This window comes from Equus caballus, chromosome 13 (genome assembly GCF_041296265.1).
Source record: "Equus caballus isolate H_3958 breed thoroughbred chromosome 13, TB-T2T, whole genome shotgun sequence".
NCBI classification, from domain to species: domain Eukaryota; kingdom Metazoa; phylum Chordata; class Mammalia; order Perissodactyla; family Equidae; genus Equus; species Equus caballus.
Window position 1 is genome coordinate 50,329,227 of NC_091696.1, and position 440,314 is coordinate 50,769,540.

The window sequence follows — 440,314 nt, forward strand, 5'->3', positions numbered from 1 at the left end:
TAGAGTATTGTTGCCCACGATCCCCAGCTACACAGCCGTGTGCCAAATCCAAACAATCTAATGTCTTGGCCTCCCCCTTCCTTTGCAAAGAAAGAACAAAGAATCCAGGTGGTGGAGCAGGACACTGTGTATTTAACTGGTGAGATTAGACAGTAGATCAACAAGGTAAAACACCTCTTCTCTCCCTCTCCCCTTCTTTTTGTAAGACTGGCTACTTGAATTATATGTGGAATATTTAAGTTTTTATCTAGTGTATGCTTAGAATGGAGAAGTTTTAAAATTATTCAAGTGTCCATATGGACTTGGTGTCCATGTGCTCACCAAAACCATCAAGGAACTGAGGCAAAGTTTGCAACACGTCAGTACCTTCAGAAAGATCCATGTGAAACACAGATTGCATTGGTGTCCTGTACTTCTTTTAATGTAACAGAGGTAGACCAGGTACCTTTAACACAAAAATCAGGTTCTTTCCCAACTATTGATTACACAATAAATTCTTATATATAATATTAGGTCGTCTTTAAAATGCCCTCATCATATATCTGTACATCTGCGGTATTTCAGAGAAGTGTTAGAGAGATGGAAAGAAAAAACTAAATATTACTTGGCCATTTAACTTGAAATATCACAGAATATAATTTGCCGTTTCCACATCAATTTGGGGATCTTGGGTAAAAAACTGACTTTGGTGATTGTTTACAAAGAACTGAGGAAGCCAACTGTTTACTTTTTAGAAGCAAGTCTTCCAAGATGGTGGGTTGGTGGAACTTTTCTTTGGTGATTTTGGTTTGCCAGAACGACCCCTCTTCTTCCTCAAGAGGAAACACTTCTAACGGCATCACAGAGACGTTTAGAATGTTCATTTCATACAGAAGAATATAGCTGAATATTGTCTTTGGTCTCCTATGTCTATTTTTAATTGCACACTGAGTTGTACTTTCCAAAAATTTCAGTCAAGGACTTCCATAGACTTCTAAAGATCCTAAGCTACCATGATACCCGGAGAACATTTGGGTTTGTTTGTTTAACATTGAAAAATGTAATTTATATGAACTTTCAGGAAATTAGTTCAATTAAAACCTGAGAAGATAAGGTAAAACTATTTACCAAAAAAAGAGAGAGAGAGATTTGAAGCAGTTATCCAGATAATTTAGGATAAAAGCATCCTTTTTCCTAAAATATTTCTAATGAGACAAAATGAATTTATTGCATGAATCACATGGATAGTGATCCAAATTCTTCCATTCACCTTTCTTATGGAACCAGTACAACGGGCTACTTCTAGCCTTTCGACATCTCATTTCCAAATTTCCTCATCTCCTTCTTCACCTGTCCGTTTTATTGGCAGAATAACAGGCTCAGACCTGCGTACTTTGAGAGAAAACCTAGTGTGTCCTAGCGAACCAGCCATTCAGTAGTTACTGGAACTCCAAAATGGTTTGCCTGTGTTCCCGACCAGTGGCTCTGTCACTGCTCCAAACACAAGCCCTCTGGCATCCTGCCCACAGCAACAGCCCGTGGGACTTCGAGCAGGAGTTCTGCCAGTGCCGGTGAGGACGTTCCACGTGCCCTGAGACGGTGAGGAGACTGTCTCTGCCTTCCTCTAGCTCCTCTGAAGTGCAAGAAGGCAGCCTCTGAGCACCCACAAACGGTGCCAACCCCCTCCTGCTGCCTCGTTGGCTTCTTGGTGACCTCCGGTGACCTTCATGTCCTGCTTGTGACACTTTTCCTGGTCCATACCTCATGCACTGGCCCAGCTTGAGACGCTTCAAGCCCCTCAGCATAAACTGCCACCAGGTCCTGGGCAAGCCTCTGGCACCCACTGCCCTTCAGAAAATCATCTGCAAGTCCCTTCTGATTTTAGCCCCAAGAGGCTGCCAGAACAGCTAGCTGAGAGTTTAGGCCTGATCCAGGCTCCCAAGGAGGATCTTCGTCCCCCTACTCCTAGCCTGGCCCAGGCAGCAGTGAGCCAGACTCGTAGGCCATCATGGAACCCAAACAGAGACCCCCTGCCAATCCCACCAATGGTCTTGGGGGTCCCCAAAGCTGTCCTTGGACTTGGAGGAGGTCAGGGACAGAACAGAGGACCAGCTGGGAATGCCCAGTAAAATGGATGTTGACGAAGCACAGTTCAATGGCGTTCAATGACCTAACCCAGCAGGGCCCCTCAAGTGCCACAGGCGCGCCATAAGCCATCAGACGGGGTGTGCCAGGCAGGGCCTCTGGGCGCACCCTCTTCACGCTACAGCATTACACCGAAGCACCAATAACAACACACGGATGAGCACCAAGCAAAAAACCCAAAGCCTCAACATCCTCTTGGAAATCCTGTGTCCATTCCACAATTTATAACAGACAGCATTTTAGGATTTAGCCGGCCCTGAGATGATCCAAGTACTAAAACCAGCTTCCACTGTCTTGGTCCAGGCAGTTATCCTCATCCCAAAACCAATCTGTGAGGCACGCGAGTTGTGATGGAAGACGACACGGTGACGTCGCCAGGTCCAGCTTTGTGCTGATAGCATATTCTTGTCGTTTATGGTGGTGTATCGCCATGAAGGCGTAACGGCGCTTTGTTGGAGCAGCCTTCTGACTTGAGGGTGGTCATCTGTTCTATCCTAAAACTGGCTTGCTTTCACCCACGTGGACGAGGCTCCTACGATGGGCATTGCGCTTTGTCTGTCATGAAATACAGGCAGAAATCACAGAAGATTTTCATAATCTTTCTGTTCCAAAAGCATGATAGTTTTATTTTTCAGTCATCATATTTCCTAGAAACTGCTTGTGGTTCCTTCTTTCCTCCTCTCCGAACTGTCGTCCACACTCTCCCACCTTCTCTTTTCTAGAAGACGGAAGGACTGCTGAGAGGGGAACTCAAAGTCTCCTTTCAGTTAAAGGGGAGGAGCCTCATTGTAAATAGAAAACAAGAAGCTACTGATGCTCTGTCAACAACCAAAAGCAGGAAGAACCGTATCTGTGAAACATTAAGCTGTATCTATATACCTAAAAGCACCTTATCTTTGAGTCATTCCTGCCGACCTTATAATCTATTGTATATTCAAATATTTTACTGTATCAGAGGAAACTTCACACTATAGATGGAGAAAACCTGGGAAAACAATTCCAAATACAGGATAATTAATTCAAAGGTTATCATTTATTTATTCTGGGCTTGGCACGATTTCAAGTAGAGAATGTGCTTAATATAAACTGTCGGCCAGAAAATGAATTTATCCTCAAGGCTCCTGAAACCTCTTTTTAACACAACACTGATTCATAGAACTTTGCTGTGTGTGTGCACCATGCAGTCGAAGGGGGTCGCAAGCTGGTCATCGCATTTGAAACCACAGATGCAGGGACTTCAGGGAGAAGGCGCTGAGGCCCTCTGTCCAGCCTGCCTCCCACTGGGCCGCCATTAGCTCCCCTTAGCTTGAATAGAAGCATCCAGAACACACAGTGTGGCTAAAAGTTTTCAGGGCCTCGAATGCCACTCTTGGGATTGGAATGTTCAGTGGCCTCTTTCCTCAAGCAGGGATGTGTGCAGACAGGTGAACAGAGAAAGAAGCACCCCCTCCCTGGTGGTCTCTCCCCCGACTCGGAAACGGAAGGTGAAGCGTCGGTGTTAAGAACCGTGAAAGGGACGCACCACTGCACGTCCAATGCGAGCTTTCTCTGTGATGTCACTGGAGTCTGTCCAACACTGAGCTGAGCTCATGGACAGGAGTGAACCAAAACTTGTTTTCTTTGGACTGCTTTCAGCAAAAAACAGAAGAAGAGGGCTGATTTTTTCCAGTGATTTTTTTTTCCTTGGATCAATAGTACAGATCCAAAGTGAGTACTTATTCACTGGCCCAGTTTCCCAATCTTTCAACCTAAGCGTGTGACTGCCACTCCCCTGGGATGTGAGACTATTGCTGCAAACAAACCAACAAGCTTAGGCCGGGGATCACAGAGAGCTCTTTCCACGTGTGGCTGGCCAGATGTCCTGCACAGACTGTTAGGTGTGTGCTTCTTAACTCCGAGTTTGCCTTGTTTAGCTGGTGTTGGGGAAACAGGTGTGTGAAGCTGCTTAGCAAAGACAATACGAAGAGAAGCTGCGCTCCCCTGGGAGGAGGCCGGGCTTTTTTGGTTTTTGTGTTTTAATTCAGCCCAACTATCTAGAAAGAGAAAAGTCTTGCTCTCCTAGCCCCTCAGCAATGTTCAGGGGAGGTGGGGAAAAAGGTCTTTAGATGTGCATGTTAATAAACGCCCCCATGGCTAAATTTTTTTGTCCGTGAAGGAAACGTTGTTCACCTTCTTTCTGCCGGTTATCAAGCACAGGTGAAAATAGGAAAGAATCTCTTTAAATATAATTGTGCCCTGGAAGGGACCCCTTTGCAGCCTGGTGGCTCTCTGGGGATTGAAATAGTCATCCCAGGTGGCCCCCAGACCGTCCCCTGTGGTCGTCGGGGACAGGCGTCCCTTGTCCGTCCCCATCTGGAGAGACGCTTCCATGTATGCGGCCAGCGCACCAAGGCTACAACACTCTTGAAAAACAAGGAAGAATCTTGTCTAACAAGCCTGATAGCCAAAGGGGTCTGTGAGCAAACGTTAGAACCCCGTGATTTCATTCTCAATTTTTTAAAGGGTATTAGTTTTAGTTTCATTTTATCAATCGGTTTTTCTGGAGGACTTTTTTTTCATTAGTCCCTCTGGTACTATTGTGAGGCAGTTGTTTTAATTTTGTGGCTTTCATAAGTTTACAGGAACATAAAAATTTGATGCCAATGACATTCCTTCGAGTTCCCCATTATCTTGTGGATTTAGTGCCCATCTGTCTGGCATATGTTTCCAGTGGTGGCTCACGATGGTCCTCGCCATATATTGGCCATATGCCTGCTTCCGGCGCACGCATGTGCATGGAGACCCGAGACTGGTCCCCGAATAAGGCTGTCTCTGACTTGGTTCAAAGCCCCCACGAAGGGGAGTCCCCCCGGAAAAGCGCACGTACGTTGGTGTGCTCTTGAGAGTGGATTTAGAGACAGACAGTCCTTCCAGCTCAGCAAATGTCATTTTGTGTCTGTCTGCTCACCCTTTCATTTGCAATAAACCTGACAAAAGCTTCCAGAATGAAAATGAGAATGTTCATCTTTGAAGGAGACGTTGGCAGGCAGCCACAGACTCAAAGGACGCAAACTAATTTCGCTCTTGTTTTTCTGCCAATAACTCCTTGGCCCCACGCGCTCTGCACGGGCAGGGCCTGAGGGGGGATTCTCATCGGTCAGCGGCATGCAGAGCACTGCAGACCCTCGATGGAGAAGGTGATGGGTCATAACAAAGTGAACTTCCTCTGCTCCTGGACACACTGTCGCCTCTCAGCCCGTGGAGATGGGGCAGTCCCACTCACCTGCGGGCAGGACCTCGCTCAGCTTGTCTGCTACACAGGGAACATCTGGTCCACTGACCTTCCTCCCCAATTAGAGGAGATCCTTCACTTCACCAGGAAGGGAGGGAGGAGGGAAGGAACGAGAGAACCTTCCTTTGAGAAGGAAGGAAGAAGAAAAGGAAGGAAAGAGAGGAAGGAAAAAGAAAAGAAAGAGAAGGCAGGCAAATGCATTTACTGCTTTTAAAATGGATTTGGGGCCACCCTGGTGGCACAGAGGTTAAGTGTGCATGCCCTGCTTTGGCGCCCGGGGTTCACCAGTTCCTGGGTGCGGACATGGCACCGCTTGGCAAGCCATGCTGTGGTAGGCGTCCCACATATAAAGAGGAGGAAGATGGGCATGGATGTTAGCTCAGGGCCAGTCTTCCTCAGCAAAAAGAGGAGGATTGGCAGCAGTTAGCTCAGGGCTAATCTTCCTCAAAAAAAAAAAACAAAAAGGATTTGAGTTTTAATCCATTTTTAGATGACGTTTTCGGAACATGTCTCTGCAGTGAGTCTCCTGCCTCTGGTGATGAAGGAGAGCTGCAGTTTCACATCTTGTCCCAGAGAGTGGGCTCCCCCTGGAGCTTTAACCTGAACAAAGGAAAGCACTGGAGTCTGGTTCTTTCACTCAGTGGCTGGCCAACCACCCTTCCGATTCGGGGTCGGGGTGGGAGCAGTCTGGTTTTCTGAAATGAGGAGAAGGACTAACTTGGGGCCAAAGGGAAGTTGGGGAAGATTCCAGGTTCCCGAAGGATGCTGCCATCGGGCCGGCCGGAAGAGGGGGTGGGGATGAGTCATGAGAGTGTAGCCCCTTCTACACTGTCCTGGAGGGGCTGGCCTCAGAACCAGGAACTCCCTCAGGGCGGAGCAGGTAGAGGAGGGCCCGGTCTCCTGCACCAGGCACAGGAGAAGCATGATGGACAGAACTGACGGCCTCTTTAGCCAGAAGGCCCAGGAGATCCTGCAGAGGAGAGAACAGGACCACCATTCACTTCCCAGGAAGGGACTGAACTCTTCCCCTGAGCCTCCAAGGGGGTGTTACTTCGCCCAGAGGGACGGCATGGCACTTGAGTGCCCCAGACCCCGGAGCCTGGCCTCAGAGTCTCATGAGAATAAGCTCTCCTTGCCTCATCCACAAGCCCTTTAGAGAGCTGAGGTCACTTCAGGGCAGTCCTAGAGGTGAGCCCCAGGAATCAGCTCTGCAGGGTAGGCCCCTCACCACGGCAGCCTGTAGGCCAGCAGTGGGACCTGGAATGTTCCAGAAACATTAAACCCTAGGGCAGGTGGGGAGAGACCGGCTCACAAGCAGGGTCCATGAGCAGTGTCGATGGCAGGAAAAAGGAGCCGCTGAATGAGGCTCCTTTCCTGCAGAGCCCCAAGGCTATAAATAACTAGGCAGCTGCTCAACAGCTGGCACAGAGAATGTTCTAGGCAGGGGACCACGCTGGGGAAGGGTGCAGTGAGAGAGTGGCCTGACGATGCACCTTTGAGGGAGTGGAAGGATTCCTGGATGGCCCTGGAGGAAACTTCGAGCCCCCCTCCTAGGGGAACCCACAGCTGGTTCAAGACTGGACGAGAGAGACAGGGAGTCTGTGTGACCCTTCATAGCTAAGGAGACGGCCTGCTGCCGAGGCCATGTTGTTTGCATGTCAGGGTTGGCTTTTTTTTTTTTTAGCCTTTTTACTTTTTATCAGAGCTTACATCAGTGAAGCACACATAACTTGACGAGTTTTTACATATTTATACGCCCATGTAACTATCCCCCAGATTGAGGTATAGGACATTCCGAGCACCTCAGGGGACTCTCTCGTGCCCATCTGGTCAATACCCCCACCATCCGAGGCCAACTGCTGTTTTAATCTCTATCATCATAGATTGTTTCTTCCTCTTAACTTCGTGATTGATTCATCTCCCTGGAATCCCACAGTAAGTACTGTTTCAAGTCTGGCTTCTTTCACTCACGACATGCCTGTGAGATTCCTCCATGCGTGGGTGGCCAAACTCTGTTCTTTTTCATGGCTTTATATTATTCCGTGGGATGATGAGACCATCAGTTGTTTATCCTCTCTGCTGTGGAGGGTCACTTGGCTTGCTTGCAGTCTGGGACTCTTAGGAATAACACTGCAGTGAGGTTCGTGTCCATGTTGGCACATTTCAGAGCACGTGTGGAAATACATTCTGGCAGGATCTAAACTGATACATCCTCAGTTGAAGGCAGCTTGGTAATAGCTGTGAAAATTAGAAAAGCACATGCCCTTCTGGGAATTTATTCTATATATCTGCTCAGACATGCAAAATGTCTTGTGCACAGGGTTCTTCATTACAGCATTTATTTGTAAAAGCTCAAGTTTTGTCTTTTTGTTGTTCAGCTGTGTGTTCTTTATATGTTCTGGATACTAGACTCTTATCAGATATATAATTTGCAAATATTTTCTCCCATTCTGTAGGTTGTCTTTTCACTTTCTTGATAATGTTCTTTGATACACAGAAAATTTTCATTTTGATGAAGTCCAATTTACCTGTTTTTTCTTTTGTTGCTTGTGCTTTCAGTGTCATATCTAAGATTCCATTGCCAAAACCAAGTTCACGAAGATTTACCCCTATATTTCTTCTAAGAGTTTTAAGGAACATAATCCCCACCCTCAAATGTGGGCTGCACATGGCGACTTCTCTCCTAGGAACACAGTATGGAAAAGAGAAAGGAAGGAATGACTTTACAGTGGGGAAAGCTGACAGATCCCCCCCCCCCCCCAGCCAGGTGATCGAGGTCAACGTCCATAGTGATAAGTCATGGTGACAGTACAGACCCTTGATATGATGGGAATGGCACTGCTATGGGCTGAAATATGTCCCCCCCAAATTTATATGTTGAAGTCCTAACCCCCAGCACTTCAGAATGTAATTATCTTTGGAGATAGGGCCTTTGAAGAGATAACTAATGTAAAATGAGGTCATATGGGTGAGCCCTAATCCAGTATGACTGGGGGCCATATAAGAGGAGGAGATTAGGACACAGACAGGCACAGAGGAAAGACCATGGGAGGACACAGGGAGATCACAGCCGTTTACGAGCCAAGCAGTGAGAATTCAGAAGGAACCAGCCCTGCTGACACCTTGATCTTGGCCTTCTGGCCTCCAGATCTGGGAGAGAATACATTTCTGTTGTATAAGCCACTCTGTCTGTGGTCCTTTGTCATGGCAGCCCGAGCAGACTAATACGGGCGCTTCACCTCTGTGGTCTTCCTCTCAAAAACCCCTAACTCCATCCCCTCATGAGAAACACACCAGACAAGTCCCAGCTCAGGGACATTTCCACAAAATACCTGACCAGTCCTCCTCAAAACTGCTAAGGTTGTCAAAGGTCAAGGTGAAAAAAAGCCTAAAAAGCTGTGACAGCCAAGAGGAATCTAAGGAGACGTGACAACCAAATGTAATGTGATGTCCTGCATGGGAGCCTGGAACAGAAAAAGGGCGTTAGGTAAAAACCAAGGAAATCTGAACAGAGTGTGGTATTTAGTTAATAGTAGCATATTAGTATTGGTTTCCTAATTGTGGCAAATGTACCACACTCATGGCAGATGTTAATAATAGGGGAAACTGGGTGTGAGGGATATGGAAAGTCTGTACTCCGTTCACAATTTTTCTATAAATCTAAAACTATAATAAAATAAAAAGTTTATTTTCAAAAATATGAACTCAAATTAAAAAAAAAGACAAAAGTTTTGAATGGACATTTCCACAAAGATCTACAAATGGCCATTAAGTATATGAAAAGATGTTCAACATTATCATTCATTAGGGAAATGTAAATTAAAACCACAATTAGATGCCACTCCACACCCACTAGATGGCTATAAGCAAAAAGAAATAGCAAGTGTTGGCAAGGATGTGGAGAAACTGGAATCTTTATGCACTGCTGACAGGAATTTAAAATGGTACAGCCACTTTGGGGGAAAAAAGTTTGGCAGTTTCTTAAAATGTTAAGCATAAACTTACGATAATATCCAGCAATTCTACTCCTAGATACCTACCAGAGAGACATGAAAACATATGTCCAGACAGTGACTGAATGTGAACATTCATGGACGCACTATTCCTAACAGCCAAAAAGTGAAAATAGCCCAAATGTGTCATCAACTCATAATGGATAAATAAAATGTGGTATATTCATACAATGGAATATCATTCAGCAATAAAAAGTAACAAAGTTGTGCTACATGCTCCAACATGGATGAACCCTGAAAACAACATGCTCAGTGAAAGAGGTCAGACGCAAAAGACCACGTATAGTATGATGCCACCCATGTGAAATGTCCAGAACAGGCAAACCAGTCAAGGAAGAAACCAGATCAGTGATTGCCCAGGGCTGGGGATGACAATGAGGATTGACTGCAAATAGTCACAAGTGAAATTTTGGGGATAGTAGAAATGTTCTAAAATTGGATTGTGATGATGTTTGCACAACTATAAACTTAATAAAAATCATTGAGTTATACAGGTAGAGTGTGTGAATTTTATGGTATGTAATTATACCTTCACAACACTGTAAAAAAATAAATAACCAGCAAGGTGGTGAGGCATAGATGAAACCAGATTGGCAATATGTGGATAGTTTTCTAAGTTGGGTGACAGGTAGAGAGGATTCATTATACTATTACTTTTGTTTAGGTTTGAAATTTCTCATAATACAAAGTTTAAAAATTAATGAATTGCAGCTTTATGCTTCCCCTGAACACGTTTCCATAAGCTCCCGGAGTGCATGATGTTTGGGTTACATACTTTCCTTTCTCCCCGTTAGGTGGTGAGTTTCCTCCAGGTAGAGATGGTTTCCTATTATTTATTGTTCTTTTGTATTTCCAGGGTCTGACTCACAGACTGGCAAATAAATTCAGTTGAAGAAAATTTTTAAATAAAATGGGGAGAGAGAAAAAGAAATAACTGGTAACACGGGAAAAAACATTTTGCAAAAGCTAACTGAAGTTTCTCAAAAGGAGATATTTTAAGTGCTCAGAACCACAAGATGACACATTACTTCAAAATGCGTTGGTGTGCTGGGTGTTCTGCGACCTTCTGCTTTAGGGAGCTGGACCCTTAGTAGCAACCTCAGTGATGGGTCCTCGGGTCTAAAATTGGGATAAAATACTTAGAGCACTCTACATGGAAATAACGTGAACTAAACTGGATCCTTTTTGAGCCGGGATTTTATATTGTGTCAGGATCTTCATTACCAATCTCCTCTCCCATTGCGTTAGTGTAGAAAATATGTTCTTTGACTCTGTTCTGATAAATTTCCTGTTTTTAAAAATGCGATTTTCTTGCCCATGGACAGTCCTCTGAGGCACACATTGAGCAGGAAAACTTTGAAGAATCTTCCAGATTTTCCAACAGAGATGAGAACTCACCAGAATAACCAGGCCTCCCTAGCGAGAGAAGGTAAGAGGGAAGGGGGGTGATGTGGATTACATCCTCTCCAGGGGCCGGGCAGGTGCTAGGTCTTGAGAAGTTATTGCACGTCATACGCCCGACAGTCTTGTGAAGGAGGCGAGGACACCGGGCCCCAGGGGCCGCGCTCCGCCGCCCAGAGCAGCGGGACCGGGCCCCAGGGGCCCCAGAGCACAGCAGGTCCGGCTCTCGGGCGCCACCTAGCGTTGGCTGCGCCCGGACCGGCTCCTCCCGGCGCGCTCAGCCCCGCGGTCCGCGGTCCCCAGCACCGGGGTCCCAGGTCCCCGGAGAAAGGAAGGCAGGAGGAGCGCCTGGAGCTCGGAGCCAGCCCTGGCTCTCGCGCCCCCTTCACGCGGCGTCCTGCAGGGCTGAGGCGCGCTCCCTTTGGGGTTTCTGGGGTCGCGGGGCCTGGAGCGGGAAGGGCTCTGGACTGGGAGCCGGGAAGGGTCCACTCCCCCCTCAGTCCTCCAGGCCTCTGTTTCTTCATGTGGAACAGCCCATCCAGGGAGCTTCTCGCTTTGCAAGTCCAAGCGCGCAGAGTAGCCCCACCCCCCACCGCGCCCCGCATCCCTCCGGACGCTCCCGCAGCCCCTTAACCCTGATGGGTCACTGGAATCACGGGGACACTTCTTAAAAGACAAGTATCTGGGCCCCATCGCAGACCGACCGAACTGGGGAAAGGGGCCTAGGCATCACCATTTTCCACTTTTGCCAGATGATTCTAATGTACCAGTAAGGGCTAAGGACAGCCTTACACTTCCAGTGAGGCCCAGCTCCCGTTTGCGCCACACACCCCTCCATTGCTTCTTGTGCCCACCCCCATTTACCACTGCCCTCCAAAATGGCAAGTCTTTGAACTAACTTACCCTGGAAAGCCTATGTTTGGTGTCCACCTCTGGTAGTGTCCCCTCTTGTCACCCTGGACACTGCCCGGGCAGGTGAGGACTGAAAAGCAGTAACCGCCTTTGCACGGTCCGAACCTGGGGCAGAATCGCACCCAGATGGTGAAGCGCAGAGAGCAGCAGAGGGTACTGGCAGGGCCATGGGCAGGGAGAGGCCGGGCCAGGCCGGCGCGCCAGGGCGTGGGCACTGCTGCAGAGAACGTCCCAGGGAGGCAGAGAGGGGGAGGGAGGTGAGATCACAGGTGTGCAAGGCTCCCAGCCCCCACTGCATGTGGCAGTGGCCCAACACTTACAAAATATGAGTTCAAAGACACAATTAGGAAGAATTTCCAGCTGTGCACAGCACGGCTTTGACCAAGCGCTGGCCTCTTGAGCCTGTGGCCTTGTGTGGCTGCCCAGGCCACATGCCCTGCCTGGGACCCAGGCTACACGTGGATTCCTGGGGTTCTGTCCCCGTCCCAGGAATCAGAATCTCCAGGAAAGATATTCCAGAATCTCTGTCCAGAGAGTTCCCTGGGCAGTTTTCATCAGGGAGGTAGGAACCACTGCTCTAGGCTTCCACACCTGGCCATCATTTGATTCCCGGGCCCTCTCCTACAGATTCAAATAAAAAATTCCTGAATTCTGCTCTCCTCCACCTGCCATGTGGAATTGGACTAGATTTTGGAACCACTCTGCTTAGGTTAAAATCCTACCTCCGCCATACCAGCTGTGTGATCATAAACAAGCTTTTGAACCTCTCTGTGTCTCACTTTTCTCATCTGTCAGATGGGGTTGTCGTGAGGATTCAATGAGTTAACATTTACGCAAAGTGCTTAGGATAGTGTCTGTCCGCTGCCAAGGAAGGACAAAATCATCCTTAGCCTTTATTATCATCAGTGCTTCTCAGCTCTGGGCTGCTTGTGAGAGAAATCTTTGTTTGCTTTCTTTGTTTTTAGTGAATTTGTTTTTAAATTCCGTGCCTGGATCGCTCTCCAGATCCATTCAACGGGAAGGCACAGGCATTCTGATTCAGGAGAGCTGGGGCCCACCGATACCGTCCCGGAATTTGCTGTGTTCATTCAGCTGTGTGTCGTGGGGCTGCTGTTTCTCCACGTGCTTTTCCCAACAACCCTATGAGAGAGACCATACCCCCTTTTAGGCGTGGGGGTAGTGCGGTCAAGTTCAGAGGCTTTAAGTGCCTCATCCAAGGCCCTGCAGCTAGAAAACGGCAAAAAAGATACCTGATCTGATCTTTCTATCGGCCCTTCTGAGTTGCTTCTCTACTGGTCAAGGATGAAGGCCTGTTCTTAGACAGTCCTGTGCAAGGGGAGTCAGGTGTGGATGCATGCTGTTGTGGGCTGAATGGCTCTCCCCCGCCTCGCCACACACATACATTCCATATGTTTGATGCCCTAACCCCCAGGACCTCAGAATGTGACCGTATTCAGAGAGAGGGTCTTTAAGGAGCTGATTAAAGTGAGGCCGTTTGGGTGGGCCCCAATCCCCTCTGACTGGGGTTCTCATATGAAGAGGGAGAGACACAGGGATGCACACGCAGAGGAAAGACCATGTGAGGATGCAGCAAGAAGGCGCCATCTGTAAGCCAAGGGAAGAGGCCTGGGGAAGAACCAAACCTACCGCACCTTGATCTTGGACTTCCGTCTTCCAGATCTGTGAGAAGATAAATTTCTGTTGTTTAAGGAAACCAGTCTGCAGTAATTTTTTATGGCAGCCCTAGCACGCAAATAAATTCCCCACCCCACCCCAACCCCTGGAGTTCAGGGGTGAAATGAAGGAGCCAGGAGCCCAGCGTGCACATCTCTTCTTCCTATCTAGTCTGCTGACCTTTGTGCAAACTGCTCAGCAGAGCGCCTGGCATGTGTTAAGCACAGAGCTGTTCTTTATACACACACAACACCTGGGTACAACAGGTGTATTCCCCTCTCGCAGCTGAGTGGTATCCCCATTCTCCAGATGAGGAAACTGAGACTGAGAAAGGCTAAGTAACTTGTCCAAAGTCACACAGCTTTTTAATTGTGGAGCCAGGACAAAAGACTCCAACTCATGTAGTTTGTTTTGGGATCCCATGCTTTAATTTGTTTAATCAAGTTTACCGAGGCATAATTTATATATATTAAAATACATAGATTTCAGGTCTATAGTCCAATGAGTTTTGGCAAATGTATACACCCACATAACCACCATCACAGTCAAGATATAGAACATTTTCACCCCTCCAGAAAGATCTGTCAACTTAAAAAGCAAATTTGCCTATTTTATCCTCAAAATTGAGTTTATTCAGGAATAGCCAAAAGAATTGCAGTGCAAGATGTGCATGCTGTGGTGAACCACAGGCAAATCTAGAGAAGAAAGGAGGGAGCTGCCTTTATAGAGAAAGGGGGGAGTCCAGAGGGGATGTTCTAAAGGAAAGTCCATTGGGGGAAAGTAACAGTTCAGGGCGGCAACGGCTTCTCATCGGCTGGGCTGTTGCTGGATGGGGAGAGAAATCTTCCCTCAGTAGTTAAATAGTTTTATTTCCTGTCTAAGATGCAAGCGCCCACCCTCTCTTCTTTTTTGGAGTAATTGACATGTATGATTGGGCGTCAGAGCTACAGGCCTTCCCGACTCCAATTTTGTTAAGGTTTTTCTTACTAATTTCCACGCTTCCCTCCTTCTCCCGTACAGTCAATTCCCCAACCTCCACCCCCGCTTCAGGCAACTACTGATCTGATTTCTATTGCCTGTTCTAGAATTTGCATAACTGGAATCACTCAGTGTGTACCCTTTTGGGGTCTGGCTTCTTTTGCTCAGCATGCTGTCTCTGCACCCCAACCATGTTTTTTGTGTATCAGCTGTTCTTTCCTTTTATTGCTGAGTAGAATTCTGTTCTATGGATATATGACAGTTTGTTTATCCATTCGTCAGTGGGTGGAGATTTGGGCTGCTTCCACTTTTTAGCTATTTTAAACAATGCTGCCTTTTTTTTTTTTTTTTTTAAGATTTTATTTTTTTTCCTTTTTCTCCCCAAAGCCCCCCGGTACATAGTTGTATATTCTTCGTTGTGGGTCCTTCTAGTTGTGGCATGTGGGACGCCGCCCCAGCGTGGCCCGATGAGCAGTGCCATGTCCGCGCCCAGGATTCGAACCAACGAAACACTGGGCCGCCTGCAGCAGAGCACGCGAACCCAACCACTCGGCCACGGGGCCAGCCCCAATGCTGCCATTTTTGTTCAAATCTTTTTGTGGGATAAGTTTTCACTTGTCTTGAGTAAATATCTAGTGGTGGGATTGCTGGTCGTGGACAGGTGTATGTCTAATATCGTAAGAAACATCAAACAGTTTTCCAAAGTGGTTGTACCATTTTACACTCCTACTAGCACTGCTGGAGATTTCCATTTGCTCCACAACTTTGTCAACACTTGGAAGTGTAATTTTGTAAAAGATTTTAGTCATTCTAGTGGGTGTGTGGAGTACTCGCAGTGTTAATTTGATTTCCCTACCCCTAGTGACTAATGATCTTAAGCATCTTTTCATATGCATATTGTCCAATCATATTTCTTCTTTCGTGAAGTGTCTGTTCAAGTCTTTTGCCCGTTTTTAGAACATTTTTTTAAAACTGAGATATACTTCACGTAACAAAATTCGCCATTTTAAAGTGTACGCTTCGGTGGTTTGCAGTAGATTCACTGCATTGTGCACCATCACCACTAATTCCTGAATATTTCCACTAATTCTAGAATGTTTCTATCACTCCAGAAAGAAACCCTATGCCTATTAACTTTTGCTAATTTTCTAATTGGATTATCTTCCATTATTGGGAATATAAGAGGTTTTTATATATTCTGGATACTATTCCTCTGTCATATGTATGTATTGGGAATATTTTCTCCCAGTTTATGGCTTGCCTTTTAATTTTCCTTTTACTTTTCAAAATTTTTTCTGCTTTATTGAGGTATAATTGACATAAAATGTGAGATATTTAAAGTGTACGTTGTGGTAATTTGATATACATACACATTGTGAAAGCATTCCCCTCATCTAGTTAATTAATCATTTTCATTTTCTTAAGGGTGTCTTTTGAAGAGCAAAAGATTAAAATTTAGATTAAGTCCATTTTATCTTTTTTTTTTTCTTTTATGGTAAGTGCTTTTTGTGTCCTGCGAAATCTTTGTTAACCATAAGGTCATGAAGATTTTCTCCTAGAAGTTTCATAGCTTTAGCTTTTTTGTTTAGGTCTATGATCCATTTTGAATTAACTTTTGTGTAAAGTCCATTCTTTCCATATCGATATCCAGTTGATCCAGTACCATTTCTTGAAAAGACTATTTCCCCATTGAATTGCCTTGGACCTTCATCAAAAATCTGTTTACTAATGTTGCGCCAATGTCAGTTTCCTGGTTTTGATATGTTTTATAAGATGTAATTATTGGGGGAAACTGGGTAAAGGGTGCATGGGACCTCTCTGCATTAGCTTTGCAGCTTTTCTGAAGATGCCCATTATCGTTTTGAGAAAGTTCCCTTCTAAGTTTGCTGAGAGTTCTCATGAACAGATGTTGAATTTTTTCAAATGCTTTTTCTGCATCTATTGAGATGATTGTATGATTTTTCTCTTTTATTCTATTGTGGTCGATTATACTGATTGATTTTTAAATGTTGAACTAACCTTATATTTCTGGGATAAACCCAACCTGGTCATGATCCTTTTAATATACTGCTAAATTTTATTTGCTATCATTCTGTTGAGGATTTTTGTGTCTGTGATCATGAAGGATATTTGTCTGCAGTTTTCTTTTTGATAATGTCTTTATCACAGAGCCCTACTCCCACTTAAATAAAATGTGAGGGTTGGGGAAGTCCCCCAACAGATATTATTTCCAAGCCCAGGTGCGCCCTGTGTAATAACCAGCCAGTGTGCATGAGATGAGATAAGAACAGCTGGCTAGGATTCCACCTGGGACCAAGGGCTGAGCTTCTCCTTTACGGGTTCAAGAACTCAATGTTATCAGATCACCCAAAGGTGATAATTTCCTAGGGAATAGCATCACACTGTACAAGCCTGTAGAGGCTAAACAATTAGATCAGAGTAAGATTTTATTAATTTATAATGAAAGTATGGCTTTCCTAAAATCTAAATATTCATGCCTTTTATTCAAGGAACTCACTCCTGTCTTGGTCTCTAAATACTCAAGTAACCAAATTAGTCATGCAAAGGCCTCTTAGCACACAGAGAGGCACAGCATAGCAGCTGGGTATTGCTGTGTTTGTTTTGTCCCTGTTCCTGCCTGGTGATCCTGTGCCAGTCACAGTGTCCCTCTGCCATTGTTAGTGCCAAATAAGCAACTGCAAATTCTTAGCCTTTGGCAGTCTTTTTCCTAGACTTAGTCCAGACCACAACCTTCCCTCGTGGTCTTTGTCGTGTTACGGTTTATTAAACAACTGCTTACTTTACATTTGCTTTCATCGTGCCTCTCTGATAGAGACTGAAGACACCCCAATTCTACACGTGGAGAACAAATATTCTGTATCTTTCAAAAATCATGAAATACGACACACACGGAAAAGTGCACAAAACAAAAAGGAACAACCCAGTGGTTAACCGTAAAGCAAATACTTGGATAACCACCACTCAAGTCAAGAAGTTGACCACCACCAGCACCCCAGAACCCGCTCTATGCCCTTTCCCATCACAAATCTTCTCCACTCCCATCCTGATTTCTATTTAATCACTTCCTTGCATTTACTTATAATTTCTCACCAAAACATGCATTCCTAAATCCTGTGGACTGTGTGTGTGTGTGTGTGTGTATCTGGTTTCTTGAGATTCATTCATGTTGTTGCATGTTGTTAATTAATTTTCATTTTATCCTCTGGATATGCCACTATTTATTGTTGCTAGACTTTTGAATCATTTCCAGTTTTTGGAATCAGTTTGTCAAGTTCTATTTTTAAAAGACCTGTTGATGGGGCCGGCCCCCTGGTGGAGTGGTTAAGTTTGCGTGCTCTACTTCAGCGGCCTAGGATTTCATGGGTTCAGATCCTGGGCACAGACATGGCACGGCTCATCAGGCCATGCTGAAGTGGCGTCCCACATAGGACAACCAGAAGGACCTACAACTAGAATATACAACTATGTACTGGGGTGCTTTGGGGAGAAGAAGAAGAAGAAAGAAAAAAAAAAAGAAGACTGGCAACAGATGTTAGCTCAGGTGCCAATCTTTCAAAAAATAAAAATTAAAACAAATTAAAAACCTGTTGAGGGAGCCGGCCTGGTGTCATAGTGGTTAAGTTTGCATGCTCCACTTCGGCGGCCTGGGGTTCGCCAGTTCGGATCCTAGGTGCGGACCTACACACCACTCATCAGGCCATGCTGTGATGGCATCCCACACAGAAGAACTAGAAGGACTTACAACTAGGATACACAACTATGTAATGGGGCTTTGGGGAGGAAAAAAAAGAGGAAGATTGGCAACAGATGTTAGCTCAGGGCCAATCTTCCTCAAAAAAAAAACCCCAAACCCAAAAAACCTGTTGAGATTTTGAGTAAGACTGCATTGGATCTTTAGATCCGTCTAAGAATTGATGCACGTACATTATTGAGTCTTCTTATCCATGAATGTATTGTATCTCTCCACTTATTTAGGTCTTTTAAAATTTCTTGCAGTTTTCTATCTAGAGGTCTTTGCGTATCTTTCTCTAGTTTTACTCTTTAGGCATTAATATTTTTTAAAGCTGTAGTAGATGGTATCTTTTAAATTTATTTTTCTGTTTACTACTGGAATACTCAATTTTTATATATTGACTACAATCAGTAACCTTGCTAAAATTGTTTATTAGTTCTAATATTTGTCAGTAAAGTCTTGGATTTCTTCATAGAGAATCATTACCTGAAAATAATGACCATCTCAGGTTTTTTCCCTTTTCAAAGCTTATTTTTTTATATCTTTTTCTTTCCTACTACACTGGCTAAAGCCTCCGGTGAAATGCTGAGTAGAGACGATGGTAGTGAGCTTCCTTGTCTCCTACGCAATCTCAAGCAGAAAGCTTCCAATTTTTTACCGAGAATGATATTTGCTGTAGGTTTTTTTTGATGTCCTTTATCAGATTCGAGATGCTTCATTCTTTCTTATGGGTTTTTATTGTATATGGATGTCCAGTTTTATCAAACACTTTTCCTATAAGTCTTGAGATGATCATGAATTTTCTCTTTGGATCTATTGATGTGGTGAATTCTATTAATTGATTTCCTAATGTTAAATCAACATGCACCTATAGGATTTTTGCAGCTAGATTCATGAGCGAAGTTGGCCTGTGTCTTCTCTTTCTAGTACTATCCTTGTTGGATGTTGGTGTGAACGTTACGCTAGCCTCCCAGAGTTAGTTGGTGAATCTTTTTCTACTCTCTGGAAGAGATCTATGTCAGTATTTTTTCTTTCTTCAACGTTTGCTAGGATTCTCCAGAGAAGCCATTTGGGCCTTGAATTTTCATCATTGGATATTTTTTTAATTACAGATTTAATTCTTTAATAGTTATAGGGCTAAGATTTTCCTTTTCTTTGTGTCAGTTAGGTTGCATTTTTCTATGAATCTGTCCATTTCACCTAAATTTTCAAGTTTATTGGAACAAAGTTGCTCATAATATCTTCTTATTTTTGTGGTGAAGTCCCTTCTTCATTTCTTATACTTGCTATTTGTGCCATCTCTTTTCTTTTAAATCCTTCTCACTGAGGGTTTATCAATTTTGTTAGTCTTTTCAATTTTGGCTTTGTTGATTCTCTCTGTTGTGTGTTTTCTTTTACATTTATTTATACTTTTAACTTATTTCCTTCTATCTACTTTTGTTGGGTTTATTTTATTCTCTTTTCCTAACCTTGAAAGGAATGCTTAGCTCATAATATTTCAGCCTTTCTTCTTCCCTAAAATATGCACTTAAGGCTATAAATTTCCGTCTAGTCACTGCTGTAGCTTTATTCCACAAATTTTGTGATATTGTTTTCTTTTTCATTATATATAATTTAATTCAAAATAATTTCTAATTTCCATTTTTATTTCTTCTGGGAACATGCATTATTTAGAAGTATATTTTAGAAGCATATTACTCAAAAGTATAGTTTTCAAAGATACGAGGATTTTCCAGTTATTTTTGTTATTGATTCGTAGCCAATTTACAGTGTGGTTAGAGAACATTATCTGTTTTACTTCAATCCTTTGAAATTTGTTGGAACTTGCATTTTGGTCCAGCATAGAGTCAAATTTTAATCACATTAAAAGTAAGAGAGTCACCTGCCCCAGTGGATAGAAACAAAACCTGACACATGCTAAATGTGGGAGACACATCCAAAACATAGGGATTATTATTGATCTTACCATCCTCCCGTGTGTGGGCTTTCTGCTCGTCTCACCTGTTCTTTGTTCCTTTATCTCTTTTCTGCCTTCGTTTAGTTTGGCTGAGCTTTTAAAGTTTCATTTTGTTCATCTGTTAGCTTGATAGTTATTCAGGCTCTTTCCAGACTTAGTAGTTATTCTAGAAATTACAATATACAACCTGACATATCACCCTCTAATAGGAATTATTACCTTTATTCCTCTCCTAGAAAAATCAAGGAATTTAGAATGTTTACATTTCTCCCATATTAGGTGCTTTCACTGTTTTGAATTTTCATTCTCTCTATATCATAAGGCCAACAAGCCATTATTTTATAAAGTCAATGTTCATTTAAATTTACCCTCACAGTTGACATTTTGTCCCTTTTCATTCCTTCGTCATCTCTGACCTCCCCTCAGGGACAATTTTTTTCTTCTGCCTGAAGAACATTCCAGAATTTCCTTTACTGCAGGATTTTTTCACTGGGTAGAAGTCTAGGTTGGCAAGTTTACTGCTGCTGTGTTGTTTAGTTTTCCTTCCAATACATCAAAGATATAATTCCACTACTTTTGGCTTCTATTCTTGCTGGTGAGAAGTCAACAAAACTTTCACTTTTGAAAGACATCTTTTGTTTTTCTTTGGCTACTTTTTTTTTTTAGGTGAGGAAGATTGGCCCTGAGCTAACATCTGTTGCCACTCTTCCTCTTTTTCCTTGAGCAAGATTGGCACAGAGCTAACATCTGTGGCCACTCTTCCTCTTTTTCCTTGAGCAGGATTGGCACTGAGCTAACGTCTGTGCCAATCTTCCTCCACTTTTTGTATGTGAGATGCTGCCACAGCATGGCTTGATGAGCAGTGTGTAGGTCCACACCGGGGATCTGAACCTGCAAACCCACGGCCAGTGAAGCAGAGTGCGCAAAGTTAACCACTATGCCACTGGGATGGCCCCATCTTTGGCTACTTTTAAAATCCTTTGTTTTGGGGTTTCTGTGCTAAGTATAGATTTCTTTTTATTTATCCTGCTTCAGATTTATCTGGTTCATTGAATTTATAGATTTACATGTTTCATCAATTTTGGAAAATTCTCAGCTTATTTATTCAAATATTGCTTCTGCCTCATTCTTTCTCTCTTCTCTTCCTAAAACTCCAATTAAACGTATTTTAGATATTCTTTCCATACAATTTGTATCTTAGTGATTCTACTATATTTTCTGTCCTTTTGTCTCTTCATACTTCACTCTAGATTGTTTTACTCTGAGTGTTAACTCAAGGTGAACCATAAAAACTAAACTCAATATGTACTGAGAGATGTTACTGATCATACACACATGTGTGCACACACACACACACACACACATACACCTTCACCTAAGCAAAGAGCAAGTCAATGGAGGAGAGGTAGATGGGGAACAGGCAGGCACACGTGACCTTGTCAGGGTCACTCAGTCTTCTCCTTCAGTTGCTGCTGACTCTCACCTGGGGCAGCAGTGGCCTTTGCTAGCAATGCTTGCTTCCCCCAGCCATGAGTTGGATGGAGTCACCTTATGGTCTGTGTGTCATGGCCTGCAAAAAATGCAGTTCAATATTCTCCAGAGAAATCATTACTCAGTGCCCAACAGCATTAGAGTAGACTGGGATTTTGTGCTAAAATTTCTGCTGGGAGGTTAGAGGTTATATTAAGCAAAAATATTAGCATAGATTTTTTTTTTTTTGCCTCCTTAGGCTTTCTCTCAAATGCAAACCACTTTTTTTACATTAATTGCTCTTCATGTATAAACATATTTTCTTTTTAAAAAAGTTTTCTCAAGAGCATCATGTTCAAAAACAAGTTTCACATAAACATGTTTATGACATTTTTTAAGAACAAGGTGTTTACAATATAATAAAGTGAGATGAAAACACACTGTCAAAGAAGTTCACTTTTGGGGGAAAATGAGACACCCTGCACAAATTCTTATCCTAATCATACACAGCACACCAAACTTTCATTTTACTAATTCTCTCTTTAGCTGTGTCTAATTTCCTGTTGGGAATTAAATTTTAAATTTTGATCATGATATACTCTTTTGTTGATTCCTTTTCAAAACTTTTCATAGCTTTTCAAAATACAATTTCCATTTTCTGCCAAAATTTTCAAGCTCAGTTTTTATCTTCTTGAATATAGGAAGCAGAGGTATTTCTATAGTCTGTGTCTGATTCTAATATCTGGGAGTCCCGTGGAGCTATTTCTGTGGTCTGTTGTTCCTATTGGCTCTTGATCTTACTATCAAGTTGCCTCATGAGCCTGACTATCTCTGTGCTGGATACTGTATTTGAAAAATTACTTGTACGATAATCTGGGGCCTGAGATGATGCTATCTTACTCCAGAGAGGATTTCCTTTTCTTTTGCCAGGTGCCTGGGGACATTAGCAATCTGGGACCTCCTTAGTCTTATATCAGGGCTGGATATTGTCTGGGCTACCTGATGACTTCCAGCTGGGCTACAGTCATGCTGTAGCTGTATTACTTCCAAGTCATCCTCCTCCTAAGGTGCTGCTCTTTGAAATCAGAGCCCAAACCAGGGAGCGATGTGGCAGGCCCTAGATTCTAGATTTTTTCCCCACACCCCCACAAAGTTGGAAAACATACAACTAAGCTTCTTGGCCATCTTTTCAGATCAGCAAACAGACCCTGGATGAGAGCAGCCAAGACTCTGGGCTCACCTCTCTGGATCTCTGCCCTGCTTGGATGTTGGCCCAGTAGTTCTCACAATCTTGCTCACTCTTTGCTGTTTTCTATATTTTGTCCAGCCTTTTTAGTTGTTTCCTTTGGGCAGGTTGATACCAATTACCCAGACCAGAGTTATTGGAAGTAGAACTACCCACCTCATTTTTTTTAAAGTAGGTATTTATTGTGTGCCTACTGCATGTAAGTTACTGTTTTAGAGACAGCAAGTATTCAAAGATAAATAAACAAGAGATCTCCATCCTAAAGGATCTTAAAGCTCCTGAGGAAGACACCCTCCATTCAGCCCACCCATGAGCCAGAGGCCTGCTGTGCAGCGACGGTGTAACGAGTACACAGGGAAGGCGGGGACCTCGAGGGCCCCAGGGAAGACGCAGTCCACCAGACAGAGCCTGTACAGCAAGCCAGTGCCCTCCTACAGGGCTGCGGGTTGCTGCACTCGTTCATGATGGGTTGATTCTTATTCTGAATCTTCAGGGTGCCGTTTTTTTCCTGATCCTCACATTCTGTCGGTGCCTCAAGGTGGAATGCGTCCCCCTTATCTTATGCACTTATTATAATAAGAGAGTCTTTTATTGTGAACCCTGTCTGTCTCAGGTCAGTCCTTTCACAGACCTCTGGTGGCTGGAGGGATTACAGGAGATCTTCCACACAGGCTGAGAAAAGACTTCCAGGCCCGCCAAAATCCTTTTCGTTTAAACAGCTTTACTGAGATATCGTTCACATACCACACCGCCCACGCATTCATGTGCGCAGTTCCGTGGCTTTCAGTATATTCGCAGAGTTGTGCATCATCCCCACAACCAACTTCAGGACATTTTCATCACCCCAAAAAGAAACACCGCACCCCTTCACCATCATTTCCCTAATCCTCCCCTTCCCCAGTCCTGACTCTAGGCAGCCACTCATCTACTTTCCATTTCTATGGATTTGCCTGTTCTGGACATTTCATATAAGGAATCACACAACATGTGGTCCTTTGTGGCCAGCTTCTTTCACTTGGCAGAATGTGTTCAAGGGTCCTCCACGTTGCAGCCTGTGTCAGTACTTCATTCCTTCTTATGGCTGAAAAACATTCCATTGTGTGGAAGGGCCACACCCTGCTTATCCGTTCACTAGCTGAGGGACATTTGAGTGGTCTCCACTCTGGGCTATTACAAATAGTGCTGCTGTGAACATTCGTGTGCAAGTCTTTGTGTAGACGCAGGTTTTCGTTTCTCTTGGGCATACACCTAGGAGTGGAATTGCTGGGTCATATGGTAACTCTATTTTTAACCTTTTCGGGAACTGCCAGACTGTCTTCCAAAGTGGCTGCACCATTTTTCATTCCCACCAGCAGCGTGTTAAGATTCCAGTTTCTCCACATCCTTGCCGACAGTTGCTGTCACCTATGTTTTCGATTATGGCCGCCCTAGTGGGTGTGAAGCGGGATCTCACTGTGGCTCTGATGTCCAGTTTCCTGAGGACATGTGATGCCACCGTCTCTTGCCCTGCCTGGAAGAGCAGTCCTGCCTTTGTGTTTACTTCTGTTTCTGCTTCAGTTTCCCCGCATCACGCTCCTCCACCCCAATGGGAGTGGACCCACTAAGCTTGTCTGCAGAAAGAAAGATGTTTCCAAACCCGTGTCACCAACTGGCAAACACTTAATTCCACCTTTCTTAGAATTTTCTCTCCATTTCAGTTTCCCATTAAGGGGCAGGTTTCACAGGTTCTTCTTTAACACTTGGAGTCATTCACATCATTTCTTCCCTCTTTTTCCCTATTAAATAAGAGCAGCTTACGCAATTTGTATACGGTTTTTAAAAATCTCCCTGCCAGAGAGAAATGGGACCATTCCAGATTAGCAGAGAAAATTTAAATCCTCCCCTGAAGCCTCCTCCTGCCAGTTGGCCTCCGTTGAGCAAGGCTCCTTGCTGCGCACAGCCTCTCCCGCGGCAGAACAGGTTCTCCTAGTTCTGCAGCTGCCTTTCTCCTGCCCTCTCCAAGTTCTGGGCAACGCTCCCTGGGTATGCATGCGGGGGGTCGGCCAGCAAGTTGATTTCCTGTGTGATGATCAGCAGCACGTGGACCTGGTGGCTGCCCAGGGCTGTGAGTGTGGCAGGGCACCATCACAAGCCGGTGAGGATGCCCCATGGCAGATAGTTCAGAAGAGGGGACGTCAGAGCGTGTGCGTTCTACCCCCAAAAGAATTGCTTTCAGCTCCCGGTAAGTCCAGCCTGGGAAACACCTGACCGAAACCTTTGCAGTTAGGCACCCGAAGAATTGAGTGAGGGAAGACCTCTGTCTCTCCGTCACCCTCTACCCTTCGTGTGGTGCTACAGAAAGGATGACATGTCACAACCTTTTGACTTAGCCCATGCCTTTTAATTAAATCTCTTTTCACTCTTTTTGTTTGTTTTACCACCTTTCCAGCCAGTTTGGAAACGTTAAATATTTCTAGATGGGAGAAAAAGTCCCGGCAGAATAGTCAAACAGAATGGAGAGAGAAATTGAATAGCGGGTTGTTGGTTTGGTCCATGGCGATGTCAACGATATTTCAAAGATCAGGATCTCGCCCACGTGCTGCAAGACAGGTGCTCAAAGGGGAACCACGGGAGGAGATGCCTGTGCTGAAAAAGACCCCTCAGAGCAGCAGTGCACGTCCTGGGCAACCTTCCACTGCGTTCAGCCCAGACTTCAAAGGGTTGCAACTTTGTCCTCATATTCTCTGGCAGGATCTTGTGTCCCTCACAACCAGCCCATGTGGGCTCTCTTTGCTACGCTGGGGGAGGACCCCTAAGATCCCAGCATCCTAGCAGAACCCACATTTTCCTGACCACATGAGTGGTGCGCCCTATCTGATTCATAGCCAAGGAGCGGGGGCTGGGATCCACAAGAGGGTGGGTGTTTTTAGTCCACTCATTCATTTGCTCGTCTATTCATCAAATATTTAATGAGATGTTGATGACAGAGTGGTAAGCAAAAATCGTTCTGGTCCCGAGCTCTAGACTGAGTTTAGTGGGAAACTCCATCCCTGTGGAAATACCAACGGAGATATGTGCCAGCAGTCAGGCCCTGGGAAGGATGAGTGGCAAGGAGCAAAGGACTGGGACCAGCCTCGGGGTCAGGAAGGCCCCCTGAGGATGGTTCCGGCTGAGCTGACCTCGGAAGGATGAGGACGGGTTTTCAGGGTCACGGAAGTCCTAGGAAGAACAAACACTGACGCCAAAGCCCCGGGGAGCACCGTATCTTCCAGGGATTGCTGGACAGAGAGAAGGTGCGGCCAGGTGGGAGACAGGGCAGACCTGCCAGGCTGACTTCAGCTGGCACAAACCAGCAGGGCTGGGCCAGGCGTTAGAATCAGAATGCTTCCATGGCCTTCCTGCCACCCTGTCCCTCCCCTGGGACCCCTGGACCTCCCTAAGTCCAGCAAGTAAAGGACATGCCTGGCCCAGAGGGAGTCTCCAGAACCCTGCCCCTCCGCTGCAGCAGAGTCCTTTCTGCTTGGTCCTGCCCAGGCTTGAGGCACTCAGGTCCCGTCTGTTCCCTCCGTAGCAGGTGCGGCTGGCCCCATGCGTCCTGACTCCCTGGACTGGCCCCACAGCTCCCCTGGCTGCAGCAGTGACCTTGGGCCTCTTAACTGAAGCTGCTGCTCCCACCCTGGTTCCACCCCCAGAAGTGGGGACACATAGGATGCCCTGTGCTTAGCCACACAAAATGCCGCCAGAAAGCCACAAGCCCAAGCAACTTTGCTCGGCCACTTTCCTGGGTACCTTTCGGGTCACAGCATTCTCTCCTGATTGTTCCCTCTATTCCTCAGCTCTTCCCCTCCTCCAGGCTAAGCCAGGGGACACCAAAGTGCCATGACTTCCCCAGACCATGCTGGGCCCTTCTCTCCTTCCACAGCTGGGGCATCCTTCCCCACCCACGTGCCGTCTGTGTGAAGGGAGGAGGGGGAGGCGGGGCTGGGGTCTCAGCCTGACACCGAGTCCCGGGTTCCCCAAGCTGGTCCATCCCTTGCTGCCAGCCAGCAGGACACCTGCTCCATCTGCGTCTCTGCACACATCTGCCCACGAGGAGACACAGCTAAGGATTCACCTGAACTCCCTTCACCCAGGGGTCCAGCCCCGACCACTATTTTCATTGTGTTTCCAATGATGCCTCTTTGGCCCTTAGAGCTTCGTATTCTTTCTTTCTTTCTTTCAGTAAGCATGTTCTGAGCAGCTGCTGAGTGCCTGGACTCCCCTGGGCGTCCCCTCTGGGTGTCGTGTGAGTAGGACAGGCAGTTCCTGCTCTCAGGGACTCTGCTGCAGAGGGAGATGGGTAGCAATCACACACATATTCAAGCTGAGAGCATTGCAGTGTTGTGCCCTCCACCTGACAGGGGGATTGGGAGACGGGGAACGGGGAGGGATCAGACTGGTCAGGAGGGCCTGGCGGGATCAGCCTCAGGGCTCAGGCAACAGAGAAGGCGAAGGTCAGCAACAGTGAGTGCAGTGAGCAGCGGGGGCTGTGGGAGGTGAGTGGAGACTCAGTGTGGAGATGGGTCCGTGTCTTGAGAACAAGGGCAGCACCTCAAGCAGAGGACTGATGCGGTCCTATTTGTAGATGACTCTGTTGGTGTTCGGGTGCCAGGAGGAGCAAGGAGACCAGTTAGCATCACTGTTCTCTGTGAGCCTGCACAGCTCCCCAGGTCCTGGAAACAGGAACAAGCTAAGTTGTCTCCCAGTTGGCCCTGGAGGCTGTGGCCACCTCCCCTGCTGGCCCCCGCACTAGAGGATGACATTGTAGCTGGTCTTCTCTCCAAGCCCAGTTCCACTCAGCCCCAGGCTGGGTGTCCCTGCTCCTTTCTCTCTTCCTTCTTCCAATCTCCTGGACCTCAGAATGTTCTGGCTTCTTCGTGTTGCCCCTTGCTCTGTCCCTGCCCTCCTGGTAGGTGGGGAGGAGGTGTGTATCATAGGGCAATGCAGCTCTCGGACCCCTGCTCCACAGAGGGACTGCTGGCCAGGCAGACCCTACATGAAAACCCACCCAAGGGGAAAAAATCAGCATAGGGGCTGGTCTGGTGGCGCAGAGGGTAAGTTCTCACGTTCCGCCTCAGTGGCCCGGAGCTTGCCGGTTTGGTCCTGGGTGTGGACCTACTCACTGCTTGTCAAGCCATGCTGTGGCAGGCATCCCACATATAAAGTAGAGGAAGATGGGCATGGATGTTAGCTCAGGGCCAGTCTGAGGAGGATTGACGGTAGATGTTAGCTCAGGGCTAATCTTCCTCAAAAAAAAAAAATACCAGCATATTCCAGTTCATGTACGTTCCCTGGAATCAAATCAGAGAAGGATTTCTCTCCCCTCAGACACTGGTGTTTCAGAATCTCTGACAAGAACCTTCCTGGATTAAGAAGATTATAATTCAGACATGACTCGCTGTTGGAAAGTCTGAAGGTGATTTATTCCCTTTGTGGAAGGATTTTCCAGAGAGTTCCTCATGAAAAAAGCTGCCTCCAAAGCTTTCAAAAGAGAATTTGATTGATATTCAAAAAGCCATGTGGCCCACAAACATTGTGGCTCGTGGGTACCCAGCACGGTGCTATCCCCTGGAGTCAGCACAGCAAAGCTCTGCTCCCCAGGAGTGGCCACACCAGCATGGGCTTCAGTGAACCAACAAGCTGACAGGTCATTTTAGCTGGTGATAAAAAGAATAAAATAAGATAATGTGGTGGAGAGGACCTGAGGTGGGGTGGGGTTCCAAGGAGCTGACGGTGAGTGGAGCTCAAAATAATGGGAAGGCCGCAGCCTTGTGAAGGTCTGGCAGGAGAATGTTCTGCGTGGAAGAAACAAAAGGGAGGAGGTTTGGCATGTCCGAGGGGCACAAGGAAGTGGGGAGCCTGGGGCATCATAAACAGTCATGCAGAGGGGGTGGAGTGGAGCTATCGTGAGTCCTGTAGCCGTGGTAACAGGTTGGATTTTTACTCTAAGTGTAAAACCCACCGGAGGGTTTTGAGCGAGAAGTGGTGAGCACTGGTTTACAGTCCATCCCAGCTGTACTGCTGTGCAGAAGGGGACCCTGGAGGAGAGGTCGGTACACAATATTGCTGCCGGATGTGGACTAAACCGATGCTAACCAATTTCTTTGATGCTTTGGATAAAAGAGAGAGTGGGCCCCCACAGTGTGACAGTGTCTCTGGTGGGCAAGGCCAGGAGGCGTGCTGGGGGGAAAGGGAAGGAGCCAGGAAACTGACTGGAGGGCCGGTCCCTGAATGGGCATAACCCACAGTGCAAAGCTTAGCACCCCATGGGGAGGGGACCACTGAGACCTCTGAGTCGAAAGAAGTTAATCAGACAGCATCTGCCAGACTCTTGCCCTTTGTGTATGTTGTCCCAGTGAATCCTGACAAACACCTGAGACAGGTGTATGTGTCAGTTATCTATTGCTGTGTGACAAATTACCCCCAAATTTACTGGGTTAAAACAACAAACATTTCTTATCTCACAGTTTCCATGGGTCAGGACTTCGGGAGCAGCTTGCCTAGGTGGTTCTCGTTCAGGCTGTCTCATGAATTTGTGGCCGAGAGGTTGGCTGGGGCTGGAAGATCCAGTTCGAAGATGGCGCCCTCACATGGCTCTTGGCTGGAGGCTCAGTTCTTCACCAGTGGGCCTCTCTTCATGACATGGCAGCTGGTTTCCCCTAGAGCGAGAGATCCAGGAGCAAGAGAGGGCACAGGCAGGAAGCCACAGTGCCCTTTATGACCCGGTCTCCGAGGGCACATGCCATCGCTGCTGCTTTATCCTATTAGCTGGAAGTGAGTCACTAAGTCTGGCCCACAGTTAAGGAGAGGGAAACCAGGCCCCACCTCTTGAAGGGAGGAGCATCCAAGAATTTGCAGACGTATTTTAAAACCACCCCAGTGGGCAGCAGCATTCCCATCCCAGGCCGAGAGTCTTTGATGAACTTGCCCCACGTCACACAGCAGGGCAGTGGCAGGAGCAAGATTAGAACCCAGGTCTCCGGAGCCTGAAAGCTGCCTCAGATGCCCTGCTGCTGAGAGAGGTGGTCGCCGCGTGGCCAGTAGGCGCACTACTGGGTCTACAGGCCTCACTGCGACCTTGGGAGGACGGCCATGTCTGAGCGCGCTCAAGAAGTCAGCTGCCACTGCATGGCCAGCCCTGGTGTGCTCCCCCTGGGCCCGGTGGCTGCTCTGACAGCCAGAGCAGTGCGTGTGCCCTGTTTTTTACGTCAATCAGCCCCATTATTTGTATTTGCGGCACACACACCCTCTCTCTCCCTAGCTATCTGGGTACCACACATGAGTCTCCGGGTACCAGGCCACTCCACAAAGCCCCCTGTCACAGAGTCAGCTCGCTGGGCCTGGCTCCTCCCTTCCTCAAGTGAGTTATTTTCCAGAAGTTCCCAGGCCTCTGCGGCTAGCTTCCCGTAGGGCCAACCCCTCAGCTCAAGCTTATGTTTCCAAAAATGAGCGAGTCCAGCCAGGGGCCCAGCCTGGGGCCAAGACTAGGATCTCCCTACTTGGGCGGGGGAGTTTGCAGCAGAGTCCCCGCCGGGCTTCAGACACAAACACGAGTCCAGATGCTACCTAGCAGCGTGCTGCCTGGGTCAGGGCTGGCTCAAGGCCTGGAAGGCCAACCCACTGCGTGGATCTCCAGCGCTCAGCAGAGTGGGGCTGCGAAGAGGGGACCAGAGGCGGCCTCTGTCTTCCTTTCCCTGCCCTCCGTCCAGCGCCAGGAGGTGCTGGTGGAGTCTCCCAGAGCCGAAGGCGATTGCGGTGGAGGCATGCGATAGAACTTGTCTGATCACTCCCAGCTATGCAATTAAAGGCAGATTCACGCTGTGGGGGAATCCGCGTCCATCCGTGAAGAGCTGCCTCTCTGCTCCACGGAATCAAGTGCCCTGACTTCAGGTCAGCTGAGCCTCTCCTTGATTGAGTTTGCAAGCTCTGCGATCCATTTGTACACCAGGAATAATAATAGCATCTGCTTCCCAGTCCTGTTGAGATTAGACAAGATAATGTGTGGAAGGCACGTGGCTGTCTTGGTACACAGTAAGCCCTCCGTGGGCATCAGCAGTCCAAATTGATCGTCACCATTCAGAAGAATGGCCCTATTTCGTACGCTTGGTGTCACGGTGCTGGCCACAGAAACGTTTTGATGGAGCCTGCTCTGGAATCGTTTCTACACTCCAAGGAGCATGTCACCATCTAAGCAGGTGAAGTCTGTTGTTCCCCATGGGAGATCGTGTATGTCATGGTTTACCTGTGGACTAGTTGGGGGTCAGGGGGAACAGAGGTACCCATCAAAGTTCATGGCTAGACACATGCCAGAACATGTGGAGGGAACAGAGAGAGTGGCAAGAGGAACCGAAGGACGTAAAGAGAAAGAAGAGGCCACTAGGTAGCAGGAGAGTGTGACTGAGGACGTGGAAGTTCTGGATGCTGGTCCTGGCTCCCCTTCCTACAGAGAAGTCAAACCTCCAGTGCGTCTCACTCCCCGAGGGGAAGGAAACAGGGCTCTGCTCTCACCTGATCCCTGCAGCAACCCAGCCCGCCAGCCTGCATTTGGGGTGCCGAGGCTTACCGTGTAACGTAACAGAGCGAGACGTCTGCATTCCCTGCTCATCTGCATTTGCCACCAAGCATTTACTATTTATCTCAGAGATGAAGCTGTCAGACAGTCCACACATCTGTGCGTGGATGTATGAACGCACAAAGCCACTTATGCTGCATTTTAAGAGCTTCTGTGTGTCATGAGTCATGTGCCCCAAACATGATTGTATCCCTTATTTAGAACCTGCAGTAGACAGGACTCGGTGCTTTCAGCTGGGGCTGGCCTTAGGCGAGTCACTAAACACCCATCCTCAAACATCAATCATCCAAGTGAGTAAAACCATAAACGTGCAGCGAGGTGATGATCAGCCGCCCCTCACGGATTCCCAGCCCCACTTGGGCACCCTGCAGCACCCTATGGCCACCCACCCCAAGACATGAAGACAGTCACATCCCTGCTCCCACGGAGTCCCCCTGTGCCATCCAGAGGCCAGTGGCCCACCAGGAGGGAAAGAGCCCACACAGAGCTCCCACTGTGTGCCAGGCACTGAGCTAATTTCTCTGCACCATCGTGACGACCACCATTCAGTGAGCTTCGCTCTGCTCCCCTGATACTCCCAATGTCCTATCGAGAGGAAATGGAGGCTCTGGGAACCCAACTTGCCCAAAGCTGCCCTGCTAGAGGGTGTCAAAGCCTGCAGATGAACCGCCCAGCCCTGCCCGAGTCCAAAGCTCAGCTTCTTGCTGCTGACCCCCGCTCGCCCCGGCTCCATCCCCTCATCCGGACCTCATGACAACCCTGGGAGGAGATGGCAAGAATGGCCTTAGCTGACAGGCAGGGAGATGCAGGTTCCGGGCTGGGACTCAGACTCATTCACGGGTCTTCCAGGGCGCCCCCGATACCATTGGACATCACAGAGGGGAGAGAGGGGCTGTGGGGAGATGAGGGAGAGCACCATGCCACTGACCTCACATCCTCAGCATTTGTAAGAACAAAGGTTTTCTGGGGAGCCACTCATTACTAGACGCCCGCGCCCCACGTGCCAGATCACATCTCACTCTCAACAGTCATCCCTTGTCCTCTCTGAAGGGGTTTGTCCCCCTCAGTTACCGCCTTTAGAGATCCCAGTATTTCACCTCCAGTGGCCTTCATCCCGGGACACATCGTTTGGCTTCCCTGCAGGGAATAGTGTCAAGAGGCCACTGGTGGTGCCTCCCATCTTGGCTCCGTGTTGCCTTCCGAGCATCCTGGGCTCCCCGAAGCAGAGCAGAACAGCCAGAATCCAAATACTGGCCCCAATGAGGCCCCATTCTAAGATAGCAAAATACGATGGACAAAAAAGACCACCGCAAGAGGTGTGCCGAACAGTTCCTTCAAATAGCGCATTCCCCACGTCATGAAAAATGGTAGGACTTACCAGTGAAGCCTGGTGCCACCTGGCACAGTCTCCCAGCTGGAAATCTCAGGGCCGCATTACTGGGAGGGGTCCCTGAGACTAGCTTGGGCCCCACGAAAGCATTCTGAGCTTTAACCGTGACAGCTTGTCTGGAAAACAGTTCTTCCTTACCCTCGACGGGAAGTTTCAAGAGAAGTCCAAACTGTCACGCCTCCTCTCTCTCATCGGACCACTATTGACCTCCCCAGCTCACCTGGGCTGAGTGGTAGCCACAGATGGGAAACGCTTTCCCAGAGGCTGCAGTTTCGGGGGCTGGCGTGGGGATGGGGTCTGTGCCTCCCTCACATGCTCTGTGCTGCTCTGAGCACCACCTTTACAGGGCAGGGCCAGTGGGGCTATTCATGCTGGCTTCCCTTCGGAGGGGCCCTGGAGGCCCAGAGACAAATGCAGCAGAGATGTCTGCCCTCCCAGGAGCTCACAGTGTGCTCTGACTGTTGCCATAGAAAGGGAAGCCTGGGCTGCTGCAGTGGGTTCAATTGTGGCCCCCAAAGGTATGTCCACCCGGAATCTCAGAATGTGACCTTATTTGGAATAGGGATCTCTGCAGGTGTAATTAAGGTAAAGATCTCAAGATGAGATCATCCTGGATTATCAGGGTGGGCCCTACATCTGATGACGAGTGTCCTTATAAGAAAGGAGGGGGAGATTTGAGACACACAGGGAGATGGCCATGTGAAGATGGAGGTAGGGCTTGGAGTGCTGCGGCCACAAGCAAGGGATGCCTGCAGCCACCAGGAGCTGGAAGAAATAAGGAGGGATCCTCCCCTAGAGCCTCTGGAGGGAGCGTGGCCCTCAACACTTTGATTTCAGACTTCTGGCCCCTAGACCTGTGAGAGAGTAAATTTCTGTTGCTTTAAGCCACTGGTTTGTAGTAATTTGTCACAGCAGCCCCAGGACACTAATGCAAGTGCTGTTGTGAGAGGCTGGGCTCCCTGGGAAGCCAGCTCTGAGATGGAGGTGAGCGAGGGGGACGCTGATGAGGGGTGCTCTTGTGGGGAAGGTAAGGAAGCAGGACTGGGCAGACGGAGAAGTGGGGCTGCAGTGTCAGGATGGCTCTTCAGAGTGGGGTCGGGGTGAGCAGCTGAGCCTTCTACCCCTGCATCCATCACTTGGCCGCAGACCCCAGGAAGAGGACATGACCTTGGATGAGACAAATCTCCTCTGTCAAGGGCAATTCCAAGAGCATCCCCAGCAGTTGGGGGCCTAGATCCTTCAGCCCTGAAGGGGGATGGGGGTGACATATCCCTGCAGCCCTGATCGCTTTTAGGCCAACAAGAGACAGAGGGCTCCCCCACTTCAAGGGACCGCCCTGATCCAACATGCGATCTTGAACCTAGCATCACCTTGTACCTGTCCCAGCCCAGAGGGACATGCCCTACTGTCAGCATGAGGCTCTGGGATCAGCTGGATCATGGGTGTCCCCTGCCAGGGGGGTTATAGTGACAGGGGCCTCAGCACAAATTCCTGCTCTCTATCCCCGATCCCTCCCCGCGGTCGACCGTGGAGGTGTTTGGTCAACTGACAGCAGTATGTCTAATTACATATACTTGCCACGGATGCCTGATGACATGTTACCCAGTGAGGATTATGCATGGCACCAAATGTGTGTCCAGAAACTCTTGTCGCAAATGTGCTTGCTCACAGCTCAACTCTCCTACACGTTCGGTCCCTATTGTGTGTTGTATGGTGATCTGCTCTCAACATCAGATGAGAGAAAGCACTGCCCCCTAGGCTTCTGCCAATGGCTCCATGGGACCTGCTCTTCAGTGGTGGCTGAAAGAGCTCAGCCTCATCCTGGCACCTTCCTCAACCCACTGCAGGCCTATAGATTTCCAGGTGACTCTTTTGGCCTGTGTTTAATACTGATGACATTCTTCAGTAGGTTTGAATCCTTAACTGACAATGGTTCCTTTGGTCATTGAGTTTTTCTCATGAATTTTTAAAAACGTAATTTTCTAAAATTATGCAAGTGATACATGAATTTGTGTTTAGTCTTGTTTTCCCTCTATTTTTGACCCAGGCGCAGAGGATTAAGTGACTCAGACTCCTCAGTTCATGGTTCCATCTCAGCACTGGTCTGTGCAAGGCCTCTCTTTAATTCCGTAAAGACAGAGCTGGCGTGCGGCCTGTGGGCAGATCGCAGTGCCTCCCACCTCTGAAGCTACGGTTTCTACTTTCTCCACAACAGAAACCCAGATGTGGGCAGTGGCCAAGATGGCGGCATTGGTCCAGCGGGCAGCCATGACACAGCTTCTGGGGCAGAGGCCAAGCATGGAGGCCTGTTGCTAGGAAACAGAAATTCCCAGGCCACCTTTCACATCCAGAGACCCTGACTTGCCCAAGTCTCTGACTTCAGTTACTCTAGCCTGTGGAAGCGGCAGGAGACAAGTATATAGAATGCTGAGCTGGGCCTTCAGGGTCTGTGTTGCCAGAAAACCCCCAAATCTGGCAAAGGAAAGTAAACAATTATTCATACTCTGTGATCTCTTTGATGCCAATAAGAAGTGGTCTGTTGAAAATGTGCAGGATCCAGAAGGGATATTCTCCCCATTACCCAACTCAGAGGTTTCCACAATGGACCACACAACCTGGGGTCTGAGAGAACAAAGCTGGTGGTAGATCCTTGCAGAGGGCAGAACAGGCTGGTGAGGGCAGACCAACAGACTAGGGCACTTGCTCCTCTGTCAGGGCAAGAATTTCTTGCCATTCTGGACGTCAGAATGTATATGCCATGGACTGATGACCACTTTTTTCCAATCTCTCCTCTCCAAGTCAGAGTTATTTTGGATGGTGTTAGAATACTCTATTCAAGTGCTGGGGTTGGTCAAATTCATCGTTCAGCCATAGGTGGCCAGACCATGAGGACCCATGTCCCAGACCTAGCAGAAAGGACAGCACATCTCCCAGAGCGGGATACTGTGACTCGATAAACCTTGAGTTGTCTTCGCTGGGGGAGAGAGTAAAGGCATTTTATGTGTATAGGCAAATGCATCTTCGTAGCTGTAGTGAGAAAAGAGGGTGCGTAAGGAGAGGGCGTGTGTGGCTATTGGGCATCCAAGAAGAGATAGATGATAGCAGTGTCATCCGACTTGGACCCCTTTACTCATCTCTGGTCACTGTTCTTTGATTTTCCTTTCCAGATTCACCCTCCCCCAGCCTCAGCTCAGACGAGGCTGAGTAAGTAAATCAGGATGAAGCCCATCCAGGTATTACATCCCCCAATAGGAGTGATGGATTCAGGAAGGGCACAGGGCCCATCAGAACTCAAGGAGTTTTTCTTTTTCTGTGGCTTCTAGGAAAGTGAGTTCAGCTGCCAGTGTTGGAGCCACTGCTTCTGTCTTGCCACCACATGAGACCTGAGACCAAAGCCAACACAAGGAGGGCCAGGCTGAAGGACAGAGAGAAGCCAAGTTTTGATTGTATCATTTGAAATCCTGAAGCCTGGGGTATCTAAAGCCAGACCTACTCATGGATCAGGCCTGGCTACATCATTTGTGGGGCCCATTGTTCCAAAAGCAGGGGCAAAGTGCCATTAAATGTACTCAAATATGAAACTTTTTTTCTCTCTTCCATGGTCTCTCTCTCTCTCGACTTCTCATGGTATGTTTTTATTTGCTATTGGATGTCATTCTAAGTCAAGAGAAATTAAATTAGAAAACTGTGAGTATGAATTTTGCTGTTCATCTTTACATTGTGAAATAACAGTTTTAAGTGCAAATATGAGAGCATTTAACTCATATGTGGGATTACCGAAATGACACAATTTGTATTCCATAGCATAGCACATGCATATACATTTTGTTCTTACCAGAGCAGTAGAAATACCGCACAAAACAACTGTTTTTACGTCACTTCTTGATAGGAACATCTTCTATCAACACTCTCGACCTGAAGCTCACTGATGCGTAAGGAAGGATGGAGAGGAAGAGGAACCACGGGTGGCGCTGTCTTTCCCTTTCCTTCTACCTCATCATTTTCGGTGTAATTGCTTGGCTGATGCAGCGATGTGCAAGTAAGAAGGTAGAATAGGATTCCTTGGTTGGTCTATTTCTTTGAACACCATTGCCTTCTTTCTGCGTTTGAAGCAAGGTGTGGTTTGCGTGTAAAGTATGGCTCTTGGGGGTATCAGTGCCTCCCAATTACTCAGCCATAGATGTAAACACTTACCTAGTCCTCACTTTGAGTCTTGCTGAACTCCCACACATCATGGGTCCCCAGAACTCTGTGCTCATGAGACATCTCCATGCTCTGTGTGAATGGGCATCAAGGAACCGCAGACATGCACGTTACACATACTCCTCGAACCACCAGCGTGTTCTGTTGTCCTACCAGACTTCACTTAGAAAACACAAGTTCGAAGACGTTATTAAGAATTGCAAGATGGTGACAGCAGACCACCGCCCCAAGCATGGGGCCCTTCTGAGTACAGGTCGCCGGCTCCTGAAGCCAGCCCTGCCTAGACTTTTCAGCTTACGTGAGTCCATAACTTCCCTTCTGTTTCTGTCACTTGGAACTAAAAGAATCCTAATGAATAAGAGTCTCCCAAACACAACATCTGTTTAGTGACTGGTTCAGTAAGCATCTTCTAACTGTCAGGCTTCACAATGAGACACTTTCTCTGACTTGAAGAAGCCTCGGGTGCTGCAAGAGAGGAGGGCAATCAATATGATGGCTGCAGTGGACTCCAGGGGCGGTGGACTCAAGGCAGGTGCAGAGGCTTGGCAGCCTGGCTCTCCCTGTGGGATTCGTCTCACCCGGGAGCAGACGCCACCTTAAACCTTCGAGGAAGAGCAGGAATTTGTTGGGCACGTGGGGCGGGGGAAGGGCACCTCCTGTGTGTGCAAAGATGCGAGGAGGGAAGGCGTGGCTGGGGGGGACGGAGGATGGGAGCTGCTGGCGGTGTGGCAGACTGGTGCACAGCTTGTGCATGGGGAAGGATTGTCAAGAATGTCAGAAGACAGGTAGACGGGGCCTTGCGTTCCGTGCTTAAGATTTTAGATCTTATCCTGCAGGCAACGAGAAGAGCCTGAGGACTCCTAAACCCACAATTTTTATTTATTTATTTTCAGTTTGAAGGATCTTTCTGGAAGTGTTGCGTAGGATGAACTGGAGCTTTAAAGATGAGGCAGCAGACAACTTTAGAGACTGCTGTAAGTGTCCGGATTAGACGTGAGATCCTGATATTGGGAAAAGGGCTGGAGATAAAGGTGATTCGATGTGGGGTGTGGGGGAAGGACTAGGACCCTGCCATGTCTCTGACTTCAACACTTGGGCAGATGCACTCAGCCAAGAAACACAGGTGCAGGTTTGGGAGCAGGTTGGGAGCCAGGGAAAATGGGCAGGGTGGACAAGTTGAGTTGAAGGCGCTGTGGGTCAGCCAGGTGGAGGTGTCCAGCAGGCATTTGGTCGCACAGGTGTAGACCTTGGGAGAAAGATGCGGATTTGGGAGTCACCAGCATGTAAGCGAGTTGAGGTCACAGGTAGTTAAGGTTATCTAGGTAATAAGAGAGGAGAGCTGAGTTCAGAGGCTTGGGCATGTCAGTTTTCTAAAATTTTCCCTCTTTAAGTTAAGTTTTTATTTTTATCAAAGATGTACATGAACATTAAGAGTAAAGAAATTCTACAAGACTAGTTACAAAAAAAGATCATTCTCTGTCCACAGACCTCAGTTTTACTCTTTGAGTTTTCCCCCCACTATTTACCTCGCTGTTGCTAAACAATGTGCACATGTTCCTTCTTCCTCACTTTTAAAATAGAGGCACTTTCTATGGCGGAAGATGAGCTTTTCACCTCTCACCCACCTCCTCCAACACAAATTCTCCCTTGCATGTGCCTCCTCTGCCCTTATCCTCCAAAATTAGATATATGGGGTTTTGGTTAATCAATGTTTGGGTTTTACATTATTTCCACTACGTAGCACGAGTCAAACCTCTGAGCCATGTAGATGCTATAATTTCTTTTCCTTTCCAGAGCAACATTTCATTTTCCAGGAAGTTGTTAATTGTCTAGTTTTCTGTTTTCTTTAGTTTTGACTTAGTTTTCTTTGGTTTTATCTACGACCTCAAACTCTCTCCCAGTTAGGAACAAAATCTCCTCTAAATATGTGCAAACGTATTTTTTAAAGTCAATTTCATCTTGAAGAAATCTCCCGCAGTGTCCTCTGGCTTCTCCAGCCAGGCTAGCTGCCCTCGAGGTCTGCCGTGTAGCAGCCACCCTGAGATTTCCTTTCACCCTCATTGTGACAGCAGCATTTTAAGATTGGCCCCAATGATCCTGGTCCTTGTATAATCTCCTTCCCTTGAGTCGGGGCAGAACCTGTGACTATGATGAGATGTCACTCTGTGATTATGTTATATTATACAGCGAAAGGGATGTTGCAGGTGTGATTAAGGTTCCTAATCAGTTGACCTTAAGATGGAGATTCCCAGGTGGGCCTGACCTAATCACATGAGCTCTTTCCAAGCAGAGTTTTTCTCTAGTCCCTGGTAGAAGAGGAAGTCAGAGAGATTTGAAGAGTGAAAGGGATTCAATATGAGAGACTGGGATATTGTGATATAATAAGAATTATATATTTGGTCTTCCTTCTCAATTCCTGGCACAGAGCTCCGAAACCCTTGTAATTTCCTGAGTGATAAGGTGAGAGGATCATCTGTTGTAATTCATAATAAGCCCCTTTCAACTATACCTGAGTTATGCTAATGGGGTGACTCTAGGTGGGCCCCTAGATAGTTCGGGATGGGGGCTGGTCACCAGAAGAACCAAGCATGTGGTCAGAGTGTTGGAACTTTTCAGCCTCACCCCCATGACCTTTTGGGGAGGGAAGAGGGGCAGAGGATATAGTTAATCACCAATGGCCAATGATTTAATCAATCATGCCTCCGTAGGGGGACCTCCATAACGAATCTAGATGAAGGGGTTTGGAGAACTTCCAGGTTGGTGAGTGCATCCATGTGCTGGGAGGGTGGTGCACCCCATACTCCATGAGGGCAGAAGCTCCTGTACTCCAGACCCTTCCACACCTCACCCTATGTGCCTCTTCATCTGGGCTGTTCATTTGTATCCTTTATATTACCCTTTATAATAAACTGATAATAATAAAGTGTTTTGGTGAGTTCTGTGAGCCATTATAGCAAGTCCTCCAACCCAAGAATGGAGGGTCATGGGAACCCCCAATTTGTAGACAAGTCAGACAGAAGTGAGGGTAATCTGGGGACCCACTAATTGCACTTGGCATCCGAAATGGGGGGCAGCCTTGTGGGACTGAGCCCTTAACTTGTGGGGTCTGCACTAACTCTGGGTAGTGTTAGAATTGAATTAAATTGTAGGACACCCACTTAGGGTCCACAGAGAACTGGAGAATCTCTTGGTGTGGAAAACCCACAGGTTTGGTGTCAGAAGTGTTGTGAGTAGAGAGAGTTTCCCTTTAGGGATGTTATCTGTTGACAAAATGGAAGGGGACACAGGGCAAAGACCTAAGAGTGGTCCTGGGAACTAACAACAGCCAGCAAGACAATGGGGTCCTCAGTTCTACAACAAGGGACTGATTCTACCAATTATCCTGGAGAGCTTGGAAGTGGATTCTTCCCCAGATCCTTCAGGTGAGAATGCAGCTCTGCCAACACCTCCACGTTCTGGAGCAGAACAAAGAGCCTGAGCATTCTGTGTCAGAACCCGGCCTTCCGGGTGGTTCTGAAGGTATATTTGTCAAGGTAGGAGGATAGAATATATGTTACTTATTAGTTTGTTAGCTTCATTTATAACTTTAAAAAATGTAGACAAATGGCATTTTGGCTTCCATTTATACTCCAACCCCAGACCCTACAAGTGTTAGGGGTGGCCTTGGCACTGGGCCACCCATTCTGGGAAATTTTCTTGAGTTATTTCTTAAATGATTTCTTCTCTGCCACTTTCTTTATTCTTTCCTTCTGGAGCCCTGATTAGTTGAATGTTGGACCTCCTATGTGTGTCCTCTAATTTCCTTAGCTTTTCTCTCCTTTTTCCTTTTCTGTCTTTTTTTCCTTTGGGTTTTTTTTTTTTTTTTTTTTTTTGCTGTGTCTTCCTCCTCCAAACTTTCCAGTTAAAATTGTTCATTTCTGCTATCATATTTTTAGTTTCCAAAAGCTCTTTGATGTTCTTTGAGTGTTCCTTTTTAAACTGCATCTCTTCTTTTTAATTAGTTATTTTATCTTCTCCCTGCATCGTCTGCACTCCCTCCAGGTTCCTTTTTTTTATTATGTCTGTTTGTTTCCTTGGTTTTCTTTTGGGAGTGGTGCACTTGTAAGATGTTTATCTCATATGCCTGATTACCCTTGACCACCTCCTCTTCCTTGAGAGCAGGCTGCCAAAGAGTAGACCGGAAGCTCTGTGGGCATGGGAGGGCCCCGTCATCTTCATTGCTGTTGATCTGGCTGGACCTATTGCAAGCAGAACCCCAGCTGTGACCATCTTTAGATCTCTTATCTTGGACTCGTCAGATTCCCCAGAGAAGATGTTCCCATTTCCTACCAGTCATAGGATCTGAGCTGGGGTGGGAGCTGGAGGGTAGGCTGCTGGGCATCTCCCTACTAGATTGTAAACTTTTGTTCTCAGTGTCTGACCTTTGCCTTACCGTGTTTGCTGTTGCCTGGTCTGGAGACTCTCTCTTGACACTATCCAGCATCTGGCTTCTTTAACTTATGATAGTGTTTTTGAGTGTGGTTCATGTCATAGCATATATCAATAGTTCATTCCCTTTTAATGTTGAATAGCATTCCATTGCACGGATGTACCCCATTTTGTCCAGTTGACAGACCCATAAGTTGTTTCCAATTTGGGGCATTACGAACAGTGCTGCTAGGCATTGTGTGTGAGTCTGTGTGGATATATGTTAGCATTTCACCGCTATTCATCTCCAGAACTTTTTCATCACCTCACACTGAAACTCTGTACCCATCAAACAATAACTCCCCATTCCCCCCTCCTCCCAGCCCCTGGTAACCACTATTCTACTTTCTGTCTCTATGAATTTGATGTTCTAGGTACCTCTGTCCTTTTGCATCTGGCATATCTCACCTAGTGTAGTGTCTTCAAGGTTCATCTATGTTGTAGCATGGGTCAGAATTTCATTCATTTTTAAGAGTGAATAATATTCTATTTTATGTATATTCCACATTTTATTTCTCCATTCACCTGTCAATGGATCCCTGGCTGGCTCCCACACTTTGGCTGTTGTGAATAATGCTGCTGTGAACATGGGTGTACAAACATCTGTTTGAGTCTCTGCTTTGACTTCTTTGGGTTATATGCACAGAAGTGGAATTGCTGCCTCATATGGTGATTCTCTGTTTAATTTTTTGAGGAAACATCATACTGTTTTCCACGATGGCTGCACCACTTTACATTCCTTTGCACAAGGGTTCCAATTTCTCCACATCTTCACCAACACTTGTTATTGTCTGTTTTTGTTTTTTGGCATTTTAAAAAATATAATAGCCATCCTAATGAGTATGACGTGCTATCTCATTATGGTTTTGATTTACATTCCCCTAATTTTTGGTGATGTGTGTTTATTGGCTATTTGTATATCTTCTTTGGAGACATGTCTATTCAAATCCTTTGCCCATTTCTTAATTGGATTGTTTGGTTGTTGTTGAGTTTCAGGGTTTCCTTATATATTCTGGATATTAGTCACGTATCAGATAAATCATTTGAAAATATTTTCTCCCATTCTGTGGGTTAGCTTTCACTCTGTTGATAGTGTTCTTTATGCATAAAAGTTTTCAGTTTTGATAAAGTTTAATTTATCTTTTTTTCCTTGTTGCTTATGCTTCTGGTGTCATATCTAAAAACATGCTTAACTTTTTATGTTTTTCCAAAGTGGCTGCACCATTTTATATTCCCACCAGCAACGCATGAGTCCTATTTCTCTATATCTTTTCCAACATTTGTTATTGTCTGGTTTTTCGGTTTTGCTTTTTATTGTAGTCATTCTAGTGGGTATGAATTATTTCTTATTGTGGCTTTAATTTGCATTTCCCTAGTGTTTAATGATTTAGAGCATGTTTTCATGTGCTCATTTGCTGTTTGTATATTTTCTTGGGTGAAATATCTAGTCAAATATTATTCCCTCTTTTAAATTGGATTGTTTATCTTCAAATCTAGTTGTAAGACTTCTTTGTATATTCAGGATACAAGTCCTTTAACAGATAAGTGTTTTGGCAGTATTTTCTCCCAGTGTATTACTTGCCTTTCTATTTTCTTAATGGTGTTTTTTGAAGAACAAAAGATATGCGTTTTGACGAGATCCAATTGATCAATTTTTTCTTTTATGTATTGCGCTTTTGTTGTCATATACAAGAACTTTTTGACTAAGCCAAGGTCAAAAAGATTTTCTCCTATCTTTCTTCTAAAAGTTTTATTGAATTTATGCCTTTAAAATTTTTTTAAAAAAATTCCTTCATTGGGTGAAATATCACCACTTAAAATTTTGAAAAATTAAATTTATTTTAAGATGCTTTGGAGGGGGAGGGAGAAAGAAATATAGTATTATGTGAATCAGTATTAAATCTAGGTGATGGGTGAGTAGGAATTCATTATACTTTTTGTAGGTTTGGAATTTTTTATAATAAATATATCTCTTTAGTATTATTTTAGTAGGATGTTTTGAGGGAGTGGAGCTAAATGCATATGTTTGATTTGCCATATTCAAATGGAGGTCTCAAATGGACATGTACATATTTATGATTGTTATGTCTTCCTAATGAATCGACCCTTTAATCATTGTGAAACGTTCCTCTTCTTTTCTGGTAATAATTTGTCTCTTGAAGTCTATTTTATCTGCAACCTTATGTCTACTGCTGTATGGTATATCTTTTTCTATCTACTTACTTTCAACTTGTGTCTTTTTATTTAAAGTCAATCTTTCATAGATAGCGTATCATCGGGTTTTGCTTTTTTAATAAAATCCATTTTGACAATTCTTGCCCTTTAATAAGAGTGTTTAGTTCACTGCCACATAATGTAATTATTTCTCTGGTTGGATTTAGGGTTATCGTTTCACCATTTGATTTCTGTTTGTCTACTCTATTTTTGTTTCAATGTTTCTTCTTTCTTTCCTTCTTTTGCATTAATTGGATATTTTTAGCCATACCTCTGTTCAATATTTCTTTAGTAATGGCTCTAGGGATTGCAATGTACGTCCTCATTTTTGCCCAGTCCCCTCAGATTTAATGTTATACTACTGCGCCCAAAATGGAGAAGCTGTGTGACTGCACAGTCCATTTACTCCCGACCTCCAGCACTTATGCTATAGTTATCATACATAATTGTATCTACATCCATTATAAACCTTACAATCTAGTCCTTTAGCTTTGGCTTTAGACAGTTACATGTATTTTAACGGAATTAAGAGGGAAAATATTCTTTTCTATTTACCTACATATCTACGATGTTCAGTGTTGTTCATTTCTTCCTGAAGATTCAATTTTCCGTGTAGGGTAATTTCTCTTCTGTCTCAGGAACTTCTTTTAGTGTTTCTATATCAAAGGTTTGCTGGAAGTAGAGTCTCTTAGTTTTACCTGAAAATGTCCTTATTTCACCTTAAATATTGAAGGAGATTTTTCACTGGAATCAGAATTTGGAGTGGATAGATTTTGTTTTCCCCTCAAAACTTTAAAGGTGGCATTCCCTCGTGCTCTGCCCTCCACTGTTTCTGACGAGAAGCCAGTATTATCCAGATTCTTTCTTCCCTGTACCTATTGTGTCACTTTTCTTTGTCTGCTTTCGAGATTGTCTCCTCATCTTTAATTTTCAGCAGTTTGACTATGAAGTGCCTGGATGTAGTTTTCTTTGTGTTTATCAAGCTTGGGGTTTTCTGAGTTTCTTGAATCTATAAGCGTATGTCACCAACCATGGGGAAGTTTCATCCATTATTTCTCCAAAAAAAATTTTTTTTCTGTCCATTCTCTCTCCTCTCCTTCTAGAACTCCAGTTACTCCTGTGTTAGACCATTTGAACTTGTCCCCCAGTTACTGAGGCTATTCTCTTTTTTTCATGCTTTTTTTTTCTCTCCAAGCTTCAATTTGGATAGTTTTTATTGTCCTGCCTTCTAGTTCACTGATCTTTTCTTCTATAGTGCTAGATATAGTGCTTCTATAGATATATATATATAGATATAGTGCTAGATAGAGATATAGTGCTTTTCTTCTAAATCTGCTAGTAAGCCCATCCAGTGAATTTTTTATTAAAGGTATTATATTTTTATAGAATTTCCATTTGGTTCTTTTCACTCATTTCTGTTTCTGCCCTCTGTCCTGAGGTATCCTATATCCTAAATATATGAGTGTATTTGTATTTCTTTATATAGAGAATGTCCTTGCAAATAGTTATGTGATGAATTGAATTGTGCCCCCTACTGCCACCAATTCATACATTGAAGCCCTAACCCCCAATGTGACTGTTTAGAGGTAAGGCCTTTAAAGAGATAATTGAGGTTAAATGAGGCCATAAGGATGGTGCCCTAATCCCACATGACTGATGCCCTTATAAGAAAAGAAAGACCTTAGGGATGTGCATGCACAGAGGAAAGGACATGCAATGACATAGTGAGAAGGTGGCCATATGCAAGCCAGAGAGAGGCCTTAGGAGAAACCAACCCTGCTGGCACCTTGATTTCGGACTTCCAGCATCCAGAAAACTGTGAGAAAATAAATTTCTGTAGTCTGAGCCATCCACACTGTAGTATTTTGTTACAGCAGACCTAGCAGACTAATACAAGCTGTAATAATTGCTGTAACATCTTGTCTGCTAATTCCACCACCTTGCTTATCTTGTAATCAGTCGCCAGTGACTGGCTTTTCTTTTAAGGCCGAGTCGTATTTCCCTAGGTCTGTGTGTCTAGTAATATTGAGCTGTGAATGACATATTGCACAAACTTTGAATCCAATTATCTTCCTTCCAAGAGTGTTTTGTGTTGTTGTTTAGTAGGCATTTAACTTGACTGGACTCACTTTGCAAATTCTATCTTCTTCGTAGTGGGCAGCAGCTGAAACCTCAGCTCAGTCCTTTTAGCCTTCACTTGATGCCATGTGCGTGCATTGTTCATGAGTCAACCAGAGAATTGGGCAGAGTTTACACACAGAATTTGGAGCACTCCATCTCTGTTTTTTTTCTTTCCAGGTTTTCCCTCCTTCCTTTCCAGCAGCTATGCTTCTCACAAATTGTCCTCGGGTTCTTTGAACCAATAAAGCTATGAGTTTTCTATTGAGTTTTGGCCATCTGGAGTGGCAGTAACTGCTGCCTTCCCTCAGGCTAGTAGCCATAAAAAAAATGTGAAATATCTAGTACAGTTCCATTCTTTCAAGTGGCGATGCCCTCCAGTATTGCTTTTGGTTTCTCTCTACAGCCTTTAGGAAGTTGTTTTTTCATATTTGGTCAGGAATTTGTAGTTGCAATCTTGGGAAGTTGATCCAATAGGAGGTCCTTGCCCATACCTGAGTAGAAGTCCTAAATATCGCTGGAATCAATCCAAGTGTCTCTACCTTCACTTCCTCTGCCTTAGTCTAAACCACCATAGCAGCGATAAGACTAAAGCAGTAACTCCCAAACCAGCTTCTCCTAATACTCCCTATCCCCACCCAACTCATTCTAAGTGTTTAAAACACTTCACTGGGTTGACTTTGGACCCCCTGTTCTTACTCTACACACTGCCTGGGATATTTCATCCACATCTGTCTTCAGTTGCCTTCTCTTTGCTGGTAACGCCTGAATGTGCACTTCCAGTCCAGAGCAACTCCTATAAATGCAGCCACCTGTTGGATGTGTTCTTTTACTTATGTCAAAGAATCCTTTAACTTATGTCCTAAACTGATATCATCACTTGTCCTTGCAAAACTAGTTTTCTGTGTCCCCTATCACAATGAGTACCTCCACTATCTACCCAGTTGCTCAAATCAGAAGTCTGGGAGTCATTCTTGATCCCCTCACCTCAACACTTAATCTCCTCTTGGTCTTTATTTCCTTAATCTCTCTCAAAAATACACATTTTCTCTCCATCTTCATTGCCACCGTTAACACAATCTCAAAGCCTGGGTTTCTAGCAATAGTCTCCTAACTGGTCTTCCTACTTGGGGTCTTGTCCCCCTCATCCCTTCTATGGACAGTAGCCAGAATGACCTTTTGGCACTACGGGGTCCCATACTTCTCCATACACATTTTTTAGGCAGTTTGTGAGTTTCTTTGAAAAAGGCCTGCTGGAAAGGGTTAATCTCCATAATATATAAAGCACTCACACAGCTCAACAACAAAAAATCAAACAACCCAATCAAAAAATGGGCAGGGGACATGAACAGACATTTCTCCAAAGAAGATATAAGGATGGCCAATAGACACATGAAAAGATGCTCATCGTCACTAATCATCAGGGAAATGCAAATCAAAACTACACTAAGGTATCACCTTACACCTGTTAGAATGGGAAAAATATCCAAAACCAAAAGTGACAAATGTTGCAGAGGTTGTAGAGAAAAAGGAACCCTCATACACTGTTGGTGGGAATGCAAACTGGTGCAGCCACTATGGAAAACAGTATGGAGATTTCTCAAAAAGTTAAAAATAGAAATACCTTATGACCCAGCCATCCCACCACTGGGTATCTATCCTAAGAACCCGAAATCGGCAATTCCAAAAGTCCCATGCACCCCTATGTTCATCGCAGCATTATTTACAATAGCCAAGACATGGAAGCAACCTAAATGCCCAGCAACTGATGATTGGATAAAGAAGATATGGTATATATATATACAATGGAATACTACTCAGCCATAAAAAAGGACAAAATCGTCCCATTCACAACAACATGGATGGAACTTGAGGGTATTTTGTTAAGTGAAATAAGCCAGATAGAGAAAGACGAACTCTGTATGACTCCACTCATAGGTGGAAGTTAACATATAGACAAAGAGAACTGATCGGTGGTTACCAGGGGAAAGTGGGGTTGGCGGGAGGGCACAAAGGGTGAAGTGGTGTACCTACAACATGACTAACAATAATGTACAACTGAAATTTCACGAGGTTGTAAACTATCATAATCTTAATTTAAAAAAAAAAGGCCTGCTGGAGAGTCAATGCAATCCCAATCAGAATCCCAATAACATTCTTCACAGAAATAGAGCAAGGAATCCTAAAATTCATATGGGGCAACCAAAGACTGCGAATTGCTATGGCAATCCCGAGAAAAAAGAACAAGGCTGGAGGCATCACAATCCCTGACTTCAAAATGTACTACAAAGCCATAGTGATCAAAACGGCATGGTAGTGGTACAAAAACAGGCACACAGATCAATGGAAGAGAACTGAAAGCCCAGAAATAAAACTGCACATCTACGGACAGCTAATCTTCGACAAAGGTGCAAGAACGTGCAATGGAGAAAAGACAGTCTCTTCAATAAATGGTGTCGGGAAAACTGGACAGCCACATGCAAAAGAATGAAGGTAGATCATTATCTCACACCATACACAAAAATAAACTCAAAATGGATCAAAGACTTGAAGATAAATTCTGAAACTATAAAACTCCTGGAAGATAATATAGATAGTACACTCTTTTTTTTTTTTAAAGATTGGCACCTGAGTTAACAACCGTTGCCAATCTTTTTTTTTTTTTTCCTGCTTTTTCTTCCCAAATCCCCTTAGTACATAGTTGTATATTTTAGTTGTGGGTCCTTCCAGTTGTGGCATGTGCGACGCTGCCTCAGCGTGGCCTGATGAGCAGTGCCATGTCGGCACCCAGGATCCAAACCGGCAAAACCCTGGGCCGCTGAAGTGGAGCGCACGAACTTAACCACTCGGCCACGGGGTCGGCCCTGGTAGTACACCCTTTGACATCGAACTAAAAAGAATCTTTTCAAATACCATGTCTTTTCAGACAAAAGAAACAAAATAAAAAATAAACAAGTGAGAGTTCATCAGGCTAAAGAGCTTCTGCAAGGCAAAAGAAACTAGGATCAAAACAAAAAGATAACCCACCAACTGGGAGAAAATACTTGCAAATCATGTATCTGACAAGGGGTTAACCTCCATAATATATAAGGAACTCACACAACTGAACAATAAAAAAACAACCTGATCAAAAAATGGGCAGGGGACATGAACAGACATTTTTCCAAAAAAGATATACAGATGGCAAATAAACACATGAAAAGATGTTCAGCATCACTAATCATCAGGGAAAAGCAAATCGAAACTACACTAAGATACCACCTTATGCCTGTTATAATGGCTATAATCACTGACTAAAAATAACAAATGGAGAGGGTGTGGAGAAAAGGGAACCCTCATACACTGCTGGTGGGAATGCAAACTGGTGCAGTCACCATGGAAAATAGTGTGGAGATTCCTCAAAAAACTAAAAATAGAAATACCATACGACCCAGCTATCCCACTACTGGGTATCCACCCAAACAACTTGAAATCAACAATTCAAAGTAACATACGTACCCCTATGTTCATTGCAGCACTATTCACAATAGCCAAGACACGGGAGCAATCCAAGTGCCCATCGACTGATGATTGGGTAACGAAGATGTGGTGTATATATACAATGGAATACTACTCAGCCATAAAAAGACAAATTCATCCCATTTGCAATAACATGGAAGGACCTGGAGGGAATTATACTAAGCGAAATAAGCCAGACCAAGAAAGACAAACACCAGATGATTTCACGCGTATGTGGAATACAAATAAACACACGGACAAAGAAAACAGTCCAGTGGTTACCAGGGGAGGTGGGTGGGGGTGAGCATAGAGGGTGAAGGGGAGCACCTATGTGGTGACAGTCAAGAAATAATGTACAACTGAAATGTCACATTGATGTAAACTATTACGAAGTCAATTTAAAAAAATTAATTAATTTAAAAAAAAAAGGCTTGCTGGGATTTTGATTGAGATTGCATTGAAGCCACGGATCACTTTGGGGGAAATTGACATGTTGACAGTTTTGAGTCTTCCATTCTTGAACATGGTCTCTGTCTTAGTCCATCGTGGCTGCTGTAACAAAATAGCATATACTGGGTGGCTTATAAACAACAGAAATTTGTTCCTTGGAGTTCTGGAGGCTAGAAGTCCAATATCGGGGCGCCAACATAGTCTTCTTGGACAGACTTCTCATTGTGTCCTCACACAGCGGAAGGGGCTGAGGAATTCTGTGGGGTCTTATTTATAAGGGCACTAATCCCATTCATGAGGATCCACCCACATGACCTAAGCACCTCCCAGCGGCCCCACCTCCTACAACTCTCACATTGGGTATTAGGATTTCAACATGTGAATTTTGGGGGGGATACATTCAGACTATAGCCGTGTCTCTTGTCATCTATTTGGGTCCTCTTCAAGTTTTCAGACATGTTTTCTGGTTTGTAGGATATGGGTCTTGCACGTCTTTTGTTAAATTTATTCCCAAATAGCTCATATTTTTGTGTGATTTTAAATGTTCTTGTTAATCAATATCAATTTCCAATTTTTTTGTTGCTAGGATATAGACATGCTATTGATATTCATTATTGACCTTGTGTCCTGTAACCTTGATGAACTTACGTATTAGTTCTAGTAGTTTTTTCTGGCTTCCTTAGGATTTTGTATGGAGGCGGTTATGTCATCTGTGACGTCTTCCTTTACTATCTGTGTGCCTTTTATTTCCTGTCCATGCTTTGTTGCACTGGATGGGACCTCCATTATATGTTAAATAAGATGAGTGAAAGTGGCTAGCTCTGCCCTATTTCTAATCTTAGGGGGAAATAATTCAATCTTTCTCCACGAAATGCGATGCTAGCTGTAGGTTTTTCTGTAGATGCCTCTTATCAGGTTGAAGAATTTCCCTTCTATTTCTATTCTGTTGGCTGAGAGTTCTTCTTTTTCTTTTTTCTTGTTTTTTTTTTTTTTAGGCATGAATAGATGTTGAATTTTTTCAAATTTTTTTGGTTTTTTTTGCATCAAAAGACACCATCATAATGTTTTTCTTTCTTGGTCAGTGTATTCGTGTCCTGAGGCTGCCCTGACAAATTGCCACAAACTGGGCAACTTAAAACAACAAAAATTTATTCTCTCATAGTTCTGGAGGCCAGAAGTCCCAAATCAAAGTGTCGGCAGGGCCACACTCCCTCCGAAGACTCTAGGGCAGGATTCTTCCTGCCTCTTCCAGCTGCTGGTGGCCCCCAGCGTTCCTCGTCTGGTGGCGGCGTCGCTCCAGTAGTCTCTGCGTCTGTCTTCACATGGCCTTCCCTCGTGTCCGTGTCTTCTCAGTCTGTCTCCCACATGCTCTGCCTTTCTCTTACAAGGACACTTGTCACTGGGTGGAGGGGCCCCTTGGATAACCTAAGGTTGTCTCCTCATGTCAAGTTCTTTAACTTAATCATATCTGCAAAGACCCTTTTTCCAAATAAAGTCACCTTAGAGGAATTCGACACAGATGTCTTTTGGGAGCCAGCTTTAAGCCTCACACAGTCAGCTAACATGGTTAACAGCAATGATTGATTTCCAACGTTAAACAAATCCAGCATTCCTGGGCTAAACCCCCAACTTCGTCGATATGTATTAAATTTGTTTTTTGTGTCCTTGTTCATTAGGAATACTGGTGTGCAGGGTTTTTGTAATCTTTGTTTCATTTTGGTGTAGAGGAAGGTAGGCCTCATAAAATGAAATGGGAAGTGTTCCCTCCTCTTCTGTTTTCTGGAAAACCATGTGTAGAATTAGTTTTATTTTTTTCTTTAAATGTTTGGTCAAATTCATGGGCCTAGAGTGTTCTTTGTTGGAAGATTTTTAACTACAAATGTAATATCTTTAATAGGCATAGAAATTCAATCTATTCCTTCTTGAGTGAGATTTGGTAGTTGGTGTCAAGGAATTCATCGATTTCATCGAAGTTTTTGGATTTGTTGGCATAAAGTTGTTCATAATATTCTTTTATTATCCACTCCTGACCAGGTCATGTATGGTTTCTCTTTTTAATTCCTGATATTGAAAATTTTTGTCTTTTTTTTCTAGAAGTTTATAAATTTTATTGATATTTTTAAAGAACCGGCTTTTGGTGTCATTGATTTTCTGTGTTGTTTTTCTATTTTCTTTCATTGATTTCCACTCATATTTATTTTTATTTCCATTTTTCTGTTTATTTTGGTATTAACTTTTTCTTTCATTTCTAGTTTCTAAACACATAAACTTACATTGTTGATTTGAGACCATTTTTCTTTTTTTTTTTAATATAACCCCTAATGCTAAAAATTTCCTCCTAAGCACTGCTTTTGGTGCATCTCACATGTTCTGAGATGTGATGGTTTGTTTTCATTCAGTACAAAGTATTTTCCAATGTCCCTGTTGTTTCTTCTTTGAACAATAGGTTGTTTAGAATTGTGTTATTTACTTGGGCCCCCCTGGTGGAGTAGTGGTTAAGTTCACACACTCTGCTTCCGTGGCCTGGGGTTCAGGGGTTCAGATCCTGGATAGACCCACACATGGCTTACCAAGCCATGCTGTGGTGGCGTCCCATATATAAAATAGAGGACGACTGGCACAGATGTTAGCTCAGGGTCAATCTTCCTCACCAAAAAAAAAGAAACAAAATAGAATTGTGTTATTTAATTTCCAAACACTTTGTTATTCTCCGGATATCTCTCTGTTATTTATTTTTAGTTTCCATTATGATCAGGAAACATACTTTATATGATTTAAATCCTGTTGTATTTATTCAGACTTGTTTTATGCCCAGAAAATGGCCTATCTTGGTGAATGTTTCATGGGTGTTTTAAAACAATGTGTATTGTACAGTAGTGAGGTGCATGCAGTGTTCTCTAAGTGTCAGTTTAGTCAAATTGGTTGACCATGTTATTCACATATGTATCCACACTGAGTCTCTGTCTACTTGTTCTGTCAGTTACTGAGAAAGGAATGTTGAAATCTCCAGCTCTGTGGATTTTTCTATTTGTTCTTTCAGTTCTATTAATTTTTGCTTTATGTTTTGAAGCTCTGCCGTTAGGTGCATGTACTTTTAGTTTTAGTGTGTACTTTTAATTAACCGACCTCTTGGTCAGTATAAAATATTTCTCTTTATCTCTGGTAATATTCCTGGTTCTGAAACCAACTTTGTCTGATATTAATAGAGTCACACTTGCTTCCTTTTAATTAGTGTTTGCATGATTTTTTATTTTCTTTTTAACTATCTGTGTCTTTATAACTAAAGTGTAATTGGAAATTAGAAAGAAATTAGAAATTAAAATTTCTTATAGGTGGCATATTCTTATATTTTGCTTTTTCATTCAATATGACAATTTCTTCCTTTTAATTGGGGTGTTCAGGTCATTTACATTGATATAGTTATTAACATGGAGCAGGAATTAATGAAATAGAAAACAAAGAACCAATAAAGTGGATCAATAAAAGTAAAGTTGGCTTTATAAAAAGAAAAATAAAATAAACAACACTGTAGTGAGACTGATAGACCAACAAAAAATAGAGAAAACACAAACAACAAGGCTGCAGACATAGCAGAAGTTTTTAAAATAGATTTCTGTGAAGAACTTCTTACCAACTTTTAAGTACAGATAAAAATAGGCAATTTAGAAAAATGATTTAATGCATGCATTAACTTATAACCTTAAAAGTAATTGATTCAGTAGTTAAAATTCTATCCATAAGAGAAACAAATCAAATACAACAGCAACACACACACACACAGACACACACACACATACACACACACACGGTTTGTCTTACAGGTGAGTTCTACTGAAGGTTCAAGGAATAATTATATCTTATTCCATATAAATATTGCAGAAAATAAAATTTAAAAAAATGAAGGAGGGGCTGGCCTGGTGGCATAGTGATAAAGTTTGCCTGCCCTGCTTGAGCAGCCGGGGGTTTACAGGTTTGGATCCTGGGTGCAGACCTAGCACTGCTCATCAAGTCATGCTATAGTGACATCCCACATAGAGGAAATAGAAGGACTTACAACTAGGATATAGAACAATGTACTGGGGCTTTGGGAGTTAGCTCAGGGCCAATCTTCCTCACCAAAAAAAAAAAAGAAGAAGAAGAAGAAGAAGAAAGAAAAGAAAAAGAGGAAAACAATTCACCTAATTCTGAGACTAGGACAATTTGAACAGAGAAAATTACAAGCCAACCTCACTTATGAAACTAGATGCAAAAGTCCTAAATAAATATTAATAAACCAAATCCATCAGAATATTAAAAATAATAACAGGAAAACAAACAAATGCACAATCAAATTATGAGCATGGAAGGTTTACCCCAGGAATAGAATGAAGGTTTAACATTAGAAAAATCTACTAGTGTGTTTCACAACATTAACAGATTAAAGGAGGGGCTGGCCCGGTGGCGCAGAGGTTAAGTATCCACGGTCCGCTTTGGCGGCCTGGGGTTCCCCGGTTCGGATCCCAGGTGCAGACATGGCGCCGCTTGGCAAGCCATGCTGTGGCAGGCGTCCCACATATAATGTAGAGGAAGATGGGCATGGATGTTAGCTCAGGGCCAGTCTTCCTCAGCAAAAAGAGGAGGATTGGTAGCAGATGTTAGCTCAGGACTAATCTTCCTCTGAAAAAGAAAAAAGATTAAAGGAGAAAATATATAGATTCATCTGAAATTCAGAAAAATTATTTGATAAAATTCAACACTCTTTCTGATAACTCTCAGTAAACAAAGATGAGAAGAGTGACTTCCTTGACCTGAAAAAATGTATCTACCAAGACCTAGATTGATCTGTTGAGATCTGATCCCTACCATTCTCTCCCCAACGGCTTCGCCTTCAGCCCTCTCCATCTCAGTTAACAGCAACTCCAATCCTCCAGTTGCTCAGAATAAAATTTGGAGTCATCTTTTACACCTCTCTTTTTCATCAACCCACTGCCAACTCATTGGGAAATGTGGTTGGCCCTACCTTCAAAATACAGAACCCAAGCACTTTTCGCCATCTCCACTGTTAGCACTAGTCCCATTCCACTGTTAGCACCGGTCCAAGCCTCCACCACCGAGCTCAAGGTGCTGGGCTCCTTCCTGGAAGTCTTGCTTCCAGCTCTGCCCGCCATATCTACTCTCAATGCAGCACACAAAGGGATTCTTTTCTTTTTTGACAGCTTTGTTGAGATATAATTCACTGATAGTACAATTCACCCATTTAAAGTATACAATGCCATGGCCTTCAGGTTAGTCACAGAGGTGTGCATCTATTACCACATCAATTTTAGAAAATTTTCATTACCCGAAAAGAAGTCCAGCACCACTAAGTCAATAACCACCAATTCCGCCATCCCCTGCAACCTTAGGCAACTGATCTACTCTCTGTCTCCAGAGATTTCCCTATTCTGGACATTTCATATAAATAGACTCGTTCAGGATGTGGTCCTGTGTGACTGGCTTCTTTCGCTTAGCATATTGTTTTCAAGGTTGATCCATGTTGTAGCCTGTGTCAGTACTGCATTCCTTTTATTGCTGAAAAATATTATGTAGTATGAATAGACCACATCTTGTTTATCCATTCATCAGTTCATGGACATTTGGGTTGTTTCACTTTTTGGCTATTACAAATAATGGTGCTATGAACATTCGTCTACAAGTTTTTCTGTGGATGTAGGTTTTCATTTCTCCTGGGGGTAGACCTGGGAGCGGAATTGGTGGGTCAAATGGTAACTCTGTGTTTATCCTTTTGAAGAACTGCCAGACTATTCCAGAGGGGCTGTGCCATTTTACATTTCCACCAGCAGTGTATGAGTGTTCCAGTTTCTCCACATCCTTGCCGACACTTGTATGTTCTGCCTTTTTGATTATACTCATGCTAGAGGGTATGGAGTGGTACCTCACTGTGGTTTGATTTATATTCCCCTGATGGCTAATGATGCTGGGCCTATTTTCATGTGCTTATTGGCCATTGGTATATGCTCTTTGAAGAACTGTCTATTCAAATCCTTCATCCATTTTTAAATAGGGTTATCTTTCAACGGAATTGGAATAGTTCTTTATATGTTCCAGATACAAATCACTTATCCAAGATATGATTTGCAACTAAAAGGATTCTTTTAAAACTTAATTCAGATCACATCATTCCTCCGTTCTGGCATCTTCCAGTGGCTCCCATCTCACTCAGAGTGAAAGCCAAAGCCATCATAATGCCCTCCAAGACCGCTACAAGGTCCACCGTCATGTCTTCTCAGCTTCTACCACTCTCTCTCTCACTCACTACTTCTCAGCTGTTTGTCTCCTTGGTGTTTCTAGAACATGTCTCGTCTGCTGTTGCCTTTGACCTTTGTTTCTCTGGTCCCTCTTCCTGGAGGTCCACTCCTCCAGGAGTCCTCACAGCTTACCTCCTCCTGGTCTTGGCTCAGATACCCCTTTCTCAGTGAGATCTAACATGACGATCTGATTTAAAACTGACCCTGGAGGGGCTGGCCTGGTGGCATAGTGGTTAAGTTCGCACGCTCTGCTTTGGTGGCCCAGCATTTGCAGGTTTGGATCCCAGGCTTGGACCTACACATGGCTCATCAAACCATGGTGTGGTGGCATCCCACATACAAAATAGACGAGGATTGGCATGGATGTTAGCTCAGGGACAATCTTCCTCAAGCAAAAAACGGAAAAACAACAAAATCTTACGCTGGCCTCCATGTCCCCAATTTTGTTGTCACCCTGCTCTATCTTTTTTCACTGGCCACTTATCCTCTTCGAATACACTGTAGAAGTTATTTGTGATGTTTATTATGTGTTAGCTGTCTCTCTACACTTGCATCTGTCTATGAGGGTAGGGCTATTTTACTGTTTTGTTCACTAATGTATTGCAAGTTCATAGAACAGTGCCTGGCCCGTAGAAGGCTCATAAGAAATATTTTTTAAATAAATGAATGAGTGATTGTAAGAATGGGCGAGCCATGAATAGTTTTGAGCAGAGGAGTGTCATGGTCTGATTTATATTTTTAAAAAGATCATTGTGAACACTGTGTTGATTACAGATGGTAGTGGGATAAGGTAGAAGCAGGAGACCAGTGGGAGCGGGTTGCAATGATCTAGGCAAGAGATGATGGTGACTTGACCCAGACAGGTAACAGCGAATTGATGAAGAGGGGTTGGATTTGGATATATTTCTGAAGTTGAGCCCAGAGGATTTTTTTTTAATGAGTTGGTTATGGGTGAGAGAAATAGAAGAATCAAGAACAACTCCAAGTTTTTTGGCTTGAGTAACTTGAAAAATTGAGCTGCAATCAACCAAGCAGGAGACGCTGGATGGAACAGGTATTGTGGAAGGACCATGAGGAGGTCAGTTTTGGAATGTGTTAATTTTGAGATATCTATTTGACCTCTTTCTGGAGTTCAGGAGAGAGGTCTGGAATAGAAATATCAACTTGAAAGTCATGGGCATTGAGGTGGTATTTAAAGCCATGAGACCAAATGAAACTACCAAGAGAATGAGTGAAGACAGAGAAGAAGACAAAGCAAAGTGCTGAGCCGTGTGGCATTCCAACATCCAGAACGCGAGGAGGCGGGGCCGGCAAAGGAGACTGAGAAGCAGCGACGAGTAAAGCTAGGAAGAGAACAGAACTGAGAGTGTGGTGTCCTGGGGGCGAGGGAAAGAACGTAGACCAGGAAAGAGGGAGTCATTAGCGTGTCTGTGCTGCTGATAGACCAAGAGATAGGAGAACTGAGGATTAACTATTGGATTTAGCAACTTTGAGGTCACTGATGTCCTTGACAAGTTCAGTTTTCAGTGGAATGGTGGGGGTGCAAACGTATCTGGAATGAATTTAAGAAAAAATGGGGAGCTTCTGCTTCCTGCCATGATGAAGCAAATGTTTACTAGACTAGCCCTGCAAACACAACTGACAATAAAACTGGAGAAATATAGGAGGCAACTGCTTCAGGCATTGGACATGAGGTGGTACAAGACTATGATGTCCAAGAGAAGGGAAATTCATGAGTGAGCCCCATAACTGCCCAGCTCTCTGCCTCAGGACCATTTCTCAACCCAGCCCAAGAGCTGGACTCTGAAAGAGCATAGTGGCCACACTAAGAGGAGGAGGCAGAAATTAGGGTCAGCAAACCTAAAGTAGCTGACATTTGTGGGGTAAGACATTGAAGAGGAGGAAGCTCTGGAAAGAGGGGCCCCATAAGTTTTTGGAGGAGGAGTCCCCCATGAGTCTGTGACTGAGGGCTGGGCTACACCTGTGTTGAGTGACACTACTCCAGGCTTTCCAGAAGGTGGCTGCTCCAGACCAGAGGGCCAAGCAGAGCCGGAGGAAGAGCAGTGGCAGCAGCGTTGGAGTTCTGGCCCTGCTGGAGTAGAGCGCCCGCATTAACATCTCACCAAGACTCCTGGCATCCAGCTGAGGCATGGGCCTTAGGAGTAAGGATCATGCCCTGAGCAGGTGCCAGGCAACTTTTTCTGAAAAGGGTCAGGTATTAAACATTTTAAGCTTTGTGTCTTTCTGATCTCTGCCACAACCCCTCACCTCTGCTGTTGTAGTGCGAAAGCAGCCATGGACGCACACAATGAGTGGATATGGTTGTGTTCCAATAAAACCTAATTTACAAAATCCAGGTGATGGTAAGATTTGGCCCATAGGTTGTAGTTTGCCAAACCTTGCTCTAGAATAAGATGTATTCTAGACTCCTTCTAACAAAGCCTAACATCAAACCACAAAAAGATCCATAGCAGAAGCAGAGTTTGAAGGTTGAATCCTGCCGGGTCAGACGGGCTGGAGAAAACCTTGGGTTTCTACAGATCTACACTAACAAGTGTGAAAACAAGCCTATAGAAGTTCAAGACGATCAGCCAGAAGTAAAATGTCTGCTGGAAGAAAAATCAATACTTTTCAGAGGAAGACAACAGAATTCATAATCTCTACAATGTGTTAACCATAAATCTATTATTCAATCAAAAATCACTAGACATACAAATAAACAGGAAAACATGATTCAAAGTCAAGAAAAAAAGCAATTGATAGAAAGTGGACAAAAGATATTCTCGGTTGCCTAGTGTTTATGTTTGGCGTACTCTGCTTCAGTGGCCCAGGTTTGGTTTCCAGGCATGGACCTACACCACTGGTCAGTGGCCATGCTGTGGTGGCAGCCCACATACAAAATAGAGGAAGATTTGCCAGAGATGTTAGCTCAGGGCAAATCTTCCTTAGCAAAAAAAAGATAGTCCAGATATTTGACTCAGCAGATAAATATTTTAAAGTGGCTATTTTATATATATATATATATATATATATATATATATTTTAAAGTGGCTATTATATATATATATTTTAAAGTGGCTATTATATATATATATATATATATATTTAAAGGAAAATATGTTTGATGAATTCAAAGAAAATGTGATCTTAAAGAGTGAGCCAACAGAGAATTTCAGCAGAGAAATTGAAAATATAAAAGAGAACTAGATGGAAATTCTAGAACTGAAAAGTGAAGTAACTGAAGTGAAAAAAAAAAAAATCACCGGATGGCCTTAACAGTAGATTGGAGGTGGCAGAAGAGACAGGAAACTTGAAGACACATCAATAGAAATGACTCACTCTGAAGAAGAGAGAGAAAAAGATTGAAGAAAAATGAACAAAACTTCAGGGACAATATCAAGCAATTGGACAACCATATAACTGGAATCCCAGAAAGAGAACAGAATCATATTGAGGCAGAAAAAAATTAAAATAATGGTGGAAAATTTCCCAGTTTTGATTAAAAAATGCCAATTTGCAGGGATAAACTTATATTTATCCCGAGCAGGAATAAATGAAAGGAGAGCTATACCCAGCCCATCATAGCCGCCCTGCTGAACACCAGTGATAAAGAAAAAATCTTGAAAGCATCAGGGAAACAAAGACACATGACATATTCGGAAACAGCGCTCTGAATGGCTGCGGACTGACTGAGCAATGACGGAGGCCAGAGAACCATGCATGACTCTGCACAGACATCTTTAAAGTGCTGAAAGAAAAACACCCCTCATCCCCAGATTTTATATCCATAAAAATATCCTTCAAAAACTGAGGGTGAAATAAATTCATTTTCAGACAAACAAAAGCTGAGAGAGTTTGTTGCCAGTAGACCCACAAGGCTAAGAAATGTTAAAGCGGGCCGGCCTGGTGGTGCAGCGGTTAAGTTCACACGTTCCGCTTCGGCAGCCCAGGGTTCGCTGGTTCAGATCCCTACGTGGTGTGGACCTACGCACCACTTATCAAGCCATCCGTTGGTAGACATCCCACATATAAAGTAGAGAACGATGGGCATGGATGTTAGCTCAGGGCCAGTCTTCCTTAGCAAAAAGAGGAAGATTGGCAGCAGATGTTAGCTCAGGGCTAATCTTCCTGAAAAAAAGCAAAAAAAGAAATGTTAAAGCATATCCCTCAGGCTGAGGGAAAATGATTCTCAATGGGAACCCAGCTCTACAGGAAGAAATGAAGAGCCTTGGGAACTGTATGTAAGTGGGTAAACATAAATGATCTTGTTTATTCCTCTAATTTGCTTAAAACAATTGACTATTTAAATAATAATAACATTGGTGGGTGAAGTCTATTAATGCGTGTTGAAGTGAAAGATATGACAATTACATAGAAAGGAGGACGGATAAATGGAATCAAAAAAAGAACATTGGAGGAAAGAAATTTTCAGACATTGTATGTACATGGACAGACAACTCTTAAAAGGAATTTGACAGCAAAATGGAGCTGAGACGTGGGGTGGTAACTGACAGGGGAAATAGAATCAAGAGAAGGGCTTGTTTTGTTTTTTTTAAGATGGGAAAAGTAAGAGTATATTTACACGCTGAAGGGGATGATCCAGTGGAGGCGGAGATCGATGACATAGGTCACAGGGTTTCTGGAGCTCTGTGCATGGACAGGCAAAGAGGAAGGTGGATCCCCGAGTCCAGAGGTAGAAGGATTGGTCCCCAGCAAGACCGCACTCAGCTATGCGGGCCCCCATGCAAATTCATGGGTGGATGTGTTTTGGGGAGTGTGTAGAAGTTCTCTGGGGATTGGTTCAATTTCTCAGCAAAGTAGGAAGAAGTCATCGTGAGAGTGAGGATGGGGAAGGAGGTGCTGGAGTTTCTCGACGGGGGAAAGCGGGAGAGCCAACGACTGTGGAAGTACGGTATGATTGGCCGGCAGCAGTGAGGACCCATTTGAGATTTGTGATCATTAATTAAAGTGACACCCGGCAGTGGGGCCACATGCTTTTTTCCAGCCACGTTCAACTCTAGGGTGCAAATGAAGCCTAGGCAGAGAGTTGTGTTTAACCTGGGTGACGGTTTTGCCAGACAAGTACAGGAATATGAGCGGGGAAAAGAGAGCGTGTGTGCAGGGCTGTGTTGGTGACAGTTGACCATGGAATTTAAGCTGCGTAGGAAGGGAAAAGAGGAGTCTAAGGGAGTGAGGAACATGGAAAGGGACAGTATTCAAGGACTGAAGGTCCCCAGAGGGTCTAAGCATTGTTGAAGTCTGGATGCTATACAGAATGAGCTAAAAAAAATAAATAAATAAAAAATAGGAGGAGATGCAAGAATGGAGTCAACACCTCCGCCCTTGGCTCCCACCCTCTTCTGTTTCCTCTGTAATCTCACCTCCTTCTACCTCAGCCCGCCCCAGCCACTCCAGCCTCACCTGCCTCCTTTCTCCTCTTCAAACAGCCACGGGCAGTCCTGCAGCAGGGCTGTAAGCTGACTGTGCCCTGGGGCTCGAGAGCTCTTCACCACATATTCACACACTCACTCCTTTCCTCCTTCAAATCTTTGCTCCAACATCATTTTCTCAGTGAGGCCTGACTCCATCACCTCATCTAAAATTGCCCCTGTCTCCACACAGACGCTCCGGAGCCTCCATAACCTCCTCTATTTCTTTTCTGCACAGGACATACCCCCTTCTCACATATATTCTAGATTTACCCATTAATTACCTTCATCCTCTCCCTTTGCCTCCTACAACGGAAGGTCTGTGAGGGCAGGGACCTTCATTTTATTCACTGTTGTATCCCAAGATCACAGGACAGTGCCTGGCACATATCAGGTGCTCAGTGAATATTGGTGGAATGAATGTATAAACTCTCAAAAGCCGTCATTCTTACTCAAGTCAGTAACAAGGACTAGATGCATCTAACACTGCTGTATCCAATATTATTCTGGAGGTTCTAGCCAGCGGTTTATAACAAGACAAAGAGATGGAAGCTATGGGTGTTGGACAGGAGAAACAAAATTTCATTGTTTTCTTTTCTTTTTTCACATATGATCCAATGGGCTACACAGAAAATCCAAGAGATTCTAGAGAAAAATTATTAGCGTTATTAGAACTAATAAGAGAGTTTAGTAAATTTGCTGGATCAGCCAAAGATGTGTAGGACTTTATAGAAAAAGTTATAAAACTTTATTGCCAGACAGAAAATTTAAATAAATGAACAGGTATTTCATGTTTGTCAATGGAAAGTCTCGATATTTCAGTATTTTAGAAGCTAAGATTTTTATTATGGAAAATTTCAAAATACACAAAAGTATGCAGGATCATATAATGAATCCTCACGTGCTCATCACTCAAGTTCAATAACTATCAATTCCTGGCCAATCTTATTTCATCTGTTTCCCCATCTACTCCTCCTAAGCATCATGTCATCCTGTCTGTAAATATTTCAGCCTATGCTGAAATACAAGGGCTATTTAAAAATATATAATCACAATATCATTATCACACCTAATAAAATTAATATAATTTCTTAGTATCATTCCATACCAGTGTTTCAATTTCCAATGGTCTCATGATTTTAATTTGTTGGAATCAGGGTCCATACAGCATCCACATGCAATTGGTTCTAATGTTTTTTAAGGCTCTTAATCTGTAGATTCTCTCTTCATCTGCTATATGTTTTTTTCTGTGAAATTTACTTGTTAAAGAAAGCCAAGTTATGTTTCCTACCGAACTTCCCAGAGTTTGGATTTTGTGGATTACATGCCATAGTGCTGGGTGACGTGCCTCTGTCCTCAGTTTTGCCTGCTAATTGGTAGGAAGACTTACTATTTTTAAAAGGCACTTCTTCTCAAATTAATCTATGAATCCAATACAATTTCAATAAAAATTTCAATTTTTTTTCATGGTCCTTGACAAACTGACCCTAAAATTCATATGGAAGAGTAAAGGACCAAAATAGTGAAGACAAATTTGAAAGCGAAGAAGGGTGGTGGCACTCTCCTTACCAGATATCAGGAGTTACTCTAAATTTAAAACATTTGAAACATTGTGATACTGGTGCAGAGAAACACAAATAGATCTACTGAATAGAATAAAGAGGAGCTTGGAATAAGAGTTGACATTATAAATCAAAGAGGAAAAGATGGAGCATTCTATAAATAAAACTGACTATCTGTAGAGAAATAGTAGATCCCTACCTCAAACCACACACAAACCAAAATGTGAAAATGCAACACTGTAAACTTGTTAGAAGAAAATCATAGGAGACTATCTTGATGACTTCAGGGTAGGAAAAGATATCTTAAGCCACAAATACACACCATGAAGGGCAAGACTAGTTAATTTGAAGAGGCAAAAATTTAAAACTTCTTTATAACAAAAGACACTAAAAGTGCAAAGATAAGGCACAGGCAGGAGAAAAGATCTTCAATCTCTTTTATTTTTGGAGGGTTAGCATCTAAAATGTAAAAAGAACCCCCACTAATGAATAAGAGAAAGATGAACATCCCTATAGCAAGTGAGCAAAGGATATATAAGGCAATTCATATTTGCAGCATTATATGTAGCAGCATATAAAACCCCAAACAACTAATAAGTATATAAAAAACTCAACCCTGGGGCTGGCCTGGTGGTGTAGTGGTTAAGTTTGCATGCTCTGCTTCTATGGCCCAGGGTTTGTGGGCTTGGATCCCAGGCATGGACCTACATACCACTCATCAACCCATGCCGTGGTGGCATCCCACATACAAAATAGAGGAAGATTGGCATAGATGTTAACTCAGCAACAATCTTCCTCAAGCAAAAAGAAGATGATTGGCAACAGATGTTAGCTCAGGGTCAATCTTCCTCACCAAAAACAAAACAAAACAAAACAAAACGCCTCAGCCTCATTCGAAATTAGGGAACTGCATATTAAAATGACGATGAAACACCATTTCATCCCCAAAGACTGGAAAAAATTGTTAAGTCTGATAAATAGCCAATGTTGGCAAGGATGTGGGTATATGGATTGTAATACTTTGCTGGTGGGCATGTAAACTGATGAAATGGTTTTGGAAAACAAATTGGAGATGTCTACTACAGTTGAGGACGTGCATACCGTGTGTGCCAGGCTCCTTGCGGATACCCTTCAGCTGATCATCTCTCTTCCCACCTCGCCCTACGTCTCCGGAGGCTGACCTTGACAGGCCACCATTCCCCTGGGCTTGGGTTCACCAGTCGGCAGCCTGAGAGGAGATCAGAGAGAAGGAGACAGTGGTCGGGGTATTTGGACACCTCCAGCCAGCTGAATCCCGCAGCTAAAGATCACTCCTCTGAAGATGGCCATCTCCACACAATTTCTTGCTCTCCCAGTTCTAGCAAGCATTCCCTTTTCACATCCCTTTGGGCCTCATGCTGGTAACAGCTCAGCTGCCACTAGCCCTGGGTCGCTGTCCTATCCCTTGTGGTTTCCCTGCAACCCACCCTGACTTTATAAGTCTGGGCAGGGTTTCGATATGCTGTACGCAGGGTTGCTAGGAGTGGGAATCGACAGCGCTAACAGCAACAAAAACAGTCAAGTGTTGGCAGTTTCATATGGCTCAACTTAATAAAAATCCACTTCTTGCGTAGTAACAATATACATCAACTTCAGGAAAGTGGTGACTTTGGGGGAGGGAGGCAGGAAAAGGGAGGTGGCTTCAGCTCTATCTCTGATGTACTATTGCTTTTCTTTTTTTTTTTTTCGTTTATTGCTTTTTCTCCCCAAGTTCCCCCAGTACATAGTTGTATATTTTAGTTGTGGGTGGTCTTTCTGGTTGTGCATGTGGGATGCTGCCTCAGCATAGCCTCAAGAGCGGTACCATGTCTGCGCCCAGGATCCGAACCTGTGAAACCCTGGGCTGCCGAATCGGAGCACGTGAACTTAACCACTTGGCCACGGGGCCGGCCCCTGACATATTATTTCTTAAATAAATAAGTAAAATAAAGATCTGAAGCCGACGTGGCCAAACGTTAACCTTGCTTCCTTTAATAATGTAGACACGAGCATCCATGTGTTGTTTTCTGTAATTTGTTTGAAATTTTTCATGAAGGAAAATAAAAACTGTGAATTGGAGAAGAGGAAATGAGTTGGGCCAGTGTAGGCAACTGGGCAAAGCAGCTTGCTGGGAATGGAGGAGATGAGCAGGGCCAGGATTAACTGTGAAGACTGTTTATTGAGGAGAAGGAGTCCCTGGGGGGAGGGGATAAGAAATTAAAGGTTCAGGAGAGAGGAGATGGGAGTCCCACAGAAGAGAGGCAGGGCGGTCCTGGGATGGGGAACACGTGAGGAGGAGCTGGTGTGGTGAGAAGGTTGTGGCCTCTGTCTGGAGCCTGCTAAGTGTGAACATCCACTGGGGTCTGAGGTAGGAGGCAGCTGGATGTGCCACTGGAGCTTGGGGGGAAAGTCTCCCCCCCTCAATTTCCTCTCTTTCCAGTCAGCCTGTGAATCTCCGTCTCCGTTTTCTGCCTGCCAGTTCATCCCTCAGCCCCTAGTTGGGAAATCCCAGTCACATCAGATCCAACCCCCCAGACCCTTCTTCTTGGTTCCACCAAGCAGATCCCTTTGTCTCTCTCCCAGCTGGATCCCTGACTTGTTTCCTTCTGCTGCGAGTGCCTGCCTCTCTCTGTCATTCCTTGTCTCTCTTCCTTCTTTCCAAATCAACAAGTTAAAAACTAGCTGTATTGAGATATAATTCACACACCATACAATTCACTCATTCAAAGTGTAGATTTCCGATGCTTTTAGTAGGTTGAGAGTTGTGCAACCATCAGCAGCAGCAATTTAGAACATTTCATCACCCCAAATAGAAACCCTATATCCTTTGGCCACCATCCACTATCTCCTCCCTTCGCCCAGCCCCCTGGCAAGCACTCATCTGCTTTCTGTCTCTGGATTTGCTTTTTCTGGACATTTTCTAGAAACGGAATCACACAATATTCGGTCTTTGATGATGGTCTTCTTTCACTGAGCATCACGTTTTTAAGGTTCACCCATGTCATAGCATGTACTGCATGGCTGAATAATATTCCATCGTGTGGATATAACACGTTAATCCATTTTATCCAGTTGATGGATTCAAATGGACTTTCCTCAGGAAACTTTTCCTGATTTATCTCTACCCCTCGCTCCTCAGCTGGTCCCTCCTCGCCTCATTCTCTCGGCCCCTGAGCATTCTGTAAATGGGCATTCATTGATCCTACAGCCTCTGAGACCTGAAGGAGTAGGCGGCCTTAGGTTTGCAACCCAGGTGAGCCTCTGAATGGCTGAGCGACTTGCCCTCCTCTGGGCTTCATTTCCTCATCTACAAAATGAGGACAATGATATTTCCTCCCAGGACTGCAGAAAGTACGGATCCAAGTGTGGCAGAGTGTCCTGGCATACAGAAGGCACTCAACAGTGTTGGGTCTCTTTCATCTGTGTTGACACTGATCTCTAGCTAAGGGTGTGCAGGCAGGAACCATACTTCCTTTCTGGTTATTCTCCCACCAATGTCTGAACACGGTGTTCTTGGATGAGAGTCAGACCAAGGAGAGAAAAACTAGAAAGGAAAGGAAAAGCGGATATCAGGAAATACCAGAGGAACTGATCAAAATGATACAAATGAGATAGAAAAAGGGACTGCAGAGCAGGTATGTTTTAGGATTGAGCAGAAAGAATATGGGGTTTGGCGTTTGTAGACTTGTGTTTCAGGCCTGGCCCTGACATGTCCAGATCATTTACCCCTGGGTCATTTGGACTGGGTCCCCTCAGTTTCTCCCTCTGTAAAATGGGCATGACCTCTGCCATAGCTGCCCACTGATGGGGGGATGGCACAAACTCATGTGCACACGGCTGCGTAAACCATTTACTGAGGGAACCCAAGGGCCAGGTGGTGCTCCAAGGCAGGCCGTGGCTGAGGTCTCTGGGTAACCTGACACACTGTCCCCTCTGCAGGGGAGTGGCCTGGAGCTGCCTCAGGCTGGAGCTCACCCTTCTCAGTGGCCTGGAGGCCTCTAGACTTGGGGACCTGACAGTGTTCATTCACTTACTCATTCATCAGATTTTACAAACCTACTCTTGCAGGGCACTGTACTATGACTAGGACACGGCCCTTGCCCTCAAGGGGCCCACAGACTTGTGGTGACAGGGACACACAGCACATTCAGATACAGGGCGCTGCCAGCCCTATGTTGCTCTATGACTCGATCCACTTCTCACCTTCCTGTGCAAACTGGCTTCTTGCCTACTTCTGTTTATGATTTCCAGGGCTTGCGATGTGGCCTCGTTGAATACATAGGGATTTCCTTCTTTATTCTTTCTTTCTTTCTTTCTTCTCTTCTATCTCTGCTCTCAGGAGATTCTCAAGGGATATTTGATGGGTAAATAAAAACATGAATGGATTGAAAAAAAAAATGACAGTGTGAGGTGTGCCCTCACACAGTTCTGCCCAGAATGCTGTGGAAGTCCTGAAGTGGGCTAGGAGGGCTTCCTGGAGTAGGTGACATTTGAACTGCGTCTTGGAGGACAAGTTACAGTTTGCCAGGCATATGTATTCTTAGTACAGGGAACAGCATTTGCAAAAGCATAACAAGGTCTGAATGATAAGAACTTCCAAGTGGCTGAGTGGGTGTGGGGACAGTGATGCTGGAGTGAGGGATGGAAAGTGGAACGGACAGATGCAAGGGGCAGGTGGCGGTGGGGGGGGGGGGGGGATTACAAGATTTTGAACAATATAGATACATAGAAAAAAGTAGAAAGATAACTCTTTTGGTATATATATTTTAAACAGACTATACATATGTTTTTTTTTTTAAACAGACTATATATAGAGAGTCTTTTTTTTTTTTCCTTTTTTCCCGTGTGTAGGAGATATTTGTTTTAAACAGAGTTCTTTCTCTCTTTTTCCAGGAAGTTAACTCTAGCACTGCGGGGAAGGAATGTGGCGCGCAAGGGAGACTTAAGTGGGAAGCTGCCACCGGAGCCACCCGGCCGATGCGGGGCGACTCCGAGGCAGATGGGATGGGGAGAAAGGGCTGTTTCCTGGGTGGAGGACGTGAGGAGTCTGGCTGCGTGGTGGTGGAGGGAAGAAGGAGTCTGCGCGCTCACAAGTTTCTGGCTCGGGAACGGGTTTGCTGGTGACACCTTTCAGATGAAGACTTCAGGACTTGGGGAGGAAGCGCGGGCACGCTTTCAGGGGCAGATAACAAACTGAGCTGTGAACACCTTAGAGTTTTGGGGAACCGTCCCGCGGGCAGTGGCCACGGAGCCGCTCTCCCTCGCACCCACACCTGTCTGCGGCACCTGCTGGGGGCCAGGTGGCGTCGGGGCGGGAGCGGCGCGGGACGGCGAGGCCCTCAGCCGGGATGCAAGGGGCCCTCCGGGTCTGGCGCAGACGACCGCGCCCCTGCCCGGGGGGCAGCGCTCGCCCCCTGCCCGTGCAGGGGAGGGTGTCTGACGGGGGCCCCGTCGCCTCGGGCTGGGGAAGAGGTGCTCAGGAGTCTCGCGCCCCCCCTCACTTCATGTGAGGAGGGGAAGTTCGATTCCCAGCCCTGCCACTTCCTGCCTCAGTTTCCCCATCAGCACACGCTCGCAGCGAGACCCGAGGGCGGTCTGTGACCTGCAAAGGCCACGACACATCGCTGGCTTTCGCCGAGGGGAAGTGGCCAGGCCTGACTCGGATCGCCCCCGACATCGCGGGCAGGGACGTGAGGAGCTGGGACCGGGCAGAATCGCCCCAGAGCGATGGGCGGGCTAGACCGGCGCCGACTCCGCGCTTGAGGGCCCGGCTCGCGGCCAGGCCGCCGCCCACGGCCCTCGCCGGGCCCAGCAGCCCAGCCGCGGTGGGAACAAAAGTGGCGGCGGGGCCCGGCGCCCGAGGTCCCACAGGCCGAGCTGCAGCCCCGCCACCCCACGCACCGAGGCCGCGCCTTCGGCCCTTTCCGCCCGAGCGCGCTCGGCTCTTTCCGCCGCGGCCGGCGCAGGTGGAGGGGGCGGGGCGGGGGCCGTGCGTGGTGACGCCGCGGGGGGGTGACGCACCGGCGTGCCCCGCCCCCTCCCCCTCCCCGTTCAGGCTCTGGAAAGAGAAGAAAAAAAACTTTCTTTTTTTTTTAATTGAGGAATCAACAGCCGCCATCTTGTCGCGGACCCGACCGGGGCTTCGAGCGCGATCTACTCGGCCCCGCCGGTCCCGGGCCCCACAACCGCCCGCGCACCCCGCTCCGCCCGGCCGGCCCGCTCCGCCCGGCCCTCGGCGCCCGCTCCGGCGGCCCCGCTCGCCTCTCGGCTCGGCCTCCCGGAGCCGCGGCGGCGGCGGCGGCGGCGGCGGCGGCAGCGGCGGCGGCGGAACGGGGGGTGGGGGGGCCGCGGCGGCGGCGGCGGCGGCGCCCCCGCTTCGCGCATTGTTTTTCCTCGCGGCGGCGGCGGCGGCGGGCCGCGGGCGGGGAGCGGAGCCCGGAGCCCCCCGGTCGTCGGGCCGCGAGCGAATTAATTAAGTGGGGCGCGGGGGGGGAGCGAGGCGGCGGCGCGGCGGCGGCACCATGTTCCCGGGGAGTGCCTGAGCCGCCCGGCCGGGCGCCGTCGCTGCCAGCCGGGCCCGGGGGAGCGGCCGGGCCGCCGGGGCGCCCCCGCAGCGGAGTGTCGCGCTCGGGAGGCGGGCAGGGGATGAGGGGGCCGCGGCCGGCGGCGGCGGCGGCGGCGGCGGCCGGGGGCGGGCGGTGAGCGCTGCGGGGCGCTGTTGCTGTGGCTGAGATTTGGCCGCCGCCTCCCCCACCCGGCCCTGCGCCCTCCCTCTCCCTCGGCGCTCGCTCGCTCGCTCGCGGCCCGCGGCTCCAGGCTCGCGCTCGCTCCTCTCCCCTCGCAGCCGGCCGGGGCCGGCGCCGACCCCCGCCCCGGAGCCTCGCCGGCCCCGCCGCCCGCGCTTGGGGCTGTTTTCGCGAGCAGGTGAAAATGGCCGAGAACTTGCTGGACGGACCGCCCAACCCCAAACGAGCCAAACTCAGCTCGCCCGGCTTCTCGGCGAATGACAGCACAGGTGAGGAGGGGGCCGGGCGGGGGCGGGGGCCCGGGGGTCGCTGTCGGCTGCCCCGGAGGGGAGTGCCCGCGGAGACCGGAGCTCGGTGGGCGTGCGGAGCCCCTTCCCGGGACCCCCGCCGGAGAGGGGGAAGTTTGCGGGCAGACTGTCGTGGGGCCCGAGTGGGGCGGCACATGCCCGGTGCGCTCGCGTTTCCCGCAGTTGGGGAGACCGAGTGGCACTTGCAGGGAGAAAAGTAAAGTGGAGCGTGGCGATCCCGTCCGCCTCCCTCTGCCGCCGTGTGTCGACACACGCGTGGCCGTCTGGAGGGATGACAGCGGAGGGGACGTTTGATGGTTAGAGAAGGAAAGAGTGCGGCCAAAAGGGGACCCGAAGTGTTTTCTGGATTGGTAGCGCATCCACAGCGCGGCGGCCAGAAGACGCTCAGAGCAGGAGCCAGCCTGTGAGTTACGACTTAGAAGTTTCTTGGAATGTTCTCCTTGGGAAAAGGCTCAGTAGTTAATGGAAGGATCCTTGTCGTTTGGTCACCTAAGTCATTCCGTTTTTCACCACCCCAGACTTCGTTAGCAAGCTGTCATAAAAGGGGCTGTATGTAGTGTGTTTAATTTCACGTGCGTAGCTTTAAAAGAAAGTTAAACAGGCAGATTCATTTGGGCTGCAATTGCCGTTTGAGCTTTTGTTGCTTTTACAGTCTAGGTGTCTAAAAAATTATGTTAATATAGGAATTGCAGTTTTTTAGAAAGAAAATTTAAGCAGGATACTGAATAAATCATCCTTTTTCTCATTAAACGGCTTCCGTGAAAACTTTCTTAGGTAATCAGTAATCATATCAGTTCCCTGAGAAGTATTTTAGTTTTCTGTTCGTGTAATAGTTCTGGCTGCTTCTGGGCTGGTTCATCATGAACGAGTTGCATTTCCTCTTTCAGAGCTCTGCTTTGCAATAGAAACTTGTGCGCTGCTGCGAACGTTCAGTCTCCAGCGCAGCTTGCACTTCTCCTGTAGGGTCTTGCAGTAGCAGCATCTGAAAATTTAATGAATGGGCCCAAATTGAATTATATTGCTGCAGCAATGCCTTCAGATTTGTAGTAGACACAGCTGTTCAGCTTGTGCAAATATTTCTGTGACTGACCACTAGCGTACTTCTATGAGTACGCTAACAGATATAAAAATCTGTTTCTCCTGTTGAAACAAAACTTGAATTTTGTGACTTGAGTTTTACTACAATTCCTAGGATATTAATGTAGAAGTGAAAGAAACAATTGTTTTTCACAAACCAGTCATAAGGAGATTCTTGTCTAGTTAAAATTTGTTAAACAGTGGGGAGGAATAAATAAATCTCATGATATATGAAAGTCACTAATATTCTTTTTTTGAAAACTGATCGAGTTGAGTTTGATGTTAATTTCGTAAAATCAGCTTACCTGAAGTGAGAAATGTGGGAACAACCACAATGTAAATGTCCTTTTGCTGCAGAGCAGATCTCCTTTGCTTTGTTACTCTTACCATGTTTGAGTGAAAAGTCTTTAATCAAATGAAACATAGATCATTGTAGGCAAGTTCAGCTTTGAAGCCTGTCCTCTGAACTGGTCACTTTTGAATGGCTTTGCAGTTTGCTCTTGTTGAATAAGGTTATTGCAGATTTTGTTTTGTAAAGAGGGACAAATTGGTAACACGAGACTTAACAAAAAGGCTTGTCCCACTATATATCCAGCTGTTTCCAGGACGCCCAAAGGATGGCCTTTTGGGTGGTTCCGTTATTGGATGATCAGATATTTACTTAATATTCTGCTAATCACAACCGTGTATGTCAGAAAGGATTCTCCACACTTGACCACTTTTTTCCCTTCCTTTCCAATTTTGACCCTCGTAAATTAAATTTTTATTTTTCCAAATGTGGAACCAAAAAGTCAGTTTTTAATAGCTCTGATTTAAATAATCCACAGAATAAAATTCACGATCACACTTATGCCCTGTCCTTGGTTACACGTTCATCACGATCATGGAGGGGTTCTGGTGAAAAGGTCTGTCAGTGTGGGGGGCCAAGGAAGGGATCGTGGTTGAGCACATTTAACAAGGTACAGCCTTGTCTCCAGTAACTACTAGTCTAAGAGATCTTAAGCATGTTTATTAAGCAAATAAAGAACTAAGGGATTAAATTACATACAGTCAAAGGAGTGAAGGCATTTGCTTATATAGGAAAGTGGAGAAAGACCTGGGAATAATGTTCTTAAGAGACTCAACCTTGTTTCAGTGATATGTGTGTTTGGGGCTTCCAGGAGAAAATTGGGCCAGGTGGAGCAAGGTGTGTTCCCTGCTCATATGATAACATTTGAGGGAGGGGGGCTCTGTGCATGGGAATTGCCGAGGGCTTGGGGAGAAGGAGGCCTTGCTGGCCTGAGAAACAAGAATGACTTGAACTGTCACTACGCGGTGCACATCTGTGGGGACTGGCCTGTGGAGCCATGGGTGTCACTTAGACCAGTCTGGGGAGGCTGGCAGTGGGCTGAGAGGAGAACAGGACAGCTGACTGTGGGGAGCTTAGCAGCTGGGGTGCTGCCTGTAGGGCACTTGCAGAATGGCTGGGGTGGGGGGGGATGATGTGCATAAAATACCCCAGTGAGATAAGGCGGCACCTCTTAGTGATAAACGCCAAATGCCATGGCCACTGATGACCAACGGGAGAGGTCACTGAAGGCTGGGGAGCTTGGTTAAGGCTTCTGAGGAGAGCATGCAGAGGAGATGTGGAAATAGGGACTGCGCCCCAAAGGAAGGTAGTGAGAGGAAGAAGGAAAAATAGTTCTTTATACCCCACCCAAGCCTCAGCTTTGGAGTGGCCCAGAATGTGATGGGATCTGATGTTGTTGAAGTAGCATTTTCTTGTTTTACATTGAAGGCTTAAACCCTTTCTCACAAATGTAGTCTTCCTTTACTTGGCACCCTTTGTAAGAAGCAGGTCTTTGTGTTACCAATATATAGTTAGCTGTGTGTTTTGGAAATTTCTTTATTTAATATGTCTAAATTAAAACAGCCTATTAGTGTCTTTCAACAGCAGGGATTCATGACTTAACAGTGTAGGAGAAATAAATATCCAAGCAAGCAGTAGACCTTTTTTTTGGTCTGCTTTATTGAGGCCACATTTACATACAACAAATAGATTAGTTATGAAAAAATTTTTTAAGACTGCTTTCTGAAGGCCGGCCCAGTGGCGTAGAGGTTAAGTTCACACGCTGCACTTCACTGGCTGGGGTTTGCAGGTTTGGATCCCTGGTTTGGACTTAGCACCTCTCATGAAGCAATGCTGTGGCGGCATCCCACATAAAATAGAGGGAGATTGGCACAGATGTTAGCTCAGCGACAGTCTTCCTACCCCCACCCCCCCCAAAAAAAGACTGCCTTCTAAAAGTTGAACAATGGTATATTTCATCCTGCGCTGTATAAGTGTCCCTAAGCAGTTGTGGTTACATTTTATAACGTGAGTCTCTTTAAGTGCAACAGAAAACCACATTTAAAGAAAGCTTGGGGTGAATATAGTTACTAACCAAATACCTTTTACAACAAAATGGTGATCTTTTCTGTATTTGCACAGCTTTACACATCAGAGGTCTTTTCTCCCATCACCTCAGTTTGGTCCTTACAGCAGCCTGTGAGGTAAGAAGGGAAGATACCGTCCTGCCTTTTCTGGGTGAGGAACCACACTTGAGAGAGACAGTCTCCCCAAAGTAGCGTAAAGGGTCAAAACCAGAAGCAAACCTAGATGATTGAAGTAAGTGATTCTATATATTTGTTTTACAAATCTGCATGTGGAAACATGGGATCTGCTTGAATCATAGACCCAGAGACTGCAGTACTTGGCAAGTTCCGATAGTATAGTTCCAGCAAGTGGGTGAAATCCCTACTGGGAAAGTTTGTAACCAGCCGCGCGGGGAGCAGGGCAGGGGCTCCCCGCTTCCTCCTGGTTCTGACGCAGCGGGGTATCATCTGAGGCCTAAACTGTGCTCTCACCTTCATCACAGTGGATAATTGAGAACCAGTCAAGTTATTTCATCTCTTCACTAAGTCCTGACTAAATAGGAAATGTAAGTTTTTGTAGAGACTTCTAGGACTTGTCGTGACTTTGCTTTTTCTTGTTGGAAAAGTAGGGACTTTTTGAGTAACTGCGAGGGGGGCGGGAGCAGTGGCTCCATTGGAAGTTCCTCAGGAGTGGTGGTGGGTAAGTATGAATCCCACCAAGGATGCCTTCAGAGTAGATCAGAAGATTGAGCATCACTCGTGTTTAACATTGAATTTGATTCTGTAATTCTCAAACATAATTGCAAATGACTTTTAAGGGACTGAGGCTTAATCCTACAGTTAGTTGGAAGCTGATGCTTAGATTCTTAGCCTGTGTTTTTACTGCTTCTGACTTATGCCACTGTAGTTGTCTGACAAAGTATGTGATTACTTGGGGCTGTGTAAGTGCCGACTTTGTGTTTTTAGTGTATTCGAAGACAAAACAGTTAAAAATGATTTCGCCAAAGTAAGCTTTGGCTTGTTAAGATGAAATGTACCTTATTGTGAGTTGTTGAGAATTAGGAAAGCTTGCTTTAAGCCAGTTTAGTTTTTGGAGTAACATTAGTCAGGACACCACCTGTTTATCTTATTCAGCCCAGCACTTCGAATATACTCCAAGAAACTAGGGGGCATGGAAGAGGTGTTTCTCAAGAAAGGTTTTCTGCTCGAATGAGCTTGGGAACAGCCAAGGAACTTTACTTCAGGCCTTTCCAGCGCCTTAGGGTGCTGATGGGCTGTGAGTTTGGGAGAGAAGGACTATAGTTTGCACTATTCCCCAACTTTTTTTGTGTAATACATGGATTGGCAAACTTTTTCTCTAAAGGGCCAGAGGACATATTTTGAGCTTTGCGGGCCATATGGTCTCTGTTGCAGCTACTCAGTGCTGCTGTTTTAGCATGAAAGCAGCCCTGGACAGTACGCACAGAATGAGCGTGGCTGTGTGCCAGTAAAACTAGTAAGACTTTTGTAACAAAACCCAGCAGCCGGGGGATTTGGCCCTTAGGCTGCAGGATGGGACCCTGATGTAATGTGGGACTAATGCTCTGAGGATCCTTTTGGGAACACTGGGCTGCCTGGTTGCCCCAGCCTGGGCCGTCTCTGAAGGCTTTAGGGAACAGAGCAGTCAAACAGCAGTAGCACAGGTTTTCTGAGCACCTACTGTGTGCTGATCTGACCGCTCACCCTGAAGCACGGGGAACAGGGGTGATAAGCCCTTGAGCCCGAGTGAGTAGCATGGTGAGAGAGCAGAGTCTGGGAAGACTTCAGAGCTCATGGGAGCCCCTTTCTTGGTCTTTCTTGTTCCTCTGTAACAGTTTTACGTACTTCTTAATTTAAAATCATGTCAGCTTTTTTAAAAACTCAGTTAATTAAAGTGATTATTTTGTTCTTTTGCTTTTCATTGGCCCCAGTAACCCACACAGCATTTCCTTCTTATTTTGTCATCATATGCCCTTGACATCCACACCTTCCTGTGAAACTTGAAGGTGAGCAGCTCCATGAGAGCTTGTGAGAGCTTTTCACAGCCATATTCCCATAGCTGGGAGCAGCGCCTGGCACATACTAGGCCCTCCGGAGACAGTTGAGGGAATGGATAAATGAATGTACGGAATATATATCCTTCAAAGTTCTCATTGTTTTTCTCCTAAGATTGTGCTTTTAATCTAGTTGCCACACATCTTAGAGTCTGTTCTTCCTGATCCCACTTTCCCTCGAGATACAGATATGCACCTATGTGTTCTCACCTGGGGACCAGCCTGGCCGGCCTTAGGAGTGCTCGGGCCAGGGTCTGTTTGGGGCGCTCAAAGGCTGCTTGGGCAGCCCTTGCTGGTGGCAGCACCAGCTGTGGTGTTGATGGACAATGTGGGACATGAAAGCACTAGCTTTGAGCCAGGCAGAGTGGGTGCAGTTTCCCTTCCCCTCTCGCTAGCATTATGTTATATCAACTCTCTGAGCCTCAGTTTCCTCATCTGTAAAACAGAGATAATAGCAAGTCCCATCTCAGAGGGTGGTTATGAGGGTAGAGTGAGATGATGTGTGAAGAGTGCCTGATCTGGAGTAAATGCTCAGTGCGTGGCAGCTGGCACCACCCTTCCCAGGGAATGTGGGTGCGCCCTGTAGTCCAGACTCACTGGGCAGGCAGATCTGTTGTAGTGTAGCCCACTCAGTGAGTATATAGCCAGGAATTCTATAATCAATACTATTGGTTTTTGCCTCCATTTTCAGTTGTAGTTTTTAAGAGAAACCTAATGGCCGTGAAATTTTAAAATTACAAAAACTTAAGTAATGTCTTGTGTTCTGAAAATTCTTACTAATTTCGAAGCCTATTTAGTGGACTGCTTAAGCAGCAAGTGAATATGTGATTCTGTTTCATTACTGTGTATATTACAATTCAGTCTGAGATACTCCTTAGGCAGTAGCAATGTGCAAAGGATTCTGATCGATGCCTTGGAGTAGCTTAGAACTGTTGACAAGACTTAAGACAAAACTTGAGAAAAGAATGCAAAATACAATCAAGGGCCAACATGCACAAATCGGGGCAATCTGAAGAGGCCTTTGTTTGTTCATCTGCTGTTTACTGAATGCCTGTGTGCAGAAGCCCAGGGCTGGGTGTCTGAGTGGGGGGTAGCAAGCTGAGACGAGCCATGGGGATGGATGAGTGGGCCTTGGCTAAGAGAAAGAAGCACACACCAGGAGTAGCCTGGTGGGCCCTCCGTGCTTCTGTACTCTGGTGCCTCCTGGGCCTCTCCTGCTGAGCCGGAGGGAGGAGCCAGGCAACTAGGGAAGCCTGTTGATTTTCCGGGCCTTCTGCATTGTTGGGAAGAGTGCTGGGCCACTCACAGCAGTTTTGTCTCCGTTGGTGTGATCATGGTCTGGGGCTCTCCTCTGAGTCCTCTCTGATTGTCCCATACAGTCTCTTATAAGCTCTCTGATCTCTGGCAGTGCCCTCTGGTTTCAGCACATGTGCCTTCTGTTCCCTCAGCCCACTCTGAGGCCTTTTCCTATTGGTGTAGCCCTCCTCAGCATACTCTTCCACGCCTGATGGGCTCCTTGGGTCTGGCATCATTGTCCACAGCTACTCGAGAAAGGGGTGCCAAACTTTCCCAATGCAGTCTTAAGGTTAGCTTTTAGGAACATTCTCACATTGCAGCAAATCATTGATGCAAAAATGTAAGGCCTTAATCTGGCTTGGTAGCAGAGTGGTTAAATTTCGCCCTCTCTGCTTCAGTGGCCCGGGTTTGCAGGTTTGGATCCCAGGCATGGACCTACACTGCTCATCAAGCCATGCTGTGGTGGTGTCTCACATACATAATAGAGGAAGATGGGCACAGATGTTAGCTCAGGGCCACTCTTCCTCAGAAAAAAAAAGGAAAGAAGTGTAAGGCGTTGTGCCACTGCCTGTCGGGGGTTATCTACACATTCGACTTTACATGGGGGGCGAGGGGCTGATGCACTGACAGGAGTGCTGGAGTAGAGCCATGCACAGGGTCCTACGGGAGCAGAGCAGAGGTTGCCCAGCTCGAGCTTTGACTTGAAGAGACGTGAATCACTCAGATTTGGGGGAGAGCTCTTCAGACATGTGAAAGGCATAGAAGTAAGCATAAGTGGCTCTTTTTTTCCTGGTTCTTAGTATAGAGAATGACTGTTGTTGTCTTTGAAAAACTGCCTTCAAGGTGTTTTCTGGTTCTACATTTGGGAAGCAAGGCTATTTTTGAGCTCTTTGTCTAAAAATCGAATTCCTTTCTTTTAAAACCTTAGAAAAACGTGGCTATCATCCCGTGTGACATCCCCCCCTTGTTTAATTTCCATTAATCAACAGAAATGTTTAGTTGATCCATTGCTAAGAATAGTAAAATCTAACGGTGAAAAAAATTTCACTTGATTAAATCTGACTTTCCTATTTCTAAGTGTCCCATCTGATACTGTTTAAAAATCTCTTGATTTGCCAGTCTTTGTAATATGCTGTGCCTTACTGTATCTTGTCTGTTTCTTAATAGTTGTAGCTGTTTAATGGGGTTGTACAGTTCTGTAAAGTAAATTCCTTTCATAATTCAAAAGCTTCTCTTTGCACTTCCCCCCAAATTTTTTGGATTTTCCCTATCAAAATAGCACCTATACGTGTTTTAACTTTGTAATTAGAATAACCAATGAAATAGCAAGAAAAATAAGGTACTGTTCTTTACGATAGCCTATAGAGAGGCTTGTGCAATATTTAAATAAGCATATTTTGTTATTTGATTACAAACTGAGTGATACTCAGGAACTATAGAAATCTATCAAATAATCAGGATTTGCTTTGGCAATTATGGACTATAAGAGCTTGACCCAGTTCCTTTGGATTAAAATATTTTGAGTGTTTGTCACCTGATTAAAAGTAGAACCTTCTAACCATGACTCAGAGTTGAAGGAAATGTCAGAGCTTTTTATACTGGGAGGCGGGCGCTGTGGTCATAAGGAAGGAGCCCTGGCCTCCGCTCAGATGGGACGCCGAATCTTGGCACCCAGCTCATCAGTTCTGTGACTTGGGCCAGTGACTTTACATTTGAGCTGGGGAAGGGGGTGGGGGAAGGTCTTATCTCTAAAAGGGATTTTTTCCCCTAGAATTTTCTATTTCTTCTCACTTGATTAGCTTTGTCCTGGTATGTAGCAGGTTGCAGCAGCTATGATTTTTTAATTGTGTGGGGAATATTAGATGTCACCTGCCTCTCAGGCTGGTGAGTATTGGGATGATGTAGGTGAGGGGTCTGACTGAGAACCAGATCCCTGGAAGTTTCTCCCTGAGTAAGTGGGAAGATGCTGCCCCTGCCTGTTTCCTTCTAGCAGCAGAGCTGGTGTAGTCTTGGTACCAGCTTGCAAAAGAACGAGTTAGAAGCTGAGATTCGGGAGTCCTACAACACTTTACGCAGTCTGTGTTTGAAGTTAAAAACTGTTCTTTATTGGAAAATTGAACTCGTAATTGAACTGTTTTCCTAGTATTGTTTCAGAACAAGGACATGATTTAGTTTAGGACTTAGAGAAAAAGGAAAAGTGAGTATGGAGAAATTATAAAAATAGTCTTTCTATTTTAGGAAACAGAGTTAGGGGAGAAAATGGCCTTGGGATCACACTGTCCACTTCAGTCAGGGCGATTGGTTGAAAGAAACGTCAACGAACTTTAATTTTCTCTTTAGTTCAGCTCCCACTGATCTTGAAAGGAACGGATTCAGCCCCTCACTGTATTTTAGGGGTTTTCTCTTCATACAGATTCTGTAATAGGGAGTTATTTTAATGGAGTTTACTGTTTTTCCATTCTCCTAGATATTTTACGTGTGGTAATTTATGATTCTGCTAGTAAAAATTGTCTGATGGTGGGCAAAGAATTTCCCCCCAATCTGGGGGTATCTTTACATTAAATCTTATTTACATTTTATTTAGTAAACAACTTGTGTTGAAAGTAACAAAAAGGCATAAAGTATTGATAGATCTTCTGTGTCATTTTGGTTGTGCCTCTGATAGTATATTGGGATTGGTTTTTGTTTGAAGAGCACAAGCTGCCCAGAGTTGAATACTCTTTAAAAAAATCTCTGAGGGAATCATTCTAATTATCGCGAGAATTCAGAGTTTTAGCTTGCTCTGGTGACTTTCTCAGTCTTTGAAAGTTTAAGGAAAAACTGATTCCTTCCCACCAGTGAGAGGGTGGGTTTGGACATTTCCTTTGGTTGAAGTGCTGGTGTGCTCGTGGTAATCTCTAGGTCAGCACTGTCCAGTAGAACGCCCTGTGATGATGAACATGTCCTCGGTCAGCACTGCCCAGTGCTGGAGCCACTAGCCACTGTGGCTCTTGAGCACTTGCACTGTTACTAATGTGACTCAGGAACTAAAATTTAAATTTTATTAACTTTAATTAATGTAAATGTAAATAGCCACATGTGACTATTGGCTACTGTATTGTACAGCACAGCCCTAAGTACACTTTATTATCCCATTTGTCTTTCTTTAAGGTATTTATGACCTAAAGGACAAAGTTCCTTTAAAAAGACCACCTTTTAAAGATGGAAGACACTTTCAAAAATACTCATTGCTTGAGATTGAGGATTATTCGTTCATTTAGAAAATATTTGTTACACTTTAGAGTCGGCCCTGGAGATCTAGTGAGGGCACAACAGGTCTCATGTCTGCCTTCCTGGGAGACAACTGTAGTCAGGTGTGACCTCACACCTTGGAAGGGAAGTCCTTTGCATGATTGGGGCACAGGACAGAGTCTGTTCTGAAGGGTCTTGGAAGGCCTCCTGGGGGAAGTGACGTTAGCACTGCGACCTGAGGATGAATAGGAGATGGGAGCGGGGTACTACTCCAGGCATAGGAACAGCATAAGTAGCAGGTGTGAAGCTCTGGAAGTATAAACTCTTGAGCACGTAACAGATTTTGCAAAAACCAGTTTTGTTTTTGGTTTTTGTTCAATGAGCTACCATTTAGAGCCGTGTGGTCTTGCTTCTGAGAGGTGTAGACTGGTGGTGTGGGCCTGAGCTCGAGTCTCAGCTCTATCACTTCATTCTTCTTTTGTTCAACAAATACTTAGATGCTTATATAATTCAAATTAATTATATGTGCTTATTACATGTGGGACGCTGCTAGATTGTGGCGATAACAGTGGTGGCTCCATCCTCTTGGAACTCAGAGTGTAGTGGTGTGGGCAGGAATCCAGCAGTCCCACCAATGCCAGTCTAATGGCAAATGGAGATGAGTGTTGGATGGGCCGGACCCAGATGCTTCTGGCTGGGGGGTCAGGGAAACTTCATAGAGGAAGGACACTGGAGTGTGATGCAGGACGAACTATGGTGGGGATGTGGAAGTGTCTAGCTGGACATCTGAAGGCAAGGTAAGGTCGTGGAAAGCCTCCAGTGTCAGACCAGGGAGTCTGGATCATCCTTTTAGGGCTTAAGAAACAATGCAAAGTTAGGGGCTGGCCTCATGGCCGAGTAGTTGGGTTTGTGCGCTCTGCTTCGGTGGCCCAGAGTTTCGCTGGTTTGAATCCTGGGCCCGGACATGGCACTGCTTGTCAAGCCATGCTCAGGTGGCATCCCACATGCCACAACTAGAAGGACCCACAACTAAAAATACACAACTATGTGCTGGGGGGCTTTGGAAGAAAAAGGAAAAAAAAGAAATCAACATTTTAGAAACCCACTGTTTTCAGGTAATTGGAGGAAGCGACTGTGATTTGTTCCCCAGGAGTCTAGATCACCTTTTTCGAAGGTGTATTTTTCTGTCCAAGTTCATATCTGCAGGGAGAATTGACAACTGCCTTCTCTCCCCTCAACCCCATTTGTGGGCGGGCGGGGGGGGGGGGGGTGGGAAAGGCCCCATGAAAAGCAATTTAAGAATCAGAACTAGTGTTCTTTTCTTTTCTTTTTTTTTTTTTTTTGCTGTGAAAGATTCACCCTGAGCTGACATCTGTGCCAGTCTTCCTCTATTTTGTACGTGGGTTGCCGCCACAGCGTGGCTGCTGACGAGTGGTGTGGGTCCATGCCTGGGAACTGAACCTGGGCCACCGAAGTGTAGCGCATTGAACCGCAGGGCCAGCACCAGAAGAACTGGTATTCTTATTTTAGGTGTTAGGAAATTTTTGTACAAACAGGAATTTTCTTTAAAAAGTTTTTTGTTTTTCATTCTTTTGAATGGGTAACATATTCATAGGGTTCAAAATTCCAAAAAGCACAAAAGAATGTTTAGTGCAAAGCCTCCCTCTCCTGTCTGCTTCTTGAGCCACCGATGCCCTCCCTGCAGGCAGCCGGGGTTAGCCGTTTCTTGTGTATCGTTCTCGAGGTGTGCTGTGCACCTGTCAGCGTCTGCTTTCTCCTCTTATTCTCTCTTCCCAAAGTGGCATGTTCTACGTGTTGTTCCGTTATAAGTTTATTTCGGACTGATAAATATCTCAGAGCTGTTGGAAATACTAGTATTTGAAGAACAGGCTTCATTCTAAAAATCCTTTTTTAGTGGTAACGTGTTTCAGTGCTATACTTAAATATCACAAATGATTTTAGTGTTTATACTATATAAATGGGAAGAATTGAAGTCTTAAAATATTAATTTCATGTCATCTTGAAGAATATTAGAGGTTTTGTTACTGTGTCATGTTGCACATTGTGCGACCATTTCACACCAAACTTCTGTTTATAGTTTCCCAGTTTCTGGAAGAGTCTTAAAACCTGTGGTTTTTATTACCTACCTTGTTAGCATCTGTAGCTTAACAACCTACTTCTACACTAAGAAGATACAGTAAAAATCAGTCTCTTGCTGATAGGGCTTCTATGAATATTCACATTAACTCCAAACCTTTTCATTAATTTAGTTAATTCATCTAGAGGTTGCAGAACACCAAGGTAACCAGAAGTCCTCCAGAAGAGGAGTAGCCAAGTCCCCTGCTCTGCAGATTTGGGGGAGGGAGAGTGATGGGCACTTAAAGACGTAAGACAAGTGTGAGAATCATTAAATAAAAAGTCAAGATGAAGAGCAAAAATGATCGTTGGATCCTTTTTAGAGGTGAAAAGATATATATTGATGTGTGCCTAGGAGATTTCCAGAAGGCAATCTCTAGAAATTATTTTTCTTGGGCTTGGGGGACTAGGGATGGTTTGAGGGGCTCTCTGCTTTTCGCTTTATATTTTTCTGAATGCTTTAAAAAACATAAACATACTATTTTTATAACAAAAAACTAGTTGCAAAGTAAATCAAATCCAAAGCAAAGCACCTTTAGTGTTTGTGGTTAGAAGAAGCTGTTAAATGGTGAGAAGTGGAGTTTTGGTTAATTCCTGTTGCAAAACCTTAAGACCTCTAGCAAGAATGATTTGAAGAAAGTGTAAATTAACTTAGAGGTGATATCCAAGGATACGAAAGTGTGATTGTGTTTTCGTGTGATGTCCAGTCATCACTTCCTTTGTCAGAAGCTCCAATTTTAACAGAATCCGTCTCTTAGAGGTTTCTTCCTTGATGTGCTGGAAGCTACAAGACCCGACAGCCAACTAATGTTTCTTTGAGTATTTCAAAATAATGTCAGCTTTCCTGATGTAAGCAGCGTTTATCTTACTCCGACATTGGGTACAAAATGTTATATGTAGATTGTCACATTCCTTTAGGGAAAAAATAGTACTTTTGAAAAGTCCTTCTTTAAAGTGCTGTTTCTTTTCCTGCCTTTTAAGTTCATTTAAACACTAAAAATATTTTAAACTAATATTGAACCCATTTCAGATTTCCTCCTCAAACTGTAAACACTCCTCCTGGATCTGGAAGCACTTGGAAGCGTTCCAGGTGTTGTCACCTGGGCTAAAGCTAATCTCCTGGGCCCAGACACCCCAGGGGCTGCCTTTAAAAAAATCAATTTCTTTAATTACTTAAAAGGGTTCACTCGCGTAGTTCAAAAATCAGAGAAGAACACAAAGCTGTAGAACGAGAGCCTCCCTCCACCTAGTCCCTGCAGGTAACCGCTGTGAGTAGATTGTGCTCTCCTCCACGGTTTCTATTCAAGCAGACGCTGTCTGTTCTTAGCTCCCTAGCCCTCCTCCTGCCTGTTTCTTCTTACTGAGGTGGTGCACTGTGCACATTGTTGTGTACCTGTGCATAGCAGCACGTGGAGAGCTTCCTCATTGTCTCTGTCTGTAGTCGCTAGTATTGCATTCTCTGAGACGTGCCATAGTGGATTTAATCTACTCCCTACTGATGGGCATTGAGGTGGTTTCCAATCTTGTCCTCTCACAAACAGAGCTTTCATAAACAGCTCCTCACAGTTATGTGTATGTCTATAGGACAGATTCCTAAAATTGAATGAATGGTTAAAAGGAATGCACGTTTGTAATTTTGATCATATCGTCAAATGGTCCACCAAGAGCTTGTGTGTTGGTGGATTCTTAAAGCTTTAAAAGCAGCACGCTATACCCAGCATAGACATCACTGGACATTTTGTGTGTGTTATTTATTACTATAGTCTAGTTGATGAATACTGAAGTTATTCTCCAGCTTGTCATTCTCCATCATTTTGTGCCTCTCAGTCGCTTATAGTTTATAATTTTATGGTGTGCTTTTTTTTCCTTTAAGACTTTATTTTTTAGGCAAGTTTCAGGTTCACAGCAAAATTGAAGTGAAGATACAGAGATTTCCCATATATCCTCTGCCCCTCCCGCATTATCAGGATTCCCCAAAGAGTGGTACATCTTTTACAGTGGACGCATCATAATCACTCTGAGTCCATAGTTTACCTTAGAGTCCACTCTTGGTGTTGTACATTCTCTGTGTTTGGACAAATGTATGCTGACGTGTATCCATCATTATAATATCGTACAGAGTATTTTCACTGCCCTAAAAATCCGCTGGGCTCCATCTGTTCATTCCCCGCCCCTCCAGCTCTGGGCAGTCTTTTTACTGTCTCCAGGTTTTGCCTTTTCCAGAATGTCATATAGTCAGAATCATATATAATTTTTTCAGATGGCTTCACTTAGTAATATGCATTTAAGGTTCCTCCATGTCTTTTCATGGCCTAATAACTCATCTCTTTTTAGCACTGAATAATATTCCGTTGTCTGGATGTTGGTGTACTTTTTGTACTTAATACATTCATTTCCTGTTGTGGGCTCTCATATGGCCCACACACTTCCATATGTTGTATACTGACTCCTCTGAGTCCAGAATATGGTCTTTCTCTCTTCTCCTGACTTGGTGTTGCTACCTGCCAGCTACAGCTCCCAGCATTTGGGCCAGGGGACCTGGTCTCTCGGTGTCTGGCTTCCTTGTATTTACCTGGTGGCCTAGCACCTGGGTTCGGGAGTTGCTTCTGCAGAGGTTGGATCCTAGCTCAGCCTTCACATTCCTCCTCCTCCAGGGCTTTCAGTTGGCTTGCAGGATGCATGGGCAGCTGATTATGATGCCTTACCTGGGTGCTGGTGCCCCTCTCAGCCGTGGTGGGGAACAGTGGACCTCTTTTTGTTCCCTCTGCTCCAGACCATCTGGTTAGGGACTGCTGGTGATTTGCTGTTGGTCTGGCGGTGGCTTGCTGCTGTGACAGCACCTTCTGTTCCACCTTTGTCCCATGAAGGCTTTTCTCCACCCTTCAGGGCTGAGGGAGGCAGCACACAAACTATATTTAGGAAACTTAAAATTGTCCTACCTGTCTGGGAATGGCACTTCCCTGGAACTTCTGTGTGAGTGAAATGAAGATGGGAGGCTGGCTGCCATTCCAGGACTCTGATGATTTTGGGTCCAGTGTGACAGAACACTCAAGACTCCTGGGTTCCTGAAGTGGAAGGTAAATATTAGCAAACATTCAGTGAAGCAAGATTTCTTGATACCTGATGCAGAGTAACCATAAAGTACATTTGGTAATGAAAAAAATAAAATGCTCAAATTTTAACAGTAAATTATCAGGCAAAGTAGATTTTACCTTTCCTAGGTAAACTTATTCTTGAAAAATTATTTAAAGTGCATTTTTATAAATCAGATATTTCCCTTCTGGTTTACATGATAGTTTCTAAGACTGTAGTTTTATTTCACTTAGTTTGATCTAATACAGTATCTGGATTTCCTTCTCCTCGCTTCAAACTGTATAGTTCATGGAATTTAAATATTTAAATGTACTTACTAGGCAGGTTTCCATCTAAAAGAGTCCCCCTGGATGAATCTTTTTGTAACATGAATATTTGTCCCATAAATGAGCTATATATTTGGATTTAATAAATTAAATTGTCTTAGAACCCTGAATACAACACTTATGTTTGTACTAGAGGGTAGAATTTGAGTTTTACTATTTTTCTATCATATGCTCTGCTTTGTATGATGAACGAGTATTTAAGTGGCATTAACAGTGATCTTCCCCAGGAAGTCCATTCCTCATTTAGAGCATTCTAGTGCGATCTGTCCCATGGAAACAAACTCACATACCCACAGATGGAATCTTGCCATGTTGGAGTTCCTTTTCTTGAAACTCACCACAGCTCAGAGCTTGCCTCTTACTTGAAGCCTTTCCTGTTTCTCTTCACTCCCTTATTCCACTTGGCTGTGAAATCCGATATGTATGTGTTATCAGTTTCAGTTTGTGACTTGATGTCCATGGCCTGTCTTCCTCAATTAGATTATGATCCTGGGTGGTGGAAGCAGACATTTATTTAAGTCTCAAGCCCAGTCAGCCCTGTGCGGAGCAAAGGCCTGAGAGTAGGGACTTCCTCCCACCGGAGGAAAGCCTGGAGGAGGCGGATTGCCCAGCCAAGCCCCTTTGGCTGACTAGCAGATAATGGTCCCAAGGAAGGGCAAGACTTTTTGCTCAGTATAAGATCACTACTCAGAATGAACTAAAACCTCATTAGTCTGTACTAATTAAGGGGTGATGTGTCTGCATAAAAGAAGTCTGAATCACAGAAGATTTTAGAAGGAATTTGCCTTAATTATCTCCTAATAGTCATTGTTAAAAAAAAAATAAAGGTTAGATATCTTTTGGGAACTTGTTTAAATGCCTAGATAAAAATTACTTGTAATGGCGTAAATACTAATAAAAGTGTGCTTTTTTTCTTTTGATTTTCCTTTTTTAAAAAATTTTTATTTTAATTCTTCATTGTTAGAGAGTTGTTCCACTATTTGTTTGCACAATCCTCAAGAATTTTCAAAGCAAAGTAAGCTTTAATTCTGCTAGAATTGCCATGGATTGTTAGGACTTTACCATAGAGAAATGACGGTCATTGAGCACAAACCTTGTGCTAGGCATGGGGTTCCAGGTCCTTGATGTGCATATGTCCCTCAGTCCTCATAGCAACCTTGGAAAATAGGGATTTGACAGTGATAATAATGCCTAATGTTTATTGAACCCTTCCTGGGTGCCAGACTAAGTGCTGTATTCACGTCGTATGGTTTAATTCTTTCATCAGTGATCCTAGAGGCAGTTGCTGTTTTCATTTCCATTTAAGAGTGGAGGAAGCACACACAGGGAGGTAGTGGTAGTAAGGGACAGAGCTGGACCCAAATCAAGACCTGGCTGGGTACTTTTCTCATTACACTAGACTGTGCTTTCTGCGTTGTTGTGTCTAATTGGTAATATGTTAATAAGTGCACCCAGCCAGTCTGATGGCGTAGTGCTTAAAGTTCAGCACTCACCACTTCGGCTACCTGGGTTCGTTTCCCGATTGTGGAACCACACCACCAGGCTGTCAGTGGCCATGCTGTGGTGGCGGCTCACATAGAAGAAATAGAATGACTTACAACTAGGATATACAACCATACACTGGGGCTTTGGGGAGGAAAAAAATAAATAAAAAAATAATAAATGCACTAAGGAGGGCTAAAAGGGTCTCTAGGTCATCTAAGAATAGTAACCCTGTGAAAGTGTCTGCCATTCTTTGGGTTCCTCGTCTTTAGAAGTGAGCATTTTCAGGATGCATTGCCCTTGTTGGATCAGTTTTTTGTATCTGTTGACTTAGGAATTAAAATATCTTTTTGTAAATCTTTCCAGGGTGGATGAAAAAGGTGCTTAGCTTTTGAAAGATTTAAGAGAAGCATTTGAGTAGTCAGAGTTATATTATAAGTAATGCCAAAGAAAATCTAAAGAAATTATGAAAAAAATTGAAGAAAGTAGACCTTTTTGATAGCGAACATGGGTTGTGGAGAGAAATAAGGGGGGTGGGGTGGGGAGGAGAAGACGTCTGTGGAAGAAAGTGTCGTGCTTGGAGGTAGGAAACGTGGACACAAAGCGGCATCTAAACTCTCACGTAGTTTAGTTCCCATTCTCTGTTACGCTGTTTCCTCTTCACGTCAACCATAGCACAGAGGGTCACTGAGACTGAGGTGTAGCCAGAGAGTGAAGTAGACCTGACTGGTCCCCTAGAAGATAAAGAGGCAGCAGAAAAGAGGTGTCAAGAGAAGGATGAGTAGGACAATGTAACATTTCAAGAGAGTCCATTATTGAATTTTGTTCTTTGTTTCTGTTTTAAGAAAGTAGTAATAAATGTTAAGATAACTACTTTATATCTTTGGCTGGACAAGTAACTTATTGACATTGATATTGTGTGTCCTTTGTAACTGAGCACGCAGATGCTGGCTGAGGGCTCCTGTGTGCTGAGCATTTGATGCTAGGTGCTGGCCGGCCGGATCCCTGCTGTCAGGGTGCCTCAGCCTTGTGAGTTATACTGGGAAATTGGTGTATGATTTAAAGGCTCACTCATTATGTCTCTAGGGTATAGAAGAGTTCATACTGCTGGCCAATAGAAGGTGTGATAAGCTGGTTTGTACGCGTGTGACAGAAAAGTCAGCTCTGCCAATACAGAGAATTTGGGGCTCCAAATGCAATTCAAGGGGAAAAATAAGGTATTGTGACAGAAAGAGGACACTTTAGAAAACCTGGGGAAAGATGTGTTTTGTGGACGATTTGTTTAGCTGATGCATTTGAAACTTTTTTCAAACAAAACTATTTTTAAATGTTATTGGCTAGACAGATTGATTCAGCCACTTACCTGGTATTCGATTCTGTAAAATGAAAAGCTTTTTCAGAGTACCTGATAGTAGTTCATTGCTTGTTTAAGGTGAAATACTGATTTCTGATAATGATGAGTAAGAATGGATCTTAGAACGTGTGTGGGATGCCACTTGTTTTTTAGTGTTTAGAAGTGATTGTCCCTGGAATGAAATTTCTGTGTGCAGCTAGAAGTGAAACGTATCTTGTTCCCATGCTTGGTGAAGACCTTCTGTCCCCTGAGGCAGGCTGAGTTTGGTTGTTAGGAAGGACTTTCTCCTTCCTAAGCCACGGTATGGGCGCCCCAGCCTTGTATGAGTGTGATAGAGACTGGGAGGCCTGTGGCTGCTTTTCTCTCCCATCAGCTGAATGAAAGGGGTGAATTCCAGGTTGGTGGCCAGCAAGCCCCAAAGGAGGGAAAATTTCTGTCTCTGGCTGTGGAAGAGTGACAGGCTGTGTTTGCTCCTTGTTGTGTGATGGGGAAGTTTCTGCTAAGGGTGAAGCCCTGGAAAGCGCGCTGCCCATGGATCTCATTCAGCCTCAGCTTTGCTCTCTCCTGGGTTCCTTGGTGACTTGGTGGAGAGAAGGGAACTTACCTGGGACTGGAAGTGGGAGTGCTCAATCTTGAATCTTAGGAACTTCCGGTGATTCAGGTTGCTATTGCTCAACCCATGTGTGAGGACTCTTTGTTGTGCAGAAAGCAGAGCCATATTATATTGCAATATCCTGGCTTTCCTTCTTCACTCTCCTTTGCCACTTTTTTGAACTAGGGAAAAGTAGTGACAGTAATGGTGAGAAGAAGGGTCATGGTGTGGGTATGGATGTGCCTTCCACAAACCCTGTGCTACCTGTCTTGTCTTTAAAAAGCCACACGTTGTATATTTGGTTGTGTACATGCTCATATGTGTTTAGACAGGCAGGTGAGGACATAAGTACAGTTAGTCAGCCCTTTCTGTGCCCCTACAGCTGTGAGATGTGTTTGGACTGAAACAGGATACGAAAAAGTGGTCAAGGTGGACAGAATGTGGCAGACCAGTAAAAAACCAAAACCAGAAAATGAGCCTGCTCTGACTGTAAAAGTCACAGGTGCATTTGGACTGGAACTAGAATAAACCATACAAGAAAACTGGTAAATTTGAGAGAGTCAGGATAGTGGGTGAGTTTTTAGAGGTAAGAAATTGTAAAGTTTTTGTGCATGATGGAGTAAAATAACCATATCGGTGGCACAGAGTGCTCCTGTCCGGCTTTCACCGTGGACCCCTGGGATGTTGTCCCCGTTTCACAGACAAGGCTATTAAGATGCAGAGGACACAGGGCTAATTGATTAAGCAAGGATTTGAACTTGGGTGTTCCCCTTCGCATGTTCTTTTTTCATTTCCATTTCTAATTCCTACACAGAACCAGGGCCCCTGATGCTGCCCCTGCTGTGTTTAACTGTGCTTTCGGGTTTGCCTGGCTGTGGTCTCCTAGAAAAAGTGCGTGGGGACGCTTGGAAGAGCAGTTGGGCGCTTCGCAGGTGGTTCCAAACTATAAATGTAGGAGCTTTGGAGCTCAGTTTCTTTCTGGTTTATGGTGCTTGGAACCGGCTCTTCCTCCTCGTCCCCTCCCCACAAATAGAGAGGAAACCCGATCTCTATCAAAATGGCTCCCACTTTCTGGTTTAGAGGAAGTTTCATTTTCATGTTCATAGATTAAGGAGCACTGCATTAAAAAGATCACAGGTTGATTTTTTTAAAGAGTACTGAGTAAAAATGTGTGTGCATTTGGACAAAACTTGGAAGGCAACAAGCAAAATGTTAATTATGTTAGAGGGTTGTTTTGTTTTTACTTTATTTCATGTGATCTTTGTCTCTGGAGACCTTAGTGAATCTCCAGATTCAGGACAACACAATAGCATAAAAACTATGGAATGGAACCCACAAAACCACTTTGAGACGCAGAAGCTGGGTAATGGCCAGCAGCAAGCCCTAATCAGTGGTTCTTTCTCAGGCTGTCCGCTGTAGCCAGGAATGGGTTCCTGCCGTCTCTTCATAACTGCATGTCCCATAACCATGAGGAAGCAACCCCAAATTGAGGGACGTTCTACTAAACAACTGGCCTATCCGCTTCAAAAACGTCAGAGTTAACAGGGCCGGCCCCACGGCCGAGTGGTTAAGTTCGCATGCTCCGCTTCAGTGTTCCAGGGTTTTGCCGGTTCGTATCCTGGGCGCGGACATGGCACCGCTCATCAGGCCACGTTGAGGCGGCGTCCCACATACCACAACTAGAAGGACCCACAACTAAAATACACACGTACTTACTGGGGGATTTGGGGAAAAAAAGCAGAAAAAAAAAAAGATTGGCAGTAGATGTTAGCTCAGGTGCCAATCTTTAAAAAAAAATGTCAGAGTTAAGAAAAGCAGAGTCTGAGGAACCTTTCTAGATGAAAGGAGAAGACAAAGGCATGGCAACTAAGTGCAGTGGGGTCCTGAATTGAATCTTAGACCAGGAGAATAATTGTCATAAAGGGCATTTTTGGGACAACTGGCCAAATGAGAGTTAGGATTATCAATATATTATATCATACAATGTACAACATATTGTATAAGTGTTGTATCAGTGTTAAATTTCCTGAATTTGATAAATGTACTATGCTTATGTAAGAGTCTTAGGAGCTGTGTAGTGAAGTACTTGGGAGGAAAGTCTCGTATTGTCTGCAGCTCACTCTCACAGGTTCTGTAGAAACTGTGTGTGTGTGTGTGTGTGTGCGTGTGCACGCACGCTTACAAGTAATATGTAATTCCAGCCCGGTCGGAAGAAATAGGCCTATGTTGAAGGTGGTTTACTAGGCCTGTGTATACAGAGAGCTCTGGAGACTGGAAAGAGGGACGGTGAGTTCTGCACGGGCGGCCTGAAGACACTCTTCATAGTCAAGTTTCATCCGAGTAAGGGCCAAGGGTGGGCTTTCCTAGACTGAGAGAGAGCGTCCAGAAGAAAGATTGCTGATGCACGGGACAACTCACTGTGTTGTGCCTGGAACGTAGGGTGCATCAGGAGGACGGGGAGAAAGAGGACTGAGAAGTGGACAGGGGCCACTTCCTGATGGCCTCAGATGCCATACGAAGGAGTTTGACCTTCATCCATAGACATAATGGAGATATCAAGGTGCCTTCAGCTACAACTCCAGCTGGATGGCTTAAATGATAGGAAATGTATTTCCTCACGTCATAGGAAGTCTGAAGGCAGCGACGTTCCACGGTTGGATAATTCAGCTCAGAGATGGCTTCACCAGCCCAAGTGTTTGTAGTTTTTGCTGCAGCCATCCTTAGTGTGAGAGTGAAGTCTCCCCTCCTGGTTGAAGAGGGTTGCCACAATTCCATGATGAAATCTGGTGAAGAAAAGGAAGATCTCTTTCTGAGCATCCCTTAAAATTAGGAGGGAAAACCTTTTCCAAAACTTTCTTGGTTGACTTGCCTTCAGTTCCCTTAGCTGGGCTTGTGTCACCACAAAGGGAAAGTGTTTGTAGAGATTCGCTCCTCCGGTCACTCTCACCCCTGTGGCCGGGAACTGTTGCCCTTCCTTATAGGAACCTGCGAGCAGCTGCCCGAGGCGGGTTGTTGGGTGAGCAGTTGTTAGGGTCTGCCCCATGGAGAACAGTTTTCACTTTTCTAAAAGTGGATGGTGGAAGGAGGAGTAGCTATGTTAAATTAAAAAAAAAATAGCTACATGTACTCATCCGCTCACTTTACCAGTCCGACTTTCTTTTTGGTGTGTTACTTTCCAGCCACTGCCCACGTGCACTTGCTTTAGTTCTGGTCTTACTCTCTGTGCCGTTTTGCATACAGTTTCCATTTGCATGTTTTACATAACATAAAAACATTTTCCTGCATTTCTACAGTTTTCATGATTATTTTAATAGATGTTCAATGTTTTATAATGTAATAGCAATTTATTAAACCTTCTGTGATTGGATAACAATAATAGTAATAGCTGATACTGAGTATTTCCCACCCACAGGCACTGTTTACATGCTTTACATTTGTTAATTCATTTAGTCCTCACAACACCCCTATGAGGTGTAGTGGTCATTATCACCCCCAGTTTCCAGATGAGGAAACTGAGGCACAGACAGTCTAAGTAACTTACCCAAGGTCACAGAGCTAATAAGTGGGGGGCTAGACAGAGCCGGGGTTCTAATGCAGTCAGTCTGGGGCTGGAGTCTGTAACCGTTAGGCTACGCTGCCTCTGGGTCTTGTTTGCATTTGTTCTGCTGTTAGAGATTTCTGCATATCTTGTCCTTTACACATGCACACATAGCCAGGTTGTTGTGGGTTGAAGAAGGCATCATCGATGGGGGCTTAGAGATGACATATATAGACCACATGTTAGAGGAACGTTACTTTGAGAGGGACCAGAAGAAAGGAGTTGCTTTAATTGTCGTGTTTGATCACGAGGAAGGATGATCTCTTTTGTTTACTGTTTTATCTTCCTTTGTGATACGTATCTGCTTATCTTTTGTGCATTTATACTTAGAAGTCAGTGTGCTTTTCATCTTTCTGTATGATTGACAATTAACCTCTTTCATATGATACAGGTATTTTTTAAGCTTCTATTTTCTTGTACTTTTAACTGTTTTTAGTTTCTCTATATCTTTATTATTATTTTCTGCAACTTCAACACTTTGAGAAATCTCATTTTCTGTTCAGGCTACCTTTTTTAATTTACCTTTTAAATATGTCAATCACTTAAGCTTGGCTTTACTTTAATTTGCCGAAATTGCTGTTCATCTAACCTGATGCCCAATTACTTTTTTACACATATTCTTAAAAGCATTTTAACATTACAGTTCAGCAAATTTTTTAACTTCCCATTGTTTTTCTTTAATTTGTACATCTACTGTTGTCCTTACACCACATTATTTAATTATTGTTTTAGAATATGTGATAAAATCAAGTAGGGCTAGCCCTCCTCTTGTTTAACTTTTCTGTCTTCAGAATTTGAAAAATATTCTTCCTTGTTTTATTTTCCCACATGAACTTTCAAGTCATTTTGACATTACCCTTAAGACATACTAATGTCTCTGTTAGACCCCCTTTAGGTTAAGATCACAGTAACATGTGACAGAGAGCTATTCTGGCTGCTTAGTTTCTCATTTCCATTTCTGTTTAATTTCTAGATTTTGGATCATTGTTTGACTTGGAAAATGATCTTCCCGATGAGCTGATCCCCAATGGAGGAGAATTAAGCCTTTTAAACAGTGGGAACCTTGTTCCAGATGCTGCTTCCAAACATAAACAACTGTCGGAGCTTCTGCGTGGAGGCAGCGGCTCTACTATCAACCCAGGAATAGGAAATGTGAGCGCCAGCAGCCCCGTGCAGCAGGGCCTCGGCGGCCAGGCCCAAGGGCAGCCGAACAGTGCGAACCTGGGCAGCCTAGGTGCCATGGGCAAGAGCCCTCTGAACCAGGGAGATTCTTCCGCCCCCAGCCTGCCCAAACAGGCGGCCAGCACCTCTGGGCCCACTCCCCCTGCTTCCCAAGCACTGAATCCGCAAGCACAAAAGCAAGTGGGGCTGGTGACCAGCAGCCCTGCCACGTCGCAGACAGGACCTGGGATCTGCATGAACGCTAACTTTAACCAGACCCATCCAGGCCTCCTCAATAGTAACTCTGGCCATAGTTTAATGAACCAGGCCCAGCAAGGGCAGGCGCAAGTCATGAATGGATCCCTTGGGGCTGCTGGCAGAGGAAGGGGAGCTGGAATGCCGTACCCTGCTCCGGCTATGCAGGGGGCCACGAGCAGTGTGCTGGCTGAGACTTTAACGCAGGTTTCACCCCAAATGGCCAGTCATGCGGGACTGAACACGGCGCAGGCGGGAGGCATGACCAAGGTAAGTGAGTTTCAGAGCTTTGAATTCTTTCTACTAACCTGGGACATGTTCCTTTCCTCCTTCAGGCTTTCTTCCTGCCTCTCCCACTTGGAAGAGACAGATTTCCTATCTGGAGCCCTTCTTTCTGGGATAAAGATCTCTGTCCCATGTCTTAAAGTGGGAATTCTTCAAGAAGCCAGCATTAGAACAGCCCACAGGTCAGGCAGTTGAAAATACAGGGAATATGGTTGGACTTGCTACCAGTTTTCAACCTCTGGGGAAAATGTGTAGAAATAGGACCACATGGTTGAAAGAGACAAATTCTGCTTGGAATCGGTTTTTTGTTGCATCAGCAAATCTGGTAAAGGCTGCTTTACCTTCACTTTACCTCACTGACCAGGTTCTTACTCTGTATTCCCTTTCCTTTTTACACCACCTGGTGAAATGTCTGTTGTCACAGTCTCCACTTAGTGAAGATGCGTATTCCAAGCTGGTTAGCTACCTGCCACAGTTAACAGGGAAGAGGTGGCATGGCAGAGCCAGGAGGCAGCTTGGACCCTCAGTTCTCAGAGGAAGCTCCAGAGCAGTGGTTCTCAAAGCGCAGTCTCTGGGCCAGCAGCATCAGCATCACCCAAGAGCTTGTTAGAAGTGCCAAGCTACTGACTCAGCAGCTGGGGGTGGGGCCCAGCACTGTGGGCTTTAAGAAGCCTTCAGGTGGTTGTGAGGCATGCTCAAGGTTGAAAGCTCTGCTCTAGGGAAAGGCCTGGGCTGGGGTGTGTAGCCACCAGCCATGCATTTGGCATGTAGAGTAGGAACTGAACTTGGAGAGCAGGGAAAGCAAAATGCCAAGGTAGATCTGAGACACCTGGAAAAGATGAAAGCTGACAAGGGAAAAGAGTGCGGGCTGGTTCCCGCTGAAGTAACGAACAGCACAGAAGCTCTGAGACGAGGCTTCTAAATTGCAGCACCAGGGCACCTGTTTCAGGCAGTATTTGGTACAGCAAATTCCAGAATGGTAGAACAGTTTGGGCTTTTCCTTGGATTTGATTAGTCCCGCTTAAGGGAAAGGAAGAAATAAGAGCAGAACGCAATTTCCCCCCAAGGTTGATTGCAAGCAGTAGGTGGCGGATACGAAGCCCTGTGAGCATCTTAGGTAAGGAGAGGATTTTTCTTAAACTTAAGAAAGAAAAGTGAAGTAGTTTCCAACATTAAAATTGCATCTATCTCTTGAAACATTAGCGAGGGGGAATGTGAAAAATTTTTGTTGCCCTGGCATTTGGAGAGGGGTCTGTGTATGCATGTGCCTTTTCAAGTTGGCTTGAGAAGGGCTTTCCAGTGGGTTTGGGCTTCCTGGATAGATTGGTGTTTGTTCCTTCCTTATTCACTCATCACCCCACTCCATGCTACCCAGTTACAAAAATAAACCTTTTTATTTTGGAGAAATTACACAAATACTTTTCAATCATATACATATACTTTTGTAGACATAATAACATAATTCAGGGCTTCTCGAACTTGATCTTAGAACTCCTGGATAATCATAAAAATTATTGAGGGCCCTAAGGAGATTTCTTTAAAATGTGGATTATATCTTTCAATATTTGCTACATTAGATACTAAAACAGGGACTTTTAAAACACAAGCACACATTCCATTTGCCGTTAAACACAATAACATTGCATGTCACGGAGCCTTTGGAAAACTCCTCTGTGTTCTTATGAGAGAATGAGAGTGAAAGGGGCAAAGAATGTCTTAGTATTTTATGAAAATAGTTTTGGGCCCTTGACTCTACTTGGAGAGCCATTGATAATATGTATCCCTAGAAGTTAGACTTGGTATACCCAAACACGTGCCCTTCTCACATGTGAGTAAATGGACGATTTCTTCATCTAATCGGATGTCCACTAAATATTCAAATGTTCAGTGGTTTCATACGTCATAGTTTGTTTTTACAGGTTGTTTTTGAAAATCTGAATAACCCATATTTTAATCAGAAGATATGACTCTTAAGAATCTCTTAATCTCTAGGCCCCTTACAATTTATCTTTTGAAGAATCTGATGGTTTTGTTTGTTGTTTCTTTTTTGTTCTGGGGAGTTTCCTGCAGTCTGCGCTTTGCCGATTCCATCCTATAGCTCCATGTTCCTCCGTCCGCCCAGGTTTTTCATTCCTTTGTACAGAACGATCTTTCTTTCACACGACACTTCGTGAGTGTTCACTGTGTGGAAAGTAAGCCGTGTTAGTGATGTGGGGCAGTCATCTCTGTTCCCTATAGGTATCCCAAAGAGGCCTACAGCAGAGGAGGGGGTGGGGACTGGCGGGTTGTCACAGGCCTTGGTGGGACAAAAGAACAAACGATAGTGGTGGGCAAATAGAGCAAGAGGCATTCATTGTAAGCCATTCTTCTCTCTGACATAACGATAGCGAGCCAAATAAGACTTTTAAATGCACGCAAGGAAAAGTAAACTTTTTTTAAAGATAATCTTGTTTTAAAAATTATCATTACACAGGAAGTGCGTATTTCCTATAAAATAATTCAAATAAGAATAAAAAAGCAGCCCCTCACACCTTACAGATAACCACTTCCGTATAGGTGTATTTCTTAACATACACCCTTTTTAAATACCAAACGGAACCAAACTACATAAGCACCTTGCTGGTTTACCTAATAGTATACTCTAGATGCCTTGCCGTGTCAGTGCACACAGAGTTTTCTGTTTTCCCTCATAGCAGAGTATTCCATTATATGATGCACCGTGATTTGTCTCCTCTGATGATGGACATTTGGATTGTTTCTGACTTCTCATTAGTGCAAACAGTGCCGCAGTGAGTTCTCCTTGTGTGGGCATATCCACAGGCATCATGGAAGAGAGTTTGAAAAGCTAGGTTACTGGGTCAAAGACCCAGTTAATTTTGTTTTTAGAAAGTGATCATGCCCGTGATTTAACAACAAGCAACCAAAAGAAGTAAAGCACTAAGGATAAGAACTGAAAAGTTACTCTTCCTTAATTCTTAACTTTTGGTTCTCCTAAATTCTATCACCAAAGGCAAGTACTATTTCTTATCTATCTTGCCAGGGCTGGTCTGTGCATAGAAAGGCATAGAGAGAGGTGGGTGTGTGTGTGTGTGTGTGTGTGTGTGTGTGTGTATCTCCCCTAAGCATAAAGAGTAGTATAGTGTGTGTGTGTGCGTGCGTGCGTGCGTGCGTGTGTGTGTGTGTGTGTGTGTATCTCCCCTAAGCATAAAGAGTAGTATAGTGTAACTCCTGTCTGTTTGTATGTATACGTACACCTCCTTCCTGCCGCTTAACACTGTAGGTTGGAAGTGGTTCCCTGTTGGACACAGCCTTCAGTCATTATTACTCGGTATGGGACGGCAGTAGTCCCTGAGTGGGTATGTCTTCGTTTGTAGGACTGGTGCCCTACTGGCTGGAAATTAGGTTGTTTGCAGTATTTTGCTGTTATACCCGTTTTGATTTGTATATACATCTTTGTACAGTTCAGTGACTGTATCTGCTGGATAAATTCTTGAAAGTGAAATTTGTGGATTAAAGGATATTGGCATTTCTAATAAACGTAGATATTGCCAAATACTCTTCAAGACTGTTGTGCAGATTATACCCTCGCCAACACTGATATCATTCTTTTACTGATTTGCCATTCTCTTAGGCAAATTGTCTCTTAAGTAAAATGTCTTTTCATAAGTTCATAGATATTTGTACTTTGCTGTTGCTCATTTTGTCTGTTTTTCTGGTGCATTGTTTCCCATTTTTTCTTGTTGGTTTGTATTTTTTGTTGTTGTTGTTGGTTTGTATTTTTAATGTTCTTTGTATATTAAAGGTTTAAGCCTTTTAATAAATGTAAATTTTTCCCTCCTTTTTATTTGCTAAAGTCTGTCTTACTAGGAATATGGCCACATAGGTTTACAGTACGATTGATAGTTTTGTGTTTTTACCAAGTGGATGTTTTCAGTTTTTTTAGAAACAAATGTATCCATTTTTTCCCTTTATGGCTTTTGGGTTTTATGTCATGTTTAGTCTCTATTCGAAAATTATGAAATACCCTCCTGAATTTTTTCGCCATATACTTCACATCTTTAACTCAGAATTTATTTTGGCTTGAGTGAGTTATAGAGATCTAGCTGTATTTTTTTTCCCAAATTATAGTCATCTCAGTACCATTTAGATACTGCTAACCCATCTTTTCTTTCCCCCAATGGGAAATACCATTTTTGGTATATTTTGTTTAGTTTTCACATATATAGGGTTTGGGTCTAATTCTGGACTTTCTTTTCATTGATCTTTGCTTATCCTGTGCCAACAAATAACTGTCCCAGCTGTATAATGAATTTTAATATATGTTGGAGCTGGTTGCTTTCTCAATAATCCAGTATTTTCTTGGCCATTCTTATAAGATACTCTTCCAGAGGTGTGGTTCTCAGCCCTGTGTGCACATCAAAGTTATCTGGGGTGTTCTAAAAAAAATATGATGCCCGTATCCCACTGCAGACCAATTGAGTTAGAATCTCTGGGGTATGCATGAGCATTAATATAGTTTATAGTTCGTCAGATGATTTTCATGGCAGCCAGGGTTGAGAACCACTGTTTCAGATAAACTTGAGTACTATTTTTCAAACTCTTAAAAACGAATAAAAATCTTGGGATTTGATTTGGGTTATAGCGAACTTTATAAATCATTTAAGGAGGAATTTGCCGTTTTAGCAGTTTTGTGGCTTCCTGAGTTGTCTCATCTTATACATATAAGTTATGCCTTTTCATGGAGTCTTAAGTTGCTCAGAAGCATAGTGTAGTTTTCTTTATATAGGTAATATGCCTTTCTCATTAAGTTTATCTCTGGATGTATTAATGGGTTTATTGTTGCTATTGGGGATGAGTTGTTCTATTCCATTACCTAACTATTATTTTAATGTAGGAAAGATTTTGATGCGTATATGTACCTTTGGTAATCTAGCCACTTTATGGAATTCTCTTATTTATTCCAATTCTTTTTCAGGTGATTCTCTTGGGTTTTCCTAGTAGACAGTCGTCTTTTACATTATTGATACTTTGGTGGTCTTCTTGCCAGTCTGGTGGTCCCTTGGTATTCACAGGGGATTGGTTCCAGGACCCCTGCAGGATACCAAAGTCCACAGATGCCCAAGTTTCTCATATAAAATGGTGTAGTATTTGCGTATAACCTATACACATCCTCCTATATCCAGTCAACCCTCCATATTTGCAGTTTTTGCATCCGTGGAATCAGAGGGCCGACTGTATTCATTGTACTGTGCCATTTTATGTAAGGTGCTTGAGGATCCACAGATCTTTGTACCCATGGAGTTCCTGGAACGAATCCCCCGTGGATACCGAGGGACGAGTGTACTTTAAATCATGCCTAGAGTGCTTATAATACTTAATGCAATGTAAATGCTATGTAAATAGTTGTTATACTGTATTGTTTAGGGAATAATGACAAGAAAAAAAAGTCTGTATGTGTTCAGTGCGGATGTAACCATTGTGCGCTTTTCAGTCCGAGGTTGGTTGAACCCACAGATGGGGAACCCGCAGATACGGAGGGCCAACTGTATTTCTACCAGTGTTTATGCTCTTGGGCATCCCTATCTTGTATCAAGTAGAGATGTGTCCAGTGTTTTATTATTAAGTATAATGTGAGCTTTGGTTTGCAGTCATTTTAAATTGGGGCATAATCTATTCCTCATTTATTAGATGTTGGATTTTGTGAAATTCATTTTTGATATCATTGGCTATTACCCTGTGATTTTTTTCTCTTTTGTTTTATTTATGTGACAAATTATCTCAGTAGGTTTCCTAATATCAAATTGAACCATCTCTGTAGTTGTGAAATTAAAAGTTAATGTATTGGTGAATTTTATTTGCTAGTGTTTCATTTAGAATTTTTGCTTCTCGCTAATCAGTGAGATTGATCTGTAGTTATTGTTGGTGTTTTGTCAGGTTGTGATATCAATGTTCTATTGACTTGGTTCGAAAGTTTGGAAGCCTTTCACATCTGTTCTCTGGAATGGTTTAGCACTTGAATGATCTGTTCCTTGAAGAATTCAGAGACTTCACCTGTATGGGCTTGAACCTTTTTCTCCTTGGGGATGACTTAAGATCTTTGGCAAAACTTTTGCTATTTTATATAGATGTTGGCCTTTTTAGACTGTTGGTCTCTTGGGTCAGTATGTTTTCCTTTTAGAAAAGTCTAAATTTACATTGATTTTGAGAAAAACTCAAAATATTTAACTCTTTGACTCCTCATTAAAAAATATAAAGTGGGAGCCAGCCTTGTTGGCCTAGTGGTTAAAGTTTGGCACTCTCATCACTTCAACATCCCAGGTTCATTTCCCATAACAGAACCATACCACCTGTCTTTCGGTTGCCATGCTGTGGTGGTGGCTCACGTAGAAGAACTAGTAGGACTTACAGCTAGGATATACAACCATGCAGTGGGGTTTTGGGCGGTGGGGCAGGGAGAGGAAGATTGGAACAGATGTCAGCTCAGGGTGACTCCTTCCCTGTAAAAATAAATAAATAAATAAATAAAATATATATATGAAGTGGGTACTATGTACTATTCCCATGTTATAGATTACGAAATGGATATACACATGCGTATGTGCCCCTTTACCCCTTTCACCCTCTGCCCCCCCTCTTCCCTTCTGGTAACTGCCGATCTGTTCTCCTTATCTGTGTGTCTTTGTTTATCTTCCACATATGAGTGAAATATATGTATGGTGATGGATGGAAACTAGACTTTTTTTGGTGAACACAATTCAGTCTATACAGAACCTGAAATATAACAATGTACACCTGAAATTTACACAAGTTGTAAGTCAGTGTGACCTTAATAAATTAATTTAGAAAAAAGAAATGGAGGCACACAGAAGGGAGGAAATGAAGGAAAGTTCATCACTTCCCACAGTCACAGAGCCAGTAACTGGGAGAAGCAGGACTGGATCCCATGTGGTCTGGCTAGGGGTCTCTTAATCACCAAGCTGTGCACCCTGTTCTTGAGTCAGTTTGAGAAGTTATATTTTAATAGAAATTCTTTTCATCCAGGCTTTAAAATTCATTAACTTATAGTTGTGCAAAAATTCTTATAATTTTAGATGTTTTCAATGTTTGTCATTATTTCCCCCTTCTCATTACTAATTTTGTGTGACTCAAAGAAAATATTTAAAATAGAGAACACAAGCCATTTCAACAACATGGCAGTAATGTGAACAAGGTATGTTATGATTTAAAAAACAAAATGAAAGAATTTCTCCACTTCAACAGTAGCAAAACTTGATATGTTATCTTTTTTTGGTAGCATATTCTAGTTTTCTACTAGAAATAACCCAAACACTTGTCTTTTAGAAGGAAAGCAAAAAAGATAAATGTAAGTGGGCTTTAGAATCCATACAAACACTCAGGTTTTCTCCTGGTTACAGATGTCGAGATGTTTCTCTGCACAGAGGAGGTGGCAGAGGGCAGCCAGGAACTAGTAAAAAGAGGAAGGTGGTGTGATGTATCTGGCCAAGGAATCCAGAATCTTTCCAATTCTGAGGTTGATAAAAATGTACTTTTGTGGCCTTAGAAATCCTTTTAGTCCTATCTTAGAAGTAACAAATCTGAAATGGGACCAAAATAGTTGTTAAGGTTAAGCTTTCTTCACAGGGGATGAGACTAGGGCTTTTTTTTTTTTTAATTTTATTGAGTGAATGATAGGTTACAATCTTGTGAAATTTCAGTTGTACATTAATGTATGTCATTCGTGTTGTAGGTGCACCACTTCACCCTTTGTGCCCACCCCCCACCCAACCTTTCCCCTGGTAGCCACTAATCTGTTCTCTTTGTCTAGGGCTTATTTTTTGATCAGATTTTTGAAATCTTCTTTTTTAGGAAGTGGTCAGAAAACATAGCACTTGCTTTTGCCTGGAGCTCTCCCTAAGGAGTAAAGGTTTTGATTTAGATCCAGACCCCTGGACCCAGTCAACTAACATTGTGGTCAGAGAGGATAAAGCAGTGGCTTTCAGACTTGAGTATCCAGCAGAATCACCGTAGGCTTGTTAACTTTGAATCCTGGGCCCCTCCCCAGAGTTCCTGGTTTAGCAGATTTGGGGTGGGGCCTGAGAATTTGCGTTTTTACCAACTCCCTGATGACCCTAGTTGTGCTGGTCAGGGACCACACTCTGAGTACCTGTGCACTGAAGGAACTGATTAGCAGCATATGGTCAGTAAAGAATTGGTAGAACCAAGTTGGCTATTGACTCATCCATCTTCTCTATTTTGGAACAATAATTGGAAATTTCTAATATTTAATAGCAAGAGAAATAATATGTACATTTGCCTCATATTTTTATCTTTCTCATGTAATGTTGTCTGATCCTTAAAATGCAAAGAAAATAAGGGAATTTTATATTAAGTAATTCCTAATTTGGCCTTTTAAAAAAGATCACAATGAAAATAAATGGTCAGTTTAGAGAATGAAAAGACTGAAAGCTTTGAATTAATAGTTTGCTGTGGGATGTAGATAGCTCCTATAGGCATGGGTCTTTGGTAGAAATGTTAAGCAGTCTTGTTACCAGTTAGTAGTCTTATCCTGACTTCAGTGGAAGGTGATCATAGTTCTCCTTTAAAATATGTGATTCAGCATGTGCTACCTTCCTATGATAATTATCCATGAATTTATTTCTTTTAAAAACTTTTAAATTAAGTGAGATCATGTATGTATATGAAATGTCTTGAGCACAGATAGTTCTTGATATGCCTATCGTTGTTAGTAGCAGCCGCCGCCGCTGCCCAGCTGCCTTGCCGGGGTGCAGTCCACCTCGGTGCTTAGAAGCAGAGCGTGGGCTCTGGAGTAGCTGCCTCAGTCAAGTCCAGGCTCCACTAATTATTAGCCCTGAGAAAATTATGTAACCATTCTGGGTCTTAGTTCTTTTGTCTTTTATTTATTTATATTTATTATTATTATTGTTTTGTCTTTTAAATGAGGTTAATAATAGTACCTACCTTTGAGAATTGTGTAGATTAAAAGGGGGTAATGCTACTATGTCTCTCTTGGAGTTGTTGTGCTGAATAAATGAGATGGTGTATGTATAATTCTTTTTTTTTTTTTTTAAAGATTTTATTTTTTCCTTTTTCTCCCCAAAGTCCCCTGGTACATAGTTGTGTATTCTTCGTTGTGGGTCCTTCTAGTTGTGGCATGTGGGACGCTGCCTCAGCGTGGTTTGATGAGCAGTGCCATGTCCGCGCCCAGGATTCGAACTAATGAAACACTGGGCCGCCTGCATGGAGCGCGAGAACTTAACCACTCGGCCTCGGGGCCAGCCCCAGGTGTATGTATAATTCTTAACACAGTGCCCGGGTTCACTGAAAAACTTTCAGAGGTGGGTTGGTTAGCTGGCCGGGTGGATGCTTTCTTGCATAAAGGATTTGAGATAACCACAAAACATTTCAAGTGATAATGGAAATGCTTTTCCAGTGTTTTCAGAGAATATTTTCCAGTAATAAAATAGTTGCTATTTATTGTGCAAAATTTGAAAGTCTGGAGAAGAAACATTGCCCATAAAATCTTGTCACCCAGTTCATAATGAGTGTTAATTTTTTTTGTTGTTATCCCTACCCGTCTTTTATGTATAATTTTGTATCTCTTTTTCAAGTCTTAAGTTGTAGTCATGTGTCTTTTTTCCAGTTAACTTTGTAACTGATGATTTTCTGTTAACACAGACTGAATGAGTGTTTTGTATAATAGCAACATTGAATACTTCAATTTGATAAGTCTCCTGGATGACTACTTTGAAGAGTAATATTTGCAAGAAAAACCAATCAACCTTGTTACTTTCCAACTAAAGATCACCTGTTAGGATCTGGAGTTAAAGACCTACATGTGTTAATTTTTAAAATATTTTATGGTTTTACTTTTGGAGTATAATTTACATAGAGTGAAATGCACAGATCTTAAGAGTTGCAGTTTGATGCATTTGTCAAAACTCATGTAACCCACACCCTTATCAAGAATATAGGGCATTTCCGTTACTCCAGAAAGTTTGTATTCCTCACTTTTCCTGACCCCCTACCCCTACTCTGACAATCACTACTTTCTTTCACCATGGATGAGTTTTGTCTGCTCTCAGGCTTCATGTAAATGAATTCATACAGTATGTACTTTTTTTGCAATGCTGCTTTTTGCTCATGATGTTTTTGAGATTCATCCATGTTGTTGCCTGAATCACTAGTTCTTTTTATTGCTAAATAGTATTCCATTGTATGAATATACCATGATTTGCTTATCCAGTCTCCTATTCATGGACATTGTGGTGGTTTCCAATTTGGAGCTATTAAGAATAAAGCTTCTGTGATCATTTTTGTGTAAGTCTTTGTGTGGACATAGAAATTTTCGTGTCTCTTGGATAGATAACTGGGAATGGAATTGACTGGATAAGGAGAGGTTTGTGTCTGGCCTTTCTAGTCCAGAAGTCGGCAGACTATAGCCCATGAGCCAGAACTGTTTTTATATAGCCCACAACATGAGTGGTTTTTATATTTTTAAAGGGTTGAGGGGTGGAAACCGTAGGTTGCCTGCTAAGGCTAAAATATTTACTCACTGGCCCTTTACAGAAAAAGTCTATTCTCATTGACTTATCTGGCTATTTCTTTAGCTTTATAGTAAGTATTAAAATCAAGTTATTTAGTTTCTCGTTTTCATTTCTGTTTAATTTCTAGATTTTGTATCATTGTTTGACTTGTTGGTTGCAATATGGAGAAATATAATTGATTTTTCTGTATTAACATCATATCCTGTAACCTTGCTAAACTCACTTATTAGTTTTGTTAGTTATTTGGTAGATGCTTTAGAATTTTTCAGGTCATGTTTTCTTTGAATACAGACGGTTTGACTTCGTCCTTTCTAATCTGTATGCCTTTTGTTTTTCTGGCTTTTCTGCTGTTCCTGAGACCTCCAGTACAGTGTTTAATGAAAGTAGTGAGAGTCTGTATCCCATGTCTTGTTCCTGATCTGTAGTGGAAAGCATTCAGTCGTTTGTTGTTAAGTATGGTGTTAGTTGTAGGCTTTTTAACCTATCCTTTATCAGGTTGAGAAAGGCCCCTACTGTTCCTAGGGCCTTTTTTGCTGGATCTTTTGATCATAAATGATTGCTGAATTTCATCAAATACTTTTTCTGCATCTATTGAGTTGATCGTAGGTATTTTCTTTATTCTATTAATGTGGTGAAGTACACCTTTCTAAATATTGAACCAGCCTTACATTCCTGGGTTAACCTCACTTGATCGTCTGGCATTATCTTTTCATAGATTACTGGATCTGGTTTATTAAAGTATTGTTCTTTTATCATCTGTATTCATGAGGGATATGGGTCTGTATTTTCTTGCAATGTCCTTATTTGGTTTTGGTGTCAAGAATATACTGGCTTCATAAAGTTACTTGAGAATTGCTCCCTTTTCCCTTCTTTTCTGGAAGAGTTTGTATAAGATTACTATTTTTTATTCCTTAAATGTTTGATAAAATTCACCTGTAAAACCATCTGGGTCTAGAGTTTTCCTTGTGGGATTGTTTTTTAGTTATGATTCAGTTAGTTTAATAGGTACAGGCTATTTGAAATTTTCATTTCTTGTTTAATTTTGGCAGTTTGTGTTTTTCAAGGAATTAATCCATTTCTTCTAAGTTCCTGAGAACTTAGGCATAAAGATGTTCATAGTAGTCCCTTAATTTCCTTTTAATACCTACAGAATCTGTGATAATGTCCAGTGCCCCCTCTTTCAATCTGATATCTATAGTTTGTGTTTCTCTCTTTTATTTTTCCCTAATTAACTTAGGTAGGAGTTTGTCAACTTTATTGAAATTTTCAAACAACCAACTTTTGACTTGTTGATTTTCTCCTGTTTTCCTACCAGTGATTCTCTTAGTTATTTTCTTCTACTTTGGGTTTTCTTTACTCTTACTAGCTTCTTGAGGTAGGCACTTCAATCATTGATTCTAGACTTTTCCAATATTAACATTTGAACAATAAATTCCAACCTAAATATTTCTCTACACTGCATCCCATAAATTTTGACATGTTTGTTTTTATCATTTAGTTCAACATATTTTTATATTTTACTTGTGGTTTCTTCTTTGACTCATGTTTTTAGGTAGAAGTGTGTTGTTTAATTTTCAGGTGTTTGGGAATTTTGCGGGTATTATTTCATTGTTGATTTCTAATTCTCTGGTCAGAGAATACACTCTATATGACTTTTTTCCTTTGAAATTGATTGAAACTTGTTGTATGGCCCAGTGTATAGTCTCTCTTGATGAGTGTTCTATGTATGCTTGAAAAAAATGTGTATAGTGTTTTGTAAATGTCAATTAGAGTAAGTTGGTTGATAGTGTTCAAATCAGTTATATCCTTACTGATTTTTTTGTCTCTTCTATCAGTTGTCGAGAGAGGAGTGTTAAAATAGCCAACTATAATTATACATTTGTCTATTTTTCTTTTAGTCAGAATGAAATCTGACTACTTGTTTCGTGTATTTTGAAGCCCTTTGATTGGGTGAATATATATTTTGGATTACTTGGTCTTCCTGATGAGTTGAGCCTTTTATCATTCTGAAATGTTCCTCTTTATTTCTGTTAATATTTTTGGCTTGAAATCTACTTTGTCTCATTAAGATAGCCACTTCTAGTTCCTTGTGATTAGTATTTCTTTTTTACCCTCTTGAAGTGTGTCTCTTATAAAGAGCGTATAGTTGGGACTTGTTTTTAATTTATTCTGACAATCTCGGTCTTTTAGTGGAGTGTTTGGCTTATTTACACTGTGTTGATACAGTTGGATTGAGGTCTCCCATTTTGCTATTTGTTTTCTGTTTGTCCCTTCTGTGTTTTGTTCTTCTCCTGCCCTTCTTTGGAAGGCTCATTCCAGTATCTGTGTGTGTTCCATACATGATCTTTTGTTTGTTTAAATATATAATTCTAGGGGCTGGCCCCGCGGCCGAGTGGTTAAGTTTGCGCGCCTCTGCTTTGGCGGCCCAGGGTTTCACTGGTTCAGATCCTGGGCACGGACATGGCACCGCTCATCAGGCCATGCTGAGGCGGTGTCCCACATGCCCCAACTAGAAGGACCCATAACTAAAAGTATACAACTATCTACTGGGGGGGATTTGGGGAGGAAAAAATAAGATTGGCAAGTTGTTAGCTCAGGTGCCAATCTTTAAAAAAAAAGAAGATTGGCAACAGATGTTAGCTCAGGTGCCAATCTTTAAAAAATAAATAAATATATAATTCTAATTATAAGTCGCATTTTCCTGCCTCTGCATGTTCAGTAGTTTTTGACTATGTCCTGGACATTGTGGATATGTTGCTGAGTATGAGTTTGGTTGTCTTCCTTTAGAGACTGTTGGGTTTTGTTCTGGCCAATCCTTTTAAGGCTTGTTTTTAAACTTTCTTAAGGCAGGTCTTGAGGAGTCCTGCTCCTTAGACGTGGTCTTTTTGGGGACTTAGTTCAATTCCTAGGATGTTCAGCAAGATCTTGAACCTCTGGCTGGTCAGAACTTCTATGTCTCCAGCACTGGGCTCCTCTGGAATCTGTTCAGTGCGTAATTCTTAGTAGTAGCTGACCACAAGCTCTCTTAAGCCTCCTCTTATACTCTTCCCTGGACCTACTCTCTGTTGCCTGTGGCTTTCTGTATTTTGTTATTTGTTGCCTGTGGTTTCTTGGTTGGGAAACTTGCTGGATCTGAATGAACAAACAGAATTTCTGGAGGGGGTCTGAAGCTGTGAGCTTGACTCTCAGGCCAGCCCCCACTATGGCAAGTGCAGCAGCTTCAGAGATGGGCTAAAGGGACAGGCTTCCCCTGGCATGGCAAGAGACAGCAGATTACGAGGAAGTTTGGAAACATCTTTGTATCTAAGCCTTAAAGTTACCCTGTAACTACTCAATAGGTGACAGGTTTGAAGCACAGAAATCACATATTTTACGTAGGATCGCAGTTGGGAGTTGGTGGCCCAGGATTCAAACCCAAGGTCTATCTGAAAACTTGGCTCTTTGTATTTGTCTCCATGCTTTTCCGCTAGTACAAACACTTTAGGAATCATTCTCAAACCCAGCCATTAACCTATCTCTCAGACTTTGACATAGATTAGGGTAGTGCTTCCTAAACTTTAATGATTTAAGGATCACCTTGGGATCTTGTTAAGATGCAAATTCTGATTCAGGAGGTCTTAGGGGTGGGGCACTGTGAGTTGCTTTTCTAACCAGCTCTGGAAGGGGCTGGTGCTGTGGCTTTGCTCTCCAGGCAGTAGAGTGTGTACTCTATTCTGATGATGTGAGCTTACCTTAGGGTGTATCGTGGGTGCCCATTGGTGATAGGATGCATCACACTTCAAAAGTTATCTCTGTTATTTCCTTCCTTGTTCACCATAGAAATTTGGGAAGTGCTAAACCTAACATTCTTTATGTAAATGGGTCCAAAGCATGACTTTAAGGATCAACTTCTCCAAAATGTTTCTGCATTATTTTGGAAAGAGTTAGTTTACTGTAGACGGTAATTTGCTGTCCATCTGTCACCAAGTTAAAACATTTAGAGTTTTTATGTTGATTACCGTGTAATACTTCTGGCATTTTTCAGAATTATATAATGACTATAACATAAAATTTCAGTATGGTCCTGTTATGAACAAGGATAACAATTACTGTATTTACTCTTCCTGAAGTCTAAGAGAAGAGCGAGCAAATGTCACTCCTTGTAGGGAGTGACATTTCTCAAGTGCCCGTTGTGCTGGGCTCTGTGGTGGGTGCTTTGCAGCATGATCTCCCTTCATCTCATGTTTAATAATCCTGTGAGGTAGGTACCATATCTGTTTTACACATGGAATAAAATACTCTGAGCCACTTTCCTGCTTCCCAGGAAATTATTCAAGATGACACATGTTAGAAAGTCTCAGACTTTGACTTACAATCCACCTGTCTGACTCCAAAGTCTGTATTTTCTCTGCTGCACAATTTTGTCTGTAATATAGCAGGATTAAAAATGTGGTAGGTAAGTGCGTAATGCCTAATTTTCTGTATATGGGTCAGGTTTTCCCCTCATCTACAAAATTTATAGAACAGATAACTTGGAGAGTGAGTCTAATTTCCCAGGAGTATCTTTTTGTAGTATGAAAGGATTTGCTGCTTACACCTTCCTAGAAACACACCCATGGATACTTTCCTGGCTAGAGAAAAATGTGTGTTTACCTTATATGCAGGAGGCCAACATAATTACAGTTTCTTTAAACATGATTTTAGAAAATGATCTTCTTAAATGTTTTTCTTAAATTACTATTACTATAGCAAAAAAAGGTTTGATTTGTGACTTTCTGGGTTTTTAAATTTTGAAAACCCACAAAAGAGCAAACAATAATCTAATCATGTTTCCATTAGTGAGAGTTAACACATGTTGATATTTATTAGATTTTCTTAATAGTTTTTTCTATTTCTAAAGTATACTTTTTATTTTTTAGAATAGTTTTAGATTTATAGAAAAATTGGAATAGAGGATTCCTGTATCTGTCCTTTCTCCTCCCCCCAGTTACACAGTTTCTCCTAATATTAACATCTTATATTAGTATGGTACATTTGTCGCAATTAATGAACCCGTATTGATACATTATTATTATTAACTGAAATCCATACAAATTTCCTTAATTTTTCTCTGATGTCCTCCTCCTCTTTTAGGATTCCATCCAGGACACCACATTACATTTAATTGTCATGTCTCCTTAGGCTCCTCTTGGCTGTGCCTTTTTCTCAGACTTTCCTTGTTTTTTTTTTTTATTTTTATTTTTTTAAAGATTTTATTTTTTCCTTTTTCTCCCCAAAGCCCCCCCCCCCCCGGTACCTAGTTGTATATTCTTCGTTGTGGGTCCTTCTAGTTGTGGTATGTGGGACGCTGCCTCAGCGTGGTTTGATGAGCAGTGTCATGTCCGCGCCCAGGATTCGAACCAACGAAACACTGGGCCGCCTGCAGCGGAGCGCGCGAACTTAACCACTCGGCCACGGGGCCAGCCCCAAGACTTTCCTTGTTTTTGATGACTTCACAGCTTTGAGGCGAACTAGTCAGGTGTATTTAGGATTCCCCTTTATTGGAATTTGGCTGATGTTTTTCTCATGACAAGACTGGGGTTATGTGCTTACAGGGTTACAGAAGGAAGAGAATAAAGTGCCGTTTTTATCACAGCATGTCCAGGGTGCATGCTGTCAGCATGACTTATCACTGTGGTTGATGTCGCCCTTGGTCACCTGGCCGAGGTCGTGTCTGTCGAGTGTCTCCGCTGTAGTGTTCCTCCTCCTTCCCCTTTCCGTGCTGTCCTCTTTGCAAGGGAGTCACTGCGCAGCCCACACTTCGGGGTGAGGGTTGTATCCTACTCCCTTGCTGTGGAGTGTGTGCATAGTTTATTTGGAATGCTTCTGCATGGGAGATTTGTCTTCATAGTTTTTTTAAATAAATAAAATTTAGCACATTAAAAGTGTAAGTGCCTTATATATGATATACATATTCATCTCAGTTTTTAAAAAAAACTTGGTTTTGTTAAAATCGATACATACAGATTTGATTATTTTTAACTTGTATTCATATGACTTTTTAAGTTCTTCCTTGTATTTTTTCTTTTACAGTTTTTCTCTTGTTTGTGCAAACTTTTGAAGGTATACAACACTCTAAAAATTTACAAGAGGTTCAAATAGTGGGTGTGGCTGAATCTCAGAAACAAGAGGTTTTGTCCTAGTAATTTTTTAAATAAAGATGTGCTCACAAATAGAGTTTCCCCCAAGTATCTTTTACGTGTGTGTGTGTGTGTGTGTGTGAGGAGCATTGTCCCTGAGCTAACATCTGTTGCCAGTCTTCCTCTTTTTGCTTGAGGAAGATTGTCCCTGAGCTAACATCTGTTGCCAGTCTTCCTCTTTTTGCTTGAGGAAGATTGTCCCTGAGCTAACATCTGTTGCCAGTCTTCCTCTTTTTGCTTGAGGAAGATTGTCCCTGAGCTAACATCTGTGCCAGTGTTCCTCTTTTTGCTTGAGGAAGATTGTCCCTGAGCTAACATCTGTGCCAGTGTTCCTCTTTTTGCTTGAGGAAGATTGTCACTGAGCTAACATCTGTGCCAGTGTTCCTTTGTTTTATGTGGCATGTCGCCACAGTCTGACTTGACAAACAGTGCTAGGTCTGTGCCTGGGATCTGAACGTGTGAACTCCAGGCCGCAGAAGCAGAGCGCACAAACTTAGCCAGTACACCACTGGGCTGGCCCACCCCCTAAGTGTCTTTGATCATTTTTGGTTTGCTTGGTAAAGTGCATTCTGTGTGCACAAAAATTCTTTTTCTGTTTTTTGTTTTTGGTTGCCTGCTGAGGAGTAAGCACCTTTCCTGAATGTTCTAATGAGGCAAGTGTCCAGAGTGCTCTAAACAGCACCTGTTAAGAGCTACGAATTGAATGTTGATTATGTTTCCTATTCAGGAGGTGCAAATAATTATCAGTGGATTGCAATTCCAAGGCCATAGTTCTGTATATATACATCCTGTGCACGTTATTATGTATTTTAGGATAAGAATATGGCACTTTGGTTGGTGGCTTTTGAAAAATAGCGAATGATCTGAAGTAACATGTTTGCAGTGGTTGCTTCGTTATTTACCAAGTGGAAACTTCATGCCCTCGATAATGAACCGTATTATTCATTTCGTGTTTTTCTGCCAAGTGTGTATGAAGAATGAACTGGAGAACAAGCCAACTTAAATCCTTTCTAGAACAAGGCAAGAGATAGCTAGTCCTGGGAAGTGCCAACTTTAAACATGGTCTTGGAATTGACTTTCTAAATTGTTACAGTTAGGATGCATGCCTGTTTTCAGTATTGTAAAAAATCTATTCACTTTAAAGAATCCTGTCTAATGTTAGAGATTTTCTGTGCTCTATTTTTGGAAAGAAATCTTAAAGCCTCCTCAAGATTGCACAGTACTTTGTGGTTTTCAGAGCATTTTCCTGTGTGCTATTCCCTTGAAGTTGGACACAGACAGTCAGAGCAGCCGTGTGTACATGGCGTCCAGGGTGTCTGATCTCAGCGGGGAACAGCCATTCTGATAGGGTCTGGGGGAAGCACTGGGGCATAGAGATAAGGGACAGGCCAAGGGGAGGTTACGGAGTGTGTTTTCTCCCCTGAAAACCTGGCACGTTTGCCTTAGAGGCTTTCTGTGGAACAGGAGGTGCTGGCCTGCTTGGCAGTTGTACTTTCAAAGTTGTTAGGGTGTGGCTGTGCCTAGGTGTGCTGCTGCCGCCTGTGGGTTCATTGGAGGAAAGATGTGCAGAGGTGGGAGTAGCTGGAAGACAGGAGGCTGTGGCTCAGATCAAGTCTGTCGGCATCTGATTGGAGAGCTTGTCGCAGCTTTTGTTCCTATCTGTTGATGTTGCGAATCATGCTCTTCTGAGACAGTACTTACCTTTTATGAGTAATCATCAGCATTAATAACCAGCTTACTTCTGCTCTTTCCAGTCTCAATGTTCATTTTAATTAATACTTTAGATCTGTCAATTAACTTCCAGCCAGATGGCTGCTCATCTTGTCCTATTGTTGTGGATGTTTGAGTAGAAAGAGACTTTGAAACTACAAGAATAGTTTCTCTAGACCTGGGGGATACCCAGCCTCCTTCCTGAGGTGTCTTACTGTCTTCTCATTCGTGGGATGCGGAACGGTAGTTGCCGCAGTTGAATGTTACTATTATTTAGCCTCCCTCTCAAGGCACAGCTCAAGTTTGACCTCTTGAGCCATCCGTCTGCCTCCTGAACCGGGACCCCTTTCCCTCTTCAGACTCCATTTATCAGTCAGTTTTGGTGCCACCTGCTGACAGCGCACGTCTGGCTTCCTTATAGCTTGTGTCTCTTACCTTTGGCTTGGGAGGACATGGCCTTGCATGCTGTGCGCCTCCACCACCCCATAATATCTCCCTCCTGGAAGATGCTTAATAGACATCACTCTTGTGGTTGATAAGCATGTGTATTGCCCTAGCCTTTTCAACTTCCAGTGTCCCAAAGATTAGAGCCTCATTGCTAAAAGCTGAGAGAGAGCTAGGAAGGAGGTGGGTGTTAGTGAGAATTGGGCAGAAATGATAGCTCCTGATCGTCTCCTTGCCAGGAAAGGTCTCCTTAAATAGGTACTTTCCAATTATAAACACACCTCGCTATCGGAACCTGGCAACTAAACACGTTCTGGTAAATCTCTCAGGATCCAGTCTCTTGCCTCTTGTTCTCCAAAGCTCAGGTAGCAGGTAGATGCGGATGAAGCGGCATCCCTCGCTGCCTGAACTATGAACCAGAGCACAGATAGCAGGATAATTGTGTCTTTGTTGTACCAGGAGTTACCCATGCAATTTGCTAGTTGATAAACAAGCTCTTAGATAAACAGCTTTTTATGTCCTGATTGGCTGGTGACTGCGTTTGCCTCTGTTTTCCTTCCTTCCAGCCTTCTTTGCAAATAGTCGTAATAGATGTCTGAGTGGCTGAGCCTTGTTCAGGCTTTCTTCTGGTCACGTGTATAATACATTAGAGCAAAGTATGACAACTTATAGCCGTGTTAGAACCAGGGTGAGTTTGATTTAAATTACCCCCCAGGAGGAATTTCTGGCAGTCATAATCAGCTTGATCTACCTAGTTTTATGTGTCTGATGACAGCTTAAATTAATATTTTAAGTACAGCTGTGCAGCCAAACAGTGGGTCATCTTGTCATCATGGGAGCTCAGAATGAGTAGAGAATGGCTTTAAAATACAGCTTTTCCTACTTATAATAAAGTAATGCTTTGTGTAGAGAATTTGAATAATATAGAAAATATTAAAAAAGAATATAAAAATCACCTGTCAACCCTCTGTATTTATCACTATTAAATAAGCTTGGTGTTCTCTCTGCTGTGTGTGTTGTGTGCGTACACAGGTGTTTTGGGGATTATACATTTTGTATCCTTTTTTAAAACTTAATGTACTAGGAACATTTTCCCCTTGTCACTAATGAGTGACTTTTTGTAGTAAAGTTACTGTTTTAGTACTACCACACTACTGCCTTACGTTGATTTTGCACTTTCCTTTTCCAAGTGCTTTCATGTACTTTATCTTTAGGAACCAAGTGCAGAGTCTGCAGAGTGTTAGGGTAGCTCAGAGCGTCCTCAAAGTCTTGTCCCCTCACCACCGTCGCCACTAGGGATGACTAAGAACATGTTACTGTACCAGGTATATCTTTCTTAGGACTTGACACCGCTCAGTTTTTAGTTAGACGCAGAGCCATGTGTGTTTGAAACAATGGTATGTCCTTGAGTGTGTTTTACGGTTTGAGATTTATGGTATTTAATAAGCTGGGCAGGACTGTACTTTATCCCCTCCAGTGCTCCTCTTATGGCCGAGGCCCAGGAGGTTGGCTAGGAGGCCACAGAACCCCAGGACTACATCCTCACACCTCCCTTCTGGGGCTTGAGAGGTGCTGGTCGTCCTGTCCCGCCCAGCAGCAAAGCTGACAGCCTGTCTGTTTCGAGAACTGGTTCAGTTTTCCTGCCCCCATGTAGAGGAGGAACACAATTCTCTAAACTGTCAGCTTTGTTTCTCTTTTAAATTTTGCTAGAAATAATCCCAGGCTCTCTTCCCTAAAGCCTTCTTTGCAAGTTTAGTCCCGTCTTTACCTCTCTTCCCCCGAATTCCTGCATTACCTGTGTGGACATTACCTTGTTCCTGTATTGCCTCCTCTGCCTGCTCTGTTTTGTCTTTTTTCAAGAGGATTGTAAATCTTGGAGGAGGCTACTTCTTAGCCTAATAGGAGAGCTCTCCCTGCAGAGGGTTGGGATAAAGGCTTAATTCATCAAGTGACTTATGAAAAGCTTGGATCTCTATTCTGTTGGGCCATAACTGAGCTGCAATGTAAATTAAAATTAATCTTTTAAAGATTCATTCTTTATAAAATAAAATGCTTTTTTTCTTGTCTTTTTTCCTTTTTCTCCTATTCTTTTGTTATCTTTTCCTCTTTCCTCCTCTTTCTCCATGGCCATGGTGGCCGCTTTTCTGCCTAAAAAGATATTAGGACTTGGAAGCATGAGGGAGAGAATTGATTTAAGTTTCATTGCCCTCACCTTGGATTATTTTGCCCTGGCTTAGCTGCGCCTTCTGGGAAATGGTATGAAGGTTGCAGAGCTGTGGAAAGCCTAGGCCCTGTGCAATGTGGGTGGCAAGGAGTGCCCTACAAAATCCCCATCTCCTGGACAGGCCACTGGTCACCCCATAGGGTCTCCACAGGCAGCATTGCCTTGGTGAGGTCCTCCTGGTCCAGGGGCCAGCGTTTGGCAGTGTCACTGTGAGTACCCGGGCTTTCCAGGAGTACAGACCTCATGCAGTTCAAGCACTGATTGTTTAAAACCAAAAAAGCCATTGAATTTTAGGGTTATAAGGAACTTGAAAGATCACCCAGTAGTCATCTAAATGGCTTCATGTTTTATAGCTGAGGAGAACTAAGACTTAGAGGGGACAAGCGGTTTGTCCCAATCAGACGGCTCATTAGTGGCAGAACCAGGATTACAGTTGCCCTGCTGACCTAGGCTTGGTGCTTTTGCTTGTGAGATTATACAGACTGCATCCTGGAGAGCCAGTGTGTCTTAACTGTCATGACCTGCCGAGGTATACCAACAGTGTGAGGATACCAGTTTTGTTGCTGGAAGTTTCTAGAGCAATTGGGTGAAAACAAATGAGGCCCCAGGCCTGAGGCCTTGGCATTGTGATCTGCAGTCTCGTCACCTTCTTTTTAGGAGTTCCCACCAGTCTTTCTAAGTCACATTCTGGTCATTTATCATCCGAGTGAAATACTGTGAGAGTCACTAAATACTTTTTACCCATCTTCCAGTTGCGATATATCAGTCCAAGGGAAGTGGTCAGACTTGGGGGCTGTGTGTTTCCCTGAACGCTTTCAGAGTTGGTAGCATTGTAAGGGTTGAGTCCAATAGAGTGGGCTACTCACATGCCCAGAGTCTCCATCCTGGTTCTCTTACTCCAGGTGACACTGACGGCTAGGCAGTGTCTTCGGCGTTGCGATCTGTTGTGTATTTCTTCTGACACTTTATTTGCCAAGTTGAGGTACTGGAAGGATTCCAAGAGCAAGCGGGTGATAGCAGACAACTGAATACGGCCACGGCTTTCCATGAAAACTGCTTTTCTTGGCTTTCTCCCAACAATGCTAGGTTGCCAAGAGAAAATACTTTTGGCTTTACAAATGATATGGCCATACTCTGGGTTAGTTCTGGTTCTTTATGTCATTGAAAAGAATGAATATTTCTGGCTCTTAAATTATTTAGCAGATTTTTGCTCATGGTGTACTTAAATTGTGTTGTTTTTACATACTTTATATGAATTGTGGTTTTACGTGTATATCAACGTGTGAAGAAAGATGCTAAAAACTTCAAATTAATAAACACGTTGGGTTAAGTTGAATCCACATCAGATGGCGCCTTCGTTGCTGTGTCATGGCTGGCTTAAAAGGAGAATTGCATCGGGGGGGTTTTTTTGTGGCAATTTTCTTTTTTGTCCAGTTTTTCTCTGTTTGTATTTAAATTTCAACCCAGGAAGGTTAGGCTAGGGTATTTTGATCATATATTGTTACTACTTTGATGTATTTTAAGTGTGAAATGAACATTCTGAGTATTGTTTTTAAAGCTGGAAAACAATCTTGAGTGAAACCTGGAAATGTTTGTGATTTACTAGGACAATTTGAACATAATTGTCTATTAAAAGTATTTCTACAACTAGTAAGTGCGCAAGATTGTTTGTGTCACAAGTTTATTTCATGTTTCTCTGAAAATGTCTCATAATGGCAGTAATTCCAGCCGACCTCTCCCATTGACCCTGCTTGAACCACTCCCCACCATCACACATTCTCTGAAAAATGTTCATTTATTTTATTACCCTAAGCATACTTATGAAAGAAATTATATCTGATGTAAAGCGATTCCTCTCAAAGCCAAATAACAGTAACTCACTGGCCACCGCTTGTAGCACTTGCTGTATGTCAGTTACTCTTCTTAGTGCTTCGCGTGTATGGATTTGCTTAATCCTCACACAACCCTAAGAGGAGATGCTGTTCTCTCCATTTTACAGATGATAAAAGCAAGGCACAGAGAGGTATAAGTAATTGCCCAAGTTCACACAGCTAGCAAAGTGTCAGGGCCACTGTCAGACCAGGTAAATATCCCCAGTTTTCATACTTACCCATGACTTACGGCCTCTCTGAATGAAATTGTACTTGTGGCCGTGTTCTGACAAAACCTTTGTTTAGTTTCTTTTGTTTTTTCAAAAACAGGCATTGGGCTGGCTTTGGCCCACAGGCTGTAGTTTGCCAATGCCTGATCTTCGTGGACTGAGCCTGTCTCTGTCTAGCAGTATCAAGCACCATGCGTGTGCGAGTCCAGGTGTGCCTGGAGGAGACATGGTTCTGCTTCAGCAAGGAGGTGACAACCCTCATGGCGTGGGGCAAGACCTCTAGACTGGGGATGAGGAGAGCCTCACGAGCTCTCCAGCTGACTTGCTGGGTTCCTAAGCTTTCCGGGCCACCCTTTCCTCATCCATGAGGTGTGAATTTTAGCTGTATACTCTTCGAGGCCCTTCCAGCTGAAAACTCTGACCTTTCCAATTGTCCTTACTAAGCTTATTGCTGAAGGCCACATTTTGTTCCTTTTCTCTATGTTTTCTGACCAGGATCAGTACCCCGCCCCCCAAAGGCAGTACTTCCTCTGATGGCTCTGCTGTGTAGTGTGGTTTTAAGTGTTTATTAAGGTGTGAGGAAAACTGCTAGAGAATTCAGCTTTTGAAAAAACAGTGTCTTTAGTGGTCTCATCGAAACCACATCAAACTCAGCATTTGTTGCCACTTAAAGCATTTCTGAAGGCCTGGCTGACTCTTAAGTGAAATCGCGGAGTGGAAGTGTGTTTCTGGCTGTCCTCCTCCCGTCCTCTACATCCTCCCCCTTCCCTCCTCTTCCAGGTCTTCTCAGCCAGTCACAGCATGTCCCCATCCGGCTTTTAGCTCCTGAATGGTTATGATCTGATCCTTCTCACGGCAGTGCGTTTTAAGAGGACATTGGAGATGAAAATCAGGGAGAGTTCATTTGTGAGGGTGGTTCTCTACATGAGTGGTGGCTGTCTTTGGATGGGAGACTGTCTTCTGGAAAAGGGCTGTGTCTGGCAGAGGTGTGTGAGGTCTGGGGAGAGCTGCCCTTCCCTGAGTTGTGAGGGGCAGGCTGGAGGTGTTTTCTTCCCCGTGGACAGGTGTCCTTAATCTTTAGGGGATCTCAGGACCCCCTTTTCTCTCAAAAATGCACATCACACAAAATTTCTATGGGCCTGACCACCCAAACTCCCCTCCTCCCCCATTGAGTGCCCAGGCAGTCCCTGGCCCACTGCCTCATCCCAGGGAGTGTGGGCTGCTGAATGGGAGAGGAGCTACAACCTGCGGCGGCCCTAACTTCAGAGAAAGCATTTTTCTGTCCCTCTTTCCTACAAAGGAGCAAGAAAATGGACACTTGGCTTGCTCCTACTATAGATCCTATTCTGGGGAGAAACTTCCATTATCAGTGTTATTTCTCTGTAAACCCACTGGTTAGTTCTTTGGTTTTCAATTTACTACTTTATTTGATTAGATGAATTAGGTGAGTAGTAGAGATATCCTCTGGGTTAGTATAGTGGAAAGAATCTTCCTGTTCTTTGGGAGCCCAGAGCTTGTTTTCTTATTAATATATTGATAGCTTATCATATTGTGACACAAGTAGAAAATGAAAGTGTTTCTCCCATGTGATGAGGTCAGCAGAAGAGGCTGTTTGCAGCCAGAGGCGACCACTGAGGCTGAGGAATCAGCGTTTCAGTGCACCAGTGGGAAGCTCTGGGTTGGAACATGGCTGGGGCCTTGCACCAAAGCCAAGGGTTTGCTGGCCCAGCATGTATCACAGAGGACCTGTTTTATGGCCAGGCCAGACTCCTGTTTGTGCTGTGATGAGACACAAAGATATCTTCCTCCTATAAAACCAACTCCAAGGGCATATTCTCCTTGTGCTCAACTTCTTGGTGTGGGCAGGTGGACTGCCTCTCCATTGCAGTTGGTAGCTGAGACCCCCATGGTGGATATTTTGAAGATAGAAAGGAGACTGGTACTGCTGCCTCTTCCAGTGCCCCCTCCAATCAATGGGGACTCTGATTAGGGTCTGGCTTTGGTGACTGGCCTGCAGTCCTTTGGTTGTCTCTGCCTTCAGGGCTGGCTGACGTTGGGGTTTCTGTTGTTCTGAGGGGCTGTGTGATGCAGTGGTCTTTTGGAGTGTTCATTTATTTCGTTATTTCCTTAAATATGAATTAAGTACTGACTATGTGCCAGGGCCTAAGGACACAGGAGACATATATTCCAGGAAGGCCAGAAGTTTTGTACTGATTTGGTGCCCAAGACAGAGTGGAGATGGATTGTCATGTATGTTATTATGACATAAAGTCATGTAGTGTTTTGTAGCATATCTGTAGTATGTGTCTCTCAGAGTAGAAAGAGAAGCATGGTCTACCCTGTCCCTCTTCAGTGGATGGCTGTCACTCCCCTACCTGCCAGCCAGCTCAGGACTTCACCAGTTTGTGATTGGTGACCAGGCACTGTCACTGAAAGTTGCCGCAGACACTGTCTTTCTTCAGTAATAAAGACTGGTGTGGGTATTGTTCACATTTTTTGAGCTAAAGAGCGCTTTCCTCATTGGATCTCTAGCTTTAGAGTCATGCTACAGCTAAGTCTTAATCCCCATCTTGCCTGGTGGGGTAGGCTCAGGATCTGGGGGAAGTTGTTTTTTTTTCCTTTCTATCTACTTTGTTCTTTCTTTGTAACAGGGACTGTAGTTTACAGATCTTTATTCTCTCTTTGAACTGATAGACACAGACAACAGAGTAAGTAGGTTCTCAAACGACTGATTGATGCACTTGGTTACAAGAATGCTTTTTCATGGGAAACTTGGTAGACCTATAAAGCATTATTTAATTGAGATTTCATTATGGGAGAGCTTGCCCTTTTTTTAAATACTAACTATAATTAACTTTTCCTGTTTTCTGAGATTGAACTTGAATTAAATGCTTAAAGGGGCTCTGGAAGAAGAGAGTAAAAGGAAGTTTTCACATGTATAGGGTGTTGCGGAATGAGATGAAATATAAATATTCATACCATAGGCTTTAATTTGTTTTTATAAATTTCACCATCAACTGAAGAGTTGCCTATTTCTACTGTTCTGCTTTTTGAATTTTATTGAAAAGAAACCAAATCCTGATAAACTTCAGTTGAAAATAAAGCAAAGTTTACTAAATTGTCATCAAGTAACTGTCAGGAAATTAGAAGAAACGTAGATTTTATTAATTGGAGTTAGACAAATATCTTAATTATACTATTTCATTATGAACATTGGTGCTAAAAATATGTGTGTTGGCCTTGACTTGGAAATGTTCAGTCTGACCAAAGGAGAATAGATATGGAACAGGAATTCAGAAGTCTAGAAATCTATAGAAGCGAAAGGCTTTTACCCAAAACTACAGGCTAGGGCTGGAGAGCGGCCTTCCGATTCTACCAGGCTCTGCCAGGAGACCACGGCCGGGGCAGGGTTGGGGGGTGGCTCTTGGGAGATAGGTGGTGGTGCTCCGCTGGAGGACTGCCCTTTGGTCTCCTCTCTCTTGGCTCTGACTGGTAAAGGAGAGGCTGGGGCTGGCCCTGGCCCAAAGGAACGGAGCCCTGACCTTAGAGCCTGGACTCAACTTTGGTTCATCTTTGAAGTTTTGCTTGTTGTCATAGGCTGAGGGTGGGATTTTTTCCTGTTTTTTAAATGTATAGTCCCCTGCAAGCTGAATGTTCCTTACCTGCCATCTGTTATCTTTGACTTTGGTTCTTGCCCTGTGAAGATTGAAACCACATTGAGACAGTTTCCTTCAGTATTGGGTGGCCAAGAAGAAAAGGTGAAAACAAGTTTCCTGATGAAATCTATCAGAGTGCTCCCGAGTACTCCGAAACACTTTGGTGCAGCCATTAGAAAGTGCTGTCCCCAGAGGCTCACGAGGCAAGTGGTACCCAGCCGACTAGACCACACTCACCCCGTTTCCATCCTGGCAAGATGATTGTATGAATGTTGTCAAAATGTTTGCAGAGTTTTAGAAGGAGATTTTTCGAAACAGGTCAAGTGAACTTTGAGACCACAGGACCCCTTTAGGAGCTTTTTGGCCTCTTGGTACTTATTTCCCTCTCTGCACTGAAAGAATGAATAGCTTGGACGGTTGGTGTGAGAGGAAGGACAGTTACCTCTCCTTCTTTCCCCTCCTCAGCTGCTGTCCACTTTGGTTCATCGATGCTAGAAACTTCCAAAACGACATTGATTTTCTTGTTTGTCAAATTAGTGGTTATAAGGAGCAAGCTCCGTGACAAGTAGGAAAATTGCATCTTCATGCGCTCAGAACCGGGCTGGGCTCATAGCAGGCGCTTGGTAAATACTGGCTGGCTGTGAGAGCAGATTTGTGGAGGGGTGAATGGGTGCGTGTGTCTTCTGACATATTTGGTCCCAAGTAGAGAAATTTAAAATGAAATCTAGGAAATGGAAATTGTGACTGTGTTTTTTCCCCAAATTCTTGGGTCTCTAAGAATAGTGTTTGATTTTATGCAGTAAAAGAGAAATTCTGCAAGAAGTAATTGTTACATGGAGTTGATTTACTGTAATACTTTCTGAAAATACAAATTCTTAGTTCTTCTGAGTTTTGGGTAACAGCTGAAGAAAGCTAGTTGAGAATCAGGAATGCCCTTTATAGTAGAAATGTACTGAGTTCCCCTCTCGCCTTAAGTTGTCTGAACTCAGAGTTGAGCCTACTTCATGGGCTTTGTGAAGAATTTATGTTTCAGTTTGAATTTCAGTTAAATTTAAGTTTGTTTTGTTTACTCAAGTAAAGCAAATAGGACAAAAGCAGCAGCTAAAATACAAGCACTTTCAAAAGGTGAGAAATGTCGACTGTGGAGGCTGCACATGGGAACTTCTGAAACACGCAGGACAGGATCTTTGTGGTTACACTTGTTTGGTTTAATTTGTGTTTTTATACGGATATTTCAGCAGACAAGGGTCAGTTGTGTCGAGCATTGATTTGTTTGTAACCTGGAATTTTAGAGCTGAAAGGCATAGTGTGATTTGCCATGTTCAAGACACTCTTCTTACAGGTGAGATCCAAATCCATAGAGGAGATGTAAGTTAGCCACTGTGGACGGGTCGGAGCCATAGTCACCATGTGAGGCTGGAAGAGAGAACTGAGCCATGATTTTTTAAACGGAAACTGTCCCTGAGAGGTCTTCCCTTGGGGCACGCTTTCCTCCCAGTTTCCAAATACCAAACCTACCGAGACACCAGAAAAGTAGAGTGAACAGTAGGCAGCAGATGAAATGTTATAACTTTGTGAAAGAGCAAAGGCAGGTCGACTAGAAAAGCCAGGCTCTTCACGATTAGTCTCTGTTCTTCTGGTGGGGGCCACAGGTGAGCAGCAGGATATCACTGGGGATTCCCGAATCCACTCCTGTGGTGGTGGGAGCTGAGGGGTCCACAGGGCACCTGGCCCAGGTCTGTTGCCTGCAGGGGAACCCTGACTCGAGTGGGCGGTTGCAGGCCCTTGCTGACGCATAGGCGGGGATTCCTCCTTCCCATTCTTGCCTTTATCTATTATATGTTTTATTTTATTTTACTTTAATTTTAAAAAACTTAATTATGGAAAACTTCAAACGTGTAATATGAGAGAGGATAATGTAACGACCCCCATATATGCATCTGTCGCCTGGTTGGGAGTAACCAACATTTGGCCAGTCGTTTTTCACCTAGGCCTCTTTCCTGGCACTACCCCTTGCCTCACTAGATTACTTTAAAGCAGATCTCAGACATTATATCATTTCTTTGTCAATATTTCTACTGTGCACTTTGAACTAATGGAAACTTAGTTTACATCTGATGTGGGAATCTGAAAGAAACTAATTTACTTTTAAAGTAATTAAGGAGTAAACTGAATGAGCTCCCCTTTGTTAGTGATTCTGGAAGGTTTTGTTTTCCAAATGATTTTTTTTAATGTGTTGGTGCCCCTGTCAGGATAGGGGGAATTAGGGGAGGAGTGCAGCTGAGGGGAAGGTGGCAAAGCCTGGGCTCTTCGATGGCGTTTAGGAGGAGGGGGCAGATGGAGCTGTTGAGAGGGGCTTCATTAGTCTTCTGCCTTCGGTGCATAGCTATTTGAGCAAGTTGCTCTGTTCGTAATCCTAACTGTGAACCCTGAGCATGAGCCTTTAATTTATAACTGAAATGAGAGTTTCAAAGAAAATAGCACTTTTTGCTTCAGTACGTCAAAGTGAACATTTCTGAGGCCCTTCCTTTTATATGTGATCGCATGCCAACAGCTGATGTCGCCTCTTTTTGTTTCAGATGGGAATGACTGGTAACACAAGTCCATTTGGACAACCCTTTAGTCAAACTGGAGGGCAGCAGATGGGAGCCCCTGGAGTGAACCCCCAGTTACCCAGCAAACAGAGCATGGTCAATAGTTTGCCTCCCTTCTCTACAGACATCAAGAATGCTTCAGTCACCAACGTGCCAAACATGGTAAGTGGCCCTTGGCTCTCAGGCTGTGTGGGTCTCCATTGGGTGCCTTGGTGTGTGGATTCTGTCGTGCTGACAGTCACAATCTACAACTAAAAGTATGTCATGGGTGATAGGAGCATAACCTGTATTTCTTCTGAGTAGCTCTCTCAGCGAGTTTAACTTCCTGGGATGTGGTGCCAAGAGGATGGCTAGGGAGACGGGATTCAGCCAGTCGTACCCACCTGTTCCGCACCCCCACAGCTCCTGTATGGAGGGAGAGGCTTCATCTCTGTCAATCACTTTACCTTTCTCTTCACATTCACCCTCTTGATTCAGGAGTAGAGCCAAGAAAAATCAGAGAGACGGGCTTTTCTCACACCTGCTGTCTGGTAGTGCTTGAACCTGTCAGTAGAAGCCCATCTGTCTGTGTTACAGTCAAACGAAGGATGTTCGTCCTTGGAGGACTGGACTGTGTCTGTGAGACGTGGGTGTCGTGTCTGACCTGAGAGTTTCACGTGTCTTCATTCTCCCTGAGATTTCCCACCCAACAAATAGAAACTATCCTTGGAACCTCTCAACCCAGCTAACCAAGATATTAACGGAAAATAGCTCCCTTTGTGCCACAAAATAGAATCTCTTTTAATTCCAAACACTAAGCGGGAAGTGTGTTCTTTTGTCAGACCTCACTGTGCGCACAAGCTGCTGAATATCTGACGTGCCTCTGGTGGTCAGTCAAGGCGGGGAATAACCAACCCTCTTCTTCCCTCAGCTTGTTGCTGGGAACCTGCCCTTCCGAGCTTGCCATCCACATAGTTGTGCAGCAGCGATTTGGGAGGGCTCAGAAGAAAGTGAGGGAATTCTGTTCAGAAAAATTTGTTTTTTGTCTTTTGATTTATGGAACTTTATTTTGAAGTATTTGTTGTAAAAATACAACAGAGAATTCCTATATATCCATCACCCAGCTTCCCCTGATGTTAACATCTATGTAATCTTGGTCCATTTATCAAAACTAAGAAATTGACATTGCTTACAGTACATAGAAGGTTTGAGACTCTTGGAAGCAGAGAGAGTTGGATCTCTGTCTCTCTATTTTTGATAAAATCAGAAAACGGGGTAATAGCAAGGTGTTGTCAGTGCTATGTCTGTTTGCTACATTCTTCCTTCTTTAAAAAAAAAAAAAGGGAAGGGGGCATAAGTAATAAAATCTATTCTCAAACTACTTAAAGTTGTTACTACTTCTTTATTTCTTTTTCTGATCATTTCCCTGTAGCTTTCCTAGATCTGCTTCTCTCCTTCTAGTAACTTTTTGTTGCCAGGATTGTCCTGTTCCCAGGCATACAGATCCAGAACCTAAAACAAGGCCCCCTCACTGCTCCCTTCGCCCGGCCCATCCAGGTTCTGGGGGCAGCAGGCAGGGACCCAGCACCCGTGTTCTTCCAGGTCTCGCCTGCTTTTCGTTTTCCAGTCCTCACTGGGAGGACAGTAGCATGGACTCCAGTGCTGGCAATCATCACCTGAGCTTGCTCAGTGACCTGGAGCACGTTTTGGCTTCAGGGTAAGAGCGTTTGATTTTTCACAGACGTCCTGTGCTTTGTAGTCTGGGAAACCCTGACATAACATTTTCCTCCCTTTTCTCTTTTCACATCTTCTCCAGCCCCACTTCCCCATCCTCTTTCCTTTACCTATAACTTAGTGTCAGAATCCCTTCTCTCCACGTTCCCCTGCCTGCCTCTGCTGCTCCAGGGGACTGAGTTCCTGGGAGTGGTATGCTTGTCAAGGGCAGGTTGAGACTGGACTGGAAAGAGGCTTCTGGTTCCCTTCACCTGTACCAGGGCTGGTGGACTGCCCTTCAGTCTGGAACAGGGCTTCTCTCTCCCTCAGCACAGTTGATGTTTGGGCTGGATCATTCTCTGATGTGGGGGCTGTCTTGTGTGTTGTGGGATGTTTGTAAACATCCCTGGCCTCCACCCACTAGAGCTCATAGCGCTCTCCTCCTCTTCCTCCTCCGTCCCCCGCAGCTGCCCCCGGTTGAGAACCCCCACTCTGGGGAATGGTTAGAGGCAGCAGTAGAGGTAGTATCTTGTCCTTGTGTCTGTCTTCATGACGTCTAATAGAAATTAAACCAATTCTCTCCTCTCTCTCTCCCTCAAACTTTTCACGATATCACAGTAAACGGAGGCAGTGTTTTGGTCTATGGGAGCTGCGCTACCTGCCTAGCCACCACTTCCCTACACGGGCACGTGTGGACTTTGTGAGAGATGTGCGTCTGGTGCCTTTGGAGGGCAAACTTTGAGTGACGTCCTCGGACATTTGCCTGGAGGGCACAGGGCAGGCTCTACAGCATGTGTGTCTGTGAGGCAGAATGACCCAGTCACAGCTTTAATGCTGTTGAGGTGGGAACGAGAGGGGACTGGCAGAGAAGAGGGACAGCCAGCACACAAAGTTTGGCTGACCTCTTTCTAACCGCTTTCATGCCCTGTAGTTTTTTGGGTTTTTTTTTTTAAAGATTGGCACCTGAGCCAGTATCTATTACCTATCTTCTTTTCTTTTTTTCTTCTTCTTCTTCTCCCCAAAGCCCCCCCTACATAGTTGTACATTCTAGTTGTACGTCCTTCTGGTTGTGCTGTGTGGTAACGCCGCCTCAGCATGGCTTGATGAGTGGTACCATGTCCACACCCAGGATCTGAACCAGTGAAACCCTGGGCCGCTGAAGCAGAGCACGCAAGCTTAACCATGCAGCCACAGGGCCAGCCTACGCGCCCTGTGTTTTATCTTATTCTTGCAACACCCTCCTGAAAAACGTCATTACACATCCCATTTCACAGATGAGGAAGTTGAGGGTCTGAGGGATTTAGATTTATTCAAGACTTCCTGTGAGCAAAGCCTAGAACTCTTTTTTTGTTATGCCTGATGTCATGTTTTAGCAGCCTCAGTCTGCTGGGGGTGCTTCATCAGCCTGCGCTTACACCGCTTATTTGCAATTCCTCAAGCATGTTTTGTGGTCGTCCTTGAATTTTCTAAATTATATCTGGCCCCTTGGAATCTGTAGATTTTTGCACAGTGAGGGAAAGCAGTTACCAAAAATCTAAGTGTCTTTAATGAAAAAGAGAAAAATATGAAGCCTTGATCTTATTTACAGTTTTTGTCATGCTTTGAGGCATAATCTTTTGAAGCCCAACTAAATTTGGTGTGCCAAACAGTTCGGCTCAGGACTCTGATGTCCAGTCACCTGGTACCCTGGTTGAACTCTTCATGAAATGATTTAAGGCACTAGTCATTGGCCAAGGGGCTCTGCTTTTCTTTTCTCCTAGTTTCTAGAGGATCCCAACATCACTGGGCAGTGTTGAGAAAGGGAGAGGTTGTCACCATCACTTTAATTTGCCACGTTTGTTGAACACCTTCTCTGGGCCAAGGTATACCTAGAATGCAGGGTGAGTGATGTGGACCTCACTCCTCTTTCATGAAATTGGAGGGAGATAGTGATGGAAAGCAATTAGAAAACACAAACTGCCCGAGCAGGTCGAGTAGCATGCAGTGGTTGAGGTGGACACAGGGACCTTCTTAGATGGAGCCATCGGAGAAGGCCACACCAAGGAGGGAGGTTTGAGGACAAGATTGGAAGGATGAGCAGAAGCTCTGGAGAACCCAGAGCACTGGGAGAGCATTGGCTTATGTAGGAATTGGCAGAAGACCAGCAGGAAAAGGGACTCTTGAGTGAGGGAAGAGCAGTGTGCATGGATGTTAGGGGCTGAGCAGGAGCCAGCTCAGGGAGGACCTTGGGTGGCAGGAGGGCCATGGATGGCAGGGACCACTCCAATGGTCTAGGCTAGAGATGATGGCCTGAAGGTGGTTGATCACAGTGGGGTCAGGAGACTAGACGAGGTTTGCTGCTACAGTGGATGCATGGGGTCACCATGTGAGGTGACTTGGTAGGTGGCAGAACCATTTACAGAGCTGGGGGAGGAAAAGACTTGGAGAGGGGTGAGGAACGGGTGATGAAGGGGAGAGTATCAGTAATCCACCTAGACGTGTTCGTTTCGAGATGCTTGTGAGATGTCCAGGTCAGGGTGTCCGGCAGGTGGGTGGGTGCACTAGTAGGGTAGTCGCCGTCCATCTGAGAGCTGGTGGTAAACCTCCTGCAGTGAGGGCTGTGGAGTGAGTGAGATCACTTGGCAAGAGCCTGGGAAGAGAGATGAGGTAGAGGAGGAGCTGGCAAAGGGGACAACAAGAGAATGATGTCCCTGCAGCTGAGCAAGGAGGACATTTGAACAGGAGGAAATGGTGGCTGTGGAGATGGTGAGTAAGATGAGGGCAGAATTGCATCACAGGAATGTGCAGGTAAACCTGTGGGCTGGTCTTTTTTCTTTAAGTTGAGCAGTTCTGGAGACCTGCGAGTCGCCATGCTCTGTTGTCACCCCAACGCATTCCCTGCTGTTATCCTCTGGGATGTGCTGCGGGAGCTCCCAAAGATTCAGAGCCCTCATTGCAGAGAGTCATTGTTATGGGCGTGTGTATTCTCAGTATAATAGTCAAAAGCAAATACAACATTTTCCTAAATTTCCAGATGTATCTCATTGCAGCTCTGTCTTTGGCCATTTTATTTGTAATTTCTTAACTTTCTACAGATTTTGGAGTTTGTTAGAAATTTCACTATAGTATTAGTTGTATTTCATGATTCTAAGATCCACCTTTTTTTTTCGCACTGCAACATCTCTGAAATTAGGATGTGTTTTAGAAGAATCAAATTTTAGATCTAATAAAATACAGTATATGTACTACTTTACTTATTCATAACTTGAAATGAGTGACATAATTTAAATATATATATTCACTGTGCAGTTTTCCAAGACGGCTTACATGGTTGTGAGAATTTTTAAATTATTTAAATTTTACTGACAGAGGAACAGGAGCAGGTTTTGGTGGAGGCAGAGACTGGGTCATCTTTCTGTGGACTGGGATTGAAGTCTGCATGGGCCATCTTGAAGGAGGGGTGTGCACGGAGTACATGGGCAGGGAGAGAAGTTGTTCCAGGGCAGTCCTCATGACTCTGTCCTTCTCGCTTAAGCTTTGGATTGGCCTTTCTTCCATTTTCACCTGAAAAAGTCATAACACACAGAGTGAGGGAGCGTTTGCAGGAAGAAGGGCAACTCAGATGTCAGCTGAGACTGGATTTGTCAATTAGGTCATTGCTGACCTTCACGTCAGGTCTGGGATTGTTTTTAAAGGAGCGTTGTTTAGAAGTGGGACACATCTTGGGCTTATCTAATCTGAGAAAAGTTTGGTGACCAAAGAGGCCTCTTATCAGGTTCTCCCATGGTGTGTCCTGTGGGGGGCTCCCAGCTGTGGACTCCTGCAAGGGTTGTTTCTAATAGAAAGTTCGTGTATGATTTTTTTTTTTTTTTTTTTTTTGAGAAAACTAAGAACTACATCTGGAGACTTCACCATTCTTAAAGTTGTGAGCAGTGGATTCATCAGGAGTGCTGCTTATTTGCAATTGCTCATGAGAGTAGTGTTAGGGTTTGTTTCGGTCATTGTCAGAGAATTTTGAAATGGAAGCTTTGAATAAGGCTCCCAGGCAGCGGCTGAGGCAGATCTCTAAATGGAAGGGAAGTATGGCTGGTTGAGGACTGTTCTTGCAGGGGAGGGTTGTAGAGTTGTCTTCTCTGTCCTAGAGTGATAGCCAGGACAGTGCTGTTGGCAGCCTATGGGTGGTGGGCCATTGGCTGGGGCCCTTATAGGACTAGTTGTCTTTTTTTTTTTTAAGATTGGCCCTGAGCTAACATCTGTTGCCAATTTTTTTCCTTCTTCTCCTTCTCCCCAAAGCACCCCCCCCCGACAGTTGTACATTCTAGTTGTAGGTCCTTCTGGTTGTGCTATGTGGGACGCCGCCTCAGCGTGGCCTGATGAGCAGTGCCATGCCCACGCCCAGGATCTGAACTGACGAAAACCTGGGCTGCCGAAGTGGAGTGCACAAACTTAACCACTTGGCAGCCGGGCTGGCCCCCTAGCTGTGTGTCTTGAAGTTAGTTCTGTCCGCATCAGTCACTGGTTCCCCCCCAATCCCCGCTGTCCTCCTGGTTCAGAATCTGTTAGAGGAAGGATGAGGAATCTGTTTTTCTGGTCACTGTTATTTGTGAAAATTCAGGTTTTTTCCTTCTCTGTTTTCCAGTGTATGCCACCTGATTCCCTCTAAGGCAATTCAGGATCATTGCCAAATAAATGGGTTTATCGTTCTTTCTAGTATACTGGCATGTGCAGTTTTAAACAAGCTCCCCCAGTGATAAAGTTTTTAAGAGCCAGTGTCCACTGCGGTGTCAGTGACCTAGTGCCCAGCTGTCCCACTATGGAGTGGGCTTACTTTGTTGGTCTTTGTGTCCACTTCAGTACTGCAGAAGGCTTCCCTATCCCCACCCTGCCTCAGTGTGTCTTTTTCTCTCATAATTTTCTGTCCCCTGTATCCAGTTTCTCCACTCAGGGATCAGGATTTGAACTGACTGAGCAGAGTTAAGCCTCATGAACCAAGAGGTTCGCTGCAGAGATGTTCACGTTCCCATAGCATTGTACACTGGCTCCTTGTACTTCACAAGCGGGCATTTAAGATCACTGGTTGTCTGCTACTTCCTCCACCCCAGGACTAGTGAGAGCACTTCTGTCGTTCTGACAGGAACGAGTTCATGTCAACTCTTCACCACCAGAGCAGTGTCTGTAGGAAATCACTCCGTGGCTATGAATTGTGCCTCAGTAATTGAATTGGAAAACATGGGAAAGGATTAGGAAGTGAGTGTTTGTCCATAATTGTTAGTAATCAGGGTGTTGGTGTATTTTTAGGAGTTTACATCTGTTACTCTTATCTTACTGCCTCCACCTGTATCTTGAGGATCTCTGAGAAAATTTGTATTAGTCTTTTAGTCTAAAATTCTTATTAGTAGCTGTATAAATCCTTTCTACTGTTTAAACTCATCCTCTTTTGTTTTGGTAATAAATATCAGCTGGGAAACATAGCCTTAGCAGAAAATATGATATGTTGCAAATATCAGGAAACTGTAAATTGAGAAAAATTAACAAAGTCGTTTGATATCAGGCATCACCATAGGTATTGCAAGTACTCAATCAAGGTCATTCAAGTTTCTTTCCATTATGGGTTTCCATTAACCAACAGTATCTTTTCTAGTATCTGATTGGTATAGCCCTTTCTTCCGTGAAACCGTCTAGGTGGAAGCGTCAGTTATCTCCAGAGACATTCCGCTCCTTCACTTCATTTAAAGTAGAGACCAGGTAGGAAGGTTCTTCATGTGTCAACAAGTTGTGCCATATACCTACTAACAACTAGCCACCGAAAACCAATGTGTCAGTCAAATGATTAATTTGCCAAGTTATCAAAAACTTACTGTAATAGGGGCCAGCCCCATGGCCGAGTGGTTAGGTTCATGCGCTCTGCTTCAACGGCCCAGGGTTTCGTCAGTTCGGATCCTCGGCACGAACATCGCACCACTTGTTGGGCCATGCTCAGGCAGCGTCCCACATGCCACAACTAGAAGGACCCACAACTAAAATACACAACTATGTGCTTGGGGGATTTGGGGAGGGAAAAAAGAAAAAGAAAAAATTTACTGTAATAAATATTCTTGAAGAATATGTTTATATATATTGACGATATTCAAGAAGAATATTCCTTAAAGTTCTTAGTAAATTGGTAATTCTTGTGAACTGGTCATTCGGTGAATGGGCCTGATGCTGTTCAAGACCCTTTAACTCAGTTGAGACCTGCTGGTCTGGTCACCCTGTCACCTTGGTTGTATCTTTGAGGGTGTCCTTGTGCAGGTAACCACTCACCCCACCTTGGGAGACTGACTCCGCATTTTAGAAGGAGTGACCTTGGGGCAGGGGAGAGAATAGAGGGTCTGTCCACTTGTCTGTCCTGGCTTTCTTTGCCGTATGGCTCGCCCATTGAATTAGCCATTTGTTTTCTGCCGTAAAATCACAGTGTTTCTGATTTGGAAGATTGCTTAGAAATCATGGACAGCATGCTTATTTTAAGTTGTTTTCGTATTGACTTTAAATCTTATATTGTAAGATAATCTTATTTTTTTTTAAATCAATAAACACCAAGGAAAAAGAAGAAAACACATGAAACATGATTCAGTCTATCTAAACAGTTATGTTCTGTTTCTTACCAGTTGATCTGTATCATCTCAAAGGTGATTATCACTTCTTCCCAGTTTGATAGCTGTGTGCATTTAATGGGCATTTTCTTTATTTTATGACGTCAAAGCTTTGTGTACCCAGCTGTTCTAGGGTCCTTCTGGGAGAATCAAAACAAGCAAATATTGCAGAGCAATCCACTGTCCCACCTGATGTTCACTTTGGTGTTATTTTCTGACTTCAATTGGAGACTGGGGACAAGTAAAGTTTCCAGGTGGACCAAGGGAAGGATGTCAGAGGGGTGTGGGTCTAGACCCCATCGGTGATGTGGAAGGTTTGGACCAGGTTGATCTAAAGGGCCATCTCCCAGAATCCCTGCCCGGTGTGGATGTGGAGCAGTGGTTGTGTGGCGGGAAGAAGCACCTTCATCCTCCATTCTGTCTTGGTCAGTTTCTGCTTCTTACTGTTTGTACCACAGAGTCCTTTGCAGACATCATAACCTATGCTTGGACACTTAATGGAAAATAACTTATTTTTCTAGGAAGAATGCCAGGATAAACTTGAGTATACGTATTCCCTGTGCAAATCTGTGATTATATCCTTAGGCTAGAAATACAGGGCATGTAGAAAAATGCAGTTGGTGCTGATTACTCAAATCTATGTAACAATAACAATCCTAATAAAAATAACGTTAGATTCCTTAAAAAATTAAGGAATACCAGAGTAAATATGGAAAGTTTGTCTTTCAAGGTCTTTTGATGGACAGAGGTGTGAAGGGTGGTTGACTTAAGATGACACGTTATACATGCAAAGAGCATGTGGCCAAATCTAGCGGAGACTGGAGTGGGGGCAGTGAGATGTACTCTCCGCAGCTGCTGGGTCCACGTACTTTGTGCTCACCTGCTGTTACTCATGGCTCAAAATGTTAACATGTCAGGGGAGGGGGGGGCGGTCATGACTGACCCAGTGTGACTCCCACACCGTGCTAACCTCCTCTTTCCATGATTAGGAATGGCATGTGAGCTGATTCAAGTTCCAGAAATGCATATTGCATGTATTTTTAAGGCTTTTGATGGATACTGTTATACTGCCTTCCAACAAAAGCCACATGCCAGGTCACCAGTATTAAACGGTGCTCCCAAGGCCGGGGGTTATCTGTCCTTTGATAGGAGAAAATAGTGTCTCATTATATTGATTTTCATTTTTTTGATTACTGGTAAGAATTAAAGTGCGCGTGTTTAGAGACATATGCATTTCTTTTTTGAGTTTATTTTTTTCCTTTTTCTCCCCAAAGCCCCACTGGTACATAGTTATATTTTCTTTGTTGTGGGTCCTTCTAGTTGTGGCATGCGGGATGCTACCTCAGCGTGGTTTGATGAGCAGTGTCATGTCCGCGCCCAGGATTTGAACCAATGAAACCCTGGGCCGCCTGCAGCGGAGCACGCGAACTTAACCACTCGGCCACGGGGCCAGCCCCTTTGAGTTGTTCCGTTCCTATCCTTTGCCAATTTTTCTGTCAGATTCTCTTATAGCACTTTATAAAGTAAAGTTGTCAGTTATCTGTGGGCAGGGGTGAGATTATGTTTATAATTGCTTGAGTGTTTTAACAACAAGCATCTGGTCGGCAGAGAGGTTAAGGGTGGGGACTTTGCTGTGAGACCCCCAGCTTTACCACCACTCAAGTGCACCACCTGGGCAAGGTGCATCCCTCTGGGCCTCAATTACTTCTCCTGTAAGGCAGGCTGCCGTGAGTTAGTTCCTCCCTTGGAGATTGGGTCTCACATGAACTGCTGCTCATTGGGCACTAAACACAGAACCTGTCATGAAGGACTTGAGAAATAAAGACTGGCCAAGAGGAGGAGAAGAAATGATACCTGCATCATTATTTGCTTTGTCTTTTGTGTTTCAAATATTTTTTCCTGGTTTGTTGATTGCCTTTATGTTTGTTCCTAGTGGTTTTGGTCCTGGAGAGATTGTAAGTTTTCTGTGGTCTGGCCTCTCATGCTTCCCTTTATGGCATGGCCCATCCCTGCCTCAGAATCACCTGTGGGCCTTATTCTCTTAGATATTTCATTTTATTCTCACTGTGAAAATACATACACATTCATTTTGGGAAATCGGGAAAAAATATAAAGCACACCCTGTGGAACTTTGACAGATAAAAATGCTTCTGGCTCCACCCCAGATTTGTGAGTCATAGTCTCTGGGTGGGAGGCACAGGGAATCTGAATTGAGGAGGTTTTGCTGGGGATTGGTTAGGAACCGTTGCTTTACTTTTTTTTTTTTTGAGGAAGGCTGTTTACCCTTTGCATTACAAAATATTCATCTTAATTACCTTCTAGTATCTTTACAATTTTATTTTTTCTGTTTAATTCTTCATTGTTTTCTGCTGATTCTTCTGATTTTTTTTTCCCCCAAAGTAGAATGTTTTTTGGTTATAAAAATAGTGGATGCTTGTTGTAAAACATTCAGGCAGCTATTAAGATGATCCCACCCCTGCCCAGACATAACTGACTACCAGATAATCTTAACAGGGTTTTTCTAAGAACAGGTGCAAACATACAAAGTTAATAAGGAGAAACCGAATGACCTTTTGGTACTATTCTGTAGCTTTCTTTTTTACCTTAATATGTTATAGGCAACTTTTCATGAAAGCATAAAGCTCTGTTATTGTTGTTGTTATTATTATTATTAGCCTCAAACAACAATTGCTTTGTCACAGTTTTTTGTGGGTCAGGAATTTGGGCAGGGCTCGGCTGGGCTGTTCTTCTGCTTCACACGGCTGTGACTGGAGTCATTTGAGGTCTGCTTTATTTTTCATGGCTGCATATTATTTCATTAGATCTGAAGCCATAATTCACTTAATTAGTTCACCTTTGATAGACATTTAGGAGTTTATGGTTTTCTGTAATTTAATCAAGGTGCACTGCTTGTCTTTGTGCACACATTTTAGCACCCTAGCCCGGTTACTTTAAGAAGTGGAACTATCAGATCAAAAGAAATGTGTTTTTCTTTTTGATACTTGTTTCTTTCCAAAGTAACAATAAATTACGTTATCATCAAAGTATGTGTAAATTGCTGTTTCTCTACACCCTCATCAATACCAGTTATTATGTTTTTATCTTGGTCATATTGTTAGGTGGAAAATGCCTCTTTCTTTTAATTTCATTTCTTTGATGATTAGTGAGGTAGAACTTTTTTAAAAAACAGCTTTATTGAGGTATAATTCATCTACCATACAAGTCCCCTCTTTAAAATGCACGATTCAGTCATATTTAGTGTATTGTGCAACCATCACCACAGTCAATTTTAGAATGTTTTCATCACCCCAAAAAGAAACCCTGTACCGTTAGCAGTATTCCCCATTTCACGTGAGCCCCCAGCTGGAAGCAGCCTCCCATCTATTTTCTGCCCCTATGGATTTACCTATTCTGACATGTCGTAGAAATGGAATTACAATATGTGGTCTTTTGTGACTGGCTGTTTTGACTTAGCATAATGTTTTCAAAGTTCATCCATGTTGTAGCATGTATCACTACTTCCTTTTTATGATTGAAGAATATTCCATTTTGGATATATCACATTTTGTCCATCCGTTCATTAGTTGATGGACATTTGAGTTTTTCCTGCTTTTTGGCTATTATGAATAATACTGCTGTGAACATTTGTGTACACACTTTGGTGTGAACATATGTTTTCAGTTCCCTTTGGTGTATACTTAGGAGTGGAATTGCTGGGTCATGTGGTAACTCTAAGTTTAACCTTTTGAGGGACTGCCAGACTGTTTTCTGAAGTGGCTGCACTATTTGGAATCTTCCCACCAGTAGTGTATAAGGATTCCAGCTTTTTGGCATGCTCATTAACACTTGTTACTGTCTGGTTTTTTGTTTTGTTTTGTTTTTTGATTTGTAACTATCCTGGTGGGTGTGAAATAGTATATGCTTGTGGTTCTCATTTGCATTTCCCTAATGGCTAAAGGTGTTGAGCATCTTTTCGTGTGCTTATTACCCATTTGTATATCTTTGGGAAAATGTCTGTTTAGATCCTTTGCCCACTTTTAATTAGATTATTTGTCTTTTTATCTGTGAGAGTTCTTTGTATGTTTTAGATACAAGTGCCCTGTCACATCCATGATTTTCAAATGTTTTCTCCCATTATTTGGATTGTCTTTCACTTTCTTGAAACAGTTTTTAATTTTAATGAGGTCCGATTTATCCTTTTTTTTTTTTTTTTTTTTGATGAGGAAGATTGGCCCTGAGCTAACATCTGTTGCCAATCTTCCTCTATTTTGTATGTGGGAAGCCACCAAAGCATGGCTTGATGAGTGGTGTATAGAGCTGCACCTGGGATCCAAACCAGTGAGCCCCAGACCACCAAACTGGAGTATGCAAACTTAACCACTACGCCACCAGGCTTGCCCCAAATTTATCTTTTTCGTTATTGCTGTTTGTGCTTTTGGTGACATAATCCAAAGTCATGAAGATTTACTTCTAAGTTTTTTTAAGAGTTTATAGTTTTGGCTGTCATATTTAGGTCTTTGATTCATTTTGAGCTAATTTTGAGTATGACATAGAGAATGGGTCCACCTTCATTCTTTTGCTTATGTATATCCAGTTGTCCTGTCCTTTTCATTGCTGTTAGTTGAAAAGACTATTCTTCCCTCCATTGAGTTGTCTTGGCACCAATTTGTAGAACATTTTTAATATTTGTTGTTTATTTGTATTTCTTTTGTGTGGTATCTGTACCTTTTTTTGCCCAACTTTTTAGTGCAGCAGTATCTTTTATTTTTAATTTTTTTCCCTAAGAGCTCTTTGTATAATAAGAAGTGCCACAACCTTTCTGGAAAACAACTTGGCAACATATATCAGGAGCATTGAGAATGGTCCTATCCTTACGCAGAAGAACTGGAAAATGTGCAATAAGATGGCACTATTAAGCCCTCATATATCAGCAATCACTGTAAATGTAGATAGACTGAATTCTCCAATCAAAAGACACAGAATGGCAGGATGGATTAAAGAACAAGACCCAACAATATGCTGCCTCCAGGAAACACATCTCGGCTCTAAAGACAAACACAGGCTCAGAGTGAAGGGATGGAAGACGATACTCCAAGCTAATGGCAAACAAAATAAAGTAGGTGTTGCCATATTTATATCAGACAAAGTAAACTCCAAGATAAAACAGGTAAAGAGAGACATAGAGGGGCAGTGTATAATGATAAAAGAGACTCTCCATGAAGAAGACATCCACTTATAAACATGTATATACCCAACACAGGAGCACCAAAGTACATAAAGCAACTATTATCAAACCTAAAAGGAGATATTACCAACAACACAATAATAGTAGGGGACCTCAACACCCCACTTACCTCAATGGATAGATCATCCGGACAAAAAGTCAACAACAAGATAGTGGAATTAAATGAAAAACTGGACCAGATGAACTTAATAGATATATATAGGGTACTCTGTCTAAAAACAGCCGAGTATACATTCTTCTCAAGTGCACATGGAACATTCTCAAGGATAGACTGTATATTGGGAAACAGGCAAACATCAATAAATTTAAGAAGATTGAAATCATACCTACTATCTTCTCTAACCATAATGCTATGAAACTAGAAATCAACTACAAGAAAAAAGCAGGGAAAGGAACAAAAATGTGGAGACTGAGCGACGTGCTACTGAACAACCAATGGGTCATCAAAGAAATAAAAGGAGAAATCAAAAAATACTTGGAGACAAATGAGAACGAAACACACCATACCAACACATATGGGATACAGCAAAAGTGGTCCTAAGAATGCAGTTTATAGCAATACAGGCCCACATTAACAAACAAGAAAAAGCTCAAATAAACAATCTTCAACTATACCTAACAAAATTAGAAAAAGAAGAACAAACAAAGCCCAAACTCAGCAGAAGGAGGGAAATAATAAAAACTAGAGCAGAAATAAATGAAATTGAAACAGAAATACTGTAGAAAGGATCAATGAAACAAGGAGCTGGTTCTTGGAAAAGATAAACAAAAAAAAAAAATTGACATACCCTTAGCTGGACTCACTAAGGAAAAAAGAGAGAAGGCTCAAAAAAATAAAATTAGAAATGAAAGGGGAGAAATTACAACAGATACCACAGAAATAGAAAAGATTATAAGAGAATGTTATGAAAAACTATATGCCAACAAACTGACAGTCTAGAAGAAATGGATGAATTCTTAGACTCTTACAACCTCCCAAAACTGAATCAAGAAGAAATACAGAGTCTGAGTAGACCAGTCACAAGTAAAGAGATTGAAACAGTAATCATAAACCTCCCCCAAAATAAAAGTTCAAGACCAGACAGCTTCTCAGGAGAAGTCTACCAAACCTTCAAAGAAGATTTATTACCTATTCTTCTCAAACTATTCCAAAAAGTGAGGAAGACAAATATTTCTAACACATTCTACAAGGCCAGCGTCACCCTGATACCAAAGTCAGATGAGGACAACACAAAGAAGGAAAATTACAGGCCAGTACTCGCTGATGAACATAGATGCAAAAATCCTCAACAAAATATTGGCAAACTGAATACAGTAATACATTAAAAAGATCACACCATGATCAAGTGGGATTCATACCAGGGACACAGGGATGGTTCAACATCCACAAATCAGTCAACATGATACACCACATTGACAAAATGAGGAAGAAAAACCACGTGGTAATCTCCACAGATACAGAGAAAGCATTTGACAAGATCCAGCATCCATTCATGATAAAAACTCTCAATAAAATGGGTATAGAAGGAAAGTACCTCAACATGATAAAGGCCGCATATGACAAACCCACTGCCAACATCATACTCAATGGGGAAAAAGTGAATGCCATCCCTCTGAGGACAGGAACAAGACAAGCGTGCCCACTGCCACCACTCTTATTCAACATAGTACTACAGGTTTTGGCCAGAGCAATTAGGCAAGAAAAAGCAATAAAAGGAATCCAAATAGGCACTGAAGAAGTGAAACTCTCACTGTTTGCAGATAACCTGATTTTATATATAGAAAACCCTAAAGAATCCATCAGAAAATTATTAGAAATAATCAACAACTACAGCAAAGTTGTAGGGTACAAAGTCAACTTACAAAAATCAGTAGCATTTCTATACTCTAATAACGAACTAACAGAACAAGAACTCAAGAACACAATCCCCTTTACAATTGCAACAAAAAGAATAAAGTATCTAGGAATAAGTTTAACCAAGGAGTTGAAAGACCTATACAAAGAAAACTGTAAGACATTACTGAAAGAAATCAATAATGACATAAAGAAATGGAAAGATATTCCATGCAATGATTGGAAGAATAAACATAGTTAAAATGTCCATACTGCCTAAAGCAATTTGCAGATTCAACGCAATCCCCATCAGAATCCCAGTGACACTCTTCACAGAAATAGAACAAGAATCTTAAAAGTCATATGGGGCAACAAAAGACCCCGAATAGCCAAAGCAATTGTGAGAAACAAGAACAAAGCTGGTGGCGTTGCAGTCGCTGACTTCAAAATTTATTACAAAGCTATAGTAATCAAAACAGCATGGTACTGGAACAAGAACAGACACGCAGATCAATGGAACAGAATTGAAAGCTCAGAATAATCTTTGACAAAGGAGCCAAGAACATACAATGGAGAAAAGAAAGCCTCATCAATAAATGGTGCTGGGAAAACTGGACAGCCACATGCAAAAGAATGAAAGTAGACCATTATCTTTCCCCGTGCACAAAAATAGACTCAAAATGGACCGAAGACTTGAAGGTAAGACCTGAAACCATAAAACTTCTGGAAGAAAATATAGGCAATACACTCTTTGACATCAGACTTAAAAGGATCTTTTCAAATACCATGTCCACTCAGACAAGGGAAACAAAAACTAATGAGACTTAATCAGACTAAAGAGCTTCTGGAAGGCAAAGGAAACTAAGATCAGAATGAAAAAATAACCCACCAACTCAGAGAAAATATTTGCAAATCATATATCCGAGAAGGGGTTAATCTCCATAATACATAAAGAACTCACACAAATGAACTACAAAAAACCAAACAACCCAGTCAAAAAGTGGACAGAGGATATGAACAGACATTTTTCCAAAGAAGATGTACAGGTGGCCAATAGGCACGTGAAAAGATGCTCAACATCACTAATCATCAGGGAAATGCAAATCAAAACTACACTTAGATGTCATCTTACGCCCATTAGAATAGCTGTAATCACCAAGACAAAAAACAATAAATATTGGAGAGGCTGTGGAGAAAAGGGAACCCTCATCCCTTGCTGGTGGGAATGCAAACTGGTACAGCCACTGTCGAAAACAATATGGAGATTTCTCAAAAAATTAAAAATAGAAATACCGTATGACCCAGCTATCCCACTACTGGGTATTTACCCAAAGAACTTGAAGTCAACAGTTCAAAGAGACTTAGGCACCCCTGTGTTCACTGCAGCATTATTCACAATAGCCAAGACATGGGAGCAACCCAAGTGCCCACTGGCTGATGATTGGATATATACAATGGAATACTACTCAGCCATAATAAAGACAAAATTGTCCCATTTGCAACCACATGGATGGACCTTGCGGGCATTATGTTAAGCGAAATAAGCCAGACAGAGAAAGACAAACACCATATGATTTCACTCATGTGGAAGATAAGCAAACTTAGGGACAAAGAACAAATTAGTGGCTACTGGGGGAATCGGGGTGGAGGGTGGGCACAAGGGGTGAAGGGGCATACTGATATGTTGTATGACAAGTAATAACGACTGAAATTTCACTACGTTATAAGCTAATATGACCACAATAAAGAAAAAAAACAGGTCCTGTCTTTTGGCTCAGTATTTCTACTTCTCAGAGACAACCATTTTTCCCTCAGTTTTCCACTTTTTAAACTTTTCTCTTATGTCTTAAGTTTTTCTTATCCTCATTCTGAGAATACTACTTTTTTCTAATATTTTTATCCATTTTAATCTATTTTTTATTCACTTTAATTCGTCTAGAATTTATTTTTATATTTTAAGGTGCTATAGGGATCAAAGATTGCCACCACTACCCTCCAATTTGAAACACCACCTTTATGATGCACTAATTTCACGTGTACATGTGTCTTCTTCTGGATCTGTGTAAAGAAATCTATAGCTTTATAGTTTTGGTATCTAGCAAGATAGATTTCCTCCTTTATTCTTAACTGTTTTTCAGAATTTTCTTGGTTATTGCAAAAACAAACAAAATTGCATAAAATTTATACATTACTTCGGGGGAAATTTACAACACGGCAGTTTTTCTTCTGTATGATTAAAGGGAGGTTCTTGTCTAAGCACTTTCATTCTATTCTCTGTGCCTGTCTGGACACAGTCTGGAGACTGAGTACAGAAATTGGTAGAGTCTGAAGGATGCTTCCTACATGGATTTCAGGCCCTTTCATCTCATTGAACACCAATCTGAGAGGAGGAGGAAATTAAACACTACCTGAGTTTGTAAGAATTTTGCACACTGGACTAGCCCTGTACAAGTATATGGAGTTATATGGGGAGGGCCAAGCATAGGGACGTGAGATAGACATGTTCTGTTCCATTTTGCTGTTGACTTGGCTTGACTCTCTGATTTGCTTTTGAGACACATGTAAACAATGTAGAGCTCATTCAGTGTCTACAGATAGACAAATAATAGACTAAGCTTTGAATGTGCCGTGGAGTTTCCAGCTACGCTATTTCTGCATGTGAAAGTTTCAACATATGGTCTAGTTCCAAAGGTGCTATGAAGAACATCCCAAATGAGAAACAGTGTGTTAATTTTCAGTAACTTAAAAACAATCTGTTTATAATAATTGTAAGGTTAGAATTTTTACCTGATTATTGTGTGATTTTTTTTTTTTTTTTTGTACATAGCATTTCCGTATTTTAAGAAACAGCAGGGGGACAGCTGGCTTGGTCTCTTCAACAAGTCACTGTCATGAGAAAATAAAGGGGGATGGTGGCAGTAGGTGAAGAACCTTAAAAACAACAACCAAATGTAGGATGTGGGCCTTAATTGGGTCCTGATTTGTGCAAACCAGCTCTAAAAGATGGTTTTTGGGCAACTAGAGAAATTTGTATATAGACTAGGTATCAGCGAATGTTAAAGAATTATTGTTCATTTTGTTAGGTGTGATAATGGTGTTTGAAATTTTTGTATGTGAGAAAGAAAGAGACCTAAATAAGGGTCATCTTACATTTCTCACATTCTTCCGTATCTCCATTCCTACTGATTTCTGGTTGGACTTTCTAGTCCATAGGAATAAGCTGATTCAGGAGGAGACTTTTAACATTGATACTGAATGCTGCTAGGGGCATAGTCCAAGGCTGTTTGTTTATTGAGTCCAAGGCTTTATTTTAAATTGCAAGAAAAAGGGAGATACAGTGTATTACAGCAATGGAGGATTGGATAAATGAACAGCCATTTATTCATTACAAATCCTACTGTGATATGTCTAAGACAACTTATAGTATGGGACGGACCCTGGAGTAGATGCCAGGATATGGTAGAAGATTAGTGATTATGGTGCATACATGTGCATGTACATAGAAAAAATGACTGAAAGAAGAAAAACCTATCAACACTTTAATAGTAGACTCCTGGAAATTAAGATTTCAGCTGTTATTTCCGTAGTAGTTCTTTTGCTTTCCAGATTTTCTGCAGCATGCATATTTTACTTTTATAATCAGGGAAAAGTCAACGTAAGGAGACAAGGCTGTTTTCTCTTAGGAGTTAAGTCCTTCTCCAGTCAGGATGCTCTGCCTCTCGCTGAGAACTTTCCTTTTGCTTCCAGGAGTTGTGCTTGTGAGCGAAGCCATGCAGCTTTCCTGCACGCTTATTCTCTGAGTTCTCGTAAAGATGAAACCAAGACAGAAAACCCTTTAACTTTTTAAAAATGAGCTTTGGTTCATTAAGAAATATTTTTATAGTTTTCTCCTAAGTGCAAGGATACAGCTTTGATTCTTCATTTGAAGAGCCCGAGTGGTGGTGTACTTTAGAGGGGGCAGTGGGTGTGGTGAAGTCAAGTGGGGAGTGTTCGAGTGTCAGAGTTTAGGGAAGGTTAGAAGTCTTTGAACCATGGAGTACATTACTGCACATTAGGAACATTACATCTCTCTTATTTCATAAGTTTCTTTAGTGAGTTTTTCTGAAGAGTGTTGGTAGTTTGTAAAGAATAAGACTCCACAGGTCTCCTTTTCCGTTTTCTTTGTAGTTAAGAGGTATTGTTGTCTCACTTGTTATGTTTGAAAAGGTGGAAGCAAGGAAACTCTATTTCTGTATCTTTAGCGGATCATCAAATACTTTTTGAAAAAGTTGTTGTCAGATGTCTGACTGGAAATTTTAATGGGAGGGAAAGCATTTCATAAGCATTAACACTTGTGCTGGATGGTCGTGTTAAGGATGAGTGTCGTATTATTCTTTCAGGAGAGGTAATGAGTGCTGCAAGTGTTGTCCTGCTCACGAGATAGTGAAATCCAAAGGGTGGCTCCGATTCTCCTGCTCCATCAGATACTTTGCAGCCGGTTGTGGTTGATCAGGTCTCGGCAGTCTTTTTAGCCAATGTTTGGCCATTTGGGCCTACAAAAGCAGCAGGTTCATATGGCTCAACCCGATGTAATACACGGCTTTTCCTGCACTTGTATGTGTTGTAGAGTGAGTTGGATTTTGGTTACTGTAGTTAAGAATAAGGATCATTTTCTTGCTCCAAGATAATCATACATGAGTAGACTTTAATCAGCCTTGCTTCTGAGTTGGTTTATTTCTGTGCTTCTGGATCTTCCTTGAAGTCCCTGATAAATTAAAGATCCACAGCAGCTGTCTTCTCTCTGTGGCCGATATTATCCATCAGCTCTAGCATTAGTTTGAAAACTAATTAATGAACATGAATTGGAACTCTGAAAGCTTATTAAAATATTTTTATTAATTTGTTTTATTTTAGTCTCAGATGCAAACAGCAGTGGGAATAGTACCCACACAAGCAATTGCAACGGGCCCCACTGCAGATCCTGAAAAACGCAAACTGATACAGCAGCAGCTGGTTCTACTGCTTCACGCTCATAAGTGTCAGAGACGAGAACAAGCAAACGGAGAGGTTCGGGCCTGCTCTCTCCCACATTGTCGAACCATGAAGAATGTTTTGAATCACATGACACATTGTCAGGCTGGGAAAGCCTGTCAAGGTAAGTGCTGTTTTCTGAAATCCCAGTGGCAGAGCTTAGGATGAAATTGGTCTTTATTACTCTTAGGCAGATCTCTTGTTAATTAAGGTTTCCCAACCTACATGCCCACACTACAGCCAGTCAGATGCCACTGAGACGCTTACCTGCTGAGGAGAAAGGCAGTTTGGTTTTACAATGTTCTGTGAACTTCTACTGGGTGAGGCTGTGCCCTGCATTAGTTCTTTTCTTCCTTACTCTGTCATGGAAGATATTTGTCACTTCTTGAGCACTGTCTTCATCCTAAGTGTCTGGATCATGGTTTTCTTTTGGGCAACCTAGGACATGCAAATGCACACCCATACCCTTCTCTAAACCTAGAGCATCTGTCTTATTGTTTCATGTGTTCAGGCGGCCAGGAGCTCACTGTCTTGCTCCTCCCCCCTTTCATCTTGAGGCTAATCAGGGTACCAGCAAAGTTGCCCTGGTGACTGTCCATGACATGGGGAGCTGTGCGCACCGTATCATCCCTGCCTCCTCCTTCCTCCCCCTTGAGGAAGGGGTGAATCAGGCGCGTCACGTGGTGAATCACCACCCTTCTCCCTCTTCTCTGGCGCACACCTCGATTCTACGGATGGAAGTGTTTCTTCTTCTAACACTTTCTTTCTACTTTCCTTTAATCTTTATCCTCTTTCCTTCTCTTCTTGCTTGTGCTTCTAAACCTTGGGGAGACTCTCTCCCTGATCTCCCCCTCTCCCTTTGTGACATTTGTGAGTCCCCAGCATAACCCTGCTCCTGATGGAGAAGCAGAGGAAGGTCATGCAAGACCTTTAGAAAGAAATCACCACACCTTAGGATGGAAGTGAAGATAAAGAATGAGAGTAACCACGTTCAAGTACCCTCTCAAGTGCTTCAGAAAGTGCCTGGGGTCCCCTTCAGAGTCTCCACAGACTTCTCATTTGCTTCTCTGTCTATATTTCTTCAACTATAGTATTTAGATGGTTTCATCCTTAAACATTATGTAAAATTTTTATTTTAAATAGTGACATTATGGAATTATTATTTTCCCTTTCATTCCAGTTATTTAGTATTTTAGGGCAAATAGTTTTTGTTTTGTTTTTGTCTTGTGGGCTGAACCTTAATCACCATCATTCATAACATTGCTTCTACGGGAAGTTTTTGTTTGGAATTCTCAACAGTCGACTTACAAACTTTTTGGAAAACAGCCTGTTTGTAAGTTGAGGACTGCCTGTACTGTGTTATGGTTACACTTGTTAGCATTTTCTTTTGGAATCTGGCATTATAATTTAGGTGTAATTGAAAGTGTGACGATTTGGATAGAAAAATAACATCTCGTTGTTTTTCTGGTCATAGTTGCCCATTGTGCATCTTCACGACAAATCATCTCTCATTGGAAGAACTGCACACGACATGACTGTCCTGTTTGCCTCCCTTTGAAAAATGCCAGTGACAAGCGAAACCAACAAAGTAAGTGAGCACTGGGGGTAGAGAAGCTTGGAGATGAGAAAATAAGCTATTTCTAAAGAGAATACAGAGTAGGTAGGAAGCAGGGCAGAAATTACTAACCACAAAGTAGAGTGGTGAGCAAAGATATGAAGATGGAGACGTACAGTGACATGAGGACGAAGCTAAGCTTAGCCAGTTGACAGATTCTCAATGTGCTCAGTGGACGTGATCATTTTGGAATTTCGTTCCCCGCCCTCCCGCACACACACACTAGAATTGGCAGCAGTGGAGCGGTGCAAAAGAGGAGGGTCACTTTGATCAAAGAGCCGGCGTGACGACTCTTCTTGTTTCTTGGCAGATACTCAGTATCTGAGTGAATGTCATGTCACCATAATGGTGGTGACTTGAGGGGGACGGGGGAAAGAGAGGGCACAATTCTTTTGGAATTAGAAACCCCTTATCCTAAAGTAAGTTCTGAGGACTCCGTGTTAGAGAAGAGTCAGTCCAGGTCAGTGTAAAATCCCACAGGTAGACATTTGGGAGATTTTCCCTCCTCCATGGAGATGCAGTTCCCAAACCTATTTTGCATAACTAACAGTGTATTCAGAACAGATTGAGAGTCTCTGCCCCAGGACTGGCCGGCCACATCCTGCTCATTCCCATTGTTTGTTGTCTTCAAGTCATCGGTGTGGCCCTTACCTGATCGGTTAAGCAGTGATCCCTACTCAGGAGGCCTCCCTGTAGGCGTCAGAACCATGAAAGGATGAGCATCTCTTCCTAATTTTAAATCCTTTTCTGTCATTTCAGAGGTAAAACTGTGGTCTTTGGATGTGACTGTCAGTTTGGACAGATAGGACATGCCCTTTGATCTCATGTCACCTCTCGGCTGGCGCTGTTCCCTGTGACTTCCAGCACAGCGCAGTCTTCCTCATCTTTCTCCATCTTGTCTCTGCCATCTTGCCACCCTCTCCTGTTTGTGGTTACCTGTTCATTACTCTCATTCTTCTTGGTCATCTTCCTCAAGACCCCACTGCTGTCTGGAGAAAATATGCTGTTTTTCTTTCTGATTGTTTCTGAGTGGCAGGGAAAGATGGAAAAGCACGTTTTTCCTAGTAGTCATGGAGTAGAGTGCCAGGGCTAGCTCATGTGCTTTTCCTTTAAGTCCAGCTCCCCTCCCTCCTCAGAGGGCACCTATCAAGCCAACTCTGCACAGCAGAGTGTCCACCTCACATAGGAGAGACATTCCAGGGTCATGGGCCTGTTATCCTCCCTCCCTCCCTCCCTAACTCATACTGAGTTTCCTTTAAAAGTCGCTTTCCTTAAGTCAGTTAAATTTCTATTTGGTTGACCAAAATTTGAATTAATGCAATTTTCCAGGACATCTCTTATATAAAGTGAAGTTCTAGGAATCTTTGGATAGTAGTTCTAGTGGAATAGTCTGTTTTCCCTCCAAGTTCGTGTAAAACTTTTTTTTAGCTAGTATATTGTGATGGTTATAATCTGTGTTTTAGGATGCATTTTAATAATAGGCTTTTTTTTTTTTTTTTGGTGAAGAAGATTGGCACTGAGCTAACATCTGTTGCCAGTCTTCCTCTTTTTGCTTGAGGAAGATTGTCACTGAGCTAACATCTGTGCCAGTCTTCCTCTATTTTGTATGTGGGACGCCGCCACAGCATGGCTTGACTAGCATTGTGTAGGTCCATGCCTGGGAACCAAACTGGTGAACCCTGGACCGCTGAAGCAGAGCATGCAAACTTAACCACTATGGCACCGCGTTGGCCCCAATAATAGGCTTTTAAGTGCCAAAATACTCATTGCCGAGTTTGTAGTTGTACGGTATTGATTCCATGAATAATGAGTTAAGACTTCCTTCTGAGCTTTTAATTTGGGGGTGTGGCCTTCTGGGACCTTTTGTTTTTGGTATATATTGCCATGACAATTGTAAACTTTTGTGATTTCTCTTTTTAAGAAACACTTATGTGGTTTTTGTTTCAAAAAAAAAAGAAATGTATGTGGTTTTTTTTTTTTAAACATCCTTATAACTGCCTAACTGGTGTGACAATCGATCCAGTGCGTGCTCTCTGAAGTGGTAAACCGCAGTGTTTCTACTAGTCATAACGTAAGGTGTTACCAGGGTGAATTTATAAAGTCACGGGAATATTTAGATTAACTTTGTGCAAGGTTTGGTAATTTTTCGTGAAAGAAATGAAAGCACTTATTTAAAATTTTTTAAATGCTTCTCAAGTTAAGTTTCAGCTTTGAGTGTGGTCTTCTGGCTCTAGCCCTGTGGTTTGTGAGTGTAGAAGCATTTGATATGATGAGTGAGAAAGTTTCAGGAATGTCTTTTCTGTAAATGTTTGTTGTTGTTTCTCCTCTCCTAAAGCAAATTTGCTTATCACGTGTGAACACTGAGGTCAGCCAATAGAAAAGAAATGTGGATCTGACCCTCCTATAGCTTAAGGTCAGGTTCCAGGGTCAGAATATCTGCATTGAAAATGATGTCAGTAGTATCAGCAATCTTTGAGGAGAGGATCAGAGTGTACTGGAGGGTAGGGCTTGATGGAGTCCAATTTCAATAAAATAACAATGGAGGAACATTCTAGACAGCACGAACAGTGTCAGCACAGCTGACATGCCTACGAGGACACGGATCTGACAGGACTCAGAGTTCCTGTGCAAGCAAGGTGATTCAGAGAGAGAGGGACTGTTTGCAGCACCAAGGTGGTGAAGACCCCTGGGGGCTGTCTGAGACCTACTGGTGCCTGCTTGAGGAGCGTGTGCCCCCTACCCATTGAGGCTGAGCTTTCTGGGCAGGGTGTCCCACAGATGCACACATCCCACTAACTTCTCTCATTGGTGTCTATTGAGAGAACCTGAGGGAATCACCTGTGGAGCTAATCTGATGGTCTTTGAAATGAAACCCAGACCGTTGGTTACCTTTTTGGGCTATGATGAGATTTTGTTTGATTTTTCTTTGAGTTGTTTTCTAGAGATTCTGTCATCACTAATGTCAAGGTGTCTATCCCTTATAGAGATACTCAGATTTTATTGAATAATTAGGATTTTTCAAGGTATATATCTAAATGTTAGTCGTGGCATCTGACTCCCAGTAAACTCCAGTGCACAGGGTGGCATAGGGGACTGGAGCTCTTTGGATCCGTGACTCAATTCTCTGTTTGAACTCCTGTTTTCTCATCAGTGAGGGTCGTGCTGTTCAAAGTGTAGTCCTCAGACCAGCTGCACAGGCAGTCCCAGATTGCTTGTTAGAAATGCAGAAACTTGGGCCCCATCCCAGACTTCCTGTATTACAATCTGCGTTTTAACAAATTCCCAGGTGATTGGTATGCATGTTAGCGGCTGAGTTGCACTGCTCTGGATGCCTTGAAGGGCTGCGTATCCGTCCTGGAGCTGCTAAGAAGGTTTGAGTCATTCTCTGGGGGAAACCTTGGGTTTCCCAGTTCAGCATCCCACAAGGACTGTCAAAATGCAATACTACAGGGTCAGTCCCAGTGCTGAGCCAAACTTCCTCATTGCCCATGGCAGCCTTGGACCTGGGCTGAGCTGTGGCGTGAGCCCGTTGACTGTCTCAGTCAGCAGTTCTCCAGCCTATTGCTCGAATACCTCCACTAGCTTGGCCCTCACTACGTGGCCTAGCTATTTGTTCAACTTTAGGACCTCTGATTGTTTGAAATGCCTTCCTTCATGACACTGAGTCCAGATCTGCCTCCTGAAAACTGCCCCTCGTGGAGTAGCCTGCATAGGTGTTCGATAAGTGTGTGTTGACAGGCCCTTGTTCCCCTTGAGAGCTCTTTAGAGATGCTCAGACACCTCTTTTGACGTACTTTGGTTGGGGTGGGGAGCACATGGGGCAGTGGAACCTAAATGGCTGTAGGGACAAGAGTGGTGGGCTTGTTTGCCCGATTTAAGTACCAAACAGTCATTGGTGATGTAGTTCATTGGAATAGCTTTGTCCTTGCTCTTCTGGATGACACATTGTTGCCTGCCCCCCGCCCCGAGTCTCTGGTTTCTGAAGAAAACCTATTGGAGGGCTTGTGCATTCTTCTTGCTCCGTGGTAGCTATGATGGGAGGCCTGGCACCAGGGCTTTGGTGCTCCCCTTTGTTGTCATGCGCTGCACTGTGCACATGAAGACGCTGGAAAGGAAGGTGGTCTGGTGCACACAGCACCTGTGAGGCATTGTGGTGTGGGAGGAACTCTGCACATCTGAGTAAATTCCAGCACGAGACTTTCAGTAGAAATCTCAACGATGACTAGATAGTAGCTCCTTTGCCTGCTTTGTGGTGTGTCTCCCACCACCCTGATAAAGCTTCGGAGTTTAATTTGCATCAGTTTTCATTGGATTTCCAAATTGAGTCCAGTTTTATTGAGAATGATTGGGGACTGAAGTTTCTGGCGAATTGAACGTTGCAAGTTTGTAGCGTATGCTGCCCCTGGATTAAGTAGAACAACTTTATGTTCAGTGGGGAAGGACTGCCTTGGACCTGAGTTAAAAGTGACAGGTGAGTCTTGGGAAGAGCCCATGGTACAACTTGGCCTTTTATTTCCTGGGTTGGGCTCCTGATTAAGCTGCAACACAAGGGGAGTAGTGGGGCAGCGGGGGTGTTGGGGGGTGATTTGAAGATGTGCTGGTAGCAGAAATGCCAACTGATACGCAAAGAAGACCCCATGCTGATGTATTGAGACACTGTGTGGCATGACAGTCAATTGATTGTGTATGAAACATAAAGAGTTAAGCTCTCAGAAAGGAAAGAAGATGTAAAAATGGCAAAAAGAGCAAGAGGTTTTGACATTTAAAGAGGTAAACATCAATAATGTGTAAAATTGATTAGTGAAGAAAGCCTCCTTCTCCGTGATGCCGGATGAATAGAGCATTGCTGTTTTTAGTGCTCCTTTACTTTTTGTCCAGTCTGAAGGCACTTAGTGCTGCAGCTGGGAGGGCCTTAGGAATGCCAGTTGCTCTGCTAGACTGCTGCAGCCCACCTGAACTCTGCAAGAGACTTTATGAGGCCCTGGACTAGGCACTGCAGCAGGTGAAGAATCGAGATGAGTCACATTGGTCCACCTTCAGGGAATGGACAGGAAAGATGAGATGAGCATGATTTTCTCTGATACAGGGTCAAGAACTGCAGGTTTACATTCGTTAGGTGATTATTAGATTAATCCATTGTCTCTCCCAACAGACCCTATGCTCCATGAGTGCAGGCTTTGTGCTCACACCATGTCCTGGAGCCTAGTAGAGTGCCACACACTCAGTCTGCGCTCACTCAGTCTGTGGAGTGAGCGGGTGAACATGTGAAGTGTAAATGCCCGAAGAGAAGCAGAGAGCCAGTGGGTGCTGTGGGAATTCAGGGAAGAATGGCCGCAGCCCAAGAGATCAGAACACTCACGGAGGGGTGGGAACATCTGGGGCTCATGAGACTAAGTTTGTGGTCACTTTTACCTGGTAACTCCCCTTTCCATCAGCGTGACTCCTAGCAAATGCCTGTGCCCCCTTACCCTGAGGTATTTGTGTCATCTCATAGCATCACTTGGACTCAAACTGGACCACACTTAAATATCAGAGACCTTTTTTGTTTGTTTGTACTTTGTTTTCCTTTCCTTTGAATTGTTAGAAATATCAAGTTCCAAATGCTTGTCTTCTGATATATTTTCTTTTAAAATAAAAAATATAGTAATGTTTTACATTTAGGAAATAAATGCGTTTAACACAAATGCAAAATACAGTGACCATGTGTGCAGCTTCTGAGGGAGACTGGCTACCCCATAAGGGCCTTGGGCTTGGGAATGGCATTTGCCCTATGATGGGGCGTTTTGGCTAAAAGGATGGCATTTGGGGAAGGGTGGATGAAAATGGAATACAATGGGAAGAAGTCGTAGTTAAAGCCCAGCTATTACATCTTTACCCAGAAACAGAGGTACCTTGTTTCTTCACATTCCTCTCCACAGTTGATCACTCTGTGTATCAAAAGTAGTCTGGGTCTCTTCCTTCTTATACCACAAGATGATAGAAAAATAAATTGTCCTACCATTTTTACTTTCCTTCTACATCATAGTACTTTCAGAAAATTTAACATGTCAGTTTCAGAGGTACAATGGGCACATGTTTAAAGCTTTGGGGAGTATTAACTATTAGAAAAAACACTTTTATAGGTATTGTACATGACTGATTTCAGCTATACACTTGTCATAAAGTGTACCTTGGGAATTGCTTTTCATTTATAATAATGAGGTGCTTGGTGTGTCTAATTGTGTCTAATGAGTGTTAATGAGTTTGAGATCTGAATATCCTTATTAGAAAAGTTAATAGTATGGAATGTGTAATTACCAAGATTTTTTCTACACATTTTGGTTTAATTAAGTTACTCTGATAAATATTTGAGTTGTTTATGTTATAGTTTCACTGATGGCTGAATGTGAGAATATTACTGTTACACATAATGGTCTGAATTTGAAAGAAAAGCTTAGTGATAGTGTTTTATGTATCAAAGATCTTATGTTTTAGTATCAGTTTTATAAGCTGCTGTTTATAGTAGGACTAAAGTTTGGGGAAAGTTGGAAAGAAGGGAACGCTTAAGAATAAATAGTACAATATGAAACTTCTGTCATATGGTAAATGGTCACCAAATGAGAACATATGGATGGATGGATGAAGAAACAGTTGGAGAGATGGATAAATTGAACTTGAATTGACCAAGGAGTTGCAAGTTTGGGGTCATCTCTCAGTTAACTTTGAAGTCCTTGAGAATCGGGTTGTTTATGTTGCCACAGATTTTCCTTTGGTCTCCTAGGGTTAGCCAGGTATGTGGGGTAGCTGGAGGGAATGCCGTGCAAGCCACCAGTAGGCCAGGTGGTGGAAGCTAAGGATGGCTGCACGAGGCAGAATCAGTTCCTTAAGATCAGTGGTAGGTAGGGTGGCACCTGGATAAATGAACATCCTTGCAGAATCGCCAAGCCCTCTTCATTCGTTATTTCAAGTAGATCAGTCAGTCGATCATGATATTTCTTGAATAGCTTTACACAGCCAGGGAGCTCAGCGTGGTGATCTCCTGTGGAGGAAATGCTAGGAAAGAAAGATGTGATATTAATGTGGTCATTGTGTGGATAAGTTCCGAGGAATTGTGATTTTGTTATTTGGAAGATCACATCATAGATTTATTAATAAGTAACAGAACTCATCACCTGATTATCACCTCTGCTCCTTCTGTTGATCCTCTGTGCCTGTACAGGTGAACAGTGAAGGGCTCAGGGGACGGCAGTAGGAGGGGCGCTCCTTAGTTCGTCTCAGTGATGGCTGGTGACCCCCAAAGAATCAAAACACTTTCCACTACCATGTGTTTGCCACTCCCCTGGAACTGACTTCTTTTGAGTCTCTAGGCTTTAACACATATTAACTTTTATTAAGTGATCTCTGATTTTGTGGTCTGTTGCTTTCTAAGATAGAAGCTTGAATTTTCTTTAGCTTTTTTTCTCCTCAACTGTACTGTGCAGAATAGATGAGTAGAATAGGATCCTTCTCTCCGCACAGTGCCTTTCTCAGTAGCCTCGTTCTAATGCTTTGTGACATACAGGGATGGTCTTTTGATAAGATTTTACTTGCTTCTCAGTAGTTTTTAAACCATTTCACTTACCTTTTTGTTTGTCTTTTTGTTTGTTGTTATAGCCATCCTGGGGTCTCCAGCTAGTGGAATTCAAAACACAATTGGTTCTGTTGGCACAGGCCAACAGAATGCCACTTCTTTAAGTAACCCAAATCCCATAGACCCCAGCTCCATGCAACGAGCGTATGCTGCTCTTGGACTCCCCTACCTGAACCAGCCCCAGACACAGCTGCAGCCTCAGGTTCCTGGCCAGCAACCAGCACAGCCACAAACTCACCAGCAGATGAGGACTCTCAACCCCCTGGGTAGGTGAAGGAACTCTCGAGAACTTTGTCCAAATGCAGTGATGGGAGTAACAAGTCTTCTTGGAACCCAAGGCTGTTTTCAGTTATTGTTTTTACTTTAAATTCAAATTAATATATGTATATATTATGGTGATGATATCTTTTAAATGATTGCAGTGAAAGAACTTCCAGGAAAAGACTAAAGTGTCGGATACAAGGAATATGTTACAGGCTTAGAAAAAGAATAGCATTTGTAAATGAACCAACATTTTTGTTGCTTGCCGTGCCACTTCTGTCTGGACAGTTTTCATAAAGGGCATCTCTTGTGGGTCAGAATGCAGAATCTCACAAACTAGAATTATGGTTGTACCACTTGCATTGACTCTCAGTAGACCATTTATTTGATGGAGAACTTGTAGATAGTCTGCCAATTCCTAGCATGTCTTGGATTTGAGCTACCCCACACAGCTGGAGGTGACCAGCCTAGATATGGGCAGGTTAACAGGAGTCTCGGAAAATCTCTCCTGTTTCAGCCTTCTCCATGTATCAGTATTTCTAAATGTCATCTCAACCCGTTATTTGCCAGTGTTTGGTCATTTGCTCACATATCTCCACAATTTTTGCATATTGTTTCCATCCCTACATATTGTTTCCTAAATATTTTTCTTTAAATTGACACAGCCCTTTAATCTTAGGCTTAAGCCAACCAGTTTGTCAAGCAAATCAAAGTTGTTGTGCTAGTTCTCTTCTTTTCCTGATAGAGTAATAAGTATTTTAACCTTAAAAATGATCAGTTAAAAGCATCTCATTTGTTGCTTTTTGGAAAACAGCTGCCCTAATGTATATTTAGCTTCTACTGGCCAGGAAACTGGGTTGGAGTCCTAAGATTTGAGTTCTAATCTAACTTTACCCCTAGTGATAGTATAATTTGGGACAAGACTGTTAACCTCTCTGAGTCTCACCTTTTTCTTACTTTAAAATGAATACTGTAGACAAATTGACCTTTTATAAAAGTTTTTCACTTGCACCTAATTTCTATGATTTTACTTTCTTATATGCAAAAAAAAGCCAAAAACAAAAGATGACGCAAATATATGTGACAGATCAGCTTTGTTGTTTAGGGCACGATATTTAATGAAGTCAGAATCAAGATCTGAAGCTGCAAGTGGATCATTTCTAATTTTTTCCACAGCCACAGAGTACATAGCACACTTAGGCTAACAGCTAGCCTCCATGAATACAACTCCCAGAGTTCCTGCCATACTGTTTATTATTATAACTCATAAGAATCACTTATTTGTATGGTGACTTATCTGTTTTCAGAACTTTGATGTGTATATTATGATTTAGGAATTGGTTGATTTCTTTTCTTTCTGTCTTTAAAGGAAATAACCCAATGAACATTCCAGCAGGAGGGATAACAACAGATCAGCAGCCACCAAATTTGATTTCAGAATCAGCTCTTCCAACTTCCCTTGGGGCCACAAAGTAAGACCCATGTTTTAGTCGGCTCCTATCTGAGTGACAGTCGCACATGAAAGTGGTCTGGGAATCACACAAAACTCTCTGATTCTTTTTCTAAACTTGCGGCAGAGAAAATGGTTTAAGCAGGGTGGTGGGGGGAATGCTTTTTTTTTGAATTATAAATGTGGAGCAGACTGCAGATAAAACATGATTGCACTTGTGTAGTCCATACATCACCTGGCTCTCCTGACTCAGGCTTCTGTTTACAAGTCACATGCGGTTGAAGAATCTTACTTAACTGAAGCACTTTTGAGTGACTTCAGGAGCTGGATGAAGTGTTCTTGTTCTTCCCTCAGCCCGCTGATGAATGATGGCTCAAACTCTGGAAACATTGGAACCCTCAGCACTATACCTACAGCGGCACCTCCTTCCAGCACGGGTGTTCGGAAAGGCTGGCACGAACATGTCACTCAGGACCTGCGGAGCCATCTAGTGCATAAACTGTACGTGCCCACCTCACCCATTACTCACATGAGACAGGAACATTTTGTGGCTGGTGACAGTTTGACAGTTTTGAGATTTCATATATGTCTGATTGAATTCCTGAGTGCTCCCCCGAGCCCAGGTGCCAATACCACTAGCACCTGAAGAAGGTCATGTGCTTGTTTAGGAAGTCACAGAGACTGCTAGCAGGCCAGAGAATCCCAGACGCTGTGTCCCCAGTGGGGGGTGTCAGAGCATCTCTGGCTCTACCCTGAAGAGAGGCATGAACTGACCCGTGCCGCAGAGGCCAAGATTCCTGGTTTGGCCAGACCGTCTGTCCTCTGAGCTCTGGGATACATGAGGAGGCTGGGATTGTCTCAAAAGCTTTGCCTTATTTAATGGCTCAAGATTATGGTTGTGGAAGACCCTTGAGAATTAGGGAGATTGGGGCCTGGTAAATACAGTTGGCGTGTGAGTACCGCCGAACAATCAATTAACATCCAGGAAGTTAATAGTTAACTTTATCAAGCTAGTTAAGTTAAATTAAAAGTGATGTTAATCAACTCAATTCCCTTGGAATTTTTTTTCTTCTTTATTTTATTTTATTTATTTATTTTTTTAATTTTATTAATTTTTTTATTTTGGGGGAAGATTAGCCCTGAGCTAACATCTGCCAATCTTCCTCTTTTTGCTGAGGAAGACTGGCCCTGAGCTAATGTCCATGCCCATCTTCCTCTATTTTATACATGGGTCACCTACCACAGCATGGCTCTTGCCAAGCGGTGCCATGTCCACACCCGGGATCCAAACCAGCGAGCCCTGGGCCGCCGAGAAGCGGAATGTGCGCACTTAACTGCTGTGCCACCGGGCCGGCCCCTCTTCTTTATTTTAATCAAAATTTTCTGTAATAGAGTTTAAAAATTAGGAATTTGAAATCATATTATTCTTGAGATGTCGCAGCACTTAACAGTAGTCTCCCCTTATCTGTGGTTTCACTTTCTCTGGTTTCAGTTACCCATGGTCAACTGTGGTCTGAAAATATTAAAAATTCCAGAAATAAACAATTCATAAGTTTTAAATTGCATGCCGTTCTGAGTAGCCTGATGAAATTTTACGCCATCTCGCTCCTTCCCACCCCGGATGTGAATCATTCCTTTATTCAGCGTATCCACACTGTACACACTACCCGCTTTTTAGGTCGCCTAGTAGACATCTTGACTAGGAGATCAACTGTTGCTGTGTCGCAGTGCTTGTCTTCAAGTAACCCTGGTATTTTGCTTAATAATGGCCCCAAACTGCAAGAGTAGTGATGCTGACAATTTGGATATGCCAGAGAGAATGTATGTATAGGAGAAAAGGTAGTATATATGGAGTTGGGTACTATCCGACGTTTCAGGCATTCACTAAGGGTCTTGGAACATATGGATAAGGGGGGACTACTGTATTGTTAATAGCAAAATATTGGTGTGTTTGAATTGTAGATAAATTGACAAGTCACTATTGTCTCCAGAGAATGACTTCATTTGTGTATTCATATGCTAGGTGAGAGAGATTTGGGATTTCTCTCAACAGTGTGTTGACCCCATAGGTAGATGATCTTCTCTTTCCATGTCACATGTAAAATGGCAAGATGCTGATGTTGTATTGAAAGTCGGTTGATAGCGTGTGTTGTCCTTTCAGCGTCCAAGCCATTTTCCCGACACCTGACCCTGCAGCCCTAAAGGATCGCCGCATGGAGAACCTGGTGGCTTATGCTAAGAAAGTGGAAGGGGACATGTATGAGTCTGCCAACAGCAGGGTACGTTGCCATACATGTTCCAGGCCACACAACACCTACAATAGATACAACTGCATCTGTCTGGCTTGTTGTCTGGAAATGGGGACATCTGTTAGTCGGGTAGACTCATCACCTTGAGGACGCTGACCAGGGAGACTTCCCTGATAAGACATGAGATTCCTGCACATCTTTGTTGGTCAACTACGTATGTCACCACTACAGTGGTAAACGAGGTATATGAAACTGCGTTTTATCCATGGATGTACTTTATAGTTTGTACTGTGTTACTGCCGGCATCAGTGACTGTCCAAGAAGAGATTCAGCTGTGGAATGAAATGTAATGTGCATTTAGTACCTACAGTCGGATAAGTCCTGTAATGTCACTAGGAGTTCAACAAGAATTTGGAGCTTTGGTTTATCAGTTGGATGTGTTGCATACTTACGTTTGCCAGTGTACTTAATACAAAAGTTCTTAGTTAGAACATACAAAAACAAGTCACTCATTTGTTTTTTACAATATTGAATGTTACTGCTTTTTAGGATGAATACTATCACTTATTAGCAGAGAAAATCTACAAGATACAAAAAGAACTAGAAGAAAAACGGAGGTCGCGTTTACACAAACAAGGCATCTTGGGTAACCAGCCAGCCTTACCAGCCCCTGGGGCACAGCCCCCTGGGATTCCACAGGCACAACCTGTGAGACCTCCAAGTAAGGACTTCATTTCCTTCTATCAGCTGCCAGTCTATTTGCTTGTTTTTCCTTCTGTGTTTTTGGTGTGTGTCTGAATACATATATTCTCAGGAAGCCCACGCTTTGGAAACTGTGATAGTGGCCATGACCTTCTATACCGGCCTGTGTTTAGACATTGAGTCTCTCTTAAAGGGTGCGCTGGCATCAGAATGCACGGTGCTTTGGGACCTGTTGACTGGTTTTCCCTTTAAGTTTGAAGTAGTCCTCAAGATAAAATTCCTTATTCCTAGATGAAGGATTATTTTAAATAACCAGTTGTTCTTCTGTTGTAGATGGGCCCATGCCCCTGCCAGTGAATCGCATGCCGGTTTCTCAAGGTATTTAACCTCTCATTTAACATTCAACAGCCACAAAGTTTATAGGTTTTTTTCCTCTTCCCCTCTGTATTTCTTTGTAGCTTCTTGTCTTATATCTTCCATTCCTTTTTGCTGATGAGCAGAATTCAGTTCACAGGCAGTATGAATATCTGTTGTATTTGGAAGTTAGGAGATCTTAGGAAAGATCTCCATCTCCAAGATCAGAGGTGGGATTTAGGGCCCGGCCCGGTGGCGCAGCGGTTATATGCGCACGTTTTGCTTCTCGCTTCTCGGTGGTCCAGGGCTCGCTGCTTCGGATCCCAGGTGTGGACATGGCACTGCTTGTCAAGCCATGCTGTGGTAGGCGTCCCACATATAAAATAGAGGAAGATGGGCCTGGGTGTTAGCTCAGGGCCAGTCTTTCTCAGCAAAAAGAGGAGGATTGGCAGATGTTAGCTCAGGGCTGATCATCATCTTCAAAAAAGAAGTAGGATTTAGCTTTTGTTTTTTTTAATGGACAAGAGAGGATATTACTCTTAGGAAGAGTCTCCCGAAAAAGCATTAGGTGGGGGAAGGAAACATTTCTGAATGCATGAAAGGAGAGCATCAAGCCAGTCCTGGGGTAAGCAAAAGCAGGGGATGAGATGGGGAAAGAGCGGCTCTGGGCACTGTGTGTGCAGGTAGCCAAGCCCAGCCAGTGTCGGCTGAGGGGGTTTGTTCTCAGAGATTCCACATCAGGCTGGGGTTCTGGCAGCTGATCTGAACAACTTTTCAAGGTTCTTTATCAAGTTGAGGTTCTTTGGATTTTTGCTTGGTTGAAGCTGTCATTTTAGTTTGGGAGCAAGGGACATTTCAGAGCTTTCGTAGCTCTTGTCAAATTGAGACTTGAACAGTAGAACATTTTTATAGTTTGCGAAATAAGGTGGTGACGTTATCCAGAAGATTCTAAAGCAAGGCCTTGCTGTTGTGTGTAGAGTAGTTGGGAGGGGAAAAGAGGTGATTTTTGAAGTTGTGGTAACCTCATTGCATACTGAAAAAGACATGGTAGGTAAACTGATTATTATGGAGGAAACTTTTCAGGGACTTGTTTTGGTGGACTAGATATGAGGGGTGAAAGAAGTGAAGAAGTCAGAGAAATTGAGCCTTAGGAGGGTGGCTGAATGCTGTGTTGGGGATGAAGTGGAAGAGTCTGCTGGTTTGGATCTGATGAGGTAGCTGAGGAGCTGCTTACTGAGAGGGGTTCGATAGCGAAGCACTCGCAGACCTCCCGCACCAACACGTCCAGGTTCGTGTAAAGAGGAATTCTTTATGTTGCTGTTTCTTAGTACGTCGTCTTCTCTTGTTTAGTTAATAAAATCCTCAGAGAGAGGGTGAAACTTTTATATTGTAGGCTTCCTGAATAGTCCTCCTGGGCCTGTGCTGGCACTTGGTTATTTAGGGTGACGTTTTTAGTCATTGAAGGTCATGCTGAAGGAGGCACGTGTTCTTTGAGACCCTCTGACAGCTACACTAGGGTTAAGGCAGCACTTCAAGGATTCTGTTAGATCGAAGGGTTGGTCCTAAGACTGACTGGAACCAGCGTTTATGTAGAGCTCTGAGTTTACAGAGTATAGAGGGAAATTATCAAGAATGAGATGCTGTGGTGTGCAGTGAGAGCCTTAGCAGCAAGTCAAGTGTCTTTCATGGCGTGACGTTCCTGCAGACTGTGGGCACCCCTGGGATGGCAGAGGTAGCCATGGGCGTGAGATCTTTCCAGGCTGTACCAAGGAGGCTGAGGCTGAGAACTGCCTATCCTTGGGCACTTTCTAAATGCTTAACATGCTTGCAAAATTAAAACCATGTTTTGAGTCTTATCTCAGATTCTAACAATAAATGTAAACCCAGCCAAAGAGCTAGGAGGCCTGGGGTGATGGGAAGGGGCTTCCTACAGAAGAAGAGATGGGAGCCAGGTGCTCCAGAAGGCGTTAGAGAGATTGGCTCAGATGGGTGCCCTGGCCTTAGTTAACACCTCCTCCATAGAGGGTGGAGTGCCTTCCCGGCGCCGCCTCGTTTATGTTGTTGCTTCACTGCTTTCGTGCAGAATGCTGCTGCCCTGATCAGCACTGCCCCAGCCTTATTTGTTCTTGGTTTCCCTGAGTTTCTACCTGCATCTCATGCTGCCCTGCCCCTCACCTCACCATACCACTCTTACCACCACCACATTGGTGCCATTTTTCCCAGATGTGAAAAGTCTGTTACTTTCCCATCTTTTCTGATTATCTGAGTGATTTCCTTTCAGTTACTTGTGTTATGTTTGTGTTCCATCTTATTTTACTTAGAGTTTATTTGGCAAGTTGGTAATTCTGTTTTCCTGTGGGTGCTTTTCCTAATGAACCCTTGTGGGTACATTTACAGGGATGAATTCATTTAACCCGATGCCCTTGGGGAATGTACAGTTGCCACAAGCTCCCATGGGACCACGCGCAGCGTCCCCCATGAACCACACCGTCCCGATGAACAGCATGGGCTCCGTCCCGGGGGTAAGTGCTTCTGCTTGCCTTAGCTGTGCTGAGAAAGCCTTGCTGGAATAGAGGAAATTCTCTAAGCAGTGGAATTGAAGATCGTTGGAGAATCCTCTGGTACTTGTTCCTTTGGATTTGGGTTATGCTTTATTTCCTTCATTTCTCTCTCTTTTCTTGGTCTTCATTACCACAGTGAGAGTTATTTGACTGTTATTTATTTTTATTGGAATGACAAAGTCATGGGAACTTGTGACTTGGTGAGAAGATGGGAGTTCTGAGGATGGAGTAGGCAGCCTTGGATTTGTGGCCAAGAGGGGCTTGTCAGCACCTGTTGACTCCTAGAGCTTACTCTCCTGAGCCTGCTTTCTAAATATTTAGAGAACTCATAAGAGGCATATTTTGAATTTAAATTATAGCATGCTGTTGATTCTATTCAGAGGACAGTTTGAAGCTGGCTCGTTAGCGACCTTGCATGAGAAAACACCCAAAGTGCCTGGGAGCCCAAAAGCTTTAGCAAGTGGTGCTTCTCTTCCTGTGAGGGAGGGAGGATTTGAAGATTTCTCTCTCTTCTGGTTCATCTTGAAGACTCTGGCCCTCGTCCTCTGAACTCTGAATAATGCTTTCTTGTCTTTTAGATGGCCATTTCTCCCTCCCGAATGCCTCAGCCTCCGAACATGATGGGTGGACATGCCAACAACATGATGGCCCAGGCACCTGCGCAGAACCAGTTCCTGCCACAGAACCAGTTCCCGTCACCCAGTGGGGCGCTGAGTGTGAACAGTGTAGGCATGGGGCAGCCAGCAGCCCAGACTGGCGTGTCACAGGTACCGTTCACCATTGGGACTGTGGCCTGCCCACAGTGATGCAGCCCCAGCTTCCCTCTCACCTTGCACATCTTGTTCTTGAGAATTAGAACTGGAGACTGCACATCTCATTTTCATGTATCAGCATCTCTTGATTTTCCCCATTTTGTCCTGTTGTTTTTGTCCTGTTTGGAATTCTTAACGTCAGGTGAATGTCACACAAAAGTGGATTGGATGGTGGGTTTTGGTTTGTGTGCTTTTGTGCTTTGATTTTGGGGGTTTTAGTTGTTTTCTTGGTTCTTATTTGTATATTTTAAATTCTGAGTTCCACAAGTGATCCTGGGAGACATTGCGTTTTAAAGAGGGAGTGGGGAAGGGCCCATGAATTCATTCCTGTGATTTGGTTTGTGTGTCCTGTTGCCTGTCTTCTCTGAGCTGCCAGGTGAAGTTAGGCTAACTGGATCATTGAACAGTTGTCTTCTTGTTGAATGTGTTTTTAGTTATTTAGTCTAAAGCTGAACTAGTTTCCATTTATTTTACTGCCGTTTTTCCTCTTTTGTTAATTGTTAATTATAGTGCATGAGATTGTTGCTGTATACAGATGTACACGTATTTAAAACAAGCCAAATCTTCCCCCAAAAGATAAACTTCGTTTTAATATTTTGATATGAATTAATGTGGAATAAAAGTCACTGGCTACACTAGATTCCTCCCTACATACTTACTCATTAAATCTTAATTTCTGTAACATGTCATTGCTTTAGAACAGGGGTCAGCAAAATTGTCCTGTAAATATTTTCAGTTTTGTGGGCCATAGAGTCTTTGTTTTAACTACTCAGTTCTGCTGTTGTGGTGCATAGGCGTATGCATACATAAATGAATGGGCGTGGCTGTGTTCCGGTAACTTTATTACAGAAACAGGCAGCTAAGTGGATCCAGCCATGGGCAGTCATTTGCAGACCCCAACTCTATAGCAGTGATTAGGAATCACTTTTTACAGGGTCCACAAATAATTCTGAAGCGGTCCCTCATTGAGAACTGCTGCACTGAAACATGTCAGTGTTTCGATAACTCATTTTCATAAAAGAGAAATACCTTTCCCAGTGGTCTAAGCTGTAGGTGGGTGTTATGGAGCCCAAAGCAAGTAAGCAGAGTGTGTATGTGTGTGTTTAAGCCAGAGGTTTCGACAGTTATGTAAATCAAAGTATGAAGACATTCATAGAATTAACTTTATTAGAAAGAGCACATTATTATAAGTGTACAATTGGATGCGTTTTTACAAATGGAACATTCCTGTGAAACCAGCAGACCTCATCAAGAAACCATGATTAGATTTTCATACATTTAATTCTTCAAATCTGTTGCTGCATTTTCAAATGGGGGAGATGATTTTAATGTACTCTGTTCCCTCTGTTAGGGACAGGTGCCTGGTGCTGCTCTTCCTAACCCTCTGAACATGCTTGGGCCCCAGGGCAGCCAGCTGCCTTGCCCACCAGTGACACAGTCACCGTTGCACCAGACACCACCTCCTGCTTCCACAGCTGCTGGCATGCCATCTCTCCAGCATCCGACGGCACCTGGGATGACTCCTCCCCAGCCAGCAGCTCCCACCCAGCCATCAACTCCTGTGTCGTCTTCCGGGCAGACTCCCACCCCGACTCCTGGCTCAGTGCCCAGTGCTAGCCAAACCCAGAGCACCCCTACGGTCCAGGCAGCAGCCCAGGCCCAGGTGACCCCACAGCCTCAGACCCCAGTCCAGCCCCCGTCTGTGGCCACCCCTCAGTCATCGCAGCAGCAACCGACACCTGTGCATGCCCAGCCTCCTGGCACTCCGGTGAGCCTCTCAGTCTGTCATCTTCGGGCCAACACTCTTAGACGAGAACTTTCCCATAAAAAATTCTATCATGCAGTTGCTGCAGCGTCTTGGTGTAACTCTGAAAGTATCTGCACCCTAGTGGAACTGTGATGAGCTGTGTTTTATTTTCAATATTGTCTCCAAAGGCTGTGTTTGGCAGGACATGACATATGATTATCTTCCCTAATTAAATGAGTTTGCAGAAGTCAGCAATTATAAAGAAATCATACGTGGATCCTCTATAGAATTTTTAAACTCTCTATATACAGGAGCAATATGTTTCCCATCATCTGTCCTAGATTGAGGTCTTCTGAGTTTTAATAGTTTTTCTAGCGTCATGAGGATTTGGTAAACAAGTCACGTTCCTAATTGTATGTACTTTGACCTGGCCTATCAGCCTTGTTTTCAGACTGGAAGCCTTTTCTTCATGACAAAGTGGCAGACCCAGGTTAGTGCTTCCTGTGGCCCAGTCCTTCCTGGAGGTGAAAGTGACAGGATCACAACACATCCCATGTCCCATGCTCTACTGGCAGTGCCACGTCCCTTGCTCCCCTAGGCTGTCCCCCTGACCCAGGGGCCCGAGGCTGCTCTCATCACCTCCGTGGCCCTCTCTCACTTACCACTGAAATTTTAGTATCTGCTTTTTTAGTCTAACTTGGAGACTCCCATCCCCCTGAAATATATCCCCCTGAAATATATTAGCTTTATTCTTGGGGACTGAGGATATTTATTTATAAAATGTCAAAATTAATCCCACCAACAACCCCAAAATGACATTACTATTTGTATTTCTCCATAGGAAGTGTACTTATTTATCCTTATTTTATATTTCTTATCTAAATAAGAACCTTTTGTAATTTTATGTTTTCTTTTGTTTATTCGCTTAGAACTCCATTGAGTAAGACTTCAAAAATTTAGAGTTCTTTCAGTGGCTCCTTCTCTTAGTGTGTGTTTACTCCTCCATCACCAATGCCACCACTGTTCCTGCAATTAAAAGGCTAGTTATACATTCTTGTGTCGTGTAGAGAATTTATGCCACTTCCTACAGTATATACTGTATATATAAATTCAGCCTTTTAATTCAGCCTTTTACCACAAACATTAATGACCTTATTGGAAGGAATTAAATTTAAAAAAGGAGGATCAGTAGCTTAGGTAAAAAACTCACAGAAAATAATTTTATATCAAAATATAGAAAGGTCTCTGCCTTTCCATCTCTGCATTCTTGGCAAGAAGTCCAGCTGTGTTTCTGCCTGATGCTGACTTCCTCTGGGATTCCTGTTTTAACTTCTGTTCTTTAGTTCTTTCAAATAGGGGTGCCATTAGGTTAGTATTGAGGAATGTTAACACAAAACTGTATATTGGGTGAGAAACAGCAGTTAAGATCATTTGTATTTTCTTGTTTACAGAGATAAATGATTTTGGTTTCTCTACAGCTTTCCCAGCCAGCAGCCAGCATTGATAACAGGGTCCCCACTCCATCCTCAGTGGCCAGTGCCGAAACCAACTCCCAACAGCCAGGACCCGATGTACCAATGCTGGAAATGAAGGCTGAGGTCAAGACAGAGGACACCGAGCCCGATGCCAGTGAATCCAAGGGGGAGCCTGGCTCTGCGGTAGGTGCTGTTCCTGGGCGTGAACAGATGTGCTGCTCACAGAAGCATCACTAGTGTGTCCTCAAGGGACGTGCGGGGAGTCCACCGTGGATGTCCCTGCTTTTTGTTTTAATGTCCTGTTTGACTATGGGTTCAAGTAGGAAATAGATTAAAAACAGATTGGTTATTTATTTTTAGATATTGATTATGGGTTTATTTTATTTTGCCAGAATTGAAGAGCACTAGCTTGTGTTTTAAATGTTTGAACCATCCAACAACTTTTTCATTGCTGTTCTTCATTTATTTATAGTTCTACAGAGTTAGACTGCACAAGGAGTCTATTTGTTTACTAATTACCTGTGGCAGAAGTTGAACACTGGAAGTCCGTGGGCTGAAACCATCCTATAAATGTATTTGTTTGGCCCACGCAATATTTTAAGAGCAAGAAATTACAAATAAAACTCTAGATTTCTGGATTTTTTTTGGGAAATGAGCAGTTCTGTCAGCATTGTGCCTGCATTCCTATATGGCAGCAGTCTGGATGGGAGCAGCAGCCGTGGCCTATAGATGGGGCATGAGCTCTCCAGTTTGCCAGAGTTTCCACTACTCCTTGCTGTCTCACACCACACCTCCTGCTTGCTTTTCTTTACTTCACCTGCCTGGCCCTTTGAGCAATTTGGTTTTTGGTCTCTACCCCAATTTTCAAGGAGATTCTTGTTCCTAACTAGAAATTTCTGTATATAAAACTACTGAGCAGGTGATGGTGCATATGTGTGCAATTTTTTTAAGCACTCTAGCATGTAAAATTTTTTAAATTAGCATCATAATTGCATTGGTACTGTATTAAAGTGACTCAACTGACACCAAATGCTCCATTTCTTCTTGTAGGAGAGAAAAGGGATGCAACTTCTGACTAGGGGAAGGTTTTAACAAGCCCGTCTACATTTTAAGAGCCTTCCAATATGGCTGAGTTAGAGTAAAGGTCTTTGATATTCATATATTGTTATCTGTAATTTTGTTTTTCTCAAGATGATGGAGGAGGATTTACAAGGATCTTCTCAAGTTAAAGAAGAAACAGACACAGCAGAGCAGAAATCTGAACCGATGGAAGTAGATGAAAAGAAACCAGAAGTGAAAGTGGAAGCTAAAGAGGAGGAGGAGAGTAGCGCTAACGGAGCGGTCTCTCAGTCCACGTCTCCTTCGCAGCCCCGCAGAAAGAGTAGGTTGTGTTTTCTTGAGCTTTTGAACCGTGCTGCTTTTCCATCGTGTTGTGATTCCACACTGAGGATTAAAAGTTAAAGCAGAAAAAAGAATTCCATCTCCCCTTTGATCTTTCTTGCCTGCCGTTCTCCAAGTTTTAGCTCTTTAGAAATGGTGATAACAAGCTGGACTCCAGCCTGAGGACCCTCAGGGTTCACAGTAGGAATGAGAAATGAGCTGCAGCTCTGAGGGGCAGCCCCGGAGCAGAGCTGTTTTCTGAGATGTCGCTGACTAGGGGGCTGGTGTTGAAATTGCATCTGAGTCCTTGAGCAGGCCAAGGAGCTGGGGCTTCACTCGGCAAGGTGTGAACCACCATTGACAGATCCGAGTTCCGTGATATTGGGGAAATAATCACCATGGCAGCACACGTGTGCACTGGCGCTTGTAGGTTTCTGCTGATGCAGCAAGAAAACTAAGTGCCCAAAGTCAAGGGGCAGTGGAGTAGGACCCAGTGGCCTAGTGCATTGGGAACAGGAGACGGTAAGTGAAGATACTTGGGGCTCCAAGGTGTGTGGGGTGACCCAGCCTTGCAGTGGAAGTTGGATGCAATCATTTGAGATGTGTCCAAAGTAAGGAGGTAACAGGATGTTAGAAAATTGTCAGGTGACCCTTGGAAATGTGAGATGGGGCTCAGGAAGTTCAGGCTGCAGGTGATGCATTTGGGAAAGATGGCAGAGAAATTGCTAAAGGCTGGTATTGTGTGGTTTTGCTGCTGAAAGGGATCCTAAAGATCACAGAGTATAGCACTTCTCAAAGTTTTGGTCTTAGACCTCTGTATACTCCTAAAAGTTGAGGACCCCAGCGAGTTTTTGTTTGTGTGGATTATCTATCACTATTGAAAAATTTTTAAATATTTAATTCATTTAAAAATAACAAATCTGTTACATGGCACCCATAAAACACATTTTTATGAAAATAACTTTACCAAAACAAACATAATTAGTGAGAGTAGTGATGTCGTTTTTTTACAATTTTACTACTTGGATAGTTAACACAGCGGGATTCTCACATCTGCCTCTGACTTCACTACCTTGTTTGGTTGAAGTATGTGAAGAAAATCCAGCCCCGCTCAGACAGGTAGTTGATAAAGGAAAGGGTCATAGCCTTTTCAGGTAATCATGGCTGTTCTTTTTTGATACTACACCAGAACTCAACAGTTGGGAGTTTCTTACGCAGCGTGCAGTCTGAATCTGTGCACTGAATTGGCTGAGTTCTGCAGATCTTCCAAATGTTGACGTACTTCACTATATAATATTTTTAAAAATCACGTTCATTAATATTGCTATGAATCTCCTCAAAAAAGTCTTGTAAGTTTTGAGATGCTGTCAAGCTCATGTGGCAGATACAAGTTTTTCAAAATTCTAATTTTTGATGAAAGTTTGAGTTTTATCATTGGCAACAAATACTGTCAGTTGTCCTTGAAGTATCTAGCCCACTTTGTCCATTTTTGAGAAAATGTCTGCCACTTACCCAGATCTGATAACCAGCTGTTCCATGAGGAGAGCAGTCGCCTCGGCTCTCAACGCTCGCACAGGCGCTTTCTCTCAGGACAAGCACCGCACGCAGCAGAGGCACGTATGCCTACGTCCTTGTCTGTCACTCAGAATGAGAGACGTGTAGCCAAGGTTGAGATGTAATGAGAGTGATCATTTTTACTACTTCAGCAAGGATATTCGTAAGTGTAGCTGGCACGCTTTCCCGCGTGTGCACAGCAGCAGTGAAGAGCGCAGCGACTGCTCGGTGGAGTTGGGGGCCGCTGCCTGTGGTGTGCTTTATGCTGTGATTTTACTCACTGTTGCTTTTGCCCCATCTGCAAGAATGTCAACACAGTGCAAAAGGCAAATGATGGCTTAGAGTTATCGTGAAAGTAATATAAATCACTTTATATTATAGAAATAAATTTGGTTTCACAGATCCCTAGAAAGGGCCTAGGGCAATGATAGAACTTTTTACGATTGTGGAAATGTTATATGTCTGTGCTCTCCATTATGGTAGTTGCCACCCGCATGTGGCTCCTGAGCACTTGAAGTGTGCCAAGTGTGACTGAGGAAGTGAATTTTTAATTTTATTGAATAGTAATTCATTTAGATTTAAGTTGCCATGTATAGCCGGCAGCTACCATATTAGGAGGTTTGGGGATCTGTTAAGGCATCCATGGACCTCGCTTCAAGAGCTCCCAATGTTGTGCCCCATCCTGATTGTATGGAGAAGGCTTTGAGGCTGGAGAAGTGGAGTGACTTGCTCAAAGCACACCACACTAATAAGTAGCAGAGAACTTGTTTCATATACAGCTTCTGACTTCCACTCCCGTTGTTTATAGTCTTACTACATCAATGTGGTGATTTAAGACAGGAGTTTGAAAATGCCCTTTTCCCAGCATAGGTATTAAACAAAAGTTTAATGAAGGAATCAATGATCAACCAAAATGAGACACATGTAAGACTGTATCACTTTTGATTACCACTAAGGAGATGATAAGATCTGGAGCATGGGTCAGGAAACTTTTGCTAGAAAGAACCAGATAGTAAATATTTAGGCTTTGCGTTTCATAAAATCTCTTGCAACTACTCAACCCTGTAATGTGAAAGCAGCTGTAGATAATATGTAAACAAATGGCCATGGCGGTGTTCTAATAAAGCTTTATTTTTGGAGACTAAAATTTGATTTTGTGTAATTTTCATGTATTATGAAGTATCATTCTTTTCCCTTTTTTCCACCCACTAAAAACTGTAAAAACCGTTCTTAGCTCACAGGCCGTACAAAGGCCAACGGCTGCCCAGATTTGGCCTGTGGGTCAGAGTTTGCTGACCCCTGATCTAGAAGAATAAAAAAGCTATTGACTAACTAAAGAATTGTTTTCTTATAAAGAGTTATGCAAAGAAAACCAAATGCTACTTCATCTCTGTAAAAATAAAATAGAAGAAAAGGAGTTCACTGAAAGCAGGATGTGCGTGTTGCATGAGGCCCCTGTGGGGCGTGCTCATCAGACCAGGCCTTCGTGCCTGGAGGGGAAGGTCTGCTGGACAGGGCGTCGAGGGGATGCGTCACATGCCCACTGACCTCCAGCAGCAGTCCCAGGTGTAACGCAGTCAGGTGTCCTGGAGAGGAGGTTACATTTTCCACAGGAGATCCGTCAGGACACCTGCACGGTCCCTGGCTCTGATGGCATAAACTCTCAGGAAACTTGTCAATGCCACTGTTTTCGTCTTTCGGTACACTTGATGCATGCCACTTCCCAGCTGGAACTGTAAATGTTTATGGTCTTTTAATCTGCTGTTTACTTTTTTACTTATTTATTTATTTTGAGGAAAATTAGCCCTGCGCTAACATCTGCTGCCAATCCTCTTCTTTTTGCTGAGGAAGACTGGCCCCAAGCTAACATGCCTGCCCATCTTCCTCTACTTTATATGTGGGATGCCTGCCACAGCATGGCTTGACAAGCGGTGCGTAGATCCGCACCCAGGATCTGAACCGGTGAACCCTGGACCCACGGCACCACCGGGCTGGCCCTTACTCTGCTTTTTAAATTACAGTTTACCCCATCTGTTGTAGAAAATCTTTTCAGAATACAAAAAACACAAAGAGGAAACCTCGCGTCATTCATACCCTAAGTCAGCTCAACTCCCTGCCGCATAGTCAAAGGAGGGAATAGTGTATAGCACCTCTAGTCGTTTTTCTCTGCACAGGAGTGCCTTTGAGCGCTGTGGGGTCCTGACACACTCCCTGCTGACTAACCTACTTCTCACCTTCTTAGGTTGTATGCACGTTTTCCCGCTTCATTAGTACTCATTTGGGTTTTGTATGAATTTCCCATCCTGAGTGTATTTGGCAGCCAGTGTTTATCCTTGGATCGCTGATAACAGAAAGTGTGGTAGGAAATAGGATGGCTAAAGGTTTGGAGAAATGGACTTTGGTGAATGTGAGAGGAAACAGCACAGAACTTTCGGGAAAAATACTTGTTTTTGCAGCTCTGTTATTGTATACATTTGTTTGTGAGGTGATACAAAACCATTTGTCGTAAGTGGTCTGAGCTTACTTCAGCCAAGGACAGAAAAGTTTCATCAGAGGAGGAAAGGTCCTTTCCAGTGAAGTGGCTTTATTAGCCCCCATTTGATCAGTGAAGCTGATTTGAGAGTTGGCTTCATTTTCTAGTCCAACACAGTTTTAGCATTGGAAACCCTTTCATTGAAGAAGCAAACTTGTCAGTATAGTATTTTGCCTCATGACCTGGATGCAGTTTTTAAAAACTAACATTTTTGTGTTTTTGGAAGCCCTAGTTGTATCTTCAGAATGTCTGTGGACTGTATGGTGAATGGGAGCCCTTGGAAGCTTCTTGGCTGGGAGGGAGATGATTGGGACGCTTTCGGAAGCAGCCTGGGCAACCGTTTGAAATGTGATAGGTCTGAGTGCCTTTTAAATAGTGTCATTTCCTTTTGTTTTCTAACTGCAGTCTTTAAGCCGGAGGAGTTACGCCAGGCTCTTATGCCAACCCTGGAAGCGCTGTATCGACAGGATCCAGAGTCCTTACCTTTTCGGCAGCCTGTAGATCCCCAGCTCCTAGGAATTCCAGTAAGTTACTCTAGTACAAATGTATTACAACCTTACCAGTGTACCTCATGATTATCCATTGTTTTGTCTCTTAAAAATGGGTAATAAAACAATGCCCTTGTTTTGAAGATTTTTCTCCAAATATAATACACGTTTCTCTTACTGATTGAAATGTGTATTTCCCACCTGTTCTGTTAACCCCAGGGTCTGAGGAGGGGTGCATTGAGCTTGGGGGAGCATGCCCTGGGCTGGGGCACATGGCCCCTGTAGCCTCACATTCTAGTTGGCCTTTGTGTAAGACTTTGTCTAAAAGATTGGATTTAAAGAGTTGGTGAACATCAATTATAAAGCACAATTATAAACACATATAACCATTATAAAACATCAAGTGTGCCTTGCCCTTTGATATCCCTGTGTCGGGCCTTGCAAAGGCCGTGGTGACCCAGCACATTCTCTTAAGCTGTGTTATTATTTTTGTTTCTGTTTTTGTATTTGTCTTGGAATTTCGTTTTTGCTTGCTAGGACCAAGGGTTAATCTTTAGAAAAACACATTGTCAATCATATTGTCTGATGAATTTGTTTACCATTTTAATCCAGTGGATTAAAATCCTTATTTTCATTTTATTTTTTTGTTTTTGAGGATTTTATTTTTTTCCTTTTTCTCCCCAAAGCCCCCCGGTACATAGTTGTATATTCTTCATTGTGGGTCCTAGTTGTGGCATGTGGGACTCTGCCTCAGCATGGTTTGATGAGCAGTGCCATGTCCGTGCCCAGGATTCGAACTAACGAAACACTGGGCCGCCTGCAGCAGAGCACGAGAACTTAACCACTTGCCCACAGGGCCAGCCCCACAATCCTTATTTTTAAAAACCTTATATTAAAAAGTATATTTTATTAAACAGTTCTTACTTTCCCTTTGAAGTAAATATTAATTGCAATTTTAGATTACAGTTACATTAATTGTACGTTAATGAATACAATTAATTGTAATACATTAATTACAGTTTTAGATAGTAAAATCAGAGGAAGACTGAGGTTATTTTCTTTTCACTTCTCACTTCTTAGTATTGGAAATGGAAGTTGTTCTGGTACTATCTATTTTATTTTAAGATAAAACTACAGGTAAGGCTGGCATTTGGAATTTGGGGGATCCACTAGACTGAGACCGTTCTGTCTTTAAGGATTATTTTGACATTGTGAAGAATCCCATGGACCTTTCCACTATCAAGCGGAAGCTGGATACAGGGCAGTACCAAGAACCCTGGCAGTATGTGGATGATGTCTGGCTTATGTTCAACAATGCCTGGCTCTACAATCGTAAGACGTCCCGGGTCTATAAGTTCTGCAGTAAACTCGCAGAGGTCTTTGAGCAAGAAATTGATCCTGTAATGCAGTCCCTTGGATATTGCTGTGGACGCAAGGTACAGTTTAAACTTTTTCTGGAAAACAAATTTCCCTGGTTAATCTAGCCAAAAAGGAGTATTATGATGATGTAATAAACTCGATATTTTGGCCATACCTGTGAGCTGGGAAGTACCAGCTGTAGTCTGGTCTTTTGTAAAACAGTCACCTTCCTGAAGCGATGTAGTGGATGATCAAGCTAGAGGAGCTTATCGGGGAGGCCTTGGGTTTGGCATTTCTGCCTGCCCTTGTTTCCGTTAATCTGTCTGTAATAATGTCTCTTAGACACTAACTCTGTTGCGTTGTATCCAGAAATGTCTTTAAATAGCTATGAAAACCATTAGAAAACTATTTGGTGTACTAACAGAAAAAACTGACAAGCTGAATGTCACTCTCCGTAGTGAACTAAAATGTTGCATGACAGTAAATGGGATGTATTTTTAGTATTTTCTCCTTTGTTTTTGCAGTATGAGTTTTCCCCACAGACTTTGTGCTGCTATGGGAAGCAACTGTGTACAATTCCTCGAGATGCTGCGTACTACAGCTATCAGAATAGGTAAGCATCGAGTAGTTTCCTGGGTTGGGGGGAAAAAGGGAAGGTCTTATTAGGACCAGGCATGCTCTCCTGATTGTGGCCCACAGACATTATTTCTTTGCTGAAGTTCCAATGAAAAGGGTCACAGTTTCAGTGCTTCTCAGTCACTCGGAGAGCCCCATGGTCTCAATTTTAAAGCGTGCTTATACAGTATAAAACATTTAAGCTCAGAACTGCTTGTTAGACTACTTGGATACATGCTTAAGCCTTGGTCTTTCTAAAATGAAACCATATTAAGAAAGAGTCTAGAGTGGAGAGTAACTCTAATACATACCTTTTTCGAGATGTTAATAAAATTGAAACGTATTTTACTACTCCCCATGTAAATATTTGCCTAGATAATTTGGCCTGGACAGTCTGATGGGAAGACTTACATCAACGCTAATTCATTAAAAAGATAAAAACCATAGACTTTTTTTTTAACCAGTAACACAAAGTAGAATGAGATCTGGTGTTTTTTTGAGTTCAGGAGTAACTGCCCTATTATAAGATGGCCGTTTCAGGTTTTTTGAGTGGTAGGTATGCTTGAGAAATATTTGCTGTTCTCTTTAAATCTGAAGATTAGATCTCCTATCTTAAGTAGAGGGAGAGTGAAAATAATATTTTTTGTTGTTCATTCTCCATACAAATACAACTTCCGTAGTTTTGGGGTTGTTTTGAAACTTAAGCTTATTTGTATCTCTTGCTTTAAGTGACCGCACGTTGCCATAGCGTGAGGGCATCATACCTTAAAGCACGGGCTGTAAATCTTGGTCAAGTTCAATTACATTGCCTCCGTTTTATGAATTGGCAACTGGATTCTTCATGTGACCAAGATGGAGGAGCTTTGTGCCTGTTCTTTGTCTTTAAGTTCAAGTATTAAATGTTAGCATTAGGGTTTGATGTTTTGATTATTTTGATCTTGTTTGCTTATAATAATTACATGTGTTCTCTTATGTTGAAGAAGATAGGTAGAGGGATTTTTGTTATTTGTTCAAAGGTACATGCTCAGGCCTGAATGATTTGGAATTTTGAAGTTATTTTTCTTCCAATTATATGTTTTTTAATTATTTTCATTTTTAAAAATATCTAACCATATTCAAGATAATAACTCCCATCAGAATCCTATTTTTTAAGAAAAGAATTTTTGACCTAAAAATGTCTCAAGAAAAGGTTTGTAAACCTTCCCTAGTTCACTTATGCTGGTACTGTTCAGTATAGTGAAGTGCTGGTGTGAGGGAAAAGATGGACAGCCCCAGAAAGACTCTCTGCGGGAAGTGCAGCCCATACCACGTCCTGCTGAAAATATTGTAACATTTGCAGTTGCATTTCAGTCTTAGCTTGCCCTTCTGTCAGTAGAAGCATTTTAAGACAAAATTTGAAATGGTACCCTAATCCCTTCGTAATGGAATCTCTCCCATAATGACAAGTGTTGTTCTGGAAGTTGTGGCCCCTCCATTTACAGTTTTAGCCCCATGACTTTCAGCACATCCCATGATAGGTCAAGCTTAACACTCCTATCCATGATAAGGGCCCAGCAGCACCTTCCCTGGCAGCCTTGGTTATCAGTCTTCAATGAAATAATGAATAGGAATTCCCTTTGGAAACTGTTATGTGCCAAGCAAAATAAAGTTAGGAAATTTCTATATTTAGTTTTATTTCTATATAGAACTTCATTTTTACTGAACAAAGTGATGTATTTTTCTTAAGAGTAGAAACATAAAGGAGTTCTGTTTTATTAATAATACAGTTTAAAAGTGTAGGCATGTTGCTCCTCAGCTGAATCTCACAAGGTGTGCTTTCTAGAATACCAAATTGAAGAGGTTGACATGTTGTAATTCTGAAAAAGCAGTGGCCTAATTCTACCACGAACAAGATAACTGCTGACATTTTTATTCTCAACTTTGACTATTTGTGAACACTGTGGTGTTCTCTTGAATAACGGTTTGGGCACTTAAAACAGTAGAAGATCCTACAGACCATTTAAACAAGTGAAACTAACATGTAAACTAGCACATGGTTATATTTTCACTTGTTTCCATACTTCAAAAATTTGAAGTAACTCATGTTGGGAAAATAGCTCTCCAGATTTTTCAGTTATCTATAGATAAGATAGATATTATCTATAGATATCTCAGTTATTTTTATATACTGATATGGTACTTAAAACAATCTGCATTTGAAAATTTACTCCATACATTAAATTACCCTTTCAAATAAACTATGCAGTTACGTTGTGCTAACTTGAGGTACCCAGATGTACATCATCATCGGATTATGTGGAGTATTTTTCCTTTCCAATTCCATATTCATCAAATGGCTTCCTTCACACAAGGCGGAGTGTCAGCTAGGCTCTTACGGTTGAAAAGTGAATTTCTGAGCCAATTTGTATTTCCAAGGTGAATCAGGTTTGGACTAGGTAATAAGATAGGGGTATTAACATCTGTCACCCACTGATTGCCAAGGTGGTTTCAGCCGATTTGGCTAGATGGGTGACCGTGCCCTCTCCTGTGAGTTGTTGACTCCTCTCAGAAGGGTGAGGCCTTGGCTCCTTCCCTCTCCCCTTCTTAATCCTGAGCAGGTTTGACTCTCCCATGTCCCTGGCCTTGCTTTGGGACAGGCACTACAGTGTATTAACTCTCTGTCCCCCCTAGTTTCTGACCCTGAGGTTCTTCAGGGGTGGGAATTAGTTACACACAGAGAGCTTAGGCTTCTGTGGCCACTCCAGGGCTGCTGTTCAGCCCAGCGCTTCATTCTGGGCCAGTTTCCTCCACTGGAAAATGCTGGATTTGTGATTCTTGTTTCCTGGATGTTGCTGGACTTGATGTCCTGCTTGAATAAAAGCTAAGTTGTCCAGAATTTTAAAACTGTTTAGGTTCATGTAATTATCATGGCAATTTCATTTCAAAATGTGTTCAGGGTCCTCTTCGCTAGCCCGCAGTTGCTGGTGTGTGATCATAAAATGAACTGGAACATTCAATTCCAAGTTTTATTTTTAGAAGGAAACTATTTGGCATTGAGGGGACATCATTTTTGCATATTCTTGTGGTTGCTGCTGAAGTGGTTGATCGTGCCTCTGCTTTAAATCTTTCTTGGTTTTGCTGATCATGCCCTCCTGCACGTGGAAATTCTTACTACGTGATTGCAAGGCTCCATAAGAATATTTACAAAATAATAATATTCCTATAGTTCATTCAGAAAAAAGTGGGTTTTTTTTAACAGCAATGTTAATCTCTTTGTTCTGGTCAGAGTTTTTAATCTTGGCAGAATTCATTGATTGAATTAGTCCTAAATAAACTGGTCCCAGCAAGAAATTGTCATTAATCCAGTTGCTGCTCACAGTGGATCTGTCATGTTCCTCATCAACAAACTGAAAAATTGGATAATCTTGAGATGTGTGCATGCTCTAAAGTTTTATGCTTTTAATTTACTGTATGTGTTTAGTCAGTGAAATACAGCAGACAAAATGTTTGATGTGTTTAATTAAGATTAGAAGTAGAATGTGTGGGGGACCTATTTTAGTGGTAATGAAGACAAACTGGCCAGCCGGTGGCCTAACCCTCAGCCGTTTGTCGCCGTGTGTGCGTGAGTGAGTGAGGCTGCCAGCTGCCGCGTCTCCTTCTGCGCTTGTTGGTTCAGTGTGGCGCTCCGAGTCTCGTCACAGTGTCTTTAATACTAATCCTCTCGGCATCTTGTAGATGTAGTTTTAAGCACTAAAACCGCATTTTATTGTGCTGCCGTCGCTACCTTATACTCCTCCTTTTTTCTTGTATAATTCACCTCCATTCAGCTTGTTTATTTTTACAGTATTCTTGTGTGCCCATCTTGTTTTATGCAGCATCAGCCTGCATTTTTGTTGATTTCTCATTCATGTCCTTTCCAAACATTTAATAGTTTTTATTTTAATTGTTCTTATTTGATAGCTTGAGCCCAGGCTCTATATTATCTTACAAGAAATTGGGGTGATGGATAATTTCTCAAATGCAGATTGTGCTTTAAAGATTAACTCTCTAAATTTGCTTAACTTGGATTGTCACCAAGTCAGAGCAGTCAATCACTGAGTATCTCAGATTGATGAATGATTGGTCCCAGTACCAAAAAGTTTAAATCAAAGCTTAGAATTCAATTTTAAAAGTCTTTAAGATTGGTCATGGATTTACATATATTGTATTTCTTATACAATATATCACATTTTCTTCTCTGTATATTCTTATTGATAAATGGCTGGAAAGTCTTTGACTTCGACTGCATTTCTGTTAAATGTTTGTCTAGAATATGGATTTGGTTTCATTTGTATTGTAACCCAATTAACCAACTGATTAACATGAGAAAAATAACAGGAAAAAATTAAAACCAGTTCTGGGTGCTCAACATTTTCATACCTTTAAAGATCTGGCTTAATACCAGAAGTAAAATCTCTGAATTTGCTGTTAAGCATAAATTTCCCGTTTTGAAAAATAAAGATATTTCAGTTTAAATTGTTTTTATAAGGCCTTTTGTCAGACTGTTTTGTTCAAAGTAAATTTTTTCCATCTCAAACCCTGGAGTTATGTTTAATTTTCTTTAATAATAAAATTCAAACTCCTAAATTTAAGCTCCTTGCAATTCTATTATTAACAACTCCTTGAAAACATTTGCATCTTGGAGCTGGCTCCAGCCCAGTCGTTGTTAGTGATGATGGCCTGTGATGTGTGCAATGAGACCGAATGCTAATCAATGCTTTGCCTTGGCTTTCTGCTCTGTGTTGTCTTGGTGTTTGCGTCTTACCTCCATGTCTGTGCTGTGTTCCCGTCCCTGTTTTCTAATCCTGCCCCTCCCCACCTGCCCCTCTTCCTTCCATTGTCCTCACTGACCCATCAATCAACCAACAACGCCCCCCCTTCGTCGTGGTGATCTGCCCTGCTCTGATTGGTGGCTTCGTTGCTTGGGTGGCTGTGTGTTATGATGGACCAGTTCACCCAAGTATGGCCTTCTTGCTGACAGGTATCATTTCTGTGAGAAGTGTTTCACAGAGATCCAGGGGGAGAATGTTACCCTGGGTGACGACCCTTCACAACCCCAGACGTAAGTATCATCCTGTCGTTTTTCTTGAGGTGACTATTAATTGTTTTTTTCTTCTTGTCCATGATTAAAAGGGAAGTACCACTGCCTTTTTGACTTCTGTGTAGTGAATGTTTTCATGTTAACTATGCCCACGTTCATGCTTTAAGCTGTAGCTGTTTTAGCTGAACACCATTCAAGACTGTGATGCAGTAGCCCCCACTGCAGTTCACGGGTCTCTTTCTCTACTTTGCTCTCTCTCTCCTTTTAAAACACTTGCTTTTTCTTAGTGACTGTCAACCTCCATTGGAAGAAACTGTAAATTTTCAGTTACACCTAAGAAACCAGAGAGCGTTACTCACAGAACTGGTAGTAGCAAAAATTGAGTCTTCTGTCCATTTCCTGTCTTGAGCATTTAGTCGATCTTCCTCTGAAACCCCCATCCTTTAAGTTGGAGGGCTAGTAGAAGGCAGATGATGAGATCCCAAAGTGTGAAGGTGTCTCCTTCCTGCTGGAGCGTTGACTCTTGCTCACTGGCTTCAACATGGACAGGCATGAGTTGGTTTATTTATTTCTTTACTGAGTTCACCTTTTCCTCCCTGATGCTTATCCTCTGATGAAGTTACCTTTGAGTGGCCAGGTTGTCAGAATGTGGCAAGAAAAAGCATATCCACAGACTGGGTGGTCAGCTCATTTATATGCTTGAGATACCTAAAAGCCTGCCAGCCAACATATCTGTCCAGGACTGCCAGCGGTTGGCCGTTCTCTCTTTTCTCCTGACTCTACCATGATTCTTGCCACACTAGGAAGTCTACTAGCGTGGCTGTCTCCCACCGAAACAGTTTGTGGCAGTGTTGGACACTTACTCTGCAACTCAAGTTTACTTTATTCAAACACAGAACAAACCATAGCCACTTGTAAGACATACAACCCAAAATGACAGAAATTCTACATATTCCATTTATTTTTATATCCCTTGTCTTTTTTTTTTTTTTAAGATTTTATTATTCCTTCTTCTCCCCAAAGGCCCCTGGTACGTAGCTGTATATTTTCAGTTGTGGGTCCTTCTGGTTGTGGCCTGTGAGATGCTGCCTCAGCATGGCTTGATGAGTCGTGCTTGGTCCGCACCCAGGATCTGAACTGGCAAAACCCTGGGCCGCCGAAGCAGAGCATGAGAACTTAACCACTCGGCCACAGGGCTGGCCCCTCCCTTGTCATCTTAATGCTTTGGTCCAATTGTGTGATTAATAATTGGATTGTATGGTTCTGTGAATCAGAAATAATTCACATATACACTGATCCTAGCAAAGGACAGTAGAAACCAAATACTGAACCCTCTAAGAATAAGTAAAATATTCCCAAGTAAATGCTGACCTTGCGTCATTGAGGGAATATTGTAATTTAGAAGAATTGGTTACACCAATATCCGTCAAATTCTGTAGCCATTCACCACATAGATTTGATTGAAAACTAACAGGTTTGAATCTCAACACAATTTTGCCATCATATTTTGACTAGTCTTAATGAAACCTTGTAATAAGTGATGATGATGGTTGGGAAGAAATATTCCAAGGAAGAGAGAAAAATAAGTGGTGGTGCTTTCTATGGAATTCAATTTTATATATTCATACTATCATTACACCTACTTAAGATTTCAGCTGACCATCATTTACTTTTTATTTGAAGAAGTAGTTAGAGAATCATGTCCCAGAGACCCTATAGTTTACAGTCAACAGATATAGTTAATTGACATTTTTCCTTTTTTTTTAAACAAGGACAATTTCAAAGGATCAGTTTGAAAAGAAGAAAAATGATACCTTAGATCCTGAACCGTGAGTATATAGCTATTTCTTTCTGACTTTTAGATTTTATTTTCAGGTCAGGAAAGTTCCTCCTTCTGATTGGCTTGTGGGAGAAGACAATGGAAATACATTGTCCTGGGTGGAAGTTATTTCAGATATGGATTCTTTTTTAACTCATACAAAATATATATGTCTCTGTAGCATGCTCTCTGGTTACTGAGTTCTAACAGTGATAAGATTAGAGGGAGGTTTTGGTTCTGTTAGAACCTCTCTAATAACTTGGTCGTTGATGTCTTTAAGAAGCCGTTTAGAGTGAATCCTTAGAGACCAAAGATAGGAATATTTGGTGGAGTAGTGCTAGTGTCCTCTAAAGGGAAATTTCAGAAAGAAAACCTGTTAGAAACCACTCTCTGAAAACAAACAATGGGAAGCCTGTTGTAGGTTCTTGCTACGGTTGTTGGTGTGGTATATTCCCGAGGGCCATTGTCAAGTACTTTATATTCCTCCAGTGATCACTGAGAATGCTGCGTTTCCAAAGTTTGCTTTGTGATAACCCCTAAAGAGGCTTCAGAGCTCCTTCAGTGTGGTAGACCCTCCAGGTCCCCAAAGCCGAGTCCTCAGGGTACCCCAGTGTGTGGAGACGTCACTGTGGTGAATGCCCATGCAGAGCTGCTTGGTGAGTGCAGGCTCCAGCACCACTGGGTGTTTGGGAAATGTGGCTGTGGTGCGTCCAGGCTGAGAAACAGGTCCTCCCCTCCCTGGGCCCTGACCCCTCAGCTCCAGGGAAGCCTGTTGCTGCTGTAGAAGATACAGACTTTGGGCCAGCCCAGTGGCTTAGTAGTTGAGTTCGTGGACTCTGCTTTGGCGGCCCAGGGTTTGCAGGTTTGGATCCTGGCTGTGGACCTACATACCGCTTGTCAAGCCATGCCGTGGTGGCATCCCATATAAAGTAGAGGAAGATTAGCACAGATGTTAGCTCCAAGCCAACCTTTCTCACAGAAGACACAGACTTTTCACCCAGGCCTCATTTTCAAGCCTCGCTTTCCTGTTGGGAGCTCACTTAGTCTCTCCTACTAACAGTGCCCAGGTAGGGGCACGTTGGTTACCAGAGCCTGAGCCTTAGCAGTGTCTGGGGTGCATGGGAAGGTGCGGTGCCCCTGTGTCTTTAATGACCAGTGGATTGTTTGTCCTGGTTACCCATGTCCCTGGTCACATTATGTCCTCCCTGCACATAATGCGATTTATATTCATTTTTCCATTTCAAAATACATTACATTGAAATACTAGGTGCCAGGCAGTGGGGGATACACGGATGAATAAGGGTGCGCTCCATCCTTCAGCTGTTCATCTTCCAGTAGAAGAGACAGCGGGATCATAGCACAGGCAGCAGCAGACAGTAAGGTGGTCCAGAAGTGAAGGGTCCCAGCCTGGCTAGAGTGACGTCCTGGAGAAGGTGATGCTTATCTGGAAGCAGGTGTTGGGGGAGGGGCAAACATTATAGGCACAAAGGAGAGAGAACACAGAACTTTCAGTGACGCTACAGTAACAACACTACAGGTGAGCATGAGTGGTCGGCAGGTAGGGAGTGTGGATGGAGCCCCAGGAGACAGGAGGCAGAGGGTGCTCCATTCTTTGACATGTAGATTTCCTCCTGTATGTGCTACAGTAGTTTTGAAGAACATCGTTGGTTTTAGTTCTGGAAAGATCCCCTGGATCAGTTGAGGTGGATTCAGCAGGAGAGGGAAGAACTTTGCTCTCTAGCAGGGAAACTAGTTAGGAGACTGAGAGCAGTGACTGGACAGGAGGTGGGAGCCTGACCCTTGGGATGAAGAGGCCACACCATGGGGTCGGAAAAGGCTGGCCTTGGTGGTGACTTAGGTAAGCATGTGAACCGGAAACACAGGAAGGGGAAGCAGGCCGTTGGTTAAGAGTAGTTAGGAGTGAGGAAAGGTCCAAATTCAAAATTGATCGAACGGGTTCTAGAACATAAGTATATCATATTTTTTTTACTTTCCTCTTCCCCAGCGTGGGAGGGCAGAGTTGAGAATGGGGTATCTTTGGAGCAGGCACAGAAACTGAGGGAGTTGCTGCCTGTTAACCTTTTAATTCTTAACCCAGGGGATGAGCTGAAGTGCTGAGATTTCAGAGAAGGCACTGGTTGGAGTGATGTAGCACTTGAGGAAGGAGCAAAGCTGGGGAACAGCCACCAGAGGCGGGGGGGGCGACACAGCAAGGACTGCCACAGAACACTAGAGGACGGCCAGTTAGTGCTGCTACTGTTTTGCAGTTTTGTGTGTGTGTGTCCTTTTTTCCTCCAACAGAACAGGTACAGAGAAGCTGAGTTAGGCTGGATTTGTGGTTGAAGGCTTGCTCAGCAAGGGCAGTGGAAAGATCAGGGGCCAGGGACTTGACAGACAGTAGCAAGAGCAGGCATCAGGTTCCAGGGCTCGTCATCTAGGCTGATAGGAAGAGCCTGAGCCCGGGATAGTTCGGGGCCTTCCGCAAGGTGTAAGTTTTGGGGGCAGTAAGGGAGTGGCTAAAAAGAGAAGGTTTTGGCCTTCGAGCATGTTGGCAATTAAGGTTCCCAGGTGAGGTAACGGCCCAGGTGAGCCATGGGGTGGCTGTGGCAGAGGACGGGCTGTGCGGTGGCCCCCTTGCTCTCCTGTGTTTACTCAAATCAAGGCTGTTGCTTACCAGTCCGCTTGGCGCCTGCCACCTTTGTAACTGACTCAGAGCCGCCACTGCTGTGCCTAGGCCCAGGAGGAAGCGTCTGTAGCACTGAAAGTGGTGCTCTCTGTTGTTTCAGTCAGTGGAGGCGCGTGCAGTCGCCTGGAGCAAGCATTGGTCTTGAAAATATGTGGTAGTGTCAGAAACACTGGCCCATAAAATATGCCTTTATCATAGAAATTTCTTAAAGTAAAGTTTCATTTCTGATCGCAAAGGAGATTGAGAGAAGAGAGGAATGAGGCATTTGTACAAAGAAGAGGGAAGAAAGCCACCTTTTCCTAAAGAAAATATCATACTGTTGCATTTTTAAAATACAGCCAAATCAATCACCAGATCATTAATGCTGCAGATAATCGAAGTAATCAAGAGGATGAGGTGTGAACACAGTACACAGGCTCCTGCGGACGGCTCCGCTGTGGGTTCCACGTGCATTACAGTGTGCCTTCTTTGTCTTCCAGTTTCGTTGATTGCAAGGAATGTGGCCGGAAGATGCATCAGATTTGTGTTTTACACTATGATATCATTTGGCCTTCAGGGTGAGTAATTTCCTGTGAGCTTGGGAAGGGGAAGTGAGCTCTGCAGAGTGGACGGCGGCTGCTGCTGCTGCGTTTCATTCATTGTTGTCAGAGAAAAGCAGCAATTAAGACAGATGACAGTTGGTTCTAAATTTAAGTCTTCAGTGTTTGCCCGCTTTAGGAATGGCAGGCTTAGAGCAGTCCGCCTCTTCGCTGTTGTATAATGATGCGTTAAACTGCCAACAAAGTGTTTTAATGCTGTATTTCACTGGTTTCGCAACATATACTTTTTTATATAATCTGATCATACCCATTATTTTTTTGCAGCTTCGTGTGCGACAACTGCTTGAAGAAAACTGGCAGAACTCGAAAAGAGAACAAATTCAGTGCTAAGAGTAAGTTGTAGAGGATTTCTGTGCCCTGCTTTATGTGTTGTAGACACTTGTATAAATTTTCCCAGTCTTCCTTTGGTTCCTCTCAATACGTGGCTTTGGAGCTTACTTGTCCAAGGCATCTGTGAGTTTATTTTCTAATCCTTTGTGTTTTTCTTCTCCTAGCCTTAAAGAGAATCATTTGGCTTGATCTTATATGAAAGTCAGCTTTATGATCTGTCCGTGTTCTAGATGGAAATTTAGAAAGCTTCTATATGTGGTAAACTTTGTAAATTATGAGAGAGAAAATTTGTCAGCAGATCCTTCTCAAGTTACTTAGAACCCCACCCCCCCAACACAACACCCACACTGACGTCCTGTTGTGACCAGCACACTCAGCCCGGGGCCTGTGTCGGGGCGGCCATTTGCATGTCAGTAGGTGTGGACTCTGCTGTTGTGAAGCAGCAACCCTCTCGGGCCAGCTGGGGATCAGCCGCTGTCCACCAAGGACTGGCAGGCCTGGTCTGCATGAAGACTTGGGCATGTCACTGCTGTATTTAGAGCTGCTGCTGGTGTCTGTACATAAGTAAGGAAACAACCTCTTGCTCCTAGAAGTGACTTTTGATAGGTGGTCTTGATATTTTTATTTTTTATTTGCTTATTTGAGGAAGATTAGCCCTGAGCTAACATCCGCCACCAATCCTCCTCTTTTTGCTGAGGAGGACTGGCCCTGAGCTAACATCCGTGCCCATCTTCCTCTCCTTTATATGTGGGACGCCTGCCACAGCATGGCTTGATAAGTGATGCATAGGTCCGCACCTGGGATCCCAACCAGTGAACCCCGAGCCACCAAAGCAGAGGGCACGAACTTAACCACTACACCACCAGGCTGGCCCCTTGATGTTTTTAGAGGTAGCATTCTTTTTATAAGTGTACGCTATGTAATCTTTGTCAATTCAGTTCCCAAGTGCTAGGGGCCACCTTACGCAGCTTGGCATTCCCAGGCTGTCCTTTTACAGAGTTAACGGTAGACTCAAATAATAAGAAAGGCGCCTGCAGCAGCACCTCTAAAGCTCACTGGCCCAGTGCTCTCTGCAGCCCCTGCCTTTCTGCAGCAGGACAGGTGACTAGTCCACTGCTCAGGGCATCCCCAACAAGAACCAAGCCATCTCAAGAGCTGAGAGTAGAAGAGATGGGATGGAGGGAGAGAATCACGTACCAGGGAGGGTAGCAGGCAAGGAGGAAGCCACTCTGTAGGCTTCCAAGTCACTGCTAATTCAAGATCAAACTCTGTCGTTACCAAAATCCACAGTTATCCTGTAACTTAAAGTCACTGTTGTAAGACCTTTTGCAATATTGCTGAATGCACTGGCTATTCTAATATTTCTCTTTAGATCAGTGTTTCTCAGCTGAGCCACCATTGACATTGGGACCAGATAATAATTTCTTAGGGGGCTATCTTGTGCTTCGCAGCATTTTAGCAGCAGCCCTTGGCCACTGCCCACTAATGCCAGTAACACTCCCTGCCCCATCCCCCAACCCCCCCCCCCCCACCACCACCACCACCATGAGTGGTGGCCGTTGGAAACATCTCCACACGTTACCAAATGTCCCCTGGGGGGACCCAGTTGCCCCAAGTAAGAAGCCCTCCTTTAGAGGATCCATTCTGAGGGGGATCACTAAAGCAGTCAGCAACTTAGAGACAGTTCTCTGGGCCAGAGCTTCAGTGACCAAAGCAGAATTGCCCAAAGAGGTAGGCCACAGTAGAAGTGTCCTTGCAGCTGGAAGAGAGATGGGGAGGTATGGGGGCTGGTGCAAGAACCTGGGAGCTTGCCCAGCCCCACCACCAACCCTATGTCCCAAGAATGGTAGAGAAAGACATGAGGACCTTTGGTAGTTGAGCTTTAAAGATCGAGAGCATTCACCTACAGAAAAGAACTTTAAGAAGTCTAGTGATTCAAATAAAAAAAGCCTTATTTTTGGTTTGAACACTTGTTAGTGCAGTCTTTGCGAGTGTCCACAGGTCACAAAGGAAAGGTTGCCTCGTTCGTACTTGCACTGCCTTAGAGTTGACAATAACTTCCAGCTGTTGGTCAGTGAGTGATACTCAATGACTGACCATCCACCCACAACCCCCTCCCTACAACACATCACACACAACTCAACTCAGGTAGTTAAAGGGGAAAAGGAGACAACTACAAATGCATTTGAGGTCGAGTAGGAGAGTTTTTCAACTATGTTGGGATATGAAAAGCCTTCCTAAAAAAGATACAGCCTGGAGATCAGAAAGCAAAAGGCTGAAGGATTTGATCACATAAAGGGAAATAAAAGGCCTCCGTCACACACTGTGGGTGAAAATGTACACTGAATGCCTGGGGCCTGCGGCTGAAAGTGTTCATTTTAGACTCAGCACTTCGACTTCTCTGCATGTATCCCACCAAGATATCTGCCCATATGTATAAAGGCACGTGCAGGACGTCCACTGCAGCATGTGAGAAGTGATGGGAAATGGAAACGAGGAGCCAAAAGGATGCAGCTGCTTATGGGCAACTGCGGAGCAGTGTAAGAATGAGGCAGAGCTGTGTGTGCTGAATGGAAAGAGGTCTGAGCCCTGACATCCAGGGCAAGGGCCTGCTGCACAGATGGCCGTGCAGCCTGAAACACATGTTCACGTGTGCGCCACACGGATGAGAATATAACCTCCTTTCCCCAGGAAAAACTGCACTGCCACTATTCATATCTTTAAGCACACGCTGGCTGCGCTCTTCATTTTCACTGTGACTTTCTACTTAGGGGGACATAGGAGCACCTCTCCAGCCATCAACATCTTCACAGTGCTCAGTTTGGTGCCTATAATAAGATTGTCATAAATTGTCTCCTTTAAATGTCTGTTTTCTTAGTACTGGTAATTCAGATGATTTGAAGAAAAAAGTAGAGACCTAATTTTAAAAGTTTGTTTCTTCCATTTGCTATTTGAAAATCATAGTGTGTGGGGTCATAGTTTCACAAGGGAAGGGGAACTCCCTGCACTGTGGCCGGGTGGCCCTTCTTAGCTGTGTCCTCCCTGTCTGGATTGGAAACTGCCTCACGAGGGAACAAAACTTGCTCGGTGACAGTCCACATGGGGGCAAGAATGAGTGAGAATTTTCTTCAGGGGCTTCACAAAGAATGGGTGAGACAGCCTGAATCCCTTTGTACCTCATTCAGTATTTTCTGGGATGGCTGTCTCAGCCATGGGGGGAGTGCAGTATAAGGGGGTTGAGAGTGTGACTGCACAGCTGTGTGAAGTGTGCATCTTCATCAACGTGTGAAACAGATCATAAATCCACTTCCCCTCTTTTTTATAGCTTTTCAAGTTTTTATTTTTCTATGGAGTTTTTATTTCATTGTCGTTGTAGTTTTTTCTTTTAAAATCACTTTTATTGAGGTATAACTTACCAAAAAAGCTCCACCATTCATATGTTTATTGCAGAAAAATGGAATTTAGAAAGTCTGAATTTTCCAGATATTTCTTAACCTCGGTAAGGAATCTTCTTAAATCCCAAAAAGCTTTTTAAAAGAATTTCTCATTAATGTAGTAAATATTAAAAACTCAATAAATGTAAAGAAGAAAACTTCTTTAAAACCCCATCGTGTGTGAGTACTCACTGTTGGCCTTGTGCAGCTTTCCCTTCCAGTCTTTTCCCCACATGCTGTGACTAATGTTTTACCTCTGGGTAGCCTACTGTGTGGCTCTTGTCACAGTGGTCACACCTGAGGCCGTGCCTGGCAGAGGGAGGGTGCAGAAGGGAGGAGGGACTTGCCCCGGAGTGGTATAGTGTCGCACTCCTGCCTTATTGGAACGACGCCCACAGAGGGGCAGTAGCCCTTGGCTGCATGCTTACCTAGTCGGTATGGACTGTTCTGTGTGCCCTGTCTTGATTCTGCAGCGGGACTCTCCTTAGAGCTGGGCAGAAAGGGGAGAGCAGGTCACAGAACACATTTGTGCCTTCTGTCCCCGAGGCTGCACCAGCCCTGCCCTCCAGGGAAAGTGGTGGCAGACTCCCCGTTTCAGTGAGTTTCTCAAGTGTGGGTTCGGGCTCAGGGCACAGCTGTGACACTGAGCAGCCACCTGGGAGCACCTGGGGCCAGATTCCTGCCTCACCAGAGCCTGGGTGTGTGGGGTAAGAGGCCAGGTGGGCACCTTCTTTACCCCACAGCCTGTCTTCTTTCAGATTTGGGTCCACCTTCGTGGTTCTTCTGCCCCTTATGTTTAGGAAAAGATGGAAATATCTGAGCACTTGACAGCGGTTTTCAGAGTGTGGAGGCAGTGCCTGAGATTCCAGGTCCCCCTTCCACTCATGAAACGTTCACCTTATAGGACCGACCAGCTCCCTTCTGGATTTGGAGAACATTAATCCTTAAACTCGCAGTGCCTTGAAAGAAGAAGAGGGCTTCTCCGGCCTCAGCCACCTTCTCCACAGCCTTTCTGAAGTCCTCTCATTTGTTTTTCTGGACTTTTCAGGGCTGCAGACCACACGATTGGGAAACCACTTGGAAGACCGAGTCAACAAGTTTTTGCGGCGACAGAATCATCCCGAAGCCGGGGAGGTCTTTGTCAGAGTCGTAGCCAGCTCAGACAAGACTGTGGAGGTCAAGCCCGGGATGAAGTCACGGTTTGTGTGCAGACATTGTGCTGCTTTCTAAAACCTTGTCCCAGTCACCACCCCCCAGGTGAACAAAAGCCTCGCTTTCTGGCAAGGCTTGAGAGTTTGCGTACTTTAAAGGCTTTTCAGCAGTTAACCTGTAGCCAGTCCTCTCGGTATCCCAGATTCATCAGGGGAGGTCAGATTCCCAACCGAGTAGAAGAGTGGCACAAAGAATGGGATCACAGCTCCGGGGTGCCCAGGCCAGTGGGCAGAGCTCTGGGCCAGTAGTCAGAAGAGGTGAGCAGGCCTTCAGCTCCGCTGCTCGGAGCTGGTTTAGAGCGGCAGGTCTCGTTTGTGAAGCACCTTGTAGACAATGACATGTGCAAACATCAGGCTCTTTTATTTCAGGTTTGTGGATTCTGGGGAAATGTCTGAATCTTTCCCGTATCGAACAAAAGCCCTCTTTGCTTTTGAGGAAATTGACGGAGTGGACGTGTGCTTCTTCGGGATGCACGTGCAAGAGTATGGCTCTGACTGCCCCCCTCCAAACACAAGGTAGGCCACCGTCTTCTTTGGGGGGGTGTCACTCAGTGTGCTGTGCTACAGCGGACCAAGGCACTGTCTTAGAGAACCTGTGTGCTTTAGAGCTGGGTTTAAATACAATCAGGCACTCTTAACTAACCAAACGAGTTAGTTTAGTTTTCCACTAAGCCAATGGGAAGTGAAGGGTTTTGATGACTATTAGGCGTGTTTTGTGTTGTGAATATACGTGGGCCCTGGTCCTGATCTTGCTATTGTCCACGTCTTACCTGGACCGGCAAACCTACAGAGAATGGGGCGGGGACTGCTCCACAGGCCCAGGCATTCTTTGATGCACCTATGAGAATGAAGTACCACTGCCAAGAGTTATTTCATGCTCAGTCAAGAATCTAGGTGAGGGGCTGGCACCGTGGCCGAGTGGTTGGGTTCGTGCCTTCTGCTTCAGCGGCCCAGGGTTTCACCGGTTCGGATCCTGGGTACAGACATGGCCGACTCAATTAGGCCATGCTAAGGTGGCATCCCACATGCCACAACTGAAAGGACTCACAACTGAAATATAGAACTATGTACTGGGAGGACTTGGGGAGAAAAAGCGGAAGAAACAAAAAAGATTGGCAACGGTTGTTAGCTCAAGTGTCAATCTTTAGGGAAAAAAAAAAAGAATCTAGGTGAGAGGAAATTGGAAGAGGCTTTCCTTAGTTTGCTCTGTCTTTCTGTGGTTCTCCATGGTGAGGGATGCTGTCGCTTCTTGGTGCAGCAGTCAGGTTGAACTCCATTTTGTTGATTGGTAGTGACAGTTGGTGGTGGCAGTTTTCTCGTGTCCTGTTTGTGGCCACTGTAAAGGCCATCAAAAGAAAATTTATTTCTGCAGCTTTTTTTGGATGCTAGTTTTTGGTTTTGAATTTGGGGATATCTTGAACTTTCAGTAAATTCCTCCTTCCCTCCCCCAGGCGTGTGTATATATCTTACCTGGACAGTATTCATTTCTTCCGGCCCCGATGCCTCCGGACAGCTGTTTACCATGAGATCCTTATTGGATATTTAGAATATGTGAAGAAATTGGGGTGAGTTTCATTCAGAGTATTCATAACTAGTAAAATCCATTTTTAATTTTCATGGTATATTCGTTTTGTGAAACAAGTATTTTTTAAAGTTTTGTGTTTTTATTTGAACGTCCTTGGATGGATTCAGAAGTCTCCAGAGCTCTCCTTTCTGGGTGCTCTCGGGCTGCACCTACCGGGGCTCCTCAGCACGATGCCCGTACTTGCCTGCCTTTCGCCTTCTCTTCATTCTTTTTCCTTTCTAGTCTTTTTTTTTTTTTAGCTTTATTGAAGCATATTTTATAGATCATGAAATTGACTTCTTTCAGGTGTACACTTCAGTGATTTTTAGTAACTGTACCGGGTGGTGCAGCCATCACCATACATCAGTTTTGGTGTATTGGCATCCCCTCAGTAAGACCCCTGTGCCCATTTACAGTGAATCCCTGTTCCACCCCTGTCCCAACAACCACTAATCTACTTCCTGTCTCCATAAATTTGTCTTTTCTGGGTGTTTCATATAAATGGAATCCTACAAAATGTGGTCTCTTGCGTCTGACTCCTTTCTCTATCTTTGTTTTGTGTTTTAGATCTGTCTGTCACATTCCTTTCCCAAATTTGAAAAAGTAAAAGAGGTATTTGATTGAAGTGTCTTGAACAGAATGAATGAGATTTATTTTGACTTTAACCCCTTAGAGAGAAATACTCAGCTGCCTTTCCAATGCACAGAGGAAGTAGATGGGAGATTCAGTGCCTCCCTGCGTATAAGCCATTCGAGGCACCTGAGGGGGCGCCATCTTTCCAGGCTCCCTCCTGTGCTTACAGGTTCCCTTGCAGCTTCGGCCCCTGCCCGATGTGCACACCCCTGAGAGGGAAGTACCAGCTCTCAGGGCTACGTTCCAAGCGCACATTTGCACTCTGGAGAAATTCAGCTAACCCACGCCCCCCTCACCCAGTACTCTGGTTTGGAACCTCTCTAAGCCTTTTACACATTCTCCTGCAAGCACTGTAGTATTTTCTTTGTAGTTATTTCCATCCTTGCTTTGGTCCCTGTTCCTCAGCTGTTACTCCTTGAAGGTGGGGATGATTTCACTCACCACTTTGGTCTGAAGTGTGTGTGTGTATGTCCTGCAGATATGTAACGGGACACATCTGGGCCTGTCCCCCAAGTGAAGGAGATGACTACATTTTCCATTGCCACCCTCCTGATCAAAAAATCCCGAAACCGAAGCGCCTGCAGGAGTGGTACAAAAAGATGCTGGATAAGGCATTTGCAGAGCGGATCATTCATGATTACAAGGTACCCGGTGCTGGAGGAGGGCATGTGGTAGCTTTGTCGCCACTGATTCAGGTAGCTCCATGTGTCTTCCTCTCACGCTCACATCATACGTGTTAGAGTTATATTCACTTATGAGGATTAGAAAGCAAAAAATTAAAAGCAGAAAATAAAAATGTAGAAGCATCTTATCTGTAGTTTATCCAGATTTTTGTTGGTGGTCTGAAAGCAGTGCCGTCGTCGTACCTGTTGAAATCGGCTGACCTCGGCCAACTGTGCACCATGGGAACATGCAGCACTGAGGCCTCTCCGGCATTGTGGCCCCGGCGCCACCCCTCATCTCACTGCTCTGCTTTGTTCTCTTTCCAGGATATTTTCAAACAAGCAACTGAAGACAGGCTCACCAGTGCCAAGGAACTACCCTATTTTGAGGGTGACTTCTGGCCCAATGTATTGGAGGAGAGCATTAAGGAGCTGGAACAAGAAGAAGAGGAGAGGAAGAAGGAAGAGAGCACTGCGGCCAGTGAGACCACAGAGGTAAAGCCCCACCACCACCCTGTGACCAGCCCTCGCTGGAGAGCCTGGGGCCCCAGCTGTGTGCACTCAAGGCTACGTCCCGGCAGGCTGGGGAGTGAACGTGTGCTGTTGGGTTCACAGGACATGGCCTTCTTTGTCTCTGGCAATATTTTCATACATAACCTCATCTTGTCACTGTCCACTGCAGGTCAAGACTGGGGCCTGGGGGCACAATCCACACTGGGTGCTGAGGGTTCAGAGATGTGGGCCCTGGAGACACCTTACCTAGTAGAAGGTGGACAAGAGGTGTTTGCCTTGGCATCTCTGGGCAGGGCTGAGACACAGAAAGCTGAGAGAGGAGGGCATCCTGCCACGGAGCCCAAAACAGACGGAGACGGGTGCGTCAAGGTCAGGAACCAATCAGCTGATTTAAAATTACTTTAGGAGGAGGCCCTTGGTTGCTAGGCCTTGTTCATCTGTTGTTTCAAACGAACCCCACCCCTGCAGCTCTTCATATGACATCTGTGCGTTTGGGCACTCACCGTGTTTACTATGTCCCTGCTGTTCACATCCTAAGCAGTGTAGTTGAGAACTAAACAAAACTCATCCCTGCCCTCAAGGAGCGTATGTTCTAGTAGGAGAGACAAGAAAAATGAATACATGTGTGGTATACTCTGAGATAGTGCTGGGAGCCATGAAGAAAAGGAAGCAGAGCGAAGAAGATGGATGCAGGGCCGTCTGAGAGGTCCTGTCTAGGGAGGTGGCATCTGAGCAGACTGACCTGGTGAAAGGGAACCTGGAAGATCCAGGAGAAGGACCTTCCAGCAGTGGGAGGAGAAATGTAAGAGTCCAAGCTGGGAGCAGGTGTGCTGGATTCAGGATGTCCAAGTAAGAGATGATGGTAGTTTATATTTGGTTAGTAGCTGTAGAGGCAGTGAAAAGTGTATAGTGTATTTTGAGAATAGCAACCCCAGAGCTCAGGGCAGATCCTTCTGTCGTGTGAAGAAAATCCTCAACCAAGGCGGCCTGCTCTTTCTGGGGCCTGAGCCGCTGAGTCAGTGTTGCTGCCCCCACAGGGGAGACGGGGAGGAATCTGGGAGAGCGTATTTGGGGGAAGAGGTCAAGAACCAGCTGCTGGCATATGAATGTTGACATGCCTGTTTCTATGCAAGAGGAGCTGTGTAGGCCTGGGGCCCTCAGAGGAGTACCTGAGGGGCTGTGTGCTCAGTGCCAGGGTACTGGAATGTTGAGTGTCTGCACCACTGTGTGCCAGGCAGCGTGCACTTGAGAGTGCATCCTTTTGCAAGATAGCATCCTAGCCCTACCAGGACGGAGAAAGCATAGACAAGGATGTGACAAGTATTCGTGACACAGGTGGGTCCCAAGAAGAGTTTGAGGGCTGTCGCTTTCTGACTTCCATTTGCTGGGGTCTCCCTGGAGGCCTGGAGGATCCATTTTCCACACTCAGGAGCCGTGGGTGGTTTACGGCTTGAGAAGGTCCTCGAGGGGATTCGGGAGGACCTCGGGGAATCTTTGAAGGGGAGCTGGGTTTCAGTGTTCCCAGGGGGGAGAGACCAGAGCTGGTTTGTGAACCCCGAGGTCCCTCTGTGTCTGCCACTGCCGAACACCTTAGTGATGGGAGGTGACCTGAGTCAGAACTGCACGTCCAGGGCTTGTGGAGGGCGTGGGCAGATCGCGGCAGAGAGGCGACTGGACCCAAGTTGGAGTGCAGCCCCTACTCCTGTGGAGAGGAAGCGACTTGGTGAGGGGAACGCAGGCCCCGGCTGTGTGCCCATCTGAGGAGGAATGCCTGCCTCTGGGGCTTTCTGGAAGATAGAAACAGATGCGGGCTCAGGCCTAAGCCGACCTTTGCTGTACCGTGGACTTGCGTGTGATAGAGCAGGATGCTGAGTTGGAGGATAGAGGCTCTGTTCCGTGTATCCAATTCATAGAGGCAGCGGGCAGGTCCTCTCCTTCTCCAGGGACACCCCAGTACCTCACGGCTCAGTTATGGACAGACAGCACTTGGGATGGAATACTGCTTTTCCTTTAAAAACATCCTTCAGGGGCCAGCCCCGTGGCCGAGTGGTTAAGTTTGTACTTCACTTCCGTGGCCCAGGGTTTTGCAGGTTGAGATCCTGGGTGCTCGTCAAGCCATGCTGAGACAGCATCCCACATGCCACAACTAGAGGGACCCACAACTAAAAATACACAACTACGTACCATGGGGCTTTGGGGAGAGAAAGGAAAAATTTTAAAAATCTTTAAAAAAAAAAATTTCCTCAGTGGAAGGGAAGTGGAGAAATACTCGGAATAGTGTTGATTGGAGAAGAAACAGGCTGCACTAGTTATGTGAGTAATCTCAACTTTGTGAAGAAAAATCGCATACACAAAGCAAATGTGCATAGTGCAATTCCACAAAGAAGAAACCAAATGCTTTATCATTTGAGTATATTTTCTAAATTTCGTGCAGTAGATTTATTTCTTTTATAAAATATAGACTATTTTTTAGAACAATTCAAAGCTTTATAGAACACTTGAGCAAATGGTACAGAGTTTGCTCCATCACATCTTGCATTAGTGTGCTAAATTCATTACAATCGATGAACCACCATTGGTACATTTTTATTAACCACAATCCGAAATTCAGAGTCCGTAGTCTTTACAGTGTCCTTTTCTCCTCTGGGCCCACGCTACATCCACTTGTCAGGGCTCCTCGGGCTCCTCCTGGCTATTTCTAAGACTTTCCCTAGTGGAGGGGGTGCAGCCTGCCTTCCCCCGGAGTGAGCTCTTTGAAGCCTAATTGACTAAGAGCCTGAGTTCTTCCCGGAGTAGGAGTGTTTTAAGTGACAAGCGGGACCCTCTTAGGCCTAAGCCAGTTGAAGTGCTAATGTGGGGTTCAGGCCTGCGAGGGCCTGGGGGATGGGAACTGGGTGGGGAGATGTCCTCCCCATGCAGTGCCTTCCCTACTGGCACGTTTCCTGTGTCGGCCACTGAGCACACAGGATGTGGCACGGAGCTGCAAGTGTCCAGTAGAATAAGGGGGAACAATGAAAAATGGCTGCCACTCCCTTATTTGTTAGATTCCAAACTAGCATCTTGGGTATGTTCTTCCTTGAGAGATAACATGATAGATGGCTGGCTTGGCACTGGCAGCACTTGGCTTTAGGTTTCTGTGTCACCTCGGTTCCGGTTGGGTCCTGGCTGGTACAGGCCTTGCTTCTGTCTTCCTCACCTTTCCCTCAGCGGTTCCCTCTGAAGGTGGCAGTGTATTTACAGCCCGTGTGCAAGCAGGGCTCCGCCTGCCAGGCTTCTGCCTTAGGCTGGACTTCCTGGAGCCCCCATGGCCTGGGATTAGGACATCCTAGCTCAGTGCCAGGCGTGGGAGAGGAGGCTAGGCTTGTCTGACAACTTTGTGTGTTGTTGCAGGGCAGCCAGGGTGATAGCAAGAATGCCAAGAAGAAGAACAACAAGAAAACAAACAAGAATAAAAGCAGCATCAGCCGAGCCAACAAGAAGAAGCCCAGCATGCCCAACGTGTCCAACGACTTGTCCCAGAAGCTCTATGCCACCATGGAGAAGCACAAAGAGGTAGAGATACAGGGCAGACGGGGGCGGGTCCTCAGGTCCCCAGCGTTTATGCCCCCCGGGGCCTCGAGGTGAAGGAAGAGGAGCTGCTGAGAAGCTGCAGCTGGCTAAGAGGAGGGAGAAGGTGTAGTGATGCCCTGTCGGGGGCTCCTCGGGTTGTGTGGGAGGACCAGCCTCTAGAAGGGAGTGCTAGCCAGTTGGGTAACACCACTCAGTGTGTCGCCAACTCAGTTCAACCCCAGGGAGCCAGGCACTCGACACACACCCGGGACAGCAGGTGTTGGCCTTGGCCACGGTCTCAATTCTGCAGGCTGTGGTAGCGCTGGGGCTGATGCCGCCAATCTTCCCCTGCAGGTCTTCTTTGTGATCCATCTCCACGCCGGGCCTGTCATCAACACGCTGCCCCCCATCGTCGACCCTGACCCCCTGCTCAGCTGCGACCTCATGGATGGGCGCGACGCCTTCCTCACCCTCGCCAGAGACAAGCACTGGGAGTTCTCCTCCTTGCGCCGGTCCAAGTGGTCCACGCTATGCATGCTGGTGGAGCTGCACACCCAGGGCCAAGACCGCTTCGTCTACACCTGCAATGAGTGCAAGCACCACGTGGAGACCCGCTGGCACTGCACCGTGTGCGAGGTAGGCTGGCACCTCCCACGTCCCTGCCTGTGGGAGTGTCTGTATGCTGACCTCCCGGGTCTAGGCTTACCTCGGCCACTCGCCAGCTGTCTCCAGTCTGTGTATTTGCATCTCAGGCTGAACTGTTAGGCGGTTGGCATTGTGGGGGGCGCAACCAAATGAGAAAAGCTTACCTATCCTCTGGTCCTCAGGGAGCTGGTTATGAGACTGGTGGTGCGAGTTCACAGCTGGGAGAATCCAGCTTGACGTTGGCTGCGCTTCTGTGTGTGCCACCCCAGGCTCAGCACCGGACACCCAGGGTGGGAAGTCAGTCTCCCTTCATGGAGCCTGGTCCGGTCCTGACCAAACTGAGCATTCCAGTGGGGCCATCAACTTGTGTCCAGGATGCACTCGGTGCCTTGGCGGCCATGGGGGCTGGGCTTCCAGGGAGGCAGTGTTTGCACTGACTTTTCCAGGACAAGGAGGCGATCACAAGGCACTTCATTTTATTCTCTGTGTTTTCTCAACACTGGCTCTGTGCCGGGCACATGCACAGGCCTCAAGGTGCCAGGGGAGGAGCACAGAGGGAGCAAGGGGGGCCAGCAGCACTCTCAGTGCACCAGGATTGTGGCAGGTTTCCTCTTCTCGGGCCCCAAGTGCCAGCCTTGCTGACAGGTTAGGAAAGCTCTATGCCATTGTCAGGCTGGATTCCTTTGGTCCTGGTGGACCCCGTGGTTGCATCACACTAGCTGTCCTCTGCAGAGGCCTTGGCCCGTGTGAAGGGTTGTGGGCTGTCCCTTGCACAGACAGGTACCTCGTATGGGGTGAGTCAGGCTGTTGTGGGCCTTCCGCCTCCCCACTGCAGATGGTCACAGACTCGACCCTCTCGCCCAGTCCTCGCACTGCCAGTTTCAGCATCTGGGACAGGCCCCATAGTCACCAGTCCCATGGGACCAGCTCTGTGATCTCTGGGGGCAGGGCAGGGCCTCCGTGACACACTCGTCTTTATTCACTGCTTTCTCTAACCTCCTTTTGTTCTCTCTATAACTTCCTGCCTGTTGGGATTCTCCTCTCTTCTATGGAAAGGGTAATCAGTCGTGGCCACAGGGCTCCATTCTCCAGATCTAGCACTTCATTGTCTTGGTCTCCAAGTGCAAGCAGCTTTTAGAAACCTGGGGGCAGGCTTTGGTCTCTGTGGTTTGAGCCAAGCGCCTTCTTCCTGGTGAAGGCCTCAGCCCCATCCGCCTCTGGGCCGCCCTGCAGAGCTCTGGAGGATGCGCCGGGGGCACCCCGCAGCAGCTGGGTGGGAGAGTAGAGGGCCCATCTCCAGAAAGGCAGGTCTGTGGGCCTTCTGCACCCTTAGGTGCTGCTTGGGAAGAAATGGGCACAGCTTCAGCCATTCCTTCACTGTCATGCTTCCCAGGCCAGGTAGGGGAGTGGGACACAGCAAGTCTGAATGCCATACCTGGAAGGCAGAGGAAGAAAGGAACGGGGGACCAGTGTCCACCAGCACACTTGAGAGCGTGGGGTGGAGACGGAGCCCCACTGTGTGCGTGCTTGAGTCTGCACCTGCACGCAGTGTGAGCAAGTCAAGAAGGGGTGGAGGGGCCCCCAGAAGATGGTGGGTGAGGGTGAACAGATGGATCTGGTGGTCTGTGGAGCCTTCTGAGCTGCAGAGAGTTCCCAAGAGTGAAGATTCCGGGGGCCGGATGTGTTTGATGTCTGTTAGCCTCTCCCAGGGCGCAGACTCAGCCCCGGGGGCAGCCGGGGTATCTAGTCATACTGGGCCATGTGCTGACACTGGCTTGTCCCCTCTCTTTGTCTATAGGACTATGACCTTTGCATCAACTGCTACAACACGAAGAGCCACACCCACAAGATGGTGAAGTGGGGACTGGGCCTGGACGATGAGGGCAGCAGCCAGGGCGAGCCGCAGTCTAAGAGCCCCCAGGAGTCACGGCGCCTGAGCATCCAGCGCTGCATCCAGTCCCTGGTGCACGCCTGCCAGTGCCGCAATGCCAACTGCTCGCTGCCATCCTGCCAGAAGATGAAGCGGGTCGTGCAGCACACCAAGGGCTGCAAGCGCAAGACCAACGGGGGCTGCCCGGTGTGCAAGCAGCTCATTGCCCTCTGCTGCTACCATGCCAAACACTGCCAAGAAAACAAATGCCCCGTGCCCTTCTGCCTCAACATCAAACACAAGCTCCGCCAGCAGCAGATCCAGCACCGCCTGCAGCAAGCCCAGCTCATGCGCCGGCGGATGGCCACCATGAACACCCGCAATGTGCCTCAGCAGAGTCTGCCTTCCCCTACCTCAGCACCGCCCGGGACCCCCACGCAACAGCCCAGCACGCCGCAGACGCCGCAGCCCCCTGCCCAGCCCCAGCCTTCGCCTGTGAGCATGTCACCAGCCAGCTTCCCCAGTGTGGCCCGGACTCAGCCCCCCACCACGGTGTCCACTGGGAAGCCCACCAACCAGGTACCGGCACCACCACCCCCTGCCCAGCCCCCACCTGCGGCGGTAGAAGCGGCCCGGCAGATTGAGCGCGAGGCCCAGCAGCAGCAGCACCTATACCGGGTGAACATCAACAACGGCATGCCCCCAGGACGCACAGGCATGGTGACCCCTGTGAGCCAGATGGCCCCTGTGGGCCTGAATGTGCCCCGACCCAACCAGGTTAGTGGGCCCGTCATGCCCAACCTGCCGCCAGGGCAGTGGCAGCAGGCGCCCATCCCCCAACAGCAGCCAATGCCAGGCATGCCCAGGCCCGTGATACCCATGCAGGCCCAGCCGGCTGTGGCTGGTCCACGGATGTCCAATGTGCCGCCACCTCGGAGCATCTCGCCCGGCGCCCTGCAGGACCTGCTGCGGACTCTGAAGTCACCCAGCTCCCCGCAGCAGCAGCAGCAGGTGCTTAACATCCTCAAGTCAAATCCTCAGCTGATGGCAGCTTTCATCAAGCAGCGCACAGCCAAGTACGTGGCCAGTCAGCCTGGTCTGCAGCCCCAGCCTGGCCTCCAGGCCCAGCCTGGCCTGCAGCCCCAGCCCGGCCTGCACCAGCAGCCTGGCCTGCAGAACCTGAACGCCATGCAAGCCAGCGGGCCACGGCCTGGCGTGCCTCCACAGCAGCAGGCAATGGGAGGCCTGAACCCCCAGGGCCAGGCCCTAAACATCATGAACCCGGGGCACAACCCCAGCATGGCAAGTATGAACCCACAGTACAGAGAGATGCTGCGGAGGCAGCTGCTACAGCAGCAGCAACAACAGCAGCAGCAGCAACAGCAGCAACAGCAGCAGGGTAGCACTGGCATGGCCGGGGGCATAGCAGGGCACGGCCAATTCCAGCAGCCTCAAGGACCCGGAGGCTACCCCCCTGCCATGCAGCAGCAGCGGATGCAGCAGCACCTCCCCATCCAGGGCAGCTCCATGGGCCAGATGGCAGCTCAAATGGGACAGCTGGGCCAGATAGGGCAGCCTGGGCTGGGTGCAGACAGCACCCCCAACATCCAGCAGGCCCTGCAGCAGCGGATTCTGCAGCAGCAGCAGATGAAACAACAGATCGGGTCCCCGGGTCAGCCGAACCCCATGAGCCCCCAGCAGCACATGCTCTCAGGACAGCCACAGGCCTCGCACCTCCCTGGCCAGCAGATGGCCACGTCCCTTAGTAGCCAGGTGCGGTCTCCGGCCCCTGTCCAGTCTCCGCGGCCCCAGTCCCAGCCTCCACATTCCAGCCCGTCGCCGCGGATACAGCCCCAGCCTTCGCCACACCACGTCTCGCCCCAGACTGGTTCCCCCCACCCAGGACTCGCAGTCACCATGGCCAGCTCCATAGATCAGGGACACTTGGGGAACCCCGAACAGAGTGCAATGCTCCCACAGCTGAACACCCCCAACAGGAATGCGTTGTCCAGTGAGCTGTCCCTGGTCGGCGACACCACAGGAGACACCCTAGAAAAGTTTGTGGAGGGTTTGTAGCATTGTGAGAGCATCACCTTTTTTCCCTTTCATGTACTTGGACCTTTTGTACTGAAATCCAGGCATCTAGGCTCTTTTTATTCCTAGATGGAACTGCTACTTCCAAGCCATGGAAGGGTAGATTGATGTTTAAAGAAACAATACAAAGAATATATTTTTTTGTTAAAAACCAGTTGATTTAAATATCTGGTCTCTCTCTCTCTCTTTTTGTTTTTTTTGTTTTTGTTTTTGTTTTTTTGTTTTGGGGGGAGGGGGGTTTTGTTTGGGTTCCTTTTGTCGTCATTGCTGGTGACTCATGCCTTTTTTTAATGGGAAAAACAAGTTCATTATATTCATATTTTTTATTTGTATTTTCAAGACTTTAAACATTTATGTTTAAAAGTGAGAAGAAAAATAATATTCAGAAACTGATTCCTGAAATAATGCAAGCTTATAATGTATCCCGATAACCCTGACGTTGCGGGAAGATTTTTTCTATAGTGAACTCTGTGGGCGTTCTCCAAGTATTACCCCTGGATGATAGGAATTGGCTCCTGCGTGCACACACGTACACACCCACACACACATCTATCTATACATACTGGCTTAAGCCAAACTCTTGTCTTGCAGATGTAGAAATTGTTGCTTTGTTTCTCTGATAAAACTGGTTTTAGACAAAAAATAGGGATGATCACTCTCTTAGACCATGCTAATGTTAATAGAGAAGAAGCATTCTTTTCTTTCTTCTATGTGAAACTTGAAATGAGGAAAAGCAATTCTAGTGTAAATCATGCAAGCGCTATAATTACTATAAATAAGAAAATTCAAGAAGATTCAATCACTGTATAGAATGGTAAAGTACCAACTCATTTCTTATATCATATTGTTAAATAAACTGTGTGCAACAGACAAAAAGGGTGGTCCTTCTTGAATTCATGTACATGGTATTAACACTTAGTGTTCGGGGTTTTTTTGTTATGAAAATGCTGTTTTCAACATTGTATTTGGACTATGCATGTGTTTTTTCCCCATTGTATATAAAGTACCGCTTAAAATTGATATAAATTACTGAAGTTTTTAACATGTATTCTGTTCTTTAAGATCCCTGTAAGAATGTTGAAGGTTTTTATTTATTTATATATATTTTTGGAGTCTGTTCTTTGTAAGACATGATTCTGGTTGTTTGCTCGTAGAGGAGAGGCGGGGGCCGTGGTCCTGGTGGCCATGGGTGGGGTCAGCTGGGCTCAGCTGAGGCATGGAAGACTGCCGAGCAGTCAGCTCAGTGATGGCTACACACATTCGATGCTCACTGGGGAGCTTCACCCACAGAGTTAGGGACACAGATGGGTCTGAAACAGCTCTTTGCCTCCTGCTCACCTCCCCCATCTTAGCCGACCCTGTTCCCACATACAAGTCCCAGGACTGATGCACAGGGCGCTCCAGGGACTGCAGTTGGATCCTGCCCCCCCAAAATCGTGGATTCAGTACGGGAGGATGCTGCCATGCAGTGTGTCCTGCCGTGGCCGCTGACACTGGGCTGGGCAGTTGGAGCTCGGGCCCTTCATCTCCACCCTCTAGAAAACAGAAGTGCTGCCCTGGAGGCTGCTGAGCGGAGGCACCTGGAGCTCTGGCCTCCAGCCCTCCTGTGGTGGAAAGAGGCATCCAGCTTCGAGGGACACTTGCACTGGACCACGTGGTCCCACCCCTCTGTCTGGGTCCAGTTTGAGGGGCCCTTACTAAGCGGGTGGCACCTGAGTTCCTGAATACTGTGCAAATCCCATCTGAAGGGAGGACCCCCACTGGGAGAGCTGGAGTTAGTCCTCTCCACTGCATGCCCCCAACCAGACGGCAGCCCAGGTCAGGGGTGTGGTGTTCAATTTACAAATCATGGCCCAAGCAGCTTCCATTATTTTCAAAATACTTGATTTTGGAATCTAAATTTGAGGAAACTTTCTAAGATGCTAGTTTTAACACAGAGCTTCGAGTCTTGAGTTTTAATGTAGATTAAGCCAGGTAAGAAGGAGACCACTGTCTGGCACCACCAACCCCTTTGTCCACCCAATCCAGAAAGGGAAAGCAAGGCCACAGCCCTCCAGTGTCCATCTGGCCATCCTTGCTCAGTCTGCTCGCTTCTCGCATCCTTGACACTCTTCTGAAACAATTCCACCAAATAGGAAGGCCCTAAGCCTGTGTTCAGACAAGAAGGGGTGAGCCGTCTGGGCCCTGGAGGAGCAACTCCCGGCCAACCCACGGGATGTGCAGCCCTTTAACGTGGTCAGTGGAGGCATCCTTTTCAGGTCGTCCTGGAATCCAAAACTTTGGTACCGACACATCCTCCTGGAGTCCACGTCCCATGCAATCTAGATGCCAAAGGATGCAGCCAAGGGTGTGGTCCGTGAATGCTAACCCTGTGCTTGGTGTAAGGAAATTCTGTAAGAGAGCTGGAAAGCCCCAATGCTATGTCTCATGCTGTAAACTTAAGAGGAGAAGAAAAAAGTCCTATATTTGTGATCAAAAAGAGGAAACTTGAAATGTGCTGGTGTTTATAATAAAAGCTGGTAAAATTGCCTGGTTCAAAGATGGTTCCAGTTGGCTGATGACCCTTAGAAATAGCTTAGCAGCCGATCACAAGATTGAAGGGACCCAGTTGTTCATCTAGTGCATGTGTTTATGTTTTTGGGAATCTAGCATGTTAAAAACAGGAATAGAATGCAACCTCTGGATAAGACAAGGTGGAGAGACTTCTGCTTCTAAGATCTCTGGTGGGAGACAGGTAACTTTCTTCTTCTGATTGCTATAAGATGGAAGTGAGGATTTCATTTGAGCCAAAACGTGCTTTTAGCACTGCATGGGCAAATAAGCTACTCCGAAAAAGGAAAGTGACCTTTCATGAGGAGTTGAGTGTAGGTTGGTAACCATTGTGCCACCAGGAAGTGCTTCAACCAAGGACAGTGCCAGGAAGTAAACGCTACAGTCATGCCACCTTAGCAGGTAGATGCACAAGAGCAGGTAGGAATGGGGACAAGGTCCACCTGGGATCGTAAAGCCATATCGCCCCTTCCCAGGATGTCCCATGTTCATTCCACTGCATTGCTGGAGTGTAATATGGTGCAAAGTCAAGAGTAAGGAAGCAGGTCAGTTACAAGATACTAAATTTAAGTGAACGTGGCTCCCAGGCTAACAGAGACAAGCCTGGGGAGCTTTGATGAGTAGGTGAGAGGGCAGACGATGCTTCCCACGTGCTCGCACCTTTCTGTAGAAGATTTCCTAGGACCGATGGACTGATAGCACTGTGAAATTACTTCACTAAACTGAAAAACACCAAGGGCGCTGACAGCTTAGAAGACCTTGATGAAGGAAGCGGCGCAGATGCTGAGGGGGATTAGGAAGAGACTGCGGAGTGAGAGTTCAGGTCCCAGGAAGCAGGGGCTTGAGGCATCTGTGAGGTCGAGGGATCAAGAATTAGTACCAACCTTGTGGCAGTAACTGGGCACCAGGGCCTCAGCCTCAGCCTGAGCAAGCTCCCTAGACTCTGCTTTCCTGTCTGAATAGAAAATAATTCTTCTTGGTAACAAGTGCCATTTAAATGAAGTATTAACTCCTTTGCCCTGGCCACAAGGTAGGAGGCGGTGACTTGCCTGAGTTCAGCAGCAGCAGGGAGCAGATGTGGGCCACCCAGCCCTGAGCCACACTCTACACCTCAAGCTCCCCTCCCAGGGAAGGACATCTGGACACAGGTTTGGGGCCCACAGGAGAGGGAGGGTGGTTTCATGAGCTGCTGCACAGGCAGTGGCAGGGGTCTGCTGATGGAGGGAGAGTCGGGAGAAGCTCGCGTCATGGCCGTGCTCCCAAAGCCAGGAGATGCAGAGAAAGGGGCAGGAAGTGAGATAGGCCGGGGGCCACGCGGGAGGCATTCAGAGTTAACAGGTGTTCAGCAGCCAGAACTGGTGTCACCAGTGAAAGCTAGACCACTGCAGGCAGGAGCACAGAGGACTGAGCGTCACAGGAGGCCGATTCTCATTGTTCCCAACCCTCTAGAGACACTCGAGTTTCCTGGGTGGGGAGAAGGGGTCCTCGTGTGGGGAGAGGGCAGCAAGTGTCAGAAATGGCCGGAAAGATGTGAGTGAGCACCAAGCCAAGGCCCCTTTCCCTCCAGGACAGGCAACTTCAGGAATCCTTCCCCCCTCGACACATCCCTGCTGCTTCTAGTTGACGTTAAAATAAGTAGGCTTTCTTGAAGCACCGAGTGTGTTCACTCAGCAAATGTTTGTTGAGTGGATCCTAGGCACTGAGATCCAGCCCTCGGAGAACTCAATTGATAGAGACAAACTACTCCCGGAGAAAGGTGCTAAATGGTGCTAGGGCTCCAAGCCAGGGCGCTGAACCCAGTTGGTTCTGGAAATGAGGAAGATGTCTCTTCAGGTCCTTGCACAGTGCTCCGCAGTTTAGGAAGCATACGTGCTTCTTGACACTGTGTGTATTCCTCAGGACAGCATTTCTCCAGCTCTGATATGCACGTGGACTATCTGGGGTCTTGCTAAAATCCTGATTCAGTGGGTTTGGGGAGCCAGGCAGGGGACTGAGTTTCCAAGTTTCTAACAAGCTCCCAGGTGAGGCTGCTGCTGCTGGCCCTCATACACTTTGAGTCGCAAGGTTATCAGGGACCAAGAACAAACTATCTTGACTTTGAAACTGCTTTAGTCTTAATGTTCCCCAGCCACATGGGTGTAGGGAAAAGGGGTTTGGTCAAGTGGCTCTTTGGCCTCACAGAATTCGTTCTGAGCTGGAAGCTTCTGTCACCTTTTGTCCTCATGGGCCTCCTGCCTTCCTCAAATCCCTGAATAAGAATGTGGCAGGACCACTGGCAGCGTGAGGTCCTCTGGATGGGACAGGAGTCAAGCAAGACCCAAGCTGCAAACAGCCACTGTGGGCTTAAAACCCTGAGTTACCTGGAAAGAACGTCCCCGCTGTTTTGTTTGCCCCCAAGGGACAAAGAGGTGCATCCTGACTGTGAAGTACATTTGTAAAAAATGCAGATTGTGAGGAAAATAAAAAAGGGAGTCATGTCGTGCTTGTTTTTCCCAAGAAGTAGGATGGGCGCCTCGCTCCCCAGCCGGCCTCTCAGACCACAGAAAACACACTCTTGCACGTTCTTCGGCACCCTATGGAGTAAGTGTCGGCTCAGTCCCCTCCTTCCTGTTTCCTGAACTGCAGGCTCCGCACCCATCACTCAGAGGGGAACTGGTGATGCTGATGGACCACGGCCCCCTCTGCCCTGTGCCTGGGGGGCGTTGCCACCTTCAGGGGAAATACCCAATGGTCTGCATTTCCACCCTGCCCTCCGATATCCCATTGGACCAGAGGATCCTGACGAAAGGGAAGCTCTTTACACCTGAGGAGCCGCAGTCAGTCTTGGGCAGGGGAACTCTGTGAAAGCCACCCACCTGCTGGGGTCTGACCCCAGGCGCTGCTCAGGATACCACCTGGGCAGGGGCTCTGTCTGGAGTAGAGGTCCATGGCGCCCAGACAAAGGGCCAGTCCTTGAGGGAGGCGGGACCTCACCAGCATGGAGCAGGCCTTTGAGGGATGGGGCCCTGCAGCCACCAGGAAGCCATGCTGAGCAGAGAAGGGGCCTGCTAGCAGGCAAAGCCTCCCCAGGCAGCCTCTCCGCTCCCCACAGGCGTCAGATAAGAATGGTGGCTCCAGGAATCACAGGGCCTTCGGCATGGCCAGAACACACACATGCACTTGCACGCAAGCACGCATAGACCAGAGTTGCTTTTTCACCCTGTAGCATCTCTCAGACCAAACTAATTTTCATTTATCTTCTTTCTCATAAGCAACAGACGTGGTAGACTTAAGATGTGGTGGGCATTCTTTATTCCATTGCCTCAAATGGCATCATCCACAGCTGGAAAAAAAAGTGTGATCTGAGCTCTTTGCCAGGACGGAAGGCCTCTTTCAAAATGCCCTCGAGGTTAGTTCACCCAGTGGTATCCCATAGGAGAAATTTCCAGGAAGAAATGCAGGGGGAGAGGTTGCCTCCTCCTCCACTCTGCCTTCCCCAGAGCCAGAACCTCTCAGAGGAGGCCCCTGCAGGGATCTTTTGTGGTTGTCCAGACTCAGCTCTGTTTTACATTTATCATGCTGGATGGGGAGGCTGGGAACCCACTAAGATGGCCCCTCCTGCCCCCCCTGCAGGGAGCAGAGACGGTGTTCACAGTGGAAGGGCCTGTGAGGAGAAGGGGTTGCTAAGGGCTGCCCAGCCATGGGGTGGCCAGGGAGCCCCCTGGAGGGCACCAGACTGACTGCTGATGCTGTGGGATGAAAAGAAAGGCTTTGCGTCCATTCAGCTCTACAATGTGGGAGTCTGTGGAATCAACTTGTGAGATTCCCAGTGTCCTTAATTGGTGAATTAAAAGTGGCCACTGGCAGGGGCTGATCCCATGATGTAGTGGTTAAGTTTTACACACTCCACTTTGGCAGCCGGGGTTCACAGGTTTGGATCCTGGGCATGGACCCACACCACTTGTCAGCCATACTGTGGCGGTGACCCACATATAAAGTGGAGGAAGACTGGCAGCAGATGTTAGCTCAGGGCCAGTCTTCCTCAGCAGAAAAAAAAAAAGGCCACTGGCAAAGCAGAATGAGCCATTTGGAGAAAAAGCCTCAGAGTCATCAAGTAAAAGTGGAAAAGTTCTAGTTGGCTGGCCCGGTGTTGCAGCGGTTAAGTTCACACGTTCTGCTTCAGTGGCCCGGGGTTCACCGGTTCAGATCCTGGGTGCGGACATGGCATCACTTGGCAAGCCATGCTGTAGCATGTAGCAGGCATCCCACATATAAAGTAGAGGAAGATGGGCACGGGTGTTAGCTCAGGGCCAGTCTTCCTCAGCAAAAAGAGGAGGATTGGCGGCAGATGTTAGCTCAGGGCTAATCTTCCTCAAAAAACAAAAAAAGGGGGCCAGCCCCGTGGTTAAGTTCGTGCACTCTGCGTCGGCGGCCTAGGGTTTCACTGGTTCGAATCCTGGGTGTGGACATGGTACCGCTCATCAAGCCATGCTGAGGGAGCATCCCACATACCACAACTAGAAGGACCCACAACTGAAAATACACAACTATGTACCGGGGGGCTTTGGGGAGAAAAAGGAAAAATAAAATCTTTAAAAAACAAAAAATGTTCTAGTAAGTTCCAGGCCAGGTCCTGCTAAGTGGCTACAGCTGCCTCCATGAAGGGCCACAGGTCTTGCTTCTGGCCAAAACTCACCATCGGCACATGTGTACGTGGGGTCAGAGCCCGGGTTCCTGCCATATCTAGTTGTGCTGCCTCGGACAGGTCTCTGAAGTTGGCAGAGGACTGGCATTCATCAAACAGAATGAGATAGTTGTCAAGCGAATCAGCAAAATATGAGGTTTCTGAGTTCCAATCCATGCTGGGTTGGTGTCAAAGTCCTACAAAGGGTGAAAAAGACATTAGCGAATGCAGAAAACCCTGTGCAGGTGCCACCAGGCCATTAGTTATTTCTCTGAATTTGAACGTTTGATGCATTGGAAACCCAGGGAGAGTTACTGCCTCTGAAGCTGCAGCTGCCCTTCTCCCAGAGAGGGTCTGCACAGGTCTGCGTCTGCCAGGGGAAGTCCTTGCTCCAAGGCCTGAACACTAAGACAGCTACAGAAGAGATTTCAGACAACACCCAGTGTCTGCAGGACCGTCTGGGATTTTCTCTCCTTGCCACCCCCATTTTTTAGCTTTAAAAATAAGCTGCCTTACAAGAGGGTCCATTAAGTGGGGGAAAATATCCCATCATCCCTGGGACCTTTCCATGCCAAGAAGTATCCTTCAGCCACAAGCCTTTCCTCCTCTGGGAACTCCCAGGACGTTGCCTGATGAGGGGAGAAGTTCACCCAGAAATTGGTGCCTTGAACAAAGAAATGAAGAAAAAGGGAGGCAGTTGAAATTGGTTTTTCTTTGCAGTGGGCATTTTTTTAAAAAACAGTGGTAGGGGCTGCCTCAGTGGCATTGGGGTTAAGCTCGGCGCACTCTGTTCCAGTGGCCTGGGTTTGCAGGTTTGGATTCTGGCATGGACCTACACCACTTGTCAGCCATGCTGCGGTGGTGATCCACATATAAAGTGGAAGAAGATTGGCACAGATGTTAGTTCAGGGCTAATTTTCCTCAGCAAAAAATAAATTAAAAATTTAAAAAACTGTGGTAATATATACAGAACATAAAATTTACCATCTTAATTATTTTTGTGTACAGTTCAGTGGCATTAAATACATTAATATTGTTGTGCGCCCATCACCACCGCCCTCTCCAGAACTTTATTCATCTTGCAGAACTGAAACTCTGTCCCCAGTAAACACTAATACCCCATTACCCCCCCACCAGCCCCTGGCAACCACCCTTCTACTTTCTGTCTCTATGAGTGTGATGACTCTAGGTACCTCATATAAGTGGAATCATGCAGTATTTGTCTTTTTGTGACTGTCTTATTTCACTGATCACAATGACCTCAAGGTTTGTCCATGTTGTAGCAAGAGTCAGAATTTGCTTCCTTTCCAAGTCTGAGTAATACTCCACTGTAGGTATATAACACATTTCGTCTACCCATTCATCCATTGATGGACACTTGGGTTGCGTCTACCTTCTGGCTGTTGTGAATAAGGCAGGAAGTATTTTTCACAGCCCTCACCTCACCTCAGGGGAAGGCAGTTGAGGAGGATGATTATAATTTTTTACGACTTCTGTTTGAAATATTGTTGAGTTTTGATGTGTTGTTTTGTTTTCTCAGATTTAAGGAAATCTTTTCTCTTATGCTAACTATGACTTACAGCAATTAGTGAAATTATACCTTTATGAGCAAAATTGAAACATTTATCTTTTTCTCCCTACCTGATCCCTCCAGAATTTGGAAACTCTTTGTGAGTATGGTTATTTTGTGGCAATATAGTTATTTGCATAAGTTCAATAAGAATTTGGTCTCCTTATAACAGGACACATTGGTTATCTTACCAAGGCTTTGACTGGAATGTCATATTTGAGAGAAACATACAGGCTCAGATATGACAACACAGCTTTTCAGGAACAAAGATTGGACTTTCTGGAACTAAAGCCACTTGGAAATATGGGCCTGGTACCTTGTTTACAGAGATTCTGGCAATCTTACCCGGTAAGTAAGGAAGCTTGCTTGTCTGGCCGGTGCAAGGAACCTCAGAATATTTGGGGGGAACTCAAGGAGAGAGAAATCCACCCAAATCTGTAGGTACTACAGGGAAAATCTGACGGCAAGTCCTTGGCTTGGCTTTTCTGGCCTCGAGAGGCCTTCACAGTTCAATCTGAGATTCCTCATAAAAGAATTCCAGCAAAGCAGATTTAAAAGAGCCTGTATAATCAATTACTATTCTTGCTGCACTTATGTAAATAATTGGCAGACCAGTTAATCTTAATTTGGCTATCTTTTATAAAAATGAGGGTGATTTTAGAGAGAAAAAATTGTTTCAGTAGAAGGTATAGTACACATTCATGGATATTAGACTCTAGCTCTTCTCTTCTGCAAGATTCATCTGTTACTAATCATAATGTTTCCTTGTGGCCATCCATCTCTGATACCTGGGAGTTCCCTGGCCACAAGCAAACCTTTTCCTTCAACACTACTGCCCAAATACTAACTAGATTTGCCTTGTCACAGGTGGATCATAAACAGCAAGTTCCAAAGGTAAAGTCCCCAACTTATCGATACACACAGGATGGACTATATCAAATTTGGGACGAATATATTTGGCTCACTCCTACTAGTGATCAACTCAGTAAAAGGCCACTCTATGTTGGGAACAAACCAATCACACCTGTAATACATGGCCTAATAGCACCCGACCTATGGGGAAAATTCCCTGTCATATGTGTTCTCATATCATAACCTTAAAAAATACTGATTGGTTTGGGACTGACTGGGATAGACGGCCCAGCACGCGTTGGTTAGCCCCTAATGGCACTCGGTGGCTATGTGGCTCCAACTTATGGCCTTGGCTGCCACCTGGATGGATTGGACGATGCACTCTAGGCTTCGTCTGGATGCAAGGTAGAACTACGTTTACTGTAGTTACTCCTCCTGCTAACCTACCCAACCTGCAACAGCGCTGGACCCGCTCTGTCTTCCACTGGTATGATCATCTTTCCTCAATTTTCCTTCCCCAATTAGGAATCCAAAGTGTCATCTTTCACATGGAAGTCCTAAACAAATTTACTATGAAGGCATTAAATGATACACAACATAGTCTTTCGCTGCTCGATTTAAAAGTATCCCAAATGCGTAAGGCAGTCCTCCAAAACCGAATGGCACTGGATGTCTTGACAGTAGCACAGCGGGGCACCTGTGCCATTATAAAAACTGGATGTTGTGTCTATATTCCTGACTACCATCAAAATATCTCCAGCTTCCTATCTGATATTTGCCACCAAATTAAGTCCATGTCTGACCCTGCCCTATCTCTAAATGACTGGTTGAACTCCTGGTCAGGACCAGGTTTCTGGACTGCTATCAAAACCTATTCATTGGGTTAATCATACTGCTTGTATTTCTTATTATAATTTGTTGTCTGTTTCGTTGTTTGTCTTCTGCATGTCAACAAAGTTTCACCTCCTGGACCACCTCTCGTCAAATGATTCTCTCATCTCCAGAGGCTCTGGATGCCTTGTCAGCCTTGGACTCCACGGGCCCAGTCTTCCGGTCCGCTGAACCTCCTACCTTTACCTATGGCCCCATTTAGGGACAGCGCTACGACTTTGTACAGCCGGAAGTAGTTACAGAAGACTGACTATCGTCCATGTCCCCAAAAGATTTCAGGGCCAAATGGGTTCAGGGGGGGTTTATGATGTGGATTAAGGCTGCCCCAGCTAGAGAAGCCCAAGGTGACCTGGCCTACATGCCAAACTATATGACCCGGTGGATTTTTTTTATGGTATGAATTAGGGCTGCCCCAGGGAGAGAAGCCCAGGGCATCCTCACCTACATGCCGATCTATATGGCCAGATTCGTATCTAAAAGTTATATGACCGCACAATAACCAGACTCCATCTGCACTGAAATCATTTAATGACTTTTTACATCATTTCTTTTTCCAGTAAAAATAAGTCACGTACCCATGCCTTATAAAATTAGCACTAACCCTCAACTCAGGGCAGCAGCAGGAGCTCTGACTGACCATGGGTCCTGTCCCCATGCTACTCCACACTATTCTCTAAATAAAAGAGCACCACTGCCAGATCTTGAAGTCCAAGAAATCTTTCTTTCGACTCCTCGGCTCACCGACCCCGCATCACAGTGACTTCTGGAGAAGGAATGGGCAGCCTCGTAGTGGCCACTGTAGTGGTCAGGAGACCCAGGGGGGTCTCCGCCTCCCCTCCCCTCCTCTGCTTCTCTCTCTCCTCTCCCCAACCAGCTCTCTGCCAGTCTCCCACAGTTCAACTCAGGTACATCTGCTTCTAATCATTTTTCCCTTCTTCCAATTTCCTTATCTGCATAGACGCTGAAATCTGCCCATGTTCCTCTCAAGACTTCTCTTGGATCCCTGGGCACCTTAAAAAGCCCCTGTTCCCCGGGCTGCCAGAGGACCCAGTATCGCAAAGATCTGTGACTGAGGGAATGTCTCTAAAGGCCACAGGCCAAGAGAGGATGGAAGGCCCTGGGAGGTGTGTCTGGAGCCTGGATCCTGCCTGTCTGGGCAGAGGCCCCCCATCTTTAACTGAAGCCTAGGTTCCCTCTTGCCTTTGCCAAGTACCACTTCACTTCCTAAAGTCAAAGAGCTCTGCATACTAGAGCTATTGCCTCATAGACCAACGGGGCAGCTCTTACAAAAGAGCTGGTTTCCTGTGTGAAGTGAACAACAAATGAAATATGAGGCTGAGACCCCTCAATTCCCCCCCGGAGTAGCTGCAGGGACATCCTAGGAACAGCTCTGCCTGTGATGGGCTTGGTGTGTCTGGAGTGTGGTGAGGGAGGCAGGCAGGGCTCAGGTAATGCAGGGCCTGGGGGCCAAGGCAGAAGAGGTTTGGAACTGATTATGATGCGGGGTCGGTGAGCCGAGGAGTCGAAAGAAAGATTTCTTGGACTTTCAAGACCTGGCAGTAGTGCTCTTCTTATTTAGAGAATAGTGTGGAATAGCATGGGGACAGGTCCCATGGGCAGTGAGAGCTCCTGCTGCTGCTGCATGGGGACAGGACCCATGGGCAGTCAGAGCTCCTGCTGCTGCCCTGAGTTGAGGGTTAGGGCTAATTTTATAAGGCATGGGTACGTGACTTATTTTTTACTGGAAAAAGAAAAGACGATGTAAAAAGTCATTAAATGATTTCAGTGCAGATGGAGTCTGGTTATTGTGCGGTCATATAACTTTTAGATACGAATCTGGCCATATAGATCGGCATGTAGGTGAGGATGCCCTGGGCTTCTCTCCCTGGGGCAGCCCTAATTCATACCATAAAAAAAATCCACCGGGGGGTTGGCCCCGTGGCCGAGTGGTTAAGTTCGCGCGCTCCATGCAGGCGGCCCAGTGTTTTGTTGGTTCGAATCCTGGGCGCAGACATGGTACTACTCATCAAACCACGCTGAGGCAGTGTCCCACATGCCACAACTAAAAGGACCCACAACAAAGAATATACAACTATGTACTGGGGGGCTTTGGGGAGAAAGAGGAAAAAATAAAATCTAAAAAAAAAAAAAAAAAATCCACCGGGTCATACAGTTTGGCATGTAGGCCAGGTCACCTTGGGCTTCTCTAGCTGGGGCAGCCTTAATCCACATCAATTCTAAGTGTGCAGGGAAACCACTGGAGGACCCTGTATGATCTGGCTGCGTAGAGAGAACACTGGGCCAGTCAGGAGGCTGAGAGGTGAGAGAACTCTTCCATCCAAATCTGCCCACCTCTGTTCCCCTTCTTAATTGCTTAAGCCTGGAACTTGGGGGTCATCCTGACAGCTTGCATGTGGAAGCTTCCCTGGCACGCCCCCTCCCAGCGCCCCAACCATGTCCAGGTCCCAAGGGGAACACTCTCCTGGCTCCTGTACTTTGCAGCTCCTGTCCCAGTCTCGAGTAACTTTTTCGTCCAATTATTGGATCGTGGCAGCAGTGTACCTCAAAATCACCCGGGGAGCGGCCTGGGCCTCACTTCAGGAGGTGCCGGAGAATCTGCATTTTCCGCGGTTTGGAACACTCTGTGAGAAAGGGAGTTGACGTCTGAATCCCACTATGCTCTTTATCTCCAGCGGGGCGAGGGAACTGGAATGAATGAATACGCCCAGTGTCTTAGGTGGGGTTGGCTCCTGAGTTCACATTTTGGCGTAGAGTCAAGCCTGAAATTCTCCCTTTCAGTCCTTTTAGTCCTTGGTTGGAAGAAACTGACTTCCAGCGGCTTGGACTGGCGGCCCGGGACTTACAAAGCCCCAGAGCTGTTAACTGCTTCTGCCCGGGCACCGCCCTTTCACACCCTCAGGTTGGGCCCGAACATCTGTCCCATTTTAGGGATGCACAAACTGAGTTGCAGGCAGCCGGCGAGTGCTTTGAGCGCACGGCCCGTCGCCCTTGACAACACGACACAAGGTCAAGGAGGCCCCGTCCCCAGGACCGACTGTCTCAGCGCGGGCCGGCGGCGCCCGCGCTACGGAGGCCCCCGGCCACCCGCTGGCTCAGGCAGCGGACCGGGCAGCCCGGCGCGTGCCGTGACGTCACCGCGCCGCGCCCGAGGAAGGCCCCGCCCTGGCCCCGCCCCCGCTGCGTGTGGCTGAGCTGGGCGCTCGGGAGGACGGACATGGCGCGCGAGTTGAGAGCGCTGCTGTTGTGGGGTCGCCGCCTGCGGGCGCCGGCGCTGGCGGCCTTCCCGGGAGGTGAGGGCGGCCGGGCGGGCGGTGGCGGGGACGTGCGGGGCCCTCTGAGGCCTCGAGCCCGTTCCTTTTCCGTGGGAGGCGCGGAGGACTCTGTGAGATTGGTGCGCCCAGCGCGCGGCGAGCGGCGCCCAGGAGCGCTCAGGGCGACCTGGTTTCACCCGGCTCAGCCCCGCGCCGGACTGTCCAGGTCCCCCTCCAAGTAACGCGGTTGTGCCCCGGCCCGCGGGACTCCAGCAGGAGCTTCTGCCGAGCTCCTCAGGCCTGGGCGAGGCGGGGGCGCGCGCTTCTCGCTGCGGAGCTTCGCGAAGGCAGTTTCGGGGAGTGAATTCGGAGGGCGCGTGTTCGCTGGGAACGGACTTCACCAGGGTGCTCCTTTAAGCCCCCTTAGCTGTGCCTTCATTCCTCCCCGCCCCCGGGTTGTTTTGTACACGAGTTATGCATGAGCCACTTGCCCACTTGTGTACTCGGCGCAAATCCGAGTGCCCACTCCTCCCGGCACGGCACACGGCCGCGAGCCACGCTGAAAACCGGCACCCCGGGCCCTTATGTGCAGCCCGTGGACTCCGGGTTGTTGACCGCCGTATGGGCAGGGCCAGGAATTGGTAGGTACTCAAATAAATGTTGAAAAATAGAATGACCGTAATCTCTGATTTCTCCCCACTCGGAAGTAACCACGGGTGGACGTCTGAGCCTTCCTTCCAGTCTCTGCACGCTCAGTTACACACACGTATAAATAGACATATTTAACTGTTTTTAAGTAGAAAGGTCTAAACCATATATGCCTTGTGCTGCAGAATTTGTTTTAAAGCTCCCAGCATGGCTTACACATCTTTTCGTGTCAGTTTGCACCCGTCCACGGCTTTCCAATGGCTGCTTAGTATTCTATATTATGGACATGTCGTTATTTACTTAATATCATATTAATGGACGTAATAAAGATTATTTCTGGGTTCTTTGGTTGTTACAATGCTGTGTAGAATGGGCGAGTATTTAAATCTTTGTGCACATGTATGGCATTTCTTTAGAAGTACAGAATTCGAGTTTGAGAATTGATGGTTCACAGCCTTTGCATATTTGAAATGTTAGCTGATCTTGCCAAATTGCTGTCCAAAAAGACTTTATGAATTTTTATTCCCATAGGCAAGGAATGAGACTACCTATATCAAGGCATCTTCTCTAACACTGTGTATTACACCTTTTCCAAACCGGTGGTTTATAAAGCTATGTCTTATTTAATTTACATTTGCATGGATACTAGTCAGTAAGAATGCTTTTATTTGTTTAATGGCCAGTTGTGTATCTTCTGTAAATTTCCTCTTCATATCTTTCATACTTTTTTCTGTTACCTGAGTTTTAAACTTTGATGTAGTCTTTTTTTAAACAATGATTTTTTAAATAACATGCATTAACAAATAAGACAACTGTGAGTTTTATTACTGTTGCTTGTATCCATCATTTTCCTTCTTTTTGGGATTTATTTCCTGTTTTACCAGAGTATACCCTTGTGTTCATTTTGCAGAAAAATTCTTTGGGTTGTAAATTTTCTAAGCCATACTGTGTCTAACAAGATTTTTATTTTGCCCTCATCCTTGTATAGTAGTTTGGCTGGGTATTGTATTCCGCGTCAATAGAATTTTCCTTCAAAGAGTGATGATACCGCTCTATTGTCTTCTGGCACTTTTGTTACAGATGAGCAGTCGTATCAATTTGATTCGTTTCTTTTGTGGCTGACTTCCCTCTGCCAGAGGTTGATTTTTTTTTGTCTTTATTTATTGTTCATGTTCTAAGATGTTCTGAGTGTGTGTGTTTATAATTCATTTTTTTACCACATAGTGTCACTTCCATTGTGAAGATACGTCAGTTTTCAGCCCAGCCAATTTTTGTTCTGTTTTTTTAATCTCTTTCTCTTTATCTGTGTCCTCTCCTTCTGCAACTTGTGTTGTAATGATTCACGCGTTCTTTTGCTTGAATCCAAGATACAGACCTGTTCTTGGAAGCCTCCTATATTGCAAATGCCCTTGACATTGTCACCTATGTGGATAAATGTGAAGGTACAGTTGTTTGGATGGATTGAGTGATTGGTGAATTTAGCCAAGAAAATATGTCTTATACAATGCAGGGGAGAATGTGGTTATAAGAGAATTCACCTAAACAGAAAATTCAGAATCCTCTTATATTTTCTTCTCTTTTCCTGGGAAAGTATTGCCAAATTTTAGCATGTGCTTGGCTTCACATCCAGGACTCTGACCTCATGTCCCTATGATGCCAGTTCTTCTCATCCTTAGAATGTCTCTGTGAAGTGTGGGATAGAGTCTCTGTGGACTTTTTATTTTTCATTGTTACTCATTACTTAGTTGATTTAACAAATAGGTTTTGAATGCCCTCTGGGACTTCAAAGATGATGTGACCCTGCTGTCGGGGTCATAGGTTAGTGAGAGCACATGGCTGGCTGCCAGGCAGTGTATGGGGCCACTTTGGAGGCATATGTGACGTGCCAGGGAGCGCAGAAACACGTGGTTACCTACTTATGTAAGTTTCACAGAAGAGAGGCTGTACAAGTTGAGTCCTGAAAACATCAGGTGCAGGGTAAGGAGGTGCCTCTGAATAATTTGATTTGACAGAAACTGGGAGTATGTGGGAATGAGGGTTAATGAGGCTAAAAACTATGTCCTTTCTCTTCTGGGAGATGTAAACTCGTGGGTAGGAACCACATCTTTCTGTAATCATCAGGATAGTCACGGCGCCACACCTGGGCCAGTACTTGGAGTCCCCAGCTGCAGTCACTGCAAGGTCCACACACACCTGACTTTCTACATGCCCTCAGCGCTAGGTGGCCGATTACAGGTAACGTCGTCTCTCGTGAATCTTAAGTTGACTGATGGTTGGAACCAACAATATTTCAACCAAATAGTTCTTTCCCCTGGTAAAATGTGGTTAGTCATTATAGCAGCAAGGGATATCAGAAGCTGGTAATCTGGAAAATATAATGTTGATAAAAATATAAACTGCCATCAGACCTTTTCACCAGAGCTCCAGCAAGTATCAGAAGTAACTGAGGGCCGGCCCAGTGGCACAGCAGTTAACTTCGCACGTTCTGCTTCGGCGGCCCAGGGTTCGCCGGTTCGGATCCCGGGTGTGGACATGGCACCGCTTGGCAAGCCATGCTGTGGTACGTGTCCCACATATAAAGTAGAGGAAGATAGGCACGGATCTTAGCTCAGGACCAGTCTTCCTCAGCAAAAAGAGGAGGATTGGCAGCAGATGTTAGCTCAGGGCTAATCTTCCTCAAAAAAAAAAAAAAAAAAGCTGATTTGCTGGAAGACAAATGAGAAAGCTGCCTCCCCAAGAAGAGATCCAACCCTGAGGATTCAACGACAGCCTCGCTTTCCAAAAGCAAATGCAATTGTGTTGTAAGGCAGGGAGGGTAGCAGGTTGGTCATTTCGCGTGGGTATGTAGCTGCCATGACCACCACAGTCTCTGAACCCTGTTTCCTAATTGCCCCAGACTGCCTTGTTCTCACCATTGATGTTACCAGAACAAGAGCGTGAGGCAGCCATGGTAGGACTGGTTGGTGCTCCAGTTAATGTCTTATGCCTTTCTCTAATGTTCTCTGTAAGCTGGAGCCTTTGCTGGAATCTTCTGCCTTGGAAACGAGAGTTGTAAAGGGTGGGGAGTCCGTTCCAGGCACCAGAAAGGTCAGAAGAGCAGGGTTCCCCTCTTTGTTTCAGGGCTCAAGCATTGCAAATTTGTTTTATTTCCCCACACTGACCTCACCTGAGCCTTGTCCAGCTGCAGCCTCCCATTTGCTGCTCTGATTCTTCTGTTGATTTATTTTGCTGTCTTCCTCTGCTCTCACTTTGGGTCCCATACTGTTTAATTTCCACCCTCAACACTTCTTGTGCTGCAGCCTTCACAAGAATTCAGGCAAATTTCCAGTGTTCCCACGCTGTTCTTTTCAGGAAAAGAGGAGTAGCACTTGCCAGTCAGATTTCGCTCTCGGGGAAACAGCTATTTATGTTGCTAATATAATGTGACAGTTTAGGTTTCTATCCTTAACTCCTTGCGCTCTGATTGACATTGCCACCCATATAACCCATGGTGCTGTGGTAGGCGCTGAGGGCCCTCGCCAGCGAAGCATGTAGGCTGAGGAAGGAGGTGTGGCGTGGCTGCCGGAGAGGCAGCAGGTAGCCCCTTGGCATGAGGGCGTGAGAGCTTGGGTAGGAACAGGGGGCCGGAGCTATCTGAGCTGTCTGCAAAAGAACAGACCAACCCAAATGTAATAGATCAGCAAAGCTAGTAGTTGGCCAGAACTAAGACAAAAGAAAAATCTCCGAGTGTTTTGCTACCCCTGGGCAAGAAGAGAGGGAATGCAGCTTGAAGGATGAGGGAGGGAGGTTAGGTTGATGAGAAAACGGTAAGAAAATAAACATTTCTCACCCCTCAGATGTCAAATACCGGGTCGTAACAGGGCAAAGGTGATTTCCATGAGGGAGACTTTCTGAGGCCAGTGGTGGTGGTTGCTGTCTCAAACCAAAATACTGTGAGATCAGTGAAATGTATCCAGTTCACACTCAAGTGAAACACTGTAGGTTCAAAGCCAGAGACGTTCTTGAATTGCATTTTTGGTGCCCTCAGTATAGCTAGCTAGAATTTTGTTTTTTTTGACTTTCAACACCATTTTATTTATTTATTTATATTGCAGTAACATTGGCTTGCAACATTATATAAATTTTGGGTGTACATCATTATATTTTCATTTCTGCGTAGATCACATCATGTTCACCACCCAAAGACTAATTACTATCCATGACCATACACATGTGCCTAATCACCCCTTTTGCCCTCTTTCCCTCCCCACTTCCCCTCTGGTAACCACCAATCCAATCTCTGTCTCTGTGTGTTTGTTGTTGTTTTTGTCTTCTGTTTATGAGTGAGATCATACGGTACTTGACTTTCTCCCTCTGGCTTATTTCACTTAGCATAATACCCTCAAGGTCCATCCATGTTGTCACAGATGGCCAGATTTCATCCTCTTTTATGGCTGAGTAGTATTCCATTGTGTATATACCACATCTTCTTTATCTGTTCATCCCTTGATGGGCACCTAGGTCGCTTCCAAGTCTTGGCTATTGTGAATAATGCTGCAGTGAACAGAGGGGTGCATATATCTTTACACATTCGTGTTTTCATGTTCTTTAGATAAATACCAAGCAGTGGAATAGCTGGATTGTATGGTAGTTCTATTCTTAATTTTGGGTGGAATCTCCATACTGTTTTCCATAGTGGCTGCACCAGTTTGCACTCTCACCAGCAGTGTATGAGAGTTCCCTTTCCTCCACATCCTCTCCAACACTAGTTATTTCTTGTATTGTTAATTATAGCCATTCTGACAGGCGTGAGGTGATATATCATTGTAGTTTTGATTTGCATTTCCCTGATAATTAGTGATGTTGAACATCTTTTCATGTGCCTGTTGACCATATGTATATCTTTTTTTTTCTTATTTTTTATTTTTTTGAGGAAGATTAATCTTGAGCTAACATCTGCTGCCAATCCTCCTCTTTTTGCTGAGGAAGACTGGCCCTGAGCTAACATCTATGCCCATCTTCCTCTACTTTATATGTGGGACACCTGCCATAGCTTGGCTTGCCAAGCGGTGCCATGTCCGCACCCAGGATCCGAACAAGCAAACCCCGGGCTGCCAAAGTGGAATGTGTGCACTTAGTCGCTGCGCCACCAGGCTGGCCCAAAAGCCATCTGTATATTTTCTTAGGAGAAATGTCTGTTCAGATCTTTGCCCATTTTTTAATTGGGTTGGTAGTTTTTTTGTTATTGAGATGTATGAGTTATCTGTATATTTTGGATATTGACCCCTTATCAGATAAATGGTTTGCAAATATTTCCTCCCAATTGTTAGGTTGTCTTTTCATTTTGTTGATGGTTTCCTTTGCTGTGTAGAAGCTGTTTAGTTTGATGTAGTCCCATTTGTTTCTTTTTTCTGTTGTTTCTCTTGCCCAGTCAGACATGGTGCTTGAAAATATGCTGCTAAGACCGATGTCAAAGAGTGTACTGCCTATGTTTTCTTCTAGAAGTTTCATGGTTTCAGGTATTACATTCAAGTCTTTAATCCATTTTGAGTTAATTTTTGTGCATGGTGTAACGTAATGGTCTATTTTCATTCTTTTGCATGTATCTCTCCAGTTGTCCCAATACCTTTTATTGAAGAGACTTTCCTTTCTTCATTGTATGTTCCTGGCTCCCTTGTCGAAAATCAGCTGTCCATAGATGTATGGTTTTATTTCTAGGCTCTCAATTCTGTTCTGTTGATCTGTGTGTCTGTTTTTGTGCTAGTACCATGCTATTTTGATGACTGTAGCTTTGTAATATATTTTGAAATCAGGGAGTGTGATACCTCCAGCTTTCTTCAGGATAGAAATTTTCTTAAACACCGTCCTGTTCTTTCTTGATATGGAACACTTCCCTTTTACTGGGAAGCTGCTGTTTGCTTAGTCCACAAAGAAGTTCTGTAGCATTTAGTAAAGGTAGATTTCAGGGTGTTTACTTCTGGTATGGCTGGTTATTTCTGCTAAAGCCCCTTGGAATTAAAGACCATGAGAGTTGTAGCTCAGGGACCAGTGTCTGGTAAGGGGTGTCATCTCTGCCCTCTTTTTAACCAGGTGAGTGCCCATAGGTCAGGTCAGTTGAATTCAGGTGTAGCTGAGTCATGGATGTGACTAATTTTAAAAGAATGGTTCGGTTATTTAGCAGCCATATAGTCAAGAAATGTGATTAGAATATAAAAAATTAATTTTGAAGTAGCTAAAATGAATATCATATTTTAAAAAAGCAGAAAACTATATAGCAGTACTATTAAGAACAGATAGAAAGGTTGACATCTTTCTAGTGGACTTGGACATCTCAGGTAGCTGATGTGGCGCTGTGAGGGAGAAAGGAAGAGAGCGCGTCACCACTGCAGTTCACACACGCCAATATTCTAGCGTTTACAGGGAATGGAGCACCCGAGGGAATTTTCCATGAAGCTTACTTTTAAAGTAGTAAAACGTATCATTTTTACCATTATGATCTGAAGTCTTTTTTTTTTTTGAGGAAGATTAGCCCTGAGCTAACTGCTGCCAATCCTCCTCTTTTTTCTGAGGAAGGCTGGCCCTGAGCTAACATGTGTGCCCATCTTCCTCTGCTGTATATGTGGGACGCCTACCACAGCATGGCTTGCCAAGCAGTGCCATGTCCGCACCAGGGATCCGAACCAGTGAACCCTGGGCCGCCAAACAGAGCATGTGCACTTAACCGCTGCGCCACCGGGCCTGCCCCTGAAGTCTTTCTAAAGCACTTTTTCTTTATTTTTTATTTTTTTCAATTTTATTTTTTCAATTTTTTTTTTTTTGAGTAAGATCAGCCCTGAGGTAACCTCTACTGCCAATCCTCCTCCTTTTGCTGAGGAAGACTGGCCCTGAGCTAATATCCATGTCCTTCCTCTACTTTATATGTGGGATGCCTATCACAGCATGGCTTTTTGCCAAGTGGTGCCATGCCTCCACCTGGGATCCAAACCGGTGAACCCTGGGCTGCCAAAGTGGAATGTGCATGCTTAATGGCTGTGCCACCGGGCCAGCCCATAAAGCACTTTATCTTTGGATGGAACCTAACTGAATCTTTCTTTGATGTTTTCAGGGTCATTATTGTGAATGGTAATTTACAGTCTTCTGTGGTAATACACAGGCCCCTGCAGGGCCACTGGGATGTGCTGGCTCCTTGTCTCTAAGATGTCCCCGCTCTGAAACTGCGTTTTGAGTGTCCTTGTGTTTTCAGTCTCTGTTACCCTCCTTTAACTTGCCGGGCCTCCCTGGGGCCGTGTTCCCTCCTCTCCTCCTGGTTTTCAGATGTGGGCCGTAGGAGGATTGTGAGTGGGGGCAGCAGTGTTGCTTGGGTGCAGCTAGGGGTATGGATTTTATGGCCTGTGTTTTGACTGTTCCCTTTTTGTCTTGTTTCTTTGTGTTCAGGGAGTTGATGTTTCTTGTTGGAGTGTCAGTATAGCTTAGTAGAGAATGATTAGAATAGACCCTGAATCATAGGCAGGTTTAAGAAGCAGTGAAAATATTAGAGAATGCCAAAGGTAAGAACTAGAGATTTTTGAGGGAATACAAGTCTTTATTTGATACATAAGTAGAAAGTGAAGAGCTTTCTGTCTAGAGTATTGATAGACTTAAATCTTACCTGAAGTAATTACAGAACTTCAGAAACAAAATGTTTGGAGAAATTTCAGAGGTGAATAGCTAACCTGTGGTATCTGGTGAAAATTGAAAAGTAATGAAAAAAATTGAGAAATAATGAAACTCTCTGAGTTGACTAAAGCAGAGAATTTCGTGCTTATGAGCATAAAACTATGGTAAAATAATTGGAAGCATTCTGGGGAAAAAAGAGGCTACATTCCAAAGAACTACAGTTTTTTGAATATGATATTTCCAGTTTGTGGGAGAGCATTAATCTGCTTTTCGCTGATCTGGAAGTACCTTTAGTTTACAGAATTTTAAACTTACAAAGTAAATGTATTTATTTATTTATTTATTTATGTGAGGAAGATTGTTGCTGAGCTGTGCCAATCTTCCTCTGTTTTATGTGGGATGCCACCACAGTGTGGCTTGACAAGAAGTGCTAGGTCTGCGCCTGGGATCTGAACTGGCAAATCCCAGGCCACTGAAGCAGAGTGCATGAATTCAACCACAATGCCACGAGGCCAGCCCCACTAAATTTCTTTTTTAAAAAATATTTTACAGGGACTGGCCCCGTGGCCGAGTGGTTGGCTTCATGCACTCCGCTTTGGTGGCCAGGGGTTTCACTGGTTCAGATCCTGGGTGCGGACATGGCACCACTTATCAGGCCGTGCTGAGGCGGCGTCCCATGTAGCATGACCAGAGGCACTCACAACTAGAATATGCAACTGTGTGCTGTGGGGCTTTGGGGAGAAGAAAAAAAAAGTTAAAAAAATATTTTACAGAATCTGAAGCTTTAAACTTAGAAATGTTTAGGCTGAAATTAGATGAGTGAATTTCAAACTTTTTTCTTCATGGGCTGCCTGTAAGAAATGCATTCACATTGTGACCTGCTATACAAATATATGTATACTGTACTAATATGTGTACATGTTTAGCTGAAAGTTTTGTAAATACCCTTATTATGCTATGCATTCTTTTACTTTCCATTTCATTATTTTAAAAAATTCTAGTTTAACCCACTAAATTGATTTCATATCCAATGAGTCACTGATCTTGACCTGTGGTCTGTGAAACACTTCGTGTTGTGTGGCTGTGCTTTCTGAGAAAACAACCACATGTCTATCAAGGGCCTGCTCTGACTCTGGCATGATTATGGGAAACTTAAAGACATGAGACAGTCACAGGCTGAGCCCTCTGGGACGTCTCCTACATAGTGCAGCAATATCAGTTCATTAAACAAACATCTGTTGTGCCTGCTGTGCGCCTGGCACTGCCCTGGGTGCTGTGGGCTGCCCATGGAACAAAACCGACAAGAATCCTGGCCCTCAATGGTGCTGGCGTGGAGTGGGGTCGGATGCAGATGAGTCAATGCTGGCCGGATGTTACATAATCAGTTCTATGAGGAAACCAAAGCAGGGAGGGGATCCCAATAGAAATCGGGTGGTCGCTGAAGACCTCCTGTGGAAGGTGGTATTTAAGTGAAGCCTGGAAGGAGGTGAAAGTGTCTGAAGAAGGGCATTTCAAGCAGAGGGAGCAGCCAGTGCCAGGGTCCTGAGGCAGGAGTGGGCTGGCATCTTGGAGGACAGCAAGGAGGCCGGGGCCAGCGCTGGGGGCGCCCTTGAGTCTAGTTGTAGTAGTGTGCTGCTATGTCTGTGTGTCTGTGACTTCACAGATTGAGATTTGGGTGATGGGTAAGACTAGGTATTAAATTAGAATTCAAGCTAACTGCGTGGGCGTTTTCTGAGAAAATCTTTTCTGCATTTTTCTTTTTTAAGGGTTTTAATTTTTCCTTTTTCTCCCAAAGTCCCCCGGTACATAGTTGTGTATTTTTAGTTGTGGGTCCTTCTAGTTGTGGCATGTGGGATGCACCTCAGCATGGCTTGACAAGAGGTACCATGTCCGCGCCCAGGATTCGAACTGGTGAAACCCTGGGACGCCAAAGCAGAGCGCACGAACTTAACCACTTGGCCACGGGGCTGGCCCCTCTGCATTTTTATTGATGAGAAAATAGTGCTGTTTTCTGGAACAAACTGGCACAGTGAAAAAATCTCCTTCCACCATCCCCGGCGGTGCCAGGAAAAGCTTCTGCAGCACTGTGCATGTACCCACCCTATTCCGTTAGCGAGGAAGAGAAACTAAACTACCCTGAGTCTTCTTAGACTTTCCGTGTAACCTGTTGTGGGGTTCATTCCACATCGAGGCCTGGACTCTAGTGTCCCAGTGTGGGCACCCCTCCACTTGTTTAATCCTCTCCTGATGGACAATTAGGTTGTTTCCAGGCTTTTGTTCTTTTTAAATCACACACGGCACTGCCAATGGGTTTTCACAGCTTCACCAGCCACTAGCATAGCAGGATTTTTAAAATCGTTGATTTTGATAGTGAAAATACTGTCTTGTTTTAAAATGTGTTTCTTAGTTATGAATGTGGTAAAGCATCTTTTTCTGTGATTCAAAGCCATTGATATTTCTCGTTTTTGTGAATTACTGTTTTTCTCTTGTGCTGTTGGCCTTTTTCTTATAGCTCTGTAAGCGATCTTGCTCTGTTGAGGAAACCAGCCCTCTGCCGTGTGTTTCAGATTTTTTTCCCTAGTGTGTTTGCCTATGGACTTTAACTTTTTGGTAGTAAGTTAATTTTTTTTAAAAAAAATTAAGAAATATTTTTAATTGAGCTATAATTAATATATAAACATTATATTAGTTTCAGGTGTACAACATAATGATTCCATGTTTGTGTATACTGCAAAATGATCACCACAGTAAGTCTAGTTAACATTCATCACCTCACATAGCTACAAATTTCTTTTCTTGTGATGAGAACTTTTAAGATTCTTTTATGTTTACTTTTATGTGGTCCATAAATTTATGGTTCTTTGGGCTATGTGTCTTATTTAGAAAGGGTTTCCTCACTCTTAAATCATTAAAGATCTCAAGCTGGTCAACATCATTAGCCATTAGGTAGGGAAATGCAGATCAAGACCACAGTGAGATACCACTTCACATCCACTGGGGTGGCCATAATAAAAACATAGGCAATAACAGGCACTGGCGAGGATGTGGAGAAATCGGAGCCCTCATACACTGGCGGGAATGTAAAACAGTACAGTCTGGCAGTTCCTCAAATGGTTAAACATAGAGTACCATTTGACCTAGCAATTCCACTCATTTAAAACATTTAAATTTAAGTATGTCCATAATTAAATTTAAAAGATATGTCCAGGGGCCGGCCCCGTGGCTGAGTGGTTAAGTTCGTATGCTCCACTGCGGCGGCCTAGGGTCTCGCCAGTTTGAATCCTAGGCACAGATGTGGCACTGCTCGTCAAGCCATGCTGAGGTGGCATCCCACATGCCACAGTGAGAAGGACCTGCAACTAAGAATATACAACTATGTACTGGGGGGCTTTGGGGAGAAAAAGGGAAAAAAAAATCTTAAAAAAAATAAAATAAATAAATAAAACATATGTCCATACAGAAACTTGTACACTGATATTTATAGTAGCATTATTCTTAATATCCAAAATAAGTGGAAACAACCCAACTGTCCATCAACTGATGAATGGATAAACAACATGTGGTCTGTCTGTATGGTGGAATATTATTCAGTCATAAAAAGGAGTGAGGTATGATATGTGCTACAGTGTGGATGAACCTTGAAAACGTTAGGTTAAGTGAAAGAAGCCAGACACGAAAGACCATGTATAGTATGATTCCATTTATGTGAAATGTCCAGAACAGGCAAATTCATATGGACAGAAAGTAGTTGCCAGGAGCTGGGGGCAGGGAGAATGGGGAGTGACTACTAATGAGTCTGGGGTTTCTTTCTAGGGAGATAAACATGTTCTGGAATTAGATAGTGGTGGTGGTGGTTACACTACTTTGTGAATATACTAAAAAGCATTGAATTGTGCACTTTAACTGGGTGAATTATATCTCACTATAGCTGTTTTTAAAATATCTCCTGTTTCTTTCAGTACTTGTAGCTTTTATTTTCACTTTTATAGCCCATCTGGAATTTGTTTTAATAAGTGAGGGAGGAAATTGATCTTAATACCATGGCTTTAAATTAATGTGCTTTTCATATTTGATAATAGTATTTCCTCATGTTTTTCAAAAATGTCCTAGATATTTATGCACTTTTCTTTTTCCATATGAATTTTAGAATTAGCTTGAATAGTTAAAAGAAAATCCTGTTTGAGTTTTCACTGGGATCATGTTAAAAATATAGACTAATTTAGAGAATTTACATTTTTAACTATTTACTCCTCCTGTTCAAGGACATTTCCCCAAGCTTTCGGTATCCCTTTGTAACTATGTTTTATGTCCTTAGTAAATTTTTTTTAGTGTGTTTTGTAATTGGTAATTTTTATAAATGGTCTTATAAATAAGTTATTTTGTGAGTAGGTTATTGATATATACATAGTACAAAATTCAAAAGACACAAAGGTGTGTCCAGTGAAAAGCACAGCTCTGTCACTACTGTCCTCAGACTCTAGTCCCCTTTCTGTGGGAACCCCCTTAGCCAGTTTCTCGGGTCATTGCAGAGGTGTGTTGGCTTATGAGAATGATAAGCATGTGCATGCACACACATGTATTTAAACATCTTGGTAGCACATGGAATCACTGTTTTGGACCAGGTTTTTTTCCTTAATGTATCTTAGAGATAATTCATCGTCAGGACACGTTACACACAGAGTTGCTTCATTATTCTATGTTTGAGTGTTCCGTTACATATATGTAATTCTCTACTATGTCCTATATGTACTATATGTAATTACTATATGTAATTCTCTAATTCTCTACTGATAACTCTCCACTGGTCATTGGCCTGTGACACCTGGGAGGCCTCTACACTGGATCCTCATCTGGGGTGTCTGTATGGGCCTTCCTGTGACCCTGACATTGACAGTCAGTGGGAAGGGGTTAGCCCTTTTGTGACGGCCACTTTTTTTTAGAGTTTAGTTGTTGTTTTGAATAATTAAGTATTTGATTGAAAAGGTATCTATTGAGAAGGCTTGCTCTCAGCCTGGTCACCCTCCTGTATTCCCCTCCCCCTGCCTTCATAGGTCATCACAATTAGTTGCTTGGGTATCCTGCCAACAATTATATGAAAACAGTGGGGATGTACATCTTTCTTCTGCAAGGATATATGTTTTTCTGTATTCTGTCATTCACTTAATAGATCTTGGAGAGCTGGCTGTATCAGCATGTAGTTTCCTTGTTTGTTGTTTTTTTTATAGCCACGTGGTGGTGGTGGTGGTGGTGGTGGTGGTAGTAGTAGTAGGAGTGTGTCAGGAGGCACCATGGTTTGTTTACTATCCTCTGTAGATGGACATTTAGGGGGTTTCCAGGCATTTGCTGTTATAAAGAGTGTTATAATGTGTGGCTTTTCGTCTCTGTCTTTATATATAGGTTCAGGTGTATGCATAGAATAAAGTCCCCAGATGGAACTGCCGGACTAGAGGGTACGTGCGTCTGTAATCTTGACTGATAGGGCCAAATCACCTTCCACTGGGCTCAGGCCGCTTCCCGCTGCCCTGAGCGGTTTCCCCACAGGGTTACAACAAGTGCTGTCTGCAAGTTGCTCCTCGCAGTCATCCAGTGCAGTTCTGTTGGCATCTCTCCCTTCATCAGAGCTGGTGGTGATTGACCGTGGTTTGAACTGGAGCACAGCACAAAGTGGGGCCCTCTGATCAGGGAGTGTTGATTGAGTTCTGCTGGGCCTGCAGCAGTTCTGCGACTGCCTTCGCTTCATACCTGCGGATGGGCTCCAGCTCCGGTGTACACCACTCCAGGTGGGCTTCAGGGAGCTCCAGCCCCCCTCACCCCCACGTTGTGTCCCACAGGCGAGACTGTGGGAAGCTCCTCTGCTTATGTCAGCCCAGGTTTCCAGAGGCTGTGTGAACATCTCTTCGTTTGCAAGTTCAAAGTGGACCCAGAGAGGTTGAAGCTGGCAGCTAATCCCCAGAAGCTTTCTTTTCTTTCGTTCTTCTTCTTCTTTTTTGGTTAAATGCATTCATCTTAAAAGGAGTGCATATAATATTGTATGTGCAGTTTTAAAAAGAAAACAAAGTGAATACCCATTACCCAGTTTAAGAAATAGAAATTACTGGTCCCTTGAAGACCCTGTGTATCCCTCCCTGATGCATCCCCTTCTCTCTCCCAGAGGTAATTGCTGACCCGAATTTTCTGGTTTCTATTCCTTTGCTTTTCTTTATATTTCTGCACATATGTATGTATATATACACACATGTATGCACATTAATATCCACACACTGTTTGTTGAAATCATACTGTGTGTATTCTACTGGGACTTTGCTTTTTTGGGTCAACATTATGTTTTCTTAATAGTGTAGTTCGTTATTTTTCCCTGCTTATTCTGTTGTGTTAATGTCCCTTCATTTCTTTATGAATAATTGCTGACATATACCTAAGTGGAATTATTGGATCATTTGGTGTGCCCCAACTTAGTAAGATGCAGAATTATTTCCCGGGAAGGCATCGCCGCATACTCTGCCAGCAGCGTCTGCAGGTCCCCTTCGCTCCACACATCCCGTGCTTGGTGTTCTCAGACTTGTTAATCCTTGTAGGTAGGTGGGTGTTAAATGATATCTTGTGTCTGTGTATGTTTATAAGATATACATCAGAAAGTGCATAAACTACATGTACAGTTCAATGCAATAGCATTATCTGTAAGATTTATCCATGTCACTGTTCTGTAATATTCCATTGTATGAAAATACTACAGCTTATTTCTCCATCCTGGACTCAGACAGTTGGGTTGTTCCTAGTGCCTCACAGGGGCACACCTCCCCAGGTATGTAGCTAGGAGAGGAGGTGGTGGGGTTTTAGGGGCTGCCTTTGTGTTACATAATTGTGACTGTTTGCCAGTGTGGATCCTGATTTACGTTCCACCAACTATGTCTGAGAGCCCCACTGCGCAACATCCTCACCACCACTTGGGATTTTCAGACGTTTTAAATGTTTGTCAATTTGATGGTTACAAATGGTGTTTCAGTTGTGGTTTTAATTGCATTTTAATGGATTACTAATGAAGTTGAGCATTTTTCCCCCATAGTTTATTGGCTTTTTGTTTCTTTTTTCTGTGAAATGCTATTCATGTCTTTTGCCTGCATTTTTTTCTTCTGGATTGGTTGATTTTTTATTATGTATCTTTGTATGTATTCTTTATGGATACTAATCTTTTATCACTTAATCCTTTGTCAATTAATAATTGTTGCAAATACCTTCTCCCAGTTTGTGGTGCACCATTTCGCTCTCATCTTGGTGTCTGGTTTTTTTTTTTTTGATAACGGAAGTTCTTAATTTTAACTGAGTCAAATCTACCAATCGTCTCCTTTGTGGTTTGTCCCAGTGTTCTGCAAACTAAGGCCCATGGGTCAAATCAGCCTCATGGCCTGTTTCTGTAAACGAAGTTTTATTGGGGTACAGACACACCCATTCTTTCACTTGCTGTCTGTGACCACTTTCCTGCTACAGTGGCAGAGTTGAGCAGCTATGGGGCTCAGAAAGCCTAAAATATTTAATTTTTTTGTTTGTTTTGCTGAGGAAGATTCACCCTGAGCTAACATCTGTGCCTGTCTTCCTCTATTTTGTATGTGGGTTGCCGCCATGGCATGGCCACTGACGAGTGGTGTAGGTCTGTACTCAGGAACCGAACCTGGGCCGCCAAAGTGGAACATGCCCAACTTAACCACTAGGCTACAGGCCAGCCCCAGGAAGGCCTGAAATATTTAGTCTGCTCTTTACAGAAAATGTTTGCTAACCTCTGTTTACCCCATGGTCATAAAGATCTTCTACTTTTCTGTAAGAGTTGTTCCCTGATAGATTTCCACCAAACAGGAGTGTGAGCCTCTTCTTTGAAGCTTTATTCTTCTTCTCTTTGCTGGTAAACTTTCTCATGGGTGTGATTTTCCAGATTAGAAAAGAGTTGTGCACTAGCAACCACAGTTTAAAGAAGTAATTGCAAACATTTAAAGTCAGATTTCACATAAATATTGAATTTCTTATTTCTTTTGAAAAATTAAAAGTTCTGAGAGTCTTAGCCTACATCCCATGACAGCAACCATCTCTTTGAATATAGTAGCAGCTGCTGCCACCTAGAAATGGGGCTGCCCTCTGCAGTTTGCTGTAGTACCCATACTCTCAATTGCTCCTCATGCTGAGCCTATTAGTGCATTTCCCTTGCTGTTATTTTGGGTATAATAGAGTTCACTGTATTGATTGATTGTCTAGTGCTTAACCAACCTTGCGACCCTGAGGTAAACCTACTTGGTCATGGTATGGTATCGTTTTTACCTATTGCTGGCTTTGATTCACTAATGTTTATTAAGGACCTCCATGTCTGTGTTCATGAGGGATATTACTCTATTATTTTTATTCTGTGTGTGTAAACTCTTTGTCAGATTTTGATATTAGGGTTATGCTGTCCTCACAGAACTTGTAGGGAAATATTCCCTCTTTTTCTGTTTTCTGAAAGAGTTTGTGTAAAGATTGGTGTTATTTCTTCCCCATATGTTTGATCGACTCCACCAGAAAAATTCTGGGCCTGGAATTTTGTTTGTGGAAACATTTTTGGAAAGAAATTCAATTTCTTTATTAGATATAAAGCAATTCAGAATTTCTGTTTCATCTGCTGTCACTTTGGATGAATTTCATTTTTTCAAGGTCCATTTCATCCAGGTTGTCAAATTTCTTGGCATAAATTTGTTCATGTTTCATTATTGTCCTTTTAAAGTCTGTAGAATTTCTGATGATAACTCCACCTTCGTTCCTGATGTTGGTAATTGGTGTTCTCTCTTTTCTTCCTGATCAGTCTTGCTAGGCATTTATCAATTTTGTTGGTCTCTTTCAAGAATGAACTTTGGCATTGTTAATTTCTCCACTCTTTGTCTGTTTTCTGTTTCATTGTTTTCTGCTGTTTATTTTTTCCTCCCTTCTACTTTATTTGGGCTGACTTTGTACTTCTTTTTTCTAAGGTGAAACCCTAGGACATCAATTTTAGTCTTCTTTTTTAAGATAAGCACTTAAAGCTGTAAGTTTCCTGCTATGTGCCTCTCTATGTGTGTCCCACAACTTTTAATCATTCAGTTTGAAATACTATCTAATTTTCCTTGTGATTTCTTCTTTGTCCCATGGATGATTTAGAATCTGTTGTTTACTTTCCAGATACTTGGGTTTTCCTAAATAGGTTATTGTTGTTGATTCTGATTTAATTCTGTTGTATTCAGAGTGCTTGTTTGGTATGATTTCAGTCCTTGTAGGTTTATTGAGACTGTGGCCCACTTTGTGGTCTGGGTGGATGTACCAGGTACACTTGGAAAGGATGTATTCTTTTCAAGAAAAACTGTATTTTGGGTTTTTAAAATAAATTTCCATTAAGTCAAAGTGTTTTATACTGTAGTTCAGATGATCTGTGTCTTGATTTATTTTATTTTTTGATGTACTTCTATCAGTTCTTGAGAAAAGAGTGTTAAATCTCCAATTATGATTGTGGAATTGCTTTTTCTTCCTTAAATTCTTTCAGTTTTAACTTCATGTATTTTGAAGCTCTGTTATTAGACAAACACATTTGTGGTTGTTTCCCCGATGAATTGTATCTTTTATCAATCTGAAATGTCCTTTTTTTCTGGTAATGCTTTTAATTTTGAAGTCTGTTTTATCTAATGTGAATATGGCCACTCCAGCCTCTTTATGCTTGCTTTTTGCATAGTGTTATCTGTTTCCATCCATTTAGTTTCAGCATGTCTGTGTCTTTCTATTTAAAGTGATTGTTTTGTAGACAGGATTTAATTAGGTCTTGCTCTATGAATTCCTACAGTCTTTGCCTTGTTTAGTTTATTAACATAAAATGAAATGATTGATATAGTTGGATTTGTCTCTACTGTTTTATTATTTGTCCCCTCTTATTTTCCCCTCTCTTCTTCCTTTCTGGCCTTCTTTTGGATCAAGTAAATATTTTTTGGAATTCCCTTTTAGTTTATCTAATTTTTTTTTTAGCTATAACTCTTGCATCTTTTTTTAGTGCCTACTCTGGTAAGTGCAATATTCATCCTTAACTTTTCATAGTCTTTAGATTATGTTTAGAATTAGTATTGTAATACTTTGTATAAAATGTAAAAACCTTGCAAATATATGGGTTCATTTCCTCCCTCCACCCCATCCTTTATGTACAGTTGTCACATGCATCGCATGTACATGTGTTATAAACCCAAGACAGTATTTTAATTTTGTTTTTTTCTGAGGAGGATTAACCCTGAACTACTGCTCCCAATCCTCCTCTTTTCGCTGAGCTAACATCCATGCCCACCTTCCTCTACTTTATATGTGGGATGCCTACCACAGCATGGTGTGCCAAGTGGTGCCATGTCTGCACCTGGGATCTGAACCGGCGAACCCTGGGCCACTGAAGCAGAACATGCACAGTTAACTGCTGCGCCACCGGGCCGGACCCTAATTTTTTTTTTAAGATTTTTAAGTTTTTTTCCTTTTTCTCCCAAAGCCCCCCAGTACATAGTTGTGTATTTTTTAGTTGTGAGTCCTTCTACTTGTGGCATGTGGGATGCCACCTCAGCATGGCTTGATGAGCGGTGCCACGTCTGCGCCCAGGATTTGAACTGGCGAAACCCTGGGCCACCAAAGCAGAGCCCGCAAACTTAACCACTCCCCACCGGGCCAGCTCCAGTATTTTAATTTTTGTTTTAAACTGTCGTATATCTTTTAAAGAAATTAAGAGAAAAATGCTTGTGTATTTACCTCGGTTAACATTTGTGATGCTCTGCATTCCTTCTTGAAGATCCAAGTTTCCGTCTGATATCATTTGCATTCAGCATGAAGAGCTGTAGATTTGTTTCAGTGCGGTGAAGATGTTGTACCATTGTCTTCCAACCTCCATTATTTCTGGTGAAAACTTAGCTGTCATTCAGATTATTTTTCTCCTGTGTAATGTGGTGTTTTCTCTGGCTGCTTCTAAGATATTCTTTTTATACAGCAATTTGGTTTTCAGCAGTTTGACTGTGATGTGCCTAGATTTTTTCTTTGAATTTATCCTGCTGGTGGTTCATTGAGCTTTTTGAATCTGTAAATTGTTTTTAACCATCTTTAGGAAACGTTTTCAGTCATTTCTTCAATATTTTTTCTGCTACATTCTCATTCTCTTCTCCTTCTAGGACTCCAATTACATGTATGTTAAAGTTTTTTCTCTTGTCTCAGATTTGCTTGAGACCCTGTTTATTTTTAATCTTTTTTTTTCTGTTTCACATCAAATAATTTCTATAGACCTATTTTCAAGTTCACAGACTTTGCTCTGAGGTCTCCGGTCAGTTATGAAGCCTTGCAGTTAATTTTTAAATTTCAGATGCTGTATTTTTTGTAGCTACAGTTTTCACTTGGTTCTTCTATTGTGGTTTATGTCTCTGAGATTTTCCATCTTTGCTTTCATTTTGACTACATTTTACTTCATGTCGTGTAGCATTTTTATAATGCCTGTTTTAAAACCCTTGTTTTCTGATTCCAGCATGAGGATCTTCCTGCCACTCGTCTCCATTGATTGACATTTCTCTTGAGCAGGGTCACATTTTCCTGTTTCCCCGTATGTCAGGTAACTTTTTATTCTACCCTGGACATTGTGAATATTACCTTGTGGAGTCTCTGGATTCTGTTATATTCCACTGAAGAGTTGTTGTTTTTAGGTGGGCTGTTAACCTGATTGGACCCCCGCTGCAAGCCCTTTCTCTTAGGCAGCAGTTCAGTTCTTTTATCTTAGTGGGGCTGCTTGCAGTTTGCCCCACATGTGTGTGGTTCAGGGGGTTGGCCAGAGACTTAGAAGAATTTATTCACAGAATTTGGGACTCCCTTTCTCTGACTTTCTCCTTTCTGGGATTCCCCTTTACTTTTCAGCTTCTATGGTTACCCCAATCTCTCTTCTGGTTCTTCAGGCCAGAAAAAGTGCACATTGTGTATGTTTTCTCTTGGAGTTGTAGCCATGCTTCACTGAGCCTGCCTTCGTTCTGTGCTGTTCCCTCCTTCCTGTTGTTGACTCTCCTCCAGCATCTGGCTGCTTTTGTTGATTGTCCAGAGCCTTCAGGTGGCCTCTTTGTTGTTGTTCCTAAGTTCATGGTTGTTATCCACAGAAGGTTTGGTTGGTAGACTATACCTCAGCCATACAGGAAGTAACCTCTGGGTAGGAGAGTTAAGACGAAAAGTAAAATAGTTCTTACCTGTATAACGCTTGGTAAAATGGGAGAGTGTCTGTTTGGGATATGTAATTCCAGAGAAGCAATCAGCATACTTCTCACAGCTTAAAATATTAAGTGTGTCTGTATCTGTAGTGCGTAACTGAAGATGCAGTTGAAGTGAAACTGTAGTAAGAACTAGGGCTGATATATGGGAAAGATGGGTGATTAAAGGAAAAGCAAAAGAACCTACCCAGTGTGTTTTGACTCATTTGCCTTACTTGGTGGCCCCTGTAGGCAGTCATATTTTCAATTCCTGCTTACTTGTCAAAAAATGGCCTGTAGGACCGCTGTGCCGTCCACTGGCTGACCGAGTGTGCTTCAGCTTGAGCATAGTGATGTTTATGTTGATAAAAAGTTTCATGATTGTAAAAAGAGCTGCCTCCCCACTAGATGCTTTGGCATACCAAGAAATATGGATGTTCTTGCCTTCAGAGAATTTGATACTGAGACATATAAGCTTGTTCCGGCCCTAATTTGGTGAGATAAGTTATGCATTAAGAAAAAGTTAATAGTAGAAGAAATGCCACAGACTGGCTTATAACAGCAGTTTTAAGTGAGCAGCATAGAAAATAAATGATCTGAATTCATAGTAGGGAGAGATTATTGCAAGCTTCAGGGAATGGGGAGGCCTGAGGGAAGAGAGGGTTTCATGCTGGGTCCTGAAGCATTTAGGTAGAAAGAAGGGATGTGGTTGTAGGTAGAGGAAGGAGCATGAGGACTGGTGCGTGCGCACACGCGTGTGTGGTGTCAGATTCAAACTATTAGTGCTTCCTATTTTGTGCGACCCCAAACCACCAAATAGATTAACACTTAGACATTGTAGCCTCACACTGAGGTTTGTGGTTTTTCCCATAGGGTATGGGGGAAACATGAAGACAGATACCATGCTGATACTGTGTTTGTTTCTGGGTCAGGCAGATTTATTGAGCTATTGGTTTATTCTTGAAAGTCAGTGTAGAAAGTTCAGTTACCTGAAATCAAACCTACTCTTAATAGCACTGTTTATTAATGTAATCTTGGAATTATGATGGAAAGTCTTCAAGTCCTGGTTTGAAATATGGATTGCTTATTTTTTCCATTTTCCTGACTATGAGGACTTATATTGCTCCCATGATAAACAATATATTAAATCCTTTCAAAAGTATTCTGAGTATTAAGTGGGAAAAAGACGAAAGGAATAGAAAAAATAAAATATGAAAAAATTGTGTTTCATCTTGGAGTGAGGAAGGCCTGTAAAAATAAAAGACTAATTTCCTTAATATATAAAGAGCTCTTACAAATCAATGAGAGAAAGATGGAAATGTAGTAGAAAAATAATCAGAGGATATCAACAGTCCATTAACAAAAAAGGAAATAGAGAATATTTTAAAATATGGATAGATGCTCCATCTTGCTCGTAATAAGAGAAATGTAAATGAACACTACAGTAAAATTTTTACCTGATCCATAGGCAAAGATCCCAGTTTCATAACAGTACCATCTTGGTCTTGGCAGGAGTGTGGGGTGATCTGCACTCTCTTATGTTGCTGATGGGAATGTAAACTGATACAGTTTCTCTGGAGGGTGACTTGACAACATCAACCACAGTTTAACCTGGATATAACCTTGAACCTAGTAATTCCACTTCTAGATATATATATTAGGATGCATCCTCGTGGGTAAATGAAATGACTTATGTACAAGAATATTCCTTAGAGTGCTATTTTTTGTTTTGAAACATTTTATTTTGAAGTAATTTCATCCTTTACAGAGATGTACAAAAATAGTACACAGGGTTCCCTTCCCCTTCACTTTGTTTCCACTACTATTAATATCTTACATAACCATGGTACAATTATTGAAAACTGAAATAACATCGATACATTACTAAGTATTCTGCCAGTCTTACTTGTCTAGCCAGTTTCCCATTGCTGTCCTTTTTCTGGTCCAGGACCCTACATTGCTCGTGGTGGTTGTGTCTCCTCCATTCAGTGATGGTTCCTCAGTCTGTGTTTTTCCTGCAGGACCTTGACGCTTTGGAAGAGTACTGGCCAGTTATTTTATAGGATGTCCCTTAATTAGGGTTTGTCTGCTCTTTCCTTCTGATTAGATTGAGATGCGTTTTTGGCAAGAACACAACAGAAGGGAGGCTGTGCCCTCTCACCTCACGAGGAGTGGCAGGATGTTGACACATCTTATTCTTGAGGATGGTATCTGTGGTCACTTAGTTAAGGGGTATCTGCCACTTTCTCCAGGGTAAACTACTGTTTCTCTTTAAAATCAGTATCTTGTGGGGGATACTTTGAGATTATGCAAATATTCTGTTTCTGGTGGACGTTTCAACATCCATCAACAGTTTATACCTGTCACGATTACTACTGTGCTTGCCTGATGGTGATTGTCTAGTTCCATCATTCCTTGTACATTTATAAACTGTAATTCTGCCGTAAGGAAGAGTTCCTTCCATCTCCCCATTTGTGTGGACTAATAGATATTTATTTGATTCGCCAGTTTACAATCCATTGCTGTCATTATCTCATTGCTCAGATTGTCCTAGATTTTACCATTGGGAGAACCTTCTGGTTTGAGCCTGTCCTCTTGGTGCCCCTCTCCTTTCTGAGTCCTTCATCACTGTCTGGCGCCACAAGGTATTGAGGCTCATCTTGTATGTTCTCCAGTGGCCCTGGTTCCTTTCATTGGAGAACAGTGTTTACAAACCAAGCTCTGGGTGCCAAGAAGGAGGACCACCCACTCGTTTGCCCAGGACCAAGATGTCCCCTGGAACATGGGCCTTTCAAGTGGACAGTTCTGGGCTCGTCGCTTTCCCTGGTGCCAGGTGTACTCATTGCTACTGGAGTGTCATTGCTTCTAGGCCTGTCAGTGGATAGTGTGTACTCACCCACACAGTGACGCATGTCGGTATTCCCTTCTATGTTTGATGTCTATAGATCTGAAAATTCTCGAGTTCATACTGATGTCTCTGATTCCAGTGCAGCACCACAGGGTTCGTCCTGCCTCCCACTTTGCTTATTTGTTATTCCTTTCTCCTGACTTGGGATCCACAATGTACTTACTTGCTTGATCTTAGGATATACATAAAGCGATTGGAATCGCTCACAATTGTGCTACAATAATTGTATGCAGTTCTTTTGGAGGTTAGCTTTACAGTATACAGTCAAAGACCATTTTCTGAAGTTACTTAGGTTCTTGTCGTCTTTCAGGGTGGTCGTGTTTGTGATACAGTTATGCACATTTGTTGCTGTTTGTATTTTTTTATGTTCCTGACACACCCTGGTTGTTCTTAATTATTTACTTTTTGCATATGTGAAACATTACCATGGTTCGAAGAGTCAGAGATGTGCAATAAGGTATCCTCAGAACGTCACATTCCCCTCAGCTCTGCTACCCCGTCCCCAATCCCCCATTCTTTCCACTGTTCCTACGTACTCGTTATGGGTTGAATTGTGTCCCCCAAAAGATGTTGAAATCCTAACACACAGCACCTGTGATGTGACCTTATTTGGAAACAGGGTCTTTGCAGATGATCAAGTTAAGATGAGGTCGTTAGAGTGGACCCTAATCCAGTTTGACTGGGTCCTTCTAAAAAGGGGAAATTTGGACACAGAGACAGACACGCACAGAGGGAAGACGTGAAGACACAGGGAGGAGACGGCCGTCTACAAGCTGCGGAGTGCCTGAGGCCACAGAAGCCGGGGGAGAGGAACACAGCAGAGTTTTCCTCGCAGCTTCAGAAGAAACCAGCCCTGCCAATGCTTTGATCTTGGACTTTTAGCCTCCAGACCCGTGAGATGATACAGTTCTGTTGTGTAAGTAGCCCAGTCTATGGGGCTTTGCCGTGACAGCCCCAGGAAACTAACACACACCCTTTGTAGGCCACCAGTTTCTTATGTTTTGAATTGTGTGCCCCAAAAAGATATGTGTAAGTCCTCACTTCTGGTACCTGTGAATGTGACCTTATTTGGAAATAGAGCCATTGTAGATGTAATAAGAGCAGGTCATCTTGGATTGGAATGAGCCCCAGATCCAGTGTAACTGGTGTTTTATAAGAAGATAGAAATTTGGACACGGAGGAGACACACACAGGGAAGAGAAGGTGGTGTGATGACAGAGGCCGAGATTGGAGTGAGGCAGCTACAAGCCAAGGAGTGCCAGCTATTGCTGACACCAACAGAGGCCAGGAGAGAGGTGTGGATGGACTCCCTTAGAGCTTCCGGAAGGAACCAGCTCTGCCAACACCTTGATTTTGGACTTCTGGCCCCCGAAACTGTGAGAGAATAAATTCCTGTTGTTTGCAGCCGCCCAGTTTGTGGTCCTTTGTTACAGTAGCCCTAGGAAGCGAATGCACAATCTCATTAGTTTCTGGTTTATACTTCCTGTGTTTCTTTTGCACAAATGAGCAGAAACATGGATATTTTCCTGTATCCCTGTCTTTCTTCATGAAGGAAACATGCAGTAGATAACTCTTTAGCACTTTGGAGTATTGTTTTTAACAGCACAAGACTGGAAGCGGTTTAAACATCCATCAATTGAGCACTAGTTAAATACTTAGAGCCATTAAAATGGGATATTAGGAGTTTGTTAAAAAGAATAAGCAACTCTGTAGGTACTAATTCAGAATGATTTCTAAGATGTGTTCTTGATTAAAATACTTATACATGGAAGATTGGAAGTAAAAAAGTATGCTGGCCATAAATCAGACATCTAGGGGCAGGTTTAGAACAGGTAGTTTATGGAGGTCTCAAAATACTGAAAGCTCTTAGCCTCAGAGTTTAGATTTACATGATTTCTGGTTTCCATCTGGAGGGGGATGGTTTTTAGCTGAGAGAAACAATGAGGGGATGCAACCTGTTCTTTTCCGAGGGCTCAAAAGACACACGTGAGGAAAGGACTTTGTCAGCAGAGCAAGGGTGGGACAGGAAGTGAGGATAGATCATCAGTTCAGTACATTCTGCTGCCTTTGTGCAAATGGAGTGGATCGAGTAAAATTTACCAACGAGGAAGAAGACCAGCATCTCTTATTTCTTTTTTTCTTTTTGGAGGAAGATTAGCCCTGAGCTAACTGCGGCCAATCCTCCTCTTTTTGCTGAGGAAGACTGGCCCTGAGCTAACATCCGTGCCCATCTTCCTCTACTTTATATGTGGGACACCTACCACAGCATGGCTTGACAAGCGGTGCCATGTCCACACCCAGGATCCAAACTGGCGAACCCCAGGCTGCCGAAGTGGAACGTGCGTACTTAACCGCTGCGCCACCAGGCCAGCCCCGGCATCTCTTCTTGAAGGTGTGATGTGTTATCTCATGTTTTGGGGGCTTGTGAACAGGAACTTAGAAAGCACTCCCTCTGTGCTAAGACCGAGCTTGATGGTGTAGGGAGAGGGGATGGGGACACCCCAATGTTGATGACCATACAGGTGGGGGTGTGAGGGGCGTGAGGGGCGTCAGCGGCGTCAGCAAACCCGCTGGGTGGGGCCGAAGGAGGTGGGATTCCAGACGTTTAAGGGGCTGTCTGGTGGAGGGCCTGGAGTACCAGCTGAAGGAAGCATTTAGAGTTGATGAGGTTGCATTCAGGGGTAGGTCCTCCGAAATCGGGGAAATAGCAAGATGGAATTGGCGTCAGAAGATTAACGTGTAGAAATTTATGGGACAGGTCAGAGGAAACAGCGCTGCAGCAGGGAGACCAGCTCAGAGGTGTGTGGGGACAAGGGAGTGGACGGAAGAGTCAGGGGAGACCCTTGTGGCTGGAGGTGGGGCAGGGACCGTGATAAGTGCTACCTACATATCACTGCTGGAAGAAGACTCTGGAAGACCACACCTCTGTCCTTTCCTGTGGCCATGGAATAGGGAGTGGCTGCTGAGTGAAACGTAGTAAGAGGAGTATTAGGTGTGAACATTTCTAAAATGCTTTCAGTGTTTGCGGAGCCCGCTCGTGTGGAGATGTGGCCAAGAACACTGTCAATCCGTGATCCTTGGGCTTTCTACTCATCTCTCTTCTGGAGGAACTCCTTCATCCCTCCTGAATCTGCTGGCCCAAACTTACACTCTTGTCGGTACATCTGGAGTCATCGTGTTCCACAGAGAAGTTAATCCAGATCCCGTCCTGAGGCTGAGCCCGGGTCTCCCTTCCCTCAAACATCTTTCCTTATTCCAGTCTCACTGGTGTCTTCCCCAAAGCCGTGCAGTGCTTTAAAGTACAGGGTCCCAACTTCTGTGGGGACCTGCTTGTGTCTCCAGATGCGTCTGTGAGCGCTGTCCCCGGGTGGGGAGGCAGCGTGGGAGCTTGCCCACGGTCTGCTGGCCAAGTTCCCTCCTGCAGTTGCTCTCCACCTGGGGTAGGGGATGGGCTAGGGGCGCAGGGACTTGATCCCCGGCCTGGTGCAGACTGTTCGTTAAACTCTCTAACCAAATGTCGTTTAATTCCAGAAGAAATCCCCCAGGTTTTCTGTTTTGTTTTTAACTGTATGGATAAAGTGAACAGTGCAATTAGGCCCAGAGAATTAAACGTTTAGACTGTTTGGAAATTGAGTATTTTCTGAATTGGGGTAGATGTTTTTAAGCTATTTTCCATAGAAGCAAAGGCTAATGTCATGTTATTTATAAATCCAGGAATAAGCTTAAAGAAAAGGAAAGTTTTTATACCTTATAGGAATGTCAAGTCGATATGTTGATTTTTAAAACCTTCCAAGTTATTTCTGGACGTTCTAGATCATTCTGTCCATTCCACACGTGTAATACTTAACAGGCAGCTATAGTTCATTAAGATCTAGACTTCACATGGAGTATCTTGCATGTATGACCTGTATCCTTGAAAGCATCAGGCATGAAGCACCTGCTGACTGACACCGGTCCTGGAGTTGGGAGAGTGATGCTGTCCTGAGGGGTCGCTAGTAAGGACTGGTTCCTGCTGGTTAGTGTGGAGGTATCTGCATGCGCTTCTGTAGCATCCGAAGGCAGACGGTGCGTCTGTCAACCACAGCAGGCTGGGGACAGCAGTGTCAAATGGATGGGTTTCCCTTCTGTGCTCGCAGCAGTTCCTTGGTCCGCTGTGCTGAGGGGAGGTTACAGAAAACCAACACGAGACAGTGTGAGGCCCCTTCCTGGTTACGGGGGACAGAGATCATGCACTGCTTTTCAGTCTTTAAATACACTAATTTTTTTAAAACTCTGACAGTTTTGGGCAAAAAAGGAAAATAATCAACAATGATTCTTTAGAAGATGGTGAGTCTGTTTCAGAATATTAATGTTTGAAAATTTGGATCCTCTTAGAGGATAGTTCTTCTCCGTTTTTTCATGATAGTTACACAGTAAAGAAGGCTGGCCTAGTGTTATTCAAGCTCCTGTAGGGACTTGAGCATCGAGGCATGTTTGAGTTTGGGGGTTTTGTACAAGATCTTACCGGGGAGCATATGTGGGAAGTGGTGTCAGAAGGGCGCTGCCCGCCTCCCACAGCTCTGCCTCTGAGTTCTGATACTTTCTTGCTATTTGACCTGATGAAGATTTGTTGCCGAAACTTCAAGCTGAAACATCAGCCAGCTGTGCAGTGTTCATTCACTTCTGATTTCTCCGGGGTGACACTGGATCTTTTGAGCAACAGCCTGCCTTAGAGAATTCCACATTAGTATCTGCGAGACTGACTGTTAGTGAACAAATTAGGATATTCTGTTTCTGATGTCATATTCATTCTCGTGCTTTCTGCGTGTGTATCTTTTCAGGAAAACCAGTTGTGTGTCCTCAGAGGACCCCAGCCCAGTTCAGGAGCCCCAGGCTCAGCCTGGCTTCGAACTTCCATGTTGGACGGCCGTTCAGCTCACAAGCTGCTGAGGACCGGGAGGAGGAGCCCCTGCACACCATCATCAGCAGCACAGAGACCGTGCAGGGTACTGTGTTCAGCCACATTGGGGTCTGGGAAGTCTTAGCTCGTTGCTGGCTCCTGAGGGGCAGTTTTTGAGGTAGAATCAATGATTGACGGAGCCACCCACTTGCTTCAGGCGAAGGAGGGTCTTGGTTGGAGGGAGGGTTCCCCAAAACAATGCATCCCTCCATTTCTGTCTTCACAAGGAACTTCTGACCTCCATCCTGGTGTGTCTTGCCCCCTCTGGTGGTTACTCGTGAGTTTGCAGCAGGGCACCTTCTCTGGTGATTCATGGCACATCTGCTAACAATCATGGAGCAGGACGCAAACTCAGTATTGGCCCTGCCAGTACAGGACTGCGCTCTGGAGTTGTTCTTTCATTCCTGAGAAGGAGAGAGAGGCAGTCTTTGGAGCCAGTCTTGAAGTGGGTCCATTTCTGGCTTTCACATGAGACAACAGAATCTTTGGGGTTTAGGTTAAGAAGAGAAGTGAGGTTTTCTTGTTCCTTTGCTTTCTAAGTAATTAATTTGGAAACCACTGTTTGGAAGAGTAGAATCCAGGGTCTGGTTGCTGGAGCCCCCAATTCTCACGACCAGACACAGTCCCTTGAGGGAGCCCAGACACAAGGCGTGCAGGCCTCAGCAGTGGGAGGTAGGGGAGAGTTCCCTGTGCCCTTTCTGTGGAGAGGGAGGGAACCACTTGGTTTGTTCCACCCCGAGACCTCCTGCCCGAGAGCCCAAGAGAGTTGGTTTCTTTCTTTCTTTTTTGTTCACTCTTTTGGAAAATGTTTGAAACTCGTTACCTTAAACATTCTTTTGAATGTTTCATAGCATATTCTTCCATGAAAATAGAAATTAAACTTTATTGGTTTGTCTGTGATTCATTACTAGGTTCCGTTTCCAAACACGAGTTCCAGGCTGAGACAAAGAAGCTTCTGGACATTGTTGCCCGTTCCTTGTACTCAGAAAAAGAGGTGCAGTACCTGTTAATCACGCTTAGGTTTCTTCTGGCAAAACTATCTTTACACTATTCTGGGGAAATGCCAGATAGTGTATTAGCTGCGAGAATGCATTAAATTTGGACAAGTCCCAATCCTACCTACCAGTGAGAGTATTTTTACCAAAATTTGTTTGGGTTTCATGGACAAATATATCCAGATGATTCTTTAAGCCAGGTTGACTCTTGGAATTAATGAATTTTGCTGGTAATTTAGAAATCCCCCAGGTATTGGCTTGGGGGCCTGTCTGAGATCCATTTCTGTGGCGTTGTCGATGTACTTCTTGAAGCTCTCTGTTTACTCGCCTTGTCACCTGGCCCATCACCTGGCATACCCATGGTCTATTGGGGTGTTGGGGCTGGAGGAGGAAGATTCCCTGGCCCTATGTGGAGTAGAACAGGTTGAAGCTACCAAGGACCTTTTTGAGGAAATTAAAACTCCTCATCTAGGTGGGATTGGCCCCATGGCATAGTGGTTAAGCTCAGCATGCTCCGCTTCAGTGGCCCAGGTTTGCAGGTTCGGATCCTGGATGTGGACGTACACCACTCATCAGCCACATTGTGGCAGTGACCCACATATAAAGTGGAGGAAGATGGGCATAGATGTTAGCTCAGGGTGAATCTTCCTCAGAAAATAAATAAATACGTAAATAAATAAAACTCATCTAAGGATGGCAGGCCATTGAAAAAGTAGAGTGAAAATAGGCCATCATTGTTTCTATGCTCGTTATTACTAGAACCTCGAAGAATTTTGAAGAAGGATAAAGCACAAAATTCAAAAGTTAAAGGGACTTTTAAGGAAATACTTCCAGGTCTTGTGCTGTTAGATACTATATTAAGTGTCCCTGTGCCATCCAGCTTCTGTTCTCTCAGGGTCAGATCACCCCACCCCTTTGCCCTCACCTGTGTGCTCCGTCTCACTGTGAGTGGAAGGTCTTTGAGGTAAAGGTGCTTTGCAGACACTGGTAGGTCGTTGGGCCTGTGGCTCTTTTTTCTCCTGAACATATAGGCCTGGTTTTTGCTAATCCCCACTAGATTAAATGAAGCCAGAGGGTATCTTCATGGAGCAGGAGAAACAGATGTTAGAGGGATCTTTTGTTATCTCTGGGCAAGAGATGGGAAAGAAGTGTCTCTCAGAGAGTTCTTCTTAAAGTTTGCATTAACAGAGTGACCCTTAACTTCAGGCTTGATTTTCAAGGAGCAGTGGAGTCTACTCCATAAAGCTGTGTCAGGGAGAAGCGATCTGCCTTGAAATTTTGTGACCTGCCTTGGAGAAACTGCCTTTGGATAAAGTGGAATGTCTTTGTGGTTAAAAAACTGGGTATTCTGTGGCACTTTCCCCCCGACTTTTAACAGTTGCTGCAGATGCTGCTAACCAAATAGATCCTGCAGTGTTAGCATCTTATTTCGATTCCTGTAGGTGTTTATACGGGAGCTGATCTCCAATGCCAGCGACGCCTTGGAAAAACTGCGTCACAAGCTCGTGTCTGAAGGCCAAACGCTGCCAGAAATGGAGATTCACTTACAGACTGACACGGAGAAAGGCACCATCACGATCCAGGTACCTCCTCCTAAGTGTCCTGGCATGTGACGTGCCACCCTGCCTCTAGTGCTGGTGCCAGTGCTCGTCACAGAGGGGACTGGGCAGCCCTCTGCACACAGTGGGACAGAGGAGATGCGCCTGCCTTTTTCTTCTGTCTCTTAGGCCCCAGGTGACCTGCTGACCATCTTTACTGTTACAATAACTCTTTTTTTTTCCCTTGGTATAGTTTACTCTAAAAATAATAGTCATTCAATATAGAAAATTTGGAAAACACAGAGAAGTAGAAAACAAGGAAACTTAAAATCGCCTCATTCCGACATAAGTACTGTGGACATTTTAGCGTATGTCCATTTAGGTTTTTGGTGTCCATGCATTTATTTACATATCTGAACATATTTCTAACTGTGCTTTCTCCTTGTTGCGCATGTTTCCCCATGTTATTGAATATCTTGTGGTGCTATTTTTAATCGCATCTCTCTGTTTGGATTTACAGTCTTGCCTTAGACGAAGCAATACTTTGGGTAGCTGTTGTGACCTTTTGAAAACTTTAAGGTCAAAAAGTTAGAATGGCAAAAGAGGGTTCATCAGGCAGTGGCCCTGAGGGACATTATGTTCCCAGGACAGCTGCTTGAGGGTCTGCCGTCCCAGGGGCACCGGTAGAATGGTGGCGTGTGCGTCTCTGGAAGAGGAGGACGCACCTCAATGGGCTCTGAGGGCGTTTTTCCTTTGGCCTTCCTGCCTCTGCCAGGAAAGCTGTTTGCTGCTCAGGACTTTGCTATGGGGTGTCTCTTGTGCTCTCTGTTCATTCATTCTCTCTGGTCTGGGTGTGTGTGCGCCTTTCTTTGTTGCTGTTGTTGTTTTAATAAGCTTTACTGAGGTATGATTCCCATACAATACAATTCACGAAATTTAGGTGTACAATTCAGTGAGTTTTGACCGACACGTTACATGTGCACATATTCGTGTAACCACCCTTACCGTCATGACATCATAACCCCCAGTATTCTCTCCCCCTTCCCAGCCCCTAGAACCCACTGATCTGTTTTCTGTCATTATGGTTTTGTATTTTCCCGTATTTCATGTGAACAGAACTACATGATTGGTAGTCTTCTGAGTCTGACTTCTTTCACTTAGCATAATGCTTCTGAGATTCATCCATGTTGCTCTGTGTATCCGTAGTTTGTTCCTTTTTATCACTGAGAAGTATTCTACTGAATGGATGGATCACAATTTGTTTTTCCATTCGTGAATTGATGAGCATTTGGGTTGTTTTCGGTTTAGGGGCGTGAAGAATAAAGCTGCTGTGAACATTTGAGTTTACGTCTTTGTGTGGACCTGTGATTTTGTTTCTCTTGGGTAAATATCTGGGAGTGGGCTTGCTGGGTCATAAGGCGAGTGGCTGATTATAAGAAACTGCCAAACTTTTCCAAAGTGGACGTCCCATTTTGCGTTCCTCTTAGCAGCTCATGAGCATTCTAGTTGCTTCACGTCCTCGTCAACACTTGTTATTGTCAGTCTTTTTTATTGCAGCCATATTTCAGCCATTGTAGTGGGTGAGCAGTGTATCTTGTGGTTTTAGTTTGCATTTCCTTAATGATTAATGGCATTGAGCATCTTTTCGTGTGCTTTTTTTTTTTTTGCCATTTATGTATCTTTTTTGTGAAATGTCTATTCAGAGTTTTTGCTCATTTTTAATCAGGTTTATTGTCTTTTATTGTTTGTATTTTTATTGTCTTTGTCTTTTTATTGTCTATTTATTGTCTTACTGAGTTGTAAGAATTGTTTATATATTCTATATATGAGACCTATATCAGATGTACGTTTTGTAAATATTTTCTCCCAGTCTATGCCTTGCCTTTTTATTTTCTTAGTGGTGGCTTTTGAAAAGCAGAAGTGTTTAATTTTAATGAAGTCCAGTTTATCACTTTCTTTTATGCTTCGTGCTTTTTGTGACCTATCTAAAAATTTCTGCCTATTCCAAAGTCATAAAGATTTTCTCCTATATTTTCTTCTAGAAGTTTTCAGTCTTAGCTCTTACATTTAGGTGTGTGGTGCACTTTTGTGTCTGGTATAAGGTAAGGGTTGAGATTTGTTTTTTGCGTGTGGCTCTCCGGTCATTTCAGCACATTTGTTTTTCTTTTCCCCACTGAATTCTCTTGGAACCTTTGTCAGAAATCAAGTGACACTATCTGTGCCGCTCTATTTCTGGACTCTGTTTTGCCTCTTCAATCTATATGTCTGTCCTCTAGTGAGGCCTGGCTGATGGGACTAGAATTAGTCTTTTCTGATGACCGTGTGGGCCCTGCCTGGCAAGTGTAATTGATGCCACTTGCTCCCTGGGGCTGTCATCCCAGCTCCCCAGGTGCTGGTGCTTTGGTGCTTAGCGTGTCTCTCTCCTCAGGACACTGGCATCGGGATGACACAAGAAGAGTTGGTGTCCAACCTGGGAACAATCGCCAGGTCAGGGTCAAAGGTAAGCCCTCCATAGCGCCCCCTCAGGTGTGAGGCTCTCTCCTTGAAAGGTGGCTCTGGCTGGAGAGAGTAGGTCCCAGCGTGCTCTGGACGCCAGTTGCGTTCAGTAGGAATGTTCTCAGGTGCAAGCTCTGTGTTGGCACAGTGGGAAGGCTCTATGAAGTGATTTCATTAGATTGTTACAGGGACCTCTGAGGTAGTTTGTCTTATTTTATGGATGAAAGGCTGAAATGAGTACCTTGCCCATAGCTAGAAATTGGCTACCCGAGGTTCAAAACCCATCAGTCTGAGTCTGGAAATATGCCCTGCTGCCTCCTGACACTTTTCTCCAAGTCATTTTGCAGCAATTCCTTGAGCTGCATAGGTTTGAGACAGAGAGGGTCGTCACAGATGAACGTCCTTCTTCCTCTCAGTTCACAAGAATAAGCTTGGCCTGTGATGTCTGCAGGCTGGTTGGTTGTTTGTGTGACCTGAAACCTACGGAGGGGAGGCAAGCATTGGTCACCAGGTGTCCTCCTCAAGCAGCATCTGTGCCAGCCCAAAACAAATGCCAGTGGCTCTCCGCTGCCTTTGCCCCTGCTTGGTGACCAAATGCTTTTGTTTGGTTGTTTTTTTGGGCCTGAGTGGTGCCTAAAATGGGACTTTACACCAAGTGCTTGAAAATAGTCTAGTTGTTGGTCCAAAGTGATTCATAGAAATTTCTACTTTAAAAAATCTTCTTTACCATAACTGTTATTTTTTTTCCCCATGATACACTTTTGGTTGTATTTCTATCCAGGAAAGTCTGTGCTGTGTCATACAGTAGCCACTAGCTACATGTGGCTGTTTGAGTTTAAGTTAATTAAATTTTAAAGTTAGTTCCTTGGTTGCACTAGCCACAGTTCGAGTGCCAAATAGCCAAATGTGGTCAGCAGCTGTGGTATTGGACCATCCAGAGCATTTCCATCGTTGCAGAACGTTTGTTGCACAGCGTTCATAGCAATGAATGTGTGCATTTTACTTCATTTTTAATCTTAGGAACTTTGATCACGAGTTATAATAATTAAGTGCCTTGTGATACTCTACAAAAGCATGTACTTGGTATGTCCTGGTTTCCCATGAAGCTTAGAATCTAGGAGACACGTTTAGGAGTCTCCTCCCTTCACCTGCTGGACTTTAGGGGCCGCCACAGCCAGGAAGCTGTCGCTCCGCTCCTTCCTGCAGGGCAGGTGCGTGAACTCACTCAGGCTGCCATGTCCCCACACCCCGGGGGTGTGACGGGCAGGCTTATGGGCTCTGAGTCAAATATAGACCCAGCCCCATTGCTGCCCAGCTCGGGGTCTTCGGACAAGTTACTTCACCGCTCTGTGCGTTAGTTCTCTGTGTGTAAAATCAGTGAAAAAGTACTTAGTGTGGTTGTCTTGAGGGTTAAATGAGATCTTAGCTCATCCTGGAGGAACGAACATGGGGAGTCACAAATGTCAGTTCTCTCTGGGGATGGGGATACCCTCTCTCCTTCGCCACCACAGGCCTTTCTGGATGCGCTGCAGAATCAGGCTGAGGCCAGCAGCAAGATCATCGGTCAGTTTGGAGTGGGTTTCTACTCAGCTTTCATGGTGGCTGACAGAGTCGAGGTCTATTCCCGCTCTGCAGGCGCAGACAGCCGTGGTTACCAGTGGCTTTCAGATGGGTAAGTGAGAGCAGGGAGTGTCCCCATGCCCGGGGACCACTGCAGCCAGGTGTCATGTGATGTGCAGGGTGGGATTCAGCTGGAGCATTACCACTTGGTTTGGAAAGCTAGCCTCCTCACAATGCCGACGGACCCTGCTGGGCTTTCTGCACGAAGCCTGCGCAGCCTGAACCTCACACTTTGGGGAGCCAGTCTTTCTGCTCCCGATGGCCTGTGCTGTCTCTCTGGCGCCCCTTTCACTGGGCTCCAGTATTTGTGCTCTGAAGCGTGGACCCCCCCAGGTGGGGCTCTTTTGTCGGTGGTTCGGCTTTAGGACCATCTGTTTCCCGGGTGCCCCCTTGCACAGCGTGGTCTCCCTGGACTTTGTTCTGTGGAGCTCATTCCTGAGTCCTCCAGGCCCTGGAGTTTCTGCCCCCACTTCCCCTGCCAGCTGGCCGAGGAGTTCCCTCTCAGAGAAGCTTGGTTTGTTCTAGTGTGTTCCGCGGGCAGTGTCTCACAGGGTGGTCAGGTAGATGTTCCAGGAAAATCCTGAGACTATATTTGAGGAGAATGGTACCTTAGCCAAATTTAAGAACTAACTCCGGTAGGCCCCAAAGCTTCAGCTCTGAATCCCGCTTTCCCAACAAGTCTCCTGTCTGCCACTGCGGTTCTAGCAGCTCATGGGTTGAGGAGGCCCGGCCAGATCACAGCTCTCTCCCTCCGTCAAAACTAAGGTTTCTCTGACTCCGTGAAAGCGGTGCTTGGAGTAAACGTGGGCCAAGGTACCGACACTCCCCTGTTGGGGGTGCATCCCCTCCTCTTGTACTTCTGAAGTGGTGTCTCTGCTCTTGTAAGGAGGCGCTTGGCCTCTGCCAGAGGTTCAGAAATGTACAGAGTTAACACGGGAGTGAGGGCCGGACTCCGTGCCTCTTGCCTGTTTCCTCTCAGTGTCTGGTGCAGCACTGGGCCTGCTTCAGGGGAACACAAAGACTGAGAGGTTGTGTTTGTGAGGGGGAGGGGACGTGTTAAGGAAGCGGGAGAGCCCCAACCCTATCACAGCAGCCGCTGTCCCTGATGGAAATTTGGTGGCCTGGGGGTTTGGCTGGGTTCAGAAATGGTGGCACTCTGACTTCCCACTCTCCGTGTTGGTTTGGGCTCTGCTTGTGAAAATCCCAAGGAAGAGTGACTGCACCTGCCGCGTGGGGTTTGGCAGCAGTGATGTGTGGCACTGGCTTTTTTTCCCCCCTGCATCTTAGTTCTGGGATGTTTGAAATCGCTGAAGCCTCGGGCGTTAGAACTGGGACCAAAATCATCATCCACCTCAAGTCAGACAGCAGAGAGTTCGCCAGCGAGGCCCGGGTTCGAGGTGAGTGGGAGCCTCTGGGGTCTTCTGTGTGGTGTCACCGGATCAGTGAGGCACCTCCTGCTGTCTGGGTGGGAGCATGTGGAGGATGCAGGGGCAGAGCAAGGGGTGCTGAGCAGCTCCAGGACGGCAGGGTAGAATGGAGTGGAGTCGGGTGGGCTTCCCGGGGTTGGCTGCCCAGGCCCTCCTAGGACAGAATCCCTGCTGGCTCTGTGTGTGGCACCGAGAGGTGAGGCGAGGCTTCCTGATGGCTGGCATAGTCAGGCTGTGGTCTCTCTTCCTCCCTGCTTGGAGCAATGCCTTGTCTTCAGTGCACTTGGTGCTTGTGCACAGTCCTTTCCTCATCCTGCCTGTGTCATGAGATGTTGCTGGCTCACCCACCTGGCCAGCCTGAGCCCAGGCTTCACCAAGACCCAGAGCGGGCACATCTGTGTGGTGGTTTTCTCTGTCCCAGTCTTACTAAATGCTTATCTGAGTGCTTTCCAGGGTCCACTGTTAGCTCATAAAACCATGTTTGTGCCACTAAGAAGGTTCGTGGTCTCACAGTGGCCTGGGCCTCGAGACATCTGGTCCTGGTATAAGTTCTGCTCACTTGTGCCAGGCAGGCCGGTGTCCCTGCTGTGCCGTGGCTTCCCACCTGTGACATGGGCATGGCACTGACCAGCCCTCCCCAGCATGCTGTGTCACCCCTGCCACAACTTCCAGAGCTCTCATCTCCAGAAGCTTCCTATATTCGTTGTTGTTTTTCTTTTATCTCTTCCAGATGTGGTGACAAAGTACAGTAACTTTGTCAGCTTCCCCTTGTACCTTAACGGAAGGCGCCTTAATACTTTGCAGGTGAGACCCTCAGCTGCCTGAAGGGCTTGGGCAGCCGTGGAGAGCAGTTGGTACGTTTTGGGGCTGGACAGGCAGAGGTCGGACTGGGTGATGCTGTCAAGATTCCAGCACAAGGTGTTTGTGGAGAGGCAGTATCCGTGGGTGCAGGCTGGGTGCACCCTCTGCAGCCCATCCACATGCCCCAGGTGTAACTCACATACCATGCAGTTCACCCCTTTACAGTACACAGTGCAGGTCCTTAGTGTATTCACAGAGTCATGCAGCCATCACCACAGTCAGTTCTAGAACATTTTCATCATTCCAAAAAAACCCCTGCACCTGTTAGCAGTCACTCCCCAAACCCCTCCCCTCGGTCCCTGGCAACCCCTTGTCTACTTTTGTCTCTGTGGGTTTGCCTATTCTAGACATTTCATATAAATGGAATTATACACCATGTGGCCTTTTGTATCTGGCTTCTTATAATGTTTTCGAGGTTCATCCATGTTGTAGCATGTGTCAGTGCTCATTCCTTTTTATGCTAATACTTCATCATGTGGCTAGATCGTGTGTCTTTATTCATTCACCAGTTGGTTTCTAGTGTTCACAATCTCTTACAGGCACATCCGAATCCTGCCTCCTGGTTGGCCCTTCCTGACACATTGTACCAGGGAGGGGGCACTTGTTCCCAGAGCTTTTGGTGTCTCTCTCTTCGGTGGGGGGCCCCATTCCTCCATTCTGGGACCCCCCCCCCCCACAACCTCCCAGCACTGAAGTGGATGGGACTGAAGATGCAGGGAGGGGCTTGCACTTGAGCCCACTGCCTTTCTGTCGCGGGAGGGTGGTCCTCGAGTTGTCCTGAGAGCACAGTCACGAGCACCCAGGTGCTGTGAGCTCCACAGCTGGGCTTCGCACACTTATTAGGAAGACGAGTCTCAAACGCAGTATCCCCTGTTAATCTCCGTTTCCAGGCCATCTGGATGATGGAGCCCAAGGATGTGGGCGAGTGGCAGCAGGAGGAATTCTACCGCTACATCGCTCAGGCCCATGACAAGCCCCGCTACACCCTGCACTACAGGACAGACGCACCTCTCAACATCCGCAGCATCTTCTACGTGCCGGAAACGGTGAGCCCTGGTGCAGGCCACTGGGCCCTCTGCGTGTTGGCTGCAGGTGGCTTGTCCACTGCTCCCAGGGGCTTCCCCAGGGTGGCAGCATTTTCCGGCACCAGTAGCACTTGCCCTGAACAGTGACAGTTCAGCACAAATAGATCACAAAAATTAACTTGACAGCATCAGAGAAAAAGAAAAATCCTGTGCCTCTGGATGGGTGAACACAGAGTTTTAAAGTGAGAGAGTGTTTTACACGCCATTTTTTGGGGTAGAACAGAGACGTTTGACCATGTGGGCCTGGGATTTTGTGGACCAGGGTGCTGGTTGAGGGTGCCTGTGGGAGGGCCCCCGAGCAGCCCGCCAGGCTTCCTCTGTCTCCAGGCAGTGCATTCCCGAGCTGTACGGGGGAACACAGTTCTGCGGTGCTCAGATGAGTGGGTGCGCCCTCCAAACCGCTGCTGTCCCCTCAAACTTCCTGGCTCCCAGGATCACGGTGAAGGCTCTGCCACATCCCACAACAGAGAAACCTGCTCAGGAGTTGAGGCCAGCCTTGCCTGGCTTTATTTGACTGGAGCCCTTTTACCACCCCACATCTATTAATATCCATTTTGGAAAGAGCTGTTCGGGACCCTCCCTGCTGAGTGCTCCTCAGACCAGCAGCACCAGCGTCTTTGGGGACTTGTTAGGAATGCAGAATCTCGGCACCCCCGCAGGACCTCCGGAATCAGAGTCTACGTCTTAACGAGCCCCACGTGATGTGTGCAAACTGCTGTTTGCAAAGCACTGGTTTAGAGCAGAGATTGGCGGACAATTCTGTGAAAGGCCAGTTAGCAACCAGTTAGGGCTCAGCGGGCCGTGCACAACCGTGGAACTCCACTGTTGTAGTGTGTCTGCGCCATGCATGGCACCTAACCTGATGAGTGTGGCTGCGTTCTAGGAAATTGTATGGACACTGGAATTGGATTTCACATATTTTTCACCTATCATGAAATATTCTTTTGCTTTTTTTCCCCTCACTCATTTAAAAATGGAAACGCCATTCTAGACTGCATAAAACAGGCAGTCAGCTGGATTTGGTCTCTGGGCTGTAGTTTGCTGACCCCTGACTCCTAGCAGGTTTGGCTCTATTCCTGGGGACATCAGGACTTCCTTTTTCATGTCCTCCAGGATTGCTGATTGGGGAGGGTGGCAGCTGCCCAGAGAAGGCCCCTTCTCTGTGTCCCCACAGAGGTGCTGTGTGGGGTCCTCTCTGGGCTTTGGTTTCTGCACAAACAGGCATGGGCAGAGCATGGTCTCCTCTGGCCTCTCTCTCCTCTGGGTCACCGCACAACCAGCCCACACCTCCAAGTCCAGGGCTGGCCTTGGGAAGGGTATTTCTCAGAGTCGCCATCAGAGCTGCCCTAGGATCTTGCAGGTTCTGCCTCTTTGCAGCTGATGTGGCTTTCTCCATTGCCACCTGACATTCCTCTTTCCTCGTCCCCAGAAACCATCCATGTTTGATGTGAGCCGGGAACTGGGCTCTAGTGTCGCACTGTACAGCCGAAAAGTCCTCATCCAGACCAAGGCCACTGATGTCCTGCCCAAATGGCTGCGCTTTATTCGAGGTATAGTGCCGACGCCTGTGCTCAACCGTGTGGGCTGAAGCCCTGTAGTCCTGGGACTGTGATTGGCCCCCTCTGCCTGCAGCTTGGCGTGCCGGCTGCATTAGTATGAGCTCATCTTTAATGAGTGTGGGGTCAGGGTGAGCAGCCACAGTTGCTGGCTGGGTGAGCAGGATGTACTCACAGAGCAGCCGAAGGAAGCAGCTCAGAGACTTCTGGGAAGTTTCCTGCCTCCAAACACGAGTGTTGGTTGATTTGGGGATGGGAGGGTCATTTAAATTGAGTTTTTTTAATTTTTAAAGATATTACTTGAGTTTAAGATTCATACATGAATTGCCTTGAATTTGAGTGAGGTTATAGTTTAACAAAGATTTCAGTATTTAACTGTTTGTATCCTTTTAGCACACAAAGGTGCAAAATATCCATGATATACTTATTTATGATTTTGAACATAAAATCCAGGAAATAGTTTTCAGAATGTTAAACTGATGCTGAAATTTTAGAAACTGTTTCTGGAAAGGCTTGCCAGCCTTGCCTACTTTTCTTCCAATCGTGTCGTTATGTCTTAGGCTGTCTGCATAAATTCTAGGACACCAGCAGGACTTGGAGGGAGCTCAGGGGCTGTGGCCCCACTAAGTGTCCTCCCTTTGTCCATCTCTGCTTCCCTCTCACCCACCTGTGGTCTGATTTCATGTCGGGCTTCAAGGAAGAATGTGGAGGCCTGGTGGGGAGGAGGAGGGCCGCAGGATTGCAGGGGTTCTCATGGGCTGTGTCTCTCTAAGGTGTGGTGGACAGCGAGGACATCCCCCTGAACCTCAGCCGGGAGCTCCTCCAGGAGAGCGCTCTAATCAGGTGAGCTGCCAAGGAAAGGGCAGGAGTGGGCGCCTGCTGAAGATGAGGCCCCCGGAGGGCTGGAAGGAGCCAAGAGGGGAAAGAAAGAATCTAAAAGAATCATAAATTTACAGAGAAGGTGGAGACGCGATACCAAGTACATTTTCCCCCCAGGACCCCTTTGGAAGTATGTTGTCCTCCCGAGGCCCATCTTCCCCAAACATCTTAGGCTGTATTTCCAATGAACAAGGATGTTCTCCTCCCTGGCTCCAGTACAGCTTTCCGGATCGGGGAGTTGACACGGTGCAGCACTGCCACCTTCTAATTCTCAGACCCATTCACGTCCCACCACTTGTCCCATCACGTTCTTCGTAGTAAGAGGGTCCAGTCCAGCGGCACACGTGCCTTTAGTTGTCATGTCTCTTTAGCCTCCTTCAGGCTGGTCGAATCCCACGTCTGTTCCTGACTTTCATGACTTGGCTGCTTCTATTGACTTGAGCCCAGTGACTTTATAGAACGGCGCTCAGTGCGTGGCCTTCCGCTCGGTGTGGTTAGGTGCGGGAATAGCACAGAGTGACTGCAGCCCGTCAGGTGGGGCCTGACCGTGAGTTGTCCCGTTTTTGGTGATGTTCACATTGATACTTGATTAAGGAGGTGTCTACCGGCCTTCTTGGTCTGAAGTTATGTTTTCTCTTTGTAATTAATCCTTCATATGTGGGGTGGTATTTTGCAGCCAGCTCTTCATCAAACTTGGAATATATTCATTTATTTACTTAGAATATTTATATTTTTAATATTTATAATTTATCTGTAAGAACTGACTTCTCAATTTCTTGAATGAATAACTGTTTTATTCAGAGGGTTATAATGTTACTGACGTTATTTTGATGCCCTGACAGTCCCTGATTTAGCCCGTGGGACCCCCCTCAGGGGGCGTGTCCCTGTCATGCTTTCAGCACTTCCTCACTTCTGGAACCACGTGTTCCAGGCTCACCTTGTATTTTGCCTACATCTTTTCTTAATCCTGGAAGTACTCCTTCCTCCAAGGAGCCTTGGTTCCTTTGAGTGGAGAGTGGTATTTAGGAGCCAAGATCTGGGAGCAGGGATGCCATTGCTGTTGGGGTGTCACTTCTCCCAGGCCCTCTTAGGAGACAGAGCTAAGGGAGATGTGAGTGTGTGTGTGTTGATGTGTGTGTCTGCATCCATTCTTGTTTCACGAGCTCTGGAGTTCCCCCAGTCCCTCCAGTACCAGCTGGCACCCCAGTACATGCTAGTCTTGCCCGTTCCATGTTTGCTTCCTTTGACAGTGGGAAATCCGCCTCTCACTCTCTTTACTAAGTTTGCCTTTCATCAGCCCCCTCCATGCAACCAGTCTGCCATCGCTGCTGCCCTCCCAACGTGGGTGTCCCCGTCATCTGCTCGGGCTCTGACTCCACACACTGGGCTGCCCACTACCCTCAGCCTAGATGCCCTCCTTTGGGCTCCTTGGGTTCTGATGCTCCACACCAGGCGCCCCTCACCCTGGCCCTGCATGGACTTCCTCCTGGGCCTCTGTGTCTTGTCCTGGCTGCCTTGAGTCCCCCGCCACAGGTGCAGGCAGTGCTCTGTTCCCTTCCACCTGTGCCTGAAGGACTGAGTCACTGAGGACGGAAGTGGAAGAGGAAAAACTGAAATGAGTGTTAAACATTATTGTTCCCCTATTCTGGATTATTGAGGGAATATGTGGTTATTTCACTTTCTTGAAAGGCAAAATATTAAGGAACTGAAAATACCCTTAATCCCGCTAATAAAGTTGCCCATAATTTTGTGCTCTCATGCAGTGCTGCAGTAAACACGCTAATCCACAAAACCCCAATTTTGTATCATTGTAGCGTGCATATAGTATATTCAGTATAAAACCAAATTCTAGTGTACATACTGCATGTACAGTGTTGATCCTAATCATGAAAAATTATACAGGAAGTAGTATATATAGTCTTTGCATATGATATACTGTATGTCCACTGTAATTTATGCATATTGAGATTTCTTGGTTTTTCTTTCAACATAGGCAGTTTCTCATGTCATTAAGGATCTTTAGAGAATGTGATTTTTAATGGCCATGTAGTATTCCATCATTCATCTCAGCCTCTTCTCTTCTGTTGAGCACCGAGGTTGTTTGTAATTGTTTTCTATTTTATGTGCTACAGTGAAATCTTGGTGACTTAAGATATTTCCTAAGGTGTAATCTCTGCAATTGGGACAGTCAAGGCTGGGCTATTTATGTTACCCTCCACAAAGGGGGTGTCAGTTCACATTCCTGCTGCTAGGGGGCGTGTGCCCTCCTAACTGATGTTTGCCGAGGGTCACTCTGCTTCATCTTTTTCAGTTTGGCCAACATAGTATGTTGTTATTTTCCTTCTCTGATTATTAGTGGGGCTGAACGGTTTTTCATATCCTTCTGGCCATTGGTATTCATAAAAGTGGCTTGTTCATGACAAATGTAATTCTGTTCTGTAGGAAACTCCGGGACGTTCTACAGCAGAGGCTAATAAAATTCTTCATTGACCAGAGTAAAAGAGATGCTGAGAAGTATGCGAAGTTTTTTGAAGATTATGGCTTGTTCATGAGGGAGGGCATCGTGACCACCGCTGAGCAGGAGGTCAAGGTAGGGTCTGGTTTTCTAGGACTTTCTCTGTGCTGCCTTGGCCCTAAGGCTGTGGAGGAAGCTGATGGAGGCCAGAAACCTGAGCTTCTCAACACAAGACGATGGCGCAGCCGGGCACCCTAGCCCCTGCTGCCTGGGGATCGTAAATGCAACATTTGGTCTCTGGACCTCTGCTGGTGGACGCAGCAGGTCCAGCACCTCATCTGGAGTGTCCTTACCTTACCCTTCATCTCCCTCCGTCCTCTAGCCCAGAGGCTGGAAGGAGGTGGGCGTGCACTCTCTCCTCTCACAGGGATTCAGGGGGCTCGAGAGACCCCGGAAGGCAAGGGACAGGGTGAGGTACCTGGTTCACAAGGTTAGGGAAGGGCAGGCACAGTGTGTGTGGTCTGTGATCGGTGGAAATCCTTTAACACTGTGCCCAGAGTTCAGTTAATTGCGCAGTTAATTACTTAATAACAATATGATCATTCCATACATATTTTTTGGTCATTTTAAAATTGTGACATAATTCACATACCATAAAATTCACCCTGTTAAAGTGAACAGTACAGTGGCACTTGGTACATTCACAAGTTGTGCAACCACCACCATCTAGTTCCAGAACATTTTCATCACCCCAAAAGGCTCCTGTCCCCATTGAACAGTCCCTCCCAGGGCCCGGGTTTCATCTTTTCCTCCAAAACAGCAGCAAGGAAGGAGGGTGACTGAATGTCTGGGGTGCCCAGGGGCTTGTTCTTCAGGCTGTGGGGGAAAGTGGGACTGGGGCTCCAGGCGTGCTGAGGCTTGCAGTCGACTCTTCCCTGGCCTCTCCTCCCTCCTGGTGGTTGGCAGACAAACTCCAGCGAGTGCTCGTGTGGCCCGGGTGAACCCTCCACTCATTCTCAGTTACTGTGTTTTTGGTCAACAGCACTAGGTGGTATTCGCTCCATGCTGGGGCCTTTTCTAAGTGCTTTATAAATATTAACTCAGTGTATTTGTGTTTGTTAACGACGATCCATAACATGTACACGAGCACAAGCTTAGCGTCTGAATCTAGAGTGTGCCTTGCCAGGTGGGCCCCCAGATCCTTGTTTTGCCTCTGTTTGTCCGTCTTCTGTCCAACTTTCATCACTACCACGTCACTCTTTCATTTGGACCTAGCCCTCTGGGTACCCTCCCCGGCCCTTCCTCGTGTCCTCACTGCTCACCTGTGTTGTGATTGTCAGAGATGAATCAGTGGCATAGACGAGGTGGAGTTTGTGTCTCAGGTGACGTCCAGGCTGGTGGTGTCAGGGACCCAGCCCCCCAGCTTGTTGCTGCTCCTCTCTCCTTACCACACAGCTCCCACATGGAGTGAAGGCGGCTCCAGCAGTCACGTGGCATTTCAGCCGACAGGAGAGAGAAGGGCATGCCCCTCCTTTAAGGGCCCATTCTCCAAGTCGAACACCTGACTTTAACGTGCACCCCGTTGGCCAGGACTAGTCCCCTAGCTGTGAGGAGGGCTGGGAGATGCGCACTTCACACCCATGTCCACCTGCCTGCCAAGAGGCTGGGTCTGTGACTAGGGATGGAGGGAGGATGCTGGATCCAGGAGTGGTCTCTGCCACAGACTGGGTCTGGCCACTCCTAGGACACAGTGTGACGGCGTGCCTGGAAAGCCCCTCCCCGCAAGGCCTTGGGCCACCCGGGGTGGAAGGTGTTCTCTGAGGTCCCCTGAACTTTTGATGTGGGGCCTTCTGGACACCACTAGAGTCCACAATCCCCAGGGGCCAGGCCAGTCCAGAGAGCCATCCCTGAGCCAGGCTTCTGGGAGGACTGCCTTGGCTGCAGGAGACGGTGGGCTCCACCAGCTCAGGGCAAGGCCAGCCGGAGCCCCCCTCCTATGGCCCTGGGCTCCCACAGTCTGCGCCCAGCTGACGGGAGGCTTTCAGAGCGAGGACCTGGGACAAGCCATGCCCTGCCCTCTGTCTGCCTTCAGGAGGATATTGCGAAGCTGCTGCGATACGAGTCCTCGGCACTGCCTGCTGGGCAGCTGACCAGTCTCCAGGACTATGCCAGCCGCATGCAGGCCGGCACACGCAACATCTACTACCTGTGTGCCCCCAACCGGCACCTGGCTGAGCACTCGCCCTACTATGAGGCCATGAAGCAGAAAAACACAGAGGTGGGTGAGCCACGGGGTAGCCTCCGCCCCAACCAGGCCTCCCTACACATGTCCTTTCCGTGGGGCCAGGTCAGAGGACAAAGTGAGGTCTGGGCACCTGAAGGAGGGTCTCTGTGCTTAGTGGAAAATGGCCTAACGTGCCCAGGACCCCAGAAAGCCAAGCAGCGTGAGTCAGTGTCCAGGGGCACAGGGGTCGGGGCCTGAGTCTGCCATCCAGTTTGTGTGTCTCTCCAGGAGGGGACATGGGGATTTCTCTACAAGTAGAATCACTTTCTCCCGCTCAGATGTAGCCAGAGCCTCCCTCAGCACCATTTGGTAAACCGACCTTCTCAGTAAGGCTTCGGAGGACCTGGCAGCCCCAGTGTGGCTCTTGCAGGATGCAGGGCTCAGCCCTCAGCTTCACCCCTCAGTTCGCAGTCCCATGTCCTCTCTGCTGTCATGGGCGGAGATTCCTCCAGGCCTGATGGAATGCTCTTGGGCCGTCACAGGTGCTCTTCTGCTACGAGCAGTTTGATGAGCTGACCTTGCTCCACCTCCGTGAGTTTGACAAGAAGAAGCTGATCTCTGTGGAAACAGACATCGTCGTCGATCACTACAAGGAGGAGAAGTTTGAGGACGGGACCCCAGGTCTGCTTGCTTCCCTTATCCCTGGACACAGTGCCGGTGTGGGCCTGCACGTGGGTGGTGGCCTGGGGGTGCCAGCAAAGCTGGGGCAGGCCTAGGACGCTATATGCCACAGGGCCTCTTCCTTCCTGCAACGATAGGTTTATATGGGATTTTCTTTTCTCATTTGTATCTGGGGTCACCAACCTGGAGAAAGGCAGCTTTGGGAACATCTTAATGACTAATGGAAAAGGCTTCCCTGTCTAGATCCAGTCTCTCCAATGCTCCTTCCAACTTGGCTTCCTAAGATTGATCAAGCTTTCTAAGAGAATCAGAAGTTGTTTTTTTAAAGCCCTAAGAAAGTTATATGGGCCTCAGACAACCAAAAGTGTCCTTTTTGAGGTCCAATTTTGTCTGCTTAATTTTGGATGAAAAGCGTCTTTGGTAGCTTCTGTCTTTGTGCCGCTGGCGGCCGGGTGAGGAGCTAGCCTGCTTGGAACGTGGCGTTGGGCCGTCCTCATTTCAGGCCCGCAGTGGGAGCCCGTGGGGTGAGAGTTGTGGAGAAAAGCCTCTGAGCTCACTCCCTTCTGCTCTCCTGAAGCTGGTGACCGCCTATCAGAGAAGGAGACGGAGGACCTGATGGCCTGGATCAGAAACGCACTGGGGTCGCGTGTCACCAACGTGAAGGTGAGGCCTTACAGGAGATGGGCCACCACCTGACCACCGTGGCCCTTGGTGACCACACAGCTGGCCAGCCTGCTGGCTCCTGAGTTGCCTGCCTGGTGGGCATTCTCCCAGCGGCATATCACAGTTGAAGCCATGATATGAGATGGAGACCAGGGATGTCACTGCTGCTCGTGCGTATGTATGCGCACACACACAAGTGTGTAGCCATGTGTGCCCAGGGGGGTTGCTGAGGCAGGGCAGGCAGGCAGGCTCGACTGGCCCATTTCTTCCACTTCGTAGAGCAGGTGGGAACCGAGAAAGTGGAAGGTGAGCAGCTGAGGGCCTGGTGGGCAGGTAGGAGGAGAGAAAGGGATCCCCAGCTGGCGGCCCCAGAGGAGCAGCAGTGGCTGAGGACACAAGGGTTCTACTCCAGGTCTTGGGGGCTTACAGTCCAGCTTGGGTTCTTAGTGGGGGGGTTTTCAGAGAGCTAGGAACCAACTGATCCAGCTCAGAGCTACAAGAGGAAGACACAGTCACCAGAGAAAAGGTGAGGAGTGCAGAGGATTGAGGGAAGGGACTGCAGACAGACCTGCAGGGAGGCCGGGGCCAGAGTGGGGCCTGGGGAAGTGGAACGGTGAGTCCTAGGGGGTCTTAGACAGTCGCTATGGGACTTGGCAGTAGCTGCCATGGAGGAGAGAGATGCAGATAACACCAGGCATGATAGTCCTTGGATAGTAACTGGGACATTGCCAAACTGGTGGCTTTGGGGGCTAGAAGAGGAAGGACAGCAGGATCTGCACGTGGGGCAGCAGTTCAGGCTCCCTTCTCGTTAGTGGATGATTGGGAGGGAGGGACGGGCATCACTGGTGGAGGTCCGTAGGGTATGTCCCTGGAGACCTGCGTTCTTCAGCCTTGTCATCTGGGGAAGCTTCATACGTGGTCAGGACCCTACCAACCCAGGGTCCCCCACCCATGGGCCCCCTCTCACCCCTGGCGTCCTCCCTCACCCCTGATCCCCGGCCTTGCTTGGTTGTTAGGTGACTCTTCGACTGGACACCCACCCTGCTATGATCACTGTGCTGGAGATGGGGGCCACCCGGCACTTCCTGCGCATGCAGCAGCTGGCCAAGACCCAGGAGGAGCGCGCTCAGCTGCTGCAGCCCACGCTGGAGATCAACCCCAGGTAAGGCTGCCGGTCCCAGGCCTCAGCCCCAGGGCCCTTGAAGCCCATGGAACAGCATGCAAGTTTCTGGCCTGCCAGGTAATCCTTTAAAATTGTGAGTGTGTGTTCTTCCCTTATTTACAACACATAGGAACAGTGCATAAAGGTTAAGTACAGTTTGAGGAATGTCTGTAAGGATAGCACCTGTGTAATCAAACTGTATTCAGTTTACGTGCGTATAAAGTTTAAAAAGCCGAGCCTGGCTGGCTCCAGCTACTCCCCCTTCTCTCTCCTCTGGAATTCTGCCCCCTCCTCAGGGAACCACAGTCTGACTTTTGTCATAATCGTTTCCTTGCTTTGCTTTATGGTTTTCTCACCTATTTGTATCCTTAAACAACAAGTCAGTTTGCCTGTCTTTGAGCTTCTCTGTGAGTGGAATCCCTGTGCGCGTGTTCTTTTTGAAGTCTCTCTTCCTCAGTGTGTGGGAGACCGTCCGTGTGGAGGCTAGTTGTCGCTTGTGTTCATAACTGAGTGATATTCATGGTATGAATCTGTCTCAGCACAGTTGTCCTACTTTGTTGGACATTCAGGTAGTTTCCGTTTGGGGGCTCTGGGGAACAGGTTGTTGTGAACGTTCCTCTCCACGTGTCTGGCCCATGTGAGAGTTTCTCTGAGGTGTGTGTCCAGGTGTGAAACTGCCATATCCTCAGCTGGGCTAGGCGATGCCCACTGCTTCCAGAACGCAGGCGCCAGCTCCCCCGGCAGAGCATGAGAACTCCCGGGTCCCTCATGTACTGGCCTTGGGCTTCGGCTTGGCTTTGGCTTTCTCACAACATGTCTTTTAAGACTTTGTTTGGAGCCAGCCCTGTGGCTGAGTGGTTAAGTTCAAGTGCTCTGCTTCAGTGGTCCAGGGTTTCGCCAGTTTGAATCCTGGGCGAGGACATGGCACCACTCATCAGGCCATGCTGAGGCGGCATCCCACATGCCACAACTAGAAGGACCCACAACTAAAAATACACAACTGTGTACCGGGGGGCTTTGGGGAGAAAAAAGAAAAATAAAATCTTTAAAAAAAAAAAAGACTTTGTTCTTTTTCCCGTTGGGATCTCTCTCTCTCTTTTTTTAAATTGATTTTTAATTCTTTATATTGGTTGTCTAGTGGTTAAGACTGGGCTCTCACCTCCTCGGCCCGGGTTTGTTTCCTGGTCAGGGAACCACACCACCCATCTGTCGATTGTCACACTGTGGTGGCTGCGTGTTGCTGTGATGCTGAAAGCTATGCCACCAGTATGTCAAATACCATCAGGGTCACCCATGCTGGACAGGTTTCAGTGGAGCTTCCAGACTAGACAGACCAGGAGGACCTGGCCACCCACTTCTGAAAAAATTGTCCGTGAAAACCCTGTGAATAGCAGCAGAGCGTTGTCTGATATAGTGCAAGAAGGTGAGAGGAGGCACAGAAAGACCATGCGGGGTTCCGCTCTGCCGTCCACAGGGTCGCTAGGAGTCGGAATCGACTTGACAGCACTAACAAAGTTATTAGTTGCAAATATCTCTTCTCACTCTGTCTTTTCACCTGCTTTAAGATGCCTTTTGATGAGAAATTCTTAATTTTAATATAATCAAATTTATAAATCTTTGTTCGATGCTTTTCTGGGTCTTATTTAAGAAATCTTTCTCACCAGAGTCATGAATTTGTTCTCCTCTGTTTCCTTCTAAAAGTGTTATAATTTTGACCTTTTAGCCCCATCTAAAGTTGGGTTTTAGCCCATCTCTAATTAGTTTGTCTGAGGGAGACAAGGTGGAGAGGTCCACTTTCATCCTACTCCATGTGAACGCCTAATCACCCCACACCGGGGATTGCATCAACCTGTCTGCTCCTGGCCGATTCATGAGGCCTTCTCTGTCGTCAAGTATCAGGAGTCCATGTACGCATGTCTGTTCTGTTGGTGTGTCTGTCTGTGCCAGTACTGCCACTGTCTTAACCATTCAGCTTTCTCACAAGTCTTCATATTCGAAAGGTGAGTTTTCCCTTATTCTCCTTCAAGAGTGTCCTGGCTCTTCTAGGTCCTCACTTGTATGTAGAAGTTTTAAATTAGTCTGACGAGTTCCACACGTGCACATACACACAAACTCTTGGGCGTTTGATTGAGATTGCATTGATTCTCTAAATCAATTTAGAATGAATTGGCATCTTGATATTATCAGTTCTTTCCATCCATGAACATAATCTCTCTCTCCATTTATTTAGTTCTTATTTATGTATTTATTTTTGAGGAAAATTAGTCCTGAGGTAACATCTGCCTGTCCTCTTTTTTTTGCTGAGGAAGACTGGCCCTGAGCTAACATCCGTGCACATCTTCCTCTACTTTATATGTGGGATGCCTGCCACAGCACGGCTTGGACAAGCGGTGCCATGTCCGCACCCGGGATCCAAACCGGTGAACCCCAGGCCACCAAAGCAGAACATGAGAACTTAACCGCTGCACCACTGGGCTCGCCCAAGGTCTTATTTAATATCTTTTTGTAACTTATGTTTTTTGTAAACTTCTTTTACATTTTTTATAGAGTTATTCTTTTTTTTTAAAAGATTGGCACCTGGGCAGGAGACATGAACAGACATTTCTCCAAAGAAGATATATGGATGGCCAATAGGCACATGAAAAGATGCTCATCATCACTGATCATCAGGGAAATGCAAATCAAAACTACACTAAGATATCACCTTACACCCATTAGAATGACAAAAATAACTAAAACAAATAGTAACAAATGTGGAGAAAAAGGAACCCTCATACACTGCTGGTGGGAATGCAAATTGGTGCAGCCACTATGGAAAACAGTATGGAGATTCCTCAAAAAATTAAAAATAGAACTACCATGCAATCCAGCTATCCCACTACTGGGTATCTATCCAACGAGCTTGAAGTCAGCAATTCCAAAAGTCCCATGCACCCCAATGTTCATTGCAGCATTATTTACAATAGCCAAGACATGGAAGCAACCTAAGTGCCCATCAACAGATGATTGGATAAAAAAGGTGTGGTATATATATACAATGGAATACTACTCAGCCGTAAAAAAGAACAACATCGTTCCATTTGCAACAACATGGATGGACTTTGAGGGAATTATGTTAAGTGAAATAAGCCAGGTAGAGAAGGACAATCTCTGTATGACTCCATTCATATGAGGAATTTAAACATGTGGACAAAGAGAACAGATTAGTGGCTACCAGGGGAAAGGAGGGGTGTGGGGTGGGCACAAAGGGTGAAGGGGTGCACCTACAACACAACTGACAAAACAATAATGTACAACTGAAATTTCACAAGATTGTAACCTATCGTTAACTCAATAAAAAATTAAAGAAAAAAAGATTGGCACCTGAGCTAACAGCTGTTGCCAATCTTTTTTGTTTTTTTCTACTTTTTCTCCCCAAATCCCCTCAGTACATAGTTGTATATCTTAGTTGCAGGTCCTTCCAGTTGTGGCGTGTGGGACGCTGCCTTAGCGTGGCCTGACGAGCGGTGCCATGTCCGCGCCCAGGATCCGAACTGGCAAAACCCTGGGCTGCCAAAGCGGAGCGCGAGAACTTAATGACTCGGCCACGGGGCCGGCCCCCTATAGAGTTGTTCTTTAATGTGCTTTATTTATTGGATATTTTAGTATATGTGCAGCTGAAGTTAGCACTGTTTATTGGATATCTTGAACTTTGATTTTGTAACTGTTGAAGACAGTTGTTTTTGAAAATGGATTTTGTGTACAGCAATAATTTTTAAAATGAAATTACATAAACAAGTTACCAAAAATGTTAAAAACAAAATCCGTAGTCTCATTCCCCAATCACTATAGCCTGTTGGTATATTTTCTTTTGGACTTTTTTCTTACGTTTTAGTGGTTTTGGGTTTTTTTAATAGTACATGTCTAATTTTTTCATTCATTACTTTATGATAAGTATTTTTCCATGTTGCTTTATAACCATAAATTTTCGTTATTATAAACTACTGGGGAGTGAGGGAGGTTCCTTTTCCCTTTTCTGGGCCAAATTACTAGACATGAAATTACTGGGTGAAAAATCTGAATTGGCTTATGGCTAGTGGTGCACGGCGTCAGCCCCCTTTCCAGAAGAGCTGGACCAGCTTGCATAACCTGTGTGCTTCCAGCCCCGGGCAGGTATGTGGCTTCCAGCTGTGGGTCCCTGCCGGAGTCGGATGCTGATGCTGACTGGATGCCCAGTCACTTTAACTAGTTCTGGCACAAAAGTAATTTTATAAGATAACTGCATGGAAGTGCTCATTTCTATTGCCAAAAGACTTTACTTTTTAAATGTTATTTCCCTTTAAAATTAGTTAATATGCTCACATGGCCCAGAATTCAAAACAACCAAAGGAGTTTATAGTGAAAGTTCCCTCCTTTCTTTGTCCTCAGTGCAGCCCGCGTTAGGTTCCTTCTGTATCTTTCCAGAGATGCTGGCGAGTGTGTGTGTGTGTGTGCAAATCCATCTGGGGCTTCCCCTCTGTTATACAAGTGGTGACTTGCTCTGCAGCCTTCCTCATCTTGCTTTTTGAAAGTTTCTTATTATAAACAGTGCCATGAGGAAAGGGAGTTGCTAAGTCTCAGAGCGTCGTCCATGTTTAATTTTTATAGACTCCAATTGTCTTCTATAACAGGCAAATTTACATTTCCCAAACTTCTCAATTTTTGCCATTCTCATAAGCAAAAAATTATCATATGATTTTGATGTATATCTCTTATTACAAGTAACGTTAGACACTCTATCCATGGCATTCTTTTCCTATGCAGAAAAAATTTCAATTTCTCTCATCAGAGTTGTCATTCTTTTCTCTCTGACCCCTGGGTTTACATTTTGCTTGGAAAGGCTTTCTCCTTCTGAGATTATAAAACATTTCTTCCCTGTTTCCTTCTAGTATTATAATTTTGTGCTCTTTAATCTTTGATCCCTCTGGAATTTATTTAGTCTAAGGAATCAGGTAGGTATCCAACTTGTTTTCTCATTGACTGGCCAGTTATCCTGTCTCTTCTGCTCTCGTGTGAGGCTGTCTTTGTCAGGTGCTAACGAACTTCCCAAATCTGTACAGTGGGGCTGTTTGTCCACTCGGTTGCGCTGAGCTGTTGCCATTTCATTTTCTATAACTAAACTGTTCAATTATTGGCACTTTATCACATGTCTTAACATCTGGGACTTCCTTCCTTAACTTCTCCTGGCTGTTTTTCCATGTTTACTTTTCTTTGTAAATTAAAAGAAATCTTTTAATATAATGTATTGATATAAAGGAAACATACTAAATGTGTGGATTAATTTAGGGAAAGGTTCACCTTTCTTTATGGTTTGCTTATCCAGGAACCAACTATGCCTTTTTATACCTTAAAATCTTCTTTCTTTCCCTTTGTTGTGTGTAGTTTATATTAATTTTGGTACTTAATACATTTTATTTATTTATTTATTTTTTTAAAGATTGGCACCTGAGCCAACAACTGTTGCTAATCTTTTTTTTTTCCCCTGCTTTTTCTCCCCAAAGCCCCCCAGTACATGGTTGTGTATTTTTGGTTGTGGGTCCTTCTAGTTGTGGCATGTGGGACGCCACCTCAACATGGCCTGATGAGTGGTGCCGTGTCCGTGCCCAGGATCCAAACTGGCGAAACCCTGGGCCACCGAAGCGGAGCACGCGAACTTAACCATTCGGCCACAGGGCCAGCCCTGAATACATTTTCTAATACCAAAACCCCTGACTGATTCTCTTGGGTTTCTGGGTAATAATCACATGATCTGTAAAGGAGCATTTACATCTCCTTTCTCATTTTTATGTGCCGTATGTTTTTATACGGGACCGTCCTGTTACACTTTTTTAAATGTTCTGGTAACCCCACCATCTCAGAAAAGTCACTGGAACACGAAGTTAGAGGCCCTCATGCTGGCGTGCGGCCCCGAGCCCTGAGCTAACTGCTGCTGGTTTCTCTGTCGCAGGCACACGTTGATCAAGAAGCTCAGTCAGCTGAGAGAGCATGAGCCTGACCTGGCCCAGCTGCTCGTCGATCAGGTGAGTGTCTCGGAGGCAAAGAGAACTGAGGTGCTGGGCTGCCCGTCTGTGAGCCTGCATTTCCCTTTGCGGCGGGACAGCTCAGTTTCTTCTAAAATCCTGTTTTAGAAAGGAACAGCTCTCTCCTCCCTTCTTTTCTCTGCAATTCTGGGTCCCTGAGTTGGAGCTGGGACAGGGCCTTCCCCCCACTAACGAGGTTCCCGCCCGGCCTTTCAGATCTATGAGAACGCCATGATCGCAGCTGGGCTTGTTGATGACCCCAGGGCCATGGTGAGCCGCCTGAACAACCTGCTCGTCAAGGCTCTGGAGCGACATTGACAGCTGAGGGGCCAGGTCCTGGTGTGCAGCACAACAGCCGTGAAAGCCCCAGGTCTTCCCTGTGGTGTTAGGGCCCCAGTGGAGATGGTGAATAGAACCGAGCACCACTGCCGTGGGCTGAGACAGCCTGAGACCAGCCAGAGAAGGAAGGACTGATGCCAATGATGCCAGCACCCCCTTTCGAGCTTTATTTACTTAAATTAAAAGGTGTTTCTTAAGCTAAGGGTGATACTTTTTGTCCAGACTCTGAGAAGGTGGAGTGCTCTGGTGACACAATGCTATGCTCGGGTGGAAGCAGGTACAGTGAGAAGAAGCCCTCCTCAAACTCCAGCTGCCGTGGTGGTTGGGTGGGGACAGTAGGGAGATGGTGCTGCACTGTGCTCAGGGAACTCGGCACTGGTTTCCTAAACTCTGTCCCCAGCACTTGAATGTGACAGCAGGATCAACCATCTCTCTCAGTTCTTGTGCAGGTCCCCAGGAGCAGCGACAGGCGAGCTGCAGAGGCCTCCAGCCAGGGACCCTGCTCACATTAGCGTCACCTCCACTGGGTAGTGGTCGCTGATGGCTTCGGCCTGGGGGGAAATGTGTGGTGAGCACAGGGATGCCCAGTGTGGTGTACTCTGCAAACAGTACTCCTCGAGGGCCAGGTCAGGATTTGGACCCAGGTACTTTGTTCTGTCACATCTGCCTGGGAAGAGGAGACCAAGAGGCCCCAGGGCCGAGACAAGTGGCTCTTTTGAGTCAATGAGAAAAGCAGCGATTGCTAGAAGTCACATGGGTCTAGATCTCACTATGCTTCTGCATCCCAGGCCCCCGTTAGAGCCACACCACAAACAGGAGGGACACTTACAGTCTGGTCATTCAGGCCGTATGCAGCTTGGAAGTCAAAGGGAACGGCCGAGTCGGGAACAACGGCTTCTTGGAGCAGAGTTCCGGCAACCACAATCCTGCAGCACCGGATGCAAGAGGAGGTCCCCTTTAGCCCACTCTCCGGCTCCGTGCAGTTAAACCTCAGATGCCAGCACGGTCCCCACCTCATCTCTTGGTCTGGTAAATGTCACATCCTTCCATTGTGCCCGTGGAGCCAGTCGGGCCCAGCTCAGCCCTCACCCACACCAGGCGCTTGGGCATCTCACCTTCCTGGCGGCAGCTCCAAGCGAGAAACCCGCGGGAGCCGGCTCCTGTCTCTGTCAGTTCTTGTGCAGCCCTTGGGTGCCCAGGGACGGAGCCCCCTGGGGCCAGCCTTGTACCTGGTCAGACTCAGGTCTCGGTGTGCTCAGACTGCGCACACTGACCTGTATGCCTGAGACTACGCAGAGGAGAAAAGCTAGCATCATCTTATCCCTAAGTGTGCTTTTCCCAAAACTAAGAAATGCGCCCTTTATTCCATCTCCTCAGTGGATTGACTCAAGCTCAGGAGTGTGTGTCAGAGGCCTTGAGAACCGTTTCTGAAGCTGCACCTAGAAGTGAAGGCTGCTGGTGGAGGCGCTCTCGTCCCTGCCCTGAGCCTGCAGAGCCCACCCAGGGGGCTGTGGTGACAGGCCCAGGTCCCGCTGACCTGTCATAGGCGCAATGTGTGGATTTCACTGTGGTGTCAGCAGTGTCAGGAATCAGCCACCAGAAGGCTGGGTTTCTGCGCAGGCGGATGGATGGCCATTGCGAAGAGGTCACATAGCTGCAGCCAGCATTGAAATCGCCCATCAACATGATGTCCTGCCGGGAGACGCCAGCCAGTTGGCCCAGGGACAGGATGGGGCCTCCAGAGCCAAGTACCAGGGGCGGGCCTCACCTCCATGTCCCATTTCTGCTGGACATCCAGGTAGACATCGTAGAGAGAGTCTATCTCAGCCAGTGCATCCGACGGGGCCGCATGCAGGGGAACAATGGCAAACTCCTTGACCTCTGTGGAGATGGTGGTCGTGCTAGCCCCACTGGGGGACAGTGGGCAGGCCTGGTCCCAAGGCACATGGGGCCAGGCTCAGTCCTGCGTTCAGGGCTGGGATGAGGACACATGAGACAGTCCCTGAGGGAGTGGATGTTTTCCTAAGTGAGTTCAATGTAAGTCCAAAGCACTGGGGCTGGGAGGGCAGCATGTAACATTGGCTTTCAAGCTGTCTTAGGAAGGGACAGGTAGGTCCCCTCAGCTGTGTAGGGCAGAGGAACCACTGAAGCGGCAGCACTCACGGGTGAACGGGGAGGAGAATTTGACAATGGCCGGCTCTTGGCTGAAGGTGTCATTCCCGCAGGGCTCGCAGCCATCGTTATACTGGTAGCTGTCCAGCAGGGACACCTGGTCAGGTCTGTGGAAGGCCAGGCCGGAGGGTGCTTACCTTGGGACTGGGGACGCCGCCTGTCTCACTAAAGCCACCTGCTGCTGTGTCTGGGTGGGCAGGGACCCGGAGCTCCCACCCGGGTCCTTCTGCCTCTGCACAGGCTGTGAGGCCTTGGGGCGCAGCAGGCACCTGAGGGGTGGCCCAACTCGGACCCTGCTCTGTGGCCTCCAGTTCTTGCCCCAAAGGACAGACTGTTGCCCCCACACCTGGAGGAGAGGGGCTCTCTAGAGCACCCTCCGCCTTCAGTCGGTGCCCTCTGAGGAGGTGGGCCGCACCTCCTGGTGCCTGGGGCTTCACCTGAACACGAAGAGGTAGCGCTCCTTGTAGTTGTTGCGTCCCAGCGGCTCACTGACCACAAAGTGATAGGTGTTCGGGTCATCCCTGGATTGAGGAAACATCCCAGTTTAGGGGACCCAAAAGGGGACCCTCCTAGGGCCTGGCTGAAGTGGTGCCATACCATGGAAGGGGTCACCTCCCCACGACCCCACCGCTGTCACCCACTGATTGAGTCTGTCCAGCAGCTTCCCCACAGCTGTCAGGTGGCTGTCTCTGACCTCCTGGATGAGGGCAATGTCATAGCGATTCAGGATCTGGGGGAGGGGACACAGCAGTGCTGAGCTGGGGCAGGCTGGGTGGATACTGGGGTGTTGGGGCCCTGCCTGCTCCAGGTCCCTGCAGGGGCCCAGCTGCTGCGCCCTGGGGTGCTTTCATGTCATGGTTTGGCCTGCAGCCTGATGCTTTCCGCTGGGACTCTGCTGCCAGCTGTGGATGGCATGGCAGTGACAAGAGCCCTGTCCCGCCTAACTAGTGGGCTGAGACCAGAGGCTCTTGACACCCCCGTAGTCCACTGACCACTGGCCTAGGACTAACCACTGGCGCAGTGTTCCCAGGGCCTGTGACAGTCCCCCTCACCCCCCGCCCCAGGATTCCTTAGGGACAGGCCAGCCTGGATTTACCCGCACGATGTAGTTGGAGAGGGTGTCATTGGACATCTTGGTTTCCCCGAAAGTCCGGATGTTGAAGGCTGCTATTCTCAGGGACAGGGCCACCTGCAGCAGGCCGGCCAGGGCGAGCAGCGCCCCCGTAAGCCTGGCACCCCTCATTCTGGAGCAGGAATGATGTTCGCGTGTGGGTCTGGAGGTAGCAGAGACAGTGCTCTCTCCTCCCCCACTGTCCAGCTGGGCAGAGCTGGTGGACCCCAGGCCGAGTAAATCCTCTCATCGTGGGCTGTACTGAGCAGGCCAGGGCGAGCCTCAGCCCTCTCACCATTGTCCCGAGAGCCAGACACTGGCACCAAGGACCCTGAGGGCTTCTCACTCCTCCACCTGCCAGACGAGTCCCTGGGAGGGTCGCCAGCCTGTAGAGGCCCCTGGTGCGCTGTTAGTGGGACACCAGCTCACTGTCACTGTCCCGCTGCTCCAGGCACCCACCCAGCCAGGACTGGCCAGGCTCTTCCCAGCATGGCTAGTCACCCAGAGGGACCCTGTGGGTTCTCTGGGCCTTGTGCCTGCTCTCCACAGGCCACACATCACACAGCCCTTCGGTCACCAGACACTCACCTGAAGTGTGACTTCCACAGATAACAGGAGTTCTGCCAAGAATCAGGAATTGATATTCTCTGATAGCAGTTTTCTCTTTGTGCTGCTTTAAGAAGAAAAAGCAATCTATGAAGAGGATTCTATTAAGAACGTGGCGGAGGCCCACACAGAGCTGCTTTGCTCCAGATCCCTGCACACAGAATGCCTGTCCCGCCTGCAGCTTTAAAGGTTCAGGCAGTTGTGACCTTTCCCAGGGCATCACCTGGAGGACGTGGAACAATGTCAATGCATTCCCACATGGGAGTGGCTGGCATGTGTTCATGTCAACAGACACAGGTTCTCACTACTGTAGAAAGAGCACCTGATAATATCTGCGCCTGACCTGATCCGTGTCAGGCCTTGGGTCCAGTCATTTCTTTTGGAATCCTTGACTTTCCCATTTGTATTCGTTTCCTGAGGCTGCTGTAACAAGTCACCACACACTTGGTGACTTAAAATGACAGAGATTTATTCTCTAACAGTTTTAGAGGCCAGAGGCTGAAATGTATTTCACTGAGCTGAGATCATGGTGTCACAGGGCCGCGCTCCCTCCGGAGACTCCAGGGGAGGGTCCTTCCTGCTGCTTCAGCTTCTGGAGGCTCCTGGTGTTCCTTGACTTGTGTCCGCATCACTCCAGTCTCTGCCTCCATCATCATGTTGCCTTTTCCGTGTCAATGCTCCCTCTACCGCCCTCTTATAAAGATACAGGTGATTGAATTTAAGGTCCTCTCCCCATCTCAAGATCCTCAATCACATCTGCACTGTCCACTTTTGCCATATAAGTTCACATTCATGGTTCTGGGGGTTAGGACATGGGTGTTCAGCCCACCACCCCATCCAGGGGGGCTCTGTCCCATTTGGGAGGGGGCTGTGGTCTTCAAGGAGAGCCCCGTGAGTGGGAGGGCCACGTCCCTCCCTGGATGGAGGGTCTTGCAGTGTGAAGCGGGGTTCAGAGCTGTGGAGGACTGGAGGTCAGGGAGTGGCCTGAGGGCAGTAGTCAGGAGGGGCCAAGGTCAAAGGAAAGTGCTACAGATCTGGCCAACTGGCGGTGAAGCAAGAGGATGCAGAGGAGATTCAAAGCAGTTCAGGAGGTAAAATCAGCAAGAGCAGAATGCCCTGAAGTAATGAAAACACGCTGACAGACAGCCCGGCTGTTGGCACGAATGCTAATCAGCTCGTGTGTCCCTTGATATGGAGGTTGCAAGATGGGGTCATATGGCCTGGCCCTCAAGCTGCCAGGAGCCCCACCATGCGGAGCCTTTGGCAAAGGCTTGATCGCTGATTCGCCTGTTTTCAATCCCTGAGGCTGGTACAGCTTCAAATATGTCAAAATCCAGAGCCCAACCATCAAGGCAAGACCATCGGCATATTCAACGCAGGTGCCTGGACCCCTTTCTCCCAGGGGTTTCTTTCCTGGACACATGCTTGCCAGACCTTTCAATGGGAGCAACCTAGAGGGAAGCCACTGGTCCAGCTTTTGGCCGGACACAGGATGCCTCCCACAGGTGGCACAGCTGTGGCTCGCACCGCAGGTGACCAGCCCCTCCAGTTCTCAGCACAGAGAACACAGACACCTCTCTGTTGGCACCTCCGCCCTCTTGATCAAAACACTGCCCCTTCTGCTCTGGGGAGCTCCCAGCCACGGTCCCTGCCATCCCTCCCTGAGCCGCCAGAAGGAAGGTCCCAACCGTGGCCCCACTTGTCCAAAGTGCCGAGCTGTTGCCATGTTGGCTGTGCTCAGAGTTGGGCCCGCATGAGAGGCAGCACAGCCCCGGGAAGAGCCTGGCCCGGAGTCAGGGATTTAGGGCCCAGACCGGGCTCATCTGTGCACCTTCAACCACTTTCAGCCTTAATATCTGCATCTATAAAATGGGGATAAAACCGTCACTGCCTTCCTCCTTGGTCTGTCTTGGGAATCAGTGGATATAACATTATTCCACAGAAGAATCACTGCATATCTTCTTAAAGACTCGTCTTATCCCTAAGAACAATAACCCTCCTCGGATGTTATATTTCTGTCACTCTTACCTTTCCCTTATGGGCCTCTTTTCCATTTAGATCAGTGAGCTGTTTCTGTGTAACAAGCAACCCCCAAACTCAATGTGTACAGCCATATGCATTTGTCCTTATGCTCACAGGTCTGCAGGTCAGCTGGGAGGGCTCTGCTCCCTGGGCCTCTTTGTGGGGCCAGGCTGGAGGGGCTGCGGCTCCCTAGGCCATGCTCTTCTAATGTGGTGGAAGGTGGAAACTTCCAGAGGGGTGAACAGAAATACACGATGCCTCCAGAGATCTAGACTTGGAATTTGCACGATGCCACCTTTGCCCACGTTCTCTTGTCCTCAGCAAGCAACAGGGCCAAGCCCATCACAGTGGCGGAGAGTCAGGTGTCGTGGACTGAGGAGTCAGCCCTCCTGTGCTCAGCCCCACACCAGAGACGCAGAGTGGGTGCCAGGGAGGAAGCCCAGCACTTCCGGTGTTTTTCAAAGTCACATCTGCAGGGAAATGACCCCAAACCACTTTCTCTGATCAGGCTGGGCTGTTTTTACATCAACCCTGAGAGTCTGCCACGCTTTCTGGTTAAAGTAAACCTGCTCCCGATCACAACGAAGTTGGAGCCAGGTCTTGAGCTCTGATGAGGCTGAAATCAAAGGATAAAGAAAAAACCCACTAAGCACCAAGGCTGGGAACAAATGGCCTCAAAGGAAAACCCAACACAGGCTGTCAGGTGAGACCCTGTGACCTGTCCCTAAGAGCAGTGGGGGTTGGGGGTGACTAACCGCACACCAACATGTGGCCTGGGGTGTAGGACATCCACAGATCCAGAGGGAAAAGAGAAGAGCACAGAGCAGTGGTTCCCAAACTGTGCACTGAGGCCCCACAGTGAACCCACAGTGCACTCGCAGGGCACAGGAGCACACTTCTTACTTTTGAGAGGGATAGTGATACTCAGCATCTTTGGATGCTGTGCTCAGGGGAGTTCACGGTTTCCATATTTCTATCTTCTACATTCCTTTCCATGATTTCACGTCTCTGCAAAGCTAGGTTTCTGGCAGTTACTGAAAAAGCAATTACTGTGTGAAAATCAATGTGGAACAGACAACAAGGGTGGCAGTGTCCAATCTGATTCCAAGGTTTAAGAAGTGCCCTCCTGGGGCCAGCCCTGTGGCATAGTGGTTAAGTTTGGCACACTCTGCTTTGGTGGCCCAGGTTCAGAGGTTCGGATCCCAGGTGTGGACCTACACCACTCGTCAGCCATGCTGTGCTGGTGACCCACATACAAAACAGAGGAAGACTGGCATAGATGTTAGCTCAGGGCCAACCTTCCTCAAGCAAAAGAAAGTGGAAGATTGCCGACAGATGTTAGCTCAGGGCCAATCTTGCTCAGCCAACAAAAACAGAAGTGCCCACCAGGCATGCAAATTCATTCATAATAATTGTGGTTACTTAAAAATGAAATGAAACAATTTTTTCTTTAAATTTATTATTCTTCTGAATGTCTACTGTAAATTGCTAGGACATAAGTACTTAAATTGTTTGGACTCACCTATTTAATAAATGAAACAGGTATTTCTTTTGACCCAGGGGTTTCTTAAAATAATTACTGAACCGTAAACTAGGGGTGCTCTGAACTGAGAATGGTTGGGAACCTGGGTCTAGCATACATAAGGGGTACACCTGAGTCACCAGGTTATATATCTTACTATAGTGAACGTACTTTCTTGTCTGGCCATCATCATTTACAACAGACTGACTATCTAGTCACAAAGAAATTCTCAAGTCTAAAAACTGCTAATGAGACAAACAATTGCAATGGATTAAACATCTCAGTTGTGTTTAAAGCCATGAGTTCATACTGATGTAAAAAATTCATGAGTCAGCCTTGGGCGATGCTAGGGAACGACCCGTTAGCCTGCAAACTGGCTAACGAAGTAAAACAATCAAGAACTTACCCTGCCCTTCCTGTGTAAATAGAACCGCAGAGGCATGCAATGGTTAGTGAGACAAAATCCCTCTTTATATGTATAGGAGTATTCCAGCTAAGCAATGCGGAAGGACAGCTGGAATTTGAGACTCAGCAGTTTGCAACCCCTCACCTAGGCACTTGTCATCAATGGCTACTAACTCACAAAAGACCGCCAGCCTCTGTGCCTCCGCATCAGAGAACACAACAGCACTGAGGAGGACGCTTGCCACGAGCATCTCAAATCTGATCAAACCGCTAGGTCTAAATACAAGGGACAGAGGCTCAGGTCACCAGCACCCTGGGGACACAGCACAATCCAGACTGGGAAACTACAGGACAAAGAATGGTATCATCAATAAATTTCAAGAAAAGAAGAGTGAAAGAGAGAGGAGGAACTTACAAAGAAACTTGAGATTATCACTAAATGCAGCCTACAGTCCTCATTAGGATCCTGTAACACAATGTATTCCTTACTCATTTAAACAAACATTTGCTTAACAAACAAGTCATTTAACAGGCAGCTGGGGAGATGAGAACACTGCTCTGGCAACTGCTGACATTCCTGGATCTGTAGGTTGGATAATGCCATTGTGCGTATGCTTTCAGTGACCCTCAGATTTCAGAGTCACACTGAAATATTTAAGGATCAAATGATAGGATATCTAGGATTTGCTTCAAAATGTTGGCCCTGAAGCTGGGTGATGGGTACATGAAAGTTCTTTATACTAGTCTCTACTTTTGAATATGTTGAAATTTTCCATGGTTAATTTTTTTTTCTTTTTTTTTGAGGAAGACTGGCCCTGAGCTAACACCTTTGCCCATCTTCCTCTACTTTATACATGGGACGCCTGCCTCAGCATAGCTTGATAAGTGGTGCGTATGTCTGCACCCGGGATCTGAACCAGTGAACCCCAGGCTGCTGAAGCAGAGCACGGGAACTAACCACTGCGCCACTGGGCTGGCCCCATGGTTAATTTTTTTAAATCGTATAAATCAAAAAATTTGCAAGCCACAGAACTGAATACAATGTATCATCCAAAAATGAAGTAACAAGAAGTTAATATTAAAATGAAAACAATCCAAAAAACTTGAAATGCCTAGGTTGCATTTTAGAAAAAGCCTCTGGCCACTGTGAGGAGCAGGGCTGGGCTTAGGAGGAGGGAAGGTGAGCAGGTTGGCTCTGGATGAAGGGACAAGGGTGGCGGGAGCAGAAGGGATGCCAAGGTGGGGAGAGAGCTGCAAACTTAGGACCAGGACTTGGTGACAAATTTGATGTGGAGGGTAAGAAAGAAGGGTATCAAATGGTCAGAAACTGTGGGTTGGTAGACAGTGATTAGTTGTCAAGTCCTGAGCATCAGGTGGCCCTGTGGCCTTCAGAAGGATGATAGTTTTCCACCTGCTCAAGAAACACTCCTGCCTCTCTCTGTCCTCTGAGGTGGGGGCCTTGTCCCAGATTCTAGCTTCGGCTAGGACATCTCCACTTGACGTTTGATGGGCTTTGTGAACTTGCTGTGGCGGAACCAGACTGCGCCCCTGGTCTGAGATACCTAAGACTCCTCTGGGTCCCTGCTCTCCCTCAGCCCCACCCCAAATGGATCCTGAGTCTGCACTCCTCTCTGGTTCTGCAGCCCCTACACTGGTCCTCCCGAGAGCACAGACAAAGTCTCCCAGTGGTCTCCCTGCTTCCAGAAACCTGCCCCCACAATCTGAGTCTCCACACAGCACCCAGCACATCTTGTGAATGTGTAATCAGATCACATTATTCTCCTGCTTAAATCTGTCATCGGTTTCTCATTGTCCTTAGGATGAAAGCCAGTGCCTACCATGACCTGTGCGATTCTAGCTCAGGGCCTTCCGCTCTGCCTGCAGAGCCGGGGCCGCCCTGTCATTCTGGTTTCAGCTCAATGTCACCTCTTCAGGGAGGTCATCCTCTCCCTGCCCTCCCCCTACCACCACAATGCTGCCAGTGTTATCTTGTTCATGACCTTTATCACTTGTGTTTGTTTTAATGTGTTTGCTCTTACTGGTTTATACTTCTTTAGGGCTGGCCTCTGGACTAGGACACAAGCCCCATGGGAGCAGAGTCCTCATCTATCTTGTCCATGAAACTGCCCCGTACCTAAAACAATGCCTGGGACACGGGGCTGGCTCTCCACAGACAAAGGCTGAACACAGCAGGGCTGGGCTGGTACTCACCTCCTGCTCCCCACCTCCCTCGGTGGCCCTCCTGGCTTCGTGAGAGAATTTCCCTTCCTCATGGACCCTCCAGACAGAATGCAGCACAGCCTCCTGTCCTGAGGCAATGGGGGACACTGTGGGGCATCCAAGTGTCCTCTGGGCACTCAGCTTTAGTGGACCAGAGGCTCCCAGGAGCTGGTAACTCTTGGGGCCTCACAGGCATGCCTCCCCTCAGCCAGGCTCCACCCAGGATTCCTCCTCTCCCCTTGGGAGGGATGTTTGCTGGCCCCACAGATAGCATTTTAGAGGACAAAGGGGCTTCTTTTACTTCAGATAAAGGGCCGATGTCTTTGCTATGACATTGCTTTAATTCACGTCAAACAACCTGTGCAAGTCAATAGTCATCTCTCAGCTCAGTGTGCTGGCCGTGGCCCATGACCCAGACTCGTGGCCCCTCACCATCCCTCATGAATTTATTTTGGTTCATTATAAAGAAACCATTAACCCAGGATGGAAAACTTCTCAGAACAACACCATCTGAATTGCTGCAATCTACAACAGCTTCACGGTCATGCTCAGCAGCAGCCCGGCCCCTGTTTCCCCACCCTCGGCCACGTCCCTGCCCATCACATGGGTGGGACAGGCACACTTGAGTTCCACGGTACATGAAGCCTGTACAACAGCATATGTGCCCCTCTTTGCAAGTCACAGACAAGTCTCCGTTGGTTCCCCAATCCCCTTGGCTCCTCAGAGCTGCTTTCCGCACTCTGTGTTCAGAAGAGAAGCAAATGCAAAGATGACTGTTTAAAAAGGCATTTTTTAAGGGAGATGTTGGAGAGATTAGCACACCTTTAGCCCGAGCCCAAGAATAGAAACACGCTTGTGTTCCTGATGATAAACCTGAGGCTCCTGAAGATTTCATTAGAGTCAAAGAACTCTACTGACTGGACTCCCAATGTGCTAGCAATGTTTCCAACAAGGTTGCAATTGAAAAAGCCCCCTCAGTCTCTCCTAAGCACCAGAGCCTTCTCGGCAGCACCCCATCCCTGCCCAAGGCTAGGGGTCCATGGAAGGGGTGAGCAGGGCCCTGAGGGTCCAGGATGAGGAAGCTCACAGGGATAGTGCGAGTTGATGCAGTGGTGTTTGTGGGGATGTTTTTCTATTGGTCTGTCTTCCAGTGCACTAATCCTCTCTTCAGCTGACTCTAAGTGGCTGTTAAATCCACCTGCTGAATTTTAAATTTCAGTTAATGTACTTTCCTGTTTTAGAATTTTCATTTAATTTTTAAAATTATTTTATTGAGGTCATATTGGTTTATAACATTGTGTAACCTCAGGTGTACATTATTATATACCAGATTCTGTAGAGACTGCATTGTGCTCACCAACAACAGTCTAGTTTTTGTTTTTGTTTTTTTGTTCCTTCTCCCCAAAGCCCCCCAGTACATAGTTGTATATTTTAGTTGTGCGTCCTTCTAGTTGTGGCACGTGGGACACCACCTCAATGTGGCCTGATGAGTGGTGCCACGTCCATGCCCAGGATCCAAACTGGTGAAACCCTGGGCCGCTGAAGCAGAGTGCGTGAACTTAACCACTCGGCCACTAGGCCAGCCCCCCTCTCATCTTGTATTTCATTTAAAGCCACTATTTCCTTGTTGACTTTCTGTCTGGATGATCTATCCATTGATGTAAGTGGAGTGTTGAGGTCCCCTACTATTATTGTGTTGCTATCAATTTGTCCCTTTAGGTCTGTTAATAGTTGCTTTATACTCTTTGGTGCTCTTGTGTTAGGTGCATATATATTCATAAGTATTATGTCATGTCCTCTTGGTGGAATGTCCCTTTTATCATTATATACTGCTCCCTTTTATCATTATATACTGCCCCTGTTTATCTTTCATTGTCTTTTTGTGTGTGTGTGTGTGTAAGGAAGATGGACCCTGAGCTAACATCTGTTGCCAATCTTCCTCTTATTGCTTGAGGACTGTTGCTGAGCTAACATCTGTGCCACTCTTCCTCTATTTTGTATGTGGGATGCCACCACAGCTTGGCTTGATGACCTCTACATAGATCCACACCCAGGATCTGAACCAGCAAACCCCAGACCACTGAAGCAGAACACACAAACTTAACCACTATGCCACTGGGCTGGCCCCCATCGCATTGTCTTTTTTATCTTGAAGTCTGCTTTGTCTAAGTATGGCAACACCTACTTTCTTTTGTTTGCATTTTCTTACAGTATCATCTTCCATCCCTTCACTCTGAGCCTATGTTTGTCTTTAGCACTGAGATGTGTTTCCTGGAGGCAGCATATTATTGGATTTTGTTTTTTAATCCATCTAGCCACTCTGTGTCTTTTGATTGGAGAATTGAGTCCATTTACATTTAGAGTTATTATTGATATATGAGGGCTTAATCCAGACATTTTATCTCTTGTTTTCCGGTTGTTGTATATTTTCATTGTTTCTTTTCCCTTATGTTTCTGACTGCCATTTCAGTTTGGTGGTTTTCTGTGATGGTCTTCTCTTTGTTTATGATTTGTGGCTCTGCTCTGACTTTTTGTTTAGTGGTTACCCAGTGGTTTGTATAAAAGATCTCACAGAAGAGGCCGTCCATTTTCTGACAGCCTCTCATCTCCATTAGCATAAGCAGCTTCCATACCTTGCCTCATCCCCTTCTGAGTTATCGTTTTCACAAATTATTCTTTTTTGTGTTGTGAGTTTGTGACTAAATTGAAGTGGTTATAGTTATTTTTGATGCTTTCTTTCTCTTTATCTTCTATGTTATAATTGTTTACTAACCTTTTCTGACATAGAGCTGCAAATTTCTGATCCTGTCTATTTATATCCTTGCTTGAGGTTTTGTAAACCTTTGCTTTTTAGTTTCAGATGGGAGGGCTCCTTTCAACGTTTCTTGTAATGCAGGCCTAGTGGTGATGAACTCCCTCGGCTTTTGTTTATCTGGGGGAAAGCTTTTATTTCTCCATCATATCTGAAGGATAGTTTTGCTGGATAGAGTATTCTTGGCTGAAAGTTTTTGTCTTTCAGTATTTTGAACATAGCATAGCACTCTCCCCTAGCCTGTAAGGTTTCTTCTGAGAAATCTGCCGAAATCCTGACAGAAGTTCCTTTGTAGGTTATTTTCTTCTGCTGTGCTGCCCTTAATATTTTTTGTCATTGACTTTTGCCAGTTTTAATATTATAGGCCTTGAAGAAGTTCTTTTGGACCAGATGTAATTAAGAGTTCTATTGGCTCCATGTACTTGTAAGTCCAGTTCTTTCCCCAGGTTTGGGAAGTTCTCAGCTATTATTTCTCTCAAGAAGCTCTCTGCTTTTTCTCTCTCTTCTCCCTCTGGGATACTTATAATCCTTATGTTGCTTTTCCTGAGTCAGCTATTTCTCAAAGAATTTCTTCATTTGAAAAAAATCTTAGTTCGCTCTCCTCGTCCACTTAAAGCATTTCTGTGTATCTATCCTCTAAATCACTGATTCTGTCCTCCATAACATCACCTCTATTTTTTTTATGGATTCTGGATTATTTTATGTCATTAGTTGTGTTCTGCATATCCAGAATTTGGGTTTTTTTTAGATCTTCAATCTCTTTGGTGAAGTATTCCTTCTGCTTATTAATTTTATTCCTGAGCTCACTGAATTGTCTTTCTGATTTTTTTTTTTGAAAGATTGGCACCTGAGCTAACATCTGTTGCCAGTCTTCGTGTTTTTTTTTCTTCCTCTTCGCCCCAAAGCCCCCCAGTACATAGTTGTGTATTCTAGTTGCAGGTCCCTCTGATTGTGCTTCTGAGTTTTATTGTAACTCGTTGAGTTTCTTTATGACAATTATTTTGAATTCTTATTTATTTGTGAAGAAGATTGGCCCTGAGCTAACATCTATTGCTAATTTCCTTCTTCTTGCTTGAGGAAGAATGTCCTGGAGCCAACATCTGTGCCAATCTGCCTCTTTTGTATATGGGACACTGCCACAGCATGACTTGATGAGCGGTATATAGGTCTGCACCCAGGAGCCGAACCTGTGAACCCCGGGCTGCCGAAGCAGAGTGCACAAACTTAACCACCACACCATTGGGGCAGCCCCAACTTCTCTGTTATTTAGATTGTAAATTTCTGTGACTTCTGGATTGTGTCATTTTCCTTCTGCTCTGAAGTGTTTCTGTAGCTCTTCATGGTGCTTGATGAATTGATCATTTGACGGCACATTTGTGGTAGCATCAGGTTGCAGATTCCACCTGGCACTGCTGGTGGGGGCGGGGGCGGGTTGGGCGGGGCAGGAGCTGTGTTTTCTGATCCCAACCTGTCTGCTGCAAGTTGTGTTGGTAGGGCTGCTCTACATTTGCCTGGCCTGGCCACAGCTGCCTGGAGGGTCATGCCACATGCACAAGTGGGGACTCTGTGCTCCACTGGTGCATTGCTCTTGTGCAGGCAGGACCACTGTGCTTGGCAGGGGACAACCAACTGAGCTGCTGCACTATGCAGGAGGGGAGGGGTGCTTTCTTTTGCATGCAGGCTGGCTCTCTGCTTGCAGGCAGCTTGGCTAAGTCATTGTGTTTGGCGTGTGGGGTTCCCTCATGGAGGCTGAGCTGCAGCCACTTGGCAGGGAGTGTTCCCACCGTGGGTGCTCCCATTGGCTGGGCCACCACTCTGAAAGTGTTTGCATGCAGGCCAGGCTGCCCCCGCCTCCTCTTGCAGTCATCCTGGCCACTGTGTGAGGACCTGCAACCTGGATCACTGTAGCCAGGGACGGGGAGGGGTCTGCTTACCCAGTTCCACCACTTCCCAGGGATCCAGTCCACCCACCTTCAGATGTGTGGCTGCATGGATCTCTCTGGCATCTGTAGTGTTGTGTAGGGAACCCTCTGTTGGTTAATGAACGTCTATTTGTAACTTAGAGGGGAGAGACAAAGGGGAAAACTCACTCCACCATGATGCTGACGTCAGCTGTCACTTAACTTATGAATTCCAATTCTCTGTGAAACTCTCCATCTTACCTATTTTCTATAATATGTTAATCAGTTATTTTAAAGTCCATGTCCAATAACTCTATCGTAATCTCCAGTGGGTCTATCACCTTTTTTCCCATGCTGTTGTTTCTTAGTATGCTTAGTAACTTGATGGAGTGTCAGGCACTGTGAATCACAGAAACGCAGAGGGTCCAGATGGTATCTCTCTCCAGGGTGGGCAGCAGAGGGGTAGGCCACCGCACACCAGTCAGGGGCTCAGCTGATGCCGAGCTCACCTGCAGCCCTTGTGAAGTCCAATCTACCTGTGGCTTGCCCCCACCCCCAGAGCACCCCCCAAGGGTCCCAGCTGAGAGCCTGGGGTGTTTCTTATGGCCATTCCTCCTGGACAGGCCCTGAACTCTTCCTTAGCACCATAAAACTGCCAAAGATCCTGCTCTGTTTTTCATCCACTTCCTGCTTCTCTTCCCCAAGCAGCTTCATCATCAAATACCTTGAGAGGAAACTGCTGCTGAGTGTCAACTTCACTTCTCTGGCCCCCTTCCTCTCAGGGATCTCAACCCTCAGTCCTGCTGCCTCCGCAGGCCTAAACCCCCATCTCAGTATTCCCAGCCCCACGAGACTGCATGGAGCTCCTCTGGCTTCTCTGCCCTTTAGCAATCACCCTTGGCCAGCCAGTGCCCTAAGAGGAAAAGCCAGTGCAGGAAGCAGGGCTCACCTCCTCAAGCTTCCCTCTGGGTCATGGCTGCCAGGGAAGCTCTGCAGTCCTTCAAGCAGATGCCTTCTGATTTACAGCCACTTCCTTGAGTCCTCAGCAGGCATTGGTTTACTGAGAGCTACTCCATGGGCAGAAGCAGTCTGTTTTCATTACCTATAATGAGTCACTGAAATGGGAGTTGGAGAAGATGTGGGCTGATAACTAGGCAAGCTGGTCTCACTAGCATAGCCCGCATGGACATCAAGCTATAAATGTCCTGTGCAGAGGTAAGGCAGCCAATGAGAGACAGCCAGAAGGGACACAGGCCATTCCCCTCTGCCCAACCTAGTCTCTAAGACTGAAGGCCTCTCTGATGAATGCATGAAGGAACAGGCTTCAGCCACTGGGCCAGACTCTTCAGCTTCCACATCCCACATCCTAGTGGAATGGAGGCATGTAACCAAGGATAATAAGGTAGCACCAAAGTTATGGCTCCTACTGGGAGGGCAGGGCAGCTCCCTGTGGGCTAAGGAGCTGTCAGAGTTGTACTCAGGTAAAGCACAGCCACAAAGCAGAGCTCAGAACCACTATGCCTGTCATGGAGGTCCCATACTTCTATATGATTCCAACTGTATGTTCAGGAAAAGGTAAAACTATAGACAGTAGTAAAAAGATCAGTGGTTGCCAGGGGCTCAAGGGAAGAGGGGGGGTTGACTAGGAGGCACATAGGAGACTTTTTAGGGCTCTATTTTTTTTAGGGTATTATCAACTATTCTGTTTGATATTATAATGTTGGACACATGCCATTATACATTTATCAAAACCCATAAAATGTATAACAGCAAGAGTGAACCCTAATATAAATTATGGACCTTAGTTAATAATGTATTAATATCAGCTCATCAACTGTAACAAAGATACCACACTAATGCAAGATGCTAAAAATAGGGGAAACTGTGTGTGAGGAGAGTGAGGGTATATGAGAACTCTGTACTTTCAGCTCAATTTCTCTATAAACCTAAATCTGCTCTAAAAAATAAAGTCTACTAATTTTTCAAAAATAAAGTGAAGGCCAGACTGACTTCTGGCATGACAGCATGAAGAGCTATGCTGACCTGCTCCCCAGTGAAACTGGTGAAAACCAAAAAAGAAGACAACCCTTTAAAGTAGCTGGAAATGGCCCTAAGGACGAACAACTAAAGAAACGTCTATGAAAATTCAAAACTCGATAATTAAGGCACGTGTCTGCGGCCTGCTCCTCCCCTCCCCGACCCAGTTCAGCAGGCGGAGACCCCACCCAGACTACTGCCATCAAGAACACAGGGCTCCCTCTCCCCCCAGCACCTAGCATCCTGCCCCCAGCTGCCTGTTCCTGAGGCTAAGTTCCAGGTGGGTACGGTTAATGGGGGGTGGGAGGGGGTTCTCTTCTTCTGCCCAGCCCCCAAATCATGGAAGGGAGGCTTTATCTTGAGCACGGGTCCTGAACATCCTTGCTAGTCAGCATATTTAACACTGCACGAACACAACAGAAGAGGGAACTCTGAAAAGATAGAAAGCTGTCTGGGGGCTGGCCCCGTGGCCGAGTGGTTAAGTTCGCGCAGTCCACTGCAGGCGGCCCGGTGTTTCGTTGGTTCGAATCCTGGGCATGGACATGGCACTGCTCATCAAACCACGCTGAGGCAGCGTCCCACATGCCACAACTAGAAGGACCCACAACGAAGAATATACAACTATGTACCAGAGGGCTTTGGGGAGAAAAAGGAAAAAATAAAACCTTTAAAAAAAAAAAAAAGAAAGCTATCTGAACCAAGTTTCCTTCTAATAATTCCGGAAAACTAAATTCATGAAAAAATGAGCAAGAGAAAAGTATGAAGTGAAATACTATATAATGTTACTACAAGAAAAAAGAAAACGAAGAGCAAAAGAACATTCCTACAAAGAATAAAAGCATCCCAGGAAGACATGCTCAAAAGGCCAGATCAAAACTGTAATGTACTATTTCAAAACAAGCTTAAAAACACTACAGATATTATACAAGACGTGAAAGAACATCATAACTCAACATTTTTAAAATTCTGAAATGAGACAATTTAAGAATTAGAAATACAAGAAGAAATCATTTCAGAAGTGAACACTAAAGTAGAAGGAACATGAGAGCAAATGAACAAAATAAATACTGCTTCAAGAGAAATAGCAGGGGGCCGGCCCCGTGGCCAAGTGGTTAAGTTCGTGTCCTCCACTTTGGTGGCCCAGGGTTTCGCCGGTTCAGACCCTGGGCTCGGACAAGGCATCGCTCATCAAGCTATGCTGAGGCGGCATCCCACATAGTACAACCAGAAGGACCTATGACTAGAATATACAACTATGTACTGGGGGATTTGGGGAGAAGAAGAAGGAGAAAAAAAAAAGAAGATTGGCAACAGATGTTAGCACAGGTACTAGTCTTTAAAAAAAAAAGGAGAAGACTGGTAACAGATGTTAGCACAGGTACTGATCTTAAAAAAAAAGAGAGAGAAATAGCATGTCTACTCATGTCCATCAGAATGGCTATAATTAACAAGAAAAGAAATAACCAGTGTTGGAGAGGATATGGAGAAAAGGGAACTCTTGAACACTGCTGGTGGGAGTGCAAACTGGCCACTATGGAAAACAGTATGAAGAGTCCTCTCAAAATTAAGAATAGGACTACCATACGATCCAGCTATTGCACTACTGGGTATTTATCCAGAGAAGGTGAAAACACGAATGCATAAAGATACATGCACCCCTATGTTCACTGCAGCATTACTCACAACAGCCAAGGCTTGGAAGCAACCTAGATGCCCATCAAGGGACAAATGGATAAAGATGTGGTACATATTACACAATGGAATACTACTCAGCCCTAAAAAAAAGATGAAATCTTGCCATCTGTGACAACATGAATGGAAGTTGAGGGTACTATGCTAACCGAAATAAGTCAGAGGGAGAAAGTCAAATACCATATGACCTCATTCATAAATAGAAGATAAAAACAACAACAAACAAACACATGCAGACAGAGATTGGATTGGTGGTAACCAGAGGGGAAAAGGGGTAGGAGGAAGGCAAAGGGGGTGATTAGGCACATGTGTATGGTGTTGGATGGTAATTAGTCTTTGGGTGGTGAACATGATATAATCTACACAGAAATCAAAAATATATTGATGTACACCTGAAATTTATATAACGTTATAAACCAATGCTACCTCAATAAAAAGAGAGAGAGAGAGAGAAATAACAGGTATAAAAGGAAAACTAACAAAGACCAAAAATAAATGAAGAGAAAAACAGTTTGAGAGAAACTGACAATTGGTGACGATAGGCAAAGAAGATACAACATAAAGATAACTGAGTTTCTGGAGAGGAAAGACCAACCCCAGAACTAGAATAAATGTTAAAAACTTAAAATGAACATGTGATTTAAAAGGAAAAGAAAATTATCTATATATTTTTTAAATAATTAATTTCCATCAGACTTTATGACAGCAACACTTTGTGCCAAAAGAAAATGAAGTCATAGATTTAAGATATTCAAGGGGAAAATGTGTGATCCGAGGATTTTCTTTTTTTTTTTTTAATTTTATTTTTTTCCTTTTTCTCCCCAAAGCCCCCTGGTACATAGTTGTATATTCTTCGTTGTGGGTCCTTCTAGTTGTGGCACGTGGGACGCTGCCTCAGTGTGGTTTGATGAGCAGTGCCATGTCTGTGCCCAGGATTCAAACCAACGAAACACCGGGCCGCCTGCAGTGGACTGCGCGAACTTAACCACTCGGCCACGGGGCCAGCCCCGATCTGAGGGTTTTCTATCCAGTAAAACTGACCTTCAAGTATATAGGGCACCAATTGTTACCAACATGCAAGAACTCAGCGAATCTTGTTCTCAGGAATTCTAAATAAAGAATGTACTAGAGAATGAGCTAGAGTGACTAGAAGACATCAACATAAGGAACTGATGATGAGTGAACTATAGTTACTTGTAGAACTAAGACTAAACAAGGGTTAAAAGGAAGAGACAATATTATATAATGGCTACATGATCTGATATAGATAGAGTACATTGTAAAAAAAAAAGTGAGAGGAGACTGGAAATAGCATGTGCGAAAAATTTTTCTAATGTTTTCAATAATCATAACAGTCGTGATAGCATTTTATAAATAGGCTAGGGTATATGTAATGTGACATAAAACAAATTAAGTCTGGAATATTGCCTTTCTATTCTCCCCTTTGTCCTTGAAAATCGGACTCTTAATATGGAATAAAGGAGATACATATGTCATAAAGAAGTTGTTAAGGAAAAACCTTGTAGTTTAAATAGAAATAGTATGAACTCACAAGGTTTTTTATCTTAAATATATGTACCTCCTAGCTCTGATCACCGAAAAGGCTTGGAAACAATGGCCAACTCGATACCAATGAGCATTCCTAGTACCAAGATTGTGGTCTTGAAATCCCATTTCCTAGTAAAAGAAACCAAGGTTTCTTGAAGAAATAGCTGATTCCAAGTCTAGGGGCAGGAAATGCATAAGATGAGCTCAAAACATCTTGACATACCCCTGGAGGAGTTCAGAACATACCACCTCAAAATAAAACTAAAGGAAAACTAACTGGTCACCTTCTGAGGATGACAGAGAACCAATTCATTACAATAAAAACTGGATAAAGGAAAGAATCAAAGATTTAGCCTGCCTTTCCTAGATGAACTATACCAGAGTAACCAAATAGTAGCTAAAGGGAAGGCTGTCTTTATCAAATTATTCCAGCTAATATATGAAAACCAAATTATAATATCACTATCATGCAATCTCCAATGAAGTAATAGAGCTAGGCACTGAGCATCAATGGCTGCTACTAGTAAAAAAGACCAAAAACCGTACATTATGTACCTCCTGATAAATGAATATAACACTATCTACAGCCTTGCCAAAGGGATTAAATCCTAGTCTGATAAAGCCTCGGATCCAGTTGTAAATGTGCAGGAATTACAGAGGATAGAGGAGCATGTCAAACTGTACTACAACAATGGTAATAAGCAAAATCCAAGCTGTGGAAAACTCTACAAATCAACCTAATGTCCTGCAACAGACACATTATAAGGAAAATAAAGGGACTGAAGAGAAGCATATAGATCAAGAGACTCAAAAGGCAGATCAATTTTTTTTTTTAAATGGACAAGACTAAACTAAGGGGGCTAAGATAGGGTCCTGGTAAAAGTACTACCGGCATGATGGCCCACAAGATGCGTAAGGATGTGGAGAAGAGAAGGCAAAGGGGTCAATGGACCAGAAGTTCCTATTAAAGTTAGAGAAAGGATGTCGTAGTAGCCAACCCCCAAAATGTAAACCCCAGATTCCCTGGGATTTGGGGAAGGAGGATAATTGGGGAGGCGATCAATTTGTATTTAGACAGATCTGGGCTGAGTCCTGGATCTGCTTTATTAGCTTTGTGACCTTGGGCAAATTATTGACCCTGAGACAATTTCCTCATTTATAAATGAGTACAACATTTATCTCACAGGGCTTTTCAGAGGATTAAGGGAGATAACGGATGGAAAAGGCCAAAGAAATTGCCTAGGACATAAGTCATAATTTTTTTCCTCCTAGAGGTAAAACTCAGCATTTATTTGGAGCCCACTCAGGTTCAAAATTAAAAGTTTTCTTCATTAATTACAGTCATACGTTGCTTAACAACGGGAATATGTTCTTAGAGATGCGTTGCTAGGCGATTTCATCGTCGTGCAAATATCACAGAGTATACTCACACAAACCTAGATAGTACAGTCTACTCCACACCTAGGCTATATAGCACTAACTTTATGGGACCACCTATGTTTGTGCTGTCCGTTGTTGACTGAAACGTCGTTATGCAGCGCGTGACTGTACATAGAGCTTTTCAGTCTCCGAAAATGTTACCTAATCACATGAATGTGACTAAATGATGCGACAAATTATATGACTAAGTGAATGTGACATGATCTGATAAATACGACGTGAACTTTTTGAAAGGAAAGCCATACTCATAAATTTTCCTTGTATTTATAGCCAATCTACTGACCCAATGAAATACTTAGTGGGGCAATAAATGGAAATTAGAATTTAAAAATACTGAGGATAATGCTCTATTTCTTAGGCTGGAGGGTAGGCACACTTGGGTTTATCAATATTCTTTAAACTACTTATGTTCATTGGTATACAATGTTTCACAATATTTTTAAACTGAAAAACCAGCTTTCAGTCACTACTGCTTTCTCCTAAGAACTGAGAGTTCATTCTGATTGCATCAAAGAACTGGCAAACTTTTAAAAATAAAAGGCCCGTTACTATTATCATTAAAAATAAACAAACGTATATTGTCACATGTATTCCATTGTATACCACATTTTGTTTATCTATTCATCCACTCATGCGCATTTGCGTTGTTTCCACCTTTTGGCTATTGGGAGCAGGACTACAAGTTTTTGTTCAAACACCTAAATTCTTTCGGGCAAATACGTAGGAATAGAATTACTGGGCCATATTGTAATTCTATGTTTAATGTATTGAGGACCACTAAACTGTTTTCCACTGCAGCCACACCATTATGAACCTTTAGTAACTTATCAGGGTTCCAATTTCTCTACATCCTCACCAACACTTGTTTTCTGTTTTTCGGAGTTTTTAAACATGGCTGTCCTAGTGGGTGTGAAATGGTGTCTCCCCGTGGTTTGGATTTGCATTTCTCTGATGACGAATGATGTTGAGCGTCTTTTTAAGTGCCTTTTGTTTCGGAGAAATGTCTGTTCAAGTCCTTTGCCTATTTTCTAATTGAGTTGTCTTTTTTGTTGTTGAGTTGTAAGAATTCTTTGAATATTGCAGATACTAGACCCTTATCTGATATATGATTTTCAAATATTTTTTCCCATTCTGTGGGTTATCTTTCCACTCTCTTGACAGTGTCCTTTGATGCACACAATTTTTGTGTGTGTGTGTGAGGAAGATTGTTGCTGAGCTAACATCTACATCTATGCCAATCTTCCTTTATTTTGTATGTATCCCGGGATGCTGCCACAGCATGGCTTGATGAGTGGTGTGTAGGGCCACACCTGGGATCTGAACTGGCAAACCCTGGACTGCTGAAGCAGAACATGCAAATTTAACCATTATGCCATGGGGCTGGCCCAAAAAGTTTTAAATTTGGATGAAGTCCAATTTATCTTTTGTTTCTTGCTTGTGCTTTTGGTGTCAAATCTGGAATCCACTGTCAAATCCAAGGTCATGCAGATTTATCTGTTTTCTTCTAAGAGTTTCATGGTTTTGCTCTTATATTTAGGTCTTTGATCCATTTTGAGTTAACTTCTGTATTTGTATGAGGTAAGGATCCAACTTTTGTTCTTTTACATGTGGATATTCTGGTGTCCCAGCACCATTTGTTCAAGAGATTATTCCTTCCCCATTGAATAGTCTTGGCCTTCTTGTACAAAATCAATTGCCCATGAATGTAGGGGTTTATTTCTGGACTCTCAATTCTATCCCACTGATCTATACTTTTAGTCTTATGCCAGTAGCACAGAGTCTTGATTACAGAAGCTTTGTAGTAAGGTTTTTTTGTTTTTGGGGGGTTTTTTTGGTGAGGAAAATTGGCTCTGAGCTAACATCTGTGGCCAATCTTCCTCTTTTTGCTTGAGGAAGACTGCCCCTGAGCTAACATGGGTGCCAATCTTCTTCTGCTTCATATGTGGGACGCTACAGAGCATGGCTTGATGAATGGTGTATAGGTCTATGCCCAGGCTCCTAACCTGTGAACCCCAGGCCATGAAAGTGGAAAAAGCATGAACTTAACCACTATGCCACCAGGCTGGCCCCTTAGCAAGTTTTGAAATCAGAAGTGTGCATCCTCCAACTTTGTTCTTTTTCATGATTGTTTTGGCTATTTAGGGTCCCTTGGAATTCCACATGAATTTTAAGACCAGTTTTTCCATTTCTGCAAAAAACAGCTCTTGGGATTTTCACAGACTTTACAATAAATTTGTAGATCACGTTGGAGAGTATTGCCATTGCAACAATATTAAGTGGAAGATGACCTGACTTAATTTTAACATCAAAATTATGAGTGCCATTATCAATTTTATTAGGGAAAATGCTATTTTCCTAATTATGTACAGTTGAGGGTAGTACATCTGAATGGAATTTCCCCTTAAACTCATCTAGCAAAATTAATAGAACTACATCACACAAAAGGTTGCAGTGGTAGACAGAAACACAGCATAACCTAGAATGAGTTCTGTACACTTTGACGCATAAAACTTATTTCTCCTCCTGATTTCAACAATTTTGATGCAGCGTAGGAAACAGGATTATACAACAGTAAATACAAGTTTATACGACCAAAGAACTGAAAGGACTGACAACTCTTCCTTTATTCAATGTGCCCTCTCCCCAGCCCCTGCCAAGTTAAATGAGAGGAGCTGGGCAAGTTCTGGTTTTGTGATTTATAACCAAACCACAGACCTGGGACAAGGGCCTTTCATTTCTTCCAGAGAACTGTTTAAAACATTAACTCAGTGCAAGATGCCAAGTTTCCAAAAAGGAAATATTCCAGGAGGGTAAGGAAGTGATAATCATAGCATTTTCAACCTTTGCCTGTTTCCCCTGGACCCAAAAATGATCTATTCCTGTGGGCTTGGAAAACAGAGCCTCTACTTGGAATGACACTCCTTACATTGTGTCTTAATTTTTCCACACACTTCTATGTCCATATCCTCTTTTTCGTTTTTGTTTTGTTTGTTTTTTTGAGGAAGATTAGCCCTGAGCTAACATGAGCAGCCAATCCTCCTCTTTTTTGCTGAGGAAGACTGGCCCTGAGCTAACATCCGTGTCCATCTTCCTCTACTTTATACATGGGACACCTGCCACAGCATGGCTTGCCAAGCAGTGCCATGTCCACATCAGGATCTGGACCGGGGATCCCCGGGCCACTGAAGTGGAACATGTGAACTTAACCACTGTGCCCCTGGGCCGGCTCCATATTTTCTTTTTAATAAACCTTGTAACCTTTATCAAACATAAGACAATCCTGACCTTTTAATATATTAAATATTCCTTCATGTCCCTGAGTTGAGTGTTTGGCAGTGCAGCTCTGTCACAAATGCTGGCAAGGAACATGCAGTATTCCCATCAAAATAACATGGGCCTAATAAATATTGTTTCTGGACATTGTTGTACAGAGTTCATTGACCTCCCCGCCTTCCAAGGACACTGGGCCTGGGCCCTGCACAAAATAATGTGTCTGGGGTCAAAGATGGCCACTTCAGCCCTGACTCTAAGGCACAAGTTACAAAGAATATGTCCTGCGTCATGTTCCTTGTCTAGGCTGGCCACCCCGACGGGCACCTGACAGGACTTTAGAAACATCCCATCCGTGGGAACAAGAAGAAATAACTCAAAGTATCCAAATGTCTGAAACCATGAGTCAGAACCTAGAGAAAGCTTAGGATAAAAGGGAGTCACAGGCATAGAACAAGTGGAAGTCTCACTGAGGAAAGGACGCTTTGCCTCAGACCCAGACAATCTGCACTCCCACCCACCGTACATACCATTAGGACTTGCCCAGCTGATTGTGGTGTGGATGTTGTAAGTACCAATTTGTTGTCCTTCGTCCCTGTTCTTGTTCTGTTTCACTCTATCAATAAACTTTGATTGCTTAAACAACCAAGTAGCCTTGGCGGTACCTGTCATTCCTTGCCCTTTGCGGCTATGGGCAACAACTGTTCCTCAGCTTAGCCACATTGGGTGACTCTTGCCTAATTCCAGTGGAAGAGTGTGAGCCTCAGAGGTTCTGCTGGAGAGAAGTCACAAGAGGGTCCAGGTCAAGAGGGCCCCCATGGTTCACCTTGGGCCAAAGAGAAAGCTGTCCCAGATCTTTGCTCCTGGAAGGGAGGAATCATGTCTAACTCTAAATCCCAATCAGCCCTCACCCAGGTTTTGGCATCTCTTTCACACCCAGCCCGCAGGATTCGCTCAGTAGGTGTGGCTTAAATGTAGTGACCATCAGTCTCCAATCTAGAGACCATCAAAATCACCCGTGAAACTTTCAAAAGACACAGGTTGGAAACCCTGCCCAAAAGTTATTCAGCATGTGTAAGAGTGGTGTCCAAGTACTTTAGTTTAAAATATTCCACAGGTAATTCAGTTGAGAATCTAGGGTTTAAGAAACATCCCCTTCTTTAAACTACACTCAACTAACTCATTTTGCTTAAACAAATAATATGGCCAGATTTTTTTTTAGTTGGGTTGGGGGGGTGGGAAGGGCTTCTTCTCCGAGCCTCTAAGAGAATTAAGTCCAAAATTGGGCTGGGGCCCTTCATTTTCAATCGGACTGGATAAAAATAAGCACCACCTTCACAACCGTCCTTCTCAGGCACAGTATATACCTGTGCCTTCACAGTTCACATACCTTCAAAATCATGCACCATGTCCCTGTGCATTAATCATGGGGGCTTTTCCCTGTATTTTATGATGTTTTGACATCTTAAAAAGCCTGCTAGTGGGTAGAGACTGCCCTTCCCAGGGCTAGCTAATTCCTAAAGATAGTAATCAATTTACGTGGGAGCAGACTCTCATACGCAAAGCAATCAACTCCTTTATCTCACTTTCACAGACCAAGTCAACACTGCCGCTGCCCTACATAATTCCAGGGTCAGGTATCAGGCAACTAGAGACCACCCCAGAGCCCAAAGCCCACGAGCATTATTCAAACTAGCCAGTCATAAACTGTTTACCTTGCCCTGCCTTGCCTTTCTCAGGAAACAAAGGCTCTGAGCCAGGCTTTCCCCTCGCTCCTGCTTCTGCCTCTGGACCAAAACCTTCCGCGTGTGGCGTGGCATGCCCTTTTCTCTCTGGAAATGTAACAAATTCTTCTTTCAATTGCCTCTTTCAAAAGGCCTCTCCTTGATGTCACCCAGTTACCTCTATAAATTAAAATCCTGCCAGGACAAATGAGGTACCTCAGCCCACCCCTGCATCTGTGCAGCCTACCACTGTGCTGTCTACTTAACTAATCCAATTGGCAACCATATTACAAATTAACTTAGGTTTCCAAAACCAGAGAGCCAGTGCCACCTTCTAACTCCATAGCGGAAAAAGCTCTTGGAAGTTCTATTAGCGTTTGAATCCCAGCACTCAGAACTAAGTGTAGTATGACCCAGGAATGACACTCCTAGGTATATAATCCAAGAGAACGAAAAACACAAAACTTGTACATGAATGTTCACAGCACCATTATTTATAACAGCCAAAAGGCAGAAACAGCTCCAATGTCCATCACCTGAGAAGGGGATAAACAAAACGTGGTATATCCATACAAAGGAATATTATTCAGCTATTATGTAAAGAAATGAAGAATTGATTCACGCTACAACATGGATGAACTTTAAAAACATTACGCTAAATAAAAGCCAGACAGAAAAGGCCACATATTGTATGATACTGTTTACATACAATGTACAGAATAGACAAATCCATAGAAACAGAAAGATTAGCTATTGCCAGGGGATAGAGTAAGGGGGATTGGGGAATGACTGCTAATGGGTACACGGATTTCTATCGGGGGATATAAAATGCTCTGGAATTAGTGATGATGGTTGCAAAACCTTGTGGCTGTACTAAAAACCATCGAATTGTACACTTTAAAAGGGTGAATTTTATATGTGTATTATATCTTAAAAAAACTATATGTACTATCTTCCCTCCAAACTTACTCCTCCTGTGTTCATTATCTCAGTGCTTGGGACCACATTCTACTCAGCTACTCAGGCCAGAAACCTACAAATTGAAACAAATAATTAGGTCACGACCATTCAAACACCCTAACCTCTCTCCACTCCAACTCCCAATTCAGGCCCCCCGTCACTTCTCACCTAGATTATAGCAGCCTCCTAATGGGCCTCCTGGCCACCAGTCTTGTCTCTCCAGGTCAATTTTTACACTGCTACTAGAACCTCCTTTAAAAACAAAATCTTCAAATGTTCCCAATGATCCCCAGGTTGAAGTACCAACCCTTAAAACTGTTACTAAGCAAGGCTTCGCCACCTGATGGGCACAGAAGCTGACACAGTGGCACACCTGCTTTTGAGAAACAAAAGGCTTTAAACATGGTGGACCAGCAAGGAGACAGGAGGCCAAGCTCTCAAATGTCTCTCTCTCTCCCAGGCTGGGGTAGAGTTTAAGGGATTAGGGAGGGCCTGCTGGTATGCAAGGAGGGGCAGGATGAGTTTGATTGGCAGGTCAAAATTTTCTCTTCTGCGCATGCTTGCTGCCCCTGAAAAATAGCTTTAACATTCTGTTGTTCATCAGGGCCACCCCGTCCCATAGTGGTTAAGGTCAGGCGCTCTGCTTCAGCTCCCGGGGGTTCACGCATTGGGATCCTGGGTATGACCTAGCACTGCTCTCAAGCCACGCTGTGGCTGCATCCCACGTACAAAACAGAGGAAGACTGGCGCAGATGTTAGCTCATGGACAATCTTCCTCAGCAGAAGAAAAATAAATCTGTTGTTAAGATGGGATCAGTTATGGGAGGTTACTGGGAACACTACAGTAAACAATGGTAAAGCTGTTATGCAGATTTGTCTTGGCCTTCTCCAATGATAGGAGTTTCAAGAGATGTAGAGTCGCCATCCTCCACCTGGCAGAGACAGGGAGACATCCTTACAAACGGAGATTTCTCTTATAAAGGCAAATTTCCCTTACAAAAGGGTAACTTCTACCAGGTTTTCAGAGCTTTTCCTGTGTTTTCTGTTTCTTAATAACTGTCAGCTCAAAATAGCCCTTATGCCAAAGAGGCATATTTGGGAGTGACAAATTCTGTTCCTGGTCCCGAGTCCCTCAAGTTCCAGCCCGGAGGGGAACCTCTCCAGCTTCACTCTTCCCTCAATCCCCCAACAACGTGCACCAGCCAGGCCGGAGAGCGGGGGATCAGCTCAGCCTCGGCCCGCGCTGGATGACCCTTCCCCACGCAGGTACCGCCCCCCGACCTCCAGGCCTCAACCTTTCGCTGCCATCTCCGGGAGGGAAGCTCTGCCGGCCCCGTCGGGCCGCATCTGGTGCGTCCCCAAACCCCCTCCCTCCGTTTACTCCTCAGCTCCTCAGGCAGGTGTGCTCCGAGGGGGCCGCCATGCAGCCTGCGAGCATTAACTGTATGAGCCGTGGTGGACCCAAACTTCATCTTAAAACTGCGGCGGTGCCCTGAACTCACCCTGACTATCCTCCAACACTTAGACTGTAACCAGGCGCAGCGCGCAGCCGCAGCCACAGGCACAACTCAGACCGGCAGTCACACCGGCCTGCGGCGCGGCGCCCCGCCTCGCCCCTTCCGGAAACGCTCCCCACCGCGAGCCCGCGCCGCGGAGGAGGATGGGAAGCGAGCCTCCCGGACCAATCTGCGCCGGTGCAGACGCAGTTCTCCGCCGGGGGCGCCGGGCGGCGCATGCGCAGGCGCGAGGTTTCCGTTGAGAAGGTGCCGCGGCGGCGCCGGAGGTAGGAGGAGCTGAGCTTTGGGGCTGGGAGTCCGCACCCGGGAGAGGAGATCAGCTACCTCGGGCCTCTCTCGCTCCCCTGAGGGGGAAGAGCCGTCTCGCCTGCCTCAGCCGCGGTGTGGAGGCGGGAGCCGCGCTTGGGTGGAGGGGGCCGGGCCACCTGAAAGGAGGACGGGTGGGGGGTTCCGGATACCCAGGGGGTCACGGCTCGGGGGTCACTCTGGCGATCGGAATTCGCCGTCAGAGTCCTTGACAGCCCTTCTCCCGCTTCCACCTGTGTCACTGGGTTGGGGGGAGCGAGGGTCCGCCCCACACCTGCCCATTCATTCATTCCGCGTCTGCTGTGAGCCCGGCGCCGCGGTAGGTACAAGGCTGAGCAGGCACAAGTCGCCGGCCCTCTGGAAACTTGCAGTGTCGTAGGACCCGCTATTTCCTTCAGCAAATATTGATTGAGCACGTATAAGAGACGGACTGTTGTAAGACTAGAAGCAACAGAGATGCGGAGACAGCGCAGAGTGGAGGGTGGGATTTGCCCTAGCTCTCCACGTCCAACAGGAGAAAGTCAGTTTGCTTAGCCTGACGTTGCAGGCGCTTGGACACTGATCTCTGCTTCTCCCTGCAGCCTTCTCTCCTACCACCACTTTCTTTTTCCTCCGATTGCACCAAACTCTTTGCAGTTAATTAATTCAACAGATAATTGTCGAGCACTTTGTATAAGTCAGGTGCTTTATCAGCCAAAGAGAATACGAAGTAAAATAGATGAGTCTTTGCCCTCCTGAAGTTTTCAGATTAGTAGGGGACAGATAATAAGTCAATAAATAAAAATATAAGAGCTGATGCCCAGGAACCACACTGCCTGGATTTGATCTCAGCCCTGCCACTTCAAAAGCTGTGTGAACTTGAGCCAGTTCTTCATTCTTGTGCCTGATTCCTTGCTGTAAAGAAGGGGTGATAATATTCTACGGAATAGGGTTGTTGTAAGGATTAAATGAGTTAGATTTATAAAGCAATTGGACCGGTTCTTGGCATTCAGTAAGCATTCAGTAAATGTTACCTATTACATATGATTATAACTTGTGATAAATGCCATTGTGAAAACATTGTGTGATAGTAGAAAGTAATGGGGGTGGAGAGGATCCATTTAGATAAAGGATGAGGGGAAGCTTGTCTAAGGAAGTGACATGGAAGATGAGAATGAGCCAGCCATGCAAAGTAGATTCTAGGCATGTGTGTCTGCCCAGCTCTGGAAAATGAGATGATTAATGGGATTACTTGGACAGTGGAGATGGCGTTATTGTATGTGAAATGAACTTTCTGGCATTGCGTCATTCCATTTTGATTTGTGAATCCCACTAAACTGTGCTAATGTAAATAATCCTGCCCGTAAGGCCCAATCTTTGCATATGGGCAGCATTCTGGTCACCTGAATTTGGAGAGCTCTTGCTGAGGTGAGAGGATGGTGAAAGGTGGCCTTTTTTTGATTTGGAAAAATTGGTTGTATCAATGAAAGATGAGCCTCCTGTGTTCCTATCTTTTGTTTCTTCCTGAGTGTTCAAGTGCATATTCTCTCTCTCTCATTACATTGCCTGCTGATAGAGCCTTTAATAGCTAGAGGCCTTGGACCAGCGTAGGCTTAAGAGATAGTTTATCTGGATTCGGGGGTCATCTTGTTTCTGTGGTGACTGCCTTTCATGGGATTTATTCCCAAGATTTCAGTAAAAACAATACTCTTGCAATATGCACACGTTTCTCTGCCTGTGGAAGAACATACTTTAACAGGTTTCTAGAGCTCTGCCCGCTGTTGTGTTGTGATATCCTGTAGGACAGTGAGTCTGTGTTAACCAGGCTTTACCTGAGTATTTGACAGAGGTATTGATATTCTGAAGACTTTTCCCATGTGTCACAAGCTCTTCCTTCCTGGAAAAAAATGTCATAAAATGACAATATCTGTCTAATTATACTTAGATGCTTTTGGTTTTCCACAGATGTGAAATTAAATGAACCAAACCTACTTTGTCACCATGGAGATCTTGGAGAATCACCTGAGCACCGAGTTCATATCTCTTGTATCTCGGAGGCATCTCCTGGACAACAAAACGTCTCAAATGTGACCTTTGACAGAGGGAAGCTTTAAATGTGCTGTTTGACACAGGCTTAATTTTAAGAAAGACATTTTAAATCATTAGGGAAGGGAAAAGAGTACTTTTTGCTCAATTGTGCAAACTCTCCAGGTATCTCAGTGAGAAGTAGAGAGGAATCCTAATGAAGCTGCAAGTCTGAATGAGGCCCAGCTAGGCTCGTTCTCGGTCCCCAGGTTGACCCTCACTCCTCTGAAGACCAGCCTGAAAGCCTTGAAACCGGTCACATGATGGATGACTCAGACGATGATTTTAAGGAACTCTGTGCCACCTTTTTCCAAAGGGTGAAGAAAAATGGCACCAAAGAAGGGTCAGGGGAAAGGAAGACACAAAAGGCCTCAGATGGCACTCAGACAAGCAAACCGAAAAGGACCAAACCAACTGCTACCAAGAGCAAAACCCTTCAAGGCCCCAGGGAGAGGAAAACTCGATCTGGCAGCCAGGGCCCTAGGACTAAAAAGCAAGGGGCACGCAAGTGTCAGGAGAGAGAACCAGCTCCCCCTGAGGATGGGGAGGGAGGCGTGTGTGCTTCTGCTGTGTTCCAGGAATGTGTGCGGAGCACCCAGTCAGGTAACCAGGCCAGAACCCTGCTGAGAGGAAGCCACAGGAGATTCGTACTGTATTAAACAGGGGTCAGAAAAATGTCTGAAAAAGGCTAGGTAGTAAATTTTTTTGGCTTTGCAGGCCATAAGGTCTGTGCCACAACTCCTCAACTCCCTAGACCATATGTAAGCGAATGGGCTGTGTTCCAACGAAACTTCATTTGCAAAAGCAAGCAGCTAGCCCGAGGACCAGAGTTTGCCAACTCCTGTTTTAAATAATAGTCATAAAAAATATAACCCCTGTGTGAATTTTCTACATGATCATGTTTGGGGCCCTCTGCTCTTTCAGAGTTTCCTATTAATGTTTAGATTATGTAGTTGACATGAATTACACGAATGTGAAAATAATGCTGCTTCTCTTATTTTCTCGAACTCCTTCCAAAGTGGGTAAGTTGCATTGGGCCAGCCAGTTTGGTTAGACTGCTGAAAAGGCTTAAGTCTCAGGAAAATCTTCAGGTCCTTCCTTTCTCCTCCAAACACCTTTTATTCTTTTCTCCCCCCCCCCCCCCCTTTTTTTTTGTTTAAAGCAGCTCTCTTACCCTGCTGTCTTTGGCGTACTGAACCACATGCTTAGCATACAGACTTCATTCAGAACTGAAAACCAGCCTTGCGTATATAATATAGTACAAGATCTTTGGGCATCTGAGTTCTGTTTCTAAATTTTTCTCACCTTCACTTCCTGATCTTAAATAATACTTTTTACCTAGCATGGTCAGCATGCTCTCCCAGTGGAGTGGCGGTAGAGACTAAGCTCGCAGAGACTGGCGTAAGCTTCAGTAATGTTGCTGAAGTGGCATTGGTCCTTCACACTGCCTTCGAGAGTCCAGTGAAAGCTATGCAGGATTCCCCCAGAAAACCGCACCCGTAAACACCCCTGTGAAATTGACATACAGCTTCAGGGGCTTTGTGGAGCCCCACTGGAGGCCATCTGTGGACACCAAACTAAAGGAGAACTTCTGACCTAGAAAGATAGAAATGTTTGTCATTAATATTTCTTTAACAACGGCTCTTTAGAGATATAATTCACATCCTGTAAAATTCAACCTGTTGAAGTGTACAGTTCAGTGGTTTTAGTATATTTACAGAGTTGTGCAACCATCACCACTACCTCATTTTAGAACACTTTCATCACCCCCAAAATAAACCCTGTGCTCATTAGCAGTCACTCCTCATTCCCCCTCCTGTCACAGATGTTTATGACAGGTATATTTATATTACCACAAACAGTGAGGTTACCAACAGTCAATCCTAGTCACAATTGAGAGTTAAACCAAACTAGTTGGTAAAGTTGAAACTTGGGCCTGACCTGTATCTGGTGGAAGAGTCTTGTTTCTCCAGCTAGAACAAATGCCTATGAATGTTTTTTGCCTTTTTGCCAGAGGCTGCTCCTGACAGCATCTCCCAGCCGCCTCCTTCCTGTCTGACTGCAATTGTGCCAAGTCCCTCCAAACCCCGGACGGCAGAGCTGGTCCTACAGCGAATGCAGCAGTTCAAGAGAGCAGACCCGGAGCGTTTGAAACATGCCTCGGAAGGGAGCTCCCTCAAGGCTGCACTTGAAGAAAACCTCCCAGTGGGCCTTGGAGAGGAGATGATGGCAGGGAACGGTATGCTGGGAGTTTTCTGTCTTCCCAACAGGGATAAGTTCTAACTTTGGAGGAAGGGAGGCAAGAAGGAACCAGCGTTCATTGCGTTCCTGCTGGGGGCGAGCTCTCCGCCTGGGAGTCTGCCTTTGCCACTTCAGTGTATCAAGCCAGAGAACAGAGGGTCCCTTGGGTCATTTCTTACTTAGCTTCTTTGACAAGGTACCTCTTCCTCTTTTTTTTATTTTGGCTTTTAATTATAAAATTTTTCCCATACAGAAAAGTCAAAAAAATATGTTACAATGAACCACCTACATCCTCAACCTAGATTTAAGAATTGTCAACATTTGTCACATATTTTTTAAGTCTCTATAAAGACACATACATTTCTTTTGTACCATTCGAAAGTAAGGTGTAGATCATTATGCTTTGCCCCTAGATTCTCCTACATAATCGCAATGCCGCAGTGCCGTGGTATTGCCTGGCATCTAGTTCATATTAAAATTTCCCCAGTTGTCCCAAGGATAGCTTTTATAACTGTTTCTTTTTTTTCTGAACGAAGATTCATCAGAACTATAAGTTCACACATTGCACATGGCTATAATTCAGTGGTCTCTTAAGGTCTAGACTCCAAAACAGTCCACTTGTCTTTTTTTTATGATACTGACTTTTTGAAGAGTCCAGGACAATTGCCCACTTTCTGGATTTGTTTGATGGTTTCCTCATGGTGTCCTTTAATCCCTTCCTGTAACCCTGTGAGTTATACTATGAGTAAACTAGGGGTGTGCGTGGCTCCAGGTTGAACAGTTGGACAACACTGAGCAGCTGTGCACTGCATATTGCACCACCCCAAGAGGCACATATTGTTGGGTAGGTCTATGCTTTATCCCCTAAACAATATGAATCCTCATCTCTGATGAAAATATACAAAAGGAAAGAAATAGGAAGAAAGCGTATTCCTATGTAGTTTCTTGATGTTGCATTTGCAGATTTCACCTTGGGAGCGCTGAGGATTCTCAGGCTGTCCCAAAGGTCTACACGGGTAGCAGTGTACTATCTGCTGTGGCATCAGTCCTCGTGGCAACCAAGGGGTGCAGAGGAGTCGCTGAGCCAGTGCGTGAGCTCAGCACCTGCCCTCCGTGTGACTCAGTTGTTTCCCTGTAGCTTCATATCATACCCAATAATGCTCAGGAGAGAGAAACCATTTCTTTGTCAAAAAAAAAACAGGGCACCAAAATGGAGTGTAATGCTTTCTGGCTTTGGTGGAAAGAGTAATAGGCCATAGTAATTTCCAAGAACTGGAGATTTATGAAGTTCTCAGGGCATGTCCTTCGTGAGTCCCAAGGGTCTGCTCCAGCAATGTCAGATGTAAGAGAGGCCACAACGGTGGGCACGATCACCTTGGGAGCCATCTTCAGACCAGAATCAGTCCGTCCTTTGGTCTGATGCTGAGAAAGAGACTCTGTCTTTTAACTGAGAAAGGCATTTCATTCTGACCTGGTTCTTCTGATGGGCAACAGAAGGTCACAGCAGTTGGGAAGGTTGAGCTTTGAAGAGAAAACTTAGATATGCTGGAATAGGAGCTTTGTAAACCTGGAATGCCCGAGGTAGCTGACTTTAGCAGGAATGGAAGGATGAAAGGCAAGTTCTCTAAGACCTTGATACTCAAAAGAGTGGTCCTGGACCACCAGAATTGGCCTCGCCTGGACCTTGTTAGAAATATAGAATCTCAGGCTCCACCTAGACCTCCAGAATATGAACCTACAGTTTAACAAGCTTCCCAGGTGATTCTTATGCATATTAAACTTTGAGAAGTACTGTTCTAGGAGCCCTGTTTAGTGTCCGGTGTCACTGGATGGTGCGGGGCATGAGGCAGAGTGGTGCTGGGTCTGGTTCCTCCGCGCTCCACCCAGTGTCTGTGCTCTGCGAGATCCCACAGAGGTGTGAGGATGAGCTCATGCTCATGGATCTTTGTGCCTCTCCACAGGATCTGGGCCCATGCTGCCTGCTACAGAGAGTGATGCTGCAGTGGCCTTGGCCCTGCAACGGGAGTTTGGGCAGGAACGAGCATCTGCACATGATGACAGCCTGGAGGACAAGGGGTTGTTCTTCTGCCAGATCTGTCAAAAGAACCTCTCAGCTATGAACATGACACGAAGGGAGCAGCATGTGAACCGGTAGGAGCAGCTCAGCCGTCGCCTCTCCACAGTCACGTCTCGCCTGGGCGTGACCAGATCCAGGGGCTCCCTGTGGCGGTAGTGGGAATCTTGAGACACCTTACTGTGATGCTAACACCTCAGTGTTGGTGTCAACCTGTCCTTGCTTTTTTTTTAACAGCTTTACTGAGATATAATTCACATACCATACAATTCAGCCATTTAAAGTGAATAGTTCAATGGCTTTTATTTAGTATATTCACAGAGTTGTGCCACCATCACCACAATCAAATTTAGAACATTCTCATCAACCGAAAAAGAGAACTTGTATCCATTAGCACTCACTCCCCACTCCCTCTCCCAGCCCCTGGCAACCACGGATCTACTTTCTGTCTCTATGGATTTGCCTATTCTAGACATAAGTGGAATCATACACTTTGTGGCCTTTTGTGTCTGGCACCCTTCACTCAGCCTCATGTTTTCAAAGTTCATCCATGTTGTAGTGTGTGTCAGTGCTTCATTCCTTTTTATGGCCGAATAATGTTCCACTGGATGGCTAGATCATATCTTGTTTATCTCTTCATCCGTTGATGGACATCTGGATTGTTTCCACCTTTTGACTGTTGTGAATAGAGCTGCTGTGAACATGCATTTCATGTATTTGCTTGAGGATCTGTTTTCAGTTCTTTTGGGTATATACTTAGGAATAGAATTGCTGGGTCATGTGGTGACTCTATATTGAATATATCCATGCTTTCTTTAGCCACCTTTGCTAACAGATACCTAAATTCATTGTCTGGAGGCTGACTACAGGCTGTGTGAAGGGATTGGCATTAGGGGAACAAGCTCTGGCCCACAGCATGTCCATGTTGACGTGGATTCACATCTGCAATCCACATTACCAGGGAGGGTGGTCCTCCTATGTTTATTGTCTTCCTCCAGGTGCTTGGATGAGGCTGAAAAGGCGCTGAGACCTTCCGCACCTCAGATCCCTGAATGCCCAATTTGTGGCAAGCTATTTCTCACCCCAAAGAGCAGGATCAGTCACTTGAAACAGTGTGCAGTGAAGATGGAGGTTGGCCCCCAGCTCCTGCTCCAGGCCGTGCGGCTGCAGACAGCTCAGGCTGAGGGGTCTTGCAGCACACCGGCATCAGGGTGAGTCACATGAAAAGGAAGAAAATCAAAGAAGTACTCTGATTGGTCCAAAAAAACCCAAAAGCCTTTTGTAGTGCTGGAGGATAGCAAAGCCCTCACTGATTCTGGAAATGAAACATTTGAGAAGGAAATCGGGCAGTCTCCACGGGGAATGAGGAGGAGACGGATTCTGCATCCTTGAAGGCTTTGAAGTGGTCCATGCGGGTGTATCTATAGAAGGGACCATTTAGACTGGTTTCCTCAAGGTCCTTCCTGGGATTTTTCCATTCCCACGATCCTGCGGTCAGTGTCCTCTAGAGCAGCTGAGAATTCAGTAGTTCACTTTACCACATCTATTTCATGTGTGGTACAGCATGGCTTCCATCTCAACATAGTCCTGTATTCATACTGTTAATGTAAGATTGCTCGGCATAGTTCAAAGAGTTGGTGAGACAGAACCATGGCTTTTAAAATAAATTTTCATGAATTATATGCTTAAGTGTTCAAATAGGAGGCCCTCCTGATAGCCAGAAACAAGTCCTCGCATGCAAACCACAGGCACACAAGTGGTGGAGGGTCAGCCCTCCTCCACATTGCCCCTGCCACTGTGGACACGAGAGACGACCCCAACATAGAGAACAAAGGCACTGTGGGCCCTGGACATGTTTCTTTGGACAGCTATCAGGAGCAAAGGGAAGGCCACGGGTGGTGGCTCTGTTTGTCCCAGCTACTGCCTTGCACCCAGGTTAGAGGCACCTGGGCTGGGCTAGTGCTGAGACTGGGGAGGACAAAGGTCAAGTCTTAGCTGGCAGCCTGTCTATATTAGAGCACATCAACACTAGCATTGTAGGCCTCCTTAAGGCCTGAGAATAGACATTATCTCAGCCATTGCTTGCCTTTTGTCAGGACCACACTGAAACCATCTACTCAGATAAAATGTATCTGCTTTTTAAGTACCTCCAAAAAGTGAAACAAGATACGTGTGAGTCCTGCTAGAAGGTTTTAGAGTAGAAAGCTACAACAAATGGACACCCTTGCTGAGACTTTGAACCTCACCTCCCCTAAGGCCTAGGCTGGGGCATTTGGAACTCTGGGGTAGTCAGAACTCCCCGGCCAGGGCACATATGCTAGTGAGGCACCCCACTCACCTCTGCACCCCTCACATGCTCTCACCTCAGCCCAGCCCTGCCTGCCGGGGCCAGAGGTGCAGCCTGCAGCAGCTGCCTTCCTCACAGAGACGGGGGCCCCAACATGTTGGGCGGGCTCCCTTCCCTCTTGGAGACTGGTTATCCTGCAGGATTCCCAGGAAGTTGGAACTGAATTAGGGCTCCCTTAGACCTTCCAAGGTGATCCCTGGCCCAGTAGTGAGCACGAGCTTTTGTGAAAGCCAGAGGTGCTTCCCAGCATGCCCCTGCAGCAGCAGGGCAGGTGGTCCTGGGCTTGGGCTTCCTTTTTTCCCTTCACCGTCCTTCTTCTTGCCCAGCCTGTTGGGATTCAGCAGGCAGTCTAGGTTCCCTCCAGCCAGGAAATCCTTTAAATAAGTCTCCTTCGAGCCAAAAAAGGTGTTGCTCGTTGGCCTCCAATCCAGCTGACCACATTGGCGGGCTAAGGTGGGAGGCCTTTCTTTCAGGCCTTGGGCAGAGGCATTGCCCTGGGGCCCTCACAGGAGGGAGGGGATCGTTTTATGACCAGTGTGGCCAGGACCACCTTGGGAGCATCTGAAGTATCGACGGGCAGAAGTTGGTAGAATCCGGGGAGCTGACTCAGAGCCATCGAGTGTTGACTCCACCAGAGGGGTTTGGCCACATCTAGGCTGTGCAGGTACCACTGATGGCTTTTTAGTATGTCTGCCAAGAACCTGGCTGGGCAGCGTCTCACAGAAGGACCCAGACCCATCCACGTCTGGACCGTGATGAACTTTTGGCTCAGGATCACATGAGCTTACATGAGGCAATAGAATGAGCTCTGTGAACACGTGAAGCAGTTGATGCTTCTGTCTGATGGGTCTACATTTATCCCCTTTCTCTTCTCCTAGTCAGAGAAGAAGGAGTCCAGGCCTCTCTGGTCCAGTGGGGACCACCTCAGAACAGGAAGCACTCGCACCTCTGGCCCTCACTAACCTTTCTGTTTGGTTGCCTTTCAAGCTTCAGCAATCACGTTGGAGGTCTGAAGCGGAAGGGAGCCACCAACAAGAAGGAGCCGAAGAAGAGGCGGAAGGTCAACGAGCCTGAGGCGCCGTCCGAGGACCTGCTGGTGGCCATGGCTCTGTCCCGGTCTGAGATGGAGCAGCAAGCAGTGCCGGCCACACTCAGATTGGGAAACACTTTTTCTGAGAAGACAAGACCGGGAGCAGGTACATGGCCAAGAGTGGTGGCCCTGGGTTTGGAGGGTGCCTCGCTGCACTGTTGCTGGCTGAAGGTATACTGCTGGGGGGGCCTCAGGGTGAGTGGACGACTCCTTTGTTGACCGTGTTTCTGCTTTTGCTCTCTAGAGAAGAAGAGTCGCAAGAAGAAAGCTCTTGCTTCCGCCCCCCAGCTGTTAGTCCAGGACTCGGAGACCACAGGGAGACAGATAGAGGATCGCGTGGCCCAGCTCTTTGCAGAGGAAGTGGAGTTGTCCAACACGCCACCACTTCCTGGGAGCAGAATTTTAAAGGAAGAGCTGGAAAAGGCCAGCTGGTGTCTGCAACTACCTAGAGGGAAGCAGAACTTTCTGTGGGAGCGCAGTGCCCTGACCGGGGCCTTGACGCTGGAATCCTTTTACACGGCAAGCCTGGTCCCTCCCATGGTGCCCCAGCGGCCTGCCAAGGTGCGCCCTCCCCTCCAGGCACATGCGGTGGGCTTTGGGGAGAGGTTGGCAGCTCCAGGATTGCAGCACTGGGTATCAACAGCTGGGGGAGGGAAGAGGAGAAAGCCCAGGGGCATGTGCTGTAGCGTGTTTCTCTTTGCAGCAACTTGATGGCTCTCCTGATAAGAATAGGGAGGAGCACTGGTTCCCAAATGTATCTTGTTCCTGGAGAGCTTGTGTGAAATGCAGTCCCGGGCCCCACCCCCGAGGGGCTGGCATAATCTGCCTATGATGGGACCCAGGACAGATAAGCCTGAGGCAGGTGGTCCAGGAGTCAGTACTTACCCTCTTGAGGCCATTTAGATGCCATTAGGAGGACGGGGTCCCCCAGGGACCTTTCTGCAGACGTGGATGCCACAGGCATGGCCTTCGCCATGACAGAGAAGCCTGTTGACAGAGGTGGGGAAAAGCTTCCCAGGGTTGCTCTGGGCTGTGGCTGGTACCTTTGAGGACCTTCTGTGTGGTGGCTGCTGCAGTAGCCACAGGGTCACTCTGGCTTCTGACTTCTTTCAGGGTCTCACACAGGAGCCTACGCTGCCACCAGTGCTACCTGACCAGCCAGAGCCAGGTGTGCGAACGCCACCTGCTTTCCACAGCACCTGTTCTGCAGGTGGAACCCCCAGGAATCCGTCAGTCTCTGCCAGCCAGAGGGATCACCAGGCCCTGCAGGACCTCATAGACCTGGCAGGAGAGGGGCTGAGCGCCAGCCCGTGGCCCTGCAGTGGGGGCCTGGCCAGCTTGGGAGAGACCTCAGGTGAGACACTGGATGGGACACCTGGCCAGCCCCGCCCTCTGAGACCCTCCCCTCCCTGTCGCCCTGGCTGCGACAGACTAGTCCTTGCAGTGCTGTGATGGCCACTCACATTCGAGGTTCCCTGACTTGTCCCCATACAGTGGGGAGAACACAATCCCTGTAGATGCTTTCCTCAAAGCATCCTGTGACATAGGTAAGTCTGTCACAAACCAAGGACAGAGCTGTCTGCCGAGAGCGAGTGATGGCGTGGGCTAATTTTGTCTACTTTACTGCCTCTCTGCTAGTACCCTCTCTTGGGAGGGGGTGGTGGTGGTAAAAGCTGTTTGTGGGCGGTTTGCTTTCAATGAAGAATCCTCGGATAACAAGCGCCTCTGAGGCACCTCTGGGGTCGGCTCAGCCGACCACTGATGCTCTTTCCCTGGTGCCGGGAGGTCATGTTCTTTTAACCTGCAAATCCTTCTCGCAGGGATGGACTTGTCACCCAGTGGCCTTCCACTGACTGGCTTTGTCCTGCCACGCAAGGAGAAGCAGCTGGAGAGGGGCAGCCAGGCTTCGGTAAGGATGGGGACTTCTCCCTGCCCCCGGCTCTGCAGACTTCACTGTGTGTTCAGTGTGGTCGGCTCTCTGCCAGCCTCCAGGCCGTTGCACGAGTCCATTGGTTTCCTAGACCCCTTTCAGCTGAGCCAGGCAAGAGCCCACAGGAGCCTCCTGTCCCCTTCTCCGGGCTCTGCCATGAGGTTTTTGTTGTTGAACTCTGGGGGTACCTCAGTAGCCAAGCCCCGGGAGCCCGCTCTGTCCTGGGAGCCCAGAGGGATTGCCATTGCTCTGTGAGGCTACCTCATTCAGCCCACTGCTCTGTGTGCTTATTTCTCAATGTTTCATTCATTCCTTTAGGCCTTACTGTGCTCCTCCTATGTACGGGTCCGAGGCTGGCCTCCAACTAACAGTTCATGTTCTGTGTTAGTGTCAAATCGGGTTGGAAGTTGGGTTTTCCTTAGAGTGGACATCATCCCATTAGTGTATCATTATCAGCCAAACACTTCACACCAGGCTCACCCTGGTGACCATGACACATAGTCAGAGAAGGGACTTGGAGCTCCTCTCGGCTGGGTCCCTGAACTGCTTGGGCTCGGGATCCTTGTCTGTACCTGGGGCTGGTAAGTTTCCTCAAAGAAACACAGCCTGGCGCGCACACAGCACTCTGCAGCTGCTAATGCTGCAATCACAGCTTTGTTATAACCATTCCGCCTCTCGACTTGCTGGTCCTTCCCATGTTAGGCCAGGGCATTCAGTATACTAGAGAATTTGAGAAAGAAGCTAGCATTTTGCTGTTCTATATCGCTGAGTGCCTTAAGGTAACTTAAAGGTGGAACCTAGCCTAGGAACCCTCGTGGAGAGGAGCACCAGCTCGGTTGGGGACTTGCACAGTTAGAGATAGGCAGTAGATGGAAGTGATGCTCTTCTCTTGTTTCAGCTCTCCCTCGGTTTGCTGGTGGCTGACTTCAGTGCCATGGTCAATAACCCACACCTGAGTGACGTCCAGTTTCAGACAGACAGTGGGGAGGTGTTGTATGCTCACAAGTTCGTGCTTTATGCCCGCTGCCCGCTTCTCATTCAGTATGTAAGTAGCCAGCAAGCGGCGCCTCCATCCCACTCGAGCCTCCTGACCTTCTTCTCCTCTGCTCTCGTCCTCCCCCAGCCCCCCTTCCCTTCCCCTCTTCCTCCCTCTCTCGCTCTCTGGTTGTCTTCCTCTTCACTCTCTGCCCAGGCTGACTCCCTGTCTTACTGCCCCCTTAGCTCCCTGCTCCCGAGCCCCATCACTTCCACTCCCCCCATGCTCTCACCCATCTCCCTCCCTGCTCTCCTCCCGCTGCCCCAGAGCCGTTTTTGTCTCTGTTGCCATAACAGTGAAGCTTCCATGAAGAAGATACATTTGAGGTTAGGAAGTGTATGAGGAGATGACTTCAGGATTGGGAAACATCAGATTTCTTGTTCCATTGAATAAAAATCCTTTTTTGCCCAGAATTGTTTCCTTTTCCTCTATTTGTGTAATTATAAAGTCTTATAATTGACCTGTTTAAGGGTGAACTGCTGACTGACATGTCTGCACTGACATGGATTTGACTTGAATATCATGTTGCAGGAATATGGGCAACTGCTGCTGGTCCCTATCAGAAGCTTCTGGTGCCTTTGATCCATCTATAAGAAGGAACTAACTGGGTTCTTGAACATCTATCCCCAGTTTGGTTTTGAAAACAGAAGTTTTATGGCCTAACCTGCGGAATTCCCGGCCAACAGAATGGAGCGACACTGACGAGTGCTCGTCCTGGGGATAAGGCTGTTTGTAGATTAGAGACTCACAGGACCTCTCAGACCCTCTGTTTCCCCCCAAATCAATAAACCTTCTGTATTTTATTTCACCCTCAGGTAAACAGTGAAGGCTTCTTTGCTGTAGAGGATGGAGATCTGAGAACCCAGCGTGTCCTGCTGAGTGACGTGAGCACTGAGGCCACCCGTGCATTCCTGCATTATCTCTACACTGCGGACACTGGCCTGCCTCCCCAGCTGACCCCTGACCTGAGTTCCCTGGCCCACAGGTCCAGATTGTTCTTTCCATTTACTTCATGGCTTTTGACATTAACTGACAAGGATCAGCAGATTGGTGGCTCACGGGAGGGTCAGGGCTGGGTCCGTCCCATACCTTTGAATCCCAAGGTTTGCCCAGTGGAGACCTTGAACAGAGCTCATTAACTGGAAGTCTAGCCAGAGTGGATGCTTCAGGAGAGCCAAGCGCTGTGGAGGAGGGCCTCCGCCCAGTCACATGGCTTTTAGCTTCCTGGGCATTATGAGAGAGTGGTCTTCAGCCTCAACTCCCCCCAAACACTGCTGCTCCTTGATTGTTCTGCCATTGTGGTTGAACAACGGCAGTCTTTTCCCAAGTCCCAGAAAATAGAAGTGGATAGAATGCTTAGTCTTGGCTCCTATGAATTTGCACCTACCTGATTTGTCCACACGAGTATGTCAGGAGATGTGGTAGGTAGCTCAGCAAAAAAAAAGGTGTTCTACCTCCCAACAAGGCTTGAGGGACTCTGGGACAAAACCTTGTTCATCCAAGGCTGCGTCATCCCTCGGGTGCATTTTTAGGAAAGGATCAGCTCAGCCTCTGGGGATTTAAATGTCCCGATTAGACCACAGAGCCTTCAAGCAGGAGGCAGGCTGGCGTGCACATCGGCCAAGGCTGGCCTGTGACGGGTTTACCTCGGTCACCGTGCTTTGGGTGCCTTTCAAGGCAGCGTGTGCTCTCCAGTTGTGCAGTACCACCAATCCCTGTTGTCTTCAGCTCAGCCCGTGCACCCCTTCATGTGTGTGCAGTCGAGTTGGTGAGCCCTGCCTTAAAGGCTCATGAGTCTCTGTTTCTAGAGCCGAGTGGCCTGGGGTCTTGCTGGGTGTGGGCATGGGCATCATCTTTGCAGGAGAGCAGGGAAAAGGCCAGGACTGAGTTACGGTTGTTCTCCCTGTGAGGACTTCTGCTCTGGGGCTGTCTGGCCGCCGCCTCTGTGCCAGGTGGTGGTAATGCACAGCGTTTCCTGTTGCAGGTTTGGTGTGAGTGAGCTTGTTCACCTGTGCGAACAAGTGCCTGTCATGATGGATTCAGAGCGTGGGCAATGGAAAGATAAAGAAGACGAGGATTGTGAAAGCAGAGCTGAGAATTTCCAAGAACTCTTGAGGTCAATGTGGATAGATGAAGAGGAAGAAGCAGAGGCTTTGTTGAAATCTGAGAGCCATGAAGAAGACAGAGAAAAGGTGAATGAAGCAGAAATGGAAGAAATTTATGAATTCGCAGCTACTCAGCGAAAGCTGCTCCAGGAGGAAAGAGCTCCAGAGATCAAGGAAGAAACCAACCAACTTGGGGAGGATGACCCAGTTTCTGGGCAAATCTTAGCGAGCGTCCAGGTTAAAGAACAGCTGGAAAATGGAGAACAAATGGAATCTTCTGGTCAAGGAAGAGACGAGACCTCAGCCAAGTGGAAAAATGTGAGACAGTCCATGCTCCCGGCGCTCGAGGGCCAGTGTTCAGATGGGGAGGAGAAAGCAGAGGCCCCAAAGGAAGCACGGGATCGTTCCAGCTCCTCTAGCCCTCCTCAGAGCTGCCGGGCAGAGAGAAAGGAAGGCACCTTTTTGTATTCAGTTGATGTTGATGATGATGATGGTGATGATGGTGATGCTGAGCGACCCTTTTCATCAACTCAGGGAGGATACCCTGAACTGTCCCAAATAAGTGATCCCAAGGAAGGAAACAGCACTACTGGGGAAAGAGGGGTGGAGAGTTCCCGAACCCCCGCTAGATGGCAGGCACCCCCATCGCACCCGTGCTTCCTCCCGTCACAGCCCCTTCAAGGCAGGAGTCCCGGTCGGCCACACCCTCGCCCTCATCACACAAGCGACTCATCCCCGCTAACCCCCCAGTTGCAGGGCGGAGCTTCCAGGGTGGCCTCCCAGGACTCACCATCCAAGCAGAAGAAGGGCAAGAGCCTTCTCACGTTACTTAAAGATTCAGGCCACCAGAAAGGCGAAGAATATGGTTCTATATTGGAACGCAGAAATAAAGGGGTCCTAATCTCCCCAGAAAAATCTCCGTCCATTGACCTAACCCAGTCAAAACCTGGCCATTTGAGCTCCAGATCTCAGAAGCCTCCATCTACTGTCAACAGAGAAGATGAGATTATCCTTTTACTGGATTCAGATGAAGAGTTGGAGTTGGAACAAACCAAAATAAAGTCAGTTTTTAATGATCCCCTGGAAGAAAGGAAAGTTCTAGAAGTTAGCCCCAAGTCTTCTGAGCTGTTTCCTATCATCGACGTTGATGCAGATCAGGAACCTTCCCAAAGCCCACCAAGAAGAGAGGCCACTTTGCAGGGGGAGGAGGATGGGCCACCGGGGAACCAGGGCTCTGTGGGTGGCAGAGGGACCCCCCGGCTGTTCTGTGATCCCGAGAGCAGCCCTGACGAGGACAGCAACACAGATAACTCGTGGCTGGTACCCGCCACCCCGCTGGCCGGCAGAAGCCGTGACTGTTCATCACAGACCCAAATCACGGGCCTCAAGTCCAGGACTTCAGCAGATCAAATGGTTCAGCTCAAGCCCAGGGCCCCGTTACACAACACGGATGTACCCAAAGCTGTGAATAAGTTTTCAGTGATTGTGCCACAGACATCATCGTCATGCCTGGTTGCCGTCGCTCCTGGAAGCCCTGACAGTGGAAGGCAGGTCTACAGAAGCCTTTCCAGTCCCCATCCCAAGCACCACAAGCACTTTCCTCCTCTGGCTCCCTGTCCGATCTCAGGAGGCCTTGCTGATTTCACTGGGCAGTTCCAGAAGCGCTCGCCGCCTGGGCCCAGCCTGCCGAGTCAGGCCACAGCGAGTGAAGTGGTGGAGGTTGAGGACAGTGAAGATGAGCAGGAGGTGGCCTCCCGGCAGGTGAACAGCAGCCCCCTGCTGGACAGTGATCCCCCAATTCCAGTTGACGATTGCTGTTGGCAGGTCGAGCCCCTCTCACCAATTCCAATTGACCACTTGAACCTCGAGCGGACTGGCCCCCTGAGCACCAGTAGCCCTGGCGGTAGGGTTGGGGAGGCCCCAGACAGCGGTGACTGCCACTCTCCAGCATTCCTGGGTACCACTCCTATCCGAGGAAGCTGCACTGGCCGAAGAAAGTCTCAAGAGAAATCCCTCCGGGCCGGCTCCCCTGGGAGCAGCAGGCCGAGCCTACTGAATTCAGCTCTGTGGGATGATTGGGATGGAGAAGAACAGAAGTCTCCAGAGGTTCTTCTGGCCCAGACACTGAGTGCTGATCAAGCTCAGAAATCAGAAGAGTTAGAGACACCAAGTGAGTAGTGGGGAGAGGTATTTGTCTTTTACGCTATTTTACACAAAGGGGCATGGAGGAGATCAGTAATGACAATACCGGGTGGCGATGCTGAAGGGACTCTTGGCCTGTGGCAAGCCCCTTCCCTTCCTTCCAAATCCCTCTCCATGGTTGAGGGAGAACTGGCTTGCTATCAAACATATACTTGTTAGCCAGTAAGTCAGGGCCTCCTAAACTTGCCTGGATCCTATGGTTTGCCTGGGCACTTGTTAAAAATCCCTATCTATGGACCCCACTCCAGAATACTGAGCCAGCATCTCCAAAAGGCCAGGACACCTACAGCCAGGTGTGCCTGGGGATCAGACAAGTGTGGCTCCTCAACAAGTTAAACACAGAATTATCATATGACCCCGCACTTCCGCTCCTACATAATCATCCAGAAGAACTGAAGTCAGGACTCAAACAGATCCTTGTACACAAATGTTCACAGCAGCATTATTCACATTAGCCAAAAGGTGGAAACAACCCAAATGTCCATCAGCTGATCAATGGATAAACAAAATGTGGTCCATCCATACAATGAAATATTATTCAGCCATAAAAGGAATAAAGCACTGACACATGTTACAACATGAGTGAACCTTGAAAACATGCTCGGAGAAAAAAGCCAGACACAAAGGACCACATATTGTATGATTACATTTCTATGAAATCTCCAGAATAGGCAAATCCATAGAGACCGAAAGTAGATAGTGAATGCCAGGGGCTGGGGGGAGGGGAGAATAGGGAGTGACTGCTTGTTGGGTACAGAATTTCCTTTGGGGGAGATGAAAATGTCCTGGAACTAGACTGAGGTGACGATTGCACAACATTGTGAATATACTAAGTGCCACTGAATTGTTCACTTTAAAATTTTGTTATGAGATGGCGCAAGTGTGCTGTGAGCCTCCATCCTTCCTTATCTGCTTCCCTGACCCTCCCCAGTGGAGGGATGCCACTTCCCAGCTCATTTCAGTCGTAGGAGAGCATCAGAGCCCCCAGTGTCGGCCCCTCCAGGCGCTGCTGCCCTCTAGCCGGGCAGGTCCAGGGAGAAACGGGAAGGGGCAGGGTAGCATTGAGCAGTGACTGGTAACAGGGAGACAGAGCTTGTGAGGCAGAGCATCTGTCTGCGACCTGGCATTTCATTTCCTCCTAAAATCCTACACTAATTGGGCATCATTGACCAGCACTTTCAGCCTTGAGCAGGCTTCAGAATTGCCTGGAGAGCCTCTTAAAACACACATGGCTGGGCCCCACCTCAGAGCTTCTGCTTGAGGAGTTCTGGGGTGTGACCAAGAATTTGCATTTCTAACTGGTTCCCAGGTGGTGCCATGAGAACTGCTGCAGGAGACGTTAGACCAGGGGACCTTGGTCTGAATCTGAGGTGGGCTTCAAGGGGGTGACACACTCTCTGAAATTATATAAAGAAAGAATTGTACGCATTTTTCAGGAGACAGAGCCTGTTGTTTTCACTAGAGTCTCAGAGAGCTCCATGCTCATAAAAAGGATAAAAACCAAAGCCCATATGTTCCTAAATTGTCTCTTTGTCTTTAAAACACTGATCTCTTGTCAAAATAACTTTATTGAGATATTATCCACATATGATAAAATTCACTCTTTAAAATGTACAATCCAGTGGTTTTTCGTACATTCACAATGTTCTGTGATCGTCACCACTATCTAATTCCAGAACATTTTTATCACCCAAAAATAAATCCCATACCCGTTAGCAGTCATCCCCATTGCCCCTTCACCCCATCCCCTGGCAGCCACCCATCTGGACTCTGCCCCGTTCACACAGCATCAGCATTGCACAGGGCCGTGGCCCTCACCATGTGCAGTGTGATGCTTTCCCACAGGAAGACACAACTCCAGGGTCCAATGGTACAGAGGTGGATGTCACCACTCTCACAGAGCAAAATGCTGACTGGGCTTTCTTCAAGTGCAGTATTTCTCTTGGTGACCCTAACAGGGTCAGAAGAGGTAAATCCAGTTGCCTCGTGCTGAAACGTGTTTCTTTTGTTCTACCCAGAAGGTGCTAATCGGAAGAAGAACTTGCCCCCGAAAGTGCCCATAACTCCAATGCCAAGGTATTCCATCATGGAGACCCCAATACTGAAGAAAGAGCTGGATAGGTTGGTGTTGTTCTTGAAAGCTTGCTCATAAGTGGTCCCCTCCCTGCTGCGCATGACCAGGCTTAGCGAGGCTGGGAGCTGAAGGATCCAGCATGGGGCTCCATCTACCTTGGGCTCTGGTGGTGGGAACCACTGTGGGGAGGGAGTGTGTGTGACTGCTGGCTCTCTGCATACTGTTCCCCAAATTACCCAGGCCCCAAGAAGCTAAGAAATGAGACTCCTTCAGGTTACCCATCAGGTGACAGGTCTCCAAGTGCCACGTAGATGGAAATGGGACCCTAACTTAATAGTCTGAGTAAGGAGACCTGATTTTTTAAAAGAACATCAAAACTATCACATCCCAATGAATGCTGCTGGAAGTCATTGCTACCACCATGGCCCAGAACATGAGGCAAGGCCCTTCTGGAATATTCTTCAGCAGAAGCCCTGTTGGCACTCAGGATAGACACTAATCTCTGAATGCTCATAAACGTCAGGCATTTAAGATTTCAATTACACAAAGCTATTTATTGATAATTGTTTGCTCTTTGCTGAGGTTCACCTGTGTCCCCATTCAGGTTTGGGGTCCGCCCTCTGCCCAAACGCCAGATGGTCCTGAAACTGAAGGAGATATTCCAGTACACTCATCAGACGCTGGAGTCAGACTCCGAGGACGAGAGTCAGTCCTCACAGGTGCCCCTGGAGGCTCCGCACAGCCAGACCCACATCACCAAGACCTCCAAGGCTTCAAGGGCAGCTGATCTTGCTCGGCTGGAAGCCACTTCTGGCCCTGGTCCCCAAAGGTCCAAGGCACCCACTAAGACCAAGGGCTCCCGACATGGAAAGAAGCAGCCCGGTGGAAGCATCCCCACCCTGAGCACGTCATCGGCTGAGGAGGGGCCTCCAGGCCCTGATGGTGACGCCCAGCTCCCAGCCTCCCAGGAATCCACAGCCACCTCTGCGGATGGCAGTGACAGTTCCTTTGGCTCACAAAGGTAACTGGATATAAGAACAGAGCCAGTGGCTTTGTAGGTCCTTTGTCCAGTGGGTCTGAGAGTTGGCATAAGCAAGGCCTAATGGCGATGTTCAGAAATCCCAGTTGCCTTCTGGGTTTGACCTACAGGAAAGCCAGGTGGAGTTAGGGGCTGTCCACTGTGAGCCTCCTGAGCAGACCTCTGGAGCTCCCACACCTCGCCCCACAGAAGGTTCCCTCAAGAGGGGCCAGCCTAGCATGCCTTCTCGGGGCGGGGCCAGCTGCCGTTGGCAGTACATTCTGGCCAAGGGCAGGATCCTGCTCAGGCTGGAGGCTAGAGTGCTGGTGACAGCAGCCTGGAGTTTCCTGCCACCCTCTGGGGTCGTCCATGCCACATGCCAGGCTCCACAGGGGACAGAGAAACACACTCCTTCCCTCAAAGAGGCTCGTGGTCTTGGAGCTGGAGACAAGGGGTGTCGCAAAACGTTACTGTCTGGTTCCTTTCAGTTCTTCCTCCTGTGAGTTTGGAGCGGCCTTGGAGTCTGCAGGAGAAGATGAGGAGGGTGAGGAGGCAGCCGCCCAGGCAGTGGCCACAGAGGAGGCAGTGAGGCGCTACATCCGCTCCAAGCCGGCCCTCTACCGCAAGGTGCTGCTCTACCAGCCCTTTGAGCTGGCAGAGCTACAGGCCGAGCTGAAGCAGCATGGCATCCGCATGGCCATGGGGAAGCTGCTGGATTTCCTGGACGCCCACTGCATCACCTTCACCACCGCCACGGCCCGCAAGGAGAAGCTCGAGAAGAAGAGGCGGCAGCCTGTGGGCAAGAAGAAGGGGGGCAAATCTGACAAGCCTATCCCCCCATCCCCAGCCCTGGCCGTCAGCAGCCTGTGAGGGTCTGCAGCCCCCGTTGGCAGCCAGGCCTCCCCAGGTGTTTCTGGGCTTCGACACCACATCCTCTCCCCCTGTGAAAAGGACGACAGCACCTACCTGGATCGTCCTCTTGACTCCATTTCCCACATGGTATTCAGAGCACGTCGCCCACTGGATTGAGGGCCCCGGGACCCCTCCCTCTGTTGGTGCCCAGAGTTTGTCTCCCATTAACCCTGTTGGGCCCCCATGTGTTTCAGAAGGGCAGTGGGCCACTGCCAGCTGGCCGGAGCGAGGCTTGATTCAGCCTCTCCACAGCCTCGGATTCAGTCTTTTGTTCTCCGTGTCCCTCAGTCGCAGGTATCCATGTCCTGAGATGGATGTTCAGGTCCAGCCTGTCCCTGCCCCATCTGTCTTCTCAGCACTCGGGCTGTAACCCCAGTCTCCACCAGCAGACCAGGTGTCCACAGGCTTCCTACACTGCCATGTCCCAGGTGCTCTGCTGGGCCAGCCATCCTGCCCAGACATCTGTCAGTGTCACCAGCAGCCTCCAAACTGGACAGTGCAGAAGGGCCCAGAACAGCTCTGAAGCCCCCAAGACAAGCATGTTCTTTGTTAACTGGTTCTGCAGGTGTGTGTTAAAGCTGCCTCCAGCCTCAGGAGCAGTGCGGGGTACAGGTGAGGGCCAGTAAGAAGAAGAGTTGGGTCTTTAATCCTTGTGAATGTCTTGTCTGTTTTAAATACAGTGCAGTCCATTTTATATGACGTGCAATAAAAACAAAAAGGCTTTATAAAAACCTTCCAGATACTATGCTCTAGAAAAATAACAAAGGAAGCAGGCCATGAGCTTCACCCGCAGCTCCCCTGCTGCCCCCACACCCATGTCTGCAGAAGGCCTTTGTGCCTCTTCTTCATCTCAAGGGATAGCCAAGGCCTGCTGACTCCCATTTCTCTTCATTCATTCGTTCATCCATGTGTTTGTCTGTCCGTACACCTGCATTAAGAGAGCCCTTACCAGACCCTGAGCTCCAGCCCTCCATGCTCACAGTGAGGCCTGAGGCCCAGCAGCATCACCCAGGGTTGCTACAGATGCAGGCTCAGGTCCACCCGGACCCACTGAGTCAGAACCTGCGTTTTAACAGGAGGAGTTTGTGAAGTCTGCTCTGGCCTGTGTGCCGGCTCCTGTGGAGAGACGTCAGAAACTCGCCAGTGCTGCTAGTCATCTAGCACAGGAGACAGACTGGCCTGGCCTGTGCTGAGTGCAAGGGTCAGTGCTTGGGTGTCCTGAAGCGACAGCTTCGTGGAAGAGCGGGTTTGTGAGCTGGGCCTCAGGGGTCTGCAGCATTCAGAGGGCTGAAATGGGGTTTCTTGAAAACATGGTGGGTCCTGGTTCGTGACCAAGTGGAGAGAACTGACGCTCCCCACGCACACTGCCTGTGGACAGATGGTTAGCAGGAATCCAGGGCTCAGATAACGACAGATGCCACATCGATCAGACTGAAGACAGAGTCTGGCCCATTTAAGAAGGTACCTGCTACATGGTTCTTACATGAACGGCTTGATCCCCCTGCCCTAGTATGGGCTATTTGAGGGAAGAGACATGGAGTTGGGAAGGTGGGAAGTGACTTGGGGTCCTTACTGGCTTCACTGGCTCCTGGTGGAGACTGTGGACCTGGACGTGCAGCATTGGGTACACGCCCCCAGGAGAGGCTGGAGCCCTCACTCCTCAGAAGGTGTGCAGACTTGCAGAACGCCACCAACCCCAGCTTGAGAAGGAGATGTTGAGGGAGGGGTTAAAATAGGTAAAATGTCCCCAACCCAACCCCGTGCCAGCAGGGGGTCAAAGCAGGTTAAAAACCAGCCACTGCAGTAAAGAAACCGCCACAACTGGGGAATTGAGGTATCTAGGAAAAGGACCTTGACCTTTCCATAGAAATGAGACCTGACTCAGGAACTAGAAAATTAGGTCCAGCTAGTTGGTTGAAAAGGAAAGTGGTGGCAAAGAGCTGCCCTTCGCCAGCACCTGCAGTGAGGCTGGAGTTGCTGGGCCAGCGATGGGTGTCATGGTGCACAGTGGGCACAGGCCTTCCCTTCTGGGAGCTCTGCCCTGCCTCGCGATGGGGACTTGGTACAAGAAGAAAGCGTGCTGAGCCCTGGAGCAGTGAACCATTCACTAATCAAAAACTGTGTGACACCCACCCCTCGCTGTGATGTGACCAGACCTCCCAGGCCCGTCCCACTTCCTGTGGCCCAGTCACGGCCTGAGCATGGTCACTCTAGATAATCAAAGGAGAACTACAGCCCAGCTATAGCAGGGCCAGGCAAGGGGCCCCAGAGGGCTGCACAACCCCGGAAAGGGCCCTGCCCTGGCAGGCAGAAAGCCTCAGGCTGCCAGTGAGTTGGGAAGGGCCGAGGTCCCTGCCTATCCGGCTCACCACAGCTGTGGGTGGAGAGAAAGCCCAGGAGTGAGAACTTCCATTGGAGACTCCATCCCCCAGGAGAGTCAGGAGAAAGGACGCCCAGCTACTCAGAGAGGAGCCAGAAAAGGAAGCCCGTGGACCAGTCCTGTCTGGTTGTAGGACATCCCCTGGAGGTGGGGAGAAAGTTGTTGGGGGAGGGCTGACTCCAGGATGTTCCCTGAGATTCCCAGGCGGGAGGCTGCTTCCTCTTGTGCTCAGGATCCAGCCACCCTGAGCTGTGCAGGGAGGAGCAGAGCAAGCCTCTGGGCCTTTCATGTGACAGATAACCCACCAGGCCACTGTGGTTTCCAGCATCCTGTGGGCGGCCTGGTTTCAGATGCCTTTGCTGCACCTCACGGCTGAGGCTGCAGCTGCCAGTGTGCGCTCTGCCTGCCTGGAGCCTCAGCAGCCTTCTCAAGGGCAGCCACCATGTGTCCCCCCAGGACCTGGAAAGTTGGCTGGCTGCTCAGAAAGCACCAATGGAAAGGAGTGGGGCAGAGGAGCATGTCACCATACGGAGCACTTCTAATCTGCTGCCTCAGTCCCCTCCTCTCGCCTCCATCACCCACAAACAGCTCTTGAGAACAGGCTAACACAAGCACACACTCCCTTCCACCTCCCCTTATGCACAAGCTGCTGCATCATTGTCCCCCACTACTCTTCTCTTCTAAAACCATCACTGGCTCCCACTGGCTTGCTGAGGAAAATTAAGGCCCCCATCACTTGGCTCCCACCTTGTCACCTGCTTCTCTCAGCAGCCCCACATTAAGTGGCTTGCTCCCTGTCATGGAGGATGTCCTGTATTTTTCCTCTATTGTAACTTTTCTTTTTTTAAAAAAAGATTTTATTTTTCCTTTTTCTCCCCAAAGCCCCCCAGTACATGGTTGTATATTTTAGTTGTGGGTCCTTCCAGTTGTGGCATATGGGACGGCACCTCAGCATGGCTTATTGAGCGGTGCCATGTCTGCGCCCAGAATCGGAACCAGCGAAACCCTGGGCTGCTGAAGCGTAGCGCGTGAACTTAACCACTCAGTCACGGGGCCGGCCCTCTATTGTAACTTTTCTTACATTGTTCACTCTGGGCCGTGTCCCCCTGGCGCCCTCCCTCTCAGGGCAGCCCACGAGCTGAGGTCCACCTTCAGGGCCCTGAGTGAATTGCCACATTCTGCTCTTTTAGGGTGCAGCTGACCTGCCTTCAGGGGCCCTTGACCCACAGGAAGACATTGTGGAGTCCAGCCGGATCGAGGGTGCTTGTTGGGTGCTAGAGAGAAGGAAAGGAATGGGCTTAGAGAGGGCGACGAGGGCCATAGCCATATCAGAGCGTGCAGCCTGGATGTGGGAGGATGCAGTTCCTGCCCCGGCAAGGCCAGCTTCACACTGTGTGGCCTTGGGCAAGTCACTGACCACCCCCACAGTTCGCCTGGTTTCCTATCACCCCTAAGAAGCAAAGGTCTGCTGCTGCTGAGTCTGTTCTCCTCTGTGGCCTTGGCTGAACCACTTTCTCCTGGCATCGGGTCTGCAGTGGTGCTCAGTCCTTAAATCAAGACCCTGGTGGCACTTCCTGCCTCTTTGACTTATGGGGCGGTGACGAAGCCAGAGAGCTGGCCTGAGGCAGCTGTGGCTCATTGATTTGTCTGAGAGGCTGTTGGCTTTTGAACTCAGACAGGAAGGAGGGTTGAGGTGGAGCCCAGTACAGGAAGAGGTGAAGAGCCCCAGCTGCCGTGACAGCCGGTGGGCTCAGGGGACTGCAGGAGCTGGCAGGCCGCGTCCCTGCTGCCCTGCACGGTCAGCGCTTCCTGCTCCCTTCAGACAGGGCTTCACTCCTGCTCTGGACAGATCCTGAGGGCTCGGAGCCCAGCTGACGAGCCACAGAGATTCCCAGCACATCTCCACCACCACCCAGCTGCCCGTGTTCACTGGGGCAGGGCCAAGGCTGGGAGTGCCAGGATGGAGCTCCCCGGGTCCCCCATTCCTGGCATCCCCATGGCAACGAGGCCTACGAGGTAAGTTGAGTCCAGGCTGCCTTAGTGCAGAACGGGGGAGGAAGGGGAAACAGCTGGCAGGAAGGACCACGGCTTTTAAGGCCTGAGCCACTCTGGGGAAGGGTGGCTGGGGCGACACAGGAAGGTGTCCCCATGGGTGCCGGGAGCTTCAGCACAGAGTCTGGTGAGTGCTCAGCACAGCTGGGCAAGACTAGTTCACGGTATGGAATAAACAAACGTGTGCTCAAGGACAGCCCATGACGGGCCAAGGGGGACAAAGCCCAGCTCCCCGGGTATGAGTGATGGGCTAGGAGGAGCAGGAAGTAGCCGGAAAGTGCCGCAGGCAGGCAGAAGTGATGGTGAGCAGTGCAGCCAGTGGTTAAACTTGGAATCGGCAGAGCTGGGCACCACTCCTGGCATCCTCCTTCTACCCATAAGATGGAGGTGACAATACCAGACCTGCCCCAGGGTCCTGAGGGCCAAGGGAGGCGGTGCAGGTGGGGTGGGGTCCAGCACCCAGTGCCTGCTCCATAAATGCCACCCTTGTGTTGGGTGAGCAGCCTCCAGGGGCCTCTCTCAGCCACACCTCAGATGGAGATGGAGGCTTATCGTTCTGAGAGGTAACCACGGAGACTTTCTCAGAAGAGGTGCCGCTGAGCTGAGCCAGGGGTGGCTGTGGGCTGTGGCATCCTCCGCTATGGCCATGCTCCTGGGGCCCCACGGTTCCTCCTGGTCCCCTCCGTGGATGTACATGCTTTCCCTGAGCCTAGGGGCTCACTCTTGGCCATTACAGGCCACGCTGCAGCTGGCTCCCAGGTAGGGGTTCAGGCTGGGAGAGGGGCGCTGTCTCAGGGGCACTGGGCTCCCCAGGATTGTGCCTCTCCCTGTCCAGGGGCCGGTGCAGTTAGGAGGGCTGTGTCCTGAGGTGAAGGCACCACTTCCTCCCTCCTCCTGGAAAGGCTGTTTGGTCTAAGTGGTCAGCGGCTATGGTGCTGGGGCCACCTCAAAGGGGCTGAGAACTGAACCCTCCGGCCCTGGGCGTTGGGGCAGGGGCAGGGAGTCAGGAGAGAGGAGCATCCAAGAGGCTGTGGCCTGAGATACAGGCAGCCCAGGTGGGAGGTCAGCCCTGCTGGGTCCCTTATAGTCACCAAGCGCAGGTGGGCGGAGGAGAGGCCAGTCGTTTGTGCACAGGCCAAGCAGACAGCTATGACTGAGGGAAGTGTAGGACAAGACGGGACTCACTGGCAGAGACAATGAGTAAATTGGGACCTGGGTCTTCTCAGGGATCAGGCAGAAGCCCAGCTGTCAACCCTGAGGGACGGGGTCTGAGCAACACCAACACCAGGAAGCACTAGTCCTTAGCTGTGCCCTGCCCCACAGATGAAGCTCCGGAGGACACATGGGGGTGGGGAAGCTCTGTAGCAGGGAGGTGTCTGTGGTCCCCTAATCATCCCTGTGGCCTTGCCCTGCCCACTATAGGTCAGACCTTCTGCAGACTGACCAACCTCTGGCCTTTGGAACCCCCAACGTGATCCAAGCCCCTCTCCCAGTCCCACCCTCAGTCTTTCCCTCTGTCATCTGGGCTCACAGGGCCTCCTGCCACTCTCACAGGAGGCTGTCTGCACTGGGCAGAGTCTACCTGATCAGCCCCCGTGGTGTGTGTGGCCACTGGACCTCACCCTGCTCAGAGGCCTGTGGTAGGTTCCACCCTGCAGGGGCGGCATCTGGGGCTGCATGCAGGGCCTGTCCACACAGGTGGCCAGGTAGCTGCCGCATCGGGGGAGACCTCTCATCAACCTCTCACTCTGGCGCTGAGAGGTCATGGGAATGGGGTGGTTCCTGGTCCCCCTGTTGGGGTCTCCTCCCCTGTCCTTGTGGGGACACGGTGTCCAAAGGTGAAGGCCAGGTTGGGGAGGGATGTATTATCTGAGTGCGGCCTAAGTAGAGATGCCAGATAAAATACAAGACATCCCATTAAATTTGAATTTTTGAGTTCTTTTTAAAAGTATTATATGGGATATACTTATATTAAGAGAATTATTTGTTGTATAACTGAAATTCAAATTTCACTGAGTGTTCTGTATCTCAATTTGCTAAATCTGGTAACCCTGTGCCCGAGGTCAGCGGGGCAAGAAAGATGGATGTCTGATCAGGAAGGAGAGTTGACCCTCAACACTGAGAGGCTAATGGGACTGGAGAGATGGGGGCGCTTGCCCCTCCCCACCCCGCGCCACCTCCCCAGGCAACACAGGCCCTGCCTCTTCCTCCCCTTGTCACTTTCCCACCCTCTCTCTGGTCCAGTGGTTCTCAACTCTGGTTGCTCATTAGAATCACCTGGGTAACTTTTAAAAAAATATATCCATGTCAGGGCCCTACCCCAAACCAACTAAGTCTCTGGGCGGTCAGGCTGAGCAGTGGCTTTTTAAAAATAGTGCTCCACAGGGTGACCATAGGATCCAGCAATTCCACTTCTGGTTACATATACCCAAAAGAATTGAAAACGGGGACTCGAGGAGCACCTGACCCTCAGGCATGGTGGTGGTGGTGGTGGGGGGGGGTCAGGGAATGCTCCTGGAAGAGTAGTACATGGAAGGATCCAGGAGATAAACCAAGAAACCTAGAAGAGAAGAAAGGGATCAAGACAGAGGGAATCCAGAGGGTTTCTATTTACAGTTTTGCTACTGCTGGGCAGTGTGAGCAAGATGGGCTCTCTGTTCCCTCCTTTGAATGCATCAGAAAAAAATGAAAGAAAGCAGGGACTCTAGCAGAGTCAATCAATGCTCATAGCAGCATTATTCACAAGACCAAAAAGGTAGAAACAACCTAAGTGTCCATTGATGGATAAATGAATAAACAAAATGTGGTCTATCCATAAAATGGAATATTATTCAGTAAAGGAGTGAAATTCTGATACATGTTACAACATAGATGAGCCTGGAAAACATTATGCTCAGTGAAAGAGGCCAGATGCAAAAGGACAAGTACTGCATGATTGCCCTTATGTAAGGTACCTAGAGGAGTCAAACTCACAGAGACAGAAAGTAGAACAGTGGGTGCCAGGGGCTGGGGGAGGGGCAATGAGGAGTTAGTGTTTAGTGAGCACAAAGTTTCCATTTGGGAGGATGAAAAAGTTCTGGAGATGTATGGTGGTGATGGCCACACAACGTTGTGAATGTACATAATGTGACTGAATCGGACACTTAAAAAATGGTTAAAATGGTAAATTTTGTTATGCATATTTGATCACAATATAAAATTTAAATTTAAAAAATAGTGCTCCAGGCAATGTCCTGCCAGAGCTGAGAAGCACTGAGCCTGGCCCTTCTTCAACGTGGTCCCCTCCTGCTCCTGGCCACCACCTCACCCCAGCAGCAGCGCAGTTTTCACCTGGTAGGTGCACCTGGACATCCAATGACAGGAGGCTGTGTCCAACCCTGGGCCATGCCCTGACGTCCCCCAGTCAAAGAGCAGGACAGAGGCCTTAGTGTCTTGGCCTCGTGCACTCAGAGGTCGCATGGCATTGCTTCATTTTGGTTTACATACATTAGAATGTTTAGATAGCTGCTAGTATAGTATAACTTTTTTAATTGAGGTATAACTTACACATAGTAAAGCGTGCTCAATGGAGTTTTATATATGTATACACCTGCGTGTACACCATCCAGATCAATATATAGAAGTTTCCAGCACCCTAGAAGGCTCCCTTATGCCCCTGTCTCCTCAGAACCACCCCCAAAGGTAACCACTGTTTTGACTTCTATTATTTCAGATTGGTTGGGCCTGACTTTAAACTCTCCATAAATAGAGTCACAAAGTATGTTCTCTTTGGTGTCAGACTTCTTTCCTTCAACATGTCTGTGAGAGTCAGCCATCCTGTTGAGTATGTCAGTAGTTTGTTCTTTTTCTTACTATGTAGGATTTAATTGTAGGAACAAACCAAAAAAAAAAATCCCATTCTATTGTTAATGGACATTAATTGTTTCCACTTTTTTGGACATTATGAAGAAAGCTGCTATGAACATACTGATACTGTGTTTTGGTAGACATAAACACTTGTTTCTGTTGGGTATATACCCAGGAGGAGAATTGCTGGGTCACAGAAATAGGCATATTTAGCCCATTACTACCAAACATTTCTCCAAAGTGATTTTTAAAAATTTTATTGAGGTTGGAGCTGGCCCAGTGGCGCAGCAGTTAAGTTCACACATTCCACTTTGGCGGCCTGGGGTTCGCTGGTTTGGATCCCAGGTGCAGACATGGTACCGCTTGGCAAGCCGTGCTGTGGTAGGCGTCCCACATATAAAGTAGAGGAAGATGGGCATGGATGTTAGCTCAGGGCCAGTCTTCCTCAGCAAAAAGAGAAGGATTGGCAGCAGATGTTAGCTCAGGGCTAAGCTTCCTCAAAAAAAATTTATTGAGGTCATAATAGTTTATAACTGTGATATTTCAGTTGTACATTATTATTTGTCAGTCACCATATAAATGTGCTCCTTTACCCCTTACACCCATCCTGCCAACTCCCTTCCCCTCTGGTAACCACTAATCTGTTCTCTTTGTCCAGGTGTTAGTTTATCTTCCACATATGAGTGAAATCATATGGTGTTTGTCTTTCTCTGTTTGGCTTATTTCACTTAACATAATACCCTCGAGGTTCATCCATGTTGTTGCAATGGGATGATTTTGGTTTTTTATGGCTAAGTAGTATTCCATCATATATATATACCACATTTCTTTATCCAATCATCAGTTGATGGGCACTTAGGTTGCTTCCACATCTTGACTATTGCAAAGAATACTGCAATAAACATGGGCGTGCATAAGTCTCTTTGAATTGTTGATTTCAAGTTCTTTGGATGAATACCCCAGTAGTGGGATAGCTGGGTCGTATGGTATTTCTATTTTTAATTTTTTAAAAAATCTCCATACTGTTTTCTATAGTGGCTGCACCAGTTTGCATTCCCACCAGCAGTTTATGAGGGTTCCCTTCTCTCCACACTCTCTCCAACATTTGCTATTTTTCGTCTTGGTGATTATAGCTATTCTAACAGGTGTGAGGTGATATCTAAGTGAAGTTTTGATTTGCATTTCCCTGATGATTAGTGATGTTGAACATCTGTTCATGTGCCATTTGTCCATCTGTATATCATCCTTGGAAAATGTCTCTTCATAGCCTCTGCCCATTTTTTGATTGAGTCGTTTGCTTTTTTGTTGCTCAGTTGTGAGTTTTTTATATATTATGCAGATAAACCCCTTGTCAGATATATGATTTGCAAATATTTTCTCCCAGTTGGTGAGTTGTCTTTTCGTTTTGCTCCTGGTTTCCTTTGCTGTGCAGAAGCTGTTTAGTCTGATGAAGTCCCATTTGTTTTTTTTCTTTTGTTTCCCTTGCCTGAGTAGACACGGTATTTGAAAAGATCCTTCTAAGACTGATGTCAAAGAGTGTACTGCCTATATTTTCTTCTAGGAGTTTTATGATTTAACGTCTTACCTTCAAGTCTTTGATTCATTTTGAGTTAATTTTTGTGTATGGTGAAAGATAATGGTCTACTTTCATTCTCCTGCATGTGGCTGTCCAGTTTTCCCAACACCATCTTTGAAGAGACTTAACTTTCTCCATTGTATGTTCTTAGCTCCTTTGAAGAAGATTAGCTGTCCGTAGATGTGTGGTTTTATTTCTGGGCTTTCATTCTGTTCCATTGATCTGTGTGTCTATTTTTGTACCAGTATCATGCTGTTTTGATTACTATAGCTTTGTATTATATATATATATATATTTTTTAAAGATTTTATTTTTTTCCTTTTTCTCCCCAAAGCCCCCCAGAACATAGTTGTATATTCTTCGTTGTGGGTCCTTCTAGTTGTAGCATGTGGGACGCTGCCTCAGCATGGTTTGATGAGCAGTGCCATGTCCGCGCCGAGGATTCGAACCAAGAAAACACTGGGCCGCCTGCAGCAAAGCACGAAAACTTAACCACTCGGCCATGGCGCCAGCCCCTTTTCTCAAGGCTCTTTATGCCCTTTCCTTTTCTTTCGGGTATGAGGGCCTTCTTGATAATTTCTTGTAGGGGGTGTCTTGTGGCAACGAACTCCCTCAGCTTTTATTTATCTGGTAAAGTTTTTATTTCTCCATCATATCTGAAGGATATTTTCACTGGATAGAGTATTCTTGGTTGAAAGTTTTGTTCTTTCAGAATTTTGAATATATCTTTCCACTCTCTCCTGGCCTGCAAGCTTTCTGCTGAGAAATCCACTGAAAGCCTGATGGGGTTCCTTTGTAAATTATTTTCTTCTGCCTTGTTGCCCTTAATATGTTTTCTTTGTGATTGACTTTTGCCAGTTTTACTACTATCTGCCTTGGAGAAGGTCTTTTACATTGATGTAATTAGGAGTTCTATTAGCTTCTTTTACTTGTAATTCCAGCTCCTTCTCTAGGTTTGGGAAGTTGTCAGCTATTATTTCTCTGAACAAGCTCTCTGTTCCTTTCTCCCTCTATTCTCCCTCTGAAATATCTATAATCGTTATGTTGCATGTCCTAATTGAGACAGATATTTCTCAGGGAACTTCTCCATTTCTTTTTAGCCTTCGTTCTCTCTCCTCCTCCATCTGAAGCATTTCTATATTTCTGTCCTCCAAATTGCTAATTCTGTCCTCCATAATATCAGCTCTGTTATTCAAGGACTCCAGACTTTTCTTTATTTCGTTCACTGTGTTTTTCATCTCCAATATTCCTGATTTGTTTTTCTTCATAGTTTCAATCTCTTTGATGAAGTCCCTGTATTCATTAATTTTATTCCTGATTTCATTGAACTATCTCCCTAAATTTTCTTGTAACTCGTTGAGTTTTTTTTATGATAGCTATTTTTAATTCTTTCTCATTTAGATGGTAAATTTCTGTGCCTTCATGGTTGACTTCTGGGTGCCTGTCATTTTCCTTCTGGTATGGAGTATTAATCTACCTCCTCATATTATTTGTTGGGGTGGATTTTTCCTTCACATATTGGTGGTATTTGGTCGCAGATTCTACCTGCTGCCACTGTGAGGGGGCAGGAGCTGTGTATTCTGAGCCCACTGCAATCTCTGGCATCTGCACCTGTCCTTTGAAATCTATGCTGACAGGGCCTGTCTGTGATTGTCTGCTCACTGCTGCTGCTTTACTAACGTATGTGCAGGCACTCTGGCAGGGGTCCCTTGCTATGGCCAACCTCCTCTGTGTGGAGCTTTCCCATGGCTGGGAGGCAATTTGGAGAGTGAAGGCATTCCCACAGAGAGCTGCACCTCCCCTCTTCCTCTGAGAGCCACCTGCAGTCTGGTGCCCTAGGTCACTGCCAGAGAGGGAGAGGTGATCCCCTCACCTCTTTCTACTTCCTCTCAGTGGACCAGCACCTCCACCTTCAGATGTATGACTCTGTGGGTCTCTCAGACATCTCTTCTGTTGTGTGAATGTCCTCTGTTGGCTTATGAATGTCCTTTTTGTTGTATCTTAGAGGGGAGAGTCTAAGGGAAGAGCTCACTCTGCCATGATGCTGACATCACTCCTCCCAAAGTGATCTTAATTTGCATTTCTCTAATGACTAATGATATTCTCTTTTGTGATGTGTCTTAAATTTTTTGGCTTTTTAATTGAGCCGTCAGTTTCTTACTGATTTTTTACATGTTTGGGACATCATCTCCTAGTCAGTGGTTTGCTTTTTCACTCTTTAACACTATCTTCTAATGAACAGACATTCTTAATTTAATTAATTAATTAATTAATTAATTATTTTTTTGAGGAAGATTAGCCCTGAGCCAACATCTGCCAATTCTCCTCTTTTTGCTGAGGAAGACTGGCCCTGAGCTAACATCCATGCCCATCTTCCTCTACTTTACATGTGGGACGCCTACCACAGCATGGCTTGCCACGTGGTGCCATGTCCACACCTGGGACCCAAACCAGTGAACCCCGGGCTGCCGAAGCAGAACATGTGCAGTTAACCACTGCACCACTGGGCCAGCCCCCAGACATTCTTAATTTTAATGAATCCCAATATGGCATTCTTTTTTTTCATGGTAAGTGCTTTCTGTGTTCTGTTTAGCCTTTACCTAGCCCAAGTTCATAAGGATATTCTCCTGTATTTTTCCTAAAGGCTTGATTGTGTTAGCATTCGCATGTAGATCTATGATCCAGCTTGAATTAATTTTTGTGTATGGTGTGAGGTAGGGGTCAAGGCTCATTATTCCCATATGAATATCTCATTAGCCAGCACAATTTAATGCAAAGCCTATTCTTTCCCCACTGAATTGCAGTGGAGCTCTTGTTGTAAATCAGGTGACCATATGTGTGTGGATCTGTTTCTGGACCCTCTGTTCTATTGCATTGGTCTATTCGTCTGCCCTTGTACCAATACGTATAGCTCTGTACTAAGTCTTGAGTAGTGTAAGTCCTCCAGCTTTGTTCTTCTTTTTCAAAATTATTTTGGCTATTCAGGGCCTTTTGCATTTACATAAATGTTTTAGAATTGGCTTGCCAATTTCCACCCTCCCCTTTCCCCCAAAAAAAAATCCTGTTGGAATTTTGATTGGGATGTCACTCAATCTATAGATCAATTTGGGGAGAACTGACATTTTAATAATATTGAGTCTTCCAATGCATAAACATGGTAAGTCCCTCCTTTAGGTTTTCTTTAATTTCTCTTAGTAATGTTTTACAGTTTTCAGTGTAGAGGTCTTGCAAATATTTTGCTAGGTTTATTCCTAGATATTTGACTTTTTAAATGGTATTTTAAAGTTTTATTTTTGATTTGATTGTTGCTAGTAAGTAGAAATATAAATGATCTTTTTATGTATTGATCTTGCGTCCAGAAACCTTGCTGAGTTCACCTATTAGTTCTAATAGTTCAATTGTAGATTTTCAATGTATACAATCATGTTAACTGTGAATAGTGATAGTTTTATTTTTTCCTTTTCCAATCTTGATACCTTTTATTTCTTTCATTTGCCCTATTCCACTAGAAACTATTTTTTTCTAAAAAAAAAAAAAAAAAGCACCCAAACCATCAACCAGAAGAGATTACCCCTGGGGAATGGAAGTTAGGTATATACTTTACCTACTTTTGTATTATTTAAATGTTTTTAATGAGCATGTATTACTTTTGTAATTCTGTAAGCAATCTATTTAAATGAGAGGGGAAGCAATATGTTTTCAGCAAAATCTAAGCAATTGAAATTCACAAAATAAGAAACAATTCCTTAATCCCACTATCATATATTTCCAGCTTTTCTATAACCAGACAAAAATAGTATCCTATAAAAAACAAAAAAGCTATCCTATCATAATTCTCCTCTGTATCTTGATTTTTTTCCCACATAAAAATACATTGTAAAACATCCAGGAAGCTCAACAAACTCCAAGTAAGATTAACTCAAAGAGACCCACACGAAGACACATTATAATCAAACTTTCAAAAGAAAAAGACAAAAACAGAATCTTGAAATCAGCAAGAGAGAAGCAAATAATCACATATAAGGGATCCTCAATAAGATTATCAGCAGATTTCTCATCAGCAACTTTGGATGTCAGAAAACAGTAGGCTGATATATTCAAAGTTCTCAAAGAAAAAAAACTCAGAGTCCTATATCATGCAAAACTGTCCTTTAAAAGTAAGGTAGAAATTAAGACATTCCCAGATAAACAAAAGCTGAGGGAATTTGTGACCCCTTGACCTGCCCTGCAAGAAATGCTTATGGGAGTCCTGCAGGGTGAAATGAAAGGACACTAGACAATAGTAACTCAAAGCCCTATGGAGAAATAAATATCTCAATAAAGGTAAATACATAGGCAATTAAAAACACTAGCATTACTGTAACAATGCTTTGTAACTGCACTTTTTTTTTTTCTCCATGGTTTAAGAGATTAATACATTTAAAGGGAAAATAATTATTAGTGTATAAGTTAATATTACTGTAACTTTGGTTTATAACTCCAAATATTATTTTCTACATAACTTAGGAGACTAACGACTTAAAAAAATTATAAGTTTATATTTTGGGGCACACAGTCTATAAAGATGTAAAACTGTGACATCAACAACCAAAAGAGATGAGGACAGAGCCGTAAAGGAACAAAGCTTTTGCATGTTATTGAAGTTAAGCTGATATAAATTCAAATTAGAGTTATAACTTTAGGATGTTAAATGTAATCCCATGGTAACCACAAGGAAAACTGCTATAATATATATACAAAAGGAAATGAGAAAGGAATTTAAACATTTCACTACAAAAAATCAACTAAACACAAAAGAAGATAGTAACACAAAATGAGAAAAAAAGCTACAAAGCATAAAGACAACAAATAGCTCAATGATGGAAGGAAGTCCCTCCTTATCAGTAATTACTTTAAATGTAAATGAATTAAACTCTCCAATCAAAAGACAGAGATTGGCAGAATGGATAAAAATACATGATCCAAATATATGCTGTCTACAACAGATTCACTTGAAATCCAAAGACACAAATAGTTTGAAAGTAAAAGGTTGGAAAAAGTTGAAAGCTGAAAATAGTAACCAAAAGAGAGCAGGGGTGGCAATACTGATATCAGATGAAATAGACTTTAAATTAAAAAAAGTTTACAAGATAGAAAGAAGGACATTATATATTAATAAAAGGTTCAAAAACAGCAAGAATACATAATGATTATAAACATTATGCACCTATTGACAGAACTTCAAAATATATGAAGCAAAAACTGACAGAATTGAAGGGAGAAATAGACAGTTCTACAATAATGGGTGGAGACTTCAATACCCAGCTTACACTAATGGGTAGAACAAACATACAGAAGACAAATAAGGAAACAGAAGACTTAACACAATAAACCAACTAGATCTAACAGACACGCACAGAACACTCTACCCAACAATGACAGAATGTGCATTCTTCTCAAGAGCACACAGAACATTTTCCAGGATAGAGCATATGTTAGGCCACAAATTCAGTCAATATATTTTAAAAGATAGCTGTCATACAAAGTATCTTCTCCAACCACAACCAGATGAAGTTAGAAATCAATAACAAAAGGAAAACTGGAAGATTGTGGAAATTAAACAACACACTTTAAAATAACTAACACATTAAAGAATAAATCACAAGGGAAATTAGAAAATACTCACAGATGAATGAAAATGAAAACACAACGTAACAAACTTATGGGACACAGTGAAAGCAGTGCTAAGGGGGAGATTGATAGCTATAAACACATTAAAAAACAAATAAACAACCTCACTTTACAACTTAAGGAACTAGAAAAATAAGAACAAACTAAACCCAAAGCTAGCAGAGAGAAGGAAATAATAAAGATTAGAGACAAACAAACTAGAGAATAGAAAAACAATAGAGAATAATCAAAGACACCAAAAGTTGGTTCTTCAAAAAGATCAACAAAATTGACAAATCTTTACCTAGATGGACTAAGAAAAAAGAGAGAAGACTCAGATTACTAAAATCAGAAAGGAAAGCGGGAAAGTTACTACCCATTCTACAGAAATAAAAAGGAATATAAGAATGTACTATGAACAACTGTACGCCAACAAATTGAACAACCTAGTTGAAATGGACAAATTCATAGAAACACAAGACCTACCAAAACTAAATCACAAAGAAATAGAAAATCTGAATAGATCTATAACTAGTAAGGAGACCTATAAGTAAGGAGTAATCAGTAATCAAAAATCTCCCAACAAAGAAAAGCCCTGGACCTGGTGACTTCACTGGTGAATTCTACCAATCATTTAAAGAAGTAATACCAGTCCTTCTCAAACTTTTCCAAAAAATCTGATGAGAAGGGAACACTTTCTAACTCATTCTGTGAGGCCAGCATTACCCTGATACCAAAGCCAAAGACAATACAAGAAAAGAAAACTGCAGACCAACATACCTTATGAATATTGATACAAAAATCCTCCACAGAAACCAAGTGGAACTAATTCCTGGAATGCAAGGATGGTTCAACACAGGAAAATTGATCGATGTAATATGCCACATCAACAGAATAAAAGGAAAAAATTATCACTTCAATTGATGCATAAAAAGCACTTGACAAAATTAAACTCCCTTTCATGATAAAAACGCTCAACAAACTGGGAATAGGAGGAATCTACCTTCACATAATAAAAGCCATATATGAAAAACCCACAGCAATAATCATACTCAATGGTGAAAGATGGAACTCATTTCCTCTAGGATGAGGCACAAGGTAAAGATGCCTGCTTTCACCACTTCTGTTCAACATAGTACAGTCATCCCCCCATATCCACGAGTTTTGCATCTGCAGATTCAACCACCCATGGATTGAAAGGCCTTTGATGGTTGCGCCTGCACTGAACACGTACAGACTTTTTTTTTGCTGTCCTTATTCCCTAAACCTAGTTAGGTTGGGTTGGACATCACCTACCTAAAATTCATTGCACTCAAGTCTCCAACATCACTATGAACTGAATGGCTGAAAAATGCTATTTTACTTGTCGCTAAGCTGCTTTTAGCATTTTCTATGTGAAAAGGTTCGGCCTGAGTTAAAATGCCCAGGAACCCCAAGGCAAATCCAAGGTCAGGGAGTGTGTTGAATCCTTGGGGCTGTAGCCAGTGAACCCCTCTTAAGAGAGTAACATTGAAACCCAGAGAACCGCAGGGCTGGAAGGCATGGGTTGCACCCATTTCAGTGAGCTGCTGCCAGCAGAAGTAGTAGGTATGACCTCTACCCAGCTCCATGTCCTGTTTTCTCTCTTAGACCCATGGACAAAGGATGGCCCACCCTCACTGCCTGAGTTCCTGGGGCCCTGCTGCAAGGGCTGCCGTGAGCTGGACATCTTGCCTCTGCAGGTGATGAGAGAAGGGGGACTGGGGTGGGCTTGGGTTCCTCAAGTGTCCGCCTTGGTTTAGGCAGGGGGACACAGAGGGGGGCGGTCAGCCTTGACAACGGGAGCCACTCAAGTCCCGGAGAGGAAAAGGAATGAGATGGGACTGGGGCATGGCTTTGCCTCTTAGCATCACTGTCCCTAGCAGAAAACAGTGCTGCCTGGGGGTCAGGAGACCCCAGGAAAACAGAGTAAGAAAAGCAGCTGTGCAACTGCTCTGAGAACCTGCTTTCCCATCTTTTTCAACCCTACCTTCCTCCTTCCCTTCCTCTCTTTTCCCTCCCTCCCTCCCTCCTTCCTTTTTTAATTAATAGAACTTTAGTTTTCAGAGCAGTTTTAGGTCACAGAAGAATGGAGCGGAAAGTACAGAGATTTCCACATACCCCCTTCCCCCACTACCCGTGCGCATCTTCCCCAGCTATGAACATCCCCCACCAGAGTGGCACATTGTTATAACCGATGAACCTACACTGACATGTCCTTATCACCCAGGGCCCAGAGTTTACACTAGGGTTCACTCTTGGTGTTATACATTCTGTGGGTTTGGACAAATGTATAAAGACATGTATCCACCACTGTGGTATCATACAGAGTAGTTTCACTGCCCTAAATCCTCTGTGCTCTGCCAACTCATCCCTCCCTCTTTGCCCCAAACCCCTGGCAACCACTGATCTTTGTACTGTCGCCATAGTTTTGCCTTTTCCGTCATGTTATAGAGTTAGAATCATACAGCTTGCAGCCTTTCTAGACTGGCTTCTTTCATTCTCCCTTTCTTGTGAGTGGACCCGCTCATAACCTCATCACCATTTCCAGGTTACAAATGAGGACACCATGGCACAGAGAGCTCAGGCGGCCTGCCCAGTGTCACAAAGCCTGTAAGTGGAAGAGCTCAGGTTCAAGTCCAGGGCCCTGGCTCTTATCCATTTGGCCCCCTGAATCTGAGTGGTGCTACTGGCATCAGGAACTACTCTCACCATCCAGGAACAAACAGCCCTTCCAGCTCCTTCCTAGAGGCCAAACTGAGGGCCACCCAAAGTCTGGGGAAGGAGAAAGGGTGGGTCCCTTCCCGTCCCTGGAGGTCCGCTCACTTGTCCCAGGCCACTGGGTGGGACACAGCAGGCGGCAGGTTCAGGCTCTCTCTTCACAGCTCCTGGCGGCAATCCCAGACTCCATGAGGAAGCAGGAGGTGCGGACAGGTGGGGAGACTGGCCAGGGCCACAGTGCCAGCTCCCCAGCTGAGCAGGTGAAAGCCCTCGTGGACCTGCTGGCCGGGAAGGGTGGTCAGGGCTCCCTGGCCCCACAGACCCCCGACAGAGCACTGGACTCCCCGCTGGGGCCCCACAGCAATGGTAGGTAGACAGAGGGGTATCCCTGGGCCCTCTTTCTACCTTCCCTTTCCTCGCCCTTCTTAGCCCTCCCCTCTGGCCTCTATCCTGCAGACTGGAGAATACAGAAGCACCGCGAGGCCCTGCTGAGCAGGGTAAGAGGCAGCCCGGAGCTGGGCAGCCCCTCGCCCAGGCTGTCCAGCCTCCTCCTGGTGGAGGGCCTGACGGACCTGCAGCTGAAGGAACATGACTTCACGCAGGTGGAGGCTACACGCGGGGGCTGGCGCTCCACCAAGACCATCGCCCTGGACAGGCTTTTCCTGCCTCTATCTCGGGTGTCCATCCCACCTCGGATCTCCATCACCATCGGGGTGGCCGGTGTGGGCAAGACCACCTTGGTGAGGGACTTTGTCTGCCTCTGGGCCCGGGGGCAGGTCGGTAAGGACTTCTCACTGGTGCTGCCTTTGAGCTTCCGGGATCTCAACCCCCATGAGAAGCTGTCTGCAGACAGACTTGTCCGCTCTGTCTTCCCTCATATTGGGGAGCTTGGCCTGGCAGGAGCAACCAGGGTCCTCCTGATCCTGGACGGCCTGGATGAATGTAAGACGCCTCTGGACTTCTCCAACACCGTGGCCTGCACTGATCCCAAGAAGGAGATCCAGGTGGACCACTTGATCACCAACATCATCAGGGGCAATCTCTTCCCAGAAGTTTCTGTCTGGGTCACCTCCCGCCCCAGTGCGGCTGGCCAGATTCCTGGGGGCCTAGTGGACCGGATGACTGAGATCCGGGGTTTTAACGACGAGGAAATTCAAGTGTGTTTGGAGCAGCTGTTCCCCGAGGACCAGGTCCTCTTGGGCTGGGTCCTGAGCCAGGTGCAGGCCGACAGGGCCCTCTACCTGATGTGTACCATCCCAGCCTTCTGCCGGCTCACAGGTTTGGCGCTGGGCCACTTATGCCGCAACAAGCCAGAGCCCCAGGACACAGAACTGTGGCCTCCAAGGACCCTGTGTGAGCTCTACTCTTGGTACTTCAGGATGGCTCTTGGTGGGGAGGGGCAGGAGAAGGGTAAGGCGAGCCCTCGCATCGAGCAGCTGGCCCATGGCGGCCGCAAGATGGTGGGGACACTAGGCCGGCTGGCCTTCCATGGGCTGGTCAAGAAGAAGTACGTGTTCTATGAGCCAGACCTGAAGGCGTTTGGCGTGGACCTGGCTCTGCTGCAGAGCGCCCTGTGCAGCTGCTTCCTGCAGCGGGAGGAGAGCTTGGCCTCCTCGGCAGCCTACTGCTTCACCCACCTGTCCCTGCAGGAGTTCGTGGCGGCCACATACTACTATAGCGCCTCCAAGAAGGCCATCTTCGACCTCTTCACCGAGGGTGGCGTGTCCTGGCCTCGGCTCGGCTTCCTCACGCATTTCAGAGGCGCGGCCCAGCGTGCCATGCAGGCTGAGGACGGACGGCTGGACGTGTTCCTGCGCTTCCTCTCGGGCCTCTTGTCTCCAAGGGTCAATGCCCTGCTGGCCGGCTCCCTGCTGGCCCAGGGTGAGCACCAGGGCTACCGGGCCCAGGTGGCCGAGCTCCTCCAGGGCTGCCTGCGCCATGACACAGCGGTCTGCGCCCGGGCGATCAATGTCCTGCACTGCCTGCATGAGCTGCAGCACACGGAGCTGGCCCGTGGCGTGGAGGAGGCCCTGGAGAGCGGAGGTCTGGCCAGGCTGACTGGCCCCCATCACCGTACCGCCCTGGCCTACCTCTTGCAGGTGTCGGACACTTGCGCCCAGGAGGTCAACCTGTCCCTACACCTCAGCCAAGGCGTCCTGCAAAGTCTGCTGCCCCAGCTGCTCTACTGCCGGAGCCTGAGGTGGGCACCCGGGTAGGGGCGCAGGGTGTGTGGGCAGAAGAGAGAGCGGAGGACCTGAAGCTTCCTCCCCTCCACCATGCCCCTCTGGATCAGGGTTCTGCAGCTGCCATAACAAAGGACCACAGCTGAGTGGCTTAAAACAACAGAAACTTATTCGCTCACAGTTCTGGAGGGGTTGGCAGGGCTGTGCCCCCTCTGAAGCCTGTAGGGGAGAATCTTTCCTGCCTCTCTAGCTTGTGGTGTTTGCCGGCAGTCCTTGGTTTGTAGACGCATCACTCCAATCTCTGCCTCTGCCGTCACAAGGCCACCTTCTCCTGTGCCCCTGTCTCTTGTAAGGACACCAGTCATATTGGATTACAGGCCCACCCTACTCCAATATGACCTCACCTTAACTAATTACATCTGCAACAACCCTATTTCCAAACAAGATTGCATACTTGAGGCACCAGTGGGTTAAAATGCCAACGTATCTTTTTGGGGGATACAATTCAACCTACAACACTCCGTAAACATCCCAGTGCTGATAGGAACCACATACACTCACTCCACCCTCAGTCCATCCTCTGCCCACTGCTCTGGACCTTGGCAGTGAGAGTGAGGAGGGAAAGTTATAGGACCAGGGCCATTCAGGACCTGAGAGCAGCTTCCACATACTCAGAAGGAGGAGGTAGCAACCAGTGTCCCACAGATGCACATGGCATGCGGGGCTGCTGGGAAGACACCTGTCTGGATAGGAATCCCAGGGCTCACACCACTAAGCCTCCCAGTTCACCCTTGTAGGAAAACTCTGAGCATGGAGGGTGTGCTGGCACAGGTCTCTGAGCCACATAGAGGGGGCTGCATTGATGGAGAAGAGGGAGAGGGAAAGGATCTCAGCCTGGGTATCTTCACTGCCCCGATGCCAGCCCTTTGCCAGGGGCCTCATCCCACCTGCCTGTGGGTGGTGGTACCACTCACTATGGCTGTTCCTCCTGACCAGGCTGGACACCAACCAGTTCCAGGACCCCGTGATGGAGCTGCTGGGCAGTGTGCTGAGTGGGAAGGACTGTCGCATTCAGAGGATCAGGTAACGCTGACCCAGGAAACCCTGCCCAGGGTGCCTACCTGTCTCTCAGGGTCTGGGGCTCCTTTCCTATCCTCTCTGCTCAGTTAGCCAGTGGTACTTTCAAGGAGAGGTATCTTTGAAACTTGTGGCTCAGGATGCAGGCTGCTAGTTTCTGTCCATTCTGGAAAGTTCCAGAGGCTCAGGTACCTCCTGTAAGACAAGGGAAAAGATATGATGAGGGTCAGATGAGGGAGATGGAAGCATTTCTCCATGTACCATATGTGCTGATGTGGTGCCAGGTCAAATTTTCTCTAAGCTCTCAAAGTTTGCTCTCAAACAGTATTCTGGACACAGGATTGCATCTTTAAATAAAATGTAATTTTTTAAATTAAGAAAATTAATTAAAATTTAAAACAATTTAAAAAATTTTAAATTTGAACATCTCATCTTTAATGTTTAATTAGATGAAAGTTTCTATGCTGGCTGCCAAACGTATCTATGTGCTTATGAAATCTCTCCAGTAGTAATATTTCTGAGTCTAAGTAACACCCTGGTTTGTAGCTGAGTCGATGTGATGACCTGAAGGTGGGTTTCAGAGAACTAGGGAGGGGAATTTGGAAAATAGGACCCAGAGAGTAATTTTTCATCCTCACACAAACTTCCAAGTTCTGAAATAATCTTTATCCAAGGAAACAAAAGTGTAGAATGAGTCAGGAGCAAAACTAAGTCATCGAGGACAGTAGTTACAATAGTGGGCTCCGTGTGACCTTATACAGTCACCTCTGTGCCTAAGGAGGGTAAAAATGGGGTTTAAAAGGTATCTGTGACCCCTGTGAGTTCAGGAGTCCCCATGACCACCCTCAAGTTCAGTGGACTCACAGAACTCAGAAAAGCCATTAGATCCACAGTTCACTACATTGAAACAATACAGGTTAAAATCTGCAAAGGGAAAAGGTGCCTGGGGCAGGGTCCCGAAGAGACCAGGCCTGAGCTTCCAGCTGTCCCCTCCCAGTAGAGTCATGCTCCCAGCGATGACGTGTGACAACACACACGAAGCAATCCAACCAGAGAAGTTCACCTGAGTGAGGGGTCCGGAGTTTTTACTGGGGATCCGTCATGAAGACATACCTGACCTCCCACATAGCTGACCTTAGTCTCCAGCCCCTCCAGAGGTCAAGCTGTCACTGCATGGCACAGGGCCCCACCATAAATCACACTGTGAGGTAAACCATCTAGCAAGGTCCAAGGCCTCCAGGTCAACAAGTCAATGTCAGGCAGGACGTTCCAAGGGCTTAGAGGTCACCTCTCAGGAGCCAGGGGCAAGGTTAATCCTTTACTACACACTACCTCTTAGAGCTTTTGTGAGGCTTCAGTGAGTTAATTCAGGGAAACTGCTTAGGACAGGCCAGCACAGAGGAAGTATCGGCTATTTATTGGCAAGATTACCTTTGTCTTGTTAGCCAGAGATACAAGTGTAATCCCCTCGAAAGAAATATGATAATGACAACTTCTCATTATTAATATCTTTTCCTTCATGGGAGCCCCCAACAAACAGTCAAGTTTCAGTGTTTTGCTTAAAGGAGTCTAGATAGTGCTCAGAAATTTTTATGAACCAAGCCAAAACTTTCTTCTGTGGCCATATGCCCTTCTTCACCTCTCTGCAGTTGGTCCTCAGTGCCACATCCCTGTTTGAAGTGTTCAAGACATCCGTCAGAAAACACACATGACTCATGAAATATTACTTATAAAATAATTATAGAAGTCCTGGTGGGGGAGGGTAAACAGAGGTGCCCTAGATTTTGAGAACATTTATATAGAAGGTGGTCTGGATGAATGGTCTTCAGACTTTTTTTAAGCAATAAAACCCTTTTTAAAAGTGATATATCATGGGACAGCCCTGGTGGCCTAATGGTTAAGTTTGGCATGCTCGGCTTCAGTGACCTGGGTTCAGTTCCTGGGTGAGGACCTATACCACTCATCAGTGGCCATGCTGTGGCGGCAGCTCACATCTGAAATAGAGGAAGATTGGCAACAGACGTTAGCTCAGAGTGACTCTTCCCCAGAAAAATAAAAATAAAGGCAAGTCTGTTTAAAAAAGTGATATATCAGGAAGAACCCCAATAAGTAAGACAGACAAAAGAGGGGAGCTGCTAGCAAGGAAAGAAGAGGGGGTAGGGGGCCCAGAGCCCAGGCACTTGGTTCCTCTTCAGCCTCCTGTTGGCTCCTGAAGCTTTTCTGAAGAACCCTAGGGGCCCTTGAAACATAGCTTGAAAAGCACTAGGGGTTCTCATTGTATCCTTTGGCTGCCCTATTGTTTTAAATGCATAAGAAACTGTCAAGAAACTCAACAGCTACCATTTCTGAAATTGGTATGAAGCAACACTAAGTTGATCCACTAGGATATTCCTGGAGTCATCCTTTCAAGGATATTTTTACTTTTTAATTTTACTTTTAAGTTAGTTCTGTAATAACTCTACCGTTTTCCTTTCTTGCGTTAGAGAAAGGGCCAAGAACAGTGATGTGCTGGGAGTATGAGTTTAGCACTAGTTCATGAGAGCGGATGGTTAAATTTTCCGGAATTTTTGCAAGCTGGAAGTGCTTGAAATTGGCCATGGTGGGAGTATTTACACCATGGAAATTGGCCAATGCAACAAATCAGGAATTTTGTGTTTTGTTTTTTTCCTGAGAGCCAGTTTTCTAGCACACCGACTGGCTGGGATGCATGTGGTAGACCTCTATAATTGTACATACTCTTTGCTGTGCTGTTCGTGTAGAAGATGTTGTGCTGAATTCTGGCCAAACTTTTCCCTGGGACCCTTTGCCAGCATGTAGGTCTGTCTGCCCTCTCTGGTCCGACTTTACCTAGCTTTTCTGGGCCTGGCATTCTGCTCCAGAGCTCACCTCATCTCCACCTGGGTCCAGGCCCTGACAATGCTGGGGTGGCCAGGGGTTTGGATCATGGGCATGGTGGTAAGAAAGAGGCGACAAGATTCGTATACCTGTAATAACCACTCTTCTCCCTCTCCTTGGGCAGTTTGGCTGAGAACCAGATCAGTAACAAGGGGGCCAAGGCTCTGGCCAGATCCCTCCTGGTCAACAGAAGTCTGACCACTCTGGAGTAAGTAGAACACCAGAGGCCAATCTTAAGCCATCTTGTGAAGTCCCCTCCTGTGAAATTACTGAGGTCCCATCCACGCTGCCTGATTCAGCCCATAGGTAGCCTTTGGGCATAATACCCATAGTTCACTCAGAGTAAGTTCCAAGGTCTTTGGGCCCCTGTAGACAGGACCCTAGACCATACTCTCCCCTGGGTGGGTTGGAAGGACAGCTGAGCAAGCAAAGTCATGGCTGCTCCTCAGTTGCTGGGACTCACCCAGTGAGTCACCAGAATTTATGCTCTGAACCTAGTGTTATCATTCTCCTCCTCTCCACACTTGGCCCAAGCCCACTAGTCCATCAGATCCTGCTTTCTGCTCCCCATCACATGGGACCATCTTGGGAATCTCCTTCATTGTTCAACTAAATAAGGATCTCTGCCCCAGTTCTGCCAAACCTGAAATCCTAACCCAGATACATTCCTTTCAAGGACCATAGATTTAAAGGTCAGTGTTAACTCCTGTTCCTCCTTCCGTCCCTGGGAATTGGTTAAGAGAATGGTTCTTTGTCTTCCTTCCACCAGCCTCCGCAGTAACTCCATCGGACCTCAAGGGGCCAAGGCGCTGGCAGATGCTCTGAAGATTAACCGCACTCTGGCCTCTCTGAGGTACGTGTCATCTGCTTCCTGTCCTGCTGCCCCCAAGAGAGGGCCGGGATAACCTTCTTCTTGGATGCCACCCACAGAGTGGGAGGCAATTCAAAATGGTGGGCATGAGATACCAGCTCCCATCTAATTAGATACGATGGGATCTTGTATCCTAAGAAAATTTCCAAACTCCAGCTCTTCCCTAGTCATTGTGCTTGTGTTTATGGCCTGAGCAGAGGATAGAGGAGAAGAGGGGAGGGGTATGTAGAGGTGGAAGGGCAAAATAATCTATGAGGAAAACCTCTTGTCCTCCATTGAGTGAGAAATTCCCAAGCCCATGGTATTAGAAAATTCCCCTGAGGTTTTTTCCAGGACATTAAAAAGCCCATTTGGGGCCACCCTGGTGGTGTAATGGTTAAGTTCACATGCTCCACTTCCACGGCCAGGGGTTCGCCAGTTCAGATCCTGGGCACAGACCTACATACCGCTTATCAAGCCCTGCTGTGGCAGGCATCCCACATATAACGTGGAGGAAGATGGGCACAGGTGTTAGCTCAGGGCCAATCCTTCCTCAGCAAAAAGAGGAAGATTGACAGCAAATATTAGCTCAGGGCTAATCTTCCTCAAAAAAAGAAAAAGCTCATCTTCCAGAAGGTTCTTATGGTTTGGAGTGGTTTGCCGTGCTCCTTTTAGGGGCCTGTGCTTGTATCCATTCTTAATTGAATGTGTACCATCATTTTGTTTTGGTTTTTTCACTTATTTACTTTTATTGAGGTGAAAGTCACATAAAATGTACCATTTTAAAGGATACAGCTCAATGGCATTTAGTACATTCACAATGGGGCAACCATCACCTCTATCTAGTTCCAAAATATTTTCGTCACCCTAAAGGGAGACTTTGTTCCCACAATCAGTCACTTCCCATTCTCCCTTCCCCAAGCCCCAGCAACCACCAATCTGCTTTCTATCTCTAAAGGTCAGTGTTAACTCCTGTTCCTCCTTCCCTCCCTGGGAACTGGATGAGAGAATGGTTCTTTCTCTTCCTTCCACCAGCCTCCGCAGTAACTCCATTGGCATATTCTGGATATTTCATACAAATGGAATCTACAATAAGGCCTTTTATGTCTGTCTTCTTTCTCTGAGCATGTTTTCAAGGTTCATCCACATTGTAGCACATAGTGCTTCATTCCATTTTATGGCTGAATTTGTTGTTGTTAGTGCTGTCAAGCAGATTCCAACTCTAGCAACCCTGTGTACAGCAGAGCAGAACCCTGTCCAGTCTTTTTGCATCATCCTCTCACCTTCCGGCGCTATATCAGATGATGCTCCACTGCTATTCATAGGGTTTTTCATGGCCAGTTGTTTTGGAAGTGGGTGGCTAGGTCCTTCCACCTAGTCTGTCTTAGTCTGGAAGCTCCACTGAAACCAGTCCACCACGGGTGACCCTGATGGTATTTGAAATATTGGTGGCATAGCTTTCAGCATCACAGCAACACTCAGCTGCCATAGTATGACAACTGACAGATGGCAGGATGGTCCCCTGATAGGGAAATTAATCCAGGATGCAGCAGTGAGAGTGTGAATCTTAACCCCTAGACCACCAGGGCTGGTTTTAAGGCTGAATAATATTCCGTTATATGGACAGACAGACCATAATTTGTTTATCCATTCATGAGTTGATAGACATTTGGGTTATTTCCACCTTTTGGCTGTGTGAATAATGCTGCTGTACACATTTGTGTACAATTATATGAGGACCTGTTTTCAATAATTTGGGTAGATACCTAGGAGTGGAATTTGCTGAGTCACGTGGGAACTCTATGTTTGACCTTCTGAGGAACTGTCAGACTGTTTTCCCCAGCAGCCACACCATTTTACATTTCCACCAGCAGCAGACGAGGGTTACAATTTCTCCACATCCTTGCCAACACTTGGGTGCTGTGGCTTTTAGCTGTTCTTAGGACTATTGATGACCTAGTTATCATTGTCCAGAGACTATGGGCACTTTGTCCCCAGTCAGCAGGCAGGCGCTGAGAGACCCAGAGGGAAACCTAAGGCCAGAGCATCAGCAAGAAGGGCTGATTACTCCCTAGTTCCCATGTGATGGGCAGTGAGAGCATGTAATGGTCAGAGCGCCTTCTCACCAAGGTCAGCTGCTGGCCCCTGCTTAGGCCTTGGTGACACTGTGGTGGGTGTTCAAGCCACCCTCGGGTGCTCCATCAGTAATGCGCCTCTTCCTTGCCTCCACAGCCTCCAGAGCAACACGATCAGGGATGATGGTGCCAGGTCCATAGCTGAGGCCTTGGGCACCAACCGGACCCTCTCCGTGCTGCAGTGAGTGCACAAGCTGCCTGGCAGAGAGCCTCCTCCCTCCTCTCCTCCTCCAAGGGCCTCTCTGCCTGTTTTCTGCAAGTAGGGATGGATGGGGCAAGGTGCACGGTTTTCTGACCCATCTGGATGGCCCCTGGAAAACTTGATGCCCATCGCTTTTCCAGAGAATGGGGTTGGGGAAATAATTAAAAATAAAGCCTCCTGCCAACTCAGAAAATCCTGTCCACGAATGTAGGAAAGGAGGAACAGCTCTATTATTTGAATAAACATTCAGCTAGACTGCAGTGCACCTTATAGGCAGTCCACCAATCAGAATGCGGAGACAAAGAAATCTCACCCTTTCCTATAGCCAAGCAGACACGACCCATTACAAATGTGTTTTCAAGATAAACAACAACTTGTCTTCAAGTAAGAGGACTGGACAGCATGGTTTGTCACAGTTTATCCGAAATTCACCTGGTAGTTGGGGTAGCTATCTGTGTTTGCTAATTTGCCTTTATCTAAGGGAAAAATAAAACTTCTCCTATCTTCATGACAAGCAGGCACTTACAGTGTGGAGCCAGTGCTATCTCCTTGATGTGAACATTTCAGAGAGATGGCTCCAAGGTTCTTACAAAAGACATTCGTAGGCTGTAACCTGGCAAGAGGTTTATTTAGCTTTCAAAAAGATGTACGTACTTCTCAAATGGACAGAGAAAGAATTTATAATTGCAGGTTTTCTCAAGAAAATACTTCAAGGAAAGAGACAGGGGAAGGTCGCTTTCCTTTCTGGAACCAGGGACAAGTCCCTTTTGTTTAGATTGTATTTAGCCTCACACAGGAGAGGTCCTGCCTTGCCTGTCCTTCTAGGATAAGCACAGGGGTTCTCCTATAACGTCCTCCAGACATAATATAAGAGGAAGTAGCTTTTAGAGATCTGTCCTAGGAAGGTTTGTACAGCTGGGAGGTAGGCTGCTGGCTGGTCTAGATGGAGGTAGACGGTTGAATGTTGAGAGCATTGGTTGGGTGAGGCGCCAGCAGGGCTTGTATGTGGAAGTACCCACTTGGGAGTTTGGTGGATATTATCAGCATTTGCTGGTTACTGCTTTCCAGCCTCTGACAAGGGAGGGCCCAGCTGCCCTTGCCTCTTACTCTCCACATAATGTCTACTGGCATCACTTTCGCAACAATTCACAGACCTTTCCTGGAAACCTCTTCCCCCTGCTCTGATAAATCGAGAGGGCACTTGAATAGTCTCTGACCTCTCACCTTGAAACAGACTGTCCTTGGCCTTGGAATGGCTGTGGCCAGTTTTGCTGAAGGACCCCTCTCCTTTCCCACAGCCTGCAGAAGAACACCATTGGGCCCGTGGGAACCCAGCGGATGGCAGATGCCCTGAAGCAGAACAAGAGTCTGAAGGAGCTCATGTGAGAAATGCAGAAGGGCCAAATTGATATCCTCAGTGCCTGGCACAATGCCCAGCCCCTAATAAATATTCGTGAGCATGGGGATAGATGGGTAGATGAGTGGATAGATGGGTGGATGGAGAAGCGGATGGATAGCTGGATGGATGTGTGGGTGAGTGGACGGATGAATGTGTGGGTGCAGGATTGCTGGCTTTGGACTCCAAAGCACTGGACCAGGGAATGGAGACCCAGATTCCCAGGATGATGTGAGCCCCAGTTGTCTCAGGCTCACATTTACTGCTTCCTAGCTGGCAGAAGAAAACAGCATTTCCTGGTCATTTTCACATAAAGTATCACAAGTACCTCTCACTAAAGGGTTGGTCCAGCTCCCCACCAGGGAGTCAAGAAGGACTTTGGGGATCGGCTCGGTAGTCTAGTGGTTAAGTTCACGTGCTCCACTTCAGTGGCCCAGGGTTCGCGTGTTTGGATCCTGGGCCCAGACCTAGCACTGCTCATCAAGTCATGCTATGGCGGCATCCTACATAAAATAGAGGAAGATTGGCACAGATGTTAGCTCAGCAACAATCTTCCTCAAGCAAAAAGAGGAAGATTGGCAATAGGTATTAGCTCAACACTAACAAAAAAAACAAACAAAAAAGGAAGGACTTTCGTATCTTGATCTCTTGCAGGCAGCTGGTGATCACTTGCAGAGGCTACTACCTAACTGGCCTCAGGCAGAGCAAACTGTGCACTGGGCACTCTTAAGACAGCAGACAGCCCTACCCTGGAGAGGAGGCCAGCTCACCTGGGTCCTATCTCTTGCAGGTTCTCCAGTAACAGCATGGGTGATGGAGGTGCCAAGGCCCTGGCTGAGGCCCTGAAGGTGAACCAGGGCCTGGAGAACCTGGAGTGAGTCTGCCTGATTACCCTCCAGAGGTGGTTGTGGGCAGAGAGTGACCTCCCCCAGGGTTTCCCATCCAGAAGGTGGGGGAGTCCTGGATGAGGGCTATCAGTCAGCAGTCAGGGTCACTTCCCTGCCAGAACCCAGCCAACCACCAACCCTGGGCATACTGTGATCTTAGTGTCTCTCCCTCCATGCCCACCCTACTTGTCCCGTTCCCACCCCCATCCCCCCTGCCGCAGCTCCGTTTCCCTGGACAGTAAGGGTTGGTGTTGGTTCTGGAGTTTTCAGAGTGACAACAAGCACCGAATGCCCTTGAGAAGCTGGTGCAAATGGCTGAAGAGGGGGTTGGCTGCAGTGGCCTTGGTAGGGGGTGGGGGAGCTCAGCACTGCCCACACTGGGGAGACTTGGTGGCGCCACTTTCTCTGGGGGCTGCAGACACAACACGCCTCCCTCAGAGGCTGTTTGGAGCCACCCAAATCAAGGCAGAGTCTAAACTTTGGGGCTGGTTGTGCTAGCCTCACCTTCCCTGACCTAGCAGGGGCTGGAATGTGGGGGATGGGAGAGGAAAGAGGAATGATGAGAAAAGCAGTGTGGCGTGACACCTGTTCTCAAGGTCCCCCAACTCCCTGTTGAACCCAGTGCTTGCAGTCCCAGGCTGGATTGGCAGCTCCCTCTGGGTCCTGGGCCAGCCATACCAAGTATGCCCCATCCCCTGTTGCAGCCTGCAAAGCAATTCCATCAGTGACGCGGGAGTGGCAGCACTGATGGGGGCCCTCTGCACCAACCAGACCCTCCTCAGCCTCAAGTAAGTCCTGGCCTCCCTCACCAACCAGGGGGTCTGAAGGAACTTTGGGACTTGGAAGGAAAGACTGGCGCTAGGAAGCCTACACCTACCCCGGTGGGCCTGTCATGGGGAACAGCTATGGTTGGACAGCTTGATTCTTGAGCCTGGCCTCCTACACTCTTCCTGCTCTCTTGGGAGGGCAGGGGACAGCTGTGGCCCTCAGCTGGCCCGCTCTGCTGCTCCCTTCTTATATGCAAGCCCTTTAGGTACCCAAGCATGCTTGCCTGCCCCTGCCCCTCACACCTGAGGTCCTGTCGTCTCATCCCCTTCCTCCTGGACTGTCCTACTACTGATAGTCCTAAAGTGAGGACACCTGGCTAGCTGTCAGAGGCCTGAGCTTGCTGGAACGGACTCGTCACACCTCAGCCCAGATCGGTCACGAGGCCCAAAAAGCCTGAAGGCCTGGGCTTATCTCCCCAAGAGGCCACATCTATCTAGTCAGCAGCTCAGGGTCTTCTCTTTCCTCAGCCTTCGAGAAAACTCCATCAGCCCAGAGGGAGCCCAGGATTTGGCACATGCTCTCTGTACCAACAGCACCCTGAAGAACCTGGAGTACGTGAGTGGGGGGCAGGCAGTGCTTCCTAAGGCTCCTTTATGCCCCACTGAGCCTCGCCCACTCAGAGCAGGGACACAGATGGGCCAGACCCTCATTGCCCTTGCCATTGTACAAGGCTGGAAAAGGACCTGCTTGGGAGGAGGTAGCCAGGAGACCTGGCATCTGGTGGCAACCCTGACACAAGTCCCCCACTCTCATGTCATAAATTACACAAGATGAGGTTAGTAGGGACACTGCTTGCCCCCAACCCCCATGGTGATGGTCGAGCACGTAGGAGGGGCCACGTTGTGAGGGGCAGCACAACACAGGGATCAGGAGTGAGTCCCTGGCAGCTCCACCGTCTCCTGGCAGGTGACTTGTCATGGAACTTCACTCAGTGGAGCCTCGGCCCACCCCTCATGGAGTTGTCAGGATTCGGTACAATAGTCCAGGGCACATGCCTGGCACAGCGCCTGGGACAGACAAGTGCCCCCACAAGCATGAGCCAGGCAATCCTAGCAGACTCCATGCGGTCCTCAGTGCAGGTCAGAAGAGCAGTCTGGATTCCCTGGTGAGTAAGAACAGGGGCCTTCATAGCTGGCTCCCGCTCACTTGCCCCTGTTCCCCTCCTCCCAGCCTGACAGCCAACCTCCTTCACGACGAGGGTGCCCAGGCCATCGCGGTGGCAGTGAGAGAAAACCGCGCCCTCACGTCCCTTCAGTGAGTCTATGGCAGCTCCACCCACCCCACCCCTCTGCAGAGCTGCAGGGCCACACTCAAACCAACTGATGCATGATACCAAGTCCAGCTTTGGGGCTCCCCTACATGGTCTCAGGGGCCTCCAGTCAGCCGTGCCCTGCCCCCTGCTCTGCTTCCTGAAGCTGATCCACCGAGAGGCCAATGGTGGGAGGTGGGTGCCCATGGCTGTGCCTCTGCAGGTCACATGCTTCATGCAGGGACCATTTGAGTCTTTCCCTGTGCCCACCCCTAACCAGAGAGTGCTCGTTGACCCCTTGGGGACTAAGCCTGAGGAGGGTTGCAGGAGTTCTGCCCATCGGTGGCCAGGACCCCGTCCTGCAGGGACTCCATCCCTACTGTCAGACTCTCCTGGGAGAAGCCTCCTCTTTCTGCAGTCTCCAGGACCTCCTGGGCTCTGCCCTGGCCACATGGTTACATGTTTGTGCCTGTCCAGCCTGCAGTGGAATTTCATCCAAGCCGGTGCTGCCAAGGCCCTGGGACAAGCACTACAGCTCAACAGGAGCCTGACTAGCCTTGAGTAAGTGGGGCCTCTCCAGAGGCCGCAGGGAGGGCAGGGGAGCAGAGGAATCTGAAACCCCAGTGCCCACCAGGCACAGGGCTCATGCAGATGGCCCCCAGCACACAGCCTCCCCTGCCCTAAGGCCAGGGGGCATGTTTCTGCCCTCAACTGCATTTTTTTTAATTAACAGCTTTATTGATATATAATCCACATACCATAAAATCCACCCATTTAAAGAGTTCTATTCACTGGTTTCTAGTATATTCACAGAGTTGTGCAACCATCACCACAACAAATTTTAGAACATTTTCATTGCTCCAAAGGAAACTCCATACCCATTAGCAGTCACTCCCCATTCTCCCCTGCCCTCAGCCCCTGGAAACCACTAATCTACTCTCTCTATGGATTTACCTGTTCTGGACACTTCATATAAATGGAATCATACAGTATGTGTTCTTTTGTGACTGACGTCTTTCACAGTATAATGTTTCCACGGTTCATCCATGTTGTAGCATGGATCCTTACTTCATCTCTTTCAATGGCTGAGTAACATCCCATTGGATGGATAGACCATATTTTGTTTATCCATTCATTAGCTGATGGACATTTGGGTTGTTTCCACTTTTTGGCTATTATGAATAATGCTGTATGAACATTCCTGAACAAGATTCTGTGTGGACATGTTTTCATTTCTCTTGGGTATATACCTGGGAGCAGACTTGCTGAGTCAATGGTAACTCTGTGTTTAACCTTTGAGCCTCACCTGCTTTTGACCCTGACCAGTTCTTCTTCTTCAGCTTCCAGGATTTCCCATCTCTGGCTGGTCCTCCTCATTCTTTTCTTCTGTTGGGCTCTGAAATACTCGTGTTCCTCAGGGTTCTGTCCTAAGCCATCTTCCCTTGAATGACGTCTCTTCTGGACGTTCTCCTCCTCTCCCAGGGCTCCAATTACCTTTGAAGTCCTGGTGGCCCCATATATGTATTCCAGACCACTCTCCTGAGCTCCAGACCCATGTATCCACTGGCCACTCTGCATCTCCTCTTGGTTGTCTCACAGGCGCTTCCAATTGCCCAAATTCTCTCTCCCACAAGCCAGCTTCTTGGTTTCCCATCTCATGAATGGAATGAGCCAACCAATTGTGCAAACTGGAAACATTGCCTTTACTCACCCTTCCCACTTGCAATTTATTTCCAAGTCCTGCCAACATCCCAGCCATTTCCCTCTGTCCCCATGGCCACCATCCAGGCCACCAGCATCACTCACCTGCATCACTATAGCAGCCTCCACATCTCATCCATCCTCTCACACTGCTGGACAAAGATGGCTCCAAAATGTAACTCTGTCCCTGCGCTGGGTAAGCTGTTTAAATCACTGCCCAGTGCCTGCAGAGTGAAGACCAACCCTCAGCGTGGATTCTAAGTTTCCCAAAGACCTGCTTCCTTTGCATCTCCTCAGCCTCATTTCGCACTTCAGCAACTCAATTCGACTTTTTTTGGTCCCTTTGGTGTGCCAGGCCCTCTCTCCCATCTCTCATCCTTCAGGTTTTAGTTTACATCTGTTTCCTCTGGGCAGACTCCAAGACAGCACTGGGATGGGAGACCCTGACCAGTGCCCCCTGCAGCCTGCACTTGGCTTATGGTGACTGCTCATTTAATCGTGTCCCCACCTGAGTTCTAAGAGGACAGAATTGGGCTTTCTAATACACAATACACACTCAAATGTTTGTTAAAATTATCAATGCAAACTGCTCCCTTAAACATGCCAATGTCCACTTCAACTAAGCTCTTAATCACTTACTGCTCCAGGGCCTGCTACTTTCCTCCAATGTGGAAGGAAAAAAAAGAAAATGTAAACATTGACTAGGAAGAATGGGCCAGGGATTGAGGACTTCAATTTAATTTTCTAGATGACTTTGAAAAGCACACCCTGTTGTCCAACCCCTTGTTGACAGTATTTCCATGAGTCCCTTTTCTTGTTTGCCTCTGATGGTCCAGACTCATGCAGATCCCAGACCCCTCTGCATGTTAATTAGGAGGCTATGGGACTGCAGTGACCACACAGGGTGGACAATTATCCTCAGGGCAACCCTGGGAGTATAGTCTATGGTGTGTATGGTCTGAATTAAATCTAGAAGGTCCAAGCTCAGCACGTCATGCTGGAGTGCTGGCCCTGTGCCCCAGGGGTCACGCTCTGTGTTCAGTTTACAGGAGAACGCCATCGGGGATGAAGGCGCCTCTGCGGTGGCCAGTGCGCTGAAGGCAAACACGGCCCTCACTGCTCTCTAGTAAGTCCCGAGATGCACGGCAGCCAGGAAGCCGGCCCCCTCACCATCCTTTCATGCTAAACATCAGTCTTGTTTCCCCGTCAAGGAAGGTGTGTTTGATTTTTTTAATATTAGCAATCGGGACACCAAACACCTAGAAAGAATCAGTGGTTCAGGGCGTGACCTCCCCTAAACACTCCAGGAGACTACCTTTACTTCCTGTATCCATAGCATCAAGATCTCTGTCCTAGGCATCGGACGGTCTAGGTAGGAGACGCGGTGTTCTTTGCACAGACCACGGGACAACAGTTTTCAACTATTTTGCCACTTCCAACCTTGAGACAAGAGGGTGAAAACGAACGGCAAATATGGCGAGAAACTGGGCTGGGACAGGTGTGAGGGCTGGAGAGGCCTGCCCTGTCCGTGTTGATTCCATTTCCTCTTACAGTCTCCAGGTGGCCTCCATTGGTGCTCCAGGGGCCCAGGCGCTAGGGGAGGCCCTGGCTGTGAACAGAACCTTGGAGATTCTTGAGTAAGTATTCCAGTGTCTGGTAGTCTCTTGTCCAAAGTAACCAAGTTGTTGATTCATAATAAATAGATATGGAAGGAAAAAAATGTGAATTTACATGGAAAATCACAAATCATTTAAATGTCTTCACTTAAATCAAGCTTGCCCCAGCTTCCCCTGATCCCATTTCATACCTTTTCCTGCAGTCACTATTGTTGGTCCTCTTCTCCTATCTGCTCTCATATCTTCTCATATCTGCTCTCCTTGGCCTTGCCCAGGCTGACATCGCCCTGTTTAGGGGCCCATGGGATAGCCAGAGGCCACTGATCTCCGTCCAAACTCCAGGGTGCGGGCATCAAGTTCTGTGGGGCTCTCAGGTGTGTCCAAGTCATCCCTGCTCTCACCCTTCTGTGAAGCTGAGCACATGGGGACTGCTGGCTGGAGTGCTGCATCTCCTCTCTCAGCCCCGTTCTCCTTTCTTTGGAATGGAAAAGGAGGAGGAGGGTTCCAATAAAACACGCAGGTTGGGCTGGCATCATCCCTCGTGTGTCCTGCTCCCCAGAGCTGATCTCTGTTCTTAGCCTGGGAGTGAGGAAGGAGCAACTCACCCGCCGTGGTTGCTGAGTAAACACTGCCTCTATCCAGTAGCCCTCATCTGAAGAGGTATCATTTTTGCCTCTTAGCTGTCACTGTGCCTTAGGTTTCCTGTTTTTCCTGTCAGCTTAAGAGGAAACACCATCGGAGTGGCTGGAGCCAAAGCCCTGGCGAATGCTCTGAAGGTCAACTCAAGTCTCCGAAGACTCAAGTGAGTGGTTATAGAGACCTACCTGCACCCTAGAGCAGCAGACTTCTTCTCTTCTGGAACCTCCCCCATGGGATAAGATGCCCTTGATCTCTCTGTACCTTCTTCCTTCCAAATATAAATAGCTCAGACTGTTCTGTTTACTATAGCCCAAATTGAGGATGGGTTTATTCATTCTGCCTAGCTTGAGTCAGAGGTAGGTCACTCAACATCTGCACTTTTGCTCTTACATCCTTCATGGCACTTGGGTGGGACAACCTGGCTACTTGTAGACACAGGTCTCAGAGTTAAATGCCACTTCGCTGTTGCTATTGCGCCTGTGGACAAATCAGCCCCAGAACTGCCCCCCAAGATAATGCAATGCTGCTTCCTGGGGCATGTTCTTCTTTTCTGAATGGCTCACTGTGGTATCTCTATCTTTCCTCTGCTTAGTCTTCAAGAAAACTCCTTGGGGATGGATGGGGCGATATGCGTTGCCACTGCACTGTCTGGAAACCACGGCCTCCAGCACATCAAGTGAGTGGGCCTCAGCAGCATCTGCTCTTCCCTGCTATTCTCGTTCAACCTTAGAACTGCTCCCAGGTCAGGCCCTACTTTCCACCCGTTTCTTGGAGCCACCTGACTCCCAAGGAGTCTCTCAGCAGCTCTTCAGGGGAAGTTGGTATAAGAGGGAGCCATTCTGAGCCTTGTCCATGGGAGGGATCCTGGAAGTACAAAGGTTTCACGTGGAGTTATGCATTTTATGTAGTGACCATATGCTCTTTACTAAAGAGAATCTGCAGGCCTTTAGCCCTTCAATTTCTCAAGCCCTGTCCTAATCCTTCTCTTCTAGTCTCCAGGGAAATCACATTGGGGAATCTGGTGCCAGGATGATCTCAGAGGCTATCAAGACAAATGCTCCCTCATGCACTGTTGAAATGTGAGCAAAACAAGTTCCTCATAGGCCAGGCAGGAGGACAGACAGATGCAGCTGGAAGCTTTCCAACAAAAAGAACATTTTCCAGGGTGCCTTCCTGTGGTCTGGGAATGATGCTGAGTCACATGAGAGCTGGTCTCCTGCAAGGAGGCAGGAAAGGTGCTGCCAAAGGAGGTCACTAGCACCTCTCCTGGTCCAGTCAGTCCTGGTGGGGGCAATATGCACACTGCTATGGCACAGAGAGGAGAGGGAAAAGTCTTCCACCAAGGGACTCACAGATGTAGGCCTCAAAGCTCAGCAGGTAAGAAGTTGGTCTGAGCTTATTTATACCCTGAGGTCATCATGTACCCCTAACTTATTATTACTGCCCTGGTTTAAATCGTCCCCCTCACTCTGAAATGAGTTGCCATCTTCAAGCCCATTAAGACTTTCAATTTGGCATTGGTGACAGAGGAGATCATTTTTTCTTTTCTTGCGAAGAAAAGAAGGTTTTAGGAGTATGATCCTTAGAGACACATGGAAAAATTATGGGAATTTTTTTGAAGAGAAATGAAGGCTTTAATTATGGGATTCTGGAGACAGAGACAGAAAAAGAACGTTCTCCAAGGTTTTTTCCATTTTTCATCCATTACAAAATCTCTCAAAGGCATGGATTACGTCTGGCATGTTATTTGGAGCCTGGCACACTGGTTATCAATAGCATGTTAAATACTGATGGCTTAATAATGTTACTCTACATTGGACTTCCAAAACCAGTACTGTGGCTATAGCTTCCCTATGAAGGCAAGCAAGCTGAGCTTCCTGTGGCATAAATTCCCTCGGATGTCTGTTGAAAGGAAAAAGACCCCAAATGGCTCTCATCAACTAAATAACCAAGGAAAATGATTATGAAGATTATAATTATTTTTAAATTTGAACAGGAAGCACTGTTGTTCCAAAGGTTTCTTTAAAAATGAGTATTCAGGCAAGAATCATCAATGGATACTAATGCCATAGATGAAAGTCTATTGAGGAAGAAGACAGCCACACAGTCTCAAAGTATCACCCAACAAAAGGTATTTACAAAGGGAAAAAGGTACCTTAAAGATGGAGAAATTTTGCAAATGCTGCCTTAAAGTGATTAAACTTAACATCACCAATAATAAGACAAATGGACATCATGTCCCCCTGCTGTGATGCCCTGAGAAGGACACATCACTGATGTAGTATTCTTGCCAAAAATGTTTACCTGAATCTAATAGTGAAGGAATAATCAGACAAAATCCAAACTGAGAGGAATTCTGCAAAAAAACTAGCCTGACCTCTTCAAAAATGTCAATGTCATGAAAAATACAAAAGGCTGGGGACTGTTTTAAATTGAAAGAGATTAAAGAGACATAAGAACTTAATGCAAGATCTTTGGTAGGATCCTAGACTGGAGGGGAAAAAATCAGCTATAAAGAACATTATTTGGAAATTAGGGACACTTGAACATAGGTCTTATGTAATATTTATTGGATTACTGTTGTTTTGAAAGGTATTTTGCTGGGTATAGAATTCTAGATTGACAGTTTTTTCTTTCAGTACTTTCAAGATGTTGCTATACTGTTTTCTGATCTGCACTGTTTCTGGCTGAGCTGAGAACTCAACAGAACAAGAGTTGCAGTAGTCAAATGCTGGAGAAAGTTGTGCCCTGCAGGAACTGGGCACTGGAGACACCTCAGGGACCAAAGCAGTGGAAAAAGAAAAGTGTGCTGGAGCCTCCAGGGACTGGGCAAGCAAGCCACACTAGAACTGAAGGAAAGCCCCTTCCTCCTGCAAAGTCTCTCTGCACTCTATGGACAAGGCTTATCATCCTGCTGGCTGGCAAAGGAGAGAGATTTGCAAGGAATAGCTCCATTATCACTGAGGAGGCCACAAGGTGAATTTGGAGCTGAGGCAATAAACTGATGACCAACACAGTGGCTTTTTTGTTTTTCATTCTGGACAGTTTCTATTGCTGTGTCTTTAGGGTCACTATTGTTTTCTTCTGCAGTGTCTAATCTGCCCTTAATCCCAGTTTGCATAGTTTTCATCCCATTTTTTTAATCTCTAGAGGTTTTGAGACTTTATATCTTCGATATCTCTCCTTAATATGCTCAAGCTTTCTTCTACCATCTGAATATATGAAATATAGTTATAACTGTTTGAATGTCCTTTACTACTAATTCTATCATCTGTTATTTCTTAGTCTATTTCTTGATTTCTCATCATGCCTGGTAATTTTTGATTGGACACCAGACATTAGAAATGTTGACTTATTGAGTGTATTTTTATATTCCTTAAAATATTCTTGAGCTTTATTCTGGGACACAATTACTAAGAAACAGTTAGATCCTTTCAAAACTTGCTTTTAAGCTTTGTTAGCCAGGATTGGCCATCCTTCAGTCTAAGGTTACTCTGGCCCAACTTCCGAGGTATTAGCTCAGTATTCTGGGTACTCCACCTGATGTCCAAGTCAAAAAACTGTTTTAGGTCTTACCTACAATAGATACTATAGAAATCCAGGTGTAAAAGATGGTAAAATCAACCTTTGGCTTCTGACTCCAAATAGGAGCATCAACCCAAGTGGTTATCTGTTGTGTATCTTTTCAATATACAGTACAAATTTAAGCAGAGTGGCTCCTAATGCAGACTTTGCTTCATCAATTACACACACTCTCTCTCTTTCCTAGTAGACTCAACCCTTCGCATTCCACGAGCTAGTTCCCTTCAGCCAAAAAATCACGTTCAAGTTTTCCTCTCAAACTCCCTCCACCAAAAAACCCCACAAAAAATAGCCCTCTGCCCCTCCAAAATGTTCTTTGACCCTGCTTTTCTCCCCTGGCTCTGCCCTCTCTTTTCACTTGTGACCATCCCACCTTTCTGAACAGTCATCCATAGTGTGTTGGTTCAAAATTCCAACCTCTCTTCAACCCGTCATTTTCTATCTGACTTCTCCTGGCTAAGGTCACCGGAAATTTCCTAACTGCCAACTTCAATGGCTGCTGTGACTCAAGCTCACTCATACCAAGGATCTAGCACTTGTTCACCTCCCCCGTCTTTGGGAATTCTCCCCTGCCTTGGCTTCCATAACATTACGATCTTCCAATCCTACCTTCTTGTTACTACTCTTCTTCAACACTCTTTGAAAAATTAAAGTTTTTCCTAACTATTAAAATAAAATATAGTCACTTTAGAAAACACTTTCCATCTTTCTTTCTGGTTCCTTGTGGACGTTTCCCTTTAGACACAAGTGTTTCTCAGGTTTCCACCCTTAGCTCTCTTCTCATCCCACATGGTCTCCCCTCAGGAATCTTCTACATAAATGATTCTCAAATCTGAATCTCCAGCTCTTACCCCTTTCCTGTCTGAATATTTATCTTTTTAAAAACTCATTTTCATCAAAGCAACATACATAGTAATACACATAGTTTAAAAAGCCAGAGTATTACTAGGCTTAAAATGGAAAACAGCAGTTTCCTGTCCTGTTCCTCCCCTTCCTGAATACCCCTATCCCCTAAACTAAATATCCTACATACACTATTTCTTGCTTTATCATTTTAGAGATTATCTATTGACTTTCCTAGTATGGGAAATGGCACTTGTATGTACATCGCCTTATGTCCCCACTTTTTGTTTCTTCATCCTTTCAATATAGTTATAGCATGATTTTTGGTTAAATCATTATTTAGTGTTTATCTTATGACTTTATGAGTACTAATCGCTGCTGAGCCATTTTCTTCCTATATAATCTACTGTTCTTTCTAGAATTAACAGTTGCATCATTTAAAAAATTTACTTTTCTGTGTCACTATTGCTTAATTCTTTCCAAACTGTCCAACAGAAGTGTAACATCTGAATACTATTTCTCATAGACACATTGGTTATTCCATCAGTTCCATTTTTCCCTAATGACATCCCTTCTTGAGCCCTTTGCCTTCCTGATCCAGTCACATCCTGAATGAGAGGCCTTCTGTTCTGGGTAGGAGGAAGAACCTTTTAGTTCTCTTCTAATTCAACCAGTCCTGGAATGCTAGCACTCAAGAGTCCTCTGGGCCAATCTAATAGCTGTGATATTTATGGAGTATGTTGGTAACTAAAGGGACATACCTTCCTTTTAGACATTTGACCCTGATATAATTTAAAATGCTACTGAAAGATATCTTGCATTTCTTCTTTCTGTCCCAACTAAAACGGGAACAGTTCTTTGGACTTTGTTCTTGATGGCTACCACCAATAAAAATTGAAGACTTAAAAAATATCTTTATATTTGCTGTCAACACACACATTTTAAAGCATTTTAAGAGGTCCTTTAATTACACAGGAAAAAAAACTGTCGCCAGAGATCTAAATGGTAGTTTTTCATTGACCTAATCACATAATCTTCTTTGGGGCCTGAGTCTGCTCTGCTGCATGGCAAAACCAAATGACACCAGGTCATAAGGCCCTTGCACATATCTGACTCCTGGATCTGATACAGAGAAAGAAGTACATTAATAACTATGATCAAGTACTTGGAACCTCTTCATTGAGAGAAGCTACTCAAGTCAGGAAGTGCCATATCATGGTGAGACTCTGCATAAACTCAGTTAACCAAGGGATGAAGGATGACCAAGAAGCAGGTGAAACAATGAAATGCCCACTGCAGCTGTTGCCTCCTTCTCTGGGTGTGTTATCTGAGTTTGAGTCGGACTCCCATGTTAATGTCCATCAGAAGAAAGCATCACATACGGAAAACAGAAATATAGTTTTTGTTTTTTCAAAACATAAGTCAGGTCAGACTCAGGTAAACCAAAGCTATAACATCCAAGAAGATGCAGTCACTCTTTTGCTCCTGAGAAGCCATGGCATCTGAGGTGGTTAGCATGGCTCCCGACACACCTATCTCCTTTTCAGCTTATTGTTTTGAAGATGGCACATCTCAAATTACTGGTGAATTAACTGAATGCTGAATGTTTAAAAAAAAGAGTAATCTCATGCATCAAATTTAGGAAAAGACAGAGAAAAACGCAAAGATAGAAATAATTGTCACACAGTCTTCTAGAATTTACATGTACCACATTAACCTGTGAACTTTTCTTGAATAGTATTTATATGTTATAGGTGCAAATAAACAAAATAATTACATTTCCCAGTAAAGCTTATTTAATAATATAAAAATATGGTATTAAATACATTTATTAAGAAAGAAGTAACTTCAGAAGTCTTCTGACTATATAATGAAAAATAAACGAAAACTGTTCTGTGCTTTCCATATTAACAAAACAAAACAACTCCACGTGTCACTTCTCATTTCACAACAGGGAAATTCTTCTAGTGCTTCTCTACCTAATACAATTCTAGTTTATTTTTTTAAGTCAGAAACACGAATATGCACTCAAACTTCTTCCTTAATTTGCTTTCCTAAGGAGGAATGTCAGCCTCCTGAGAGAAAATGGAATGTTTATAATCTGGAGCCTCTCTCTGTTGCCTAACATTCAAGGAAAGCTGGTTTTCCTCTAACTTAGCCAACTTTCATTCAGAAGATTTTAGTAAAATACATTTAAAGCTTGGTATTGTGACCATGCAGAAGAAAGACAACTTTAAAATGAAATAAGGGCTACCATTAAAAGCTGGTGTACAGTAAATGTTCTCAACTGTGTAAGTGTTTAATAGTCTGACACTTCCCTCTGATTCCTAAAATGAGTCCTTGTGCTCAGTCTGGCCCACTGACTCTTAGAGGAAATGTGTGACAACAATAGCCAAGACCTATACAGTGCTTCCCCTTACTTCTCCTTGAGTTTTTGTCCTGTGGATGTGAATCACTAATATGCATTTCTCAAGTTTTAGGAGGTAAATGAGGCCAAAAAAAAAAAACGTCATCTTTGAGATTTGCTTCAGTTCTTGTTTAAGCTTTGTGGAGTAACACATAGGAGGCTAAAGCAGAAATAGGTATTGCTTCATTAACAATGAGTCCAGCTGGCTTAGTGAAGAGAACATATGTTTCCTTCCTAACCTTCTAATTTCCCATTTACCTACAAATCTGAGGGTTTTAATCTGCCTGGGTCCCTCAGCAAGAAGGTCAGAAGTCATTGTCACTCTCATCCAGGGGCTCAGGTTTCCGAACCCTTCGACTGGGCTTCGCTGGTGAGAGAGCGATGCTCTCATCTTCCAAATCATCATCATCTTCTTCATCATCTTCCATATCAATTTCACTGTCCTCTGAGTCTTCCTATAGGAAAAAGACAGTAAACAGAAGTAAGGGTCCCATCCTATTACTGACATCTTGTCAGCAAAGACCCTACTTCACTTTTTACTAGTAGCTCAATAACTAGCAAGCCAGCCCTAGTGGTCTAGTGGTTAAGATTTGGTGCTCTCACCGCCACGGCCTGAATTCATTTCCCAGTCAGAGAACCACAACACCTGTCTGTCAGTTGTCACCCTGGGGCAGCTGTGTGTTGCTGAAAGGTATGCCACTAGTATTTCAAATACCAGCAGGGTCACCCAAGGTGGACAGGTTTCAGTGGAACTTCCAAACTAAGACAGACTAGGAAGAAGGACCTGGCCACCCACTTTCAAAGAACTTGGCCATGAAAACCCTGTGAACAGCAGCAGAGCATTGTCTGATATAGCGCTGGAAGGTGAGAGAGTGGCGCAAAAAGACAGGGCAGGGAGGGTTCAGCTCTCCTGTACACAGGGTCACTAGGAGTCAGAATTGACTTGACAGCACTAAGAATAACCAGCAACACCCTCATGTGAAGGAAGAGCATGGCAGAGAAGCAAGCAGTCAGGCTGTGGGGGCATAAGATGAGACCAATGTCTAGATATTGCTGGCTGAAATACAGACGTAAATATATCATCTAACCAGTAACCTTCAAATACCACTGTGCAATCCAAGGCTGGCACTGCAGGGATTGGCTTTCCCACTGATGCCTCAAAAACACCACTGGATCTGCACTGAGCAAGGCTCACTGGATGCTGCTTTGCTCCTAGGGGCCAGAGACCCCCCAGTGGATAGTAAGGAGGGTGGGGACTTGGAGAGAGGGAAGCTAGGCTTATTTTGGCTTTGGTCAGATTGGGGATGGAAATCGACACCGGAAATGGGAGCAAGGAACAAAATAAAAGAAACACTCTCTCCTTCTTCACCTAGATCTAGGGTGACCAACTCAGCCAGGTAAAAAAAAAGTAAGTCCTGCATCCCAGGTAAACTAGGATGGTTGGTCACTCTAGATCATTCCCACCAGCATATACACATGCTGCTATTTCCTTCTTAAAAAAACAAAACAAAAAAATCCCAAAACTTAATCCCACCTTCCTCTTCAGCTACTCTGTCCTGTTTCTCTAGTCACTTCACAGCAAGAAAAAAAATGAGTTTTGAGCTCGCTGTCCCTACTTGTTCCCCCTCTCATTGCCTCTTAGGCACACTCTAGTCAGGCTCTCACCCCACCAATGCCCCCAAACTGCTCTTGTCAAGACTGAAACATCTGATGGATTCAAATCCAATGGGTAATGCTCAGTCCTCTGGTTTGACCTACAGGCTGCACCCGACACAGAATCACTCCTTCTTCCTTGGAATGCACTCTCTCTGTCCTCCAGGGCACCCTTCTCTCTGGGTGCTCACCCTACCTCACTGTGGCATCTTCTCAGTCTCATCTGCTGACCCTCTTCATCTCCCTGCAATGTGGGGTTGGCTCGGGGCTCAATTCAATCTCTAGCCCAGACCTGACCCGTGAACTCCAGACTTGAATTTCAACTGGCTACTCAACACTGGCATACGGATGCCTATCAGATGGCTCACACCTAGAAGGTCCAAAACCAAAGTCTTGATCTGCTCTCCAAATCCCTTCCTCAAGTCTGCTTCATCTCGGGGAATGAAAGTTCTCTGCTTTCACCCGAGTATGCCATAACCAAGGCATCCTTCACTTCTCTTTAATATCTCATGTCCAATTAACAAAACCCAAAGGTTCTCACCTTAGAAATATATCCAGAATCTGACCATTTCTCAACTCCTCCACTCCTATCCCCTTAGGCTGGGCCACTGACACCTCTGAACTAGACTACTGCAAATGCCTCCCAACTGGGTTCTCGTAAATGTGAGTCAGCTCTTGGCACTCCTGGCCTTGCGATTCTCCAGCGCCTTCCCACTATACTCAGAGACAATGCTGAGTCTTCATCACATCCTGCAAAGCTCTGCATGGCCCCTGCTGCCTTTCCTATCACTTTTGCCCCCAGTTCACTCTATCCTAGTCATATCACCACCTCTGGTCCTTGAATGCAGAAACTACATTCCCTGGGACTCAAGATACCCCTTCCCAGCACCATGTCCCTCCTTCCATTCAGGCCTCTGCTCAAATGCCACCTTATCAGAAAGACTTTCCCTGACCAATTAAGAGACATCAATCTCCCCCCATCATGCCTGTCACTTTGTCTCCTGAACCTGCTTTATTTTCCTTCCTACCACTATGACCCCGATGTATCTGCTTGATTACTGTTGGAATGTAAACTCCACAAAGGCAGGGGGCCTTATTTCTTTTCACTGCTATATTCCCCAGAATCCATAACAGCACTTGGCACATAACAGGCATTCAATAAATATCTGTTGAGTGACTGGGTGAACACATGAAGGACAAACCCCTAGGCCGAGGGGGATGTGTGGAAACAGCCTCCCTGAAATAAACAAGTGACAACAACAGGCACAGAACAGATTTAAGCTACAACTAACGCATTCATTCTTAAAAGTAGAAAGCTAAACAATGATCAAGCAAATGATAAGGAAAGAGGCCAGCCAGTGCTCTCCAGGCATCACCAGCTCCCATGCCAGACTTTCCCTATTTCTGTCTTGGATGGGTAAGATGGATAGAGAGAAGCGGTTTAACCATCCATCCCCTACCTTGCTAAAATTTTTTTGAGGTGGTTTCTCTGCTTATCTAAAGACTGTCTTCTATAAATTTAAGGCTCTATTTTCTATGTGCATCTTGCTCAGCAAACCTGAGTGACCTCCCCCTCCTGTGAATTTCTGTAACAGTATACACTGTTGGTACTAAATAAATGGATCTTTTGTATAAGAACATAAGGCCCATGCTTCTGTTTCTGTGCAGTCACTAGTGCCACACTCTAGACACAGTGGCATTCCACTGGATGGGGAGGCCTGTGATCCATGTCAGTCTAGTCACCCTTTGCCTCTTGGGCCTCACAGCACTGCCAGAGACTGCAACAAAGAAGGATCATGGTGATGGACAGTACAGCCCCAACAGCTGGGCCGCAGCAAGGACCCCGGGTTTCCCCATTCTGGTTCATTTCCTAGTCAGTTATCAACTCAATAATGCTCAAGGCATCAGCAGCCTGATGTCACAGCCTCCTGCCAGCTTCTCTGAGGCCCTGGTCTCAAGAGAGCCTCCTTTTCATGCTCCCTCCCCAGAATGGAGCAGAAGAAAGGGCTGGTCTTGACCCCTGGGCCTCAGTAGCATACCTTTCTTTCTAGGTTACAGTTCAAGGGCCTGATGATTCCTCTAACCATGACCTTTCTTGTCTCTTGGCTCAGCACTTGCCTCTCCAACTTAGCATAGGGACTTTTGTGTAATTTCACCATTGACTGTGGGACCCATTTTGAGTGGCTTCTTGCCTAGGATACATAGGCATCACTCATGGGGAAGGCTCTGCGCTGGCCCTGAGTGGGCTCACACACACACACACACAAATGGATGAGGTAAAAAAGAAAACCAACCTGCTTCTTGGAGCTGGAAGTCTTGCATTTACCTAAGAGAGCTGGTGCTGCTTCCATCTTTGGAAAGCGAGAATGGAAAGAATAGTGAGAAAGAAAACAAAAAGCAGGGCAAGCACATTCATTTGAAAAGAAAAGAAATGAGCGGTCAACAAGCAAGGAAGAGAGTCCAGCTCCTTGGGAGGCTCAACTGCCACAAATCCTGCAACGGGCTGGACTGAGAAGCAGCACCTCACGCTAAGCTGGTTGGATGTGCCAGCTCCTCTGCTAAGCTAGTCTATGAGGCCAGCCCAAGACCGGAAAGAACAGAACTGCTAAGGGGAGCTGGCCAGGACTCACATCGTCATCAGAGTCTCCACCTTGCATTGTGCCCACGATGCGTTTGCTGGGTCTTCCTGAGGAGAACAAAAGCATGAAGAAATTATGAAAACCTTGCAAAATAAGGCAAGAAATGGCATTCAAGATTTGTTTTACTTTAGAAAATTGGGAGAAAGAAGAATCACACTGAAAAATTTACTTAAGTAGCATGCAACTAATTAGAACTGTCAACAAATGGTAATGGATTTTCTGCATTTTCACTTTCAAAAAAGGCAAAGGGGAATAAAATGTAAGCACAAATCATAAATCATAAATATGCATCCTATAAATGTTTTAGGGAAAATCACTGAATCCCACTATTAGTTTACATGAAGTGGAACACGTATATGCTATCTGTTGAAAAAAGAAGTTCTCCCTTTATGGACCAATATCACTTGTACTCAGACCTATGTCTGAGCTTCAGAAAGGAAAATTTTAAGTATCACAATTAGTTCATCTTTCAAAACACCTAAGCAATCCTCCACTCCTCCTCTGGAAGTCAATGTGGTCTAGATGTGACTTCTGCGAAAACTCAGGAGCCGTCATTTGCCAGCTGAAGGCAGAGAGCTCCCGAGGGGGAGGAAGATCACCCATGACCCCAGGTCCAGGCCTTGGGAGAACAGCAGCGAGGGCAGCTCAGAGAGGAGCTCATTCAGGAAAAGCCTGGATATGACCACCAAGAACTGTTTACGGAAACTTGGTCAGATAAAATGCAAATCTTGTGTTGCTTGAACAACTTATTTGGTTTTTGGAAACGGACCCTGCGATTGTACTTCTACAGGCTGAGTGGCCAGCAGTAGAATTTAGGAGCCCAGTGCCTTCACTAGGTTCTACTAAGCCAATCACATACCTTTTTAGAGACTTGGCTCCCATCTGTAGAAGGGGAGTCATAACCTCTAACCTCTATTTATGTCATGAAGATGTTTAAAAATAAAAGAAAAAAGGGGGTCTGGCCCCGTGGCTGAGTGGTTAAGTTTGCGCGCTCCACTGCAGGCGGCCCAGTGTTTCATTGGTTTGAATCCTGGGCGTGGACATGGCACTGCTCATCAAACTAGGCTGAAGCAGCGTCCCACATGCCACAACTAGAAGGACCCACAACGAAGAATATACAACTATGTACTGGGGGGCTTTGGGGAGAAAAAGGAAAAAAATAAAATCTTTAAAAAAAAAAAGAAAAAGAAAAAAAGAAAAGAAAAAAGGAATGACTAACAAACAATAATGTACAACTGAAATTTCACAAGGTGTAAACTATCATCTTAACAAAAAGTGAAAAAAAAGAAAACAAAACAAAACAAAAAAGGAAATCAGAGCCCCTAGTTATCCCATGAAAAAAGCGAAATGTAATAAAGACAGCTGAGCCTAGAGTAAGAGAAAACAGCTAACAACAGAAGTTGATATAAAATGATGAAGATGATTTACCACTTAAATGTATTATGTGCTAAACATGTAATTGTGCTACAAAAATTAACAGGTGGTAGATAAGAAATGCTTTTAAAGGCAAATATAGGACAATTTAGTAGTAGCTATCAAAATTAAAATTTATATAACTTTTGACCTAAGAATTCCACTTTTAATGATGCAACCTAAAGAAACACTAGCAGATAAGCAGAAAGATGTATACACAAGGAAAAGAGTGGAAATAAATTATCTATCAATATAGGAATGCCCAAGTAAATTATGGGTCCAGCCATACTAGGGAATACTACGCAGCTGTCAAAAAGAATGAAGCAGATTTTTATTTTACTGACAAGGGAAGAGTTCCAATACATTTAATTTAAAAAAATAGGCAGTTGAAGAACCTTACACAGAGTCTGGTCCTGTTCAAGTTAAAAAACATTTCAGGTAATCTTTGCGTCTATGTTTGACTGTGTGTGCATGTATGTGTAAAGGCAATTTAGAAGGACACACTCCCAGGCCACTGGCCATGAACCCTCTAGGGTGGAGAGTGGGACATGAGGAAGACCCCAGGGGAGCACCCACATTTGCTCCACATTTATAAAGTAGAAATTAGAACATTTTTTAAAAAGGCAAAGATGCTCGTGTAAGTCCCTGCTTTGCACATAATTCTCTGACTATAAGGGATATAACTGCACTGAGAGCAGTTTGGACCCAAAAAGGACAGAATACAGGTCAGTGGTAAAAGCAGTGTGTTCCTGTGGCCTCTGTGAGAAATACCAAGTCACAAGGAAGAACTGGCCATTCTTGGGACCACAGGTAGGAGTATTAGCGGCAAAGATGACCACTGAGCAGTTTAAGAGTCATATCCTGACAAACAACAAGGCAGGATAAACCCTGCAGCAGGGGCCACTCACAGTGTGCTTATGGGCCTTAATACCAAGCGGCCCTGACCCAATCCTGGCCATGGTGTTCTGTGACAGGGCACAGGGAGGAAGGCAAGCAAAAGAAGCCATGGTACCTTGCATGAGCACCTCCATGGCTGTCCGTGGCTTGGACAGCCGTCTCTCTTCCAATTCACTGTCAGATTCATCATCCTCATGGATGTCAATGTCCGAGTCATCGTTACCTGGCAGGAACACAAGCAGGCAAAACAAAAGGGCAGCTCCATCATTACCTCTAAAACAGCCTCTGTCCAGTAAGGCTCTTGTGCAAAAGTCATCGGCACTTCTCAGCCTTTCTTTTGATGCATTAGATTTTATGAGACTCAGGATTTCCCGGTATATACTTAGTGAGGAGCTAATGCACACAACAATAGGGTGAGGTTTTTTTTGGCTGAGGAAGATTTACCCTGAGCTAACACCTGATGCCAATGTTCCTTTTATTGCTTGAGGAAGATTCATGCTGAGCTAACGTCCTCTATTTTGTATGTGGGTTGCCGCCACAGCATGGCTACCGCCAAGTGGTATAGGTCCACACCCAGGAACTGAACCTTGGCCGCCAAAGTGGAGCACCTCAAACTCAACCACTAGGTCATGGGGCTGGACCCCAGTTTTTTTTAAACAGTTTTCCAAAGCAAGAAAAAAGTGGGTCGGATATATTAGATAGAAACACTATTCCAGTATGTGAAACTAAATAACTGAATGGCCAGCTGCCAAGGTAGCTGGAAGTTCTTGGTTAGTTGAGGGAAAAAACCATCCTCTGTTCAGTCTCAGGTTATGTGACCAGAACTCGAGCTCCCTGAGGATAACAAAGACGAAGCGGAGCCCACTGAAAAAGGTCAGCGACTGCACCAAAACAAGACTGGAGGCAGGAAGGAGACCAGGCATGAACGGCATTGCTGGCCTGGGAAAGATGCCACCTAGTGACCGGCAACAAAAATTGGTCCTCGTGATATTCTTTACTGGAGAAAATCCCATTATAAAGAAAGGTCATTCTCAATGCAATGGCCTTGTACATTAATTTCTTAAATACTCTTTTGGAGTCTTATGCAGGTTGAACATTTCCCAATGGAAACCTACAGAAGGAGAATTTCCACAGTGGGGAGAAAAAGCTTTCACCACCTAGCCCTGATTTCTCCTCGCCCAGGAAGCAACACAGGATTTGGAAGGATGGAATTAGAGGAGCTTGCAGATGCTGTTCTGACCACTGACTCATGAGTCAGTTTGGAAGTAGAGTAATTGTTCATCTACAAAAGGCTTTGCTTAGCCCCTGCTATCAGAGGGTAATGAAATGGCAGCTGCATCTGGCTGGGCACTGAGGGAAAGTGTTCTGCTTTCTTCAGCCATGGAGAGAACAGCTGTGCTCTACAGCATGGAGGGGCAAACCCGGGAGCTGAGGAAAGTGTCAGTATTAGCATCCTGCAAGGACTTCAACACAATCAATCTGAAACCTATCACCTTGCAAAAGCATTTACAGAGAATATGATTAAATATGAATACAAATTATGACTATGAAGTGAAATCATTATTCAGCTTGGTTCACTCCTTACTTCATCCAGGGAATCATGACATTAAATCCTTATCTCATGCAATATAAATGAAATGATATCATGAATTTTAAAACAACATCAATACAGGTACCTCAGGCTCAACACAAGTTCTTCTGATAACTCAAAGCAATAGGCTGAGGACTGATCAGGTAAACCCGAGTCGACACATGCTGACACTGGAATCACCGAGTTGTCAGTGACATGTTAAAATTAAACAGAGTAACAAGGGTGCCAGGAAGGATTCTGCAAGGAAAGAATAGTCCTTCCAACAAATGGTGCCGGGACAACTGGATAGCCACATGCAAAAGAATGAGGCTGGACCCGCTACCTCATACCTCGACAGAAATTAACTAAAAATGGATCAGAGACCTAAATGTAAGAGTTAAAATTATAAAACTCCTAGAAAAAAAAATCAGGATAAATCTTGGTGACCCTGAATTAGACAGTGGTTTCTTAGATATGACACTAAAAGCATAACCAATAACAGGAAAAAATTGATAAATTAGACTTCATTAAAACTTTGTACAGCAAAGGATATCATCAAGAAAGTGAAAAGACAGCTTAGAGAATGAGAGAAAATAATTGCAAATCACAAATCACATAAGGGTCTAGTATCCAGAATATATAAAGAACTCTGACAACTCAATATGAAAAGATAAATAACCCAATTTAAAAATGTGCAAAGGACTTGAATAGACATCTCTCCAAAGAAGAAATATAAACAGCCAATAAGCACATGAGAAGATGCTCCACTTCATTAGCTGTCAGAGGAATTCAAATCAAAACCACACTGAGATACCACTTCATACCCACTTAGACTACACGCAGTTTCTTTGTAAGTTTCCCCTTTTAGATCAGTGCTGTCCAACAGAAATATAACGCCAGCCACAGATGTAATTTTAAATTTTCCAGTAACTACATTAAAGTAAAAAGAAACAGATGAATTAATTTTAATGGTGTTTTATTTAACCCCATATATCTAAAATATCATTTCAATAAGTAACCAATGTACTAAATTATTAGGGTATTTTTACTTTTCTTTCATACTAAGTCTTCAAAATCTGGTGTATATTCTCTACAAACAGCACATCTCAATTTGGACTAGCCGCATTTCAAGCATTCAAGAGCCACATGTGGCTCATGGCTAGGCACTGGATGGCACAGTTCTAGACTCCCTGTGGAGCTTCCTGTGTGCTCATCCATCACTGTGCACTGCGTGTCATGCAGTAAATACATGTTGAATGCATGAACATCTGCTCTCCAATACACCATAAAAATGGAATCATAGCAAGGTTACTCAAGTGCTTCCTAGAAATTGCTGGGTCATTTTATAAACTTAGAGGACTCTTTAAGTTCCTAATGCTATAGTGCTCAATCCTACAGATGATACGGTCATAAATTTACCACCAGCAATGAGATTTAAAAGGATGGTGGGAAGCTGAAGAGCAGCCCTTGACTTTTATCACAGGATATCTGAACAAAGTACTTTGCCTTTTTAATCTCTGGGGCCCCTATGGCATTCTCCCATTTCTAATCACTCAAACTTCCTCTTCCCCAAGTCCCATACTCCAAACCTCCAAAACCAAATTCAAGATGATTTCACCTCCTGCTTAACAGAGAAGATAGTATCCATCAGATGTGAACTCTTCAAGCATGTGACCCATCTTCCAGCTTATCTAACGTGCCTGAATTCGAGTCCTGTTGTGTTCATACATTTCCTCACTCATTGAAACTCATCCCCTTACCTGGGCTCTGGCTCCCGGCCTTTCTGGGACTTTCCTCATCCAGTATCTCCTTTCTCCCCAGCTCTATAATTTAGTCTGTTTAAATAGCGTCTCCTCAACGAGGTCTGTCCTGACCCCTATTTAAAACCGCAATTCTGTCACACCCTCTCCCTACCCCCTCTGTTTTCCTCGATGGCACTTTCACCTTCCACAAATAGCTTGCTTACTGTTTGTTTCCTAGCATGCTAGCACGTCACTAGCATCTAAGATCAGTTAAGGAAAAGATCCCCGTCTTTTGTCCACTGATGTATCCTTAGAACCCAGAACAGATACTCAGTAATGATTTGCTGGGTTGAATCAACTGCCTGCAGAAGGGCCTGAATCCCTTCCTGCTCTTGGATTTTGCTAATTCTTGCCCCCGATTCATGTCTGTATACTATTAAACTGTTCTGTTCGGAGGAGTCTTTCATAGATGGAAAAAAACTCAGAAAGTCTTCCTTTATACATGTCCTTCCTGATCCCAATACTCTGGGCGATATTCCCACATATGCAGAAAAGCAAAGAAAGAGAGGGCATCTCAAGAATCTTAGGATGAATAGAACTGAGAATGGTCCTTCATAAATATTTTCCTAAATTCTTTGCCCACCCCAAGCTAATTAAGTGTTATCCTTCATTAAGTTGTTTTAAATTGCAAATTATTTTTCCAAAAAAACTAAATCATATATGCTCATAAGACTCCTGTCCTTCAAGAGATCCCAAACCTACAGATCACAAAATTAAAGTCTGAGTTCAAAAGAATAAAGCAGGATCAGTGAGAAAGGTCTTAATGTGCTGGCCTGGGAGCAGAGTGGGATGCAGCCAACCAACCAGGGCTCTTACCTGTGCCAGGCTGCTCGGGAAGGGATAAACTCCATGCAGGCTTATCACTTAGGTCTGCTTCGGGCGCTCCTGGCTGACCTGGAACCATAAAGGTGAGGGGCTGCTTTGGCTAGAGAGGTTCTTGGAATTCCCTAAACTTGCCCCTAAAGGATTTTCCAGCAGTCCCTATTCTCCTTCCAGAATGTCCTGAGATTCAGGAGAGAGAGGCAGAGAAGAAGTACAAAAGGAAAGAGATATGAAGAGAAAAGACAGAGAGAGCTCATGCCTGATGTCCCAGGTATACCACCCTCAAGCATGAGAGAATGAAATACATCATCACGAAAGAAGAGAGCAATAAGCAAGAAGAGAAGTAACTCTGTGAGACAAAGCCATCAATTCCGCATGGAGATCATGTGCTGCTACTGCTCCCGAGGCTGACTCGACACCGTGCTGAAGCTCCAAGCTCCTGAACTCCAAGCTCTTTCCATTGCCCTCAAAACATGCCTGTCCTGTACCCTATTCCTCCATGGCCTGCATCTGCCATCTAGCAATGGTGGCAACAGGTTCCTCATCAAGACAAATGTGCCCATACGAATGCGTTAGTTACTCGTAGCCAGCCCTCCTGGACAAGAGAATAGCTTCACCTAATTCAAAAGTGTGTGAAGTGTGCTAACCAGTCATGGTCTTAAACCCTCGTTTCTCTACAGGTGATAGCCTTGCTGAACAGAGACATATGATGGGTGTTGCTGGGAAACATATGAAGGGCGTGTGTGGCGGGGAGACTATCTTTAAGCAAGTGACCCATTCACTTGCACTGCATTACAGTACTTGCTTTCTATCAGTCTGTCCTAAGTAAGGAACTTGACAGACCTCCAAGACTGAACTTTCTTCTATAATATTATATATTATACATAGTTCAAACCATCATTTAAACAAAGGAAAACACTACTTTATTTGGCATAAAAACCAAATGTGTTTTAAATGCTATATAATTTAAACCAGTCTCTCAAGTTCTAAAGTGAATTAAAATGGTACCTGATAAGAAAGTTGTGAGAAAATTGCCTTTTGAAAATAAATGAAACATATATATAAATTTTTCAAGGCTAAAAATTCTAGTCCAGAATAAAGACATGTATTTAAAAAGTGAAGACTTACTTCCACTCTTGAGCAGTCGCTTTTCTTCTTCCTTTAGCTTGTTCTGCATCAGACGGAGAGTATTTTCAGCTTCCTATGGAGCAGGAAAAACAAGATTCAGAAGAGATGATCCTTTTGGGGACTGTTTTATTATTCTTTACCTATTTGAGTAAGTACTGCTAAGTCTGTGATACAGAACCAGAAAAGATCTAAACCAAAGGAAGGGGAAGAGAACCAACACTGCCAGAGCAACTGTTACGGTGGGGAAACCTGACACCCTTTCTCTCTGTAATCACCCCAGCAGCCCTAGGAAAGGAGGCTCCCAGAAGTGACACAACTGGCTGAAAATAGGCCTGACTGGCCCCCCAAACTCATGCTCCTCGCACTGCCCCTCACTGCCTCTGAAGAAAACTGAATGACACAACGAAACGCCCATCAAGTGTGCCTACATGGGATGTTGACACAGGAACAGAGGCATCAACTATGGGACAGTATAGGCCTCTTGCTCTTCAAAGAATAAAGCATGAATTTTATCATTTTTCTGCCCTGCACAATTCCAGCCCTGAAAGATGTTAAACGGTGGGACTGATTAGGGTGGGAAAAGAAAGAAGGAAATACTAGTCAATTCCTAGACGACAAAAAAAACACTAATACTTCAGTTAGGTTGCAAAATGTGGCCCTGATTATTGTCAAATGAGAGAATGGGAGAGGAAATTGGTTTTTAAAATTTTGCTGTTGTTCTAAACATTAAAAAGAAAGCACTGCATTTCATGTATGAGATATTTTGAGGGAGCAGGTATCAGAAGCACAGAGAGTAAGTATGAGTGTAGGAGAAAAAGAGGGTAAGTACTTCTTGAAGGAAGGAACAACATGCATCCCAAGGCATGTTCTTTGGTACTTTCTCTGAACCCAGTAGTGGCCCAAGATGACAGTACAAAATGGTAAGTTTATTTTCACTGGCTCTTTACTGTTCTTCCCAGGAACGCAATGTTTAAAACGTCCTGAACTCCAAGCTCTTTTCATTGCCCTCAAAACATGCCTGTCCTGTACCCTATTCCTCCACGGCCTGCATCTGCCATCTAGCAATGGTGGCAACAGGTTCCTCATCAAGACAAATGTGCCCATACGAATGCATTAGTTACTCGTAGCCAGCCCTCCTGGACAAGAGAATAGCTTCACCTAATTCAAACGACCAGGTTTGTAAGAAGACTAGCGTAACCTTTATACCAAAAGCTGTCAAGGACAGTGTGAGAAAGGGAGATTGTAGACCAATTTCACCATGAACACAGATTGCAAATGACTAGTCTTGGTTTAAGTAGAAATATCCCTAGGGGACAAGGGCAATTCAAAAGTGCTAACAACTTAGTCCAACTTCCTTTGCTCTGAATTCCATATTTATCAACTCACGCTAGGATCTGAAATACTCTTTCCTAAATGGCCTTAAACATTGGGATGAGAGGAACTTGTAAAATAGCTAGTCAGGTTCTGGATCATATATATGTCCCACAATAATTAATTAACTGCAATTTCTCTTTATAAATCAGTCTCCAATAAGCTACTTTGGGTGATTCCATTTACCAGGGCTTGAAATCTTTAAGTGAACTGACCAAGTAAATTTTTAGATTGGTACTCAAGACGAGTTACATAATTTGTGGGACCCAGCACAAAATAAAATGCACTTAAAATCTATTAAGAATTTCAAGATGATGACAGCAGAGCATTAAAGCAAGCACAGGCTTTTCTAAGTTTGGAGTCTTACGCAACCATACAGGTCACGGGTCAGCCCTGTCTGTGTCCTAATTCACCAAACCCTGATGATAACCTAACATCAAAGATTTGACAATCCTGGAGTCCAGGCTACATGACCAGCAAAACAAAAGAATTACATAAGTAATCCTCAGACTGATCGGGGGGAAAAATATTCACTGATTTTTTTTTTTCACAATGATGTTTACAAACTGGGATGTCAGCAAGCACAAAATGACACACCAGAAGGGATGGTGTGTACAGAACGGACTAAGACTTACTTCAAACCTCTCTTGCTCCATCCTATGATGGTCTTCAAGTTGTTGTTCCAGATAAGCCAGATTTCGGAACTTCTCTAGATAAGCGTCATACTGCTTTTGCAGTTCTTCCTCAGTCTTCTCGTATTCATCCATAAAGGCTGGCCTAGAAGAACCAAATGAAATCAAAAGTGAAAGATTAATCAATATACAGTAGTTTGAAACTGGTATTCAGACTTCCAGATTCCATCATTGTTTTCTTTGGAAAGCCTTTTTTTTTTTTTTTAACGATTTTATTTTTTTCCTTTTTCTCCCCAAAGCCCTCTGGTACATAGTTGTATATTCTTCGTTGTGGGTCCTTCTAGTTGTGGCATGTGGGACGCTGCCTCAGCGTGGTTTGATGAGCAGTGCCATGTCCATGCCCAGGATTCGAACCAACAAAACACCGGGCAGCCTGCTGCGGAGCGTGCGAACTTAACCACTCGGCCACGGGGCCAGCCCCATGGAAAGCCTTTAATTGGAAAAAGTTCTCCATTCTCGTAAATGCTTAAAGCTAATTTCCCACTTTCTCTTCCCTACCACCAAAATAAACATACTTTTTTTTTCTGCTGAGGAAGAGTCACCCCGAGCTAACATCTGTTGCCAATCTTCCTCTTTGTGCCTGACAAAGATTTGCCCCTGAGCTAACACCTGTGCCAATCTTCCTCTATTTTGTATGTGGGTTGCTGCCACAGCATGGCCATTACCGAGTGTGTAGGTCCGTGCCTGGGAACCAAACCTGGGCTGCTGAAGTAGAGTACGCTAAACTTAACCACTAGGCCATGGGGCTGGCCCCAATACTTTTTTTTTTTTTTAATCAAAAAGTAAGATGTGGGGGCCGGCCCCATGGCCGAGTGGTTAGGTTTGCGCACTCCACAGCAGGCGACCCAGTGTTTCGTCAGTTCGAATCCTGGGCTCGGACATGGCACTGCTTATCCAGCCATGCTGAGGCAGTATCCCACATGCCACAATTAGAAGGACCCACAACTAAGAATATACAACTATGTACTGGGGGGCTTTGGGGAGAAAAAGGAAAAAATAAAATCTTAAAAAAAAAAAAAAAAGTAAGATGTGCTCTTTGTAAAAAACTTGAAATAATCCTGAAATTATGAAGAATAAAGTAAAAAGTACTCAGGATGACATCACCAGGTATAAGCACTTAATATTTGACATACATCCTTCCAGACTTTTCTATGCATAGATCCATATAAGAATGCATTTTTTAACACACATTAAGTATATTACCTTAAATGAAGCTCTGTAGTCTTTTTTTCTCACTCAATATGCCATAGATTTCAATAAAGAGTTAAAAAATAATCATAAACCATAGATGTTTCTCAAAATCACTAAGCTAAGTATAGGCATTATCTTAGTTGGGTTTAATAGCCTACTCTCTGGATGTACCAAATTTAATCAGTCCCCTAAAAAGGGAAACATAAGCTGCTACAAATTAAAGCTAAGTTTTTAAACGATATAAAATTTAAAAACAAAACCATAACCATAAAAATCTGTTTCAACTGGTTTGCTGAATTTATTTTTCTCTTATTATTGTCTTAAAGGGAAAATTCTGCTCTTTTAAAAATATAAACAGATACACTAAAAAATAATTTATAATGTTTTGGACTAGAACAAAGTGCAGAAATATTTCTATTAAAAGAATATGAGGCTTAACAAAAATGAATTTGTGCTTGAAAGGCAGAATTTTGTAATGAGACATCTATCTGGGGGCCTTGATTCCAGAGGTGGAAGAGATGTGGTCTTGCCCTTGGCTGGGAGGGAAGCCTTTGATGTTCCCTGGGTTACTGTCTGCTGTCCCCAGGTGCTGCCTTCCCCCAGACCAGGACAGTAGGTAGAGTGTGGGCCAGGCACCAGTATCTCAAAAGAACAAGACACGTTCAGAGCAGGCGCAGCAGCTGGACAGAGGAAGGAGTAAAGAGAGAAAAATAAAGAGAGAATGAAAACAGGCACAGAGTAGTGGCAAGGGAGAAAGAACAACAAAGAAACAGAGCAAGGGCAGGAGGGTACAGAGAGAGAGAGCAAGAGCAAAGAGAGAGCAAGCAAGCTCCAAGAAAACATGAGGCACACACTTGAAAGGCTCTAATGAAGTAGAAGGCATTCTGCGCCACTATTATCCATCCACGTTCCCTGGAAAAGGTATTTCACTGAGGAAAAGTGAGAAGAAAGATGACTTACTGGTGTGGAATTATAAAAGTCTAAAATCTACTCCAATCAAGAAATGGGAGTATGTTTCTGCTTCCACCTAATTTATGGCAAGGCACAGCTCTTAGGAGACCAAGCCTTGTGGAAGTTTCACCATCTGGATTTACTTACTTTGCCTTGCGTTCCAAGAAGCTATAAAAGCTTGAAGGAAGGTTCAAGAATTAAGCAGTTTTTCCAGACATAGTGAAAGCAGTAAAGAAAATGAGTTTAGCAGTGTGCTTGTTAGAACAAGCAAGACACGTACATTCTGAGGTAGAGATATCCTTATGCAAGGCTTTTTCCATGGCTTGAAGGGTTAGTATCACTGACAATATATTCTCTCAGTCTATTTTAACTTTCAAAGACAGCTTTCTACTCATTCTTCAGGTGTTCATATCTACCTGACACTCTGCAGTGTCTGGAGTCGCTTCCGATTTCTTTCCAGTTCTAATTTCCTCTTTTCAATTTTAGCTTCTAAATTAGCTTCGTCAGAGGCCACATTATTGAGCAGGTCTTTAGTCTTCTGAACCTGTGCCTACATGTAACAGGAAATGAAATGAATGAGACAAGGTGCCACTAAGGACCTCCAACCCAACTCTTGGAAGAAAAGAATTTCTCAACCCTTCAGGCACAGCAAATTCACGCTAAACAGAAACAAAAATAAGCAAACAGACCAGAGCCATCACTCATTTAATCAACTATTTCCAGGGGTACCGTCACAAAGGCTCAGAAAAAGTTATTACCCTTCTCTTGTTTTTCATGAGAAGAGGGCGTTTCTGCCCAGGAAAGCAAATGAAGATGGAAAGAACAATGTCCAGAGCAGAGGGGAGAGATGCCCAAGACCTCTTGTCCAGCTTGCTTGTTTAGACTGGTCACATGTCACTCTGAATTGTTAGCCTGCCTTTATTTACATCATTTAGGATACTTCCCTTGTTACAAATATCTGACTTATAGAACATATGCATACACAAGTATGGCTTTATTTAGTAGAGGACAAAAAGAAACATTAGCAGGTCCCAGCCCTAAGCCACTCCCCGCTGGGATTGAGACAGAAGGTTCCTCTCTTCCCTCTCCCTGGCAACTGAACCTCAACTACAGACTAAAATTAACAGAGAAACCACTCTATTTGTGAAGTCAGCAAGAAAGCGGCTCCCTCAGTGGCTCCAGGCGTGAACCAGACTTTGGGAGGGGGTTCCGGCAGCAGTGAGACAGAGGCCCTTGGGCAAGAGGGGGCTGAGTAAGAAAGTGAAGGAGGCGAGAAATCACTGACAAAACCGCAGGCCTCCCTATCCTTTTGTAAGAGCAGGTTCGTTTGAAGTAGGAGTAGTCAGACACTGTGTCTTCACACTCATGTTGTCTGGGAAGCTGGCCAGGTCAGGGCCTGTGGCTCAGAGCTGCAATCTGCCACATGAGGAATAACATCTAGAATGCAACCGAGTGTGGAACTGTCCCCCATCCCCCCAGCCAAGTTTGGACTCTCCAACTCTGCTTTAAGCTCCTGATGCCAAGATGGGGTTCTCCCCTCCAGTACTCTGCACATGTGTAGCACCCCACAAAGGTTTACTGACTGTTTACCAGGTCTCTGAAACACTATGGGGTCCACAAAGAAATCACTGAAGGAGCCCAGACACTCCCCATGACTCTCAGAGACAGCGTGTATTTGGAAGCAACTACTTTCATTGACAATGAATTTACGGTTTAATTTTTTCTGTCTAAGTACACTAACCATTTCCAAGATGCTTTCATGAAGTTAATCATATCACTAACCACCCATTTGCTGCAAGTGCTTTAAAAACCCCAGCAGAGGTGTGAGCTCACTCTAACAGGAAGAAAAGGTAGGTCTCCTTTCTGAACAAACAGCCCAAGTTGATGACAACTATTTCTCTGAATCAAAGCCAGATTGAAACCTAGTGAATTTATCTGACCACAAAAATAAAAACAATTTTTTAAAAAGTATCTGTTCCTCAAATAAAAAGGATCAATGTGATAAACACAAACAATCTTCCCTAGCTTTCTAAAATAAATGGCCTATATTTCATAATCCCTTTTAAGTATCCATGTTGTTTTTAGAATTATCAAATATCAGGCATATTTTCCAACAATGAAAAGATATCTTAAAAGATATTCACCAAAAAACAAACTGGGTCCTCATTTGGCTGTTCTTTTGTTTTTTTTTTTTTAAAGATTGGCACCTGGGCTAACAACTGTTGCCAATCTTTTTTTTTTTTTTTCCTGCTTTATCTCCCCAAACTCCCCCCCGCCCCCCGTACACAGTTGTATATCTTAGTTGCAGGTCCTTCTAGTTGTGGGATGTGGGATGCCACCTCAACATAGCCTGACGAGCGGTGCCATGTCGGCGCCCAGGATCTGAACCCTGGGCCACCGCAGCAGAGCACGTGAACTTAACCACTCGGCCACGGAGCCGGCCCCTCTTTTTTTAATATATACAGAGTGCTAAAGGCATATTCATACCATGTTAACTTGATTCAGCCAGAATATTGACAAGTACAATCATTCAAAAACTTTTTTTAATTTAGAAACAATCACAAACTCACAAACAGCAGAAGTATATACAAAGCAGTTTTTCTGGACCTCGATGAGAGTGAGTTGCTAACCTGATGTCCCGTCACCTCTAAGTACTTTGGTGTGTATTTCCTACGAATAAGGACTTTCTCCTACACAACCACAACACAATCATCACAGCAGGAAGGGACACTGATGCACTAGCACCATCTAATCCTCACACTCATTCAGGTTTCCCCACTTGTCCCTGGGAAGTCCTTCACAGCAGACAGGAGTCACCCTGGTGTTCAAGTGTCATAGCTCCTCAGCCTTTCCTGGACTTGCATGACCTTTTCACTGTTGAAGAGTACAGGCCATGGGACCAGCCCAGTGGTGCAGCAGTTAAGTTCGCACGTTCTGCTTCTCAGCAGCCCGGGGTTTGCCGGTTCGGATGCCGGGTGCGGGGAGGGCACCGCTTGGCACCCATGCTGTGGTAGGCATCCCACATATAAAGTAGAGGAAGATGGACATGGATGTTAGCTCAGGGCCAGTCTTCCTCAGCAAAAAGAGAGGAGGATTGGCAGCAGATGTTAGCTCAGGGCTAATCTTCCTCAAAAAAAAAAGAGTACAGGCCAGGTCATTTATAGAATGCCCCTCAATTTGCCTTTAGCTCATTAGCTGTAGGTTATGCACCTTAGCAGCAACAGCACAGACATGACTGCATCCCATCAGGTGTGCATGATTTTGATTTATTCCATTACTGATGATGTTCACTTTGATCACCTGATTAAGGGGGTGTCTGCCAGGCTTCTCATGTTAAGTTATTCTTTTCTTATTTGTAATGAATAAGCATCCTGTGCAAGAGCTACTTGGAAAATAAATATTCTGTGGGGGAGCTAGAGCCTGTGAAAAATCTGTTGTTCATCAGCTTTCAATATTATCATTTGTTTTTTATATCAGTGATAACTCATGGTCTCCCATTTCATTCAAGGGTCTATAATCCATTGCCATAATTTATTTATTTTGATGCTTAAACTGTCCCTGGTTTGGCCAGGGGAAGCCCACTCAAGTTGGCTTCTGTGCCCTTTGACAGATCCCTTTCATTCTTTGAGTACTGCCTTGCTTTCTGGCACAAGAAGATCTTGTACTTTCCTGTGCCAGCTCTGGAATCAGCCATTTCTCCACAAGAACCGAGGATCATTTTAGTGGAGAATGACATTTAGAAGCCAAGATCTGGGTGCTAGGTGTGCTCAGAGCTAAGAAATGTATGGATGTGTATGTGGGTGTGCATGTGTGGGTGCCTGTGCATAAATATGACATATTTATGTACACAGACATACATACACTACATGTACATAAACACATATCATAATTCATTCCTCATCCATCTGTCTATCTATCTGTCTATCTAGAAAACCATGCATTTAACCAACACTTCCAAATTCAGGGTTCATTCTGATTTTCTCCCTTTATATATTTGTACCTCCCTTCTCCAACAGTGAGAAACTTGGCTTCCGTTATTTTTAATATATCTACGTATTTAATCAATCTGCCTGTATGTAACTAATCTCCCACCTCGGCTGCCTTGCCCTTCTCACTGGGTGAGGCTCTGGCTCCCTGTGCTCAGTTGCCCAGAGAGTATTACCATTTTATGACAAGGGTATTATAAAAACCTATCAATCTTAGAATTTTAAAGATTTTATTTTTTCTTCTTCTCCCCAAAGCCCCCTGGTACATAGTTGTATATATTTTTAGTTGTGGGTCCTTCTAGTTGTGGCCTGTGGAATGCCACCTCAGCATGGCTTGATGAGCGGTGCTAGGTCTGTGCCCAGGATCTGAACCAGAGAAATCCTGGGCTGCTGGAGCAGGGTGCACGAACTTAACCACTCGGCCACGGGGCTGGCCCTCAATCTTAGAATTTTACATAACTCTCAGCAAATTCTTGTTTTATGCCTATTCCTAATTTACACAAGGCATCCCTGCCTGTGTTTACTGAACAAAATGAATCACTAATAATAAATGAATACCTGTTATGTGCCAGAGACTATGTATGACATGTACGGTCATAGTGAATGCTCATAAGGAGCCTATGAGGTGGGCATGCCATTCTCTCCATTTTACAGATGAGGAAAGTGAAGAACAGAGAGGTTAAGTAATTTGCCTAAGATCACACAGTGGGATTCAAACCCAAGCAGTCTAAGTCTAGAGTCCCCCTCACTATCTGCCTTCTAAACGAATGCTTTAGATGAGATGAGCAAATAACTGGTCGTGGGTGAGTAGTAAAGGACGATGATCATGCTATTTATATAGCGCTGTTTAAAATTAAGAAAACCTGAAAATCACTTAAATGCCCAGCAGTGAGGAATTGGTTAAATAGTGTGAAGAGTTCATAAAACAGAGCATTATTTACCAAAATTTTTGAAAAATTTAAGAGAATTATTAAAATTGATAAATTTTTAATAATATGAGAAATTGTTCTTATTTATAACAAAGAGAAAAACAATAGTAGTGAGTAACCTAGGTATTCTAGAATGTCCCCTCAATTTTTCATTTCCCCACTTACATATGCCTTCTCTGTTACTAGGCTTAGCTTGCTCTGTCCTATGGAGGCATGAAATCAATAGTTCTGAGTCCCAGGCACAAAAATATTAAATGAAAGCAAAGTAACCTTACCAAAATATCTTTTATTGCAATTCTCATCACTTTTTCAGTCTCATTTATTTCCAGAGGTCTGGCAATTGCTTCTGTTCTCAGTTCCTATAAGAGACAATGAAACAAAATTACAAATGTTTTCAAAAGTGGAATTCTCAGAACCAATACTCAGATCTAAATATGGCTTATGGATTGGTTCTCAAAAGTTTCATTACAACGTGGATCTCTGATGCAAAATACTTCTGCCATCACCTCCTCCAAATGTCCTCCGTAATCTCACTGCCAACCTGGCCTCTCTCCAGTGAAAAACAGTGCCCTGTTTTTCAGCTACAGGCCCCATGTCCCCCTAATGCTACTGAATTGAATTTGCCATCTATCAAAATTGAATTTACCATCTATCATCTTTTCTCCCAAATTTGCTTCTTTAAATGCATTCTGTTCATGTGACCCCCAAACCAAGTGCAGCTCAACATGCTGTCTGAAGCCCCCTGCCAGCCTCTCCAATCTTTCTTGTGACTAAGTCTAAGCTGCCCATCATTGACAGCTGCAACCTATGAGAAGTCACCTTGGCCCTGCCCCTAGCATTAACCATCAACCAATCAAGGAGGCATGTGTGCCTATCATATCAATAGTGGAAACATCTGAGACATGGGATTTTAACGTGGATGCAGTTATGAGGTTCCTGGAGCACTTTAGCAAACTCTGCCTTGTGCTTCCTTTATTCCATGGTACACCTTATCTCCCCCACTGGTGGAAAACTATCGAGGGCAGGGACTATGACTTACTCAAGGACACAGAGCACAGTGCCTTCCCTGTGATTGGTGTTGGTCCTTAATGAATGTTTGTTAAGTGTATGAAAAAAAAATACTGGATAGGGGCTCTTCCTCAGATAAAGACTGTACACAGAATTTGAGTACTATATTCATGGTCTCATGGCTTCCATGGCAACAGTTCAGCCATTAACTGTTTCATCAAGTCATTACAGGACAGTGCTAAGAAAGGCCCCAGTGGAATCCTGGTGAAGTCTCACAATGAAGCCACAGCTCCACCAGCAGTAGCAAGTGACTAGCTCTTGTCTCTGGGTCTGTTAGGAACATGTGTAAACATGTGCACTACTGCAGTATAAACGGAAAACATGGAAAGCCTGGAGCTACCTGCTTATTTATCTAAATTAGCTATTAGACATTACTGGCAGTTTTGTTCTGCCAACTACCAGGTGGCAACCAGCAGTTCAGTATAGCAAGAGCAGAGATAATGACCTGGCACCCAAGTCCCCCACTTCCAGTTTACTCGTAAGGCAGAAATGAAAAGTGAGAGGAAAAAAACCATGACACTAGCAGCAATGCCAGAACATGGGCAAGGCAGTAACAGAGTGGTTATGGCTGACATACTTGATGGGAATGCAATGAATTAGATGCATTTAATCTAAAAACATTAGATGTGAGCATGTATGCTTCAAATGCCATAAATCCTTACAGGTAAGAATTAAACAATACTCCGTTTCTTCTTCTTTTTTTTAAAGATTGGCACCTCAGCTAACAACTGTTGACAATCTTCTTTTTTTTTCCCTTCTTCTCCCCAAAACTCCCCAGTACATAGTTATATATTCTAGTTGCAGGCCCTTCTGGTTGTGCTATGTGGGATGCCACCTCAGCATGGCTTGACGAGCAGTGCCATGTCTGCGCCTGGCATCCGAACCGGCGAAACCCTGGGCTGCGGAAGCAGAGCGCACAAACTCAACCACTCGGCCATGGCGCCAGCCCCCCATTTCTTCTTAAACCAGTGGGTCCCAAGCTCTGCTGCACATTGGAATCACCTGGAGATCTTTAAAAACCAGGTGGCTGGCTCTCACCCCCAGACATTCTGATTCACTGGAACTGGGGACAGCCTAGACATCAGGTGAGACTTAAAAGCTCTACAGAAGTTCTCTGGCAGTTTGAGGAACCACACTCTTCAACAGCTCCTGGAACACAGCGGATGGAGTGAGCTCCTTGACTGGTACTGGCCAGCAGAAGGACTGCAAATAAATTTCAAATGTAACATCAACTTCAACTGATTGTGACTGCCTAGATTATTGGTTCCCAAACTCCACTATATGTTAGACTCACCTGGGAGACTTTTAAAACTCAGAATGCCCAGGTCACATTCCATACCAATGACATCAGAATGGAAACCAGGCATCAGCAGTTTTTAAAGATCCCAAGTGATTTCACTGGGCAGCTGAGGCCAAATTCACTGGGAAAAAGCATCATGATCAACAAAGTCTCCCTAAGGCACAAGTTGGAAAGTTTCAGCAACATGCCACATATTTGCCATTCCTGAACTAGAAGCCAAAGTATTAAAAACAGACCAGTGCCCACCAAAAGCAGGAACAGCAGCTGACACTGTGGATGATTTTCCCACATGTTATTTCTTTAATCAGGTGCAGTTTAATAAAATCAGAACAAGGAAAAAACAGAATTAGAAAAGAAAACCTTGAAAATCTGCTTAGCTGAGTAAGTAATTAAGTTATCTGAACACTGCTTACCCTCAACTCTACCTCCTTGCCCAGCAAATCATACAGAGATGCTCCTTTAGAGGTGATTTCAGAAGCAAGCTGCCTAGCTGCTTTCAAATCTGCAATCTGGAAGGAAAATATCAAAAACAGAAAGCTCAGTGAACAGTTTTTAATCGGCATTCAGAAACAACCAGTCTGTTAACATCAATTCCCACCTCTGGTTGGGATGCCTGACTACAGAACACATTTTCCTGAAGACACATATTGACATCCTATGGAAGAGAACTGCCAGGACATCAGTTTAGGAAACACTGACCTAAGTACAAAGTAGACCAATTCCAGGATACCTGGGTGTCTCTGAAAACCCAAATATCAAGTCAAATGTAATCTGCAACCAGGAGGGGTAGGAGGGTGAAAGCTGATGTGCTTGCTATTTGGACTAGGTCACAACAGGGGACCCTGACAGTAGCGGGGTGACCACAGGAGGGGCACCCTGAAGGACACATTTCCTACTGCAGAATCCTGATGGCCTATGTTTAACCCTCCCCGCCCCTCATTCTCTGCCTTTAGACTGCACTTCGCAGGCCTGCTGTGAGGCTCCAGTGAGTTGGCCTGCCTGAGGGCCTTACAGCAGTACTGGCTCCCACAAGGGTGGCAGCTATTGCTATGAAGAGGAGGATGAGGATTTAACATCTAGCCCCATGCACAAGCTCCTTTCTCAGGATTTGCATGTCATACCTTCTTCCTTGAAGATGCTAAATTTTCCGAAGAGCCCAAACAAACATTTCCCTGCTCTGCTCACTCTCCCTTCTCCCGAAACAACTAATTCTCTCTCTCCTTTACTTTCAAACCACCAGCAACAATTCTTCCTCTTCATTCACAGCTGATGACTTTATTTCCATTTCCTTAGTCCTCCAGGATTCCACTCCCACTAGCTCTAGCTTCTCCTACCTTACTAGCAGTAAATTTCCAGTTTTCTTTGCAGCAGTCTCATCATCTTGCCCACTTCTCAGCACTGGCGTGTACGAGGGTTCAGTTCCCTGACCTCTTTTCTTTTCACACACCCTCCTAAGCTTGGAGCTTTAATACCATCTATGAACTGAGGCTCAATATCTCCACTCAGACAGCTCATGGACATCACAAATTAAACATGCTCCAAACTAAACTTCTAAAATCTTTCCTGCCAAACCTGCTCCTTCGAAACTCTTTTCCATTTCAGTAAATGGCAACTTCACCCTTGTAGGTACACAGACCAAAACCTTTAGAGCTATGATCTCTGATACAGTATCCACTAGCCACATGTGGCCACTTTCAATGTTAAATTATTTAAAATTAAATAAAATTTAAAACTCAGTTCTCCTTGTGCTAGCCACACGTGGCTGGTGGTTACTGTACAGTGTGGCATAGATACAGAACACGTCCATCATCACAGAAAGTTCTGCTAGACAGCACTGCTTTAAGATCTTCCTGGTATTACCTGTTTTCTCTCAACCCACATCCAATCCCATAAGATCTACCTTTATAATATGTTCTAACCTCTGGCCACTTCCTTCCACTGAGGAATCTGGCTCCTGGTTAAAACCTATGTGTAATTTTTCAGGCCTGACCACAGGCCATTACAAAGGCTTCACCTGGCAGGCCTTGCGGGGGAAGCTGCTCCCACCTGCACACCAGACTTGGGGCACACCAGCGCACCGCAGTCTCTGAAGGGAGTTGCAGTCAAGGCCTCAGTTGCACTCCAGATCTCTGGTTGGTCATGTTCTCATAAATATCTGCATTCTTAGCCCCAGGACTTCCATTCCTAGATCTCTATCATCTGAGGCCTTGGGCCAGGGTCCTCTTCACACCTCTGCTGAGGCCTCCTTGGGGGTGGGGGGTGCACAACACACAGGGATGGGGACTTGAGGACAATTTGCCTCACTGACTCAGTACCCACTACTTTTCCACTCCTAGGCCTCCCCCTACATCTGTGTGCATAAAACTGCTGGAGCCTTTCATTCAGGGTTCCCTCAACAGTGAGACAATGCCTACAACCGGACCTTTGACAGGTGGGCCATTCCACAGGGCATGAAACAGGGGAGTCAGTGCTCCCTCTGGTTTTAGCTTCTTGCTTATACCATCACAGTAAGCGGTTAAAGACTTAGCTTTCTTTTTTGGCTTATTGTTTTAATCAAGTTCTCTGACATCAGGCAGCCCTCAGCTCCCTCTCCCCTAGCTTGGCTGAGCTCCTGATATCTACCTCTCCCACAACCACTCTGCTCAAAGTCACCATCATCTCTTGCTTTCTAACAGGTCTCTCTGCTTCCACCCTTGCCTCCCACTTAAGTCTGATCTCAACCCAGCAGCCAGAGGGATCCTTTCAACATTAAGTTTCAAATCATGTACTTCTCTGTTCAAAACTCAATGATTTTCCACCTCAGAGTAAACATCAAAGTCTTAAACGTGGCTTTCCAGGCACTACGGGGTCTGTCATGGCCTTTCCTCCTGGTTCTTGTCACATGGCCTCCTTGCAATTCCTCAAACACACAAAGCACACTTTCATCAGAAGACACTTTTTCCCCTCCACTGCATGGTTCCCCCTTCCCTCCTTCAGATCTCTGCTGAAAACCTCATCCAGCCCTTGAGGCTGTCCTACCTCCCTATTTAAGATACCTCTCCCAGCCCCTTCCCTGCCTTACTGTTCTCCACACATTTATCACATCTGACCTGCCATTCCTTCTGCTTTGTGGTCCCAGCTGAGCAGCAGGAACAGAGGATTTCTGTCCTTGTTGTTCATGCCTATATCCCCAGTGCCTGAACAGTGCCTGGAAGATAGCCAGCACTCTACCATGTTCCATTTTAGGGTTTGAGAAATAAATATTCGGTCCCTTACTACAAGCCTTTCGTTGTCCTTACCTTTGAGCCAAGATCGAACTTGAATTTGCTGATATCTTCCTCTCCTATTTTAGAGCCCTCCATCCCTTGAGTCTTCATAGCATTATAAAGGACAGAGGTGATCTTCAACAGTTCCTTCACCGCATACCCATCTGCTTGATAAAGCTTCTTAGTGTTGAGTTTTATATGTGCCTTGGTGGCCTATTTTCAGACAAAAAAAAAGTTTAAGGGCCTTTCTGTATAAAATCTAACCATAGATTTTTTTTCCATATAAAATGTAAAATGTAGGTAATTTGAAAATGTCTCTACCAACAATTAGGATATAACCTGATCATACTAAGAGTCACACTTTCAAGTGACTCAGATTGTGAGTGGGTGTGTAAACTGATACAATCTTGATGGAGAGCAATTTGGTAAACAACAACAACAAAATTACAAATGATCTTTTGACCTAGAAATTCCAATCCTAAGAACTTATCCTAGGGATATTCTCACCAACAAAACAATATCTCTATGTTATTCGTTACAGCAAAGTTTCAAAGAGCAAAAGTTACAAACAACCTAAATGCTTATCTATATAAATTACGTAAATTAAGGTATATCCATGCATGCAATACTACTCAAGTGTATGAAAGAATGAGGACACTCTGTACGCATTTGGAAAGTTCTCCAAAATGTACTGTTAAGTGAAGAAAGCAAGATTCTAAACAGGTGTATAGGATGTCACCATCTGTGTAAAAGGAAGGAGAAAAAGCATATTTTACTTGTTTATATATGCATAAAGAAACTCGGGAAGATATTAAAAATAGTGATTACTGGAAATGGAACTGGGCCAATGACATATAGGACAGAAAATTATTTTACTCCATGTCGTTTCATGATTTAAAAAAAATTTCTGAACCATGAAATATATTACCTATTCAAAAATAAATAAATAAAATTCTTAACAAATAACTAATTAAAAACAAAAAAATTTGTTGGTGAAATGGCTTCACAGAAACCTGGTAATGGAATAGTTTAGAAACTTGAAAGTAGCCCTAACTAGGACTCATCTTTTTCTAATGTATTTAATTTTACAATTCCATCAAATAACCATGAACTAACCATGAACTGGGCAATTGCCTTAATGAAGAAAACTCGATCTTGTTCAGTCTCAACATCAGAAGGGATGTCAGTCTGAGGTTCATACCTATCAGAGAGAGAGAGAGAGAGAAGACACAATTAAGCAGGAAGACCACGAAGAAGAAAGTGGACAACTGAGAGGAAGTGGATCTGTAACAGGAAGCTGAGTCCCCAGCTAACCTAGTAAGGTTAAGAAAGACTTCAAAAGCAACACAAAATTCCAAACACCTGAGAGAGCAAATCCTCACCTAAGAATAAGTTTAACTGATTTCAAAAATCAAGGGGCTTGCCCCATGGTGCAGTGGTTAAATTCAGCACACTCCACTTCAGCAGCCCCAGTTTGAGGGTTTGGATTCTGGCATGGACCTATGCCACTCATCAGCCATTCTGTGGCAATGACCCACATACAAAGTAGAAGAAGAGTGGCACAGATGTTAGCTCAGAGCTAATCTTCCACAGCAAAAAAAATAAAATAAAAATAAAAAGTGGGTGCTCAGCTTACAAAATTAAGTCTATCTCAGACCTCAAAGTTGAATTAAAATAATCAGCACTATTACTCTGGCTGACAGCCCTTGACCCAGGGCTAACTAGTTAGCTTAGAGAAGCAGCAGAGTTGTTGGAATTACTTTCTTCAAGCTACTGATGATCCACCAGGGGTCAGCAGACTGCAGCCCTTGGCCTCTTTCTGTACAGCCTGCAAGCTAAGGTTGTTCACCTTTTTAAAGGGTTTAAAAAACACAAGGTAGGCCCGGCCCCGTGGTGCAGCAGTTAAGTTCGCACGTTCTGCTTCTCAGCGGCCAGGGGTTTGCCGGTTTGGATCCCGGGTGCAGACATGGCACCGCTTGGCAAAAAGCCATGGTGTGGTAGGCGTCCCACATATAAAGTAGAGGAAGACGGGCATGGATGTTAGCTCAGGGCCAGTCTTCCTCAGCAAAAAGAGGACTGGCAGTAGTTAGCTCAGGGCTAGTCTTCCTCAAAACAAACAAAAAAACAAAAACACAAGGTAGAATATACAACAGAGATCTTAGGTAACCTTGAATGCCTAAAATATTTACTTATTTCCTTAACAAAAAGGTTTGCGAACCCTGAATCATATTAGATTTTTCACATAAAATGAAATCTAAATTATTTCTAATCCAGTGTACTCATTGGAGTGTGTAGGGAGGTCCCTGTAACTCCTTGATGAAGGCAAGGGGGTGAAGAGGAGCTTGGACCAGTGCCCCAGTGTCCACTTCCTACTGAGAAATAGTCTCCTTTTACCACTGCCTGGTATGTTCCCTTCTCCCACAGCGTTCTTTAAACCCGACTGATTTTTAACAGGTTACAACTGAGTCTGTCAAACTCAAATTTTATCGAACAATTCCTTTTGCTTCACAACAGTATTCTGTTTCTTGGTGGCTAATGAATAAAATCCAGCATTCATTCTTAGATCTCAATAAAGTGCAGCTCTAACCTTTTCACAAGCCAGAGAAGCACTTCAGATACAAGTCCAAAATTTGGTGTGCGGAAATTTTCCATGGAAATATGTCGAGGGTATCCCAAGGCTCTCATCATCTCTGTAAAGTCTGTCCAATGGAAAATGCAATCCAGTCAGTTCCTTGGCAAACGGCAATGACTTATTAACTTACATACTTTCTTTGCTTCCCCTTCTTATTCTCAACCTATTCCCAACAGTTTTAGGGACTATTTATCAACTCTCTAAGAGGAAAGAAAAAAGGAGATAAAAGTTAAAACACCTAATCTGCTTCCTGAAAAACAGTTCAGTTTAATAGGAGAAGAAGTGGAAGTTGTACGTTAAAATAAGGCTTAGGGATTGGCTGTGAATTTAATTTCTTTGATATCTCATTTCTCTCGAATATCTTCTACTAACTATTCAAAAGAAGAAACATCTGGCCTTATAAAATGTCATAAAGAAAAACATTTTTAAATAACTGTTATTTCTGGGGGTGACGGTGGTAGAGTGAAGTTCATGTTTATGAGTTTTTTCTGAGTTTTTTTAAATGAGCATACAGGATCTTATAATACAAATTTTAAAGATTAGTTGCATTGTATTTAGAGAAATCTTCACGAGTATGATTGGCCTATAGAGCAATATTTACATTTATTACAAAACAGGTTAAGAAACAGTAACACTAGTATTTGTTGATAACGGAGGTTGCAGTCACTAAACTTTAAGCAGGTCCTGGAAATGAACACAACAAACATGTTCTGAGTTTCCACGTTGTGCCAAGATCTATATTCAGTGTGCTTCTGACTACATAACGTCTGTCCTCACTCTTCTCGAAGGTGGATATTCAAAATGTCCCAGTGAGATTTGCAAATAAATTTCCTGGGCACTGGAGATTAGGCTGTTTCACTATATAATTGAAGAGAAAGTATGAGCAGAGGAAAGAGCAACGGCACAGAGGCCTCTGTCACTGTTTTTGGGAAATTTGAATAGAGGGAGGGAGAATAAAGCAGCAGCCTTCCCATCAGTCAAGCAAGGCCTAAATACTTCTTCTTGCTAAGTAGTAGTCAAGTTCTGTTAATTCTGCAGTACTAGTATCAAAGTGGAGACAATTTGAGATTCTTCCTATAAATTGCACAGTTGTACGGAACGCATTTAAGGTCAAAATGTTCAGAAATCCCCTTTTTGTGCATTCTTCCCAACACAGCTCCATTCAACGTCCCTTAGCAGAGTGCTGGCCTCTCTAAACTACAAGAGAGGAGAAACTTGTCACTACAACATACAGTCACTAAGAACCTTCAAATTCCAGAGGGCATAATTCACACTACGGTGCTACAGTTGCATAAGAAAATATGATGCCTTTATGCCTCTTCCTGTATATACATGGTATAAAAAGAGCAATTCATAACTGAAAGGAATAATCTTTAATGGTGACATTTCAGGCACCAGCAATTCAGTTAGAAAATTGGCGGGGCCGGCCCGGTGGCGCAGCAGTTAAGTTCACACGTTCTGCTTCTCGGTGGCCTGGGGTTCGCTGATCCCGGGTGCGGACATGGCACCGCTTGGCATGCCATGCTGTGGTAGGCGTCCCACATATAAAGTAGAGGAAGATGGACACGGATGTTAGCTCAGGGCCAGGCTTCCTCAGCAAAAAAGAGGAGGACTGGCAGTAGTTAGCTCAGGGCTCGTCTTCCTCAAAAAAAAAAAAAAAAAGTTCTCAGGGGCTGGCCCCATGGCCAAGTGGTTAAGTTTGCGCACTCCACTGCAGGCGGCCCAGTGTTTCGTTGGTTCAAATCCTGGGCGTGGACATGGCACTGCCCATCAAACCACGCTGAGGCAGCGTCCCACATGCCACAACTAGAAGGACCCACAACAAAGAATATACAACTATGTACCGGGGGGGCTTTGGGGAGAAAAAGGAAAAAAATAAAATGTTTAAAAAAAAGAAAAGAAAAGAAAATTGGCCTTATTTAGGCCCCTTAGATCACACCAACTTGGCAATCACCTACTACACCTATGCAGGTGGAGCCAGTGAACTGAACTGCTTCACATCCAGAAAATGATAGTGTATAAAAGGCAAGAGATTTTTGATTCACAAAGTCCTATGTTTTGATCCTTGGTTCCACCTAGTTCTAGCCGTGTGACCTAAAGCAAGCTACTCTACCTCTCCGTGACCCGAAGTATTCCATCCAGGAATTATACCACCTAATTTACTGTTACAGCGAGGACTAAGATAAGATACTGAATGTAAAATGGCTGGTGTGTAACATGTGACCCCACGTACTAGTAAGTAATTCTCTTATCCCCATTCTTCCACTTCCCACCCTCCTATCAAAGGCCTCCAGGTTCCCTTCTCACCAGCCCCTTTGGAAAGAACGCAGCCTTCGGAGGTTAGATGACTTGAACTCAAACTCCAGCGCCAGCTCCTACCACCTGTGTCCCTGGACCCGCACCTGTGTCACTGACCTCTCCGTGCCCGTTTCCTCGTCTCTAAACACAGGCGCACAGAGTTGTTGAGAGGAGTAAAGGAAACGATGCACACACACAACAGTAACTACTTGGCAGATCGCATAAGCTCAAACAATGCTAGCCGCAATTACTATGATTCACCAGCCGCTCCTCGGTTTTGTTGTTCGCTTCCCTGAGCTCTAAGCTAACCCAACTCAAATACGGCCTCTACGTTTCTCAATAAGGTCGCCACAGCCCCACGTGGCTATATAAACCTATTAAAATCAGATAAAACGATAACTTGGGTTGCTCAGCCGCCCCAGCCATATGTGGCCGGTGGCAGATACAGAACTTCCCACCGTCACAAACAGGGCGACGAGGCCCGGCGGGGCGCTCAGCCCGGGGACGGCCGCGGGCCGGGGGTGCCCCGGAGGCGCAGAGGCCGGAGAGGGGACTCTTGCGGCGCGCGCCTAGGCGGAGGCACGGACAGGGGACCCGGCGGCCCGGAGCCCCGAGTCTCGGGAGGACCGTAGGTCACAGGGAACAGGGCTGCCTTACTGCGGAGGTCGCGGAAAGACATTTTGCTCGGGTCCCCAGCAGCGCCGACTCTTCAAGGCTCGCCCCTCAGCACTCACGGGTTTCTATGGCAACGCACCGAGCCCTGGACGGCGTGCTGCGGGGGCCAAACAGGATGAGGTGCGAAACGACAGGGCTGCGTACGCATGCGTACAAGAAGGACGGCAGGCAGGGGGCGTCCCGGGGATCCGAGGGAGCCGGCGTGAGGTCCCGGTGCCTGCCACGAGCTGCGAGCCGTGCGGCGTGGGGGCCCGTTTCACACACTTTGCAGACAGACCTTTGGCGCCGGCTGACACGTTCTGAGTGCCTACTATGTGCCAGACACTGTGCTAGGCGCTCTACATACTGCTTCTCATTTCCTCCTCCACTCTAGAAAGAATGTACGATAATGTCACGAAGCCGGTCTCCCTCCTGGGCGCGGTGCCCAGCACGCTTCTCCCTGGCATGTGTAAACTGGCCGCGCCCGCGTCAGAAGCGTCCGCGGCGTGAAGGCCCGAGGCCCCTGGCTGCGGAGAGGAGGCCCTAGCCGTCCGTGAGGCGGCGGGACGCAGCGCGGCCAGGCCCCGGGCAAGCGGTGCCCGCTCAGGCTTCACGACAGGCCGGAAATCGGCCCGGGCCCGCGGGCCCCGGTGGTTGTCCTGGCAACCGTGGCCTCTTCCGGCCGGCAAGTGTTCGTTCTCCTAGTTGAGGGAGCGGGTGGTATCGCGGCCAGGACCGCGGCCGATATGTGACCAGGTCAGCTGGAGGCTCACCTGGGAGCCCGCCCTACTAGGCTGCCATGGTGGGGGACAGGCGACAAAGAAGGGCTGGGGACGTGAAGTGAGCTGAGCCGGGAAGGCTGAGCGAAGAGGAGGGACTGCTAACCGGTGGGACGCCCTCCGCGCCTGCATTCGTGTTGGCGAAGTAACGGACACGTAAATGCACGGACCTTAAAGCGAGTCCCAAAATAGGTCCACACATACATGGTTAGTACCGCAAAGGCGACGAAGCGCTTCATGGAGGGAAAAATAGTCTTTCAACGAATGGTCTTGGAACAATTGGAAATCCATATGCAAATCAATGAACTACCACCCTTACTTAACTGTAAAACCTAAAAACGATAACTTTTCTAGAAGAAAACTTAGGGGAAAAGCTTTGTGACTGAGTTAAGCAAAATTCTTAGAGATACCAAAAGCGTGATCCTTAAAAAAATGTTTTTCAAGGAATTGGACTTCAGCAAAATTTAAAATTGCTCTTCAAGACACTTGTAAGAAAATGAAAAGATAATCCACAGTCTAGAAGAAAATATTCACAAAACACATCTGATAACTTGTATCCAGAATACATAAGGAACTCCCAAAACTCAATAATAAGAAAACATTGCAGTTAGAAAGTAGACTAATTTCAACAGAATCTTCACAAAAGAAGATATATGGGAAATAAGCAAATGAAAAGGTGCTCAAGATTATTGGTCATTAGGGAAACATATATTAAACTACAATGAGATATCACTAGGCAGTTATTAGAATGGTACAAACAACAAAAACCCTGACCGTGCCAAGGGCTTAGAAGGCTGTGGAGCAACTTGAACTCTCATACATTATTGGTGAGAATGTAAGAGTGCGGCTGCTTTAGAAAACAGTTGGTAGTTTCTTATAAACACAGTTAACATATGGCTCAAAAATCCCACTCTTAAGTATTTGCCCAAGAGAAACAGAAACTTATGTTCACACAAAAACCTGTACACAAATGTTTTTGTTTTTTTTTTTGAGAAAGACTAGCCCTGAGCTAACATCCATGCCCATCTTCCTCTACTTTATGTGTGGGACGCCTACCACAGCATGGCCTTCTGAGCAGTGCCCTGTCCGCACCCGGGATCCAAACCGGCCAACCCCGGGCTGCGGAAGCAGAACGTCTGCACTTATCTGCTGTGCCACCAGGCCGGCCCTATACATGAATGTTGATAGCAGCTTTATTCATAATCGTCCCAAACTGGAAACCACTCAACTGGTCCTCAACTTATGAATGAATAAACAAAGTGTGGTACATCCATAATATGGATTACAATAAAAAAAGAAACAAACTCCTGATATACACAAGGGCAACAAGAATCTCCAGCGCCTTATGCTAAGTGGAAGAAGCCAGCCTCAAAAGGCTACATACTGTATGACTCCATTTATATGACAATCTGGATAAGACAAAAATATGGAGACAGAAAACAAATCAGTGGTTGCCAGGAGGAGCTGGGTGCAAAAGAATTTTGGGGGTGGCGGAACTGCCCCATATCTTGATTGTAGTGGCAATAACATGACAGTAGGTATTCGTCAAAACTCATAGAACTGTGCCCTAAAAAGGGTGAATTTTACCATATCTAAACTTGTATCTCAATAAACATGACTAAAAACAAAAAAAGCCTTCAAAAAAACCTACCCAATGGCTTTCCATTGCAGTTCGAATAAAACTCAAACTCCTTAGCTGCACCTCCTCTGTTCTCCTCACTCCCTTCCCTCCTTCTATCCTGGCCTTCTTTCCCTTAAACATGCCCATCATCCTCCTGCCTTCAGGTCTTTGCACATGCAGTTCCCTCCGCCTGGAACGCTCTCCCAACTTCAGATCTTTGTGAAGAGGCCACTTGGACCACCTACACCAAAGCAGAGCCTTCCCAGCCCTTCCCTGTCACAAAGCAGAGCCTTCCCATCCCTTCCCTGTTTTATTTCCTTCCCAGTATGATCTGGAAACGTCTCGTTTGCTTATCTTCTGCCTCTCTGGTCTGGACATGAAAGCAGACACCTGTTTTGTCCTACTCTGGACTCTCCCCAAGTCTACAATAGTATTTGGTGATACGCAGGCTCTCAGAATGTATTTGTTAAATACCTGACTGATTGAATGAATGAATGAATGAGTGAGTGACTGAGAGTACATCACCTTACTCCAGTGAAGTGAATGGTCTTTGAGGAAGGGCCCTGTCATCTGTTTCTTGTCCCCCGCCCTCCCTCCATGCTCTGTGCTGGTTGGGATACCCAGGTCTGGGCTGGCTCTGGGCCAGGTACTTGTGGCTCCTGACTCGTGCTCACGATAGGCCACTGGAAGCCCACCAGTTCTGCTTTAAGTTAGGGCAAACTGGTGTGCACACGCTCCCGGTGCTGTTCCTAAAGCAAAGCAATCAGCTGTGTGACCTTGGGCAAGTTACTTAACCTCTTGGCGACACAGATCCTTCAATGTTAAAATGGAGGTAATAATGCCTGATAGGGTTACTTCGAGGATTAAATGAGATGTGGTAGGCGTTTTAGGGGCAGACTGCACTCAGTCTCCACTATAGTTGGCAGAGCATAGAGGGAATACTGAGAAGGGAGCCAAAGCTTCCTCCCTTGGTTTTTCATTTTTTAACAGCTTTACTGACATATGATAAAGTACGCATATTTGAAGTGTGCAATTCAATGTTGTTGTTTTCTTTGAGGAAGATCAGCCCTGAGCTAACATCTGCTGCCAATCCTCCTCTTTTTGCTGAGGAAGACTGGCCCTGAGCTAACATCCATACCCATCTTCCTCTACTTTATATGTGGGACGCCTACCACAGCATGGCGTGCCAAGTGGTGCCATGTCTGCACCCGGGATCCGAACCGGCAAACCCCGGGCCACCGAAGCAGAGTGTGCAAACTTAACTGCTGCGCCACCGGGCTGGCCCCTATCTTTAACTCTTTGAGGAACTGCCAAACTGTTTTCCATAGTGGCTGCATCATTTTACATTCCCACCAGCAGTGTAGGAGGGTTCCAGTTTCTCCGCACCCTCATTAACATTTGTCATGTTCTATTTTTTAAATTATATCCCTCCTTGTGAGTGTGAAGTAGTACCTCACCGTGGTTTAAATTTGTGTTTCCTTAGTAACTAATGACTTTCATGTGCTTATTGACTATTTGTATATCTTCTTTGGAGAAATGTCTGTTCAATTCTTTGCCCATTTTTAAATTGGGTTGTTTGTCTTTTTGTTGTTGAGTTGTAATAGTTCTTTATTCTGGATATTATGCTCTTATCAGATACATGATTTGGAAATATTTTCTACCATGTTGTAGGCTGTCTTTTCACTTCTTGTTAGTGCCTTTTGCAGCACAAAAGTTTTAAATTTTGATGAAGTCCAATTTGCCTATTTTTTCAATTGTTGCTTGTGCTTTTCTTGTCAAATTGAAGACTCCATTGCCAAATCCAAGGTCGTAAAGATTTACCCCTACATTTTCTTCTAAGAGTCTTATGGTTTTAGCTCTTACATTTAGGTCTTTGATACATTTTGAGTTAATTTTTGTATATGGTGGGTGGTAGGGATCCAACTTCATTCTTTTGCATGTGGCTATCCGGTTTTCTCAGCACCATTTATTGAAGAGACTGTTCTCCCCCCAATTCAATGAATAGTCTTGGCACTCTCGTTGAAAAATCAATTGACCATAGATAGATGGGTTTATTTCCGGGCTCTCTATTGTATTCCATTGGACTAGATGTCTATCCTTATGACGATTCCACGTTGTTTTGGTTACTGTGTCATTGAAGTAAGTTTTGAAATCAGCAAATGTCTTCAAACTTTTTTCTTTTTTAGGATTGTTTTTGATTATTTGGGCTCCCTTGTAATTCCACATGAATTTAAGGATCAGTTTTCCTGTTTCTGCATAAAAAGCTACTGGGATTTTGAAGGGCTCTGTAGATCACTTTAGGGAGTATTGCTGTCTTAACATCATTGAGTCTTCAATCCATGAACAGCGATATTTTTCCATTTATTTGTCTTCTTTATTTTTTTCAGCAATGTATTGTCTTGCACCTACTTGGTTAAATTTATTCCTGTTTTGTGTTTTGTTCTTTTTGTTCTGTTAGGGTATAGAAATACAATTAATTTTTGTGTATTAATCTTGTATCTCACTTTGCTGAACTTTATTAGCTCTAATAGTTTTATTAGCTCAAATAGTTTTGCGTGTGAATTAATTTTTTCTATATATAAGATCACGTCATCTGTGAATAGAGAGAATTGAAAGTTTAAACTTTTTAAGACACTGTTTCCCAAAGTGGTGGTACCATTTGACATTCCCGCCAGCAGTATCTGAGAGCTCCAGTTCCTCCACATCCTTCGTCACACTTAGTATGAGCCACACAATACCCCATCATTGACTTACGGGAAAATGGACAGTCAGAAAAGTTAAGTGACTTGCCCAGGGACCCCAAACCACCTTATCAGTCTGCTCAGGTCTCACTAAGTCTGTACCCCTAAACCCTCATTTCCCACTCACAGAAGAGGAAACTGAGACCCCAAGAGGTCACCCCTGGGAGTGACTCTCCAGTCTGCAAGAGCTGGGTCTGTTTTGTAGCCTGGCCCAAGCCAGAGGGACCAGGGACCTCCCCTAGGGTTCTGCCTCCTTCCTTTGCTCTCCTCCCACCCTGACACTGCCCTGGGCATCATCTTCCCCCAAACTTCCCAGTCCAGGGAGGCTGGGAGTCTTCTCTGTGACATCATAGAGCTGGTTGCCAAGGGAGACCTGCAGACCCACCCCCTAGGCAGGGCAGAGCAGAGCCCTCCTGCACCAGAGGCCCAGCAGCTCCTCCCCGACCACGCTGGCCCTCCATGGAAGCCTTGGTCTGTGCGTTCTCTGAGCTGCGCATAAGAGAAGGTGCCAGGCTGAGGGGAGGAGTGGCAGGAGGAGAGCTGCCCTCCTGTCCTGACCTGGGCCCATAGCCACCAGGGTGGCCTCAGGGACATGCATGCTTGGGAAAGGGGAATGGCCACTGGTCCAGACAGTGTGACCATGGGCTGTGTGGTCCTGGACCCACTGTGCAATTTCTGTACTGGCACCAGACTGCTCTTTCAAGGGTGGGGGGCAAAAAGAGGTGGCAGGAAGGGCTTGAAGTTCTGAAAGAGAATTTAGTGCCAAGGCTCAGGCTTCTCAGACCTCCCTGTTAGATGGGAGAGAAAAGAGGAATAGCATGTTGGGTCACAGGAGGCGATAGGCAAGGGACTGAGCCTATTTGACAGACAGGTAAGCTGAGGCTCCACAGGCCAGATATGGAGCCCATCACATGAGCGTGTGACTGCATGCTCCCCTCACGTCTGCTGTGGCCCACCAGCCACCACCCTCCTGCTCTCCCCTCCACAGATGCAGTGAGCTGGGCCCAAGGACACCCCAGCCACCCCAACACACCACCCAACATCTATGAGGGGGGGCTGGGGCAGCAGCAGTGCCCCAGTGCCCAGGGAAGCAAGCCCAAGAACTTCCGGCTGCGCCACCTCCGGGGCCTGGCTCTCTATCTACCGGGTCACATGCAGCTCGCCAGCCAGTGTGAGAGCCACTGGCTGAGCCGGCTCATGGCTGGGGGCTGCCTCCCACGGCCGGAAGGCATGGCTTGGCCTTTGGGCCTGCCACAGGGGACTCTGGGCCCAGGTAACAGCCACTGCTCAGCCCTTCTGGAAGCTCAACTGTCAAGGGACAGCCCAGGAAATACAGGTGAGCACCTGTCCAGGTGAGGCAGAACTGGGGACGGCGGGGGAAGACCCAGGGAAGGGTTGGGTTGGGGACTCAGACAGACTCAGACGGCCCCTTCTCCACGCCCAAGCCTCTCAGTTCTGCACTTGATGAGGGACTTTGGACAGCACCCTTCCCCCAGCCTCAGCTTCCCCTTTTGTAAAATGAAGGGGTCAGGTTAGATGAGGATCCTTCCAGCTTGAACCATCTGTTTCCCTTTTCCTCCTCCCTCATGGGTTCTCTTTAAGGAGAACCGCCCCCTCCCCTCCTGTTTTGAAGGACACCAGGTTCTGGGGGTCATAGGACGGGCTGTCTGGCTCTCCTGGGTCCCTACGGGTGACTTCTCTCTTCCCTCTTTCCTCAGCTTCCAGTTCCAGCATGGACCCAGCCAAGGGTGCTTCCTCCCTGCCCAGTCCCCCAGAAGGCTTGGGGCTCAGGCCCAAGAGGTCCTGGGGGGCCTCAGAGGAGTCTACATGTCCACTGTGCAAGAGAACCCGCTCTGGGGCTCTGGAGAGGCCATAGGGATCTGAGTGCCAGGGCTGGTTCTCCTAGCTCGGGACAAGAGGGGAAAGGATGGCCCAGGAGGATGGGGTGGAGGTCCAGACAGGAAGGGCTGAGCCCCCACCAGTGGCCCCCCAACAGCGAGACACCCTGGCCGCTGCCCAGCACCAGAGCCTGGGCCAGCCTGGGGAAAACTCGAGGGGGGAGGGAGATGGAGGTCCGGCGGGAGGGACAGAAAAAATAGAAGCCTGGATGTGCCCTTGCAACCTGCTCCAACTCCAGTCGGTCACTTGTACCTGGGAGGCCGGGCTGAGTGGAGAGTTGGGCCAGGGAGCCCACAGGTCTAATCTCAATAAAAGCCAAGGCCTATACCTTCTGTCCCTTAGTCTGTCTGTCATCAGGCCATTTAGTCAGAGAAACAGCCCCTTGGCACCTGTGTTCTGAGAGCAAGGTGTCGACCTCAGGGGGGATCCAAGGCACTCCCACCCGTAGTTGAGGAGGGAGCCATCCTTCTCCAGGTGGAAATCCTGCAAGGCTTCCTGGGTGGACAGGGTCTCAGCAGGCCTAAACGTAGGGCTGACGTTCTGGCCAAGGTGGCAGAGGACAAAGGAAGGTAGGCAGAGTTTGGGGAGGAGAGCAAGTTCCCAACCTGAGCAGAAATGTGGGCCTGGATCCCACGCCACCCTTCACCCAGGGCTTGGTGGAGTTCACTGCTCCACAGGGACCCCAGCTGTTGTGCTCCTCCAGGTGGTACGGGCACAGTGCTTCTCCTCCCAGCTTAGCTAGACTCCAGGCACCCTGGCTTGGGCTTCTCTGCACCGGGGTGTCTCACCCTTGGCACTGTTGACATTTGAGGCCAGATTGTTCTTAGTTGTGGGGCTGTCCTGTGCCTTGCAGGATGTTTAGCAGCACCTCTGGCCTCCACCCACTAGATGCTGGTAGCTCCCTCCTCTCAGTTGTGACAACCAAAAGTGTCTCCAGACAGTGTCCAATGTCTTCTGGGGGGCAGAATCATTCTGGTTAAGACCCCCTGCTCTGTCACTAGACCTCATCCCTGTGGGGACAGGATAGGAGGACCTGGATTTGCCTCAATGACCCTCACTGTCTGGCTGGCTTCCAGTCCTAGCAGCCTGGGTCAGGCTGGGGCTGAGCTGCCCCTCCCGTGGTCTTCCGCCAGACCACACGTGATGGTATCAAGGACACTCTGGACACTAGGACAGCTGGGTTCCTCCAAGACACAGGGAATACTCTCAGGCCCCTCCCCTGCCTCTGTACCTTGTTCCACCCTTGGACATTTCATAGGTCCCTCGGACAGCAGATTCTGGAGACTTGGGTCCCTGGGTGGTTTTCAGGTTGTTGTATGGGTGTTGGCCTGGACAGTGGGAGCCTGAGGTAGCGGCAGCTGGAAAGCAGCCCCAAGAGGAGCAATGAGAGAGCAGGTGTTTCTACACTCCAGCTGCGACTGGGCAGGTGTGGAAGGGATGCAGCCATCCAGCTAGTCTGCCAGATGAGCGACGTGGATGATGGAAAGGGCAGCCCCCTTCTCTCTCTGCCACAACTCTCACTCCTCCAGGAGGCCAAGGCCAGGTGGACCTGAAGGAGTACTGCTCAAGACAGACCTGCCTGGGGTACCAGCCTAGGGCACTGGGCAGAAGTGAGACCATGCCAGGACTGCAATATGTGGTCCTTAGAGACAGTTAGGGGCCAAATCTCTTCCCTTTTGGATGAAGTTCTGAGGCTCAGAGACGAGCACAGACTGCCCCAAGGTCCAGATCTTGGGATGCCTAGGCTGTGGTCAGTGGCCACCAGTGGCCCCCCATAAGCCGCAGGTGCGGGTATTCTGGCCTGTGTGTAGTCCCTGAATCAGGACTGGCTCTGGGTCTTGCTTTATCAAAAGAATGTGGCAGAAGTGACATGGTATCACTTCTGGGTGTGAAGGAGGCCTGGCAGCTTCCAGTGTGTGCGCTGGGGAAAGTCAGCACCCACATAAGGAGCCCTACATGGTGGGAAACCAACCCAGCCCAGGGGAGATCTCGGCCGAGCTCAAAGCCATCTCAGAAGTGGATCCTTCAGCCTGTTGAGCTGCCCTAGCTGATGTGTGGAGGGTAGACAAGTTACAGCCCGGGTCTTTCCCCAAGGAAGGTCATCTGCTATAGCATGTCGGCCCCAAAACTGGCTGAGCTGGCCTCCAAATGGTTCCTCCCTAAACCTCCCAAAGCTTTCCTGAAAAGCACTCCAAACCAGCTGAGAAGCGGAAAAGCCAGTCGTGGCGAGCTGGGGTCAGGGAGTTGACATGAAGCAGGTGTTTACAGAAATGCACACTGACCACCCTTGGGTGACCCTACCTGAATGGCCTGTGGGTTTGGAACTGGGTCACCAGGAGTCAGTCTCAGCCCTTGGGAGACTGTGTCCTAGCAGCTCAATGGGCTGGGAGGGCACGGCTGCCTTTAGGGCAAGGCTCAACCAGAACCCCTGCCCTCTCAGGCAAGTTGATACTTGGCCACACAAATGACCAAGGGCCCCAAGGAGTCACCCCTTATCCCTGAAGCTGACCCATCAACATATGAACAGACTGAGGTACGTGTCTAAACAACCAAAGTGCGACTCACCAGCAGGAGGCATGCTCCTCAGTGCTCCCCACAGGGGTGTGTGCTGAGTCCAGGCCAGCTCCCCGACCTCCCACTCCATGCAGTGCCACCAGCCTCCACCCTGGCCCCATGTGCTCCCCCATGCCCAGCTCTGCAGGTACCTTGGGCCCTGTCCCCCAGGGAGGGCCATCTGGGCGATGCCCAGCCCTCGGGGAACAGCACACATGGGCTTTGGGGGCCCCAGACCTGGTTTGGGCTCTCAGGCCCACCATTCATGAGTTTTGTGGCTCTTGGGTAACCCCTTGCCCCTGAACCAGTTTTCCTTATCTGTCTAATAGGGTGACAAGCATGAGCCCCTGTCCCCACGTGGCTAGAAGCTCCAAAGAGAGGTCAGTGGAAGCAGCAGGTCCTGGGCTTGGCCAGGGGTTGGGACATGCAAGCATCCACCTCAGGCTCCCATGGTGGGGTGCACTGGCCCAGGGTCCCCGCCTGACCATTGCGTTGAGTCACCTGTGGAGCCTTCTGTAAGCCAGGACAGTGCCTCCCAGGAGGACCAGGCCCCAGCTCAAGGCCAAGGAGACCCTTGGACAAATGGGGCAGCTGCCGAGGACCTTTTCATTTCAGAAAAAGAACCCACTTGTGCTTTTCAGCTCGCTAGAACCTCTTCCCCAGGACGGAATTCTTTGGCAGGGTGAATTACACAAAACAACAGGCCCTTTCAGCTGGAAGCCATCCTTGGGACTTGACAGCGGACAAGCAGTTCCTGGGCCGCCCTCAGCCATGGCTCAATGTGCAGGGGCAGGGCCCAAAGTGCAGCAAGCCCTGGGCTGGAAAGACAGGGTGTGACCAATGGAAGTCTGTTTATTTGTTTGTAATGAGACAAAACACTACAATCCATTCAACATGGGGCTGGATACTGCAGTGATTAGGAGGCAGGGAGGGAGGGGCAGGGTGAAGCCTCTGAGCTGAATTATGAATGTCCAAGGCAGAACCTTCTGGAAGACTCTTCCCTTACCCCGCGGGGCAGAAATAAAAATCACATGATCATCGTTGATTCAGATTGAAGAGGACACCGATCTGGGCCTCAGCACGATGCCAACATCAGCGCAGAGGTGGGGACCAGTCAGCGGCTGAGGGAGGAATGCTTTTCCTGCCCGGGACTCAGCTTCATCTCGAGAACCGTGAGGCCAGAGGAGCCCTGTGCTGGGCCGTTCTGAGGGAGGGAAGGATACCAGTCACCGAGGCCCCCTGCCTGGGCTGTTCCCCCTTCTCCTGCTCTCAGGCTGGTGCACTGTGGCAATGGCTCTGTGAACCTGCAGCAACGCTGGGCATGACTCTGCGCCACCCCCTCGACTCTGGAGGGCAGGGTAGGCAGCAAGCAGCTTTGGGGGATGAGGGCGGAAGGGATGCCAGAAGCAAGTGATGCCCACACGCACATTTCCCAGCACTCACAGCCTCTCCTGCCTCTGCCCCGAGGGGCTGAGGGATCACAAGGCACGTGACTGCCTCCAGCCCCAAAGGCCAGGCCCCACTTGATCACACTCAGCTTCCTCCTGTCTGCATGTGGCCAGGCCTCGGAGCTGCAGCTCAGGGGGAGTTGGGAGGCTGGGGGAAGAGGACCCCTGGGAAGCTCACCAGCCCCTGTCCTCAGCCTTGCTCCCTGTGGCAGTTCAGCTGAATGGAGCAGCCCCGATCCGATGAGCAGTTCTGCGCTGTCCAGGGCAGTACGCAGCCCATAGTGGGAGGCTGCTGGGGGACTCAGCCTCCCAGTGAAGAGTGGGGAACTGTCGCGTTATCTGACCATCCTCAACAGGGAGCTAAGCCCCAGAGCTCTGAGCTTGGATGAAAAGCCTCCTTGCTCTGCCCACCACGTGCCAGTCCTTCGTGGAGCGGTGGGGGCTGCTCCTCCCCGACCCTGGCTTCTTCGGGCTGGTTCTGGACAAGGGTCTGGCATTCCCTTTAATTCACCCCCTCGTTATTCTGAGGTTCCTGTGTCTTTAGGGTCAAGTCTGTCCATAACACTTGGGTTCCTCCTTGCCAGCAGAAGTTCATTCTGGCTTTGGAGGAAGGAGCTGGAAGGAACAGGCAGTGGAGGGGAAGAGGATGGTAAGGGGGCGAAGAGGAACGTCCCTTCCAGTCCTCTTGTTCCTGGGGCAGCAGAAGAAGCAGACCACAGTGACTGGTGCCACACTCCAGCTCATAGGTCTGGTGGGTACACATGGAGGCAGGACCAGGGCACGGAACAGAGGTGGAGGTTTCCAGAGAGGGAAGGAGAGCTGGAACAGCCTGTGGGAAAGAGAAGAAGGGAGCAGGGGTGAAGGTCTCCGCAGAGATGCTGTGCCCTATCCTGTACCGCCTGCCCTAGGAGCCTGAAGCTGGGCAAATCAAAGCACTGATGGGAGTTCCGGCCCAGGTGGCCAGGAGCGCCACTGTGTTAGATTGGCCTAAGCCACCAAACCCGATTGGGCCGTGTCCACCACGCACAAGGAGGTGGACCCCAGAGTTCCCCATGATCCCTTCCAGCTCTGATATTTTCTAAGGTCTGAGAGATCAGCTCCCTGTGGCACTCATGGTGCTCAGAAGTGGCCATGTCTCAGCAGAGCCTTCATCTATGAGGTGCCCGCCACAGGGCAAGGCCACACGGAGCTTCAGTTTGAGCTGACAAGGCTGCTGGTCTGTGATGGGTCTCTAGAAGGAAGCCTGAGACACAGCAGCTCTGAATGCCCCACCCAAGAAGAAGCTGAATGGCTGGGGGTGGAGGGAGGAGGGGCTTGATCTTTTGGTATCTTTTCAGTTTCTGAACCATATGAATGCATTATTTTTAAAACGTTCAGGAAATGAAAAGATAAAGTTCTGGCCAGGGGCTTAGAGACTCTGCTTTCCTTCCTAAAGTTTCTGAGAGTTGGTCAAGAACTACTTTAGCCCTTGGCACTGCTTTCCAACATCCCTGAGCAGCAGGTGCCCATCCAGGGCCTTCTGTTTTTGTTGCTGAAAGCGCCAGGCTCTCAATTTCTTAGTACCATCATCCCACTGGGTTCTGCTCCCCTTTTCCCCACCACCTGCTCTGGCGTACCTGTCGGAAACTGGGGGCACCCCATGACGCTCTGCTCCTGAGCCCATGTAGCACCGGGCCTGCAGGTGGGGCAGGCCAACGGGCCTGGCAGGTGGCTGGCAGCTCCTTTGCAAAGGACAGCCAAGATCAGATGGCTGGGAAGGTGGGTTCTGCAGGGTGCTGAGGGGTTGGGCCTGGTGGAGGCTGCCTGGCTGGTGTCACATGGTCCGGCTGTACTCGATGCCGCCCTTGGTAGAGATGCTGGACCACGGCAGGAAGCTGCAGAGCAGGCTGTGGGCCTGGCGGTAGATCCTGTGTGGGATGGAGCAGGGGCTCAGGTTCGCTATTGCAGAGCCCAGATGCTGGATATAGTCCGTGGGGCTCTGTTAAGGAAGATCCAACTTGTCTTGCCTGCCCACATACCCCTGGGTGGCACTGTCAGCAGGGGCCTGCATGGCAACTTGAAGGACTGTGTGCAAATGGCACACCATTCTTGACGGAGGCCAAGAGCCTGCTAAGTCTCTGCTGAGTTTTGGAAAGCCTCATTACCTGGAGGGGCCTCCATTGTGCAAAATTACAAAGGGAGGTACCTGGGTGCAAGAGGGCCTTCCGGGTGAGGCCTCAGGCACACGGACACCCAGACTACAGCTGACAGACAGGGACTGGGTGCTCAGGGGAGGGGTCTGGCAGAAGAGCAAGTGCTCCTGGTTCTCCCTTACACTCTCAATCCTCGGAGAGGCAGGGCCCAAACCCTGTGACAAGGAGGGGGGTCAACAGTGCTGACCCTGTGGATAGCCACAGATACCCATCTTCACATGAGCGAGGAGGCCTGTAGGCTTGTGGGCCACCCTTCTCTTTCCTGTTTAATTCCCTATGAAGCGGATAAATCCTACACTCATTCATTTAATTTCTCTCTCTCTCTCACACACACACACATTCTCTCTCTCTCAGAGTATTTCTTGGGCCACACCCTATGACTACCAGGAAATCTCCTGGCCTCCCTCCTACCTGTCAAGGGCCAGAAGGTGAAAGAGGAGGGAGTGGGGAAAGGACACACCTCTGGGTCACGTGCTCCAGTAAGGAAGGTTTGAGCCCAAGTGTTGAAAACAGCCAGTTCTTTTCACCTAACTTGTCTTTTTTTTTTTTTTTGAGGAACATTAGCCCTGAGCTAACTACTGCCAGTCCTCCTCTTTTTGCTGAGGAAGGCAGGCCCTGAGCTAAGATCCGTGCCCATCTTCCTCTACTTTCTATGTGGGACGCCTACCACAGCGTGGCATGCCAAGTGGTGCCATGTGCACCCGGGATCTGAACCAGCGAACCCTGGGCCGCCGAGAAGCGGAACGTGCGCACTTAACGGCTGCGCCACTGGGCCCACCCCTAACTTGTCTGTTTTCTCCCCTGGCAGCACACAGGCCCCATTAGGACAGGGGCTCATCTGTTTTGTTCACTGCTGTGGCTCCCATACTCCTGGAACAGGAGGCTCTCAATTTGTTGGATGGACAGATGGTTCGTGGGCCAAGAGGGTTAAAACCCACCCCTCATACCAGCTGAAGTCTGGGGAACACCGAGTGCACCTGCTTTCCCAATGTGTGCAACCAGACCATCATTTCCCAACACATGCAAGCCCAATCTCCCTACAACACCATCTGGTCGGGGAACTGCATCCAGTGAGCTTGGCTGCGTGACTGTCATCTGGAGGTGCCCACGGCTCCAACTGGCGCACAGGCCCTGCTGTGGCAGCTAGGAAGCCACAATCCCTTGCCCCCGAGAAGGAAAGGATATAGGATGGTCCAGGGAGGGTGGCCACCATTGATGTAGAGGACGTAGGTGAAGCCATCTTTGAGGACCCCTCGGATGGAGTAGTAATACGGGAGATAGTGATGCTGCTTGAAGTCTCTGTTTTCGTAGAAGTTTATTGCTGTGTTGTTGGTGGTGAGGACGTGTAGGTAGATGGCTTTGCAGTGGTCTTGGGCGGTGGTTGATATGTGATCCTTTAAACTCTCAAGTAAAAGGGAACCTGTGGGAGAAGACGTAATGGTCACACATGGCGGGGCAGGCGGGAAGGAAGCACGCGTCAGACAAGGAAGCACCTTTGCAGAGATCGCTACAGATCTCTCTGCCCACTGTATCAAAGACCCACCTTCCATAACCACCCACTGTCGAAGTCCCTAAAAACCCACGGCCAGGTGGGGCCTGGTAGCTGCAGACCATCAGTGGTCTGGGACAACAGATATGGGCCAGGTAGTTCCCTCCCCGGGGCAGGACCTGCAGTGGAGGCTCACTAACCTTTCAGACAACAAAAAGTGTAAACCTGAGCCCAGAAAAACATAGAATAGACAAGTTTGGGCTACAAATGAAGACTCTGCCGCTCACTGGCTGTGTGACTGAGTAAGATGGGAATTTAGAGACAAGCGCATGGCACAGTCCCCCACAAGTGATGGGCATCTGATAAATGGCAGCTTGGGCTGTTTCTTCAATTGTGTTTTCTATTCTTAATCAAGAGTACCTCGTGACCAGACATGAGCTCTGTGTGTGGTGGTGGGCCTGGTAAGAGGTGCCCATTCCCTAGTGAGGATGTTCAAGAACTCTTATTAATCTGATCCTGTCAAATTTGGGAGTGAGGCCATTGCAGGAAGACCTGGTGATGTACGGAAAGAGCACGTGTTGAAGCTAGTGGGTGGGGTGGGGCCGGGAGACTTGTTGGAGGAGGAAGGATAAAGGTCTGACCCAAGACTGAAGGACAAGGGAGGGAGGAAGAGACCGAGGGATGTTTATGAGCTAGAATCATCAGCACGCGGGAAGTGACAGGACATGGGTGAGTGGGGTGTACGTGCCAAAACCCTGCGCTCTGCTGCCCCTTACCTATGCCGTGCTTTCTGAATTCCTTCACTACTCCCAGACTTAGAATGTACGCAACTTGTGTGTCAACAGAGAAGTTGGAGGCTAGAATATCTCCATCCTAAAGAAAAAGTCAGAAATTAAAGTCAGGTTAACAGTTGAGGAACCAGCCCCACTGCAGGGCACTTACGCGCCAACCCCCACACTACCAGCCATGACACCTGGGGGGACACGAGGGTGGGAGGGGACAGAACAGAGGATAATGGATTCACTCTGCCTCCCCATGGAAACGAGAGGGTTTGGGCCCTTCTGGCAAAAAACTCCTCAAGTAAGAACACACATGCAGTCACTTCTCTTGGGGACAGTGGTGGATCAGACAAGGAAGGACACTGATGCCAGACGGGTGAAGTTACGGAAGAAAAAAGGAAACGAGTGTGCTGCATGGGCACTTAAGCTGATACACCAGAGACAAGACAGTGAGACAAACACCAAGTTTGAAAAGGTTTAGTTAAAGGGTCCTACACTGCCCCCAGGTGGTCTCGGAGTAAAGGAGTGGGGGCTTGGGTGGCCCCTCCACCACCCTCTGTTGCCCACGTCAGGCAGGGCAACACGCCACAACATGCCACCTCGTGTGCGTCTCTTGGTTCCAGAGACAGAATTCTGGACAGGGAGGGTCCTGAATCCACCCACCATGAGGTTATTATGTTCTTCTACCTCATAGAGAACAAGAAGAGATACTGTGTGTACGGTTTTCCCCCCATGAAAAGGACGCTTGGCGATTCAGGCTTTCTGGTCCCATCTACTGTTCACTGAGAGGCTCCCACGTGCTGGGCATGGTGTCAGCCCGTCCCTGCTCTCCCGGAGCCTGCACTGCATGCCAGTTAACCTGGACACAGGTGAACTTGCCCAGTGGTCTCAGGGGAGAGCATCCTTATTGTTGTCGTTACTCAAAGCCCATGGAAGGGTTAGGGAGGCGAGGCAGGCACTTTGTTCCTGGCTACTGTCTTCTAACAGGCCCTGCTTTGCCCCAGGGTTGAATTCACTCAGCCTCTCAGCAAGGCCCAAGCAAGTGCCAGGTGCCAATGCCAAGGTTCCCTCTCCTCTCCAAGAGATGAGGGAGCATCTCTGCCCTCAAGGGAAAACTAACACATTCAAAGGAGCACAGAGATCTAGTCACCACGAATGGGGGGCAGGACAGACGCCAGAGGGCACTCAGGAAGAGCTGCAAGGAGGGGGCTTTGGGAAACAGGTCACGGAAGGGGGCAGGGGCAGTTTGTCCCGTGCAAAAGCAAAGATCAACAGGATGCCGACACTTGCTGAAAACACCACCATTTCTTTCTTTTTGCTCTATGTTGGCACTGAAAATTGGAAGGAAAAAAGCTCAGGAGGAAGATGGGACAGAAAAAGTTACTCTTAAAAGAAACCAACTTTGCCAGAATCTAATAAATGGGGTAGACTTGAGTGGGTCAGGTCTTTAAAAGGGAGATGTCCTTCTTGCAGTTTTAAAGAAATAACATTGGGGCCAGCCCCGTGGCACAGCGGTTAAGTGTGCACGATCTGCTTGGCCTGGGGTTTGCTGGTTTGGATCCCAGGTGCGGACGTGGCACCGCTTGGCAAGCCATGCTGTGGCAGGCGTCCCACATATAAAGTAGAGGAAGATGGCATGGATGTTAGCTCAGGGCCAGTCTTCCTCAGCAAAAAGAAGAGGAGGATTGGCAGCAGATGTTAGCTCAGGGCTGATCTTCCTCAAAAAAATAAGTAAAGAAATAAATAAAAATAAAGAAATAACATGAAGCTGAACAGATAGAAACATTTTCCAGGTGTCAGTGGCTTTTCCCTCTCCTTGGAGTATATACTCACGTGGTAAATACTATTCAGTCGCTAAGACCAAAATTACTCAGCAGAATCTTGACCCAAGTCAGCCACATGGAACAATGCATTTGTGGCCGTGGTCTCACATTTTACATTTAGAGCAGGGCTTGCTCACTTGAGGTCCACAGACCTTCAAGGGTTCTTAGACAAATCTTGAAGGGGTCTATGAAGCTGGATGAAAAGAAATTATATCTTTATTTTCACTAACCTCTAACTGAAACTTAGCATTTCCTTCAAGAAACCACAGCAGTATTAGTAGCTTCTGTGACACTGCCGCCAATACGAGTCACAGATATTTTCGCAGTCCCTTACAACATTGCAGATTCTCAGTGCATTGTTTATGCTCCTCCCTACTTCAAAATGAGAGTTGTTATGAAACCTGCGTTAGGTCTTTTATTTAATGTACGAAAGACGGTATCTTGTACACACAGAAAGAAACCAACTGGGTATGAGTCTCATGCGCGGTCCGGGCTCCTAAGGGAAGGGGCCACAGAGCAGGCAGTGGGATTCTGTCACAGCCCTCACAGGCCCATCCAGGGAAGCGACCACCAAGTCACTGCCACACAGCCTTACCTCCTTGTGTATCTTGGTCCTACTTTTTATTTCAGCTACTATCATGCCCACAATGGCGCCCCTGTAGGTGGCAGCAAGAGAAAAGAACTTCTTGTTGGAGGTGATATCACGATACCATGAGTCTGGGTACCTGAGGAGGAAAATAAACTGAGGTCAAGGCCAACTAACGTCCTGCTCAGACAGTGGAACCACAAGGAACTCCAGACTGCTCTGCCTACGGCTCCGGGGCTGACAAGGAGTCAGTCTATCACTCAGTCCAAAGGGTCTTCTTCAAGCAGTGATCTGTCCAGATGGGCCTGGGAATTTCTGAGGGGAAAAATGATTTTATAAGACATAAGAGACGAGAAGGGGGACAAACCTCTGACGGTACTATCTCCACGACAACAGTGCCTGGAGGGGCAGCTGGATGAGTTAAGAGTGATGGCTCCTTGTAGCCCACGGACACTTGGGTAATTTCCGAGAATTCTGTGAGACTTTCTGAAGACAGGGGAGTGGTGTGGGGACAGCCAAGTTCACAGCTGAGTAGCATTTGTGTCACGCACCTCCCTGACGGGGCAGGGATAAGCCCTCAAGGGCAGGGTGTGGCCAGGGCTGCTAGGGGCTGCTCTCCAAGACCCCTCCAAGGGAAGCAGGGAAGAGAACACTTAGCGCAAAGCGCCAGGATGCAAGGATGAAAAGGCAGATTCAGCCACCACCAAGGAGACAAGGTCAGGAGGGCAGGGGCACATGGGGCTTTATGGGTGTGTGGGTTTGTTTCTTCACTTGGGACAGACATAACAGGGTGGCCTGGGATGTCTTTCTTTAGACCAAGAGCTAGAGGAGGGTGGCGTACCCTCAGTGACACGGCGGAGAGGTGCTCTACTCGGCTCTGCTCTGCAGAGGCCACTGACCACTCACTGGGAGGTTCTACAGGGCCCGAGCATCGCCCGAGCTCCTCCCCTGATCACACTCTCATCTTCTGACCCCAGGAGTGCTCAGGTGACATGGCAGCCAGGACACGGAGCTGTGACCACACAGCCCGATGGGACCACAGTTCGCTCCGCCATCTCTGGAACCTGAGGCCTCAGGCCCTGGAAGCTGTGAGGAGAGGCAGGTAGGCTGGGCATCCCAGGAAGCACAGAGGCTCCAGCCCAGTGTAGCTCCACCCTAGCCCAGGTCACTCTCAGCAGGGTCTTACCTACTTACTTAATGGATTACTTTCCAGCGTGGGACTGCGGAGTTGAAGAGTTTACTTTTTAACCTATAAAGCCTCAAGGGGCCCACATCCCCAGCAAGCTGTGACAATTCACATTCCCACTGAGATGTAAGGGTCGCCCTTTCCCTCCCTTCCTGCTGGCAGCAGGTTAAACAACCAGTCTGAAGTTAAGACTCATGGAAATATGATGGTCGGTAGGATCTAGTTTATTTTTAATTTTAAAAAGTTTGGGGGCTGGCCCAGTGGTGTAGTGGTTCAGTTTGCATGCTCCGCTTCAGTGGCCTGGGGTTCACGGGTTTGAATCCCGGGTGTGGACCTACCACCACTCATCAAGCCATGCTATGGCAGGGTCCCACGTACAAAATAGAGGAATATTGGCACAGATGTTAGCTCAGCGACAATCTTCCTCAAGCAAAAAGAGGAAGACTGGCAACAGATGTTAGCTCAGGCCCAGTCTTCCTCACCGGAAAAAAAAAAAAAAAAGTTTGGGCACTAGCCTTATGGTGTAGTGGTTAAATTCACATGCTCCACTTTGGTGGCCCAGGGTTTGCAGGTTTGGATCCTGGGCATGGACCTAGTACCACCTGTCAAGCCACACTGTGGCAGCAACCCACATAAAACAGAGGAAGATTGGCACAGATGTTAGATCAGTGACAATCTTCCTCAAGCAAAAAGAGGACAATTGGCACAGATGTTAGCTCAGGGGCAATCTTCCTCACACACACACACATACACACAAAGTCTGCGCCTATTTTTCATACTACAAAAGCTATACAGTCATGCATCGCTTAATGACAGGGATAACTTCTGAGAAACGTGTGGTTAGGTGAGTTCGTCGTCGTGCGAACACCATAGCGTGCACTTGCACAAACCTAGATGGTACAGCCCACTACACGCCTAGGCTACATGGCACTAACATGATGGGACCACCATCGTATATGCAGTCCACGTGGTTCTGCAGTGCATGACTGTACATGTACGCGGAAAGGGCCCGACAGCACTCAGGAGCAGGAGCTGGGGTCCACTGACAGGTGAGGTGATTCTGGCCCACACGGTACCTCCAGGCCATCCTCACCTTCGGAGCAAGTCTTCCAGCTTCAGCACCTGCAGATCTGTGCACACTCCCCCACCCTTCCCACCTGCAGCTGGGGACAGCAGGCGATGCTCCACTTACTCGATGGGGAACCAGTCGCCGCACAGATGCTTCACGGTGTCTATGTCATCGTGGCAGAGGAGACGCAGACTGACCTCGCTGAGGGCACTGGATGGCACCACCTCTGTCATTCACACCTGCAGAGAGGGACACAGGTGGCGTCAGGAGGGCGGCCGCATCCCCTCATGGCACATTCACTTCCTCCTCCTCCTCATAGCAGCCTGTGAGGCAGGCAAGATGGGAAAACTAATACGGTCTCCCATGGCCAGAGGTCTCCTCAGTAACTGAGAGGAGTGTTTCTGTCCCTCATAATAATCTCATGCACCAGGTGTCACAGTCGCCACTACTTTGCAGACAAGGAAACAGAGGCTCGGGAAGGGCTGACAGGATGGGGACCCAAGGTCCCCTGCCTGCTCACTTGGGACACTCCTGAGCCCTGCAGAGGACAGCTCGCCTCTGGTCTGTTTTTTCTCTCCTCTCTGCTCCTCTGAGCACCCCACACCAGCCCCAGTTCTCCCTGGCCAGTCTCACGTCTCCCTCACAGTGCTGTTTCTCCACGACAGAAAGCACACGGCCCCACCAGCCCAACTTCTTCTGACTTGGGCTGGTGGCTGCCAATGATGGACAATAAGGGGCTCAGCAGCCCCAGGACTCAGTCCCCTTCGGAACAGCCTGGGCAGGGCTGATGACCTGCTGGATTTCCACGGGAAGTGGCGCTTGCTGGGTGGGTCATTTCTCCTCCCCTATCCAGCAGATGAAGACGTGTGAGTAGAAAAAAAAGAGACTTGGCAAGACACGGAAAGTTCAAATCAGGGGTCATGAGTTGCCAACGACTCTTTCAAATCAGGAAACTACGTTCAATCCAAGTTGCTGATAGCGCAGCTTCTCTTGTTTTGGTTAAAGGAAGGGAGGGAGGCAGGAAGGAAGGCCAAGTGGTAGGCTCTGACAAAGGGAACACAGGAGCATTTTTAAGTTGAAAGCTGGTAATAAAAGGCAAAGGATCCTGCATTTACCCCATCTTTTGAGAAGGAACTGTACATTTCATCCTGAACGGTCAAGGAAAGGTTCTTTTTATAGAAGAATGACAGCCAATAAAAATAGAAATAATGATAGAATTGGAACGTCACCACTTTGGAACCACTGATGCAAGCAAGAATCATCAACGGCTGTTAAACCACGTGGTGAAGGGAGCTGAAGCACAGGTATGAGGCATGGAGGCAAAGCACCCGCGCCCCCAGGACTTACCCATGGCCAAGGAAAGCCAACCTTTCACCTTGGAGATCACCCAGTCATGCTTCCCTCAGTGATGGGCCCAGCGTGCGACATACACAAAGCCCTCAGTGTTCCCGCCTAAAACACTGGGCCTGAGCCCAACCTAGCCTCCAGACTTAACTTCACATGGCACACGGATATAAGTTCAAGGGCACTGTGACATCTGACAAACACAGAATGGTGACGTTCTACAAGACAACTGGTCTGTTCTCTTCAAAAAGTCAGCATCACTAAAAAAAAACCAAAGTAGACTAAAGGAGACAAGAAGACCTACAACCAAACACAATGAGTAAATCCCTACTGGAAAAAATAAAAAGGCAAAACAACATTTTGTGAAATTCAAACATGGGCTAGCACTATGGAAAACAGTATGGAGATTTCTCAAAAAATTAAAACTAGAAATACCATATGATCCAGCTATCCTACTACTGGGTATCTATCCAAAGAACATGAAATCAACAGTTTAAAGAGATTTATGCATCCCCATATTCATCACAGCATTATTCACAATAGCCAAGATGTGGAAGCAACCCAAGCGCCCATCAACGGATGAATGGATACAGACGATGTGGTATATATACACAATGGAATACTAAGGAGCCATAAAAAAAGACAAAATAGTGCCATGTGCGACAACACGGATGGACCTTGAGGGTATTATGCTAAGCGAAATAAGCCAGAGAAAGACAAACACTGCATGATTTCACTCGAATGTGGAAGATAAACAAATATATGGATAAGGAGAACAGACTGGTGGTTACCAGAGGGGAAGGAGGTGGTGAGAGGGAGAAAGGGCTAAAGGGGCACATATGTATGATGACGGTTAAAAACTAGACTATTGTTGGCGAGCACGATGCAGTCTATATAGAAACTGATATATAATAATGTACACCTGAAATTTACACAGTTACAAGGCAATATGACCTGAATAAAATAATTTTTAAAATAAATAAATATGGGCTAGAAGGCAGATGATGATATGAAATTACTAACTGTCTTAGATGTGAAAGGGTATAGCAGTTATTTAGAAAGTCTTAGGAGATGCATGCTGAAATATTTTGAACCGAAGCATCATGAGGTCTAAAAGTAACTTTAAATGGTTCAAAAAATGTCAACTACTTAGGAGGCATATATGACAAAATGCTATTAACTGTTGAATCTAGGTGGCAGGTAAGATATAAGATCTTATTGTCTATACATTCAATTTTTCTATATGTTTGAAATTTGTAATGATAAACATTGGGGTTCAGAGGGGCCGTGAAGAGGACTGTCATTACTCGCCTAAATTTACTCCAGAAACCACAGTTCTGTGAACAAGCACCATGATAGTTCATGTGACATCCAAAGGTCAAAGGGACCGGATGCTCAGCCCTCACAACTCAGCGAGCCCAAACAAGGTACCTGAGGCAGTTCTTCAAGGTCACCTGCTTCCCTGACCCCTATTCATGCCTGGTTCTCAATGACCTCAGGCATTCCCATGAGGGTCCCCGGGAAGGCCATGTCCTAACCTGCCACTTGCCAGGGGTGAAATCTACCCTGAGACTTGACCACAGGGCCAGGGAGGCAGCTGCTTAGCCTCCGATCCCTGGACACAACCCCGGCACACTCTGCCAGCAAGAAGAAGAGCTCCTTCAAGGGTCAGCCATGGGCTGGCAGCACCCCCCAGGACGAGGTGCTGTTGGGGAGCCAGGCCAAGGGCTGGCGGAGGGCAGGAGCCCCTTAGGCCGGGGAATGACAGGTCTGTTGCTGTGCCCCCTTCCCCGCCAAGGCACGAGCCAGTCTGAGGGGGACATCTGGGGTGGGGGCTTTAGAGGCAAGTCCACAGGCCTGGAAATGTCACTGTGACCTTGGTGACCTTGAAGCAGACATACAGGGTGGGTGGGGAGGCAGGAGGAGGCAGAGGTACTGCAGGAGCTCCGTGGCTCTGTGGCCACATTTGTTCCATCTTTCCAGCACTCACCAGACTCTGAGGGGTAGGGACAGTGCCACCTTGACAGGTCCCTCTGCACGGCACTGGCTCAATAGCTGAAGTATGAGGGGATCTGCTTTCTCCTCCTTTCTCCATGTTTACACGCCAACACCTGCACACTGCCCACGTGGTGTCTGCAAGGCAGGGGCCACTCCTGTGACCCTTCGGCAGCACTGGCTGCTCTCACCTGGCCTGCATGCAGAGGGGCTCTGAGGGGGACGGAACGAGAAGCTCATCAGGACAAGGAACTGGTGTGTTCCTGCCTGAGGCCTGTGGGTCCCCACAGGTGCTGGATCAGGAAGCAGCTTAGGTACCGCCTACACCTTAGAAAGGAGCGGTGTCCCCAGAGAGTGCCCTGCTGGAGAAGACTAGTCATTATAAGGGGATAGAATCTCTAGACACAAGATCCGGATGGAACCTCTGAGAGATGAGCTATCCAAACAAAAGTCTCTCTCTGCAGGGCAGAGACAACCATTCATGTCCTTGTTTTCAGATGATAAAAGAAGGGACATAGCCATTCCAAAAATTAACGTAAGAGGCCTGTTGAGAAAGGGCAGCCAGAGCTGCTGGGCTGTGCTTGTTTGAGTTCTCAGTTCCAAACACAAAACAAAACTAAACAGCAAAAAATACTCCCAGACGCGGCAACTCTGATCTTCCCATATTGCCAGTTTTTTCTTTTCCCTGGGATGGGCCTTCAGAAACTAAGACACTGTCCAGCCCCATCTCTGTAAACGGCTTGACCATTTGGTCCCCCCACAGCAGGGCCATTCCAGCGCTCAGCACCTGCTTCCGCCACCACCTGATCCAGTCCCCATGCCCGATGGCACCCAGGACGTTCTGGTTAATGTGACCTCAGGGACCTTATGCCCCTCAAGAGGCTGGCCACCTCTTGGGAAATGGACTGGTCGACCAAAAATGGCAAGTCCTGAGTTTTATGAGTCATCTCTGACCAAAATATATCCTAGCGGTCACTGGCTAGGATGCGGCTCCCCAGTCATCCCAGGTAAACGGCCGTTTTGCTCCACGTAACACAACTGTACGGGTTCAAGGGATTCACTTGCCAAGGGAGGATGGAGCCCCGCCCATCGCGTTCACAGGTACAAAGTGCCTCTTCCCAGGAGGTTTCTGCACAACCCCCACTGCGCGGGCGACCCTCCCTTCCCCCACAAAGGGAACAGATTCCACAAAAAAACCTCTAAAAGCAACAACTGAAAGTGTTATTAATCTTGTTACATCTGAGAATAACATTGTGGTTATGTAGAAAACGGCCATATTCTTTAAGAGATGTGCTCGGGATATGTAGGGGTGAAATGACAGAATATTCTGGAATTTAATTTAGTTGGAGCAAAAGTGGCAAAGTGTTGATAATTGTTGAATTGGATGATGGGTATGCCAAGTGGATGTCTGAAAATGTTCCTAATTAAAATTAACAACCAACCAACCAAACTTCTCCACAGAGGCTGAGTTTCAGATATTCATGGCAGGCTTTCCAGGGGCTTTGGTGTCCTGCACCGAGAGACATCCTGCAGCAACTGCCATGGCCTCTGCATACCTCCACACTGGGAACCACAAGTTCTCAGCAAACCGTGGCTGGCTCACTTACCTGTACTCTGGACCCCAGGTGGGTTAGGCACCTAGTTGAGAGTGTTATGGGTACAGGGAATATAACCTGGAACCCAAGTTAACCAACTCTCAAACTCCCCTGAGGTTTTTAAAGATCCACAGTGTAGATACTCGCAAGTAGACCAAGGACACGGCACTATTTTAGAAGCTGTGCTTGAAGCTGCCCAAGATGCTAAGTATCAACCACACAGCCAGTTTAGGGAGACACCCCTTCCCTCTCCCTTCATGGCCAAGAAAACTGAGAAATGCAAGGAGTCCCTGCCAAAACCTGAAGGCTTTGTGACAAAGTTAACAACCCCACATGACCCAAGGCCAAGCCCTGTCCCTGAGTGCGGTCTTCCCAGAGAAGACTCCTGAGACAAGGGCCTTCCTCTTTCTGCTGCAACAACCACTGGGGAAAATCCTGATGAATAAACCCAAGTACATCACCACCTGCCTAATCCAAGTGGCCAAACAGGATGATCTATAAAAACTCTGCTCAGCGCCCCCATGAGGACAGAATCCCTGTGCTAAACTGAGCAAGAGAATGTGACTGGGAGTCCACTAGGCACTCACCGAAACACAGCCCTAAAGTAGGAGCAATCCAGTGTCCATCAGTGCATGACTGGACGATAAAATGTGGCCCAGCCACACAGTGAATATTCAGTACTGACACGTGCTACACGTGGATGAACACTGAAAGCATTATGCTGAGTGAAAGAAGCCAGACACAAAAGGCCACATATCTTATGACTTCATTCATATGAAATGTCCAGAATAGGCAAATCCGTAGGGACAGAAGGTAGATTAGTGGTTGCCTATGGTTGGGAGGGCAGGTTGGGAGGATGAGAGGGTGATGGCTAAGGGTGTGGGTTTCTTTTGGCAGTGGTGAAAATGTTCTGAAATTGAATATGGCGATGGATGCACGGCTCTGCGAATACACTAAAAACATCAAATTGTACATGTAAAATGGGTGAATTGTATGGTATGTGGATTATATCCCAATAAAGCTGTTAGAAACAAAAGAAAACCAGCCCTAATCCTGAGAGTGAATGATTCTTTGGTGAGCAAATGGATAAAAAATATTCTTTTTGAAGAAAGTCATAGTAGATTCCAGAAAGAATCAGAAGCTTCCCAGTGTGCAAGTCCAACTGCAGGGACTCACAATGGCGCCCCAGGGTGGGGCTCCTTCAATGGCACTGGCCCAGACCCAGCCTCTAGGGGGCCCCACCACTGTGCCGGCCCTGCTAGGGTAGGGGATGGGGGCACCCTGGGGAAGATGAGCCTGAAGATCAAGAGCCTGGTGGGAGGCACAGACTCACAGAGATAAGCAAAAGCCACTGGCCTACCAAGGGCGACCTGGTAGCTTACTCCAGATTTGGGCCAATTTTAATATTTCATATTCAAAGAAAAAAATCTGTCATTGGCTTGGAGTGTCTATGAAGTGACCAAAAAAAGTTATCAAGTCTCAGCCAAGCATGTCTGTGTTATCTACGAGTCCTCATGGGGTAGCTGCTTAGATGATTTTCAGAAAAGAAAGATCATGCTCAGATTTCGCCCCACCAGGAAATCAACACAAACCACAAATCACCAGATGAATCTCAAATCAGCTTTCAGCTCCAATGCCTGACCTGTTTCAGAAAACTCCACATCATCCCCTTTCCTGGAAAACTGGCTCCAGGTGGTATGTCTGGAGCTTGACGGGCTCAAGCCAGCCCGAGAAATGGGGTGCCATGATAGCCCGCCCTCATCATCCTTGGCAGAGCTCCAGGTGTCTCATTGGTTGTTTTCTCAACCAACAGCAAATGTGCTCTGAGCTCCCCTGGAAGCTTGGGACAGGACACCGTCAGCTTGCTCTCATCAGTCACTCCACCAGAGTCGGCAGGACGAGTGCAGGCAGCCAGCAAAACCAGCCGGCAGAGCCAGGGTCTGGATGGCCAGAGACGGACCGGGGCAGCTGAGGAGCAGGAGCTGCTGTGGCGTAAGTGCTAGGAAGCAATGCCTCGACCTCGGTGGTTGCCTGCGGCAGGGGACTGACTACAAAGAGGCTGGGGCTGTGGGGGTGGGGCGCTTCCTGAGGGGATGGACATGTCTGTAACTTGATGCTGGTGGTTACACACACACACACACACACACACGCACACACACATATATACACACGTTAAAACTCATTGGGTGCATTTTGTTGTATGTATATTAAACTTCAATAAAGTTGATTTTAAAAGGTTAAAAAAAAAACACTCTACATTGAGGTTTGAGAGCAAAAGGAGAGATCCATAGTAAATAAGCATCTCTTAAGTCCTGGGATTTATAAACTTTTCTCCTAGTATCCTCGGGACAAGGCTCTTGACCAAACGGGCAGGATTTGTTCCCTGTTGGACTTTCAAGGAAAACACTGGGCTCCAAGACACACAGCTATTTGTGGGTTCTCAAATCCCTATTAAAAGTACTTCCATGCTTTCAAAAGCTGGTTCTTTAGATGCCTTGATATAAAAACAGAAACCCATCACATTTAACTAAGGGAGAACAGCATATGACGGCGTCTAATCTGTCGCCCTCAATGGACAGGGGCGGAGAAAGGGCAGGAAGCCACAGGAAAAGAAGTATCTGGGGCCAGTGTGCCCGTGAAAGGAAGGAATGCTATCAGAGAGGGCCAGTTTAGAGATGAGAGTGGTGCAAGTAAGAGGCTGATGTGGCAGGGGCTGGTCCACTGCTGGGGGAGCAGACCAGGGGACCCACAGCTGGGACCTGTGGGGACCCCACTTGTTCATCTGGAACCTTCAGCCAAGTACTGGTCTTCTGTTGCTACCCTTAGGGCTTAGGGGACGAGGATTCTGAAGACTCACTGGAGAACAAGGGCAAAGGCCCCCGAGCCAGGCCCTCTGTTCCTTTCCGAGCCCTGGGGTGCTGGTGGGACAGGCACCGAAGCTGCATACACCATCTTTCATCTCCCTGCAAAGGCACACATGTGTCTATATCACAAGAGCAGGGACGCACTGCACAGGAGAATGCAAAGTTCACTTGAGTTTTTATGGTAAAACAAGAAGCTGCAAATGTCAGGCTTGTAGTGAGAACTCTTCACGTGTTTCCTGGGTCTGCAACCTGTCTTTGGCCTTTGCGGGTGCGGGTGTGGGTGCGTGTGCATATGTGTGTAGCACTTCAAGGAGGGACAGACACCAGATCCTCCAAGACCCAAATGAAGTGCCTGCCTGCGCATCTCTCGGTTCGTCCTTTCTCCTTCCCCAAACCTGGTCCTCATGAGGCTGTCTGTGAGCCTCATCCTCCTTCTGTGCTGAAATGACCTTTCCAGTCCCTGTACTGAAGGCCACTGTTCCTTGAGGACTCAGAGGGAGTTGGAAGTGGGTGGTGTCTGGACACTTGGGGGTTCCCTCACTGACAATACTTCCCAAGTGCCTCCGAGGACACAGCCAGAGGGACAGAATGAAAGCAGAGGAGTGGCTGCCAGGATTTCCCCAACGTCCACAGGAGTATTTTCCACCTCCTTTCCACTGCCAAGAATCGGAACGGAATTGTTCCAATTTCTGGAGGGGTTTCCCAGCACGGTCATGATGCCCACGGGGCACTCTGCTTCTGTCCCAAGTAAGACAGCCAGAAACAACTCTATTTCCTGGAGACCCCTCCCCTCTGCAGACTGTGTCCTGATGCCCCAGGTCCACAGGGCCTCTCCCTTCTGCAACAGCACTGTTTCTCCATCCCAGACAAGCCACACTTCACTTCTAAAAACCACCCTCGTCCTTTTAATGGCTTGGGAAGTGCTCTGGACTCTACGTTTGACCTCAGCAGACTTCCAGTGCTCAGGCCAGCCGTGACCACGCTGCACCCTCCATGGCCCCTGAAAACTTCCCTTTCTTCTCTTCTTTTGTCCCCATTGGCTTAAAAGGGTGCTTCCTGCTGCTGAGGCCAGGCCACCCTCTGCTCATGCTCTGGAGGCTGTGCCCTTCACAAGTTCCCAGACCCTGCGGGGATGCTAGAGCCACTGTGACCCCAGGTCAAATCCCAGTGCAGACGTCACTGAGGCATCTCTGTCTTGCCACATGCTTCAGTTTTTTATCTGTCACTGGGAAGATAAATGACATGGCCACTTCCAAAGGGCCACCCCAATCCCTGGCCCAGCTCCACATCTCCTCCTTCCCTGGCCTACGCACCCCCTTTCCAAACATTTTCAATCTTCCCTTTTGTACAAACTACCCTCCAATGGGCTGTAACCGCACTGCAAGTACTTCTCCTGGACAAGCTTCCTTGCCACCTTCTTTCCCTCCGACGTAACTACCTGCACTACCACATTTGCCGCCACCCCTGGCCCTTGCCCCAGCTTCTGCTCCAGCACGCCCACTGGTGACAACAAACCAGCAGCTTCCCTCCTCTGAAACCCAGCAGCCCTCCCTTTAGGGTGGATGCGGGAGAAAAGGAAAAACAAGCCAGTGATGAACATAGGGCGCTGCCTTACATATCAGTAAAGCAGGCTCACGGGCTGAAAGGGAAGAGTGAGGGACACAGTGAGCACTCTTCGTAGCTCGTCTTTTCAAACGACTGCCTGTGGGGAGCAGGCTGTCTCCACAGCAGCCTGGGCTCCTTCCCAAGCCTCAGTGTGGGAGGAACATGAATAATTTACAGTGACAAGAAACAAACACCCAACACTCTCGTTCCAAACAGCCTCCCTCTTAAAACCCAACCCATCACGCTCTGAGGGGAGCCTGGATATTCATCATATACAATTTAAGACACATCTCTTCAAACATGAATTGATAATACTGGAGGATTCCACTTGTACGAAATTCTAATTTCTGTCACCATCAGCTAAAGGATCGATGGTGACAGAAATCAGAAGTGGTTAAGGAGGGACACTGAGAAGGGGTGTACAGCAACTTGCTGGGGCAATGGTGAGGTTCTACGTCTCTTTCAGTGGTCGTCACGCTGACGGATCTGCACACTTAAGATCTGAGCACTTGGCTGCACGGTAATAATACCTCAGTTTTAAAATAAGACAGCAGGTGGTTCTGGCATGTCCCAGGTCCAGACCACCTTTCCTTTGAGCCAAAGGTTCCATCACCCCTTATACTTTATACTGAGAATCCATCTAGTCATTTATTTACCAAAATTGTACTGAAAGTCTAGGTCTTGCTCTAGGCACTCGATATCAGCAATGAACACAGTCAGAAATCTGATCACGTTGGGGGGGGCCTGGGGGGCCAGGGTGTGTGCTTTCCTGCACTGTTACCTACATACTCACAGAAACCACTTCTTTCGCTCGAGGAATTCGTGGCAAAGTGCACATTAGTGAACAAGAGAAGTGTTGTCAACTGGGCTGGGCAGGGAGGAGTTACCACAACCGCGTGGAAGGGATGCAATCCTCCCTCGGCCACAGGAGAAAAGGCAGGGAACCACCCCCTTGCATCTTCGCATGGGGTCCCACTAAGAGAAAGGAAGATGTCTAAATGTTGACATTTTTCTTCTTTTATCTCTCTTTTTTTTATTGTGGTAAAATATACATAACATGAAATTTACCATTTTAACCACTTTTAAGTATACAGATCAGTGGCATTAAGTACATTCACATTACGTGCAAGCACCACCACCATCCTCTCCAGAACTTTTTCATCTTCCCAAACTGAAACTCGGCACCCAACAACCACTAACTCCCTGTTCTCTCTCCTCCAGCCCCCAGCAACCTCCATGCCACTTTCTGTCTCTATGAACAATGTTGGCAACTTGCTATACTTAGTGGCACTTCTTCACTAAGCATTTCTTCGGTCAAAGGCTCCCACAGATGTGGCTCCGCAAAGCGTGGATTCTGTGACTTCCCTAGAAGGGAGGTTGCCGGACCTGAGCACCATCTCAGCGTGAGCCGGAAGCTCTGCCGCGCTGGGGCCATCTGTGGGAGAACCCTGGGTCACATGGTCAGGGTATGTGTTGAAAGTGGCCCCTGGGATCCCACCCAGGAAACAGTCCAGAGAAAGGCTTTTGTCTGGGCATCTAGAAGGAGCTCCCAAATCAAGAGTTCTGGGAGGTGGAAGAAAAAGAGGCCTGAAACGTCCTCTGCACATCAGATGGTGCCCTCCCTGCAACAAACAGAAAGGAACACAGATTGACAAGGTTTCTTAAGGGCCTGTGAAGCAGGAGGCAGCAGAGTCCAAGGGGAAGGCAAGGCTACCAGGCCAGAGAGACCTGGGTTCAAATTAACTTTCCAGTTCTGTTTGCTGTGGTCTGGCCCTGAGCCGCAGAGGGGGCTACCAAGTGGGACTGAAGTGCTCACCCGATGAGTGGGAAGTGTACAAGACGCATGCATCAGTCAGTGAAGACCAAGCCCTCTGCATACGGCAGCCGTCACTGCCAGGTGCCAAGTTCTCTGCCAGGGGCCAGTGAACTTGGGGGACCTGCACTTGAAGCTCCAGCCCTTCTCCAGATTCTTGAGGACGAGAAGGCAAAGACAGAGGCCTCCACACAGTTCAGGGGAGGGCATTTTGCATTTTGGAGGTCTGCTCTTTAGCTTTACAATGTATCCCAAGATGAAATAGGTCTTATTTGATTTTAAATTTATTTTTCCATTTTGCTTTTTTACCTCAAGTCCACAGTAAAATGACCAGATGCAAAGGACATGTTCTCAGCCACTGCGCGTGTATGCCACCTGCACCCCCAGACACTCCACCCAAAGGCATGGAGGCTAACCTCGGTGACAGCAGAATCCCCTGGCTGTTCTAAGGACCCACCTCAGAGCAGTCGAGGGCAGGCGAGTTTCTACCTGGAAGGAGGACTGGGTTTTAGGGGTCAGCCAAGGGACTGTCTGCCTTCTGGGGCCCCACTGGGTCAGTGTCAGAATAGAGAAAGACAGCCCTGGCTTGGGGTGAGACAAGGATGAAAAGGAAGAATAGAGACAAGAACAGGACTCAGGAGAAAAAGGGGACACTGAAGTGGGGGCCAGAGATGCGGTGCCAAGAGCAGTCTCCATGGTCCCTTGGCCTGAAAGCTTCCTGGCAGAGAAAACGAGGGTGCAGGTGAGCCCCCGCTGCCAGCTCACATGTTCACGCTGAGACACAGTCTGAGCTCAAAGCTGAAGACAACTGGGGCGCGGGTTGGAGGGGCCGTCAGGACCGATGAAGTGGCTTTGCCCCGCAGCTTAAGCTGGGATCTTTGTAGGAGGCCGCCTGACAGGGTGCCCCCGAATACCATTCCCAGTTCAGATTGAGTGAGTGGGTCAACAAGTTTGGTTTAAGAACAAAACAAAACAAACAATAAAACCGCCTGTAAATACTAGCTTTTTGGGGGTGGGAATCAAAGGGTAGGAAAACATATTTAATCCACATTCTTGACTAAAGCTCTAGACTGGACCCTGTCTAGGGCTCAAACCCAACCAAGAGCGTGTGGGCTCTTCCACCGAGAACTTCAGGGCTGTAAGCAACCCTCGGAGCTGCTGTGCGGGTCAGGGGTATGAAACGGAGAGAGAGCGACTCAGTTTGAAAGGAGAAAGCACAGCTACACGAGAGTGGAGTTTCAGAAACCCTGCCCACGCCTTCGCTGGGGCCCCTTTGCAAACCTGCAAAGAAACCTCCGGGCCTTTCTTTGATGTTTCTATCTCCCTCTGCTAGGTTTTGCTGTTTTGTTTTTAAATCTCTGCTTCTCTGGGTTTGCATTTAAGAGGCTTTAGAGTCAAACAGATGTTAAACATGAAAGTGGGTCAAATAGGGTATCAATTAACATTTGCTCACGAGGTTAACTTTTATAACAAAAGTGATTTTGAAAAAGTAATTCAATCTCCTGTCAGCATTTGCCTCTGGAATTATGGCAGACATCTGCGCTCTACAGCACTCATTTCTGCATTATTTGAGCTTTTTTTTACAATGAGCTTGGGTTATTTTTATTATTAGGAAAAAATAAATACTTTCAGGTGGAATGTGAAAATAATGAACACATTTTTACATTAAAATAATCTCACGGACTGTTTTTAACTACTAAGAATGTGGAAATTTCACAGTGTCTCTCCAAATTATAAGTAGAATGATTACCCATTTTGCCCCAAAATAGTCTCTCTTAGCATCGACTTTTAAACCCATATCCCTGGAACAGCATGGCATTTTATGCACTGATGCCAGAAATAAATATTCTAAACACAGATTCACAGTTGTAATGAAGCAAAGAGGTGGTGGTTGTAGACAAGGACACCGAACAGAGTTGTAAAAACATTTTAAAAAGTTCCTGTGTAATCATTAAAAAGCAATTTGAGTGGCCATATAGAATCCAATTTTTAAAAATATTTACAAGTTTTAAGACAACCTTCTTTTTTTTAGATTGGCACCTGAGCTAACAACTGTTGCCAATCTTCTTTTATTTTTTTTCTGCTTGTTCTCCCCAAGTCCCCCCAGTACATAGTTGTATATTTTAGTTGTGAGTCCTAGTTGTGGCATTTGGGACGCCGCCTCAGCATGGCCCGACGAGCGGTGCCATGTCCGCGCCCAGGATCCGAACCGCTGCAGCAGAACGTGCGAACTTACCCACTCAGCCACAGGGCCGGCCTCAGGACAACCACTTGAAAAAAGATTTTTTTTTTTTAAGATTTTATTTTTTTCCTTTTTCTCCCCAAAGCCCCCCAGTACATAGTTGTATATTCTTCGTTGTGGGTCCTTCTAGTTGTGGTATGTGGGACGCTGCCTCAGCGTGGTTTGATGAGCAGTGCCATGTCTGCACCCAGGATTTGAACCAACGAAACACTGGGCCGCCTGCAGCGGAGCGTGTGAACTTAACCACTCGGCCACGGGGCCAGCCCCAAAAAAGATTTTTTTAATTTTCCCTTTTCTTGAGGGAGGGGAATGCTCTTTTAAATCTTTTTGTTTTACTATGAACACATGATCATAGTAAAATAAGAATTCACATGCAATATAAACCAAAAACTAAGAATCCTCTACTCCTCTCATCCCCAATGAAATGACAGTTAATGATGTCTTGTGTTTTCCACAAGAAAATAAATTTTTTTTAATAGGCGAAGACTTGCCTGTTATGGGGCCCAAAGGGTCTTCAGGGGTGGCAGCTGTCCAGGTACACTCAGGCCATGACCATTTATCAAGGAGTGCCCTTTTCTGTATGTATATTTCAATAACAAGGTTAAAAATTGGAGACCAGAGGAGAAGCAAAGTCATTTGAAACTAAGAGTAGAAAGAGAAGCAAATACCTGACCAGCAAGACCTGAATAGTTTACAACTAGAGTTAGAAGGTGTCATCTTCCAGAGAGAAACAAGTTTGAAAAAAGTATCAGCACTCCTGGAGACTAGAGAAATGACAGATATACTGTTGCATTAACATTTTCCAGATAAGAATTCTTTTCAACGCCGAACAGAGGGGGACAATTATCCACAGACTATTTTATAAAATGAAATTGCTTTCTTCTCACAGTTATTTTCAAGATGGGCTCAAATTTCAATACTCTGCTGCCCAAATAGATTCTATTTCAAGAATGCAGGAAACAAAAAAGAGGAACACAATCTGATTTTTAATAGTATTAACTATCCAAAAAGAAATAGAACTAGAAGAATTTCTTTTTTTAATGTGGTCTCTTAAAGATGACAAAAATACCTTTCTTGGGTTTTCCTGTAGAAACAACGACTTTACCAAACATTTGTTCTGTGTCCCTTGTCCACAACTACCTCCTCTTTGCTTCTTCACAACTGTGAATCTGTGTTTAGAACGTTTATTCCTGGCATCAGTGCACACAATGCCATGCTATTCCAAGGGTATGGTCGCTAAGAGAGTCTATTTTGGGGCAAAATGGGTAATCATTCTACTTATAATTTGAAGAGATATTTAAAAATCTCTACTTTGTCACACTCATAGGTAGTTCCCGCCATCATTGTTTAGAATGTTTGTTTCCTCCCTGCCACATGGGCCCTGCATGAGCTGGAGGGTGGTCTCAAGTGAAGCGGTGTGGAGTCTGAGATGCTGACCAGACGAAACCAGGGACTGACCCTCATTTACTGCTACTCCCTCCTCTACCTGACCATCTCAGCTTGGTGCTGTGGCCACCTCAAGGTGACTGTCATGCTTCTGCCAGCCTCCACAGCTGGGCACTTAGGCTCCATGGAGCACTGGTTCAACTGTTGACATGGACCCCAAACCACCTCCTGCAGAAAGCTCTGGCTCCCTGTTCAGACTCCCTTCCTATCACGCCACAGGCACTGAGCAAATGCCTTAAGGTTTGTAGCAGAATATTAACCCTACTGTATGCTTACTGGGTTTACAAACACATAGGTCTCTCTTTAATCAGCAGTGTACGACATCTGGGCTTCAAATAACCCTGCACTCCTGCAGGCCAGCTCCTATCAAAGTTCATGCTAAAAAGAATGATATTTAGGAAAGGAGTCCAGATCCCGGAGTTATCAAAGGCACTTACAAATATGTGCTGAATCAAATCCAGTATTTGAACTTAGCCAGAAAGAGCCCCAGGAGTTCCAGCATCATTTTGCAAATCGTTTTACTTGAAAGCACTGCACATGGACATAAGCAGGATCAACTCTGATACGGAGTCTACACTCCAGGCTGGCTTTCTGCCAACGAGGAACTGAAATGGATAAACCACGAGGGCTCTGTGGATTCCTTCCAGAAAGAGATGTCGAGGGAAATGATGGAGGTAAGATCTACAGATGGAGGAGCCACCACTTAACAGAAAACATTGCCTGATAAGCAGTCAGCTTTCTATTCAGGTAAGAGAGCTGTCACCAACGAAGTGGGACTTGTGGGCTATTTCAGCAGAGCAAAGACATGCACTGTCCTGAATTTCGAGCTCTGAGGATTCCTCTCTACACTGTGTTCCCTGTGGTTGCTGTAGTGTCATGATGCTGTATCAACCTGGTCTAAACACATCTCAGGCTGCCAGAAGCCACACTGCTGCTAACAGGTACACTGACGCTTGGACAGTCTCCAGGACACAGTATCAATCAGCAGCGACAGCATTATCCTTTTCAGTCTCCTTTCAGGTCTAAGTATCTTTTATTTCTCAAATCTCCTAACATCCAGGAATTTTCTTCCATCCCAGACAGAGGCATGCTGTTGCTAAGCAACTTCAACAAGTCATATCTGAAGTCTATGAGTGGGTGTGGTTAAAATAAATAAAGTCACTGCAAGTTACAACTGGGAGAGGCTAAAGATAGACACACACAGACCTTTTAAAAAAGTGTCTGTATTTTTTATTCTGGCTTGTTGATACCAGACTATGCCTTGACTTTGTTACCTTCAGGTTTTAAGCGCCCTCACAGACATCCAGTGCAAGCTCAGTGGGATGGAACTCCAGCAAACCATGGCCCAATGGAGAAGGAACTCACGCACAGTGCACTCTCAAAGAGCCAATTTGCACATTAATTCTGATGGCTGCAAAATCCTAGAATAGGTGAGATGAAGACCTATGTGCACTGCCATGATGATCCATCCATTTGGAAAGATGACTGGGACTCATATTCCAGCCACCTTTGAGTTTCAGCAATTCAGGGTGTGTGTGTGTGCGTGCACATGTGTGTGAGAGAAAGAATCTTTTTTTTTTTTTTTCTGCTTCAGCCTCTTTTAATTCAATGCTGTTCAAGACTCCCCTTCCTCCTGCCTCGCAGGCCAATACTATTGGCCAAAGAACTTCTCAAACTTATCTCTACATCACAAAGTACTACAGGGATTGTGGTATCTCTACTCAAGGCCAGGAATCACGTAACTTTCCGGGTTCAGTCAGTTAAGCATTAACTAGAGGTTTTCTGCCTTCAGCGTTCTGGCAAAACATCGGCAACCTTCAATGCTCTCTCCAATTCCAACACTTCAATTAACAAGCACTCCTGGTACTACTGTGTGGGGCTGTGATCCTCTTCCTTCAGGACAAACGAGTAACAAAATCATAGGGCTCGAGGACTCGGCAAGTGAAAACAGATCAATGAAGCAGCCAATGTCCACATTTATTGCAGAGTTAAATCCTTGCCTCGTCGCCAGGTCCTGGCCTCCATCACCTGCTGGGGCACACAGATATTTGTTGCTGGTGGTCCAGAGAAGGCCCACAGCCTCTCTGAAAATTCTCCCAGGGGGACAAACCACAAAAGCTATAGATTCCCTCTCTTTCTTGGGAAGTGCCCAATTCGGCGGAGGAGGTGAGAGTTGGTGCAGGCTCTGCATTGTCAGTAAACTATCAGAAACGTAAGGAACTGATTTGTCCTCATACCAAAATGTACAGCTGAAGACGACGCGGAGACGACCAAGCCACAGGCCCCGGCTTTCAGGAGTTCGTAGGCGGGCAGACAACTACAATCCGCGCAACAAGTACCAAAGCCGCGGCCAAGCCGGGACAGGCGGCGACAAAGCGCTGAACTGAGCGAAGGCCAGACCCCTCGCCCCGAGCGGGACTCGGCGGGAGCGAGGGGCACGCTGCCCTCTGGTTCCAAACTCCCCACCAACTCGTCCCGGGGCCTGGCACCGAGGCGCCCCAGGCAGAAGGGCCGGCGCCCACCGAACGCTGAGACCCGCGCCCCTCTGCACCCCGGGGTCCGGGGCCGCTGCCCGCCTCGCCCCCGGCCGGCGCGAGCCCCGGGGCCGGCCCGGCCTGAAGCCCCGCGGAGACGTCCGGGCTCCGGCTGGCGTGGCCGCCCCCCGGCCTCCAGCGACCGGCCCGGCCGTCCCTTGCCCAGCCAGGGCCACCTCAGGGCCCCCGGCCCGGCCCCCGAGACCCCGCCCGCCCCGGCCCGAGCTGCCGCCTCCCGGCGTCCGGCCTCCGCCCCCGGCCGGGCCCGGCATCCTCCCCGCAGGCCCGAGTCGCGGGGCCTCACCTCGGGCGGGAGCCGGCGGCAGCGGACGACGCCGTGGGGCTCAGCGCATCCTGGGGTCGCCGGGAGCCGGGAAGTGGGGCCGCGCGGAGCCCGCAACGAGTTATGTAACCGGCAGGGGCCGCAGCCCGGACGGAGGCGGCGGCCCGCGGCACTTCCGCCTCCCGCGCCGGGCCGGAGGCGCAGACCGGAAGCCCATTGGCCGCCGGCCCCCACGTGGGGCACCGCCCCCCGACGCCGACGCCGCCATCTTAGGAGCGGGCAGCCTGGCTGGGACCGCGGGTGGAGAGGCGGGGACCACGGCGGTGGGGCCGGGAGCGCGTGTGCTGCTGAGGCTCGGAGAGCCGGCGAAGGCGCCGAGCTAAGGCGGGCTGGCACCTGAGCGCCCCGAGTCTGCGGGCCTGGACGCGGGTGGCGCGGCCCCGGCTGGGAGCCCGCCAGCTCAAGTTCTTTGGCCTTGGCTGAGCGCCCCAAGCGCGGAAGGCGGGCTCCCCAAAACGAGGATCGCTCATAGCCCTCCAGGTCTCGGCCAGCACTCCCATCGTTTGGGTCTGGGGCTTGGGCATGTCCTGGTGTCGAGCCAGGGGAGCGTGACGGAGTGACCCAAGCCGGGCTCGCGGGCAGCACCACCCGGCTCCGCAGAAAGACCGTTGAGGGCTGTCGCTGTGTAAATGGGCAGAGGTCAGTTGCCCTAACGTTGTAGGAGCGTCTATATCATAAGATCTAACTCAAATTTCGTTGCTAGGGAACCTGTGTTGAGCAAAATCTGATAACTTTAAAGCAGGAATTTATTCCTTGCTTTCAAATAACTTACAATGGTCCACATAACCAAAGGATGGAATAAGGACCTGCTTACAGCCAAAGGCCAGAATGATCAACCCTAAAAGGATTTAATTCATATCCAAGAGAATAAACATTATCACAGATTAAAAGTCTAAATAACGCTATCTTAGAAACGTTAAAAGCATATTATTTTGGGGCCTGCTGGTGGTGCAGCAGTAAAGTTTGCATGCTCTGCTTGGTCAGCCTAGTGTTTGCTGGTTTAGATCACAGGTGCAGACCTACACACCGCTTGTCAAGCCATGCTGTGGCAGCGTCCCACATATAAAGCAGAGGAAGATGGGGACGGATGTTAGCTCAGGGCCAATCTTCCTCAGCAAAAAGAGGAGGCTTGACAGAGGATGTTAGCTGAGAGCTAATCTTCTTAAAAAAAAAAAAAAAAGCATATTCTTTTCAATAACCTCTTGACAAGGAAAGTTACCTAAAGAGATTAGAAATTTTGAAGGTAATTGGTATAAATAGATCAAGAGTAGTGTAACAAGGCAATATAAAACAAGGATAATCTATTGTCTATGTAATATGATGTGTAGTGGCTGGTGGAATCTTGATTTGTGTAAAGCAACCTGTATTTATATTTCCTTTTTTATAACAGTTTCTGTAAGTGCCTATTTTTTTTTTTAAAACAGGCTGAAAAATCATTTGGACAAAATGGAAATCAATATTATACTATTTACAACTCCATAGAGTTACAGGTTTGAGTACTGCAAACATGCTATTGTAAGCAAAGATGCTGTAGTAAACCATGTTTGGGCCCATTCAGAACATTTTGAGCACTCTACACAATTATATTTAGTGTGTCATTATTAAATGATTTGTAATTAAACTCATTGCAAAAATCATTTAAGACTGAGTAGAAAGATCCACACAATACAGCAAGATAAATGAGGGTAGGACAGTCAAGAGTGAAGTTGGTGTGTAAAATGCATACTTTGAAGTGCTACATACTTTCTAGGGATGGGCTGCAAATTTAGCTCCAGTCTTTCCAGAATTCACGTTGAAGAGAACAACTGGTTACAAGATTTGGCAAGGTAGTGTGTCAGAGGTGGCTAATTGTCCCCTACTGTCCATTGTCCCACACTCCTCCTCTCCTTTTTCTACTTTTTCTTCTTCTCCTCCTCCTTTTTTAAAATAACTGCTTTATCATATCTTCCTGTCGTCACAGAATCCCACCCCCTATAGCAGGTAAATAGCTGTCAAGCTAGGCTTGTATTTCTTAGCTCCCTTGCAGCAAGGTGAGGCTGTATGCCAAAGTTTTCACCAATGTGCAAGAGTGAAAGTGATGTAGGCAACTTCTGTGTCATGTCCTTAGAAGGAAATTACTTAAAAGTTAACAACTGATGAAGCTAGGTGAAGGTGTTTACTGCGTTATTCTCTCAAATACTCAGAAGGTTTGAAGTTTTTAAAATAAAAAAGATGGAGTTAAAAAAAGGAAATTGCTTGCTTTCCTCGTCCTCGCTCTCCCCTTTCCCCATGTTCCCATCCATGGCACATGGGTGCAGTGGTAAGGCCCTCCAATCACACAGGAGAGGCAAAACCCTACCTACGTCCTTGCTACTCAAAGTGTGGTTTGTGGTCCAGGAGCATCAGCATCACCTGGGAGTTTGTTAAAAGTGCAGAACCTCCGGCCTCACCCAGATGGACAAATCAGAATTTGCATTTAACTAAGAATCTGCATTTAACAGGATCCCTAGGTGATTTATATGCACCTTAAAGTTGAGAAGCACTTACTAGATGATGACAGAGGAACAACTTTCTGTTGATTCCAGGGTCTCTGTATAACCATTTAAGATGAACTGTCAAAACTGAAAAGGGCAAATATATCCATTCAAACTTTAAAAACACTCTTTTTAAACCCAAATGAGAAAATAATAATGATAACTATTTTTCAGGACTTACTATGTGCCCTGGCAGCACATACACAGGATCTTATTCATCCTCAGGACAATTGTTTCAGTTAGGTACCATGTGTTACTACAAGGGATATTCAAGGTAGTCCTCCTCTTAAAATAATCCCACCCTCTCCCATTGTGTGCCGGGTGCTCCCTTGGCTCAGTGATTGGCTCAGATAACCAAGCAAGTGGGATGGGGTATCTCCTGGGCATAGGGAATGGTTCGGAAAGGTCTAATCAGCACCAAGCTCAGAACTGATTGGTCCTCCGAGTCTGCCTTCCTGGATTCTTTTTCTCTTTTTTTGATGTTTTGAGCTATTGCTTCCACTTGATCTAACAGACCACTGGCTTTGTGATGACCATCTTCTTCTTCAATTTAGCTACTGAACTTAAATTAAAAAACAAAACAAAAGCACACTTTTCTGTTCCAGAAAGTTCTGCTTGATCAACTCTCCTCCAGTCTTTGTATTTGGGTAAAGCTGTCATCTGTCTCCTCCGAAGTTCTGTTTCACCAGGAGCTGCCTATTCTCAGAGTTGCCTGCTTCTCCTCCTCTGGCTACAAGGTTTCTTCAGGCATATTTTTATTTTTCTCTTGCCTATTCATGACTCTGCACTCTTTGGCTATGGGTCAAGCAGAGACATACCTAGAGGCACTACCAGTGGGGAGAGCCAGCAGTCTGTACTCCTGCAGGCTAGCCATATTCCAAGCTGCCAAGCAGAGGCAGTCCTCCATGGAGCGCTTGAAGGGAGGCGCTCAATTCCTGTTTCCTCAGCTGCAAAACCCTCTCCCAGCCCCAGAGATAGAGAAGCAAAGGAAGCTACCAGCTACATGGGCAGGCTCTGCCCTTCCAGAGGCATGGCTTAATTACTCTGCTAATTATGGAAAGAAGGCATACTGTAACAAATAAGAATTAACATTCTCTGCAGTCCATGAATCTCCAAAGCCAAGATCTCTCCAGAAACTAAAGCATTTAAATGTTCACCTCTCCCCTCTGGTCTCCAGGCTCTCTTTCGGCCCATAGAGGAACAAAGTCAGGTACAGCTCTTTCATGCCAACCCTGGGTGACCCCTGTCCCCATGGCTGTACTCACCTATCTATCAGTAGATGGACCAGGGTTGGGGAGCGGGGAGAGCAGGGGCTGGTCATCAGGTTTCCCACCAATACCCAGACATTCAGGTTATAAACAGGATTGCAACTAACAACCTTGTACAGAAACCTACACACTTTTTGGATTATTTCCTTAGGAAAGAGTCCTAGAATGTTGCTTGAAATTATTTTTAATTGACCACGTTTTCAATTTGGAAACAAACCCCACATTGCCTGCCAGAAAGGTTTTACCAGTTTATTCTCACACCAAGAGTGAGAAGGTGTCTTTCCCACATGTCCTCACCAACATGGGGTGTTACCATCCCTTACCTCTCTGCAATCCAGGTGAAAAAGAGCTCATTGGTTTTATTTGGTTTAGTTTTTTGTGGGTTTTTTGGTTTGTTTTTTGAGGAATATTAGGCCTGAGCTATTATCTGCCACCAATCGTCCTCTTTTTGCTGAGGAAGACTGGCCCTGAGCTAACATCCATGCCCATCTTCCTCTACTTTATATGTGGGATACCTGCCACAGCATGGCTTGACAAGCAGTGCATAGGTCCGCATCCGGGTTCCAAACTAGCAAACCCTGGGCCACCGAAGCAGAACATGCAAACTTAATTGCTGTGCCACTGGGCTAGCCCCCCAATGTGATATTTTGATTTCGGTTTAACTTGGGGGGATTTTCTGACATAAACATGTTTTTAGAAGTATGCATGCACAAGTAAATTTTTAAAAACAGAGCAAAAGGATATATGGTGAAAAGTAAGTTTTCCTCTGACTCTGAGTGCCAGAGTTCTCCAGGTAACAACTGTTACCATTTTCTTGGTATCCTCTCAAAGCTCTTATTTACACAGACAAGCAATATGAGAGTTTCATAAATAAAAAGCAGTATGAGTGAGATATGGGCTGAGCTTGGATATTGGGTTCTTGTCCTTCCTTCTTCCCTCACTTCAAGAAAGCCGGGCACTATGCCAGCAGCTGTGGGTACAAATGGTGACTGAGATACATCCTCTGCCTTTGAAGAGATATGTGATTACAAGATGTTTTGATAAGGATTTCAGCGGAGGCATGCACACAGGACAACGGGACTTTCAGAATGGAATGAGTGAACGCATATTTGCTAAGGGTCTGCTATGTGCTATGCACTGCATTACAGTCCTTCCTGAATGTCCTCAATTACTTTCCCAGTGACCCTGAAAGGTATATATTGTTGTCCCCATTTTACAGAAGATGAGATACCCACCCAAGGCCTTTATACCATGTGGAATGAGGCTTCTCTCCCCAGGGACAGCCTGAGTGCCCACCTGGAAGAATGAAAGCCAGGAAACAAACAGGTTCATCATTAAAAGCCATGAGGCCATCTCTTGGATCACAGCTTTCCTGACTCACTCAGGAGGATAACTGAGTTTCCATAAACAATCTTTCCAGGCAGACTCCAAAAACATTGTTCCCAGGGTTCCAGAAACAGATCATGAACAAACCACTTCACGGCAAACTCAGTAGACAGTCAGCTTGTTGATCAGCATCTGCTACACCCGAGAGGACTCTGGACTATCCTGAGAGCATTCCCAGGAGAGCAGAAAGGCACCATGAGAGTGGCTTGAGGTGCAGTGGATTGTTCTGACTCACCGTTCTGAGGGTTTATTAATATTTACATGGGCCAAAGCCAGTACAACCAGGAATATTTTTCTTCCAAAGAAATTCCCTTTTGGTGTAAAATGATGTAAGGGTATAAGTTAGATCACCAAAGATGATACTGCTTGATTCAGTTAGAACCAAGACAGAGGTGGCAGAGGATAACCATGTGGCCACTTAGCCGGGTCTCAGAGGTCAGAGAATTGGGAGTACATTGGGAGGGTCTGGTTCTCCAATTAATATTGTCAGTGTACCCTGAGACTCGGCTTACTGGTCAGACTCACGAAAGACTGGGGCTTAAACCAAATGCTGGCTTACTTGTTTATAGTTAGAGTCACTGGAATACACGTATCCCTGCTCCAGGCACCTCTTCCTCTACCAGTTTTCCCAGGAAGCTAGATTGCTACCCAGAAAGTTCTTGGTGACCAGGGTATCAGAGGAAGGGAAAGAGAGTCTGAAGAGAGATTTGCTACTCAGGCCACGGTGTCACACAACAGGCCCTTCTCTAGTGTCAGGAATGCTTGTCCCACAAGTCCAACATTCCTTGTGTCTGAGCAGTGCTGGAAGGGTGGCCTGACTTGCTGACTCTCCTTTCTCTTGGCTCCATTTCACTAGGCCTCTCTGTAAACACATTCCTTTGCAGATCCATAAATCATGCTTGATTACCTTTCCAGGCCTTGCTTAAGGTAATTTCTTAGTTCTACAGAAACCTGATTTTATCTCCATTTTCCCAGTTCAATTTTCAAAATTCAGCCTTATTCTCTTCTTCCAAGTTCTTGGGAAACAATTCATGACAGGAGGCTCTACATGGACTATACTGATGTATCTGATTGCTAAAGCATTGATATATAATAATTTTATTTAAAAATCCTTTCAATTATATTTATGCTGTGTCTCTTAACATATATTATCTCATCTAATCATCCCAACAATCACATGAGGTCACTGCAATCATTATTCCTATTTCGCAGATATGGAAACTGAGGCTTAGACAGGTTCAACAATTAACTCAAGATATTATAGCTGTTAAGCTGTTAGGAGCAATTTCAACCCAGGCAGTCTAACTCTGGCGCCCAGGCTTAATTACTCTGCTAACTATGCAAGTAACACATATTCACTGTAACAAATAAGAAAAACACAGAAAAGTATGAAGAAGAAAAAAATTACCCTTTTCTCATCGTCCAAAGATGATCACTCAATGTTAGTATGTCTCCTTACTCTTTTCAGTACGTTTTTAATAATTGATTTTATGTATAATTTTGTATCTTATTTTAAAACTTACACTGGAAGCATTTCCCCATGTTATTAAAAATTCCTTATAAATATCTCAAATGGCTGCAATATTTCTTCCTGCGGAAGAGGAAAAATACTTAGACATTAGGCCATTTCCCATTTTTCTCAATTGTAAATAATTCTGCAATGAGCATCTTCATGTTTTTCCATTCCTGTTTTTCCATTTTCAATATATTTCCTTAGGATAACGTGGCATTTATCGCCAGCTGTCCCCAATGTCTACTCTCTCCTTCTTTCTCATTACAATAGAACTTGTGCTTTTTAGCTGGGCGTGGGCTACCCAGAATAAACACTATGCTTCCTAGCCTCCTTTTCCCCTTCCTGCTGGCTGCAGTGCAGATGTGCTTGCGAGCCACACTGGACTAGAGTCACGAGGGAAAACACTCTAAGGATAGTGGGGCACAAAGCAGAAGTGGCCTGGGCCCCAGCAACTGTCTTGAGCACAGCTGTTATGCCAGCTTGGACTCTATGTGAGAAAAAAATAGATTTCTCTTTGTCTAAGCCAATATTATTTTGGGTCTCTTTGTCTAGTTAGTGAACTTAGATGCCCAATTAGTACAGATAGATTTTTATTAAAAAGAATGTTTTTTTTAAAGATTGGCCCCTGAGCTAACATCTGTTGCCAATCTTTTTTTTTTCCTTTTTCCTTTTTTTCCCACTTTTTCCCCTTTTTCCCAGTACATAGTTGTATATTCTAGTTGTATGTCCCTCTGGTTGTGCTATGTGGGATGCCGCCTCAGCATGGCTTGATGAGTGGTGCTAGGTCCACACCCAGGATCTGAACTGGCGAAACCCTGGGCTGCTGAAGTAGAGCGCCCGAACTTAACCACTCAGCCACAGGGCCCGGCCCAGTACAGATAGGTTTTTAGAATTAGATTTACAGGGTCAAATGATATGAATAGTTTTAAATCTCATGATGCATACAGTAGGGACAAATTACTTTACAAAAGAATACTGGGGCAGGCCCGGTGGCGCAGAAGTTAAGTTCACATGGTCTGCTTCGGTGGCCTGGGGTTCCCTGGTTCAGATCCAGGGTGCAGACATGGCACCACTTAGCAAGCCATGCTGTGGCAGGTGGCCCACATAGAAAGTAGAGGAAGATGGGCACGGATGTTGGCTCAGGGCCAGTCTTCCTCAGCAAAAGGAGGAAGATTGGCAGCAGACGTTAACTCAGGGCTAATCTTCCTCAAAAAAAAAAAAAAGAATATACTCATTTACCCACCTACTAGCAAAGTAAAAGCATTTGTTTCACTAAACCCTTTCTATCATTCAATAGTAATAATTGAAAACAATATTGACTAATAAAAAATGGATTTCATTTGAGTAGGGTTCCTCTGGCTATGAGCACTCAGTCCATAGCAGGACACGGTAGGCTTTGACTCACTCCCTGGAAATCTTCTCCCTACTCTGGCTGGCTCAGTGCCTGGTTTCTCCAGGTACAGCCTTTCTATGGGCTGCAGGGGAGAAAGAAGGAAGACCATCACTTCACTCCTGGTCAGGCTGTCTCTGTAACTCCTAGACTAGTTGTCTCAGACAATTAAACACGACCTCAGAACTCTCAATTTGAGGGGCCCTTTGGCAGAAAATTAATTATCTAAGCATGTAGTTCTCTAACCAACTATCCAACCCATCATTTCTTCTCCATCCTCCTTGTGCCTAAGCTGCATTCACTGTGGATCTCATTACTCTCCAGGAGTCTCTGGCTGTAGTTTCTACTGTATTCTGTAATCAGTATCAGTAGGTCCAGAATCTTTCTTTGGAAGCATCTTTGGCCTCAGTGACTGGAAAAGAATCCTGTTGGAGTTGACATGGAGCAATGCTGCTCTCTGGTAATGGGATTAACGTTTTGGAGCGACATTTTATAGTCCTAAGCTTCTTTCCGATGAAGGAACTCCTGCCCAGCTAGAGATGGTCCTAGCTTCAAAATCACGGGATCCTCTTGTTCTTGATAAAAGTAAAATCTGCAGGTGTGAGCTGCAGCCATTGTCTCTTCAATTAGAGACTGGATACTAGTGAACTCAGTTTTCTAACTTCTCAGTCAGGCATTCTGGGTACCTGGGATAAAATCCTCTTGCTTTTAAAGAGATATTTTAAAAAGATAATCTTGCCTATCTAGACTTCTTTGGTTCACTGTGAGAAGACTCTGCCAAGTTCCCATAGGTGATAGCAACTCATGAAGGATAGATACACTAAAGGCTGTAAAAACCAGAGACATACTTATTTTTAAGTAACGGACCTAAAAAAGCAGTACCATCTGTGAATGTTAAAAACACTATTCTCAGTGAGCAATTCATTCTGGAAATCATGTTCAAAATTACCAAGGAAAATATATATAGTCGTGCCTTAGCAACTTGGGGGGTTTGGTTCCAGGACAACCCCTCTCCCTGAGGATACCAAAATCTGCAGATGCTCAAGTCCCTTAGTTGGCCCTCAGTATTTGCGGGTTCCACATCCATG

General features: G+C 45.8%; 8 protein-coding genes and 2 long non-coding RNA genes across 38 annotated transcripts; 6 read left to right on the forward strand and 4 right to left on the reverse strand.

Moving 5' to 3' along the window:
- The first annotated feature begins 24,892 nt into the window (after positions 1 to 24,892).
- Positions 24,893 to 36,175, forward strand: LOC111767578 (uncharacterized). The gene is made up of 3 exons (XR_002799362.2): positions 24,893 to 25,021; positions 35,948 to 36,013; positions 36,104 to 36,175. It is a non-coding gene; the product is annotated as an uncharacterized lncRNA (long non-coding RNA).
- Positions 36,176 to 69,700: 33,525 nt separating this feature from the next.
- Positions 69,701 to 200,750, forward strand: CREBBP (CREB binding protein). 2 transcript variants are annotated; one of them, XM_023616421.2, is made up of 31 exons: positions 69,701 to 70,041; positions 93,705 to 94,417; positions 123,870 to 124,046; positions 144,160 to 144,400; positions 145,751 to 145,864; positions 153,524 to 153,766; positions 155,131 to 155,233; positions 155,566 to 155,712; positions 157,373 to 157,490; positions 158,010 to 158,181; positions 158,496 to 158,540; positions 160,914 to 161,038; positions 161,656 to 161,844; positions 163,241 to 163,657; positions 165,115 to 165,294; positions 166,303 to 166,492; positions 170,984 to 171,102; positions 172,263 to 172,502; positions 172,950 to 173,038; positions 178,040 to 178,120; positions 179,872 to 179,928; positions 183,084 to 183,161; positions 183,468 to 183,535; positions 188,016 to 188,166; positions 188,548 to 188,694; positions 189,630 to 189,743; positions 190,854 to 191,019; positions 191,365 to 191,532; positions 194,941 to 195,102; positions 195,454 to 195,735; positions 197,543 to 200,750. In XM_023616421.2, the coding sequence occupies exons 1-31, from the start codon at positions 69,957 to 69,959 to the stop codon at positions 199,688 to 199,690; spliced, it is 7,329 nt and encodes a 2,442-aa protein (XP_023472189.2). In that variant the 5' UTR covers positions 69,701 to 69,956; the 3' UTR covers positions 199,691 to 200,750. The 2 variants fall into 2 exon arrangements, with proteins under 2 accessions (XP_023472189.2, XP_023472191.2); XM_023616423.2 differs by lacking the exon at positions 145,751 to 145,864 and having other exon boundaries at positions 69,886 to 70,041.
- An 825-nt stretch (positions 200,751 to 201,575) lies between these two features.
- LOC138917180 (uncharacterized) lies at positions 201,576 to 213,361 on the reverse strand. Of its 2 annotated transcripts, XR_011424840.1 has the most exons (4): positions 212,797 to 213,264; positions 206,934 to 207,118; positions 205,457 to 205,580; positions 201,576 to 203,108 (listed from the first exon to the last, which is right to left on the reverse strand). It is a non-coding gene; the product is annotated as an uncharacterized lncRNA (long non-coding RNA). The 2 variants fall into 2 exon arrangements; XR_011424842.1 differs by lacking the exon at positions 205,457 to 205,580 and having other exon boundaries at positions 201,579 to 203,108; positions 212,797 to 213,361.
- Position 213,362: 1 nt separating this feature from the next.
- On the forward strand, positions 213,363 to 268,081 carry TRAP1 (TNF receptor associated protein 1). The gene is made up of 18 exons (XM_005599008.4): positions 213,363 to 213,545; positions 241,742 to 241,906; positions 242,772 to 242,854; positions 244,298 to 244,438; positions 246,822 to 246,893; positions 248,401 to 248,561; positions 249,797 to 249,906; positions 250,667 to 250,740; positions 251,688 to 251,843; positions 253,312 to 253,432; positions 254,212 to 254,281; positions 256,760 to 256,907; positions 258,865 to 259,050; positions 259,539 to 259,677; positions 260,255 to 260,340; positions 261,357 to 261,502; positions 267,468 to 267,540; positions 267,757 to 268,081. The coding sequence occupies exons 1-18, from the start codon at positions 213,470 to 213,472 to the stop codon at positions 267,856 to 267,858; spliced, it is 2,109 nt and encodes a 702-aa protein (XP_005599065.3). The 5' UTR covers positions 213,363 to 213,469; the 3' UTR covers positions 267,859 to 268,081.
- DNASE1 (deoxyribonuclease 1) lies at positions 268,024 to 296,973 on the reverse strand. Of its 5 annotated transcripts, XM_070230558.1 has the most exons (12): positions 296,824 to 296,955; positions 295,490 to 295,573; positions 295,331 to 295,394; positions 271,751 to 274,406; positions 271,148 to 271,295; positions 270,693 to 270,781; positions 270,489 to 270,572; positions 270,043 to 270,158; positions 269,648 to 269,760; positions 269,417 to 269,571; positions 268,709 to 268,805; positions 268,214 to 268,430 (listed from the first exon to the last, which is right to left on the reverse strand). In XM_070230558.1, exons 5-12 carry the CDS (start codon positions 271,292 to 271,294, stop codon positions 268,383 to 268,385), a joined length of 849 nt encoding a protein of 282 aa, XP_070086659.1. In that variant the 5' UTR covers position 271,295; positions 271,751 to 274,406; positions 295,331 to 295,394; positions 295,490 to 295,573; positions 296,824 to 296,955; the 3' UTR covers positions 268,214 to 268,382.
- A 9-nt stretch (positions 296,974 to 296,982) lies between these two features.
- SLX4 (SLX4 structure-specific endonuclease subunit) lies at positions 296,983 to 318,968 on the forward strand. Of its 6 annotated transcripts, none has more exons than XM_005599010.4 (15): positions 296,983 to 297,104; positions 299,089 to 299,811; positions 301,223 to 301,447; positions 303,411 to 303,600; positions 304,522 to 304,734; positions 306,858 to 307,066; positions 307,205 to 307,521; positions 308,074 to 308,314; positions 308,781 to 308,869; positions 309,789 to 309,935; positions 310,742 to 310,911; positions 311,911 to 314,201; positions 316,252 to 316,354; positions 316,912 to 317,328; positions 317,814 to 318,968. In XM_005599010.4, the coding sequence occupies exons 2-15, from the start codon at positions 299,469 to 299,471 to the stop codon at positions 318,193 to 318,195; spliced, it is 5,337 nt and encodes a 1,778-aa protein (XP_005599067.2). In that variant the 5' UTR covers positions 296,983 to 297,104; positions 299,089 to 299,468; the 3' UTR covers positions 318,196 to 318,968. The 6 variants fall into 6 exon arrangements, with proteins under 6 accessions (XP_005599067.2, XP_014585680.2, XP_005599066.2 ...); XM_014730194.3 differs by having other exon boundaries at positions 316,252 to 316,309; XM_005599009.4 differs by having other exon boundaries at positions 297,095 to 297,219.
- Positions 318,969 to 322,004: 3,036 nt separating this feature from the next.
- On the forward strand, positions 322,005 to 357,151 carry NLRC3 (NLR family CARD domain containing 3). Of its 4 annotated transcripts, XM_001499267.6 has the most exons (20): positions 322,005 to 322,633; positions 335,370 to 335,461; positions 336,310 to 336,371; positions 336,644 to 336,845; positions 336,936 to 338,679; positions 339,659 to 339,745; positions 342,759 to 342,842; positions 343,404 to 343,487; positions 345,717 to 345,800; positions 347,120 to 347,203; positions 348,008 to 348,091; positions 348,809 to 348,892; positions 349,400 to 349,483; positions 350,103 to 350,186; positions 350,659 to 350,742; positions 352,925 to 353,008; positions 353,436 to 353,519; positions 354,217 to 354,300; positions 354,730 to 354,813; positions 355,130 to 357,151. In XM_001499267.6, the coding sequence occupies exons 4-20, from the start codon at positions 336,668 to 336,670 to the stop codon at positions 355,218 to 355,220; spliced, it is 3,192 nt and encodes a 1,063-aa protein (XP_001499317.2). In that variant the 5' UTR covers positions 322,005 to 322,633; positions 335,370 to 335,461; positions 336,310 to 336,371; positions 336,644 to 336,667; the 3' UTR covers positions 355,221 to 357,151. The 4 variants fall into 4 exon arrangements, with proteins under 4 accessions (XP_001499317.2, XP_023472196.1, XP_005599071.1 ...); XM_023616428.2 differs by lacking the exon at positions 350,103 to 350,186; XM_005599014.4 differs by lacking the exons at positions 354,730 to 354,813; positions 355,130 to 357,151 and having other exon boundaries at positions 354,179 to 354,292.
- A 3,189-nt stretch (positions 357,152 to 360,340) lies between these two features.
- Positions 360,341 to 393,850, reverse strand: CLUAP1 (clusterin associated protein 1). Of its 13 annotated transcripts, none has more exons than XM_014730196.3 (14): positions 393,214 to 393,372; positions 390,214 to 390,325; positions 388,743 to 388,827; positions 387,660 to 387,839; positions 384,795 to 384,890; positions 382,289 to 382,372; positions 377,515 to 377,648; positions 374,900 to 375,041; positions 372,894 to 372,966; positions 371,760 to 371,837; positions 367,687 to 367,794; positions 365,253 to 365,308; positions 364,917 to 364,973; positions 360,341 to 361,424 (listed from the first exon to the last, which is right to left on the reverse strand). In XM_014730196.3, exons 1-14 carry the CDS (start codon positions 393,233 to 393,235, stop codon positions 361,275 to 361,277), a joined length of 1,377 nt encoding a protein of 458 aa, XP_014585682.1. In that variant the 5' UTR covers positions 393,236 to 393,372; the 3' UTR covers positions 360,341 to 361,274. The 13 variants fall into 13 exon arrangements, with proteins under 13 accessions (XP_014585682.1, XP_014585683.1, XP_014585684.1 ...); XM_014730197.3 differs by lacking the exon at positions 393,214 to 393,372 and adding an exon at positions 392,566 to 393,032; XM_014730198.3 differs by lacking the exon at positions 371,760 to 371,837 and having other exon boundaries at positions 393,214 to 393,822.
- Positions 393,851 to 398,706: 4,856 nt separating this feature from the next.
- On the forward strand, positions 398,707 to 400,577 carry C13H16orf90 (chromosome 13 C16orf90 homolog). Of its 3 annotated transcripts, none has more exons than XM_001502134.5 (3): positions 398,707 to 398,856; positions 399,340 to 399,687; positions 400,070 to 400,577. In XM_001502134.5, the coding sequence occupies exons 1-3, from the start codon at positions 398,811 to 398,813 to the stop codon at positions 400,225 to 400,227; spliced, it is 552 nt and encodes a 183-aa protein (XP_001502184.1). In that variant the 5' UTR covers positions 398,707 to 398,810; the 3' UTR covers positions 400,228 to 400,577. The 3 variants fall into 3 exon arrangements, with proteins under 3 accessions (XP_001502184.1, XP_023472202.1, XP_023472201.1); XM_023616434.2 differs by having other exon boundaries at positions 398,715 to 398,822; XM_023616433.2 differs by having other exon boundaries at positions 398,719 to 398,826.
- Positions 400,578 to 403,637: 3,060 nt separating this feature from the next.
- Positions 403,638 to 431,754, reverse strand: NAA60 (N-alpha-acetyltransferase 60, NatF catalytic subunit). The gene is made up of 7 exons (XM_023616432.2): positions 431,118 to 431,754; positions 413,499 to 413,614; positions 411,130 to 411,259; positions 408,709 to 408,805; positions 407,629 to 407,863; positions 405,868 to 406,221; positions 403,638 to 405,080 (listed from the first exon to the last, which is right to left on the reverse strand). Exons 2-6 carry the CDS (start codon positions 413,606 to 413,608, stop codon positions 406,065 to 406,067), a joined length of 729 nt encoding a protein of 242 aa, XP_023472200.1. The 5' UTR covers positions 413,609 to 413,614; positions 431,118 to 431,754; the 3' UTR covers positions 403,638 to 405,080; positions 405,868 to 406,064.
- Positions 431,755 to 440,314: the final 8,560 nt, after the last annotated feature.

Excerpts from the sequence above, each read along its gene's own strand:
- CREBBP (XM_023616421.2), top strand. The coding sequence starts at position 69,957 with ATGGCCGAGAACTTGCTGGACGGACCGCCCAACCCCAAACGAGCCAAA. Across the intron at positions 70,042-93,704 it reads CTCGGCGAATGACAGCACAG|ATTTTGGATCATTGTTTGAC; the intron begins GTGAGGAGGGGG and ends TTTAATTTCTAG. Across the intron at positions 155,234-155,565 it reads ACTTCCCTTGGGGCCACAAA|CCCGCTGATGAATGATGGCT; the intron begins GTAAGACCCATG and ends TTCTTCCCTCAG.
- TRAP1 (XM_005599008.4), top strand. The coding sequence starts at position 213,470 with ATGGCGCGCGAGTTGAGAGCGCTGCTGTTGTGGGGTCGCCGCCTGCGG. Across the intron at positions 241,907-242,771 it reads CAGCACAGAGACCGTGCAGG|GTTCCGTTTCCAAACACGAG; the intron begins GTACTGTGTTCA and ends ATTCATTACTAG. Across the intron at positions 260,341-261,356 it reads CGCGTGTCACCAACGTGAAG|GTGACTCTTCGACTGGACAC; the intron begins GTGAGGCCTTAC and ends CTTGGTTGTTAG.
- DNASE1 (XM_070230561.1), bottom strand. The coding sequence starts at position 271,294 with ATGAGGGGTGCCAGGCTTACGGGGGCGCTGCTCGCCCTGGCCGGCCTG. Across the intron at positions 269,572-269,647 it reads AGCAGAAATGGGACATGGAG|GACATCATGTTGATGGGCGA; the intron begins GTGAGGCCCGCC and ends GTCTCCCGGCAG. Across the intron at positions 268,806-269,416 it reads ACACATTGCGCCTATGACAG|GATTGTGGTTGCCGGAACTC; the intron begins GTCAGCGGGACC and ends CCGGTGCTGCAG.
- SLX4 (XM_005599010.4), top strand. The coding sequence starts at position 299,469 with ATGATGGATGACTCAGACGATGATTTTAAGGAACTCTGTGCCACCTTT. Across the intron at positions 307,522-308,073 it reads TGCCCCAGCGGCCTGCCAAG|GGTCTCACACAGGAGCCTAC; the intron begins GTGCGCCCTCCC and ends GACTTCTTTCAG. Across the intron at positions 316,355-316,911 it reads CTGAAGAAAGAGCTGGATAG|GTTTGGGGTCCGCCCTCTGC; the intron begins GTTGGTGTTGTT and ends GTCCCCATTCAG.
- NLRC3 (XM_001499267.6), top strand. The coding sequence starts at position 336,668 with ATGAGGAAGCAGGAGGTGCGGACAGGTGGGGAGACTGGCCAGGGCCAC. Across the intron at positions 342,843-343,403 it reads AGAAGTCTGACCACTCTGGA|CCTCCGCAGTAACTCCATCG; the intron begins GTAAGTAGAACA and ends TCCTTCCACCAG. Across the intron at positions 350,743-352,924 it reads AGGAGCCTGACTAGCCTTGA|TTTACAGGAGAACGCCATCG; the intron begins GTAAGTGGGGCC and ends CTCTGTGTTCAG.
- CLUAP1 (XM_014730196.3), bottom strand. The coding sequence starts at position 393,235 with ATGTCTTTCCGCGACCTCCGCA. Across the intron at positions 384,891-387,659 it reads AGTTCGATCTTGGCTCAAAG|ATTGCAGATTTGAAAGCAGC; the intron begins GTAAGGACAACG and ends TTTTCCTTCCAG. Across the intron at positions 361,425-364,916 it reads CTTCCAGCTCCAAGAAGCAG|GAAGACTCAGAGGACAGTGA; the intron begins GTTGGTTTTCTT and ends TTTTTCCTATAG.
- C13H16orf90 (XM_001502134.5), top strand. The coding sequence starts at position 398,811 with ATGGAAGCCTTGGTCTGTGCGTTCTCTGAGCTGCGCATAAGAGAAG. Across the intron at positions 398,857-399,339 it reads TGAGCTGCGCATAAGAGAAG|ATGCAGTGAGCTGGGCCCAA; the intron begins GTGCCAGGCTGA and ends TCCCCTCCACAG. Across the intron at positions 399,688-400,069 it reads GGACAGCCCAGGAAATACAG|CTTCCAGTTCCAGCATGGAC; the intron begins GTGAGCACCTGT and ends CTCTTTCCTCAG.
- NAA60 (XM_023616432.2), bottom strand. The coding sequence starts at position 413,608 with ATGACAGAGGTGGTGCCATCCAGTGCCCTCAGCGAGGTCAGTCTGCGT. Across the intron at positions 411,260-413,498 it reads GGCGACTGGTTCCCCATCGA|GTACCCAGACTCATGGTATC; the intron begins GTAAGTGGAGCA and ends TTTCCTCCTCAG. Across the intron at positions 408,806-411,129 it reads GGACCAAGATACACAAGGAG|GATGGAGATATTCTAGCCTC; the intron begins GTAAGGCTGTGT and ends CTTTTTCTTTAG.